This window comes from Papio anubis, chromosome 10 (assembly GCF_008728515.1).
Source record: "Papio anubis isolate 15944 chromosome 10, Panubis1.0, whole genome shotgun sequence".
NCBI lineage: Eukaryota > Metazoa > Chordata > Mammalia > Primates > Cercopithecidae > Papio > Papio anubis.
In genome coordinates, this window is record NC_044985.1 from 36096613 (window position 1) to 36673328 (window position 576716).

The window sequence follows — 576716 nt, forward strand, 5'->3', positions numbered from 1 at the left end:
CTCAAATGATACAAAATGTTTAAAGAATATATATATATACACACACACACACATACACAGAGAGAGAGAGAGAGAGAGAACAGATGGCTTAACTGATACCAAATATTTACAGGAGCATTAATGGCAATACTTCTTAAATTCTTACACAAAATTGAATAAGAGGAAACACTTTAAAACTTGTTTCATGAGGCCATGAAACAAAGCCCAATACTAAAGCCAGACAAGACAGTACAGGAAAAATACAGGCCAATATCCTTGATAAATAGAAATGCAAAAATTTTCAACAAAATAGCAAACCAACTCCAACAGTACATTCAAGGTATCATATGCCATGACCAAGTGGGATTTATCCCTGGGATGAAAGGATGGTTTAATGTAGAAAAATCAACTAATGTGATTGATATGGTTGGCTATGTCCCCACCCAAATCTCATCTTGAATTGTAGCTCCCATAATTCCCTCATGTTATGAGAACAACCCGGTGAGAGATAACTGAATCATGAAGGTGGTTTCCCCCATACTGTTCTCACGGTAGTGAATAAGTCTCGTGAGATCTGATGGTTTTATAAGGGGAAACCCCTTTTGCTTGGGTCTCATTCTCTTCTCTTGTCTGCCGCATTTGAGATGTGTCTTTTGCCTTCCACCATAATGTGAGGCCTCCCCAGACACGTAGAACTGTGAGTCCATTAAACTTCTTTCTTTTGTAAATTGCCCAGTCTCGGGTATGTCTTTATTAGAAGTATGAGTGAAAATGGACTAATATAGTGATATACCACATGAACAGAGTAAAGGGTAAAAATTCCATGAGTATCTCAATAGATGCACAAAGATCATTTGACAAAATTAAGCACTCTTTCATGATCAAAACTCTTAACAAACTAGGAATAGAAGGAAAGTATCTGAACATAATAAAGGCCATGTATTAAAAGCCCACAGCTAAGATTATCTTAATGGTGAAAGCTAAAACCTTTTCCTCCAAGATCAAGAACAAAACAAGGATGCCTGTTCTTATCACTTCTTTTCTTTCTTTTTCTTTTTCTTTTTTTTGAGACAGGGTATCGATCTGTCACTCAGGCTGGAGTACAGTGTCACAATCATGGCTTACTGTAACCTCTGCCTCACAGGCTCAAGCAGTTTTCCCACCACAGCCTCCTGAGTAGATGGGACTACAGGTGCATGCCACCACATCTGACTAATTTTTGTAATTTTTGTGGAGGCAAGGTTTCACCATGTTGCCCACGCTGGTCTCGAACTTCTGGGCTCAAGCCATCTGTCCTCCTCAGCCTCCCAAAGTGCTGGGATTATAGGCATGAGCCACCGTGGTTGGCCTAGTTCTTTTCTTTTTTCTTTCTTTCTTTCTTTCTTTCTTTTTTTTTTTTCTTTTTAATTGAGATGGAGTCTCACTCTTTTGCCCAGGCGGGAGTACAATGGCATGATCTTGGCTCACTACAACCTCCGCCTCCCAGCTTCAAGCAATTCTTCTGCCTCAGACCCCCAAGTAGCTGAGATTACAGGTGTGCACTGCCATGCCTGGCTAATTTTTGTGTTTTCAGTAGAGATGTGGTTTCACCTTGTTGGTCAGGTTGGTCTTGAACTCCTGACCTCAAGTGATCAGACCACCTCAGCCTCCCAAAGTGCTGGGATTACAGGCACAAGCCACTGCTCTTGGCCTAGTTCTTTTCAACATAGTCCTTGAAGTCCTAGCCAGAGCAATCAGACAAGAAAAAGAAATAAAAGACATCAGACAAGAAAAAGAAATAAAAAACTGAACTGTAGCCCAAAAACTGCTGGGAATGCTGAACTAAATTCTTCCTAAACTGTGACAGGCATACTTCTGCAAATTGATTTGAGGTGTTAGACATGTGCAAACATTTTATTTAATTTATTGTTTTTATTTTTCAAGACAGGGCCTCGCTTTGTCACCTAGGCTGGAGTGCAGTGGTGTGGTGTAATCACGGCTCACTGCAGCCTCAACCTCCTAGGCTCAAGTGATCCTCCCACCACATCCCCCCAGCAGCTGGAACCACAGGCACATGCCAGCACTCCTGGCTAATTTGTTTTTTACTTTTTGTAGAGAAGGGGGTTTGCCATGTTGGCCAGGCTGGTCTCGAACTCCTGAGCTCCAGTGATCCTTCTGCCTCAGCCTCCCAAAGTGCTTGGATTATAGGCATGAGCCACCGCACCTGGCCTCAGACATTTTAAATTGCAATACTTCCACATTATTTTTACAATTGCCTTCTTAGTTATGGAATAGACAAAGTTTCTTTTTTAAATAAATGTATTTAAGTAAAAAAGGTGGATTCGTTTGGGAAAAAAATACTAAAATTATGGAGTAGGTAATGACAAAAGTATATCACTGAATCTGTCAGGTAGAACCCAACTGACTGAACCTTAGGGAATATCAACTTGATCTTTAAGATTCCTTTGCTCAAAGTAGTAAAATTTTGTGCCATGGTTTCTCTAAAAGCATTATAAGGATTAAGAGGCTCATCTATTTTCTAAGGATGCTGTGAAAAATAATTAATAAAAAAGAATAATGGAGGTGGGCAGGGAGTATTTTCTGTACTTTATAATCAATTTTGCTATGAACTTAAAACTGCTCTAAAAATAAAGTCTATTTAAAAAACAACAAAAAACAAAAATAAGGTAAAAAATGGTAAAGTAATTCATGATACAGGCTCAGAAAACTTACAGTACTCTCTACTGCAAAGTTATATGAATGGTGACAAGTTGTGTGTTTTGACCTCTAAATATGTGATCTTAATGTCTCGCCTTTTATTATACAACTGAAAACTTACTCATCCATCTGAGGTCATATAAGGTAAGTAATGTTCACCAGAGGAATTTTAATATAAGGTAAGTAATGTTAATGAGGAATTTTATTCAGTATTATGCTATTGTCTTGTGTACTTTATACATTTATCCCTATCAGTGTGGCCTATATTAGATTGTAAACCCTTGAAGGGGAGAATACCTAGCTGATGAAGTTGCTCTTTTCTTTTGTTTTTTGAGACAGAGACTCTCTCTATTGCCCAGGCTGGAGTGCATTGGCACAATCTCGACTCACTGCAACCTCTGCATCCTGGGTTCAAGCAATTCGCCTGCCTCAGCTTCCCAACTGGCTGGGATTACAGGTGTGCACCACCATGTCTGTCAAATTTTTGTATTTTTAGTAGAGATGGGGTTTCACCATGTTGCCCAGGCTGATCTCAAACTCCTGACCTCAAGAGATCTGCCCGCCTCAACCTCCCAATTACAGATGTGAGCCACTGTGCCCAGCCTAAATTGCTCTTTTCTGTAGCTGAACAAAACATTCCGGTGTAAAAATGATGGTAGTAACATGGTAGTATTTTTGAGGAACGTGAACCGAGTTCATAAACATATAAATCTGTTACATATGGGAATTTTATCTAGAAGCAACAGTGGTATATTATAAAGTCATAAAAGGCAATAATTCAACATTTTTTTTTGAGCCTCAATACAGGTTTAGCCTTTACTTGTATACAGAACTGACTTCATGGGCCCTGTGCTTAGTTGAATGTCTATCATGAAAGTTTTAATTACTTTGTCTTTGAACTTGTGTTGTGTAAAGTGAAGTCTGATCTGACAGTGGGGCATACACATGAGCAGAGGAGAAATGCACAACACATGTGTTCACTCTTTCTTTCTTCTTCTTCTTCTTCTTTTTTTTTTTTTTTTTTTTGAGATAGAATCTCGCTCTGTCACCCAGGTTGGAGTACAATGGTGTGGCTCACTGCAACCTCTGCCTCCTGGGTTCAAGTGATTCTCCTGTCTCAGCCTCCTGAGTAGCTGGGATTACAGGCTCCTGCCACCACACCTGGCTAATTTTTAGTAGAGTCGGAGTCTCACCATGTTGGCCAGGCTGGTCTTGAACTCCTGACCTCAGGTGATCCACCTGCCTCGGCCTCCCAAAGTGCTGAGATTATAGGCGTGAGCCACTGCATCTGGACTTCACTGTTTCTTGATGCCCCGTTTGCATATGGTGTTCCCAATACCAGATGAACACAGAATGCTGGTGAACCTGCAGTGAGACTCACAACAAGGGGATGCTAAGTGTTATATCGTAGCCTAAGTGGAGGTGCTGACAGGCCCCAAGAGGCTGGGCTTTCTACTTGAACCAGAACTTGTTTAGAATGCAGAAAGAAGGCAGTGGCATTCTAAGAAACATGAAGACCAAAGAACCTTTTATATCCCTTCAAACTCATACTACTTCCCTGGATTAGCCAGCCGTTTACACTGAAAAGGACAGAAGGAAAGGCAAGATAGGGCAACCCACAATTCCTTTTACTTTTTGATCTTCCTTTCTCATCAGTAAGCCAAAGATAGAGTGTTGGTAGAAGGTACTCATATCAAGAAGTGAAATAAAAAGATTGAGTTTGTTTGTGCAGCATTTCCATTGTTCTGGTAAGAACAAAATACATATGTGTATACAAGCTACAAAATAAAAGTTGTGTCATTTCAGATTCCACATACAAGTTAATGCTTTTATGTTTGCACTTAAAACTGGCATTGAAAAATGTAAAAATGAACAGTAAGATTCACGCTAATAATTAAAAAAGAATTTTACTTAGAACAACATTAAATTGCAAATAAAAACTGTCACAAGTCAGAAGAGAGATCACAGAAGAAAGGGAAAATCCTTTATATTTTAGTGCTTTTTACACCATTCTATTCCCTGCTTTTTGAACAAAGCATTCCACAAATTATATAACCTGCCCTGTTTGCAGAAATGGTCTATAAATGTGGGTGGGGTTGTTTGTGTGTTTGTTTTGAAGCGGAGTCTTACTCTGCTGCCTAGGCTGGAGTGTAGTAGCCTGATCTCAGCTCACTGCAACCTCCGCCTCCAGGATTCAAGCACTTTTCTTGCCTCAGCCTCCTGAATAGCTGGGACTACAGGTGTGTACCCCCACGAGCAGCTGATTTTTGTGTTTTTTGTAGGGATGGGGTTTTCACCATGTTGGCCAAGCTGGTCCCGAACTCCTGGCCTCCTGTGATTCACCCATCTCAGTCTTCCAAAAGTGCTGGGATTACAGGTGTGAGCCACTGTGCCCGGCCTATAAATGTGGTCTTAACTAAATGTAGAAAGATAGACTATTGTGGTTTCTAAAGATGCGTTTTGGTCCAAATATTCTCCAATTCCATGTACCTTACATAGGTCTCATGGATCCTTAAAAGATCGGCTAGGCCTGCTTTACTGAGTAAAATGTTAGAGGCCTTCTCTGAGTATCTCTGCCCCAAGTAAAGTTTATCACTATCCCTCTGTGCTGCTGCTATGCCCTCTACTCAGTTTTACTGTTGTGCTTCGCACAGCATGTTATGGTCAATGTGTTTATAAATGTAGCTCCCCTTTTAGCCTGTGGGCATCACAAAGCCTGGCTCAGAGTAGATATTTAATAAATATTTGTTAATAAATCATTCAAATTGGCCAGGCATGGTGGCTCACACCTGTAATCCTAGCACTTTGGGAGACCAAGGCAGGAGGATCCCTTGAGCCCAGGAGTTCAAGATCAGACTGGGCAACACGGTGAGACCTGCCTCTACAAAAAAAAAAAAAAAAAAAAAAAAATTACCCATGCGTGGTGATGCACACCTGTGGTCCCAGATATTTGAGAGGCCGAGGTGGGAGGATCACTTGAGCCCAGGAGGTTGAGGCTGCAGTGAACTGTGTTTGTGCCACTGCACTCCAGCCTGGGTGACAGAGCAAACCCCTGTCTCAAAAAATAAATAAATAAATCACTGAAAAAAAATCAATAAATAAGCTATTCAAATTACTTTTAAATTCCTTGTGAATAGAAAAGCTTCAGAAATGTCCAAGAATAGATTAATTTTCCCCTAAATTATCTGTCCATTTCCTTTGGAAGACCTCTGGATAGGCACAATACCAAAGGAAGTGTTGGAGTTGGGATTTGGGTTCCTAATGTCTCTGAACCCTGGGCTTTTCTCACTCTGTGGCACTGCTTGCAATCAGAGAAGAGCCAAGTAGAAAAGCAAGAGCTTGTGCATCATGATTATTCCCATGTGTGAGTTTTAGTTATGACTCAGGGGCCTAAAGGTAGAGTGATTCCAGTGACCGGCCTTCCAGATTGCACTGTATATAAAACAGAGGGTCATTCGTTATTTAGTGACCCTTAAGCCCCATGCAACATTGAGTTGAGAGCCAAACCTACTTCAACTAAATGCCCTACATTTGGAGATGCTCATTGATTAAAGGTTCGTTAGCTGCAACGAACTTAGATGAATTATGCACATTGTATGACCTACATGGGAAAATGCAAATAGCAATGGAGACAAAACCAATGCAGAGCAATCCTAGGACTGCTGAGAGCAGTCACCATGCCCTCACCTCTTGAAGAGATTTTAGGACTTTTTTTTTTGGTTGTTTGTTGTTGTTGTTGTTGTTGTTGTTTTGAGACAGAGTCTCGCTTTGTCACCCAGACTGGAGTGCAGTAGCACGATCTTGGCTCACTGCAATCCCTGCCTCCTGGGTTCAAACAATTCTTCTGTCTCCACCTCCCGAGTAGCTGGGACTACAGGTGTGTACCACCATGCTTGGCTAATTTTTGTATTTTAGTAGAGACAGGGTTTCACCATGTTGGCCAAGCTGGTCTCGAACTCTTGACCTTAGGTGATCCACCTGCATTGGCCTCCCAAAGTGCTGGGATTACAGGCGTGAGCCGCCTCGCCTGGCCAATTTTAGGACTTTTGGACTTAATAATAATTGAGTAGAAATTTCTTGAATGTATTTTCACCAAATAGATCAGGGGTTCCCAACCCCAGGGCCTTGGACTGGCATCAGTCCGTGGCCTGTTAGGAACCAGGTGGCACAAAGGGAGGTGAGGAGTAAGCAAGTATTACCACCTGAGCTCTGCCTCTTGTCAGATCAGTGGCAGTGTTAGATTCTCACAGGTGCACAAACCCCATTGTGAACTGCCACGCGAGGAATCTAGGTTGCGCATCCGTTATGAGAATCTAATGCCTGATGATCTGAGGTGGAACGGTTTTATTCTAAAACCATCTCCTCACCCCCACCCCACCACCATCCATGGAAAAATTGTCTTCTATGAAACCAGTCCCTGGTGCCAAAAAGTTGGGGACCGCTGACATAGATGATATGCTTTCCAGATAGCCTAAACCCATGGTGGCAAGGATTAGAGCTGAATGAGCTCTCAATGAGAATGAGAGGAAAGAAATGGGATTAGGAAAACCATCAAGTCCACATCTAAGAGAAAATAAAGTTATGATCCAAGTCAGTCAGTCAAAAAACCAAGTCATTCAGCCTAAATCATTTTTGACTTGACACAGAAATAATTGGGCTAGGCAGGGTGGTTCATGCCTGTAATCCCAGAACTTTGGGAGGCTGAGGCAGGCGGATCACTTGAGTCCAATAATTCAAAACCAGTATGATCAACATGGCAAAACCTCATCTCTACAAAAAATACAAAAATTAGCCAGATGTGGTGATGCACACCTGTAGTCCCAGCTACTTGGGAGTGAGCTGAGATCATGCCACTGCCACTGCGCTCCAGCCTGGGTGACGAAGCAAAATTCTGTCTAAAACAACAACAACAACAACAACAACAAAACAAATGAATTCCCCCATCTATAAGTGGTAGAAATGGGTTAATCCTGACACTTTGCAGGAAACTCTGATTCCTATGTGTGCCTATTTTAATGAGATACAAATCAACCCCTTCTTGGAATTCTGTAACCCCTGGAGTACAGACAGTGACTCATCCATCTCTCCCTCTCACTTTTTCTTGTTCCCTTATGCCTCATTGTTGAATTTGCCCCCTTAGCCTAAATATATTTAGATAGAAGCAATGACTGGGCTTATTGTTGTGAAGTAATTGTATATATTCCTTTAATAATAAAATATCTAGTTTTGACTATGATAAAAAGGAACATCATGGTCTTGATAAATAATAAAATACCCATCTAATCAACAGTAAATTTGATTCTCAATGCTTCTTTTAAGGTAAGAGTTTTGGGCATACTAATAGGCTCAAGTCAAGTAAAGCCAAGGAAGTTCCAACAATGAGGCAGATAATTATCCCCCTGGCAAAATCCCAGGTCTCATACCAGTGTTGACTTGGCAAATCAGCCTGTATGTTTCAAGTGCTCATTAATTGTATGCCTTTTTAAAAATTGCTTGCTTAGTGCCTTTTAGCTGATAACTTGCAGGCACAGGCTTAAAGGCACAGCAAGAGAAATGGTGGCCATTAATAATGGTAACACCTGGATCGTCTTAACACATAAGGGGACTGTGTGTGTGTGTGTGTGTGTGTGTGTGTGTGTGTGTGTGTGTCTGAGACAGAGAGAGAGAGAGAGAGAGAGAGAGAGAAACGTGCCACCACACCAACATTCCGTTGTTCATGAATGGACCAGCTGCCTTCACAGCAGCTGTGAGCAAGGTGAAAGAAACCAGACTTGCTCTAAGAAGACCTGGGTTCTTGTTCTACCACTGCCACAAGATGTTGGTGACCCTGTCAAGCCTTGGGACTTCTCTGAGACTCTGTTTGATGTAATGAGGAGCTTGAATAAAATGGTGTTTGAGTTTCTGCCAGCATACAATATTCTAGTATATAATCCCAGGATTATTAAAGAGGCTCATAGTTTCTTTCTATCTTTCTCTAGCTCATCCCACTCCAGTAGAAGGTTTGCATTTCCCTAAGAGGGCTCTCTTCATCATTATGCTCTTGCTATCCTTGCTCCTGCACACCAAACTGGCTCTTCTAATTTCTTATATATACAGATTATATCATAATCTGGTTTATTTCTGAGCCAAGAAGCAAGTTGCAAAAACCCCTCATCTCCAATTCAGTCAGACTTGAGGAAGTATGACACACTCCTTAGGAGCCAGGATGTAGTGCCCTGTGCCAAGCACTGGATGCTTTGCTATGCTCCAAGTTGCAGGTCCCTCCATATTCTCATGCTCTGATAACTGGCTCTTAAATTTCTTCTCCTGGCTCCTCTTCTCTACCCTAGGCCAAACCACTGGGCTTCAGACTTCTCCCTATATATTGTTCAATTTTCTTATTATTAAAGTTCTACATGATCATGAAAGGAGATTTGAAAATTAAGAAATAGAGAAGAAACAATATATAATAATTCCACTACCCAGACAACCACCTTAAACTTTTTGGGTGCATCTGTGATAGATTGTTGCAGCACCTCCCTGCAGCCATATCCTCGAATATCCTTCTCTCTCTGCCTCTGGGTTTGGCCAATGGGACAATAGCAAAGATATCACAGCAGACTTTTAAAATGGTTATGACGGGGCTTGCCCTTTCTTGCTGCTCTTGGAATATACTGCCACCATGTAAACAAGCCTCTGAGAGCCTGTTGAATGATGAGAGATACGCGGCCCCATCACATCAGCCAACCCCTCAGGTGATGGCAGCTCAGGTGATCACCCGAGGTGATCACGCAAAGCCTCAGGCGATGGTAGCTGAACACAGACATGTGAGTGAACCTAATCGAGACCAGCAGAACCACAGCTAAGCCCAATGCAGAGTGCCAACCCACTGAATCCTGAGCTAAGTAAATGGTATTGTTTAAACCACTAAGCTAAATACATGGTCTTGCTTATACCACTAAGCTTTCTCTTTTTTTTTTTTTTTTTTTTTGAGAAAGAGTCTTGCTCTGTCACCCAGGCTGGAGTGCAGTGGTGCAATCTCGGCTCACTTCAACCTCCGCCTCCCAGGTTCAAGCGATTCTCCTGCCTCAGCCTCCCAAGTAGCTGGGACTACAGGCACGTGCCACCATATCCAGCTAATTTTTGTTTTGTTTTGTTTTTTGAGATGGAGTCTTGCACTGTCACCCAGACTGGAATGCAATGGAGTGATCTCAGCTCACTGCAATCTCTGCCTCCCAGGTTCAAGCGATTTTCCTGCCTCAGCCTCCTGAGTAGCTGGGATTACAGGTGCCCACCACCACACCCGGCTAATTTTTTACATTTTTAGTAGAGACTGGGTTTCACTATGTTGGCCAGGCTGGTCTCGAATTCTTGACCTCAGGTGATTCACCCACCTCGGCTTCCCAAATTGCTGGGATTACAGGCGTGAGCCACCATGCCTAATTTTTGTATTTTTAGTAGAGACGGGGTTTCACCGTGTTGGCCAGGCTGGTCTCGAACTCCCGACCTCAGGTGATCCGCCCGCCTCAGCCTCCCAAAGTGCTGGGGTTATGGGCTTAAGCCACCGCATGCCTGACCCCCACTAAGCTTTTATGTAGCAAAAGCTAATTGATGCAATAATCCTTTAGTCTTTGTATACATAGCAAAATCAACATTATACTGTATCTACTAATCTTTTTTTATTCCACAGCCAGTGACTGATGAATCTATATACTATCGTAGAGCCAGCTCTTTGTCACATGACATTTTCTCAATTATTTAATACTATTTTCCTCCTTATTTGAAGTTCCACTAGGGTGAGGATTTATATCTGTTTCGTTCAATGCTGTATTCCTGGCACATAGAACACTGCTGCAAACGGTGTTCAATAAACAACACTGTTAACTATAAATAATAGTGATTTATAGTTTTAAAAATATAGTTTATAAACTATGAAATATAGTTTATGAACTATAGAGTTTATAAATATATAGTTTATAAAAATATAAAACAATAAATAACAATAAATATTTCTTAAATGAATGATTAGAGGACATATTTTTTGATGGCTAAATAGTGTTATATAGAGATACTATCTATGCCCCGTTCTAAGTTCTTGTTTCTCTAAGTTTGGCATCTCAGCTTCACCCTAGGACTGGAACTCAAGTGAGCTCTTCTACTACCCAAGAACTGAAACTCTGCTCCTAAATCCGAGCTAGGAGATAGGGCTTTGCGTGTAATTTACAATCTGTGTCTTCTGTTGTCTTGTGAACTTCTAAGGATAAGAGTTGAGCTCCCAGAGTGCCTGGAACTTAGTGAACATTCAACCCAATGCCTGTGGATAACTGAAAAAATTAACCATGCACTGCAAAGGACTCCTCTGCCAGCAGCCCATATGTAAGTTTTTTGTTGTTCTTGTTTTAAGAACTATATCTTTATTGGAAACAATACTTATAATAGAGATTACTGGCTGGGTGTGGCAACTCAGGCCTATAATCCCAGCACTTTGGGAGGCCAAGGAGGGCGGATCACGTGAGGTCAGGAATTCGAGACTAGCCTGGTCAACATGGTGAAACCCTGTCTCTACTGAAAACACAAAAATTAGCCAGACGGGGTGGCATGCACCTGTAGTCTTAGCTACTCTGGAGGCTGAGGCACGAGAATCGCTTGAACCCCAGGAGGCAGAGGTTGCAGTGAGCCAAGATCATGCCACTGCACTCCAGCCTGGTCTGCAGAGTGAGACTCCATCTAAAAAAAAAAAAAATAGAGATTACAATAATATCGTGATGGAGCATATTTATATCCAGAAGAAAGAGTCATAATTAGGAAAAGTCACCAAGGAAAAAGTTTATTACATGGCTTTAATTCTATTTGGATCATTTTAGAGGCATGAGGAAATGAAGAAAGTAGGAAAATGGGAAACAGAAATGGGACATAGAGAGAATATAATACTCTAGTTTACAGTTTGTGATGGTCCATTATCTACCACAGAGATGAGCAATATCAAGTGTACAAGTTGGTTTAAATGTAATTAAAACATATAGATTAAAGCATGAACTTATGGAGTCTCTGAATCTGCTGTGATTCAGGGGGCTTCCTGATAAAAAAATTGACAAAAAGCATGAACTTAGACTAATGTCAAATAAAGAAGGAATATTAGGTCTGCCAAAGATTCTAGCTCAATTTATGTTTCTCTGTTGAAAGAAATGCTATGCCTTTGTGAAAACTGCCATTCTGTAAAAGTACTACTCAAGAATAGGACTCTGCTAAGGAATGTTAAAACTTGTGTTATTCACACACTCACATGTGAAATTCCAACACATTACTCTGATCGTAATAAACCTATGAGACTGGTTTAGACAAGCAGTCAGGCCTTGTTATATAATAAGAGTGTATGCATAAATTCTCATTAATTAATGTAATGCTGTTCTTTCCTTTTAAAGGATATTGGCTTAAGTTCTGACTTCAACCAAACATAACCCACGTACATGAAAATTTTAATTTAATCACTATATATATTTCTATTTCCAGCAACATTGCTTGTCATTCCATAACTACCAGCAAGTAGGAATAACATATATTTTAACTCTCTCTCTCTCTCTCTTTTTTTTTTGAGATGAAGTTTCACTCTTGTTGCCCAGGCTGGCGTGCAATGGCATGATCTGCAACCTCTGTCTCCCAGGTTCAAGCGATTCTCCTGACTCAGCCTCCCGAATAGCTGGGACTACAGGTGCTTGCCACCATGCCTGGCTAATTTTTGTATTTTTAGTAAAGATGAAGTTTCACCATGTTGGCCATGCTGGTCCCGAACTCCTGACCTCAAGTGATCCACCCACCTTGGCCTCCCAAAGTGCTGGAATTACAGGCGTGAGCCACCGCACCCAGTCCATTTTAACTTTCTCAGACTTATGAAAAGTCAGCTCTAGCAAGCCTTTGTTTCCAGCCAGGTGTTTTAACTGTTCTAGAACAGTTTAGGGGAGCTGCGCCACTCATCCCTCATCCTAGATTCCGGCAAGCAACTCCGATGGTATCTGATTTGTTTAAACTTCCTTGCAAGATTTCATTCAACAAAGATAAAAACAGGTTTTTATGTGCCAGTGCTATTAAAATCAAGGCCTTTCAATCCCTACCCCTCCTACTCTCTCCTATGACCGAGGTCCCACAACTGCAGACTGTACTTGATACCCTGACTGTCCACAAAAATGAAGTAGAGAGAGGCTGGGTCAGAACAGGTGGCAGGGAGGCCAGGATAGCACCCCTTGGCTGTCCATTCAGTACTAAGAATTGGAAGTCATCAGGAAGCATTTGTACAGCAGATACAGGCTGTTAGTTGCCTCTAAAATATTCAGTGAAATAACAGGGATTACAATAGCATTGTCAGGAAGCATATTTATATCCCAAAAAAGTCTTAGTTAGAAAATAACGACAAGGAGGAAATGCCTCTTCTTCCTTGCTAACAAAATTCCAATTTAGTTCAGGGCTTCAGTGATCCCAAACCTAGACCAAATAATGATGATTGGTCAATGTCAATCATGATCATCCTTTCTCAGCCTTTTAAAAAATAGATTTTACTTTTCAGAGCAGTTTTAGGTCCACAGCACAACTGAGCAAAGGTAGAGAGCATTCTTATACACTCCTTCTCCCCAACCATACCACATCCCACACCACAGTGGTGCATTTGTTCCAACTGATGAACCAACACTGACACATCCTTATTACCCACAGTCCATAGCTTACATTAGTGTTCACTCTTGCAGTTATAAATTCTATAGGTTTTGACAAATGTACAACGTCATGTATATACCATCGCAGCATCATATAGAGTATTTCACTGTCCTGAAAATTCTGTGTCCTGCTTATTTAACCCTCCACCCTCATAACCCCTGACAATCACTAATCTTTTTACTATTTCCATGATTTTGCCTTTTCCAGAATGTTATATAGTTCGTAATATATTCTCCCATGTCTTTTCATGGCTTAATAGTTCACTGAATAATATTTCGTTGTCTGGATGTACCACAGTTTATTTATTTATCCATTTACCTACTAAAGGACATCTTAATTGCTTCCAAGTTTTGGCAATTATGAATAAAGCTGCTATACGCATTTGCATGCAGGTGTTTGTGTAGACAAAAGATTTCAGTTTATTTGAATAAATGCCAAGGAGTGTGACCGCTGAATTGGATGACTCAGCTTTTAAGAAATTGCCAAACTGTCTTCCAAAGTGACTGTACCATTTTGCATTCCCATCAGCTGTGAATGAGAGTTCCTGTTGTTCCATATCCTTGCTGGCATTTGGTATTGTTAGTGTTTTGGGTTTTGATTATTTAAATAGAAGGGTAGGGACATCTTATTGTTCTAACTGGCATATCCCTAATGATATATGACCTTTATCTTTTCATATGCTTACTTGCCATCTGTATACCTTCTTTAGTGAGGTGTCTATTCAAGTCTTTTCCCAGTTTAAAAATCAAGTTGTTCATTTTCTTATTGTTGAGTTTTATAGGTTTTTTGTATATCTTGGATAACATATACAAATTATGTTCCTCCTTTATCAGATACATCTTTTGCAAATATTTTCTCCCAGCCTATGGTTTCTCTTCTCATTCTCTTTGCTTTGACAAAGCAGTTTTTAATTTGAATGAAGTTCAGCTTATCAATTATTTCTTTCATGGATCACGTCATTAGTGTTGCTTCTAAAAAATCACCACCATACCTAAGGTCATCTATATTTTTTCTTGTGTTATCTTCTAGGAGCTTTATACTTTTTTGTTTCACATCTAGGTATGTGGCCAATTTTGAGTTAACTATTGTAAAGGGTATAAGGTCTGTGTCTATATTTATTTATCTGTTGCATATAGATGTCCAGTTGTTCCAGCACCATTTGTTGAAAAGACTATCTGTTCTTTATTGTATTGCCTTTCCTTCTTTGTCAAAAATCAGTTGACTATATTTACATGGGGCTATTTACGGGCTCTCGATTCTGTTCCATGATCTGTTTGTCTATTCTTTCACTAATATCACGCTGCCTTGATTGTTATAGCTGTATAGTAAGTATTGAAATTGGTTAATGTCCGTCCACTGACTGTTCTTTTCCTTTAATATTGTGTTGGCTATTCTGGGTCTTTTGCCTCTCTGTATGAACTTTACAATCAGTTTATCAATAGTCATAAAATAATTTGTTGGGATTTTGATTAGGAATGCACGGAACCTATAAATCAAGTTGGAAAGAACTGACATCTCTTGAGTCTTTTTATCCATGAAAATGGAATATCTCTCTATTTAGATCTTCTTTGATCTCTTTCATCAGAGTTTTGTAATTTTCCTCATAATACTGTGTGCATTTTGTTAGATTTATATCTAAGTACTTCGTTTTTTGTGGTGCTAATGTAAATGATATTGTGTTTTTAACTTCACATTCTACTTGTTCATTACTATTGAGTTACTTGTTCATCTCCTATATTCATTTCATGTATAGGAAAACAATTGACTTTTGCATATAAACTTTGTATCCTGTAACCTTGATATAATTGCTTATTAGTTCCAGGAGTATATTTGTCAATTCTCTCAGATTTTCCACATAGATGATTATATCATTTGCAAACAAAGACAGCGTTTTTTTTTTCCCAATATGTATATCTTTTATTGCCCCTTCTTGTCTTACTGCATTAAGTAGGACTTCCATGTTGAAAAGCAGTGGCGAAACATATATTTTTGTCTTTTTCCTGATCTTATCAGGAAACCTTCTAATATCTCACTGTTAAGAACGATGTTAGCTGTAGGGTTTTTGTAGATAATGTTATTTGTCCAGTTGGGAAGCTTTCCTTGATTCTTAGTTTGCTGAGAGTTTTTATCATGAGTGGGTGTTAGATTTTGTCAAATGCTTTACATCATTGTGATTTTTCTTCTTTAGCCTGTTGATACGATGGATTACATTAATTGACTTTCACATGCTTTCTCTGCATTTTTAATGACTGAGTGTGGGCCTTGTGACCCAATCTATTCAACAAGGCCTTAAATAAAGTTCACTGGCTATGTGTAGGTGGATATGTTCTGGGTAATATTTCACTTTCTTGATAAACAGGAAGGAATATAACCAGCACTTGGCCTCCCTCTTTAATTTGGTCTTGAATGTGGATACAATCGCTGGAGATACAGCAGCTGTCTTGCCATTATGAGGGAGGAAAAGACTAGGAGAATTGCAGAGACATTAGCTGTACAATCACTGCAGTGTTGTTAGCAAATATCTACCTCTAGACATCTTGCTGTATGAGAAAAATAAACCCCATTTTGTTTAAGCCACTGTAGTTGGGTTTTATGTTAAACGCAGCCACATTGTTTTCAACAAATACCCCTGTCATTGCCACAATAAGACAGGTGGAAGTCATCAAAGAAGATCATATTGTTGCTTTGGTTCTGCAAGTGGTGTTCTGGTACCTAAGCTTGGGTAAGACTGACTAGGAAAAGGTAGTTGGCAGGGCCTGGAAGGGAGGGTTGCTGAGTGACACGAACAGGGACTCTGATTGCTAGGAAACCTCCCAGTGAGACCAGTTCCGAATAGGGAGATCAACACATGGCCAAGGGCAGGACCCACATCCCAGGGAAAGGGTGGAAAAGTATTCAATAGATGGCAAAATATAGTGATGAAGCAACATAGTGCAGTACAAAGCAGATGAGTCTAGGGGCCAAAGAAATGGGAAATTGAGTCCTTATTCTGCCACTTCTTCTTGGATGTATGACTTGGTGAAATTATTCCACTATTATTGGCCTCAAATATCTCTTCTATAATATGGGGAGAAAAATGGTCTGCCTCATAAAGTCAGTGTAGAAATTAAAAGTAATAATGTACTATATTTAAAGCTCGCAGTCATATCACCTTTGTTCCATTGCCCTTTTCACATGCTCAAAGTCAAAGTAAGGTTAGCAAAGAGATCAAGGTACATCTGTCAGAAAGACATAAATTGGAGTGAAGCTTAAGTGTTAGTGAGTTACACTGATAGAAGCTCTGTGAATTAGAGGTCTTCTAAAGTCAGCAATCAGGCTGGGCACAGTGGCTCATGCCTGTAATTCCAGCACATTGGGAGGCCGAGGTGGGTGGATCACTTGAGGTCAGGAGTTTGAGACCAGCCTGGCCAACATGGTGAAATCCCGTCTTTATTAAAAATACAAAAACTAGCTGGGCAAGGTGGCGGGTGCCTGTAATCCCAGCTACTTGGGAGGCTGAGGCAGAAGAATTGTTTGAACCCAGAGGGGGAGGTTGCAGTGAGCCAAGATCATGCCATTGCACTCCAGCCTGGGTGACAGAGTGAGACTCGGTCTCAAAGGAAAAAAAAAAAAGAAAGTCAGCAATCAAAAGTGTCTACCTGGATTTGACCACCCTTAAATGGGTCAAGGCTAGGGAGCAAAAAGCCCCTCCAAACCTAAGTGAATAAAGAAGTCAAGATATTAATATTCCCAGGGAGAAACAGAATTACTGGCATGTTCTTTGTACTGCTGGCAATAATAACCTGAATGTTTACAGTAAATATTTGTTGAATTAACAATATGTTAGAACACTAAATCTCTTTAGGTGTCCCTATAACAATATTTACTTGGCTTATAAAATCATTTCAGTATTTCTTTCCAGGTATAACTTGAGAAAATTTTTCTAGCTTCCACCCAAGAAGAGGTCTAAAATACATTAAAGAACAAACACCTTGAGAGTTTTGAACCAATGTGATATGATAGTTCATCACAACCAAAGTAAATTAAAATTATATTATTTTAGGAAGAAGCAAAATACAAAGGAGAGTTATGCAGTTTAACTCATGAAGGTATGTGGATTATAGTAATTGAAGTTGGTATTAGGGGCATGTTTAGTGAAAATTGCAAATATTTCTACAGAGTAGGAAAGATTTCCCATGACTGGATTTCCTCCAAAGTTAGATCTATTCATTCCTTAATCCAACAAGCAATTAGTGAGAATCTTCCATGTGCCAAGCATAGAACTGAAAGTATCTGGAGTATTAAAAAAACCCACTACACTACCATTCTAGTACCTATTCTTCCAGGACAACGGGTCCCAAACTCAGCACGCACAAGAACTACCTAGGTAGCTTTTTAAAAATGCATACTTCTGGCCGGGTGTGTGGCTAATGCCTGTAATTCCAGCACTTTGGGAGGCCAAGATGAGGCCAAGATGACCTCAGAGATCACCTGAGGTCAGGAATTTGAGACCAGCTTGGCCAAAACGGTGAAACCCTGTCTCTACTGACAATACAAAAATCAGCCAGGTGTGGTGACTCACATCTGTAATCCCAGCTACTCGAGAGGCTGAGGCAGGAGGATCGCTTGAACCTGGGAGGTAGAGGTTACAGTGAGCCAACATTGTGCCATGGCACTCCAGCCTGGGCAACAGAGCAAGACTCCATCTCAAAAAAAAAAAAAAAAAGCATACTTCTTGGGCTTACCATATAAATGCTGAGGGCGAGTCTAATAATCTGCATTCTCATAAAGTACTTTAGATGATTCAAATGCAGATGGATGTGAACCACACTGTAAAGCACATTATTCTACAGCTAGAACTTATAAACTAGTCTGAAAGATTTAAAATATGTGTATGTATGTTTGTGTGTGCGCGCGTGCGTGTGTGTTTATGACATCTAGATAACATAAACATGTTCAAGGTAATGCAAAATAATGGGTTTCTTTGCTTGGAAATTAGGGGATGTATGAAGTGGTAGGAAGAGAGGAGTTTTATCAAGAAAGACTTTGTTGAACAGTTAAGTTTGAGCTCCAAGATGAACAGGAGCCTGGAGACTTGCCAAGAGATCACCAGGAGACAGCTACACCTGGGAAGAAGAGTTAGCTAAGGTTGAGGAAAAGGGAAACCAGTTAACATATTGCCTTGAATCCTGAAGAGTTTAGCTCTGATTCAACAGGAGCTTAAGAAAGCGACTGGCATAATGACAGTGTGAACTGAGATTTCTTATCCTAGAGCCTCCAATTGGGGTGTTCTGGAGTGAGAAGAGATTCAAAGTGTCGGGGACATTAGAACCAGAGCAACTCCATCTTGAATAGGGGCTGGGTAAAATAAGGCTGGGACCCACTTGGCTGCATTCCCAGGAGGGTAGGCATTCTTAGTCCCAGGATGAGATTAAGATACAGGTCACAAAGACCTTGCTGATAAAACAGCATGCAGTAAAGAAGTCGACCAAATCCCACCAAAACCAAGATGGTGATGCAAGTGACCTCTGGTGGTTCTCACTGCTCATTATATGCTAATTATAATGTATTAGTATGCTAAAAGACACACCCACCAGTGCCATGACAGTTTACAAATGCCATAGCAATATCAGGAAGTTATCCTATATGGTCTAAAAAGGGGAAGAACCCTCAGTTCTGGGAATTGCCCGCCCCTTTTCCAGAAAATTCATGAACAATTCACCTCTTGTTTAGTATATAATGAAGAAGCAACAATAAGTATAAGCGGCTGAGCAGCCCATGCCACTGCTCAGCCTATGGAGTAGACATTCTTTTGTTTCTTTACTTTCTTAATAAACTTGCTTTCACTTTATGGATTTGCCTTGAATTCTCTCTTGCATGAGACCTAAGAACCCTCTCCTGGGGGCTGCTTTGGGAACCCTTTCTGGTAACGAAAGCAGGAAGCTGTATCTATAATCCAGACCAAGGCAAGATGGTCTAGAACATGTGAAAACAAGGAAGAAAAGCTGAGAGGCTTACAAAAGAGAGTCAAGCAGAATTCCAAGGTGTGGGCTTTGGTAAATGGGAGGAGAATGATACCATTTGCCGTATTGGGGAAAGTCATGAGGGGGCTGTTGATGCCAGGACCATAAGTGGTAATAGGTCAAGTACACAGGGTGACAGACCAGGATGAAGGGTGCCAAGGCAGAGGTAGGAAATAAAAATATCCTGGTTTGAGGAGCAGATGGATCTGGGATTTCCTAGGAAGTCGTGATCATAGGAAACTAGAGCTAGACAAGTAAACAGTCCCAATGAGAAAACAGAAGAATTCCACAAGCTGGGGCAAAGCAGTGATTGAGACTGAGCAGAAGGCCACAGGAATCAAGGACAGTCAAGAATTACAGATAAAAAATATGACTAGAAAGAAAGAGATCCTGATTCTGGTGGTAATTCTGTCTTATCCAAAAGTTCCCTGCATATTTCCTATTGAGATAGAAGAAGTCCCAGGGTCTGGCATGCAAGCAGAAGCAGGGAGTGGTGTAGGGAGAAAGTGGAGGACTGAAATGGAACCAGGGAGCGTGCCTACACTTGGAGAGGAAGAGGCCTGGGAATGTAAAATATGCTTCTCTGGCCTGAGTGTGGTAATGTCCTAACTCCTTTGGTGTGGTAATGTCCATTTCACTGACTTAGCAACTGATGGTCAGCCAAAGACAGGGGTAATGATGAAAGGTAAGACACAACCACTTCTTTCCAATATACCAGCCAGTCATTCCAGAGGCACCAGAAACACTGGGCTCTCAGTGGACATTCTTCGTGAAGGCAGATTTCAACATTATGCTTCAGTTTCCTCATCTGCAAGATAGCAGTAAGAATAATACCTAACTGATACGGCGGTAGTAAGTATTAAATATATCATATATAAACCACTTCATTTCCTGCCTTGCCCACAGTTAGCACTCAAGGTAAATTATTTGTTATTATTATCATTATTAACCTTGGTCTGGTGTTTTCTTTAGGACCTAAGCAATCATAGGCCACTACTTGGGGTCTTTCTGATACTTGTGAAAATTCTAGGGCTGGACATGTGGCTCTCGCCTGTAATCCTAGCACTTTGAAAGGCTGAGGTGGGAGGATTGCTTGAGCCTAGGAGTTTCAGACCAGCCTGAGCAACATAATGAGACCTCATCTCTACAAAAGAAGTTTTTTAAAAGTTAGCCAGGCATGGTGGCTTGTGCCTATTGTCCTAGATACTGGGAAAGACAAGATGGGAAGATTGCTTGAGCCTGTCATGTTGAGGCTGCAGTGAGCCAAGATTGTGCACTGCACTCCAGCCTGCGAAACAGAGCGGCACCCTATCTCAAAAAGCAAAACAAAACAAAACAAAACAAAACTCTGTTAGCTGTCAATGTAATTTGGGATGTCTTTCCAATAAACAGTGCTGAGTAGCTGAGACCACAGTTGTGTGCCACCACACCCAGCTAATTTTATTTTTTAATTTTATTTTTATAGAGACTGGGTCTTGCCCTCTTGCCCAGTCTGGTCTTGAACTTATGGGCTCAAGGCATCCTCCTGCCTCACCCTCTCAAAGTGCTGGGAACTACAAGCATGAGCCACTGTGCCCAGCCCTGGCTAATTAAAAAATTCCATCCTTGATGGGGCGCGGTGGCTCACGCCTGTAATCCCAACACCTTGGGAGGCTGAGGTGGGCGGATCATGAGGTCAGGAGATCAAGACCATCCTGGCTAACATGGTGAAACCTCATCTCCACTGAAGATACAAAAAATTAGCCGGGCATGGTGGCGGGTGCCTGTAGTCCCAGCTACTCGGGAGGCTGAGGCAAGAGAATGGCTTGAACCCGAGGGGGGAGCTTGCAGTGAGCTGAGATCATGCCACTGCACTCCAGCCTGGGCAACAGAGTGAGACTCTGTGTCAAAAAAAAAAGAAAAATTTGATCCTTCTGCCTCAGCCTCCCAAAGTGCTGGGATTACAGGTGTAAGCCACCACATCTAGCCTGAACTCCTACTTTTAATCATTATCAGTGCAATAGAGATTTAAGAAAAAATTTATATATATACACATATAATTATATATATTTTTTCTTTTTGCTTTGGGGGCTTGCTTCTTTCTCATGGATTTCAATTCAATATTTTCAATGGTTTCTTTTAGAGTCTTAACAGGCCAGGCACGGTAGCTCACACCTGTAATCCCAGCATTTTGGGAGGCCGAGATGGGTGGACCACCTGAGGTCAGGAGTTCGAGACCAGCCTGACCAACATGGTGAAACCCCATCTCTACTAAAAATACAAAAATTAGCCAGGCGTGGTGGTGCACATCTATAATCCCAGATCCTAAGGAGGCTGAGGCAGGATGATCGCTTGATCCCGGGAGGCAGAGGTTGCAGTGAGCCGAAATTATGCCACTGTACTCCAGCCTGGGCAACAGAGTGAGACTCTGTCTCAAAAAAAAAAAGAGTCTTAACAAAGACCTCCTAAGCTAAACTCAACAGAACAAAGCAGAGAGGCAAAGAGAATTGTAGCTAAGACAGGCCTGTCTGGCCCCTGTTGTCAGCACTTTTCTAGTACTGTATAGATAGATGCATGAGGTTAGTGGAGTTCACTCTCTTGAGAGAGGATGAGCTCTGCAGATGTTTGTGACTAGTGATTTTAGTGCAGGCAAAGGACTTGATCCTTTGAGAGAGATCTTTTAGTTCTACTACTTAGTTGCCCAGCCCTCTCCCACTTCCTTCCATCAGTGAACTTTTCTTTGATCTTAATTGTGTGCAGAAAATGATTGCAACTAGAATGACAGAATGCAGTAAACATTTGTTAGTAAAATTAATCTGATAAAATCAAAATTGTCTAAGTAACACTCAGTAGCTCTGGACAATTTAATTTCTTCTATGCAGAAATGTAATCTTTGCCATCTATTGTCTATTTTTGGATATAGATATGAATTGAGGGGTCAGGAAAAAACCTGCATAACCAAAATTCCACCTCAATATTTGGACACCTGACAAAGCTGCCCCCCTAACCAGTAATTATGTAACTGTGCAACTTACATAATTGAATCAATTATGCCTTATTCTCCTCCAAAACCTAAAAGCATAGCAAATGCAAATGTGAGAACTGATGACATTTTTAAGAGCTTTTAAAAAATTGCATAAACATATTTTAACATGAACAATTTCTTTGGCTGAAATAACAGCAGATACAATCTTTAGAGCAGTGTATATGCTATAATTATTCAATAGCTTTAAAATAACTTGGATTGCTCTATAAGTAGAGGCATTATTTTTTAATTGCAGACGAGTCACTTCCCAATGCCAAGCAATTAATCAGTGTTTCCTAAACCTGTCTGAAATGGGAACCACCTGGAATTTTTGTTAAACAAATTCCAGGGCTCACCCTAGACCTACTGAATTGGAATTTCTAGGGAAGGCATGTGGGAATCTGTATGTTCAACAAGTATCTAGGTGGATCTTATCAGGCAGATTGGGAAACACCGTTTGGATTTCTTTGACAGTGGCATTAGCTTCGTGGTTACTATTACACTGAGTGACCAGAATGAAGTTTCGTCATTGGAAGAACCAGGACATTAGGAAGCACTCTTGACTATGAACCAGTGCATGTTCTATTTTATGTAAGTATATCTTCCTGTTATTTGAAACAATTACTTCGTGTTTACATATACTCCCTTTATCCATTCAGGTACTGCAGAAAATTTTACTCTTTCAGGCTGGGCGTGGTGGCTCACACTGGTAATCCCAGCACCTTGGGAGGCCGAGGTGGGCGGATCACCTGAGGTTGGGAGTATGAGACCAGCCTGGCCAACACAGTGAAACTCTCCGTCTCTACTAAAAATACAAAAATTAGCTGGGTGTAGTGGCACATACCTGTAATCCCAGCTACTTGGGAGGTTGAGGCATGAGGATTGCTTGAACCCAGGAGGTGAAGGTTGCAGTGAGCTGAGATCACACAACTACATTCCAGCCTGGGCGACAGAGTGACTCTATCTCAAAAAAAAAAAAAAAAAAAAAAATTCCTTCAATAATAGGTTCAAGATTAAATCCATTACCACCTTGAAAAGAGAACATAAGGAGAAAAAAATCTCTTATTGAACACCTAGCATGCACGAGGCATGATCCTGATGGTTGGTTTACATAAATTATTTTCCTTAATCTTAACAATTAACTCAGGCCGGGCGAGGTGGCTCATGCCTGTAATCCCAGCACTTTGGGAGGCTGAGGTGAGTGGATCACCTGAGGTCAGGAGTTCAAGCCCAGCCTGGCCAACATGGTGAAACATGGTCTATGCTAAAAATACAAAAATTAACCAGGTATGGTGGTGGGCGCCTGTAATTGCAGCTAGTCAGGAGGCTAGCAGGAGAATAGCTTAAACCTGGGAAGCAAAGATTGCAGTGAGCACAGATCATGCCACTGTACTCCTGCCTGGGCGACAGAGCAAGACTCTGTCTCAAAAAAAAAAAAAAAAAACACACACACACACACACACACAAAAAACTCATGGCATAAGTATTTATTTCCATTTTATACATGTAGAAACTGAGACTTGAAGAAGTTAATAAATTTTCCCTAGATCACTCAGTAAGCAAGAGAGACAGGGCTTTAATCCACTAAGCACATGATCTTACGAGGATACTAGCCTTAAGAGTATAAATTGTAAGTTGAGGAATTCAAATTCACTGAACAGAATAATTATGGGATCATGTGTTTGAGAAATTTTCTTCTCCGGAAGCCAAAAAAAAATGGGAAGAAGAAGAAGGTGGCCAGCTGCAGTGGCTCATGCCTGTAGACCGAGGCTGCAGTGAGCTATGATGCTGCCACTGCACTCCAGCCTGGGTGACAGAACAAGACCCTGTGTCGGGGGCGGGGAAGAGGCAATTTCTCATATATTTAGAGTTAAACGAGACGGAAGAAATGATGGGAGATTTCAGAAAGTTTGATTAACTCACATAGGACGGGAAGCCTCTTTTCTTCTTGTGAAAAGAAAGAAATTTATAGTTGTCCCCTAAAAATCAACTATCCCAAAGAACAAATAAGAAAAGTAGATAAAATTGAGTGAGATATGTAATACGTGTAATATGTATCTGTGGAATTGCATTTTACTACAACTTATTCTCTTTCTTGTTCCCCTCGAGTAGTTTTTCTCGTTGAAGTGGATGCAGCCAGAAACAAAAAGGCCCCAGTTGGGCTTTCTTGTTTTGAAAAATCTTTCTTCCAAAATGTTTGTTTTCTTAGACTTGGAAGGTGTTGAAAGGTGCCAGATGGATAGCTCTGGAGATTGTGAGTACTGTGTTTATCTGCAGAGGATGTTATGTGTGGATGGGATATCCTGGGCTTCCCGTGCAGCCCATCTTAGGAACTCTTGCCCTCCTGGACAAAAGTTAATATTCAGTTGGGAATTTGGGAAGACATCCTCAAATCAAAGCAGACACTGGCCGGGCTCAGTGGCTCACGGCCATAATCCCAACACTTTGGGAGGCCGAGGCTGGTGGATCACTTGAGCCCAGGAGTTCGAGACCAGCCTCGGCAACATGGAGAAACCTCATCTCTACAGAAATACAAAAATTAGCTGCACAGTGGTGGTTTGAACCTGTATTTCTAGCTACTCTGGAGGCTGAGGCAGGAGGATTGCTTAAGTCTAGGAGCCAGAGGTTGCAGTGAGTCAAGATCATGCCACTGCACTTCAGCCTGGGTGATAGAGCAAAACCCTTTCTTAAAACAAAACAAAACAAAGCAAAACAAACAAACAAACAAACAAAAAAAGCAGCCAGGTGCGGTGGCTCATGCCTGTAATCCCAGCACTTTGGAAAGCCCAGGCAGTCAGATCAAACAAGGTCAGGAGTTCGAGACCAGCCTGGCCAATATGGTGAAACCCTGTCTCTACTAAAAATACAAAAATTACCTGGGTGTGGTGGCATGTGCCTATAGTCCCAGCTGCTTGGGAGGCTCAGGCAGGAGGATCGCTTGAACCCGGGAGGCGGAGGTTGCAGTGAGCCGAGATCATGCCATTGCACTACATTCCAGCCTGGGTGACAGAGTGAGACTTCATCTTAAAAAAAAAAAAAAGAAAAAAAGAAAAAACACCATAAAAAAGCAGACACCACAAGTCAGCAGTATATTCCTTTGTTGCTGTCATTGTTGTCGATATCACAGGCTATAAGACCTTCCCATTCAATTATTTATAGGGTAGGATGTTAAGGAGGATTTTTTAGGGGGCAAAACAGTACACGATTGCAGGATGAAGGAGAAGATGAGAATCGGTGATAATGTTGTTTTCATTTTGTGATACATCTTTGTTTTATGTTGTCTTGGTTTTGCACGAGTTGCATCCAGAGCATCTCATATGACTTCTAGATGATAACTCATACAGTTTTTACAAATTCACAAATTCAGCTGCTTTTAAACTGGCCAATTGTTGGAGCAAGGCAGGGGATGGGTACCAATATTTAAGAGCCCATTCAGAAGGCCTCAATTTTTCACCTATTTTTTCCTCCTTTACCATTGGTTTATAATAATTGATGTGTCTGGATTCCAACAGAGAATCTTATTTAGTATATATTTAGTATATAAGCCATTTTAAAAGAAGCTTTAATACATTCTTTATATGTGTGTATTTACAAATATATTAAACTTACATAAATAAAATGGTTTCTATGTTACTATTTTCATATCATTAAAAAATGACTCAGATGGAATTTTGCCAAATTTGGAGCATATGTTTATGTGGTGTGATATACAATGTGGGCCTAAAGAAGGTGGTATCTCAGAGATACAGGTTAGATAAGAGCTGGAATTTTAAATTTTACAAATAGTAATTTTCTGCAATGGTATTGGAGAGGTTGGAATCTACCAATATTTTTTAAATTATAAAGGTAGCATTATTTAGTTAAGATGTAATTAAAATTCACAATGATGGCCAGCTAGGATTCATACCTGTAATCCCGGGACTTTGGGAGGCCAAGGCAGGTGGATCACTTGTGGTCAGGAGTTCCAGACCAGCCTGTCCAACATGGTGAAACCCCATCTCTAACAAAAATATTAATGCCAAAAATTAGCCATGCATGGTGGTGTGTGCCTGTAGTCCCAGCTACTCAGGAGACTGAGGCAGGAGAATCGCTTGAACCTGGGAGGTAGAGGTTGCAGTGAGCTGAGAGCCACTGCACTCCAGCCTGGCAACAGAGCAACACTCCGTCTCAAAAAAAAAAAAAAAAAAAAAAAAAAGAATGGGAACTTTTACTAGAACTCTCTCATCTAGAACTTCTACCAAAATAGCATCAATGAAATTTAAATCTCAACGAAAAGGAAAAATACTGGCCGGGCGCGGTGGCTCAAGCCTGTAGTCCCAGCACTTTGGGAGGGGTGTCGACGGGAAGGATCACGCAGGTCCGGAGATCGAGACCTCCTGGCTAACACGGTGAAACCCCGCCTCTACTAAAATACAAAACTGAAGCCGGGCAAGGTGGCGGGCACCTGTAGTCCCAGCTACTTGAGAGGCTGAGGCAGGAGAATGGCGTAAACCTGGGAGGCGGAGCTTGCAGTGAGCTGAGATCCGGCCACTGCACTCCAGCCTGGGCGACAGAGCGAGACTCCGTCGCAAAAAAAAAAAAAAAAGAAAAAAAAAAAAAGAAAAAAAACAAAAGGAAAAATACTAGATTGCACATGTCTAAAGAGTTTCTGTATTGGGAGGTCTAAGGAAATCAGATAGAATGCAGCAAAGGGATAAAGATATGAAAAATATGAAAGAATAATTAAGATAACATAAATAGAATTAGAAAAAAATGTGTAAGCTTCAGAAGGAGAAAAAAGAAAATGAGGAAAAGATAATATTTTTTAATTTTGAATTTTAATTTTTGTGGGTACATAGGAGGTACATATATTTATGGGGTACATGAGATGTTTTGATACAGGCATGAAATGCTTAATAATCACATCATGTAAAATGGGGTATCCATTCCCTCAAGCATTTATCATTTGAGTTACAAATAATCCAATTATACTCTGTATTTTACTTTATTTTATTATTATTATTTTTGAGACGAAGTCTTGCTCTGTTGCCCAAGCTGGAGTGCAATGGCACGATCTCTGCTCACTGCATCCTCTGCCTCCCGGGTTCAAGCAATTCTCCTCCCTCAGCCTCCCGAGTAGCTGGGATTACAGGCATGCGTACCACGCCCAGCTAATTTTTGTATTTTTAGTAGAGACAAGGTTTTACCATGTTGGTCAGGCTCGTCTTGAACTCCTGACCTCAGGTGAGTCCCCTGCCTCGGCCTTCCAAAATGCTGGGATTACAGGCATAAGCCACCGTGCTCGGCCTATACTCTTTATTTTAAAATGTACAATTAAATTATTATTGACTATAGACACCCTATTGTGCTACCAAATACTTTTTCATTCATTCTTTCTTTTTTTTCTCTCTTTTTTTTTGTACTCATTAACCAACGCTCTCGTGCTTCCACTACCCTTCCCAGCCTCTGGTAAACCTCCTTCTGCTCTCTATCTCCATGAGTTCAATTGTTTTGATTTTTAGATCCCACAAATAAGTGAGAACATGCAATGTTTGTATTTTTGTGCCTGGCTTATTTCACTGAGCATGGTGACCTCCAGTTCCATCCATGTTGTTGCAAATGATAGGATCTCATTCTTTTTTTTTCATCTCTGAATAGCACTCCATTGTGTATATGTACCATATTTTCTTTATCCATTCATCTGTTGATAGTCACTTAAGGTGCTTCCAAATTATGGCTATTGTTAATAGTGCTGCAGCAAAACATGGGAGTGTACCTATCTCTTTGATATACTGATTTCCTTTTTTTGGAGTGTATATCCAGCAGTGGGATTACTGGATCATATGGTAACTGTTTTAGTTTTTTGAGGAACCTCCAAACTGTTCTACAGTGGTTGTATTAATTATTCCCAGCAACAATGTATGGGAGTTCCCTTTTCTCTATAGCCTCACACCATTTGTTATTGCCTGTTTTTTGGATATAAGCCATTTTAAATGGGGTGAGATGATATCTCATTGTAGCTTTGATTTGCATTTCTCTGATGATCAGTGATGTTGAATACTTTTTCATATGCCCATTTCCCATTTGTATGTCTTCTTTTGAGAAATGTCTATTGAAATCTTTTGTCCATTCTGAATCAGATTATCAGACTTTTTCCTGTAGAGTTGTTTGCGCCTCTTATATATTCTGTTTATTAATCCCTTGTCACATGAGTAGTTTGCAAATATTTTCTCCCATTCTACGGATTGTCTCTTCACTTAGTTAATCATTTCCTTTGCTGTGCAGAAGGTTTTTAACTGGATGTGATCCCATTTATCCATTTTTGCTTTAGTTGCCTGTGCTTATAGGGTATTATTCAAGAAATTTTGGCCCAGACCAATGTCCTGGAGAGTTTCCCCAATGTGTTTTGATAGTAGTTTCATAGTTTGAGGTCTTAGATTGGAGTCTGTAATCAGTTTTAAGTTGATTTTTGTATATGGTGAGATAAAAAGGTCCCGTTTCATTCTTCTGCATATGGATATTGAGTTTTCCCAGCATCATGTGTTGAACAGATTGTCTTTTTTCCCAGTGTATGTTCTTGAAACCTTGTCAAAAATAAATTCACTATAGTTGTGTGAATTTATATCTGGATTCTCCATTCTGTTCTGCTGGTCCATGTGTTTGTTTTTATGCCAGTACCATGCTGTTTTTGTTACTATAGCTCTGTAAAATAATTTGAAGTCAGGTAATGTGATTCCTTCAGTTTTGTCCTTTTTGCTTAGAATAGCTTTGGATATTTTGGTTTTGTTGTGGTTCCATATAAATATTTGAATTGTTTTTTCTATTTCTGTGAAGAATGTCATTGATATTTTGATAGGGATTTAATTGAATCTGTAGATTGCTTTGGGTAGTATGGACATTTTAACAATATTTATTCTTCCAATCCATGAATATGGAATATCTTTTCACCTTTTGGTGTCCTCTCAATTTCTTTCATCAGTGTTTTCTAATTTTCATTGTAGAGAGCTGTCACTTTTTTGGTTAATTCCTAGGTATTTAATTTTATTTGTGGCTATTGTAAATGGGATCACTTTTTTGTTGGTTTTATGACATTCACTGTTGGCATATAGGAATGCTACTGATTTTTGTATGCTGATTTTGCATCCTGCAACTTTACTGAATTTATCAGTTCTAATAGTTTTTTTTTTTTTCTTTTTTTCTAGATGGACTCTTGCTCTATCCATCTGCTGCACTCTTGCTTCAGTGCAGTGGTGTGATCTTGGCTCACTGCAGTCTGCGCATCCTGGGTTCAAGTGATTCTTCTGCCTCAGCCTCCTGAGTAGCTGGGACTACAGGCATGTGCCACCACATCCAGCTAATGTTGTATTTTTAGTATAAATGGGCTTTACCATGTTGGCCAGGCTGGTCTTGAACTCCTGACCTCAAGTGATCCACCTGCCTTGGTCTCTCAAAATATTGGGATTATAGGCATGAGCCACCAGGCCTGGCCTTTTTCTTTCTTTCTTTTTTTTTTTTTTGAGAGAGACTTACTCTGTTGCCCAGGCTGGAGTGCAATGGTGCAATCTCGGCTCACTGTAACTTCCGCCACCCAGGTTCAAGTGACTCTCATGCCTCAGCCTGGTATTACAGGTGCACACCACTACACCTGGTTAATTTTTGTATTCTTAGTAGAGATGGAGTTTTGTCATGTTGGCCAGCCTGATTTTAAACTCCTGACCTCAGGTGATCCACTCACCTTGGCCTCCCAAATTGCTGGAATTACAGGCACAAGACACTGCACCCCGCCAATCAGTTCTAATAGTTTTTTTTATGGAATCTTTAGGTTTTTCTAAATATAAGATTATATTGTCTGCAAACAAGGATAATTTGACTTCTTCCTTTCCAATTTGGGTGCCCTTTCTTTCTTTTTTCTGACTGCTCTGGCTAGGACTTCCGGTACTATGTTGAATAATAGTGGTGAAGGTGGGCATCCTTCTCATGTTCCAGAGGAAAGGCTTTCAGTTTTTCCCCATTCAGAATGATATACTAGCTGCAGGTCTGTAATATATGGCTTTTATTAAATTGAGGTATGTTCCTTCCATATGCAGTTTTTTTGAGGGTTTTTATCATGAAGGGATGTTGAATTTTATCAAATGCTTTTCCAGCATCTTTTTGTCCTTCATTCTGTTGATATGATGTAGCACATTGATTTGCATATGTTGAACCATCTTTGCATCCCAGGGGTAAATCCCACTTGGACATGGTGAGTTATCTTTTTAATGTATTGTTGAATTCAGTTTGCTAGTATTTTGTTGGGGATTTTTGCATCAATATTCGTCAGAAAATTTGGCCCGTAGTTTTCTTTTTTTATGTGTCTTTTTCTGGTTTTTGTGTTAGGGTAATACTGACTTCATAGAATGAGTTTGGAAGTATTCCCTCCTCCTCCATTTTTTAGAATAGTTTGAATAGGATTGCTATGAGTTCTTTAAATGTTTGGTAGAATTCAGCAGTGAAGCCATGGGCTCACGGGCTTTTCTTTACTCGGAAACTTTTAAATTATGGCTTAAATCTCATTACTTGTTATTGGTGTGTCCAGGTTTTGGATTTCTTCATAATTCAACCTTGATAGGTTATATGTACCTAGGAATTTGTCCAATTCTTCTAATTTTCCAATGTATTGGCATATAGTTGCTCATAGTAGCCACTAATGATATTTGAATTTCTGTTGTATCAGTTGAAATGTCTCCTTTTTCATCTCTGATTTTATTTACTTAGATCTTCTCCTTTTTGTTCTTAGTCTGCTAAAGGCTTGTTAATTTTGTTTAACTTTTTGAAGAAGCAACTTATAGTTTCATTGATCTTTTGTATTGTTTTCTCCATTTTGATTTTATTTATTTCTGCTCTAATCTTTATTATTTCATTTTTTTCTACTAATGATTTTGGGTTTGGTTTGTTCTTGCTCTTCTAATTTTTTAAGATGCATTGTTAAGTTGTTTATTTGAAGTTTTTCTTTCTTTTTTTAATGTAGGCACTTATAACTACAAATTTCCCTCTTAATACTGCTTTTGCTGTATCCCATAGGTTTTGGTATATTGTGTTTCCATTATAATTTGTTTTAAGAAAAATTTCAATTTCCTTTTTAATTTCCTTATGACCCACTGGTCATTCAGGAGCATACCGTTTAATTTCCATGTGTATGTATTATTTCCAAAGTTTCTCTTCTTATTGATTTCTACTTTTATTTAATTGTGGTCAGAGAAGATGCTTGATATTATTTCAGTTTTTTTGGAATGTCTTAAGACTTGTTTTGTGACCTAATATATGGTCTATCTGTGAGAATGATACATGTACTGAGGAAAATAATTTGTATTCTGCAGCTGTTAGATGAAATGTTCTGTAAATATCTTTTAGGTTCTTTTGGTCTATAGGGCAGATTAAGTCCAATGTTTCTTTGTTGATTATCTGAAAGACCTGTCCAATGCTAAAAGTCGGGTGTTGAGGTCTCCAGCTAGTGTTACATTGAAGCCTCTCTCCTTCTTTAGCTCTAACAATATTTGCTCTATATATCTGGGTGGTCCAGTGTTGGGTGCACATATTTTTAAAATTGTTATATCCTGTTGCTGAATTGACCCCTTTATCATTATATAATGACCTTCTTTGTCTGTTCTTACAGTTTTTATCTTGAAATTTATTTTGTCTTATATAAGATAAAATATTCCTGCTCTTTTTTGGGCTTTCATCACCATGGAATATTGTTTTTCATTCACTTATTTCCAGTCTCTGTGTATCTTTATAGGTGAAGTGTGTTTCTTGCAGGCAACAGATCATAGGGTCTTCTTTTTTATCCATTCAGCCACTCTATGTCTTTTTTTCCTTTTTTTTTTTTTTTGAGATGGAGTCTCACTCTGTCACCCAAACTCCACCTCCCAGGTTCAAGCAGTTCTCCTACTCAGCCTCCTGAGTAGCTGGGACTACAGACATGTGTCACCACATCTGACTAATTTTTGTATTTTTGGTAGAGACGGGGTGTCGCTATGTTGGCCAGTCTGGTCTCAAACTCCTGACTGACCTCAGGTGATCCACCCGCCTTGGCCTCCCAAAGTGCTGGGATTACAGGCATGAGCTACTACACCCGGCCCACTCTATCTATTTTGATTGGAGAGTTTAGTTCATTTCATTAAATGTTATTATTGATAAGTAAAGACATGCTTCTGCCATTTTGTTATTTGTCTTCTGGTTGTTTTGTGGTCTTTTCTTCCTTCTTTCTTTCCTTCTTGTCTTCCTCTTAGTGAAGGTGATTTTCTCTGGTGATATGAATTGGTTTTTTTACTTTTTGTTTTTGGTGTATCCTTTATGTGTTTACTGGTTTATGGTTACCATGAGGCTTGCAAAAAATATAACCCATTATTTTAAACTGATAACAAAACTGTTTACATAAATAAGCACAGAAGCAAAAATAAAATTAATAAAGACTATGCCTTAACTTCATCCCCAGCCTTTTAACTTTTTGCTGTTTCTATTTATAATTTATTGCATTGACTATGTCTTGAAAAGTTGTGGTAGTTATTATTTTTTGTTGGTTAATCATTTTGTTTTTCCACTGAAGATAAGAGTAATTTACATACCACAGTTACAGTGTTATAATATTCCAGTTTTTTCTGTGTACTTACTATTATCAGTGAGTTTTGTACATTCAGATAATTTCTTGTGGCTGATTAACATCCTCTTCTTTTTGATTGAAGCACTCCTTTTAGCATTTCTTGTAGGATAGGTCTGGTGTTGATGAAATCCCTCAGTTTTTGTTTGTCTGGGAAAGTCTTTATTTCTCCATCATGTTTGAAGGATATTTTCACCAGATATACTATTCTGGGACAAAAGTTTTTTCTTTCAGCACTTTAAATATGTCTTGCCACTCTCAACTGGCCTATAAGGTTTCCACTGCAAAATCTGCTGCTAGATGTATTGGGCTCCATTGTGCGTTGTTTCTTTTCTCTTACTGCTTTTAGGATCCTTTCTTTGTCCTTAACTTTTGGGAGTTTGGTTATTAAATTTCTTGAGGTAGTCTTTTTTGGGTTAAATCTGCTTTGTGTTCTATAACCTTCTTATACTTGGATATTGATATCATTATCTAAGTTTGAGAAGTTCTCTGTTATTATGCCTTTGAAGAAACTTTCTACTCCAACTCTTTCTCTACCTTCTCTTTAAGGCCAATAAATATTAGATTTGCCCTTTTGAGGTTATTTTTTACATCCTGTAGGTGTGCTCATTGTTTTTAATTCTTTTTCTTTTGTCTCCTTTGATCACATTTTTTTTTTTTTTTTGAGATGGAGTCTCGCTCTGTTGCCCAGGCTGGAGTGCAGTGGCCGGATCTCAGCTCACTGCAAGCTCGGCCTCCTGAGTTTACACCATTCTCCTGCCTCAGCCTCCCGAGTAGCTGGGATTACAGGTGCCCGCCACCTCGCCCGGCTAGTTTTTTGTATTTTTTTTTAGTAGAGACGGGGTTTCACCATGTTAACCAGGATGGTCTCGATCTCCTGACCTCGTGATCTGCCCGTCTCAGCCTCCCAAAGTGCTGGAATTACAGGCTTGAGCCACCGTGCCCAGCCAGATCACATATTTTTAAATAGCCTGCCTTTAAGCCCACTAATTCTTTCTTCTACTTGATCAATTCTCCTATTAAAAAACTTATGTTGGGGCTGGGCATGGTGGCTCACGCCTGTAATCTCAACACTTTGGGAGGCCGAGGTGGGTAGATCACCTGAGGTCAAGAGTTCAAGACCAACCTGGCTGACATGGTGAAACCCCATCTCTACTAAAAATACAAAAATTAGCTGGGCATGGTGCAGGCACCTATAATCCCAGCTAGTCGGGAGGCTGAGGCGGGAGAATTGCTGCAGAGATTGCACTACTGCACTCCAGCCTGGGTCACAGAGTGAGACTCCATTTCAGAAAAAAAAAAGACTGATGTGTTGTGCACGGTGGCCCACACCTGTAATCCCAGCACGTTGGGAGGCTGAGACTGGCAAATCGCCTAAGGTCAGGAGTTCAAGTTCAGCCTGGATAACATGGTCAAACCCTGTCTCTACTAAAAATACAAAATACAAGCCTGGGTATGGTGGCACACACCCGTAGTCCCATCTACTTGGGAGGGTGAGGCAAAATAATTGCTTGAACCCGGGAGGCAGAGGTTGCAGTGAGCCAAGATCACACCACTGCCTGGGTGACAGAGCAAGAGTCTGTCTCAAAAAAATAAAAAAACAACAAAACTGATGCATTCTTCAGTATGCCAATTGCATTTTTCAGCTCCAGAATTCCTGCTTGATTCTTTTAAATTATCTCCATCTCTTTATTAAGTGTATCTGATGAAATTCTGAATTTATTCTGTGTTATCTTGAATTTCTTTGCGTTTCCTCAACACAGCTATTTTGCATTACCTGTCTAAAGGGTCATATAGCTCTGTTTCTCCAGGATTGCTCCCTGGTGCCTTATTTAGTTCATGTGAGGCCATGTTTTCCTGAATGGTGTTGATGTTCTTCAGTGTCTGGGCTTTGAAGAGTTAGATATTTATTGTAGTTTTCTCAGTCTGGGCTTGTCTGTACCCACCCTTCTTGGGAAGGCTTTCTAGATATTTGAAAGGACTTGGGTGTTGTGATTTAAGTTGTATCTGCTTTAGGGGGCATCCCAAGCCCAGTAATGCTGTGGTTCTTGCAGTTTCATAAAGGTACCACCTTGATGGTCTTAGACAAGATCCAGGAGAATTTTCTGGATTACTCAGTAGAGGCTTTTGTTCTCTTCTCTTACTTTCTACTAAACAAATGGAGCCTCTCTGTTCCGAACATCCTGGAGCTGGGGTGGTGTGACACATGCACCCCTGTGGCCACCACCACTAGGACTACACTGGGTCAGACCTGAAGCCAGCACAGCACTGGGTCTTGCCCAAGGCCTGCTCTAACCACTCCCTAGGGATGGCCCATATTTACTGAAGGCCCTGAGGCTCTACAATCAGCAGGTGGCAAAGCCAGCTAGGCCTCTGTCCTTCCTTGCAAGGTGGCAAGTTTCCACAGGCCCCAAGCAAGGCCAGAGGAGCCATCTGGGAGCAAGGGTAGAGTTTAAAACCTTAGAAGTCTACCTGGTGTTCTATGGTACTGTGACTGAGCTCGCACTCAAACCATAAGATATAGTCCTTCCCACTCTTCCTTTCCCTTTCCAAAGGTAGAGGAGCCTCATCCTGTGGCCACCATCACCACCACAGGCCCGTGGGAGTTACTGCCAGACTACTGCTGATGTTCCCTTAAAGCTCAAGATCTCTTTTTTTTTTTTTTGAGATGGAGTCTTGCTCTCGCCCAGGCTGGAGTGTGGTGGCATGGTCTTGGCTCACTGCAAGCTCTGCCTCCCGGGTTCACGCCATTCTCCTGCCTCAGCCTCCCGAGTAGCTGGGACTACGGGCGCCTGCCACCACGCCTGGCTAATTTTTTTGTATTTTTAGTAGAGACGGGGTTTCAACGTGTTAGCCAGGATGGTCTCGATCTTCTGACCTCGTGATCCGCCGGCCTCGGCCTCCCAAAATCCTGGGATTACAGGTGTGAGCCACTGTGCCCGGCCAAAGCCCAAGGTCTCTTATGTCAGACTGTGGTGAATGATCTCTGACCTGTGACTCGCTTTCAGGGCAGTGGACTTCCCTCTGACACAATGCAGGTCCAGAAATGCCACCCAAAAGCCCTTTTGGTGCTTGGGGAGGGAAAGAACATTTCAGCTTAGAATTGTACAATCAAATAAGCTATATTCAAGACTGAGGGCAAAAAGACATTGTCATATAAGTTTGCTGTTCAAAAACTCTCAGCGAAAGAAATGCTAAAGAATGTATTTCAGTAAGAAAAAAAAGTGAATCCAGAAGAAAAAAGTAGCATGAGAAAATCAAATGAATTTGTAACCATTTGGTAACTCTAAATAAGGATTTGCTATGCTACTGCTGCTACTACTACTATTACTACTACTACTACTACTACTACTACTACTACTACTACTACTGGCTAGTGTTAATAGGGGTTAGAAACAAAGAGGAATGAAGAGAATAGACAACATTAACATGGAAGAAAGAAGGGGAGAAATTTGAGTTAGTGTGTAAGTTCCTTGAAGAAAGAGAATAGAAAAAATGTTTAATTTTTTACTTATTTTTTGTAACAGCCTTATTGAGGTATAAACCGAACATATTTCAATTGTACAATCTGATTAAGAATGACATATGTATACCCTCGTGAAACCATCACCATAATCAGATTAATTATCATATCTAGCATCCCTAAAAGTGTGCTCACAACCTTTGGAATTCTTGCCTCCCAACTTGTCCCCACTCCCCAAACAATCACTGATCTGCTTTCTGTTTCTATAGGTTAGTTTGTATTCTCTAGAATTTTATATAAATGGATTCGTACAGTACCTACACTTTTTTTGTCTGACTTTTCTCATTCCACATAGTTTTTTGTTTTAGTTTTTGAAACAAGGTCTCACTCTGTTGCCCAGGCTGTAGTGAGCGCAGTGGCATATTCACAGCTCACTACAGCCTCGACTCCCTGGGCTCAATTGATCCCTCCAACTCGGTCTCCTGAGTAGCTGGGACTACAGGTGCATGCCATCATACCCAGCTAATTTTTGTACTTTTTGTGGAAATGGGGTTTTGCCATGCTGCCCAGGCTGGTCTCAAATTCGGGGGCACAAGCGATCTACTCTCCTCAGCCTTCCAAAGTGTTGCAAATATAATTGTGAGCCACTGTGCCCAGCCCTGCATAGTTAAGATTCCACTATGTTGAGTATATCAGTGGTCCATACCTTTTTATTACTAAGTAATATTTCACTGTTTATATGTACACCACAATTCACATATCTCTTCATTTATTGATTAACACTTGAGTTGTTTCAGTTTTTGGTCAAGTTAAGCTTCTGTGAATATCATGTAAATGTCTTTGTATGGTCACGTGCAACAGTGCTGGGAGCTGAGGTCTAATGTGAGGTAATTAGACCATGAGGGTGGAGTGAATGGATTAATGTTGTTATATGAAAATGAGTTCTTTTTAGAAGTTCAGCCACCTCTTGCTCTCTGTTGCCCTCTCTGTCCTTTCACCATGGGATGATGCAAAAAAAGTTCTCATCAAATGCTGGTGCCTTAATATTGAACTTCTGAGACACCAGAACTGTAAGGAAATATATCTCATTGTAGGTTTTTAATTTTTTAAGACAGGATCTTGCTCTGTCACTCAGACTGGACTGCAGTGCAAACTTGAAATCCTGGGTTTGGGCCATCCTCCTGCCTTGGCCTCCCAAAGTGCTGGGATTACAGGCATGAGCCAGGGTGCCTGGCCTCATTGTAGTTTTAATTTGCATTGTCTTAATGAGGAATAATGTGGAGCATTTTTTCATGTGTTTATTAGCCATGGATATATTTCCTTGGGCGGAGCATCTGTTCAAGTCTTTTGTCCGTTGTATTCTTATTTAGTTTTGAGAGTTCTTTATGCATTCTGGGTACAAGTCCTTTATCAAACATATAATTTGTAAATACTTTTTCTTAGTCAGCAGCGGATCTTTTCATTCTGCTAACTGTGTCTTTAGAATAGTAGATGTTTTTAATTGGATGAAGTCCAATTTATCATTTTTTTTCCTGCTGGCATACCTAAGAAATCTTTGCCTAACCCAAGGTAACAAAGATCTTTTCCTTTATTTTTTTTCTGAAGTTGTATAGTTTTGGATTTTGCACTTATTTCTACAATTGTGTTTTTTTGTTTGTTTGTTTGTTTGTTTGTTTCTGAGACGGAGTCTTGCTCTGTCACCCAGGCTGGAGTGCAGTGGCCGGACCTCAGCTCACTGCAAGCTCCGCCTCCCGGGTTTACGCCATTCTCCTGCCTCAGCCTCCCGAGTAGCTGGGACTACAGGCGCCCGCCACCTCGCCCGGCTAGTTTTTTGTATTTTTTAGTAGAGACGGGGTTTCACCGTGTTAGCCAGGATGGTCTCGATCTGCTGACCTCGTGATCCGCCCGTCTCGGCCTCCCAAAGTGCTGGGATTACAGGCTTGAGCCACCGCGCCCAGCTCTACAATTGTTTTGAGTTGTGTTGTAAATGGTGTGGGTATATATAAACGTTCATTTGTTGAATGTGGATATCCAATTTCTATACAACTATTGTTACAATCATTTGCTGAAAAGACTATCCTTTCTCCACTGAAATGCCATTGCACCTTTGTCAAAACCCATTGTCCATGTATCTGTGGTCCCACCTCTGGGCTCACCATTCTATTCTATTGATCACTCTATCTTAATATCAATATCATACTCTCTTAATTAGTGTAGCTTTATAATAAGTCTTGAAATCAGGTAGAATTTGTCCTCCCATTTTGTCCTTTTTTTGTTTTGTTTTGAGGTGGAGGCTCGCTCTATCACCCAGGCTGGAGTGCAGTGGCGCGATCTCGGCTCACTGCAACCTCCACTTCCAGAGTTCAAGCGATTCTCCTGCCTCGGCCTCCTGAGTAGCTGGGACTACAGGCATGTGCCACCACACCCGGCTAATTTTTTGTATTTTTAGTAGAGACTGGGTTTCACTGTGTTAGGCTGGATCATCTCCATCTTCTGACCTTGTGATCTGCCTGCCTCGGCCTCCCAAAGTGCTGGAATTACAGGTGTGAGCCACCGTGCCTGGCCTTGTACTTTTTTTTACAAGTTGTTTTTCCTGTTCTAGGTCCTTGCAATTCCACATGAATTTTAGAATTATCTTATCAATTTCTACAAAAACAAGTGTCTTATGGAATTTTATTTTGGAATACAATAAATCTATAGACCTATTTGGAGGGAATTGATGTCTTAAAAATAATAAGTTTTCTGAGTTTGGAAGTTTGGACACAATATACTGTAATTTTCAGTGTGCAGGTTTTGCACATCTTTTGCCCGATTTATACCTAAGTATTTAATATTTTTGATGCTACCATAAATGGCATTTTTAATTTCATTTTTTTAAAGTTTATTTCTACTATAGAGTAACACATTTGAATTTTGTATATCAATCTTCTATCCTGAAACCTTGTTAAACTCACATATTAGTTCTAGTAACTATTTTATAGATTCCATTAGGTTTTCTACATAAAAGATCATGCAATCTATTAATGAAGACAGTTGACTTCTTCATTCCAGACCAGATACTTTTTTTTCCCCTTTCATTCTTTTTATTTTATTATTATTATTATTATTATTATTATATTATTTTGAGACAGAGTCTTGCTCTTGTTTTCCAGTCTGCAGTGCAGTGGTGTGATCTTGGCTCATTGCAACCTACACCTCCTGGGTTCAAGCGATTCTTCTGCCTCAGCCTCCCGAGTAGCTGGGATTACAGGTGCCTGCCACCACGCCCAGCTAATTTTTTTGTATTTTGGGTAGAGACAGGGTTTCACTATGTTGGCCAGGCTGGCCAGGCTGGCCTCAAACTCCTGAACTCAGGTGATCCACCCGCCTCCCAGCCTCCTCAAAGTTAACAGGATTACAGGTGTGAGCCATTACCTGGCGCCTTTTCCTTTTTTTTTTTTTTTGACAGAGTCTTGCTCTGTCGCCCAGGCTGGAGTACAGTGATGTGACCTCGGCTCACTGCAACCTCCACCTCTCCCGAGGAGTTCTAAGCAATTCCTTGGCCAGCCTCTGGGCAGCTGGGACTGTAGGCATGTGTGCCGGCTTGCATTTTAGTAGAGGCGGGGTTTCACCATATTATTAACAGGCTCAGTCTCGAACTCCTGACCTCAGGCAATCTGCCCACCTTGGCCTCACAAAGTGCTGGGATTACAGGCGTGAGCCACCATGCCTGGTCTTTTTCTTTTTTCAATAGAGACAGGGTTTCTCCATGTTTCCTAGGCTGGTCTTGAACTCCTGAGCTCAGGCAATCCGGCTAATTTTTGTATTTTTAGTAGAGACAGTGTTTCACCATGTTAGCCAGATTGGTCTCCAACTCCTGACCTCAGGCAATTCACCCATCTCAGCCTCCCAAAGTGCTGGGATTACAGGCGTGAGTCACTACACCTGGACTTTTTCTTTTTTCAATAGAGACAGGGTTTCACCATGTTTCCTAGGCTGGTCTTGAACTCCTGAGCTCAGGCAATCCACCTGCCTCAGCCTCCCAAAGTGCTGGGATCACAAGCATAAGCCGCCATACCTGGGCCAAAGCTGATGCATTTTATTTTGTTTTCTCAACTTACTGTAAATGGCCAGAACCTTTAGGACAATGTTGAATAAAAATGGTGAGATTGGATACTCTTGCCTTATGCCTGATTTTAGGAAGAAAGCATTTAGTCTTTGTATTCCTTGGAGTTCTCCGGAGAAACAGAAACACACACACACACACACACACACACACACAAACACACACAGACACATACACATAGTTGTTGGGTTTTTTTTTTTCCTTTTGAGACAGTCTCGCTTTGTCGCCCAGGCTGGAGTTCAGTGGCACCATCTCAGCTTGCTACAACCTCTACCTCCCTGGTTCAAGTGATTCTCGTTCAGCCTCCCAAGTAGCTGGGACTATAGGCATGCACCACCATGCCGAGCTAATTTTTGCATTTTTAGTAGAGATAGGATTTCACCATGTTGGTTATCCTGGTCTCCAACACCTGACCTCAAGTGATCCGCCTTCCTCAGCCTCCCAAAGTGCTAGGATTACAGGCGTGAGCTACCATGCCTGGCTGGAGTTCATGTATTTTGAAATGCTGTTATTGAGTTTTATGTTCTTCTGATGACTTCACCTCTTTATTATTAAATAACCAGCTTTGGGTTTTTTCCTCACATGCATGTACTGATCTGTACTCCATTGAATACCGGAATGGCCACCTCTGAAGATCTCTGGAGATCTCTCTTCTTGCAGCTCCACTGGAAAAAAAAAAAAAAAGAAAGCCCGAGATAGGTATGCATACAACTTCCTAAACACACTGTGTGTGCTCAATCCCCCAGGGTAAGAAGAGCACTGTGCATGCGGAAGGCCTACCCTAAGGGAAGAATCATGGGAAAGAGAGATGGGATCTCACTGTTGCCCAGGCTGGTCTCAAATTCCTGGCCTCCAGCTATCCTCCTGCCTTGGCCTCCCAAAGTGTTGGGTTTACAGGTGTGAGCCACTGTGCCAGTTTGATATTCTTTATAACAAAGCCTGCAATATTTCTTCCCATACAGAATTTTCTGAAGATAACAAAGAGGCTAATTATTAATAACTGGATGCATACTATGAGATGAGAATTATATACATTCTTCTAGACTGTCAACTTCAAACAGAATTCAGAAAACTATGCCTGTAAACCAAATCCATTCATCTGCCTACTTTTATAAATAGTTTTATCGGAACACAGTAAAACCATTTGCAGTTTATTTACCTACTGTCTATAGCTGCTTTTGCACTGCAAGGACGGAGTTGAGTTGATATGACATAGACCATATGGCCCTCAAAGCCTGAAGTTTTTACTATCAGTCCCTTTATAGAAAATGTGTGCTGATCCCTGACTCAGAAGATACCATATTTTGCAAATTGTAAGTACAATAAAGTGATATTTTAACCTATTATCTATGTCACGTAACAAAACTACCTTTAAAACCTAATGGCTTAAAATGTTTTTAAAATGCAAAATTAGCTGGACATGGTGGCACACACCTGTCATCCTAGCTGCTGCTAGGGAGGCTGAGGTGGAAGGATCACTTGAGCCTGGGAGGTTGAGGCTGCAGTGAGCTGTAAGTGTGCCACTCCACTCCAGCCTGGGCAGCAGAGCAAGATTAAGGTCCTATCTTAAAAAGAAAGAAGAAAAGGAAAATGTCTATTAAAACTGTACTTAGCTTCCATGGACACTGAAATGTTAGAACATTTATCTTCTATGTGCATTTCGAAGCTATGCCAGGGATGGCTTGATCAGGGATTCCTCTACAGTGGTGTGATTGCTTTCAAAGAAGCTTTTCCATTATTCAGGACAGATACTTCTACAAGATCAGCTGTTTGAGGGATTGGAGCTAAGTTTTACTGGTATCTCCTCAGGTTCTAAATGTAAGGAACAGCTGTGCAGGTAAGTTCACTTAGTATCTTAGAAAGGCTAAGTGAACTTGGCCACAGAGTAGTAACCCTAAGATTTCTCCATGTTGCCCAGGCTGGTCTTAAATTCCTGGGCTCAAGCAATCCACCTACGTAGGCCTCCCAAACTGCTGAGCTTACAGGTGTGAGCCACTATGCCCGGCCCAGACATTTTCTTTTTTGCCAATATTTTGCACATGAGTTATAACAAATCATATATAATAATAATAATAATAAATGGAATATGCATTTTTAAATGATTGCTTGATTTTAATTTTGTGGGGAAGAGTGCTACAATTAAGGTAATATAAATGTCTTTTCTTTTCTTTCCCTCCATGCCTTCTCCCCCCAAAAAATTTCCTAAGATTTTGATGGAAGTTCTTATAGAAATTGTACAGTCCTATGGAGTATTTATTTCTCCTCTTAATAATCACAAATAACAGCCAAATATTAGAGATTCCAAACATTGAAATGGCAGGAAAGTTCTTTTGGTTCATAGATTTGCACACTTTGTCCTTGGCTTCCCTCAAAGTGTGAGCTTATGAGAGAGACTAGATGTGATAAGACTTAAAGGGAGAAAAAGGTCTTGGTTTCTGGCAGAAATATAGCCGCAGGGAGCCATAAATGTAATCGAAAAGGCTTTCTCAACTGCAGAAAAGAATTCCAGCCTTTTTATTCAGATGGGCAACCCTCTGGGTGGGCTGATTTTGTGAGTCAATCAGATCCAAAGTATATGTCTAGAGATTACAAAGGAAATAAATACATTTGTGGGTCAGAAATGTCTCACCTGGTGCAGACTGCTTTCTTTCTCACTCATTTTCATTAGTTTGGGGTGTGTGTATATCTAAAACTCCCTGCTTTTCTCTCAGATCAGTAACACATTTGCCACTAACTTTGATACAGCATTACTTTAGAAATACAGGTTACAGTTATTCAGAATTTTAAGTTGAATTTATTTATACTCTTTCCATTCTTTAAAGACTCCAAGTGGTTTAATAGAACACACATGATGTATTTGTGTGTATTTGTGTCATATGCTTTTGGAAAAAGTCACTTGTCAATTATGCAAATAGTTCTTGGGGTGTCTGCCATGTTTAAAGAATCTTGAAGTTTATAAAGATGAATGAAATGTCCTTGATGATTGAATCTTGGTGTACTAACTTGTCCAGAAACACTTGCTATTTAGTAAAAGCATAACAACATTACCTGCATATCAAAATCACCTGGGGAGCTTGTTAAACATACACCGGCCCAGGCTCCGGCTCTCGGCTTAAGGAGATTCTGATAATATGCAGAGCTCAAGGTGTGTGTAGTTTTAACAAAAAGCTTCCCAAGTGAATCTGATACACATCTAGGATTAAGAAACACTGCTTTAAACTAAGAAAGGACTAACTGCAGAAGTTCAGCCACAAGTCAACCAGATGTATGCCCTTAACATTCACATGAGCAGTTGACTAAAGTCTCTTATAAGGCTATTTCTATTTCCGAGGTTTCAGAATGGGTTGTTACAGTCTGAAACACACCCCAGAGGACAGAGTCAGGTCTAATCTTTTCTGTAAGACACCTTGCTCGAGACTGCTGTGAAGGAATAAGAGAGCTGCAGTCAAAGATCATCTCAAAGCCTCCCAGAACACTCTATAATTATATCCATCTCACATGAAACATGGGTGTGTAAATTTTCTCCTTCGCTAGATTGGCAAGTATTCCAGTACAGGGCAAGTCTCTTTTTTTTTTTCCTTCCACCAAGGAACACAATAACCCATACATAATAGGTGTTTGACAGGTGTTTTTTTTTTTTTTTTTTCTTTTAACTGAATTGAATCCTTACCCAGTTCCCAGGGGCTGACTATATATACCCATAAATTATACATTTGTTTATAGAACATTTCAATCACACCAAAGAACATATATATGGAAGAAAGAACAATGAACAAGCACCCATGGACCCCCCCCGCCACCCCCCGTTTATGAAACAGGACTTTGCCAATGCTTTTGAAGTTCCTTATTGAACTAGATCTTTTAAAAACAGCAACGATTTTCTGAATTTTAATCAGAAGGCATGCATTCCTTCATTCATTGATTGGATTCCGTCATGGTCAGACCTGCCTACCAAGTGTCAACATGATATACACAATGTAGGTATTCTACTGTTGGGGTGAGGAGGGTCAAAAGTGACATAAGCTATCTCCAGAGACGTACGGATCGCCCTTGCTGCAAATGGCCCCAACTCGGCCTGGCGCTCTGGAGCGGGCGTGGTTTCTGCGCGCGGACACTTTGGGCAGAAACTACGCGTCCCGGCAGTCCTCGGGGCGAGTGGGCGGAGCCGGGCCGGGGGCGGGGGCCGGGCGAGAGGGGGCATTGTGTAGGGGAGCGCGGAGCTGCATTTGTCTGCTGGAGGTGTTAGCCGATCGGGCGCAGCCGTGGCCGGCGAGGGCTGGAAGTGTCAGAGGCGGCCGCGGGCCCGGCAGAAGGCCGAGTAGGAGGAACCACGCGTCGGGGGCCGCGATCTCTAGCAGGGGGCGGTGTGCCAGCGGAGCACCATGCACATAGGCGCCCAGCGCCCCGACTACCCCTCCCGAGGAAAAGAGGCCGGGGCCGCGCTGGGGCGGCGGAGAGCATGAGGGAGGCCGGGGGGCGGCTTGGCTTGGAGCGCTGCTAGGGAGCGGTGCGCGCCGCACTCCCGCCTGGGCGCAGCGGAGGGTGGGGAGCCGGGCAGGTCGCGCCTGCGGGCGGGAGCCGACCGCCGGGAGCTGTTCTGATTTCCGACGCGCACGCTAGGGGCCCGGAGCAGCCCCCGGCCCCGGCGCGCCGCCGACATGGGCAACGCGGGGAGCATGGATTCGCAGCAGACCGATTTCAGGGCGCACAACGTGCCTTTGAAGCTGCCGATGCCCGAGCCAGGTGAACTGGAGGAGCGATTTGCCATCGTGCTGGTGAGTGCGCGGCGGCGGCCGGGCGCGGGGACCCGGGGCCCCCGGCCGGGCGGCGCAGCTGACCCCCTCCCCTCCCCTTCGCCCGGTGCCGGGAGCGAGCCTCCATTCCCGTGGGGTAGGCTCCCACTTTCCCCTTTGTGGCCCCCCAGCACTCCTCTTCACCCCCCTGGCAGTCCCCCGGGCTCAGCCTCTCGGGGTCCCGTGATGGGGATGGGGGCTCCAGGCGGGCTGCCCAGCCAGCCCCGAACCCATTGTCTGGCTGGAGAGGCACCTCACGGCGCGTGTGCCCGGGAGGTGCGGCGTGGGCGTGAAGGGAAGGTGGCGCGGGCTTGGGAGGAGGAGGCGGCGAGCCGCTTAGGCTTTTTTTTTTTTTTTTTTTTTTTAAACGAAACAAAACAAAACAAAAAACCCTGAGCCCCTGCGGACCATCCCTCGGGCGGCCAGCCCTGGACCTGCGAAGTCCCCGGCAGATGGGGCGCGTGTGGCCGGCCGTAGGCGCCGCGCCGGGCGGTGAGCGGAGGCGAACTTGGAGGGCGGACGTTGTCGTGGCTTGGCCAAGGGGAGCTTCCCCGAAAGGGAAAGGGGAGACCCACAGCAGTGCGGCGCCTCGGCCCTTGGAGAGGAGCAGGGGCGTCTGAAACCCAGGCTGGGGAGAACCTCAGCGCGTTCTCTCTAGACTTAAATCTTAAACCACAAAAATGTGCAGTTTTGCGGGGACGTGTTGCGAGCTGTCCTGACTGCACGGGCGACCCCTCCTCTCCTCTTGCACTCCCAGCCAGGTCCCCCGCTCCCTGCTGCATTCCGCTTCTCCCAGCTTTCCAGCTCCTCGAATCCAGGACTCTGAAAACTCCTCTCTTTCTCCCTTTCCTGCTGGGACTGTGTCTGGGCCCCTCCCAGCCGAGGCTTGTGCTGTGAGCTGCAGAGGGTGTGGCGGCTTGCCCCAGCCAGGATCTGGACTGCAGTTGGTCCCCAGACTTCCAGTTTTATCGTCCCAGCCTCTTCTAAGGGATGTTGGGAGGGACACAGGAGAGATTGGACGCATTCCTATTCCTCACACTTGTACACTTCTCTTTTCCTAGTTGGTTACCTCTAAACTCTACAAGACTAGGCAGCAAGGGAAACTCGTGATCCGGGCAGCCAACGATTGTCCCTGCCTGCGGGTTTTCTTCTTTTGTTTTCATGAAAACTTACAACTTTGGCAGAGGACTCGAGTTCTAGATCAAAAATCGGTTTTCTGAGGTCTGCTCAGCGACAGGACGTTCAAATTGCCTGCCTTCAGGCCTTGAAAAAGGGATGGTTTGGTATGGGAAATGATGTTCTGGATGGCAGGTTAGCTGTGTGCTTTTTAGGAGAACTGAGCTCTCTCTCCCGCCACCTGAAAACTCTGGTGTGGCCGTCGGGGAGATAGATGAGGTTGCTTGGGTTGCTTTGCATCTCCTGTGATCTCCCACAGCTGCTCCCACCGTTGTGCAAGATGGGACACTCAAATGAAACGGCCTAGGCATAATTCTTAAGGCGGCCTGGGTGCATACCTGACCTGCTTTACCAGAGACAAACGTTTTTCTTCAAAACCCTCTTCCTACTAGACATGTGGTTCTTACCTGCTGGCTCTGGCTTTTTTTCCGCCTGACGCTGGCTTTTTTGTTTTTCCATCCATGCTGTGGTGCTCTGTGTGTGTGTGTGTGTGTGTGTCTGTCTGAATACTTGTGGTGGAGGAGCCAGTGACACAGGGAAACCAGTGCAGCAGCCATAATAATAACAATAATGCAATTAAGTTCTGCTTGACTAAGATAGCTTTTTTTTTTTTTGCTTGAGCTTTCAGTTACCCTGCTGATTAATAACACATGGTGTGAATTAATCTTTAGAAAAATGATGTCCCATCATTAACATGGTGGATTTGTGTTCCTGTTAAGGCTAGCAGTTGCAAATATAGTATGTAGACAATTATGATTGTACATCCCAAGCTTCTTGGGGCAGTATTGTTGTGGCTACTTTACTTTGTGTCACTGTTACTGGGTGCAATTCCTTTTAAAATTGTTTACGATATTCTAAGCCTCTCAAACAAGAAACAAAAACAATACCAGTCTGACCTTTTTTTGAGTAGAGACAAAGTTTTTGGGGGACCATGTCAGCTTGGGAACACTCTTCCTAGGGATACATTTGGACCGTTGATGCGTTCCTTCTCCCAAGTCAGCGCCGCTTGCTCTTTGACAATCTGAGAGAGGAGCTGAAACCTTCCAAATCATCTCCATAAGCCAATAGAACTGCGCAGTGTTGGTGATTTCTCTTGTTGGTTTTTTTCTGGAGTTGTATGTGTGATAATCTCAACTTTGCTTTTCTTTACGAGTTGCTTAAGAAATCAGTTCAAACCATTTAGTTCTCGACATCAAGCTTGAAGGACAAGTTTTAGGTGGCAGATTTTTAAGTATGTATGTGGAGGACAATGGAAATTGTGTTGGCGTTATTGATACCAGTTCAACTTTCTTGTATAATAAAGATCATACGGGTGTTTTGGGAGGAAAACCAGATAGTAATACTGTACAGAAAAGTGTCCAAGCACCTCATTGTAAGTATGGCTTACATCAATAATTAACAGACTTTTTCAAGCTAGGAAAACAATTCCTCCCAACCTCCAGCTCTAGAATATTTAAGGCCTCAGGCAGAAGTAAATAAAAATTAAAATGACAGAAGTCTATTTTATTTCTTGTTAGGAAAGCCTTAAGAGAGAACAAACCTACTCAGTAACTATCCCCTCCCTCCCCATCAGTTTATATGGGTTAAATTGTGTGAATATAAAAAATTGGTGGGCATGAATGGAAATGAGAGAATAAAAGACTAATGAATTTACAGTAGAGGGGTGAACTTTGAAAAGTAATCTTTTTAATGAAAAAAATGAGTTCGTGACTAGCAAAAATTGGATCCCAGTCTTAGGAGTTTAATCCTCCCAAGGATAGGCATCTTCAGTATCATTATAGTAATAGTTATAAAACTTCTGTTTAAGGGAAAAGATTACTGTCTTAGTGTATACATTTAACCATTTGCTTCCCTCTACTGACCTTTCAGGTAGAGCTGGAAGGTGAGATACATGTACCTTTGTGTGTGTGTATGTGCAGTGTTTCTGTTATACTCTAACCTATGTATAATTTATATGGAAGTGTTTCATAAATTATAAAGTCAGCCACGTACTTCTATCTTTGTTCTTTGATGTAAGGATGTATATGTTTCATAGGTAATATTAGCCTGTGTTTTTGGGGGGATTCTTCACATCTATAATAGCCATGTGGCCCTCCATTGTATTTGTTAACCATTGTCTAATTTTGGGGGTTACATCAAGCTTGTCAACCCACTGCCTGTGGGCTGCATGGGCCCAACACAAATTCGTAAACTTTCTTAAAACATGAGATTTATTTCGTGATTTTTTTTTAAAGCTCATCAGCTGTTGTTAGTGTTAATGTATTTTATGTGTGGCCCAAGACAGTTCTTCTTCCGATGTGGTCCAGGGAAGCCAAAACATTGGACATCCCTGGGTTACATACACACACCCACAAATACTCCCATGTCCTTTATTTTTAAAGATGATGATAAGAAGGTGGTTCTTGGTGGATGTGGTGAACAACTGATGGTTTTTGTCTGAGAATACCTCTTTCTACATTAGACACTCCATAATATTCACTCATTTTTGGCTTGCAGTCACTGTTTACAACTTAAAAGGCACACCCTTGGATGCCTTTGTTGAAGAGCTATCCTAAAAATTCTTTTGTTGAGTTTCAGAGGAAAGGACAATTTTTAAGTCTCTGTCTTATCTGCTGTATCTTATGCAATATCAGGTATCAGGCAGCACTGCAAACAGATTTAAAATTATTAGGAAGTAATGGTTTAGGGCAGTATTATCTTATATTTGGTATCAGGAACTGCTTTGGTATCTGATTAATTTGAGTCCATTTCCTTCTCATTCTTTTCCCCCTTGCCCTGAGATTGAATGTGGTCATTTTGTTTTAAGAAGGAGTGGGAACATTTTCTGAGTATCTACTATGAGTAGGCCTTTTACCTGTTCTCATTTAATGCTCATAGTAACTAATGCTATCAGCAACATTATAGATGCATAAATAATGATTATCTAAGCTGGGCACGGTGGCTCACACCTATAATCCCAGCACTTTGGGAGGCTGAGGTGAGAGGATCGCTTGAGCCCAGGAATTTGAGACCAGCCTGGGCAACATAGTGAGATCCTGTCTCTATGAAAAAAGAAAACAAAGATTAGCCAGGTGTGGTGGCTTGCACCTGTAGTCCCAGCTACACAAGAGACTGAGGTGGGAGGATCATTTAAGTCCTGGGGGTCGAGGCTGAAGTGAGCCATGTTCGTACCATTGTATTCCAGCCTGGGTGACAAAGTGAGACCACGTCTCAAAAAAGAAAAAGATTACCTAAGTTGCCTAAAATTGTACAGTTATTAAATAACTGATCTGGTCTTTCAGCAGAGATTTGGATCTGTTCCCTGCTCCCTCTGGCCTTTCCTTCATATTATGCTTCCTTAGGCTTAGAACTGGGAAGAAAAAAAGGGCCTGGGACTAGCAGTAAAAACTTCCTGTCTGGTTAGTGCAAATTTCTGACTGGATAAAGTTGGCAGAAATTCTTCAGAAGTCACTGAAGTGAGGTGCATTTGAAGTTTCTTCTCTTTAGATGTCAAGCCTTTTGGCATCTTCACTGTGCTCTTCTATTTTCAAGCATGGAGTTAAAAATTGATCTGGCCCAAAAAGGTACTCTTCAGTTTTTCTTTTCAAGGCAGATTTGAAATACCTTGGTTGAAAAGTTTGTTCTCCAAATCAGAAGGAATAGACAACCTGTCAATGCAACGCATATACTCCATATATAATTACCTGTGAAAAGGAAAGGAAGGTCAAGTTGTGTTTGTTTTTTTTTTTTCTTGAGATGGAGTCTTGCTCTGTCACCCAGGCTGGAATGCAGTGGTGCAATATTGGCTCACTGCAACCTCTGCCGCCCGGGTTCAAGCAATTCTCCTGCCTCAGCCTCCTGAGTAGCTGGGATTACAGGTGTGTGCTACCATGCCCGGCTAATTTTTGTATTTTTAGTAGAGATGGGGTTTCAGCATCTTGGCCACGCTGGTCTTGAACTCCTGACCTTGTGATCCACCTGCCTCAGCCTACCAAAGTGCTAGGATTACAGACATGAACCACTGTGCCCCACTGGAAGGTCAAGTTTTAGCGTTTAAGTTTATTTCCCGCTGCAAGGCGTTGCTCCCTTTCAGCCACTTCAAGGAGAACACTTGCCATGAAGTCTGTTGAGCAGATGGGTGGGTGGGAGTGTAGTGAGGCCATCGGATGCTGCTGATTTGTTTTCTCACATTCTTTCTCCTGTTGTGAGGGAAAGAGAGTATGGGAGAGGGGCGGTGGAGTGTTGTCACGTTGAGCCATTACAGTTTCACCCTAGGCAGTAACTCCCTGAGCTGTTTTATTCTCCTAAGTGGGAATATATGGTTAGGGCTGTATCATTATCAGGATACATTTTTTCCTCCTAATAATACCAGTAAAAACTGTGACAATATATTGGGGTGTCTAGGATAGAAGTTGATCAAATGCAAATATTTGGCTCCAGGAAGAGACTGGCAACAGTGTAAAGTGATGAAATTTGGGGAGCGATGGTATGCGTGGCCTTAAATCCCTAAGTGATAAGAAGTACTTTTGCTTGTGGCCTCTCATTTAGCATTGGCCTGGGAGGCAGGAGACCTAGTTTCTAGAATCATATTTGCTGCACCAACTTGGACAAGTTAAACTCTTTCCTCTGGCCCTTGGTTTTCCTCCTTTGTGAGTAGGAATAGAATTTGGCACAATTGTTAGTATAGTCGTGAGATGATGGAAATCATAACACTCGAAAGCATAAAATTTCCAGAACATAATACATTGTGATTCATTAGTTGACGCTGGCTTTTGAAGAGCTTTCAGGTGGAAATGTGTGTAGGGGTGTTCTGTGTGGTCTAAAGAGTAGAATTCCCCAGGATCAGTGACTGAAAGTCATATGAGCATAGGGAAAAATATTCTAACACATAGAGTTGTTGAAAATGGATGGTGCGTTCTCCATTAAAGTTATTCAGATAATCTGTGTGAAAAACACTGGTGACTGGAAGGCCCTTTCCAGCCCAAGACGATAGAAAGTACATTATTGGCTTGAAAGTTACCCTCTTTGAGGTGAGTCTGCCACTTGCAGGTTCTAGACATAGAATTATAGCCCCTGAGAGTGGGGGAAGATCTCCTGGTAGGTCCTTCTTGGGCTCAAAGAAGAAAAGGATAAGTATGTGCTGATGTTTGTTCTGGAAATTCATTTGACTCTATGAGAACTGTTGCCTAAAGGGTTTGGTCTTAATGAACAGTGCTCTTCTTTTCATATTTAGAGCTTGGGGAATAGGGACAAGGTAAAGTGGGCTCTCTAGCCCTCAGGTTTAAGCAAGTAATAGATGTCAAAAAAGCAGATAATACAAGAAGCACTGATTATGGATGATTGCCCCTCCTTTGCAAGAGGGCGCTGTAACTGGAATCCTTTTAGGAGCACAGCATTGAATCCTTAGAAGGAACAGCCTAGAGGAGCTTAGGAGGGAATGTGAGTTACAAGCTATACGGTTGCTTGGCAGATCTCGTCTTGTAGAGCAACTCTTTATGGAGTGCCACCCCATCCTGCAGATAACAAGAAGTGTGTCCCCAGGCTTTGGAGTCATGGTTCCTTAGAGAGCCTTCATGTACCTTCTTAGTTCTCACCTACTTGAACACTGGGGACAGAGATAGCTCATTTCTTGTCTTCCCTTTAGAATTCCAGCTGTTCATACTGCAGGGTGATCTTCCTCGCTCTTTCCCAGTGACCCACTCCTCCTTTCCAGAAACCTGTCTTTCAACATAACGGCAAGGACTATGCAGTTTCCAACTGATAGGATATAATTTGGAAGCATTGTCTAAGGGAAGAGCTGTTAGGTTGGAGAGCTGCCTCTTGAACTGGGATTTCAACCAAGGCCCGCAGATGTGGACCAGACGGGCTTGGAATTCTGAAATTGGGCAACACTTAGCCCTGTTTACCAGGTATGATGATGTTCAATGTTGACACATAAAAATGTACTTTCTTTTCACTCTCTTAAAAAACAAACAGAAAAACATGACCATCAGTGTTCACTGGTAGGCACTTAACACAAACTCTGTATGATTTCTAGTCTTGTATAGTTTCTAGGACAAACTTCCTATAGTTTCTGTGATTCCATGATCTTCAGTGTTCTTGTGTAGCCTGTAACTGACTTTGGTGACTCTTGTTTCACATGTAACCTTAGTCCACTTTTTTCTTTGCAGAAGTTCTGAGGCATTTGTAAGCCCCTATAACTACATTGCCACAGAAGCTGAAAGCCTTGAGGTGTTTAGACCCTGTTATGTCCAGAAGTAATCTCACTAGACTGACTTCTGTAATCTCACCTGACTTATTTCTTCATCATTTTGGGAATGATGTCAAATATCAAATAGTTCATTTTTTTTTTTTTTTTTTGAGACGGATTCTCTTTCTGTCACCCAGGCTGGTGTACAGTGACATGATCTCAGCTCACCGCAACCTCTGCCTCCTGGGTTCAAGCAATCCTCCTGCTTCAGCCTCCTGAGTAGCTGGGATTACAGGCATGCACCACCACGCCCGGCTAGTTTTTGTACTTTTAGTAGAGGTGGGGTTTCACCATGTTGGCCAGGCTGGTCTTGAACTCCTGACCTCAAATGATCCACCCGCTTTGGCCTCTCAAAGTGCTAGGATTACAGGCATGAGCCACCACAGCCAGTTTAAATAGTTCACATTTTTGACCTTGTGCCTGGTGCTGGGACACTAAAGTGTGACTGATGGTGCTTTTAAATAACACATCTCACTAGTCTCAAGTCCTGCCTTGATTGAGGGTTTGCTCAGGGACCTGACTTCCTTTCCTTGTTTTTTTTTCTCTCTGTGGAAGTTTGGCAGAACACCTTATTTAAGGTAGGATAAGGGTATTGGTAACTTAAAGTAGTGGTTCTCAAACTTGGTTGTGCATTGACATCACTTGGGGAGCTTCAAAAAGTACAAGTGGGCCAGGTACAGTGGCTCATGCCTGTAATCCCAGTACTTTGGGAGGCCAAGACAGGAGGATCGCTAGAGGCCAGGAGTCCTAGACCAGCCTGGAGCAACATAGCAAGACCTATCTCTACTACTAATGAAAATTAGCCAGATGTGGTGATGCACGCCTTAGTCCCAGCTTACCTGGGAGGCTGAAGCAGGAGGATTGCTTGAGCCCAGAAATTTGAGGTTGCAGTGAGCTGTGATTCACGCCACTGCATTCCAGTCTGGGCAACAGTGCAAAACTGTCTCTTTAAAAAAAAAAAAAAAAAAAACCAAAACAACAACAAAAAACAAACCCACATTTGCCTGGGTGCCACTCCCAGAAATTCTGATAAATTTGTCTGGAATGTGACCTGGGTATCATTTTTTAAAAGAAGCTCCCTAGGAGGTTTGAATGTGCAGCCAAGGTTGATAGCCACTGTGCTAGATGTTTTTCCCCTTTTTCTTCCTAACACAAGGACCAAGCATATGAGTTAAAACCAGCAGAAAACAAGATAGTGAGTGTAACAGAAGAGGGCTTGTTTAAGAAGTTAAAAAAAAGTTGGAGAGATTAGGCAAAACTGAGAAGGTTGAGAAGAGTTAAACTAGACATTCGATTCGACTAAAAGCTGTGAGATGAAAAAATACAGAAGAAAAGGATCAAATCCTGTTGAATGGTAGACTTTATTTAACTGTTTAAGAAATGTCCACCAAATTATCATAATGAACATTTGTGAGAAAATTCTATACATAATATATAAGATTGAGCAGTGACGTAGAGGTATACTTCTGGAGTAGAACAATCAATAAATCAATTGCATTTTTGCTTAGGCCTCTATTCTGCAGCCTAATTGTTTGTTGGTTCAATGCAGGCCTTTTGCTTTGATCTCTGGTTTTACCACTTACAAAGACTTGATGAGCTTGGCTTCCTGTAGTGAAATTCAAATACACTTGTGAAATGTAAACAACATTCATTTATTAAGAATCCTATAATCAAGGCAAATTGGCATGCTTATATAAGCAATTAGCCTTGAGAATAGAAAGATAAATAGGATGCTAGGTCAAGAATGAGCTGATTGTTCTCAATGCAAGACTCTAGTTATTTCTTTATTCATTATAACATAAGCAAATAGACATTCCTCTTATTCATAATTTTTAGCATTTGTGGTTTGGGGTTTGAGGACAGGATATGTGGTTTTCTGGAACTGAGAGGATAGTAGCAATTATTGTTTTGTTTTCATTTAGAAATATAAATCAATCTTATAAGGAACTGTAGGTGGTTGATTTATGATTAGATAAAACTTTCTAGTAATAGGGAACAGGGCAAGAGAAGGTATGGATTTAGATGGGAATAGTAAAGGGTAATAGTTTTATTTTGGTGGGGAAGGTAAAGAAGATGACAATTTTACAGTGGCAGAAAGATTAAAAATAGTCTCATCTGCCCTCATTGAATAAGTTGAATAAAAAAGGAATAACTTTTTTTTTTTATTGACATAGAAGGAAGCAGTATGATAACTAATAGCAGGAGAAGTTGGATATGTCATGATCAGATTTGCACCATGGCAACACTCAGTTTTGGCCAGTGAGTTCAGTACTGCTGACTGTCTTAGTTGTGAAAGCTAGAGACCTGAAATGCAAAGGCAGTGAATTGGGTGAATAGCTTTGTTAGGTTCAGTTCTGGCCCTTTCATTCCCTGATATGGTCAGCTTTGTTGTTCTTCCGAAGAAATTTTCTCTTTGGTGACAATGGAGTATCTTGACTAATCAGGGTTCTTTATTCCCAAGGACTTCTGACTGGTGAACCTAGGAAGCCAAATGTCTTGGGACCAGGATGCCATAAACTTGGATTCCTTGGGCCTTACCATAAAGTCACTCTACTGCCAAATAATTCGGCCATCCAGATGTGAACCTGGAGAGGCCATTTAGAACTGTGTGGCCTCCTGGGCTTGTGCAGCCCTTCCCCTTGCCAGTGTTTAGACCCTCCAATGGCCTTTTATAGCAGAATGTTTGGTTTGGTTCTCAGGGTCCGCTTTTTGGAAAGCATTATTTGGCTTAGAAATCTCCAGATTGGGCTGGGCGTGGTGGCTCAAGCCTGTAATCCCAGCACTTTGGGAGGCCGAGACGGGTGGATCACGAGGTCAGGAGATCGAGACCATCCTGGCTAACACAGTGAAACCCCGTCTCTATTAAAAAAATACAAAAAACTAGCCGGGTGAGGTGGCGGGCGCCTGTAGTCCCAGCTACTCGGGAGGCTGAGGCAGAAGAATGGCGTAAACCCGGGAGGCGGAGCTTGCAGTGAGCCGAGATCCGGCCACTGCACTTCAGCCTGGGTGACAGAGCCAGACTCTGTCTCAAAAAAAAAAAAAAAAAAAAAAGAAATCTCCAGATCATTTGTGAATTTACCAGGTCTCATTTCTCATTAAACAATTCTTTAACATTAAACACCTATACTTTTTTCTTCTTTTTTTTTTTTTTTCTTTTTAGATGGAGTCTTGCTCTGTTGCCCACACTGGAGTGCAGTGACACAATCTTGGCTCACTGCAACCTCCACCTCCTGGGTTCAAGCAATTCTCCTGCCTCAGCCTCCAGAGTAGCTGGGATTACAGGTGCGTGCCTCCATGTCTGGCTAATTTTTGTATTTGTAGTACAGACGGGGTGTCACCATGTTGCCCAGGCTGCTCTAGAACTCCCAACCTCAGGTGATCCTCCCACCTCAGCCTCCCAAAGTGCTGGGACTACAGGCGTGAGCCACCACACCCGACCTATACTTTTGTTATTTCACCAGTAATTATCAGAAGTTCTGGCAGGGTATGGTGGCTCACATCTGTAATCCCAGTGCTTTGGGAGGCTGAGGTGGGAGGATCGCTTGAGGCCTGGAGTTCGAGATCAGCCTGGGCAACAGCAAGATCCTGTGTCTATGAAAATTAAAAAAAAAAAAAAAAATAGCTGACTTAGTGGCACACTCCCTGTAGTCCTAGCTGCTTGGGAGGCTGAGGTGGGAGAATTGCTTGAGCCCAGCAGTTTGAGGCTGAAGTGAGCTGGGATCATGCCACTGTACTCCAGGCTGGGTGACAAAGTAAGATACCCTATCTCTAACTACAAAAAACGTTCTACGATTGATTTCCGCTGATATTTCTAATGATAATGGAGAAATTTAAAAATTCTTTCTTCGTCATTTTTTAGAATGACATTGCCTGATCCTCCTTTAAAAAAATCTTTTCATGGCCAGGCACGGTGGCCTAGACCAGGCGCCATGGCTCACGCCTGTAATCCCAGCACTTTGGGAGGCTGAGGTGGGCAGATCACAAGGTCAGGAGTTTGAGACCAGCCTGGCCAACATGGTGAAACCCCGTATCTACTAAAGATACACAAAATTAGCCGGGCACAGTGGCACGTACCTGTAGTCCCAGCTACTTGGGAGGCTGAGGTAGGAGAATAGCTTGAACCTGGGAGGCGGAGGTTGCAGTGAGCCGAGATCGCACTATAGCACTCCAGCCTGGGCGACAGGACGATAGTCCACCTCAAAAAAAAAAAAAAATCTTTTCACAAAACAAACACAGTTGCAACCAACTCCCAGATCAGGAATCAGAATCCCTCCCCTCTTGTTCTTCAGTGGTGGTGAGACTTGGCTTCTGGTCTCCCAGCCACAGTTACTGCTCACCTGACCTTACTTTCTCAGCGGTCACACTTCATGTGGAAGAGAGTCGGCCACAGGATTGTACCTTGTGGTCTGACTCCAAGTGACTCTAACCATGAGGTTTCCACCACTTCCTTTGAGAGTGTTCCTAGTCCAAGGAGGCCTGAATATTAGGAAATACTGACACTGCAGCATTTTCCTGTTGCTTTTAATTATATCATTGATCACCTTAATGGTATTTTTGTTTGTGTGTGTAGTATCCCTGCTTTTCATAATACTGGGAAGAGGATATTTTGATTTGTGTTCCCAAAGTAAAGCATGAATGGGGAGGGATGGCCACAATGAAAATGAGCATTTGAAATTTTGGGCATTAATACTTGGAATTACGGACATATAGGTACAAAATTTATGTACTCCTTCTCAAGCTTAAGTTCTGGCCTTTAGCTTTTGTTATCTTTCTTGATGACTTTTGAAATATGAAAAGGTATAAGATTGTGAATTTCATGTTCTGGTTCAGTTTCCCATCACAACCATATTGTGTTATTCCAGACGTTATTAATAGATAAAATTTGAGGGGTTCATGGCCATGTTTGTTGGTCTCCCTTCCTTTCCCCGCTCTGTAACTCCTGTATCCCTCACAGCCTTCTTCCTGAAGCCAGCTGCAATGTGACCTGACCCATCTCTCTCCTCTTCTGTTTCTTTACAAGTGCCTAACTTGGAGTTTTCTTGTTTTGTTTTTTTCCTTTCTTTCTTTCTTTTTTAAATTCCTGTCCCCAGATTAGACCTATGCTTTCTCTCCTTTGTATTTTTTTCCCGGTGATTCCCCTGCATAGCATGGGCTCCCTTTGCTTCTCTGCTTACTGAAACTATACCAGCCTTCAAAGTTTTCTACAATCCCACTTTTTCCAAGGGTCCTTACAGGCCCACATTAGCTTGGGGGCGATGAGAAAAACAACTCTCCTTACTTTGATTGCTTTGTGGTATGAATTATCCCTTACTCATGAGGCACTTGATTAAATATCACTTTGAGTAAGTTCTGATTGTAAAATAGGGAGATGCTTTCATGTGTAGCTTTGTAGTTACTTATTACATTCTTAGCGTCTTAGTTTCACCTGCCAGTTCACACTGTGGGCTCCTGAAAGGCAAGGATCATGTCTTACAGGGTCTGACAGCTTTTACTTATCTTAGCCTTGGGAAGGGTCCCAGCAAATGATTGCTGACTTGAGAACAGTGCCCACTGAAAGAGGACTGGGAATTGGAGTGGCTGCTCTGGAAACCTATGTAACTGACCACACCAGGCTATTAATTGCACATAACTTGCCTTTGTGTTGAAATGACACTTGGTCATAGATTCTTATTCATCTTGGTATTCCCCTTATCACTTGACTGTGGTAGGTGTCGGAGAATACAAAACATTCAGAGACAACAAGTTGGCATCATGCTTCCCTGATTCCTTGTGAATTAGCAGAAGAGGAGGAGGGCGGTTTATATTGTTTTTGTTGGAGTGAGGAAGTTTAAATGGGCAGCGTTCTTTATTTTGGCATGTTAGTGCTTTGCTCTTTGCAGAGTGCTCTCCAATTTCTTCTGTGCTTCTAAGGGTTTTAAATAAATGAGACAAATAGCACATGAGACTGGATGGCTTGAAGTTATGTAAGAAGGTGGTGAAGTTTGTGGTCCAGTCCTAGGTCTTCATACTAAAACTCCAGGGTGCAGTCCACTGTAAACTAATGATGTTTATGAATTCTCTCGAGTTTTGTTAGGTGCTTTATATGCATTGTCCTTGATGCTCATGACGGCTTTTCCAGGGAGCTATTGTCTTTTACTAATGAGACAATGGGCTCAGGGTGTTAAGGTGGCCACTACGCTATCATAGGGGCAGGGTTTGAATCCAGGCCTGCCTCAGAGAGCCTGCTTCTTTCTACTGCACTACACTATTATGTTTTCTGAGTTAGCTATAAGGTGTCATTAAATGTATGCTTCTTGTTCGTTCTTCACATACCCTCTGTACTAAACTCATTAATTCATACAATAACCGCCTGAATGAGTCCAACTTGCGTTATATGCTGCAGAATCTGACCTTAATCTCAAGGGACTCAGGATGTAGCTGGGGAAACAAGCAACAATAAGCAACCCAAAGAGCTTCATAGTCAATATAGATGTAGATATGCTAAGGGTTTGGAGGGAAGATGCCTTTTCTGAGTTTTGAGTGTTCAGAAAATATTTCCTTGGAATAGGAAGTAGGTGAGATTCTAGCTCAGTCCCAACCGCTGCTGGGCTGCACTTTTCATTCTACCTTGTGGGTTTTTGCTCCTTTGGTGCTTATATACTTTATTTAGACAGTGCAAAAAATATTTATTGAGCACTTACTGTGTGCCAGGCAGTGTTGTAGGCACTGGAGGATGCTGTACTGAGTGGTACCGATTAAACGTCTGCTCCCAAGGAATTTACATTTTAATGGGAGGGTGCAGAGGGGGAAGCCAGACATGAAGGGGATGCACAGGTACAGAAATGGAGCATTTAGATGGTGGAGAGTGCCATGAGGAGAATAAAATGGGATATGTGAAGTGGTGTCATCCCGATAAGGTCTGAGTGAGGAGGAGCAGGCAGCCATCGTGATCAGGTAGGAGCCCTCAGGAGGGAGGAGTAGCCAGAGTGCGATTTGTTTCTCCCTTTGCTGGTCCAGGAGCAGTTTCCAGAGACCCTGGAGCAAATGAAGGGTCATTCCACAGCATATGGGATGTACTTAGCCCAGACATGGGATGTACTCAGTCCCAACAGTGCCCGTGGGACAGACTCAAGGTAGAGGCTCAGGAGTCTGTCCCCCCACTCTGTTGTTGACAACAGAGCCATTTCTTGTAGGTGGCTTTGGGTAGCCAGAGTTCTGCTTCTTGTTAAATTCAGGTGATTTTCTAAGAAATGAGTATTTTAGAATTGCCATTGTTCTAGACCCAGGGGACACACTGTTTGAGAATGGACTGTTTGATCAGTGTGAGCTGTGCCCTAAATGCAAGCCCTCTGAAGGCCAATACTTAGAATGACTTTCTTTGTCTGCTTGAAGCTATAGGTTGACCTAGGGCAGACTTTATTGCTGTTAACTTGCTACTAGCTTATAGCTCAGATTCTTTCCCTCTTTTTCTTTATTTATATTTCCTTTACAAAATTATTGTATTTTAAGGGGCACAAAGAAGCCTGGGCACGGTGGCTCACACCTGTAATCCCATCACTTTGAGAGGCTGAGGTGGGCCAATCACTTGAGGTCAGGACTTTGAGACTAGCCTGGCCAACACGGTGAAGCCCTGTCTCTATTATAAATACAAAAATCAGCTGGGTATGGTGGCGCGTACTTGTAGTCCCAGCTACTTGGGAGGCTGAGGCAGGAGAATCATTTGAACCTGGGAGGTAGAGGCTGCAGTGAGCCGAGATTGCGCCATTGCACCCCAGCCTGGGTAACAGAGTGAGACTCTGTCTCAAAAATAATTGAGTTCTAAATTTAACAATTCTAAAGTTAAAAATAAGGTGAAAGCTGTGTATGGTTAAAATTATCCCGAACAAACCTGAAGTTGCCCATGAAAGTACAACATGTTCAATTCTGTAGTGAAACAACCCTAGAAAGCAGTTATTATTTCTTTTAAATTTTACTGTAAGTTCTAGGATACATGTGCAGAACGTGCAGGTTTGTTACATAGGTATACATGCCATGGTTTGCTGCACCCATCAACCTGTCTTCTAGGTTTTAAGCCCTGCATGCATTAGGTATTTGTCCTAATGCTCTCCCTCCCCTTCCCCCTCAACCTGCGACAGGTTCTGGTGTGTAATGTTCCCCTCCCTGTGTCCATGTGTTCTCATTGTTCAACCCCAACTTATGAGTGAGGACATGTGGTGTTTGGTTTTCTGTTCCTGTGTTTGCTGAGGATGATGGTTTCCAGCTGCATCCATGTCCCTGCAAAGGACATGAACTCATCCTTTTTTATGGCTGCATAGTATTCCATGGTGTGTATGTGCCACATTTTCTTTATCCAGCCTATCTCTGATGGGCATTTGAGTAGGTTCCAAGTCTTTGCTATTGTAAATAGCCAAGTAAACATACGTGTGCATGTGTCTTTATAATAGAATGATTTATAATCTTTTGGGTATATACCCAGTAATGGGATTGCTGGGTCAAATGGTATTTCTGGTTCTAGATCCTTGAGGAATCGCCACACTGTCTTCCACAATGATTGAACTAATTTACATTCCCATCGACAGTGTAAAAGTGTTCTTATTCACAGCCTCACCAGCATCTGCTGTTTCCTGACCTTAATAATCGCCATTCTAACTGGCATGAGGTAGTGTCTCATTGTGGTTTTGATTTGCATTTCTCTAATGACCAGTGATGATGAACTCCTAGAAAGCAATTCTTGTGAGTGTTAAAGTTTGAGAACCTTTAAGCATGATTAAAGGAGAAGCCACAAAAGAAAAGTGGGCAATTCTGACTTAGAACTCTCAGACCTCTAGCAGTGACTGGAGGATGGGTAGGAATTTTGATATCTTCCTGCTTGCCAGTAGGTTTACACAATTCAAGATCAGAATAAGTCTTTAAATACATGTTAGTGGCTTTGTTTATTGTGAGGATTTTAAGGCAGCCCTAACGTGGGTTTAAATGTGGATTTCATGCATGTTAGTAATAATACAATATAGGTCACTTGTGTATTTCTTTAATCATTTCAGTAAACACGAGTGGTAGCTCAGGAAACCCGAAAGGTAGGTATGTCCCTGTCTCATATATGAGAAACTCAGGATTAGGAAGTTGAAAATCCTACTTGAGAATACATATTTCTAGTAGGTAATAAAGCTGAAAATCAAATTTCTCAACTCAAAAGCTGTGCTCCTGACATTCTGTTTTGACTTCCAGTGCAAAAATATTATGTAAATATAAGCTATGTGTATAATAAATATAAATGTTTCAAAGCAAATTGAAAGCTCTGTGATGGCAAACTCATCATCTTTTCAGTCTGTGTTCATTTTGTTATATACCCAGAACCAACAGTAACTACATATCCTTCAGAAAAATTAAAGATAAAATGAGAACTGGATGAATAAAGCCACTGTTCACTATTGAAATAGTAAAGGCCAAGTAAGCTTGTGATCAAATCTTTTTTTTTTTTTTTTTTTTCTAGTAACAGTTGTCCTCTGAAGGCTTTCTGAAGGCTCTCTTTCAGACAACTGTCTCTGAACCTTTGTTTTTTTAAATGTCCCTAGTAAAATGGCTGTGTTGTTACAGCTTGAAGGCTGTGTGGTAAGCCTTTTGCTCAGCCCTCAGTGATAACCCATAGACTTGGGCTTCCATGTGAGAAGAACAACCATTATGATATTGTGTTAGTAGGCCCTTGTGTTGGAGAGTGTTTATTTTTTAAAAAAACAAATGCCATATGATCTTATTTCTGTTTAACCAATGTTTTGCTTGAGTGTACCAAGCAAGGCTTCTTGAGATGCTGGGACACAAAGGTGAATTTTATTTTCCCTTTTGCCTTTGAGTAGTTAACTGCCTAGCAGATGAGGTACTGGAGGCTAGAGAATGAAGATTATAGGATATTTAAAGCATTTATCATATGTATGTGTGTTATGTTTATAATATGCTGTAGAAGGACATATTAAGGTTAAAGTTTCTAATATTTTAGATTAAGCTGATAAATCTAGACAACTTACTTTGGCTGAAGATTGTAATACATAATTGCATGAATTCTGCTCTGTGCCTGAATGCTTAGAGATTTGAGTGTGTGTCTAGGTATATCTGTGCAAACAACTTGGAAGAATCTGGTAAAAAGAATCTGGTAGGAGAATCTACCCCAAAGGCAGTCGACTATAAGCCTTACTTCTCTAGGTTGCAAGCATCAGAAACTAAGTATATGTCCCTATACTCACTTTGTTAGAAAGCCCGCAATCTTTTCTGCAAAGTCCATTCAACAAAGCTTGTTTATGATCTTGGACTTTGGAATAAATCTGAGTTTGAATCAGGATTTTCTGCTTACTAGTTGGTTGACCTCTCTCAGCCTTGGTAGCCACATCCGTCATGAGCTCAAGAGCTACCTTTTTGACTTGTTGTGGATATTAAATGATATTGCTTAGTACAGTCAAGTTGTGGCACTCAGGTAAGCACTTCACAAGAAGTGGTAGTTCTGATTATTTTGTACTCTTTTAAAATTTGGCTTTGTTAAAGCACTGGCTTTACAGTCCAAGCTATGGACTTTAACTGGATTCTAGTATATTTCACAGGTGACTTTAGTTAAATCATCATCAACTTCAGATGTGAAGAACAAGTGAAGCAGGGCCCCAGAACGCTCAGAACTGAACTGATGGTGGCTTGTATTTGCTACTCTTGCCATAAGATTGTACCTACTGACCTGTAATACATCAATGTTTTCAAAGTTCTGGTCCATGTGTGCAGCCCCACTTGGATATTTTATGTTGACTCTTGTATATTTTGTTCTTTCTAGAAAAAGAGACCTAGGTGTTTCAGGACATTAGGCTATTCCATTTCCGAGCCTAATGGAAGTGCTAGTGTTTTCATAATTGGAACAGACAGCTGCCGTGCTACATGTGATGCTGTGACCACTGAGCAGCTTGTTCACAATGAGAAAATACATTGAAGTTGTGACCATCTGAGCCTTGAAGAAACTGCTGTTGAAGTTTTGTTTGGCTCCAGCTCCATCCTGGGATGGATGGAGTCATTGGACTTTATTCTGAATTCCAGTAGTGGCAAAAAAAAAAAAAAAAAAAAAAAAAAAAAAAAGAAATTGTGTAACTTGTATATAGATGGTTTTCTGTTTGATTAAGAGCATTGTTCAATAAAAGCTGCATTGTTTTAAATCAAGAATACAGTGCCATCTGACTTGATCTAGGAAGCAGAGAAAGAAGACATTACACATTACATTCCCCAGTAAATCCCTGCTTTATTTTTTCCAGAAGGTTCTATATTAATCTGTTTGGGTTGCATCCTGCGTGATCTTGCTGAATCAGACAGAGCTAAGCTTATGAAACAAAGGCCAGTCCCAAGTCAAATAAAAACATCACCACCATCCAGAAATGAGAGCCTAGAATTTTCTAAAGATGCACACGTCTTTCTTACTATCTGGTGAGGAAAATTGCTCATTTTTCTCTCAGCTGATAAATGTCACTTTTGCCCTAAATTTTTAGAGTGGCAATCTACTTTTTAAAGTTAGATAAAAGAATATTTGATAGCACTGTCTGACTAGTCTGAGATAAAATTCTCTGTGTTCTCAGACCCTTAAGGGTTCTTAAATTGCGTGGGCTGAAGCTGTGTGCATGTTTTTCTTGGTGCCCTATTTCCATATCAAATAGCCTTAATTTTTGTATTTTAGTAATGAAGGTATGAACCCATTCTGTCAGGCTTCTTATGCCATTTATTGTAGCCTTTAGTCAGCTTAGAATAGCATGAAAGGAAGTAATAAGCCAACTCTAAGAAGGTCCAGATGAAAAGGATTATAATATGGTACAAAAGTAATAGCATGCCTGGCCCAGCCACGTGACTCATTTCTTTTGGAGTATTCCTTTTGACAGCTTTTTTGAATCACACATCAATCACAATGCTGGTATTTTTGGCGGGGTGCTAGACTTTCCTCTAATGCTCATGATGGTAACTGCCAAAAGTGAACAAAGAGGAGAATTATAAATGAAACCTAACAGCATCACAAACATTTATTTTTTTCTTGAGCAGAAACAAAATTGGGAGTTAGATGGTATCTTTTTCATTGCCCCAAGAAAACCACTGCTTTATTCCAATGAAAATGAGACCTTGATGGGTCATCCCCCAGTCTTTGGCAATAGAAACTATTCGTCTTGTCTTAGTTTCCATTCAGGAGTTTTCCTTCCCAAACCTTGTCCCCTGCTTTAGGAGTAATTTTTTTAGGGCTTTAGGTTTTTCTCATGTCCCAGTGACTAAGCTTGCTTTTGGGTGGTTCTCTGTGCTGCATGTAGTCCTTCTGGGAAGAAACTCCCATAAACTCGAAAGGAACAACAGATATGCAGGGTGCATCTAGAAATGAAAATTTGACCCTTTGTCCCTTTCCTTTCCGTCTCTCTTTCGTACAGGCCTTCTTTCCTTCTGTGCAAACAGACCCTTGTCATAGTCGTAGTCCATCATGCTGTTAAATGATTGCCAGCACTGCTCTATGATGTGCTGTAATTTCAGGGAGCAGTTTGCTTTTCTACAATGTGTTGCTCTGTAGCATGTGTATTTCACTACTGAGTGGTAGTTCTAATGGACATATTCTTAACAAAATAGTTCCAGCATCATAGAACACTAGGTTAAAATACATACCCAAAGAAATAAAATGTTATAGACACAGTCCAAGCTCGCTCTCTCCTGACTTCCTTTCTCCCTCTTCAGAGGAAAATTACCCCGAATTGGCACATCTCATTCCTATGTGCTCTTGTTAAAAATAACTTATGGTTTGCTTCTGAATTTATAGAAATGGTACTATAATCCATATGTACTTTTGAATCTTTATACATTTGATTTGAGAAGTATTTATGTTGATGCATGTGGCTTTAGGTCATTTATTTTATTTTATTTTTTTGAGATGAAGTCTCGCTTTGTCACCCAGGCTGGAGTGCAATGGCACACGGCAACCTCTGCCACCTGGGTTCAAGCAATTCTCTTGTCTCAGCTTTCCAAATAGCTGGGATTACAGGCGTGCGCCACCACGTCTGGCTAATTTTTTTGTATTTTTGTATAGATGGGGTTTTACCATGTTGGTGAGGCTGGTCTTGAACTCTTGACCTCAAGTGATCCACCCACCTCAGCCTCCCAAAGTTCTGGGATTACAGGCATGAGCCACTGCGCCCAGCCTGGCTAGAGGTCATTTAATTTTTAAATTATGTTCATTGAATAAATGTGCCATAAATTACAATTGATCCTCATTATTTGTGAATTCTGGATTTACAAATTTGCCTATTTGATAAAAATTTATCTGTAACCCCAACATTAATACAGTGCTTTTATGGTCACTCACAGACCACAAAGTGGTGAAAAATTTGTCACCAAATGTGCAGATTCTCAGCTGAGGTTGAACGAGATGACTCTGCTTTTTTGTTTCAGCATGCATACTGTACCTGTGTGTCCTTTTTGCTTTGTATTTAGTGCCACGCTTTTTGCACTTTTGTGCTTTTTTTTTTTTTTTTTTTTTTTTTTTTTGTGATTTTGCTGTTTAAAATAGACTTGGAGCATAATGTTGAAGTGCTGTCCAGTGTTAACTAAGTGCAGGAAGGCTGAGATGGTGCCTTACGGAGAAGATATGTATGTTGGTAAGCTTCTTTCATGCTTGAGTTTAAAGAGCTGTTGGCTGTGAGTTCAATGTTAATGAATCAACAATATATATTAAATAAGTTTAATATAGATAACAATAAATATTAAATACCTTTAATATATAACTATTAAATAAGTTTAATATATATAACAAAATGTATTAAATAAGAAACACATAACACAGTTTTATGTATTGATCAGTTGACAAAAACATTGCAACCAGAGGCTCTGGGGAGCCTAACCCTATATTTCCGCTAGAACTAATGGTTCACTGGTCAATAATTCAGTGTCCATGGTGACTTTATAGACCATAACTGTGATGGTTAATATTGAGTGTCAACTTGATTGGATTGAAGGATGCAAAGTGTTGTTCCTAGGTGAGTCTGTGAGGGTGCTGCCAAAGGAGATTAACATTTGAGTCAGTGAACTGGGAGAGGCAGATCCACCCTCAGTCTGGGTGGGCATCATCTAATCAGCTGCCAATGTGGCCAGAATACAGCAGGCAGAAGAAGATGGAAGAGCTGCCTCACTGAGTCTGCTAAGTCTGCCGGCCTTCATCTTTCTCTTGTGCCCAGTGCTTCCTGCCCTCGAACATCAGACTCCAAGTTCTTCAGCTTTTGGACTCTTAGGCTTACACCAGTGGTTTGTCAGGAGATCTCAGGCCTTTGGCCACAGATGGAGGGCTGCACTATCAGCTTCCCTACTTCAGAGGTTTTGGGACTGGGACTGGCTTCCTTGCTCCTCAGCTTGCAGATGGCCTATTGTTGGACTTCACCTTGTGATCCTGTAAGTCAATTCTGCTAATAAGGCCGGGTGCGGTGGCTCACACCTGTAATCCCAGCACTTTGGGAGGCCGAGGTGGGTGGATCACCTGAGGTCAGAAGTTTGAGACCACCCCTGGCCAACATGGTGAAACCCCGTCTCTACTAAAAATACAAAAATTAGCTGGGCATGGTGGTGCGTACCTGTAGTCCCAGCTACTTGGGAGGCTGAGACAGGAGAATTGCTTGAACCTGGGAGGTGGAGGTTGCAGTAAGCCGAGATTGTGCCTGCAGAGCAAGACTCTGTCTCAAAAAAAGAAAAAAAAAATTCTGTGAATAAACTCCGCTTCATGTATACATATATCCTGTTAGTTCTGTTCCTTTAGAGAACCTGATGAATACAATAACTACTGCAAATAATGGGAGTCAACTATTTCTTGCCCTATTGATGAACATATGAGGTTATTACAGGTAATGTTACAATCGAAATCCTTGTTTATGTCACCCGATGCACAGGTATAAATTTCTTAAGGTTATATATTAACACTTAGAAGTGCAATTGTTGGGTCTTGGGCATATTCAACTTAAGTGATTACTGTTGAAGTGCTTTCTAAAGTGGCTATATTCCCTTGATGTAGTTGATGTTAGCAGAATTCATCCCCACAGTGTACACACATTGTACCTACATATGAAATTAGCAAAATTTTTAAATCACCTACATGGCACTAGATGTGACTATTAACAGTGAGCTGCCATCTAGGAGCCTACAATATATTTCCAGTGATAAGTTTTACAAACATAAATAAACTTATTAATACTTGCCATCCATTTTAAACTTTATCTTTGAGAGAAATACAGATTGAGATTGTTTGTGGAAAGCTTAATAGCAGTTAATATTTATGGAGTCTTTTTTTTGTGTGCTTTTTATGCAACTAATCTTAATAACAACCCAATGAGATACTGCAATTAATTCCATGTAACTGAAGAGGAAATTTAGGTGCAGAGTTTGAGCAACTTGCCTAAAGTCACACAGTAAATGACAGAGTCAGGATTTGCATTTGAGTCCCTTGGCTCCTAAGTGCCCAATCCTAATTGTTGTGCTATATATTCCTCATTTAATTTCACGGTTGTAGCCGTGACCTAAGAGGTAGCTTTTTTTTTTTTTTTTTTTTTACATAACAGGTAAAAACAACTAAAGGAAGTAGGAGAGTCAGGCATTAGGAAGTTGAGTGTGGAGTTGATTTTTTTTAAGCTGGGGCGGTGGTGAGACAGAACATACAGAGGATCATCTTGGCTTCAATATTGATTATTCAATTTGTCTTTGATCTTTTGGTGGGAGAGATTCTTAATATCCCTGTGTTTTTCACCACCCTTTACAAAGCCATTGAGCTATTTTGGAAGAAGGGGAAAATTTGTATATTCTGTCTGTCCTGGTTTATTTGCTCAAATGAGGGCTTCTCTACTTCTACAAGAGTGTTTTAATCTTCACTACTTTTTGAGGGCTTTTACTGTGCGATGTTTTATGTGTATTTCTCAGAACAATCCTACGGTATCTTAGTATTTACTTAGCAAGTAGTTGAGGGATTTTGGCTGGCCACTCTGACGTCATTTGAACTAGGCACACATTCAACTACTCTGCCCTCTTCTCTTGTTGAAGATAGTGAGAGTGGAAAGCCTGGAGTAGATACAACTTGGGAAAGTGACATCCTTCAATAACAAGCTTGTAGGCTGTAAACCACAAAGGACGGCTTATGGAAATGGAATATCACTATTAATTTCTCATTATCCTGTCAGAAAAGAGAAATCGCAACTAAAGCATAATAAAGGGGGTTTTTGAAGCCACAAACCGTATCATTGCTCCTCAGACGTATCTTACTTGTTGAATAGTAAGGTGAATGAGATTTATGAGATGTTCATAGTAAGATGAATGAGAACAATTGTTTCTCCATTTTTTAGAATCAATTGTTTCTTTTACTTTTTTCGTCTCTTTTTCTTTCTTCCTCTCCTTCTCTTCTCTTCCCTTTTTTTCTTTTTCTTTTTTGACAGAGCCTCACTCTATTGCCCAGGCTGGAGTGCAGTGGTGGAATTACAGCTCACTGCAGCCTCTACCTCCTGGCTCAAGTGATCCTCCCACCTCAGCCTCCTGAGTAGCTGGGACTACAGGTGCCCACCACCATGCCCAGCTATGCTTTGTTTGTTTGTTTGTTTCCTTATTAACAGATGGTCTGTATGCTATCTTCTGAAAATAAATACTCATGGCCTACTCTGAAGGAATTAAGATTATTCTTTGAATAATTGACTGTGACCGGTGCTAAAATATATTTTACATTTATGGCCCAGTATATTAAGTTCTATAAATTCAAAGGAAATCAAAACAAGCTTCATAAAACAATTCTTATCTTTGTACGTGAATGGTATTGCATTTTCTATACTGTTCTATTCTTTTAAAACATGTTGGTCTGACTTATTTTAGATGGAAAAGATGTCCTACATGATAATTAAATTCCATAATTTATTTGTAATACAATATTGAAGCAAGCTGGTCAGATATAATTTAAACTCTTTGCTCATAAAGCTCACACTGAAGAAAGTATTTACTGTTTGGATTTGTTTATAAGACTTCCTTAAATCTTGCTGAGTTGCCAATATCTATTTCTTGTAGTAATTGATAAGATCGAAAACATTTGCTTTTTCAAATTTTTGACTGCATACTAAACAGTGGGGAATAATTGAGACCCAAAAGGATGCTGAGATAAGGGCTAAATTTTAGCAGACATGTTAATATATTTGGGTCTATAGTCTCATTTTTTTTCCAGATAAAAGCATTTATATGGAAAATACTACATTTGTAAAGGGATTTAAAAAAAATTCTTTGATAACTTCTGATGTATATCTCGAGTTTTGCATATGTTGTGAGAATCTGGATAATGATAGTAATCAATTTTTACAAACTTCTGTTTGCAATTTAGTTTGATATCGTTAACTTAATTTTTACTCACTTGAAAACTTCCAGTAAAATATACCTGAAAACCAGAAACACAGGGCAGCCTTTTGGGGTGTGTGTTCTAAATTGCGGCTGATTTCTGGGGCTTTTTGTATTGTTTCCATATACTCTTTTACCTTGCCGATAACTTTATAGATAATTGTCCTTGTTTATTGTCTGTTTCTACCTACATCTGTGCCTCTTGACTTCAGTGGCAAAATAGTATCACAACAGAAGGTGGTTTGATATTTTGTTTCTAGGTGCCTACATTTTACATGGTAAACCTCACAAGATAGTATCATTCTCATAAAATCATCCCTTTTCTTGGTTTTAGCTTTCTGATTAACAGTTTAACTATGAAAGCTGGAATGACTTAAACTCAGGGGTTTTAATCCCAGCTTTGCCAGCCATGCCCTTAAGATCCCCTGCATTTTAACCCCACCATCTGCAAACTAGATTAACTATCACTGTTACCATCTTAGAGCATTGATATGGGATAAATCCTCCAAAGGGCTTTTGAGGGAAATGTTTTATATGTAATGTGGGATGAGGAATATGAGGAATTACACTCTATTTTAGTCTTGTTACTATAAAGTTATCAAATAGAATATAACAAGTTACACTCAATGCTAATGCCAAACATACCTGTAAATACTTTTTTTTTCCATTAGTACACATAATATATTCTCATTGTAGAATATTAGAAAACAACTAGGAATGGAAGATAAGAACATTTCTGATTACAATGCCCAGCTATAAGCACTGTTAATATTTTGGTGTTTATTCTTCCAGTATGCTTTTGTTTAGCTACATGCATCCACATCATGAACATACATTTATATCTTTAATTAGAACTTTTGAGTGTTTGCAAAGTGTTATACTAATGAGCATTTCACAGTTTAACTAGTTCATTATTGTTTGACTCTTGGGATGGTCACACACTTGTGTTCTGAACATACTTGTAACTGAGTCTTGGCACACATTCTAGATCATTTCTTAGGATGATATCAAGTACAGTGTAAGGAGTGGTGAAAAATAACAAAATGGGCACTAAGAGAATTAGATGTAAGTTTTAACTTTGCCTTTAATTGTTGCTGAAACTTTTAAAACACTTTCTTCCCTGGGCTTCGTTTTCCTTCCTGGTTAACAGAGGTAAAACGGGGTAACCCCTGCAGGGGATTTAATTCTGACTGCAACCATTTGGGATATTTTACAGATAAGGAAACTAGGACTGAAAAGGACTCTAGTGTCCACTTCTCTATTTTTTTTTTTTTGGTAGTGCAGAAGGTCCTTAGTGCCCTGTGGTGCTTTAGAGTCATAGTCATAATCATCCATAGTCATTGATTATTGATTAATGGTGTCTGAAGCTGATTGTATTTTGACTTAAGGAGACCCTTTTATTGACAAAATCTCACTAACTTATTAACTTTAACTGTTTCCTTCAAAATCAGGAATCCCAGCAACTGATGACTGGATAAACCAAATATGTGGTGTATATTCATACAATGAGATATTATTTGGTCAGAGAAAGGAATGAAGTGCTGATGCATGCTACAACACGGTGAATCTAGAAAACATTACGCTATGTCAAGCCAGTCACAAAAGATTACATATTACATGATTCCATTTATGCAAAATGTCCATAATAGGCAAAACTATATAGAGGGAAAGTAGATTAGTGGTTGCCTAGGGCTGGAGACCCTGGGAGGATTGGAGTGGTTGATAGCTGAAGGGTTCAAGGTTTCTCATTGAAGCGATGAAAATGTTCTAAAATTGGTGGTGATAGTTGCATAAGTCTGTGAATATACTAAAAACTGTCGAATTGTGTGCATTACATGGGTGAATCATATGCTATAGGAATAACTCAATAAAGCTGTTGCCCCCCAAAAACAAAAAAACAAAAATCCCAAAATAATCACACTGCAAATGATTCTGAAAACCTTTTGTTTCAAGTTTCTAGATGTTTGGATTATAACTAAATGGAAACTGGTCATATTAAACTCCTTATGTGTTGTTAGTTTGTTTCCTGAAAATCTTAGTTTAAATCCCAATGTAAGAGGATGACTGAATTCTGTTTTCGTTTGGAGTTTCCTTTGGGGACTTTTACTAAGATACTTGCTAATTGCAACAATTTATGTTCTCTCTCTCTCTCGTTTCTCTGTTTCTGAAGTGCTTTGTAGAATGATCAGATTTTGGTAGCTTCAATGGTAGGCTCAGTGAGTTTTCTTTTCTTTCTTTCTTTTTTTTTTTTTTTCCTTCCCTGAGACAGAGTCTTACTGTCTTGCCCAGCCTGGGTTACAGTGGTGCGATCTTGGCTCACTGCAACCTCCGCTTCCTGGGTTCAAGTGATTCTCCTGCTCCAGCCTCCCAGGTAGCTGGGATTACAGGCACTTGCCACCACGCCTGGCTAATTTTTGTGTTTTTAGTAGAGATGGGCTTTCACTATGTTGGCCAGCCTGGTCTCGAACTCCTGACTTCAGGTGGTCTGCCCACCTTGGCCTCCCAAAGTGCTGGGATTACAGATGTGAGCCACTACGCCCAACTGCAGTAGGCTGAGTTTTCTCCTTGGTATCTGGCACCTGCTAGACAATACTGTACAGGACCATTTTTTGCTTATAGCAGACCCCAAATAACTTAGAGTTAATTCGATTCTTTTGTTATCGTTGTTGTTGGTGTTTACATTGGAATTCATGGCATTGAGTTTTGTTTTATTTGCCCAAGTATATTCTTGAGTTGCTCGTGAAGTAGTTGCTTGAGAGGCTCAGATACTTCTCTATTGGGACACTTCTTCTCCTAGATGTATTAATTACAGACAAGTGGGTTGAGCCAGAGAAAGCAGAAGGAGGGGTAAGAATTGGGTCTCTTGGAAATCCAGACTACGTTTGGTCATTTTCAATGAAATTTTCACATCCTTTAGAAGTTTCACATCCATTAGGAGGTTTTCTTTGTTTTTGTTTTGTTTTTTTCCAGATCCATAGATATTAAGGTTAAAATGAAATCAACAAATTTTGTTTTTTATTTACAGAGACCTGTAGGATACACATGGAGTTACTAAACCTAAGGGGTGAATGGAAAGAAAAATGTTGGCAGTTCTGTCTTAAGTCTTTCTTGCCTGCCTTTGCATGTTGTCATGATAGTGGCCCGAGAACCAGGCTTTTAAACCCAAACATTAGTAAACCGTAAAACATATCTTGAGACAGTCAAGTGCAACAAGAGCAAATTGGGCAGAATTTCCGAAGCAAGTCCATGACCCGTACTTCCAGTACATTAATCTACTTAGATACGCTTTGGGTACTTTTCCTGGCAACATGATAAGTTGTGCAACTAGTGATTAACTCAGATCTTGGAATTAGCCTGTGACTTTGATCTTAAATAAATAAGTTTCCTCAGTAAAGTTTTTGTTTAGTATCTGAAATCCAGCTTTTTTCAAGAAAGCTTTTAGCTGGACTATCTTCTATATTGAGAGTGAGCATTCAGAATTCTCTCTCATGAGTGAAATTTGTTAATAAGTTCTTGAGAGATTGAGAAGTCTTATCCTTCTATCTAGAACACCCCTCCTGCAAACCCTAAATAATGCCTTAGGTAAGCTGAAGATTCAGAAAATTGAGATATAACATGAAGTAAAAGTATTTTTGAAGTCTTTTCAATCCATCTGTGTATTGCACACCTATGTGCCCAGCACATAATATGTGATTATCCATTTAGTGACTATGTATTGGGTGACCATGGTGTACTGGGTACTGTATTAGAGTATAAAGAGATGAAAAGACAATGTCTTTATATAGTTAATGCTGTAATAGAAATATGTACTAAATGGAAGCCTAGAGGTGATATATGCTCTTTGGAGGCAGAGACTGACAAGGAATTATAAAAGGAACTGAAGGAGAGTTGACTTGAATTGGAGAGTAGAAGATGAATGTAATGGCTTGGAATTGAGAAGTGGGGAGCAGTTTGGGGAGGAAGTCATTCTAGGGAAAGGCACGGTGGTATGGTGTGTTTTGAAAGACTGCATATAGTTGCTATGGCTAAAAGAATATAGAGTCCCTGTGGATATGGCAAGAGAAGTTGTGGTCAAACTTATGTTTTAGAAATGTTATTTAGGAGTAATGCTGGGATGACTTAGAGTGGACAAAGACAGCCCAATCAAAAGTCTCCTGCCATGGCCGGGCATGGTGGCTCGTGTCTGTAATCCTAGCACTTTCGGAGGCTGAGGCAGGAGGATCAGCTGAGGTCAGGAGTTCGACAGCCTGGCCAACATGGTGAAACCCCATCTCTACTACAAATACAAAAAATTAGCTGGGTGTGGTGGTCGATGCCTATAATCCCAGCCGTTAGGGAGGCTGAGGCAGGAGAATCGCTTGAACCTGGGAGGCGGAGGTTGCAGTGAGTTGAGATCGTACCATTGCACTCCAGCCTGGGCGACAGAGCAAAACTGTCTCAAAACAACAACAACAACAACAAAGTCTCCTGCCATAATTAGACGGTCAGCAGCTATGAGGATAGATAGGATAGGTGTCTGGAAGAATGAAGAAAGGGAGACTGAGAGTTGGTGCCTCAAAAGAAAGGACAGGACTTGGATTCAAATTGATCCTTGTTTCCATCAGGGACTCCTGAGATTCTTATGAAAACCATGGCCAAGTGCATATGCGTATACATGTAAAAATTAACATGTAGTAGCAGAAACCCATTCACAGGCTTTCAGAGGTCATGGATTCCAGGTTTAGAGCCCTTGATCTGTAGAATGATGGAGAGAAAAGAGTCAATAACTCCATGTTTACTAGAGCCCAGAAATTTGGAAGATTACTGATGCAGCCAACAGATTGGGCCAGTTGGGTCATAGCAGGCAAGATGAGTTCAATTTTGGATGTATTGAGATTTCCCCATAAGAATGAGAACAGTGTATTTGTCTCTGTTGAAGTGCTTATTGAACACCTGTGCTGAAGATCTCCTGATGCAGGATTAATTATAATAACATACACTTGACCAGATGCAGGGTCTAGATACACAAAAATAAATATTAATCCTACTAGAGCTGTAGCTTGAAATGTAGTATACCCTGGTTTAAAATGCTCTGAATGGCCAGGCACAGTGGCTCACGTCTGTAATCCCAGTACTTTGGGAGGCTGAGGTGGGTGGATAGCTTGAGCCCAGGAGTACAAGACCAGGCTGGGCAACATGGTGAGACCCCGTCTCTAGAACATATACAAAAATTAGCTAGGCTTGGTGGTATGTACCTGTAGTCTCAGCTATTCGGAGTAGGGGGCTAAAGTGGAGGATTGCTTGAGCCTCAGAGGTTGAGGCCTTCATCTGAAGGATGAAGGTGAGCCGTGATTGCACCACTGCATTCTAGCCTGGGCAGCAGAGTGAGACCCTGTCTCAATAAATAAATAAATTAAATTAAATACTCTGAGCAATGGTTTTATTTTGCTTGTTTAGTTTAGGAGGCTACCCTCTTATTATGTGTGTGGTTGGTTTTTTGTTGTTGTTGTTGTTTTGTTTTTTCAGATGGGATCTTGCTCTGTCGCCCAGGCTGGAGTGCAGTGGCATGATCCCAACTCACTGCAACCTCCGCCTCCCGAGTTCAAGCAATTCTCCTACCTTAGCCTCTCGAGTAGCTGGGATTACAGGCGCTTGCCGCAACGCCTAGCTAATTTTTGTGTTTGTAGTAAAGATGGAGTTTCACCACGTTGACCAGACTGGTCTTGAACTCCTGACCTCAAGTGATCTGCCTGCCTTGGCCTCCCAAAGTGCACATTTAGTAAGCATTGACATTGTTAATCTTTGAGTGGAAACAGCTGGAGAATACTCCAAATAAGGCTGAAAAAATGTGGGATTATCACTTTTAAGAGGGTCCTGTTTCTATGTACTTAATGCTTTTGCACTGAAATGTTTGATATTTTAATTGACAGAGTTCTTAAGCAATATTTTTGGCATCAGAGGAGTCACTTAGATAATTTCTAGGATCCCCATGAGCACCATTGTAATTTGTAGAACAGGTTGAAAGAGGATTGTGACAACAGTCAGTCTTCAGGTGTGTGAGGTCATCTTGTCTCGCTTCCTCTCTACCAGGTTAAAACCACACCTCAGGGCTCCAGGAAGCTGACTGAGCACCTAGTCCAAAGAAATTTTGCATTCTGGTTTTTTCCAGTGTTTTCTTGTGATTTTCATCTTTAAGCTAATTGTTGAGTAGGGCTTATAGGATTTGCTCTCTTTGGGCAAGCTTCCTCATCAATACCAATGGCAGTAGTCATGCAGTCCTGTCGTGACCATGTTCAACTGAATTGACAGCTAGTATGTATCACGCCACACCAGTCTGCGGTTTTGCCCCTTGTAAATGTTGGCTTCATCTGGGAAATTGTTAGAAATGAAGATTTTAGTTCTTGTTCTTGACCTCTTGAGCCAATCTACATATTAACAAGATCTCACACGTGACTCACATGTGCATTAAAGTCGGAGACTTACTGGAGTAGTTCAGGAACATGGCCTCTCAGAGCCCTTTTGCTGAAGTTCAAGGCTTTTTCCATTTATTTTCTCCTCAGAAGTGATGAGAAACATCTGTTCACTATCTTTCATGCAGTATACATTTTCATGTCATTAAAGATAATGATTTAGGTGCCTCTAAGCTGTCTCTTCTTCAAGCTAAATAACTGAAGTTTGTGTGATCACTTTCTTCATAGAGAAGATGATCTTTTAGCCTTTCATCCTGTATTGCTTTTGGTCTCTGTTTCCTAGATAATTTTTAAAAAAATGTCATTTCTGAAATGGGCAGAATACTCTTATCAGACTATGGTTGCTACTAAATAAGCAAAATAACCCAACCCATGTATTTTTTAAGATCTAGGGGCATTTGACTAAATTTTTTGTTTTATTTGAAAAGTTTTTTTTTTTTTTTTTTTTTAATAGCAGTAAAAATAGCAACTAATTCTTCCTTGAGGGGACTTCAAATCCAAAAAGTACCTACTCTCTTTTCTGAAGGATGGAATAAGTTGACCAATGGTCTTTGGCCTTCTTTTGGGTTGGTACTTCAGGCTAATTTTACAATAGAGGAAGGAATGATGGAAAGAGGGAAAGATGTAAAGAGAGAAAGGAAAGAAGGAGGGAGAGAAAGGGGGAGCTAAGGGAACCAGATTAGTAAGTCAAAGCAGAAGAGACTATTGAAAGTCACTCATATGGGAAATGAGAGGTTTATTTTTGGTTATTGCTTTACAAATGTTTTGGTTTGGGGATGTGAAGGAGAATTCTTTGAACTATTAACATTTTTTTCCTCCTGACTTTTGAATGTCAGACTTTTATCCACCTTTTGCTTATAGGAAGAGTTCAATTTTGCATGGAATTACATCTGTGGTTTTTGTGTGTGTATGTTTTTTTAAGGCATCAGGGTTATATCTGAATCATCATTTTTTGCATGTTTTTAGTCTGGACATCTTTTAATTCAGTGCAAGTTGTAGCTCTAAATGAGATGCTCCTTATTTTTCTGCAGTAAAGCATCCACCTGAGACAGGGACAGTAGTCTGGGTGAAGTATCTTCTAAAGTGATTCTTAAAATCATACTTCCCACTTTGTTTTAAAGGAAGAATGTTTGCGTAGTGTCAAAACATTAAAAGAGCTGGAGAAACCTTGGCATATTTAGCATTTATTGTATCATCGTGTCACAACAGGAGGAGACAATAGTGGCTAATTCACTGATTGCTTCCTATCACATTTACACAAGGTTGTAGGGTCAGCATTACCTTGCTGGGTTGTAATTTAATGAACCCGAAAGGTTTCTTTATCTTAAATCCAGATTAGTCACGTGGCTGATTGGCAAATAAAACTTGGGCAAGTGCTTGCTATGCAGTTAAATTACAGTCTGTTGACCTTAAATATGGCTTTCATTAAACAGTAATGTACTTGCCTGATACCCTGCCTTTGATATTTCATTTTATTGAGTTTGCCTGTATCCCTGCTAATCCTCAAAATTTGCGGGTCTGGTAAGACTGTTGGCTGAATGAAGACGGTAGAGGTTTATTGGTGCACTCACTGCGTGCTAATTGTCTAGGCCACTGACACATGCAACTTAGCCTCCGTGGCTGGACATGTACATAGTTAACAGTAAAGCATTTCTCTCTTTCCCTAGACCAGGACCGTAGGGTCTGAGTTAGCGTGAAAGAATGTAAGGATGTGGAAATTTGAACCTCAGGGTTATTCTTACTGCTGCTGTGTTTCCCAGAAAATAGCCATTGACTTTTCTTCTTTCTTTCTAACATGGGGAAGGCATTTATAGCATAATGGAGTATTGTTGGATTATTTATATGCGTTTCCTTGGGTCTTTTTGCTTTTAGAGTTGTGTTGATTTGTACTTTGCTGTGTATTATGTGTGGGGAATAGGGTATGAAGCCTATAGGGAAGAAGGGTGGATGGAGAGGCACTAAAAGTACAGGGATTTGACTTATTTTAACAAGAAGAAATTCTGATGACTAAAGATAATTTGTGAACACCTAGTTATGGCTTCACACCTTTTGTCTTAGTTCAGGCTGGTATAACAAATGAGCGTAGATGAAGTGGCTTAAACAACAGACTTGGATTTCTCACGGTTCTGGAGGTTGTAAGTTCATGATCAGGGTGCCACCCAGTGTGGTTGGGCTCTGGTGAGTGACTTCTTCCGGGTTGTATGCTGCTGACTTCTTGTATCCTCACATGGCAGAAAAAAAACTAGGAAGCTCCCCGGGGTCTCTTTTTATAAGGGCACTAATCCCATTCATGAAGACTCTGCTCTCATGACCTGTTTCCTCCCAAAGGCCCCACCTTTTAATACCATCAAGTTGGGGGCTAGGATTTCAACAACTGAATTTAGCAGTGGGACACAAAAATTCAGTCCATGCCTCTCTTCTAATAATATGAGCTTTTATTAGCATTAGGTGGACTACATTGATTGAGTTGATTGGAAGTAGATTTTCAGAAATGACTTCCAGTATCTATTGATACTATAAACAAGGTGGTATTTCATTAGTGATAGGACCTGTGTTGGTCCCTTAGGAATGATGCATTATTTGCAGAGAAGAGTTGATCAAGGTGAGTCCTGTTACTTGAACCTTTGTGAGGGACAAAGTAAAGAAACATCCCAAAACAGGAAATGCCACACTTTTATTTCCTGAGGATTGAGTTCATCAGGAAAGGTTTATTATAATAGTTATCTATTGTGTAAACAATAACAAACTACTGCAAAGCTTAGAGGCTTAAAGCTGTGGCAAATATTTGTTATCTCCCAGTGTCTATGGGTCAGGAATTTGGGTGGTTCTGCTTTAGGGCCTCTCATGGGGTCACAATCATATGATGGGTTGACCCGGGGCACAGGGATTTACTTCAGAGATGTCTCGCTGATATAGTTGGTAAGTTGCTGTTGCCTAATGATGTGAAGCCTAAGTGCCACTCCATAAAGGTATTTCTTTTTTTTTTTTTGAGACGGAATCTCACTCTGTTGCCCAGGCTGGAGTGCAGTGGCCAGATCTCAGCTCACTGCAAGCTCCGTCTCCCGGGTTTACACCATTCCCCTGCCTCAGCCTCTGGAGTAGCTGGGACTACAGGCGCCCGCCACCTCGCCCGGCTAGTTTTTTGTATTTTTTTAGTAGAGACGGGGTTTCACCATGTTAGCCAGGATGGTCTCGATCTCCTGACCTCGTGATCCACCCGTCTCGGCCTCCCATAGTGCTAGGATTACAGGCTTGAGCCACCGCGCCCGGCCCCATAAAGGTATTTCTATAGACTGTTTGCATGTTAACACAACATGGTACCTGGGAGCAATCTGAGACAGCAAGATGGAAACTGCAGTGGTTTTTATTCCCTAGCTTAGGAAGTTCTATACCATCACTTTCCAATATTCTGCTGGTAACACAAGTCAGCCCTATTTATCATGGGGGGACTAGTCAAGGGCATGAATATCAATTGGCTAGGATCACTGGAGGCTGGTTGTACCACAAAGGACACTTGATTGTCTTTTTATTTCAGTTGCTTTCTCTAATATTGTCAGTGCTATGGTTTGAATATTTGTCCCTTCTAAAACTCATGTCGAAATGTAATCCCTGCTGGGCACGGTGGCTCACGCCTGTAATCCCAGTACTTTGGGAGGCTGAGGTGGGCAGATCACGAGGTCAGGAGATTGAGACCATCCTGGCCAACGTGGTGAATCCCTGTCTCTACTAAAAATACAAAAATTAGCTGGATATGGTGCCATACGCCTGTAGTCCCAGCTACCTGGGAAGCTGAGGCAGGAGAATCGCTTGAACCTGGGAGGCGGAGGTTGCAGTGAACCGAGATTGTGCTACTGTACTCCAGCCTGGGCAATAGAGTGAGACTCTGTCTCAAAAAAAAAAAAAAAAAAGAAATGTAATGCCTTAGTCCCTAATGTGATGGTATTGATAAGTGGGGGCCTGAGGGCTTTGCCTTCATGAATGAATTGATCCATTCATGGATTAATGGGTTATCATGGGTGTGGGACTGGTGGTTTTCTAAGAAGAGGAAGAGAGACATGAGCTAGCAGACTTAACCCCCTCACCATGCGATGGCCTGCACCACCTCAGGACTCTGTAGAAAGTCCCCACCAGCAAGAAAGCCCTCACCAGATGTGGGCCCTCTACCTTGAACTTCCCAGCCTCCATAACTACAAGAAATAAATTCCCTTTCTTTATAAATTACCCAGTTTCAGGTATCTTATTATGAGCAACAGAAAATAAATGGCGCCAGGTGACACTACAGCTTCTTTAAGCTCACATGTCGGGTGTAGTATATGGAAGATAAGAGTCCTCAATTTGGCCGGGCGCGGTGGCTCAAGCCTGTCGTCCCAGCACTTTGGGAGGCCGAGACGGGCGGATCACGAGGTCAGGAGATCGAGACCATCCTGGCTAACACGGTGAAACCCTGTCTCTACTAAAAAAAAATACACAAAACCAGCCGGGCATGCAGGTGGCGGCCTGTAGTCCCAGCCACTGGTGCTGAAGTGCAGGCAACGTGTAACCCGGAGGCGAGCTTGCAGTGAGAGCTGAGACCCTGTCGCACTCCGCGCCTAAGGCAGAGCGACTCCAGCTCTCTAAAAAAAAAAAAAAAAAAAAAAAGGGTCCTCAATTTGGTGGGGGAGAACTACACTTACGGTAAGGATTTCTTTTCTGTTTAATGAAGTATTTAATCAATACAAAATACGCGCTGGTTTGAAATGCATTATTAGCCTGTTACCTTTGTTGAGCACTAAGAGTACTCTGTAGGTAGGTAAACTATAGTTAGAGGTCCATCTAAGGGGAGTCTAATTTAGCATTTGTGTCAGATTTGTGTTTCATAATGTGGTGATTATATGGAAGGTTCTTTTGGAAATTTGATTAGTTGCCTGCCTTCGGATATCTACATAAATTGCATAGCATGCACTGTGGGTGCATTCTTTATATGGTTCATGGGAGGAGTTGATTTATTTTTAGAGTTTGACATAGGGTTCTTTGGGATAAAGTTTGTTAAAAAGATCCTGTGGTGATGCGTCTTCATCTCACCTATTTATTCTTGGGATGCTCTCTGTGTATTGGTGGAGGGTTTTCACCGCATCGTGCTCACGAAGGGCCTCGAACTCCCCCTTTGTGCTTTAACCTTGGCAGGGTCTGTGTGGCTGACCTTGCACTTCTGAGAACTTCTCTGCAGTTTCCTTTGGGCGGCCTGAACATTGGCTGTTTAATACCAATTAAAAGCAAGGGCTGTTCCTCTCAATGGATTGCTATTAATTACAGCCTGTGTTCCAGTAATCTGAGACAGAGCAGCTTCCTCTGGTTTCATTGAAGACTATTTTAGCTCTCTGCTTTGGTTGGCTGATAAAATCTGAGAGGCACATACTGATTTGGAATAGGAAGAGTATTCTGACCCTAAGGAGAGGTATCTGGGAGTTGGAAGATGTGTGCTCTGTTTTTATTGTGAGTGTCTTTGGGTTAGGTGGGGCATATAAGGGAACATGGTGAAATCAAACAGCCCTGGACCCATGTCAGAGATCAGGGTTCTAGTTCCAGCCTTAACACTAATAGGTTGTGTAACTTGAAACTAATCATTTCATCTCTCCCTGTACCAGTTTACTGATCCATAACATTGAGGGTTTAAACAAAGTTATCTTGATTGTCCCTTCTGTGTCTAAACTTTTGCTAAAAATTGGTTACTGTTCGTATAAATGATATGAAATATTATGAGACTATTCAAGGTTAATTCTTTAACTTGAGATTTTAAGAATCAGTTTTGTAAAATAAGGTTTTTGGGCATTTAATGGTATGGGTGAAGTCTGGTGGTCCCTGATGATTGGTTTAGTTTCTGGGAGATTTTCTCCAGGAATAGCTGGGGAGAGTTTTAGTTTGTGCCAGAATGTAGATAAAAGGGTAGATTTGGATTTGGTGTTTCTGAAGCATTTTAGTTCAATGAGATTTTGAAGGAAATCCCTGGATAGAGATTATAGTCATCCCTTGAGTTCTGGGGGATGGGTCTCAGGACCTCCTGTGGATTCCAAAATCCATGGGTGTTCAAGTCTCTGATATAAAATGGCATAGTGTTTGCATCTAACCCACGCACATCCACCCTTACACTTTAAATCACCTATAGATTACCTGTAATTCCTAATGCAATGTCTACACGTCACTTCATTCTTGTGGATTCAACGTAGTACTTGGCATGTGGCAAATTCAAGTTTTGGTTTCTGGAACCGTGTGGAATTTTTTTTTTTTCCTGAATATTTTCTATCCCTGCTTTGTTGAGTCCACAGATGTGGAACCATGGATACAGAAGGCTGACTGTATTTTTTTTTTTTAAACTCTCAGAAATCTGGGATATATGAGTTCAACTCGATTCATGAAGCATAATTTGTTACTTTTTTTTTTTTTTTTTTTGCACTAGAAATCAGAACACATTAATGGTTGAAGGTTTTTTGGCTTTTTTTTTTTTTTTTTTTTGAGACGGAGTCTTGCTCTGTCGCCCAGGCTGGAATGCAGTGGCCGGATCTCAGCTCACTGCAAGCTCTGCCTCCCGGGTTTATGCCATTCTCCTGCCTCAGCCTCCCGAGTAGCTGGGATTACAGGCGCCCGCCACCTCGCCCGGCTAGTTTTTTGTATTTTTTAGTAGAGACGGGGTTTCACCGGGTTAGCCAGGATGGTCTCGATCTCCTGACCTCGTGATCCGCCCGTCTCGGCCTCCCAAAGTGCTGGGATTACAGGCTTGAGCCACCGCGCCCGGCCCGGTTTTTTGGCTTTGAGAAGAGGCCAGGAGGTGTTGTTTGCATACAAAATAGTAGATTTTCCTATGTGTTGTGATTGGTTATGTGGGCAGAGGAAAAGAATATTTGAAACTATGATTGATCTGTGTAATTCTAGGCATATAGAGGCTTTGCTTCTAGGTACTTTTCGCCTTCAGACTGCTATTAAGGGTAGCAAACATCTCAGTTATGTATGTAATAGCATTAAATGAATGTTCTCAAATGAATAAAGAGGCTTAATAACAGGTGTAGCATTAAAAGAGAGGCTGCAAAGTGGAATCCTTCACCCTAAGTTCCAAAGACTAGCGTGGAGGAATAACCGCTCTGGGGTGGGAGTGTTCTTTTCTCAAGTGCTGAAAGGGAGATGAACTATCCTGCTTGGCCTGTGGGGGAGGATCATGGTTATTAGGGTTGGGTAATATTTTTGTTACACATGTGTAGAAGAATGTCATTAATTGTGGCCTTTAGCACGTAGATTTTCTTGATCAGATAATACCTTGACAACTTCAGCCAAGTGACTACTAGTCTTGTGTCAGTTGTAAACATGTGTTTGGAAGGCAATATTGTACCAGTGGGTTTTTTCAGTCAGGATGTTTGCGGTATATATCAAATGAAAATGAGGCAGATAATGGAAAACTCTTAATTTTAATGGCTTAAAAAAATTCTGCATTGAACCTGAAAAACTAGAGACATAGACTAGCTGGGAGGTACTGTGAGAACCTGCTTTACAAATGATTTTCTGTGGAACCCTGTCACCACCATTTGCTGAAACCTACTTTCCATTTGAATATACATTTAGATAAGGCCAATTGGCTGCTAGATCATCGTCTAATGGGCCTGTGATCCCACATGTACCACTAGTACCACTCTCCATCCTGCTCAGACCATATGAGAGGGTCCCTAAGTCTCACTTTCAGGTGGGCTCAGCCAGTGGAAATCAGAGAGGTGTGAGTTGCTGGTATATATTTTGTCCCTGCTCCCTGCTAGGCTGTCCTGATGCATTTAGACTGAGGTGGTCACTGCTTTTCACTGGTGCTGTTGAACTGGAACTGTAGTTTCCCACTGGTGAGATGTTGTTACTACAGTTTTTCACATACATGTATATTTCACATACATATATTTTAATTTTTTACATTTATTGTTTATCCAGTGAGTTAAAGCCTTAGAGGACTGAGTTTAATTTTAGTGCCTAAGAATACTACTACCTTTTCTTGGAGGAAGAGCATTGAAACCGTAAGTTTGCAGTTACAGAAGCAGTATCCTTTCTTTGGAGCACTGAACAGGTGTTGGGGGCCAGACCGTTCAAGCCCTGTCCACCATTCCCTGCTGAGCAGCTTCTCTACCAGCGGTAGCTCTTCAGCCTCTGAAAGCATGGCGGAGGCCTGGAGTAGGGCCCTGCTAACCTTGAATGCTCATGCCTGGCAGGTTATGAGGATTAAGTTATGTAAGATTGTAGGTGCTTAAAATAGGAGTTGGCATAGAACAAGTACTCCTTGATTTTGATCTGGTCTAATTCATTCATATTTAGGATGAAAAAATGGTAGCAATGTTAAGTTTAATTCAGATGACAAGACTTACTAAAAGGTCTTTCTGATACCTCATCTATACATATAGTATTCTACTCTGTGTAGATCATCTAAAATTTCTACAAGTTGGAGATCTTGGCTTTTGTGTTTTAAGGTTACGATAAAAGACAGTGAAATCTGCAGCTGAATTTAGGGAAGACTCCTTGAAAACATCATCAGTTGGCTTTCTCATTTGGAATACAAATGGACGGTTGTATCCTCCTGCCATTGCTTTGTTATGATTATCTAGGAGTTTTCTTATTTTTTAAAAATGTGACTTTATTGACATTTCAAGTACTATAACATTTAGCCATTTAAGCTCTCTCTCTCTATATGTGTGTGTGTGTGTGTGTATATATATATATATATTTTTTAAATTTTTAAAATTTTTTTGAGACAGTCTTGCTTAGTCTTGCTTAGTCCTCCAGACTGTAGTGCAGTGACGTGATCTCTGCTCATCCCAAACTCCACTTCCCAGGGTCAAGCAATTCTCATGCCTCAGCCTCCCAAGTAGCTGGGATTACAGGCATGTACCACCACATCCGGCTAAGTTTTGTATTGTTAGTAGAGACGGGGATTTCACCATGTTGGCCAGGCTGGTCTTGAACTCCTGGTCTCAAGTGATCCACCCCCTCTTGACCTCCCAAAGTGCTGGGATTACAGGCATGAGCCACGGTGTCCAGCCACTATAATTGATTTTTAGTAAATTTTTTGGAATATACAGCATTTTATCTTTCTATTCATCAGTTGGTGGACATTTAAATTGTTCTTACTTTCTGGCTGTTATGAATAATGCTGCTGTGAGCATTCTTGTACATGTTTTTGTGTGGACATATGTTTTCTTAGGAGCTACTCTTACTTTGTTGCTAGCTGAGGCTTCTAGGACTGGGATCCTTCGAACACTGCATGTACCTCTTGGAGGAGAGGAGGATTCCTCTGAAGTCGGAAATATCCTCCCTGGAGATTTCTGCAAGCAGTTGGATGGACTCTTTCGGGCTGAGGAAGGAGCCTTGAGCCAGGGATGTCTCAGGAATGTGAGAGTTGAAGCACAGCTGTGCAGTGTGGCCTTAAGCAATCAACTTGCCAGCTGGCTTATCTGTAGGAAAAGGGTGATGTTACTGCTGAAAATTGTGACCTCCTCCAGACACCAGTGGTGAGGATTAATTAGTAAATGTTGGCTGTGCTAAGCTTTTCCTTTGGCTCTTCTTTATTCTCAGAGGCAACCCTGCTTTTTAGGGTTGAAGGTAGTAAGATCTATAAGAAAAAGCTGGAGAAACCCACCTTGTCATTGCTTTCTTGGGAATTAAGGGTTATCTTGTGCTTGGTTAGGATACCAGTTAGTTTCCAGCATTCTCAGTGGAGGTAATCAGATCTTGGAACCTTTGAGGGCATGTGATGAAGCAAACAACAAAACTCTGAGGATTAGAGGACTGATAGAGACCCTGTGAAGGGTTCACCTGGAAGGAGGCAGTATGGTTGTGTGGAAACAACTTGCTCTGTGGAGTCGCATAGATCTGGGATGGAATCCTGGTTGTGCCAGCCTCTCTCGAGTTACTGAATAGGAATAGTGATGGCCACTTGGCAGAATTGTGGCAGGGATGAAATATGACAGCAATTGTAAAGAACCTGTCACAGTGGCTGACATACTGGAGATTGTTTGTGATTATTCATTTCCTTTTTCATCTGGTTGATTGCTGAACTTCTAGGTGAACTGCCATCTTGGAGAGAGACTGGGATGGAGGGCAAGCCTCCCTTGTAACTGTTGGTATTTATTTGATTTTGGACAAGACTTCCGTTTCCTTCACTAGATCTTGAAGGTTTTTTAGTATCAAAATTCTCAGATAAGCATCTCATCTTATTTTTAGACAGGTAGGAGTTAGTCTATCCTCTTTTAAAGAGTTCTTGTTGAAAGTTAATGCGTTTATTTTTAATCTTCTGTAGTTTCCTGTTCAATATGGTAGCAAACAGTCACATGTAGCTATTTAAATGTAAATAAAAAATTCAGTTTCTCAGTTGCTCTAGCCACATTACAGGTACACAAGAGCTACATGTGGCTAGCAGCTACTGCATTGGACGGTATATAGGATAGAACATGTATGTCATCACAGAAAGTTCCATTGTACAGTACTGCTCTATGGAATAAGACTCTAATAAGTGGGAGTTTCAATAGAAGCTATTCTTGCATTTGTATGAATCTGTCTGTGGCTAGAACTCTGGCATCCTATTACTTGGGATTGCTAAAATAATTCATACTTGCAGTAATGACCCACTGAGACCTTTGTTTCTCAAGTTCTGAACTTAAAAGATGGGCTGGGTGCGGTGGCTTACGCCTGTAATCCCAGCACTTTGGGAGGCTGAGGCAGGCAAATCGCTTGAACCTAGAAGTTCGAGACCAGCCTGGCCAACATGGTGAAACTCTGCCTCTACTAAAAACAAAAAAATTAGCCAGGCATGGTGGCTCATGCCTGTAGTCCCAGCTACTAGGGAGGCTGAGGTGGGAGGATCGCTTGAACCCGGGAGGTGGAGGTTGCAGTGAGCCGAGGTTGTACCACTGCATTCCAGCCTAGGTGACAGAGTGAGACCCTGTCTCAAAAAAAAAAAAAAAAAAAAGTTAAAAGATAAATTCAGCCTGTGTTTACCCTGCAAACAATCTCACCAGTGCTCCAGACCTCTACCAAGTCATAGCGATTGCCTTGCTTTGAGGTGGAAGTTTATATGCAAGTATCTTTTTAAGTAGGACCATTTAGAAAGAATATGTTTGAATTGAGTTTGCTCTAAGTAATGTTTAACACTTTAATATCGTTTTCTCTTTATGGGAATATCAGTTAACAGCATTTATACTTTATTTTCAGAATACCAGTGGTTTTCTTAGCTCTGGAAGTACTGTATCTTTAGATCCTAGTGTAGACTTAAATTAAAAAAATCTGTTTGGCTGGCTTCATCTGGATACAAATGACTACGTATTTGTAATAGGCACTTGATTTCACGTTTAACTTACTTTTCTGTTTTTCCTCTGTATTTTGTTTTCAGAGCATTGAGTTAGCAATCGGAAGAACTCATGTTTATTCTCTTCCAAATCCACTTCTTGCTTTCTTACTTATTAAGCATTGTCTGCGTGATTTACTTAGGATACAAAAAATGATCACAATGTGGTTTTGGCTCCGGAGGGCTCATGTGAAGTGGTCCATGACCTGTCTGCCTTATTGCTTTGTTGATGGGTTTGATAGAAGGTTAAGTGTGAAATGCTGTGTAGACAGTTCATTGTTACACAAACATCTAAATTATTAGCCTCCTTTTTAATGAGATAGATGGAAGTGTGGGCTATGAATGAGGTTCTTCATGGCGTGAGTTTTCTGGTGGGATTTTTCAAGAGTGAGAAGAGGTGTGCCTTGAAGCAGTTAAGTAGGAGAACCTACTCCAGATACTGAGAGGGATGGCTGGAGAAGGACTGAATAGACCAGCTACAAAAAAAAAAGACGAAGAAGAAGAAGCCGGGGCAGAGGAAGGGGGTGAGTGCCGGGTATCTTTCTGATGACTGTACTGTGTATTTTCTAATATTCTTTGAAAACTTTGAGATCAGCAGAGAGGCTGAGCCCTGCTGATGAGGAAGGGAGATTTGTTTAGAGACCGATAATGATACTTTAGGGTGCATGCAGTGTGTCTGTGTACTAGGCAGGTGCCATGTAAGTCAGAAGCCACTTTCCTGCTTTAGAACAGGTGCTGGGATGTGGAAGCTGAGGATGCAAAGTTATCGCTCTGTGTTGGTTTATTGACCACCTCATCATGAGTACTTCTACTTCATTAGTGATCTCTGATATGACTGCTGGATAGTCTTCTGGAAGTAACTTCCTTTAAAACTACGGCGGTTTGTGGTGAAGAAAATTTATTTTCAAATTGTATTATTGCTTTTACCTGGTCTCAGAGATCTGGGCTGTCTTGATATAGGCCAGTGCTTAACTAAGCAAAGTGTTATGTCAGAATGTGATTACTATTCCATTATTTCTTCATCCTTCAATTTTGCTTTAATTTGCAAGTACCTAATGTTTTTAAGAGTGTTATATATATAATTTTCCCCTAATTTTAAAACCCAAATACTTTAACAAGCTGCTCAACATGAAGAAGGGAATGGTTTGCATCAGTTTATGAAAGAATACCCTGTTCCCAGGTTGGGTGGGTGCCATGTCAATAGCTTTATTATGTATGGCAAACACAATGCTAAGAAAACTTATTAGAAACTGAAGTCTTAAATGCTTGGGAGATTATAATGTGTTCTGACTTCAAAATTTTAAGTTAAATTCCACTACTATTTTCTATGACTATTTTCTGCAGTCTACTTTCTGTAGTCATAGAAAATAGCCGTGAAAGCTATAGAAAGCTGTAGAAATAGAGAGGTGGGTGAGAATTTATTAAGGTGCCTTCAAACATATAAACTAGAAATAGATTCAGTTATATCAAAGATAGGCCTAGATGTGGACGGAATAGTGAATGTAGTTTCTACTGCTACTCTTTCAACATGGATCTGTCTGGTTAATTGATACTAGTCATTCTCTGCTGCTATTTTTATAGCATTCATCACATTTTAATTTTTGTGGCCATCTCCTCCTGGGCTTTGAGCAGCCAAGAATAAGGTTAGTTCATCTTTGTATCTCTTGCATCTAGCATGGTGCCTGGCACATAGAAAGCATTCAATAAATACTGTAATGAGTGAATGAAACATTTTTTACAAATGTGTTTGAACCAAAGGCAGCCTATTGTTAACCTTGGTGAGCCTTGGAAGGCGTTTTGCTTGTGGTGATGTAGCGACTGAAACATTTTGTAAAAAGTGAAAACACCTTCAAATGATTTCTCTCTTTCTGATCTTTATTAAGACAGCAGCGCTGTATCCACACCTTCCTAATTGTGTGTAGTCACTTCTTACAAGTGCTTGCCATGCTTGTGTCCTTAAACTGTTTCACAATTCTGGCATTGAGAAGCCAGAGTGAGGTGAAGGAGTTGCTCGTTGTTCCCCATACACCGTGGATTCTCCCAGCTCTGCACCTTGGCTCAGGTTTTCCCCTTTAGCTAGAATGCCCTTCCTCCTTGGCTTTGGCTGTCTCTTAAAGGATTACTCACTGTACCCACCCTTCTAGGCTGAGCTCACAGCTAACATATGTAATCTAACATTTGAGTCAGTCGAGAAAACTCTTATTTTCCTGCTCTATACACCCAGTATAGTTGGTTTGCAGGTGTCTGTGGAGTTTGTTTTATACGGTGCCTGTTGGGCTAGGGCTGCATTATAGCTAGCATCTGTAAGACCGTTCCAGTTTAAGAGCATGCAGGGTGGCGACAGTGAGATGAGACCGTCTGTATCAGCTTATGGCTTTTCAGTTTATGGCAGGTTACTTAAACTGAGCCTTAATTTTCCCATAAGCAAAATGGGAACTGAGTATGACTAAGTAGGGAAATGTATATAATGCCTAGGAATGGCTTTTGCTAGGTGCATAATAAGTAGTTTCCTTTTCTTCTGTTTGTTTCAAATGATATAAAAGAAGCCTTGTTTTGAAACCAAGAGTTGCTAATCTGACCAAATTTCATGAAAGGATGTTGATCACAACATATTTGTCATCAGAGTTTAGTAACACCTGACTAATTTTCTGTATTGCTTTGGGATTTATTTAAGCATGTGAGACTGATATTATCTAAGGTTTTAGTTGACAAAAGATGAATAGCCTGTGAGGTTGAAATTATGAGAGCAAAAGACTTTGGAAAATTTCTGCCATGGCGTATTTCATACATTTCAGCTTGGTGTCCAGGGTTTCCCTGAGCAGAGGAGTTTGTGATATATGAGCTCATAAATATCCTTGCCTGTGCCCTCTTCCAGAAGGGAAAGCCAGATCTCCAGGGATGCTCACTGTTGGGGAGACAATGAGAGGAGCTTCTTGTTTGAATATCTTTGTTCACAGCAGAGATCATATTTGAAGTTCTTCCCTTCAGCAAAAAGAGCAGAATGGAAAGTGGTTTAATATTCCTGTCGTTAGGGTTTCCACTCTGTGTGGGGTCATGAGAGTCATAGTCTTTATTCTGGATTCTGAAATGACGGTTTGTTTTACTTTTAAAAATGCATCTCACAGGGAAATAGAGAATTGTTCCTGTGAACTTCCTGGCTGCTATACTCAACACAGTTGCTGTGGCAGTTTTTAAAAGGAAATTAAAATGCAGTAATGCTTTAAATGTACTGCTTTAAAAAACTCGATAACTCTTGATTAGTCAGCATAGCAAACAGCAAAGCAGAACTTCTTTTTTTTTCTCTTTTTGAGATAGGATCTCCTCCAGCCCAGGCTGGAGTGCAGTGGCACAGTCATGGCTCACTGCAGCCAGGCTTGATAGATCTGCCCACCTCAGCCTCCTGAGGAGGCTGGAACTACAAGCAGGCACCATCACACCCAGCTAATTTTTGTATTTTTTTGTAGAGATAGGGTTTCACCATGTTGGCCAGGCTGGTCTTGAACTTCTGGGTTCAAGTGATTTGCCCGCCTCAGCCTCCCAAAGTGCTGGGATTACAGGAGTCAGCCACTGTGCCTGGCCTAGAATCTTTATATACCAGTTTTAACCATTTTGTTTCACTTTTTGAAGCACTTAATAGGAGGTAAATGTACTTATAAAAGTAACATACTTAATAGAAACACACAATAATGGTACGCAAAGAACCAGCTCACTCGTAGATTGTGCTCCATTTTTGTGCGGAAGTTTTTGTGCCAGCCAATTACATTTGCTTCTGTGGTAGATTTCTCTTCACTGGGTCAAAGGAGAGGTGTCATTAAGGAAAGCACATGTGTCTTTTGTTTCCTCTGGGTGTTCTGATGTGAGAGAGCCTGGATTCTTCAGTGCTTCCTGGTGAGAAAAGCAGAACTTAAGAAGGGCTGAGAGAGGGTCCACTTGCCTCCACAGACCTCCTGATGCTCATAGAGGCTAAAGAGTCACTTTCGGCTTCAACTTTTAACTGCATTATTAGGGCTGTTAATGTATTATAGACTTGAACTTTGCCACGAGAGTAGGTCTCAAGTGGTCTCACCATATACACCAACATCAAGAAAGGAAACGATGTGAGGTGATAATGTTAATTAGCTTGATTGTGGTAATCATTTCACAATATAAACTTGTATCAAAAAATCACATATACCTTTAATATATATAATTTTTGTCAGTCATACCTCAATAAAACTGGGGAAAAGATAGAAGTGTGTCCATAACATTCAATAAATAATACAGTCATGAGCCACATAACGTTTCCGTCAAAAATGGACAACAGTGGTCCCACAAGATGATAATAGAGCTGAGAATTCCTATCATCCAGTGACATTATAGCTGCCTTAATATCATAGTGCAATGCATTACCCACGTGTTTGTAGTGATATCAGTGTAAACAAACCTGTGCTACAAATGCAGAGCTCATACAATTATGCTCAGTACATAAAATACTTGATAATAAACAACTAAGTTACTGCCTTAACAAAATAGGAGTGTGGTGAGGGAGAGACCAGTAAATAGGGCAGAGAGAGAGATAATAATTGTTTTAATTTCTGGGTGAGATGCTGATGTTAAATTTACCTCCCTTGGAAACCCTGGAAGGTGGATAAAGCAAGAGGGCTCTGGGAGTCTAGTGGAAACTTTGTAGGTGTAGACACTTAAGTTAATCCTTTTTTTTTGTAGTTTAGGGGGCAATAGTGTATTAGGCTCTAACTTTGGGTTTTGTGATTTCCTTTTATAAGATAAATTTAGTTTTCTTTTTTGGAGTTTCATTGTTTATTGTATTGACAATTGTCTTCATGCAGCATGTTGCAAGCTTAAAATGTTCCGTAAGAGTAACCCGGCATGGTGGTGCACGCCTATAGTCCTAGCTTCTAGGGAGGCTGAGGTGGGATGATTGCTTGAGCACAGGAGTTCAAGACCAGCCTGGGCAACATAATAAGACCCTGTCTCAAAAAAAAAAAAAAACAAAAAATATTTCATAAAAGATAGCTGCTATTAATAATGGTATAATTATAATAATGTCTTACTGTTATATATCCAGAATGGTTATAGCAAACTTGGTGCTCTTTGAAAATTACCACAACAGTTAACCTTGGAAACCAAAGAAATCCATTGAGGAAATCCTAGCCATCCCCAAACTTAGAGAAAGTAAGTTAAGGCATTTATTTAATCTTTAAGGGTGTTATTTATGGTGGAGAAATGAGCAGAAGTCATCGTCAGTTTGATCATTAGCATCTGTTTTATTTAGAGAATTTTGACATCATAAACTAGGAATTTGTAAAACTCTGTGTGCATATTTTTCTACGTCTGGGTAGCTACCGTATGTTCTACAGATCTCATCCCTTACATTTCTAGAGTTGTACTGTAGGAACTATGTCTAGTAAAAATCTCACTCTTGGCTCACATGCATTTGGAATTACCCTTTCATATAATAACAAAATAGGGTATTGATTTCTGTTTTTCTGAATGCTTACTTTGCGTGTATTAATCTTTTTAAATTTTCATAGCAGCTCTGCAAAGTAGGCATTTTATCTTTGTTTTCCAGGTGAGGAAACTGATTCTGAGGAGTAAAATAATTTGCTCAAAGTTTTGTGATAGTGGCAGTACTCTGGTTGGAACCAAGGATTGGCTGACTCCAAAGTCCATTTTCTCTTTATTACTTAAGGTTGTACTTACACATTTTCCTGAATTTATTTTTATCATGACTTGTCCTCACTCTAGAGTCTGCATTACCAGCCCCTGTGGTCCAGCAGAAGTTTGGGATGTTGAGGTCGGGCTTGGGCATTGGGGTGTAGACATCGGTATTGCTGGCCAGGATAGGGGCCAGGCCATGGAATGACTGTGGGTAGAACTCAGCTGGTGGGGAGGTATGGTCCATTTGATGGCTGACGTTAGTGAGAGGGCAGGAGAGTCCTCTTGATCAGTGACTAGTTTCCCAGGACAGAAGCAAAGCCTTCCCTCAGGCTTCCTGAGTGAAAGAGCATCCTTCAAACATCCCGCTGAAAGGTGGACTAACTTCTCCTCGGTTCAGTGGAGGCAGCCTGCCTGGGTCCCTTGAGTGCTCTTTCATCCTGGGGCATCTTGGGATTTAGGAAGCTTGTATCTGAATTTTGGAATGCAAGGGCTTCTGGTGGGGGCCATTATATTTTCAACTAAGATTGGCCTTCCCTGGTCTAGAGCCTGCACACCTTTCTAAAATCTCTTTTTCAAACTCTCTGCTGCTTCATTAAAGTAAGAAAAAATAGCTACACTCTAGATTTGGTTTCTTGTTTCTTCAGTGACATTTTGTCTCCTCATCCTAACACAGTTATCAACTAACCTAGTAAAGTAACCCATGTTAGTGTAGCTAATATCCATAAATGTATTAGAGGAAGAATTCTTTTTTAGCAGGAAACTCCGAGGCCATGCTGCCTATCTTTGTCTAACTCCTTGGTGACTTTAGCAATGAGAATTTTAATCCAGAGGCTCCAGGGAGACACCTGCCCCACAGAGTGTGGGATTGCTCCTGTATTCTGTTAATGCCTATTTGTTAAAAGAGTTAACAGTGAGCCTTGAACCACGAAGCAACTCTTTTTGGTGCTAAAAGCACACAAGTGCCCAAGAATGCAGCAGCATCGAAACTGGAGATGAAGTGATTTGCTCTTGACGTCAGTTGGCAGGTACATTCTCTTACAGAGAGTAAAGATGAAATAGAATCCCATTCATAGAAGACAGTTTGTAGGGAGGGAGGCTGGGGATGGGAAAATGAGCTCAGGCTCAGAGGCCTTTTATGTCTTAGTATTCTCACAAATATGCTTCCAATAAAAACAATTTGAAAGGCAAAATATAAAATTCTTCCATTTAGGAGCACCTTGCTGAGATCTATGGTGGTGGTTTAAACTGTGATGTGATTAGAACCATGCCCTATGAGTGTGTAATATGTTGTCGACCAGATAGTCATATAATGCTCACTGGTCCTGGTGAGTTTGAATTAGGGAGCTGGGGAAATCTTGGCTGAGAAAAGGTAGGATAAGGCAAAAGTATATCTGCTTGAGGGGCAAAGTTGCATTCAACTAATTTGGTCTCAGCAAAAGTTCGCCACAGAAATCTGTCAGTGTGTATTGCTTTTTACTATTAATTGGGGTTTTAGTCACATGCTTTGTGGTTTGTTCATGAAGCTTTTATTTAAATGACTTATGAGAACTATCAAAATGTTTGCTCTGAAGGCCTAAATTATGTTCTTATGCCATGGATTTTTTTCAGATGATCAACTTACCCACGTGAAAATGCTTGAGCAGGTTGGCTGCCAAATTGTAACGAAAGGCTGTCAGCAGTGCCTCGATTTGTCTTTCTCTCACCTCTCCTGGATATGCTGTCTACTTCCTAAGTCTAAGTGGGATATACTCAGTCCTGCAGACAACATCTGTGCTTTGGCATCAGCTTCCCTGCCTTTCTTGGGAGCTTTAAAAATAAGAGTATCAGGAAAGGTTCCATGGTTGGTGACAATAGAACATAGGTTAGTTTTGGGCAAATGAGAAAATGAGCTTGTCTTTCTCCTAGCATACCCTGCTGAGATTTATTCCCAGCACCATCAAGGGGGCTATTGTAGAATGCAATCCCCAGTCCTCTCAGTGAAAGGGGAGAATTACAAAGTACAGAGTCTTATCCTTTCACTGTAATCCTGGGTGCACACTTGGATTCCTTATCTGTAAGTGGGAGTGTGGTCCAGACCTCATTCAATGTAAAGCTCTTACAAAGACCCTGATTTTTTTAAGGGAATCTCTGCTGTTGCCACTTGTGTTGTCATCTTCTCCCTGAGAATGTTTTACCATATCGGTTAATAAGTTATGTGATTTTAATTACCTCTTCACTTGGAGGAGTCAGTGCCTGTGGTAAGTTGTTTGACCATTCATTCATTAACTCATTCAACAAACTCCAGGCTTTAGCTGACCACTTTTTCATGAGCGGCTTTCTTTGCTTGTTCTTTTACTTTGATTTTCATGCTTTTCACCTTGTATGTGTCTATCCGTTTTCCCTCTAGGACTTTCATGACCCTACTTTTTCAGCAGTTCATTGTCTGTCTGATTTGATGTTATTGCTTTGAAGCCTGGAGATTTCTTACACAGAGGTGTTTTTCATTGACCTGGATAAACTCAGAAACAAGTTATTGCTGTCTTTTGGCATCCCCCCTCCCCATTTATGTGTTATTCACCATAGTCTTATTAAATATGTTAAGTAGTGATGCCGGAAGAAGTAGATTCTGCTTTCAAAATGTTTTTAATTTCTCTCAACAAAGGTAGAGAAAACCTTTGTTGCTTTAGGAGTCTAGGAGACTCCCCTGGGCAAAGTTTGCTGTTGTTTCTTCCCAGATTTCCCTCCCCCCTCACCATTCCTCCAAGAATCTTGAGGAACGATGATTTAAAAGAAAAAGGGTCATGAGGGAGGACTGGCTCATAGATATTTCATGAAAAAGTGTGGCTTGTCTTGGGGTTAAACCGTTCCTGGGAAGTAGGAATGAGCTCTTCATTGCTTTGTAGGCAGTCACAGCATATAAATACTGTAGAAGATCTGGGTTAAAAACCAAAGCCCATGCTGTTATCTATAGTGTGCTGTTGCCAACCTCCCAGTAAAGTTTTAGTTTAACAGGCCACACTGTGGCTGATAATGATAATTTTGTGTTATCCCTATTGGACGAGTGGCTAGCCTGTTTCCACAGTAGACAGATGCTTTGCTTAATGACAGACACCAGCCCAGAGCCTTGCTTTGTAGTAGGCCTTTGATAAATGTTAGTTAGATTTAATTGCTTGCTGACTTGTTGAGTACTGAGTGTGATTAGATTAAGCCTAATATGTTGTAATTAAGAACTATCAGTCACAAAACAAATTTAATTTTTTTTCTAAAAATCTATGAAATGCAAAAGTTATAATTATGACTTATCAAGGGGAAAATTGTGACTTATTATACTTCATTCAGTAACTGAGGTTTGGTTCATTTCTACATTTGAATTTGAACTCCATGTCTGGTTGTTTTTTAAATGTGTGTGTATGTGTGTGTGTGTGTGTTTTTGGTGGGAATTGGAGTTGGGGTCTCTCTCTGTCATACGGGCCAGAGTGCAGTAGTACAATGATAGCTCACTGCAGCCTTAAACTTTTGGACTCAAGCCATCCTCCTGCCTCAGCCTCCTGAGTAGCTAGGACTACAGGCATGCTTCATCATACCTGGCTAATTTTTTTAAAAAAAAATTTTTTTGTAGAAGTGGGGTCTCACTATGTTGCCCAGGCTGGTCTTGATCTCCTGGGCTCACACAATCCTCCTGACTCGACCTACCGAAGCACTGGGATTACAGGTGTGGTCCACTGTGCTTGGCTGCACATTTTCTTTCAACAGTTTTTTCTGTCCTTTGTTGAAAGGCTTCATTGTCCTGCTGATAATTAGGCTATTATAATAAGAATTAGGAAGATTCTTCTTTATCACCTGTTCTTAGATGACAAAGATTCTTAGAAATTCTTGCTGTGTTTATTTTGTACTTCCTGGTAATGTAGTTTAGATCTGAAAAGACATAATTGAAGTTAGCTCTCACAGAGGAGGAAAATACTTGTGTACTAAGGATCAGTTTAAATGACTCAAGATAAGCAATCAAAGAAGTGTTATCTTTACCATTGTATTAGTCTGTTCTCACACTGCTAATAAAGACATACGTTAGACTGGGTATTTATAAAGTAAAGAGGTTTGACTCACAGTTCGCATGGCTGGGGAGGCCTCAGGAAATTTGCAATCATGGTGGAAGGGAAAGCAAACACGTCCTTCTTCATATGGCGGCAGCAAGGAGAAGTATGAGCGGAGTGGGAGAAAAGCCCCTTACAAAACCATCAGATCTCGTGAGAACTCACTGTCTTGAGAACAGCATGAGCCTAACTGCCCCCATGATTCAGTTACCTTTTATCAAGTCCCTCCCATGACATGTGAGGATTATGGGAACTACAATTCAAGATGAGATTTGGGTGGGGACACAGCCAAACCATATCAACCATATTCTGCCTAAATTAGACGTCTGTCTCTAATCACAGCTTAATTATTCAAGTACCCACAGATTCTTCTTTTAATTGGTGATTTTCTAATACCATTGCAGGACCTTCTGATTGATAGTTTGTGCACAAGTTTTCAAAAAGAAGTTAGTGTCTCTTTTTAAGAGAAATTCGTCAACTACAGTGACATTAGAACCAGTGATTAAAAATTACTGAAGTCACATCTGTGGATGTCTATGCCTGTCTACTTTTTGTTTATAGAACTCATGACTATTTAAATGAAAACAGTCACCTCAGTCCTCACTAAAAACAATGATTATTAAAAATATAAAATTTAAGGTGGCTACAGAATGGGGCAATAAATACCAGAGAAATGGAGTCATGAGTAAAAGTATTAATGTTCTTAAGGCTTCTTTTTGATTAAAGTCTAAACATTGTTTTTCAATTCAGACTTAACAGGGAGGATGCTGCAAATGAAGGGAGCATTTTTTTCTATAAAGGCCCACACAGTGTCTTATGGTGTCTTAGTACATTTGGGCTGCTGTACAGTAACAGAATACTATAAATTAGGTAGCTTCTAAAAAACAGAAACTTTTTTCTCATGGTTCTGGAGACTGGGAAGTCCAAGATCAAGGCATCAGCAGATTCAGTGTTTGAGGGGAGGACCTGCCTCCAGTTCAGAGACAGCCATCCTTTCGCTGTATCTTCACATGGCAGAAAGGATAAGTAAGCTCTCTGGGACCTCTGTTTTAGGGGCACTAATCCCATTTACGAGGGCCCCACCTTCATTATCTAATCACCTCCCAAGAGCCCCATCTCCTAAAACCATTACATTTGGGGGTTAGGTTTTGACCTATGAATTTTGAGGAGACACATTCAGTTGATGGCAGAGGGAGATACTTGGTCTTCAGATACTTAGATTTTTAACTCTGAATTCTTGGGTACCTTTTAGAGATAAGGACTGATTTAGACTAGAGTCGTTGGGCCCAGCGCAACTCGAAGTAGCAGAGAGAGCGCGGGACTAGAGCGCAGAGCTCGGGACGTGCATCCCAGCTGGCGCGATGGGCGGAGAGCAGGAGGAGGAGCAGTTCGAGGGCATGTTGCTGGCCATGGCTCAGCAGCACGAGGGCGGCGTGCAGGAGCTTGTGAACACCTTCTTCACCTTCCTTCGACGCAAAACAGACTTTTTCATTGGAGGAGAAGAGGGGATGGCAGAGAAGCTTATCATACAGTCAGCAACAACCATCAGCTGGCACAGAAGGCCCAGTGGGAGAAGAGAGCCCGGCAGGAGGCTGAGCGGCGGGAGAAGGTGGAGCGGGTGGCCAGGGTGGCCAAGGAAGCCAAGTCAGAGGCCTCAGGGTCCCAGATCAAGGAGCTAACTGATGAAGAGGCAGAGAAGCTGCAGCTAGAGACTGACCAGAAAAAGGATACAGAGAATCATGAGGCCCAGCTCAAGAACGGCAACCTTAACTCCCCAGGGAAGCAGGAGACTGAGAAAGAGGAAGAGGAGGAAGATGAGAAGGACAAAGGAAAACTGAAGCCCAACCTAGGCAACGGGGCAGACCTGCCCAATTACCGCTGGACCCAGACCCTGTCGGAGCTGGACCTGGCGGTCCCTTTCCACGTGAACTTCTGGGTGAAAGGGAAGGACGTGGTGGTGGACATCCAGTGGTGGCACCTCCGGGTGGGGCTCAAGGGGCAGCCAGTGAACATCGATGGGGAGCTCTACAACGAAGTGAAGGTGGAGGAGAGCTCATGGCTCATTGAGGACGGCAAGGTGGTGACTCTGAATCTTGAGAATATCAATAAGATGGAGTGGTGGAGCCGCTTGGTGCCCAGTGACCTTGAGATCAATACCAAGAATATTAACCCTGAGAATTCCAAGCTCTCAGACCTGGACAGTGAGACTCGTAGCATGGTGGAAAGGATGATGATGTATGACCAGAGACAGAAGTCCATGGCGTTGTCAACCTCAGACGAACAGAAGAAACAGGAGATTCTGAAGAAGTTCATGGATCAGCATCTGGAGATGGATTTTTCCAAGGCCAAATTCAACTGGCCCCTGTTTTTACCTCCTTGAACTCTTGGGGCTGAGCTGCAACCATCCAACTTTTTTTCCCACTCTTCTCTGGCCCTTGTGGGCCTCAGGGATTGGGGCAGGCATGGGACTGGCCCATCACACAGGTCCCAGGGCATCAGGAGAAAGGCTGGGGTTTGGGGTCTTGTCTTCCCCAGTTGGCCTACTGTTACACATTAAAGCGATTTGCTTAGCAAAAAAAGAAATAAGGACTGATTTATTTCCTCATTTGTGATGCCAAATTGTAAAGATTAAGGTAATTGTTCTGTTAAGGTATGAAAATACGCCACTTTTAAGAGACAGAGGCAGATAGGATATTGGCAACCTTCACACCCTAGTTTGAAAGGTACTGGCCTTTCTTGCCTGTGCTGAGGCATGAATAAATACCTCACTATTGTGGTTACAATAGTAACCATACCTTTGTTGTGTTTTATTTCTTCAACTACCATCTGTTGTTGCAGCTTTTAGCTAAAGCACGGCTTTGCAAACTTCCACCTTAAGTCATAGCACTGTGTCTTGGTGAATTGATTATAGAGGTGGAAGTTAGTATCTTAAATTTGATTCAGTCACATATGCCTTTTGGGTGACTTCACTTTGAATCCTCAAAGGATGACTTAGAAAATGCCAAATAAACACCCTGGCAACTGGTAATGACCTTCTGGGAGATTCTGACAGATTGAGGTTTCACAACAAACACAGATAAAAGACAGTTTTTCAGAAAACAATGGCAAAGGAACTGAATAAATAAAGCATAACTGAAGGCAGTAGAGGTAGTTGAGTGGAAATGCATAGAGAGCTGGGAGGAGTGGAGTTCACCAGCAAATGTATCTTGTGTATCTGGCTGGGAGGTGTAATTGGGATGGAGAAAGGAAAGGCAGCATGCAGGAGGGCATGTGATAGGAGTAGAGCTGTGTGCCAGGGGTGGCAAGTTGACTCTCTTGGATGGTACCAAGAATTTGTCTTATTGTAGTTAGACAGAGTTAGTTTTTGTTCTGAATGAGACACTGACTTTCCCTTATTTCCCGATAGGGGTTTTGAATATACTGACTTGAAGCAAGAACAGTTATTGGAACTATGGTATCAGATTTCCTGAAGGTAACATTATTCATTAAATAATAATGTTGCTCTTTGAGCCCTTAAAATTGGCCTTTTTCTAGACTCCTAAACTCTTTATGTTCTTAATGAAATAACGCTGGCTAGAGCCCTTACCAAACTCTGACCAGAAACAGTGAATTAGAAGATACAGAAGACTGGGAGCTAGAAATTGATTTTTTTTTTTTCAAACCCATATTGTCTCGAAAACATCTACCTTAGGATCTATTCGCATCCTTAACCCTGCCAACCCCTTGATTCATTTGCAAGATTGCCACCCTCCTTGCTCTTTACAATAATTCATTCTTTAATTTCAAATTTTGGTGCTATTTTCATATTGTTTAAATGAGGTTCACCTACCCAACATGGTAGCTATTTGCCTAATATCTTTGTTGTACCTAAACATTGTGGAAAGTGGTTTCTTTTATAAATTTAAAATGTTTAGCTTTTCAAACCCCTGTTTTCTCATCTTCCTTTGTCAGAGTTCTGTTTGAGGTGAGCAAAACCACTTGGATCCTGATTTAGTGGATGATTTTGGTGAAATTAAGACTTTGAGATTGACTTTTCTCTCTCCCCACTCACCACAGTGGGAATGCATTTTTCATCTTTTCTGTGGGGTGATTTGGAGAATGACTGAGATGGTTATTCCTTTTTTCCTCCTGTTTCAGTCTGTTTTGTGCTGCAGTGACAGAATACTTGAGACTGGGTAATTTATAAGGAACAGAATTTTATTTCTCACTGTTCTGGAGGTGAGTGGGACGTCAACGATCGAGATGCCAGCATTTGGTCTGGTGAGGGCCCTCTTGCCGCATCCTTATCTGGCAGAAGGCATAAGGGCAAGTCGTCCAAATGTGGAGTGAAGCCTCTTTTATAAGAGCCCTAATCCCATTGAGAGGGAGAAGCCATCGTGGCTTAATCACCTTTAAAGGCTCCACTTGTAAATACCATCACTTTGGCAACACCTACATTTTGGAAGGGACACGTTCAAACCATAATACCTCCTCTCACCTATTGTCTGCCCTCCTTTTGGGAGTGGGCAGTGGTGCTGACTGAAAGATGCATCCTCCAGGCTTCCTTGCCCTCTGGCTTCTAACTGGATTGGCCAAGGGGGAACTTGAGGAGAACTAAGAGTGGGAGGGGAGAGAGCTGCCACTTGCCACATCTCTGCTCTCTGCTGCAGTTTTGTCAGTGGTGTGTCCCACCAAGAAACCACTCTTGCCTGGTGGGTCCTCTTTCAGGTCTCCAGCAGGTTACTTTCCTCTCCTTGATGCTTCAAGTCACTTTCTACCCGAATGCCCCTGTGGTACTCTTCACCCTTCCCTCATCTTTGTAAATAGTCCTTCGATCAGATGTCTTCATTGGAACTATGTGAGTTGCCTCTATGTAGTACATGTAAGACACTGTTGATTAAAAGTACAGGTAAGACACTGTGGTGTCAACACTTTCACATGAGGAAACACATAACGCATTAAATGTATGTGATTATAAGATACGTCTTAATTTCAGATACATTAATACTTAGAAACAACACCCGTGACTCTCAAAACAGAGGGAAACCTATGAAATTGCTACTGGTTTTTCATTGTATTAAAGATACCATAATAAAGATCTTTGTTTATAAACTTGCCTATATTTGAGATTATGTCCATAGGATAGGTGAGAAGAGAGTTATAGACATTTTCTAAGACTCGTTTCTTTTTGCCGCATTGCATTCTAAAAGGGTCAGACGTATTTAGAGTGCCACCTGCAGCTTCTTAGCTCTTGTTTGACTGTCCAATGTGTGTTGACTTTTCCACAGATCTTTCCTAATCTGATAGGCCAAAGAGAGTCTTTCCATTTGGCGGTGAAAGTGAACATTTTCTATTTTTTCTTGTATTTTTCTTTTTCTTTAAAAAAATCTCCTTCGCCTATTTATTTATTGGGTCTTACTGTTTTTCATATGCATGAGCTCTTTGTGTGATAGGTCAGGGGTTAGCTAACTTTTTCTATAAAGGACCAGCTAATAGACATTTCAGGCTTTGTGAGCCACACAGCTTCTGTAGGGTGAAAGCAGCCTTAGACAATAAGCAACTAATGAGGATGGTTGTGCTCCCATGTGGACACTGAGATGTAAATATTATATAGTTTTTATATGCCCTGGAGTATCATTCCTCTTTATTTTCTTCAACCATTTAAAAATGTAAAAACCATTCTTAGCTCACGGGCTGTAGAAGAACAGGCAGTGGGCTGGATTTGATTAGTGGGCCATAGTTTGCTGACCCTTGTAATAGATGATAACTCATTTAATCTGTTTTGACTATTTTCCTCACTTCCTTTTTTAGATAAATTTTTTAGGCCTACAGAAGTTTAAATTTCTTACAACATCAAATTTTAAATTTCTGGCCATTTTTGTCATGATTCTGAAAGTTAGAATGTTCTTACTAACGATCATATCCAAAAATACACGACTTAATTTTAGCTTTAGAGACATGTTTTTTAAAGAATTCGCCTTTATTCATGTGGAATTTATTTGTGTATAGTGTGATTTGGAGGTCTAAATTTAATTTTTTTGCAAGCAGCAAACCAATTGTGGATTGTTTTTGAGTCCTCCTGGTTAGTACCGGGTTCACTAACTGTGCTTTGGGTACCTTTGATCCTAGATTTACAGCATGATAATTTTTCCAGTTTTCATTTATGTTCAAGAAGTATGGTACCAACCTGTGACATGAGTTCCTCTTAGTTCTTCTTGGCTCATCTGTTTCCATGTGAGCTGGCATTCACAGGAAATTCAGAACTCTTATAGGCATAATATTAATAGATACATGTGGAAAGAGTTGTCCTCTGAAAAAAAAGTTTGAGTTTTTTTTTGAGACAGAGTCTTGCTATGTCACCCAGGCTGGAGTGCAATGGCCTGATCTCGGCTCACTGCAAGGTCCACCTCCCGGGTTCACACCATTCTCCTGCCTCAGCCTCCCGAGTAGCTGGGACTACAGGCGCCCGCCACCATGCCCGGATAATTTTTTTGTATTTTTAGTAGAGATGGGGTTTCACCGGGTTAGCCAGGATGGTCTCTATTTCCTGACCTCGTGATCCACCTGCCTCGGCTTCCCAAAGTGCTGGGATTACAGGCGAGAGCCACCGCGCCCAACCTTTTTTTTTTTTTTATTAAATGAAGAATGACAACTTGATCTCCCACACTAGGAAAGAAATGTGCAATTAATAGTTTATATTACACAACATTAACTGTTGGGTTTTTTTTTTTTTTTTTTTTTTTTTGGCCTTTGGAAGATATACTCAAATTTGTGATAAGTAAAATGACTTGCTTATCACAGGTTACCATATAAGATTGGACAAGAATAATCTTTTATTTCTAGTCTTTTAGGTTGTTGAAATGACCTAAAATGTAATTTGAGGATAAGCAAAACCCTGATCTGCTGAAAATTACAAAACCAAATTTGCAGGAATGGCTTTCTTGCTCCTGAGACTGAAAAATTTGTCTGCTCCCAATTCAGTTGACTCTAAAGAATAGATAGCATGCTTTTATTTTCTGACAGCACTAACAGTTATTCCTGCTGAACCAGGAATGCTGTTAGTGTCAAGGATGGATTTGCCTTAACTCATTTTTCCACAAAGCTGTAAATTTAAAAAAATCTCTTAACGTTTCTTTGTCATTCTTTGGTTCACAGTAGATAGTCCTGCTGCAGAAGTCCCGCTCCGGTCAGCCTGTATTTCCAGTGAGAGTGTTCTTTCAGAATTGGAAATGGCTGTATGTTCAACTGGGTTGCCATGGTGCTGTGGGACATGCGGTGGCAAACCCCACACAAGAGTTAAAGGGATGAGTAGTGCTTAGGGTACAGATTACAGAAAGTACAGCTTGCCATCAAGTTCTAGGCAAGAGATAGAACTAAATGTCTTAATCCGAAGAGGAAAATCTTCATTCCAAGGGACATTGAGTTTAGATGAGATTCGTTGCTAGATTATGCCCCAGATGGCCTGTTAGCTTTTTTAGGAAACTTGTTCCCATTTTGTGTCTCCACAATGGTTCTCAGCTACTATCTGGACCAGTCCCTTAAAATTAAAAGTTAAATTAGTTGTGATGTGATTTGAAATTTGAAACCTGTGTTTTTGTTTAGCTAGACTACAATGGTGCACTTAGAATCTTTGTTCAACTTCCCCACCCAATATGAATTTGGAGAAAAATAGGAATGACTAAAAAAATCAACAGGCTCACATGAAATTGAGAGGATGGTTTGGAAATCTCCTTGAATTTCTTTTTGTAAGCCAAATTTATTTTTATAAGCCTTTAACGGAAGACAGTTTGTTCTTTGGATAATTGGCTCAGGCTTTATCCTCCTCTTTCAAATATGCTTCAACCAAAGGCCCAACTGTGAGATGAATAGGATAAATGAAGTTGGGAAGTGTGTGTGTGGGGGGAGGGGGAAGGCAAAGCAGTCATGTGGAATCTTTTGTTTTGTTTTTAAAATAATTCTTAAGAGCTGCTGTCTTTCGACAGAGTCAGAAAGTCGTTGCTTAAGCGTATTTGTCACTTATAGAGAGTGAATGGGATTCTGAAGTCTTTAATGTGGTTCTGTAAATATAAGCCTTGTTGTTTAATCATGGCATTTCTGCAAAAATGAACTCCTGCACCCACATCCCTCCCCTCTCCTTTCTTTTAGTGTCTTAGAACTGAGCTAAGCATTTGAACAGTCATTGCTAAGTGTTTCCACATTGGGGGAACTAGAAGGTCTTGGCTGGATAGAATTCTGATTTTCATGGGAGGGAATTGGTTTTCCGTTTTCTGCCTTAGAAGTCATATAGTATACTTGCTATTTGGGCTGAACTGACTTGAAAAGTCAAACAGGAATGAGTCTAGCTACTAAATTTAGAGAACTGACTCGTAATTTCTTGATCTAATACAGTGGGCAGTCTTGTCATTGCCAGTTCTTTATTTTCAGTGTTTGCCAAACCTAGAATGAAATCCAAGGCTGCTGCTTAACCATCTATAGCTCTGGTAGTTCATTTCTACTTCTGCTCGTTTCCGAAGATAACATGTATTCAGAGAGCCTGTGAGGTCCTGGCTTAGAAGAGTCCTGCATATCAGGGCAAACTTCCATGTCTCTGGACATCTTTCACATTTCAGACATTGTCTTATTTCTTTTTCTTTTCCAGTTAACAAGTATGTTTTTATTTAAGTCAGGCTTTAATTCTCCCCTCTTCCCCGTCTCCCCTTTTCAAGGGAGATTTAAAATAAGTGGGAAATTACTTTTTGTATAGATATTCTTTTGTCTTAAATTCATGCTCATGTGACTTTCTACTCGCCATTTGGAGTAACAGTTATTCAAAGAGCATTACCTAAATTCCATCATTTAAAAAAAACTTATGTCCCCCCCCCCAACCCTTCATCATTATTTTTAAAGCTCTCAAAATGCCTGTCTTGCTTAAAGAATCATAAGACTATGGAAGTGGAATGCACTTGGCATGTTGTTCACTATTCCATGAATTTGTAGACTAAATATATTATTTCTGTGGCTCACCCAGAGGATGTTGTCATCCTTTAAAATTGCAATTAGCATTATTGTAAAATTGGCCGATGGAAAAAGATCTATTAAGGTTATGTGTATTTTGGATTTAATGTTGCTTTACCTAAGGATGTTAGGGTTCACCAAATCCTGCTTTGCCTGTGATGTACATGGAGGAAAAGTGAGAAGAATTTTTTTTTTTCCGTTAATAAATGAAAGAACTTCAGTGTGAAGAATTTTAAAAAGTCACAAGCACAGATGGTTCACCTGGGTAATTTGCAAGGAAACTGGATGAGCATAATGTAGGCGGGGGAGACTTAGGGAAATTATTAGGATAATTCAGTTCCTTTCCTTTTATCTGTCTGAGCCAGTTAGGAAGAAAAAAATGAGGTTTTTGGATGTCAGAATTACCCCGCTGGAATTGTTCATGTACTTTTCAGAATAAAAAACATCAAAAGGGAGAAATTAAATTTTCTGGTATGATTTAAGAAAATAAACAAAATGAGACATGCTGGGGAAAGTGATAGGACACTTTCAGGTTGTGACCCTCAGGGAGTTTCCTGGCCAAGACAGGTGGCTTGGAGTTTTCCCCTTTTCTCCTTCTCTCCTCCCTCCTACTTTACTTTTCTCCCTCTCTTCCTCCTTTCTTTTTTTCTTTTATTTGCACACCCAGCAGCATGGACCTTTCCTTCTTTTGGTCCTTCTATCCATCAGGGTCAGGTCTTTCAAGATACGTGGACACAATACCACTAAATCCATAAACTTCTGATTTCTATGTCATTCTTCTCTGTGAGCCAGTGTTGTCATTGGTTTTAAAAAAATAAAAGCTTCAGCTGGACGCCGTGGCTCACACCTGTAATCCCAGCACTTTGGGAGACCGAGGCAGGCGGATCACCTGAGGTCTGGAGTTCAAGACCAACCTGGTCAACATGGCAAAACCCCATCTCTACTAAAAAATACAAAAACTAGCTGGGCGTGGTGGCAGGTGCCTGTAATCCCAGCCTTGGGAGGCTGAGGCAGGAGAATTGCTTGAACCTGGGAGGTGGAGGTTTTGCAGTGAGCCAAGACTGAGCCGCTGTACTCCAGCCTGGGCAACAGAATGAGACTCCATCTCAAAAAAATAAATAAAAATAAAAGCCTCAGCATGTTGTCCTCTGGCCTGCGAACTTGCTGAAGTATTATTCCCTATTGTGTCCCCCAGGCTATGTTGCTGTCTAGCCTGTGAATAAGGCAAATTCCGTATTATGGAGGTAGTGGGCTGTGTGAAAAGATCACAGATTTTTTATATGATGAGTTATACAACTTGAGGCTAAGTACCTAATCTGTAAGTTCTCAACTGTAAAATAGGAATGATACCAAGTGCAAGGAGATGTGAGAATTACAAATTCTCCTGTGTAAGATGCTTTATATATTGCTTGATATACTCGGTAGATCCTCAAGAAATGCTTGTTTCTTTTCTGCCAGGTCTCTAGTAATTGGAATTTTGGATGACTAAATTAACATTCAGCTCATTTTTTTGAGCGATTAACATATAAGGCTTTTCTAAGTCCTGAGGGAGGTAAAACATGAATGATAGGTAGCATTTGCTTGCACAGGCACTGTTTTAGCCACGTGTACATTTTATCTGGCTTTATCTTCGATACACAGCTATGAGATACGCACCATTATCTCTAGTTTATTGATAAAGAAATAGTATAGAGGATTGATTTATCTGAGACCGCACAGCTAGTAAGTGATACAGTTGGCTGAGGCATAAAGAGAGAAACTGATACCATGTAATACAAAGCATAACATGATACTTATTTTTAAAAAGGGTGAACATGACCAGATGATTGAGAAGAGAAGGCAATTGTATTTGGTTTGGGTAGGAAAATTAGGACAGGCTTCAGGGAGAAGATGCCATTTGAGCTGGGCATGGCAGGAATTGAGTATGTTGTGGAGAGGTAGACATGGGAGCCGAAGAGAGAATGTGGTGGCCATGGAGACAGGAACACTTGGGTGCTGCCCCAGAGCAGCAGACAGCTTCACTGGCTTTCTGAAGAATACTGGATGTGTGACAACCAATCCTAGAAGCTGCCCCTGGACCCTGAGCCGTTGCTGGGATCCCAGACCTGAGGTCGGGTTTGGGCCGAGGCTTCCTCTGCCCAGGGTTGCCACGTGGCAGTGTTGGAGGCTGTACATTGACAGAGAAGTGAAACCAGAAGGCAGGTGACTAATCCAAATAAAAGTTATGGAGGAGTAGAAGGTGTCAGCACAGGATGAGGGAGGATGTTTGAAATGATGGTTGAAAGGGGGATGCCTAGAGAAGTTTCTGAGCCCCGGATGGTCTCTGCTGTGCCTTTTTAATAGATGCTGGTCCCTCTGGACATGGGTGAAGAGCAGCTTATTAAGTGTTTTCTTCATAGTATTGAAAGGAAGTAAGAGACAAAAGCCTGGATGGGGAACCTGAGGTGGAGTGTTGTACACATGGAACCTACCTGCCAGTGTCAAGGTGGAGGTGGAAGGATTTGACAAGTTTTTTTTCTGGGGTTGGGGGTGAAATAGTGACATAATGAAGATTATGCTTGAGGAAGATTGATCTGCCATTTGTATGGGGATGGATTAGGTCATTTAGACTTTAGGGAGGGCACTTGTGTTGATGCCTTTACACCTTGGTGCAGAATTCGTAAGGCTTTGCAATCGATTCGATTGGGAGGCTGGGAAATGAGGAAGCAGTTAAAGATGACCTTAATGTCTTTAATAGTGTTTCTGTATGTATTAGATATTTGGGTGAGTTCTATGTGGCAGGCAAAGTGCTAGCTATTGGATGAAGAGTGCTGAGCAAAACTGTGTGAGTAGATAGGTGGCGAGGAAGTAGAATGAGAGTGGCTCTTGGGTTTTGAACCTGGGTCATGGGGAAAGTGGTGTGACATGTACTGAAACAGGACAGGCAGCAGAGGAGTCGACTTAGAAGCCCTGATGATGCATTTTGTTTTGATGAGTTGAGTTTGAGGTTGATCACGGCAAGTGATCAATCGTAAAATTAGACATCTTCGACAGAGATTGGAGACGGCAATAGATAGAAAGTGGGTTGTAAAACAAAGAATGTGCCAGGCACAGTGTCTCATGCCTGTAGTCCCAGCACTTTGGGAGACCGAGGTGGGCAGATCACTTGAGGTCAGGAATTTAAGACTAGCCTGGCCAACATGGCTAAACTCTGTCTAATAAAAAATACTGAATGTGGTGGCACACGCCTGCAGTCCCAGCTACTCTGTGGGCTGAGGCAGGAGAATTCCTTGAATCCAGGAGGTGGAGGAGGTTGCAATGAGCTGAGATTGCTCCCCTGCACTCCAGCCTCGGTGACAGAGCCAGACTTGGTCTCAAAAAAATTAAAAATTAAAAATTAAAAAAATAAAGAATGCTCTTGTAGAGATTCAAGGGAAGCAGGCAGAGGATACGGCCTTATGAGCAAAACTTAAATTTTAGGGGGCAGAAGGAAGATGCTGCAGAGTGTGGAGGAGGAATCAGTATTACTAACTTATATTTTCCTACCTACCTGTTTTCTTGTGCAGTTTGTCTCCTTTATGGCTTTAGAACAAGGTTTCTTAACCTTAGCCCTGTTTATGCATTTGGGACCAGATAACTGTTATCTCATAGGTCTGTCTTGTGCTTTGTAGGATGCTGAGCGGCACCCGGGTCCCTGCCCACTGTATGCCACTGGGTAACAATGAGTAGCACTGCCTCATGATAGCACTGCCTCTTCCCAATTATGTTAACCAAAAATGTCTGTAGACTACTGAATATACCCTGGGGGACAGTCACCCATAGTTGAGCCCCCCTGCTTTGGGGTAATGATTTTGTAGTTTTCTTTCTTTCTTTTTCCTTCCCACATATATCCTGTCCAAACCACAGCCAGGGAGGAATTGGAGGCAGGCAATGCCAACAAAAGGGTTGAACCTTCATTTGGCTGCAAGCAGTTTGTGACTCAGTTCTCAATAAAGTTAAGTGTAGGAAGATGTTGGGAATTATCCTGTGAAACAGTTTCCTGTACTGGGAGAAGTGTGAACTGGTAAGACTATTTCACTGTAGCTCTCAACAGGCCTGGGCCTGTGACGTGACTGCATTTATGGACATTGGGGTGGGGTGGAGTGGAGGGAATTTTAGCTCTGGAAGTTTGGGGAATTTATCAGTTTCAAAAAGTGTTATTTTACAGAAGTGTCTATGTAGTTCTTCAATACTTTTAGGAGAAGCTATTAATTTAAATGTGTCCTGTCAAAGAAAATAAATGTGTGTCCTAATAAAGGTCCCTAGAAGTTCACGCCGGACATCTCACCCCTCCAAATGAAGTGACACAGGAGGTGTACACCGTCCTAGTGGTTTCTGCATACCCAGCATACTGCCTTTTCACCTGGTAGATGCCCATGAGTTATGAATTGAAATCCCACCTGTCATTTATGCTTGAAGAATTCTTCCTTTTTGATCTCGAAAGGGGAAGGAGAAGTGCTTGGAGGCAAAAAGCTTTAATCTGTGCAAGATATCAAAGAATAAGTTCATGACTGTGTCAGCGGCATTCACAGTTTCATTTGAAATCTTTATTTAGAGATTGGCCATGGATTTGGGTGTGCTTGTTAGGTCAGTGGAGGGGAGGCTGTTGATTCAGGTTGGGGCTTTTTTCCATTTCTTAGAGTTCTCCAGGTGCTCCTCTCCTGCTTTTGAGCCTAAAGTTCATTTCTGACAGGTGTTTGATGAAGTGGTTATTATAATCAGTTTGGCCTAATACACTATTCATAAAACTTGAAAATTGACCAAAAAGAGAGAGGCGGAGGAAAAACCGAACTATTTTTAGGTAGTTTCAGATGTTGTGTTTAATATTTTAAAAGCCCATAAATGCTAAGGGTTGTTCTCATCTGTAAATAGTGGTGAAACATGAAAATATGAACAGGTGTGCTCTAAGTCAGAGGGCAGAGTGGAGGGGAACCTGCATGAACTATCTTTCCTTAGCAGGCCAGGCACATTCCCTGCTGTTTTTGGGGAGCGGGCTCTAGGATCCTTTCCCTCTTGGAAAAGAGCAGAAAGTGCCTATTGGATCTCTGGTCACTGAATAAAACTGGCCTACCCTCAGTGTGGCCCGGCTCTTAACAGGAGCAAATTGAGACCTCAACTGAATTCTGCCTCAAGATCTTTCTTGATGTTTACTGGTCCATGAAGACAGGAAAGCGAGGGTAGGAAGGTGCGAGGACAGTTGCTGCCAAAATGAATTTGCCAGGTTCATTCATCTGCTCTCCCTTGCACACAGCTGTCTCATTCCTTCCTGTTCGACTTTTAAAAAAATGAACTTTTTGTTGTAGTATGGTTTCAGATGTATGGGAAAAAAATGAGACTACAGTGCAGAGAATTCCCACACACCTTGTATCTAGTTTCCCCCGTTATTATCTTAAGTTAGAATGGTATGTTCATCACACTCAGTGATCCAATACGGATACCTTAGAATTAGCTGAAGTCTGTGCTTTCTTCACCTTTCCTCAGCTGATACTTAATGTTCTTTTTCGGTCCCGGGATCCCATCCAGGATGCCGCGTCACATTTAGTTGTCGTGGAGCCTCAGGCTATTTTTGGTTGTGACAGTGTCCCAGACTTTCCTTGTTTTTGATGACCTTGACAGTTTCTAGGAGTGCTGGTCAGGAGTTTTGTAGGATGCCCCTCAATTGAGATTTGTCTGTTGGTTTTCTGTGGCGATTAAACTGGGGTTGTGGACTTCGGGGGGGAAGATGACAGAGGTAAAGTGCCATTTGCATCACATGTCACTGTGACCTATCACATGCTGATCCTGAGCATTTGGCGGAGGTAGCGTTTGCCAAGTTTCTCTACTGTAAACTGTTAAAAAAAAAAAAAAAAAAAAAGCCCCACAAAACTGTAAAAACAACAACCAAAAACCCAAACAGCTCTGTCCTCTTCGGAAGGACGTCACTGTGTACAGTGTACACTTGAGGAGTGGGACGTTTAGAGAGGAGGATCTATTTAAGTTATTTGGAATTCTTCTGCCTGGGAGATTTGTCTCTTCTTCCCCATTTACTTATTCAGTCATTTGTATTAGTGTGGACTCATGGATGTTGATTTTATCCTTTGGATTAGAATCTAATACTGCTTTATTTTGTTTGAATCATTTCAGCTTTGACCATTGGGAGCTCCTTACTTGGCTTCTGTGTCCCTTTATTGGTATACACTCTTTTTTTTTTTTTTTAATTTTTTTAGTACTTCCTTTCTGGCACTACAGAATACCTCTTTGACTTTTTATGTGCCTTTGTGATGCTTTCTGCCTGGTGTTGGAGTAGTGACAGATCACATACTTGGTGGCCTGAAAGCAAAGGTTTTGGTCTCAGCTCTGCTGGCCAATTCATGTCACCTTTGTGACCCTGTTGTCTCTAAAATGATCTTTAGCTAACCAGAATTGTAAGAAATAAATGTAGGGCTAGGCACGATGGGTCACACCTGTAATCCCAGCACTTTGGGATGCTGAGGCGGGTGGATCATGAGGCCAAGAGATTCAGAACATCCTGGCCAACATGGTGAAACCCCCTCTCTACTAAAAATACAAAAATTAAAATTGGGTATGGTGGTGAGCCCCTGTAGTCCCAACTTCTTGGGAGGCTGAGGCAGGAGAATCACTTGAACCCAGGAGGCGGAGGTTACAGTGAGCTGAGATCCCGCCACTGCACTCCAGCCTGGTGACAGTGCGAGCCTCCGTCTCAATAAATAAATAAATAAATAAATAAATAAATAAATAAATGTAAAAGGACTTCACACATTTGTTATCAATCCATGCCCCCCCTCCTTTTTTTTTTTTTTTTTTGATGTTGAAGCACATCTTCAGACTTCCATCTGAAGTTCCTTATTGGAACTTCCATTAAGGCAGCTGAGTGAACTGTTCAAAATCCTACTGCAAACCATAAAAATCAAAGACCCAGAACCAGGAATCAGGAGACCCATGTACTAATTAGTCCTGATTATCACTGACCAGTTTCTAGATCTCAAGTCACTTTACTTCACATGCTTATTGAATGAATTAATGCATCTTCAATGAATGCAACTGTTACTGTGTGTCATCAGTTTGTTCAATTAAATACATGTCAATGGACAAGGCTTTCCTACATAAACATTTTGTTTTTTGGTTATCTTGTATCTCCTCACATTCCATAGCATTGCGGTGGCTCACAGGCACTTAACAGAGAAAGGGGACACCAAGCTGAATTTAAATAGAAAAAATAATGAATATACATCATCTTTGGGGATAGTGTCATTTTCTCTTTCTTCCTACAACTTGAGCCCTTAGAATTACTCATAATGGGGTGCTTATGTCATCTGATTGCCAATGATGATTGAGTGAGTGAATGCATGTTTGGAATGACATGGAATTCTGATGTAGGTAAGGGATTCAGAAGGATTATGTTTAGATTATTTTTTTTGCAGAGTTTTCCAACAGGGTCCTAATAAAAAATTGGTGGTGGTGGCGGTGGCAGTGGCAGCAGCATTAAACACAACAAAGGCAGAACGGATCCTTATTTGCATCATTCAATCCAGTGGATGCCGTTAGCTGCCGTCCTAGAGTGGGTGTGGAATAAATTATATATATAACATTTTTTTGAGAAGAGGAGGATGAGCTGGTCACATGTGGCACTTTCTTACATGTTAAAATAACATGAGATGGAGAACATTGTGTGTTGATGTCTATCTACAAGTTGATTTTTGGCTTAAGATAGGCAGAGCCTCCCTGCCACAGGCCCTGAGTACTGCCGGCTGTTGCTCATCATCTTCCTCCAGTTTGAAAAACTGACAGGGGTTCTTACCAGTCTTTGTTAATTCCTGTCTCTGGAAAGAATGGTTGGTAAAGGCACATCTGTATTCTGACGTGTTGAGAAAGAAAGGATACATGCTTGGGAACAGACATTGAGGCTGTAAATTGTTGGTGGTCTTAACTGGTATTGGGAGGCTGTTTTGTCCATGGCATCTAGCTGCTTGTATGGACTCTGGGGTTCTAGAAATAAGTTTTTACTCCTTTGGCTGTAATGAGCTGGGCATTATCATTAACTGGAAGGCTAGATTGGAAAGGTTTGGGAAGCAAAGGTCCTTCTGACATTCAACGCATCTTCCTTTCTGGTCTTTTTTGGAGCAGATTTTTCTTCTGTGCTCTCTAGGAAGCTGATGTGGTTCCTGTCCTCCAACTGACCAGTACCTAGAATGTCAACAGAATGACTCATGTCCCCAACATCCTGTCCTTGTTCTGGAGAAAGGGAACTGTTTGCCTTTGGAAAACACAGTGCTTACCTCTGGAAAAACCCCAAAGCAAGCATTGCTTCAACACAGTTTTCCTTAAAGCTCTTGTGTTGTCTTGTGATTTTTTTCCTTGTGACTTTTTATAATGAAAGTATTGGTTTTCATGTGTCTGCCTTGCATGCCAGGTGATTGAGAATTAGGGAGCTTTAGGTGTTGGAAAGGACCCTAGAGACCAACTGGTCCAACTCCTTTTCATGGCTTTGGAAACAAAGGCCAAGTTGAAGTAAAGTGACTTGAGATCTAGCAACTGGTCAGTGATAATCAGGACCTGGGTCTCCTAATTCCTGCTTCTGGGTCTTTGATTTTTATGGTTTGCAGTAGGATTTTGAACAGTTCACTCGGCTGCCTTACTGCAAGTTCCATCTGTGCAGAATGATATTGATATGGGTGGATATTTAAAACTACATATATTATAACATAGTAAAGTCTTTAAGAACACATGATATACATTGAGTTGTTATTCAGAAGCTAGGGGGATGTAGAAGAGTAAGAATTCTTCTGATTTGCAGTACATTCTATCATAATTTAGCCTTAAGACAGATTTTGGGCAAGTTATATATCTCTTGTGACTACTCAAAAGGAGGCTGGATTAGATTAGTATTTCTTTTGTTGTTTCAGGCTCTGAAATGTTATGATTCCCTATGTCTATAAATGTATGCTGCACATTTTTTTCCTTCAGTAGTATAGAAGGTCTGCAATGTGGGCAAATCCTTATCCTTTATTTCCAGTATTATAGAAAGAACATGGGTTTCATGTAATTTACATTGATGTTTTTCTTGTCAAAGAGGGAACTGAGATAGTTATCTCCTGTGTTCAGTAGCATCCTGAGTGAGGAGAGAGAGGTATAGTGTAAGCCTGAACTTGAGCAAGCATTAACACTCTGTTAGGTTACAACTGGTGTTAACAGTAGAGAAAAGAATCAGAGGGAGAGGAGGAAAGAGATTGGTGTGTGGGAGCTATGGCCCATCATTTTATTATGGGCTTCTTCCCCTTTTGAGTGTCTTACATGATGTGATTGAAGATATCTGATAGCTCCATCAAGATAGTACCCTCAATTCCTTCTACAGCCCACACTTTCTCCTCCTAGACTTGAATTGTTGTGATGGTAGCATAATTTTTGACAAATGGTGTTTGTGTGGAAGTATAACTTTTATCTGAGTTGAGTCATTGTTTTTGCCACCATCACCTCCATTTTACAGATGAGCAAATTTAGTCTGAGAGAATTTAGGTTACTTGCCCCTAATCCTATAGCTGGCATAGGAAATCTCAAACCCATCTTTCTGGCCTCAGAGTTCCTACTCTTAACCATATGACCTTCCAGGCACCACATACTGTTCCACTTTAATTCTGAGATGTTTCATTTACATTTTGTTGTTACTGATTTAGAAAAGTTTATTGTTTTCATTTTCTCACATTACTTCCTGGTGCCTGGCATAGGACTATAACAGAAACATTTTTATAAGTGATTTAAAGGTAGTGAATGTGATGAACTGGAAAAGAAGAAAAAAGCTTCCTGAGTCACCCAGTCTTCTTCATCCTGGCTCTGTCACTTTGTCATCTTAAGGGGAAAGATTAACTTCTCTAAGCATCAGTTTTCTCACCTGAAAAAGTCAGGAAAATACTATTTTCCATACTGGGTTGCTGGGACAATTAGGAATACAACATCTGAAAACTTTGCATAGTGCTTAGTACATAAAAGGTAATTAATGAGTGTTTGCCATTGTACTTACGTTGAAGTTAAATTAACATCTTAAAGAACTGTAAAATATTTTTCACTGTTTTTTTTTTTTCTTTTTTCTTTTTCTTTCCCTGTGAGGCTTGCGAATGTCATTTACTCTAAATGCCTGCTACCCTCAGGGAGTTCTAGTAAGAGGGTGAACATAACATCAATGGAATATGAGGAATTACTATTAGCAGATACCATTTTTGTTTCCCTTTTCATTTCTTTTTTTAGTCATTTGGGAGAAACTTCCAGCCCTGGGCGATGCGGTGTGTCAGCGTCTGCCTTTCTGCCGGCTCCTGACAGCGCCTCCCTTCGGGGCCGGGGTGGAGCTCTTCATGCCTGCCTCCTCCTGCTCACATTTCTTGGTTCACTGGAAAAGTCCCCAAATCTTTTTGTCTGCTCAGTTGTGGCCTAGTAGCCAGAGTGGCTCATGGATTAAATGGAGAGGAACCTATGTTTCTTCTCTTGCTTTTCAGCATTTTGGCTGAATTTTGAATTTTTATCTGCCCCATTGAGTCTGTTGGCTCTGGCTGCTGCTGTACCAAGCCCTCTTTCTGGTGTTCATAAACCAATGAAAGTACTATTTCATGGCCTGGGTCAGGCTTGTTTGTTGGTTTCATCTTAATTAGAAACAAACCTCTTTATCCTCCCTTTTCTTCATCTTCCAGGGAGAAACGGATTTTCTAGGCAGAGCAAATTAATCATAGTGGTGTCTTAATAACAAACAATCACCATTGCAGTACCTGGCACACAGTAGGTACTCAGTAGCTGAAAGAAACAGTTCCTGTAGCTCTTTCAAGGTATCCAGCATTTTGTGCAGGTAGGCTGGGGGCTGCTGAAGGATCTGTTTGTAAAGGATGAGAATTAGCTTAAGTAACTTGGGTTGGAAAAATCACTGTGCCTTCTGAGTGACATATGGGGGCGGGAAGGTGGCAGAGAACAGGGTTGGAGAGTTTCTCTGGTAGGTGGATTAGTGTTGTTCCCAGCTCAGAATAAGGTGCATATTTGAAAGTTACTTAACACAGAGCCTTGGATTCTGCCTGTATGATAATAGACATTGAGTAGTTGTGATAAGTAATCATATGTAGCACTTAGGTCTTTTTATCTTCGAAGAACTTTTTTTAAAAAATGCTTTTAAACACAGTGAATTCTACGTTGTATTCTTTATCATAGCCCTAATGTTCTCTTCCATGTCCTTGTCGTATTATGTTTCTTAGGACAAGTGAGTAAGCTTTGTCAATTGGTTTATAAAACATTTATGCATTTAAAGCCTCTGGGGAGTGAGAATTGAAATTACAATATCTGGGGCGTCATATTTGGTGGCAAACTGCTGTCTTAGCATTTTCCTCCCCGCTGTCTGTTTTTCCCAAGCTATAGCAAAGATTCAAATGAAATTTAGGAATTGTGTGTGAGATTTAGTTTTTCCTTGAAATACAGATGCTTCTAGACTTATGATGGCGATTTTTTTTCTTTGCCCTGATAAACCCATTGTAAGTTGAAAATATTGAAAACATTGTAAGTCAAAAATGCATTTGATATAGCTACCCTATGAAACATCCTAGCCTAGACTATCTTAAACATGCTCAGAGCCCTGACATTAGCCTACAGTTGGCAAAACCATCTAACACGAAGCCTATTATAATAAAGTGTTGAATAGCTCATGTAATTTATTGAATACTGTACTGAAATTGAAAAAACAGAATGGTCGTATAGGTACTGGAAGTACGGTTTCTACTGAATGTGTTTCGCTTTTGCACTATTGTAAAATTGAAAAATTGTAAGTGAGGGACCGTCTGTAGTTCTGTCAGTATGGGTGAAATGCTTGCTGTGTGGTGCATTGAGTTCTAAAGTCAATCCTTAGCAGATACTTTAAAACAACAAACAACTAGAATCCTGGTTAATAGGGAAGAGGGTTTGCAATTGGCTTCATAAATTTCTTCTCAGGCTTTTAAAGTCGTGAGTCAAGAACCTCCGATGCAGTGCTCGTAGGTGCATCCTTTCCTTCCTCACCCCATATTTCATTTATGTGACAAGACCCTCCAAAGATGTCCAGAGAAATAAAGACATTATAATTCCAAATGATTAGCTCAAATCTGACTGCCACATTCAAGGCTTAAAAAAAATTCTCGGCCGGGCGTGGTGGCTCAAGCCTGTAATCCCAGCACTTTGGGAGGCGAGGCCAGTGGATCACGAGATCAGGAGGTCGAGACCATCACAGCTAACTACAGTGAAACCCGTCTCTACTAAAAATACAAAAACTAGCCCGAGTGAGGTGGCGGTAGCCTGTAGTCCCAGCTACTCGGGAGGCTGAGGCAGGAAGAATGGTGCAAACCGGAGGCCGGAGCTTGCAGTAGAGCTGAGATCCAGCCTGCACCTCCAGCCTGGGCGACAGAGCCAGACTCTGTCTCAAAAAAAAAAAAAAAAAAAAAAAAATCTCAATTGCTGTGAGGGATTAGAAAAATGGCAGCTGGCAAATATGTCTTCAGTATAAAGGTAGTAAGATACCACTTATTCTTTATATAAGTGTTTTTTTTTGAGGCGGGTCTGCGGCTCTGTAGCCGGAGGCTGAGAGATGCAGTGGCGGGATCTCAGCTCACTACAACTCGCCTCGAGTTCCACGCTCTCGGCCTCAGCCTCCCGAGTAGCTGAGACTACAGCGCTCGCCACCTGCGGCAATTTCTTAGTAGAGACGGGGTTTCACCGTGTTACTTCAGGATTAGTCTCTCCCGATCTCTGACCTAAATGATCCACCCGTCTCGGCCTCCCAAAGTGCTGGGATTACAGGCTTGAGCCACCGCGCCCGGCAGCAATTTTTTTTTATGAGGATATGGAGAAAGGTAATAAAATCATGGTCTCTGCTGTGGGTAAAACTAGTTTGAGAGCCCCTCCCCCACTGCTTTTTTCAGAAATGTAAAAAGGAAGTCCGAAGCAGAGAGTTAGTTTCCCTGACTGGGGGAGGTTAAGGAGAGGAGTGTGATTGAGGTCATGGGGAAGGCATGGTAAAGTTTCACAGTCTTGGGGATAAGTTTCTCATTTGATATGGGATATAATTGAGAGTTACATCAAATGGAGTTGCCATCAACATGACTGCTAATGGTGACTCTGGGTACCAGAGGACATGGCATCGGAGTACAGTTATGCAGTAATCGGACCCTGATTAACGATGATGCTGATGATGGCATTGATACTTTATGGAGAACTTTGTATGTGTTTTCCTCCATTTAATCCTTACAGTCACCATTTTCAGATGGTAGCTCAGAGTAGTAGATACTTTTCCCAGGGTCATATTACTTAGGGGCAAAGCTGGGATTTGTAACCATGATGCAATACTGCACCTGGTGGATGTAGTCAGGGTTATCAAAATAGAGAAAAATTGACCCAAAGATGTATTTCAGAGGCAGAAACAATAATAGCTTAGTAATAGTCTAGGTGTGTGAACTTGAGACAAAATGAGTAGGAAAAAAATGGTTTTTAAGTGACAGTTTTGGAAAAGAAGCAACGGGAGTGGCAGGAATGAACAATACAGCTCTGTCTTGGCCATGTTTATGGACTCTTTTTCCTAGAGAACAGCCAATAGCCTTTCATCAGTGTTGATTTCATCTTTCAGCCTTCAGAAGACAGCTGTCACTCCAAGTGCTTGCTGTGGATGTGGAGCACAGGTTGTAAACACAGTGCCTTTGTGCCAGGCTCCGGTCACATGTACAGGTGTTGACTCTAGCAGCAGACCAGTACCTACTCCCAGTGCAGCTCAAATTCACACATCACACCATCACATTGTCTTCTCATTTAGCCAGTGAAATGATTGGTGTCTCATCGCAGCAGTACAGTGATAGTCACTGATTGACAAGAACTTCTCTGGGAGGGACTACATTTATTCTAGTTTCTCCAGATCAGATCTTTAGAACCAGGAGAGGAAGTCTGTTCATGGTCAGAGTTCTTGCTGAGTCGATGTAGTATTCTGAAAGCTATTGTGCCAAGGCCCCAGGATTCTCAGACCTGACTGAGCAACATGTAACTGATCTGATTTCTCTCTGACTCAGAAGGAATGCTAGCTAAATCTTGAATTTGGTACTGTGACTTCAGTAGTGGACCAGTCAAGGGGCTCATATCCGATGGATCACCATCCCTTCACCCTCACCCCACCGATGTCTGTCTGTGCTTGGCTTTTCGGACTCATGGTGAATGCTTGAACCTTCTTACTCCCTTAACGTAAACTTCTTATTTTTCTGGGTGATAAGGTGCATCCTATCCCCATGAAGGATTTCCTTGATTGAAATAAGACTCCCCTTGGGAGAGAAATATAAATGTCATGAGCAGAGTGGCCTGACGGCAGCTTGCTGACTTCCTAGAGGGGTCGTTGTGGGAGGAGAGCCCTGCTAGTTCCCTTTGCCCCAGATTGTATCCCCTCTGTGCTTGCTGCAGAATCACTAAGTGTACTGGCAGCTCTTAATTACTTCTAGTTAAAGAAGAGCAAGCCACCTGGTCTCTGAATTACTTAGAGCAATAGTCTTTAAAAGAAACATCCTCCTTTCCCTCCCTCTTTGCTCCCCAGCAAAAAATTTCCTATTAGAAAAAAGATATGAAGGCATTGGTTAGTTTTCACTTCCTTTCCTAAGGGATATTCAGCTAAATATGCTGTCCTGAGAGAATTTGATAGAAGCAGATAAGATTTTTGATAAGAGTTGAAGAGAAATTCTGAGAAGGGAAGGTTAATTATACTCCCTAATAAAAACCTGAACAAACAACAGGCATAATTGGTTGTGTATTTGGGGTTGTGTCAGTGAAGTGGAGTGTATTCTACATACCACAAGTGGGAGGAAGAATGCTGAAAAAAAGAGAAGTAGGTGCTTGTTCAAGACAGGAAATACACCACTTCCCTTAGGAATCTGCCCATAGGCCATCTTTGCTTATATTATCCATGCATTTCATTAGCAGTACACTTCTGGAATGAGAAGTGGTATATGAAGTTGGTTCTAAAATCCACTCCTCCCATCTCTTTCCTAAGAGACAGTTAACCCACTTTGGGCTAAGTCAAGAGCCAGCCAGCTATTTTTGCCCATCACTGTAAGTAGCATTACAGCTCACCTTAAATATTGGGGAAAAGTCCTCATCATTTGTTCATTCTATTAGCTAGGGCCAGGTGTTGTCACTGTCTCTAGCTCTACTTCCATTTCACTCCCATTAAATCTTAGCAAATTCCTAGCACTCTGAACAGTGTATTTTACTTGAATGACTCCTATGTGACCAGACTTCTGGGAGCTGAGCACATGGTACCCTTTTATTGGGTGTCATAAAATAACCTTGATACCCTTTGGACATTCAGCTTTCCTTTGAGGTTGTAGCTAATTGTCTGATGAACATTTAAGTGGGCAGGGCTGTGTGCTAGCTCTACTGTGTAGCTTTTGTGATCCAGGGAGGTGTGACCTCATTATGGTATTCCCATAGCTGAGATCATAAAAGTATCCCAAGTGTCATTTGGAAGCCAGACAGTAGGTTACAAACTCATTTTGGGTTAATCTCCCTCTCCCTAAGCTACTTCATCTCCTTGAATGCTGCTAACTATAAGCTTTTATTTTTCCTTTCCTGTGTTATCACTCATTAAAGCCTTCGCTGACCTGTATAAATGAGACTGATTTTTTTCCTCTTAGTATTGTCTTTGAGCACTTGGCAGGTGGCATGTGGAGCCAGAACCTGCTGAAGGTTGCCCTTGTGTATGTTTTTATAAGCTAAATGAGAGGCACAGAAAGAATAGCAAAAGATCTTTTTCCCTAGGGTAGGAGGAAAAAGGAGGATCAAAAATTTGCAGTTTATATATGAATCTTGTTGGAATGCCGTTTAGAGGGAATATTTTCTGATTCTGTCTCTTCTCCCTTCAGTCTTATATTTCCTCTTCCTTTCTTCTGTATATGATATATATATATATGTCAATTAGAAAAAAATTGAAACAGGGCCAGGCACGGTGACTCATGCTTATAATCCCAGCACTTTGGAAGGCAGGGGCGGGCAGATCACTGTAGCCCAGGCATTGAAGACCAGCATGGGCAACATAGCAAGACCCCATCGCTTAAAAAAAAAATACAAAAATTAGCCAGGTATGGTTGGTATGGTTGTGTGCACCTGTACTCCCAGCTGCTTGGGAGGCTGAGGTGGGAGGGTCGCTTGAACTCAGGAGGTGAGGCTTCAGTGAGCCATGATTGTGCTGCTGCACTCCAACCTGGGTGACACAACGAGACCCTGTCTCCAAAAAAAAAAAAAAAGAAGCTAAACTGAAATGGAAATTATTTCCATATCTTTTCTTAACCAAGTAGTCAAGTATTTCTGTTTCTGTTGCCATTAGTTTGGACCATATGAACTTGCTGCTGTTATAGGTCAGAAATGGTTGAATAGCAACAATCTCATGGCTCAACCCGTTGAACCATTAACCCCAGGAGGGTTAATCAGCTAACCCCTTTCTAACCCAGCAGATAGAAAACTATGACAAAACTATTTGACTCTACCTTCCTTCCTTCTTATCTTCCTCATCTTGAGGAGTTAACAGATATACAACACAAAAGATATTGTTGTAGGAGATTGGCAAGTCAAGGTGACAGTTTTCGGGGGTGGGCAGGCAGCAACAGACACTAGGACACTAGGACAATGAAACCCAGATTTTAAAACAAGGATACAATAGAGCCAGCCTCTGTAGAAATTAGTGTATTTATTCACCAGTCATTGTGTTTAGTTGTCTGAGCTACATTGTATTGTCCTTGAGGAGCAAGAATTGTGCTATTTTTCATTGCATTCCTGACTTGCTTAAAAAAACTGCTACAATCTACTGTATGTAGTTGATTGATGCCGGGAAAGTTTGCTGCACCTAACAATGGTCCTTCTCCATGAAACACTCCATTGATACTTTTAGAACTCATTACTGCTAACCAAACAGTAGTGGTTTTATTACTATACTAATGGAGCCTGGTACTTGGAGGCTGGGGTATGGGGGAGGAGGAGAAGGTGGGGCACGGAATGTGGGTAGGACTAGTGGATCCCTTTCCACAGTTAATGGTGTCCCCCAGAAAAGTAGTTAGGCAGTTTCCAATAAAACAATGTGATAATCTAGATACAATGCAGGATCTAATGTGCATATGCAAGGATGCACTAAATGAATTAGCCCTAACAGGGAGGAACAAGGGCTTTCTAAATAAAGAATCAGCAAGACAGCGGAGTTTTCTATGGCCTTCTCCAATAAAGTGATTTGCTTTCCTGACACTGCATGGAGGCAAACAAATGAGTTGTGAAAGATACGGATACCGAGGGACACAGCACCATGATAGGCTTGGCAGACTCCTCCTTGTGGGCAACAAGACAGACCCATGTGGTGACTTTTATCCTCTTGCATGCTTTTTGTAATGTACTTGAGTTGTTCCTCCTCCTCACTGTCTTTGTCCATTTAAAAAATATTTTTGTTTTTGGGTTATTTTAATTGGAGTAATACATCTGTTTACCATAAATGTGATTTTTGATGTACATGAGCTTATGTTTGCCATCTTACAGTTTGTTTTCTATTTGATCTACCTGATTTATGTTTTTTTCCTCCTTTTTGACTTTGGATTAGGCACAAATTTGCAGTCCATTTTTCCTGTCTTTGAGCCTGCTAACTACACAGTATTTTACTCTTCTCGTGGTTATCCTACAGATTATAGGATACATCCTTGATTTACTGCAGTCTAATACAGACTCTTTCACCTCTTTGTTTTTGTATATTCCTTTCCTTTGGAAAAGCTCATGATTCTTAATGAATCTCACTGGGGGTGGAATGGTGTTACCCTTATTTCCTACTTGATCTCTCTCACAGTAGCTCTTACTTGTGAACCTGTTTGTAACTTTCATCAGAGTTATTGTCCAGTATCACTTGCCCTTGGACATGTGTTAGTCAGAAGGGGATATCCTCACTGCTGAGCTGTGAGCTCCCTAGAATAAAGATGGAAGCTTTCTGGACTCCCCTTGAGGCTGCAAGCTCTTCCATAGCAAGGACTATCCTGTCTCTTTCTAGTATGACATCTGGCCCACAGTAGCTCCTCAGTGGAGATTTGAATGACCAGGTCCACCTAAACCAGATGCCAGGGCCAACCTCAGAGTCAGGGTGTGAGCTGGAGAGTTTGAGCCCATTTTAGGTAAGCTCAAGTCTTTACAACCCTGCAGCTTCTGCCAGTCCTTCCTAGCTGTTTCTTTTGGATGAAGATGATTCTTCTTTTCCTGACTCTGAGGTTGCCCTGTTTCATGAGCATTCACATTAACTGTCAGCCATACCGGTGGACCTCAACACTCACTGGCTGCTACCTGTAATACTCTTACAAAAGACTTAATGAAGTGATGGAGCCCTTGGGTGTCTAGCAGCTGCCGTTGTTTGTCAGGGGAATGTGAGATATATGTGTGGAAAGATCCCTGAGTTTCTCTTGGACTTATCAAAATATCACAAAATTCCAGTACAAAGTATCTTTCCACAGATTCAGCTATGCTGTGGGTCACTAATACTTGGGTCATTTTAAGCTGTGATGCAGAAGCCTATAGCAGAGGTATAAATCTTCTTCATGGCAACTTTATGTCAGTTCTCATACATTTAAAAAAAAAAAAAAAACCCAGGGATTGATCATGTTAATGTGAACACCCACTTCTCAGTGATGGAGGAGTTTTTGAATCATGCAGGTTCTTGGCTTGGAGACAGCATGGTCCATACAGAAGCAGCTTGGATTTGTCAAGACCTCAGTTCACCACCCAGCTCTGCTGCATTTTGAGTACCTGTGGGTAAATGACCTCACCTCCTCAGCCTTATCTGTACAATAGGGATGATAACACTCAGCTTACTTCACAGGCTTCTTGTAGGGAGAAGGTTATATATTGTTTCCTAAACCTGTTTTTGAAAATGGTGAATCACTCTACACACATGATTTGTGTCTTCTGTTTTCTCCTGCCTAATATTTTCCATTTTGGCAACTTAGAATCTAGGCGTACCTCAGGTAGAGCCTGCTGACACTGGTTTATTTTTGAGGTGGGTCATACTAATATTGAGTTCAAGAGAATTTTTCCCCCCTCTGAACTATGCTATAGTTGGTATCTACTCCTAGGACATTAAGTTTGTTCCAAATAAGCCAGTTTTGGGCTCCATGCTATGCCATAGAAGTCGGAGGAGAGATAGTGCCACCTTAAGCATTGTAAACTTTCAGAGAAAAGTTTTCCCAAGATAAATTAGCAAGTTGTTTCTTCGACAAAGGCACACGGTTGATGTGAATTGATTCTCTGAAGAAATATTTACCATAGCTGCTTCTGCCAAAGCGAATGTGGTCACCAGGGCAACAATGGCAGCCGTCTTTATCCAGACAAGTGCAGGAGCTGAATTCAGATGCCCCTTCCTAGGGCTGCCAGCTCATGTGGAGTTTGGCATGGAGGAAATGGATGTTCAGTGCTGGCCTCACTGAGTTTTGGAAAAACCCCACTTATTGGAGCATCTGCCAAGCATGGATGGAGGACGGCTTTTCAGGATTGCAAAACTACTTCTAGAGAGACCGGTGAGTAGAGGGATAGTATTATGGACACACTGCTCATTTCCCAGAGGTGCTGTTGAAACTTTCTTCGGTTTTAATAAGGGAAGAGGCAGAAGTCTTCTCATCTTACCAGAATGCCTATGAGAGCTGGAGGTTGCTGGTGAAAGAGGATACAAAGATACCTCCTGGGACAGAGCAGGGAGGGTGGTGTACTTACCACATTTCTGGAATTGACTTAGGAAGTGGTGTTCACTTCTTCCATCAAAGCAAAACTAGTAGCTAATAGTAACTACCGAGACTTTTTTTTTTTTTTTGTCTTCAGCTTTTAAGAAGAATGAACTGACTTTCTAATTTCTATAAGAAACTGCACCAGAGTTTATCCCCCACTGGAGAGGGTTGCTTAGATGGTTGGCAGAGCTTCCATAACATCTCAGTTTCTCTAACGTTTGAAGTAAAAGACCAAAGCTAGAATCAAATATGTTACTTCTTTCCATTGCCCAGCTGCAGCTTTTACAAATGCATCATGGTTGAAAGTGCCTGAATCTAGAGTTATCCATGCTGACTTCTAGCCAGGCCGGCCCAGTGGCACTTCCACAATTTGAAGGAGACTTTCAATGAAATTAGATTGTAGCTGCTATATTTAACTTTTAATTATACCCTATTGGGATGTTTTACTTTCTCAAGTGTCACAGCCAAGGCATGAAAATATGGGTCAAGTAGGCAAATGGAGTTAAAAATACAACAACATAACAAACTCTAACATCTACCAGTTGCGTCTCAGGTAATTAGAGCAGCCTGTAGTGAATAACCTGTGTGGATGTTTCACTGCTTGGGAAGAATAGTCCCAGTGTCTTCCAGATTAGTGGACTGTTCCAAGGAGGGCTGAAATAAGTTTCAACTTGAATTTGTAGATGTGGATAGTCAAACCTTAACAATACAGGCATAGGTTGTCCTCTGTGGATATCTGTGGTGAATTACAATTCTGTGTTGACATCTACACTATTACTTATTCTAGTCTCATTAGGGAACACAAAGTCACCTAAACAAACCATAAGGTAGCATAGACATTCAAGTCTGACATGTGCAAAGTTTCTTAAGCTAATTAGAAAATACATACATTTATCTATGAATGGATGAGCCTTTCTGTTCCTTTAGGGCCAGTGATTGAGAGGTGTCTGTTGGAGGTTCGTGTTGAACTTGTGCTTGAAGTCTTCAGATACAAAACTTCAAGGTTCTGGTTTAACTAGAAGACTTTGTTGAATGATACCGATGTGGACAGAAAATTCCTTGGCTTTCTGTCAGCTGAATCTGCTGACTTGTAAGACTGTTGGGGCAGGTTAACAGCCTTGTTGGTCATTGTGCTGTGCTGATGGTGGGACCTAGACTACTAGAGCATTGTGAGGTTGGATTTGCTTACACTGAGGTGTTCCTGTGATCTTTGCACATCACCCAAGGTAATCAGGGCCTTGAGGCTTAGTCTGAAAGGCTGGCTTTCGAGGCAAAAGATCAGAAGGAAGAAAACGTGTTAGCACCTGATGTATCTTCTCTTTTGCTCTGCTTACATCTATGGTTGCTGCCTGCTCCTCTGACATGTAACTCACCTCCTCTGTGCCTCATATTGTTAGTGCTAAATTTCCCACTGAACCCAGACTGTTATTTTGACCTGTGCTTTTTTTGTGCACCAGTAAGTGTGTGAGTAAATGCATTTTTACTTTATTTTTTTCTTTTGAGACAGAGTCTCACTCACTCTGTTGCCCAGGCTGGAGTGCAGTGTCACGGTCTCAGCTCACTGATCTCACTGATTGAACCTCTGCCTCCTGGGTTCAAGCAATTCTCATGCCTCAGCCTCCTGAGTAGCTGGGACTACAGGTGCTCACCACCATGCCTGGCTAATTTTTTGTGTTTTGGTAGAGATGGGGTTTCACCATGTTGCCCAGGGTGGTCTGGAACTCCTGAGCTCAGACAATCTGCCTGCTTTAGACTCCCAAACTGCTAGGATTACAGGCATGAGCCACTGCACCCAGCCAATGCATTAATTTTTAAAAATTATAGCAACTCTTTTGGAAGAATTGGAACATAGAAAAATTACCCCTTAGTCCATTGTATTTTATATAGTGATTTTCCTTTTCACTTCATTTTTTGGCCACATTTTTAATTTCTATTTTTTGCTGTGGTAAAACATAAGATAACATTTCCATCCTTGCCATTTTTAAGCATACAGTTCAGTGGCATTAAGTACATTCATATTGTTGGTGTTGCAATGATCTTCACCATCTGTGTCCAGAACTTTTCATCTGCCCAAACTGAAACTCTCTACCCATTAAACAGTAACTCTTCATTCCCCCCCTCTTCCCCTGGTAACCACTGTTCTCCTTCTCAGTCCCCATTAATATGCCTATTCAATGTAACTCATACTTGGAATCAGGGAAGTTGTGTCCTTTTGTGTCTGGTTGATTTCACTTAGCATAATGTTGGTAAAGTTCATTCTTGTTGTGGCATTTGTCAGAATTTCTTTTTTAAGGCTGAACAGTAATACTCCATTGTATGGATAGAAACCTCGTTTTGTTTATTCATCTATTGATGGACATTTGAGTTGTTTCTACCTTTCAGTTATTCTACATAATGCTACTATGAACATTGATTATAAGTATCTGTTTAAGTTTCTGCTTTCGGTACTTTTGAGTATGTAACTGGAAGTGGAGTTTCTGAATCATATGGTAATTCTATGTTTAGCTTTTGGAGGAAGCATCATACTGTTTCCACAGTGGCTGCTGCACCCTAGCAATGCATGAGGGTTCCGGGTCCTCCATATCCTTATATCCCTGCAAAAGATATGTGTCTTTTCTTTTTTTTTTTTTTTTTTTTTTTGATAATAGTCATTCTAATGGGTGTGAAATAGCATCTTTTTGTGGTTTTGATTTGTACTTATGCATAGGTTTTTTTAAAACTGTGTTTAAACAGAGTGTATGTATTTTTCATCCTTGATCAGTTAATATTCTGTCATGTTCTCTTTTTGCCTTTCAAAGCACTGTTTTTTTTTTTTTATTATATATGGACAAATTATAGTTGTAAATACTTAAGGGGGTACAAAGTGATGTAATGATTTTTGAACTCAATGTGGAATGATTAAATCAAGCTACTTAACCTATTCACCTCAAATATTTGACTTTTTTTTGTGATAACATTTGAGATTTTCTCCTAGTGATATTGAAATGTACAATATGCTATTATTGTATTTACCATGCTGTGGAAGAGTTCTCAAAAAAGGAAGAAATTCTGTCATTTGCGACAACATGAATGGAATTAGAAAACATGCTAAGTGAAATAAGCGAAACACAGAAAGGCACCACATGTTCTCACATATGTGGGATCAAAAACAATCGAATTCATAGAGGCAGAAAGTAGAATAGTGGTTACCAAGGGCTGGGGGAAATGGTGAGATGATGGTCAAAGGGTACCAAGCCTCAGGAGGAGTAAATTAATTTATTTTTGAGACATGAAATGACTAATTTTAATTGCTTTTTTCTGGGATCCATCCTGAAGTTACCAGTTTTCTGAAGAAAAGCATTTGAACCAATAATCCAAATGTGAGCTTCACTATAGAAAGGAGAAGCACAGGGCAAAACTGTGTATAGGCACCCCTGAGACCACCCCAGGAGGACTGCTGGGCTCCCTGTGTCCTGTTTTGGAACTCTGGGGAGCTTTATCAGGGAATACACTTGCTGGAAGTTGCAGAATATGGGAGAGACTCTGATTGTAGCAGGCAAGTTTCTGGTGAGACAAAAATGGATTAGACCAACACTAATGCCAGGCATCAGAGACAGCAAAATCATCCAATTTATCATCCTCCCCCCAAGGCTGAGAGGTTTTTAAGTAGTTTGGAAAAACTTGGATAAGGAAAGCTTGAGAATAATTTAAAAACTTGTCCCCTGCAGGCCAGTTTGCTAAAAGCCCAGTTTTACCAAAAGGCTAAAGCAGTAATTAAAGCAAAAAGCCTTTGAAAAGGAATCTTGAACTACCCCATTAACAGAGATTACAGGGTATGGTTAGTAAACACCAGAGTATTTAAAAGAGAGTAGTGACACAGAAATGAATGCCTTGTGAAAAGATGAATTTGGTCACCACAAATTATAGAAACTTTGAGAGTATACAGAGAATGCCTGTAAGCAAAATGGAACTGTTCGTAGAACCGAGTTAAAAAATGTTTTATATAGAGTTTCATTTGTAAACATGATTTTTAAGAGTACAAGCTGAATATTACTTAAAATGCCAGGAGGGAAAAAACTCACACTCCTTTCCTGGTAACTGCTTTTGAACCTGCAGTTTTTGGAAAGAAGCATCTGTTTCTGAGTATGATCTGAAAGCACTGACTTTAATAAGGTCTTTCTCTGAGAATTGATGCTTGTCTTACAAGGCAGAAGTGACAAGGATGGTACTCAGCACTGGGGCATGTGGTATCAATGGTGAGCTCATCTGTGTTACAGGAAGGAGCTGACCAGCCACATCTCAGTCCAAAAATTGCCAGATAGATGCAGCACTAACCTGCCTCCCAGGTCATCCCAACTGATTAATGTGGAGACCTGCAGACTAGAGCGAAGCGAAAAGTGATTTGAATGAACCTGAGGGACTTCATCCTCCAGTATGAGGTTGCAGGGGGTGACTTCTGTGATGGTACCTTTGTAAAGTTATTACAAACCTACTGGTGGAAAAACCTTGACTGAGTTCCACTCTGAATCCTGGTTGTAGAAGCAACATGAAATTGAGCACAGGAAAGACTAGGAATAGGAAGAACTGAGTTTCAGACTCAGATTTGCCTGTTATTAGCCTGAGATGTCTGGCGTTGGTTGCTTAACCTTTCTGCAAGATTGTATTGAACCATCCAATGCATCTTGTATGTGGGGACATTTTGGAAACACATAATACTGTGTAAGCATTGTTATTAGTAGGTAAAATGGTAAAACTGAAATGAAAGAAGAACACCCTGCCCAGCCCTGCCACCCTAACAACTCATTTCCTCTTTTGGCATTTCTTAGGGTTTTCTTGTCAGTGGGCACAGCACTTCTGTCAGTATCTTTGGCTCCGAGGAAGTCAGTGGAATGAATGACTTCAAGGCTTTGAAAAATAAATTAATGGCTTATTGTGGGCAGTGACTTGTTTTATCCCAAAGCCAGTAATGTGAGGTACTTGAACCAACCACAAATTAATTCTTCTACTATATTTGCGACAGTGTTAGGGTTACAGGTATACCGTAAGCACCATTGCCATATAATTCTGTTTCTGGATAATTGATAACGTGCGACCGTGTTGGGACAACAAATCAGTGCTAACCTCTCTGGGGAAACTCAAGTGCAATTGTGAGATGTAAATCTCCATCCACAGGCTCTGCAAAGCGGGGAATAGAGGAGTGGCTGCTTACTGTGGGAAATGCACAGACATGACTAAGAGTAGAGAGTTGTACATTCTGCCTCCCAAAACTCTTCCTCATATGACTTTCTCCAAAGCCTTCTCAGAGGACACTGAATTCACCTAGGAACTTTGAGAAATGTGAGATGATTCAGTTCTGCTGGCAGCAGTGCCTTTCCTGTTACTGATTATTGGCTACCCTGGAGCTCATCTCCTTTGTACTGAGTCATGTGCACACAGAGAGAGATTACCAGGGAGTGATGTTATAGAAATGACATAAGTGTGGCGAAAAGGTTTGGTTCCCTTATTTTGCATGATGATCTCTCAGTGTGCGTTTTATTATGTTTATATTTAAATGTAAAGTAATTGCTATTACTGCACTACTGTGTTTGATGCCTACCCTGTGCCAAACATTAGGTACTTTATGTTTATTATCTCCAATCCTAAGTAACACCTTCAAGCTAGGTGGTTTTATTGCTGAGGAAACTGGTGTGGATAGGTCAGAATAAACTGTTCTAGGCCATTCAGGCTGAATTTGAAATCATCTCATCACCTTTGTAAATCTCACAGGGCCTGAGCTCTTTAGGTCAAACCTGCTGCCTCCCATGTTCAGGGAATAGGCTTAAGAAGTTCAAGGAAAGTACTTGCCTGTTGAGGCATGTTTTCTTAGTTACAAAGGGCTTAAATTGTTTTGTGGGTATGTGGAACATTCTTCCCAGAAGCTGCAAGCCTCCTAGGGATTCCCTCGTTCTGTGTTTTGCCCATTCTTTAAGTCACGGATGCCCAATGTGAAGAGGTCACATATGTTCATGATGCCCCGTGAGCATCACTGTCATGCTATTGCCGGAAGGGGGACCAGGAATAGGGATTGGCATCCTGGATTTTGTGACTAAATAGTTGATTTATTTGATAAATGGTTGTCTCATTCTTTTTTTGTTAATTGTTTTATTGAGGTATACTTTATATGCCATAAAATTCACTCATTTTAAAGTATAGACCGAAATGATTTTTTTGTGGGGGAGTTTTCCTTGGGAGACAGGGTCTTGCTCTGTCACCCAAGCTGAAGTGTAATGACACCATCTTGGCTCACTGCATCCTCTGCCTCCGGGCTCATCTCAAGCCATCCTCCCATCTCAGCCTCCTGAGGAGCTGGGACTACAGGCATGCACCATCACGCCTGGCTAATTTTTGTATTTTTTGTAGAGACTTGATTTTGCCATGTTTTCCCAGGCTGGTGCACAAGCAATTCACCCGCCTGGGCTCCTAAAGTACTGGGATTACAGGTGTGAGCCACCACACCTGGCCTTGAATGATTTTTAGTAGATTTACAGAGTGGTGCCGCCATTGCCACAATCTGATTTGGAAATACTTCCATTGCCCCAAAAGAAACTTTGCAACAGTTGTCTCAGTTTTAAACTGCTCTTTTAAGGTACCCTTCTCTGATACGCTGTCAGGTTCTCCAGCTGGCTATGAAGAGGAAGAAATCATCTTTAAAAACTATTTAAGTAAAATTTTTTAATTTTAATTTTTGTGGGTACATAGTAGGTGTATATATTTATGAGGTACATGAGATGTTTTGGTTCAGGCATGGAATGTGTAATAATCACATAATGTAAAATGGGATATCTATTCCCTGAAGCATTTTTTTTTGTGTTAAAAACAATCCAGTTATATTATTTAATTTTAAACAATATAGCATTCACCATATGTCAGGCACCGTTCTAAGTGCTTTATGAAGATTAACTCATTGAATCCATTGATTCCTCATGACACACTTTGAGAAAGGTACTCTGAATATTTGTAAATTACAGATAGAGAAACAGAAGCATAGAAAAGTTAAATAGATTGACCAGTGTCACAGAGCTGGTAATGATGGAGTTGGGAATCAAAATGTGTTATTCTAAGCACTCTAAAGCACCTGATGAGACCAGAAAGAATGGGGGAACCAGTAGCTAACTAGATGGATGGAAGGCATCAGGAAGAGTAAGTCAGTACCCTCTAGGAAACAGCCAGGCCTTCAGATAGCCCTAGGTCTCAGATACCTTAGTATGGAATTAAATAAGATCCGATAAATCCATCCCGGTGGACTGCATGGCATTTGTCAGTAATCTAGGATTCCTCTGTCCATTTACCCTCCTCTCTTTTGCCTTGGTATCATAGGGAGCAAAACATGCTTCGATGGACTTTTGCTTTCTATATTGGACCTCAAAGAGCTACAGTGATGTGCTTTTGAGGTCCCTTACCTGAGGGGGTTGGGGATTGGGGGCATCTGTTCTAGTCAAAAGGTCTTTGGTGAGGGTCTGAAAAGCCTGGTCTGGAATGATCTGTGGGAGGAACTGGGTCCATTGCCCCATGTCCTTAGCCCACCTCCTTCCTCTTCTTTTGCAAATGGTCGTCTTATGGTTGGTGGGTCTGCCCATTAACCTTGCCTGTTTTGAAGCCTGGGACCATTTCTTTGTTTAGGGGGATGGCCTTTTGATCTCCTAGTGTGCTAGGATTCTGGGGAGGGAAGCTTATGAGACTGGTATCGTGATTAAGTTCAGCTGTTCACTAAAAATTACCTTTCTCTGAATTTGGAAGATAGCAACCATGATAGTAATTCCTTCTTGGCCTCAAAGGGAAAATGACCACTCTAGTTTTTGTTTAGCATTCCCCTGTCCTTAGGGCACAAAAACCTTGTGGAAGTATTGGGTGGTACACATGAAGGAACCCCGTGCTGGATGTCTGTCCACCTTTGTGTTTAGTAAATATAATGGATTAGCGCATTGGGTGGGAGGAAAATTTGACTCTTCACACTTAATGTGTAATGTACTTGGAATTTATTAATTGATTGATTTGCTGCTTGTGTTTTTTGGGTCTACCATCTTTTTTTTTTTGAGATGGAGTGTCACTCTGTCACCCAGGCTGGAGCGCAGTGGCATGATCTTGGCTTACTGCAACCTCCGCCTCCCATGTTCGAGTGATTCTCCTGCCTCAGCCTCCTGAGTAGTTGGGATTACAGGCGTGCGCCACCATGCCCGGCTAATGTTTGTATTTTTAATAGAGACAGGGTTTCACCATGTTGGCCAGGCTGGTCTCGAACGCCTGACCTCGTGATTCGCCCATCTTGGCCTCCCAAAGTGCTGGGATTACAGGCATGAGCCACCACTCCTGGCCCGGGCCTACCATCTTTTTATTCTGCCAAGTTATGCCCCTCCATTTGCTTCTGGCAGACTTTCATCCAGTTCAAGGCCCTTTTAACTTGTCAAAGGTCACAAGAAGATGCTCAAGAGGGAATCAGAGTGAGTATGTGGAATGCAGGGTATTCTGTCAAAACCGTTAGAATATATTAAAAATTGGAAAATGCCAAAGCTTGAAACACCATGTCTGGTATAACACATTGGGTGCCCATAGGAACATTTTGATCAAACTATGGCGTTGATACAAGGGTGCTGAGTTTGTGTTGTTAATTCACTTTTAACTCTTCATGTATCATTTTTGTTCTAGTTGGAAACTGGAAGAAATTTTTGGAGCTGAAAAGAACTTTAGCAAACGTTCAAAATCAACCTCATTTTACATAAGTAGGCATTGAAACCTAAGAATGATCAAGTCAGTTTTCCAAAGCCCTATAAAGAGTTAGATGAAAGGAGCAGTCCAGTTTTCTGGGTTAATTTTCTGGTGCTTTTTCATTCTGAAAATTCAATATGGCTAAGGACGGGTCTATGAGATCTTACTTTCTAGGTAAGAGTGCTATGTGCTACTTCAGTAAAGGAATTGGAGACAGAGTTATTTGAGATGGAGTAACTGCCAAGTAGTCTTATAATTTCCCTCCATTTTGTCCTGGTGGTTAATCCTAAATTGGACTTCAGGATTCTCAGTGCAGTGTAATAAAAATGTTAGTAAAATCTCTGTATGTGGCAGTTACAGAAACTTTTTTTAATTACATAGTATTTTTCTGACAATTCTGTTCTTAAATTTCTTTGGCTTTATTTTCAAACAGAAACCAAAAATAAAAGGAAATGATTGGTAGTCCTTCTTATACGTGTACTAATTATACTGCTTTTTAATAAAAAAGTATTATAAAAAACGTCCATATATATTAATATACCAGAACCACTTAAAGTTTTACAGTCATGTTTATACCAGGTATTTTTATTGTGAAACATGCCCCAAACACATCTTGAGTGGAGGTTTAAGTATGTCTTGTCTATAACATTGGAAAGAGATAAGAGCCTTCCTTTGGTTAATAGAAGTCAAGGTGTAATGCCTTTGCGGTTTCCTATCTGTTTCTAATCAATAGTTCTTGGCATTTTCCAAATGTCTTCCTCCATCCCGTCTCTCTGGTATGAGCACTTCAGGAAACAAACTGTATTAACTTTGGCCAGAATACATAGAGAGGGTTGCAGGACCTTTTTTTGTGGAGGATTCTCTGACTTTGTAGGTTGAGTATCTCCTCTATTAGCCTTTGGGTATACGTTGTGATAGATTTATGGTAGGTATAAATCATTTCCAGGATGATGAAGATGTTTTAACGTCTGCCTCATTGTGTTATGTAAAAATATTTAAGTGTTACGGCATCTGAGTAAATGGAGATGGGTGATAGGGAGAAAGGGAGCGAGGAAGAGAAGTTCAGGGTTCTTTAGGCCACAATGGACCTTGAGCTGTGTGTCATTTCGCTGTTTATTTTTGTGTGGGTGTCTGTGGCTGAAATGCTCTCCAAAATATCTGTAGGAATAACAGCTGTTATTAGGAGTAAGTCAGACAGGGTACTTGTGTATTTAGAAGACCTTTTAAGCACTGGTAGCAGCCTAGACAAGTAGCCAGTAGAAAGAGACATAAGATAGTGGCCCCTTGGTTGTGGTTGCCATAGCCCTTAGTATGTTTGACCGCTTGCTTAGAGTTGTGTTCCAAACGCAGGAGCCATGTGGCCGTGTGCTTTCAGGCATTGTTTGTATATAGAGTTCTTGAAAATTCATCTCACTTCTCAGGTCACAAGATGAATACATACTCAGCCTTGATGTGAAATGCCATCTTTTGATCATCAGTGCAGACACAGTGGTTCGGACTTCATTGGTCACAGGTGGGGCCCAGATACTGATTTTTTTCAAAGCTCCTCAGATGATTCTGATGGGCAGCTGATAATGAGATTTTTTTTTTTTTTTTTAAGGAACGCAGAAGCATATAAAGCAACAATCTGTTTTGCATATATGCAGTGCGGGGTATTTAGAAAATCTGTTTATAGCCTATTCCTATTGTCAACTTGAATTACCATAAGGAAATATATTTAAAGTTTAGCCTTATCACCTGTTTGCATTAGGCAGTGGTCTCTAAGAAGCCTAACAGATATTTGTAAGAAAAGCAAATTTTAAGCACAACTGATCCATCTAAAGAAATACATAAAAAATCAAGCATTTGTGGCCCATACTCTTCCTGCTTTGCCCCTTGGTCTCTACCTCATGGCTCAGATGGCATGTAATAGCGAGTCAGTGTTTTTGTATTACAAAATCCCCTTCTGACTCCTGGTAGGAGAGAATTGTATCAACCTGGTTTGTTTCTTCTTCTCTATGTTGGAATGGTTAGGAGCTGGGAAGTCATTCTGAGTAGGTCCCAAACCAGCATAAAATGAAAATCAGTGCTGGTATCCACTGTGTCCTAAAAGATACTTACGGGAAAGAGGGAAACCAGATGGGAAGTTTAAAAGCAGAGAGAAGTTAATGCTTTAAAATCATTGTTTGGCTGGGTTCGGTGGCTCACACCTGCAATCCCAGCACTTTGGGAGGCTGAGGTGGGCAGATCACTTGAAGTCAGGAATTTGAGACCAACCTGGCCAACATGGTGAAACCCAGTCTCTACTAAAAATAAAAAATTAGCCAGGCATAGTGGTGTGCTCCTGTAGTCCCAGCTACTCGAGAGGCTGAGGCAGGAGAATCCCTTGAACCCTGGAGACAGGTTGCAGTGAGCCGAGATCATGCCACTGCACTCCAACCTGGGCAATAGAGTGAGACTCCTCCTTAAAAAATAAATAAATAAAATGAAATCATTTTATGATTTTTTAATTTCCATTTTTTTTTTTTGCAACATAATATCTCTCTTAAAAGTGAGACTAAAAGTTTCAAGGTAATATGTGAAGTGAAAACATTTCAAAAGGGTAGAACATGGGAAGATAAGACTTCCTCCTCACCATGTCAGTTCTCTTCCCCAACATTAGTGTTTGAGATAACCCCTATGAAGCTTCTTATAAATCCTTCCAGAATTGTGTATGCAGTCAAGCAGGGCCCATGGGATTGGATATATGTATTGTATTTAGATTATAGTAGGAATGACTCCCCCTGGGGTTGTGCAGTGCACATACCCTTGGCCACATGTGGTCACCCTATATGCAGAGTATACTCTACCTTTAAAACAATACAAAATAGGATTACACTCAGTGTACTGTGCTGTACCTTGTCTTTTTCAATTAACAGTATATAATGGAAACTTTGCCATTGTCTTTAAAGGATATTGCCACACTGTCAAATTGCCACATTCCCCCTTTATAAAAGGCAACACCTGTTTAAATTACCAGTGGTGTATGAGAGTACCTGTCTCAACCCATTCTTGCCAACTTTGCATTTTATCAGATTTGAAAAATGTTTGCTGATTGGTAACGTATTCATTCCAAAAATGTTTTAAGTGACTTCTGTGTGCAAGGCTTCATGCTCCATCCTGCAAAACAAAAGCAAATCAGAACCATGCTTTCTTCTTTTCTAGATGTCTGTGGTTTAGTGGCAGTGAGGGACAAAAAAAGCAAACCACAATTTACAATTATTTTATGTACAAATTTATCATGGAAAAAAAGGGGCAGCTGTAGTAAGCCATTATGGTTTAATGTAAAGTTGAAAATGCCATAGAAATATGGCTTATTGCTCTTTGTGTTGCCTGTAGTATTTTTCTTCTCATTTTCCATTTAGTTTCTTGATGTCTTCTAGGTTAGCTTATTGCATAATTGAAGAGCCTTTTTCGTTTTGATGCATCAAATATATGGTAGATAGCCAACTTTTTAAGGGCTCTCTTTTAAAAACCTTCCTGAAATGATACCATTTTACTCTTTTTGAAAGGACTTCTATAAAATATCTAGGGAGGTTGAGAAGAGTCTAGTATTTTGAAATAAGAATTTATTTCTAACCGTGTGTTTTGACTAATTGTGTTCTATAATTCTGTGATGTGGCTATTGGTCTTAAGTCATTAGTGACTTTGGATAGAGATAGTTCGAGTGGTGGGGTAGAAAGTGTTTCTAGTTATAATGTGTCACATTCCTCAAGGTCTAGTCTAATGTCTGATGCTGTTTTTCTGGTCTGTCTAGAGATTGATCTAACACTGCTGCATGAAAATAGTTAAAGCTTGCATGTTCTCACTTACAAGTGGTAGCTAAATGATGAGAACACATGGGCGCATGGTGGGGAACAACATACACTGGGGCCTGTTGTGTGTGAGGAGGGAGGAGGTGAGGAGGGAGGTGGGAGGAGGGAGAGCCTCAGGAAGACTAGCTAATAGATGCTGGGCTTAATACTTTGGGTGATGGGATGATCTGTGCAGCAAATCACCATGTTTACCTATGTAACAAACCTGCGCATCCTGCACATGTACCCCCAAACTTAAAATAGAAGTTGGAAATTTTAAAAAGCCTTAGAGGAACAGAAAAAAAAAAAAAAAAGAAAATGGTTAAAGCTGAAGACAGCATGCAGTGTCCAACCAAATGTGTCCATGCAGAGCTGCCCCTTCCTAGGCCGGTGCCCCTGCCTTACGTTGTGTGTAAACTCTTGATCCTTTTCTAGGCCTAGTGAAGGGTCTAGCTGTGGGGAGTGGAGCGTGAACTGGGAATAACTTCCTGCCTCTAGCGATTCATTTTTCTTTTCAGCACCATTTCAGAGATAGAGGCTTTACTGAACTTTGAAGAGAGAAAGACTAAGAGCTTAGTATTTCAGTGTGCCAGCTATTGCTGACTTGCAGTAAAGAACTGTTGCCAAATTAATGTGGTTGGTATTTACTGACAGATCCCTTAGATGGCCTTCTTCTTTTGTCTTTTTTTTTTTTTTTTTTTCTTTTCCCTTCTAAGACTTCTGTGGCATCTATCTTCAATTGGTCTTCAGTTTCGGGGAAACGCTCTTTCATTTTTAATTTCTAAGTTTTTAGAAATTGATGCTGTCAGATGTGTCTGAATTGACACAGTATGATGGGGATCTAAGACCTCCTTTTGTCCCTGGGGCCTATGAACGTTACACTAAGCAGGTTTGAATTTCTGTGCTGTAGTTTTCTTCTCTGTAATATGAAAGTGCTGGCTAAGTAATCTGACATCTTGTTTATTCACCTCAAAAATTCTGTGCATATATTGCATTTACATATCTATGTTGGATTTTTAAAAGATGTGGCGTAGGTGATGGGTTGATAGGTGCAGCAAACCACCATGGCATATGTCGTTTACTTATGTAACAAACCTGCACATCCTGCACATGTACCCCTGAACTTAAAAAACAAAACAAAACAAAAAAAACCAGTGGCAGCAGATGTGTGCTCTGAGCAGTTGGTTATGTTGAAATCTTTATAATACTGGTTTTATCAAATTATGACTCACTATGCTTTCACTTGCAAAATAAAGTGGTTTTCATTTTCTATGTGGAAGTTAAGAGACTGTACTCTGCTTGAGTTTTGGAAATGAGTTCTCATGTTAGTCCATTTTAGAACTTGCGACCAGGCTATCCTTTGTCTCTTCCTTGACAGAGAGCACTGGGTTGCCAACGTGCATTTGTGTGCACACTCACCTTTTTTCTTCTCTTTATTAATGTTCTGTTATAGGCAAAATGAACATTGTGCTGAAGGTATGTTAATTCATTTAGTTGGGAATGAGTGAAATATCATTTTCTGATGGCCGTCTGAGCCAGACCTATGGGGTATGTTGAAGACATGAACATTGCAATGCAATTTAATGTTTATATAGCTGCTTTTACTTCCATTAATCTCTTTCTTTAAAGGTTGATTAAAGATTTATTTCAGGCCAGGCATGGTGGCTCACACCTATAATCCTAGTATTTTAGGAGGCTGAGGCGGGCAGATCGCCTGAGCTCAGGAGTTCAAGACCACTCTGGGCAACATGGTGAAACCCCGTCTCTACTAAAATACAAAAAATTAGCGGGGCATGGTGGCGCGTGCCTGTGGTCCCAGATACTGGGGAGGCTGAGGCACCAGAATTGCTTGAACTCAGGAGGTGGAGGTTGCAGTGGGCCAAGATCATGCCACTGCACTCCAGCCTGAGTGACAGAGTGATACTTGTCTCCAAAAAATATATATTTACATATTTATTTCAGCAAATTCTGGAATTATGCCCTCCCCACCCCCCTTTTATTTTTGCTGATTGATGTTTAAAAGTGGACCTTTAAAAAATGTAATTCCAAGATTGCCTTGCATCTGGTTTGAATGATTGTGTTTTGCTTTACAAGGGGCAGAATGACTTTTGGGGCCACATGCTCAGCCGACTTTTTGTTTGCTGCTTTCTGCAGGGATCTGGAGAATAATGGTCCTTTTTAAGGCCAATTGTTACTGTCTTTCTCACACAAAGGAAAAAAGAGACGACCTTTAGGAAACACTGCTTTAAATCATCTTGCTTGAATATTAATTATCTGTTGCTTCCTCCAAAAATGGAGAAAATAGCCCCCACCCTCATAGGCTTATTAAAAGGCTCAATTATGATAATGGTGTGAAAACTTTGAAAATTAGACTTCAGAGATATTGAGTTAATCTAGGATTATTTATCAATATCTTAGTAACCAAAAGTTTAAAAATGTGTTTTGTCTACCAACTGGGCTGCATGTGCACGGTTAATCCAAAAGGCTCAGCTTTTCAGCAAATGGAGAAAGATTCACTTCTTTGTGGATCACGTGATGAGATGAAACACATTTCATTGTAGCTGCTGAAAAAATAGCAACATGTTTTTGAAACCATTGTGATTTTGTATTGCAGTCACTAAACATCAAATATATCATTTTTATGTTAAGGTGCCCTAATTTGTGTTGTTATATAAAACTTGGAGTACTTTGACTAAATAGGAGAAATTAATGTGCCATGTATCTGTTTTAAAGATGAAATCTGAGCTCAGCATGAGGCTCATGCCTGTAATCCCAGCACTTTAGGAGGCTGAGGCAGGAAGATCGCTTGAGTCCAGAAATTGGAGACCAGCCTGGGCAACATAGGGAGACTTCATCTCTACAAAAAATAAAAAAAAAATAGCCAGACATGGTGGCACATGTGTATAGTCCCAACTTCCTGGGAGGCTGAGCTGGGAGAATTGCTTGAGCCTGGGAGGTCAAGGCTGCAGTGAGCTGTGATCACACCACTGCACTCTTGGCCTGGGCAACAGAGTGAAACCCTATCTTAAAAAAAAAAAAAAAAAAAAATCTGAAAATTTAAATCTGAGAAGGATTCTGAATATTTTTGAGAAAATATTTTATTCCTGTCTCTGTTATCTGTGTGTATATGTAGATACACATACAATTTTATGAAATGTGGTTTATGTGATTATCATCAGTATTTGGCTAATGTCTATGTAAAAGAAAAATGGGGCCCACATGCTGAATATGTGTTTTTTCCTCATAAATAGGGGACTGGTGGTTGGTTGCTTTTCTTTCTTTTTTTTTTTAACGGGCTCAGATGATTCTGTCTTCATCTCCACTTTGCTCCCATTCTGGCACTGCCTGTGTGGACTGAGCATGTGAAAGCTTGACATCATGATTCAATCATTCTCTGATTTTGCAATAATTCAAAGCAGAGCGGAAGCATTGTGAGAGAATCATGCCAGTTTTCTTAAGGTCTGATACACCCATCCTAATTTACAGTATTGTTCTACAGATGCACAAGGAAACACACACGCACGCATACACACACCCCAGTGAGACATCTGAAGGGATTTGGCTGCCTCCTGTTCCTTTCCTGTCTCCTCCCTTTGTTTCCAGATGCATCAGCAGATGGCCGTCCAAAGCTCTAAATTTGTACCTTGTGTGACCTTTAGCCTGGAGAAAGGCAAATTTATTCCAAGGGTAGACTTCCCTGCCATTGCAAGTAGACCTTTTGTCAGTCGTTATAAATAAACTCAAGTCTTTGGATGTTCCTTCTGAGGTTGAATTGGCATAGGAGGCTGTTAATTAAACTGTAGCCTTTCTTGGGACTCTAACACATTTTAAAGATGAGTAAGACAACATTGGAGGTGCTCCCTGATAGTCCTGCGGTGTAGAATAATACAGGAGAAGCTCCAGGATTCATGTCCTGAGAGCTGGCTTCAAAAGAAGTTTTCAGGTTGCATAGCAGGCATGGGCGTGAACTTTGGAGTCAGGCAGAGCTGGGTTTGAGTTCTGCCTCTGCTCTATACTAGCAGTGCTTACCTCATGGAGCTGTTAGCATTAAATGAGGAGGTATTTATCTGTCTTTTCCCAGAACTGATCCAGGACCTAATAGTTGCTGAATAAATGGTAGGCCACTTAATTTTATACCACAAGAGCACATTCTTAAATCTTTGTTCAAGGACAGGAGGCCCTGGAACTAACTAATGAAGGAAGGGGAAATTGCTATGTGCCACCAAGCAGAGGATCAGAAAAAGAATACGAGAATAATTTTATTAGCACTTATAATTCACTGCCTTATGTGCGTTTCAACTATTGCAAAATGACAGTATGCAAGAGTGTAGGTTGTCTTACAGACAAGCTACAAGCTACAAGCAAGACACTTTTGTTTGTGGCAGCTCATTTTAGGGAAGAAGTCATCCAGGTTACCATGCGTTTGTAGAGCAGAAGACTTAAAAGTGGACAAAGGAAGTTGACATTATTCTGGATGATAGAAAATCAACCCAACTTCTCTTCTCTTTCCATCACCGGACTCTGGGTGAGCTTGAAAATGGGAAGTCTTTTTTGCTGTGTAGTGAGTCAACTCTTAATATAGTCTACTGTGGATATCAGGGTTGGTCTGACTGTAAGGTTGCATGCCCCTTGACACAGTGCTTGGGTGAGAGATGACAGAGGAACAGCTGGACAAAGTAAATGGGGTGAGGATAATGGCCTGGGGGTCCTTGGGGAAAACTTGTCACCACCTTAGGTTGGCTGTGACTGTTTACTAAACTGAGCTGTGATCAGAGGCTGAGAGATAAAGCAGGCCAACATTTCCTTTTCTTATTACTGCGTTCTTCTAGTTCTTCCCCCATAATTGGCCCCAACCTTCTAAAGAAAAGGCTCTGTAGACAGCAGTGGGAGAAAATCAGTCTGATATAGTCTGGAGAAAATCTTTGTCCTGCCCTGTTTTCCTGTAGCTTTGAAAATCTCAAATGCAAGGCCAAACAATGAATTATTATTAATATGATAGAGGAAACTGGTACTATTAATGTCATGGAAGGAGAAAGCCCATTTTGAGTAGGAACAGAAGGACATTTATGAGGGGAAAGTGTGCTGGGTAGGGCAAAACTGAGTAGTAGAAAATTTAACTGTAATTATTCCATTGAATTTTTTTAGAGGAACTCTTCAAATTGTTGGAAGTTGCTTAGTAATTAGCATAGTAACCATTTACAAAATACACTCTGACCTAGAGCAGCAGGGAAGGGAGTCAGAGAGACAAATTTTGTGCAGACTGTCAGCTATAGCAGGAAAGTACTCACAATGAATTTCCACGTTAGGTCAGGCCCATGTAAAATTTACAAATGGCAGGGGGTATGGAGGAATAAAGGCATGGGCATTGCATATGACCTGGTGGCCCTTTGAAAACTGTGTTTGGGGTTTATGTTTCTAGTTGCAGCTAAATCTGAATTTGAGATTTTAATCCTTTGGAACGAAACTAGGTCTAAGAATTAGACATTTGATCTCATGCATCTTATCCAGCACACAGAAACTCGAGTGCTTCCTTGACTTTGACATAATCTGGATCCCAGCTGGTGCTGATTTTAGTTTCTGTGAAGTGATTAGTGATTAGGTGGCACCATGGTAAGGCAGGGTGCTGTGGTGGCGGGGTCTTCCCTCCATGCGGAAGGGCCCTTGCAGAACACAGCAGTGAGTGTTTTAACCAGCCTACTCCTGCTTGCCCCAGAGGGCTGAGAGTTGGTTTTTAGGTAGCTGATTTGTTTGTTATTGGCTATAATTAGGCAGGTAGGCTTAGCTCCTTTAATTACTCATGCTACTTTGCGGAAGGAAGCGTAAGCTGCTTATTCAGAGTTCCAGGGCCAGGACTTGGGTGGGAATTCTTTGGCAGGGCCAGCTGCAGAATTAGCATTAATGTGATACTAATCCCTGGGATGGCCCCTCAGAGCAGTGTACCCAGATGTTTGTTTTTCACATCCAGGGTCCACAAACGTGCTCAGTAGTGTCCAGTAGGCTCTAGCACTCAACATCTAGATGGCATGGTTTATGGCCAAGGAGCTTTTAGCATTGGTCAAAGTCTCAAGCAGAGGGACCAGAGATACAGTCTAGAAGGTGTTCTTATATTTAATGTCTCTCTGGAGGCATTGGACTCAAATGGCCTAAATTTTTTGACTCAGATACCTGTACATACATGTACACCCCTCACCTTGCTGTCTTCACACACTTGTTGAAGGGAAAATGAGGCCAGGCATGATGGCTCACTGCTGTAATCCCAGCACTTTGGGAGGTTGAAGTGGATGGGTCACTTGAGACCAGGAGTTTGAGACCAGACTGGGCAACATAGCAAAACTCTGTCTTTCAAAAAAATCTAAAGGGCAAATGGGATGGATTACGTAAAAATCATTCAGAAAATAATTTGTTTTGTATACAGCAAAATTATCTATATTTAGATATCCCATGTTGGTTATTATACTTGGGCATCTCTTTTTCTTCTGTCACTTGTGCTTAAGATTTGTCTTCACATATGGTAAATACCTGCATACTATTATTGATGAGATGGCTTTCCATGTAGTTAGTGGGATGTACACTGATATTAGGATATTAGGAAGAACCTCAGACCAAGTATAAATGGCTAAAAAAAAAAAAAAAAAAAAGAAAAAGCCCTCACAAGTGATGGTGTATTGGTAAAAATGGTAAAAAGAGAAGAGAGGGTCTCTAGAGCATCTCTCTTGAATATAGAGATTCTAGCATTTTAATTTTGTTCAAGGTGGGATTGACAGATACAGCTAGTTGAATTTTCAGGAAGAGAAAAATAGTTTAACAAACCAAATTGCTAATCATGTTCTCAGCCAGTTGCTGTAATATTTTGGTGTTTTATTGTGTGATATTTTATAGGAGTTAGAGGGATCCTAATTGTCCCTTTCTAGAAATATGTCAGGGTGCAGAGATTTACCAGGTGGCCCCCACCACAATACTACCTTGACCCAGCCTGGACTGCTGGTTAGAGCCCCAAAGATTGTTCCCTTCATTTTAGGTTTTCTCTACGGTGCTATAGCATGTATATATAAAATGTTGTTTCTGCCACCAAAAGACCTGCTTAGTTGTTTTTTTTTTTTTTCCTCTCATTTCATTCACTGAAGATACCTCAAATACAAAACACCATGCAGTATTGCAATCCCATGCTTGATAAGTTTGGGACTTTTCCAACTTCCTCCCCCCATTGCTTTTTTTTTTTTTTTTTGAGAGGGTCTGGCTCTGTCACTGAGGCTGGAGTGCAGCGGCACTATCTTGGCTCACTGCAACCTCCACCTCCCGGGCTCAAGCCTGCCAAGTAGCTGGTGCACACTACTCTGCTTGGCTAATTTTTCTAATTTTGTAGAGATGAGGGTCTCACTCTGCTGCCCAGGCTGGTCTTGAACTCCTGCAATCTGCTGACCTCAGCCTCCCACAGTGCTGGAATTAGAGATGTGAGCCATCTCTCCTGGCCTACACATATTAATGTAAAAGTTGGGAACTACGTGGTATCTAGTATAAAACATCTCAGAATTTCAGTGGCCTATTGTGAATCTGACCTAAAAGCTCAGTATAGATGTTCTTGGTAGGTGGGCTGCATATTTCTCTCTTTTTGTACCTTACTATCCCCTGGGGCTTTGGAGTCCTCGGAATCCAGCTGACCTATGGAAAAGAGAGGATGAAAACTCTCCATTTTGCCGCCTTTGCCTGGAAGTGATGTATATCACTTTCTCCGGTGTTTCTGGTAGTGAGAAATAGTCTCAATAACCAATCTAGTAATTGATAGAAATGGTCTGGTAAATGTAGTCCTTGGTGGAAAGCTGCTTCCCAGTGACAAGTTCATAGTAAGAAGGGGGAAGTGGGAATTTTGGTGGACAAGTAGCCCCCTCTGTCCATGATATTTATATGTTCCAAGAATCTAGATTGGGCAGTATCTTCGTTTGGGTGGAAATAACAAAAATACCATAGACTGGGTGGCTTCAACAACACATTTCTCACAGTCCTGGAGGGTGAAAATCCAAGATCAAGGCATTGGCATGGTTTGCAGATAGCTGCCTTATTGTCTCCTCATATGGTGGAAAGAGAGACCGCTGGTTTCTTCATCCTTTTATTAGGGCACTAATCCCATTTAAAAGGGCTTCACCCATATGACTTAATTGTTTCCCAGAGGCCCCTTGTCAAAATACTATCACATTGAAGATTTAGAGATCACCATATGAATTTGTGGGGTGGGGAAAGGGGACAAAAACACTCACTTCATAGCAGATGGTATGGATATTGTGGAGCTAGACATTGGATTTGCTGCTATGTACCTGACATGGAGCAAATATACCTCTTGGGGTATATTTCACCACTGGCCATGCCTGTTTGCATAGCTTGTTGTCAAGATTAATTGAGAAAGAATGTCTGATAGTATATTGAGCGAGAAACTTACTGTAACTGCAAAGCAATGGTAGAATAATAATAATGCACCCCCTCTGCAGTGAAAAAGATGCTGTAGCCCAGCAATAATGGTATTGACTCATGAAACCACTTCTGACCTGCAGCAGGTTGCTGGATTGATTTAGTGCTGCTTTTTTTTTGGAAACAGTCTTGATTATGCTTTTTTACAGTCTATCAGTTCGTGTGAAACTGAGTATATTTTACAGTCTATCAGTTTGTGTGAAACTGAGAGCAACGATGGTGACTCTCATAGCTAGGATACCGTGGTACCTTGATAAGAATTCCAGATTCAAACAACAGAAACAAAAGTGACACAGTAGTCCCCGTCTTGGGCAGTCTTCAAGCACATCTCGAAGAGTTATATAGTTGGTCTTTGAATATGACTGCCTTTTGGCTGTTTCTTCAATTTATGTAAAAGAGGCCAGTTTGAGGCCATTCACTCAGTACTCTATCACTCACATCTGTTGTAAAAGGCATTAGAATCTGTGGAGTAAGGAAAAAACAGAGCCTTTATGAAATGTGCACTTGAAATGAGAGATGTTTGTCTTAAGTTTGGACATGATAAATAAGACTTACATGGAAACTTTGGAAGCTGTTTTAGTGAAATTTGCCCTTAAGGTCTTGTCTTCTCTTATTGCAAAATGATGAGGCAGAATGCCCAAATGTTAGCATTTGACATGTGAAGAAAAGGAAAAATTGGATAAAAAGTGGAGAATATGTTCAAATTTCTCTAATACAAGCATTAGAGAAAACAAGAAGGCCTATTCAGCATTGGGTTTAAATAGGGAATAAATAGGAAATGGTGTCATGCATTATTTACTCACTGTTTTTCTAGGGACAGTCATTCTGGAATCAAAATCAATTGGTCAGCTTCACCTGGTAGCTAGAAGTAAAAGCATGGCAAATTCAGATGCCCTCAAGGGCCACACAGGTAACCTTAAGTGGGTGATGCAGGTTCTAAATTAGAGTGGCGAGTGGAAAGGTCAAGTCCCTGGAGGAAGAGGGAGAAAGTAGATATTGAAGCTTAATACAGAAATACAGGATCAGTGTTGTTACATCTATAGACTTTTAAAGGAGACTGAAATATATATATATTTTTTGAGACATATGACACTTAATGTCAGCTCAGGTGTTTCGAGATACTGTGTAGGTCAGTGAAAAATTGTCTGCTAGTCTTAATTTTCCTGAGAGCTGCCTGTCTGTGGCGTCTATTTTAGTGGCCAGGGAAAGCAGGTTTGCTTCTTGGCATGGGATAGACAGGTAGGGCTCTTTGGTTTAGCAACATATTCTCTGAGTAAACAATCAGGCTACATTTTTGCAGTCATAGCGTCAGGGGGCTGATGCCATTTTTAATCACTTATAAAGCTCTAGGGGCAAATGGAGAAGCTACTGTTAATTGGTATTCTTTCATAAACTAAAATTTTATTTACTTTATAAAAATGCCATAATCAGTTGCCGGCACTTATGTTTCTAGTACCCGAGATTAGGAAATCCACAAAGATGGTTTTAACCAATTTAAGATCTCTTCAGTTACTTGAAAAGAAAGTGGAAAAAAAAGACATTCAGATTCTTCGCTGGCCTGTGAAGTGGAAGGAATTCAGTTTAATTGTGTGTGTGTGTGTGTGTCCATAGCTAATTTTAATGCAGGTTTAATGTCCCTTGGAGAAAAAGGTTCCTTGGTGTAGAAAATAATTATGTAATATATGAAAATGGTCAAAAAATGAAATATAATCAAGGGGAGCTGTTAATAGTCTTGCATGTCTTTTAAAAAACTGCTAGTTTTATTGAAAATTTATCAAACGTAACCTTTGAAAATAAGACAGGCTGTTATTTTCAAGGCTCAAGGTTTATTTTTCCCAAGAGAAGACAAGTTTTGTTGGATATGTGTATGTTTTGTTTTTTTTTTTTTTTTTTTTTTTGAGACGGAGTCTCGCTCTGTTGCCCAGGCTGGAGTGCAGTGGCCGGATCTCAGCTCACTACAAGCTCCGCCTCCCGGGTTTACGCCATTCTCCTGCCTCAGCCTCCCGAGTAGCTGGGACTACAGGCGCCCGCCACCTCGCCCAGCTAGTTTTTTTTTTTTGTATTTTATAGTAGAGACGGGGTTTCACCGGGTTAGCCAGGATGGTCTCGATCTTCTGACCTTGTGATCCGCCCGTCTCGGCCTCCCAAAGTGCTGGGATTACAGGCTTGAGCCACCGCGCCCGGCCATGTTTTGGTTTTTTAATCAAGCCCGGCTTCATTTTCTTACTTTTATGTAATGGATATATGGTAATTAAATAAGAAAACAGATTACATAAAACAGTTTTTACCTAAAAGATTTGTTGAAACCTGAAAGCGACCTTTGTAAGTCACCATCTTTTTCTGAACCTTCATCCATAAATTGGGAACAGTTTCCTCTATCTTGCAGATTGTTCTTTAGCATTAAATGAGTATCTATATAATGTGCCTGTTGCAATACTTCTACGTAATAGGAACTCATTCCTTTCTTTGGTATCTTAACCCTGAAGACATCAGGGAGGGTGCTGACTCCCCATACTGATCCTAGCTGGGGAAAGAATATAGCTTGGGCTACTTTTGTTTTGGTGTTATATTTAAGTTAGTTTGGTCTAGTATGCTGTGTCTATGGTTCTTAGGCATCAGCATTTACCACTTTTATGAAACTCTCTGTAATATATAGCCATATAGCTTAGAGTGGTCTCACATTAATACATTTAAAAATCACATTTGTAGATTGCGGACAGAAAAGTCAGGACCTTAACCACTAGTAGAAAGCAGGTAATCAGCCTGCGTGTACTGCCAAGTGGACCTCTCTACTGAGAACATCTAATGATAAGCCACAAAATGAGAAGTGGACTTGAAACCCCTTTGGATCAGCCTGCCTTAAGTAAATGGAAGAGTTGGGACTTTACTGCATGTTTATTATTATTTTATTTTTGGTAGGCACCAGGTCTTGCTGTGTTGCTCAGGCTGGTCTGAAATCCCTGTTCTCAAGTGATCCTCTTGACTCAGCCTCCCACAGTGTTGGATTACAGGTGTGAGCCACAAGGTCTGGCCTTTACTGCATGTTAATTTGGCATTTCAGCAGCCAACTCAGCTGGGAAGTTGCTTGCTTGTTGGGAAGACATGGACAAGAGAAAAGTTTGATAAATGTGCATGCTGTGACTTTATGCTTGCGAAAAACCAAAATCTCACAATTGTCAGTACAGCCATAAATGCCAACATCTACTTCTGCTTCTTGACAAATGCATTGCTGATAAGGACAAGGGAAATGGCCCTCTTGACCATGTTTAGGGTCAGGAATTCTTCCCTTTGCCTTAGAATAAAAAATGGTGTTTTCTTGGAACATAAGATTGAAAGTGTCTTTACCGGATTCAATTTCTGTGACATCAGTTTTAGAAGCCCTCCTTGATGTATATGGGTAGTTCACAACAGTGAGTAACTTTGTGGTTAAAAAACAAAGAAGAGTAAGTTGTTACAGGTAGAGGCATGCAGACAACACATGCTTATTAGTGCCGGAAGTCCTTATCCAAGAGTCTGCATGCGGAACACAGAGGTGAATTTCATTCTGTTTCTTTGAAGCATTTTCTTATTCTTTTCACAGGAAAATGAGGGAGGACTTTTGTGGGAGTGATGAGAACCCTACTTATGAAAGATTGTTAAGTTCTTATTTAAGTCTGAACTATGACTAAATCTTGCCAGCCTATCAGATGCAGTTGAAATGTGAACCTCTGCAAAACTGTGGGGATCAAAGAAAAACTGCCTTCACCTTGTCTTTTTCAAAGAAGGGGATATAGGGAAGGCAAGATCCTCTTCATGACTTTTTGGAAGTTTTTCTTTGATTTCTATAGTCTTAACATTGGTCGACTACATAATATGTGCAGAGCACTAAGTGAGTTTATAGGTAATGAAATTTTAGACTTGGAGTTGACCTTAATGGTAATTTTATTCTACCTGCTTATTTTGAAAATGAGACAATTAAGAGTAAGTTTACTGCCTCTTTAGGAAGTTAATCTATTTAACAGCTACGCATCTTTATAAATATTCTTGCGTTTTATGATGTAACAAGTGATTGATACTCACAAGCACACCCAGCACATTCAAATACAGATGATCTACCTCTGCTAGATAATAGTGCTAGAGAATAGTGGTACATTTTCTAGGAAGAGGTGGGATTTAAACCCATTTTAGTAAAAAGGGGAGGAAAGACAGATGTGGTGGTGCATGCGTGCAGTGCTAGCTACTTGGGAGGCTGAGGCAGGAGGATTTCTTGAGCCCATGAGTTTGAGGCTGCAGTAGGCTATAATCATGCCACTGCACTCCTAGGTGACACAGAGCAAGACCCTGTCTTAAAAATGGAAGAGAGGAGGCCAGGCGTGGTGGCTCAAGCCTGTAATCCCAGCACTTTGGGAGGCTGAGGCAGGTGGATCACCTGAGGTCGTGAGTTCAAGAGCAACTTGACCAACATGGAGAAACCCCATCTCTACTAAAAATACAAAATTAGACGGTCGTGGTGGCGCGTGTCTGTAATTCCAGCTACTCGGGAGGCTGAGGCAGAGAATTGCTTGAACCAGGGAGGCGGAGTTTGCAGTGAACTGAGATCATGCCACTGCACTCCAGCCTGGGTGACAGAGCGAGATTCCATCTCAAAAAAACAAAACAAGACAAAACATTGAGAGAGGGACTTGGAGCAGTAGAGTTAAAGTAGATGAGAACTGCGATAGGAAATGAGAATTGGTGGTGTGTGATAATTTGTGGAATCAGATATTGAGAGTGGGAGTTCCTACCACAGTGTGTCTGTGTGTGTTTGTTTTTTAAAATAGGAAATGGTGGCTAGGGGAGTTTTTTGTGTTAAATCTGTGTTGTTGGGGAGTTTTTGGTTGGTGAGGGGGGGACAGGGTGACCAGATGAGGAACCGATAAAATTTAGACACCTGAGAAAGAAAGGGAGGAAATGGACTAACATATTCTCAGGTAGTTAACCTCTCCTCAGCCTCATCTACTGGTCTACTGAACGTTATCAGTTCCCTTAATGAGCCATACTTCTCACTTCTGTCCCCTCCCTCCCTCCCTCCCTCCCTCCCTCCCTTCCTTCCTTCCTTCCTTCCTTCCTTCCTTCCTTCCTCTTTCTTTCTTTTTTTTTTTTTTTTGACAGAGTTTCGCTCTTGTTGCCCAGGCTGGAGTGCAGTGGCACAGTCTTGGCTCACTGCAACCTCCTTCTCCCAGGTTTAAGTGATTCTCCTGCCTCAACTTCCCTAGTAGCTGGGATTACAGGCATGCACCACCATTCCTGGCTAATTTTTGTATTTTTAGTAGAGATGGGGTTTCACCATATTGGCCAGGCTAGTCTGAAACTCCTGACCTCAGGTGATCCACCCACCTCGGCCTCCCTAAGCGCTGGGATTACAGGCGTGAGCCACCACACCTGGTCCACTTCTGTCCTTTTTCATATGCTATTTCATTTACTAATAATACCTTTCTCCATACCCCCACCCACAGGTTGAGTTATTGTCTGTTCATTTGTGTGTTTAGACTTTATTCACCCTTCATTTTAGGGTGGTTGTTTCTATAATACATAAATGATATCTACAAATTTGACCTTTAATTTAGGAACAATGACAAACCACTGAAGGCTTTCCAATCAGGAGAGTGATGTGAGCAGATTTATATTTAAAAGCAGTGGTTCTCAAGCTTTAAGTTGCATCAGAATTGTCTGAAGGGCTTGTTAAAACACTAATTACTGGGCTCCACGCTCAGTTTATGATTCAGTAGGTCTGGGCTAGAGCCTGAGAATTTGCATTTCTAATAAGTTCCCAGGTGCAGTCTGAAGATCATACTCATTTAGAGGGATCGCTCGGGCTGCAGCAGGAATGAATGGGCATTTGTGGGTGGTTGGGCAGGACAGGAGCAGGGCAAATGACCTGAAAAATGTATCACTATTTCAAGTAAGAAATAATGATGGAGAAAAGTGAGTCTGTCCAGAGATACTTATAGATGGTACTTGATTAAAGACAAGAAACGAAGGAGGTGAAGCCCGGGGTTTCTGGCGTGGGGAACCAGGTGGGTGGTGGTGCCTTTCAGTGAAATAGGGAGCACTCAATGACCAGATTTTCTGAGAGAGGTCAGGAAGTGGGACAGTGATGTGATGGTGTGTGTGGAGACCTGCAGTTCTGTCGGTACGCTAGCCTTCACCTCAGTGGGGAGAGGCTCCTACCACTTTGGGAATCATCAGGTTGGGACTGATAGTTAGCCCGTCAGAGTAGATGGGATTAGCTAGGAAGATAGGTAAGAAGAGCACGTGGGACAGAATGCCAAGGGTCACAACTCATTAAGGGAAACTAGAGGAAGAGGAGAAGCAATTGTTAGAGAGGGTCACAACACCAGGAGTGTACAGTGCTATTGTGGAGACTAAGGGGAAGATGTGTTTAGAAGGGAGGGGAATAGAGCTGGGTGTGGTGGCTCACACCTGTAATCCTAGCACTCTGGGAGGCTGAGGTGGGTGGATCACTTGAGGTCGGGAGTTCAAGAGCAGCCTAACCAACACGGTGAAACCCCATCTCTATGAGAAATACAAAAGTTAGCTGGGTGTGGTGGCCGGTATCTGTAATCCTAGGTACTCGGGAAGCTGAGGCAGGAGAATTGCTTGAACCTGGGAGGCAGAGGGTGGAGTGACACAAGATCACATCATTGCACTCCAGCCTCGGCAACAGAGTGAGACTCCCTCTAAAAAAAAAAAAAAAGAAAGAAAAAAAGGAGAGGTGAGAACCAGCATCAGTTGCTGCTGGGGAATGCCAGGAAATTAAGTACTAAAGAGGGTTCAGTTGAGTTCACAACATGGAAGTCCATCATGCATTCACACAGCGTGACTCAGCCTGGTTTGGGCCAGGCTCTGCGCTAGACACTGAGGGTTCATCCATGACTGAGATTTTTTCCAACAGCTTGGAAGAAGCAGGAGGCAGCCAGCAGTGGGTTAGGAGGGTCAGGACAGAAACTGACTAAGCAGTAAGTTCCAGAAGCCTGGAAGGAGAGAGGGCAGCGGAGTAGAGGGTAGGGTAGCTGGGGGATTTACATGGTGATGATGATGATGATGATGATGATGGAAGAGACTTGAGTGTTTAAATGGAATAGGAAGATTTGGAAGGGAGAGAAAAGCTGGAGTAGAGGCATGTCCATGGGAGTATGGGATGGGAAGGAGACCACAGCCCAGACCCTGCATGGGTGGTCTGCATGCCTGTCCCACAAGAACCAGCTTGATGTTAGTCCGATTTGAGGGTGCTTAAAGGCCCCATTCGGGTTTGCCTCACTTAGGTGCCACATAGCCTTAATTTCCAGCATTAAAAATTTATTCCTTTGGACTACTTTCCTTTAGAGATGTGCAAGATATTCCTGGGGCAAGCAGGATAACACATTACAGAAATAGACTCTAACAAGCAAGTAAATACTTAGCTCCCCTTTATCCTGATGGAAGGTAGTGAGCTTGCGGTGCTCAGGAGGAAGAGACAGAACCCTGGAGTCTGTCCTAGCCTGCCTCGTTTCAGTTCTGATTTAGTGGCGACAAAAGGCCCTGTATGATTTTAACACAGTTTTGGCAGCCGTTTCCTTGAGATCAGTTCAATAATGGTATTAAAATATGATAGAGTCGATTGAATGTTCAGCAAACCTGTGGGTAACGCAGTGTCCTCTGCTCCACCATGTGTGAGGTTACAAATGAGGTCATATGACCATCAATATTAAAATGTCACTGGTGATTGTGCCCACTTAGGTGGTAGGCAGGATCTCTGTCCTCTTCATGACTCCTCTTGATTCTCTCTGAGGGCATCATATGTGGTTCACAAACAGTTCTGTCGTTCTCCTCCTCTGGCAAAGCCACTTGGAGGAGGTATCTTGCTGCTGGCACTGTGGTTTTCCATGAAGATGGAAAGCATCTGCCCAGGAGTCTCTTTGAATCCCAAGTTACACAACTTTCAAAGAGCCAGTTTGTTCTGATACTGTTGATCCTGACTACATCAGAGTCTCAATTCTTTAAAGAAATGGAGCCTTTTACTCTCCAGTCTGTGTTTCACCTGTGTGGCTAACGTGGGCAACAGTGTCTTCTTCTTCCACTGTCTTCCCCAATTCTGTGATGCTTTTCCCTGTGGAAACTGAGCCATGCAGTAGACACATGAGAAAGGCCCTAGAGATTCTGCCAAAGTCAGAATCTCACTTTTGGTGAGTACTCCCCTCCTCCCAGAATAAGAGAAGCCTTGTATTCTGTAAATTAAACTTCAGTTTAAATGTCCTAGATCACTACTGTCCAGCGGACCATTTTATAATCCGTGCCGAGTAACCACTAGCTGTTGAGTTAGTGAGTGTTGAAATGTGGCTAGTGTCACTGGGGAACTGAATTTTACATTTTACTTAATTTTAATTACTTTAGAGTTTAATAGTCACAGGTGGTCAGACAGTGTAGCTCTAGACCAGTGGTTTTGAAGTTTTATGTATCGGAATCAACTGCAGGACTTGTTAAAGCATAGATTGCTGGGCCCTGCCCACCCCAAAGTTTCTGATTCATTTGGTCTGGGTCGGGGGTTGAAAATCTACATTTCTAACAAGTTCCCAGGTGATGCTGCTAGCCTGGAGGGAGCCACATTTGGGAATCGCCACTGTAGTCTTTGTTCTAGTATTTAATTAATATGCTAACTCACACGGATAGAATTGCCATCAGCCAGTCGCCAGGGTTCTGGGTCAGCTGGTTGACAAGCAGCCTAGTACCTCCCTGCCTTTCCCATCCCTAAACCACAGTGAGTTCTTTTTTCCAAAAACATTACAGCTCATCTTTAAGGCTGATTCATGATACTTTCTAAACAGCCACAGTAGCTGAAACATTGGACTACTGGGGAAATTCCAGCCTTGAACAGACTTTGGTTTTTCATTCCAGCTTTATTAATGTGTTCTCTAATCTTATAAGAAATTAGACCATGTGTGTGGTGCATGTAGGCTGTGAGTAATTTTATTTCTGCCAAGCTCATACTTGGCATTATATTCAGTGATTTCTGTGTCCATGCTGGCTAGCCTGGGCTCAGAGGGACTGTCCCTAAAATCATTTTTTAATGAGTAGTTTTTTAACCAAATGGCAAAGTCATTTTTAATACTTAGAAATACGGTCTAATAAATTTTTTTTTAGAATAACAGAGCACTGTCTTATGGGTGATTATTTATACAAAGGTCTTTCTCAGAAACGTATTGGAGTATTTACAGATGAAATGACATGCTGTCTGAGATTCCCTTTAAAGGCCTGGTTGGGGGAGGGTAGCTGAAACCAGATTGCAAAACGCTGATGATTGTTGAAGTATAACATGGCGGTGCAGTATATACTGTTCTTTCAACTTTTGTGATTGTTTGAAATTTTACATAGTAGGTTAAAAAAAAAAAGCATGCTCTTAGAGAAACTAAATATAGCATCTTTGTGATGCTGTATTTACCAGGTAAATAGTTGGCATTAAAAATGAAAAGTAGTTTGTTGGTTTTGTTTTAGGAAATTCAACTGGATAATGAATGTAATGGATGATCTAAAGGAAATAGAACAGCAATTGTTTAAATGTAATAGATTATAGACCATTGTTAAGGAAGAATCTGAAGATAGGCAAAGGACTTCATATGTGTGTATGGTGTTTAAGTAGAGGAAATACACCCCTACTGATTTTTCTGTATGCCATTATAGATATCTCTTCTTAACAGTTTGCAGCACAACTGGTGATCACTGTGATGTGTCAAAGTTTTATTTGATTTGGACAAAGGCAAAAATTTTATAAATTTAATAAAGAGGCAGCAAGGAGGGAAGGAAGTGGTAAGTCGTACCACTGGAGTTCATAGGCAGCTGAACTTTTCTGGGTGGCTCAGTTTAGCTTTTTGAGTAAAGAGATGATATTTACCCTGAAAGAGAAGAGTTAAAAAAAAAAAAAAGGACTTTGTCAGTCATCTAAAGGTTGTGTGAATAAACTCACCTTTTTTTTTTTTGAGACAAGGTTCTTATTTTGTCGTCCAGGCTATAGGGTGCAGTGGTGAGATAATAGCTCCCTGCAGCCTTGATCTCCCAGGCTTTAGCAATCCTCCTGCCTCAGCTTCTCAAGTAGTGGGGATTATAGGCGTGCAGCAGCACACCTGGCTAATTTTTAAGAAGTTTTTACAGAGATGAAATCTTACTGCGTTGCCCAGGCTGATATTGAACTCCTGAGCTCAAGCCATCCTCCCACCTCGGCTTCCCAAAGTTTTGGGATTGTTGGTGTGAGCCACTGTGGCCAGCCATCAACTTATTTTTGATTTAGAAAAAAATCTCAGATTTTCTTCAGCAAGATGGTAATCGAAGTTGAGTATTTTAACTTTCTTTGACAATTACAGGAAGCAAAGAAGTGGTTTTATTAAATAGCAGTGAGCTTCATGCCATTTTACAGTATGTAACCGAGGCCCACGTTTTCCTTTTGATGTAGTCAATTTGTTACCATCTTTTTCCACTTTGAAATGTCTCTTTAAATGCATTTTCACCCCATATCTATCTCACATCACCTTCACCCCCTAATGCAATCCCTACCACCCTCTGCCTAGATTACTGCTGCTCATAGATTACTTCACTGGATAGTCTTCCCTCAAGTAGTGCCCTTTCCCTTCCCTTTCCTCCAGGCATTTTCCTTTTCTTTGACTGTCTTCTGTCCTTGGACCAAACGATTTAGCATCCATTTGTTCTTCCTTGTGTGTTGCTTTTTGTTTGCCAGTTACATAAAAAGTATGCTTTTGTATTACCATATGATATGACAGTAGGTATCTAACAGTGCTGGTGTTTGGTTGAAAATATTTGTAAAATGTAACAAGACCTCTAGTCTCTTTAGTTTTTAATACTTACCTATAATTTCATAGAGAATAAATTTTTCAACGGTGGCATCTTCATTGATGTATTACTCACAAGCCTGCATGCAGGTTGTACTCGTGGTTGTAGATGAGTTTCCACATGTTTTCTCCTATACCCACTGAATTCATGGAAACATATCGGACTGTATATGTAAGGGAGTTGCTTAAAGATTTTGGCAGTATAGGTTTTTGCACCTGCATTTGCTGATTTCTTAAAAAAAAAACAAACAAACCAAAAAACCCATAATAACAGAAGGCTGTTCTGTATCTGTTTGTTTCGGCACTGCTGAGTGTTTAAGTATTTATTGCTTTATTTTAAATGTTTGGATAATAGTATTGGTTTATAGTCCCCTTTTAGGGAGTTGTTTCTAAGAGTGTTCAAAGGACATGGTGCCTTTGACTCTTGATGGAGTTTGAGTAATGTTCATACAAGAGTAACATAAAAGAATCCTCCAGTGACCTGAAATTGTTGTCGGGATAAGCATAGACTGTCCCCTCAGTTCAAACCAACAGACTGAGGAACTTGTTCATAAAACTCTCTTCTTTGACTTGGAAAGACAGGCTAAACGTGGAGTAAAACTCCTGGAGGTTTTCTCTTTTTTGAACTGTCAGTATGGCATAAAAGGAAACCTTCAGTAACTTGAGAATACTATCTGAACCCAGATGCACTCATCAAAGCATTTGTTGAACACCTATGCATTAGGCTCTGTAATTCTAGTGAAGCCTTGCACCATTTTCAGCATTGAATTTAAAAGTAGGTCAGTGACCACAGTGAGGTAAGAAAAATATTTTTTGCAAAAAGAAAATCCTTGGAGAGTGCTGCTTTGATAAGACGTTTAAGCTTTCCCCCAGATAGCTGATTACATGCGTGTGTCTGGATTTCCTACATCTCTCATGCTCTTGTCCCTTGAAGAGTCTCTGAAATACACAACTGTTTAGTGCTTTTAAGCCATGCACTCTGGGTTTGTCGAGAAGAAACCAAAAGACCTGTGCCTGGCAAAGCCATGTTGAAGCCTCTAATGTCTAATGTCTTTTGGGTAAGATGGCACTCAGTAGTAAAGACCCAAAACACTGAACTCACCAAGCAAGCCCACCGGAAGGGGTGTTCAATATTTCTCTTTTTGTAAATGCTTTTGTACCTCTTATTTGCTAGAAAGGACTAGACGATGTCTGTTTTAGACACACTTCTTCCCTTTTTCTCCCTCTGGTTTCTCTCTCTTTAGTTTCTCTTTCCTGAACTATGGGATTTTTGTTGCATGATAGCCTCTTCGATGTGTGATCTTCGTGCTTAATATGCAGTGATATGCAGGGAACAGATTCTGGGACTACTTTGTTCCTTTTTTTTCTCTGCTCATAGGCCTTGGTGTATGAGATTCCTTTTCAGGATTTTTCTACCATCTGATGGATTTCTGCAAAATTAATTAACAGTGTAAAGTTTCTCAAATGTTTTTCCTGACCTCTCCCCTTAAAATAGTCTGTAGTTTTATGGCAGGACTGGGGGGGTCTCCCATCCTTACAGGGAAGCACCAGTCAAGGTTCTCATGGTAAGTGCCTCTTTGAGAGGTTTAAAATTACATGCTTTTAGCTTCCAGAGAGGAGGGAAAACCTTCCCTTTAGGTCCATATCATTTGAGAGGAACTTTGGGGTTGAATAGGCTAAATGTTCCTGCTTGTGGTCTTGTTTTCACTGCTTGGTTACCTAGTGCAAACAGATTTATGTAAGAGTTGTGGCTTTTTAGAATACAGACAGTCGTCAAAAAAATCCAAAGACTTTAGGAAATGGAATTTGCCTGTAGAAGAAGCTTCTCGGATACCAGTGTCAAACAACTTTGCGAAAGCATTAATGTGGCCACATGTTTGACAGACTACATAAACTTCCTACATTTTCCCGGAGTGGCCTAATGAGTTATCACCACCTTTATACATTCCATCCTACGTAGAAATCTTTCCTCATTCAAACAGATTTCAAGGAAAAAGGTCATGCCCTATTCCAAATCTACCTGTTGCCTCTTCTATATTCTCTTCCACTTTTAAGTCCTCTGTAACAATGGCTCTTGCTGTCACCCACATAGAAATATTCCAGTTTTTGAAATAGGCCTGCAAGGAGTTTCAATCACTGAGAGCTTAGGGAATAAAAACTAATTTTAATGTTTGCATTAGCAAAACAATTAGACAAATATATTGCAGAAATCATACACATTTCTAAACCAAATGCATAAAGCCTGTATTAATCAGAACTTGTAGTTAAGCCTTATTTTTTTCTTTGCTTTACATTAATAAGAAAGAGGCAAGACACAAGAAAAACTGAAGGATTTAACAAATCAACACCAGTTTCCCTTCTGAGTAACATAATGAGGTGAGGACAGAGCCAGCTCAGTTCTCTCCTTCTGCAGTGTTCCACAGTGAGCGTGGAGACAATAGTACCTTCAGGTACTACAGGCTTTTCATGTTTTGTAATTACAATAGTTAGAAATGTAGTAATACATTTCAGTGTTATATTTAAAGATGAAAACAAAAAAGCTTTTCTGATTTTAATTAGATTGTTTATTCGAAAAACCATTCATTCTCCTAAAATTTTTGTTTAAAAAAAGATTGGCTCATCTTCATTATCCAGACTGCCGCATATACCACGCACAGCCAGAAGCTGCCATAGTTAGAGGGGCCAGGAGCAGAGCCATCCCCAGCTCCTCCCCACTCCTCCCTTCTCACTAAGTCAGCCCCATGTGGCATTCCCTCTTGCTGTCTGACCTCCCATCGCAGACTCATCTGCCTGACTTCACTGTCTCCTGCCCAAGCTCTCACAAAAGCTCATAGCCTCTTACCTGTCCACTCGATCCTTAAAATCATTGGCGGTTGTCATCTTTACAAACAGGACAAGATCATGAGGTGATGTCCCTGCTCCATGTGTCCATTACCCATGGCGGTAGATTTCGAAGGTTCTTCTGGGATGTGGCAGGTCGCTGGGTCTCCACGTTGTGCCCTTCTCCCATCCTCAGTTGGCACAGCTCTACTTTTGTTCTGCCTTCTACGCTTGGAGTAAGATTTTGTTGAATAAAACATTCCAGGTTGTAGGAAAGTTTGAAAACCATGGGAGGAGATAACTGCTAAAATGCTGTGTCTTTCCTTGTATTCTGTTGGAGGTGCTACTTTTGAACTCTTGGCCTTCGGTTTTTTTTGTTGTTGTTGAGACGGAGTCTCGTTCTGTTTCCCAGGCTGGAGTGCAGTGGCACGATCTCGGCTCACTGCAACCTCCTCCTCCCAGGTTCAAGCGATTCTCCTGCCTCAGCCTCCCAAGTAGCTGGGATTACAGGCTTGCGCCACCACACTTGGCTAATTTTTGTATTTTTAGTAGAGACGGTGTGTTGCCATGTTGGCCAGGCTGGTCTTGAACTCCTGACCTCAGATGATCTGCCTGCCTCAGGCTCCCAAAGTGCTGGGATTATAGGCATGAGCTACTGCACCCTGCCTGTGTTCACATTTCTGACACTTCTTCAGCTTGAGGGGTCCATGCTAATTGAATCCTTATTGTGACCAGTGTTTTTGTGCATACTAATGTGTTTAATCTATACCTGATTGACATTGGTACTAATATCAGCACCGTTTTATGGATGAGGAGACTGAGGCACAGAGGTTAACCACCTTGCCCAGGGTTCTATAGTCAGTCAGGAGCCAAGTTAGGATTCAGAGGTTGAAAGTCAGCCGGCTTGCTCTGGAGTCCACTCTGAAACGCTAGACTCTCGCAACAAACTGGATGCATTAACATAATTAGGTAGCTTTTCCAGACTTTTGAGTGGAAGAAGTACAGCCACTGGATTCCTCTTTCTACAGACTTCAGTTTCGATTGTGGGCTGAATGTGCGCTCACATTTTGATAAGCCCAGGCCTGTGTGGGGCAAGTTTGGAGGGAAAAGAATTAGAGCAGGAGAGAATACACTATAGAGAAAAGAGAGGAAACAGGTCATTTTCCCCAAACCCAAAAGAACCCCAGCCCATGGGCTCCCTGGCCTTGATCTGAAGTCTGGGAGCCATTCATTTGTATGCCCATTTGATTTCTCATGCCAGGACAATGCCACAGTCACTTTGACCTAATTGTATGGCTCCCCTGTTCCCTTCACTCTTTTCACTCCAAAGTGAATACATTTGTTGCTTTGGCAACTCGAGGTATTAGAACTTTTTTCTTTCTCCATCCCTGAAAGACAATTGAGGGACTTGCGTGATAGACTGTGAAGAAAAATCTGATTTTCAGGAATATGACTTATCTAACTCTGAGAAGCTGGGCAGAAGGTGGCCTTCTTCCCTGATGACTCCTTCCTGCCTCTGCTAGCATTTCAGAACAACAGAAGCTTGCCTGGGTCTTTTCTCACACGAGTTTTGGTCCTGGAGTCACCATTGGAAGTCTAGTCAGGGTTGCTACCTTACTGTTGTGGGCAGAAACCACTACACAGTGGGTTGAAGGAGCAGAAACTTCTTTGCAAAGGCGAATCAATGTGGGTTGGTAGGAATTTGCACCCCCCCCCCCCCAATTTTCTTAAAAACACTCTTGTAATGGGACAAATGTGACCGCTCAGAGGTTCTCACAGGGGCCTTTTGGAATATTTTCATATTCTACCATCTGTGGGAAGTGAGAGGCTTTTAAGTATGTGTGTGTGTTGGTAGGGAGCAGTAACCGAGCAACTCCTTTGCTGGTGGGAGGGGATGCCATGGGCCAAGGGATTCCTTTGCATACCTTTGTCAAGGGCCAGATGGGGAGGGCTGTCGTGCCAGGTGAGATGCAGTTAGCCATGGAAGCAGCAGTGTTTGGATCTCCAGCTCTCAGTCCAAGTATAAACCAGAGTTAAGCCTCGGTGTGGTGCTGGATTAGAAAGAAAATATGGCTGAATGGCCAGGCGTGATGACTCACGCCTGTAATCCCAGCACTGTGGGAGGCCAAGGTGGGCGGATCACGAGGTCAGGAGTTCCAGACCAGCCTGGCCAACATGGTGAAACCCCATGTCTAATACAAAAATTAACTGGGCATGGTGGTGAGCACCTGTAATCCCAGCTACTCGGGAGGCTGAGGCAGCAGAATCACTTGAATCCTGGAGGCCGAGGTTGCCAGGAGCCAAGATCGCACCACTACACTCCAGCCTGGGTGACAGAGCAAGACTCTGTCTTGGCTCGAGGGGGTGGGGGTGGGGGTGCGGGTTACAAAAAGAAAGAAAGTATGGCTGAATGAAAGGTCAGGAGTGGATTCTGGGCCCTGACTGACCCAGTGTGATTAACAGGCTCCTTCATTAGGAGCAGTCTGCTCAGAAATACCCTTCGCGTATATATTTAAAAGAGCTTTCTGTGTCATGTTTGAACTGTGACTTATTGGGGATTATTAACACTTGGTGGGGAGGGGAAGGAACAAAGAATCCTCAGCCCGTGGTCTTAGCGGAGGGGACGATCCAGTGTGTGGATTGCCAGGATGCTTGTTTTGTTCCCTTCCTCCCCTGCTGCCCAGCCTTCTGGCTGTATGACTGCTTATTCGCCTCTTTGTTAGAGGAAGAAACAAAAGGAGTTCAGATTCAATGCTTGCTTTTGCTTTTGGGTTAGCAGCCTTCGTTGAAGGTTAGCTGAGTGAGAGAGGAGAGGGGAAGGTAAAGACTGAGCTATCTGTTTAGGTTATTGACTAGTTTAGATTGTATGCCATTCTGCCCCTTTCATGCTGTATGGAGGGCAGAGCCATTATGACAGAAAGTGAAAAGGGAGATTGTGTATAACAGAAAGCCAAGGCGTTAGAGCCTAATTGGAAACAATACGCGCCCCAAATGTGCTGTCATGTCCTAGCCAAGAACATGGTTTCAAAAACATGAGAAATAAGGATAATGAAATGAAAAACACTTTAGAAGGCTTAAATAGCTCAGGTACTGTGTTGTGGGGGAAATGAAAATTAAGCATTAGAATTGTGTGTTTTTCTGGCTGGGCACGGTGGCTCCCTATAACCCCAGCACTTGGGGAGGCTGAGGTGGGCGGATCACTTTCAGGAGTTCGAGAACAGCCTGGCCAACATGGTGAAACCCTATCTCTACTAAATATACAAAAAAATTTAGCTGGGTGTGGTGGCAGGTACCTGTAATCTCAGCTACTTGGGAGGCTGACACAGGAGAATCACTTGAACCCAGGAGGCAGTGGTTGCAGTGAACTGATACTGCACTACTGCATTCCAGCCGGGGCCACAGAGCAAGACTCCATCTCAAATAAAGAAAAAAAAAAAATGGATTTTTTCTTCGCAGTTGGGAAAAGAATATGAAATAAAGTGACAAATACGGCTCGTTTGATTATTTTCTTAATCTTTATTTTTTCTCTTGTATTAAATTTAAGACTGTAGACTTCCCACTAGATCTTAGAGACACTAAGGTGAAAATCTTCACACATTAAGTTGAAAATATCTCTTTGGGTGGGTGTAATGTTTCACTTGTGAAAGAACTGTTAAAATCCTGCTGGATCACGGGTAGCATAGGGTGCAAAGGCACAGAAAAAGCTCGTTTTTACTGAAGGAGTTTTAGAGCCTATGTCAGGTGACAAACTTTGTCTATTTCTGCCATCTTCCTGGAGTATTTGCTCCACTGTTGGCTTGCTGTGAAGGAATGTGGGCAGAAAGGGATGCTGGGAGCTCTTCATTAAGATCAAGGCCTAGTTCTTCAAGGACTGCTGAATGATTGGACCTTTCATCAGCATGCAGGAGGAAGGGATTGAGAGTGGCTGTTCATGCCATTGATTTAATTGGTCAGAGAAAGGGCCAAAGAAGGGACAGTAACCTCAGAGAAAAGCATTGGCTGCTTGTAACTGTTCTTAGTCTGGTCCTCAGGGCACTCCTGGAGGAGCTCCAGAAGCTGAAGGGAAGCTTGCATCAGTGCTGCATCAGGGTGGGAAAAGCCCATCCTGGTACCTTACTTTGAAGTAGAGATATGATTGAGAGGGTCCCCAGGCCTTTGTGAGGAGTCCTGGATGGAGGAATAAACTGTGCCACACAGAAGTCCTGGGGATGTTCAAAGCCTGCCTCAGAGGTTTTCTCTTCAAATGAGCATCCCTAGAGCTGGGAGACAGCTCTTCTTTCCTATAGAAGCTGAGAAGGGGAGGTCAGGCAGGGAGGGTGAGGGGAACACCAGCACCAGAGGGCAGACAGAAAAGAAGAAAATGAAGCAGATGGGAAGTACACTTAGAAAGGGTGGGGATAGGGTAGGGGCTGGCTACTTAAAAGGCAAGAGGACCAAGGCCTTGAGAAAAAGCACATAAAGAAGGAAATAGAATCAAATCAGATGAAGTCCTTTTAGGGGAAGGATGATGTTAATGAAACAAACAAATCAACAGAATGAGGAAAAGCACTGGCAAAACCACCAGAGGAAAGTTCCAGCCAGCGCACAGGAGGGAGGAAAGCTCTTGTTTGAAATGGAAGGTGATGCTCTAAAGGAGCATTCAGCGGGTTGGAGCAACATTTAGATATGGGGGCCAGCAAAGCTTCCCTTTTTTTACTGAGCACCTACCATAGGCTGAGTGCTGTGCTAAGACTTAACAAAATAAAGATGAATGCAACACAGTTCTTCATGGGACTCATAGTGGATGACAAACATAAGCAGGTAGCTTTTAAATGTTACCATAATTGTGGTGATATGGATATATATTTCATGGGATATCATATTTTTCTTTTGTTTTTTGAGAATGAGCCTTGTTCTGTCACTCCACGTAGAGTGCAGTGGTGTGATCATAGCTCGCTGCAGCCTTGACCTCCTGGGCTCAAGTGATCCTCCCACCTCAGCCCCCTGAGTAGCTGAGACCAGAGGCAGGTGCCGCCACACTTGGCTTATTTTTAAAATTTTTGTAGTGATGGGCTCTCACTATGTTGCCCAGGGTGTGGTCTTTTAACTCCTAGCCTCAAGTGATCCTCCCACCTCGGCCTCCCAAAGTGTTGGGATTACAGGTGTGAGCTGCTGTGCCTGGCCTCATATTTTTCTTCATTGGATGATGCCCACAAAGTTTCAGTGCAGTGTATGTCTTGACTAATGCATTCGAATGTAAAGGCAGAACATTCAGTAAATGCAAGAAGGGAAGGTTTGAGTCAGAAATTTTGCCCTCTCTAAGCTCCCTGAAGGTGTAAATTTCTTTGACAAACTCTTACTTTGATCAAATTTTCTTTCCAGCTATCCTCTGACTAGAAAGAGGAAGAAGACTTTGTGTTAACTTAATTTTTTAGAATTGTAGATTTGGTAGATGAGGTTGAAAAGGTAAATAAATGAGCACCTTGATCTCTTACCTGTTTTAGTGAGTCAGAAGCAAGAAGAGTACTAGAAAGTTGATTATTGATTGATTGATTGATTGATTGATTGTTTTGTGGAGACAGTGTTTCACCATGTTGCCTAGGCTGGTCTTGAATTCCTGGCCTCAAGCAGTCTTCCTGCCTTGGCCTCCCAAAGTGCTGGGAATGTAGGCATGAGACACTGTGCCCAAGAATGTTGAATTTAACACATTGTCTGAAAACTAGATGAGTGGCTTCTTGCTTCTGAAGAACGTGATGTGCTGCTTGATTCAAGACTGGTTTATAATATGCCCTTCAGTTTACTCTTCTTTGTTGCAATATGGAGAGAAGTGGTGTATTTTGAAAACATTTGGGGCCGAGTGCAGTAGCTCACAGCTGTAATCCCAGCACTTTGGAAGACTGAGGCGGGCGAATCACGAGGTCAGGAGTTCGAGACCAGCCTGACCAACATAGTGAAACCCTATCTCTAATAAAAAAAAATACAAAAATTAGCCGGGCGTGGTGGTGCCTGTAATCCCAGCTACTCAGGAGGCTGAGGCAGGAGAATCACTTGAACCTGGGAGGTAGAGGTTGCAGTGAGCCAAGATTGTGCCACTGCACTCCAGCCTGGTGACAGAGCAAGACTCCCTCTTAAAAAAAAAAAAAAAAAAAAAAAAAAAAAAAAAATTTGCTATGAGGGAATCCCCTTTGGGGGAGTTTCATGATTAAAATATTTTTTAGTGACCCTATACTTGCTACCAATTCTGGTTATGATAATGTGTAGCTTTTAGTGCCCGAAGAATGGAGTTGACTGTTAAACAGTCTGGTAACTATTGGAAATAAATTAGAGTTGTGGGCAAGAAGTAAAGAAAGTCATCAGAGCTGGATAAGGAATTTGGAGAGCTCAGAGGGAGATGATAAAAAAAAAAGTTGAGAAATTAAGATTTGTTTGTTAGTTTATTGAGTGTCTACTATGGTAGGATCTAGCAAAATAAAGATGAATACAACACTTCTCCATGGAACTCATAATGATAATGGGTGACAAACATGAACAGATGGCTTTTAAACATTCCCATCATTGTGGTGATATGGATTTGCTCTAAGACTTACCTTGTTTTGAGTCTGTGAAGCTGATGTTAGATGAAGATGTGCTAACTAGACTGGTCTGTAACTGTCCCTTCTTCACACCTGTGACTTTAAATCTCCAAAGTAGTGACACTTGCCACACAGACTTCAGAGTCCACATTCAACTTAAGAAATCTCTCTCAACTTTGTAGTGGGTGGATGTGGATCTGAGATTACGGTGTATAGCAGAGAAGTCCTTGGTAAGAAAAAAATGACCAAAGGATGTATGTTTTCTATTGCTACGGGAACAAATTACCACACATTTAGTGGCATGAAATAACACAGATTTATCATTTTATAGTTCTGCCAGTCAGAAGTCCAACATGGGTCTCACTGGGCTAAAACCAAGGTGTTGGCAGTGCTGTGTTCCTTCTGGGGGCCTCTAGGGGACAGTCTGTTTCCTGGCTATTTCCAGCTTCTAGAAGCCACCACCTTCCTTGGCTTGTGGCCCCCTTCCTCCATATTCAATGCAAATAATGTCAGGGCAAGTCCTTCTCATGTTTGCATGTCCCCAGTTTTTTGGCCACAGCCTCAGAAGGTTCTGCGTCTATGAGGACTCATGTGATTAGATTGGGCCCACCCAGATAATCCAGGATAATCTCACTTTCACGAGGTCTTCAACTTTAATCATATCTGCAAAGTCTCCTTTGCCATATACGGTAACATATTCATAGGTTCTGGGGATTGGGATGGGGATATCTTTAGGGACTATTATTCTGCCTACCAAAGAGTAGGGGCTTGGCTCTTTCTGTAGTGCCTGTGGTACTGTAACTCAGTTGAATGGGCCTCTAAATTAAGTTTCCTTCAGATTTCTATACCTGTGCCATAATTGCTAGACAGCCCCATTTGATATATTATTCCCTGACTCAGAAATACTTCTTGGCTCGGCACTCAGGGAACTCCACAGCAGGGTCCTTACCCCTTCTTATCTTAGTCCAGAACAAGAACTCTATTTTGGTTGGATGTATGTACTCGCCGTTGCCCTTCATTCCCTGTTCTGTTGACTGCACATTTCTGACTCCCTGCCTGAGTCATTCCTTCCAAACCAGAATGTGCCTTTCCCTGATTTCTGCCCATGATTTCTATGAAATCCTGCGATATTGGCCATCCTCACTCCATATTTGGAGTTTATCATAATTACTTAGTACTACTATTTAACTTTCACAAGAATGCATTTGCTCTTTCCATCTATACCACCATCCTAAAATACTTGGTAAAAAGTCAGTCTTGGGATTTACTCTCAGAGACACTGATTACATGTTCTAGTATGGGGTCAAGAAGTTTGGCATGAAACAGCCTCTGTGGGTGATGCTGGTATAGGCAGCCCCACATGATGCTGTGTAGGAAACTCCTTGAGGGAGGATGATTGACCTGTCACCCAGAGTGACAGGCATCATGTTTTGCATGTAGGTGGAGGTTATTATGTTTCTGGGCAATGATACTAGTTTTCTGAACGCAAGTTTTAATGGAGAGAGTGTGTTTTGTGGGACGTGTGTAATAGAGTTAAGGGCACCAAACTGTGCACCATCTTTTTGGAGCCAACTGCTGAGTGTGAAAATTCAAAGGTGGACAGAGCCAGTCTATGTCCCAGAGTGGACATGGTAAGACAGTACAATTGAGAATTGGTAATAACCATTATAACGGCAAAATCACCAAACCTCTAGATTTTTTTTTTACGTTTACTTTTTCTGTGTTTCGAGGACCTTGTGCAGATTATCAAAGGCAGAAATTGTGTCATGGAAGAGATTTGAAAAAGTGGAAGATGGCCAATTTTTGAGAACATGTGGAGAGAACTCTCTGCTTTCAGTGCTCATTGTGATAACTAGTTCTTCTTGATGACTGGAATGCAAAGAACACCCAAAGATCTGAATTCCCACTGAACCAAGCATTTTTGGAATGAGTCTTTCATGAATATGCCATGATCTTGATTTCTGCTTTTGTTAAGATTCCAATGGAGCCTTTGTTATTTTCTTGAGTCCCTGAAGAGTTCTAGATTCCCTGAAGAGTTAAGTCTAAGTGATTGATTGATTTTCAAAATTGATTTTTGCCTTTTTACATTATTTTGTGATCTTATAGCATAAAATAAAACTTACTAATAGGCATATTAAGCAAAATGTTTTTTGTTTCTTTCAATTTTGTGCCTTTTATTACTTTTCCTATCAACTTTTTAGAAGTTGAAAGGGAAGACATCTGTTTTCATTGAGAAGAGATCTTTAAAAAAACGAGCTATTTCAGAGTTCCTGTTATAATAGGGTTCTACCTATTGTAAATAAAGGAAGTTAATCTGGGCCAGATGAGGTATTAAAAATAACAGATAGCTGTGTGAATACACTAAAATCTATTGAGTTGCATACTTTAAATTGGTGCTTTATGTGGTATGTGGAATGTATCTCAACAAAGCTGCAAAAAAATACGTAAATAAATAAAGTGGAAAAGAAAAAAAAACCCAGATGTTTCTCTGAGCTCCTGGAAGCTGTCACAGTGGTGAGACACTTGTTTTAGAAATCACCAAAATTTTCATTTGAGTCCCTAGTCACCAAATAAACGTAGCAAATGTTTTTGTATTGTTATCTTTTGTTGAAAGAAGAGCTATTCTAAGATAAATCATGCTAGGCACTTTAATAACAGTGTTTGGTTCAATTTAAGTCAGTTCTCCATGTAACTATTAAATATAAATATTCTGTGAATCAAGTAGACTGTGAAAATTCATGTCCTTTTCTCAGTGGGCTCATTTATATACCTTGTGGGCATGTTATCTTCATTTGGTGGTCTGCTGATATCTGATTGAAAGAACCCAAATGGGACCAATAGGGACAAAGAATAGCATGTTCTATCCATGTAGAACTAAACTGAAATATTGGTAATTAATGTGTTTTTTTGGTTTCACATGTTTGAATTTGTTTTTAGCAGCCATTATGTGCTACTGTGTCCTGCCAGATAAAAGACTGAAGAAAGTTATCTTCCAAGTTCTTACTGTATGCCTCATTTCTGGATGAAAAACTGATTTGGCACAAAGCTCAGTTAAAATTCACTACAGTGTAATTTTAACAAACTTCAGAGTGATCAAAGTATTATGGCCTTGTAATGAATTGAGCCAGTATTTGTTGAATATCTTTCTTGCCCACCACCGCCCTCTTCATAGAGCAGGGCTCCCCAACCCCTGGGCCACGGACCTGTTAGGAACCAGGTTGCACAAGCAGCAAGTGAGCAAAGCTTTGTTTGTGTTTACAGTGCTCCCCATCACTATCACTTGCGTTACTGCTTGAGCCCTGCCTCCTGTCCGATCAGCAGCAGCATTAGATTCTCCTAGGAGTGTGAATCCTGTTGTGAAATGCACGTGTCAGGGATCTAGGTGATACGCTCCTTGTGAGAATCCAAGGCCTGATGATCTGTTACCATCTCCCATCACCCCTGGATGGGACTGTCTAGTTGCAGGAAAACAAGCTCAGGGCTTCCATTGATTCTACATTATAGTGAGTTGTATAAGTATTTCGTTATATATTACAATGTAATAATAGTAGAGATAAAGCGCACAATAGATGTAATGCACTTGAATCATCCCAAAACCATCTCCTTGCCTACCTGCTACCCTGGTCCTTGGAAAAATGATCTTCCATAAAACCGGTCCCTGGTAAGAAAAGAGTAATATAACCTTTGCCTTCAAAGAATTGATAATTTGGAACAGAGCTGAAAAACAGAAATATGTGAACCATATGATGAATTTTAAATTTTCCAGTAGCCACATTAAGAGATAAGAAAGAAAAAGTTCACTTGGTTAGATAGATGGTAGAAAAAATATGAGAAAAGAACACGGATTTTGGAATTATTTTTAATATATTTTATTTAACTCAGTGTATTAAAATATCATTTCAACATGTAATCAATATAAAGATTACTAATGAGATATTTTACTTTTTTTTTTAACATATGAAGTCTTCGAGATCTGGTGTATGATTTACTCCTAATGCACATCTCAATTTGATGTTGAATTTTTGTTGGAAATATTTGATCTGTATTTAGATTATAAAATGTAGAGTCAAAAAAGTAGATTCACATACCAAATTTGTTCCGGTTATACTTAAAACTTTTTCAATAACTGATTAAAATCTGAATTAAAAATTAATTTAAATTAATAATGTTAAAAATACAATTCTTTCTTCACCCTAACCATATTTCAAATGCCAGTAGCCTTGTGTGGCTGGCAGCTACTGTATTTAACAGCACAGATATGGATGCTGAGAGAAGACTTTTCTACCTTTAATGCTTAAATAATCAAGGTGGTATATAATTACAAAAAGAATTTTATTCTGCTTTTGTATAGGATAGTTTTGTGCTACGGGCTAGCCCGAGCTTCACTGTCTAATAGAACTTTCTGTGATGAAAATGTGCAATGTTGGCACAGTCCAGTAAAGGTAGTCACTAGTCCTACGTAGTTTTTTTTTTTAATTTTTTGAGACAAGATCTTTCTTTGTTGTCCAGCATGGAGTGTGGTGTGCAATCACTGCTCACTGCAGCCTCAGCTTCCAAGGCTCAAGCGATCCTCCAACCTTAGCCTCCCAGGTAACTGGGACTAGAGGTGTGTACCAAATACCATTGTATAAGTATTTCGTTATATGTTACAATGTAATAATAGTAGAGATAAAGCGCACAATAGATGTAATGCACTTGAATCATCCCAAAACCATCTCCTTGCCTCCCCGCTACCCTGGTCCTTGGAAAAATGATCTTAAATGGCTAATTCTTACATTTTTTGTAGAGATAGGATTTTGCTTAAGTGATCATCCTGCCTCAGCCTCCCAAAGTGTTGGGATTACAGGTGGGAGCCCTTGGGCCTGGCCACCCACATAGCTTTTGAAGACTTGAAGTATGGCAAGTACAACTAGGAACTGAGTTTTAATCTTGTTTAATTCAAGTGTAAGTAGCTATGTAGGGCTAGTGGCTATCGTCCTGAACTAGACACTCATAAAGGAGCCACAATTTGAATTAGTTTAGGCAGTGAGAAAATAATAAGACATTAGGGGAATAGCTTAGACCAGTGCTTTTCAAACATTACTGCACACTGGAATTATAGGGGGATTTTTAAAAAAGACCTCTGATTGTCTGCCACTCCCACACATTCTGGTTTAATTGATGGAGATGACCTAGTCACTAGGATTTTACAAAGCTCCCCAGCTGATTGTGATGTATAACAAATTTGGGAACAGATCTACGCTTGTATTATAAATTCTCCACAAATATATTTCCTTGCTATTCATATTATATGTAAGTTTGCTAGGAACAAGAACAAATAAAGAAGGAACCAAATCAATACCTTGTGTTTCCTAGGTTCCTAAGACTACTACATGTACTCTTAGTTGATCATACCCTGTGCATTAGATGGGGTAGAAATAATCCCACTTGGCTAATAAAAAGAGATTCAAAGGTTAGTTGACTTGCTGAAGGTCACATAGCTGGGGGGTGATGGAGTCCTGTCTTAAACCTGGATCTCATGTTTCTGCTACCACATAAGCAGTGAAATATAGAATATCCAGCTTCCTCCAATTCATGGCTTGTTTTCTCTCTCTTCATAATAGAGCCCTTGTGCTTGGATTTATAAAGAATGTTTCTTTTGATATTTAGGGGGAAAAAAATCTCATTAACAATTGGATGTTTGTAGTCCAACAGATTCGTGATCCTCTAAGGGGCACTGTGTTGGGTGTTAGGAGTTCTCTGCTCTCTTCCTGGTACAACATATGATCTTGGTGACCTTGAGTGAGCCAGTAAGCACATCGGATTTCTCATTGTTAGAACAGGAGTTATCAAACCTGCCTGTTCTATCTCTTAAAGGATTGTTGTCAAAAAATATCACTGCCCTGTAATGGAGACCAACATTTATACTTCTGCAGTTATACTTGTCCCTGAAATAAATTTTTTTCTTACCTTTTTTAAATAATAGTTTTTAAAATTGAACCATTTTCATATGCTAGATATGAATTAATTCAACCCTCACAACAGCCCTGGGAGACAGGGCCTATTACCCCTCTCTTGGTGTTGAAGAAATCAAGGTTCAGTGACTTGCTGAAGGTCACATATCTTATTAGAGACAGAGCTGGGATTAGAACCAAGGTGGTTTTGCTTCAAAGCCTATGGTATTATCTGCTCCAGAGAACGAAATCATACCTTTGTGGCCTGAGTGCAATTTGCCTTTAATAGCATGTTTACTGCCTTCTGCATTACTGGTACCAAGAGGTGGCAAGATTTCACTAGTGACTTTGAAGTTTCCCTCTTAGACTTATAATAGATGGTGGATATTTCCTCAGTCTTAGATAAAATAAAAGCATTTTCAGAAAATATTGCTATTCTTGTGTCTCAAATTTAGGAGGAGTGAGCTTGCCATGCAAAGGTAGCTTTCAGACCATCCCCCTTCCCCCTCCCCTAGTTTTTCTAGTAGGTGTCCTAGAGCTCCCAGTACTACTCAGCCAGGATTTAATTTGAAATGAGTTAGTTTGTAATAAATTGAATGTTGTTTTTTATTCTCCCTGGCTTTTCCCATTTGGAGAAAAATACTTCAAACCTAGAATAGTTATCTGCTTTGTTTGATGGTTAATTTTCTTTCTTCCTTTTGTTTGTGTGTGTGTGTGTTTTGAGATGGAGTCTTGCTCTGTCGCCCAAGCTGGAGTGCAGTGGCGCAATCTTGGCTCACTGCAACCTCTGACTTGCATGTTCAAGCAATTCTCCTGCCTCAGTCTCCTAAGTAGCTGGGATTACAGGCATGTGCAACCAGGCCTGATTAATTTTTTTTTTTTGGTATTGTTAGTAGAGACAGTGATTCACCACGTTGACCAATCTGGTCTTGAACTCCTGACCTCAGGTGATCCGCCCACCTTGGCCTCCCAAAGTGCTGAGATTACAGGTGTGAGCCCCCGCACCCAGCCACTGATGGTTGATTTTCAAATGTGTCTTCCTCCTTTCCTTTTCTGTGGGTGCCAACAAATAGAATAGTGGGTTCGTTTGTTATTCTTAACTCCTTTGGCTGGCTCTAAACGTGTTCTCTTTTTAGCCTTATTTTTCTAAAAGTTCAGTGCAGAAGTTTCTTGTTTGGCTCCCATTCTTCAGGGTGTGATAATTCCCAAGGTCTCTGTCTAGCTCCTCAGGAACGCATCCCCCGATGAACTGAAATTTGTCCACTCCAGTGAAATTGTTTGGGGGAGAAGGGAGCAGAGTACACTTTCAAGATGTTTCTCCCAGCATTTGTCTGTTGATGAGCTTTTGTAATTTCCATTTCACTGTCCTTGCCCCAGAGGATAACCCTGGATCTCAGTGTAGACCAGATTGAGTGTAAAATGAGTTAGCACAAATGAAGTGGAAACAGATCAGCGCGTGAGGAGGAGGCTCAGACGCTAAATCCTGAGTTGGGTAAAGTTGAAAGCATTTCCCTCAGAGCCTCTCTGGGAATGCTTGTCCTGTTTCTCAGAGAAATAAGCTACTGTGTGCATGCTGTTGCTGTTTATGCCTTTGACATTTGTGCTTAGCAAAGTGGAGGGTTCTATGGGGGATACCAAAAAATTGCCCTAATCTCTGTCTTCAGGGATCTTATTGAGAAGGGGAGATGACGTTATTACTAGACATCCATCTAGCTTCCCTCTGCTAGGCACGAGATGTACAGAGGTTTAAAAAGAGCCATGAATGCTAACTTCTTGGCTTATAGCTTAGCAGGGAACTCAGCCACGACTTGTAATACAGTGGAATCAGTACTACCATGGCAGCATCAACAAGAAACAAGTGCGATCTCATAGCTCTGAGCAAGTGGTGAACTACCAGCAAAGTCGTGGAGGCTTCATAGAGAAGGGGAGTTGAGCAGAGTTCTGAAAAGACTCCCCTCGGACTAGTGGGACAGGGCATTTGTGCAGGCAAGAACACCCTGCGCAAAGGCACTGAAGTGTGAAGCAGCCTGGTGTGTTGGTGAGTGCTCCACAAGAGCCGTGTCAAACCTCACTTCAGTGTTATTTTGTGTGTTACAGGCAGGAGGTTCAAAGGAGCCCGAGAGCAGGAAGGCTGACCAAGTCAGATTTGGAAATACTCGGCTGGGATGTTCCTGGTCAGTGGGCTATTTGGGCAAAGTGGTTACGTGGGACAAAGGCACAGGGAAGGAATCCATGGAGGGAAGGGGAGAAATGGCCCCTTTAGTATCCTTAGTGGGGCTTTTGGATGTGAGTCCAGGTACCGTGCTATAGTTTAATTGCTTTGGCTTCTGTTTCTTTAAGGATATATTGCACTTAAACCCCAGTAATTATTCCAGATTTTGTTAGTGCATATATCCCCATCCCCCACCTGGCTCAAGCTAAGCAGTTGGCATAAGTAGGAAGAGAAGGCTCAGAATTGTCCACTGGAAGTACTTGGCTTTTTCTTTGGAGACATCAGATTTCTTCCATGGGGAGAATGATGTCAACACACTTATCTTAGCATCTTGCTTCCAGGGCACCTGCAGGCTTGCGCCTAGAGCAAAGGAAAGGGGTTCCCTAAAACTTCCTTTCTGTTTTGGGAACATAGAGATGTGATAGAATATCCCTGATAAAAGCATCAGTCTATGGTGGAGATGAGAATTTATGACCAGCACCAGAAAGTTGCTAGAAAGGTTGCTAAGTGGAGAATTATGGTTGGTTATTTTCAGGAAGCAACTTAGTGTTGTGGAAAGAAGCACTGGACTAGGATTTGGGAAATTGGAGGTCTAACCTTGATTTTACCTTAACTAATAAGATGATCTTGATTTTTCTGAGTCATAGTTTCCTAATAGGCAAATAAGGAGACTGGTTAGGAGACTCAAGAGCATATAGCAGGCGTGGTAAACCATGCAGCACTTCATAGCGTGAGGACTGTCTGAACCCTGTCACTTGGCGCCTCCATCCGGACACCACGTGTGCCCTCCTGCCCGCCGCGGGGGAGGACATGCTGCTGATGGGTCTGGGCTGTGCTGGCCTCTGGGTGACTCATTGGCATTTTATAAACCACCTTATCTTTGAAGAAAATGTTTTCCACTACTAGTAAAATTTCTTTTTTGTTTGTTTCTCTTCAAAGTTTTCTTAAACTGAGCTGACTTCAGAGAATTAATTGGAATTCTCTTCTTTCTCCTTAACCACCTATAGCCCCCTTATCCCCAGTCATCATTGTAGTATCTCTAATTGATCGTGGATATAATGTGGGCTACTTTGGATTTGAGTAGTCAAAATCAGAGTCTGGCTAGTAATTGGGTTTGAAGAAGAGTTGAGCTGAAGTCGTCTCATGAAACAAAAATGGCAAAAGACCATCCTGTTAACACTGGCCTTCCTCTGTCTTCCTTCATAAGGTCCCTCAGGCTTTCCTTAGTATTAAGGAGCAGGGGGAGAAGACAGTGGCGTATACTGCCCTTTAAATGTAGCGTTTCTGAACTTAGCTCTCCTTGTACTTTATGGAGTGAGTTGTCTGCCTCTCTTAACTAGATCCAAAGAAACATGGCAGCCTCTGCAGTCCCCATGAAGTGCTGTGAGTGGGATGCCAGCAATAAAGTCATGTCTTTCTATGGATTTTTTTGGTTGGTGTTCTAAGGCTTGCCGCTTCTCTTCCTAATAAGCCTGCACCGATTGTGTCCCTAAAGATTTGAGGCTGCGAAATATTCTTCCTTCTTCCTGCCTCCTCCAGCCTGGGAAGCTTCACTTATAGCCAGAGGGCTGAGTGAGGTACAGCTACTCCTACAATGAGGCAAGCCTTAGCGTTCTTGGCTTGCTTCACTGTGTTTCTGACACTGCCTTACCTTAACCCTTGAGTAAGCGCAGTTTTCCGGGCAGAATCTCACTTCTCCTTTCTTGCTGGTCATTTGGCTCTTTTTTTTTTTTTTTTTCCTGATGAGAGCTGGATCTTGCTTGTTTACCATCTACCCCAGCACCTCATTCTTTTTTCTTGGAAGTGCTGACATATTCCTCTACGTGCTGAACCTGTTCAGTAATTCTTGTTGGATTGTCATTCCTTTGGCAAACTGAAATGAAACACACAAATCTCAAAATAGATGTAACCAGACTCCTCAAACTTAATAAATACCATATGTACTCACACTAGGAATCTCGCTTGTCCCATTTCTTAACGGGTACTTCACCCTACTCTCCTGCCTCCTGCTTCTTCCTTTGGCCCCTGTTTCCTACAGATGGAAGGCTGACAGAGCTTTTCCCCTGTGAATGCTGCTGACTTTACCAGCAGCTCATCCTGTGTAGTTAATGCTGCATCTTTTGATGCTGTGCCCTCTGTTCGGATAGTATATGCTGTTTAAGGAACTGTCTGTGCTTGTATTATTTTGTTTGTGGAGGATGTAAATGGTATAGGGTTAATTCTGATTGCCATCTTCGTAGTGAGCTAGCTGTGGACTTTATCAGTATGTACACAGCATACGCATGTGTGCACATGATAGGTTGTGCCATGGAGTGCTGCTTTCTTCCGAGAGCAGGCCTGGTCAACTGTTGATACAAGCAACAACATTTGTTTATTGAGTTCTTAATCTGCCAGGCACTGTGCTAAGCTATGTGTGTTTTAGCTCATTTAATTGTCAAAATAACTTGGTTAGGTAGGTACTGTTGTCATCATCACCCCATTTTAGGAGGACCTGAAGCATGGAGTGGTTAAGCTACTTGCAAGTGATCAGAGGATCTGGATTTTTCAAGCTGGGCAGTTGGCCTCCAGAGCTCAGGCTCTTACCCATTTTTAAATCACGGCTCCTAAATTGCTAAGGCAAGTGATTGAACCAGGAATTGGCTTAGCCCCTGAATGACAAAGCATAGAGTAGTCATGGCTTCAGTGTAGCAGTGATACCTTTATTTGAGGGATTCTGAAGAATTCTGACTTTATTACGGCCCTTGAAGCCTTTGATTAAGAAACTTAATTCCCCTGATACATAATGAGATTTCTGTCTTGTTTCCTCAAAAGTGAGTGTGTATAGATCTAGAGCTGTGCTGTCCAGTGCGGGAACCACCACCTTTGAGGCTGTGGAGCACTTGAAATGTGGCTAGTGTAACCTAGGAGCAGACAGTTTAAGTTTATTTCAGTTTAATTAATTCACATTTAAAAACAGTTCAGTTATTGGAAAACTTTTTCTGTGTTTGGAACAACTTGGGTATGTGGACCTTTTTTTTTTTTAAATTATGTATTTTATGAAATCTAAACATCAAGTATATCTGCCGAAAATGTAGCATATCAATTAGAATGTGCTTTTAGTAAAAATACACAAGATTTCAAAAGCTTATTTTGCATTTTTTCCCCTACTTCATTAATAATTTTGTGTTGGTTACATATTGAAATGATATACCTTATTTAAGTCAATATATCCAAAACATTATTGAAATCAGTTTCTTCTTTTTACTTTTTAATGTAGCTACTAGAAAATGTAATTCCATATGTGATTCTCATTTTAATTCTTTTAGACAATGCTGTTTTGGAGCTTAGGTGTGAATACTCCCCTATACAACAATACGTTACTGAAGCAAATACTCAAACGATAATTATTGAATAGGTGATTTGAGGGTGAGAGCTGGCTAGAGAACTCATTCAGTGGGGAGAGCTAATGTAACCTGATTACTTTGTTGAAATTGGTACTTATTTTAGGATATAAATGGAGTAATAATGATGCATAATAGACTCCACATAACATACACAATGCTTTATAGCCCTTTCTGTAAATTACCTCTTTGACTCACAATGTGATAAAATGAAAGTGGAGAAAATTAACATGAGCCAATTACTGTTGTTCAGGATGAGTTTCCTGTTTCTGCCATGAGCTGGAATACACTGACGCTGTTGATTGGTTTTTCTTCCTTTTGGTTTGGATTTTGCAGTTAAGCATATGAAGCCCTCCGGGACCGGCCTCCTCCTGGCTTCTTTTGCCTTCTTGCCTGCTGCTTACCACTTCCCTCGTGATCTGAGAACCCTTTGCATACATGTTGTTTCAGCTCTCCCTAATACCATGTGTAACACCGAGGAGGAAGTCAGTGCCTCTGGAATCAGAATTAAGTCTCTGTGTTGCCTTGGGACACCCCATTCCTTGAGAAGTGACACAGCTGTTGTCACCACCTCTCATTATCCACCTACTTTTGACTGCTTTTCTCTAGCCTCCTTGGCTAGTATCCCTTTTCCCACGTGCTCCCTAAAAGTTTGTTTGTACCCACAGCTGCACCGGTCTTCTGACTCATGTCATTTCTTTGTCATTCTGCATGTTGCCTGAGCCTTCCCATTCACTCTTAGGACTTCAGCTCCCCTTTGCATGGGCTGTCCAGTGGTTGTCAAACTGGGGTAGAAATGCTGACCCTCCTGTGTCCTTATGCTCCCGTTGGAGGGGTCGTCAATTGAAAATTATTTGCTTAATTGAGCATGCAGTTAAGAATCAGGAAATACATGTTCTGATCTTTTTCTTCTACATTTTTTTCTGGCTATAATTTTTTTTTTAAAGAAAATTATGTCTCTGTCCTTCAGTTTTCCCACCTTGTAAAATGGGAGCAGTATGTGCATCCTAAGGCTGTTCTGAAGAAGCATTATGCTGTCATGGAGAAACACAGTAAATCTATGGTGTGCTATATTTGGCTGTATTCTGCATTTTAGAGTAGTTAACTACCATTGGATTTGAAATAGTACATTAAACTGAAACACTGCATTTATTAATGAGGGTAATTTATTCCTAGGAAAGCTTTTTAAAAATGAATGTCTCATGTATTTGTTGGTTTCCCCTTTCCTGAGCATACCCTCCCTGCTTTGTGTCTGTGTTATTTCTTTTAAAATTTCAAATAGATTTGAATAACTTAGCTTAAAAGATAGCCTTTCCCCTCCCTAACAGAGGACAAAGGTGGCTATTTTAGAGGTGGGTGATATTTGAGGCAGAATAATGCAATGTTTAGGGCATACACATAGGAAGTGGGAAGACCTGAGTTCTGGTTCTGTTTCTGCCTTTTCAATCATTTTGTGAGCTGAGCAAGTCCCGTAATCTCAGATGATGTGTATGTCCCTTAGCACAGGGCCTGTTCTCTAGTAATTGCTCAATAAATATTGACCATTATTTTTGGTTGTCTTCTGAGAATATCACTTAAAGATTTAGATGAAAGTATTTGGAAGGTTGCTGTCTATGATTTGTCAACAGTGGCTGACAACTAGGACACAGGAAAGTAGAGAAGAAGCTGATAAAGATGAAAGGCTCATCTATAGAAAGATATTGAACATTTCTTGTAGATTACACAGTGACAGTAGATATTATACCCTATAAGAAAAAATATGCTTAACCCATTTTCCTTTTACGGTCATAATTAGTAAATAGTTGCATCAGTAAAGGTTGACAGTATGGCCTTCTCATGTTGCCACTTCTAGATCCACTTGTAGGCTTAATTTTGGATCATATGCAGGATTTGAATTGTATTATGGAATCACAGAGATTGTCATGGTGATATGCAGTTCCAGGACGGAGTGAATCATATGTTCTGGTTATTACATGAATGAGAGACCCAGAGCTCAGTTAGCCAATTTAACATCTAGACAAAGGTACTGTGGCTAAGGGATTAAATACAGTTCTCATTTGAAAGGGGATCAGAGCAGGAACTTTGTAGTTGTGTGTTCTTTTAATAAAGGCTATTAATTTAGGTTTTTAAAAAAGAATTGGCCTCCTACCACCAGCTAACTGCCATTGCTCTTTATTTCTGTTAGTATGACCAAGACCTGTTCTGTGGAAGTGTTACAGGATGTTTGGCTTCACATAAGAGACCTCCCTTTCATGTCTAAAGAGGCAAGGAATGTAATTTTAGGTTCTTTGGAAGATCTAATTTTCAAAACTGTGCCATTTAAAAAAAAAAAAAAAAAAAAAAAAAGCAGAAAAGTCCCGTAAGCTGTCGTTTTCTTAGTCTTATCTGAGCTGCTCTTAACGTTTTGCTCTTTGTACCGTTTGAACAGCCAAGGAATATTAGTTTAACTCCTAGGTAATTTGGGACCACATTTTGTCTTTTGGAAAATGCAGTAACAAGTCAGTTTTTTCCAAAACAAAGTGAGGCTGTTCAGCCCTTCATTTTGATCCTCTGAGGAGCGAGGCTGTTTAGATTGAGCAAGTGAGATGTATTTATTCTTCTGGACAAAGAAAGCCATATTATTTACCAGAAAGCTCTTTAGTTTCCTGTACCTTGCACTTGACTGCAGGGTGCCTTAAAAAAAGCAAGGGACCAAAAATAAGCAAAAGAATGAGCTCTCAGTAGAGTCCACGTCCGGGTGGGCGTCCGACGCCTGGTGCTGTAGCAGCCCCCCTCCACAAGTGGAGCCAACATTTGTTTCCTTGTGGTTAGATTTAGAAACTTTTAACCTTGGCTTCTCACACTCCCTGAGCTTTATAAATAGGAACCTCTTCATATACTAGATCACTTGGAGGCCTGTTACGAGTTTGTTTGGGGTTCTGGATGATGGTGATGTTTGGGAAATAGTGTTGTTTGCTAATAACATTGCCAAGACTTTTCTTTGGAAATGGAAGTCCACCTTAGTGTGTTTTTTTAACCCAGTGTTTCTCAGGTGTAGAAGCATAATAAAAGCTTTCTGGGGAGCTTTTGAACATTTCAAATACCAGGCTATACCGTGTACTGACTATTCACAGTTTCAGTAGTGCGACTCCGGTAGCAGTATTTCTTAAAGCTCCTCATTCCAGCAGTAACCCAACACTAACAGCTGATCACATCTGCTCTAATCTGAGGCTGGACTGTGCACTGGCCATGAGAAGCTTCCTTTCAAATGCAAAATGATGGCATAACAGAAGTGTTCTTATTGTGATACTATAATCAAACAGAGTGATTTCATTGCTTCGATTAATCTAGTCTTTCTACATTATAATAGCACAGGCTTGATGAACCAGGCATATCATAATATTCCTTTATTGAAATAGAAACCTCCCAGCAGTGCCCTGAAGGGTCTTTAAGTACCTTGAGGTAGTACCTTCTAATTACCATTAATAAAAGCAACAGGTTTTAAATGTCTAATTAGTGTGTGTGAAATTATTGTGGTTACTTATGTCTCAGTTTGTGCTTTTTTGTGCAGGTCCACAATCCTATGTTAGTATTTTTGATTGAAAAGCTTCAGAAAAGATTTTTTTCTTTTAAAATAACTCATTTCATTTACAAAGCCTGGCCAGACCTGAGCTCACCTGGCAGCCAACCTGACCTCAGCTAAAGGGAAGCTACTTACAGTCTTTATCCCACTTAGCGGGAACACTTGTGTTTGACTGCAAACATCCTAATGTTTTGACTATGGGATGCTGCCCCAGATATGGCTGCCTTAAGGAGTACAAGGTATATGCACTATCTTTATTACCTTCCCAAATTCCAAAAGAATTGTGAGTTGTGAAAGACATCAGGCTCCAGGCAATTCAGATAAGGGACTGTGGACCTGTGTTGTCATCAGGCCAATTCCAGGGTCTCATTTGCAGTCACATAGTTTGCCTGCTCATTCCAGCCTTCTGCCACTGTGTGACCTTGGGCAAGTAACTTGACCTTTTTGAGCCTAAGTTTCCTGTCTGTAAAGTGGTGCAAATGATGATAATCTGCCTTAAGGGTATTGTGAAGATTAAGAGAAATAATGTGCACAGAGTGTTTTTTTTTTTTTTTTTTTTTGAGACGGAGTCTCGCTCTGTTGCCCGGGCTGGAGTGCAGTGGCCGGATCTCAGCTCACTGCAAGCTCCGCCTCCCGGGTTTACACCATTCTCCTGCCTCAGCCTCCTGAGTAGCTGGGACTACAGGCACCCACCACCTCGCCCGGCTAGTTTTTTTGTATTTTTTAGTAGAGACGGGGTTTCACCATGTTAGCCAGGATGGTCTCGATCTCCTGACCTTGTGATCTGCCCGTCTTGGCCTCCCAAAGTGCTGGGATTACAGGGCACAGAGTGTTTTAAAAATAGAAGTTTAAGGAACTTGTCAATACAAGTTCTTCCTTTGGGCACTTTGATGGCACATTGTAAACCCCGAAATACAGGTTCCTTTGAGTAGGTGAGAGGTCCACCATGAATTACAGGGATATACAGTAAAGTGTTGTTTTCAAGCTGTGGGCCAAAATCGGGTTCTGGAATCTGTTTATTAGGTTGTGACCTTGAGATCATTCTATATGGAAAAGAAATACAGTAATAGAATAAAAAGTATTTGTGCATTTCATCAAGGAAAGGCGATCTTTTTTTCAATACTTGCACATTTGTATATGTATGATATATATCTTTTTAAGAGTTGGGGTCTCACTCTGTCTTCCAGGCCGGAGTGCAGTGGTGCCACTGTTGTTCACTGCAGCCTCCAACTCCTGGGCTCAAGCCATCCTCCCGCCCAGCCTCCCAAGTTGCCAGGATTACACGTATGAGCTACTGTACCTGGCTTTTATTTGTTCTGAGTCATGATCCTTGTGTTGTGGGAGTGACAGACAAAAAGAGGTCGGAGTAGATTTTTATTAATAATAGTAACAGAATTTTTCTGTTCACTCTTTCCAGGGAACATAGATCTCTGTTTTTTGTGGTCCGCTTATTTTTAACGTACCGAGATGGTCTGATACACAAGTAATACTCACATGGTGATTCAGATAATTGAGAAAATCATAGGGCTGATAGAAGTCAAAAGTTCCTTTTGCATCTACCATCCAAAAAATCAAGGCCCAAGATTTCATACTGATTCAAACGGTCGGAATAGTTGCCTCCACTCTTTATTTCATATTGCATGTGCAGACCCAGTATTGAAAAGTCTTCATAGAAAATATTGACAATACCCTTCTGTTAAGACACTCTTAGCATAAGAAATATGTGTAATGATTATCTTGGACCATGGAGTATATGTGTAGTTTATCACATTTGGAATTTTCTGCCCCTTGGAGTTTGTTTAATCGTAAGTCAAATTTATTTATTTACTTACTTAGAGTCTCACTCTGTCGCCCAGGCTGGAGTGCAGTGACGCAATCTTGGCTCACTGCAACCTCCAGCTCCCAGGTTCAAACAGTTCTCCTGCCTCAGCCACCCGAGCAACTAGGACTACAGGTGTGCACCACCACACCTAGCTAATTTGGTATTTTTAGTAGAGATAGCGTTTTGCTATATTGGCCAGGCTGGTCTCAAACTCCTGGCCTCAAGTGATCTGCCCGCCTCAGCCTCCCAAAATGCTGAGATTAAGGGCATGAGCCACTGCACCTGGCCCAAATTTACTTAAAACCAAACTTTTTCTTGTCCCATCTCACTTGCTTCCCCAGTGTTACCTGGTCATCCCTGTTCCTGTGGCACTCTGACATCAGGAAAGCCACTAGCTCTGCGATTCACAGTTGCCTTTTGAGTATTGGCTGAAGAGAAATTTTACCTCTAAATGTAAAGCTTTTTAATTAAATGGAAAATGAGCTTCACTTACCTTATATAATTAAGATGCAGTCAGAGCCAGGTGCAGTGGCTCACTCCTGAAACGTCAGCATTTTGGGAGGCTGAGGCAGGTGGATCACCTGAAGTCAGGAGTTCAAGACTAGCCTGGCCAACACAGTGAAACCTCATCTCTACTAAAAATACAAAAAATTAGCTGGGTGTGGTGGTGCACACCTGTAGTACCAGCTACTTGGGAGGCTGAGGCATGAGAGTTGCTTGAACCCAGGAGGTGTAGTTTGCAGTGAGCCGAGATTGCACCAGTGCACTCCAGCCTGGGTGATGGAGCAAGACTCTGCCAAAAAAAGAAAAAAAAAAGATGCAGTCAGCACTTATTTCACGTACCTGTTTAGACTGTGCTTAGTTGCCAATGATTGATAGCCATTAGTTGGGTCTGAATGGACCTATGGAGCCATGGAGCCTTTATTTAACAATTCTTTATCTGATGTCTGGGAAGCAGAGGAGAACAGAGTCACAGAACGCTTTAAAGGCGTAATGTGGTCTTATTTATATCACTAATTTGATTGCAAGGTTTTTGTCTTTTTGGAGGCTGTGTAACGTAGTGAGTGGAATAAAACTTCAGAGTTTCACCCCTATAGCTTGCTCTCCAAGTGTTAAGTGACTGTGGGCAAGTCATTTAATCTTCCAAAACCTGTTTGCTTACCTATAAAGGAGGAAAGCGTGTGTTCAGAACTCACCTTGAAGAATTATGCAAAACTAAGTGAAGTGTGTGTAAAACCATTATTGAAAACTGGTAACTGCTCTTCAAATATAAAAATGAATGGTGATGGAATACTGGAAAATTTCTGAGGATAGGATCTGTATCTAATTTATTTTTGGACCCATATAACTAACATGCTTTGTAGCAGTTCATTAGATTCTGGAAGTTAATTTGCCTGTGGATGACTGAAAGCTGTTAGTTTTATTTCCCTTTTTGATATTTAGATGTGAATATGGAGAGGATGGAGATAGATGTTCAACCTCTTAGACCAAGTTCTTGACACAGAAAATGGGACTCATCACGGTTAATAGTAATGTATTGTATATTTCAAAATTGCTAAAAGATTAGTTTTTTGGTTTTGTTTGAGACAGAGTCTTGCTCTGTTGCCCAGGCTGGGGTGCAGTAGCATGATCTCATTGCTCACTGCAACCTCCGCCTCCCAGGTTTCCACCATTCTTCTGTCTCAGCTTCCTGAGTAGCTAGGATTACAGGTGCACACCACCACACTGGCTATTTTTTTAATTTTTATTTTTAGTAGAGATGGGGTTTTGCCATGTTGGCCAGGCTGGTCTTGAACACCTGACCTTAAGTGATCCGCCCGCCTCAGCCTCCCAAAGTGCTGGGATTACAGGCATGAGCCACTGCGCCTGGCCAAGAATAGATTTTTAACATTCTTACTACCAAAAAAAAAGGCAAGTTGGTGAGGCAATGAATTTGTTAATTTGCCTTATGTAATCTTTCTACAATGTATGCATAGATCTAAAATGACATTGTACCCCATAAATATACACAATTATTGTCAGTTTAAAAATAGGAGAATTCTACTCCATCATAGATTTAGCACTTTGAGCAATTATGTTTCTAGTGAGTCCAGGTATCCCTGAGTAGGGTGGTATGGTTTTGGGGTGAGGGTACCCCTTGATGTACTTCAGCTTCTCCTCTTTTATGAGTACAATGACAATTCATTTCATAATTCCTGTCTCAAATGGTATCCTGAGGAGCCTTGGATAATGTCAGCAGCGTGGCTTCCTTTCAGAGTCTGGTTGGCATCAAAACACACCAAGATTGCACTATTCTAGGAATGGCTTTAAAATACCAGCTATGTTTACCATTTGATGATATATTTTTATTACTTAAAGCACCAGCTATGTTTACTATTTGATTATCTGCTTTAACCATTTATGTTTGGTTTCTATTTATTGTTCAGTAAAGGAAAAACTAGTAGTACCAACATTTTGTAGAAGGCTGAGGATAGTGGCTCACTCCTGTAACCCCAGCATTTTGGGAGGCCAAGGTAGGAGGATCTCTTGAGCTAAGAGTTTGAGACCGGACTAAGCAATATAGTGAGACACTGTCTCTATTTAAAAACTGAAAAAATTAGTCGGGAATGGTAACGCTTGCCTGTGGTCTCAGCTACTCAGGAGGCTGAAGGGGGAAGATCAGTTGAGCCTGGGAGGATCATTTGAACCCTGGAGGTTAAGGCTGCAGTGAGCAGTGATTGTACCACTACACTCCAGACTGGATGACAGAAGGAGACCCTGTGTCAAGAAAAAACTGCAGATGAGAGATAGTTTGGCAGTCCTGATGAGAACCCTCCATAGCTGGCTGAACACCTGTGTAAACTTTGTATTGTTTCTAGGGTTTAAAAAATATTAATAATTATGCAGGCAGTGCACTTCTCACATCTGAGAAATAGGAGCTCATAGGAAGAGTTCTAGGCTGTGAAGTTGAGTCTATTTTCTGATTCATTTGGGGGCAGAAATTCCTATCTGGGAAGTTAGAATGATCATTTGTGTAACATCTTGTTTATCGTCTCAAGCTTCAAAGCAGGATTATAAGCACTTGGTTTTCAATGCATGAAAATGCCCTTGGTTAGAAATAAACAAAAAATATGGGAATGTTTAACTTTTCTGAAAAGATAGGGCAAGTAGCTTGAAACCTCCCTGTTTGGAAAGTTTACCATAGAGATCTAGCACAATCAAGAAAAAAGTTAGTTTCCATGAGGATGACCAGGAATTATAGTGCAGTAAGTCACAGCAGATAGCTAGCCGCTGAAATCTATAAACACTTATTAGAGACAAGCTTACTCATCATTAGCCTTCACTTTTGGAGCTAGAGTTTTTATTAATTTCATTAGTAAAGGAATACTCCTACAAGCTGGGGAAGTCTCAGGTGCTCAGATTCTTCGTCTATAAAATGAGGGTGTTGGAAATAAATGACTTTTGAAAAAGCTTCCAAAAAACCCCACAGTGTCTAGGTTTTGGTGCTGTTTTACCCCCATCCCAAACTTGTTTCTTCCTTCTTTGATTTTCTCTCCCCTCTGATTGCTGTAGATCCTAGATGATGACAAATTGATGTCTCAGAGTAAGCAGCAAACAAGACAGGAGCCTCAAGCAGGCTGTCTGTTGATTTGTTGTCTGGGTTTTTGGTCTATTTGCAGCTTCTCAGGTCCTAGCCAATACAAATAGGTGAGGTTCTTATATAATTTTACGCTGACAAATTAGAACAAAACAAAACAGTGGAGGGAAGCGGGAGACGGACACTGAGTATAGGTTGGACAATAACGATAGAAAAGTGGTTTGGATTCTTTATAATTATGGTCTGACATGGTTCCGGTAAAGGTGTCTTTGGTTAAATTAGGTAATACGTGGTATATATATACACACAAACTATAGACATATGAACATAGCAACTGCTAAATTTAATGCCCCAGTGTTGCTTCATATTACATGTAGCTTTTAATGAGTAAGCATAGCCTGCTAAACCAAGCTTCTGGCACCAAGAGCCTTTTTAAAACTCACCTAAATACTATTATTGATCATTCACAAGTGGTGGTTAAATTTTTTTTTAAATAGCAGAACCTTTGTTACCCAAATTAAAAGTTACACAGAACCACAGTATATAAAACAGTTAAAAGCCAAACACTGCCTTGTTCCTGGGCTCCCTGGGGCCTCCGGGGGACTTTGAGAACTTCAGTTACATTGTTTGAAAAGTTCTGACTACCAAAAATATATATATTATATATATATAAATAATATAAAAATATATATTACATATTTTTTATATATATATATTTTTGAGACAGAGTCTTGCTCTGTCGCCCAGGGTGGAATGCAGTGGCGTGATCTCGGCTCACTGCAACCTCTGCCTCCTGGGTTCAAGCGATTCTTCTGCCTCAGCCTCCTGAGTATGAGGGATTACAGGCACACACCAACATGCCCAGCTAATTTTTGTATTTTTAGTAGAGATAGGGTTTTACCATGTTGGTCAGGCTGGTCTCAAACTCCTGACTTCGTGATCCGCTGGCCTTGGGCTCCTAAAATGGGGGGATTAAGGTGTGAGCCACTGCACCCGGCCTGAAAATTTTTTTAGTTATTGTTACAAAAAAGTAAAGTATACTAAATAACAAAATTACAAAACACCATTCAAGTATTATGGTGGTGATCTTATTTTGTTTTTATTTTAGTAGGAACCAGTTCTGTACATTGAAAATCATTTGTGTTTAATGTTGAGTGGTATAGAAAAATGTTTATAATATAAAGTCTAATGTAGGATGACAGCTGAATTTCAGGAAGGTTTATTGCCTTATATTCACTGAAAAAAGTATTATAAAGACAAAGATGAGTTTTACTAAAAAGCTTATATGGACCAAATTAAGTAAAATAAAGATGAAACTTTGTGGCCTGGTGAATTTCAAATAAATATATTAAAACTACAGTATATGCTTGATTGTAAGACAACTCTCATATGAGGTGATATCCTGCGTTCTCAAGAAGAATAACAAATAAGTTCTGAATGTATAAACTTCTTGTGATATAGGTGAAATAGTTGAAAGTATGTTAATATTTCATGACACATATAAAATAGGAGATAAATTTTAGAAAATCTGAATTTTCCCACTCCAGGTTTTCATGAAACAGTCTTTTGTCAGTGATGGTGTTTTGTTTTGTTTTGAGACAGTGTCTCACTCTGTTGCCCAGGCTGGAGTTCACTGATGTGATCTTGGCTCACTGCAGCCTTGAACTCCTAGGCTCAACCAATCCTCCTGCCTCAGCCTTCTGAGTAGCTGGAACTACAGGCATGCACCACCACACCTGGCTAATTAAAAACAAGTTTTTAGGAGGGACAAGGTGTCCTGGGCTCAAGTGATCCTCCTGCCTTGGCCTCCTAAAGTTCTGGGATTATGGGAGTGAACTACTGCTTCCGGCCTAGTGAAGCAGTTTTATTTAAATGTTACATGTGCTTCAACATTACTGCATCACCAGAACCACTTTTTGGCTCCTCCTATAGTTTGAGTATGTCATCTTTATTCCTAAGTCTGTATTATATCAATTTTGTATTAGCACCTTGACTTTGATGTTTTTACATTCTAAATTATCTACGTGATGTCAAAAATAATTACTTGGAAAGAAAAAGCTTAAGTACATTGGCTTTAAAATGTATGTAACTGGGAGATTGATGGATTCATAGATGTTGTGGGTTGTATTTTTTTTTTTTTTTTTTTTTTTGAGACGGAGTCTCGCTCTGTTGCCCAGGCTGGAGTGCAGTGGCCGGATCTCAGCTCTTCTAAGGTGAACTCCTTTTTGCACTCCCAGGTTCCTTCCATTCTCCTCTCAAGCCTCCCAGTAGCTGCGTTCTAGGTACTACACCTACTTGGCTTTTTATGTATATTTACAGTGAAGTGAGGCCAGGGGTTTCACCCGGGTTAAGCCAGGATAGTCTGCCCGATCTCGCGTGACCTTGGCCAGTCCAAAGCCCGTCCTGGCCTCCCAAAGTGCTGGGATTACAGGCTTGGACCCACGGCGCTTGACCTTTTTAAGATTAGGTCAGCTCCTGTCGCCCAGGCCAGGTTCAGTGAGCATTCAGCTCCTGCCATCCGCCCTCCCGGAGTTTCAAATGCGATTTTTCCTGCATCAGCCTCCTGGCACAGGCAGCTGGGACTACAGGCCTGCAGTGATACCCACCACCTGGTTATTTTTGTATTTTAGTAGAGAGGAGGACAAGTTTTTGGCCATGGCAACAGATTTTGAGGGAGTGCTTAATATCCTCTCCACAGGTGTTGGCCTTGGCCTACTCTTCAAGTTCGTGAGGAAAAGAGTAACAAACTATGAATATATGATGCAAAGGCAGTGCCTGCCCTTAAATGGGATGTTACTGCCTTAAATATGAGTTAGGATTTGTGCTAATGTAGTATTATCATGAGAAACTATGCCCCAGGTACCTGCTACGTCTTCATCCTGGACCCCAGAATGACATAGGTGGTGTAGCAGACCTGATTCTTAGCCTTAGCAGGCAGGCTGCAGATCTTTAGGATACATCACACAGCAACTAGCTGTTGGCCTATCAGATCTAATTTGACCACTACAACTCACAAGTCTAAAATAATCTTGCATCTTTTTTTTTTGTCTGAATTAGCAGAACCAGAAGTTACACTTAAGATAGGTTAGATAATTTCTAAATGAAAAATATCTTTGGGCCAGGCACAGTGGCTCATGCCTGTAATCCCAGCACTTTGGGAGGCCAAGGCGGATGGATCACCTGCGGTCAGGAGTTCAAAACCAGCCTGGCCAACTTGATGAAACCCCGTCTCTACTAAAAATACAAAAACTAGCAGGGCGGAGTGGCAGGTGCCTGTAATCCTAGCTACTCGGGAGGCTGAGACAGGAGAATTGCTTGAACCTGGGAGGCGGAGTTTGCAGTGAGCGGAGATCATGCCATTGCACTCCAGCATGGGCGAAAGAGCAAGACTCTGTCTCAAAAAAAAAAAAGTGAAAATCAGTCTCAAACAAAACAAACAAACAAACAAAAAAAACTTTGGGGATAATGCCCATTTACCAAGGGCTCTGCAGTAACTTAGGATTCTTGGCAGTAGGCATTTTCAAGAATACAGTCTACATGAAAACCAGATGCATGCAGTAAAAAATGTATCACCAGCCTTGAGTGCACTGTTCATTTTTCCAGGGAGACCTTCAAAGGGCCTGTGAAATGAAGCCTGGTGTTTTCCTCTTCAAGAACTCATTTTTGAGTACACTAAGAACAAAATTTTGGCCTTTCTGTTAGGCATAATTTCAGAGTGTCTCCCTGCACATTCATTGGATTTTGTAAGATATGTCTGTATATATACACAAGCGGCTCCCATCTTAGTCTGCAGATTTGAAGCATATGTGTGTGCTTGTGCATAGTCATTCTGCCTCTGTGCATGTTTCACTAAATTTATTGCATGGACTCTTTTATGGCTCTCTAAAGGAAAGTAAACACTAACTGTACAAAAAGTTCAGCTTTACTTTTTAAAAAATGTCTTCTAAGCAGAAGAGTTTGAGATAAAACATGTCTAGTTATACCTCCATTTATCTACTGCTTACCTAGTTTACTGGCCAAAATAGATCATTTAATTGAAACTATCCAGTTTGTGTGATGTCTTCCTGAAATACACTTAACTGATTGAAGTTTGACCCACCCATTCATTATTATCCATTTTCATTCAAATGATTATTATGACTTAAATATAGCCCTTTCAACAGCTAAAAAACAATGTTCTGGCCTTTTTAGTACTTTTCTACCCTGGTATTTCACGTGAGACTCACAGGGGGGGCTTTAAACAATAGTGCTGGCCAGGACTTTCCCCCAGGATTCTGATTTAATTTGTTGGGGGTGGAGCCCAGGCACTGGTAGTTTTTTAAAGCCTCCCAGGTGACTGTAACTTGTAGTCAGAATTGACAGCCACAGATACAGCTACAGCGTTTTTGTAAATTTTATTATTGAAACTAAGCAATTCAGGTTGAAATTTGTTTTACATGTAGGATTGTCCTGATAGGTCCTCTCCAGTGTTCAGATCAACCTGATAATGTCAGATCTTCTAGGAAATTGGTGTCATAATTGCAGCTTTACTTATCTCCTATTTTCAGCATGCGTTGGGGCCATTCTTGGAAGGCTGATCGGGAAAATTAGTTGCATAAATAAAACCTTAATGCTAGCCTGGGGATAACTACCTTCCTTTATGACTCCAGCTATTTAGGTAGTACTCAAAGTTGCCTCTTAAATCACACTGCCTCAGTCAACTTTATGGAAATGGATTTAAATAGTGGTGAACTTTACTCCGTCATGGAGAAGAGCCCAGTGGATTTGCTCTGGTGACCTCAGTCACACTCAGCACAGTAGAGCCTTGTTAGGGACCCAGGAGGCAGCATTCTTACCTTGCTCTGCCAGATGACTATGTAAATAGTCAGTGACAGGTGGCTATAAAAGTTTCAGATACCTAAATGAAAACTAACTTTTCCAAGGAAGAAATACAAAGCCTTAGCATGTGTACTTAAATTAAAAAATACTTAAGTCTACTGGAACTGTGTATTTTTTTCTACCACATGAATCTTTTTTAGAAGAGGGGATTTTCTTTCTCCCCCTAGCCAGTAAATATTTATCTTTTGGATATATAGCCCAGCTGCATATACTGCATGGATTCCTTTCCATCCGTATGTGAAATAGCATATTTTTTTCCACTAGCCAGCAAGACTCATGCTAGTGTGTTACTCATAATAGGATGCACTGAGTCTTTTTGATTCATTCTTGCTCTTCTAGGATTCTCATCAGCTTCCATAGAAGTTTATGATCAGTTTCTTAAGACTGGCTGCGATGGGTTTTGTGTGTGAGGCAGTGTGCCTAAGAGTATAGGTTCTAGACTCAGACTGTTTGGATCTGAATTCTGACTTTTCCACTGAATAACTGAAGGACTTAGTTTTTAAAAGACTTCTCTAAACCATATTTTTTCCATCTACAAATTGGGAATAATCATTGCTACCTATCTCATAAGGCAGTAGTGAGGATCAAATGAGGTCTTTCAAGCCTTTGAGAGTTTGTGGCATTCTGTAAATGTTAGCTGCTGCTGCTGCTACCTACCCTTCTAATTACTGGTGTAACTGCCTGATACTGTCCCTGGTATTACTCTTTGACATAATTATAAAACATCAAGTGAACACAGGTCACTGGTGAATTATTAAGAAAAAGGATCAACTTTTTTTTTTTCTAGGCCTCTTTTAGGCAGTCTCTCCTGGGGTCTTCTGTTTCATGAGTCAGAGGCTTCTCTCTCTGTGATTACAGGCTCATTGGGACAGGCATCTATTTTATTTTACCTAGATAAATAAATCCGGCCCCTTCCCATGCAAAATTTTTGTGTGTCAGCTGTATTGAATACTTGTGGCAATTAATATGAATCTTATGAATAGTCTTACTGCTGTAAGAATTCCATAAAGACTGGACATTGTTTGTCATGGTATTTTGACTCTCTCAAAACACACACACATGCAAACAAAAACGTGGTGGAGTGGCTGAAAACTGGAAGTTTAAATTTCCAAGTTCATGTCTGTGTCACTGCAGACCCTGACTGGAAACTCATGGTTTCCTTGAACCGAGAGGAATGTGCTGAAACAGTAGTAGGTGTTGGTTAAAATTAGAACCAACTATTTCCATAACCAGAATTACAGACACATAAAAAATAATAATAATAAAGTGACAGAACTCTACTAGTTTTTCCTTGTGTGTTCAAGAGGTTTTTGACCCAGTTCACTAACTACAATTGGATTCTGTCTCTGGACTTGGCGCATAACAATGCATGGTAGACTTTCTAGACCTGGCGACGGAAACTCGGAACTCTTCCCAGGCATGAGCCCTTAAAAAATGTCATGAGGATCTGAACAGCAAATGGCAGTGTCTTCTCCTGTTGTCTCCTTTGTGCCCTCCCTCCCTGATGCTAAGCCCCAGGAAAAGATTCCGTGTTGACATTATTTGTGTTTAATAGCTCATTACTGTGTCCGTGCTCTCCAGCTTTCCTTTACTAGCAGTGAGTCTGCCAAGGCGCCAGCACTGTAACTATACATGTTTCTAGACTACTGTATGAACTGCTTATCTCTTGAAGCTATTTATTTGTAGCTAATGGCTAGCATTTGGTACCTCTTGAGAAATGCACACACAGTTTCCATGGAGAGGGGGACGGAAAAAAGCCCAAACAACCTACAATCGACGATCCTGTTTTTGTCTAAGGAATGCAGTTTGCTTGAGCAAGACTCTTAAGATGTATTTGTATAGGGTGCAGATGTTAGTAACTAGTGCTTAATGTATGCTGAGATGGGACCAGATAATGACCCTCTACACTGGTCAGTGGTATTGAATCAAGCTATTGCTGGAAGGTCTTGAGAAAGTAGTTTCCAACGGTAATGGCCCTGATCCCTTTGCATGTGGTTTCTTTTGGCCTTTCCTCCCTCCCATGCTGAATTATAACAGAGTCACTGGTGTGCAATTCCAGAATGTCTCAGTTTTTCCATTAGATACCTAACATTTACAAAATTACTTTAAATATTTGCCTCAGTCCAAGGTCTTGGGACTCAGCACCTTTTTACTTGCTTACATAATTTAAAAAGTCTATGTTGCTATTTTTTCAATGAACAAGACTAGTTTAAAAGAGAGATATTGGGCCAAGTGTGATAGCTTGCGCCTGTAATTCCAGCACTTTGGGAGGCTGAGTTAGGAGGTTCACTTGAGGCCATGAGTTTGAGAGCAGCCTGGCCAATATAGCAAGACCCTGTCCTTAAAAAAAAAAAAAATAGCTGGAAGTGGTGGTGCCTACCCAAAGTTCTAGCTACACAGGAGGCTGAGGCAGAAGTATCAGTTGAGCTTAGGAGTTTGAGACCACCCTGGGCAGCATAATGAGACCTCATCTCTATAAAAACTTAAAAAATTAGCTGAGCATGGTAGGTAGTCCCAGCTACTCAGGAGGCTGACAGGGGAGGATCACTTGAACCCAGGAGTTAGAGGTTATAGTGAGCCATGATGGTGCCCCTGCACTCCAGCCTGGGCGACAGAGTGAGGCCCTGTCTCTAAAACATAAAATGAAATGAGAGCTATCAATGGCTTTAGGATTTGGCCTGTCAACAGTGACACGGAAGAGATGTACTTTGCGAAAGAATAAAAGATGCTCTTAGGGATTGGGGAGCGTCTGGTGCATTAATGGTTCCTGTCTTGGGAAAAAGCTGCATGTAGCAATGTTCTTGGGTGTTCACAATAGCTCTTATATGTGAGACGTAGTCATTTTCAAAGTTGTTCACTAGTGGTAGAAGAATAGATGGCATTTGATGCTTGTTATTTTATATTTTTACCTTTTAAAATTATTCTGTAATTTAAAAATATTCTGGGGCTGGGCATGGTGGCTGCCAGCACTTTGGGAGTCCAAGGTGGGAGGATTGCATGAGCTCAGAAGTTTGAGATCATCCTGGGCAACACAGTGAGACCTCATCTCTACAAAATAATGTTAAAAATTAGCCATGCATGGCCAGGCACGGTGGCTCACGCCTGTAATCCCAGCACTTTGGGAGGCCGAGGCGGGTGGATCACGAGGTCAAGAGATTGAGACCATCCTGGCCAACATGGTGAAACCCCATCTCTACTAAAAATGCAAAAATTAGCCAGGCGCGGTGGCACGTACCTGTAATCCCAGCTACTTGGGAGACCGAGGCAGGAGAATCGCTTGAACCTGGGAATGTGGAGGTTGCAGTGAGCCGAGATTGCACCCCTGCACTCCAGCCTGGCGACAGAGCGAGACTCTGTCTCAAAAAAAAAAAAAAAAAAAGCCATGCATAGTGGTGTACACCTGTGGTCCCAGCTACTCGGGAGGCTGAAGTGGAAGGATTGCTTGAGCCCAGGAGGTCGAGGCTGCAGCGAGCCATGATTGTGCCACTGCACTCCAGCCTGGAGGACAGAGTAAGACTGTCTGTCATAGATAGATAGATAGATAGATAGATAGATAGATGAATATAGTTTTCAACCTCTAACTGGTTGTGTGTGTGTGATTTGACAGTTTATCTGGTGGTTCTTTGAAAACTGAAAATGTGTCCTTCATTCCAATGTTATAAATTTAAAAAATCAAATGTTTTAACATAAGTATGGGAGGAGTACTCCATAACGGTGAAAGCCAGTGATTCTCCTTGAATAAGGGTATTGTTCTGTGCTAGGGGCATCTCCATTTCACTTAGCAATTGTAGCAGAATAGAGACTGCATCCCCTCTCATTCTACAGGCAAAGAATAGTTTGAAGAGAAAGCTTAGTGATTTCACTGCCAAAAGAAAGCTTTTAACAAAATTGTTTATTAAACCACACCTCAGGCTGTGCAGGGACATGGGAGGAGCATGCAATTTCTGAAAAAGAATATTTAGAGGAGGATTTTATTGTATAATTGGCAAACTTCTCATCTCCGAGAATAATTGCTTGATTTCATGGAAAGGACAAGAACTTGGGTATCTTGAGGCCTAAGATAAATAGATAGCAACGGATCATGCTGGTCCCCATGGTTACCGGGAACCGAGCTCAAGTGGATTGTTATCCTGAACAAGCCTGTGTCAGGATATTCTTGTCACCTTTCAGCTGTTTGGTATTTGCTCTCTTTCTTGAATCAGCAAAAGAAATCGCTGTAAAGTTAATGTAATTTACAGGAGGTTCCCCTGCCACACTGCATGCTTTTGTGTGTCACAAGACTTAATCTTCCTGCTACCCTCTGTTAAAGGAGAACTTTTTATGTTCCGAACAATATTCGATTCTTTCAGGAGCTATTTACATAGCTGGGGTTGGTTAATAGACAACTGGGGACTGGGCTATAAGCATTTTGACCTGGAAATATTTTTTTGGGGTTATGTGAACTACTGTACAACAAAACCTCAATTAACTAGGATTACTTGGAGAAAAGACAGTTTCTGGTTGAATTTTCTTTTAAATGGAAGGTTAAACACTTTCCTTTTCTCAACTCTTCTTACTTTCTTCCTTTGGCTTTTGGAATTCAGATGTTAAGATCTCAAAAATCCGTTAATGTTTCATTGAGTTAGTCCGTAACAGTGCTTTGGAACATCCTTGAGTTATGAAGCTTGTTATTCAGGCTTTACTTTCTTCAGAGGATTAAGAGGCTTGAACGTGACTGCTAAATTCTCTTAAGTTGTTTTCTGGGGGGAAGAACACATTTTTCTGTGTAATTTTGTTTTCTTGCATCTTTATCAGATTCAGAATAAAAAAGCTATCGTGACATGCCCTGCATCAGTAGGCCTTGTTATTTATGCAATCCTACTGTTTGAGGGTTTAGGAATATTCTAGCAAAATATAACAGAAATGAGCCATTAGTAAATGGCTTTACTTAAAATATTTAGTTTTCTTCTGTGTGTGTTAAAGTCAAGTTATATTAATTTAATCGGCAGTTGGGTCGGCTCTTTTGCATAATCCAGACAATATATGAATCCCACAAATATTTATTGAGTATATACTCTGTGTGCTTCATATACCATGTTAGGTAGTTTTGTAATATCAGTAATGATGTCAGCATAAATGTATTAACCTCTGATAACCTTCACATAAATCTTATTTTCTGCAGCAATGGAAACTTGTCCCTAAGGGACTTTGTGGTTATAGCTGTTCTGATTTCCTGGTTTGAAATTTTTATAAACTTTCCAACTTTTTTCTTTTGCACTCAGTACTTAAAAATAAATTTAATGCCAAAAGTAAAAGTACTATTATTTTCATCAATCATAAGTTATAGATACCAAAAACTCAGAAATTTTTCTTGAACTAAATAGGGAACTTAGGCAAAAGGACTGCTTTAATTCCATCTAAAAGATAAAATCTAATACTGACTTTCAAATATGTCATTAAGAGTTTAGTGTCTCCGAGTAAAGGTAGAAGTTTTACATTATCATCTATCAATGATATCAGCGAGAACTAAAATTATTAGGAAGTAAGCTAAGGATAATTTATAGTCTAGATTTAACTTAAAATTGGAACCAATTTCCAGTGGTTTCTTCCCTTAGTTCTTGATTTAGCCATACTATGACCATTAAAAAAAAATCTTTAAAATGTATGTGAAAAAAACTGAAGAAAATGTGGTAAAGGGTATGATTTGATAAGAAAGGGGCTAGGTTTATAGGGAATGCATTATAATCTTTATAGTTACATGTGTTTGTAATATAATAAAACACTTTTAGATGAATTATTTCTTCTTTTCTTTTTGAGACACAAGTCTCATTCTGTTGCCCAGGCTGGAGTGCAGTGGTGTGATCTTGGCTCACTGCAAGCTCCACCTCCTGGGTTCAAGTGATACATGTGCCTCAGCCTCTGGAGTAGCTGGGATTATAGGCACACACCACCACACCCTGCTAATTTTTGTATTTTTAGTAGAGAAGGGGTTTTGCCATGTTGACCAGGCTGGTCTTGAACTCCTGACCTCAAGTGATCCACCCACCTCGGCCTCTCAAAGTGCTGGGATTACAGGTGTGAGCTGCAATGCCTGGCTAGATGAATTATTTCCTTTAGAAATTTATTTTCTATGTATCTGCAAAAGTGTTTCATTTTAGTACTGTGAAATGAGTGGGCCCTATTCTGGGTCCTGTTGGGGTTTGTGATTTATAGATGGTAAAATACATTTCACACTTACAAGATGAAGCAATCTACCTCTATATAAAGAGTTTGCCTGTGAGTGGTTGTAGCAAGTGTCTTCTTCTTATATGACAATTGAGGGCAAGACAGAGGTCAGACCATTGGTGAAACCCTTAGTGCAAGCAAGTCTGCAAATAAGCTTTTTAGCTACTTAAGCCTCGGTGTTTTATTGGCATTAAAGCCCAAGACACACCAGCAATACTTGCACAATCAAAAGTTCTATTTTTCCAAGACATGCTGGTCATACAAGAAAAACTGAGATAACGTATAATTTATTTTTCCAAGACATGCTGATCACAAAAGAAAAACTGAGATAACATATAATTAGTCACTGTATCCACTTTGGATCCAGTTTGCGTATCTATATCTGTCTGTAAACAAACATATGCACACATATATATACCTGTGTGTATATATATGCACAGACACACATATATATATATTTAAAATCACAGTACTTAATTTGCCTCCAAAACTAATAGCCACGTTAATGTCTTTGAGTTAAGTTAGGTTGGCTTGAATCAATTGGCAATATCCTGGTAAATGGTTTTGGTGTCAACTAGCCACCAAAAGCCAGGTGTGGTGGCTCATGACTATAATCCCTGCACTTTGGGAGGCTGAGGTGGGAGGATCACCCGAGGCTAGGAGTTTGAGACCAGTCTGTACAACATAGACTCCATCTACAAAAAATAAAAAATTTGCTGGGTGTGGTAGCATGTACTTACAGTCCTAGCTATTTGGGAGGCTGAGGCAGAAGGATACCTTGAGCCCAGGAGGTTGAGGCTGCAGTGAGCCACGATGGTAGCACCACACTACAGCCTGGGCAATAGCGAGACCCTGTCCAGGAGGGTAGAGTGCAAAGGATGCCTGTGGAATGGGAGAATCTGTTGAGCATCTACCCTCCTGCTCCCAGGCTAAACCCATGAGAAGAGCACTGTCAACAAAAGAAGCTTTCCCTACAGTGGGGAAGAGTTGAGGTTAGCAGAAAGGGTAAAACAAGAACAAAGTAATTCCTAGCCATCCGAAGAGGTGGAATGGGAAAGGCAACACCTATAACAGGAAGGAAATACTCCATCTGGGGCCGAGGCTGCCTTATTCTGAGGCCCCAGCTTGGCTGCCTTTCTCTTCATTCCCTCTATGTGCCACTTAACAGTATGCATTTCAACTTTCCCCTTTCAGGGAGGGGCCAGATGTAGAAACGCCTCACCACCTGTACCAGTAAGATGGGATTAGCTCAGGAAATGTTGTCATTTGTTTGAGGGACAAGAATAACATGAAAGAAGGAGCAAGATTAACAGAACAGCTGACCTAGAGCTGCTAGGCTACTGGATGGTCCTCTGTGCTTATATACACAGTGTAATACTCGTAAGGAAAAAGCAAAAGGCTTGGAGGAGGCTGTGGACTGCCTATAGTTGACAGTATTTTCTTTTGTGTGGGCGTGGTGGATGTGGGAGATAGAACGTAAACTTCCTACCTTATGCATTGATGTTATTTCATTGATTATAGTGAACGCTTTATAGACTGAAACAAGTCTAAGAAAAATTCATCTTGAGCTGAGGAGATAGAGATGACCTGCGAAAGATTTCACATCCATGAAATTTGTGTGACTGATAGTTTTAATAAAAAAAAATTGTCAGCCAAATATATTGAGAGTTCCTTAGTCATATTAACTGATCTGAAACTGTTGCCACTAGGGTATATAAAAGATACTACCTGTATTTTAGTGATAAACCACGAAGAATAAAATGAGTTTTTAATTAGCATCATGCAGCCACTTAAGTATTAGCAAAGAAAATGTGTAGCTGACCTTTCAGTTCTCTGTAATATAGAAAAACAGATGCTGCATCTCTAGTTTTGCCTGTGCCTGGGGGATATTTAAAACTTGTACTAAAATGTTAATTTTGTCATGGTAGAGGTGATGGGGAAACTTGCAAAAAAAAGGGGAAAGGGGAGGGAATTGGGTGCAGTAGAAATGAGCATGAGGCCAGCAGTAGGGAATGAGTTTACAATAAGGTATAAGAGTGGTTGGGGGTTGTGAGAGAGGTTTGGGGGAGGTTTGGGGGCTGGGAAGACAAGGGAAAAGAAAATGCAGGGATATGCTATTTGTGTTCATTTTGTCTTTGAAAACCAAAAGTGTGTAGCATCATTCTCCGGCAGAGTCTGGGAGGACTTGAGTTGGCTGCCACAGTTTATGATCTACCCAAACATAAACGTTCCTGGAAATCTTTGGCCTCTGAGCTGACTTCTTGTCTGTTGTTTGTGAGCCAGGAATTTAACAGCTCTGTTGTATGTACAGGCTGCAGATGCTTCTCTTCAGCTTTTGCTATCCACTGTGTGTGTGTGTGTGTGTGTGTGTGTGTGTGTTGGATAAAAAAAAAAACCTGTTGCTTCCATGCAACGGCCCACACAACTTGGGACTCATGGTCAGCCTCACCTTCGACATTGGCTAAAACTCTACAGGAAACAGTTTATGGAGTTTAAGGGGGAAAAAAAAAGGAAAATTATCAGGCTCCAAGCAGGTTATTTATGGACGAGTGTGTGAACAGAACATCTAATTGAAAAAAGAAAAAAATTACAGATGGGTGGGGATGGAAAGGCAAATGTGTTGTGTAGCTGGCCAAGTAATATCTGGCTATGTCAAAAAATGGGAAAAAACATCATCTTCAATGAGTTACGTTATTTGTATTCCTTCCATCTTGCCTGTCATGTGCCTTGGATAATGCTGCTGTCTATTAAGCCCTCTGTGTCCTCCTCCCTCACCAGCTTTGCTCCATTGTGCTGTTGGTGGGGACACAGCCCAGGTGGTTGGGTGACGCCTGTGCTTCCCTCCTGCCCTCTTTTGGTGTTGCTATTTGAAAATCACTTGTATAATGAATGTATCCTCTCTCCACTCCCATTGTTATGTGAAAAAAGCCAGTAAAAATGAACATCTGGCAAAGAAACTGTCCCAATTTAAGGAGGAAGTTTGCTAGATTTATGATCTTCCTTTGTAACTCAAGTATAAACTGGCCACTATTTGAGGAGTGAGGTCTTGCTACACAGTTATCAGGGTCAGGGGGCCAGGCAGGGGTCGAGTAGGGTGAGTGGAGGCTCTGGGGTTGCTGCCTAGGCTGGAAAAACACTGCATCAGCTGAATGACTGCCGGCCTGCCAGGATGCTGTTATTTTCTATCCTGATTCAGTTTTGTGAAAGGACAGTGGGTGTGAATTTTTGGCTGGGTGCTCTGGATCACTAACCAGAAATAAGCTTAGCTAAATTGACCACAAGAAATTTCACTGTTTTAAAGCCCACCAGCTAACTCCCCAAATTTTGCCTTATTTGTCTCTTTCCTTGAAATCACTTTAACATTGCATAGTATATTTTATCTTCATAATGACTACTTAAAGATGGTTTTAAAACTGAACTATATATTAGCCAGGGCGTGGTGGCTCATGTCTGTAATCCCAGCATTTTGGGAGGCTGAGGCGAGAGGATCACTTAAGGTCAGGAGTTTGAGACCAGCCTGGCCAACATGGTGAAACCTTCTCTCTACTAAAAATATAAAAATTAGCCAGGTGTGGTGGCGCACACCTGGAATCCCAGCTACTCGAGAGGCTGAGGCAAGAGAATCGCCTGAACCCGGGAGGCAGAGGTTGCAGTAGGCTGAGATAGAGCCACTTCACTCCAGCCTGGGAGACAGAGTGAGACTCCATAACAACAACAACAACAACAACAACAACAACAACATATATATTGTAATAAAATAGAGTTATACTGAGCTAACGTATGCATTTTAAGTTAATCATTTATGTACTATAAAAAATAGTAAATCGCATTTGTAAAAATATAAAGTACTGGCATGAACACAGCATTGTTCCTGTGGAAGGAGTTTGTGGGTTTCAGAAGTTTGTTACCCCCTGATTTAGGTATGGTCCTGTCTGTTGAACTCATGGTCATGGTATAATGACATCTCTTCATTTCATCCCCCACCCTCTGCCCCCAGAACCATTTCCTTGCTTTATGTAATTTTTTGTTAGATGAATCTCTATCTCCAAAAGCGACTGGGATAGATTAAATCAAGGCTCATACACAGCCTGTAAAAACAGGAACTTCATTTCAGGGAAGATTTTTGTAAGATCGTTTTCTAAAATAGCATAGTATCAGAAATATTTCTGTAATGCTTTTCGGCAAGGAAATTGGTTCAATATTTTTGGCTTTGTCAACTCAGTTCTCAATAATAGCTATGCTCTGTTGTCATTACAGTTTTGGCTTTTATCAACTGGAGAATGATTTTATATTAAGTGCTTCGAAATTATTTTTTTCTTGCATTTTTATCTAAGGCTTTGTAAGTGGGGTGCCCAAGTACTGCGTGGAACCAGAATCCTCTTTTCCTTATCTTTCATAATTTTCCATGTTTGTTTTGAATTAATTAGCTTTGATTCAAACAAAAACTATCATTTTAAAAGATCTGGTGTTTCAGTATTTTGTTTTGTTCAATCACCCCTTGTTTCTTTTGACACTGAAGTTTTCTCAGGAACTAAGCAGATCGGATATTGTTCCTCTACTTTGCTTCCTTGAACTCCCTGAGTGAAATTTGTTTTTACCAAGAGGCAGTGTTTATGCATTGGTGATAAAAAGAAAATAGCCGATATATTACTAGTTTTTTTTTTCTTCCATGTCACCTTGTTACGTAAGGTTATTTCGTTGCCTTTCTAATGATTTTCATGGAAACAGTCAACAAGGATGTCCTAACACTGCCCAACATGAAGCCAACCATAACTGTGGATAGAAATAGCAGACTCCTACCTCCTGACCTTAAAAAATGTGTAATCTAGTTAAGAAGTTAAATCCCAAGGGGTACATCATAAAGCAATGAATGATTCAAATCGGCACTGTAAGAATAAGTTCTAGATGGTATGGGGCAGCCTATAAGAGCTATTGGAATTTAAAGAAGCAATAGATTGTTATGCAATTATGGAAAATTTTCTTGAGGAGGAGGAATTTGAGAGTTCAAATTATTTTCTCAACAAACTTGTCCTCATTTTAGATTCCGCATTTGATAGGTAGGCTTCCAATATAATTTCTCTTTTCCTGTTAACAAAATAAATCTCAGAATTCTGAAAAGGAAAGATACTGATTCTTTCAAATCTCAAATGTCCTAACTTTATAGAGGAATGTGGTACTATGAAAGGAAACAAATCAAGGTGCTGTTAATATGAGCAGTGTTGTAGTTTGGATATGTGACCCTCCAAACCTCATGTTGAAATTCGATCCCCAATGTTGGGAGGTGGAGCCTAGTGGGAGGTGATTTGGGTGATGGGGATGGATCCTTCATGAATGGCTTGGTGTCCTAATGAGTCAACTTGATGTCATCACTGGTGGTAATGAGTGAATTCTAGCCCTATAAGTTCATGCAAAATATGGTTATTAAAAGAGCCTGGCACCTCTGTTGCCATGTGATCTCTGCACACAGCAGCTCCTCTTCCCCTTCTGCCCTAAGTGGAAGCAGCCTGAGGCCCTCATCAGGAGCAGATGCTGGCGCAATGCTTTTTGTACAGCCAAGAGAACCATGAGCCAAATAAACATTTTCTTTGTAAAGTACGCAGCCTTGGGTATCCCTTTATAGCAACACAAATGGGCTAAGACCAATAATCACCTTTAATTTGGGTTTGTAGGATAGCCAGTGTTTAGGACCCTGTAATTTTGCTTATAAAACCATGAAAGCTCATTTCAGATATTAACAAAGCATTTGGCTTACATATCTTATTTACTTGGTGTGTACACAGGCTGGAATAAAAACAAAAGCAAATACAGTTTGGAAGAAAATAAAGCCAGCAGTATCCCCTGGTGAATCCCTTTAACCATCCACCCCAGGAACGTGTGCAGTGCTGGTTATGGCAGAGTGGGGCAGTTCCTCTGGAAGACGGTATGATAAACGAGGGTCACCCAAGTGTGAGGCCAGAGGAAGGGAAACTATCTTCAGGAAGCTGTGAGCTTTTCCTTTTGTATGGGGGGTGTTTTGTTGGACTAAAGTTGTAGAAGGCATTTGACCTCTGCTATTGTACTTCATGTTTCAACCTCAGCTTCTGACCCAAAATAACACATATCTTTTCAGTAACTTGGGACAGAGCTGACAAAAGGCAGTCAAATTCAGAAGGAGACTCATTATAAAACAAGGATTATAAACTACACAAAGAGCAAAATTAGTAGGGAAACTACCACCACAATAATAATGCTGCAGTGTTTTCAGAGCTGATATGTGATTGTGTTTTTCCTGTCTTGATTGTTTTTAAGTTTGGTCTAAAAAATATGGGTATCAACTAAAAATTTCTTAAACTGCTACTAGTTTATCTCCTTCCAGAGAGTAAGGATATTCATTTGATTTGAGAATTGTCATTTTGGTTTAATTAACAATTGTTTGAAGGATGTTAAAAATCATCGTGGTGACTTGGTTTTTATCCTAACAAACAATTGCATGATAATTTTAGATTACTCTTGAAATATGCCTCAAAATAAAAAGTTAGACATAGTGGTCCTTTCTTATGTGCCTTGACTATTGTCAGAGAAAGCCCTGGGTTATCAGCCTGTTTAGAAGAAGTGACCTGGTATGCTTTTTGACTCTTGGCTCTGAAATCACATCATCAGGAGGACCATGTGGATTTTATTCATTTGACAGATACTTATTGTGCACCTGTTATGTGCCAGGTCCTGTTATGCAGAGGACAAGTAGAGTAGAAAATGGAACTAACACTTGCAACACACACAATCAACTCTTTTGTTATAGCTCAGTTTAATTAACAGAAGGAAAAAAATTTGCTTTCGGGAATACACATAACACCTGGGAACGCAGCTTTGGAACACCCGATTTGTCTAAGATGCCTGCTTACTACTCCTATTATTCTATACATTACAAAGCCTGAATATGTAAATGGGAGTTCAACGGTCTTTTAGGAAAAAAATTTACTGAAAATATACTAAGAGGAATAACACTAAGGAATTCAGGAGCTACAAGAATTCTTGGAGTACTGTTATTTCAGGTACTTTCTTTGAAGTATTAAGTACACATTATCAGTAAGTCTTGTTGTGTTCCTATTCTATGTAGATCATGTTATCAGATAGAGAGAATGTAAAGATAGATTAAGATGTTCATGCTGGGCCTAGTGTGGTGACTCATGCCTGTAATCCCAGCATTTTGGGAGGCCGAGGTGGGTGGATCACTTGAGGTCAGGAGTTCAAGACCAGCCTGGCCAAGATGGTGAAACCCCATCTCTACTAAAAATACAAAAATTAGCCGGGTGTGGTGGTGGGTGCTTATAATCCCAGCTACTTGGGAGGCTGTGACAGATAATTGCTTGAACCTGTGAGGTGGAGGTTGCAGTGAGCCGAGATTTCCCCACTGCACTACACTTCAGCCTGGGCGACAGAGCAAGACTCCATCTCAAAAACAAAACAAAACAAAACAAAACAAAACAAAACAAAACAAAAAAAACTGCCTTTAGCCAGGCGCTGTGGCTCACGCCTGTAATCCCACCACTTTGGGAAGCCGAGGCAGGTGGATCACGAGGTCAGGAGATCGGGACCATCCTGGCTAACATGGTGAAACCCCGTCTCTACTAAAAATACAAAAAATTAGCCAGGCGTGGTGGCGGGCGCCTGTAGTCCCAGCTACTCGGGAGGCTGAGGCAGTAGAATGGCATGAACCTGGAAGGCAGAGCTTGCAGTGAGCCCAGATGGTGCCACTGCACTCCAGCCTGGGCGAAAGAGCGAGACTCCATCCCCCCAAAAAAATAAAAAAGAAAAATACAAAAATTAGCTGGGCATGGTGGCACATTACTGTAATCGCAGCTACTCAGGAGGCTGAGGCATGAAAATCCACTGAACCTGGGAGGCAGAGGTTGCAGTGAGCGAAGATCGTGCCATTGCACACCAGCCTGGGTGACAGAGCGAGACTCCATCTCACACACACACACACACGCGATTTTTTTCATGCCCTAAAAGCTTTTACACGTCCTAGTTGAGAGGACAGGATACACATACACACACACTTCCCTACCTGCTTGCCTGCCTCCAGGAAGCATGTACGAAATGCCAGTCAACTAGGATGCCTTGTTTAGTGTTAAGAACTAGAGAATGACATGGATAGCTGTTCTGATTCTGTTAGTATTTCTTAGCTTCTTTCCTACCCTAGCCATTTCACTATTAAGTTGATAGTAATTCCCCATGTTTACTCCAGCATTAAGCTTGTGTATCCTCTATCAGCCCATACCTTATAGGTGGCAAGATTAATTTTAAAAGAATTTCAGACTTAAAAAAAGTTGCAAACTAGTACAAGGAATTGCTGTGTAACTTTCTTACTTTCCCCAAATAATGTCTTATATAATCATAGTGTGCTTATCAAAAGTAGGAAATTAACAGGGACACAATACTATTAATCATTGTCCTGCTGATGCCCTTTTCTGGGTCCAGGATCTAGGTCTGGTTCCTACATTGCATTTAGTTGTTATGTCTCCCCAGTTTCTTCTAATTTGGAACTGTTTGTCTTTGTTTTTCATGATTTTGATAATTTTGGGGATTACTGACCAGTTATTTCATAGAATATTCCTCAATTTGGGTATGTGGATCAGGCTGGGCATTTTTGGCAAGAATATCGTGGAAGTTATCTCGTGTATGTATTAGTGCGTTATCACCACATGCACGTGGTATCTGCATGTGTCATTACTTTGCTAACTTGATCACGTGGTTAAGGTGGGGCCTGCCAGAAGTCTCCACGGTAACGCTATGACTTTTCTCTTTGTAATTAGCGTCTTGTGGGGAGATACTTTGCAACTCTGCAAATATCTTGTTTCACATCCTACGTTTGCTCATTAATTTTAGCATTTGTTGATTTCCTGGCTGCATCAATTATCACTGTGGTGTTTGCCAAATAGTGATTTTTAAATTTCTGTCATCCCTTCATATGAGTTAGAATTCTGTGAGGATGAGCCGTTCCTTCTCCCCTTATTATTTATTCAGTTATTTATATCTGTATGGATTCATGGATATTTATTCTATGGGTTACAATCTCTTCCTATGATTATTTATTGTGATGCTTACATTGTTCCAGATTTGGCTATTGGGAGGTCCTTAAATTTGGCTTGTAATATTCTTTTGACTGTTCCAATTTGCACCAGTTTTTTACTTTTTGGTACCATAAGATGTTCCAAGCTTATCTTGGATTTTTTTTTTCTTTTCCTGCTCCAGCCCTAGAATCAGTCATTTTTCTAAGAAACTCTATTTTCCCTTATTGGACAAAGGTATATAGAAACCAAAATTTGGTGCTAGATGTGCTTATTGTTCCTAAGATGTCAGTACTTCTAGCCCTTCTCAACAGATAAGAGATAGGAAGTCTATGTGTATACATATACATATGCACACATTTCTATCTATATATTAAAACCCTTAGGGTTCATTCTCACTTTCCCCCTTATATGTAACTCTTTTATCTGAATGTGAGAAACCTGGCTGTCATTATCCACAATGTGTTTACTTATTTGTGCAATTCTAAACTACACACTTAGTAGTTTCAGAATGCTAACACATACCCCTATGAGAAATAAATTTACTAACTAGAATGTAGCATTCATGTGCATTTTTTTTTGTTTTTAGCATTACAATATCTAGAGTACTGTGTTCTAAAGTTATTTAGGTTCTTTTCTACCTACTTTTTGCTTTTGTTCATTTGTAATACATTAGGTTCTCTTATTTCATTTTGATCAAAATCATGTTGGTTTTGTTTACTTTTAGGTGATGTCAAATATTGCCACAGTTCTAAAACATATAAATACATGAAAAGTATGCTCAGAAGGTATACTTCTTCCTCATTCTTTCTGACCCATTCCCATCCTCTTTCTGTAGATAAGTAATCTCATTACTTCTTGGTTTATCCTTCCTGTATGTATTTTTTTACACAAATCAGCAGACGCATACTGTATTTTCTTATTTCCTTTTTTTTATGAAAGGTGGCATTTTTTGTTGTTGCACAAAAATTGCCACAAACTTAGTGGCTTAAAACAACACAAATGTATTAGCTCATAGTTTCTGTGGGTCAGGAGTTTGGACACGGGTTAGTTGGGTTTTCTGCTTTTCTGCTCAGTCTCATCAGGCCGAAATTCAGGTGTTGACCAGGGTTTCGATATCATCTGAGGCTTGGGAGTCGTTTTCCAAACTAACTAGTTGTTGGCAGAATTCCACTGCTTGCCGTGGTTGCACTGAAGCCCTTATCTCCAAGAAGCTGCCCACGTGACCTCTCCGTGGTTTGTCTCTTAGTAGTGTCTCTGCTGCTTTGAATTTTTCTGACTAATATTTTCTCTAGCCCTAGACTATCTTTAAAGGGTGTACTTTTTGAGGTCAGACCCACCCAGGATAATCCCCTCTCACCTTTGCCATATAATGTAACCTAATCATGGGAGTGAAGTCATATCATATTCATAACCTGTCTACAGTTAGGAGATTATAATAGGACATGTGCCCCAGAAAGCAGGAATCTCGGAGGCTATGTTAAAATTCTGCTTTTACCATGAAGCATACTATAGGTAGAATTCCAAGATAGCCTCCAAGTGCAAAAATTTTGCACTTTAAGCAAGTATTATGAAAAAGCATTGTTATATTGTCTATGCATTTTCTCCATGAGATATAGAGTTTTGTTCAATTTATTAAAAATACTAATTTTGGCAGTTAAGGTTTGAATTTCTGTTCTAGTGTTATGTTTGTACTTTACCTTTTTTGAAAAAAAAAAAAAAAAATGCCCACAGCCACTAGTTTCTTACCTAACTTTATGTTATCTGGTTTGTCAGTTTTTAAGGATATTCTTGAATCCTTACCTATTTCCTGTATGCCAATCCATGAACTTAGTCAAATTTCCAGTTTTTGTCTTCTTTCTTCCATTTTTTTAAGTTGTATTACTTCTGTGTTGTCACAACATATAATATTATCACATTGTTCTTTCAACTCTGCATTACATTCTTCTGGCAGATTTTACTGACGATAATGTTTTTGTGTAACATATATTGTTGCTGTCTTATATCAGGAATAGCTCTACCACCACCCTTTTTCTTTAAAACCTTGAGAATACTGAGATTTGGGAGATCATCAAAGAAAATGAAGACAAACAAATATACTTACCTGAATGTTCAGAGACCTTACCATTCATATGCATTATTGAAAACACGACAAATGTTCCCAACTTCAGAAAGAGGCAGAATTAGTCCTACTTCAACTTAATTAGTGAAGGAATTTGGCATCTTTGTAAACATAAAGGGCCTATGTGGTTCATGTATCTTTCTGTAAGGCAATAACCATGAAGGGCAAAGGGGCCCTTAGTTAATTGTAAGTTGAGTAGGATGGGAGGGGTCAATGGCATTTTAACATAGAAGAACCAAGTGTTAATAAAGAGCTTTTCTTTCTTCTCCAGGAGCTTGGTCAGCTATGTTTTCTGTTAAGTCTGATTGAGGAGTCAAAGTCCCAGTGGAAAGGTGTTGATGCGAAGGCAGATTCTAGAGGATCAATATTTCGAACCTCCTTTTAAGCTCATCTGACTTCACAGCTAAAAAGCTGTTGAGGCTTCAGAAAAAGGAAAGGCACAAAAGAATGAATGAATCAGAATTTGCCTGGACGCGATGTTCCTGATGATGGTCAAAAGTCCTGAGAGTTCCAGCCTTGAGGCCTGGCTTCCCTCTCTCTGCAGGCCTCTGGCTGGTTGCTTTTGGAGGAAGCTGAGTGTTTGGGTTGTTGTGATTCCTGATGTTGGGGATTTCATATAACACAGCTCTGGAAGGTCTTGTACTCATGACTATTAGTTATTCGAGGCCACCTAAAATCTAAATCAAAGAAATGACTAGAATGGAGAGAAGTGAAAAAGGTCCTGATTTGTGAAACAATTTCTCGACTTTGTTGTAGGTCACTCAAGGCTTAGTGTAGGCTTTTTTCAAGGTATGTGTCTTTTAGGACTGAATCGATTCCAAGCTGTATGTGAAAGCTTGTGTGTAAATAGGTTTCTGCTGGCAGATGGTTGGCAGGCTCAACCATCAGCCTTCCAGACTTGGGATTCTAACAAAATTCTATTCTGTGGCACAAGCCTAGAATAAGTATGATCCATATAAATACATTCATTTATGCACATATTAGCAGAACACTGAGTTCTTGTTTTTTGTGATTTTGATGATCTGGTGCTTTTGGTTTTCCTAATACTGGTTCATGGAGAAATAAGTTGTACTGTGTTGGCTAAAACCCGACTCTGGATGCACTAAAGAATTCTCCTGAGTTTCTTTCTCATGTTCCTCTATCCTGGAGGAAGTCTGTCTGCTTTCTCTTTTGCAGTCGGGAGATAGAGCATTGACCCCTGAAGCAATGTTGCGTTTACTTTATGAGAGCTCACCCTTGGATGTTAATGAAAGCAGAAGAGTGAATTAGTGCTGACTTCAGAGCAGGACAACTTGGGTGGGGGAATCTCTGAAGAGAACATGTTGTAATAGGCAACACCCAGGGGAAAATTGACAAATCACGATAAGAATCATTGGATAATTCTGACCCACCCAAGAGAGCAGGAGGGTGAGAACTAAATCATCCTCTGAAATACACTTAGATTAAGAAATCAGTCTGATGTTCATTTCCTAACATTCATCAGAAAGAAAAACAGGACTGATCCCAGGCAAAATTTATTGGTGGGGAAAATGTCGTGTTCTATCTCCTCCTTCTCTCTGCTTAGCTCCCCAGCACCTGGTTAATTAATACTCTGCCATCTACCCCCTCAGAACCTTTTTCTTAGAACCACCTGAGATTCATTCATCTACAGAATCAACAGCTGTCAACCACGGCAAATAGATCCCCTACCCTCTACCATACCCCAGTATCCTAACAATACCTTAAAATGAGCATCAAGCGGGGCGCGGTGGCTCACGCCTGTAATCCTAGCACTTTGGGAGGTCGAGGCCGGTGGATCACCTGAGGTCAGGAGTTCTAGACCAGCCTGGCCAACATGGCGAAACCCCGTCTCTACTAAAAATACAAAAATTAGCCGGATGTGGTGACAGGTGCCTGTAATTCCAGCTACTCGGGATGCTGAGGCAGGGGAATCACTTGAACCCCAGTGGGGCAGAGGTTGCAGTGAACGGAGATCGCGCCACTTCACTCTAGCCTGGGTGAAACTCCATCTCAAAACAAACAAACAACCAAAAAAAAAAAAAAAAAACGGGCATCAAAAGTCAGATGTCTACAGTAGTCAGTTAGGTCTCTTAAATTTGTAAAATCTGCCTGGGTTTGAGACAAAAGGGAGTGGTGGAACCTTGGCAAGCCTGAGAATAAAGTCTCTGACCGAGGCAGGCGCCACTCGGCTTCAGCCCATGCTGGCAAGGCAGGCCGGTGCTGTGAGGCCTTCCAAATTTTCATGAGAAGATGAAAATTTTGATTCTTCTATGAAATCTTTCAAATTTTTCATGACAGTGTTAAATGTTTTACAGGCAGTAAAAACAACTCTTTGTGCCCTTAGGCCCTGAAATCAAACCATGTGGGCCAGTAATTCCCAGATAGAGTCCTTGACCTAATATGCTTTTCTTAAAGTTAAATGTATTTAAGGATTATCTTTCTATTTTGATATTTTTGTCCTTGCTGTATTGTTAACATAAGAATGTAATTGCTTTTCTAAAGTGACTCGGGGATAGGGTGAGCTTTTACTTGCATTCGGTGAAACTTGAAGGACGACCTTCCCAAAAGGGAACTCAGAAAATGTATCTGACTCTTCTAAAAGACATGTAACTTAAAAGCATAATTCTTTATGAGCTGATACTGAGAGCTCCCGATGGATGGGTTGATGGAAATGCTAATGAAGGCTCTATTCAATTTTTAAATTTATCTTCAACGAGCAGCCGGTTCAGAGGCTCCAAACCAAACTGGCCAGCTTGCCCTGATGCTGAAAAGCAAAATCCCCAGGCTGTCCAGGGTTTTGAGTGAGAGGGTCTCAGGAATATTTACACAGAAGGGAGCAAAGAGCCTGACTGTGTTCCTGGCTTTAACAAGTAAAGATATTCTGTTTCCCTCTGTGTAAATTTGCCCGACTTTTTAATTTTTTAAAATTTTGAGAAATCAATTGCCAAGACTCCATTTAGAAGGAAGACGATGAGAATGAATCTTGTGAATGTCCAGACTGTACTGTTTCTCTAATGGGGTCCTGTGTACCCCCTGTGATTTAGATATTGGCAGAAGGTCCAGTGTACACTTTGAATGTGATCCAAACGTTCTAGTTCTTTTAAATTTCATAAGTTATAGTTTCCTGAAAGAGAAACTGTAACTGCATAGTAGCAAGTATGGAAAGGAACCTAGTTTTCACTGTTGTGCCCCGTCATTTAACAGTCACTTTGAGTAGTTTTTAAATCAAAAGCAAGAAAATGTTGATGCCTTAACTTTTTAACCCCTTGTTCTTCATACTAGTCTATAGGATAAGTTCTTCTTGTGGAGTAAACACTTGGGTTATTTCGAGTGAGGCGACAACAGTGAGAATTTTGTTTGAGGAGATGCTTATCTGATTCTCTCTCCCTATTCAAATATAGGATTGATTGTTTTCATCCTTGGAGCACCCACTAGGTACAACTCTGTTGGAAACCTTAATGGTGAAAGCAGCGTCTATTCATTGAATTCCTTTTAATGTGTCAGAAACTGCTTTGTGAAACACAGGTTATAACATTTATTTTTCACAATGATCTATGAGAGAAGAATACAAGAGGGATGGTCTCCAAGATAGGAAAAAATACTGCCTTTGGGCCGGGTGTGGTGGCTCATGCCTTTAATTCCAGCACTTTGAGAGGCCAAGGCCGGTGGATCACCTGAGGTCAGGAATCCGAGACCAGCCTGGCCAAAATGGTGAAACCCCATCTCTACTAAAAATACAAAAATTAGCCGGTTGTGATGGCGGGCATCTGTAGTGTCAGCTACTCAGGAGGCCGAGGCACGAGAATTGCTTAAACCTGGGAGGCAGAGGTTGCAGTGAGCCAGGGTGGCGCCACTGCACTCCAGCCTGGGCAACAGAGGAAGACTCTGACTCAAAAAAACCCAAAAAACCCAAAAGCAACAAAAGAAATGCCACCTTTATTTCGTTGTGAGGAGAGTGGGAGAGGAAGGTAGAGAAGTGTGGTGGGTTTGTGAGTTTAGTAGCAGGAAAGGGAGAGAGTTCTGGTATAAGGGGGTTTATTTTCTCCATGAGATACGAGGGGTGAGGCTATATTGAGAGAAGGGGGTGAGGAGAGGGTATGGAGGTTGGAGGTTGGAGGTTGGAGGAGATTGTAAATCGTTGACCAGAAGAAGGTAGATGTTCCCTGGGCAGTGTTGAGGGTAGATATTTTCTGGACAAGTGATAGTTGTTGCTCTGTGGTTGACTCATCTGCCTGTTGCATGGCACTCTCTGCAGTCTCAGGTGCTTCTGTAGCAGGAGGGACAAGATGGTATTAAAGAGGAATTACTCATGACCCTTGTTCAATATGGCGAGGCAGACTTTATTTAGGACCATCTTGGTAGGTGTAGGGACCTCTGCAATGGGATTTTTGCAGTGAGGGAGAGAGATTGAGCTCAATTCTGAACAGAGCATGGACAAATAGGAATTTATAGCCAAGGAGTGGCGTGGAGGTCAGTGGATGGAAAACTACTAGGAGGAAACATCAGGACTGTGGGAGTGAAGTAGGGGAAGAAAGGGAGAGAATTCTGGCTAAAGTGATCCTGACCTATTACAGGATTCTTGCTGAAGGCAGACCAGGGTGATCAGATACCATCTGGGGAATGGGAGTGGATGAGGAACCCAATTAGCTAGTAGGGGTGATTAGACATAGAAGGTGGGGAATTCTGGCTAAACTGACTTAGCAGAGTTCTTGCCAAAACCAGATTTTGTAAGAAAGTGTATACATGGATGTAGGAGAATGTACAGGAGCCTAAAGTTTGGTCAAGGAAAAAAATCTTTATCACTGGTGAGTTTGTCTAGGTTTGGGGGTGTGTTGGGGGCTGTGCTGAAAAGACAGCTAGAGGAGCAAGAAACACTGGTGCAAGATCAAGAACATTATTTACCTGGGCCATGGATTCTAAGCTGGGTAAGGAGGGAACTGCAGAAAAGAGTGAGCTGATGGGAGTTCTTTACTAAGAGTCAGACAAATTTGGGGAAGGTATTGCAGTGGGAAAAAAATTGTTAGGACAAGAGCCAGGATGTTCTCTCGCAACTGCATTTCCACCCTTGCTTCAGATGGGGGAACTGTTTACACATTCCACAGTGGAGAACAATCAAGCCAGGCATGGTGGCACACGCTTGTAATCTCTGCACTTTGGGAGGCCGAGGTGGGGGGGTCACTTGAGGTCAGGAGTTTGAGACCAGCCTGGTCAACATTACGAATTCCGTTCTGTACTAACAATACAAAAATTAACCGGTGTGGTGGCACGCGCCTGTAGTCACAGCTACTCAGGAGGCTGAGGCATGAGAATTGCTTGAACATGGGAGGCGGAGGTTGCAGTGAGCCAAGATCGTGCCACTGCACTCCAGCCTGGGCAACAGAGCGAGGCTCCATCTCAACAATAACAAAAAAAGAACAATCAGTATGTCCTTTGCTAAGATGCCTCCTACCCACATGCAGGGAGGCTTTTTTTTTTTTTTCTTTGAGATGGAGTCTTGCTCTGTCACCCAGGCGGATCTCAGCTCACTGCAACCTCTCCCTCCCGGGTTCAAGAGATTCTCCTGTCTCAGCCTCCTGAGTAGCTGGGATTACAGGCATGCACCACCATGCCTGGCTAATTTTTTTATTTTTCGTAGAGACAGGGTTTCACCACGTTGGTCAGGCTAGTCTCGAATTCCTGACCTTGTGATCCGCCTGCTTCGGCCTCCCAAAGTGCTGGGATTACAGACATGAGCCACCGCACTCAGCCATAGGGAGGCTTCTTAAAAACCTGTCTAGTGTCTCTCCGTAGCTGTATCTCATTGTGTGTGTGTGTTTTAATACATTCATGCTCAAAATTTGGAGAAATGAGTAAATGGGTTGTTTACTGAATGTAAGCCGCTATCTCTCAGGCGCTGAGGCACTTAGCAGACCTAAGAAATTATGTACATACGGATCTCTTCTCAAGGCTTGTAAGAGATGTAGGTTCCTGGGCTCAGATCTCAGAATTCCTGAATCATTACTGCCAGGCGGGGGCTTAGGAATGTGCATGTCTGTGTATTAATACTCTGAAGACATGCAGAGTTCTAGAAGGTGAATGCTATCATTCACTTTCATCTTAGGCCTTAAATGTAGAAAATACTGACGTGTAAGGAAAAAGCAAAGGTGAAACCGGCAAGTTAATTTTGTCTTGAAATGCCATCACATTTAAAGCACAGTTCTTCAGAAATCAAGTTAGAGGGGTATTGCATGGTATTTCCCTCTATTTATCTAAAGTTATTTGTAGTATTTCTGTCCTGTATATGTTATGAAAAGTCACACACGAGTATGCTCATTCTTTGAGAGTCTACATTTACTAAGTCAGAAGATCTTTTTTTTTTTTTTTAAATCGTGAAGCATGAGAGATTTTGTGAGAAAGAAAATCTTTGCACCTTCCATTTTTAGAGAGAGGAACAGTAGAGAGTCAAGTGTGAAAACTAGCCAGCCACTCGGTTTCTTGGGAAGAAAAAATATAGTGTTAATGAGTAAGAAGCGTTGTTTTGTATGAAGAAAGAGATTAAAATTTATCTAAGGACAGTTTGGGATTTGCAGGGAAAAAATGGATAGAATTAGAAAACATTCCAACTGTGACTATTTTAAAATGAAATATTAAATTTGTTACAATTGAACAAAGGAGAATTTAGAGTTAATGAATTGCTTTGCTTGTAGTATTTTCTTTACTCATTTCTTCTTATTTCTTTAAATAAGGAAAGCCAAGTCATTACTTGGCTTACTATTACAAGTTATCAACAACTTAGTAAAATGTGCATGAAATTTGTAAGGTACAGAGCCTAATTCATCAGTAGCTTTGGCAGTCAGACATGCTGATTCACTGTCTGCCCACTGTGACTTCAGAGTCACAGGACTGTGGGTTAGAAGAAGGATACTAAGGGTCATCTGGTTCCAGCCGTGCCTTCGAGTGTCTGATAATGAGTTATTTAAAAAACTGAAACCCAGAATCAACTTCTCATTCTTGCTTAGCTAGTAAGTAATACAAGCAGACATTAATACCTTGATTTCTTCAACATGTAATTGGCTTGTAAATCAGGGCGGCCATATAATTAATCATCCAGATTGGAGTACTGTTAGAGTGAAAGGGGGCATTGTTAATAATTATGCCAGGACAACAGGCATTTTAGAGTTATACTGTATCACAAAGCTAAATTCTAGCAAATGGTTTTGAAACTGTGTTTAGTCTGAAAGATTTCTTCAGAAGTTACATGTAAAAAAAACTTACCTAGATTGAAGTTTATTTACCAAGGTAACTAGGGTACTGCGTACTATGTGATACCCTGTTTACATGGAATCCCTGGGGAAATATCTCGTTTTTCTGTTAAACATTTCTTTAGTTGAAAAATTGGTACATTTATTTCTCAAATCAATGTTGGCCAACTGTTTTAATAATTTCTCATATGCAGCTTAAGATTAAAATTCTTTATAGAGGGCCTTTTATTTTAGAATATGGTCTTTCCCTGGTATCTATGGAGGATTGATTCTGGGACCCTCCTCCCCCATGAATACCAAAATCAATGAATGCTCAAGTCCCTGATAGAATGTATTTGCCTAAAACCTATGCACATCCTCCCGTCTGGATGACCTATAATACCTAATATAGTATAAATGTTATGTAAATGGTTGTTAACTATATTGTTTAGGGAATAGTGGCCAGAAAGTCTGTACGTGTTCAGTACAGATGCTTTTTTTCTTTCTTTCAAATATTTTTGATCCATGGTTGGTTGAATCCACGGATGTGGAACCCATGGACACAGAAAATGTACTGTGCTGCCAGAAAGTAGTTATATCAGGTGTAATGGGAGTGGAGGTAGATAGTATCTAGACTAGAAGTTTCCAAACCTTTTCAGTCATAGCATCTTTAGTATCTCAATAATTTTCATGGTGCCTCCTAGACCAAAAGAAAAACCTAACCATTCCATTTATTAAGTACTTATGTCTAAACAACTATTTATGTCCTACTAGTTTAGTGGCTGTTTGAGAAAATATTACATATAAACTGTGAGGAAAAAACTTTCATTTTATTCTTTTAAAAGCATAATTACTTACAAATATGCGTGCAGCTGTAGGGCACTGCACAGCTTTCACACGTTGAATTCAGATTGTACACACATTTCATTTCCTGTTCAGTTTTCATTTTCTCCTATTACTTTCTTTTATCACAGCAACTGCTAAAAAAACAGTTTTGCAAAGGTAAGATGTTATGGAAAGGAAATGTTGCATGACTCAGGGTAGAAACTGTGACCTACCTCAGGCTAGTGGCTTGTGCAGTATCTGATTTTTAGTCTCGTTGCTTCCTTTGGAAATAATCCCATAGCTTCCTTCCAGTTCACTGTAGTGCTTGGGGGTGCCTTGGCACTCAATTTGAGAACCACAGGTCTAGACATTTCTGTTCAGTTCATTATTTGGCTGTTAGCTAAACATCCATTGTATTTATGGCTCCAGAAATTTTTATGTATGTGTGTGAGAAGCTCTCAAATCCATTATGTTAGAGAAACTAAGATGCTCCAACACTTTACTCCTCCCTGTTTTGAATTAGGTTGTATCATATTCTGGTACTGAATAGCTAAAGTTTATTGAACCCTTATGTCAGGCACTGAGCTTGAGGAAACACTTTGCATGTGTTCTCTCATTTTCTTTTTGATTTTCATAACAATCCTACTGTATAAAGCTTCTTCTATCAGGCTCTATCAGTATTTCTGGAGTAGATACTGTCCTTATTTTACAGATGAGGAAACTAAAGTTCAAGTAAATTAAGTGACTTGCCTATGAACATCGAGCAAGTAGTTTCAGTTCTGTGATATAAACTTAATTTTTAAAATTTTACTTGAAGACTAGAATCTTTGTCTACAGCCACAGCCTTTTCTGTAGATACTGTGCTACCATCCATGTGTCTGCTACTGTTCTGAGAGGTACTTTTTGTGTTTCATGGTGGTCTTAAGAGATCTTTTTGTTCTCATTTTCAAATAGAAACACCGAGACTCAGAGAAATTTAGTTACTTGCTGGAATGAACAGCTAGTAATTGGAATTTGAACCCAGGTCTGAGTAACTCCAAAGGTTGTAATTGGAATTTATCCTAATGACCAGAAGACATTTTCTAAAATTCTGGAGTTATTTCAGAGTCATTAAAGAAAGATTAAGTTGCGATAATGTGGCTTTTGTGTTAATATATTTGATAAATCATATTCATTTAGAAATCATGCATGGTATGTGTGGCACCTCTCTATTAAACAGCATGCCTGTTGCCTAGCCATGTGCAATAACAGAGAATATATTGTGCTTATCATTTATAAATATATGTATAGAAGAGAGAGAGAATGAATGGACCTGTTTGTCAGTGGGCAGCTGACTGGGATGGAACACTACAGCAATGCTGAAATGACAGACCCCTGAGATAGGACGGTGTGTGGAGGATCAGGATTTAAAGGCTTGTTTAGGAAGGTGAGTAAGTGCTAAGTAGTTTCTCAAGTTGAAAATTAGGAATCTCTTGATCCTGTCACTTCTCTTTAAAACCTAATAATCAAACAGGGATTTGCCTGCACTTGGAGTTGCATTTCCCTCTGGAAGAAGACAGATCTAAATCAGAGGTATGCTTCAAGTTGGCAAACACTTTGGGTGGGAAGCAACATGAGGTACTGGATGAAGTGTGTTGCATTAGCCCTGGGCACGTTATGACTTCAGGTGTAATTTGCAGAAGGATAGATTTGTTCATGTGAGTTAGCTATGGTTGATCTCTTGAATGAGGGGGGTGGAGTTGTTATAGAATGTAAGAATGCAAAGATTGAATGGTCAATGTGGTATTTTGGCATTCTTCCAAATCCTTGTAGCTCTCTTGGAGAAGCATAACACTGCTTTGTAGGAAAGAGAAAAGTGTTTACATCCAGAATATACTGAGTGGGTGTACTGAGTTCAGCAGCCAGGGTCGTGTCCCCCAAGCCTACTGTTGTGGTTTACCCAGCTGAGATGCACAGAGGGTCAATACAGTCAGATTTCTACACCCTGCCACCCCTTTTTCTTGCCCACAACCAAGTCCAGCACTTAAAATGGAATAGTGCACACCTAGGGCCTGCTTCCCAGAAATTCTTTGTAAATGTAGGTATGTGCCCACCCTGGAAAATGCTTTCTTCTTGTTGCCTTGCTTGGTACATGCAGTGCAAATGTCACCATGTGTCCTTGTTTTAGGCTGAAACCAGACCATACACTTGGGTAGCACTTTACACCTAGAATGTACCACTGTGGTGTGAGAATATAAAACCAGTCATAACTCAAATTACATGGATTTTATTTCACCTGAATCTTTTTATCTCCAAATAGACAAACATTGAAAACCTTATCCCCCAACAAGAAAGAGATACTTCTTACTGAGGTATCTAAGGGTACCTGTTTATAATATGATTTAGCTCAGCCATATTTAATAAATAATCTATTATTTAATGTCATAGTTGTTGTGCATTGCATATATAAATTCTAAATTTCCATGTACCACACATCAGAATTAATTTTATTATGGGATTTTTTTGTTGTTGTTGTTCAACTCATAGCTGTTAGTGTATTGTGTATCTGTGTATGTTCTGAGTATTATAGAAGGCATCAAAATATGCCAGAGAACTTGCCTTCTCATTGGATAAAAAGTGTACACATGTGAAATGGCAACCAATAGGGTTACATTTGGTCCCTTGAACAAATGCTTTTAGAGATAATACAAAGAAAAAGTGACCCCAAACATGGTATATAGAAGACTCAGGTCTTGGGTTGAGATGTAGGTTTGGCGGAGAGAAGATGGGTGGGGATGGTAGGAGAGACAGGTCGGGTCTAAGCCTGGAGTACAAGAGAAGGCATATCTGGACTCTGGACCTCTTTTCTTTTCTCTTTTTTCTTTTCTCTCTCCTCTCCTCTTCTCCCCTCCTCTCCCCTCCCTTCTCCTCCCCTCTCCTTCTTTTTTTTGACAGGGTCTGTCTCTATTGCCCAGACTGGAGTGCAGTGGTACAATCATGAGTCAGTACAGCCTCGAGCCCCTAGCTCAAGTGATCCTCCTGCCCCAGCCTCCTGAGTAGCTGGGACTATAAGCACATGCAGCCACACCTGGCTAATTTAAAAAGTTTCTTTTTGTAGAGACAGGATCTCAGTATGTTGCCCAGGCTGGTCTCCAACTCCTGGGCTCGAATGATCCTCCCACGTTAGCCTCCCAAAGTACTGGGATTACAGGCATAAGCCATGAGGCTCGGCCTTTCTGGAGCTTTTAAATATATATTTTTAACTTTACAGAGTTGAAGTAAACTCTGTTAGTATTTGTATAATATTTAACAACCATGTACAAATAGATAATGACTAAATTTGACACTTGCTTTTCTGGTCCTAATTACTTATTTGTTTAAAAGGAGATTAAAGATCTTGGAGGGGAATGCCTTTTGTTCATTGAAATGCAGCTTGTGTGGCTGAGCAGAATTCTGTTAGACAATAATTATGCACCATCTGAATGCAAGATACTTTATTGGGGTACTATGGCTGTAAAGAGGACTAACAAATTCTTTTCCCTTCCAGGGACTTGGAGTTTTGTAAGGATAGAAAGAGAAATCGGTAAAATAGAATGTGATTGGTGGTCCCCTCAGAAAGATCTTGATGTTGTTGAGTTGCTCTTAATGTCAGTTGTTTTGGGAATTCTTCTATTTTTATGACATCTTAAGGAATTTAACAGTTTAAAAAATTAAATATGAAAGTGTTCCCTTAGACATTATACTTGTTGGTTATTGGTATTGACCATAAAAATACCAGCAACATTAAAGTATTACTTTAATACCAGGATATTGTACACACAGATGCAAACATTTACTTCATGGTCTTTTCCACTACCATGAGGGGTAAGAGCCAAAAGCTAAGTGGCAGGCTAAAGGAGTGCAAAGGAGGAGAAAACTAAGAGCAGAAAATTTAATCCACTTGTCATACACCAGAAGGTCTGCCACGCAAGACTTTCCAGCTTTCCTGCCTGTCTTGACCGGGCTTGTGTGGAGAGAGACTGTGGGTTTCTGGAAACGAGACCATCAAGACTGATAAACACGTGTTGTAGTGAAACCTTGAGTTGTCTCAGTGTTACTGTGTGTTTGGATAGTACAGCGCTTTGCTTCAGAACATGGCTCCATCATGAGCTGATAGTTTTATTTTTAAAATTTTTTGGTAATTTAATCTTAGGACATCATAATTTCAGGTATCTGAGTCTCTGTTTTTAATTCCTTTATGTATATACCTCGTTGCAGAAATGTGGGGTCCTCTGTTTAAGTGTATGATCAACATTTTGAGGAACCACCACACTGTTTTCCATAGTAGGTGTACCATTTTATATTCCCAATAACAATAAACAAGGGTACTAGTTTTTCCAAATCCCTGCCAACACTCATTCCGCCCCACCTTTTACAATTATTCTTTCACTTTTAAGGACCCTGTGATTATACTGGTTCCCACCAAGGTAATCACGGATAATCTTCCCATTGCAAGGTTCTTAATCATTTCTGCAAATCACATTTTTAATATATAAGGAATATTCACAGGTTCCTGGGAGAGAGATGAGGAAATCTTTGGGGGCCATTATTCTGCGTATGACAGCAAGTCTACCTTTGAAGTTGCAGCTGTTTGCAGATGAGGAGCCATGAATTTGAGGCTATAACTTTTGATCATGGTTATGGCAAAAATACTCATTTTTAAGACAAAAGCATGATCTTTCTCTTGTTATTTCAGAAGATGTGACCTTAGTTGAACAGAAACTTAAACTCTTTTCCTCCTTTGGTGATCCTCATCATAAGATTGAATAGTATGAGGCTGTAACCTGGGCCAAGCTTGAGTATGGAATCCAGGTTCAGTAGTCATTTCCAGAGTGACTGCTGTGAAAGAGGAGAGGGAGACTAGCGATCATCTTAATGTCCTGAGAAGGGAATTACAGATATGGGAAAAGGGCTGGGGGAGAGTGAAGCCAGGATTTCAGGGCAGTGGGACAGGTGAAATGATATACTGCTTCAGATCAGCAGGTGATACAGATTGCAGTCTCATGGCTTTCTTGTGGTGGAATCTTGATATCTAATATGTTACAATTTGAGTTTAACATCTTCAGTTATCAAAATGATTTTACTCTTCAGATCTTATCACATAGAAAGTTGACATTAAACAGTAGAATAAGAACACTTTCTCTGGATTTTGATGCATTTTGGTCTGTGCCAGCAATCCTAGTACCTTAATATATTTGGCCTTATGTTGTCTAATGATTGCCCACGAAGGAGTTTTCTAGCATCTCAAGTGTGGCCTCTTGTGTAACTCCCTCATTCAGCACACAAATGTGTGACTGCAGACACAACTCCTGGCATAGCAGTTAGCAGACAGTAGACGAAGAGTTGTTTGAACTCCAGAACATGTCAGGGAATCAGACAGCAGACCTCTAATGAAAATCAGATATGAAGTTTGAAAAAAATTGCATGAGTGATTCTTTCCAGTATTCTGTTTGTGTTTAAATGCAATAAGAACCTGTATTTCAGGGGCTGGCACTTTGGCCAGAGGAGGGATGTGTGGTTTTGGCATCTATTAGATGTTGAATCACTCAGCCAATGATACGGGGAGTAGTAGGAAGATGGGAGGCAGGAGAGCTTGTCCTCGACTGCTATAGCTGCACCCTTTTGTTCTGTGGACAAGATTGGCTCTCCCACCTAGCTTGGTCTCTACTGATGATAATCTGGCCTTGCAATTGAATAAATACTATAAACATAAATATGCACATAATGAACTTCCTTTTTAATGAACTCCTGTTTATTTCCATTTAAAAAGGATGGCAACAGTGTGACAACTTTAAAACAGTAGATAATTCACATGAGATTTGGGGAATTCATTTTTGTCTGTTAGGTTGTGTTTACTGGTTTAAAAAATGGATAATTTTCTAGAGGTTCATAAATTAACAAAATGGGTTGTTTTATGTGGATGGAGCCCAAAATCAAGGAGCAATGAAGACAGTGGAAGTGCTGACACTTCTGGTATAAGAAAACTATAGTCAGGAAAAGATGGAGGTGCATTAAAGTAGCAAATTTCAAGTGTGCCAACTACTTTACATGCATTATCTGATTTATCTTCTCAAATTTATGTATGTGTATCCACACATGTGCACAAACACCCCCCAACAGATGGAAGTGATCCTTCCTTCATGATAAAAGAGAAGTAATAGCAGACATGTTGGCCTGAGTTCTGTTTAACAGCTTTATTGAGATATAATGGATACATAAAAATGGTATATATTAAACTGCATAACCTGATGTATTGATGTGCAGTTTTGTGTTGCTTAACAATGGAGACAGGTTCTGAGAAATGCGTCATTAGGCAATTTCATCCTTGTGTGAACACCATAGAGAAATGATCACCACATAGAGACATGATCGTGACAATCAAGCTAATTAATATATCCATCATCTCTCAAGGTTTCCATTTCCTCCTTTTTTAGTGTGTGTGGTGAGGACTTAAGATTTACCCTCTTAGCAAATGTTAAGTATACAATACAGTGTTGTTAACTAGAGTCACCATGCTATACATTAGATCTTCAGAATTTATTCATCCTGCCTGACTGAAACTTGACCAGCATCTCTTCATGTCCCCCTGGGCCTGAAGTCTTTGCTCTGCCATTGGTAATAAACAGTTCTATAAACTTGGACAAATGCTTTCACCTTTTTAGTCTGTTGGGTCACCTATGAAAGACACAACAGAACGAATGTATCACAAGCTTCTCTTCTAGCTCTGTACTTTTTGATTATAAAAAACTTATGGAGGGATCATAAGAAAGCAAGCCTTCTAAGAAAATAGACTACCTAAGATTGTGATTGAGAGATTAGAGGTATGTCTCATTACCACAGGTTCTCCAGAAAGGACAGCTTTCTAGTCAGCTTTTATTTCCGAGATGTTACTAGATTAGGGAGAGCCTAATTTGTGAGCTTCACTGGCTACGGTGGTGATATTAATACCCTCAGTGATTCAATAAAAATAACAGTGACAATGAAAAATGACTGACTGGTGATTCACTTTGGGGAACTACTTGGCTGGCTGCCTGAGACCTGTGCCAGGAAAGAAGCTGAATAGATTTTAGCAGCATCCTCTAGGCTAGGAAGATAATAAAATTTAGGATGCCAGGTAGTTGTTTGGACCATGAATATAGGTCATGGAAGGAAATGGCTTTTAGGTGAGGGGAATGGATGGGCAGGTCATGTGCTGAATTTGCAGCAGGGTGGCTACCCTGCTGAGGCCCTCAGCTGCTGCAGTTTTCAAGTGAACTCAGGAGAATTGGTACATTACTTAGTTCCAAATGACTTAACTTGATGTCCCAATAATGGTATAAGGAAAAATGTCAATGTAGGAAGAGTTAACAGAGCAGGAGGAATCATATACCTCATTTGATTTAAGGACCCCTTAAAGACTTAACGTTTCCTAGATATTTCTTTGGCCAATGACTTCTCACTGCCGTAGAGTAAGTTTGAAATTCTCTGGTTTGGTGTCCACACAAATTTGGTCTCACACTACCCACTCCTTACCTCCTGGTTTATTCTGTGTGACGCACAGCCCTTTGCCTTCTCTTGTGTTCATGCCTTTGTTCATATCTTTCCTTTTACCTAAAATAATGAGAAGAATATGAATAATATCATTTAACATACTGAGTACTTTCCGTGTACTTACTTTTGTACTATTTTATAGTAATCCTCCCATATCTGTGGGGGATACTTGTCAAGACCCTCCGTGGATATTTGAGACCTTATATAGTACTGAACCTAATATATACTATTGTTTTTCCTATATATACATACCTATGATAAAGTTTAATTTATAAATTGGGCACATTGAGAAATTAGCAATAAGTAATCATAAAATAGGACTGGTATAACAATATACTATAATAAAAGTTTATGTGAATGTGTTCTCTCTCTCTCTCACAAAATATCTTACTGTTCTCCACTAACCTATTTTGGGACCATGGTTGAACTCAGGGGACTGAAATAGCGAAATAACAGAAGGCAAAATCATAGATGCGGGTGAGGCTACTGTATATGCATTATCAAATTTAATTTTGCCCAAACTCTATGATGCAGGTAGTAACATTACCACCATCCTCATCACCATCATGATGCTCATCACTACCACGGTGATCATTTCCATCTCACAAGTGAGGAAGCTGAGATTTAGTATAAATAACTTAACTGAGAGGACACTCTAAATGAGTGGTAGAGTCATGATTGCAGCCCAGGTGGCCCATCTCCAAGGCCCAAACATTAGAAACCATATTGTGCCATTTAATGCCATTCTTTACCATCCTCCCCACACATCCAGGCTCAATGCTTAGTATTTTCTACTTTCCATAACAAAAAGTAATGGCTCCTTCTCTGAGGTTCTGTCGTATTATTTGACATGCTCTGTTTTATATTTGTGTATTCATCTTCTTTCCTTCTGCTTCATTGATGCCTCATCAAAGCCTGAGTTTAACATGTATTTGTATTCTCACCTTGATTTGTTATTTGACAGTTTATTAAGTATATATTGATTTGACACCATACTTTGCTATCTATATTCAGCCCAGTCAGTTTTTTGGCTCTAGTTTATATTTTTCAACATCTTAGAATACTTCTATTAAAATGCCAGTATCTTATATGAAAATATTAATATCATGCATTTCCACCTTCACTTTTCATGCTAATGACTTTGGTTATTTAAGTGGAATTGTGGGATTGCTTAGTTCAGACAAGTCATATTTTAGAAACACTGTAGTTTAAATGTCATGGAAGGGGGATGATCATACAAACCTCTATTCTGAGTGCTGGCTTTGCTGCCTACCTCATGCGTGGAGGAATTACTTAACCTCCTTGTCCTCCGATTTCCTTCTCTGTTAAATGGAAAAGATAATACCTACTTGTCAGGATTATAAGACAGACTAAATTGGATAATGCATGCAAATAACCTAAGTGCCTGAGACATATCAGTACATCAAATATGGTACGTCTTGTTGTTTTTGACCCTTGATTTCGATTCTGATCTTCAATTTTGAATTACATTTACTGGCTTCTTCGACTGTGGGGTGTTTAACAATTTCATTTGCTTTAGGATTCAAATAGTGTGGTTTAAGATCACCAGTGAATAGTAGAGTCAGGATTAGAATCTAGCTAGTCTAATTCTAGAGCCCGACTAGTAAAAACTAATAAATTAGTAAATCCTTGCTTGTACTGCCTCATTAGAATTCATTGTGCTGCCCAACCATCCAGTTACAATCCATCCCATTTCCTTCTCTGTAGCAACAAGTAATGGCTCTGGGGAAGGGGACATGGGGAGTTGTTGTTTGATGGGTACAAAGTTTGTTTTGCAAAATGGAAAAGTTCTAGAGATCTGTTGCACAACAATATTAATATAGTTATAAACACTGAAGTATAAACTTAAAAATGGTTATGAGGGTAAATTTTATATTACATGTTTTCTATAATAACTGAAAATTTCTTTTTTAAAGTAATGACTCCTTCTTTTGAGTTCCTGTAAACTTTTGTATCTCTATGATTTAAGAGCTCTAAAAGATTAATGTCTAAGACATTTATTTTGTGACATGATTTTCCCTGCTTCCATAAGAAGCACTACTTGCAAAGTCCATGTTTTTTCTCTAAGCAAGTGGTTATATAGAAGAGTTCCTGTTATAAAATCTGGTGACTGAATGCTTGTGGGTTTTAATTTAGCGACTCTAAGGACAGAGATATATTACATAAGGTGTATTTCATACTGTTGACTTTCCCTCCTGTGTGTCTCCATATCACTGTGGGTTTCTAAGTATGAGCCTTGAGGATATTTGGGTAAAAGAAGGATTTTACAAGTTTGCATTATTACCATGAAATCAGGTCAGGAGCTGATATCAGAAAATTCTGTATTGCTACCACATAGATCTATTTGGTTGTGAATGATTTGGGCACCATCATTCTGTTCTGTGTTGCGTATGATAATCTGTGGGTGTAACTTGAGATGTATAGGCTACCATAGATTCTTCTTCACCATAATTGCTTTCTTTATAAGGTACTCAGGAATTTTGGAATATTCTATTTTTCTTTATTTTGTAGTTATAATTTCTGTCTTCAAAAGGTTCTGAGGTGGAAAACACACTTAAAGACAAATTAAGATTGTACAGTTACAGATAAAACCAGAGTAGAGACCATACATGTAACTACCACTTGGAATAGATACCAGTCTGAATCAACTGGCAACAAAACAAAGTTCAGATTCATGGTTTATTATATGTAGCAGAAGACGCTCATTTTTCTTTTCAGGAAAATGTTGCTAGAATTGAAGAGTTTCTTTTCCCCCATGCATTTTTTTTTGGAAAATAATAAGCAACAGATATTATCATGGAATGATGTTTTACAAGAAACCGAGATGCTGTTCAGTGTGTAGACATTGTTAATAGCCAAAGTATAAATCCGAATTCATTAAGGATATTTGTAGGCTGGGCGGTATGGCTGAGTTTGTTTGCTCTTCAGTATTTAACAACACGTTTAATGCCTACTGTTTGCCGTACTGTGCCATACACTGGTGATTAAGAAGAACAACAAAAATGGTTCTTGAAGTACTCAGTCCAGTGGGAAATTTAGGTAAGCAAACAGATTGTTAGGGTGCAGTGTATTAGCTGTTATATTAGAGACATGTAAACATGCTGTTAGAGCCCAATGAGAGGGTATGTCTTCCTGGAGTAGTTGGGGGAAGGTTCGAATGATAAATGACATTTGAATTGATTCTTAAACTTTGCCAGGTTGAGAGTGGAAAGAAAGGAACATTTTTTACAGAAATAATGCTCTTGGATGATCTAATTTATTTTAGCTAGGAACTTGTACAATCTAGAAAAATGATAATTAACATGCATTGAACTTTTCAATTCAAATATCATATGTCTTCCATCGACCTTTGGCAATACTTGCAGGCAGTTACTTCGTGATTAAATTGTCTCAGATGCCTACAGTGCGGATATTCTGGTATACGGTCAAAGCCCAGGAAATATGTTGGATGGAACAATGGATGAAAGGAAGTAAAGGAGAGCCCTGTGTCACAGATATCACTAAGTGTGGGTGAGGCAGAGTTGTCACCATTTTAGGAAAACTTGGAAATTGATTGATATTTTCAGCCTAATAGATGAGCAGTCCATTTTTATAAAGGTAGCAAAGGGACCTGGAGATAGAGCCAATATTTTCCTCACAAAGTAACTTGGACTCATGAATTACTTGCTCAAACATTTAGTTTGGATTCCAGAGTCTTGCCCTGTACAGCACAAGAGGAATGAGCTCCCTTGAAAGAAGTTTCAAAGCAGTTATTACCAGCTAATCACAACATCCCTGAACTTTAACCAGACCTCTGTAGAGTGTCTGATTTTAAATAGAACTGCTTCCTCGTGGTCCTTATGGAATTACTAAGCTGTACAATGTATGTCTGAGTAGCTCGGAGGCTTGACTCATGGAAGGGGTTATTTTAGATGCTTGGTGAATGATCACCAGTGGAGTTTTAGTTTGGATGTATTGATGTTGCACTGCTACTTCTGACAATAACTAATCATGCTCAAAAAGACTACTTAAGTCTCTTCTTGTTCAGAGATTCAGACCTTTGTTTTGACCTCCAGAATCATGTATCTACCTGCCCGCTTGAGAGTTCTCTTGGTTATCTCATAGCTATGTCAGACCTAAAACAGTCAACATTTATAAATCTTATTCTTCACCAACTCCTCCAGATTTATTTTGCCTTTTGTTATGTGCCCCTCTTATTAACTGTACCCGCATTCACTTAGTGACCCAAGCTTAGAAACAAGGTACAAATCCTCCCCAGCCCTTAAGTCTAACCAATCAGTTTCATTTCATATTTCTGACATTTGTCCACCTTTCTTCATTCAAACGTGCCATCGACCCCATCTAAGCTGCCATCATTCTCTTGAACTGCTTAGTCCTGGCCTCGTACTGGCTCCCTGCTTTTGCTGTTTCTAATCCGTTCTCTGCATAGCACCTATTGTTATCTTTGAAAAACAACTTCATTATGTTATTTATCTGCTTGAAAGCCTTCCGTGGCTTCCCGTGGCACTTTAGATACAATAAAATATATTGACCCTGGCCTGCATGTCTAGGTATGATATGACTTTGACTCACGTTTCCAACTTCATCTTTTTCTCATTCCTTCTCTTTTACTTTCTCTCTGGCTCTTCTGACTTTTTTCAGTTCCTTAAATGTGGAGAGCTAATTCCTGCCTTTGAGGCTTCCCTTGTTCACTGTGCCCAGTGTGCTTTCGTCCGCCTTCTGCCTGGCCAGTCCTTCTCATTTATTGGGACTCATTTGTTACTTTTTCCTGAGAGGTTTTTCCAGACTGTCTAATCTAAGACTACCCTCTGATAACCTTTCTCAAGCCTTACCAGAGTTTACAAAGCTTTGTTTCATATGTGTCTCCCGACCATAACACAGTGCTCTCTGGGGACCGTGTCTATTTGGATTCCTACCGTGCCACCCATCATGTTGCACAGGGCTTGTACAGGGGCACTGCTCCATAAACATTTGTTGAACAAAATACTATTTAATCAAAATAAGAGTTATCTGGAAGGGGCATCTTGCCTTTCTCTTTGCAGAAAACGACAGAGCCTGCGTGTAATTCCTGTGGCGATGTTTGCCAAGTGCTTCCACAGGAATGTCCAGTAGAGTACTAATAGAAGGTCATAAGCTATTGCCATTTTGCTCTCCTGCAAAAAAAGCTTGGTGGCATCTTCAGAGTTTGTCCTTGGGAGCCTAACAGACTAGGTTTAGGTCCTGTCTTTGTTCCTGTAAAGCTGTGCAACCTCGAGCAAGTTAACCAAATTCTCCCAGGTCTATTTCCCTATATATTAAATGGAGAAGACTGTATCTATCCCACATGCTTATTATGAGTATTAACTGAGATTACATATGCAAAGTGCTGAATGTAGTGCTTGGCACCTTGTAGGAGTTCAGGCATTCTTTTTCTTATTCCCTTTATATCTCGAGATTAATGAGGACTCAAGAGGAAAAGAACTCATTTAACTTACAATCTTATTGTTCTTACTTAATGCGTAATCACAGTTGGGGCACTAACGTGAAGGTCAACACAAGTTTAAGAGGAAAACCTCCTCTCTGGAGTGCAAATAAGCAATGATGGACTGACCATTTACCAGTAAATAACATTAGACTTCCTCAGAAAGATACATGTGAAATTCGCCTTTGCCTTATCCCAGGAGTTATTTTTTAACATTGTCAAATTGTAATAACTAATAATTACAAATAGATTTTTCCATTGTAGTTCAAGTAGATATTCCATGAAGATAGGCCATATGAAAACATTTTCCCATATTAGATGTTTCTATAGCTAGGAAGCGTTGGCAGTACCATTGAAAACTCTTTATAAAGTCCAAAGCTCTTCAAAGTAATTGTCAACTTTGTGGGGGGAGGCGATTAACATATTAAATATTTTAGGCTGGGCACAGTGGCTCTTGCCTGTAATCCCAGCACTTTGGGAGGCTGAGGCAGGCAGATCACCTGCAGTCAGGAGTTCAAGACCAGCTTGGCCAACATGGTGAAACCCCGTCTCTATTAAGAATACAAAAATTAGCCAGACATGGTGGTGAGCTCCTGTAATCCCAGCTACTTGGGAGACTGAGGCAGGAGAATTACTTGAACCTGGGAAGCAGGGTGAGCCGAGATCGTGCCATTGCACTCCAGCCTGGGCAACAGGAGCGAAACCCCATCTCAAAAATAAATAAATAAATAAATAAATAAATAAATAAATAAATATTTTAAAGACAGGTTATTGTAAAATATGATGGATTAGACTCAAATAGGTGGCAGATATACTTAAGGCATACCAATCTAGATGTTAGATTGAGTTTAAGGGAAAATGCTTGGGTTAATTTATCATAATCAATGGTTGATTCTGTATCTTTAAGTCAGGACAGCACACTCACCTTTGCCTCTATTAAACTTGTTTCACCCTATAACATGAGACAATAGCCATAACCAGGGGGAATTGTTTCTCCCTAAGCCAAGTCCTTCAGAGAGCTTGGAGCTTGAGCGTTGAAAATTCAAGACCTTTGCATTTGTCTGCTTGAATATTGACCCAGATAAGGTACCACATTGTCTATTTAGGGATAGGTATGACAATGTTGATGCCAGGGGATAGACAGGGTGATAAATAGATGTAATACTTTAATCGACTACTTAGCTCAGTTGTTTAGTGCATGAGAACTTTGGGGAGGCCAAAAGATTAGATCTGAATTCTTTCTGAGGCTCTCTTACTCTGCCATGGTCTTTTGCCAAAGACCTTACCTTGCATCCAAACCTAGTATCTTAAAAATGTGTATGATTGGTCATTTGGGACATTAGATTCATGACATGTGAAAGTACCCGGAAAAAATCCGTGACCAGCACTACAGAAGGTGTGCTGTGTTAAGAAGGGGGTTTATATGAGTGCTGATGTCTGGACATCTCATTTGGCTCATGATTAATTTCCTACTGCAAACTTACCTTCATAAACCAATATAAGCTAAACTGAGAATTGTGGTTATTAATGTTGACATAAACGTTAACATATGTCCTCAAGAGTACTGTCATCTCACAGAAGGGACAAAGAATAGTTGCGTCATTGTCTTTTTTTTTTGTTCTTTTCCTTGTAGTTTTTTTTATCAAAGTTGAGTATAGTTTGAATCTGTCAGTGGTTCTGGTCATTGAGTTCTCTTTTGGTGTTTTCTGTTTTGTGTCTGGTGGGGCTACAGTGCTTTACAAAGAAATTGGATACCTTCTGAACTTTTTGTTAAGTAGAAAGGGAGTCTGCCAAAGAGACATCACCTCTGCTAAAATGCAAGTCTGATTGTTTAAAGCAGATCATCTCACATGTCCCAACATAGAACTTCAGAGTTTCCCGTCTCTCATCCAACCAATTTGATGTTTAAGTGATTTCTGTGGGTGTTTTGTTTTAATCAGATACTAGGAATTGAGAGAAAGTAATGAAAAAACCATAGTGGTATTAATTGTTCTGCCTGCAAGTTACCAATTTGGAAACCTGCTATGGAATGTGACATCTTTTCTCCTCTCTCTTTTTTTTTTTTAATAGAATGCTATGAACCTACCTCCTGACAAAGCCAGGTTACTGCGGCAGTATGACAATGAGAAAAAATGGGAACTGATTTGTGATCAGGTAAGAAACAGTGACACTTTCTTTTATGAAAAAAGTAATGAAAGAAGAGATCCAGTGTGAATTTTATGGTATGACAATTATATCATGATTGAAAAACAAGATATTTGCTTCTGCAACAGAGATAGGAAAAAAAAGAGGAGAAGAGAACTTCAGAGAAATAATGATATGTTTGTGTGGATCTTCTTTGGATCCCAGTTTGAATAAGCTAATTATTAAAAAGACTTCTTGAGAAAATTGGGAATATTTGATTAGTGACTGAGATGATTCCAAGAAATTATTGTTGATTTTGTTTGATCGTAAAGTACATAGAATAATACTGGGCACATAGCAGGTGCCTCTAAACTTGTGTGGCTGCCTCTGTTGCTGCTTGAAGGGCCCAGATATTAAATATTGTGACCGTTGTTGTTTTTATTTTCAACTTGTGCTCAAAAGATTCAGGGAAAGTTATATCAAATTGATATGGTTTGGCTGTGTCCCCACCCAAATCTCATCTTGAATTCCCGCATGTTATGAGAGGAACCCAGTAGGAGGTAATTGAATTATGGGGGCAATAATTGAATTATTTCCCATGCTGCTGTTCTCATGATAGTGAGTAAGTCTCATGAGATCTGATGGTTATCTAAGGGGGAGTTTTCCTGCACGAGCTCTTTTCTCTTGTCTGCCTCCATGAGACATGCCTTTCACCTTCCGCCATAATTGTGGGGCTTCCCCAGCCACATGGAATTGTGAGTTCTCCATTAAATATCTTCCCTTTGTAAGTTGCCCAGTCTCAGGTATGTCTTTATCAGCAGTGCAAAAACAGATTAATACACAAATATATCATTATCTGTTATCCAAACATACTTTATGGTTTGAATAGCAGTTATATGATGCTGTCAGAAAAAGCTTCAGCTATACATTTCCAGTGTAAAAATATTAATGCAAATCTTATTTGTGAAGGTTTAAAATGATGACTGTGGGGTGGTGTTGATATCTAACATATAGGAAACCCCTGGGCCCCAGTGCTGTGTGCACACAAATATTAATTTTACTTCTTGGATACAAATACTAATTTTACTGCTTCTTAAGCATGTAACATGGATATAGTATATGTTAGGATATATGTTACAGGAAAGGTATACAAAGTAATAGATAATGTTAAAGAAATTGATTTCCAAAAGAAACTATATGAATATGTGTGTGAGGACCTATGGAGAAATTATTTCAAGTTTCAGTTCCATGAAAAATTACCATATGGACATGGTGAATCATGGAACTGGTCATTGTTTTCCTTGGTTGCTAAGATTCTCAGAGCCAGATTTGTGGCCTGAGCCACAAATTTGGTATAAATGGTTATGAGACCATTTATACCGACTACACAGTACTTCAATGACATGTGTTTTACCAACCTCATCCATGGCTTCATCTAAGTATTCCTGCCTGCGTTTTTCCCTCCACACTGATTTCCTCACTGAAAAAAAAAAACTTATATGAAGTTGTAAACATTTGTAAATTATCATTTTGAACAAGATAAATATAAATATATCAACATTACTGGTGAACAAAGATTATTCCTGCATTGATAACTAAACTGAAATGTTCTCTGTGCTATAGGCATTGTACAAATTGGTGCACTGAACCTTTTCTGCTTCTTTCTAAGGAAGCAAATATGGAGTGTCACAATAAATGCTTTCTCATGACCTGACTTTATCATGAAGTGGCAGTTCATTATTTAATTTGGGGCATCAGCTTTTTCATACTTCTATATGATTGCATTAATCTATCACTTGGTTTTGTAAGTATTTAAGTGTATCTCCCTCAAGAGTAAGTTCCCTTAGGATATGGGCCTCTAACAACTTGCTTAGTGCTTGAAAATGTGCTTATTGAAAACATGTTGAATGAAGGAAATAATAGCTAATATGGAAGACAGTGGAGAGGAAGCTTGCATTGTTGGCAGAGAAGACAGAAGGGAGAAAGCAGTTAAAAGAGGTGGCCTGGAAGACTAAGCAGAAGTTTACTGTTTCCATATCCTTCTCACCTTCCTCTACCTGTCAGTGTGGTTTGTTTTTGGTAAAGGAAAAGCAATTCACTGCTCATTTCTCGGAATTATTTTAAAGAGAGAAGGATGCCATTTTTAAATGTAATAATTCAGTGGTACTAAATACATTCACGTTGAAGATAAATATTTCTTAATATGACAGATGCTGTTAGGAATAGAGAATAAATTCCAGAAATTCTGTCCCAAATTTAACCAAATTAAGATTAAATCGCAAAGAGCTTTCTATAGTAACAATATTGCAGAAATGCCTCTTCGTCCTTTCCTGGCTCATTGCATAAATATAAAGATGACCTGAGCTTCTAGTGGGTCTCAAAGGTTAAGGTAAAATGGGAGACAAGTCTAACTAATTCTGGAGGGAGTGGAGCTACGGGAGCCACAGAAGAGAGACATCTCTGCTGGATTTTGGGTGCAGTGAGGTGTATCCCAGCGTACCCATTTCTGTTTTACAGTAGGTGAACAGAGTTCCCATGAAGACACTATGAATTTAAGGACTCTGTGGGGACACAGAGGCAAATTTTGTAGTGCGAGCGTAGAAAACTGGAAATGTCAGGTTCCTTTGATAACTGCAAATAAAACCCTGAAGCTACTTAGCTGTAAGAGCTCTTTCAGTGGTATTTCCACTTACGGAAAGAGAGAAAGTCCCTTAATCTCACTTGCGCCTCAATTTTTGGTACAGACCCTGTGCTGCATGTTTTGGTTTTGGAGCTTTCGCCATTTCCCGCAAGTTTAGAGCTCTTAGCACAGTGGGTACTATGGATAAATGCTGGTTTGGGGGTTTAGAGATCCTGGATGAGTTTAGACCTTTAGATCATTTATATCTGGAAGGGTCGTTAGAGACCATTTATCCCAAGCCACTCTGACTCGACTTTTTCTATTGAAAAAGTTCACACATGCTTGTCCAAGAAAGCATGTGGAGGAGCATGTGGAATGAAGTGCAAGTCCCTTCGCCTTTCCTATCTGTTCCCCAAGCCCCTTATTTTATAGATGATGAAACTGAGGTTCATAGAGCCTAAACGACTAGGCCAATGCTGGGGTCACCCAGATAGTGAAACGAGAACATCCATTTCCAAACTCTACTCACAAGCTTTTTCAGTTGTTGCCTGTTATCCCAGGGATCTGGAAACAAGCCCTTGAAGCAAAAATTATAGTAGGTAAGGGTTTCTCACCAAGGTTTTGTGTGTGGCTGCTGAAGTGATTTAGGGAGTGCCTATAGAGCTTACAGGTTGTGGGTTCATAACTGTGCCTCTGCTGGATGATCAAGTGGAAGTGGTTAGTCAAAGATTTCAGGACATTGGAGATGACTAATGCAGATGGGTGTAGATCCCACCAACATATAATCCAGTCCGGAAGCTGTTAGAGGTGACATCCCTAAGCTGGGTTTTAAAACCTTCCTTCAGTGTTTGCTGGTGCTGAGGGTGTGATTGGTTATTTTCTGTGGTTATTTGGCATGGGTGGACCTTGCCTCCTGATGGCTGGCTGTTGCTTGGCATAGTATCCTTGGGGAAGGGACCAAGGGAAGGGTGAGACATGGAAAATCTCCCCTTTCTTTACTTGTATAAAGTGATGGGGAGAAGCAGATTAAAAAACAAAACAAAAGATGAGCGTGAAGAGGTAGTAGGAAATTGTAGCCACTTAGGCTCAGCTTCCTATGATAAGCGTTTCAGGGAGATCAGACTGCATCTCTCCAGGCTTGGCATGGGTCCTGATCTAGAGAAGGGGAAGCCAGAGCTGAGTCAGGCCAGTGGCGCTAAGAAACCTCATTACTCCCATTGTGAGAGGTGATCTCTTGTCTTTTTCAACACAGCTGACCCATACCATATACATGTATTTAATCATTAAGAATATAATTATTTTTTAAACCTTTTACTTGTGGTGTAATACTATTTCTTTAAAAAGGAAAAGCAGGTTTCTTACTGGAGAACTTGCCTCAATATTTAAGCCAGTTTGCCATTGGAATTAAATTTCCTAAAAAATTAAAGAGCAAATATATCTCCATGGTTTTTAGTGTTGGTTATTATTATTATTTTTTAATGTTCATGTTTTTGTGAGCCAGTTAAAGCTCTTCCCTGCCTAGTAAGCAAATACTACAGAATCCTGATAAATTATTTCCCATGGGCCATTCCAGGTAAGGAGGGCTTGTCCTTGGAGCACCAGGGGTAATAAATGCCTAGTGACAGTGGTGGCATTTTTATAGCCTACTTTGGTGTTGATGGCTGCTATGTTAGAGTCATTTGAGCAAGCGTAGGAAGAGCAGAGACAGTGGTGAAGAAACTGAAGGAAAAGATGGTGATGCCAGCAATAACCTTTCCCTGCCCCTTTTCCTCCTTTTTGCTCCTAGACTTCAGACTTAGTCTGCCTTTTAGCTCCTATTTCCCAAGTTGCAGGCTTTGATTATACATTTAGGGAGTGCCTATAGAGCTTACAGGTTGTGGGTTCATAACTTTGCCTCTGCTGGATGATCAAGTAGAAGTGGTTAGTAAAAGATTTCAGGACATTGGAGATGACTAATGCGGATGGGTGTAGATCCCACCAACATATAATCCAGTCCGGAAGCTGTTAGAGGTGCCATCCCTAAGCTGGGTTATAAAACCTTCCTTCAGTGTTTGCTGGTGCTGAGGGTATGATTGGTTATTTTCTGTGGTCACTCCTACGCTCACTCCTTTCTGGCTTCTCACTTCCAGCTGTTGGGATAGCAGACAGCCACTTCTCCTTCTCCTTCTCCTCCCTTCCTTCTATCCTCTGGCTAACTGACATGTTTACTATACTTAATATGTTAAATTGGTTACATTTTTACCATGTTTCCATAATTCTGTGGTATGTTTAAATGCTGTTTTAAAATTATTAGTTTTTTATGATCTGTTTAATTCTTTTCAAATTTTGTCTTTTGACCCTTAGTTTTCTCTTACCATTTTGATATCTGATCTTCCCCCTCTATACATTCATTCTTTTGGTTGTGCATAGTCAGATTTTTTGTTTGGTATTTGTTTTTTAAAAAAAATCAGTATGCACCTTATAAAAATTTTCTCTTGTATTCAAATAAGGTCATCACAATTAAAATGAATAGTAATTTCTTAATATCTCCTGTTGCCCAGTTTATTGTTCTCAATTTTCCTTAAGATGTTCTTCCTATCTAGTTTGCTCAAATGAGAATCTGTTTCAGGATCAGTCACATGTTGTATCTGGCCATTATGTTCCTTAAATTACTTTAAACCGGAGTAGACTTTTGTTTATGATGCACACGTAGTAAATATACTAGCGAGCCCTCTTGTAGAAAGTTTCGTTTTTTGCATTTACTTGTTTCCTAGGGGTGTCTTAGCTCCTGAATTTCCTGTTATCTAGAAGTTCGATTTAAAGGCATTACAAATTGATGTTGAACATCTTTGTCAAGAATATCATAGAAAAATAATGTCTGCTTGTCCCATCATTAAATAAGTTTGGCCAATGACAACTTGATGGCCCCATTGTGTAACTGTGTTTTCCCCTTATGTTGGAGAGAATTCTGTTTGGTGTTACTTTGACACCATATATACGTCCAGTTACCTATCAATCTTGTACCTAATGGGTTTGAAACCAATTGATAATCTTTTGCTGAATCAGTTTCATTACGAATTGGAAAAAGATGATTTTCTGATCTCTCTTTCCTTCTGTTAATACATTAAGCTAGTAACTAGAGCTTTTTCAACTGGGTCTTGGTTTATCCTGGAATATAATTATTCCTGGAATTTTTCCCCTCAATTGCCATTTTTTTTAAGTAGAATTTGGATTAATAGATACCACAAAAGATGACCAGTGGGTTTTCTCTGGCCTCCTTTTTTGAGTATCACTATGAACTCATGAATTTTCATGGATTCAATCATGTTTTAATCAATGTGATATTATTTTTGAGGCTCATATGATCACTTCTTTGATCTGTGGGAATCCCTTAGTGCTGGTTCTTGTGTCCTTTTCACATGACCCTATTAATCCTTCAGAGCTTGTTTTATGGTGTGAAACGTATCTTCTTTGCATCTTTTTCTTTTTTTTTTTTTTTTTGAGACAGAGTCTCGCTGTGTCGCCCAGGCTGGAGTGCAGTGGCCGGATCTCAGCTCACTGCAAGCTCCGCCTCCCGGGTTTTTACGCCATTCTCCTGCCTCAGCCTCCCGAGTAGCCGGGACTACAGGCGCCCGCCACCTCGCCCGGCTAGTTTTTCGTATTTTTTAGTAGAGACGGGGTTTCACCGTGTTAGCCAGGATGGTCTCGAACTCCTGACCTCGTGATCCGCCCGTATCTTCTTTGCCCAGGCCTAGGATAAGTCATTTCTCCAATGATCCCTTTTCTTTTTAGTGGGAGATAGTATTACAGATGAGGAAGTGCGTGCAAAAGGTTTTCATAGCTGCTGAGTGACTTTGCTTCTTAATGTAAGTTTCTAGACCTTAAAAATACACCTTCAAAAATTATGAATTCAATATTTTCAAATCAATTTTCATTAATTTGCTTAATCTCTTTGATTTTATAGTTACCTTTCTTTTGCAATGAAATGTTTGATTCCTAACAGTAATATAATTATTTACCTTTTTCTGTCATATAAAAACTTTCAAAACAATACGAGTATCATTACTACCTAAAACATTACTAACTAAATTACTGACTGTAGTAAAAGGTTTTTTGTAGCTTTCTGTGCATCAAATGATAGGGTAATAGATACTATCTTAGTGTTCTATGGCAGCCATAACAAATTACTGCACATTTGGTGGCTTACAATAACAGAAGTGTGTTCTCTCACGGACCTGGAGACCAGAAGTCTGAAATCAGGCTGTTGACGGGGCCTTGTTCCCTCCCAAGGCCCTAAAGGAGATTCCTTCCTTTCCGCTCCTTCCCTCTGGTGACTCTGGGCATTCTTTGGCTTGTGACTGTGTAAATCCAGTCTCTGCCTCCATCCTTACCTGGCTTTCTCTTCTCTCTGTCTTCTCCTGTCTTTTATAAGAACAGTTACTGGATTTAGGGCCTACATGGATAATCTGGGATGATCACATCTTGAGATCCTTAACCTCATGACATCTGCAAACACCCTTTTTCCACAAGTGGTTATTATACTCGTGGTTGGGAGAGGAGGTTAGGACATGGCCATATCTTTTGGGGGTCACCATTCAACCCACTACAGACACTAAGATGTATAATGATTCACACAGTAGATTTTAATTTACATAATCAGGTTAGATATTGTTGGTCATTGGGGTCAAATTCTACACAGGTGAGGCTATTTTCAACACACAGCTTCCGCTTCACCCTGGGAGTCATCTCTTTCCAGACAAAGGGAGAAAGAACATGCAGGTGCACACCTGGGAAGTCTCTGGGACAGGCCTGGAATTGGCACACATCACCTACACTCTTATTTTGTTGACAAGGACCTGCAAAAAAGGATGAGAAATGGAGACTAGCTGAGCACCCAGAGGGAAAAGAAAATGTTTACTAAACAGCGACTGCTAGTCTCTGCCACGATTACCGATTTTGATAGTCTTATGGTTCCTTTGTTTTAGGCTGTATTCAGTGTTAAAACTTGCCCTTATGTATTCATTAATTTATCCATTGACTAGGCATTTAGTTGTCTAGGCGAGGGAAAGGAAAGAGTGAGATGAGACATGGAGTGTGGGTCTGAGTTTTCCTTATAAGTCAGGGAAAAGACCCCAAATGGTTGGTAGTACCAATTTGTTTGTCCCGAGTTCCAGCAATGTACCAGACAAGAATTGGCTGTGGGATGTGGTTATTTTTGCCACACCTCAGAAAAAAAAAAAAAAAGGCATTTTGTGTCTTTGCTATTTTCTGCTTGAGTTTTTGAAGGGACTCTTCGTTTTCTTGAGCTCTCCAAACCTGAGGAAAGGCACTGAGTGAATTGATGTTGAAAAGAAGTCAGGTTTCTTTTCATTTCCTTCCTAAAAGCAGTTTCCTTTCCGTTAAGACTCATTCCAGGTCTCTGATTCTTTGATTCTAAAACACTGGGAAAGCAATCAAATAGCAGATGCCAGCTCTTTATGTGTTGAGCTTTTGGAGTTTTGGAAAGTTGGGTCTGAACCTAGAAGTGAATTTACATTACATCTTTCCTCCTCTTGGCCTATAGCTTTCATAGTGGAGAGAAAAATGCTGGCCTACCCTACAGAGACTGGAGTAGGGGGAGAGACAAAGGGAGAAAGGTAGTAAAAAGAGGAGAGGAAACAATTATTGTTTTAAAACCATCCTTTTTGGTTGCTTGATAGAAATACTCTGTCAGAAATGCTGTTTGGTATTCGTTGTCAGAGCTGGACATCGAGGGCTTAGTCTCATTTGAAATGTGTAGGCTTTAGAAGGAGCAAGATAAGTGGGGGAAAAAAAAGAAAACTTGTAGGCTGTATTTTGCCAAACTGTGTATCACAGTGCCTGCCTTCCTGCCTGGTAATACAAATGGAATTATAGATCCTCCACTCCCATCCCACCTTTTAAAAACGACTGAATTGCCTGAGCTGGTTTAGACTAAGTGGTCGTCTTGTTTGAAGCAAAGTTTATCATATGAATGACTTTTATAAATTTGGGGACACTGAGGTTGATCTTTGACACTATCTTTTAGAAAATCATTGCTAAGCAAATTAAAATGATTTATTAAGGCAGGTTAGCTAAGAATTTCTACCAAGTGATATAGATACTATTTTATTTCATTTTTAACAGTTGGCCATTTGACTCATAATCTTTGCTTGTGGAAGGCTGCTGTTGCTCACCTTTCACACACACACACACACACAAAGTCAAATGACTTTCTAGAAGTTGTACAGCAAGTGCTTGAGCTGAAACTAAAACTGAAGTCTACTGATGCCTGATTCTGAAAAATTTTATGTTTAAAAAAGTTTTTTGAGAAAACTACCATTTAATTGTAGCCTCTTCACCATCAAGCAATTAAATAATTACCTTCACCTTGTGAAGAGTGACGTGCTAGATGCTATGACCATCATGCTTCAGAAAATATTATGCCGAATGTTTCAAAACAAGGTTGAAAAAAGATTAAGACATACACTTAAAAGCAAACTGTAAAAGACTAAATATATAATGGAACACCCTCAGCCCGGATACATACTCTTTCCGGGTTGCCTGCAGTGTTCTTGATGAACTTTCAAGGAAAGAAAGAGTTTAAAAGAAGTCATTTTCTAAAGTCATTGGGGAAATTGAGGTGTCTACAGTCTTTATCCCTGCTGCAGTAGTAAAACAACATTTATTTAGGTAGCAGAAATACAAGGTAAATTGGTTTAAATTTCTAATGATACTGTAGGTATTTGGTAGTACAGGAAGATAGCAGGAAAACTAATTAGAAATATGGTTTGGGTTTTGTAAGAAACAGCTATACATAGGGCAAAGACTGTGTATAACCTCCATCAACATGGCGGATACTAGCTGTGGATGAGTCCAAGGCTTGTAGCAGCATCTTCAGGTACTAGAAATACCATTATACAGATGTTTCTTACCCGTAAAACCTCTGTTGGTTCTCTTCACAATCAGTTTGACCACAGCCACTCAGTTATTGGTACATGTACCCATATTTTCTGTTAGAGTATAACTTCAGGTCAATCTAAAACCCTATAAGATGAACACATCTAGCAGGTTAGGTGTGTGCTTATGTATCTTTGTCCTCATCAATGACCCATTTAGAGGGACTTCCTTTCTACTTTCCTTCTATGCCTATCCTTAGATCCTATTTGAAAGCTTGGCTTAGTGACTGATTTTGACCATGTGGGTCACAGATTGAAACTATTGTTTGCTTAATCATGGGATCTGAAGACGAAAAGAAAGAATGCGGGGTTTATTAGAAGGGGTGTTTGTGTTTATTATGCTAAATGTAAAATTAAGATGTAAGATCTTTCTTTTCCTGTTGAAACAGAGTCTTGCTCTGTCACCGAGGCTGGAGTGCAGTGGCGCGATGTCTGCTTATTGCAACCTCCCCCTCCCGGGTTCAAGCGATCCTCCTGCCTCAGCCTCCCGAGTAGCTGGGACTACAGGCGCCCAACACCACGCCCAGCTAATTTTTGTATTTTTAGTAGAGACGGGGTTTCACCATGTTGGCCAGGCTGGTCTTGAACTCCTGGCCTCAGGTGATCCCAAAGTGCTGGGATTACAGGTGTGAGCCACTGTATCAGGCCTAAGATATAAGATCTAAGGGGAAAGCATACAGTGGGATCACTGGAGCCTCGGTTTAAGATGTGAGTCTTCAAGTTTATTAGCATATGTTGCTTTAGTTTTTATGTTTTAGAAGGAGAATATTTATATATCTAGGAGAATGGGATGTGGTTTAGGGGTGGGGTGAGGTACAGAAGTTGGAACAAGGTAGTGAATTAAGCAAATATGAAATGACACTGAAGTCATATTAATGGTTTGAGGTATGGAGGTACATTTGGAGCCTGATTAAAAAATTGTGATGCAATTACTGTAATTTTTAATTCTTTAAATAGAATTATGAATGATATGTTTTTGAAATAGTAAAACTAAGGTTTATAGGATCCCTTGGAGTACTTTATTTCCTGCAAAAGTATTAATTGACAAAGATGAATATTTGGCTTGTGTCTGGTGCATTTCTTTCATTAGGGCGAGGTAAACTTTTTCAAGAGAGTTGTGCTCAGTAACAAAGTAAATAAATATATCTAAAATTACTTTGATAAACTGTTTTTAATTATTTTTATTGAGGTCTAATTTATATACAATAATGTTCACCAGTTGTGTTTTCCAAAGTGGCTAGACCATTTTGCATTCTTACCAGTGATGTAATAGAGTCCCTGTTGTTCCAAATCCTATCAACACTTGGTATTGTCAGTCTTTTAAAATTCTAGCCATTTTTATGGGCATATGGCAGTATCTCACTGTGGTTTTAATTTGCATTTCCCTAATGACTGATGATGTTGAGCATCTTTTTATGTGCGTGTTTGACATTTTTATATCTTTGTTGAAGGATCCACTCTGTTCAAATCTTTTGCCTATTTTAATTTTTTTTTTTTTTCTTTTTTTGAGATGGAGGCTCACTCTCTTGCCCAGACTGGAGTGGAGTGGCATGATCTTGGCTCATTGAAACCTCTGTTTCCTGGGTTCAAGCGATTCTCCTGCCTCAGTCTCCCAAGTAGCCAGGATTACAGGCATGCACCACCATGCCCAGCTAATTTTTGTATTTTTAGTAGAGACAGGGTTTCACCGTGTTGGCCAGACTGGTCTCGAACTCCTGACCTCAAGTGATCCACCTGCCTTGGCCTCCCGAAGAGCTGGGATTACAGGTGTGAGCCACTGTACCTGGCCTCTTTTGCCTATTTTTAAAAAGTGAGTTATTTGTCTTAGCTGTAGAAGTTTTAAACAATATTCTGGATACAAGTCTTTATCAAACAAATACTTTGCAAATATTTCATTAGTTTTTGTCTCACTTTTTAGTATTTATAACAGTATCTTCTGAAGAAAAAAAGGTTTTTTGATGAAATTGAATTTATTTTTTAAGTGGCTCATGCATTTTGTTTCCTAAGAAATTTTTTGCCTACCCTCAGGTCACAGAGATTATCTCATATGTTTTCTTCTGGAAATTTCACAGTTTTGGTCCTTATATTTTAGTCTATAATCTATTTTGATATATGGGATGAGTTAAGGGTGGAGTTACACTTTTTCCTCATCTATCTATCTGTCTATCAATCATCTGTCTATCCATCCATCCATCCATCTATGCTTCTATATTTATCTATCTGTACCTCCAACTGTTTCAGCACAATTTATTTAATAGACTGTTCTTTTTTCATGAATTACTTTGGTATCTTTGAAAACCAATTGGCCATATACATGTGGGTCTATTTTTGTGTTCTCTATTCTTTTCTACTCATCTGTAGTTTTATCCTTATGCCAATATGTCTCTGGTTTGATTACTGTCTTGAAATCAGGTAGTGTCAATTCTCCAACTTTTTCTTTTGCTAAATTATTTTGGCTATTCTAGTTCCTTTGCATTTTAATATAAATTTTAGAATCAGTTTGTCAGTTTCTAAGAAAAAACTTCCAGGATTTGGGCAGAACATGCATTGACTCTGTAGATCAATTTCAGTAGAATTGACCTTTATACGATATTGACTCTTCTGATCTATGAACATGGTATCTCTATTGATTTAGGCGTTTTAATATCTTGCAGGAATTTTTTCACATTTCTAGTAGTATACAGGTCTTACACATATTTTAAATTTATCTCTAAATATCATGATTTTGGGTGCTATTTTAAGGAATATATTTTAAAAATGTTTCCAATTTTTTGTTCCTAGAGAAATACTGTTTCTGAACAACCTCCCACCACTTCATTTATGCCTTTGTAGAGAGAGATGGTTTATGTTATATCATCGTACTTACCAAAACCAAGTTTTATAATTAAACACTATTTTATGGCTTCTGTAATAGAAACAACTGCCTTGGATAAAAGTTGAAGTTGAGTATTCTCAGCTTGGTTCCTATGTTTAAATCTGTCCCTACATTAAGTAAAAGCAAGTGGTGAGGGTAGGATGATTAAGATCTGATGAATTTCTCTTACTTTCAATTATTCTGTTCACAAGCATGCTTTCTTTCCATGTATCAGACACTTCCCCACCACTTGCTGATTTTAGTGGAAAGTAGCTTCTAGCTCCTCCCATGCTACTTGCTTTAAAGTTTCACTGACAAAACTTACCACCTTAGTAAATATTCCAGTTCAGTTTGATTCAGCTAGCACCTATTGAAGTTATGATAATTATACCCACAGTTTGTACATTGTTTGAATTGAGGCCAATGGAGTTTTAGAGAAGCAGTTAATTTAACTGTAGTCAGAAAAGCAATTCTTAAAATCGGAGCTTGTAATTTTAAAAAAATTCTTGCATAATTGAAAAATATTAGTGCTCTTGAATTGCCTAATGGTTTCTACAAGAACTCTTAAGGCTTACTTTGTCTGTTTTTTTTTGTTTGTTTTGTTTTGTTTTTCTGATCAGATTTTGAACTCTGATCTCTCCCAACCCCCTATGTTTTATTTGTATGATACGTGACCATCTCTGGGGACTCTGAAAGATCATCTGTACTTTCTTTTTGTTTGAAAGGCATTCCTAAGTAAGAGGAGTAGGATTAAAGAAACCTACTCAATATTACATACTAGAAAATGAGTTATAGGATGTTTTGGTCAGGAGAGACTCATTGAACTAGAAGAAATTCTTGCTAGTCTAAATAAAAGAAAGCATTTGGAAAAGTCTCATCAGAGGTTATTTTCAGTCTGAGAGCTGTAATGGAACACTTGGAAAGTTGTCCTCTCCTCTTCAACTAGCAAAATGATTTCATATTCAGAGCTGAAGAATGTTTTGAGGCTCTCCAAGAAACTATGGCTGTGGAATGAATCTGACGTGCTGATTTTTCAAGTCTAGTGCAGAAATAGCCAACTTTAAAAGTTGGGAACGGAGGAAAGAGGTACACAGTATTAATCGTGTGTGCTTTCACTATTCAAGACTCCTTGTTGTCCATCCTGTGTTCCTAACTTATTATTTGACATCTGCTGCCGTTTGTTCCAATTTACCATATAGATCCTTTGTGCAATTTTCATAAACTGGATTACTAGAACTCAGCTAAACCTCTTGAAGTTATTACCACATATCCTGCCTTTCTGTGCTATTGTTCCCATGTTCCTCATCTGGAAAACTCCTCTGTCTCCTGCCTCGTATACTGTCCCGGGATATCTATGCACTGCCTGCCTTCCAAAATTCAATTCAAAAGCTACTTTCTCCGGGGAGGTTCCTTTGATCATCTCAGTTGGGAAGAGCCTCACCTTTCTTTGAACTTTGAGAGGATCACATATGGCTCTTATCATATTCTATTTTGTATTACAACTATGTCTGCTACATCTCAGAGATGAGATTTAATGCTTTGCAATTGAATTTATTTCTTTTTGTGCTTTTTACAGTATCTTCTGTGTGTGTTCTGGATAGGTGAAAGAGTAAAAACTCTTTTTTAAAGTTTTCATGTTAGTGCCTGGAAACAGGAGATCCAAACATGTTAGTAAGATTTAAAATGTTCAGAGGCAGGGGCTTGTTTAGCAAAATGTTTTCATCCAATAATAACCACTGGGATCCTTCTAAATAGTAGCCCAGCTGGCACTAGCTTCCTCTGGTAGTCATTATACAAATTAGAATCTCATCTGAACTTGCCTTCTTGGCCATCTATTATAGTCAGTAGGCAGAGACTTAATACTTTTTCATTTTCTGTCAGTTGTCCTCTCCTGTCTCACCATCCACGACATGCTCATACGCATACTTTCTGTTGATGGGGACAGTCTGCCAGCTACTCAGAAATTTCAAAATTTTTATTTTGGGGGGAACAAGGAGCATGCATTCTTTTGGGGGCTTTGGTTCTCTCAGTTCTTTGGGAATCTAGGTCTATTTGTGGAAATCATTTTCTATTTGTATAAATGGTTAGCCCTGGGAGGGCAAGGTGTTAGGGCTTACCTCAGGCCCTCCTGTTTAGGGATGCTGATTGGTCTTGGCAACCCTCTCCCCCTAGCCCACCCCGCACCATGTAGGTGCACCATTCTTGGCCTCTTCCATATTGGATAAATCATTTCTGTCCATATACAATATTATTGCAACATTTCATTCTCATTTTTTCCCTCCCTGTTACTTGTGTCAGCATTCTCTGTTTTAGAGGGTAAAAATCTTGAGGATATGGATTATGTCTGTCAGCTTAACTTTGAAGAGTACTTAGCACTAAGCTAAATCTTACAAATTAGTACTTACTAATGGCAATAGTGCTGGTTGTAATATTGGCTCATTTAGAGACTGCAGTTTGCCTACTCAGCCTTTGGAAAGGATGCCCAACTACTTCCAGCTTCCAGGAAGTAAAACGTTCAAATGTAGTGACATTATGGGAACAAAAACAATGCCCTTTAAATTGTTACTATCTAAAATGAATTATTTTAGGATCAAGATAATAAAACATTAATACTCATGTAATGATGGTGACATCTAATTCATCCCCGAGGAAGTTCAAGCAGTTTATGTAGCTCTGGTAATACACCACTGAAATAGAGCCAAGGACTTTGTGGCTATACCAAACAGGGAAAGAAACTCAACAGTGTGTGCCGTGAGAGCCAGTCATTCCCTGAGATTTCTGTTTTCAGATGTCATGTTATAATTTCTTTCCTTAAGCCTCAGAATATGAAGGTATAAGATAAACTGGAATGGAATTCTTGTTTGATTGTGGAGCTGTGTATCTAAATGTGATTTATGGAGCGGAAATACTTATAACATGCTTGTTCTGAGTCTAGCTCACACCAAATTAACCCCAATTAATTTCTCGTGTAATTGGATAGAGAGGATATAAAAGATCAGAAATGCTTAGCTAGATGAGTGGAATGTCCAATTCCAAACCTTTACACAGAAAGGCTTTCAATGACAAACTCTATTAGATTTAAGTGGAGAAACAGGAGGAGGACATGTAGGGAGAGGAGGAACCAAAGAAACAGTTCAGCTTGTTAGAAAGAACTTAAGTCTGCCTATCTGTATCTAGTAGAAAAGGCCATCTTGTAGCATCGCCAATGAATTCTGTTAGCTGTGACTTACCTAATTAAATTACTACACCCCTGTCACAGCCCGTCACTTAGTTCTTTTCAGAATGGTCTAGTTTCCCACCTTGGGTTGCAGTAGACTTGGTCATTAAGTGGAGTCCAGTAAATGTTTTGTCTTTTCCTTGTCTGCAAGGCAGCTATGTGTATAGGCAGCGTAACCTTCCAGGTAACCCGTAGGGAAAGAGGAAGCTAACCTAAGCCTTAGGGGATTGGGTTAATGAGGAAATGTATGGTTATAAAAGGCATTAGACGGCTTTAGATCTACGAGAGACAGCTGTGGCTCATCAGCAAATGTTCTTTGGCTCTGACATGAGCTTGACTAACTTATGTCTACTGAACCTGCTGGGATACATCCTGTAGAGTGTGCTTATATTCTCTTTGTGTACTTTTACACTTTAAAACTTACCCTTAATTTGTGAAAGAAGTGACTTGTATGTGACATTTTAAAAAAATTTAATTCTTTGAACATTATTGAAGATCAACTATGTGCCAAGTATTCTTTTACATACTGGGACTCAATGAAGAATAGAACATATTTCTACCCTTTAAAAAATGTTTATACGATTAAATTTAAGATGAGCATGCTTATTATAGTATAGTAAAAAGAACAAGGATCAGAAAGAGTCAGAAAACCTGTGTTTGAACAACAGAAACATTGGAAAAATACATCAGAGATCTTACACATACACACACACACACACACACACAGAGTATATGATTTCAGGTAAGTCATTTAATCTTTGAGCCTCAGTTCCCTCATCTGCAAAATGGAGGTAATATCTACTTGCCAGATATAGAAGCTTGAGTGAGCTAAGGGATCTAAAGAATATGATAAACTGTAAAGCGTCATTGAAAGATAAGTTAAAAATTGGAGAAACAAAAAGTACTGCCCCACATGAAAAGGTAGTTGTAGTTGAAATATCTCACTAAAAAATATTTGAAGAATATATTTGGCGGCCGGGCGCGGTGGCTCAAGCCTGTAATCCCAGCACTTTGGGAGGCCGAGACGGGCGGATCACGAGGTCAGGAGATCGAGACCATCCTCGCTGACACGGTGAAACCCCGTCTCTACTAAAAAATACGAAAACTTAGCCGGGCGTGGTGGCGGGCGCCTGTAGTCCCAGCTACTCGGGAGGCTGAGGCAGGAGAATGGCGTAAACCCGGGAGGTGGAGCTTGCAGTGAGCTGAGATCCGGCCACTGCACTCCAGCCTGGGTGACAGAGCGAGACTCCGTCTAAAAAAAAAAAAAAAAAGAATATATTTGAAGAATCATCTATTGCATGTAGTTGCCAAAGGCAAGGAGTTGTGAATTGTGTTACTTCCAAATTAACCAGAGAAGAGGAAGATGAGGATTAAAATTCATTATCTGGAATATTTTGTGTGAGTTTTTTTGTTTGTTTTTTTGAGATGGAGACTCACTCTGTCGCCCAGGCTAGAGCGCAGTGGCACGATCTCAGCTCACTGCAACCTCTGCCTACCAGGTTCAAGCAATTCTCCTGTCTCAGCCTCTAAAGTAGCTGGGATTATAGGCACACACCACCACGCCCGACTAATTTTTGTATTTTTTGTAGAGGTGGAGTTTCACCACGTTGGCCAGGCTGGTCTCAAACTCCTGACCTCAGGTGATCCACCTGCTTCAGCCTCCCAAAGTGTTGGGATTACTGGCGTGAGCCACCGCACCTGACTGTATTTTTATAAGTTCTTAAATAAAACTCATATAAAACTTTCGTGAGAACCACGAAAGAAGGAGAGAGGGAGAAGAGAAAAGAAAACTCAGCCTACATCCAGGGATTCAAATAAAACTGTTACAGAGGAAGAATACAAAGCCCCAATTGTTTCTGCAAAACTTGGGGTTGCCTGTCTAATATCTAAAGGAACCACTGTTTGAGTTATAAATTCAGCACCTGATTTGCCAAACCTTTTCTCTCTGTCTTCAACGTGGCCAATTTGAACAACGGAAACATTGGGAAAATACGTAAGAGAATTTCAGCACCTTGCCAAACACATTTATTTTGAAGCACTTCAGATGGATTATAGGCATCCTATTTATGTGAATTAATATATTTTGCCCTCTAAATATTAGAATTTTAGATATTGTATTAAAAGTTGAAACGGCTTTGGTTGGCAGTTTTCCGTTACCCACACTTTAAAAACTGCTTCATATCCCGTGTTATTTTCAGGACATAGTTACCTGCTTGCTCAACATCAATGATGTAAGTACCTTTATTAAGTCACCAACTTGAGTTGCACTGTGTAGAAATGTTATTCTTAGGAACAAAAATATTCTTTAGTCATGATGAACTATCAACATGAATTGAAAAGGCACCTGGGAAGTCTTGGTGATCTTGCTCCTTTCGATCTTGCTCCATTCACTTTGATCCTCTTGCAAAAACCATTCAAAATTGGCAGCTTCCATGATTCCATCTTGTAGAGGGTGAGTGGAATCAAGAGTGAACTTCAGAACCTTCTTTTTCTGTCCCCCTTCTCCCCATTTGGCACAAGCTTTTTCATGGGTTCCATGGCAGCAGTGGAGGTAGAAAGAAGAGATGGGCAGACGTGCCAAGGCAAATGGCGGCACCCGAGTTTTCTTAGAAGTGGATGCAGTGTGGACCAACTGTGTTTTAAAGCATGAGGCTTCCTTATTTTCTCTTTCTTGGAAATATGTCAGTAAGCTGCTCAAGCAAATGAAAAATATGTGGAATACAGCAACAAATACTAAATAAGCATATGTTAAAAAGTGTGAGTTTATTACATGTAGACCTTGTTCATAATTCAAAGTCCTAAAGAAATATAGTCCAGTCAACAGGACCAGCAAATGTGTGTATTTGAGTAAGCCTCTGAGTCGCCACAGTCCCAAGTAGGAAATGAAGAAAAGCTGCCTTTACTGACCGTCAAAGATAGGGCTCACTAAATGAGTGAATGCTGATGTGTTACATGTGCTACTCCACCAAATTTTATTATTGTAAAAATAAAGTTGAGCCCAGGAGTTCGATACCAGCCTGGGCAACATGGTGAGACCTTGTCTTTAGAAAATTAGCCGGGCGTGGTGGCCTGCGCCTATAGATCCAACTTCTTAGGAGGCGGAAGTGGGAGGATTGCTTGAACCTGGGAAGTCAAGGCTGCAGTGAACTGTGATTGTGCCACTGCATTCCAGCCTGGGTGACAGAGTGAGGCTCTGTCTCAAATAATTTTTTTTTAATAATTGGAATTATATTATTTAAAAGGGTGATATTTATTTATATTCTGATATCTGTCTGGCATCAGCTGTTGTCATACATGAGTTTGGAAATAACGACTGGCTTCTAGATAGCTCATCAGTTCATTTTTCTGAGCTTTTGTGATTATTTTAGCCCTCAGCTGGACTACTGCTAAATCCCCATGGCAATAGGATCCCCTCTGATTGCTTGGTGAAGTGATGGTGATTTAAAAAAAGGAATTTATACACAGACACAGTGATGGCTCTCGAGATGTCGAATAGTTGTGAATTACTTAGGAATTGCTCTCAAGATAGAACATTTGGAGGAATAATTAGAAAAAGTATGCTGCTCTTTTTTTTTAAAAGCAACTTTATTGAGATACAGTTCATATACCACAAAATTCTTCCTGATTATTTTTAAATAAAGGGAAAATATTAATATGTGTTCCACTACAAACCATTTCCCCCTATTTTCAAGGATAAACAACAAATATAGATTTTAAACAATAAGATTATCTTTTCAGTATTATTACAGTGACCTTTAGCATTTTAAAATCTACAAGCAAGCAAGGCTTCAGTGGACCATGCAGAATGTTCTGGTTCCCTGTGTTGGAGAAATACAAGTTTCTATGGGATAAACAAATGCACATGCTGGCCAATCGTCAGAGTGAAATACCAAAAAATTCCATTGTGGAGTAAGCGATAATCAGATTATAAAGAATTAAAGTAAGAAAACACTCTTTGGGTTGTAGGTAGAAAAGAACATGATAAAGATTATCCTCATATCTTTTTTCTTTTCTTTTCTTTTTTTTAAGACAGGGTCTTGCTCTGTTACCCAGGCTGGAGTGCAGTGGCATACCAGGGCTCACTGCAGCCTTGACCTCCTGGGCTCAGGTGATTCTCCCACCTCAGCCTCCTGGATAGCTGGGACTACAGGCATGGGCCATCATACCCAGCTAATTTTTTGTGTTTTTTGTAGAGAGGGGGTTTCACGATGTTACCCAGGCTTGTCCTCATTTCTTGGTGAATCTGTTTTTTCCTTTAGAGCTGATTTAAACTTTTTTTGTGAGAAATACAGCATCTATATAGAAAAGGTAGTTAAGCCCGAGAACCAGCATCATAATTAGTATAAAGCCAGCACCTTTGTAACTGCTACTCAGATCAAGAAATAGAACTGCTGGCCTCTTAGGAATATGCCATATTTCCCCTTTTGATTACGACTTTCCCTACTTCAGTCTTCCAACCATGACTTTCAGGCAGATTATCTCCAAGTATACATATATACACACAATATAAAACCATATATCTATATGTATAATGTTACCAGTTGAGTATGTATCTGTAACCATTAAAGTTTAATGTTGCCTATTTTATAAGTGTGAAGAAATGAAATCAGGTGTTCTTCTTGGCTCAGCATCAGGTTTGTGAGATCCATTCATAGGAGCATGCAGTACATGGCTTGTTTTCATTGTAATCTGGTATACCATTGTATGAATGTAAATGTAAGTACTTGTTCATTTGATGGTTTGTGGACATGTGGCTTCTACCCAGGTTTTTACTGTTGCCTGTTCTGCTTTGGACATTAGGGTCTATAAAACCTGATACACATGGTGTGAATTTTTCAAAGTATGGTTCCTCTTTTGGCAGTATTAGCATAAAACATGTTAGAAATGTTGATTCTTGGGCCCCACCGCTGACCTACATTCAGATATCATCTTGGATGGTATATTATGTATGTGTATGCTTATTCTAGTGACTGCCTTTGCTCAGGATACTTTTGGATCTTCCGGGTTGGAATCCATTCATGATGGCACACACGTGTATCCACGCAAACACACACTCCCCCATTCCAGTTATTTAGCAATTGACTCATTGCTCATATTTGAAAAAAAAATAGCTTTATCAGTTTGGATCAAATGTTTTGTTATTTTCAAAGATAAAATAAACATCCAAAAGAGAAAGATTGTTGCCAGCATTGAAGATATTCAAGAAAATATGCAAAAGATTGAAGACCTGCTGAAGGAGGACCTGAAACAGGTTGGGCAAAGCACTGTTCCTAGAACGGAAGCTGCAGGGCCCTGTGGAGAAAGCAGTACTGACTCTGGAGTTGAGCAGATGTGGGTTCAAACCCACATGTACCTGTGACCAGCAGTGTCATCAAACAGAGTTCTGCCTTTCTCTGAGCTTCAGTTTTCCTCCTATGCAAAGAGGGGATCACATCTACTACCAAGATGCAAAACAATTAGTATATAGTGACGGCTCACAGGGCCACATTTATACTATGGATGCATTTTGGTCATATTTTGGTAACATAATCTGATGTGGCTGACTGTGTCATGGCTTCATACCTTTCATACTTTTGACTTTTGTGCTTTCTGCAGGAACGATTCCAGGTGAAGAATCCTCCCCATACATACATTCAGAAGCTCAAAGGCTATCTGGATCCAGCTGTAACCAGGAAGGTAAGACAGATTTGTTTACACTCCTCGTTGTTGCTTCTTTATTAGCGAGCAGAATCCTCCTGCATTGGAAGAGACCTTCCTTCCTCTGCATTAGAGCCTCTGCCAGAGCCTCCACAAAAAACCACCTTGGGAGACCAACAACGTAAGAAGACAAAGGAAAACAAACACCCTTCTCACTTGAAGATGTGTATAAAAGTTCTTTCCTGACATGAGAGTCACATACCTCTGATGGTTATTGAGTCACTGTTATTTCCAATTACACAGGGCAGTGAGTGCAGTCCAGAGGTGTTTAGGCCCCTACAAGAGCGGGCTTGGCAAAGGGAATACTTGCCTTTCAGTTTTTTATGCCTTGGTGCATTTCCAGAGACCTTGAAAAAAATCACTGGGCCTTTGTCATCCCAGCTGTGCACTCACATCCTGTGTTGATGCTTTTAGCAGCTCCCCTCCTACCCACCCCAACCCCTGCCCCTGGCCTGAGAAGGTAAGGAGAGAATAGTTGATTCCATTCTCAACAGACTCTCTCCTTTTACAAACAAGCCCTGCTTTGTGCAGCCACACAATTGGTTTAAACTGATGCCTTGTGGTAAAGCATGTAGCCTGGCACGGCCCTGTGGGCCTGAATCAGTCCTGGGATGTCTCAGGGCAGAGCTGTCCTTGCTCAAGATGGGTGGAGGGGTGCTTTACCAGATAGCGCTTGTTTTTCTATTGACCTTCTACAACTCCTGCTTTCAATGCTCCAGCGAAAATATCTCAGGCTGATTCTCTCTGTTGTTTCAATGTGAGACTTATGAGAAAAGAACGCTATACTTTACCTAGTCAGCCACTATTTCTGGGGCTCTTGATGCTTGTATTAAAAAATTTTTGGCTCGGGCTGGCTCAAGCCTGTAATCCCAGTGCACTTTGGGGAGGCCGAGACGGGCGGATCATGAGGCCGAGATCGAGACCATCCTGGCTAACCCGGTGGAAACCTCGCCTCTACTAAAAATACAACTAGCCGGGCGCCGCGGACGGCCTGTAGTCCCAGCTACTCGGGAGGCTAAGGGCAGGAGAATGGCCTAAACTCGGGAGTATGGAGCTTGCAGTGAGCTGAGATCCGGCCACTGCACTCCAGCCTGGGCGACAGAGCCAGACTCTGTCTCAAAAAAAAAAAAAAAAAAAAAAAAATTTTTTTTTCTTTATCTTCTACTCTAACTCTTCCTCCCCTCAACCCCCACCCCCACCCCAATAAAAAAAAGTCCAGCAAAGGAGAACAGCTATTATTTCCTTTTGGAAGTTTCCTGGGTCTTTCTCTTATGGTTAATATGTAGACAAGGGGAAATAAAATCTAGTAGTGATGATGACAGTGGAGTGCAGAACTTCATTGCTGGCTGTATGTCATATGTGATTTGAATGTGACACAATCTTGAATCCAGGAACGTACCTGTCAAAGTATCATTGATACTTCTTCCCTCTTAAATGTGGCACACACGTTTCTTTCCAAAAGATCTGTTGTCAGGTCCTACAAATGAAACCGTTGCTCAGTTCTTGTTAATTTTTCTCATTCCTCCCTTTCCCTAAGAACGTGGCAGTCTTAATGTCATCAGTTTAAAGAGGTCTGTAAAGGAAGATACACCCAGGCCGGGCATGGTAGCTCACGCCTATAATCCCAGCACTTTGGGAGGCCGAGGCGGATGGATCACCTGAGGTCAGGAGTTCAAGACCAGCCTGACCAACATAGTGAAACCCCATCTCTACTAAAACTACAAAAATGAGCCGGGCATGGTGGTAGGTACCTGTAATCCCAGCTACTCAGGAGGCTGAGGCAGGAGAATCCCTTGAACCCGGGAGGCGGAGTTTGCAGTGAGTCGAGATTGTGCATTGCACTCCAGCCTGGGCAAAAAGAACAAAAAACTGCGTCTCAAAAAGAAAAATAAATAAATAAAGAGACAGCCATATACACAAAACACATTCCCAGATGGGTGTTTTTCTGCACTATTTCTTTGCAAAGGGACAGCAAGATCCTATTTTAGAATTGATTTCTAAACGTTTTCTGAAATCCCCAAACTTGTAACCTTCAGGCTAGATGGCTCAGACCTCAGCATTGAGCCCTAATGCTTACCCTGAGCTGAGTGTGGCAGAGATGCTGATGTTTATACAGAAGACTGAGACCTGAGACCTTTCCTCATGTAGAATTCATCCTATCTCCAAAAGATTCCTTCCACATTTTTCCAGTTCTGAATAGAAGGGAAAACATACGCACACTCCTAGAGAGTGCTGCTTAGGCCCCCATTTCCATACCCCACATGGAGGAAGATGCTTAGAAGGAAGAGAGGTGGGCTTCCTCCTGGCACAGTCCCAGTTTTCCTTTCGATCAGCTGTTTCTGGGTTTAGGCAAAGAGAACAAAGTGAAGCAAAGCAACAAATAAGCTTCCCAGAAAATGTTTTGCTTCCTCATAAATAATAAACTGGAGCAGGACAAAACATGTCTGTTTGGACCTTCATTCCCGACATTTCTGCCCTAGCCCATGTGCGTTCACCTGAATGGCCATGTTTGGTCTGTGCCTCATTTTTCAAAATCAGTCATTCAGCTCAGAAAAAATAAAATGGATGGTGGATTAACCACCCCTGCTTTAATTCTGTCAGGAGCTGGCAGGAGGAAATGATCTGTTCCATACAACATAATTGTAATGCTTAAAGCCTGGGGAAAAAAAAAGGAGATTTGTTGAAATAAGACATGGCTTGCAGTTAAAATGAGCTTAAAATTCTCAGCTGTATTATGGTGGGGGAGAAAAAGATTTCAAATCGAGGCTTTAAATTTCAGCCAGACAGTCTAGGCTGGGCAGTTTTCCTTTAACTGTGTCTGGAGTCCTCGAATACTTGATTCGTTAATCTTTTGTGCAAATTGAGTAGAAGATACTTAATTTGGTTTTTAAAAAATTTTTTTAAAAACATTTTCTATTTAGATTATCTTCTAAATAATTTTAAATGAAACCTCTAGGGCAGGAAAGGAAGAGCCTAAATTAGATATCTCTATGAACAGAACTCTCCAAACCAGCCTCCTTATTTAATACCAGGAAGTGATTAGTCTGTGTTTAAAGGAGTCTGGTCCCTTGCTGGCGTTGCAGTTGTGAGATGAAACCTATTGTAGGGCTCAACCTGGGCTCAGCTGCCTCTGTGGGCTCATCCCAGGCCTCCTTTGATAGGGAGGGAAGGGAGAATAGCACAGACCGCTCACAGATCCTCTCTGGCTCCCCAAGGGCACATAATTTCTCTTCAGTTTAAAGCATTCTGGATACATTTTAGAAGTGCAAAGTGTTAGCACTCATTGTGTATATATTAGAGAAGTGGACTCCAAGACTTCTTGTGGCCCAGAATCTAACCGAAAATTGAGCCGTTCCTAAGGAGTAAAGTCAGTTTAGTTTACCTCTGTTATCAGGCGGTTGCAGAAGGGTAGTGCCTAGGTAGCATAGTCAGTGCCCAAAAATGCTAGCGCTGCTGCTGTTATTATTACCTCATCATGTTTTGATATAGTTACCTGGTTTCGATACATAGCTCTTAGCCCTTCAGCAGACCATCTTTTATACTCCGCTATACCCTCAGTGCTACACTGGGTGCCCTTGTGCCTGATGGCATATGTAAGGGCTGACCTTGCCCCGAGGAAGCAGAAGGCGGCATTGGGGCTGGGTGTTAGTTCCTTTGTATTGCTATAAAGAAATACTTAAGGCTGGGTAATTTATGAAGAAAACAGGTTTATTTTGGCCTACAGTTCTTTAGGCTGTACAGGAAGTGTGGTGCTGGCATTTGCTTCTAGTGAGGGCCTCAGGGGGTTTACAATTATGGCAGAAGGCTAAGGGGGAGCAGGCGTGTCACATGGTGAGCAACAGGGAGGAGGTACCAGCCTCTCTTAAACAACCAGATCTCGCAGGACCTCTTTAGAGTAAGAAGCCACTTCTTATCGCGAGGACAGCACCAAGCAGTTCAAGCGCTATCTGCCCCCGTGACCTGAATACCTCCCACTAGGCCCACCTCCAACATTGGAGGTCCTATTTCAACGTGGGATTTGAAAGGGACAAATATCCAAAGCATATCAGGGGCCCAGCAGAAGCAAAGGCTGCAGGGAATGAGTCAGAAGTGCGCACAACACAGAGCTTGGAAGGCTGAGTTATTTTCTGACAACCACCTGTGCAGGCAGCTCGAGACTTAGGACTCTGACGTGGGAGTGGCCACATTGGAGCAGCCAGCACATCTGGAAATGGTTGCCTTAGCTGTGTGACCAGAGACCCTAGAATTTTTTGTCTCCTTTCTCTTGCCTTCTCTATGGACATAGCAGACTGCCTGCTCCATCCTACTGACTCTCCTCTACTCCATTCCTAATTTTTAGCTCCAAGGAAGAGTTTAAAGAGCGAGAACACCTTTAGCCGCCCATCCTGCACTACTTGCCCGCATTCTTTTTTTTTTGACATGGAGTCTTGCTCTGTCACCCAGGCTGGAGTGCAGTGGCACGATTTCAGCTCACTGCAACCTCTGCCTCCCAGGTGCAAGCAATTCTTGTGCCTCAGCTTCCCGAGTGGCTGGGATTACAGGCATGTGCTACCATGCCTGGCTAATTTTTGTACTTTTTTTTTTTTTTTTTGAGACGGAGTCTTGCTCTGTCGCCCAGGCTGGACTACAGGCACCTGCCACCTCGCCCAGCTAGTTTTTTGTATTTTTTAGTAGAGACGGGGTTTCACCGTGTTAGCCAGGATGGTCTCGATCTCCTGACCTCGTGATCCGCCCATCTCGGCCTCCCAAAGTGCTGGGATTACAGGCTTGAGCCACCGCGCCCGGCCAATTTTTGTACTTTTAATAGTGACGGGATTTCTTCATGTTGGCCAAGCTGGTCTCGAACTCCTGACCGCAGGTGATCTACCCACCATGGCCTTCCAAAGTGCTGGGATTACAGGCGTGAGCCACTGAGCTTGGCCTTTACTCCCTTTTCAAGCCAAGGACTGTGCAGAGCCTCCTCATTGCTGGGAAGTGGTCTAGGAAGCTCTGGGATTAGGTGCCCTCCAAACTCTCAAGTATGCCACCATTTCTTAGGCCTGTTTCAACAGAAGAGGGGAGTGCCTCTCTTTTTTCCATCACATTGGGGATATTTTTGTTTCCTATTTCTTACTATACTTGGATTCTGGAAACCTGACATGGTCTCTTTAGATTGTCTTGGGAATGGCATTTACGGAGGAACTGTGAGACTATCGTCTTCCTTGGGCGCCCTGCTTAGAAGCAGCTGGTGGGGAAGCCAGGGGCTTTCAGAAGAAGACGACAGGGTAACAGAAGCCTGCTGTGCTGAGCCGTGCTTCAAGCCTTCATGGGGCACCAATCCAAGGTGTGGTCGTAGCTCTTGCCACCCCACATTCTGGAATCCTCACTTCCATCCTCCTTCCTTTTCTTCTTGTCCTTGGAGCTGAAGGACTCTGTGTCCACTGCAGTTGTGGCAGCAGAGGAGAGAGGTCCTTTATATCCTCAGCCAGAATTCTCAAAGCTCTTTCCTGTAAACAGTGTAACATAAAGGTGGTTCAGGTTCGTAGCACAGATAGCCTGGAACTCTGCTTAGGAGGCGCTGACATCAAATTTTCTTCCTTCAAAGTGGCCTGAGACTGTCACTTTAAATAAATATTTCTGTAGGAAAATGTGTTCCAAAGGACTGATGTGCAATGTAGCCCATTGGTATCTTGGAAATGATTTAGGATCAGGAGGCTAGAGAGGTGTATATTAACACATTTACTATCAGAGGTGGATTCAGTGATGAAAGAAGCCCCGAGGGAGTGCTGGCAGGGCAGGTGGGGAAGGTTCCTACCATTTCCTGATAAGAATGTTTCCCTATGCCTAAACTGTGAAAACAACACAGCTTATGCTGAATGCCTCTTTTCCTTCTGGGAGTCTGAATTTTTGTTCTGTACTAGACAGAGAGTTGCCTGTTAAACCAGCTCCCAATAAGAACCTGGCCACTGAGTCTCTAATGAGCTTTATGCGTGTTGTCATTTGTGTCTCCTCGGGGAGAGGACTCCTGGAAGATTGCACCTGGTTTCCTGCACGTTTTATCCCATGAACCTTTTCTCTTTGCTGATTTTGCTTTGTATTCTTTTGCTGTAATATGTCATAGCCACGGGTATGACTGTATGCCGCTGAGTCCTTTGAGTCCTACTAATGAATCATTGAAACTGGAGGTAGTCCTGGGGTCCCTGACCCATAGGAATACTGGTGAATATTGTTGTGTGTGGGGGGTAGGAAAATAAAATCTACTTGCTGAAAGGCACATTTTTGTGTGTCTTTTTCTAAAACAAGGACTTTTTCTAGTCCTTTCTCAGTAGCTAATTTTCATAGTGAGGAAAATGTGTGTGCTCTGCGACAAAAAAAGGGAGGGAAGCCCATTTTAGAAGTGAAGATATTTTTCATATTGTGTTAAATTTATTATAACTGAGCGTCAGTTATAGCAGTTGCTAAAATACTTTGTGTGAATATGTGTTGTTAAATTATAGAAATTCAGACGGCGTGTTCAAGAATCTACACAAGTGCTAAGAGAACTGGAAATTTCTTTAAGAACCAACCACATTGGGTAAGTATACCCCTTTAACATCTTAGCTCTAAAGCTTTTGGACACTTTACAAAGTAACTGAATCATATCCAAAGAATTGAGCTTCCTTATGGTTCATTATAAATTAAAAGACTGAGGTTTTAGTAGATGAAACCTTTGTTAGTACTCAAATTACTTACTGCCCAAGAATCAGCAGAAGCAAGACAGATAGTCCTTGATTTGGAATTCATAACAATTCTATATTTCTTTTGCGCGGGTGCAGTAAATATGGACACTTGGTTTCATGTTTGCATAACAATTCTCTGGCAAATCAGGAACTCCCAACAGTAGATGTAGACTGAGATCTTGGAAAATCTCTAAGCTTTTACTGTAGTTCTCCAAGTTGCTGAGTTGAAGCTACTTTATTTCCCTTTCGTTAATTCTCTAGAGTTTCTGGCCAGAAGGGGACGGAAGCTGGAATAATGTCACTTGACTCACGTCATTGCACTCAGACACATTCTCAGTCTCTTTTTCATACATCTCAAAACCTCAGGACCATGAAGTGTAAATCCACTCTGGGAAAATACAGTTCAGGGAATCTCTGCACTAAGCATTCTGAGTTTCTTTCAGGCAACAACATGGTTGCTTTGCCTCAGGCAAGTACAGCGGTATTATATTCTCCCTTACCCCTGGGTGGCCTAATTGTACCATGTCTTCAAATAAGATGGCTTCTCTCTGAGGCAGAATGATATCAGGTATCCTATTTTGTAACCCTCCTTCTGCCCAAAGCACCTGCGTAACATTTTGGGCAAGCTATTTAACCCCTTTGGTTTTGATTCTTTGAGCTTTACAATGAGAGGACTATCAACTTTTAGATCTTTTAGAATTTTCCCATGACATTCTTTGCAAGTCTATTGGAAATGAATTTTGATGTATATATATTGAGCTTTAGTTTTACAGAGTATCCTGTAACATACAGTAAGTCCTCTCTCATTGATAGGTTCTTCTTGGAAACCATGAGTTTAAGTGAAATGATGTTATAAAACCTTTTCCTCCCTCATCAATGTCATAATGAAATAATGTTATTTGAGGTTAAGTAAGGACTTGATATGGATTTATTATGTAGATAAAACTTTATTTCAGACTGCTGTAAGCCATTCAAATGGTTAATTAGCATAGTTATTTCAAAATAAACTTTTAGAAATTGTAGAAATGCTATTTTGATTGATAGGTGATGGAACTTGGGTAAGAATGTGCATTTCTTAAATGATAACCAGCAGGTTTGTCACCTTGAGAATGAAATATTCAGAAAATGAATTAATTCTAGACTTTGTCCCTGAAAATGAGCTATAGAACAAAGAATCATAGAATCATGATTTTTGAACTGGAAGATAAATTAAGAATTGCCTAATGCCTCATTTTACAGATTAAAAGAATTAAAGACCAGAGAAGGTGAGTGAATTGCACAGTCTACAGCTGTAGAGCCAGGTGCTTTGGCTCAAGTTGCTCTGTTGCTTTTCCTGTATGACTTATGCTGGCAGCCGTTTCCCTGAAAGTAAATAAGATTATCAGGGATCTGGGATCAAAGCAATGAGGCTTGTCTGCTGGAGATGAAGATGGTGGTAGTTTAATACTTTTGGGCATTTAAACTAAGGACATTTAAATACTTTCCAGTATTTATGGATAAGGAACTAGATTAGATTTTGTTTGGTCCAACCCTAGGCCTTTGGCCCTTTTAACTGAAAATGGTGGAATGAACTGCAACCAGGATTTCTACAAATTGTCAAAAAGCATTTCTTAGGTTGGGTGCAGTGGTTCACATCTGTAATCCTAGCACTTTGGGAGGCTGAGGTGGGTGGATCACCTGAGGTCAGGAGATTGACACCATCCTGGCCAACATGGTGAAACCCATCTCTACTGAAAATACAAAAAATTAGCCAGGCGTGGTGGCGCATGCCTATACTCCCAGCTACTTGGGAGGCTGAGGCAGGAGAATCACTTGAACCTGGGAGGTGAAGGTTGCAGTGAGCTGAGATCACTCCAGCCTTGGTGACAGAACAAGACTCCATCTCACCAAAAAAAAAAAAAAAAAAAAAAAAAGCATTTCTTTAAGCATTGCTGAAGTAACGTGAAATTGACCATCAAATACAAAAGGAAGATGATCATTTCCAACACAAACTTGGCTGAATAGAAGAACCTTGGTTGGGTTGAAGCCAGTGCAGTCTGCAAGCAATTGGAGTGGTTTGTTGTTGAGGATACTCTAGGCATGTTGAAAGATTCTTACATTTCTTTCATCTTTACCGGGTGAAGTTTTCCCGCGCCCACCGCCTATGTGAGGTACTCTGAAAGCCTTGGCTTTAGCAGCAGAAAAATTGATGGAGATGCATTGTCTGATTGTATGCAAGCAATCACTAGCATAAACTTACATGAAGTAAAACCACACAACCAGAGTTTGACCATCTTGCCTGTCCTGAAAACCTAAACCTGAACTCACTCTTTCTTATGTAAACTAACTGGCTTGATCTCACTTGATAGGGATATCTTCTGAAAAATTACTCAATAATGACTAAAACAATCAGTTGCTAAAATGAAGAATTCTTGAAATGCAAGATGCTATATGAGGAAGCCATATATTTTATTGTACTGTTTAACATACTGTAATAGATAGATAATTCAGGGCTGAGTGTGGTGGCTCACGCCTGGATTCTCAGCACTTCAGGAGGCCGAGGCAGAGGATTACTTGAGCCCGAGAGTTTGAGACCAGGGTAACATAGTGAGACCTCGTGTCTACAAAAAAATAAAATATTAGCCAGTCACAGTGGCACGTACCTGCAGTGCCTGAGACGCTGAGGCAGAAGGATCAATTGAGCCCGTGTGTTCGAGGCGGTAGTGAGCAGCCACTGCACTCTCTGAGTAACAAAGTGAGACCCTGTCTCAAAAAATAAAAATAAAAAATAAGTGCCCATTTGCTCAAATTTGTGCTATGCCCCTTTCTAGTTATTTGACCTTAGATAAGTTACATAAGTTTTCTGTACTTACTATGTGACCCAAGTTAAATTCTCATTGATGAAATGATATGATAAGACTTACATCATAGGAATGTTGTAAGGATTAGATGATATAACTTATAAAGACCTAATAAAGGGTCTGAAACTTAATAGTTACTCAATATATGATAGTTGTTTGTTATGCTTGTTGCAAATAATATCTGTAGTATTCAACAGTATTATATATCTCCAAGGGATTCCCTAAGGCAGAGAGTGTTATCATCTTTATCTAAAATCATCCTGACACCCAGGAGATTATGATTCCCAGAAATTAAAAAGGAAGGATTACATTTACAATCTACTTGTCCTAAAAAAAATTGTTCTGGGCACATGCTTGCTTTTCAAGGTTAAAGACTTGAGCTTTACCGAGATAACATTCTGAGCTGCAGCTTTGTCAAGCAAAGGGCTTGTTCTGAGTTTTGATATAAGCCTAAAACTCTATAAATGGAACAATCTTCTGAGAAAGAAAATTAATTTTCTCTGAGTCAAATTGAAATAAGAATTAGACTAGAAATAATCCCATTCACTTACTCTTAGGAACTATAATAATAGAGAAGAATTGGATTATGACTTATCTAAGCTTTTGAAATTACTTGAAATACCCTTGAAATGATCCACGTAGTGTTAGAACACACTGGCCATGCAGTGTGAGTAGGCAGATGCCATGGTGCTTAAGATGTCAGAGTGATAGGATTTAAGTTGTGGTGAGGGTGAAGTGGACAGATTTACCAGCTTTATTCTGTGGAACTGATGTGTACGCTGTCTCTCCTTGCAGGGAATTTATTGTAGTAAAGCTGCCTATAATGATAGAAAATTACTTTCCATCCTCAGTGGAAGGTCACAGAAGTTCTGAAAGATGCTCATTTCACTTTCTCATTGCGGTATACAGAGAACAGGCATGAGATTGCAGAAGGAATGTGGCAAGTTCGCAAGGAGGGGAAGGAGGTTTGTAGAAAAGGGAAGACGCTGAGGAACTGCTTAGTTAATGTCGTCTTCTCTCCTCCCGCCAGACTTCTTTATGAATCAGTGCTGGTTGAGCCAGGCCAAAAGAAGAAAGACAGGAGAGTGACAAAGGCTGCTTTTAACATGCATACAACATGTATGGTTGTGTGTGTATCAAGCTGCCTTATGATTAACTTATTTCTAGATGGTACTTTTTTAGAAACCATCAAGGTTATAATCATTTTGTTATTTATTAAGCACTGTGTTAGGTGCTTTATATTTGTTATTCTGTGTATTTCCTACAAAAATCTTACTGACCATTACGCCTGAATCCCTGTTTTACAGATGAGAATACTGAGGGTCATCTATTAAGTACCTTGCTCAATTCCACACAAGTTAGAAGCACCGAGATTTGAGCCTAGATATAGTCACTTCTAAAATTTGTTACCTAAACCAGCAGTTCTCACATTTTATTTTGATTTTAGAATGCCTTTATACTTTTAAATTATTTTTGAACCCCTATAATCTTTTGTTTAGATGGGTCAAATCTATTAATGTTTACAATATTAGAAATTAAAACCGATATATTTTAAATGTCTTTAATAAAACATTTATTTAATAAAATTTAATTTAAATACATAAATATAAAATAAATGTTATATATTAATATAAATATTAACACATTATAAATGAATTTAAATGACATGTTTTATGAAAAATATTCTTCAAATAAAAAATTGGTGACAAAGGCTACATTGGTTTAATTTTTGCAAATCTCTTTAAAAACTGGATAATAGTTGGCAGCTAGATTCTCTTATCTTTTAAGAGTCAACATTCAGTTTGTTGTGATCTGTTTTGATTGATGTATATGAAGAAAGTTGGGCCTTAAACATATGCACACTTAGAGATGAGTTTTTTTAATGGTCTTTTCAGATAATTGTGGATATTCTTTTTTTGGTAATACCCCCAAAATTGAACGACTGGTAACTGATTCTTACAGATAGCTATAATGTAGAGTCTGAAATCATATCAATGAACTTTTTGTGCTCTGTTATATTAAAATCCACCGGCCAGGCGCAGTGGCCTGCAGTCTCAGCAACTTTGGAAGGCCGAGGTGGGCAGGATGGCTTGAGCCTGGGAGTTTGAGTCTAGCCTTGGTAACATGGTGAACCCTTGTCTCTATAAAAAATACAAAAATTAACCAGGTGTGGTGACATGAGCCTGTAGTCCCAGCTACTCAGGAGGCTGAGGTAGGAGGATCACTTGAGCCCAGGAGGTTGAGGCTGCAGTAAGCCATGATTGTGCCACTGCACTTCAGCCTGGGCAACAGAGTAAGACCCTGTCTTAAAAAATCCTTTGTGCTGTCTTGCACTTTGATTGGGTCTTTTTATCCATACGTGAACTTGTGACATGATTTCTTAACATCATGCATTAGTCATTTGGAAGATCAGAATAACTCAGTGAAATCATGTTTCTCAAATGTTGAAGTATATCACTTTGCAATATTTTTAAAAAATCACATTTGTTAATAACCACTAGTCTGATTAGAATATATTTTAAGTATTGAGAAGCTGTCAAACGGATGGTGGTGAATACAGGTTTTCCAGAATTCTAATTTTTGTTTGAAAGCTCAAAGTTGGTCATCAACAACAAATACTGTGTTGTCCCTGAAAGGACGGGCTCACTTCATATTTGAGTAAATGTCTGCCACATACCCCAAACTGAATCACCATAGTTTGTCAATCATTTTTACAAGTAAATTGACATTCCATGAAAAAATGGCTAGTTCAGCTCACAACTCGAACAGTTGCACAGGTGCTTTTCCTTGAGACAACCGTGCTACTTGGGCAGGTAGCAGAAGTACTTTATGTGAGCTTCCTGTTTTGTCACGCTGAAAATGAAAAAGATGTGTACTAAATGAGTAAGCTTTAATAAAATCAGTATTTTTTATTGCTTATCTAAGGGCATTATTAAGTGAAGCTGGCTTTTTCCCCCTCCTGAGTGCACGGAGTGACAAATACAATAGGTGTCTTCTTTGGTTGCAGCAGTTTTATACAGTATTTCTTTGGCATTATACATGTCAGTGTCAACAGAGTGAAAACAACCAATGTCCTAATATTTTTATGAAAACAGTTTTACCTTCATAGACACCCTGAGAGGGTTTCAGGGACCCCTAGTGGTGTATGGGCTATACTTTGAGAATCAGTTTGCAACACTGCCTAACAGAGTAGATCTGACCAGTGTTGAATCCACACAGTGCTTCTTTCTCTTGCTTTTCATGATTTTTCATCAACTTCAGTTCCCACTGTATGTCTGTAGGACGTCTCTCTAAAGGAGGCTGGCAAAGGGAATTAACTGCTTGTTCCTTTCTGTTGTGCAACTTTGGGCTACTTGGCTTGATCTTAGAAATTGAAAGCCAGGAACATCTCTTAAGACCTATATGAGGAGAAATAAGGTTCTAAGATTTGGGGAGACAGAACAAAGATTTGAAGTCAAGCTGTGACCAGCCTACAATAAAATAGTGACTGTTGGCATTGGCACTTAATCTCTTCCTTGCACCCAGTTTCTTCCAGAGCTATTTGTCATTGTCCCTGTCTTTTCCAGCTCCTAAGCATCTGATTTAGAATTTGTCTAAATTCAGATTTACAGCATATGGTAATTATATTGAATCCGTGAGGCACTCAGGAAGTTATGCATTCTGTCAGAGTCAGAAATAATTCAACTTTCTAAAACCTATAATTAACCAATTTGAAACTGTTTGCCTATTGGCAACATATTAAAAAGTGTGTGTAGCATGCACAGAGGTGAAATGGAAATAATTTGCTATGGGAACCCTAAATATATGATATAGTCCTTGCATGATCATTTACATAAATCTGCAAAATGAGGCATCCATATTCTTTGAATGCCTTTAGATTCCAGATACTGCTTTGAAAGTTGCCCGTTTTTATCTTTACCTGTTTTCTTTCCTTACTGTTTCATTTCTGTAGAAGTTCACTTTCAACTCTGATTGAAAGTGGCCGGTTCTCTCCAATACAGAAAGTTCCAAGTCAAGAAGGGGTAGGGACTGAGATAATAGAAAAATGGGGGCTCTTTTTTTCTTATCCATATCCTTATTGCTGAAATGACTTTGCTAAGCTAGCCTGATATCATTTGATAAAGGGGGGAAAGTAGCCAGCCCTGAAAGACTGATCTCATTCTTTCCTAAGGCAGCCAGGGGTGTCAGGACTAGATCAAATCCCAGGAGGAGGATCTTGTAGCTTTGAAAAAAATGTAACTGTATGACATTAAATCAGGGGTAGAATATGTCACACTTTCGCTGCCCTTTTAGGAGGTAGGCAGCAGGCTGTTACCTTTTACTCAGAAAATTGTCTTCGAGGCCCTTTCGCTCAAAGTCAGGAAGTGGAGATGGGGGCCTGGATAAGGACACTGCAGTGAAGTAAGAGAAGCCATTAGTGTTCTTTATCCCTGCATTAAAACATATGCATATTAGCATGTTAAGTGAATTGTAGCTCTGGCTGTACTTGGCTATTTCCTACCTTAAAAAAATTTAGTTTTTCATCTGTAGGTCACTTGCCTCTTGTCCAGTTGGTGGCTGAACTTTCCAAGTGAGATGGAAGTGCCAGCCGGTGGTTGACACAAGGGCAGGCAATGAGTGCATTCTGGATGGTCTGCACTCTACAGAGGCTGCGTCTGGAAAATCAACTGGAAGAAATGACAGTGGTTGTTTCTCTTAGCTCCTAAATTCATGTGTTCTTATGAGCCACTAAGAATATGTGAAACTGAGACTGCCCTGAAAAATCTGCCCCTACCCCCACCATGATTATTGTTCATATTAAAAAGACACCCACCACCAACGGCCAGTTTAAATTGTACAATCAGAGCCCATAGACCAGACCAATGGAAAAGCCTAAGCAGGCTAAGGGGCTTGAATTTAAAGATTTTCTAATCATCAGATTTTGATAGTGAGTTCCAGACTTTACGTCTCCAGCCAGTCACAAAAAAGAAAAAATTCTTTTTACTATTTCTAAGCTTCTAATTACTAGTATTTAAACGTGATCAATGTCTCCTGAGACCTAGCACCATAGAAAGTAATTAAAATAAATAAAAAATAAGTATCTAGTAGATGCTGTGAGATTGTGTATGTGGCTCTTTTGAAATGAAACTCCAGCCTCCACCAGTAGCCAGCCCCGTTAGTTTTGTCTAGATCTCATAACAAAGCCACTTTGTGAGGCCCACCAGGTGGTATTTTCTTTGCCACTGTTGCCACCCCAGGTCTCTCTTAAATTAAATGCTGTACGTTTACAGGCAGCTATGCCAAGTGCACAGGTTTTGCAGTTGCCTCTCTGAGGCACTTGGGGGGAAAACACAAGGCAAGCTTTCTACTTTCCCACTTTGCTGCCTCCTGGAACTACCTGCAGACCTGGGCTGGGTTTGCATCATGGAGATGACAGGACTAGAAGAAAGAATGAGCTTGAGGATGAAACAAAGAACCCCTTCCCCCTGCCAAAAATTAAAACAAACAAACAAACAAAAAACCAAATATCCTGATTCCATGGGATTGTTTTCTTCCTTTTAAGACAAAGACCTCAAGGGGTTGCTCATGCTTAAGGGATACTTAGTAGAATTGTCCTACTGTTATTTTAATAACTAACAAAACTGGCTTCCATAGTCACTATCATGTCCATAGCTGGTCAACCTTTTCAGCTTGGTGTTTCTGGAGGAAAGTAACCATTGTGGAATGCAGGTGGCAGATGTACCTTAAGTGCTATTTCAGCGATAGTAGTAGATCTTTTGACTTATTATTTGTTGGAGTTTGAAACTTAGTGAAGGCTTAATCAGGTACCATATGTTGTTTGAAGATGAATGCACTGGAGGAAATCTGTAAAAGGGGGTGGTGACATTTTACATCCACCTCCCTAAAGATTATGTTTGAACCCCCTATCAGGATTATTATGAAGAACAAATAAGAATGTGTAAACATTTTCCATGAACTGTGGAGCACCATTCAAATGCAAGATGTTATTATTTAAAAAAGAATTTTTTTAAAAACCTGATATTTGTCATCTACCGGCCTTGATGATGGTATGTGGTGCCTGCAGCTTTTTAAAAGGTTTTAACATTCATGGAAAAAGTTAAGCAAATCATTATCCCTATTGAATTTCTAGAAGCCCATAAACACTGGTCTCTCATTGGCTAGTTTAGTGGTTTCTGTAGCTTAGTGTGCCAAGGAGTCGAACTTGGATTTGGAATCCTGCCTGGATTTTTGTGGTTATGTTGTCATGTCCCCCGTCTGCCTCATTGTCCATAGTCTTGCTTCCTTCCACAAGCAGGCTGTAGATCAATTGTGGTGGAAGAAGTACATTAAGCAAGTGCCTTCTTTAAAGAAAGTTTCTTACAGATTATCTTAAATCCTCTAAGCAGTAAAATGCAAAGATGGCCCACGTGTACTTTTTGGCCCTTATTTTTGCACATTAAAAAGTTGTGGTTTTCTTAGTTACCATATCTGAAAAGCTCCTGCCTCATGTGAAGTAATCTAGGCCTTCCTCCCTATGTCCTTTCAGGCAATGAAAGTTTCTGGTGAAAAAAACCAAAACTTTGCACTGTGTCCTTTCCTTGGCAGGTCATGTGATCAATTTCTCCAATGATTTTTTTTTTTCCCCCCAACAGATGGGTCAGAGAATTTCTGAATGAAGAAAACAAAGGTCTTGATGTTCTAGTGGAATATCTCTCATTTGCACAGTACGCAGTAACGTAAGTAAAACTTGGCTTGCTTGCATTTGAATTTTTTGTGGTCACAGCAGATGCAACTCAGTGGTAAAGTTATACACCACACAGAGGGCAGAAACTCAGAAGCAGATGTGCTAGGGCTTAGGGAGGTTTGTTTCTATTTGGGTAACTAAAAACAAATCACATAATTAGTATTAGAAATGCCTTTAAGGCAGAAGTGAAACAGGTGAGTAAAAAAAAATCACCCTTAAAGGAGCCCTTATTTTCAAAAGTAATGCTTTCTTTAGGGCTTAAGTTATATATATGGAAGAATAGTCTAACAGTTAGTGAAAGAAGTATGTGATAAATCACTAGGTGATGCAAAAGAGTGACTCCCTTTTTATTTTAAAAATGATGTCTTCATGTATATTTATGTATGTTAGTAAATGCATGGAAAATGATTGCAGAAACAGATACCAAATACAGTGGGTAGGGAGAGGTAACAAGGTAACAAGGTAACAAGAGGTAACTGGAGGGAGAGGTAACAAGAGGCTGTTCCCTTTTCCTTGATAAGTATTTGTATTGTTTTGATTTTCTGCCTATAAACTGAAGGGGAGTAAAAACAGGTCAGAGCAGGAAAGAAAAATCAACCTATTTAACCTTGTTTTTGTTATTTCCTAAAATTCTCCTGTTTTCTCGACTTCCGGAATGATTTACAAGACTCAAAAGTGTACATCTGAATAAACCTTGTCTTCTCCACATTTTCTCCTTTAATCAAAAAACATCCTAGTATCCACAGACACACTCATACACACAGATTGAAGCAATAATGTTCATTAATTTGACTGAAAGACATTTCAGCCTTGGTGGTGTTTTTCTTTTCCATTCTTGTTTTAAAAGTAGTAACCTGTTTTTTAAATTTCTTCACTCCAAAAGAGTCCTAAGACTTAATCAGCTGTTATCTTATAATCCCCATCATTTCCTGGAGAATTTGTGAAGAGAAAGGTATAATTATTCCTACCGTATAGATGCAGAAACGAAACTATTGACTGAAACTGTCTTGATAGGTTTCAGTTCTGATACCTCTCATGTATTAGATGGAATGGACTAAGAAAAACCAATAGACAAGTTCTTACCTTCCTGAGAAATGCTCTTCAAAGGATGTTTCGTATCTATCTCCATTTCATCAAACACTGCAAGTCTCCCTTATGCTTTATATTATATGCCAAGAGAAAATACCATTACCTACCCTGTTGGGTGTTTTAAAATCTGGAGTGATATTTATGCAATTCAGAGAAGACTAAGAAATGTCAGGAGGAATGGGTAAGAATAGCATGCTATGTTTTCTGTTGGCTCTAATGAATCCTTTACCTACATGACAATAGAGCTTGGCAACCAGCTTTCCCAAATGTGCCTTCACATAAGACCAACCAGGAAAGGAGGTGCTCCTATGAGGGAGTTCCTGTAGTCTCTAGCGTAAGACAACAGCGCACAAAAGATGAGAATTCAGAGCTTTTGTTTCTCAATCTTGTACCTTTGTGGGGTTTTTTTTTTTTCAAGCAATTGCTTTACACTGTTTGCTTATTGGTTTTAGTTGGCTTTCATTAGATAACACATTTTATATAGATATATAATTTGTCATCTTTCTTGAAACTAATGGGTTGAAAAAATTTCTTGCTTTTCCTTGGCATATGACAATTTCCTAGCCCGTGAAATATGAGACAACAGGCTCATAGTGCGTCCCTAAAGAAGCAGCACTCTTTTCTTTTTCTTTTTCTTTTTCTCTTCTCTTCTCTTCTCTTCTCTTCTCTTCTCTTCTCTTCTCTTTTCTTTTCTGTGTGAGATAGAGTCTCACTCTGTCACCCAGGCTGGAGTGCAGTGGCATGATCTGGGCTCACTGCAACCTCCGTCTCCCAGGATCGAGTGATTCTCCTGCCTCAGCCTCCGGAGAAGCTGGGGTTACAAGCACCCGCCACCTTGCCGGGCTAATTTTTGTATTTTTAGCAGAGATGGGGTTTCACCATGTTGGGCAAGCTGCTCTCAAACTCCTGACCTCAGATGATCCACCCGCCTCAGCCTCCCCAAAGTGTTGGGATTTCAGGGATGAGCCACTGCGCCCAGCCTAGAAGCACTCATTTCTATGTGTGTTTCCTTTTTCTGCTGTGTGAGAGTGAGGATGAGCTGAGAGGAACACACGGTGAATGGCATGGGAGCTGCAGAGTAGCCTAGCGAGGGCGTCAGTGCCACGAGTGATTTCAGGATGCCCTCCTCGTCTTACCTTCTGTCATCTCAGTGATAGCTTTCTCTTTTTAGCTGTTAAAATTTTATTAGATTACCTCATTCTGACTCTTTTATGTTCAGCATTCCCTCCTGCAGCCAAAGGCATGACAGAATTGTGATCAGATGCCTCCATGGACTTTGTGCATCAGTCTCTGCTCTCTGATTAGTCTTTTGTAGGTGAAAGTCATCACCAATTTTCAGATGAAGATTCTAACCAAATATTTTATTTTGGCAGTTATACTTTTATAAAGTTATACTTTGATTTATTGTATGTATTATTGTTTTTTCTTCTGCAGTATCCTCTAAAATTTTCCTGAGGATATTAAGTGTAGCTGCCTTCTGATTGTTCTACTGTCTGATCAGGTGTTGATACGGATAGAAACAATTAATACAATTCCTTTTTTTTTTCTTTTGAAAAAGCAGAGTTACTGACTTTGTGAGGGGGGAAATGTATGGAGCACAAAAGCCTGTCTGTTTAAAAACTTTGTTCCTAAAACTATATAAGAATGAGCAACTTAAGTTGCCATTTATTCTAACATGGTTAACATGAGTAATAACCTCAAAAAATGTCAGAGAAACAACAGTCTGACTTTAAAGAGCACCACACTGGGAGGAGATTCCAAAATCAAAGCAAATCCATAACTTTGCTAGTAATGTATCACACATGCTTAGAAAAGTACACTTGCCAACACACTGGGAGAAAATGCTCAGTGAAAATTGATGGGTAGGAATAAATTAGTATAAGCCTAACATATTGACTTATTAAAGCAAAATGAAGACAGCTGTAAGATCTTTTCCCCCTTCCATCATACCAATGTTAGCGACTGGTAAGTTAGCAAGCCTTATAAAATAAAATACAAATAATATATCACTATTTAATTTTTGCTGTTCATTGTTCCATTATTCTTTTGCCAGACCCATTATTTGTCATTCTGTATTTTTAAAGCTAACACTGAGCCCATAGAAATTCCGTTGTATTTCCTTTCCAGTTTTCTTTGTTTACAAAGACTTTCCATACTAAGGTGCAGATGTGTTGTAGGAACAGCAAGTTATACCTGTTCATTTAAACACGTGAATGTGAATTTTTCAGTCTTCAATGGCATTTCTCTTTTGTTTTAGTTTTGACTTTGAAAGTGTGGAGAGTACTGTGGAGAGCTCGGTGGACAAATCAAAGCCCTGGAGTAGGTCCATCGAGGACCTGCACAGAGGGAGCAACCTGCCCTCACCTGTGGGCAACAGTGTCTCCCGCTCTGGAAGACATTCTGCACTGCGGTGAGTTCGTTTAATCAGGAGGCAACTTTGGCAGGGTGTACTGGGACAACAGGGTCCTACTTCTTTTGATGATTCTGGGCACTGTATCTCATAAATTGCCACAGAGCGCTTTCATTTACAATGACTCTAAATGAAAGTTTCTTTAGGAGTTCATAGGTTCCTTCCTTGGGTGATGTTTGATAACTTTAAATAGCTTCTGGAAACACCATACCTTGATTCAGCACAAAAGGTGAGAAAATTCTGCTGCCAAGTGATACAACGGGGTAGTCTCATAGGCAGATAAGGTTTTGAAACCAGGAAAATGTTGACATCCTGGTGGAGGTACTGTTTCCAGGGTAGAGGCAGCACTTAGCGATCTGGGGATCTAAAGAGCCCCTTGTTACCCTTTGTCCTTCTGCTCTCTTTCATTTCTCCAGTGGTAGCTCAGGGTGTGTGCTCTGGGGTGTTTTCTTAGCCATAGGTACAGAATGCCATAGTGATCATTTGTATTGGTGAGATGCCATGAAGCAGTGTTCCTTTGATTAGGTATGCTTCAGTTGTCAACCTTTTTTTTTTTTTTTTAAGATGGAATCTCACTCTTGTTATCCAGGCTGTAGTGCAGTGGCACAGTCTTGGCTCACGGCAACCTCCACCTCCCGGGCTCAAGCAATTCTTCTGCCTCAGCCTCCCAAGTAGCTGGGGTTACAGGCACCTGCCACCACACCCAGCTAATTTTTTTTTTTTTTTTTTTGGTGTAGTTTTAGTAGAGACAGGATTTCACCATGTTGGCCAGGCTGGTCTCGAACTCCTGACCTCAGATGATCTGCCTGCCTTGGCCTCCCAAAGTGCTGGGATTACAGGCGTGAGCCACTGCGCCCGGCCAGTTGTCAACCTTATATTTCTTCCTAAGTATTCCCTTTCTCATCTCTCCTGGCTAAAATAGTACCATGCTAAGGGAAGATTGGTGCTGACCACCTATACCAGTAATGGGTTTAATGTTGCTGAGGTTGTTCGTTCACTCATACCTACAATCATTCATTCATGGAAAAATATTTTTGTGCTTCTTATTTGTCAGGCATAACACTTAGAACAAATTGTATATTGGTGGATAAATCAAACTCCTGCCTGTCAGGACAGAGATATCATCTAGAACAAGTTTGTAAAGGTTTTCTATAGTTCATGATTTTCACACAAAATTTTATTAATAAAACCCTCATTCAAAAATGTTGCTTACTCTTTCTTTTCATTTTTTTCTATCCTACCCCCTTACTTACTCTTTCTTGCTTAAAGTGTTTCTGTCTTATTTCAGGCATGCTCTGGCAAGAGGACATTATTTCTCTGAGTGTTTACGATCACTCCGGGTTTTCAGTCATTGTAGTAGAATCCATATGTCAAATTGCAGTCAGTGAAAATGTGGCGTTCAAACCTTTGCATTTGGTTGCCTAATTACCTCTTGTCCCTTTGACTTGGGTTTTGGTCATGGAAAGTTAAACATTTCTCTGTAATAAAGTTCAGTTCTGCTGAAGGATTTGATGTTTGAGTATGATACCGCCAATAAATCATTCAGATTTTCCTTGTTTAGAACTGGAAGAAAATGTTAATGGGTTTAGAATGAATTGATTCACTATTAAGAGCAGTGTTTCAATTCACCTCATTATATTTGCAATAGGCCAAGGGTTATGCAACCTGCTAATCTGCATCAGCTTCACATGTGGGCAGGAATATATGGGCTGCTTTGGCAGATATATAAAGAAAGGCTAATTGTCTGAAGAATTTCCTGTTCACCTTGGTACTAGAATGGAAATTTTCACCACTAGTTTAATTATTTGTAAGGAATTTAATTTACAAAGTACATTTTAATTTAGTTTTCTATCATTGGACACTTAGAAAATATCATATATTGCCAAGCTACCACCTTAATAAGGATTCGTTTTTCTGGTTAATAATTCAGTATGCTTACTTTTTAAAGTATTTTTTCCAGTAGAGCAGAAGAATCGGGAAAATTTGGGAAACTTCCCAGGTTCAAAGAGGGATGTAACCCTGGATGCTGGAGGTCAAGGGACATCCAAGGCCAGCCTGTTCTGCTTCACAGTTTTGGTTCAAGTTGGATCTTGCTGGAATTAATTTCACATTGGAAAGTCAGACCAAAAGCATAGAGATAGGGAATTGTATCTGGAAAAAAGCAGGAATTATACATGTGCTGTTTCTGGTTGGCAGGTGTGCTTGAAGATGACCAGCTAAGAAACCAATGCCACATTCTTCTCTTTTGTGTTTTAATGTTTCAAGCTCAAGAACAGAACATTGAAATTTCCTTTGATTCTGCTGTATGGTTTCTAGTAGCTCAAGAAAGCCGACAAGGCAGTAACTTTCATGCCACTTAAGGACTTGACGCTTAGATTTTTGTTTTGTTTTTTGAACAATGTATATCAATAGTTTTCTAGCTCTTGTGGTTTGTGGATTTATGTCTGGATTCTAATTCTGTATTTGGTCATTGGATATAGCATCTGTGACATAAAAACAACAATCAGAAGTACAGGCATGTGGTACATTTTGCTTTTCATGTACCCAAAGATTGTTTACATTTTTTTCTCTTCCTCCTTCTCTCCCCTTTCTCTCTCTTCTGCACACACTGCCTTCACTTTTGGCTTTCTTTTTATCATCCTCCCTTTTCTTTCTACCACCTCATTTCTGATTTTCTTCTCCTCTTCCACTTTGTCCTTTCTCGTCCTGCTGTCTCCTCCTCCTCTGGTTTCACTAATCTCTTATGCCACCACCAGATTGGTTTCTCTGCCTGAGTATTTTCAGTTCCATTGCCATTACAGCTGCTTCTCCCCTCTTGCCTCTGGAGCAGCTTCAATATACACACTGATGATGAGGCTTCAAACCGGAAAATCTCGTAAGTCACAGGTGAAAACGACATCCAAGCGAGCTCACAGGGCATGGTGGCATGGCGTTCCGACTGCTCTCCATGATATAATATGATAACCGTGGCTTTGTGCCGACATGCCGTACTAGAATAAAGCCTGCTGCCTTTTAAACTTTGATACACTCTGTTATCCTATTATGATTCCTCATTTTTAGAATTTGAACCTTTACAGTATCTTGCATTTTAATAGCACAGGTTGGTTTTTTGTTTTTTTTCTTTGAAAAAGAAAAAATATATAAATTCATGCTCTATGAAGATGATTTATTCTGGTAGCTTTGTTTAATTAGTATATGTCTTCTGTACCCAAATGCAGATTTTAGTTCCTTCTTTTTAATCTCCTGATAATAAGACAGATATAGTAATCTTATCTGATACCACTTGGCAAAAGGATTGGTTAATCTTGGAAGAAAAAAATGAGATTTCAGGAAATTTAAAACACGTTGTAAATGGGCATGATTAAAGAAAAAATGAAAAACACTGTGTTCAGCTGGGCACAGTGGTTCACGCCTGTAATCCCAGCACTTTGGGAGGCCAAGGTGGGAGGATCACTTGAGGTCAGAAGTTCGAGACCAGCCTGGCCAACATGGTGAAACTCTGTCTGTACTAAAAATACAAACAACAACAACAAAAACTAGCTGGGTGGGGTGGTGCACACCAGTAATCCCAGCTACTTGAGAGGCTGAGGCATGAGAATCGCTTGAACCTGGGAGGCAGAGGTTGAGTGAGCTGAGATCATGCCACTGCACTCCAGCCTGGGCGACAGAGCAAGACTCAATCTCAAGAAAAAAAAGAAAAACACTGCGTTCTAAAATACAAGTTTTTTTTTTTGTTTTTTTTTGTTTTTACCAAATTCTAATGTTGACATACCTTTTCCTCCTTGTAGTCCTACTTTACTTTTTAATTATTCAAAATTGATTGTTAAACATTTTATGTCATAACATACCCCCTGAGTCATATCAGCTATTGGATTCTGTATTACCATGTATTTGTCAGGCTAGAGGGAAACTATTGTTATTGATACAGTGGAGACCTGGTTTATATTGTCTCCTAAAATTAGAATGTGGTGTGCCTTCAGTTAAGACAGGTTTCTGTCAGCGTGGCTACAGAGCTTACTAAATTTAACAGTGCTGTATAGGGACATATGTGCACATCAGATCTGTGAGGACAAAGGCTGTGTTATTTCAGATGCAAGAGAAAATACTTTCTGATTTTTAAGAAGGTCCAAATTAATGCTATTAACTCAAGTAAGAAATGACATAGTAAGTAAATGAGTTTTTAAAGAAAGAGGTGGAGTGCTAACTCAGGGTTTGGAGGAAGGGACAAATTTAAACTGGACTTTAGGCAATGTCCAGAGTTGGTCCTCAGGGTAAGGAAAGGTTGCTGCAGGTGGAGGGGAAGTGAAAGAACATGAGTTGGGCACAGCCCTATATAAAGATAAGGAGTGCTAGGGAAAGAGGGAAGAACCTGTCCTTTCAGGAACAGGTGCTTTATGATGGAGGTGGAGAGCTGTCCAGTGGAGAGACAGAGTCATGAGACAGGAACCAAGATTCACCGTTGCTATTGATCCTTGTAACCGAGGATGATAATTTCAAAACAATTATATAATCCTGCTCATTTCTTCCTTAAAAATTTTTTGTCTTCTTTTACTTTTCTGAATATGCCCATAGTTTACGTATTCCCATTGCAATGGTTTATTTTCAAATATCTTTTCTTTAAAAACAACACCAAGATCCACATTGCCTTTAATACACTTAACTACCATTAGTATTTCTTCTGCACTCCTCCAGAGCAAGAGTTTGTTCTTCTTAAGAGCAACAATTGTTTTTCTTATGATGATGACGATGACGATGATTTTTTGAGACAGGATCTTGTTCTGTTGCCCAGACTGAAGTGTAGTGGCACAATCATAGCTCACTACAGCCTCAACCTCCTGGGCTCAAGAAATCTTCCCCCTTCAGCAACCCAAGTAGCTGGGCCTACAGGTGTGTGCCACCATGCCTGGCTAATTTTTAATTTTTTCTGTGGAGATATGGTCTCACTATGTTGCCCAGGCCTCTCTCAAACTCCTGGTCTCAAACAGTCCTCCTGCTCAGCTTCTCAAAGTGCTGGGATTACAGGCGTGAGCCACCATGCCTAGGCAAGATAATTACTTTAATGGAATGGCATTTCGTGAATAGTCCTTATCTGAATATTTGCCACTAGTGTACTTAGTGGATTTACGTGAAGAGATGAAGAATTCAAATGTAGGTCCTTGTTTATGTATTTTTAACACTGCAATCCCATTCCTGGTGATGGTTTTCATAGAAGTAATTCTTACAAGTATTTTTCAGTAGTACAAAGATATAGATAGCATTGATGTAATTTTTATTGGTGAGAAAGGCTTTCCTTAAATGTCTGCTGTGTGGCAGCCACTGTACTAAGGGCCTCAGGGGATTTGCTGATCACAATTTACTGCCTCTGTGAGATTGCTGCTGTTACTACCACTGTGAGGAAACTGGGGCCTGAAGTAGTAGTTAAACAACTTGCCTTGGGTGGAACAGTAAGTGAAGGAGGCAAGATTTGAATTGAAGTGGCTTATCAAGGGTTGGAAGAAACACTGAAGAGGCCTCAGCAAATTCTTGTAGCTGTGGTCCAGTGCCTTCACGGGCAAGATTGATTATGGACTTAGTATGTAAAGGGTGCCTTGCCAAGGGTTAAGGAGACAGAAAGATATATTAAATAATATATTTGTATATGATTTGTGGCTGACAAGGGACTTAAGTATACATATGTTTGTGTGTACACATGCGTGTGTACATGAGCATATATGTGAAATGTCGTGTGAGTGTAACACACTCTAACAATACAGAAATGTGGAGGTGAGAGTAAACAGCAGAACCTGGGGAGTGATTTATGAGACTTGGTGTGGATGTGAAATAACACTGAGTAAGACCTGGAGGAGTGGCTGGGAAAAGGGAGAAGTCAGGAGAGTGGTCTGAGCAAGGTTCAGTGGTAAGACTGCGTGCTTCCTTTAGGAGACAATGAAGAGATGAGCCTGGCTGCAAGTCGTTAGAGCCAGTTTATGTACTATTCTGAAGGTTAGTCTGTGAAATCATCACTGCAGCTCATTGGCAGGGATTTTGTAGGTTTTGGAAAAGGGGATAATATGGGAAGAACATAGAAATATGTCCATTTAAAGGTCACAGGAGTGAGATGGTTTCCTTGGACACATTTTACATGGGGCTATGTCCTGATTAATTAGCCCCCCAGTAGCAAATGCCTTTGACAAATATAATATAATGAAAAATCAGAAAAATCAGGCTAATAATGACTCTCCATTCACATGATGGGTCGCCAGCCTCCCCTTTCATTTGCTCCGTTCAAAAAGTATGCACTGAAACCTTTGATTAGAAGCTCTGATCTAGCTCTTATCTGGTCCTCTAATGAGACATATAGACAGCATTTCAATGCCTGATTTAAAAGTTCATGAGGGGCCGGGCACGTTGGCTTACGGCTGTAATCCCAGCACTTTGGGAGACCGAGGCGGACGGATCACAAGGTCAGGAGATTGAGACCATCCTGGCTAACACAGTGAAATCCTGTCCTTACTAAAAATACAAAAAATTAACCGGGCGTGGTGGCGGGCGCCTGTAGTCCTAGCAACTCGGGAGGCTGAGGCAGGAGAATGGCGTGAACCCAGGGGGCAGAGCTTGCAGTGAGCTGAGATTGCTCCACTGCACTCCAGCCTGGGCAACAGAGTGAGACTCCGTCTCAAAAAAAAAAAAAAAAAGTTCACGAGGATTTTTGTTTACTTTTTTCTTTCTTTCCCTCTGTCTCTTCTTGATCGCTCTTCGTCTCCTTTGAATTATCTGAATTCGACTGTTTCAGCTCTATTTCTTTTGGCTGTAGAGACAGTCAGAAAAATGCCTGGCTCCTTTTTTTAGCATCGTATATTTTATGAGTTTAATTGATAGAAAAAATATGCCCAAGTGATGTCATGTCTGAAGGGTAAGAAAGAGGAAACCTAAAACCCCAACTCTTGGTTAAAGTTCTATTAGCCCAGACCTTGGAACCATAAAAGACTGGTACAATTCTGCCAAATTCTGTAACATACCTCATTGGTGTTGCATTTCAGTGGGTTGAACCCTTACATCAGCTTCCAAGGGAGTTCTATACTATTCTTTATTTATAGGTAGATATTAGTTTGAGATCTGAATAGTGTGACAGACTGCATTTTGCTTACAAAAATGCTTTTTGTAACAGAGAAAATACACCTTTTCTTTTACTTGTTCCCATTAGGGCTTAGATATTATGAATCTTACAAATGTTGGCATGGAAGCTTCATAGAAGGCTTGTGGAAAACCTTCTTGCTAGACTCCCGGAAAGCCTGATTAGTTCAATTCAGGAAACATTCTTTCAGGGTTCTGCGGTATTATGCAGTCTGGGTATTGAAGCTCAGGGAGAAAGACAGACATGTACACAACTCACATACTAGAATAAGTCTAAATGTCTAGAAATATGTGTATATTGTTGAGACAATAGATGGGTGATCACAGTTACTTCAGGACATTACTGGGTGAGCAACGGCTTCCATTTTGGTGAGTTTTTTTTTTTTTTTTTTTTTTTTTTTTTTGAGACAGAGTCTCACTGTGTCACCCAGGCTGGGATGTAGTGGCGTGATCTTGGCTCACTGCAACCTCCGCCTCCCAGATTCAAGCAATTCTCTTGCCTCACCCTCCCAAGTAGCTAGGATTACAAGCGCTCACTACCACACCCAGCTAATTTTTGTATTTTTAGTAGAGTGGGGTTTCACCATGTTGGCCAGGGTGGTCTTGAACTCTTGGCCTCCCAAAATGCTGGGATTACAGGCGAGAACCACCGCACCTGGCCCATTTTGGTGTTTTCTAAGTGCTTGATACTTTACTTGTATTAGACTGTTCTCACGCTGCTATAAGGACATACCCGAGACCGGGTAATTTATAAAGGAAAGAGGCTTAATTGACTCACATCTCAGCATGGCTCTGGAGGCCTCAGGAAACTTACAATCCTAGTGGAAGGGGAAGCAAACATGTCCTTCACATGGTGACAACAAGAAGTACTGAGCAAAGGGAGAAATGCCTCTTATGAAACCATCAGATCTCATGAGAACTCAGTATCATGAGAACAGCATGGAGGTAACCACCCCCAGGATTCAATTACCTCCTACTGGGTCCTTCCCATGACACATGGGGGTTATGGGAACTACGATTCAGAGTGTGATTTGGGTACAGACACAGCCAAACCATATCGTTACAGATATAAATCTCTGAGTAAATCCAGTGTTTGATTTCTTCTAGCTTTTTAGCTTATGAGTGGAGGTCTTTCTCCTCCACTCCAAAATTTTCATAGACACACCCCACTTAGTACTTATGTTTACCACCCATTGTTATTATTTTTAAGAATGTACTACTTTGCCGGGCGCGGTGGCTCAAGCCTGTAATCCCAGCACTTTGGGAGGCCGAGACGGGCGGATCACGAGGTCAGGAGATCGAGACCATCCTGGCTAACACAGTGAAACCCCGTCTCTACTAAAAAATACAAAAAAAACTAGCCGGGCGAGGTGGCGGGCGCCTGTAGTCCCAGCTACTCGGGAGGCTGAGGCAGGAGAATGGCGTAAACCCGGGAGGCGGAGCTTGCAGTGAGCCGAGATCCGGCCACTGCACTCCACCTGGGCGACAGAGCGAGACTCCGTCTCAAAAAAAAAAAAAAAAAAAAAAAGAATGTACTACTTTATATTTTTAAACATGAAGGACTAGCTCAAAATTTTGTAGCTCTCCCCCACTCCTTTTTTTTTTTTTTTTTTTTGACTGTTTTGTGATGAGTAATGGTTTAAGGTCAGCAAAACATGACTTTAACGAGAACACTAACTAGCTTTATATATAATTCAGCCTATGAACAGGTATCTGGCAAGAGAAATTCCTGATCTGTGGTTCGGCAGATCCATGAGAGCTGCTTCTCCGGGTTTTCTTTGCTGGCCTTGCTTTCTTTTTGCCCTCCTGTCAAAAATTCAGGTTTCGCTTGGTGGTTGGAGCTCACTAACAAAAATAGCTTCTTTCCCTGTAGCGCCTGCTGCTGGTGCTGTGCAAGTTGAGGTGTTTCATTTGTCCTCCTTGATAGATTCATTGTTGAGCATTAAGTAGGTGGCTGGGTGCAGTTGTCACCTTAGTACTAAATAGGAAATGTTCTGTGTAGGTTTCTTAAAAAACATTTGCTTAGCCGGGTGTGGTGGCGCCGCCTGTGGTCTTAGCTTCTTGGGGGGCTGAGGCAGGAGGATCACTTGAACATGGGAGGTCCAGGCTGCAATGTGCCAAGATCATGCCACTGCACTTCAGCCTAGGTGACAAAGTGAGACCCTGTCTCAAAAAAACAAACAAACAAACAAAAAAGGAAATTAAAAAAAAAAAAAGATACTTGCGCCTGGGTGTGGTGGCTCACATCTGTAATCCCAGCACTTTGGGAGGCCAAGGCAGGCAGCTCACTTGGGACCAGGAGTTCGCGACCAGCCTGGCCAACATGGTGAAACCCCATCTCTACTAAAACTACAAAAAAATTAGCTGGGCGTGGTGCACATGCCTGTAATCTCAGCTACTTGGAAGGCTGAGGCAGGAGAATTGGTTGAACCCAGGAGACAGAGGTTGCAGTGAGCCAAGATCACGTCATTGCGCTCTAGCTTGGGCAACAAAGTGAGACTCTGTCTCCAAAAAAAAAAAAAAAAAATTTGTAAAATTGCTTAGTTTTTTAATGTCTACCACTCATACTAGCATTGACTTACAACTTTTTCTTTTATTAATATTTTATGTACATATAACTATTGGTACCTGCTGAGATATGCATAACACTAATACAAGGGTTTGGAGTAATTTGTTTGGTTATGATCTTAAGTCAGTTTTGTAATCTATAATCTGCTTCTTTCTGCATTCACAGAGCTTTGTGAATTCTAACTGGCAACTCTTCCAAGACAGAATCTCATCTTTGAATGCTAGGGTAACATTTAGAGTTTTAGTTCTGTGGAAAATTAGCAGGCAGCTCTGTAAGTTGATGTAGGAGAGGGCCTGGGAAATTTGGTGCTGTTAGTTTCCCTACAAAATCAGCCCTAGATATCCCTTCCCCATTGTATTTTTCTACAAATGGCAGGAGCTCCAAAAATTAGACTCAGCTATTTTCTGCCTCTGGGAAGACCTTCTTTTGTGTACAGGCATCCAGGGCCCCAGAGGCTCTGCTTGCCAGCCTGGGAGAAGAAAGGCTATCAGGATGGCATTTAGATAATCAGCCTCAGTGGTCCAGGAAGTGGGTCACAACTTCTCCATATTTCATTTCCTGTTTTTCTCTTTGGAATCTGAGGGAGTCCTCTCCAATCCTCACATCTCAGGGAACCTCCCCCAAGTCACCAGAGGGACCTGATTGTTCCGGCACCTTCTTAGACCAGTTCCCATCAACTTGAAAGTTACGCTTCAGAATGAATAGGTTGGACAGGATATGGTCTCCAAATGTCTGTTATGGAAGGGGCTGGTGAAATGGTTGAATTAAGGCCCTCTGAAAATGTTCTCATCCATAAAAGTGATAAGAAAACTGGCAAAATTACTGGAATAAACTTTTTCAGAACTCTAGAAATTAAAGTCTTGCAGTAACCCGGGGAGCATCTATTCAAGAAACGGGACTGATTCTCAGAGCAGGAAGGTTTGTGGCATTTTAACTTGTTCTTATTCCCATCCCTCCCTCTCCAGTTCCACAGTAGCCTTGAAAACCAGTCGCTGCAATCACAGTGAAAACCAGCAGCCTGGCAGCCTCTGGCAGGGGCAGGATGGAGTTGGAGTATCTTCAAAGCACCTCTCCCTCCTCCTCCTCTTCCTTCTCCTCTCCTGCCTCTCCCTCCTCTGAGATTTGAGAACTACTGGTGGAGAGGAGGGCCCAGGGGAGTACATTGCTGCTGAAACTGATGTCAAATTTTGGTTTAGGGAACATGCACCATTAGCTGTTGACAGAGTCTGGGATCATGCAAGATGTATTACATAGGACAGGACTAAATAAAGCTCATGTGCCCCAATTATCCATGGGAGTCCATGGAGAAACTGATGCTGCCTCTCACTGGAGCTTTTGAAGAGTACACAGTGAATTGGAGGGACACTCTCCAATTTGGCTCCGCTCAAATTATGTGAAGTTTCATAATAGCTTCAGGAAGAAAATATTATAGTAACCGGTTTCACTTTATGTACTTCTATGACAGAACACATGCCAAGGGTGTTAGTTTACCACGGAGGTACTTATGCCTCCTACTGAGTCACTGGCTTAATCCCTGCAAAGCTCAGGCCTTTGTAGAAAGTTTATTCAAATAGGTAAACTAGGGTGATCAGTGTTTGGAAAACGAAGAAAGTTTAGCCTAGAGGGCTGTGGCAAAGAACGGGATGCAGGCTGCCTTATCCTCTCTTTCAAAGATAGTATATTGAATTGATTTATTTGTGTTAAGATGATTACACAACAGCATCATGTACATACATTATTATATAGTTATAACTAGTTTCATTTGAGCAGTTTGAATGTTAATTGGTAACGGAATACTTCTGTGATTTTTTTTTTTAACCTTACTTAAGTGAATCAGTGTGACTCATATATTTGTAGAATTTTGGGGCACTAATCAGTTAGCCTCATCTTTTTTCCTGTGGAAACTGTTCATCACTGAATTCAGCCTTATTGACATCTGGGTAGACATTTGCAACACCAGATAGTAAGATTTTCAAAACTGAGTTTTTCTAATGATACTTAGTTCTTCAGTCCTGTGTATTGTGGGGGGGATTTGGCTTTATCACAGAAATCTGCAAATTTGCTTTATCGGGTAGATCAGGACCAGCTCTCCATCTAAAAAGGCCTTCTAGGAGACATCCTACAGGGTGATTGAGGAAGAACGTGATGATCCCCTTATCTAGTTAGCCCTCTCTCTTAAGGCAGACCTAAACCTAGACCATCTCAGTAATGTTTAGCATAAACAATAGGTACTTACTAAAGACAACTTTGGGGCTTAAAAGAGAGATTTGGTTTGATTTCCTGTGGCTGGTGGCGAGAACCAGAGGCCATTTCCTCTAGATTGCTTACCTTGTCTAGGTGTTCTTGTTGTGGTAAAGTGGCCAATAACTTGTAAGTCCTAATTCTGTTGCTGTTTTAGGGTCAGTAAAGCCATCTCAGGGAAGTGGTTATTAGATAGTGTGAGCTTCTGCCGGACGCAGTGGCTCATGCTTGTAATCTCAGCACTTTGGGAAGCCAGGAATTCGATACCCACCTGGGCAACAGAGCAAGACCCTGTCTCTAAAAAAAAAAAAAAAAAATTTTTTTTTTTTTTAAATTAGCTGGGCATTGTCTCTTGAGCCCAGAAATTTGAGGCTGCAGGGAGCTGTGATCATGCTACTGCACTTCAGTCTGAGTGACAGAGTGAGACCCTTGTCTCCAAAAAATACATGGTATCAACATCATGCATTGGAGCTGAATTCAAAACCTGTTTTTTATTTTTGTGTTTTTTGTTTTGTTTTGTTTTTTTAAAATAGTCATTTGCTCACATGGTGATTAAAGCAAAGAAACCAAATATCCAGTTACAAAAATTGTCAGATTCCATAAAATGTGTGTGATGAAGAATTGATTAATGTACATGCTAACCCATGGCATAGTCCCTAAAATCTAGTCTTGTATGTTTAAGATCATCCTAAGTTGAGTCCTTTGAAAGAATATTTTCAGAGGAAAAGAATTATGACATTTCTCAGGGTGCGTTTATTTAATGAGAGGAAATCCTTTTTAAAATGTTTCGAAAATATAGAGCAAAATTTCCTATTAAGTCAAAAAACGTCCTCACTTTCCTAATAAGTGTGATATATAGAATAAAGATTTAAAAAGAGAAACTTGCTTACCAAAGTATTGGCCACCGTATTCTATAAGAGATGCCTATATGCTGCTGTTTTTGACAAACTAAGACTTAATTCTCCGTGGTGAAATAGTTATTCGGGGTGAGAAATGACACCTGTCTAGGACTGAAGCAGGAAACACTGCCAGGATGATAGGATGTGAACATTTGATCAGGAACTAGCCAGCACAGACAGCTGTAGGCGGTAGCTTTGCACATGGTCACCCAGCAGATTGTTGATGAGTCAGGTTGATGATGAGCAACTGGTAGAAAGTGACTGTCCTAAATCGCAGTGAGGAGACTTGTGGTTTTGCCTGGTCTCATCTCATCTCTTATTTGCCATGTAGATGTAATGTCTCTGGGCTTCCGTTTTCTTAACTGTATCAAAAAAAGATTGGAGTAAATGATACCATAGCTCTTCAGCTGTCAGTGCTATGATTTTGTTGTTGCTGTTGTTGGCCATGATGGTGGTTTTTAAATTTATAATGTTGTTATTTTAGACATACAAGTTCAGATACTACCTTTTATTACTACTCTGTTTTTATATAAACAAACAATTGGAGAAAATAATTTTTAAACCAAATACCATATATTTTAGAAAAAAGTTTAGCTCTATTGTTTTTGAGCATAGAATATAACTAATAAACAAGTTTCTCATTGTTTTTATTGACATTTATATATTGTGTATTTTCTAAAGTCCTTAAATGTTAATAAGTATGTATGTGATACGTCATATTAAATATATTTTAAATGTTGATCCAGAAAAATATATTTGAGATTAGCTGTCTACTGCAACAAATAGAAGCCCTTTGTGTTAATGTTCAGGAAGTAGAATATTATTCTAATTAATTTTGTTGCTTTCTACACTCCAGAAAATAATGACAGGGACATTCTGGCTTCTTAGAAAGAGACTGTTGCAATATAGATCAAGAACTGGATCAATAAATAAAAAGAAAGAATGTGCTACATTACACCTCTTAAGAAACACAAATAAGGCTGGGCGCGGTGGCTCACACCTGTAACCCCAGCACTTAGGGAGGCCAAGGTGGGTGGATCACGAGATCGAGAGATCGAGAGCATCCTGGCCAACATGGTGAAACCCCATCTCTACTAAAAATACAAAAATTAGCGGGGCATGGTGGCACGCATCTGTAGTCCCAGCTACAGGGACTACAGAGGCTGAGGCAGGAGAATCGCTTGAACCCAGGAGGTGGAGGTTGCAGTGAGCTGAGATCGTGCCACTGCACGCCAGCCTGGTGACAGAGTGAGACTCTGTCTCCAAAAAAAAAAAAAAAAAAAAAAGAAACAAATAAATGTGTAAGGTTGGTCTACTTGCTGGAATAATGAAAATGTATTAATATTTCGAAGCGATACAGAAATATGGCACAGTAGAGAATAACCTCTCCCATTTTCTGTAGAGACTGGTTTTCGTTAGTCAGTGTATCTTCTCGATCATTGCTGCATATGAATATTAAATTATATTGTTTGTAACCATTTAAATTATATTAATTGTTAAGTTACAAAAGGCAGTTGATTCCATTGAAATTAGTCTTTCTTTTTAAAACTTAATCTTAGATTACTTTGTTTTACACTGGAAGCTATTGCTATCAACTAAAAATGAAACCTCTTTCTAATAAACAGTCATGTACTTAACAAGTGATTCCATTAAAGAAATATAAGACTGAGGTTAAAATAAAAACGATAGAGGAAGGGGAAGAACTTCAGATGTAGATTAAGAAGATGATAAATGCTTGGGTCACAGTGGCTGTGTGGTTATTTTTTAAAGTTGTGCTAGTCTCTGAGACCTCCAAAAAGTGTGTTAACAAGCATTCCAAAGATGGGCTTATGGCAAAGTGACACATTATAAAGCTGTATTTTAGAGGTTGAAATCAATCTTACCGTTGTCATTTGGTGGTGGTTTTAACTTACAATCCTTGTTTTGGTACTGGTAAAGAGTAGTGTCTGTTAAGTGCATGTGCCTATGCTAAGAAAGTAACCTATTGTTTTATAGAAGTTTCTCTTTTTGTTTGTAGATATAATACCTTGCCAAGCAGAAGAACTCTGAAAAATTCAAGATTAGTGAGTAAGAAAGATGATGTACATGTCTGTATCATGTGTTTACGTGCCATCATGAATTATCAGGTATGTTGGAGCTTCTGGTTCTTTTAAAAAAAAAAAAAAAACCTGAATTAATCAGACTCAGAAATCACTGCTGGGTGCAATGTACACTACTTGGGTAATGGGTAAAATAAAAGCCCAGACTTCATCATTATGCAGTTTATCTCTGTTACCAGAAGCTACTTGTACCCCTAAAGCTGTTGAAATTTTTTTAAAAAAGAAGAAAAACCAAACAACAAAAACAGACTCAGATTTTGTTCTTGTTGGTTTCTTTGTATTATTTCTATTTGAAGTAAATGCCAGGATTTAACGAGATTCTATTAAAAAAGAAAGACCTGGTTCATCCTAATGCTCAAGATTTAATTTATTGCCCTCATATTTTAATAAATATATATAATTTGCAATGTATTTAAAGGAAAGGTGTTTTCCTCCTGTAGTGATAAACTTACTAGATTGCTTGGTGAATGTTTGTGACCATTAAAGATTGAATAAGCTGCTGTTGCGGGTAATAATGAAACAACTCTAGAACACCAGGAGTGGATAGACACAGTGGTTCTCAAAGGTTTATACTGCGAACAGGCGAGAAGTTACAGTTATTGGCAGTTGGACTCAGTGGTTCCTAATCTTTATAAGAAGCACCTGGAAGATTGTTGCAACTACAGATTCTTCCTTTGGGTAATTGTGATGCAGGTTGACCCCACTAAGGTGCTGCGTTGAATTTAAGAAGGGAAACATGCATTTATTCTTTCAGTACTTTTATGAGCTTTGCCAGACAGCCCCTGTTCCACATACGCACTGAGAATATAGAACTGAATACATTTGTAGCCCAGGGAACTTACTTTCCAGGGAGGGGAGACAGATGACCAACAAATAAATTGGTAAAATGTGTATGTTCCAGATAATAATGATGAAATGAAAGCTAATGCTTACATGGTACACTTTTCAGGTCTAGTGCTTTTAAACCTCTTAAGTCATGTAAATAGCCCTGTGAGATCAATAATATTTTTCTCCACATTTTACTGATAAAGCTGGGACACAGAGAAGTTTAGTAATTTGTCTAAAGTCACATAGATAGTAAGTAGTGGGGTCAGGGTTTCGACCCAGGAGGGCTTTGAACCCGGAGAACCATTACTAAGTACTGTAGAAAAAATAGGAAATAGGAACTGTTGAAAATGTATGTGAGTTTTAAATAGGCCAGCCAGGGAAGGGTCACTGAGAGGGTAACATCTAGTAAAACTTGAATGAGGGAGCAAAGGGAGGGATATTAGGGAAAGAAGATTCTAAGCAGAGAGAAGGGCAAGTGCAGAGACACAGAGGCAGGAATGTCTGATTTGCCCAAGTCACAGAAAGGAGGCTTGGCAGGATCAGAATGAGTAACAGGGAGAACAATAGAAGATGTAGTCAGGTGTCATCTGTTTGATTATGTAGAACTTTAGAGGCCGCTGAGAGGACATTGACTTCACTATGAGAGGAAAGCTGTTGAATGGTTATAAGGGCATAATCTGACACTTGCATTTAACATGAGACCACTCTGGCTTCTGTGTTTAGATTTGACTCTGGCCAGGCAAAGGCAAGAGGGAGTAGACCATTTAGGAGGCCCTTAGCAGTCATTTAGGTGAGCTTTGATGGTCATATGGACTAGGATCATAGGAGTGGAGATGATGAGAGGTGATCTGATTCTGGTTTTATTTTGATGCTAAAGGCAATAGCATTAGGTATGAGGGAGAAGGCGAGTAGAGGCTGGTACCAGGGCTTTTGTCTTGGGCACCTGTGAGATAGAGTTGCCATCTAAAAGATGGGAAGACTGCAGGATAGACGGATTTGAGGGAGATCATTAGGAATTCTGTTTCGGGGATTTTAACTTTGAGATGCCTGTTAGACATTCAAATAGTGATCTTAGGTGGGTGGTTGGATATGCCAGTCTGGATTTCAAGGCAGTGGTCTGGGCTGGAGACAGTAATTAGCATATAAATGGCATAGGAAGCCAGGAGGGTGAATGAGATCAGTAGGGGTAGACTGAGAAGTAAAGAAGTCCAAAATATGAACTCTAGGACTCTCTGTTTGAATGTCAGAGAGATGAAGAAAAGCTGGCTAAAGAGCCTGAAAAATAGCCAAGGAGTTAGGAGCCAAGTGAAGGACGTGTTTCAAGGAGAAGGGAGTATTCAACTCTGTTAGATGCTGCTAAGTCAAGTAAAATGGGGAGTGAGGATTGGCCATTGGCTTCAGCAAAGTGCAGGTCTTTGGTGATCTTGGCAGACAGTTCATTGGGATGGTGGGGGTGAAATGCTTGATTGGAGTGGTTTCAAGAATGAGCAGGAAGTGAGGATTTATACTGAGTGTCTGGAGGAGTTTTGCTGTAAAGGATAGCAGAGAAATGAGAGGCAGTGGCTGAACACAGGTTGTGGTATCAAGAGAGGTTTTTATTGTTGCTTAAGAGAATTTGCATCATGTTTTTATGCTAATGGCAATGAGTCCATCAAGAGGGAAAACTAAGGGGGAATGGAGGAATTTCTGGAACATACTATGTTCATGAGCAGATGAGAGGGAATGGGATGGAGGAAGGACTCATGGGAAGGGTTGGCCTTAGTTTGGAGCACAGAAGAGTTCCTGTTTAATAGGAGGTGAGGAGGTAAGCCACAGATCTGTGTGGGTAGATTGATGTGGTATAGGAGCTTCTAGATGTTTTTTCTGATTGCTTGTATTGTCTTAGTATAAGAGGAAATAAGATCATGAGCTGAGAGTAAGTTTTGAGGAGAAAGAATATAGTTGACCCTTGAACTTTGTGGGGTCTGAAGGGCACTGATCCCTGGTGTAGTCAAAAATCTGTATATAACTAGAGGCCTCACTGATAGCATAAATAGTCTGTTAACATACGTTTTGTATGTTATATCTATTGTATACTGTGGAGTCACCCTGGAAGCTTAAAAAACTCAGGTGCCAGCTCCCTGTAATTGAAATTCGGAGTGTTTTGTTTAGTCTTCCAGGTGAGTTTAAGGAGCAGCCAAGGTTAAGAATCACTGGGCTAGAGCCTTTTCATCATTTTAATAAAGAGAAACATGTAGATCATTCATAAAGAATGGGAAGATGATCTTTTGATAATAGCATCATTGCCGAAATTTTTTTTTTTTTTTTTTTTTTTTTTTTTTTTGGAGAGATATGGGTCTGGTTGTCTTGGCTCAAGCTGGGACTGGAGGCACAAATCATTGCAGCTGGCATTCTTGAAATTTTTAATAGAGAAATATGCTTTGACCGTGATGTACTAGAGACATAAGTGCATTTATGATTGTGTAAGTTTCATTAAGTAGATACTTTGGGTTTTTGGTTTTAAATCAGTACTGCCAGTTCCCTAACTTGTCTCCCAATGCTTTGTGTTTCTTTTTTTTTCCATGTTAATTTTAGTATGGTTTCAACATGGTCATGTCTCATCCACACGCTGTCAATGAGATTGCACTAAGCTTGAACAACAAGAATCCCAGGTAAGCTTCTTTTGTAGTATGCAAGTCTAAATCTATCTAGGGAAAACAGAGAGCTGGTCAACACTTAACCAAGTTTGACTTTGGAAACTTTCAAATGTTAATCTCTGAAATAAGATTGGCTATAAACTCTTTGGCTGTGTAGAATTTTTCCTTTGAGCCAAGTTACATTCTTACATGGGCCAGAGTTGAGCAACTGGTGACAATTCTAGCCCTCCACTGTTCTCCTCAAGCTTTTGTTCTTTTGAGGCCTGATTCCCAGCATCCTTGCTGCTAAATTTGGAGAGGATCAGGTTGCCAGGACTTGGGGACCAGGAGAGTCTTGATAAAGATTTACCTACATCAGTTACTGCTGAAAGCTAGCTAAAACCGTCATCCTTTGTCTACACTTCGCTTGGTAACTTTACATATGTAGCTTTAATTACTGAACAAAAATAGAAAAATAATTGTAGTGGCCAGCCACAGTGGCTCATGCCTGTAGTCTCAGCACTTTGGGAGGTTGAGGCAGGTGGATCACCTGAGGTCAGGAGTTTGAGACCAGCCTGGCTAACGTGGTGAAACCCCATCTCTACTAAAAATATAAAAAATTAGCCAGGCATGGTGGCACATGCCTGTAATCTCAGCTACTCAGGAGGCTGAGGCAGGAGAATGGCTTGAACCCAGGAGGTGGAGGTTGCAGTTAGCCGAGATCACGCCACTGCACTCCGGCCTGGGCAACAGGGCAAGACTGTCTCAAAATAAATAAATAAATAAATAAATAAAATTGTACATGCAGATTTCCGTTCATATTCACCCCCTGTAAAGGCTAGCAGCAGATAAAATTCACATCACACATTAGCCCTAAAACCCAGTCTTCATCAGTTTTAGTTATTTTAATGTGCCTTCCATTCTGGTGAAGTATTCTGTACTTCAAATGTGCAATTCCCTTTCATCCGATACCTCTCTGTAGACAGAATATCTGAAAACTGTTAATCCAAATATCTGATGATAAATTAGCCATTTCTCATTTGGAAAATGCAATGCAAACTATAAAGTCCTCTTTACTGAATATTATTCTTTCAGACTTCCCCTGATTAAACCTTTTACGACTTTACGATTCTTTCCTTCATTTACTAGAATCCTAAGTAGCCATGCTTCTGTGTCTCTGCCTTCTACTACAGGGAAGACATTATTTTTTAAAAGACAATTGACATTGTGGAATATCAGAACAGTCTTTGTTTAGAGATTGGTGATAGTTGTTATTCCAGAAAAAAAAGTGAAATACTTAAGTAGTCTTATGATTGAAGAAACAATGCTGTTTCTTTCTTGACATTGAATTTGAAAACTTAGAGTGTATCTCTATGTTCTCCTTCCAAAAATATTTCAGATGGAGTTTTGTTTTCTTGAGTCAAACAAAATATTCTTGTGTTAGTAAAGCTGTAATCCAGCTCCTTCCAGATCTCCTGCATAGGAAGAAGAAAGGACAGAAACTTTTAGTTTCGTGGGAGATTTATGGATCCATTCCTGAATGAGCAGATTTGAAATGTAGAACATGAATTTCAGTTGATTTTGAACTTTTTTTTTTTTGCAACTGTTCTACCACTGTCTCTAAAATCAGAGAAAATACTTAATCAATAGTTTTTCAGCATATTCCCATTCCCTTTGTTTTTAGTGTACCAGTAAACATTTTTCACCTATATTGTACTGAGTCACCTGATGATAGGTCTAAGAGATTATTCTTCTCAGAACTAGTTTTCATTAGTGAGCAATTTGTAGTTGTGGTAAACGTGCCTTCCAAATTTGCTATCTTAGACAAATCACATATTTAGAAGTCAGTAAAGGTTTAAAAATGTACTTTGATTAAACTGTACCTTAGTAAAGTTTTTTAAAAATGTAAGGGCAAATGTTTTATTCTCACGTATCTTGGAAGGGAGGAACAGCTGACTCATCATGCCATTTTCACTGATTTGTGTTTTTCTTCTTTCTTCTTGTTTTGGCAGAACAAAAGCCCTTGTCTTAGAACTGTTGGCAGCCGTTTGTCTTGTCAGAGGCGGGCATGAAATCATTTTATCAGCATTTGATAACTTTAAAGAGGTAGGCTACACTGCAGTTTTCACAAGAATACTCACACATCTTACATTTGGACATCTTTGAACAGAATTATTTACCTCTTCATTTATTGTAGGACCTAAGGAATGTAATAGTTAATTTCTAAGATGTCACTGAGAGGAGTGTAATGAACTTGGTCTAAATTTGTATTTTATTTCCAGGATAAGTTAAAAATAATTGCAGTACTCTTTTTTTAATTTTTTTTTTATTGGTTTTAGAGAACATGGAATAATCCAGTTTGAAAACCAGTTTTGTTACGTGTATGTGGTTTTCATTAGGGTTGATATTGACACTTGATCATCTACCATATGCAAATTTTATGAATTCTTTCATCATAGTTACTTTCCTAAAGTCATATTTTTGCTGGATGCTATGAAAAACCTGGCAAATACTGGCACTGATTTTGGGGATGTGTAAACTTAAGTGGTCTTGTCACAGATAAACAATAATGCAACAGATGAGCATGGTTGAAAACGGAGACTGACCACAAAAAAGGAGGGATTACACATAGATAATATGACACCGAGGATCCTGCCCCAATGTATCAAAACATCACCACCTAGATAGTAGCTGCTTTCCCATAGGGGTAGTGGGCAGCGTTGTAGGACGAAGGATAGTGCCTGTTTGTTCCCCTGGTATATGCCTGACAGCAGAGGCTACTTTGAGGTGAGAAATTACAAAGTCGTCTTTAGAGAACGCTTGGAACCCCAGGTTACAATAGGACCCTTCGCCAAGTTGTGCATTATACTAGCAGTCCCGTTTGATTCCAAATGTTTTTGGATTAAGACCCAAGCTGGATTGAAATCCAGGTCACAGAGGGACTGTTTTCTCTCCTCTTTCCTGAAAGGTTCTGGACTAGAAACCCTGATAGTATTTATTGAGAACCTACTATATGCTGGGGCTGTACCAGCTACATGCATGGCATCATTTGGTTCTATAAGAACATCTTTGAGACAAGTATTAATATCTTGATTTTAGAGAAATTCAAATACATGGTTTACCTATGGTCACATAGCTAGATAAGTGATAGAGCCAGGAACAGGACTTGGTACTCCTGAACCTGAACTTCCTTGAAATGTGATGAAGTTGTGGCCTTATTGTGTGTGAATATCTTGAAAGAAATACTGAATGAGACAGGACTTCGGAGCTATTTCCCCTGCCTCCTACCTCTTTAATTGGACTCACTACCCAGCTGCCAAATGTTCTAGACACTGGCCTGTGATCCTCTGCATAGGCTGGGAAGGTTCAAAGATGTGAACAGGGCAGACGCTTCTCTTGCTCCTTTATTTGTATTATTATTATTTTTTTGCCTCCTTTGCCTTTGCCTCCCTAACCCTAGTCCATTCTTTAAGATTTTGATATTATCCATTTTGTAAATGCCAACTGTGGAGAGAACCAAATATTATCTTTTTTTTTCTTTCTTTCTATTGAGCCCCAGAGATAGTGAAGAAATATCCAGGTTCTAAGAGAATGAAGAAGAATAATAGTGAATCTTTAAATTCATAATCTGGCTTCCAAGACAAATAGACTTTAGAGACAAGAATGTATGAATGCTTGTCTGTGAATGTTTTTATATATCATGTATAAATATATAAATTTTACATTTATAAATAAGGAAGTATGTTTGGGTGGATGGATTTAATATGAAAGAGAAACAGTATGTGCTGCTCACATAACGCCCAAATCTTTATCATTAGGTCATATTTGAAAATATTGCATGCTGAGTACTTTTCACACTGGAAACATTTACTATATACTTATCAGTGGCCCTTGTTATAATGACTCATATTATAACAAGAATCTGATTATACTGCAGGTCAAATTATATCCTAAAGATGTATTTGTATAGAACAAGAATAAAAGCCAGGAATTCATGAGATGAATGATAATATTTTTTTCTCCTAGGTAAGATAGAGTGCCTTTCTTATGCGTAGTAGGCCCACGGATACTTGCAGAATTGAGTTTTAACTCTTTGGTGTCAGACTTACATATGGTTTAGCTCTTTAGGGTGTAGTATGTTCTTAATTGAAGAAAAATGTAATCCTAAGTCTAATAGCTGAATAATAGTAATGAGAACCAAATTCCTTTTGACGTTGAATTTTTTAGAGCTTTAACCAAAACTGGCCTCATTTCTGTAATTAATTAGGCATGATGGTAGGTCTTCAGGTACTGTTTCTCCTTGGCATAGGCATTTGCCTCTGAGAGAAGGTGACAGCAGTGGGCTAGGGGAGGTCCTCAAATGCTGGTGGGACCCCCACCCCTGCTGGTGTCTAGGCGCTTGACATCCTCACAAGAATGAATTCAAGTTATGAGTTAAAAAATAGTGAAAGTGCAGAGATTTCTTGCAAAGCAAAAAGTACACACTTAAGAAAGGGGAGTGTGGGCATCCTTGGGAGAGTCACACAAGGTGGTTGGGACTGCTGCCTTTATGGATTTCTTTAACCAAGGGATGGCATGTTCATGGAGATTCCTGGAAGAAGGGGGAGATTTCTTGGAACTATGGTGCTACCCATTTTGACCACAAATAAGGGTGTTCCTGGAACTGTCATGGCGCTGGTGGGTGTATGATTGAACATGTGAATGAGCATAGAATAAGGTCCTAGGAAAAACCTAGATCAAATCCAGCACCATGTTGGACCCAGTTTGTCTTCGCCAGCTTCGCCCACACCCTATTTTTCAGGGCCTTATCAGCCCCTAGCTTCTGCAGCTATTTCAGCAGTTTCCTTTTGCTTAGTCATGTGAAACTGCTGCCTAGAATTTTTTATTCTGCTGCAGCCATCCTGCATTATTCTTGTCTCCAAACCATATAGACAGAGCAAGCAAATGGATTATTATCCTAATAGCCATGGGAATGAAGACAAGGTGGCAATATGCCCCCGACAAACTTAGTTGTTATAGATAGGTCAGAAGAGCCTCAACCTATTTATCCAATCCCGAGGTGCAAAACGTGTTAATTCTGTGTTGATCTTGTTTTCTAAAACCTGCAATGCCACTCACAGCTCAAAGTCTCTTGAATTCCTTCCTCTTTTTCTCCCATCTTTGTGTGAGTGATTTTTTTTTTTTAAACACATCATAGTAAAGTGAATTCTTTAACCTCTTTAGCCAAAATGTCATTGGAGTCTTCTGGTTTTATAATAATATTCATTATTATATTCTGCCATGCCTGTGGACATAGGGTTTTGATCAGTGAATAATTCCTTTTGAGCCACCCATGGCAGAGAGAGTACCATACCAGGATACCAGGGAGGGGAGAACCAAAGAAGAGTCTTTGCCTTCAAGAAGATTGTTTTTAAAGCTTTTTATCTTTTTTAGTAAGTTGGGATCCCATTCATCTCCCTAAGAAGGATGAAAGGATTATCTTTGTTTTTATTGGCAGGAATGAGGGGTAGAATAGGGGAGTTCAACATCTATTTATTGCAAATAAAGTAATATGCTTTAGAGTAGCCAGACCCTTTGGGCTTTGATCACTGTTAGAGCATAGCCAAGCGTACTAACACAATATGGCACCAGATGCTAGAAAGAAATTTAAAAGGCCATGTATCTTAAGTAGTTTATGTAGCAGGATTTTTCCCCCTCTACCTCTTGAGCCAACAAATCCGTTCTGTCTAATTTGACCACCACTAATTAATTAGTTCAGATGTAAATTAAAGAAAGTTATTATTTAGCTGTTGAAAGATTTTTATGTATGATTACATCATTTTCTCATGTTTTGATGAACATTTAGAATCCCAATCTAATATTTTTTTCCCTAAAAAATCTTGCTGCAAATCTTGTAATAGCTGAAGTGCGTGTTTTAGGAAGACAGGGAGCACCTTTAGTTTAATGGTATGTGATGGTGGCAAGAATGTTAACCCAAAGCTTTGCTTATGGTGGCGGTGGGATTGGGGTCTAAGCCTGATGACACTGAGCAAACACATACATTGCCTCAATGTATATGATGATAAATGAGTCTTAATTATATGAATACAGATAGTAAGCTTATACTGTGCATGGTTTGTGACATGCCTGAAAATATGAGTATATTGAGTAGATAAAGACTAAATCATTCATAGTCAACAGTTGTGCTCCTTGAATTCTTTTTTCTTTAAAAAACAAATTTTTCAGGGGATTAACACATCTGGTTTTGTGTTGAAACATCTCTTAACGAAAATTTATGGTCTTGAAATAAGGACTAGGGTGAGAACAAGGAGTCATCTGTTTTTTTCTTACTGGCTAATTTATTAATAGCCACATGGAAGGACATATGACCATCTTCCCTAAATTGATTCTTTCTTAGTTGTATGGCAGTGTATATTTTTGAGCCCCAAGACTACCAAACAGAAAAAAATACATTTGGAAGTAAAGGGCACCCTTTGGATATTTATATTAGTTCAGGGTCTTCTTTGCAAGAAGCAGAAACTGACGCTAACACATAGAGGAAAGGGTTGATCGAAAAGATGTTGAGAAAAGCACAGACTTGACAAGGAGCCTGGAGAACCAGGCTTGGAAAATGGGCAGGCATTCCTAAAACGTGGCTACACTCTGCTCTGCCTTTGAAGCTGCGCCACGAGAAATACCATTTGGGGTTCTGGTCATGCTTTTTTCTTCTCTTCCAAATGCCATGGACCATAGCTAGCAATCTGCTGGTTCACAAAACTATGTCTACTGGTTAAGGACCTCAACCAGTCCCCACTTCAGATTTCTAAACACCGCACTTCATCTCATTTCCAAGGGGAACCTTGAAGTCTTCAACCTAGCTCTTGCTCTCAACTTTTTCTTAGTCTTTCTACTTTTTCTATTCTTTGATTTATTTGAGAAAATGGCTTGCTTTTAAAAAGTGTCTCCAAAGGTTTGGCAAAAAAATGCTTCCTTTTGAAGTCAAAGAGGAAAAGTACTGAGGTCCTGTAGACTCTACAGTGGAACAGCCACTATGACATGAGTAATAAAATCCTCTGAGGGCTTTGAGGCACCAGCTCTCCCAGGCTGCTGGGAGGTGCACCTGGAATTCATCAGGATTTCAGATCGATTATAATTATGTTCTCATCTGCTTCTGTAATGACAGCATCTGGCTTTAGCAAGAAAGCCTGAGTTTGGTTATTAAAGGTTCAGCTCCCTCCTACTTTTGACCTTCCAGTACAGAAAGATGGAGCCTTGTTGAATGAGTCACTCAAGGCCACCAGCACTCTTGTGCACAGCACTCTTGGCAGTAGTTGTTCTTTTTTCCGCCTGTTGCTAAAAGGCTTCCTAAGAAAGCTGATGTGTGGTTTAGCTACTGGGCATCTGAAGGCACTTGTGCTACACATTATTAAGTTGATTTAAGAAAGCCTGTCAAGTTTTATTTATAGTGGACCAAACTGGGCAGGAAGGAGAGTGAAGATTTTGGTGTGCTTCCAGCATCCCTCTGAGTTTAATCCCATCTAATCTAACCTCTCAAGCATTTGAGGGTATAGGATTGTAAATCTAGCATGAGACCATGCTATCCATCCAGATAACTTCCTAAGTGGTAAAGTAAGGGTACTTACATTTTTCAGTCTCTCATTGAACTATAAGCAATGTATTCTTTCAACTATGGGAGCCACAGCCCTAGAACGTGTATGTATTTCGCAGTATCAGGCCCGAATTAGATTGATCTAATTCACCAAGATACTTCTTGTCTGGTCCTCCTTCTTAGCATTAGGAAGTAAAGTCTTAGTCTTATGTGGTGTTAATGCTGCTGAGTAATTTTTTTTGTCTGTTCATCAACTGTTGCAATTATTTGCTATGGATACGAAAGTACCCCACACTTCATTTCATTAGGCTCCTGGCTTCTATGGGTCAGGAAGGCAAGCTGGCATGGCAGGGATTGTCTCTTTTTTGTTGTGTCTGAGGCCTCATCAGGGAAGATCTGATTGACTGGGGATGCCAGTCCATCTGGAGACTCTTTCACCCACACATCTAGTTTTTGAGCTATGATACCTCTCAAGGGCTGGGTCCAGCTGGGACTATCAGCCAGAGAGCCTCCATGTAGAACTCCACGTGGCTTGGGTTTCTCACAGCATAGCATCTGGCTTCTGAGAGAGAGTGCCCCAGGAAGGAGCATCTGAAGAACCACCATTCAAAGAGCCAGAGGCTGCTGTGTGTCTTCTGAGCTGGTCTTAGAAACCGTACAGTGTCACTTCTGCCATGTTATCTTGGTTCCGAGTGAGGCCCTGAGCCCAGCTCGGATGCAAGGGGAAGGCAGTAGCTTCTCTTCTTGATGATTGGAGCATCGGCTTACTGTGCAGAACATGTGGGCTGGGAGAGAGGGCGGTGGGCTCATACCATCATAGTCTGTATACCTCAGTAAGTCTCATCCCTCAGTAATTGAGATTTACCAAAATGTTTATTGTTATTCCTCTTTCCTTTTCTCCCTCTTCTTTACTCAATCTAATACTTGGTTTTTCCTTTTGACTGAAAACTTGATAAACTTTTTGATTGGAAATAAAAAAGATAGTTATTAATTCTTTCATGTGAATCCACTGTGGGCAAATGATATTGTGAGAGCCTTCCCTAGAGAAAGGAGCCATTTTCATAGGATGTCCAAGTTTATTTTCTGGTAATGAACTAGTTATTTCTTTACCATTAGTGTCTTTAACATCTGGTTAAGGGAGTGAAGGCTGGTATCTTCCTGATCGTTAAGGGATGAGTCATAATAACTTACTGAAAAAAATGTGAGTGCCCTCTATGTGTCAGAAACATTGATGAATAGTGGAATATGAAAATGAATCAGACATGTGCCCTACCTTTAAAAGAGAGCCTCCCGGCTAGTTGAGGAAGCAGATAAATACTTCGACAGTTGTAATACTGGGCTTTATAGAGGTAATTGCAGGATGCTCTGCAAAGCAGAGGAATAGCTGGCCAAGACAAAGTAGGGCTGGAGGCAGATGGGGAAGGAGCTCTCAGGGAGGCTCCTTCTAGGAGGGTGCCTGAGCAGAGTTTAGGGTGAACAAGGTTAACCAGGTATATTCCTTTCCCGTTGCCGCTGTAACAAACGACTACAAACTTAGTGGCTTGAAACAACACCAGTTTATTATTCTACAGTTCTGTAGACCAGAAGAATAAAATGAGTCTATAGGGTGGTAACCTCTGACAGCTCCTGGAGAGATTTCATTTCCTTGGCCTTGTCAGCTTCTAGAGGCCACTTAGATTCTTTGGCTTCCAGCCCCTTCCTCCAGCTTTAAAGCCAACAGCATAGCATCTTGTCTCTGTGTCTCTGCTTCTATTGACACATTGCCTTTTCTCTCTGACTTCTCTGGCCTTCTTCCTTTAAGGACCCTTGTGATGACACTGGGCCCATCCATAATAATCTAAGACAATCTCCCTTCCTGAAGTCCCTTAATTTGATCATACCTTTGCAGATATCATCATACCTTTGCAGGTATGATCAAATTAAGGAACTTCAGATGGAGAGATTATCTTTTTACTGTGTAAGGCAACATAGTCAACGGGATCAGGAATTAGCATGTGGTGGGTAGGAGGAACACATCATTCAGCCTGTCACACCAGATAAAAAAGTGAGAATGTCATTTTATACCAAGAAGGTAGTGTTTTAGTTTGCCCTGAATCTCCAGTTTTAAAGGCATTAGGGCATGGGAAGGTAAAAATTGGGACAGGAAATTAAAGGCAGATCAGAAAAGGCCTCCTTGCTTATCCCAGGCTCTTCATAGTGCCACACAGCCTAAAGGGAGCAAATATACTCCCCAGTCACACTGGCTGTTTAGATTGACTCTGTTAATCAAGAATGTGCTCTTATGTTTTGCTCTGAAAGTCAATTATCAGTGGGCTCAGCATGTGGTTGCTTTGATAGAGCAGGGTGTGTTTGGGGTCTGAAATTTGTTTCAGAAATCTTACCATTCATATTTCTCATTCCTTGGGCCCCTTTCTCCACCGAGAGTCATCTGCTTCATCAGCTGCCGTATTCATTCACTTACCACGTCTTCAGGACTGCCCTTTTTTGGTGGTCCTGGAGGAGCTTAAAAAAAAAAAAGGAAGTACAGCAGGATAACAGTGCCCAGAGCCAGACCAGATTGTCACATTATCTGTTGTGCAAATGTAGAGATGCTTTGCTTCACAACTTGACTTTAATTAGACCTCTTCTGCTCCACACATGCCTGAGTACAATTTTATACAATAGGGAGCCTCATCCTCTATTTGAAATGTAGCAGCCACTTAAAAAAAAAAACCAGGGTGTTAAGGTGTTGCTGCCATGTTATTTTTATTCATATAAAAATGCGGCTTCTAAAATGCATGCCCTTTGCCAACTGTAAAAGTTGGCATATGTGTCCTTATTTCATATTCTTGGAAGATAACAAGGAGAACCCCAAGAGAAAGCAGTGAGAGCTGCGTGTTATTTTAAAGCCTGCAGAACCAGAGACAGAGACTGGCACTGTTCCCTAAACCTGAGCTTTCACTTGGGAAGTACTTTTTCGACATTTTGATATCGTCTGGTTTAAGGTACATAAGGACGATATGAAGCACTCTGCTATGAGCTGATCAGGAAATCGGAGTCAAAACTATGACAGCTTTGGCAATATCGACGACTCTAAAAAGCATTCGAATGGAAGTTTTCAGTCTCCAGGCAGGATTTGGTTGCCATTCTGGCATTTATTTCGTGAAAAGCCTATTTTTGGATCTTCTTGGTTTGCTCTTCCTGTGTTAAATGAGCTACTTCCCTGCTCTTTCACTCCCTCACTCCACCCTGACTTTTGCATACTGAGGATACTTAAAAAAAAGAAAAAGTATTCCATATGTCTAGCTGCCTTTTTTTTTTTTTTTTTTTTTTTGAGACAGGGTCTTGCTCTTTCATCCAGATTGGAGTTTGATGGTGCTATCACAGCTCACTGTAGCCTGGACCTCCTGGGCTCAAGTGATCCTCCCACCTCAGCCTCCTGAGTAGCTGGGACCATAGGCGTGTACCACGACATCTGGCTTTTTATACATTGCTATGTTGCCCGGCTTATTTCAAACTCCTGGCCTTAGGTAATCCTCCTACCTTGACCTCTCAAAGTTCTAGGATTACAAGTACAAGCCACTGTGTCTGGCCTTCTAGCTGCTTTTTAAAGTAGTTTTATATTAAGTAAAAATAAAAATTATTGTTTTTATCTGTCAAGGAATTCTGAATTATAGCTTATTTTTGCAGTCATTTAGTCCAGTGCTAAGCCCTAGACACAGGGTTATATTAACCATCTTATTAAATAAGCATGTATGGCTCATGCCTGTAATCCCAGCACTTTGGGAGGCCGAGGTGGGCGGATCACCTGAAGTCAGGAGTTTGCGACCAGCCTGGCCAAGATGGTGAAACCCTGTCTCTACTAAAAATACAAAAAATTAGCCAGGTGGCACGTGCCTGTAGTCCCAGCTCCTCGGGAGGCTGAGGCAGGAGAATCGCTTCAACCTGGGAGGTGGAGGTTGCAGTGAGTTAAGAGTGCACCACTGCACTCCAGCCTGGGTGACAGAGTAAGACTCTGTCTTAAAAAAACAAAACAAAACAAACAAAACATGTAGGTTCAACTATGGCTATTCAAATAGTTATGAAGTGCTGGATATATTAACTAGGAAGAAGTATAAGATAAATCATATATAAATAATATATATGTGTATGTGTATCTGTGTATGCATGCATGTCTGTATATTTGTGTATGTATATTAAATATATGTGTGTGTATAATAGGAGTAAGTGTAAAGATTTATGTGTGCATAGTAATAAGCCCTAAAAGGAAGCAAATGAGAGGATTTGGAGTGGCACTGGGACAACTCGTGTGTGTGTATTTATTTCTGTTGCTTGGACTATTTGGTAAGTAATAATCCCTCACATGGCTCGACTATCCCTCTTGTGCAGGGTTAGATTTTTCCCTCTGGTAACCTTTTTTTTTTTTTTGAGACAGAGTCTCACTCTGTCGCCCGGGCTGGAGTGCAGTGGTGCGGTCTCAGCTCACTGCAACCTCCGCCTCCCAGGTTCAAGTGATTCTCCTGCCTCAGCCTCCCAAGTAGCTGGGACTATAGGCGAGTGCCACCACGCCTGGCTAATTTGTTTGTATTTTTAGTGGAGACGGGGAATCACGAGGCCAGGCTGGTCTCGAACTCCTGACCTCGTGATTCGCCCACCTCGGCCTCCCAAAGTGCTAGGATTACAGATGTGAGCCACTGCACCCGGCCTCCATCTGGTAACATTTTATATGGCTAGATTTGTCGTTTCTAAAGATGCTCAGTTATCTTTTGTGTAACATCTCTCCAAACTACCACCTTTTCTTCAAAACTGTGAAACAGAATCAGAACTCTTTGGAATTTCCAACAGACTGCTGAACAAATAAATTTTTTACGATGATCCCGTTACAGGGTAAAGGGGAATTCATTAGAAAATAAAAGGCATCAGGCCAGGCATGATGGCTCATGCTGGTAATCCCAGCACCCTGGGACACCAAGGTGGAAGGATTGCTGTAGGCTGGGAGTTCACAGCTAGCATGGGCAACAAGGTAAGACCCTGCCTTTAAAGAAAATACAAAAATTAGTCAGGCATGATGGTGCACGCTTATGGTCCCAGGTACTCGGGAGGCTGAAGTCAGAGGATTGCTTGGATCCAGGGGTCAAGACTGCGGTGAGCTGTGATCACACCGCTGCACTCCAGCCTGGGCAACAGAGCGAGAACCTGTCTCTAAAGAAAAGATAAGGCGGCCGGGGGTGGTGGCTCACGCCTGTAATCCCAGCACTTTGGGAGGCTGAGGCAGGCGGATCACGAGGTCTGGAGTGCGAGACCATCCTGGCCAACATGGTGAAACCCCGTCTCTACTAAAAATACAAAAAATGAGCTGGGCGTGGTGGCGGGCGCCTGTAGTCTCAGCTACTCGGGAGGCTGAGGCAGGAGAATAGCTTGAACCTGGGAGGTGGAGGTTGCAGTGAGCCCAGATCAGGCCACTGCACTCCAGCCTGGCGACAGAGCGAGACACTGTCTCAAAAAAAAAAAAAAGATAAGTCATGATTTCTGTGCCACAGAAGTTTTTATTGCCTTGAGAAAGGCAGGACTGACTTTAATAGGTATTTAGTTGAGGACCAAATATACACTAAGGTCAACAGTAAGAGGACAGTAATTTAAAACTTTAAGAATTGTGCATACATTTATATTTATATACCTAATTATAATTTAAACCAAAATGTTAGGTGTTATTGACAATGAATGTGTGTGTTGAGCTTGACACTTTATGTGAGTCAAGTTCAAATTTCATTTGAAATTTAAACTCTTGTAAAACATAAGCACGTTTTTTATTTATGTGGGATTTCTCGTCAATAAGGGTTTTGTTTGTTGGTTTCTTTCAAACTAGCAATTCTCTTCAGAAAGAAAGCATGAGCAGATTTCATGAATCAATTCCATTCTCTTATTTATTGTAAACATTAGTGTATTTATGTCATGTACATAAAAAGACACATATATATGCAGAAATAGTAAGGCTACTATTAGTTAATTTTCTATTTAATAAAAAAATTTATTGTTTGTTTATTGTTTCCTTAGTGCTGGCAGACTACTATATATTATTTTGTTAATTCTCTTATATATCATCTGAGGTAGGAACACAGAGGGAGAGCTCAGAGCAAATGGGCCTACTGACGTCTCTAGTAAATGGCAACTCTGGGATTTTTACACAGATCCATTTAACTCAGAGTTCATATACAGCCTTACATAACATGTCTCACATTCCAGGCACTTCCCACACATGTTTGTATATTGTCCTCAATTTTCCACCAAAAAGCAAACCTAATGGAAATGGTTAGAGATTGGGTAGATTATTGGGGTGTTTAAAATTACTGGTAAAATTCAGAACAGACCATGCTGTTTGTACAGGGCTCAGTGGGAGAAGCGGGTAGGTCCTGAGCAGGGTGATCAGGAAGGGAAGAGACCTGATTTGATGGAGAGAATTCTGGGAGCAGAGAGATTGCCATGAAATCTGTCTCAAAGGCAGCATAAGTCAGAATATATTTGTTCTTTAACCAGGAAAAATATCTGACCGGGGCCCATGTGACAGAACAAAACTTGACTTGAGGCAGGCATGAATGAGGTTCTGAGGAAACAGTGGTGGAGAGACTAGAAACCTGTGATTTAAACAAACAAACAAACAAACAAACAACAACAAAAAAAACACATCCTCTAGAAGATAGATACAAATAGGAGGGAAAAAAGAGAAAGGGAAGAAATTCACAGTTACGTAATACCTTGCAGTTTAGAAAATGCTTTATGTATATTGCAGTTGATTCTGTGGAAATCTGCCTTTTATATAATTTGGATAAAACTTTAGGAGTATTGTGTAGCTCTGCATAAAATACAGTACAAGGGAGAGATGCTGGAGTCTGGAAGACAGGTGGTTCAGTTGTCAAATGACTGAGCCCTGGACCCAGTTTGTGGCCATAGCAATGAATATGAAGCCAAAAAATGAAAGAAAAGGCGAGAGATAGGGTGATCCACTGAATATGACAATGGAAACAAGAGGAGAATAAGAATCTGTTCAAATAATATGCACTTAATGAAGAGGAAAGTAGCCCAACCATAGTGAACAAATACAATCTGGGGATTTATTTTAGCAGGCAAAGAAAATACAACTTAAAAAAAAATTTTTTTTTTTTTTAAGTGAGGGTGTAATGCCCGAGGTCAGATTCTTAGCTGTACAATGAAGATAATGAATGAGAAAGCAAATTTAAACAGAAGTGATTAGGGAGAGAGGGACAGAGAGAGAGAGAGTGTTTGAGAGAGAGAGAGAGATATCCAAATAGGGATTGTAACTAAGTAACTAAGGAGGAAAACTCCCCCACAGGAACCCCAGTTCAGAAAGAAAAGAGTGAAGAGACAAGGTTAGAATGGGCTAGAAGGATGCTCAGAAGAGACCAGCACAGTACAAAGGGGAAGATTTGGTCAAGAGGATAAGAGGATTCCTTGTGGGTCTGGTATATTGTGATGTAAGTTTTTGCTTTAGGTGAGAAGTTAGGCAAGTGGTTTTTATATCCCTTCCAAGTCTACAATTTTATGATTCTATATAAAACTTTGTCTACACATACCTATGTATGTAGCATGTATTGTGTGTACATATTCAAATACTTCCCTCTAAGATAGATTAAGTGCTTCTTTGACTGCAGATATGAAAACAAGGTACCTAGATAATAAAATGATAGGTGCTTTCATTTTCAAACAAGAACAAAAACTGACATATCTGAGGCCAGTTGGCAGGATAGCAACAGTCCTAAAAGAGATGACTATGACTGTAGACAGTGTTGTGACTTTGGTCCTAAGTTCCCTTTTATGATTACCTGGAAGGTGGCTGCATCAATCCCTTGGCTCAAGTTTCGTTTAAAAAATCTGCCATGTGTCTAAGGACCTCGGTGTTTCCCTAGCCTGAGAGTGAGCGGGCTGTGCTGGCCATGCTGTTAGTACCACGAGGTACGGTTGAGGACTTGTCTGCGGAAGAGGCATCCCTGGCTTGTGTAACTTTTGAAAGATGGAGCTTTTGAGTCTTGATTTAAGCTTTTTGTTTCCCAGCTCCCCTGTCCTACCCCAAACTGTTCTGCCCACTGCAGCTCAACAGCCATTCTTTATTCCTTTCAACACAGTGGTGTGTGTGGCTCCTGCCCAGCTCTTTAATTCTGTATATCAGTCTGCCAAGAATATATAGTCAGACTCGGTTTTCATTCACAATTGACTGAAACACACTCACTAGAAGAAAATGGCCCAGTGGTTCCTACTTATGGTCCAACAGTCACTGTCAGTCACCCCTCATCTTGCAGTTGAGCTCTCTGACAAGATGTTCCCCCCAAGCTCTGCGTCACAGGGGAGTGGAAATGGCCAGTCATGGTAACATGAGCTGTAGGCTCTGTGTTGTTTTGGCAGTTTGGTTTTGGCAGTGGAAAATGAGGGCTCCTTCCCTGCCAATAAATGTACTAGCAACACATGTGATATCCCAGATTTACTGGTTCACCACCAAGAACAACACTGAATTTTTCATTTTCAACTATTTTCCAGGAATAGGTGTAAAATTAGTAAATGGTGCTTTCTATGTGGAATGTGTCAAGAACATGTTTAGCACATTGGTCAAAGATAATGATCTTTTTGTTCCTTGTGTATTTTTTCATGATTGATTGATTGATTGTTGTTGTTTTTGAGACAGAGTCTTGCTCTTATCACCCAGGCTGGAGTGCAGTGGCACAATCTCGGCTCACTGCAACCTCTGCCTTCCGAGTTCAGGCAGTTCTTGTGCCTCAGGCTCCTGAGTAGTTGAGACTACAGACACACCACCACACCTAGCTAATTTTTGTATTTTTTAGTAGAGACAGGGTTTTGCCGTGTTGGCCAGGCTGGTCTTGAATTCCTGACCTCAAGTGATCTGCCTGCCATGGCCTCCCAAAGTGCTGAGATTACAGGCATGAACCACCATGTCCGGCCCATGATTGTTTCATATTATGGTGTCAGGCGTGCCAGACAAATTTGTTTACTTGGGTGGATTCATTCAGTATGAATTTCTGAACTTTGGGGAATGTGTGTTCTGTATTTTTTTCCCCATGCGGAGGATATCTCTTTCTGTCCCTTTCCCATATTCTTGCTTGAAATCTAACATTCACCTGGCTTTGGGAAAAGAATATCTTCTAGCCTTGTAATGAGTCTACATGTGACAGAGTGGGTACATCCCAGAGATAATCAGAGAACAGTTAGGAGCTGCTTCCATCCAACCTGATAAGTACCAGGGATTGTACCTGGCCTTATTAAACAGAAGAACTGCAAGGAAGTCTTTCTTTTGTTATTTTTTTTTTGAGACGAAGTGTCTCTCTGCTGCCCCATCTGGAGTGCGGTGGCACCATCTCGGCTCACTACAACCTCCGCCTCCCAGGTTTAAGCGATTCTCCTGCCTCTGCCTCCAGAATGGCTGGGATTACAGGCACGCACCACCACACCTGGCTAATTTTTGTATTTTTAGTGGAGATGGGGTTTTGCCATATTGGCCAGGCTGGTCTTGAACTCCTGACCTCAAGTGATCTGCCCACCTCGGCCTCCCAAAGTGCTGAAATTACAGGCGTGAGCCACTGCGCCCGGCTGTCTTTTTTTTCTACCTTGGAAAATGGTGGGGGGCTCCTTTCTATATGAAGACACTCTATTGGTCTCTGTGTGATGTGGCTTCATATTTATGCAGAGATGATACATTTAGTTGTTCTTTATATGGTAGGGTTGATTCCCAAACAATCTTGCAATAAATTTTACTATTAGTTACCCATTTATTTGCTTCTTTAGATTTTAGGTTTAAGAATTCATCATCTTTGTAGAAGTAGAGGCTATTCTTTAATCCAGTAGTTTCCAACTTTTGGCCCCTAGAGCCCTTTTTATACTCTTAAAAATCACTGAGGTCCCTAAAGAGCTTTTGCTTATGTAGGTTATGTGTTGATATTTTCTGTATTAGAAATTACAACAAAATTTCAGTCCAGGCATGGTGGCTCACATTTGTAATCTCAGCACTTAGGGAGATTGACTCGTAGAAGATAGCTGCATTCTTAGATCTGCTTCTGCATTTAGTCACTTCTGCTGTTGTTTTTGTTGAAGTAGATGAAGAAAAGTTAGCTTCACACAGATAGGTAGATGCAAAAGAATTATGTCAACAGCATTTTCAGATAATAGTGGACATTCTTCTTTGATACTATACAAACACTAGACAAGTAGTAATTTCTTAAAGGTTAGTTACAAAGTAGAATCTGAAATCATATCAGTGAACTTTTTCCATAATGTTGGCGTTAAAATCTATTTGCCTATAAATTGCACCTTGAATGAATTTATAAATTTGTAACAGCATTCAGTGATCATTTGGAAAATAATGGTACACTGAGTTATCTAGATCTTCTAGTAATTGGTACATTTTCTAATGTAATATTTTAACAAATCACGTGCATTGTTTTTACCTCCAGTCTCATTAGAAAATTCTTTAAATACTGGGAAGCAGTCAGCTGGTGGTGGGTACAGTTTTCATGTGTTTGAAAGCTTAATTTTTATCATTGACAATAAATATTGTCAGCTGTTATCTTTAAATTATAAGGTGTACTTTGTTCATTTTCAAGAAAATATCTGCCAAGTGCATAAGTCTGAATCTGTCAGTCATGCTTTCAAGTAAGAATAAAGAGTGGCTAGTTCATCTTGCAACTGAAATAATCACAGAAATGCTTTTTCCTCAAGACAGCCATACTTCAATATGTGGCAGAAATGCTTTATGCAGACTCCCCATTTCATCATCTAGAGTATCATGAAGATGTGTATCTAGGGCTTGAGATGTATAAAATTAATACCTTTTACTGCTTCATCAGTGATATTCTTAAGTGAAGCTGGCTTTTTTAAAAAAACTGAGAATGCATGGCTTTGATGAATACAGGGATTACTGGTATAAGTTGGTGCACTGCCTTGATGCATGCTATGGCACTGGCAGTATTCACTCATTGTTCCTTTTGTGCCACCAGTGGCAACTGCCAACTCTGTGAAAGTATTAAGTAACATCTTATTATACAAATAATGCTGCCCTCACAAACCTCATAAAAGGGCCTCAAGTACCCTTGGTGTTCAAGGACCACATTTTAAGAACTGGTACCCAAATCCATTGTCTGCTGTCATCGTGGGCTGGGTGGAAGTGGTTCCAACTAGCTAAGTGCAAAGTCCTTCTGGTTAAGACCCAGAGGTGGCCGTGGGTGTTAGGGTGAGCTTGGGGAAAAGCAAAGATGAAAGTAGAAGGGATGGGAAATGAGAGAAGTGAGCTATAGACAAACTGCAGGCGTTTGCCTGTTGTTGGCCTGAGATATTTGATCTAAACAAGAGTCCTTGTCTTCAAGGGTTCTGCATTCATGGCACACCGTGCACTGATTAGATTTGTAATGATTCAGATGTGAGGAGAGCATGGGCTGACAGCTGCCTCTTGGGCAGGCCCCCAGATCTGAAATTGCTACAGGCTTTAGACAGCTCTAGCGACATGCCCTTGCTGTGGTTTAGAGAACATGTGATGACCCCTAGAGAGTCATTGTGTCCCTTCCCTTGCTTAAGTTGACCTAATTGGATATGCTCAAAGGATGAAGCTGTGACGAGAACTGATTGAAAATAAAGAACAGTGTTAGGCTCCTTCTACTTTGAGGAGTCTGACTGATAAGTCATCCCAGAGAGGACTGGAGGCCTTTGTCATGTAATCCTCAGGTAGCTATTTAAATACCATTCTCAGGCTGGGTGTGGTGGCTCCTGTCTGTAATCCCAGCACTTTGGGAGGCCAAGGTGGGCGGATCACTTGAGGCCAGGAGTTCGAGACCAGCCCGGCCAACATGGCGAAACCCCATTCTACTAAAAATACAAAAATTAGCCAGGCCTGGTGGCATGTACCTTTAATTCCAGCTACTCAGGAGGCTGAGACAGGAGAATTGCTTGAACCTGGGAGGTGGAGGTTGCAGTGAGCCAAGATTGCGCCACTGCACTCCAGCCTGGGCGACAGAGCGAGATTCTGTCTCAATCAGTCAATCAGTAAATATCATTCTTTATTGAAGAAATGGAAGGCATTCTGGCTTTCCAGTAGAAATGGAAGTGTATTAGTCAGGGCTCTCCAGAGAAACAGAACCAACAGGACATCTGTAGATATATCTGTAGATACAAGAGGAAACACTATGGGAATTGCTCATGCGGTTATGGAGGTAGAGAAGTTCCATGATATGCATCTGCAAGCTGGAAATCCAGGAAAGCTAGGGTGTCATTCAGCTCGAGTCTGAAGGCCTGAGAAGTAAGATCCAGTGGTGTAAGTTATGGAGTCTGAAGGCCTGAGGAGTAAGATCCAGTGGTGTAAGTTACTGAGTCTGAAGGCCTGAGAAGTAAGATCCAGTGGTGTAAGTTATGGAGTCTGAAAGCCTGAGAACCAAGAGCTCCAATGTCCAAGGGCAGGGGACGAAGATGGATGTCCCAGCTCAAGATGAGAGAGAATTCACCCTTCCTCCAAATTCTTTTTGTTCTATTCGGGCTCTCAGTGGATTGGAGATGCCCAGCCACATTGGAGAGGGAGACCTTCCTTACTCACCCTCACAGACACACCCAGAAATATTTCACCAGCTCTCTGGGGATCACTTCACCGTCTCAAGTTGACACATAAAGCTAACCATTAGGAGTAGTCTTGAAAGACTCTGTGTGTTCTTCATAATGACCAGGAGATATGAGTCTTGCATTGAAGCTAGAGAGGTTCAGGCTGGACTTGAAGCATATTTTGGAAATAGATTATTTATGACCTATTGTAAGGAGGAGTTTTACTCTCTAGAATTTATTGAAGGTCATCTTTTTGTTTTTAGAGGAGTAGTTTAAGGGGTGATGTGTCAATGAGTCGTCCTTCGGGGATTTTACTATCCTTTTGCTTGTATCTTTGGATTCTTTGTTCAGTACACAAAATATGGGTGTGAAAAGTAAGACAGTCATCTGGCTGCTCTGTGTGCCTCCTGCCAAACATCTGGATATTTGGAAATATCTGGAAAAGTTACTGAAGTTTTCACAAGGGTGTTTAGCATTATGCGGATGAAACCTCAGGCTCATAGTCATCTCCTGGTCCAGGGTTGATATAAATGTTGTATTTATGAAGGAGAAGGGTTGACTAGGTTATAGAATACATTTAGTTGCTTAGCTTTCATTAGTTTTTGTTTTAGCGGAGTGAGATAAGGTTGTTCAGTTTCAGAGCATTTCAGCCGGATGAACACATCCACAGTTAAATCCCAAGGAGACATGAGAGCCAGCAGCCGGTCGGAGTGATCTGCTTCTGTCACGGCTGCCGCTTGGTGTATGTGTATGAAATGTCCAATCACTTCAAGAGACAGCAATAACAGACCATTGACAGCCACAGAACACCCCAGAAAAGTGGTTTCATTGGGCCATGATGGCGTCAGTAACCCTCAGACTGCTGGTGCACTCAGTAGATGGTAAAAGATGGTTTTCACCTAGGACTAACTGTGAAATGACTGTTTACTTCATGAGGCCCTGAAAAGAAAACGGAACTTTTGTTCTCAGGCAGGCCCGGAGAAGGGTTGTCTAATCAGTCATAATAGAGTGTGTGCCTCTAAAACGGTGCCTTCCTGCAGGGAGCCTTGCAGATCACAGGGGCCTATTGTAAGAAGAGAAAAAGAAAGTATTGAGGCAGGCGCCAGGCAACAAGGCAAGAAGGAAACACTTAAGCAAAGGGCCTTTAATTTTTATATAACTAACCCAGAAGCATATTTTATAGCCATCTCATAAGAGTCAGGCCTCAGTTTGGCTACAGACTTTGCTTGCTTTCCTGGGAGCTGTTGCTGGGGAAAGCCAGAGACTGTTACTGACCTTGAAGAGGGACAGAGAGGCGGCTGAAGGACGGCAAGTGTTCACTTCAACATCTGGCTGGCAAGATAATACCCAAGGTTTTTGTAAAACCATCTCGTCTCCACTATTAACCTTTAGGGAAAGCATCCCCTAACGGCTGCCCACCCTTTGAGATGCTTTAAACTATAGGCACCTTTGCATCCAGGGCCCCAGATTAATCCAAATGGTTTGGGGCACTGTTCACAAATGTCCTTCACAGATGTTGGAGAACATAGTTGGAGTTTTTTTGGCAGAAGTTGTGCTTTTGCTTCAGTTCTCCTTTACGTGAAAATGAATCTTGCTTGTCCTGGTTGTGGCCCACGTTATCTCTGCAGGGTGTGGGATTTCCCAGCTTCACAATCAGGAGTGAACCACATGGGGCGAGAGAGTGGTTTGACCTTTATGTTTGGTACTCAGGGCCGGCACAGCCAAGTGCATCCCTCTGAATTTGTTTCTTTGGAGCTTCCATGCCAGTCAGCTTGGCAATATCATGTTCTTTTGCCATGCTAAATGAGAATTTTAAACGTTCAAGAAATACTGAGGGAGAGATTTTTTTTCAAATTTTTTATTTGCAATGAAACCTGTTTTTTCCCCCTCAAAAGCAATCTTACCAGACCACTAGGTAAGTATAAGAAAGAAGATCTGGATAGTGAGGGTAGAATTCTCAAGAACCTTGCTTAGGCTTTCCCTTTCTCTGCCAAGCCCCTGACTTGGAATTCCCCCTTACTCCCAAAGCTCTGTAACCCATATAGTTTCTTCTCCTTTATTTTTGTTTATTTATTTGTTTTTGAGATGGAGTCTTGCTCTGTCGCCTAGGCTGGAGTGCAGTGGCGTGATGTCAGCTAACTGCAACCTCCACCTCCATCTCCTGGGTTCAAGCCAGGTGCCCGCCACCACGCCCAGCTACTTTTTGCATTTTTAGTAGAGACGGGTTTTCACTACATTGGCCGGGCTGGTCTCGAACTTCTGATCTCAGGTGATCTGCCCACCTCGGCCTCCCAAAGTGCTGGGATTACAGGCATGAGCCACCACGCCGGCCGATGGCTTTCTTAAAGTATGGCTTGCAAACCAGCAGTATCATCTAAGGCTCTCTTTTTTTTTTTTTTTTGGAGATGGAGTTTCACTCTGTTACCCAGGCTAGAGTGCAGTGGTGTGACCTTGGCTCACTAGAACCTCCACCTCCCAGGTTCAAGTGATTCTCCCGTCTCAGCCTTCCTAATAGCTGGGATTACAGGTGCCCACTACCATGCCTGATTAATTTTTGTATTTCTAGTAGAAACGGGGTTTTGCTATGTTGGCCAGGCTGGTCTCAAACTCCTGACCTCAGGTGATCCACCTGCTTTGGCCTCCCAAAGTGCTGGGAGTACAGGTGTGAGCCACCGTGGCCAGCCTAAGGCTCTCAACTTGATGGGTGTGAAAACTGAAGTCCAGGGATATTTGCTGAGTGGTCCAAGCTAACAACAGGGTAGTGGCTGAAATGTGACTTATAACCCAGGTTTTACAATCTCGTCTAATATGCCACATAGTCCCATTTCTACCCTTATAGCCCTTTACCCCCATCAGCGTTAGAGCTTGAAGTTACAAAGAGAGGCAGTTGTATCAGGCAGGACCCCACAGGGATGGGCAGATAGGTGGCTGTGTTAGCAGAAGGAAGTCTGTGGTCCAGAATTGGAGCCTGATCATTTTTACTTTACACAGCATTAACTGGAATCATGAATTTATTCACATGCAACCAGTTTATAGATGATTTATAATGAAGATGCCTCTTGATTTTCAGTAGGATACGTACTTTTCCAGGGCATATACTTTTATTTGTCTGCTGGTTTACTTAATTTCTGGTAGCCCCAGCTGCTAGCAGTAGTGGTCTGATTCCTGATAGGGCAGTCCAGTGCACAAAAGGGCTCCTTGCCATTCTACGTGGCTCAGTTTTTCTGTGGGTCTTAAACTTTCTCCCCACCCCACGTAATAGAGTACATGCTATTGATTTGGAAATTGGTATCAAAGCTGGTGGGAGAATGAGATATACCAGTGAATATAAAAGTCAAGAATGACACGTTTCAGTTGCAAGAATATAGCTTTTTTATTAAAAAGTTTTTGTACCGTGTATTATCTGGCCCTTGTGGGCAGATGGAAGTGGTATGCACCCATATAGAATGTGTAATGATGTACATGTGCAAATATGCTCCTGGCTCTTGTAAACGTTTTGATGAAGCACTCGAGTTCATTCCCATGCAGGCCAATGCATGGATTCTGAAAATAACTGAAAATTAGTGTCTCGTTCCTTTCATCCTCACCGATTTTCTAAAGAGGCCACCACAAAGGAAAGAGCATGGTCCACCGTGATGGTCCTGTTTCACCCAGTGTGTGGGGGTGCTCCAGGTGTGAGCGGTATGAACGAAGACGACTTTCCTTTGATGTGGGACACAACTTTTACCAACCTTCCCCAAACATATCTTCCTGTTTCCTGTGGGATTGTAGTGTACACTTGTTTAATGACTGCTAAAGTAATGGAGAAACAAATGTGAATCTGGCCTGCATGCTTCCTTTCCTTCCTTAGAAACAAAGGGGGACTCTGGAATCCATGCTGTGCCATTGGAACATGTCAGGAAACACAACCCTGAGTTCATTAGTTGAGATTGGCAGCAAAGCAGTCCTGGGCCTGGTGGAGCTGTGGTAGTAGGCGTCCTTCTAGTCCTTACCGTGGAGAGTGGTCACTCTGTTGCTTTCAAGGTTTCCCAAAGCCGGAATTTGTTTTGGTAATGTCATTTTGTGCATTTGGATTATTTTCACCAAGCTCATAGCAGCTATAAATAGGAAGATATTTAAGTCTGTTTTTTTTTTTTTTTTTTTTTTTTTAAAGATTAAAGGTATTTATCTGTTTTGTAACGCACATGTTCTCAGCAGGGATTTGTCTGTTGTGACAGAATGAGGGATCTCTAAAGAAACACATATATTCAAGGCTCTTCTTAACATCTACTTCAGGTCTATCTGCCAGGCTAGTGCTGTGGTTTTTGAGATCCTTATTCACTGTGAAATCTAGTGTTACTTGTTCTATATTTGATGCCATCTTTTAAAGTAACAGGCTATGAGTATTTTGTTGCTGTCCACATGTGCTTTTCCAGCCATTTAAAAACCTATTTTTTCTAAGACCCAACATGCACCCCCTGATTATTTTTGGGTTACCTCATTATTCATTGCATTTATGCAGGGGCAGTGCGTCAATTCTTGTGGCATTCCTATGATACCCAGTTACAGTAACTGTTTGTGTTGCTCAGTTAGAAGCTGAATGAGCTGGAGATGTAATGATCTAGTAAATCAGTTTATAATTGGTAGTCAGAAAGGCTGAGGGTTTAATCAGCTAGTCTGATATTATATGAACCATTGGTTCCCAGATGCTGGTCCAGCAACCACGAGTATTCACAGATTTCTAGGCCCATCTGGAGAGATTCTTATTCAGTACGTCTCAATATAGATTCTAGGAATCTATCATTTTTAGAGGTTCCATGGAAGCTTCTGGTGCAGGGATGTCAAAGTGTGCATGGTATAATGATTGTGTCTTTCAGTGATAACATTTTTCATCTCTGTGTGTCTCAGATAGTGCTGGAATGCCTTAACTGCCTTCTTTAGTGGAATCTGTTTATATGGGCATTCTGGGCTACGTGGGAAAAGGAACCTCAGGCTGGCCATCGGGGACCTGGTTCTAGCCGTGGTTCTGGCACTCTCTCAACCTTTCATGAGGTTAGAGAGGTTTAATCTCTGGGTAGGTCTGATTCATAAATTGAGAGCATCAGATTATGCAAGGTATTTTTCTGCTTTCTAACATTCTTTGAAGAGCTTTGCCTCCCTAGGAATTGTTTTTGTTGTCACTGTTCATGAACAGCTATTGCCTCTTTTAGTTTAGCGTGTGCCTAGTCCCTCAACCAAACATTAGTTACGGTCTGCTTCTCAGGAGAGCTGGTAGCTCTCCCCAAATTCAGGATCGCCTCTTTTCCTCTTCTCTTACTGGCACTACCAATTACCCACAAGACTGAAGTAAACTGGTTTTTGTGAGACAGAGTCTCGCTTTGTCACCCAGACTGGAGTGCAGTGCAGTGCACTGGCTCACTGCAACCTTTGCTTCCGGGTCCAAGCAATTCTCCTGCCTCAGCCTCCCAAGTAGTTGGGATTACAGGTGCGTGCCACCACTCCTGGCTAATTTTTGTATTTTCAGTAGAGACAGGGTTTCACCATATTGGCCAGTCTGGTCTCGAACTCTTGACCTCAGGTTATCTGCCCGCCGCATCCTCCCAAAGTGCTGGGATTACAGGTGAGAGCCACTGTGCCCAGCCTATATTGGGGTTTCTGCTAAAGAAAATTCACATTGTAGTTCTGACCTTTTGTATGTAAAACCTCAGGGTTTTTTACCCACAGGTCCCTTTTTGCAGGCAAGGGATGCTTGTCTCTTTGGGCATAATGTGGCTGATGTCATAGTCTAGGGAGCTGGGCTTGTACTGCCTCACCCCCTTCAACAAACCTTTCATTTCTAGGAAATAGCTGTATATTGTCTAGAGGGGCCAGCTGAGGATGGGGGCAGAACATGGTAACCCCTTAAATCTCTGGTTCTCAGCCATTGTGGAGCATCAAAATGATCCGTGGTGCTTTTAAAATTATGCATACCCATGTCCCCCCAGCACCGCCTGGTCCTGTTGAATCAGACACTCCAGTGTGGGATTGGACATGTGTGTGCGCGTGTGTGTGTATGTACTTTTGAGACAGGGTCTGGCTCTGTTGCCCAGGCTGGTGTGTGGCATGATCACGGCTCACTGCAGCCTTGACCTCATGGGCTCAAAGTATCCTCCCACCTCAGCCTCCTGAGTAGCTGGGACTACAGGTGCTTGCCACCACACCTGGCTAATTTTTTAATTTTTATTTTTAGTAGAGACGTGGTTTCATGATTTTGCCCAGGCCGGTCTTGAATTCTGGGACTCAAGAGATCCTCCTGCTTTGGCCTCTCAAAGTCCTGGGATTATAGGCATGAGCCACCGTGCCAGGCCAATTTTAAAGACTTTGCTTTAGACTCTGCCTTCCATGCAGTGTCCCTCTGCATTCTGAAATTATTTTTTGTTAAGGCAGGTATAAATAAATTTTCACGGAGAGTTGTCATGAAAATGCAGTAAATGGTGGTCTGAATCTGTTGGAAATACTGCTTTGAGACTAGGAGGCCCTCAGAGGCTGAAGGCTGTTCATTTTAACGTCCCCAGCCTATGGTTTAGAGACGGCCCCCACTGAGGATTTACCCCCGGTGGTGCCTGTCTACCATGGTTGAATGCTTCATCATGGAGAACAGGAAGTCATTCATCCTTTTGTGAAGTGAATTTTAACATAATTACTCATTTATCTTCTGTTGGGTGCAATTTAACAAACATGATTAGGAACTTACAATGTGCCGAGCATTGATATAGGTGCTATGTAGTGAACAAAACAGAATTCCTGCCTTCGTGGGACTTTCTCTTCACCAAAAAATATATATATTCACATGGAGTTTCACATGACTGAATTAAATGGCTGCATTATGAAATAACATTTTACAAGAATTTTTGAGGATTGACCTGAGTTATCCCTGAGATCACAAATAGAAAATTTGGAGTTTAGCAATGAAACCTGGATTAAATTAGCAAAATGTTAACCGAGGGACTGTGTCTTACTAATGCAGCAAACAGTCAGGAGTGGTTCGGAGAAGTATTTTCTGAAGGTAAAATGAATAAACCAGTGGGTGTAGGACTTTGCCCCAAAAAAGTCAACCAAGGACATTGACAGAATGAAAGTTTGTCCTCTGACTTTAAAAATAAGTCTCCAGAGCTGGGTGTGGTGGTGCATGCTTGTACCCAGCTACTTGAGAGGCTGAGGCAGGAGGATTGCCTGAGCCCAGGAGGTTGAGGCTGTAATGATGTAATCATCATGCCACCGCATTCCAGCTTGGGTGACAGGGTGAGACCCTGTCTCCAAAATTAAAAAAAAGAGTCACTTGATAGAAATCTTTTTTGACTTTTTTTTTTTTTTAGCTCCATGTATTTTATTTCATGTATATGCAGATAATTTTGGGTCCTGGAGTTACCAGTATTTTATGTTTGTTTTATCTGATCGATGGAAACATTAACTGAGCTGAATGCATGTGTTTCAGGATTCTGGGATGCTACTTCACCAATTACTGCAGATCTCTATACTCACCTTACATGGGTTAATAGCTTCCACAGTATCTCTTTCTGTGTTATAGTTTATGCACTGAGATTTTCTCATTCAGTTAGATCTAATATGAACATTTTAAATGTGCCTTTTAAAGAATTTAAATACTCATATATTTTTGCATGTCTTTTTTCCTTTTTACAAAAGGAAACTAGGATTTTTTTTTTTTTTTTTTTTTTTTACCGTGAACTACATTCTTGGATTCTGAATGCATGCTAAAAAATTGGTGAGACTACAAAGACAACCAATGAAAGAAAAACACATTTGATGTGGATTTCAAAATATCAAGAGAATATGGAAAAGAAACCAAGATCAGCTTTTGGTTCCAGCTCATATGGCTGTTTGTGAGTTACTAGCTTAGAAGGGAAGTAAATAGTTTATGAGAGAGAAGAAGATAGATATTCTGGAAATCATTATTAAGCTGAAATTTCTGCATCTAATTTTGGAATGTTTATGTTTAGAAAGTCACATGCACAATGAAAATGTGTGTTTCAGGTTTGCGGAGAAAAACAGCGCTTTGAGAAGTTGATGGAACATTTCAGGAATGAAGACAATAACATAGATTTTATGGTGAGTTATTTCAGTATTCAATAAAGCAAACTCAATTTCAGCACTTTTTTCCTAAACACACACACACATACACACACATATTTATATTACAAAGGACAGGGAATTGCATTTAATATGCTGTAGATCCAATCTAGAATGTCCCTCTTAATCTGTATTTTCTCTTTGATTTCCAATTTTATTCCTTACATACACAGTATAGTAAAGACCAAAGTACTAATTACAGCAAATAAAGGGGAAGCCATGCAGTTGGAAACAGCCATGCCCGGTGCAAATGCTGCCATTGTTTAATTGTTGATGATGCTGCATAAGAATCCTTAGGGTAGAAGCAATCTTGACCTTTTTTATTTTTGCAGGCCCCTGCCAGTGCCCTTCTCCAGACTATATTCTTAAAAATTAAAGCGCTTTGGTTTGTAGAGTTGACTGTATGTATCTCCAAAATGAATATGCAGCAGTGATTTTTATCCTCTCTGATCTCTTCCTGCTGTGGTGGCTCTGTGAGGGTTTAATCATACTGGGGCTCTCCTTGGCAGGTTAGGTGACATAACAAAACATGTAGTTCCACAGCAGTCCTGCCATTCTCGCGTAAGAAGAACATCAAAGTGAGTTGCAGCACTTCTGCATTCATAGACGTAAATCTCAATCTGGAAGGAAGATAGAATCCGCCACAGTGAATTTCTCCAGAAGTTTTACCCTTGAGTGTACCCAGATCTGTAGGTGCTACCCACTTCAGTTGCCCTAGGGAAATTCTAGACCCAGGAGATCCTAACCGGGGTGTGGTTTCCCAGATCACTTCTAACCTGAAGCAGACGTACCAATCACTTCTTACCTTGCAGAGCCTATGCTTAGGATGCCAAGTGAAGTTTTCACTTGAATTGCTTCAGTGATTATAAAACATGAAACATAACTTTGCCGATTTCTAACCCTTTTTGTGAAAAAAATGTTTGGAGTCCTCAAGTTTTATACACTCTTAGCCCTCATCCCCTTCCAAAATCAGTGAGAAAGATGAAATCCTTTATAGAGAAGATTTTCTGTTGCATAAAGCATGTTATTTGCTTTTCAAAGTGTGTGTGTGTGTGTGTGTGTATATATACACATACACTTTATAGATATGCGTATATATACACACACGTATATGAAACAAGGGACACTTTTACATTGACTTTTAAAATCTTGTTATTAGGATTTTTTAGAGAAGTTAAGGCTAATGCTGGTCCTGGTGATAAATATGTAGAGAGATTGGTGCCTTGTCTCATGATGTCAGTTTCTTTCTTGTGCCGTTTTAGGGGAACTTATTCATTCTGTTAGAGTTGAGGTTGCAAACTGGAGGCTCTCACGCTGAAGCCAACCTACAGGCTTGTCAGTTCTAGTCTGACAGTGATGACCCTACTTCAACAATTTGGGAATGATGCATAAAGATACACATCTGATTTTCTTGGAAACTGAAAATGTCTGAGAACACTGGGCCCCTGTTCCTGCAGAGTGTCAGCTGCTGGAGCCAAGCAGCCCCTATTGCTTTAGTCTAAAGATGTCCTCTCTAGTTTGTCACAGTCCACACCGTTCCCTGTTGTGTGACACAGCCCAGTCTGCTCATTTATGATACCTGCCAGACCTCCTTGCCATTTGAGTTTCTGCTGAAACTACAATTATATAAAGCCCTTTAAAACACCTGCACTAGCCATACACAAACTAGGTTCTATTTTCTGCCCGTTCATTTATTCACATATACGTGCATCGAGGTACCTTATTTAGAGGCTGCTATTACACAAGTCCTATGTGCTAGATTCATGCGTCACCTTCAGATAGTCGCCTCTTAGGCAGATCATAAAACCCAGTAGATCGTTTAGACCTGTTTTCCAAAGAGAAATGGAAAGATGTTAGAATCCAGCCATATTTTCTCTTCAGAAAATGAGGCTTTTGATAAACTGCCTTGAGAACACAATTAGGTTGGACAGCCTCTGAAACAAGATATTCCTCATAACATATAATAAAAAATTTTTCTAATGTATGTAAGACATTTTTATCCTTTTTCTGTATTTTTTTGTGGACAAAAGAAAACAAAAACTATTTTGTTTCTTTAAAAAATATTTTTCTAGTTTGTATTTTGTACATGCCTTTGTAAAGATATATTTTTTAAAGCTCATTTAGTGATAGAACCCGAGGTGATTTTTTTTTTTTTTTTTTTTTTTTTTAGTAAATTGCAGTAGAGTCCTTCTGTAAGCTAGAGAGGTTACACATCTTCCAAAGATATCCAATGTATGCCATATCTTCAAAGAATAATCTAACTCGATAAAAAAAAAAATTGTAAACATAAAGGAAATTAGGTTTGGAGAGCGATGAGGAGTAAGGTGGTTCTCAGAATAAGTGTGACTCTGCATCCCTCAATCATGTTCCCTCCTTGCCGGAGACTCTGCTGAGTGACAGCCATGGAGGGAAAGCATTAGTAAGATGTTTCCACCATAAATAGACTGTCACTGTGAAAAGCAAAATAGATCTGTTGAATGCTGTCCTTTTATTTACCCAACCGGGGACTGGTTTTCTCTTTGGCAGGTCTCAGAGCCACTGGTGCAGTTGTGGGGAGAAAGCAGTAAATTCCAGGCTTGTAGGGAATGCAGACTGGTTGATTATATGTAAAGATGGGTCAAGGATCTGTTCCTATCCTGTTGATATGGAAGAGCTCACAGGGAATTTTAGATTGGTTACCTTGTGGTGAGATTGTAGGTGATTTAAATGTTCTTCTTAAAAAATGTTCTTTGTAATAATATTCACATTTTGTACAACAAACCTATAGTAATTTACACAGTTTATTTTATATACCTATATGACTTTTACTGAGATATAATTAACATATCATCAGATTCACCCAATTTATTTATAATCCAGTGCCTATTTAGGCTATTCACAGGGCTGTACAACCCTTACCACAATCTAATTTAGGACATAGTGTCACCCCCTCAAAAAAAAAGTCCTGTACCCATTGGCAGTCACTCCCATTTATCCCACCCTCAGCCCTAGGCAACCACTAACCTGCTTTCTATCTCAATAGTTTAGTCTGTTTTGGATTTTTTATATAAATGGAATCCTACAACATGTGGTCTTCTGTAACTGGTTTTTATCATTTAACATGTTTTCAAGTTTACGTTGTAACATGTGTTAGTACTTGATTGCTTTTTATTGTTTCATAATATTCCATTGTATGGATATACCACATTTTGTTTATTGGTTAATGGACATTGGGTTCTTCCTACTTTTTGGTTGTTATTAATGATGTTATTATGAACATCTGTGTACAGATTTTTATGTGGACATATGTTTTCATTTCTCTTAACTGTATATCTAGAAGCGGAATTGCTGGGTCATATGATAATGCTGTGTTTATCATTTTGAGTAAAAGTCATACTTTTTAAAGTGGCCACCCTTTTTTCCATTACCACCAGCGATGGACGAGGGTTTTAATTTCTCCACATCCTTTCCAATTCTTGTTACTGTATTTTTTTTATGATAGCCATCTTAGTGGTTGTGAAGTGGTATCTTATTGTGGTACCTCTGTGACTTTTGAATTTAAAAATAATTATAAAATATTTTTAAAGAACCAATGAAATGAAGGAAAAGGAAATCGGTAAGTGAGCCTCTTTTGTGAAATTGAAAGCACATGTCTGCAGTTAAACTGAGAAAAAAGTTTGGAGCCCATCTAACCCCTTGACAATTTCATTTCAGGTGGCTTCTATGCAGTTTATTAATATTGTAGTCCATTCAGTAGAAGATATGAATTTCAGAGTTCACCTGCAGTATGAATTTACCAAATTAGGCCTGGATGAATACTTGGATGTGAGTATAGCTGTAACCTTTGGCTCTAATATAAGAATTGACTTCTTATATTGCCTACCCTCAAAGCTACGCTTCCATAGCAGCTAAAGAATGCCTAGAGCCCTATGCAGTCGACTACTGTAGTGCCAGTTAAAGGGAACTGAGCTGAATGATGTATTCTGCCAGAGATGCTGGATTCTTGCAGGGCTCCTGGGACCTCAGGCCATCTTCTGCTAGCAGCCTTTTAGTACGGGAGTCGGATAACCTCTTGCAGCCTTGCTGCAGCTTTCCTCTGCTTTTGAGCTTCGTCTGGGTCAAGTCTCATTGCATCCTTCCTCTGGACTATTGGGCAATTTGCATTCTTGGTTGCTCTGGGGACCCCATGTGGGCAGAGAAAGTCAAGCCAAGACTGTATAGTGATGAGTCAGTGCTCAGAGCATAAAAAAAAAACAATGAGGAAATGGACACCAGAGACTTCCTCCTGAAGCTGCTAAATTCTGCTTCAAGTGTTTGTGGCTTTAGAAGTTCCACTTTTAGTTCTTAGGAGAAGGAGGTTTAAAGTTTCCCTTTTTCTTACTCCCTTGCAGAAGTGGTTAGCCAGTTCCCTGAAGTTCTTCAGTTAAGAAACAGAAACTTGATGTGAAAATCAGAAATAGTCTTGAAAAGGCTGGTGGCTCACACCTGTAATTCCAGCACTTTGGGAGGCTGAGGTAGAGGATCACTTGAGCCTAGGAGTTCAAGACCAGCCTAGGCAACATAGTGAGACCCCATGTATACAAAAAACTAAAAAAATTAGCCAGGTGTGGTGGTACGTGCCTGTGGTCCCAGCTGCTTGGGAAGCTGAGTAGGGGGATTATTTGAGTCTAGGATTTCCAGGCTGCAACAAGCTGTGACTGCACCACTGCACTCCAGCTTGGGTGGCAGGGTGAGACCCTGTGTCTAAAAAAGGAAAAGAAATGGACCCGAGGAACCAGGCAGTTTGGTTTTCCCTTTTGTATAGGAATGGTCTAGTGATACAGCAAGAATTGTTGACCTCAATTTCCTTCCTTTTTTTTTGAGACAGGGTTTCACTTTGTCACCCAGGCTGGAGTGCAGTGGTGCAGTCTTGGCTCACTGCAATCCCTGCTTCCTGGGTTCAAGCGATTCTCATGCCTCAGCCTCCTGAATAGCCTGGCTAATTTTTGTATTTTTAGTAGAGACGGGGTTTCACCATGTTGGCCAGGCTAGTCTCAAACTCCTGCCTCAAGTAATGCACCCAGCCAGTGATCTGAATGTCAAGGCTGTTTCCAGCTATGAAGAATATAGAAGTACTTCCTTTGGGCATCTCCAGCATTTAGTTGCCCATCTTTGTTAGAGATAAACCCAAGGGATTGTATAGACTGTACCCTCAGTTTATTGGGAGACGAATCACAGAGGTGGTTACTCTCAACCTGAAGGCCTTGCTTCCTAGACTGGCTGGGCTGCCCTTGAATAGACGGGCCTACTCTTATCTAAAGACTACTCAGGGAGAGGTGTAATAGATTTCCATTAAAGTGTTGTTTCAATTGCTTTCCTTAAAAAGACTCATTTATATCACTGGCAGAGTATTGTACAGAAAGACTCTTACTTTAGATCAAAGTTTGTCTATCCCTTTTTCTCCTGTGCTCTAAAAGTGTCAGTATTTGAAAAATTAGATGTACAAATTCCTAGCGGTGTTCTGGGTTTGGTTTTGTGGTGTCTGAGCAGAGCTTGTTTATGCTCTAGAATACAATGGCAGGGACCAGCTTATCACTGAACACCTGTTACTCATTGTGAAGATCATGAAAAATCCCATTAAGCTGCTTCTCCTTTTGTTCTAGCCTTTGCCCTTATTTAGAAGCCATTCTCACTTGGGACTCATAAAGGAAAGTAGAACATTCTCTCTTCAGAGGAAGCTGCATTGTAGAATTCCAGATTAGACCTAGGGGAAATCCATCTTTCTGAAAATGTATATAGAGTGGAATTTCTCTTAAAACTGTAAGATTTTTTTTCAAAACTCTGTATTTCTTTAACTTCATGGTGTGTTGACTCTGGAACCTAATAGAGGTGGTTAGAAGAGTCATGTAAATGTAAGATACATAAATGCTTCATTAGTTTACAAAAACCCAGCCTTGTAAGTAGCCATTGATTTGTTCAGTAATGTTGATTGGCATCATCCATGTGCCAGGTATTATTCTAATCACTCATCTGTTCCCTAGGGAACGTCATGACTTATGTTACTTGTAGGGAAGATTCACTGATTTATTTGACCTCTAGTTTCCAGAGCTAGCTGAGTCACTGCAGGATGCCTAGTTTGGGAGGCCATGAATTGGGGAAAGCTTTCTGATCTGTTCATGCTGTATACTGACTGAGGGAGGGATGTGTGGAGGTTGGGCTCTAGCAATTTGTGCTAAAATAATCCCCAAGGTTAAGTATAAACTCTATCACTGTCTGCCCCATCTCTCGCCTAACCTTGTTCCTCTACTGGAACCACTGTCACTAACCAGGTAAGATAACAAACACTCCAGTCTTTTCCACTACACAGATACCCCTCAGGTTTTATGTGGCTGTGACTATAATCTGTCAAAGCTGCTTTTAATTTTTCTGTCATCCCAATTTCACGTATATCAAAATGTTTTAGGTTGGAATATAACTACATGGGACAGTAAGGATTCGGGGAAAAATGTGTGTGCACTTGGTAGAGGGTATTCACCAGAAAGTCATCTGCCTTAGGCAGTCACTCCATAATTCTCTTAAGGAAGATGACATGTTAAGCTCTCTCGGAAACGGCTGGACTATTTGTCACAAAGAAAACACATAGACTGGCTGGGTGCGGTGGCTCACGCCTGTAACCCCAGTACTTTGGGAGGCTGGCAGGCAGATCATGAGGTCAGGAGATTGAGACCATCCTGGCCAACATGGCGAAACCCTGTCTCTACTAAAAATACAAAAATTAGCTGGGTGTAGTGGCACGTGCCTGTAATCCCAGCTGCTCAGAAGGCTGAGATATGAGAATCGCTTGAACCCAGGAGGCAAAGGGTGCAGTGAGCTGAGATCGCACCATTGCACTCCAGCCTGGGTGAGAGTGAAACTCCATCTCAAAACGAAACAAAACAACACAAAAAAGACAGACTGTTAGGAAATGATACTCCATTTCCACAGATGAGCTAACACCACGTTCTCTCCTATCCTGGTTTTTAGAAGCTGAAACACACTGAGAGTGACAAGCTTCAGGTCCAGATCCAGGCTTACCTGGACAACGTTTTTGATGTAGGAGCTCTGCTGGAAGATGCTGAAACTAAGAATGCTGCCTTGGAGAGGGTGGAAGAACTGGAAGAAAACATCTCTCATGTAACTACATCTCAGAAAAGGAAAAACTGCTTCCATTTCAGCTGGGTGCAAAACAGAATTAATGTCAGCTTTTATGGTGGTAAATTAAAGAATTTGGAGTATAGGGACGGGCCATACCCTGCAATAGAGAGCTGTCAGAAGCTGTTCTGTGTTTTTGCCAAAAGGCAGCTGCGTAATGTAAAGTGAAATAGAAGCCGTTGCTTTGCTTTAGCTCACTTACCTGCTCAGTTTCTGCTGAGGTGCATTTCCTGGCAGTCTTGGTGATAGGCTCAAGCGGAGTGCGGGAGTTTGATGATTGGCATTACGTAAAAGATTAGAGGGAAATGAAATATGGGAATTTGGCCTGAGGTGAAGAGGTATCTTCTTATCAACTATGTCCACACAAGCCCATGGACAGGATTAGCTGGTGTCTCTGTGATGCATGTCTGAACATTCCCGTCTTACGGTACTCAAATTCTAAATAGAGTCATTTCAACAATAGGCATTTTCAAGGACATCGGTGTGCTTTGTCATATATCCTCTTCTTTGAAGAGTGTCCTCAGTATCATTGTCAGCTCTGTCACACGACAGCGTCTCATTTTTCTTTGAGGGATTTTTCTTGACATAGACTGATTCTAATATGACTCTAAGGGCCTTTAGAGGTTATTTGTTCATTCATTAACCACATATTTCAATAGTAAAAGAATTAACAGAAAAATGGTGCTTCTCAAACACCCAAGCATTATGAAGACCAAATTCTTTTGGTGAGTCTGATGGGCACTTTCCTTGATTATGAAATGAAGTGTCTCCTTTTGGAGGATTATTATTTTCTCCTTTGAACAGTTCATTTATTTTTCTCCACATTTTTTAAAGAGTACTGCATATACTCAGTTTCTTTCACCTTTCCCCACCACTCTGAAAATGGGTCTCCTCATGGCTGTGGGTAAGCCGAGTCAGTGAGCCAGAAACCCTTTAAATGTGCTGCTGTGGCCCAGCTGGCATCTGCTTCAAAAGAGAATTTTACAGGCCCAGTATATCTTCCCTTAGAAGATTTGTATTATATGCTGAACCCGATCAGTGTAAATCTCCACTCTTCCTCCTTACCTTGCCTCCCTGGTTTTCTTTACTTGTAATGAATTTAAAGGAGATGTTAGAAATCGGAAGTTGCTCAATGTTAGAGCCCTATGTGAAAGGCAGCTATTTAACACATGGCTCACCCTGTCTTTCTCCTGAAGCCTCAGCCAACATTGCATGACCATACTTATGTGTCCACTTTTGTAGCAGGCCATCTGTTTATTTGAATGACTTCCCCAAATAACTTTTTATTATTATTATTATTATTATTATTATTATTGTGGGTTTTTTTCTTTGAGATAGAGTCTTACTCTGTCGCCCAGACTGGAGTGCAGTGGTGCGATCTTGGCTCACTGCAACCTCTGCCTTCTGGGTTCAAGTGATTCTCCTGCCTCGGCCTCCCTGGTGGCTGGGATTACAGGTGTACTCCACCACGCCCGGCTAATTTTTGTATTTTTTTAGTAGAGATGGGGTTTCACCATATTGGCCAGGCTGGTCTCGAACTCCTGACCTCAGGTGATTCACCCGCCTCAGCCTCCCAAAGTGCTGGGATTACAAGCGTGAGCCACTGCGCCCAACAAACTTTTATTATTTGTATAGTTTGGGTCGAACCAAGCAGTAGTTGTTTTTCAACTGGTTACCTAGATTGAAAGAACCAAGTTTATTATGTTAGCAGCTTTCAAAAGCTTTAGTCTGATGGCCCTTTCTTGGCATGGAGGTGGGGGATGGAGGTGGACTCTCCCTCCTCTTTCTCCTTACTGTCCTCTACCCTTGCTAGCCCCTGCAGAAATGGAGGGAGGCACACTGTGTATGTTGAACAGTAAGGAGCGGACATGTGGGTCTTATTAAGAATCATGTCTAAGTTATTAATTCCTGGTAGAAACAAATATGTATTCAGAGCCATATTATAAATATTACCATTTACAGAAAACAATGGGCGGAACACATGTAGGTCCCTGGCCCCTAATGATCTTGGAGTTGCACTTTCTGAAAACTGAGGGCCTGATCAGGATGATCCTGTATTGTGACACAGCTTTCTTTTCAAAATTTTACAGTTATCTGAAAAACTGCAGGACACAGAGAATGAAGCCATGTCCAAGATTGTGGAACTGGAAAAGCAACTCATGCAGAGGAACAAGGAGCTGGATGTCGTTCGGGTAAGCATGATGATGACAGCTGCCCAGATGGGCACGGTAGGGAATGTACTCCAGCTTTTGTCCAGTGGAACGCAGAGTACATTCAGAGGATGCATTGATGCAGCATATTTATTGGAACCCTTTCAGAGGTGATGCTCTGATGAAAACTACACATAGTCGGCATATGTATACACATGTGTGTGCAATCAGATACTGGGGGGTTCAGTATTTCCTTATCACAGATTTTGGGAGCAACAATGTTTTCCCATCTGGAGGAGGCTGAGTTAATTCCGTGGAACACCCATTTGGTTGGAAATAAAAACACAGCATGGATTTAATTCATGCCACTTATTTATTTTTATTAGGACTTGAGCTTCTTTGTATTTCTTTGCTTTGCTTCCACTCAAAACCAGATTTGGTGGTTGCTGTGGAAACAGTGAAATACAACACAGGCTAGGCTTAATGGTATTCACCAAAAAAAGGGGGGTGGTGCAAAGCAAACCAATCCATTTTATTATCAGCTAATCCCAGCTATTTTATTTGGCCTTAGTATTGTTTACCTTATGTGCCAGGTATTTATGGAGTGCCATCCCTATGCTTGGAATTGTGCTGTAAGAACACCAAAACGCCTGGAGAGCTTTAAGGCAAATGACTTGCCTTTACACTGCTAATGAAATGGCACCTTTTATGTGATGGTTATCGTGTCTGTGTGTGTCTGATATCCTGACATGTCCTACAGTTCAGTCCAGGAAATTTATTTTCTGGCACGCCTTCGAGACACAGTTGTAGCATATGGACTCAATTCAACTTCAGACTCTTAGATTATTAATAATAGACAGGGTGTGAAGAATGTCTCCCTGCTTGCTGGAGGTTTGTGTTGAGAGATCACTTGTACAAGGCCCAGCAAGGAAGTTCAGTTCCATAAAACCCTTTCACTAGAACCTCTGTGGGCCCCCCTTATAAAAGGAACCAGGACAGCCTTTGAATTGAAAATTGTAACTTCTTTGTTTTCTGCTAAAAACCTAGACAGAAATAAGTAATTAGTGAAGGGAAGCTTTGGCCTGTTTTGTTAACCGCATTACCGATGGGAAAATGTTACAACAATCGCTATCCTGAGCTTGGTCAAGGGGGCGTTGTGAGGGCCAGAGAAAGCCATTCAGGAGCAGTCAGCCCCTGGCTACTCATGAGTGGATTAGTCCATGCTTTGCAGATTTTTAATCCCAGTCTGATTTGTATCCAAGTCTGATTTAGGGCCCTTTTGTCTATTGTTAGCTGATACGTGTATCTAAGAGTTACAAATGAAGGTTAAAATATAGGGAAGGAAAACATGCACCACCAGAACACCCTCAGGAGATTCCCGAGTCAGCATTCAGGCTCATTTCTGCTCTGTTTCTTTCTACCTGCAGGGAAAACTGAGTTAGCTGCATTTATTAAATGGAAAGAACTTCATTACCAACAACAATACCTAGAATATATTACCTGCATTACTGGCATACAATTAATAATTAATGGAACTTTATAGGTTCTGGCTGAGTTCCAAAGAATTCCCATCTATATGAGTGTCTTTTTTTCTCTTTATCCTCAGTCTGCCAGTCTGATGGATTCAGACTTGGTATAAGTATGAATGTGATGTGAAGATAAACTCTTGACCTTGGACTTCATTGCAGGAAATCTACAAAGATGCAAATACTCAAGTTCACACATTAAGAAAAATGGTCAAAGAAAAAGAAGAAGCAATTCAAAGACAGTCTACCCTGGAAAAAAAGATTCATGAACTGGAGAAACAAGGGACCATTAAAATTCAGAAGAAAGGGGATGGGGATATCGCCATACTGCCAGTTGTGGCTTCTGGCACGTTGTCCATGGGGTCAGAAGTGGTAGCAGGTAACTCTGTGGGACCCACAACGGGGGCCGCTTCCTCGGGACCCTTGCCCCCTCCTCCACCACCACTGCCTCTCTCATCAGACACACCTGAAACAGGTAAGAAGCCTTGGCAGGAGGACTGAGGAAGTTTCGGAATATTTGTATTTCTTCTTTGCCAACTGTCCACTTCTGTCCTTTGTCCGTTTTTGTTGGCATATTCTTTAAGAATTGGTTTTCTTGAGTAGTTCTTAACAGTTTACATTTTGAGATTAAAATTATAAATCCTCATTTCACATATGTTGAAATATTTTTCCCATTTGTCAGTGAGGACATTTTATGGTTTTTGAAAACAGTCCTTTGTCCTTTTAAGTGTGTTGTTTTCAGACGGCTTTATATGCACATGGCTTATTGCAGGAAAGCCATTCCCCTGTTTTCAAAGTCCACCTGTTTCTTTTCTCTTTGCTAGTGCAAAATGGTCCAGTAACACCACCTATGCCACCGCCGCCGCCGCCACCTCCTCCTCCCCCTCCTCCTCCCCCGCCGCCCCCTCCTCCTCCTCCTCTCCCAGGCCCTGTAGCTGAGACTGTACCAGCTCCTCCCTTAGCACCTCCCCTTCCCTCTGCACCCCCGCTGCCTGGAACATCTTCACCCACAGTGGTTTTCAACTCAGGATTAGCAGGTAAGAGCACAGAATTCAAATCCAGGTACTCATATCAGAAAGGCTGTCTTATCTCGGAGAGTTGAAGCTGTTTTTTCAAAGTCCAGGTCTCTTGCAATGACATGTATCTCTTTCTAGTGTAAGAAATTCCTGCTGATGTAGCCAGTAGAGGGGACATCATCATGCATGGGAGACACTTTGCTCTGAGTAGTCTTTTTCACAACCATACCCCACAATGGGAGGTTCTGATCTCCTGCACCATCGTCCTGCCTTCCACTGGCCCCACCTAGAGAATGGAAGAGAGACAAGCTACCTGCTTGAGGATCAGTGCATTTTTGTGGGTTCAGCAGATACTTTCTGGACACCTGGAGTAGTCAATACAGATACTACCTGTAGTAGTCAAAGCTCAATATTAGGCACAGACATTGAGTGCTTCTGGATCTTTTTTTTTTTTTTAATGGTATTTATGATGTCATCTATAAAAGGGAAACATGCTTTTATGTGTAATTGCCCGATGTAGGCTTCCAGGCATGTCTTCTGAGCATTTGAGAATATCAGAGTTTGCTAGAGTGGATTTAAACTTCAAGGAGGAGGTGTTGCCGACAGCCATATTATCACGCCTTAAAATGCTTCCAAATAATTCATGTCCTCTTGCCAACCAGAAGATAGAAAACAGCATCCTCACCTCACCAGAAATAAAATGGGAGGTAGGGGTTAGAGCAGGAGGAAGAGAGTCACTCTAATGCCTTGAAATCTAAGTTCTTTGTTTTGACACACGGAAACAATGATTGATGCTACAAGCCATTTTCCCAGTACTGAAGTGTTTCCCTGGCATTTGGAATTGCTCTAAGCTTTGCCATCCCTGTGACATGGGGTAATTCTGCCTCCTCATTTACTTCAGCCTGTTCATGAGGTCTCTTATTTGCAATGAAGAACTACCACTCTAATAGCCTCCATTTCCAAGGCTATGATAGTTTTCAGAGCCTTTTGCCCAAAGTCTAAAAGCCAGTCTTAGCGGTAAAGATTTCCCCATCTCCATCCCTTCCAGGCTCCCATCTGCAGCTCTGCCAGCCGGTCATCAGGGCTCATTCATCCCAGTGACTGGAGCCCTTTTGGATGCCCCAAAGTCACCTGGAATAAATTCACTCCACATCAGATCCATGGTTTTACTTCCACCCCGACTTCTAGATAAAACTGTCAGGGAAACAAACAAGATTCCAGTTCACAGTAAGGTTCACAGTAAATTGGTGACTTATTTCTACCCTTCAAGATTTTCCCCGTCTACTACTTTCTTCTAGAACTTTTATTACTTCTGAAGGAGAAAAGTTGGAGGAGAGTCATCCTGGAACTGATGGACTATGGAATATAAACAGACAAACAGGAAACCTCATATCAAGCCCTGGGAATGTGTTCCACCACCAGGCTGTTGTCAGTAACTGGGTGTGGAAACCCATAATTGTCCCGTGCACCTGGCCACCCTGATTAGGCACTCTTGGTAGCCCCCAAGGAGCACTTGCTGTGAGACGTGTCTGCTGTGGTGTCTCATTTAGGGCTGCTTCCTTTGTCTCTGACAAACACTAATGTGTGATTTAGCACCCATTTCCACACACCTGAGCACTAACATAGAACTCAGAACCGCCTTAGCTGAGTGAGAGCCCAGAGGCTGAGATGTGTCCAGAGCTTCCCTCCAAGGGGCCATGTCCTGTGTGATTGATCTATTTATTAATTTGCTTGGGCTCTTCCCACTGCTTGATTTTAAAAATGTGTTGGCTCTGTCAATTGCCTCAATATTTTAATGTGTAGAGCTCTGTGCTCGGCTGATAACCAACTGCTTTTAGGGTTTGCTATACTTGGAAGCGGTCCCTGTTGTGGCTTATGCAATTTAGAGGACTGTACGTGGAAATAGAGGAACTCTTTATTTCCATAAGTGTCCACTAAATGATTGTGAGGGATGTCTTGGAAGCATTACAAGACCCTTATGAGTCTTTGATAGCTTGAGATCAGGCAATTTCTACAAGGCTTTTAATCCCTCTTTATTATTCATCCTTATTTAGACTGCTAATACCTAGTGATTGAAGCCCATTTGGTGAGATGTTTTTGCTAGTGTGTTCCGTAACTCTCTGTCACTCTGGAACCAAGAGGCCAGACAGAATTAGGATGCCCCCAGTAGAACCAAGAGACAGAGCCTCGCTGATATTCTTAGGCCTCCTGGGAAGTCAGAAACCTATGACATCACTTGGCCTCTGGATCCACAGGCAACAGGAGGGTCTTATCTTTTCAATGGGCAGGTGGCCAAGACAGAAGACCAAGAGGAGGGCCCCATAGTTTATCTAGTTGAGAGTTTTCTTTGTATTTTATAGAGAAAATATTAGTAGTGTGAAATACGCATTTGAAGAATAAGGCTTGCTTTCTCAAGTCTGTGATAGAACAATCTGGCTCCCTTTCCCTGGGTAGGTCACCTGAGACAGACTGCTGAGCAGATGGAACCTTTGCTGTCTCTTTGGGAGGATGTGCTTGGATCGTCACAATGCGAATTTGGACTTTGGTTGATTGTTTTTCATGTAAAAATTATTCCTATCCTATGAAATGCCTAGTACAGTTCAGTATTGCTGTTGGGTACCACTATGATGAAATAATTTTTTTTCTTCCCTCTGTAAAGAGGATAATTTTTTAAACAAAATAGTTGAGTCTTGGAGGCAGGCCTGAATGAAATGAATTTTTGGCTCTGCGCTGCCTTGTGAAATGTGTCCAAGAAGCATGAAATTCTATGCTGAGTGCGTGAACTGCTGAGCCACTTGACTCTAACCATTTCTAATTTTTTTGTATTTTCTCTGTTCTTTCTGCTTCCACAAAAGATGGGCCAATCAAGCTTTTCTGTAGGTTGCTCCTCACTGAGCGTGTTGGGTATCTGCCATGTGTTTCTGTTGGTCACACTGTGCCTTGACATCTTTCCACTCCATTTTGCTTTGATCCATTGCATTTTGACTTTGTGTCTGCGGGAAGTCTTGGTGGCGGCTGATGATGATTCCAGGTTTGCCCACACATTCTAGTTGAACCTACACAAGAGATTATTGTCCTTGAAGAAGACATCCTGGATTCACATGCCCTCTTCCATTCCCTCTGAGGAAAGTTTTTTTTTTTTCCTTCTTCTTTTAATTTTTATATTTGTATCTGAGGCTTCAACTCTAAAAGGATTTTAGATCTACTCTAGGGAAAAAAGAACAAAAGAAAAGGTGCCAGGTGCCCCTTTTCCATTCCCTCCCTCATGCTAGTCTCTGGCCCACTCCAGGGAGCACTCACCCGCCTTTGGCCCGAACCGTGGGGACACAGTGTGTCCAGTGGTCACCTGTGTGCCTTCCTCCTCTTCACTCCCACCCTGGTTAAAGCCAGGAAAACCTTTCCAAGGAGGAGAACTTTCTTGCCTGTGTTCTGATCTCAGGCTTACTCCCGACCTTGCTAAACAGTTAGAAGAGTGGTTGCAGATGGCAAACTTCTAGCGAGCGTCATGAGCCTACTATGTCCGTGGGAGGAAGGTAGGAAGCCATTGGCACCAGCCTGTCACCTCAGGTTATGAAAAGACTCCTCTGCAGCCCTTCCGCTGCTCCCCGATCCCCGACATTGCCGAAGTGCCAGAGGCAATGCAAGAGCAAGTGCTAGAGGAAAGTCTGTTCCTTTGTCCCGTTGAGAACATCTGTTTTCCTGGGTAGTGTAGACAAAATGCTGTATGGTGAGGAATCTGACACTGTGGGGTAGTGGGGACAAAGGTGTCACGTTTGGTGGTGGAGAGGCCTGGTTTGGCTAAAGCTGTGTCTGTTTTTCTGCATGCTTTTGTGTGGATTTATCAGATGACATTCCTGCTGTTTAAATGGCCTTTGTAACTCTGGAGGAATGAGAGGCACCGTCTGTGTCAGTTAACGCCAACTGAGGCAGGCAAGCAGGCAGGCAGCCAGCTACAAGCTTAGTCGTGTGTTGCTTTTATTTTGTTCTGCACTGAAGCACTGCAGTTCTCCTGCCTGTCTTGCTAATAATGACAAATAGTGAAGCTCCCAAGTAGTGTGATGGGCTACCCAGGACAGACTGATGAAGCTGAATGTATATGGCTAAATGGTTTGGGAAGACTTCTTTATGATATATAACAGATAAATATAATTTTAAATGGATTACCTTTTTTGGCATATTCCCTCACAGTGAGAGGAGTTGGCACTCCCATAGTCCCTTAAAGATACATCCCATTTTCTATTATTTTAACGATTACCTCCGACAAACATAGCGACTCCCGGACGCCAGACTGGCGATGACCTGAACTAATTTTGATTGATTCTTTCGATTTTTGTCTTTTTCTCCTTCTTTTTCTCTCTATGTTTCACTTTGAGTTGGCATTGAGATGATCTCAAAGACTTAACCCCTTCGGTTCTGTCTGATTCTTCCCCTGTCTCTCAGTCTATTTGGGATTACAGGTGCACACCACCAAATTTGGCTAAATTTTGTATTTTTAGTAGTAGACGCTGGTTTTAACGGTATGTTGGCTAGGCTGGTCCTGAACTCCTGACCCTAGGTGATCCACCTGCTCAGCCTCCTGCTAAGACTGAGCCACCATGCCCTGCAATTTATTTCTTCCTTTTTCCCTTTATTTATTTATTTATTTATTTATTTATTTTATTTTATTTATTTTTTTGAGACGGAGTCTCATTCTGTCATTTCTAGGCTGAGTGCAGTGGGCGCTGACCTCGCTCACTCGTAAGCCTGGCCCCGGGCTTCATTCTCCTGCCTCAGCCTCCCGGTAGCTGACCACAGGCTCACCACCTCAGCCTCGCTAGTTTTTGTATTTTTAGTAGAGACGGGTTTCACCCCTCGCATCAGCTGGTGATGTCCGGGATTCCTGACCTTGATCCGCCCGTCTCGGCCTCCCAAAGTGCTGGGATTACAGGCTTGAGCCACCGCGCCCGGCCATTTATTTATTTTTAAGACAGAGTCTTGCTCTGTATTTACCCCTTTTTTGGTTCTGTCGTCTTAAACGTTTTCTTAGGCTGGGCAAGATGGCTTAATCCTGTAATTCCAGCACTCTAGGAGGCCGAGTGGGGAAGCTTGCTTGAGTCCAGGCGTTTGAGACCAGCCTAGGCAACATGTGAAACTCTGTCTCTATAAAAAATATAAAAATTAGCCAGGCATGGTGGCACACACCTGTGGTTCCAGCTACTTGGAGGCTGAGGTGAATGGATTGCCTGAGCCTGGGAGGTCAAGGCTGCAGTGAGCCATGATTGCGCCACTGCACTGCAGCCTGGGTGACAGAGCAAGACCTCAAAACCTCAAAAACCTATTTTCTCATTAGGCCTTTCATAGCCCTTAGTCTGCTTAAAATAACTCGGTAGCCAATATATCGGAATCACCCACAGGAAGGTCTTGCCCTGGTGGAAAGTCAGCCTTCATGACGTTATACTCCTGGTAGTCTAGTCAGCCACTATCTGCACTCCCTGATCATCTTCTAAGGTTTGTTTGTAAATATGTGGTCCACAACCAAGAATTTAGGATGTCCAAATATGGCAAGTTTTTGCCCTCTTTGCTATCTAATAACATGAGTAATAATCTTTGCTCTCCAACACTTTTTATTTGTCCCAACCATCGTCCTAATATTGTAACTGTAATGCAGCAAATTAGTTGCCTGAGTTAAAAGAAAAAAAAAAAAATCAACCCTTGGCCCTTAGACGGCTTTTAATACAATCAAATGATGACCTCAACTGGCTCTGGCCGAAGCCATGTGTGTTGTTTACCAGCTTTAAACACCTACTTGCGCACCTCTTGCCAACCTTCCTCCAGTGTTAAAGTGTCATCTGCAAGGACTGTTGTCTGATTGTTTCTGAGGGTCGTAGGCTTTTGGTGGGATCTTAATTCCATTCTCTTTGATGTCTTTAGCTGTGAAAATTAAGAAGCCAATCAAGACAAAGTTCCGAATGCCAGTGTTTAACTGGGTTGCTCTGAAGCCCAATCAGATCAATGGCACAGTCTTCAATGAAATTGATGATGAGCGAATTCTGGAGGTATTTTTCTCATTGGTTAGAAACTAGAGGTGCACTCTGTGCAGCAAAGCCAACATGGGTGTTCTGTTAACCTGGAAGTGTCAGAGAGAAAGTACTAGTGTTATAAGTCCCTTGATGTAAAGAAGAAACAGATATGTAATATCGGAGAAAAACATTTGACACTATTTTGTAAGGTGGCTCTAAAACTGTGTTTAAAGAGTTATGTTAAATTGGAATAAATGCTTTTGAGCATTTTCCGTGTATGCCACAGAATATAGATCTGACATAATAATTCCTTCCCTTAATTGAGAGAAAGACATAAAAACTTTCAGACTGTAAGTGAATAAGAACTCAATTACCACACTCACTGCCTTATTTGATAGATAATTTTAATCTGTGGCAGCTGTCTATGCAAGCTAATTATTGAAAAGCAATTGAATTGGTGGGTTAGAATCGGTAGTCTAATGTTCACTTTTTAAATTTTAATTTAATTTTATTTTTTAATTATCATTATTATTATTATTATTTGAGAAGGAGTCTCGCTTTGTCGCCCAGGCTGTAGTGCAGTGGTGCAATCTCAGCTCACTGCAACCTCTGCCTCCCAGGTTCAAGCAGTTCTCTGATTAGCCTCACAAGTAGCTGAGATTACAGGCATACACTACCACGCCTGGCTATTCTTCGTATTTTTAGTAGAGAGCGGCTTTTACCATGTTGGCCAGGCTGGTCTCAAACTCCTGACCTTAAGTGATCCACCCTTGGCCTCCCAAAGTGCTAGGATTACAGGCATGAGCCGCCACACCCAGCCTATGTTCACTTTTGTGTATGTGCCAGAATTTGTACTCTAACAAAAACAAGAAAAATAGAGCAAGCCATGGCCAAAGACAAGTACTTAATAGAAAAAGTAATGTCTTTGCTTAAGAAACTAACTGGTGGCTTCCAGACTTCATTTTTAAATATAATCCAATTTTCCATGGTCATTCCTCTCTACCTTAGGATTTAAATGTGGATGAATTTGAGGAAATATTCAAGACAAAAGCCCAAGGTCCTGCCATTGATCTTTCTTCAAGCAAACAGAAGATACCACAGAAGGGATCAAACAAAGTGACATTACTAGAAGCAAACAGGGCCAAAAATCTTGCCATAACTTTAAGGAAAGCTGGAAAGACTGCTGATGAAATATGTAAAGCTATTCATGTGTAAGTTCAGGAAAATTATATTCTAGTTAGTTTATAATAAAATGAAAATGAGAAAGTTATGAATTAGTAGATGACAAATATTTCAATAGTGAGGCAAGAGCTAAGATAAAAGCTGGAGCAATTTTTGATATCCATACTTCAGAGATCTCCTGAACTCTGTGTGTGCTACTTCAAAGTTGCATATGATGCCAACACGAAAGAGGTGGACCAGAAATCACCCTGGGGAGTGTTGTGTTAGAACGAGTAACTAATTGTTTTAGAAGAATAACATCTGGATTGTGACATCATTTATTATCTCTTATGCGAGCCTCCAGCAATGCTTACATAAAAGGAAAGTTGAGCTGAGTGTGGCAGATGTTAAGAAAAGGTAGAAGATGTCAGTTTTCTCTGGAGTATCTGAATTTTATCCAGATTTGTTGAATACAAATTTGATGGCATTTGTGGAATGATACAGTTCAATGCCAGACGCAAATATGATACAGATGCATATTTTAATTCATAACAACAGGAATGAATTGTTTTGCTTTTAGTACTTTCAGGACATTTTAAACAAAGTTCATTTTTTACTCTTGAACTGCATAGAAGGCATTGGTTTTACTTCTCTATTAGAAGAATCCTTCTATTCTCGTGGCCATGGTGACTTTCAAATGTCACGAAGACATTATTAAATGTTTTAGGAACTAATTATTTATAAATGGATTATCTTGTAAATTTTGGTTAGAGACTTAGAGGTGTAAATGACCCTGAGAAATCCTTTGTTCCAATTTTGTGTCCTCAGCCAGGGTGATAATCTTGTAGTCCAGTGCCTCCTACAGTCTGTTCTCATTTCTGACATTGAATGCTGAAGTGCAGCCTGGCTTTAAATCTTTATATATCTTGTTTGTCATGATGATTAAATGTAATTCTATTATTTAGCTGAACAAAGATTGTCCAGAGAATAATAGAGAATGGAGATTGTAACAAATACTTAATTTGTTCAAATTAAGCATATATCCAAAAAGAACTTCAAGGAATGTACACACTTAACCTAAAACATTCAGATAATACAGGCATTTGGATGCATTTTTTCCCCAAAGAAGAAAAAATGCTACCAGACTATTGGTTTAATTGAAATATTTTACATAATTCAGCAGATATTCTGTGATAATGTGTACAGTGTTAATCTCCTGAATTAGCAGTAGTACTTCACAATGCCTGTCAGCTATGTCCTTGAACCATTAAACCATCAGATGCTTTGGCCTTGGTTCTACCTCTTCCTATTTTCATTTACTCCTGATTCCAGAGGCTTAGAGCTATGCCAGTCCCCTAAAAACTGAGGATGGCAGCTGTGACAAGGTCCAGGTTTTCAGGAAGAACCAATTAAGTTACCTGAGGCATAGTCAAGCCTCAGCACCAGGACCAGGGTGGGACTTCACAGGACAAGTGGAGAAATCTTAGACTCATTGATTTGGTATTTGCTGAGCTGTACCAGATGGATGGATGGATGGATGGATGGATGGATGGATGGATGGATGGATGGATGGACGGACCTAAAAAGAAGGATGAACTTGAAAAGGGGGTAGGAGGTTTTTTCTCTGTAAGGCTAATCTCTCCACATCCGTCTTTAGATTTGACTTGAAGACACTGCCTGTAGACTTTGTGGAATGCTTAATGCGGTTCCTGCCAACTGAGAATGAAGTGAAAGTGCTTCGGCTCTACGAGCGGGAAAGGAAGCCTCTGGAAAACTTGTCAGATGAAGACAGGTTCATGATGCAGTTTAGTAAAATCGAGAGGCTCATGCAGAAGATGACCATCATGGCTTTCATTGGGAACTTTGCTGAAAGCATTCAGATGCTGACTCCTGTGAGTGGACCAACTCTGGCAGGGGAGGGGGTCCAAAGAAATGTGGAATCATTATTTTTTAAAGTCTCTCCCAGAGGTGCACTCAGTGTGTTGGGTTCTAAAGACTCCTTCCCAGAACTTTCTAAATTGTCCATCTTTTCCACATTATATATGCAAAGTAAATTTGAAAAAATGGGGAATGTTCATATTCCATATTGCTGTTCTTCCGAAAGAATGCCATTTTTTGTGTCTACAGATGTTCTCTAAATTTCAAAAGGCAGAGGACAAAGAAACTTGGTTCTTTTCTCAAACTTGGTTCCCCCCTGAAGATAATAGTCCTCTGACGGGGTTGGCAGGAGTGAAAATGTGACTTTCATTTCTAAAAATGCTGCCCTCTCCTTAGTGAGCAGACTTACAAGCTTTTGCTGAAAGCTTTAAATTTACCATAAGAGTTTTCTTTCTTGTAAGTGTGTTACAGTAAACTGTGGTGATATAGACATAATAGCCAACCATCTCTCATTCCCTTGTGTTAATCTTGTGGAGATTTATGAATATCATAAACTTCAGTTCTCTCCCAATTCTGTTTCTAAATAAACTTTGTTACTGATTATAGTAGTCAGTTCTTTCCCAATTCTGTTTCTACATAAATTTGTTGGTTTCTGCTTATAGTAGTATGTCTGTTGAAAACATGTTCTGTGAACTTCTGGAGGGTATTATATTCCCCCCTGCCTTTTTTTTTTTTTTTTTTTCATTTTTGATGCCTCCTCCATTGATTTAAAAATATTAATTGTATGACATGATTAGAGGTGGTGGGCAGGAAATTAAGTTCTACCAGAAGAAGCTATGGACTCTTAACTCTGAGTCTTAATGGTTATAGATTGGTTACAGATTTTGTGACAAGCAAGTTCCTACGTTACTTGCTATTGTGAACAGTTTCAGTAAAGACCTTGCATGTAACAATATTACCTGAAACCTAGCAAGACAATTAAATTTGTTATACTTTGGAAAAGTAGACTCTCATCATGAAGATTGTATGCTCTAAATGCAGGCCTGTTTTCTTCTGTGTTAATATTTAATTGCCAATTAGTTTCCCATTTTTAACATGTCTTTTTCCCCCCCTTTTTCTTTCTTTGATTGGAATCTAGCAACTACATGCGATTATAGCAGCATCTGTCTCTATAAAGTCGTCCCAGAAACTCAAGAAAATTCTGGAGGCAAGTGCAGTTTTTCTTGTAGGTATGAAGGGCTACTTCAGCTGTGTTCAGTGCCTGATGTGCTGAACTGATGGGCTTCTGTTTTCACCTTCTCTTTTGCAGATCATCTTAGCCCTCGGAAACTACATGAATAGCAGTAAAAGAGGAGCAGTTTATGGATTTAAACTTCAGAGTTTAGATCTGGTGAGTGGACTAAAAGAAATCTGAGAGCTGTCTGAAGGACAGATGGCTGGCACAGATGAAGTTAGGGTGGTGGGGGATGTTTTGATGAATATTTTCAATTGGTACTAATTTTCTGGAACACCATTGACAGAGAGCACATAGAACTTGTAATTACTCATACCCTTTGACTCAGTATTTCCATTTCTCGGAATCTTTTCTCAAGTGTCTGAATTTTGAATGCTGTATTTTATTTATAATTGCAAATTAACAATCTAAAGGTCTGTGGGAATGATTAAATGTGCTGTAACGCTAGTTAATATAGTGAACTATTATTCTTCCACCATTAACATACTGATAAAGAGTGTTCCAAGAAAGGTTTGTGTTTAGAAAAGAAAGCAGGGTATGCTTTGCATGTACAGTTGAATTTCAGCTAAGTAAACTATGTGGGGAGAAAGACAATGGAAGTAGGTTAAAATATTAGCAGAGGTTGGATGGAATCAGGGAATTTTTTCAAACTGTTTTTGTAAGTACTTTTCTATATTTTCTTAAATTTTTTTGTTGTTGTTGCATGCAAGGTGCTCTAATTTTCAGAGTCACCTAACTAATGTGAACAGGTCTAGAGAAAATCTCCCGTGGACTCCCTCCAGGCTGTGCAGGCCTAACATGATTGCCACATGAGAAGGCTGGGCAGTGGGTTGAGTCCCTAGACCAGGGAGCTAGTTATTTAATAAGGAGTGTCCCGTCAGTCACAGTGCTGGCCTCCAGCAGATCGTGATCAGTTAAGCATGTCTGTTTCAGGTCTTCACAGGCTAGGAAATAAGGGAGGGGCTAAGCTAAATGTAAAAACTGGAGCATAGGAGCCCTGCTGTGTAGGAGGCACCTGCACGCACCTGCTGGCTCTACATCCCCATTTCTCCTCCGGCTCTTCACTTCGAAGAGCACTAAAATTAGAGCCATCCTTCTTTTAAGGCAAGGAAGGTGGGATAGTAGATGCAGGGCTGGGAGAGTTCATGTAAGTCCAGTAATCAGTGTCCCCCTTATCCATGGGGGCTGTGATCCAAGACCCCAGTGGATGCCTGAAACCTCAGATAGTACTGAATCCTATATACACACAGTTTTTTTTCCTAGAGATGCATATCTGTTATAAAGTTGAATTTATAAATTAGGCACAGTGAGAGATTCATAGTAACTGAAAAATAAAATAGGCCAGGCATGGTGGCTCACACCTGTAATCCCAGCACTTTGGGAGGCTGAGGCAGGTGGACCACCTGAAGTCAGGAGTTTGAGAGCATCCTGGCCAACATGGCGAAACCCTGTCTCTACTGAAAGTACAAAAATTAGCTGGGCTAATTTTTGGTAGCGGGCACCTGTAATCCCAGCTACTCAGGGGGCAGAATCGCTTGAACTCAGGCGAGACTTCATCTCAAAAAAAAAAAAAAAAAAGAGCAGTGAAATAAAACACGTTACTTGAACACAAGCACTGCAATAGGCGGCAGTTGACCTGATAACCCAGATGGCTACTAAGTGACTAATGGCAGGTAATGTTTACAGCATGGATCCACTTGGCAAAAGGGTGATTCTAGGTCTAGGAGGGATGGGAATGGCATGTGTGAGGTTTTATCATGCTGCTCAGAGTGGTGCACAATTCAAATCTGATGAATTGTTTACTTCTGGAACTTTCTACTTAATATTTTTGGATACCTGAAACCTGCAGGTTTCCTGAAACTATGGGAAGTAAACCTGTGGGTAAAGAGGAACTACTATAGAGGAAAGCTGTGAACCATTCTCAGGTGCTTAGAGTCATCCCTATAGTTAAGCATGTGCCCTGGTTGGAAAGTTCTCGAGCCAGTTAAGCATCAGTGGACTGGTTCACTAAGGAACAAATGGAATCCTGACCCTCCTCTGGGAATGCTCCAGCCTGTTGGGCGACTATTACTCAGTTAATGACTCTGGGTGGGAAATCGTCATCTGAGGGGTTGTACCTAACCTATGTTCCCTTTTGTTTTCAGCTCTTAGATACAAAGTCAACAGACAGAAAGCAAACACTGTTGCACTATATATCCAATGTGGTGAAAGAAAAATATCACCAAGTGTCCCTGTTTTATAATGAGCTTCATTATGTGGAAAAAGCTGCTGCAGGTACTTGATTTCAGCTATTACCGTTTGTCTTGGGTATTAATGCCTTTAATTGTGGTGGAGCCATTCCCTGCTTAAACACTTTTCAGAACCCATTTAAAAAGCCAAGGCTAAGAAGTCAGCCACTCTGAGCTGGAACACATCGGCTGTGGTGTTGTCCACCCCTGAGAGCAGAAGAGAACGTGGGCGTAAAGGTGATCTCTGTGTCCTTTCTGTAAGATACAGACCGCTGAGCGTCATGTCCCTTCCCTCCTTTATTCACTGCCCTTTTTAATCTGCTGCTGTTGTATGAAATGTGAGAATGAGAATCTGAAAATCATCACCCAACAAACACTTTTAATTTGGTTTTGTGCCATTCTACTTGCTCAAGTGTGGTAGTTGTAAACATTTTGCCTTTGCCTGGACACTAGTTAAATTATCAGCACTTCTTGGTTGCTACTTTGCTAAGACAGGTATACATTTTCTCATTTAAATCATCTGTGACTCTAAGATAGCTGGGATGTACAAGGTAATAGTATCTCCATTGTTAGAGGTAAGGAAATTGAGATTTTTCGAGGTTAAATGTCTTGCCCAAAGTCACATGAGTAGAAAGTGATAGAAACAGGACTAGAAACCTGGTCTTACTTTTCATGAAGTGTATCACCCAGTGTACCATGTTCTCTGAAAAGCATATTAGAAAAAGGAATGATACGCAGATTGACCTTACAGTCAGTTACAGGCTGTGATTCTCAAATTATGATATTGAACCATAAGCAGCCAGTGTTTATTATAAATTCAGATTCCTATGGGGTACCTCAGGCATATGAAATTTTTGAGGGTGAGGCCTTCTCTAACTCAGCTAGGGTAAATGGCTGCTGCTTCTGTGTTCTCACTAAAGAGCACTCTGTTCCACCCTCTCATACAAAATTTCTCATACTGTATTACAACAATTTGCATGTCCATTGCAATCTGTGCACTTTTTTTTTTTTTTAGACAGGGTCTTGCTCTGTTACCCAGGCCACAGTGCAGTAAAGCTCACTGCAGTCTTGACCTCCCAGGCTGAAACGATCCTCCTATCTCAGCCTCCTGAGGAGCTTGGACCACAGGCACACACCACTATGCCCAGCTAATTTTTAAAATTTTTGTAGAGATGGGGTCTCCCTATGTTGCCTAGGCTGGTCTTGAATTCCTAGGCTCAAGTGATCCTCTCACCTCAGCCTCCCAAAGTGCTGGGAGTACAGGTGTGAGTTACCATGCCTGGCCAATCTGTGCACTTCTTAAGGGTATATCAGGTTTTATTTATCTATTTCTCTCAGCCCCTGAAAATTGGATGTTGGAAATAAATGAATGAACAAGTGAACAAATGAATGAATGAATGAGATGATGCACTTGTTACGGGAATAAATGCTGCAGACGCTGTGGTGGAGACTGAGAGGCAGATGGAGATGACTCTCTGACTGTGAAGAACTATATGATGCAGGCTGGATAGACCTAGAACGAGCTTGGGGCTCATTTAGACAGCAGGCAGAATTTCTGTTCTTACCAAGTGATTTTCCTCCTTTCAAGTTTCCCTTTGCCTAAATTAGTTCTTACACCTCACAATTCTAATTAACAAAAATGTTAAAAAGCTATTATAATTTGTATCTGACCAGTGGGTACTAGTTCATTTTGTTTGGTCCAAATGGTGTCATTTGAAAAACATCAATGAGGAAAATGGGAGACTGGGTTGCTCCTTGGCAGAACTGTTCTTTCTGTTTGCTCTCTGGTGCCCAGGTTGCCCCACACAGATTCTCTATGCCTTCACTCATGTATTCACTCACTCCTTCATTTATCCAGGGAACACCTTTGAATGCCCCCCATGTACTTGGCACTATCATAAGTGTTAGAGAATCAAGGATAAGACAGTGTGAGTCTACTGAGGGAAAAACCTATTGCACTGTTTTAGTAGGTTGGTGCAAAAGCAATTGTGATTTTGGACTGTGAGTTTTCAATCATTATAACTAGGCTCAAACACATCTTATGGCCGGATGCGGTGGCTCATGTAATCCTAGCACTTTGGGAGGCTGAGGCAGGTGGATCACTTGAGGTCAGGAGTTTGAGACCAGCCTGGCCAACAAGGTGAAACCCTGTCTCTACTAAAAATACAAAAATTAGCTGGGCATGGTGGCACACGCCTGTAATCCCAGCTACTTGGGAGGCTGAGGCAGGAGAACTGCTTGAACCCGGGAGGCAGAGGTTGCAGTGAGCCGAGACTACACCACTTCACTCCAGCCTGGGTGAAAAGAGCGAGACTCCGTCTCAAAAACAAACAAAACACATCTTTATTAATCAAAATAGGAACCATTAATATCAACACATTTTTGCCAATGAGAAATGTTTGTTTATTCATGTAGTGAAAAAAATCCATGCTTCTAGATTCAACAACTCTTGGAAAGCATTTTCTGCATCCTGCTGGTTGTGGAAGCATTTTCCCTGCAAAAAGTTGTCGAGATGCTTGAAAAAGTGGTAGTCGGTTGGCAAGAGGTCAGGTGAATATGGCGGATGAGGCAAAGCTTTGTAGCCCAATTTTTTCAACTTTTCAAGCGTTGGTTGTGCAGTGTGTGGTTGGGTGTTGTCATGGAGAAGTGGGCCCTTTCTGTTGACCAATGCTGGCTACAGGCGTTGCTGTTTGGGGTACATCTCATTGATTTGCTGGCCATACTTCTCAGATATAATGGGTTTCGCTGAGATTCAGAAAGCTGTAGTGGATCAGACCAGCAGCAGACCACCAAACGGTGACCATGACCTTTTTTTGGTGCAAGTTTGGCTTTGGGAAGTGCTTTGGAGCTGCTTCTTGGTCCAACCACTGAGCTCGTCATTGCTGATTCTCATATAAAATCGATTTTTGGCTGCATGTCATAATCCGATTGAGAAATGGTTTGTTGCGTAGAAGTGGAGAAGATGACACTTCAACGATTTTTAAAAAAATTTTCTCTTAGCTCATAAGGCACCCACTTACTGAGCTTTTTCACCTTTTAAATTTGCTTTAAAAGACTGTAGAATGGTTGATGTTGAGTTCTTCAGCAACTTCCTGTATGGTTCCAAGAGGATCAGCTTCGATGATTGCTCTCAGTTGGTCGTTGTCAACTTCTGATGGCCAGCCACCAAGCTCTTCATCTCGAAGGCTCGCGTGTCCTTCAGAAAACTTCTTGAACCATCAAATGCATTGCCAAATGCATTTGTTGATGTTGCGAGTTGTCTCCAGTGCTTTACAACCCATTCTGAACTCAAATAAGAAAATCGCTTGAATTTGCTTTTTGTCTAACGTCATTTCTGTAGTCTAAAATAAATATAAAAAGCAAGTAATACATCATTAGCAAAAAAAGTGAGAAATGTGCATTAAAATGATGTATAACATAACCACATTTAAGAATGTATTCCAGTATCAAACAGCGTATTTCAGCAAATACTGCAGTTACTTTTGCACCAATAATTTGTCCATGTGCAGAGCTGAGTCAGGCAAGGAGGCCCAGAGCTGGGACCCGGCATCCCACAGAAGCTGCTCAGGAGGTTCTGGGGGCAGTGCCTGCCCTGGGAGGGGCCACACTGCAGACAGAAAGGTTCACACTTATCCTTTCTGAATAGGGAGAGGTTGTTAAAGAAGCTGTGCAAGGCTGCTTTGGGTCCTAGTAATCAATACAACCTATGGTCAACAAACAAAAGGCTGCCCCCTGCTTGAGAGTCAGAGAAATGCAAAAAGAGTTTTTGGCTAGACAGTGGCTCATGTCTATAATCCCAACACTCATGTCAGGGTAGGAGTTTGAAGGTGCAGTGAGCTTTGATGGAACCACTTAGGTGCAGTCAGCTTTGATGGAACTACTGCACTCCAGCCTGGATGACATTGTGAGAACTTGTCTCTGAAACACACAAAACCTTAGGCTTGCTGCAGATAAGGACCGCTGAGCCTACGGGCCCACCGACAGGCTATTTCTTGTAAGAGAAATGGAAGAGTTTTGTGCAAGTGTGGGATTTAGAGTCCTCAGTTGTTACCTGAACTCCTCTGCCACCTACTAGCAGTGTGACCAAGGGCAGGCCACGGAACCCCTTTATGCTGCTTTTGCTCATTGGCAAAATGACCTAATGATGCAAAAGAACTAGTGAATGCAAAGAATGTAATGTAGTGCTTATAATGCTTCTTTGTATTAAAAGATGTCTGTGCCAAAAGCTGGAAACTAGGTTTAGGGCCCTTGGGTAAGCCTAAGAATCTCCTGAGAACTTGGCCCAGCAGCCAGACTCGCTGTGGTTGTGACTTTCCCCGTTGAGTTTCACTGGGATGTTCTTTCTCTGCTTCAGTCTCCCTTGAGAATGTTTTGCTGGATGTCAAGGAGCTCCAGAGGGGAATGGACTTGACCAAGAGAGAGTACACCATGCATGACCACAACACACTGCTGAAGGAGTTCATCCTCAACAATGAGGGGAAGCTGAAGAAGCTGCAGGATGATGCCAAGATTGCACAGGCAAGTATCGGTGCCCCCGAAACCTGTGAAGAGGCTGCATCCATTAAAGCTGCCTGTGGTGCAGGCCCTGGATTTAGGGAGAAATGTTCCATTTCCCTCGGTTTGTGGAGGGTAGATTTCTTGTGTAGCTATTGATTATTACAGGGGGACCATTCCCAGGGTTATTCTTGGAAGGGCCCCATCCTCATTGTCCTTTTCTAATTTGGGGCTCTCTACCCTGTCCCCCCATCTCCCCTTTCACTTCAACACCCACTCCATTGTGGGTCCTGTATTCAGTTCAGCCCACATGCATCAGGCCTGTGCTCGGCAAAGCAGTGTTCCCTGTGTATTGGGTTTCTGTAGATCTTGTCCTCAGAAATCTTACACTATACTGGGGGTTGCTGATAGGCAGGCCTGCAAAACAGAATGAACAGTACATCATCAGAGGAGGTAGAGGCAAAGTTGGGGGATGGGGACTCAGAAAGCAGATTCAGTGGAAGGGCCTCCGGTTTGTGGCAGTCTTATATCATAGAAGAGTTCAGGCAGAGACTGAGTGTCCCCTGTGTGAGGCTGTCATAGGGAGTGTTGAAGCAAGGGAGTGGGATTTAGGATCAGAGTGACTAAGATCCCTTTTGACCTTGTTGGTTTTAAGGGGTTCTGCCACGGCCTTTGGAAACCCTTGAAAGAAAGGTTTCCGTGTTTTGTATGTGGGGTGTGTGCGTGCATGTGTGTGCATGCATGTGTGTAGAAGTGGCAGGAGGTCCTGCAGATGAATTCCTGTGCCCCACTATTGCATTCCTCGGATTGCCTCTGCTGAGACATTTGGAGGAAACACAAAGGTGTTAGGCAATCTTGGGAGGTAAGGGAGGTGCAGCAACGCGAGGCCATGGGAGCCTGTCTCGTGGCGGCTGCTTTGCGTCAGTGTTCCGCCCAGAGCATCCAGTTCAAATGCCGAACGAAATTCAAGAAAAATTTGCTTCTTCACAGGATGCCTTTGATGATGTTGTGAAGTATTTTGGAGAAAACCCCAAGACAACACCACCCTCTGTCTTCTTTCCCGTCTTCGTCCGGTTTGTGAAAGCATACAAGGTATATGTTAAGGCCCTCCTTAAGATGTGTCTGAGTCCCAGCTCTCTGCAGAGACCTCCCAGTTCCTGTGGACAGCAGATCTGGGTGGCCTTCACGAGATAGCAGTCCCTGGCTCTGTGGAAGCTGAGGAACATTCTGGTCCCTTTCTCCACCTAGCCAGTCCTCTGCCTCAGCCAGAAAACAAAGCTCTTGGCAGCCCTCTTGGGGCAAGAGAGATGCTCCAAGACCACTGCTGCCCCATTGACTGTTCACCTAGGCAGGCAAGGTGAAGGACTTGAAAATCCAGGCGTCTTGTGGAATTGTTTAATGGGTAGAAGTGAGCTGTGGCCTGTGGCGAAGGTGCATGATATAGCAGAGGTTAAAGAGAGCCTGCTTGTGTTAGTCCTAGCACGGGGCTTAGGACCTCTTAGACCAGCATTTCTCTAGTGTGGACTGAAGGATGGTGTTTTTAAGGATGGGCACTCTGTTTCTTGGTGTGGATCAGTAAGTGGCCCTTCCTTTAAATGGGAGGCCCTCTTGGACATAATCCAGGGCTGTGGTCTTGAAAAAGCCTATGACTCAAAGAGGCATGTATCAGAAGAATTTGTCCACTTGAGAAATTACAAGAAGGTTGTTAGAAGATTTTAGCTGACCTTGGAAACACCTCAATCTATATCCTTCAGGCTTGTCTGCATGTAGCACTGATAACATTGGTGGAGGTAGGAGGAATGTTTATTGCAGAGGGGAGAAGGGATGTGGCAGGGTTCTCTACACTTTTGAGAAAAGTCCCATTGGAAATAGGGGGACACTTCTCTAACACCACTAGGGGCTGCTGGCTCTGGAAAATCATTATCGGGCCTTTTACTAAAGTCAAAATATTTTTAGTCCATCTTCCCTCAGCATGACTTAATGTAGCAGTAGAGATACAAGCTGCTGGTAGAGGGAACATGTCTGTGGCAGTCAGGGTGAACAGAAACACGGCACAAACTCCATGTGCCAGACTCTGAGAACTTGCACGTGACGAGAAAGCTGCAGGCCACCAACTGCTGCTGTCTGCAGTGCTTGGTAGCCCAAGCCCACTGGCTGGCTGTGCTTATGTGCTGCAGAGATAGCCTGTGCTGTGCCATTTTTTCTCACAAAAACATGTAAGTCTAAGGTCAAAAGAGAAAATATATTTTAAAATCGGCTAAGACAGGTTGGGAAGTGGCTGGGGTTTTTCTCAAAGCCTGAGGCATCAGCAGGGATATAGGTGGAGCAGATGAAACTTTGTAGGGACTTTGTAGGCAGAGGTTGGGGTTTTAGGACATCATCTCTCATGTAGACCAAAATGAAAATAAAAGCAATGGAGACCCAAATGTAAACTTTATTACTGATAACAGCTGGGCTGGAAAATGTGGTGTCTGTGACCTACTTCAGCTGCAAATTAGGTAGGTGACCTATCCATCAGTTCACAGCTTGACAACTAGAGGTCTCTTCAGGGAGGCCAGCTTCAGAAGAAAGACTGCCCAAGAGGGCTGAGCTGAGTTGAGCCTATTCACTTTCTTCTAGATTCATCGGACTAGTCACACTGCCTCCCTTGGGAAGGAGTGAGGCATGGGAGAGTCCAAGAGTGTCACTCTGGTGAGGCCATGAAAAGAAATGAGGGTTTTCCCCTAAAAAATAGGCAGAAAGCAGAAGAATCTTAGATCCTGCTATCAGAGGAGCTCTAGGTAGGCAGACTGTCTCTGAAAGGAAAACAAAATCACTGAGCACAGCTGCCAGGATGGTAGGTGTCCACCAGTGTGTGGGACAGAGACTAAGAGGAAGTTCAAACAGGGAGAGGATCATCAGGAAAGGGCTTCTGGATGAATCTCAGCTCCCAGCTTTTAAAGAGATGTGACAGATAGCGTAGCCCAGAAGCAGAGCTAAATACAGGCATGAAGTGTAGATCTTCTCAACCTTCCATTTATTCTAATTCTCAACTCACTAAGGATGCCTGAAGAATGACTTTTAAAAATCTTGGCTGCTATCATTCCCATTAACATGATCTTTCTGGTTCTTCTGATTTATCCAGCAAGCAGAAGAGGAAAACGAGCTTAGGAAAAAGCAGGAACAAGCTCTCATGGAAAAACTCCTGGAGCAAGAAGCTCTGATGGAGCAGCAGGATCCAAAGGTAAGAAATGCCACGCTCATGAGACAGGTCCGCGAGGAGAGGCTAAGAGGGCTCTTTAGAGCAAGCCATAGGAAGGACCAGCAAGCTAGGTGTGCCCAGGATCCTCATCACTTCCTTCTGGTGCCTGGACACTTGGCAAATGGAAATATGGTCATTACTTTGTTCCATAACCACTGGAATGAGGCTAAGAGCATGTTTGTGTAGCATATCCAGGCTTATAGACATCTGGAACTTAGTTGGATATACAGAGAAGCCACATCAGATGACCCAGTGATGGAAGGGCTTAGAGCATAAAGGCTGGCAGTGCATACAGTTTTCTTCATTGTGATCCCTGGTAACACAATTGACGTCTGTAGTCATTACCAGTTGTCTCTTGTTGCCGCCAGGTGAAGTTTTGTGTGTTCATTAGTGAAAGTTCCTGTTTCCTTCCCAGAAACTTGAGTTTTCTGCATTTGAGCAGAATGTGGGAAGTGTGTGTTTTTGGCCGAAGCTGCTTATTAGTAACATAATGCTCAGGCACATTTTGGATTTTCACAAACTCCTAATGGGTGCTGGCCTCACTAATCTCTGCCCTTCTTTCTTCTCAGTCTCCTTCTCATAAATCAAAGAGGCAGCAGCAAGAGTTAATTGCAGAATTAAGACGACGACAAGTTAAAGATAACAGACATGTATATGAGGGAAAAGATGGTGCCATTGAAGATATTATCACAGGTAAAAGATACTTCTTCACTGTGGCTCGTGGAGATCCCACTGGCCTTACCTAGACTGGGATGCATGCAGATTTTGCAGCTTCTTTTGTCCAGGGTTGTCAAGTTCATTAGTTGACTTTATTCACACCCAGAGTGATGCAGAGAGGGTTTGAAGTCTATTAACAGCAGCATGTATACTGCCCCAATACTCTGCATTGGAACCCTGCAGGTTTCAGCAGAGCTCCTTGATTTAAAGGATTTCCATTGTTATTGATATGTCATAATGCTCCATTTTTTTTCCCTCGTGGCCACACCTAGCCACCTGCCTGATTAATAAACACTGTGAACAAGACCCATTCAGCAATTTACTAATCATAGTCCATGGATGCTCTTTAAAAGCCTCTACTCATTCAAAGTAACTGAAGTCAGTAGGTACTTTAATTTGGATGAGCCAACAGGCTTCCAGCCCAGGGTTGGGAACTAGTTTTATCAGCCAAGAATTGTGTGTTAACCCAGCCTGGTTCTTGTCTGATTAAATTAGCTTAATGCTATCTCCTCAAACCAATTCTCCCAGATTTCTGTACTTCCTTTTACAGATCAGAATAATAACGTGGCCACTAGTAGCAGAGGCCACAAGTGACTTTTCTTTCATGTCTGTTGCACATGAATGTTGCTTGTAAGCTTCCAGATGCTTATAGCTTTTTATAATGGGACAGTCCAATAATATGTAGAGGTACTGAAAATAGTATGATGAGGTCCCATATATCCCTCATCCACTTCAAAAATTATGAACTCATGGCCAGTCTTGTTACACGTACACTCTACCTACCCCCATATCCAACCCTTGACAACCAAGACGTAGAATTTCCTTTGGAAATATTTCAATATGTATCTTCAAAAGGACTCTTATAAAAACAAAAACATACTTTACACCATTATCACATCTAACCAAGAATCCCTTAATATCAGATATCTGATACTAAGTTCACATTTCCCCAACTGTCCTGATTTTTAAAAATAGAATTCCTAGACTCTTGATGTCTCATTTCTTTTTATTTATTTTTTTTGAGATGGAGTCTCGCCCTGTCGCCCAGGCTGGGAGTGCAGTGGCGCTATCTCGGCTCACTGCAAGCTCCACCTCCTGGGTTCACGCCATTCTCCTGCCTCAGCCTCCCAAGTAGCTGGTACTACAGGCGCCCGCCACCACGCCCGGCTAATTTTTTTTGTACTCTTAGTAGAGACAGGGTTTCACCATGTTAGCCAGGAAGGTCTCAATCTCCTGACCTCGTGATCTGCCCACCTTGGGGCCACCCAAAGTGCTAGGATTACAGGTGTGAGCCACCGCGCCCGGCCTGTCTCATTTCTTGTTATAGCTTAGTGAACATTGTACATTGGGATCCTAAATGGTGAAAACCACGAATTTTTTTCTCAACAGCTCAAACCCAGGGAAATTAAATACATAGGTTCGGTGATTAGGTAGATTAGACAGATTAAAAAGGAAGTCAATAATGAATTCCCTGCCAGATTAAAGCAGTGTAGGTCTTAAGTGGATAGTAAGTGGCTAATGAAAATGCCATTCTCTATACATGGCACACACACTCTGCACGTGTGCCTGTTGGTATTTCAGTGTACATAATGCAGGGGCTTGTAGATGCCCCCCAGATAAAACCTTCATTGTAGCACCTCTCCTTGCCTCCTCCATGCTGGGCGAGAAACTCCACTCTAAGCAAGACCAGGAATAGACTTCCTTCCTAGGTAAGCACTTTTTGGTCTCAGTGCTATAAAATGAACTTGTAGTCAAGGAAGCATCCAGCCTTGCTCATTAAGAACTTGGAGTTCCTGGCTGGGTGCGGTGGCCCATGCCTGTAATCCTAAGTACTTTGGGAGGGTGAGGCAGGTGGATCACTTGAGGTCAGGACTTCAAAACCAGCCTGGCCACATGATGAAACCCCATCACTACTAAAAATTCAAAAATCTTAGCCAGGCATGGTGGCTAGTGCCTGTAATCCCAGCTACTTACTTGGGAGGCCGAGACAGGAGAACTGCTTGAACCCGGGAGGTGGAGGTTGCAGTAAGCCAAGGTCGCGCCACTTCACTCCAGCCTGGGCCACAGAGCGAGACTCTTGTCTTAAAAAAACAAAGCAAAACAAAAAAAACAAAGAACTTGGAGTTCCTTTTTCATTAGAATGTCCTCCATCCCAATTACATCTGGCTTTATAAAATGAATGTAATGTACGTTTTCTATTTGCTTGATCTAAGTCATTAATCTACTAGAAGAGGGGAATGAATATCTGTTTATAGGGCGGTTTTTATCCTCCTTGGAGCATTTTTCATTTTCTGACTCACCCCAAAGCCCCAGATAAACTCCTTTGTACCTTTATGAACTAACTTGAGTATACATTGCCTTCCCCATTTCCTGCCCATCTCCCCCAAACCCCATCCCCCATCCCCAGGTATGATTAACAGTGCACTAACCATGTACTAATGCAATAGATCTTGGCTTTTTATTCTCTTCTGTTTGTGTTGTTTGGCTGTCATTTTCAATGCAGTGCTGAAGACTGTGCCCTTTACTGCTCGCACCGCCAAGCGTGGCTCTCGGTTTTTCTGCGAACCTGTTCTCACTGAGGAATACCATTACTAAACTATCACTCTTTCTCACCTGATGCTCTTAAAAGGTTGCTACAGGTTTTTTGATCTCTTATGTCCCCCTCTGTGTGTCTGTCAGGGCCCACCAACATGCTAGCATGGAATTGCCATCTCCATCATGTTATATTGTGTGTTCTCATGCTGCATGATTTTGCATTTCAATCATTATTGCTCACTCACTGCCACTTTCAATACATGTATGTATTCACATTGCTGTAACAGTCTGGGTGTGTTTGACAGTTGAATTCATAGAATTGTTCACAGAAATTTTCAGAAAAATAGAGCAGAAATACTAAGAGCACTTCTTTGAGAATCAGGATTGGTACCAAGTAGATTGCTTCTAAGATTTTTGAGCTAATGTCTTTCAACACAATATAGTAGCCATTAATAACAATAACTGCTATTCCTAACATGTATTAAGAACTTACTGTGTTCAGGTTGGATGCAGTGGCACACACCTGTAATCCCAGTACTTTGAGAGGCTGAGGCAAAAGGATCACTTGAGCCCAGGAGTTTGAGACCAGCCTGGATAACATAGTAAAACCCCATCTTTACAAAAAACACAAAAATTAGCTGGGCGTGGTGGTGCACACTTGTAATCCCAGCTACTCGGGAGGCTGAGGAGGGAGCATTGCTTGAGCCCAGGAGGTGGAGGTTGTAGTGAGTGGAGATCCCGCCACTGCACTCCAGCCTCGGCAACAGAGAGAGACCCTGTCTCAAACAAAACAAAACAAAACAAAACAGAAACCCACAAAACGTACTGTTCTAGTAGGTTTACAGATATTAACCTAGCCCTTTTATCCCGTACCCCGTTAATATGATTTGATAGCATAATCACCTGCCATATGAAAGTGCTCAGGAATGCAAAGTGCTCTGAAGTACAAAATGACTTGCTGAAGGAACTGTAAACTATGCACGGCTGCAGATTGGGCCTTTCTTTTTTAACTCTCTTATACGTCCACAGTGTGATGGAACTCGTAATACGAGCTTAACACAGGGAGCCCTTTTGACCTAGCTTGTATATGTAGATATAGGCAATTCATAGCTTTATGACACCCTACCTTAGTAGGCCACTTCTATTCCTTCTGAATGTCATGCCCATGTTCAACTATCAGTAATTCCATGTTGGAGCAAAGCTGTGAGGCAGGACATGAATACAAAGGCTTAGGCGCTCCCATTGTCTTATCTCATTCACACATCTTCACTGTTCCATGTCAAACCCAGGCTATACCTTCTGTGATCAGATCATATCTTGACCTGCTGCTTTAGTCAGGATGGTGGCACCAGAAATATTAACAGCAAATATCATTGGAAAATGCCACTGTTTTTAAGTTGGGTGGGGGGGGAAAACGATCAAACTTTTCAAAGTAACTTCCTGGGCTTAGTTCTTGATGCCTAATAAGAAACGAACTTCTCTTCACTGTCTAGTTGATTAGAAAAAGAGACAAGGGAAGCACATACTCTTAATTGGACATAGCCATTGACTCCTGTGCCGAGATTGACATGGAATTGGGTGTTTATTTTGTGGCATAACTATTCTATGAATTGCACTTATGTATGTTCTTCTATCTCTGATAGCAAAGGACATAGAGTGTCATTGCCTGCTCTGCAGTGTACTTACCCACCAGTGCTTATTAACAGGCTAGAAAACTTGTCATCTGCTTGGCTGATGTTTGTATCAGTTTTGCTGCTGGACTATATCTTTCTGGAGCCAATCTTCAAAGCAGCTTGGAACCGGGTGGTCAGAGAGCTGGGTGGGAAGATGCACTCGTCCTTCCCTTATTTGATCTAACACTTCTTGTAGTAATGGCTTTCCATTCTCTTCCTCTGTTGGCTAACATGCCTGGGAATGTTGAGCACTAAGTTGAGTTGCTTTCCATTTTCATCCCATTTTTTCTTAACCATCATTTTGTGTTTTTGTTTTTTTTCTGTTTAGCCTTAAAGAAGAATAATATCACTAAATTTCCAAATGTTCACTCGAGGGTAAGGATTTCTTCTAGCACACCGGTGGTGGAGGATACACAGAGCTGGCAAGCATCACTTTTTACTTAGCTTCCTCCTCTCTCTGTATGCAGATCAATGGTTTCAATCTATTGCTGAGGGTAATACTGGTGAGAATCTGACCAGGGAGTTTTTGTACCTCACATTCCAATGATGCAGGGATTGAGTCTCTCTATTGGACTCTTTCTCAGCCTGCTTTTAACTTCTCAAGTGTGATGGCTTGGGCAAGGGTATTTGCTGATGATTGTATTTGCTTTGAGTGCTGGGCTGTCCTTCCTTTACCCCTGTCTTGGTCTTTGAGTTACTCAGTTAAACCCATTTTGATCTGAAGCGACTGAAAGCAGGTCCTGGCCAGGGAATATGAACTAAAGCCTTTGAAGGATTAAGATCTTTAGAACAATTGCTCGGTTGAAAAACCACAGAGCTGCACATGAGGCAAAAGTGTAATTCTGGCCTTCCATTGCCAGTGTGGGATAGGAAGCAGAGGCTTGAGAGGACTGGGGTATGTAAAACTATTTTTTCCTTAAATTTAAGAGTAGACTAGGCTGGGCACGGTGGCTCACACCTGTAATCTGTAATCCCAGCACTTTGGGAGGCCAAGGCAGGCAAATCGCTTGAGTTCAAGATCACCCTAGGCAATGAAGCGAAACCCCCGTCTCTACAAAAAAAAATACAAAAGTTAGCCAGGCATGCTGGCAAATGCCTGTAGCCCAGCTACGTGGGAGGCTGAGGTGGGCAGATCGCTTGAGCTCAGGAAGTGGATGCTGCAGTGAGTAGATATCCACCACTATACTCCAGCCTGGGTGACAAAGACTGTCCTCCCCCCACAACCCCCCAGGAAAGAATAGGGCAGGGTCACACAAATTCCCATGAGTCAAGGAGCCAGGAAGGTAACAGGCCTGGTAGGAACTGTGCTGAACCAAGAGCACAGATCTTAGCTCCAGCTTCTTTTTGCTGTGTAGGAATTGGGGCCCGGTTTTGCCCGATCTTCCAATTTTTCAAAATACAGAAACCCAGGTCTTTATGTTAATTACCAATTTAAACATCAGGAAACTGTATTTTAAAATGTGAGGGGGGGCACAGTGGAGCAAACATTCTGTGGGTCAAATGTGGTCCATCAGCTCCACTTTCAACTTGTTGAGTAGATAAAGGGATACAAAAGATTCAATTTGGTTTAATTCTGTTATTTGTATTTCCCTTTCTAAAGATACCATGTATTCTAGCAGAAGTCAACAATACTAAGTTAATGAAAGGGAAGTAAATACTAATTAAACAGAACAAGAGGAAAAGTATAAAGCCTGCTTTACTTTTTGCACTATGCCCTGACTTCATCAAAGGGAGGCTGCATACCCTAGCCTGCCGGCTAGGTTACCTGACTTACTCAAGAAAGCTTGCCTTCATACTGAGTCCTTGCATAAAATTCCTCTGCTCATCCCTTCATGCCGACAGAGCAATGCCTATTTGGACTGGTAGGCGGTGATTGATTCATTCATTTAACAAGGATTTTCTTATGCAGGAGGGCCCAGACAACTTCTCCTTGCTGACATAACATAAAAAATATTGGGTGGTAGAGCTCTGTAGTCCCCGCTTCTCAGGAGGCTGAGGTGGGAGAATCACTTGAGACTAGGTTCAAGTCTGGCCTAGACCACATAACAAGACCCCATTTCTTTCAAAAAAAAAAAAAAAAATAGGTGGCCGAAAAGGATGTCAGGGAATGGATTATTATGTTGGTTTAGATTTAATGGTTAATTGAACATTATTTTGTTTAAAATTTACAAAATAATAAACTTAGCTAGCTTAATGGAATGAAAATTGAGTCCCTTATTTGCAAAGTGAAAGCCTTTAGGTTCTTGTTACAACTGCAAGGATAAGATGGGACAGGACAGTCTGGTTTATTAATTTTGCAGTGTAAAATTTACTGCAATTACTGTTTATTCATTCAGGCTTCCAGAAACAAAAAAATTAAGCTACAGCTGCTTCTAAGAAACATTTCAAAATAAGACTTCAGCTAGACTCTGGCCAGTGACAGAAATAATCTGTATTTTTCTCTCAAAGTCCTAGAATCCTACCAGTATTACACCCTATTTTGTTTGATTATAAATATTGAAGGCAAATGTTTATGTCTTTGATTCAATGCTCGGTGAGTTTGAAGGGCCCATTAGCTGACTTTTCTACACAAGCTGCTTTGATTGGCTGCCAGCTGGCCTTTGTCTTGCTTAGACACATGCTATTAAAGGTTGCTATTCTCTCACTGGCACTCTCCTCTTTACAGATCTTAGAAACCAACCATACAGACGAGCCGATGCGGTGAGGAGAAGCGTCAGGCGGCGCTTTGATGATCAGAACTTGCGTTCTGTTAATGGTGCCGAAATCACAATGTGAACCGGAGACCGGCCTGCATGAATACAGGGTGTGCGTGAATGAAACTGCCCACATGAACTTTAAGAAAGTGCTACCATTTAACTGCAGCCTTGAACACACAAAAAATATTCTTAAGGGCTCAGATTTAGCAAACACAAAATAATTTTAAAATGAGCTCTCCTTTCAACCCTTGTTAACAAGTGCCTAAAAATGGAAGTACCTGTTCAGATTAATCAAAGCAATAGGATTTGATTTGATTAGGTATCTTTTTACACCAGTATGTTTGTTTTTTTAACCAAAATGTAAATTTCTTATTAAACTCATTACCTGCCATTGTGATTGTCCCATGATGGCCCACCTGGTTTCCTGATGTTGTAAATAACATGAATGCATCTGCTGTGGGTCCTTTGCTGAGATGTCTTTGAAGGAATTTTGTTTTAGCCATATCCATCAACTTTGTATTTTACTTGCAACTTGGAAGAAGGAAAAAGTCACATGATGAGACTCCTTGTGTCTATAACCAGGCCCTGGCAAAGTGCAAACAGGATGCAATTGCAGTGGCACAAAGGTCACTCAACCCTTTGTTTCCAGTTTCACATTCCACTATTTCTGTGCTAGAGAACCATGCTCTGTGAGAAGCATTCACCGGTATGAATGTGGGGATATAATGTATAAGACTTATTTGTAGTACTGTGTTCTTCAGCTAGAGGCAGCTTTTAAATAATGCAAGTGTATTTATTAGCACTAAAATTAACATCTCAGTAATCAGTATTAGCATTTCTGAGGACCATTATTAATTCTGAGAACAGAAATTGGTGCCTTGCAAGGAAGAAGTTTACTAGCTCTATTAATAAGCATTCAAGGTTACATCTGCTAGCAGAGTAGTATTAGGAACCTGGCCTTATTCTCCTCTGACAATCGCAATTTTTTCTTATTTTCTGTAAATTGGAGAAGATACACTTGGCATCGTCTATCAAGGCTAACTTGTTCATGCATTTCCCAGACTACTTATGGGGAATTGCAGTTTAAGTTGCTAAAAAGTACTAACATGGTATTAAGCTTAAATAATATGTAATGGGACTAAATGGCTCACTAAGCCACTTATTTTTCCTTCCTCTCTGGCAGGGCACTTGATCCATTCCAAAGTCAAAAACTGGACTGAAGCTAAATTTGTACTTTTCATAATATACATTCTGCTTCTGGCTTATCTTCTTGGTACATCAATATATTAATTGTAAAGTTTATTGTATAGTATTTAACCGCTGAAGTTCCTATTTTATGTTGTGCTTATGTGAACCCCTTGGTGAAGGTCCCTTTTCCTTGGATGTGTAGTTATATGATCTTTTTAAATGTACAGATATTTTGCTATAAAATTGGTGCAGTTTTTTATGGTTTTTACACTTCTCTTTAATTCCCACTTAAGCCTCTGGGTAATATTGTAAATATTGTTTTAAAATGCATCAGCCTATGCTATACAATCTGAATGTTATTTTAACTTATAGTTTTTTTTAATATATATATTTAACTACAAGGACAGTTTAGGGAACAAGTTACCACATTTCACTTTAGTGTACCTATTTACAGAAAGATTAAACTGCCACCTGCAGGCACATTCCCATAAATGTGTACTTTAAAAAGAACATGCCAAGATTTTGTCTTTCTGTGGACTGAACATTCACTTTGATTAAAAATAGCAATTTGACCAAGTTGGACTTCCACTACAAAGCAGCTGTTTTCCAAAGTTCAATGCTGACATATATGTTAAAATAATTGCCTATTTATTCATCTACAAATAGACAACGTTGGCATGTTCTTTTCTGTTTGTCTATTAATGGGCCTGCTTCTTAGCAATATTAGAATGTTTTATAAAAGCAATTCATGTTACTTTTCTGGTCTTTTCATGGCATATGAGCAAATAAACTATTTACACTACTATTCTGTAATATGTCATAATCTTTCAATGGTACAATTTAGGGGGTTTTAGCAATATTATGTAGACTTACCTTCTAGAAACACATATATCTATCTTGCTATTTGAACTCAGAATCCAAATACACTTGGTAAACTTCAGGAAGGATTCCTCCCTATGTGAAATCTTGACCACTTGCTATATAAAACATAGAAAATGGATCTTGGAAATGAAACTACATCTCCAAAATTGTATTATTTATAAACATACAGCTTCTGGGGAAACAGCACCTTTGTTTGGTGAAATGCCACAACCCCCCAGCAGTCCCACCAAATGTTTCAATTAGGATGTTGTACAAATAAAGATAATAGGCTATATATGAACTGCATAGTTAACACTGCACCCAACAACCATACCAGTTGGCAAGGTGCACAAGCAGTTTGGCCCCCATTGCACAAATGGACTGACGGTTGTAAGAAAACTCCCAGTCATCAAAACTTTATGCATAACATTTCATGTTCTTTTTACGGAAACAAGGAAAATTTTAAATTTTAGAATACCTTTCAAGTGGCTTAAATTTATAGACATATAAATTATAGTCATTTAAGGGAGTATTATAATTTATATAATTAGTGTCACAACCACCACAGCGTACTTTGCATTTGTCACACATAGCTGCTTACAGATTAAAGGCAATAATCTTTATTCCTCACAAGAAGCCTGTGAGATATTTAACTCTGTTGTGCACATTGGGAAACTGACTTGCCCAGGGTGCAATCTAATAATTGCCTATAATAAAGCCTTAGGTCTTTTGTTCCCAATTCAGTGCACCTTCCACTAAACCAGTTATGAAATGTGTTAAAAGCTTTATTTTATGAAAGACAAAAAATTAAGTTCTGCAATCAGTAAGGATCTTGTTTGTTTTACTATCAGACTGGTGCCTAATGGTAAAAGAAAAATCTTTTAATATTCCACAAATTCAGAATGTTTTCAAACTCAACTATAGCAGTAAGTTCAAATGAGGCAGAGAAAGTAACATTCATCTTTTAAAAGGTATTTACCAATGACTTTGAATTAAATACTCACGTTCCCCACTCCCTATCATGTAACACTAAAATTCACTGCAATGCCCAGTGACCATCCTGACTCAAATCTGCTCTCAATAGAATGGGGCTTGATATCCATCACTGACTCTGCTTTGGTTCAACATACTGGAATCATCTCTGTAGAATGAGGTGATCTTACATTGGAAAACAGATACACTTATACTAGCTCCATAATCCACATTTTGTTGTTTGTTAGACAAGGTCTGGCTCTATCACCCAGGATGGAATGCAGTGGTGCAATCCTGGCTCAGGGTAACCTCTGCCTCTCGGGCTCAAGCCATCCTCGCACTTCAGCCTCCCGAGTAGCTGGGACTATAGACACGCACAACCACACCTGGCTAATTTTTGTAGAAACAGGGTTTTGCCATGTTGCCCAGCCTGGTTTCAAACTTCTGAGCTCAAGTGATCTGCCTGCCTCGTCCTCCCCAAGTGTTGGGATTACAGGCACAAGCTGTTGCACCCAGCCACACATACCTATTTTAATGTTTGATAAAACTCCTCTTAGTCCTAATGTATTTCCTAATTTTTATCAGAAATGTCTCCAAAGATGAATTTATCAGATTTCGTCAAAAGGATGTTTTCCATTTCTTTTTAAACTAATAGCCCATCTATGCCCAAGAAACAAACATGTACGTGCAAGAAGTGATGGGTTTTTTTTTTTTTTAAGTCTTTTTATCAAGAAAAAGAGGAATTACACTGAGAAAATATAACGTGGGCCTCTAGCAACTCTCACAGCATAGAGCTTGCTGCCTGAGTGGTGCTTAAAGGAAAAAACTGACACAAATCCAATTTAGTAAAAGATGCCACTTTTTCTAATAAATTATATTTATTTACAAAAGGTCTAATTTTATATAACTATGAGGTTCTTTTACATCAGAATAATATATAAACAGAGGTGAAAATCTGGTAATTACAAACACAGAAAATAGAAACCTTGTTCCCTTATTACTCACCTTTCAGAACAAGTCCTTGGCTCAGTTGTAGAGGTGGGGAAGACCAACACCTACCGAAGTTTGCAGGCAGGAGCCCCCAAAAATATTTATAAATAACACATTTAGATACCCTAAGGAACAGTAGTGAAGAATAGCATCAAGGAATGGCTTAGTTTGAATCTGATCTAATTCGCCAGCCACTCAATGTTTTCATTGGCCATGACTAGGGGCAGGGAGGATTAGCCAGTATGAATGTCAACTTTACAAGTAGGGTAATTACCATCAAATTAACAATTACCAATCACTAGCACTGAGATGGCCTTGAACTAGATCCTACTGAGAATCACAGAACAGTTTTGATAGTCTTTATATGGCAAGTTTAAAAAGCAGAGAAGCTATTATACCTAAGTTTCTTAAAATGGAGGGTTAGGGAGAATGTGTGGGTAATTAGAGCAAAATCATCTCTCACTTTCCACCTCACCTGAAAGACAGCGCCAAAAAACTGAGCGCCTGACATGTCACCATATTTCAGCCCTATTCAAAAATAGCCCAAAATGATTATTTTCAACTTTAAATTGTATGTTCTCACAAGTTTTGGACATGTCTGAAGTAAAAGCTAAGGTACAGTCACAGGACCTTATTTTAGGTGCACTTCAATTATGACCGTGACTTTAGTGGTGGGTTAGTATGGTTTATTGCAATGATGCTTTTATAAGCCCTTTAATACAGATGATGGGTACCATGGATGCCAGATGAATACATATTTCAACTAGTATTTTACATTCATTCCCAAAGTGCCTATTATGTGCCAGGCACTGTCCTATTCCACAAGGATATATAACAGTAAGTGAACCAGACAAATCCCTGCCACCGAGGAACTTACATGACCACCAGTTAAGTCGAAACAATTGGAAGAGTAATGTAAGAATAAAGATGGTAAGAATCATCAGACTGGTATACGCCATTACCAAAAGCACAGAATGAGATTATAAGCCTGTTAGAACACAGTTCCATGAAAGTAAAGACATTATTTTGCTTTCATGTAAAATGAGTGTAACTTTATGTAGAGAATGTAGAATGGTTGAATTAAAATCTACCTAACACTGAGAGAAATATATACCCAAGGGAAAATAAAAAGTCTGATTTAAGATAGAAGGAATTAATATACTTTGCTTCATTTTGTTTAGAAACCGTTTTAAAAGCTGAAGTTTTTTAGTTTTATAATGTATATTTAAGTTACATAATATACTTAAATATCCCTTTTTTAAGCAAGCATTCATCACTCCTCCCTGGGTACTATTGTGATTACAAATAGTTTTCCCTTACATAGCATCTAAGCTTAAAAAAAAAAAAAAAATCCAATCTTCATATAAAGGGGTTACTCCCTTCTGGATGCAAAAATGAGTGGCTGCATAGCCAGGACTCAGCTGACTGTAAGACCAGAAGAAAACCGGGAACATTTAGACAAATGTTTTTTAAAGCATATAATCAAATTACATAATTGAATGAAAACTGAATTACACAGTTTGAAACTGAAAACTTTCCAGAAAAACGCACACAGATTTTTTTTTTAGGAGTTTTTACAGTTTCTTCATCCTACCATTAACTGATTCCCTTACTTTAGGACAATCCTTTTTCATATTATAGTTGTACGAAATGAGGCCCAGTTAAGCAAAAGTCAAAAGATGACAAAGCTGTGACAAATCATTATCAAATTTACTGGGAGGCATAAAATGCACTTTTAAAGTTGGAAAACATCAATAATTTATATGCTGAAGCTACTCTGGCTAATGATAATAAAATGCCAGCTACTATGTTGAAAAAAATGTGGTGGGACCACTGCTTTTATTTAAAAGCATTACATTGTTTTAATTCAGTTAGGAAGAGTGTATACTTCACACTTGATTAGCTAAATTATCTAAGTTTTCATACAAATTCAATTTTCCCACAAAGAAATATGAACTGGGAGAAAAAAATATTTAAATTCTGGATATTGAGTAAGTATGATATTAAATGTATACGTGAATTTGATCTAATACTTCATTAGTATTAATGACACTGAGGGAAGATAAACCCTCAACATTTTCCTAAGAATCTGAGGCTTTAATGAAAAGTATAAATTCCCCTTATCTGAAAATAAACACACTTTCCTGTTTTAACATATTTAACTCTAATAGAACCAATATTCCAAGACGTTTCAGTTTTTACCAAACTGAAGATTTAAAAACTTAACCTATTAGTTTAAAAATATTCACAGAGAACAAAATCTTATCACCTGTACCTTCAGACTGTCAAGTATCTTTCTGGCAACTAAATCCCATTTGATGGGATCCTGAAAGGGAGACAAAGGATCACAGTCACTTAAATTACATCTTTTATGGCAAGGATGTTGCATTTTGAATTGCAATTTGTTTACTACTATGGTTGTTTTTAAGTCAAATAATTTTCATGGGTGAACTACAGGGAAACTTTATATTGTGTTGTAGGGATTTGCGGTTATAGTAAGATTATCTCTGTAAGAAATACAGGAATCTATTTTGAGGACATGCTAAAACACATCAATAGCTTTTTATTTAAATAGAAAAATCAAAACTTTAAAGCTGTACTTTAGAAATCATTCATGGATGTAATTAAAACAATGTTTTTTACATATTCTAAAATTCTTTTGTGAAACATCACTAGTATATATTTGCCGATATCAAATGCATACTTTAAAGATTTGCCACTGACTTCCATGTCAAGTGATTGACATGATTAGCAGTATTAACTCACTACAATGGGACCTCTGAAAATTGAGTCTAGACAATTCCCTGTTGCCAAAGTTGTTATGTGTTTTGGCTCTAATATACAAATAGGAGATTAATCTCAAGCAAGCAATTTGATTACTTCACATTTTCTCCAAGATGAGTCTTCCTACAAAGCCTGGTCATATCTCTTAGCAGAAAAATGACTTGGGAGACAAAATGAGAAACAATCCCCTCGCCCACCCCTTCAGCCTTTAAAAAGTAGACATTATATTTAATTCAAACGGGGGCAAAATGGGAAAGACACATTCTGGTCAAGTCCACTTTCAAAACTCACTAGGATAGTTAAGAAAAAAAACTTTTTGTTCTTCTAAATCCCAACTTGAAATAGAATCTCTTCAAGTGTACACATTAAAAGAATAACACAGATAATACCAAAGAATAGGTGCTAAAATTTACTTATTTACTTAAAAAATCTCCTGCACTGAAGGAAAATAGTATAAATTACATTACCAACCTTCAGAAGTTAGCATGTAGAGTATTCTGTCTTCAAACCACTGCCTCTCTAAAATAGTCTGTAAAAAATTCATAGGTAAAAACAAATCTAGGGACCTCAAATGCACTGATTTATAATATTCTTAAATATTAAAAAAGGAAAGTAAACTAGCTGTGTGGGTAAGATGAAGCAAAATTTCAGGGATTTAGTACCTTTAAAATGATCATACAATTTCTTTAGAGCTGAGCAGTTTAAGTAGAAATAAATACTAGTACACACTAGAAGAGAAGGTTTAATAATTGATAAAAATGTACAAAAATATTCAAATCAGAAATGCTTTAGAATGTGTACCACGAAGTCAATACTTCTCAGTGAGTAGGGAAGGCAAAATACTTCCTCAATAGCGGGGAAAAAAAGCAAGAGAAAGACTGAATTTAGAAAAAAAAGACAACTGTTAAAGAAAATGTTTAAGTCAACTGTTTTTTTTTTTTTTTAGACAAGGATATTGCAACTATCACTTAAAGTCTGGTGGCACATTCTTTAGTAGGTCCTTAAGGCAATATATTTAAATTAATTTACAATTTGATGTTAAAGTTTTTTTTAAACATCACCTCAAAATAGATGCTCAAAATAATGCCCTCACAATAGCCTTTGTAAAATGTATTCAGATGTTTGATAAAAAATAATGGTGGCTTTATATTACAGTAGTGCTCATTAGCACCACTATAATTAAGGGTCTACCAAGTTTCCAGCAAAACCACCTATTTCTTAGGAGTTTCACCATAAAAGATCACATTGGCTGTAACCAGTTGGGTAGTGCACAAAAAAGCAGTTTTATCAGTTGCTGGTGCTTTTTTTGTACTACTATATTATCAAAAAATTTTTCATTATATCTTCAAAATCCAGCTTCTATAAAGTAAATCAAATCACCTCATGACTTAGATTTTAGAACAAAGTAGAGACATCTGCAGTTATCAGTAAATTGCCACCTTTAATCCATCCTACAGTGCCCTGTGAAAGGGTCACAGAAAGACAGTTATGACTGTATGAAAATATGATTCTTGATACAGAATCAAAAGTTATTTTCAATTTCCTTTGCTTTTATAAAGTCCACGATAACAATACTTAAATGCACTTTTTTTTTTCCTGTGATATAATTAAAACCCAGTGTTACTTCAGTTGAACTTAAAATAGAGTCCCTGGTCTGAATCAGACTTTAAATCATACTGTAAACATATATTTGGTATAATTTATTGATCATCATCCAGTTGCTCCAAAAGGGTTCTTCTGCGCTTTTCCAATTCCCCTTCACTCAGTTCACTGCCAGAAGTATCCCAATTACCCTGAAAAGACATTGATTACAATTATAGTTGACATCAGTACTCAGAGGTTTAAGGGCTGAGCCTGTGAAAAAAGAATCCAGTATCTATATAAATTCTCTTCCAAAGAAACACATTTCACAGAGTATAAAGACTGTGTGAATATGAAACAATATTTCCATTTAATGGAAGCCAGGTATTCATTTCCTAGATAATATATTCCTTGCTAATTTTTTTTTTTGGAGACCAAGTCTTGTTCTTGTTACTCAGGCTCATCTCAGCTCACTGCAACCTCTGCCTCACAGTTCAAGCAATTCTCCTGCCTCAGCCTCCCGAGTAGCTGGGATTACAAGCATCCGCCACCACGCCCAGCTAATTTTTGTATTTTTAGTAGAGACAGGGTTTCACCATGTTGGCCAGGCTGGTCTCAACTCCTGACCTCGTGATCTGCCCACCTCGGCCTCCCAAAGTGCTAGGATTACAGGCATGAGCCACCGCGCCCGGCCTATTCCTTGCTAATTTTGTAGCTTCCCCCTGGTTCCAGAAGTATTATCACAGAAACAGAAGTAGTATGCTTTAAGCAGATGAATTCCTGTGCCAAATACACAAGACTTATGAACAGGACAAGATTTAGGCTGAACAAACAAAAATAATACTGCACTATATGGGAGACACAACCTTTGAAAAGTGGATAGTTCACATATCGTCCTCTTTCACTCCAGGGATTTCATTTAACCCACCATAAGCTGCTAAAAAGTACAAAGGAAGCATTCACTCTTCATTTACGATGTGACTCAGACTCACCTGTTTCAGCTCTAAAAAAAACCCACCCTATACCAACGAATCAGAATATCCAGAGATCCCTAATAGGGTTTTATCTACATAGTTTATGCTCTCCAGTGATGATTCATAGGCATTTGCCCTTGCTAAACCCACAGTATTTGCATTATTAGGCTCTGTCATTCATATATACATATTTTTGAAAACGACTAATTATGTAATCTGTTATTGAAATAATTAACTTTGGCTTATATTCTCCTCTCCTATTTTTTTGCCCTTTCTCCAACCCAAATCAGTATTTCTAAAAGTTACTGAATTGCTACTTTTTGAAACAAAGGATTTAATGACAGTGACAACTGCGGACATCTGTAGAATCCCAGATTTAGTCTCTCACTTAAAAAAAAATTTGAGAATTAGGTAAAACATGTCCAGTGGCACTTCTTAGTGACCATATCCTTTCTTAGTGAGTTAAGGCTACAGTTATGAAATGCTGTATTTTTAAAATGTCAAATTTAGGAGAATCAAATCTAGGATCATTCATGACCAAAACCTATCACATTGTGTGAAATGTAGTTAACTGAATTTTCACTGTTTTCTTCAATTGTAGCACACTTGGAAAAGTCTATTCTTTCAACACCACCATGGTTTAACCAAAGAATCCATTTTTGCATTTTGAAAATACAGGTAGGAAACAATTCTAAATACTTACAGAATCCTTTCCAGTCTTTTTCTTAGGCGATTTGTGTTTTGATTCTGATCTTTGTCTAGTTCTGTCTTTTTCACTTTCCCGATCTTTTTCTTTTTTATCCTTCTCTCGCTCAGCATCGGATTCTGGAGAGTCCTGAATGAATAGAAAATAACAGGTTAGCATTTTGATGAAGATACCATTCTTATATAGGTAATTCTTATATAAGTAATACTTAAGAACATCTACGTATAACAGATTATGTGTTCTTAGAGCGAATGTGAATTGTTAACCTCAAGGATTAAGTAAAATTTACCCAAGATCCATGGGGGACAGCCTTCCCTTGGGAAGGATAATATTCTAACAGGATAAAATACCACTCATGAGACTTACTACCACATCAGATGTGTAATATCTATTATGTAAATACAGAGACATATTACATTTTTCACCAACTCAGTAAAATACTGGTTTATACATGTACCTAGGATACTGCTGTTAGCTTTAACACATAAGGCAGACAGCTGTATTAATAAAATTTTCTTGAAATTGCTGAGTAGGAATTATTTAAAATTTAACGTCAGTGCTTAAATGAATGGCTCTTCATTAGATATACACAAATTCAAATAAAAAAAAATGTAACTCAACAGGTTTGTGGTGATACCCACGCCTTCACATTTTGAAAAAGCTCCTTAGGTGGATCCTAATGTACACCTAAGATTAAGACCTACAAGCGTAGAGGAGTGGTTGTTTTAACATTTAAACTTGTGGTTCTCAACAACAGCTTCAGTCTACATAAACACACAAATATACATACATACACAGAGACACATGCACGCACAAGAGTCTCTTTTCTAGAAGATTAATTTTAAAGACCGGGATGGGGATCCTAACACTGGTGTGTGTATTTTTTCAAAGCTCACCAAATGATTTTAATGGAAGATCAAGGTTAAGAGCAACAACAATGTGCCCACCTGAACTGTCCTGGGCTGCAGAGAATTAGATAGAAAAAGGTGGTATGATCTCTGAGGAAGTTAAGGGCAAACGCCTAGGTGAAATGTAAAAATTAGAAGCTTGCTTACAGATTTATGTCTCCTCTTCTTACTTTTCTTCTTATGCTTTTTTGACTTTTTGTAACTTCTCTCTGAGCAGCATAAAAGGAAAACAAGTGTCAGAATTTGAGTATATCAGTATAAATGATTTAATCAAATAAACAGAAATGCTCACCAGACTCTGCACTAGAAGAATGTTCTGAAGCAGAACGAGACTCTGATCGTTGTCTTTTTTTCTTTGAATGGCTATCATCATCATCTGAATCTGACCCCTAAAAAACACAAATAATTTCATTCATAATAATGCTAACATTTTAATACACTCATGGTGCCATAACTTTAATACACTCTTGGTACAATAAATTCCTTTACCGATCGAGAGCGGGAACGTTTCCTATGATGTTTTTTAGATTTCTTAGAATGTTTCTTGTTCTTTGAATGATGATGCTGACATTCATGCTACGGGGACAAAAAAAAATTTCAAGAATTTACACTTACTGTAGACAGACTTTAAAGATTTTTAAAGAATCTTTAAAAAGCCACGGAAGTAAGTTCTTAGAGTAAAACTCCACAATATATAGAAATGTAATTCCTTGAAACTGCAAAGAATTGTCACTTAAATTTTTTTTCTGTTCTTTCTTGCCCATCCTATACCCACTCATTTAGACATCTAAACAAAACAATGTTAAAAACCATTAGTAGAAAAAGTAGGTTTCTTTTGTTTTTGTTTTGAGACAAAGTCTCGCTCTATCACCCAGGCTGGAGTGCAGTGGTGCGATTTTGGCTCAATGCAACCTCTGCTTCCCAGGTTCAAGCAATTCTCCTGCCTCAGCCTCCCAAGTAGCTGGGACTACAGGCGCGCACCACCACGCCTGGCTAATTTTTCTATTTTTGGTAGAGACAGGGTTTCACCATGTTGGCAGGGCTGGTCTCGAACTCCTGACCTCAGGTGATCCATGTGCCTCGGCCTCTCAAAGTGCTGGGCTGGGATTACAGCAATGAGCCACTGCACCCAGCTGAAAAAGTTATTTATTTATTTATTTATTTTTAAGACAAGAGTCTCACTCTGTCGCCCAGGGTGGAGTGCAGTGGCACGCTCTCGGCTCACTGCAAGCTCTGCCTCCCGGATTCATGCCATTCTCCTGCCTCAGCCTCCCAAGTAGCTGGGACTACAGGTGCCTGCCACCATGCCCGGCTACTTTTTTGTATTTTTAGTAGAGACGGGGTTTCACCGTGTTAGCCAGGATGGTCTCGATCTCCTGACCTCGTGATCCGCCTGCCTCAGCCTCCCAAAATGCTGGGATTACAGGCGTGAGCCACCGCGCCTGGCCTGAAAAAGTAGTTTTTTTTAGAAGAATGAGAATGGTGTGGTTTAGAAGAAAAGTGTAATATGCAGTCTGCTTTTAATGACAGTGAAATACAATGACATTCAGGCATGGTTTTTGTGATCAATTTGGCTTTGATCAGCAACTTAGGCCAAGCACTAAGATAAAAAACAACCTGAGAGCCATCCTTGAACTGAGATATATAAAGTTGATGTCAGAATAAATCCAAAATCTACTACCCCTTTTTCATTTCCCCCAAGGAGCCATTTCCTTCCTCCTCAAACAAGACATCCTTAGACATCCATATGTTGTCTTTGTGGATTTCTACTCATTAAAACAATTATTAGGTTAGCAGTGATGGGGGGTGCTACAGTACAAGCTCCTTGCCCCTAAACATTTCCATGGCTTTGAGAATAAATTCTACCTCAGTTACAGATGTGGAAATGGAAAATCTGGATCTCAGAATGGACTATTCTCCTTTTGATCTCACTGAATGCTAACCTACCTTTAATACCTCAAGCCTCAGATTATTAAGGCCCCAAAATCTGAATGTGTTCAGCCCTTCCCTATGGTACCATTTTTACTCCATTTACCACCTAACTACTTTATCCCCAGTACAAATCACAAAAGAATCTGGAGATTCTTGAACTGGGGGAAAATAGGTAAGACACTATCTAGAGCAAAGCTTCTCAAAATTAATGCTTGGGAATCTGGTTAAAATGCAGAGTCAGATGCAGGATTTCTGCCCCATGGGGCCTAAGGTTCTGCATTCCTAAGAAGCTTCTAGGTAATGTAGATGCTTCTGGTCTGCACTACATTTGGCACAGAAAAGATCTAGAGGCCCAGCATGGTTGCTCATGCCTATAATCACAGCACTTAAGGAGGTCAAGGCAGGAGACTTGCTTGAGGCCAGCCTGCCCAACATAGCAAGATCCCATCTTTATAAAAACAGAAACCAAAAAAACCCCACAAAAAGCCAAGCGTGATGGCACGTGACTGCAGTTCCAGCTACTCAGGAGGATCATTTGAACCCAACAGTTCAAGGTTGCAGTGAGCCATAACTGCACTGCTGCACTCTGGCCTAGAAGTGGATGACAGAGAGAGACTCTGCTTTAAAAAAAAAAAAAAAAAAAGAAGGCCGGGCGCGGTGGCTCAAGCCTGTAATCCCAGCACTTTGGGAGGCCGAGACGGGCGGATCACGAGGTCAGGAGATCGAGACCATCCTGGCTAACACAGTGAAACCCCGTCTCTACTAAAAAAAATACAAAAAACTAGCTGGGCGAGGTGGTGGGCGCCTGTAGTCCCAGCTACTCAGGAGGCTGAGGCAGGAGAATGGCGTGAACCCGGGAGGCGGAGCTTGCAGTGAGCTGAGATTCGGCTACTGCACTCCAGCCTGGGCGACAGAGCGAGACTCCGTCTCAAAAAAAAAAAAAAGAATAAAAAAAAGAATTAAAAAAAAGGCCAACAGGACCACATCTAGAGGCAGCTGTGAAACAATATAGGGCCTATGTGAATACATGTTACACAAAAACGGTGGTTAACATTATATTAATCAAGAACAATAAATCAAGAAATAGGAAATCAAGGAATAGGAAACAGTCAATTTAGTGTCCTGCTATGCCCATTTACAATGCAACACTATAATATTAAACACATACTAGTTTTTAGCTTATGAAGTATTAGTTACTCTAAAACTGACAGCATGGCATACTTGTTAAAAGCACTGACCAAGGTCAACATGCCTGGCTTCCAACCCTGTAACTCACTTTACTTCTCTTTGCCTCTGTTTGTTCACCTATTAACTTCATAGGCTTATTGAAAGGATTAAGTTCCTAAATACAATATACATAAAGCAATCAGAACACTGGCCGACTACTATTCAATAATTATTGGTCAATTCAGCATACTTACAAGGGCCTAACTGAAACTGTCATCAAAATACTCTTAACTTTTTTTTTTTGAGAAGAAGTCCCACTCTGTTGCCCAGGCTGGAGTACAGTGGCATGATCTTGGCTCACTACAACCTCCACCTCCTGGGTTCAAGCAATTCTCTTGCCTCAGCCTCCTGAGTGGCTGGGCGCCATCACTCCCTGCTAATTTCTTTGTATTTTTAGTAGAGACAGGGTTTTGCCATGTTGCCCAGCTGGTCTCAAACTCCTGACCTCTGGTGATCAGCATGCACCTCAGCCTCCCAAAGCGCTGGGATTACACGCGTGAGCCACCGTGCCCAGTGAACCTTACCTATTAAAGTGACCTGAGATGTTAATGTTTCATTGCTTATTTCAACAAAATCTTACCATTTATTCCAGAAACTCTCTGGGTTTTCTACACAGCTAATGTGGTATAATATCTCAAATGTGCCTAAAAGCTGTTTTCTATCTGCTTTACAAGAAAAATTTTTCAGTTTTAAGTTTACTAGTCAATCCATGTGGCTGCCAAACTGCTCAATTTCTAAAACTTTCTAAAAATACAAAACAGTTTTCACATACAAATCTTTATATTCCTATGGAAACTTATAATTTCTCTCACTTAAAAGCAGTTTTTATAGGAAAAATACCATTCTCTGTCCCAGGTAAGTACACTTGTATGAAAGCAGTGAACATTAAATACTTTCATCATTCTAAGTTCTTCAATTTGTTTACATTTTTATATATTTTATGTATGAGAATTCTAAAATTACCTCAAGCACATGCATAAAATCTTTAAATATTCGTTTTCTTTCAGATTCTAGAGTTATGTCCTCAAATGCTGGCTCTTTTACAAATCTCTCACGGATCTGAAAAATTCAGATATAAAATAAATATATGAATACCAAGAAAGTACACCAATACATCTAAAATAAATCATAACAGCAAGTAAAAACTGTGATGAACCAGTCCCTTTAAAGTCCATTATTTCCTCCCTTCAAAAGTCCAAACCATTCTTTACAAATATTCCTAAAGACAGACTCACAGCTGATTTAATGCTTTTATTATATTCTAAATATATTTAATATATTCTACAAATAAATTTAGCTTTTGTGGCTATAAAATGAAAAATAAAAATATTTTAAATTTCTTTCTCAACTGTAAAGAAAATAATTCCATTAGAAAAAATTAACAAGTATACATACATCTTCCCAGACAGCATCCAATTCTATCGGGGGAGCAGCTTGTTTTAACATACTCTTAAATGCAGACTCTTTTCGTTTCATCTTCCGAGCCTCTTCTTTTTCTCTTTCGCGTTCACGGGCTTCTGCCTTTTCTAGTAACTATTAGAAAATCATACTTAATCAGTTATAATAGTATCATAACTATTAGCTGAAATAATTTATTGTTAATTTAGGAATCACACATTGTTTAAAATAAGCTTGTCCAACCTGTGGCCCATGGGCTACATGTGGCCCAGGACAGCTTTGAATGTGGCCCAGCACAAATTTGTAAACTTTCTTAAAACATTATAAGGTTTTTGCAAATGTTTTGTCTTTTGTTTTTAGCTCATCAGCTGTTGTTAGTGTCGGTGTATTTCATGTGTGGCCCAAGGCCTGGTTTATAACGGCCATATTATGTATAATAATAACAGTTAATTTGAGCAAAGGAAGTTTACTGTCAATCCATCATCTAAATAAAATTTTTTCTTTTACCTTACCTGAAAGACTGGCTACTACTCTGTAAAATTCTATTCATATTCCGTTTCCAATGCGCTGCAACTTAGCTGCTTTTATCTGAATAAATTAAAAACTATACTATTAAATTAGTTATTTACAAGAGAAAAAATAACTTACACTATTGAAAGCCAATTTGATATTTCCAGCGTCTAATGTAGTTGATCTTTTAGTTGAACTGATTATCGCCACAAAATCTTCAAAAGTGGTATTTACTTCAACTACAAACCCTTTATCCTAAAAAAAAAGAAATCTTAGTATCAATAATGCATAAATCAAAGGAATACAGTACTTTTAAGATATACTATAGGTTAAAAGGTAAGAATAAATAGTTATTTACCTTTAGAATGTCTTTTATTATCTTCTTCTCATCATGATAACGTGCTTTAAGATCCTCAACATAAAACTTGAAAAGATCAAGTGCAGTTGATCCTAATGAAAAAACTAAAGAAGTCAAAAGCTAGCTCTAACCAAAGAGCTGCAATTACTTTTTTGTTTAAAAAACAAAAATAAAGCACCCTTCCCCCAACATAATCACCTTTGCATTTGGCCCATTCCAACTACTACCATAACGGTAAATTAGGAAAGAAAATAATCTTACCAGGCTGACCAAGCATATTAGTGAATCTAATATCAGAACTAATAGTTGGATACAATTCCATCCAAGATGACATAGAATGTAGTTGTCCATGTTCATGTAATTCATCTAAAAATATCTAGGGAGAAAAATTATATTTGAAAAGTCATCTAAGTACATGAGAAATAAGAGTCTAACATGAAAACACACAAAAACTTTGACATAGTTAAAACTCTTCTACCAATGTTATCCCAAACCTGTTTGGGTATAAAGACTATTTCCTATTTGGGCAAAGTAACAACTGCCTTTAGGCAGAAAAATATTTTGTCCTTTAGAGAAAATAACTTTTACAACACCGCATTATCCTCCTAAGGTTCTATTTCCTACCCTTTCAGATAGAACCTAATTTTTAGCTTTAAAAAAAGGTAGAACTTAACTTACAATATTGGGTATCCACCTCAAATGGTGAGGCTAAAGAATGTATACGCATGTTTCCTTAAACGTATACTCTGTCTTTAAAAATAGTGCCTAATGTGTTCTAGGTATTTTTATTTATTTTTTTAAAAACAAGGGGCCTGAAGAGGAGGATGTATAATTTTCCCAAAGTAGTTTGGAGACCTAGGATTCAAACCCATATCTAGTTTCAATTTCCACACTTCCTGCTTCCAACCCAATCCTTAGGGAGTTTAATCCTGTACATCAGCGGATCCCAACCCCCGGCCACAGAACCAGAACCGAGCCACACAGCAGGGAGTGAGTGGTGGAACAAGCATTACCACCCGAGCTCCGCCTCCTGTCAGATCAGTGGGGGCATCAGATTCTCATAGGACTGCGAACCATATTGTGAGCTGAGCATGCCAGCAATCTACGTTGTGTGGTCCCCATGATAATCTAATGCCTGATGATACCAACCCCCCACCCCACCCCAAAAGGAAAAACTGTCTTCCACTGCTATACACAAATGTGACTAAAAGAAACTGTAACCCTATATTCTGTTGCCACGATTCCTATACCTGCACTGTTCAATAAGGTAGCCACTGACCTAACATAGCTTCTGGGTACATGAAATGTAGCTAGTCTGAGTTGTGATGTGCTGTTAAGTATAAAACATACAATCTTGAAGATTTAGTACCACAAATGTGGGCGGCAAGCCACCCGGGTGCCGAGGCAAGAGACTGAGGGCACGAGCTGTTCCAGTATAATAAAATATATAAAATGAGAATAGTTATATTAGATATAGATCAAAGATATGATTATATATGAATATCATTATTCATTAGTTTGTAGCAATTACTCTTTATTTCAATATAATAATAATCCTCGCTCTACAATCATAACCTAGGAAAAACCAGGCCATACACAGTGATAGGAGCTGAGGTGACACAGTGAGAAGTGACCAGAAGACAAGAGTGCGAACCTTCTGTTATGCCCAGGCAGGGCCACCAGAGGGCTCCTTGGTCTAGTGGTAACGCCAGCGTCTGCGAAGACGCCCGTTGCCAAGTGGACCGTGGTCTAGCGGTAGCGTCAGTGTCAAGGAAAAACACCTGCTACTTAGCAGACTGGGAAAGGGAGTCTCTCTTTCCCCGGGGGAGTTTAGAGAAGACTCTACTCCTCTACCTCTCGTGGAGGGCCTGACATCAGTCAGGTCCACCCGCAGTTATCCGGAGGCCTAACCGTCTCCCTGTGATGCTGTGCTTCAGTGGTCACACTCCTAGTCCACCTGCATGTTCCATCCTGTACACCCAGCTCTGCCTTCTTGATAGCAGTAGCAAATTAGTGAAAGTACTAAAAGTCTCTGATATGCAGAAATAATGGTGTAAGCTGTCTCTCCTTTCTTTCTCTTTGCCTCGGCTGCCAGGCAGGGAAGGGCCCCCTGTCCAGTGGACACGTGACCCACGTGACCTTACCTATCATTGGAGATGGATCACACTCCTTACTCTGCCCCTTTGTCTTGTATCCAATAAATATCAGTGCAGCCTGGCATTTGGGGCCACTACCGGTCTCCGTGTCTTGGTGGTAGTGGTCCCCTGGGCCCAGCTGCCTTTTATCTCTTTGTTTTGTGTCTTTATTTCTACAATCTCTTGTCTCCACACATGGGGAGAAAAACCCACCGACCCTGTGAGGCTGGACCCTACACACAAATATTAGCAATTTTAAAAAATACTGATTATGTGTTAAAATAATATTTGGTTATACTGGGTTAAATTACTAAAATAAATAATAAATTAAAATCGCATTTGTGGCATTCACATTTTTATTGGATAGAGCTGTCCTAAAGCAACATCAGGCACTTACAACTCCACTCATTCCTCTTCAGATGAGACTATAATATGTCCATATTCCCTTGCAACTCTGAAATTCTTTTGTCAAACCCTGCCTGTATCTACCCTTTTGTCAACTACCCTTACCCTTCAACATAAATGGAATTTTGTCTTAACCACCCTTGTTGGGCTCACCAGCTTCCTCACTTGCTCCCTCTTTTGAGTCTCTAAAATAGTTTGGAAACCATCTTCAGTGATGCTCTAGTATCTTAGAACTTACCTCACTCTATCATACCTGTTTTGCTAGTGTTTCTTACACTTCCAGACTGGTGAGCTCTGTCTGATAAAGTCAAAGAACTGTGACACTGAAATTATTTCTATAGTGGATCCCTAACCTGAAAGAATCACCTGAGGACTATTTTTTTAAAGCAATATTAATATTCAGATATTTAGAATATTCAATGACCGATGTGAATTCAGGTTTGAAAACCACTCTGAAAAAACTGTATGGTTCTTATTCTCTATTTACTTGCCCCATTTTAGGGGTGAAAAAGCCTTGTCTTTTACATTATGGAAAGCAAGTTGCTTCAAAGATGGCTGGGCTTGATGTTTCTTCTTCCCTTGGCACTAACGACATCTTGGATGACGTAATACTTTTTTTTCTTTCTTTCTCTTGGTTGAGGGCGGGGTATGTTTGACTCCTGTACACATTGCAGGATGTTTAGCAGCATCTCTTGCCTCTACACACTAGATGCCAGTAGCATGTTCCCCACAAATAGTGACAATCACAAAAGCTTTCCTGGTTGAGCACCACTGTCTAAGATCCTAATCGGTATTAATTTTTCTCCATCTTCATCCTTCTTTTTGTTCCTTTATAAACTGCTCTCAGTGTAACTGTATTCACATATATGCTTGAATTTCAAACCTTACGAGATTTTGTTTAATAAGAGTCACCCTTATTTTTCAATTCTTCCTTCATTCTTTCCCTCTTAACTGGTTTTCTCTTATCCAAGAAAAGGCTTTCTCTTAACCCCAAGCTTATTTCAATTTCACCTTACTGAATATCTGAAAGGTATAACTATACCTCTAGTTACCTTTCGACTATTTGGCAGACCTTTAACTTTCCCTACCATGCCAATGGTCACTAAACACCTTAAATGCCACTCTTAACAGTATTCTTTCAGTCCTCATTCCATAAAAATTTCTTAACATGTTACTTTAGATGGATTCCTTTACCTCAGGGGTTTCTCAAAGACTTATTTGAAGGACTGTTTAAAAAAATCAGATTGTTAGGTCCCATTTCCAGAATCTGATTCTTTAAGTCTGACGTGGGGTTTCAGAATATGTATTTTCATAATTTCCCAGGTTTTAGAATATACATTTTCATAATTTCCCAGGTGATACTGATTCTGTGCATCTGGGGATCATGCTTTATCTTAAAACTCCAAACTCTTGGCTTCTGAGACACTATACATTCCTCTGGTTCTCCTTGAAAGCCTCAGATCAATCCTTTCCAGACGACATTGACTTCAAATACCAGTTTTAAGACATAAGAAAAACAAAGTCATAGTTTCCTCGTCATAGACGTGATGAATTTTCTGATTAGCAAATGAACACTAAATAAAAATAGTCATCATCATAACCATAAGTACTGAGATGCTCTCCATTAATTATATTTTATTGTCTAATGCCAATCTTCTCTTTTAATTCATTTCACTAAAGTCTTAAATAAATCTTTTGAAGTAGCAGAACAGGAAAATTACCAGGCTGAATATCTGAAAGAATATTAATACAACATACTTAACACCAATTTTATTAGTAGTAATCAGAAACTATGCCAGACACATAGCAATCTGATTCAAAGCCACATTTAGGCTTATTTGCGGAACCGTGCAGAATTTACATCAAAATTTCGCCTCATAGTCTCCACCTTCAGTATTGTTTATATTATAGTCTCATATTTTCTATGACCCAGATTTCCATCTTATTTTCACTGTATTATTATTTTTTCACATATGTCTCCTTATTTTAAACCACCGCAAAACCTTCACCAGAGACGTTAAAGCTTAGGTTGTGGAAGAGGGTATAATAGCCCTCCTAAATATCTGTCCTCCCCTTCTTCCTGGGCACATGGCTGCTTAGCTAAAAGCTAAGTTTTCTAGCCTCCTTTGTGTAGCTAGTTGCGGCCATGTGACTAAATTCTCAGCAACTGAACCCAAATGAAGGAGGTGAGCAGAACTTCTAAATCATTAGCTTTAAAAAAGAACTGTTCTTTCGACTTTTTCCAAGTTAAAATGTGAAATGGGGGCAGCATACCCCTAACTCTGCAGAGAAGGTTAACACGCTAGAGCACTGCTTCTCAAAGTATGGTCCAACAGTATCGATACCACCTGGAAATTTAGAAATGTAAACTTTCAGACTCCAACCCAGACTTACTAATTCAAATTCTTCAGGTAAGGCCAAACAATTTGTGTTTTTAACCGTTGTAGAATATGATAGCCTAGGAAGTCACTAAGATAAAGGAACCCATCAAGAGTAGTAAATGTTAAGTTTTCATTGAGTAAGGACCGAAATCATTCTACTGGCTGTGGCGTTTAAGATGGTTAGTAACCTTTGGCATAGTGGAATTTTTTTTTTTTTTTTTTTGAGACAGGATCTCGCTCTTTCACACAGTCTAGAGTGCAATGGCGCCATCACAGCTCACTGCAGTCTTGACCTCCTGGGCTCAGGTTCTCCCATCTCAGCCTCCTGAGTAGCTGGGGCTACAGGCGTGCACCACCACACCCAGCTAATTATTATTATTATTTTTTGTAGTTTTAGTAGGGAGCGGGTTTCATCATGTTGCCCAGGCTGGTCTTGAACTTCTGGACTCAAGCAATTGCCAGCCTCAGCCTCCCAAAGTGCTGGGATTATGGGCATGAGCCACTGTGCCCAGCCAGAAGAAATTTTTAAAAAGTCCTCTACGTCATTCTGATACACACTGAATTTTGAGAACCTCTGCCTTAGGGGATGGCAATATGCCCTGCCCTAGACCAAAAAGACTGTTATTTCAAAAAAAACCTTAAAATTTAAGCCATTGTAACCTAGCATTCACCCTAATACAATGGTTAATGGAAGAGACCCTGTAATCAAAACTGCATGGATTCAAATTCTGGCTTCACTATTCAGCAACTGTTGAACTTGGGCAAGTCACTTCACCTCTTCATTTCCTTAGTTATATAAACTTATGTAACAAAAACAGTAAGTACCCTTATAAGATAAGACTGTCATAAAAATTGAGATTGTAAACATAAATTGTATTGACAGTAAGCAAAGAACATTAGCTATTACAATTATTATTGAAATGGGTGAGATATGAAATGCAAAAAATTCATTGCTCCATGATATTTTCTATCACTGAAAATAAAAATGACACTTGAAGATGAAAATAAACTACTAGCTGAAAAACATGCAATCCCAGGTCCTTTTTTTAGTGTTTAAGAAATTATGGCCCATCCCCAAACTATACCCTAGCAGTCCCTTTGTCCTCTAGAAACTAAGTATCATCTACTACTGACTCACCACACATATCTTGTTTCCAGTCATCTCTCCTGTTGTTTTCCCCAACCGAAACCTCATTTATCAATGTTCATCTGTAGAACTTAAAGAGTTAAATGTGTATGAGTCCTCACAAAGCCTAAGTCTATGATCTGGGAACAGTTGTCTCAAAATTCTTTATATTACTGTTCAAGTTCTGTAAGTATAATATAAAACTAAGTTAGAAAAGAGCTTTTTCTTTTACCTGGAAAGATTCCCTATTTTTTCGCTGTCGTCTCCTTTCTCTTAGCAAACTCTTCTGTTTTTCTTCTTCTTCCTCCTTTTCTAAAGCCCGAATGTGTTCTTCAAAGCAAATTAATGCATCTTCTTTGTCCATATCTAAAGTATTTGCCAGTTAAAATTTAAAGTGTCAAATGTCAACAAGTAGTTTATTTGCATTAGATCCCCCAAAATTTCAAAATCACCTGTCAAAAATACTTTTAGCTAGGCTAGGGTGAGGTGGCTCATGCCTGTAATCTCAACACTTTGGAAGGCTGAGGTGGGAGGATTGCTTGAGCCCAGGAGTTCAAGACTAGCCTGGGCAACACAGCAAGACCCCGTCTCTAAACAAACAAACAAACTTGTATTTAAACTCAATATGATTTGTAATCATCTGCATAGGAAAGTTTTAAGGAAAATTCACAAAGAACTCAATAAAAGGCACTCTGAAACATGTCATAGGATAAAACAAAGGACGTGCATATGGCAAAACTAATGAAAATAAAAGTGTTATGATAAAATCTGTTTGCAATATCATAATTATTCCAGGAGCTTAGTATAGAACTGTGCACCCTATAAAAAAAAAATCTACTGAAGCATGACTTTTAGAGGGGTAGCTGAGAAAGCTATAATTTAAAAAGCAATTGGTTAACTCAGAAAGAATACTTAGGGAAGCCTAATGTAAGACAATTCTAATACATTTTCTTCTTTTTACAAATCTGTAATGTTATTACCTCAAGAAAACATGAGTAAAATGCGGTAATTCATTTAGTTCTTACCAAGTTACATACAAATGGCTAAGCATGATTTCAAATTTGACCTATAATTTAAATATTTCAAGGATTACCTGATAAAGCTACTTTAAATTTGAAAACACATTTTGTCATGAATCACAAACTCAATCAGAAAGAAATATCCTATTTGGAAATAAATAAAACACTTTTTCAGAAATGAACCAACAACCGCATAAAATTCAGTTAGTTATCTCATATAAAAAGTGAAAATAATTCTTCGCTGCTGGAGGACACTACTTAAAACTATTTCTCTTAGCCATTATTCTTACTTTGTAACTCCTCATCTTCTGCAAAAGTTGGATTATCCATCAGATACTGCTGGGCTTCAGACCAAGTGGTAGAGTATGTTACATTAGCCATGTTGTCAAGTATGTTTTTTAAGGCTTCCCAATTTCTCTTTCGCAATTGCTTTGCTTGTTCCTATAGCAGAAGTATTAATATATATGTTTCAAAGTTCCAAGAAATTAAGATACTTAAATTGCAATTAGTGAAGGCTTTATATTCTAATGGATGACCAAATTTCAAAGGTTAAATCAAATTTCAAGTAAATTTCATTTACTTTAAATGGCCACACTGCTGACTCTGCTTGCTCTTGCCTAAGCACTTGGCTTTGGTACTTAGCTTCACATTTTCCACCTCCTTCTAAAAGCCAGAATCTGGAAACCATGTTTTCAGCTCTTCCCCCATACATTCCCCACTACATAAACCTTTCTACCACTAAGCATTACAGACAAAAACTAAGGTTACCATGGACAAGTCACATTGCAGGTAAATGCTAAAGTCTTCAATGACCTTCAGCTATGTTTAAATTTGATAATACTTGCATCTATGTGTTCCTTGAAAACTAGAAAGCATAAAATATAATAGGGCACAATGAAAAAGAGACAGGAGTGAAATAGGTATTTTAAAATGTTGTAAGTTTTGTAGAAACAACTGCACACTGCTGTCATTCCTGTACCAATCATATGTTTGTTATAAGCAAAAAAACCCAGCATTTTTAAACCTAATGAGCAAAAAAGGTACCTTCTTTTTCAAAGTGAGTGTTTAAGATAGCCAATTAATGACAATACAAATAGCTGAATTACCCACTGAGTCTACATCAGTACTTAATACGCTACATGAATGATAAAGAAGCTTATTATAGAAGTTATACATTCCATCTTTAAATGTTACTTCCAATAAATAAATCTGCTATACCACATAAACTAGATAAACTAAGCCACAAAAATGTACACATTTTAAAACCAATCTTCCTGAGAATGAGGAAACATCTTGTGTTATCTATAAATACCAGTAACTAAGAATACCTTTTCTTTTTTTGAAAGAAAGAACAAAACATCTTCGTAGATTTCAAGACGATCACGTTCTGATATTGCATTCCAAACTTCCATCTCTCCAAACATTTGCTCTGCTTTTCTATGTTAAAAAATTATATTATACAATAAAAATTAATCTTAACCAATTTTTAAACTAAATTTAAAACTACAAAATGAATACTTTCTATTCGAAGTTCATAAAAATATTAAAGGCAAACTCCTGGATAATTATGAAAAAAAAATAGCACATGCCTCCCTCTCTCGTTAGAGATAGAGGGGATAATTCACATTAGGCACTGCTTATAGTCTAGACTACCTCTATATCTAGTGGCAGCCACACAAGACTACCAAACTGCTGACAGAACTAAATTACAGACTTCTCTGGAATACTGAGGAAAACAAAGAAGTACATACAGAAAATAGGCTTAATAACATATCAAAAAACTTTTAACATTAAATTATCCACAATTTTACATAAGCAATCTAAAATGAAGAATGCTATATAAAACAATTATCCAAAATGCTATGCCTACGTAATGAAAACTGCCTCTTTTTACTCCACAAAGATCAATAATGTCAATGTTTTTAAGTAAAAGGCAATCAAATTTGATTTTTCTTTTCTGTTTTTTTTTTGTTTGTTTTTTGAGACAGGGTCTCGCTGTCACCCTGGAGTGCAGTGGTGCAATTATGGCTCACTGTAGCCTTGACATTCCCAGGCTCAAGTGATTTTTCCACCTCAGCCTCCCAAGGAGCTGGGACTACAGGCACGTGCCACCATGCTTGGCTAATTTTTGTATTTTTCTTTTTTTCCCCTATAAACAAGGTTTTACCATGTTGCCAAGGCTGGTCTTGAACTCCTGGGCTCAAGCCATCTGCTTGCCTTGGCCTCACAAATAGTAGGGATTATAGGTGTGAGCCACCACGTCTAGCCTCCAACTTGATTATTGAATTCAATCTTTCTCCCCTTCTTCCAGTCTCTAAAAAACGTAGTAAGTCTACAAGTTAAATTCTACATTTAACTACAGATTTGGTACCTCATGAAGCTTCCACATTCATAATTATCTAGTTTTATTTAATGAGCTCTGGATCAGCTACTGCACATGGCAAAAAAGTACGACACAAACAACAATGTAGTAAATATAGGCCATGCAACATTCAACATCTTACTTGTATCTGGTTGTAGAAGTCATTTTCTCATGATTTTCAAGAAAACGCTGAAAGGATTCCTTAGCCTCTTTGTACTTTGATCTTGCTTCTTCTTTTTCTTCTTTTTCTGTCTGGACTTTATAGGCATTAAAGGCTTGCTTTTTTTCACTTAACTTTGCCAAAGCACTAATATAAAAATACCATATAAGAGTAGACACAGGCAAAAGAATCAAATATTAGTGATTTGAAAAAAATAAAATTGTTTACATATATAAATTTTAAAAATTTCAAAAATTTATTAAAGACAAGAAATGATTGGAGAAAGTAATTTCTACTTTTAAAATAATTATTATTTTATATGTAGTAGGGTAAATTGTTTGACTGACTTTTTGATTATTAGACATAAAACAACTCTATACTTGGTATCCTAAACAGATGTCAACAGAGTTAAATGTTTTCTCTTTCTATACAACTTTAAATGTGTTAGGCTTGCTATGCTCAAACTGAAAAGTAAAAAAAAGTTGAAGTATTACCTGTATCGTGGATCATTAATAATCATTTTCATGGCTTGCTCCCATGAAGCATTTGATGGTACCCGCTGAAAATCATTTAAATGAAAAATTAAAATTTCACACAAGAAGAGTTTAAGTCACATAACAGGAACCAAGTATAATACTCACTGCAAATATCAAGCATTTCCATTTGCAGGAGTTTGAACAAGTTTTAAAAAATAGTTTTTTATTGAAGGCAAATCTGTGTAATACACCTATGAACTAAAATGAAAACTTTAACTGAAATTTAAATAGAGCATAAATGCTTTTTTCTTAGACTACTGATAAAAGATAATTATTATGAATTTTAAAACCCCTTACATTAAATATTGGGTAGAAATGTGCTTGTGTAATACCTTGTACACAATAGTTTTTGTGTTGAAAGTCAGTTTCACAAGTGTTCTTCAAAAAAAAAAAAAAACAAGACACATTTAGTTGCTTTTCAGTCCAACAGTTCATGAGACTGGTATTATCAATACCATCAAAGTTTAAAGAGTAACGTCATTTATTGGGTAAATATTATGCATCACATAAAAATCTGTAATATATACTTGATGTCAAAAAGTTAAACAATAAAAATCTGCAATATTAATACCTTTTCTTTCAATAATTCTTTAAAAGCTTGCTTTGCCTCCTCCTTTGTATTCCAAGTGTATGTTTTCTTTGCTGGTTGGCTCTCCTCCTCTTCCTTTTTGGGAGTAAAACTATAGAGAAATTCAAATGTGGTATTTATGAATTAAATAAATTTTTGTTTCATTTAGAAAAATAATGCCTAAACTGTTTAAATGTTTGATGTTGAATTAAAATTTGACATTTAGGATAAAAGCTATATGAACTCTAAAAAAAACACTTATCTGAAGACAAAGAAATAAAGATAATAGTTTCCTAAAACTTCAGTTATTAAATCAGTTTTTAAGACCCTGGACAAATGACAAAATAAACGTTTAACTGACTTAAGACACTAGCTCCTCTGGCCCACAGGTTAATAGTTTTAAATGGCTTATTAAACTCATTCACTGGTTCCACATCAGTGCTGCAATAACTCTAAGGATTTGGGCAAGGGTGAAGATTAATAAGATGTAAGGATCAATCTAAATCAGGATTGACAAACTACAACCCATTAGTCAAATTCAGCCTATTAATTTTTGTAATTCTAGTTTTACTTGAAAATGCCCATGTTCATTTGTTTACAGATTGTTTATCGCTGACTGTGCTACCACAGCTGAATTGAGTCACTATATAAAGACTATATGACACAAATAACCCAAAAATATTTCCAATCTGATATTTCATGAAAAAGTGTGCTGAATACTGATGTCAAACAAAAATTACTACTACCCAGAATTACTAACTTGTTTAATAATTGGGGGTCTTCCTGACAAGAAAAAATTGTATAAGCCTTACATTTCTTTCTACATAATAAGGGAATGTATGGGGTGGGGGTCGGGGGATGAAAAAAAAATACTTTAAGTAGAATGCTGACGCAAAGAGACACTGTAGTAGATACTGACAAAAAATGATCTCTATTATAGTAATTAAAATCAAAAGCATATTATAATGACTCAGGCACTATATCAAGGAAATGTCGGAATGAAAAAAAGCAGGAAACAACTATTTAATGTTAAACTTATGGAAAACATTATTGATGAAACGTTTCAGTACGACAAGATGCAAAATAAAATTATTCCAAAAAGCCTAAGTATCTACAGATAGGGGAGCACTTCCATTCATGCACAAATGATAGTAACCCATCACTAGACATGATGGGTACACATTTCTATCAATGTGGAAGATGTCTCTGATATATTAGATATATATTCATGTATCTTAAATGTAGAGAAAATGTTAATTTCATTTTCATGCCTTCAAATACGCCATACGGATTTCTTTTAAAACGTTTTAAGCATCAGAAAAGGTTATCAATCTATTTTGACTTTGGGAAACTAACATACGAACAACAAAAGAACACTTAAAATAAGGGATGGATGGAAGAAGGCAACATGCTTAAATATTAAGATGGATAATCATGTTTGGATGATGAGCTTACGGTTAACTATTTTTTTTAAAAAAAAACATGAGGGCACCCTTAAAGTCAAGAAATTTAGCTTGATCTCACTTTCTAAAGCTCTATAAAGCACAGCCATATAAACTGTACTAGACTACAGGTTATGCAAGTACACACAAACTGTGAACTCTTGACAGATACAGCTTTGTTTTATTAAAAAGTTGTATTACTTTAGTCTAAGAGTGAAATGAGAGTTTTCTTATATCTGGTGTTATCTTTTAAATGTTTCTCTACTTGATTTTCACTTAGAAAAATAATCACAATATTATTTTAACTTGTATTTCTTTATTATTATGGCTGAATGGCTTTTCATATACTTCCTAGACAACTTTCTTTCTCTGTAAATTGCCTTTTTTCCTTGGCCAGGTAGAAAAATCCCAGCATTTTGGGAGGCTGAGGCAGGCCAATGAGCTAGGCATGGTGCATGTGCCTGCAGTCCCAGCTACTCAGGAGGAGACTGAGGTGGCAGAATCGCTTGAGCCTAGGAGGTCGAGGATACAGTGAGCCCTGATCACGCCACTGCATTCCAGCCTGGATGACAGAGGGAGACCCTGTGTCAAAAAAAAAAAAAAAAAAGGGTGGCCTTGCTCTCTCACCCAGGCTGGAGTGCGGCGGTATAATCATAGCTCACTGCAGCCTTGCACTCCTAGGCTCAGTGACTCTCCTGCCTCAGCCTCCCCAGTAGTTGAGGTTAAAAGTGCTGGCTGATTTTTAAATTTTTTGTAGAGACAGGGTCTTGCTATGTTGCCCAAGTTGACATTAAACTCTTGGCCTCAAATGATCCTCCTGCCTGGTCCTCCCAAAGTGCTGGGATTACAGGTGTGAGCCACCATGCCTAGCCATAAACTGCTTTTTTCCCCCCCATAATTCCTTTTTCTACAAAGCTGTATTTTTAAAACTGATTTATAGGAGGCTGAAACCCAAAACACCAATAACCAAAGAAGAAACAGTACACCTATCTTAACTGAAAATATTGAGTCTGTTAATCATGAATTTTTGCACTGCTCTCATGTAAAATATTGCATCAAGATATGATGTATCTTGCTTACTAAGGTTTTTGGCAATCTTTCAGATTTGTGCCCCAACTCCCCAGCCTTGGCTCTACTTGTTAAAATTTCAGTGAACTAAAAATTTCAAGTTTGCTGGCATAACCCTCCAAAATTCAGCCTGAAAACTGATCAACTATCTTAACGGCTTGATATTACGATTCTCAAAAAAATTTATTTAAACAATTTATGGCCACTAAACTGGCAACTACTTTTATTAATGAAATCTGGTACTGATTTTCAGAAGACAAGTTACTAAACTTACTCAGCTACAGTTTCTTGCTTAGATGTTTCTTCTCCAGTATTACTGGATACTTCCACACTTTGATCCTGAATAGCAGGGGTACTAGTAAGTTGTGCTTGTTCCTCAGTTGAAATAGTTACTGTATTCTCATTATCTACAACAGTAGCAACAATGGAAGTAACTTCAGGCTCAGGAACAACTGGAACAGTTCCACTGACAGTATTAGAAGTAGAAGTGGAAGCATTAGCATTGGCTGCAGCTGCTGCAGCTGCTGCTGCTGCTGCAGCTGCAACAACAGCAGCTGCTGCTTCTGCAGCAGCCATGGTGCTCATTGTGGTCGGAATTTCTGTTGTAGGGACTGGGGCTGTTGATGTTGTGGTGCACTCTTCTTGCTTACTATACATTAAAAAAAGAGAACACTGGTCATTTCATTATTGTAATCAGAAAGCTAAATAAAGCCAGCTTTAAAATTGTCATAAAATCAAATAATAAGAAATAATTGAAGGAAAAAACAGCAAGAAATGCCAAACCCATTAAAAAAGATTTTAAAACCACAGAATATAACTGTACTACTTTAATTCCATTAACATTCATGGTAACGTATTACAGGCACTCAAAAGTTCAGTAAGCATTCACATTTATAAAATACCCAATCTATCAGATTGTATTACACCATGAAATATGACCCATATTAAAAAGTTCTCTAAGAACTTTGAATTTTCTCCAATTCACCCATTTAGAGGAAACCCTGTGTAAAGGAAGAGATACACAGATATATTTCGTCCATTCCCTCATCAACTCAAACTGAATTTTGGACTATTCTGTAACACAGTCTTCTTAATTTGTAAGGCATACAGTACAAATTCTAATAATCACTGTATAGCAAAGCATCAAATTGAGTAAATATCCCCCTCCCTAATTTTTCCTCAACAAAATGCTACAAGGACATCAAAATATCAAGCCTAACATGTTAAATCATTACTTGTATTACAAAGAAAATTGAGCAAACACAAGGATATTATAGGAGAGACCAAATTCGTCAATAAAAATTGATGTCCAAAATTGCTTACCTGCTTTCTTCAGCTTTGATCATTGCTATTAAAGAGAGAAAAAAAGTCATCTACTAGTTTTAAAATATAATCACTGAAAACAAACTTTAAAAGATTTAAACTTTAAAAGTATCATACAAAAGGATTTCATTTTCCATCCTAAAAAATAAAAAATCACTTTTACAGAACAAATTCTTGCTCTAAAAGTCTAGTATAGCAAATAAAGAATAAAACAAATTTAAATAAGAGTAATTACTAGGAAAGCTTATTCCATGCTGCTGCTTTCCCAGAGGCTGCTGTAACAACTCTATGAAAGTATCTGCATAATTCTGGAAGAAAACAGTATTTTCTCCAGGGATGAGACTCGTTGGATTTATTTTTAAGATACTAAATTCAAAATGGGATCAAATTTATTATAAAATTCCAGCACATATATACTAGCATTGACAAGTAGATAGATAGTTATGCACACCAACTATTTGTAGTAGGGTTATATCAGAAATGAGCTTGATACTTTGTAAATGATCAACTGGGAATCTACCTATCTACATATTATTATTAGCCAATGCTAGTATAGGTAACTTAAACTGAGCTTTAAAGATCTGCACAATTTCAGTTTTCATTCCAGTACATTTTCCATTGGATGTAACAAAAATATCTTCTATTTGACATTATGAAGGGAATGAGGTTCTCCACATTAAGTAATAACACAAGCCTAACTCTTTACAAAAATATTTTTTAAACTTATCACCCTTTAAAGAAAAATATTTCTGAAAATCGGTTTAGGATGGCTGAAAAAAGGTACTTAAAAAGTTATCATTACTAATGTAAATCAACATTTTTCTGATACAGTGATGATCTAACTAATGAGGTGGCACAAGGAAAAGGTAAAGGGGCTTAATATGACAGAGTCTTTTAGGAAATTTTTATTCTCTTTTCCTGCCAGATGTCATTCCACATCACTATCTACTTTATTAGCCCCATTCTCCTACAATCTGCTACTTCTTCTAATTTTATATAATTTATGACACTAGATTCTATTAGAAGTGAGTATAAAAACTAGATTTTCAATCCCTACTGATTATCTCTATTTTAAGTTTTAGGTTTTACATTTAGTATTAAGTATTTCTAGATTTTTAAGGGTTATTCTGATTAGTTCCAATGTTGAAAAATTTTCCCTTTGTAAGTGAGGCATGATACTTGGTTTACCTTAATTCTTCCATAATGAACATATCAAGGCTATTTTGCAACACTATGCTAAACAAAACCAGCATTAAATATATAGTCTGACAATATACTAACAAAATATAAATGGATATAGATTCAAGGTACTCTACTATCTATTACCATAAAATGAGTTAAAACACAGGTTATATGTATGCACCAACACTCAGTAGGATTTGGAAATTTTGTATGTGAACTCCTTGTTCAACTGAATGATAAACAATCTTTTTTCTAAAAACCAAAGTACAACTTTAAAAGCTACAAGCTCATTTATAATATAACCCTTTAATTAAAAGAATTCTTAGAGATTTTTCACTGCAGATTTATCCAATCATGGTTAGTGAATATTAGTGACACACTCTAATAAAAATGTTAAGTATGACAGAAAATGAATTATCAAAGCAGCTCACCATGCAGGTTTGATTTTGTAATAAGACTTCCAGCAACAATGGTATTCTGGTATCCTAGTTTCAGTGGAATCAAATCAAATAAAAATCTATTTAAAATCTATAGAACTGAGATCTAAAGCAACAAGAAAATAAGAGCCCAAAAAACTGTTACGCCATTTTAAATGTTCTAGTCATTTAATTTATTAAAAAAAAAAGGGGGGGGCATTTGTTTGAACAATCCTATTCTGGAGGAATTGTTTCAAAGTGAATGGCATATATATGTAAAACACATACATTAAAAACTACTTTTCCCCATTTTACCTTCAAGATCCTCAAGTTCTTTAGGTTTGGCCCAGCGAGATTCTTTTGTTTGAGAATTATAATAGTAAGGCTTTCCAGAATCTGATTTGTATTCCTTCCAGGGGCATTTAGATAAGAGTTGCTGAAGAGGAAAAACTTCATTGTTAATAATAATATATTTAACATCACTGATCAATTGCATGGCATGGCTGTTTTCACTAGAAATTACCAATTGATACAATTCTAAAACTTGTGAGATGATGGTAATAATATAAACTATCAATTATTGAATACTCACTGAGTGATGTAATTTGAATACATTAATCTTTGTAACACTGCAAGATATATAACATAATTCTATATCTAGGGACTGTTACTTGAAGTCAGAAAGTAACTTGTTTAAGGTAATATACTCATTAAAAAGCAAAGACAAGATTCAAAACCAGTTCTACATGAATTTCAAATCCTATTTACTCTTACCATTCACGCCCCATTGTAGGTCAAGATTATCATCCACATTTAACAGACTTCTCAAATACTAATACTAGTTGGAAAACCATAAAAGTTGGAAAAAACCAAAATCTAGTTTAGTCATGCTTAGATTTCAGTTTCGTAGTTTATGAATGAATTAACTTATGTAAGAAAACACGTAGGTATAATATACTTAAAATCGAATAAACAAAACCTGTTAGGGTAGTATGAGAAATCTATTCAAAAGCTTGAATCCAGACAAACAGTGTCTTGGACAAAGTATATAATTAATATCATTGACTATAAATCAGTATTGGAATACACATTTTTAAAAATCGACCAACCTCCTCTCCCAAGCACTGCTGTGCATATTAGTATGGCAACCTGGAAAATACTTTTACCTTCTCAAATTCCTTAATTAGGAAGAGAAGAAAACAAAAAGGTATACCACCAGCTAGGATGAAACTTAAGCATAGCCTGGAATGCCAGATCAACTCTTACTTACTTAGCACCCCAGAGTTTCTAATTAAACAACATGGACACTGCTTAATTCAGTTTATTCCTTCAATCTTAACTTTTTCTTCAATATCTGTATATTTTGAATGGTAAAACTTAGAGCACAAAATGAAATAAAAACACACTTTTTAAAAGGGCATTTCCTACAAAGAGAACACTTCCCACTCTAAGAGAAGGAAGTATTTGTAGGTAACTTAATTTCATCTCCACTACTCTTAACCCTAGTGGAAATTTAAGAACTCAGCAGAAGTCATTTAAAATCACCCAGTTTTGCTATAAATAGAAACAAAAAAAAGGGGGGGGGAGGCAGGGAAAGAAACAGTCTTCCCCACTTCCAATTTATTATTTAAATCACCTTTTTAACATTGATCCCACTCTACTAGGTTTCCTAAGGTGGGACAAAATCAGTAAATAAAATTATTCTGATGAGTTTTATTCTTCTTCCCGATTGGTGTAACTATACTAACCCTCTTTGTTTCTGAATGTCTTTACAGATCCTCTTCTGACATTTAAGCAGTACTGCTCTTTCATAATCAACTACTTACAAAATCCTAAAAAATATGCCCCAGTCTACTTGACAGTCCCTAAATTCCAGCCCTCAACCTTTTACCTCAGCAGGTGTTTTGAGATCATCCGGTTTCTCCCAGGTAGATTGTTTGGTTTCAGTGTTGTAGTAATAAGTCCTTCCATCAGGTGATTTATGTTCAGTCCACATTGATTTCTAAAGAACAAAGATTATAAAAAGATGTAAATTATGTAATAATGTCATTGACGATATCAGTATGATTAGTTTCAAGGCAATAAATATATTAATAAATCAATTAAAAGTATAAACTGGGCATATTTTGACAGTTTAAGTAATCTAGAATAATTCATCAATACAAGTAGGAAAGGAACTGACAATGTTTTTAGAGTACTTCAAAAGCAGCATGGGTAAATTCAAGTTTCAGGATCTCTCTGAATTACAAAGATAAGACTACTCTCCAAAGAACAGTAACTTTATAGCTTACATACACAAGACAATCTTTCAGAATACAAATCTGTGCCTAGTGGATAAAGAAAATATAGGAACTAGATGTTAATGTAGTTGAACTGACCATGTGATCATTTATTCATCTACTGTAGTCCAAGGAATCCTTGTATCAACTTAGACAAAGTTCTAATTGACATGCCATAAAGAAAGACACAGCTGTCAAAACTGGAAAACACAGCTTCTGGACAACAATCAGAATTTAACTATCAACAAGATGAAATTTGACAGGGATAAAACTTGTATGTGAATGCCTCAAAACAAGATAGATGAGATAAAATTTTACATGAATGAAACTATAGAATATAAATCCACTATTAAGGTCAACAGAACACACTAAGAACCTACTAGAAGTTGCTAATGATACTTCAGGAAACACTAGACATCCCTCAGATAAAAGTTGATTAAAAGTTTTAAAAGGCATCATGAATGAATGATTTACTAGATGATATCAAAGGTAGTAAATCTAGTTCCAAGCACCAGATTTTTCAGATGGTGACAAATTTAACTATACTTGAAGGAGGGTAACAAAAATGATTTATATAGTATTTCCTCAAATCTAAGACATTTTATTGTACAAACCTCTTAAGAAAAAATAAAATCGCTATCAAACGATCATATGCTTTTTTATCACTTGGATTCTACTTCAAACTAAAGTTACAGTCTTACTAGCACATTAATTTTACCATATACCACTTTTATGCAAACATAACAAGAAAAATAGGCAAATAAAGTACTTAAGAGATCCCTTAAATTTCCTCACACTGAGACTTTCTGTGTCAGAGTGGCTGATATCCATTATACTCCAAATATAAGCTCTTTAGCATCAAATATATTGGTAATATAGTATATCTTTTAAAAAATCATAAAACAAGTGAAAAGTCACTGGTACAGGTTCTTAATGCCTTTTGTACCTTATTTAAAAAGCTGATTTTTTATTTTTTCTTATCAACTTTAGAGTAAGAGCTCACTTAGTTTTGATTTCTGTTTTGGGAATGTGACTGAACATATGTGATTCATTTCTTTACCGATTTTCTCACCATAATCATTTTATTCCTAGCTACTAAGGGAGTGACGTCACTTTTATGATTTTCTTTGAAACCAATGACATCCATTCTTTTGATGTGGGCACTTTTGCTGTTTACTCATGCACAACTGCTACCCTGACAATGGAGGTCACAGATACTATGGATTACAGCAGGGGTCTCCAACCCCCAGGCCATGGACCATGGGGCAGTTCCAGTCCATGGCCTGTTGGGAACAGGGCTGCACAGCAGGAGGTGAGCAGTGGGCGAGCAAACAAAGCTTCATCTGTATTTGCAGTCGCTCTCCATCACTCACATCACCTCGTGAGCTCTGCCTCCTGTCCTATCAGTGGTGGCATTAGTTTCTCATAGGAGTGCAAACCTTATCGTGACCTGTGCATGTGAGGCTGCATGCTCCTTATGAGAATGTAATGCCTGATGATCTGTCACTGTCTCCCAACTAGACAGTCCCGTCTGCAATAAATTTCTGCATGCTGTAGCAGGATTATTAGATAATTCCAAAGCTGTGTTAAATTCTAGCACTTTATACTGGATAAAACCACCACAATATCTCTTAAGCAAATATAAAACAGGTGCTGGAAAAATAATCTGGCTTTCTGCTATTAGCCTGCTTTAACTTATTTTCATCAAAAGTTGGTGCGATTAGAAACACAAGTGTGGAAACTTCAACTATATGGTAATGCTTTATTTCACAAATTAAATGGTGTTAAGACAGATAAAGGGGTTTATTTTTCTTTTAGAAACAACTAATGATCTCAGTAGCATCTCAAAACTGCACTACCTAAACAGAGTTCTACCATAAGCTGCAAAATTGTGTAGACTACTTTCAACTTTCCAAGTCACATCTGCTAAGGAGCATCAAGGAAAGAGCAAAATCAGCAACACCACGAGGAAATAAAAGAATAAAAAAGAAAAGGACACTGTATAGCTGACCAAATGATGAGGAGGGAGAGGAGACACAAGCTAATAAAACAAATAGAAATCAACTTAATATTCTTTACCTATTTATTTAAGCCTTATAACTAACTACACTACAACGCAAATATAATTACTATCTTTCTATAGATAAGAAAACCAAGGTTTAGTAAGGCTAGTAACTTGCTCATAGGGACTTGGGAAATGACACTAGAACATCGAACTGCTTTTCAAGATCACAATTATTTTATTACCAACAGTTATTGTGCTAATAAAAAATTAGATATGAAACAACAGTTCTGGGAAATCAATTAAAACAAGATTTTTGGGCGAGTAGGTAGATAAATTGAGAGTATATCAGCAAAATAAGGGATAAAATTATCCTTACTATATCGACAATCAATATGAAAACACAGTCTACTGGAAAAATAAACATGGCCATAGACAGAATACAGTTAATATATTAGATGTTCAACTTCACTAGCCAATCAAAAAACCACACATTAATGAAAACTTTCTGCTCATCAGATAAATGACAAAGACCATTAATATACAATGTGAAAGAAGTGTGAGAAAAAGGGTATTTTCACGTGCTACCGCTGGGAATGAAATTAGCATAAAGGCAATTCAGCAGTTCTTACAGATATTAAAAATGCAAACATCACCACTTGAACCTGAAATTTCACTCTGAAAACTTCCATTCATATTGTTGCAAACACGTACAAGGATGTTGTTTACAAGATCATTACGTGTAATGGTCAAGAATTACAGTTAACTCAATGTCCACCCATAGGAAAACAGGTCAATTATGGTCCATTCATATTACTGATTATCTTATTTATAATAAAATAGAAAATGTCTAAAATGCAGTGCCAAATGATACAGTGGCAAAAATATATACAGAAAAATCATTTGAAATGCAAAGAAAACTGGGCATAAGGAAAAAAGCATGCACATATAACTATCACAAGTAATAAGCTCTTCAGGTTCAGAAAAAGCTAGTCAATAAGACACAAAGAAGGTTTTAAAGAAATTCAATAAATATATTCAAACTCAACCTTCTATGTGTCATGGAGACAAACACATATACACACACATTTGTACAATGTATAAGCTGAATTTATGAAAACTAGGAAAAAATGGCTAAATCCAAACACTGAATAAATAGAAAAATCCCCTTACTACTCTAAATAAGGAAAATATTAAAAAGCTGGCTAGGCTTGGTGGCTTCTGCCTGTAATCTCAGCATTTTGGGAGGCCGAGGCGGGAAAATCACCTGAGGTCAGGAGTTCGAGACCAGCCTGGCTAACATGGTGAAACTCCATTTCTACTGTACTGAAAATATAAAAAATTAGCTAGGCGTGGTGGCGCACGCCTGTAATCCCAGCTGCTCAGGAGGCTGAGGCAGGAGAATCACTTGAACCCGGGAGGCGGAGGTTGCAGTAAGCCAAGATTGTGCCATTGCACTCCAGCTTGGGCACCAAGGGCAAAACTCTGTCTCAAAAAAAAAAAAAGAAAAGAAAAAGAAAAAGCCAAATAATAATCAGAATTGAGGAAAAATAGAATCACAGATACAGATTTAAAAACAATCAAAACCTAGAGAAAATGATTTCCAAGCAAATCACTTTACCAAAATTCACCCCAGAAAAAGCACATCACACTTGAACATCCCAACAACACAGAAACAAGAGAAAGATACAAAACCAGATGGTTTCACAGCAGAATGTTATACAACCTGTAAAGAACACAGAATTGCAATGTTATATCGGGATTTCAGATTATAGGGGGAAAAAGATGAAAAGCTCTCCATTAATTAAAAAGAAACAGAAAAGATACCAGAAGAGCATCATGAATGTAAATTTAACAACATATACACTCTGACCAAGCAGAATTTACTGTAGTACAAGAGTAGTTCAATATTAGAAAATCTACAGAAGAAATTATTTCCATTATCTAATCAAATAAAAAAACAAGTATGTGATTCCACTATGGTATGATCAAATCACACCCAGAAAACTAAGTTCACAAGTATTCAAAAAATAAAAAAAACAAAATGCTCAAATGAAATAATTTAAGAAATAAAAAACCTAAATGATAAAAGGCAATCAGTTATCACCCTAAAGCCACTTCCATTAAAATCACAAAAGCACACCTGGAATCACTAAAATTCTGGCAAATATACCACAGCAATAAAATGAAATTACTGGTGCAAATTTTGGAGAAGTAAAGTTCTCTTGCCTTTACTGCTATTTTTATATATATAAAATTCCAGTGAAATCTAATTACAGTTTTTAAATGCTATTTGAACTGATAAGGAAATCTGGTAATGTCACTGGTCACAAGACAAATACACAAAATAATCTGCATAGATGATAACTAGGTTAAAATAAACATAGGAAAAATTCTGTACTCACAATGTAACATTTTTTTCTTTTTTTTGAGAAAGGGTCTCACTCTGTTGCCCAGGCAGGAGTGTAGTGGCATGATCACAGCTCACTGCAGCCTCAAGCTTCTGGGCTCAAAAGATCCTCCCTCCTGGGCCTCCTGAGTAGCTGGGACTACAGACACACACCACTATGCTCAGCTAATTTTTTATTTTTTTGTAGAGACAGGGTCTCACTTTGTTGCCCAGGCTTGTAACACATTTTTACAAAGCAAACAAACTTTTAAAATAGGGTACCTATTTACCTTATCTAAGCAGAAGTTAAAACAAAAATCATAATGGAAAAGTGGGAGACTATATACTGGTAAAAAGTAACAGATCAAAAACTACCTAAACACATAGGCATATGGCAATTTAACCTTGAAATTCATAGAGAAGCAACAGAAAAATACAGGGAGAAAGAGATGACTCATCTTTTCTAGCTAAAGATTTTAATTCGCTATCTTCTTATGTAGATCCAAGCAGATGAAAGACATGCCAAGATGCAGGAATAACAAAGTAACTTTATATAGCACACAGAATATTCTTAAAAACTAGCCCTGAACGACAACATATATGAAGCTTTAATAAACTGTAAAGAACTTTACATCTTAGAGACTGTACTTTCTGATCATAATGCAATAAGGATAGCTCATTAAAAAAAGTTCCCCAAAGGTACAATCCATGAAATAATTGATGGGCTGAAATAACAAATTTAGTTTTCATTAAAATTAGAAACTTCTGCTCTGTTAATCTGAAGAATGAGAAGATAAGCCACAAACTGGGAGAAAATAGTTGCAAAAGACTTATCTGATAAAAACCAGTTATCTTAAAACTCTACAATAAAAAAACAATCGGATTAAAAAATAGGCAAAAGATCCAAAGAAACACTTTCCCAAAAATGTAAAGATGGCAAATAAAGATGCTCCACATCACATACAATTAGCCACAAATTAAAGCCGGATACATTATACACCTATTAAAATGAAAAATCCAAAATGCTGATATCAAATGCTGGTGAAGGTGTGGTACAACAGGAATTCTCATTCATTGCTGTTAGGAAGTCAGAGTGGTACAGCCACTTTGGAAGACGATTTCAAGGTTTCTTAACGAAACTAAACACACTCTTACTACACAATCTAGCAACAGTGCTCCTCATTAATATCTACCCAAATTAGTTGAAAACTTATGTACACACAGAAAATCTGTACATGTATGTTTACAGCAGCTTTACTCATAATGACCAAATCTGGGGAACAACCAAAATGTTCTTAGTACATGAATGGATAAAGTGTGGTACACCCAGATAATGGAGTATAATTCAGTGAGAAAAACAAACGAAGTATCAAGCCATAAAAAGACAATGGAGGAACCTTAAATGCATATTACTAAGTAAAAGAAGCCAATCTGAAAAGGCTAAATACTGTATGATTCCAACTATATGAAATTCTTAGAAAAGCAAAACTATGAAGGCAGAAAAAAAATGGTTGCTGGAGTAGAGCAACAAGAAATGAATAGGCAGAGCACTGATTTTTAGGGTAATGAAACTATTCTGTGTGATACTGCAATGGCTGATACATACATATTCATTATACATTTGTCAAAATATATAGGATGTACAATATTAACAGTGAACCCTGATATAAACTGTACTTTGGATGGTAACAATTTGTCATTGTATATTCATCAATTGTAACATATGTACCAATCTGGTGTGACATGCTGACAGTGCCAGACAGCAAGTTCTCTGTGGGGGGTAATAATCTGGGAACTCTACTATCCACTCAATTTTGCTATAAACCAAAAACTGCTCTTAAAAAACAGTATCTATTTTTTAAACAAAGTCTCATGTCTGGAAACCAAGAAAAACATATCCCTTAATAAAGAAATTTGTGGGTTTTTTATTTTGAGATGGGGTCTCCCTGCTAATGTGTGGTGGTGGCATGATCTCGGCTCACTGCAGGCTCAATCTTCCTGGGCTCACGCAATTCTCCTACCTCAGTCTCCCAAGGAGCTGGGACTACAGGAGTGTGCCACCATGCCTGGCTAATTTTTGTATTTTTGTAGAGATGGGGTTTCACCATGTTACCCAGGCTGGTCTCAAGCTCCTGGGCTCAAGAAATCCTACCACTTCAGCCTCCTAAAGTGCTAAGATTACAGGCAGGAGCCACTGCATCTGGCCAGGAAAAGTATTAATATTGCTTTAGAAATACACAAATAGAAATAAACAGTGGAAAAGGAAACACAGAGATAAATCCCAGAATACGTGAGAATTTAAATATGACAATAAAGAGCTTTCAATTAAAGTCAGAAAAACTGGTTTGATAGCTGACACAACTGGCTATCCATCTTATAGACAGATATTCCAGATGAATCAAACACTTAATGATTAAAAAAAAAGCAATGAGAATCTTCCAAGAAAATACAATGAGGAAACTTTTGTAAAAATTTCAATAAACTCATCAGCTAAAAGAGATAACCTATCTAATTACTACATTAACATCCTAAAAGGTTATGTGGCAAGATCATTAAAAGCAAAATCAACAGACCAATGACTAAGAAAAATATCTGAAATTCATGATTATTAAAGGGTTAACATCAATAACATTTGAAAAACTCTTAAAATGAAATTTACAGGAAAAAATTAAAAATAACCCAAACTAAAAACAGGAAAGGACAGGGACAGGTTAACAGAAGAGAAATCCAAATACCAAATAAAATGTTCAATCTCATTAAGAATCAAAGAAAAACTATCACTTTAAACCCATGTCCACTCACTAAAATTCAAATGAGTGATACCGGCTATTGCTGCTAGAGATTCTTGAAGAAAAAGACATGGTACTACACCATTATTAGATATGTCTTTTTATACATATGAAAAACAACATGACTTGAAAAACAACATGACTAGTTACACACGATCCGTCCCGAATATGTTATTCCTGGAATCTTTCTTAGGTGTAAAAAAAAAAATTTGTTTATAATTGGGAGGGGATCCTAGATGTAAACGGAATTTCCATTAATAAGTGAATGGTTTAATGTGTCTCTATGCCAAAGAATACTTTATAAAGTCATTTAAAAAATTACATCTACATTAAGGAACTTACACAGATTTTCACAAAAAACTTTTAAACAAGAAAAAGTGTATTTAACAAATAACTTAAGCATATATAACGTGAACCAATTATGTAAAATGTGTATGTATTTGTCTATGCTTAAGTAACACGCAAAAAGATCTTCAGCTAAGGTATTAATGGTGGTGGTTCCCTCATGGTCCAAAAATTAAGGATGAATTTTACTTCCTTTTTAACTTATGTCTGCTTTGTTTTCCTCCCAATGAGCCTGCATTATTTAAATAAGAAAAAAAAAACCATTAAGTTATCCTTTATAAAAAATAAAAGCAGGTACTTATAGTAGAATAATACCAAATGGGCTGGGTGTAGTGGCTCATGCCTGAAATCCCAGCACTTTGGGAGGTCGAGGTGGCGGATCACTTGAGGACAGGAGTTCAAGACCATCCTGGGCAACATGGTGAAACCCCATCTCTACAAAATACAAAAATTAGCCGGACATGGTGGCACATGCCTGTTGTTCCAGCTACTCAAGAGGCTGAGGCAGGAGAATCGCTTGAACCCGGGAGGTGGAGGTTGCAGTTAGCCAAGATTGAGCCACTGCACTCCAGCCTGGGCAACAGAGTGAGACTCTGTCTCAGAAAAACAAACAAACAAAAAAAACCCAAAAGGATATTTTGCAACCATTCAACTTTTAAGGCAAAAGACACAAGAATGTTTTTAAAGCATTTAAATAAAATTCTTAATTTAAAATCTTCTCTCCAAATGCGAAAAACAACATTTGCAATCAATTCTGTTAACTGTAACAGTAGCATAACAGCTACCTCTCAGGAACATTATGATTAAATGAGATTATAAACAAAACTCTTCCTTTCATTGATCTTTAAGGAATAGCAAAATAGCAAAAATGTTTTTAAATTAAGGTACATAAATTTTCCTATCCATATATATATACATTTAAAAAAATAAAATTATCGCCTAACATCTCTCGGGCACTGTGGCTCACGCCTGTAATCCCAGCACTTTGGGAAGCTAAGGCAGTCAGATCACTTGAGGCCAGGAATTCAAGATCAGCCGGGCCAACATGGCAAAATCCCGCCTCTACTAAAAATACAAAAATTAGTCGGGGATGCTGGCAGGTGCCTGTAGGCCCAGCTACTCAGGAGGCTGAGACATGAAAATCACTTGAACCCGGGAAGCGGAGACTGCAGCGAGCTAAGATCGCACCACTGCACTCCAGTCTTAGTGACAGAGCGAGACTCTGTCTCAAAAAAAAAAAAAAAAAAAGATTATCTCCTAATGTAATGCTTAATTTGTAATTACTAGGTTAAGTACCATGCACCTACAAGTTCTGCTTCCCTTCTAAATGTGATGGGAAGAATTTAAATCCTTTTAAAAGTTGATACGTATGATTCTCATCTCTCATTAAGCCCCACCGAAACTAGATTTTAAAATAAATAAATTTTTCAATCCTTATCATAGAAAAAAAGGGAAAAGGGAAAACTATGGATTAATGCAAAGATTTAGCAGATAATCCTTAGAGCAGAAAAAAGAATAATTGTAAAGTAGGTTAAAGTATACTAAAATTAAAATATTACAAACGTTTAAAGAGTACTTACTGCACCAGATGCTGTACCTAAAAAATAAAAAACAGGCAAAATATTTACACCATGATAAATCATGCTCTCCTTCATAAGTTTTAATATTTATTCATATATTCATAGTACTTATTCCTCCTCATCCTCAAGATTTTGAGACTATCTCATATGAACTATGTGCTAGCTATCTTTCCCACAAAATAAACATCTATAGTGCAAAACATTTTCAGAGTTTGAACTTTCAATCTACAAACTCACTTGGAGGCAGTCTGAGAAGTATTCAACATTGCCTTTTATTTCTCCTTTCCTTACTATAATAGGTGACTATGTTTCTTATTCCTCTTTCTCTACTAAGTATATTACCAAAGCACAATAATGCCTCTACCACTGATTCTACAGCTTTAGATTCCTGATAACTTTATCTGAATTCCAGATTTGTGCTGTACAACACAACAGCGATCAGACACCAGACATCCCTTTAAATTAAAATTTAAGATTAAATAAAATTTAGAAAATTCAGTTCCTCAGTTGCACCAGCCACATTTCAAATACACAATTACATGTGTCTAGTGGCTACTGTATTAAGCAGTACAGATTACAGAACATTTCCATCACTGCAGAAAGTTCTATTAGATGTTACTGTCCTCTATACTACTACAGAAAACTCCTTAAGAGATTTTGAAATGCATGTTAGTCACAAAACTCCTAATAATAATCTTAAACTTTAGAAACTAGTAATTTAAACATGTCAATAAAATAAAGACGGAGATTGTATGTAAAACAAAACAAAACTAAGTTTGTATATACTGAGTACACTCAAAAGAAGCTACTATAGAAAATCACTGTAGAGCCAAAGCATTTTAAAAGTAACTAAAAACAAAAATTATGTAATTTTCCAGGATTACTGAGGGTAACAGTACCCAGCTCTAGATATCTAAATAAAAGAAAATAATTGTATTAGGTATTTCAGAACATTTTAGTTTAAATAATGAAATCTGTGAAACATCTTTAAAAAATCAATTAAGTCCCATTTGAACCCAGAGAAAAGCACACAGTACATTTTCAACACCTTTCAACCAATACTGTTTATAACAGAACACAATCTTGTCATAATCATGGGATGAAGTTCGGCATCTGGAATATTAATTTATGTGGACAGCTATGTATTCATGATACTGGAGGCATTATTAATATATATTAAAATCTTATGAGTCAAAATGGCCAGTTATTGGGAACTGATATTTACTCCAATGGCTATCAATACAAGGGCCAAGGAGACGACAGAAAACTAACTCTGAAGTAGTCTAGAATGCCAAGGAGAGCTCATACTAAAGAATGGAGTCACTACGTCATTCTAATGCTTGCTGAGTACAAATATGAACTCAACCAGAGTTCATTTAACATATACTCTCTGAGCACTTACTGTGTTGACAGGACTACTGTTAAGTATTGAATAGTCAGATCATCCAACTTTTCAAAATAAATTCAAACTCAAAATCTGCAGACTACAAATGTTAGCAATAATTACAAAATTGAAGAACATTGTGTGGGCCAAAGTATATCTGCAGACCTAATTGGGTCCAGAACTCCTGACCTAAAACTGTAAAAATTTCCTAAGAATTCAATTATCGCCGGGCGCGGTGGCTCACGCCTGTAATCCCAGCACTTTGGGAGACCGAAGTGGGCGGATCACAAGGTCAGGAGTTCGAGACCAGTCTTGCCAACATGATGAAACCCGGTCTCTACCAAAATACAAAAATTAGCCAGACATGCACCTGTAGTCCCAGTTACTTGAGAGGCTAAGGCAGGAGAATCGCTTGAACCCGGGAGGCGGAGGCTGCAGTGAGCCGAGATTGCCACTTACTCCAGCCTGGGTGACAGAGCGAGACTCCATCTCAAAACAACAACAACAAAAAAAAGACTTCAATTGTCAACGCTATCCCAGTTTCCTATTGCGGAAAAAAGAAAAAGGAGGTTATATAAAGTCCAAGAGATCCTGCTTTTTTTACTCCTCATTATAATAGGGCTGCTACTGTCCAAATGAGGTCTAACACATACCACCATACATAGTATACATACCTGCTGCTACATCCATACTATTTACTCCTGGCTGTAAGAAGAAAAATGAAATTAGTGTTATTCATCTCTTTTAAAGTGTATTTTATATAAGTTCCTCATAAAGCATAGTGAAATCAGTACCTGCTATGTATAATCCTCAAGCCTGTGACTCAAAGATTCTTAGCAAAACTTTTAGTGGTCTCAGTTCCCCGAGCTTGCTATAAATTGTAAAGGAGATCGGCAAACTGAGGCTACGGGAGTAGTTTAAATGTTATATGGTCACCAAGTGTACACAAGGTCCTCAACGCTTTACCCACAATTCTGGAAACCAAAACCCTCTGAAAACCAACTTTTTTCAAGTATGGTACCAAAACTCACTACAGTGGCAAAACCTGCCCTAAATGAACATGAAACTCCACAAACTTCATTTATCCCACTTCAGTTTAGTTTAGCTGCAAAAATACTAACATTATTAAGTTAGACGGCATTGCCCTGGACCTCGCAGGAAATGTTTACATATTATATGCAATGTGTTACTTTCCAGTATTATAAAGAATTTTTGAAATATATCTCGTCTTAGGATTTTGGGAAAGACATTGCAAACTTACCACCTCAAGGGAGTATGCCACATCTGTTCATTACAACCCCATAAAGAATAAAGAAGTTAAACTTGAATTTCGTAATAATTTATATTACTATACTACCCGACAGAGGTGGTAAGGCTGTTTAATAGATTTTCTAATTAATTTGCCACAGCTGAAGTCTCAGAATGTGGATTTCCAATTAAATCTTGATTTCTAAATCTAGTATTAAATCATATTATACCAACTTTTAATTAGCACTCAGTGAAGTAAATGTTTACCCTTTAAAACTTACATGTTATCAGACCAATAAAATGTTTCTGGCTCACATTGTATACTTTTCAGTATTCTGGTCTTAATACAGAATTAACCTAATAATTAAAAATGTACATATAATATCAATATAGGAAAAAATCTAAATGCCTATCATTGAAGTTACAGAAACTAAATCCAGGACAAGCACAGTGGCTCATGCCTGTCATCCCTGTGGGAGGCCGAGGCAGGAGGATAATTTGAGCTCAGGAGTTTGAGACCAGCTTAGGCAACAGAGGGAGACCTCATCTCTATAAAAAAAATTTAAAATTAGCTCGGCGTGGTGGCACGTGCCTGTGGTCTCAGCTACTCAGAAGGCTGAGGTTGGAGGATTGCTTGAGCCCGGAAGGTTGAGGCTGTAGTGAGTTGTTATCATGTCACTCACTGCACTCCATGCTGGTTGACAGAGCAAGACTCTGTCTCAAAAATACAAAGAAAAGAAAAGAAACTGAAAGTCCACAGTAATTCTCATATTTTATTACAGTACTACACAGGCACTTCAACGGCTAACATGATTGCCTATCAAGTATATAGGTATTATTATTCCATATATAAAAGCAATCAATCAAAACATTACTTCACAGAAAATAGTTATTTTCACATGATTACCGGTAAGGCAGGCTGCATGGAAGCCTGAGACATATGAGACATCATCATTCCAGGCATTACTGACGACATCATTCCAGGCATCTAAAATAAAAGTAAAAAAGGTTACTATAAGACCAAAGCACTTAATATGACTTTAAGAATCCCATAACTTAAGATTAAAAACCACTAAACACTATACCATGTGAATAGTATGCTTAGTAAGTGCTTGTTGAATGAATGAAGTACTTTATCAATAATCTATTTTAATACTTATGTCACAGTTTTTATATATATGGTCAAAATTATTTTAACAAGTAAATTTAGTAAGTTTGGACTATTACGTTATTTCTAGCCTGAACTTAAAAAAACATTAATTTCCTTTTAGTTGTAACACAGCAGTCATATTTTTCTCACTTCTTTGGAGCAAGAGAATTTAACATAAAATTTTTTCAGTATTTTTCACCTTTGATTTTTAATACATGTACTGAATAAATTTTACAATGTGGCACATTTCAAAATCCTAGATCAAAGGTGCTAATATCCAAACAATGACCTAAAAAAATACATTTAAAAAAACCCTTTTTAAATCACAAGTCATCTATCCCCTCTCATGTACAGAAAACTTAAGGCACATACATAAATATCTGAAGATATTAGTTTGGGAGCTCAATCTAGTTTATCAACAACTACCATTCAAATCTATGAATTAATTCTATTAAGTCTGAATATAAATCCTGAAGATTAACACAAGTTTCTCAAGAATTTGACCCAATGCTCCTCTATATTAGTATAATCCCACATTACAATTTTGATTTTAATGACCATTAAAAAGATCTAAGGAAATTCAGAAGGGGACAAAAATTACATACAATAATCACAGGTACTGGAACAAGGTAACCAGTTATTAAACAATTTCAAAGTAAATGAACATTTTGAGAAATAGGAACAACAGAAAATAAGCATATGGTCAGCAGGAACATACAGATTCAAGCCTTCTAAAGTTATGTAAGAACATTCACACACTGAATTGTATTCCTTGTGAAAGTGACCCATGAAGCTAAATGAGGCTACGGTACCTATTAAAATAAAGTAGCATGGAGTTAACGGGTTAAAAACAACCAATAAACTGTCTAAACATCATTAAACAAAACTTTTTGACAAAAATTGTGACTACAAGAATGTGGTGGCTGACTTGGAATATGATCCAAATGGTACGTATTTTTTTTAAGGTACAGAATTTGAAAACCGAAGCACTGGCAAGCCTCCATCATCCAGACTGAGAATCAGAGAAATAATTTACAAGGTAAGGAGAAAAAACACAACAATCAAATTAGAAAGAACTATAACCAGGCTTACTCCCAGCCCATACATCTCCAGCCAATAGATATATCCTCGTAATTTTGCTTTAGGCCAATGTAAAATACGCTGAATCAGGTAACTGGTTGCATTGGAAAACAACCAAGATACATGACAGGCAACATAGAAACAGCCTGCTACTTTAAGTAACCTATATATAAAATCAAAAGCTAGTAACATAACCAACACTAGAATTCTAAGCTAAATTGACAGATCAAGGCCTGAAAACTTAAGAGAAAAACCAATCAAAGTAATTTCTCCTAAGAATTAAAGATATTTTTTTTAAAGTAGAGTAAAATCTGCATAAAGCAACAGAACATTCTCTCGCTAGGCACAGTGGCTCACTCCTGTAATCCCGGCACTTTGGGAGGCCAATGCAGGCGGAACACGATGTCAGGAGACCAAGATCTTCCTGGCTACCGTGAAACCCCATCTCTACTAAAAATACAAAAAATTAGCCAGGCATGGTGGCACGTGCCTGTAGTCCCAGCTACTTGGGAGGCTGAGGCTGAGAGGTGGAGGCTGCAGTGAGCTGAGATGGCGCCACTGCACTCCAGCCTGGGCAACAGAGAGAGACTCCGTCTCAAAAAAAGAACATTCTCTCATGGCAGTAGCAGACTGTACAAATAAATGTAATTTCAAATTGAAATATCCTGACTTTATCACACATATAAAGATAAAATCTTACTTAAAAACAAAGCCACATAAAAACCAATATATAAGAGTTTAGTAGACCAGGCCAATGAGACTTACAGCAGGCAGTATTTGAAAATCACTAAAGAACATACAGAGTTTGACATAGTTCTCTCTTTAATTGACCTTCTTCCCATACCTAAAATGTTTAAACACCTCAGAAATGTTCTTTTAGAATGGAAATCATGGTATTTATTATAGAATGAGATTTAATGTCAAAAAGCTACATTCTCCCTTTGTATCTCCGTAAATTCTGGGGGTGAAGACAGTTAATCTTGTTTTACCTGACAATCTGCAAGTCCTAAATTACATACAACTGAATATCCTGAAAGTAAATCAATCATTAATGTAATTTAAACCAAAACTGTGATGTCAACATAAAACCAAAGAACAAAACAATAAACATGCAAAATACTGTATTCTGTAGGAAAAACTACTGTAAGAATTTAAGAAATTTAGAGTTCCTTTAGAGGACTGAGAATCCCTAAGTCTGTTTTTCCAAGTCTAAAAAATCTACTTTGTGGCGATGTTATGATTCTCATTCTCTACTAATTCTAGGATATACATAACATAGAGATACTTTTTATAATCTCTTTCTTTGAAGCTAAATCTTTTAAAGAAATTGTGTTGATTTATGCCAGTCACTTTGGCAGCACCATCAATCTGAGACCATTAAAAGTTTCTAAGCTATCTATTAACACTTACTGTTAAGGGGAATACAAGATGCAAACTTAGGAGAATTGGCTTTGGCTCAAATCCTCAAAAGTGATTTTTTCCTCCCTCATCCCAATAATAAAAGAGTTAAAACATTCAAATGTCTTTGCTCTCTCCTCTGTCACGGTAGGTATACTTCTTCTTTCCATGAAGAGGTGTCTCAACGTTATCTGTTGAGTGTTTCAGATTTTCCATTTAGATTTTTTTTTTCTTTTCACTCTTAAGGGCACATAAAACACAGTCATGTGTCATTTAATGACCGTATGTTCTGAGAATTGTGTCATCAGGAGGTATCATCATTGTGTATCATAGAATGCACTCACACAAACCTGGATGGTTATAGTCTACTACACATCTAGGCTATTATGGTATACACAGCCTATTGCTCCTAGGCTAGAAACCCTTATAACATGTTACTGTACTGAATACTGTAGGCAACTGTAACACAATGCTAAGTATTTGTATATCTAAACATAGAGGTAGTATATGATTTAACAGGACCACCATTGTGTATGTAGTCTGTCATTTACCAATATGTCACTATGTGGCACACAAATCTAATACTGTGTCTCAACATTTAAGTTCAATGAAAATGGGATGTTGCGTCAAAATAATAAAGGGGGAAAATTCTTAACTTAGTTGCTACAATAACGCCACAACGAATTCCATGAGCCACACCATTCTTAAGGCTACAAAGTGGTAGTTCATATTTCCTTAATCTGAAGCATACTATAAAATCAAAACCATGTACTGCTTTGCAAATTCCCATTTAAACTACTTTGGTAAATATGTAAAAGTGCTATAATTCAAAATTTTTAGTTGTATGAGACATAAATTTCCTAAAATGTTAAACATCTGAATATTATGAACAATTTGGCACCTTTAAAAAACGTAGCTGATATATTTTATACAATTCATGAGTGGCCAACCATATGTATATTTACACTATGTAAATCATTTCTATTTCCTATTCTTTTAATAAGTATAAAACTAACTATCAAGATGTTCTCAGAAGAATCATCAGTTTGAGGAAAATAAAAAATACATGAACAAAACACTAGGGAGCGCCACATATCCTGTTCAGTCATTCTTAGCATCCCAGAAAGTTTCTAATGTTAGATATAAACAAACATATTTCATTTATCACTCTACATATTTTAAAAAATGAAAATAAAAAGCGGTAGTAATGAAAGCAGTATCAATGCTACGGTGAGTGAATTTTACAAAGTGTAAATTCAATTGGTCCAATTTTACCATGACATGAAAAGAAAGCACTTTAAAAGTGAAGAACTTCACATGGGGACTTCACAAGTTCTTTCCTTCATAGTTATTAAGTTTTTCCTGCTGGAAAGAAATGACAAACAATTGGACCTATCTTTTGTCTAGTATTACAAAAAAAAAAAAATCACCTGAAAAAATATTAACTCCTAAATCTGGTGGTTTTTTAAAAACCATTCTTGCTGCAAACCTGTAGCAGCAAATTCATAACCTAAATAAGTTTCATGTCTGCCTTTTTACTTGGGGTTCTTAAGTGTGCTAAAGTAAAATTCCATAAGGTAAGTACAACCTATAAAGGCGGTTTTAATATTTTAGAACAACTATCTCATATACCACTAAATTATTTTATGAATATACAAATAAATGCCAAAAATCTTGAATAAATGCAAACTGAATCTTTAAATAGAACTAAACGTTCATTCAATTGGAGATAAATGGAAATATCTATGTTTAAAGCATACCCTTAGCAACCAAAAGTAAACTGGTGGCTTTTTTTGTGGAAATCATTTAACCTACTTCCTCTTCATCTAAAGCAAGCCTGTTCAATCTGTGGGCCATGGGCCACATGTGGCCCAGGACAGCTTTGAATGTGTCAACACAAATTTGTAAGCTTTCTTAAAACATTCAGATTTTTTTGGCTTTTTTTTTAAGCTCATCAGCTACTGTTAATGTTATTTTTTTTTATGAGTGGCCCAGGGGAGCCAAAAGACTGGATACCCCTGATCCAGAGCAACATAAATTCAAAACATCATTTTTTGATAAGAAATATTTGGATAAATAAAGGGTAGGCAATATTTGTACAAATTGTTATCATGCAGAATAGAACTTTACCATGTAACAAGACAAGTGCCAGTATTCAAAATTTGCGAAACTCTCTCAACCTACAGAATTTAGAACTGCTGAAGTATAGCAACCCCTTCAGGGTCTAAGCAAATTAACCCAATTATATAGTCTTATACTGATATATACAGATAATGCAGTCTGAAGTCAGACTGACAGAATTCCTATCCCATTTAACTTGGGCTAATTTATTTGACCTCTCTGGACCACAAACTCTTCATCAATGAGAAAAAACATTAACTGTCTGATAGGATTATTATAGAGAACAAATGTGATAATACAGATACGGCACTTAGAAACAGGCTTAATAAATAATAATAGGTATTATCAATGGTCTCCATTTAATCAAGGTATATCTTATGTCACCCCTTCCTTCATCTATTCTTTATCTAGCTTTCAAGTACTTCAGTTCTTTTAAGTTATCTAGGGAAAATATTGTAAAACCACAGTAATATTCAATAGGAACCAATACACATTAATAAGAAGTCAATCTCAGATTAAGATCATGCTTAGTGCTGGCTCTGCAATGTCACTGAGTAACTCACTAAATTCTCTGGGCCTTACTATTCCCATTTGTAAATTGGACATCCAATCCATCTAGCCAATCTACTTTTCAATCAGGAAGATCAAATTCAATAGGCTATAATCTCTCCAAGTTTATATAAGCATGGTGACAGAATTCTTGACACAAATTATGTGACACAATTTAGAAATAGCACTAAATGACAACGAACTGACACTTTTTTAAAAAAGCTCTAATCATAACTGGGGATACACAAAAATTGCATTGCCTCAACTAAGTCATATAGAATTAATGACTTTAAAACTTACTCTAAAAAGTCATCAAAGCCTTCTTTTAGACAAAAGTATACAAGGACACAAGACCATTATTACCCCCTGCCCCAAGTCTTTCAAGCTAGACTCAGCAGTATATCAAGCTAAATCTTTATACTTTATTTCAGTATAAGTAAGGGTCTAATTTTCTATACCTAACAAATACATGATCATAAATACACGATGACTTAGATTACTGAAAAATCATCTTTCAAAGAAGTAACAACTTTCTTGATTCCACATGGCCAAATGGGTGTTTGCAAACAAGAACTTAATGCTCATTCATTTATCAAAAGCTAGTTTTAAAAGTCTTAGCCTAAATCTAAGATCAAGACCTAATGATAAGGATCCCATTCACAACGTAATGTGATTTTGTTTAAAAAGATCAAAGCTGGCCAGGCGCAGTGGCTCACGCCTGTAATCCCAGCACTTTGGGAGGCCAAGGCAGGTGGGTCATGAGGTCAACAAATCAAGACCGTCCTGGCCAACATGGTGAAACCCCATCTCTACAAAAATACAAAAAATCAGCCGGGCGTGGTGACACGCACCTGTAGTCCCAGCTACTCCAGAGGCTGAGGCAAAGGAATTGCTTGAACTCGGGAGATGGAGGCTGCAGTGAGCTGAGATCGCACCACTGCACTCCAGCCTGGCGACAGAGCAAGACTCTGTCTCAAAAAAAAAAAAAAAAGCAATCAAAGTCTAAGATAAATACAAGAATTTCATTAAATAACAAAAAACAAAGCCTAAGACAAAGCAAACTGAATTTCAACTCAAGACAGTCTTCACTAGTCCTTCATGACTAACAGAACCATTCAGACTGGGAGAAGATACAGATTTCCACTTTGAGTTCACTAAGAAAGAAGCAGAAGTGGATTTCCTTTTAAATCCACCAGTGCAAAATATCATGACAGAGATGATAAATTCCTCTTCAAAAGGTTTTAATTCCCAGTTCCTCAAGTTCTTTGTTTCTCTAGTTTCTATAGTTATCCGTGCTATAACTAACCCTTCCTGCCCTTGCAGCACCCTGACATGCCCTGACAAGTCTAGACATGCCTTACTCCATAACAGATAGCCTTCCCCTTCCCGCCTAGATATCTGTGTTCAATTACAAATATTAGCCAATCAAGTCAGTTTAGATTGTGCGGTCCAACCCTAGCAAATAGGGGAAAGACACAACAGTAGGGACCAGCTGTGTAATGAATAAGAACCTCTTCCCCTCCCTTGTCCGGTGTGCTCTTGCCACTGCTCTATCCGCAAGACGCACCCTTCTACAGAAGTAAATTGCCTTGCTGAGAAAACCTTTGCCTGCGTATATTTTCACTTTGCAACACCAAGCATTTACTTCCAACAATTTGGGGGCCCATCCAGGATTCCCATTCTCCTTCGGTGAACAGGTCTCTGGTCACTTCTCATGGGGAGGCGCGACCCACTGCCTCGTTGAAGTGGCCTCAGTGTAGAGACTGGAACCCATCAACAAATACACCCAGACTCTCAGCAACAGGGAAAGATACAGGCCAGCAGCTTGGGGAAAGGATTCTCACATACCGCGACAACCAGGTAACTCTGTACACAGACCAAGGTAAGAAACGTTGCAGGGGTGACAAAGTATTTCCTTGGTGGTCGGGATATTCTGGAGGATGAAAGTGTGTGTGAATGATCACAAGCACTACTGCTTTCAGTGCTGCTTGTGTGAATGGTACTAAGCACTACTGCTGTGCAGAGTGAGGGGGTCCTATCTGTAGTTCTGTGGTCACTTCATACAGCTTAGGGCAGATCCTGCTGTGGGGCTCATACCGGCACGCCAATGCCAAGAGGGGCCTAAATTCGCATGAGGGAAGTGGCCAGAGTGGATGAAGCAAAAGAAGGGTGCAAGGAGCCTCCAGGAGGTGGGGCTAAAGGATAGGCAAGAAATCTCTAATACGAGGGACTGAGACTTAACAAGTCTCCAGAGAAGAATTTTCAGGCAAGAAGTCTCTAATACGAGGCATTGAGTCTAACTAGGACCTGACATGGGAAATACCCCAAGCAAGACAGAGTAAAAAGGATAAAGATGGCAGTAAAGATATTCCCGCCGATAGTCCCCTAGGTCTCATATTAAAATACTGGAAAGATAATGAGAAGACTAAACTTAAGAAACAGCAACAAATGATAAAATATTACTGTTTTATTTGGACTCGGGGACTCATCCTCAAACCCTCAATCTTCTGGCCAAAGTTTGGGTCGAATGAGGGTGCAATGTGTCAGTTTTTGATTCAATATGTCAATGACAAAAGCCCAGTTTCTCAAGAGGAACTGGACTATGCTCTTTATTGGAGGCAGGTACCTGTCCTCCTTTTTCCCTTAGAGACAACTAGGAAAGAACCTGATCTAGCATCACAAAAGGAAAAATTAGATAAGTTAGTTCCAATGCTCAAAGACTCCAGCACATGGGATCCCCTAGACCATCCTCCCCGGCTCAGTGTTCCCAACCCCTCTCCTCAGGCAGCTGCTGCCACCCCAGGTCCCGCTCTAGATCCTTCACCTACTCACGTTACTCCTCCTCCTTACAATCCTGACTCTTAGAAATTATCATCCCAGGAGCCTGTCCCTTATTAGCCTAAGGACCCCTCCTTAAAGGGACTCCAACATGAAATAGAGCAATGTAAAAAGGATATCCAGAACTTCCCTTTCCCCTCTACAACTCAAGAGTCGGCCCCTGCTCTCTTTCCCTTAAAACTGATCAATTTTTAGGACCTCGGTTATACATTTGGGTAGAGTTAATGTACATCTTGGACATCCTTCAGGAAAAGAAAGGAGTATGATTCGTAGGGCTGCTATGGTAATTTGGGAACGTGAGCGTCCTCCCAGTCAAAAAGTTCCTACCGTGGACCAGAAAACCCCGCCCAAGACCCCCAGTGGGACAATAAAAACCTGGCTCACTGGGAAAACATGCAGGACCTAAGGGAGATAATAATAAAAGGAATTCAGGTATCAGTACCCGAACCCAAAATCTCTCTAAAGCATTTGATATACAACAAAAAAAGGATGAAGGGCTTATGAGATTCCTAGATAGACTGAAAGAGCAAATGAGACAATACGCAGGCCTCAATTTAGAAGATCCCCTTGGGCAAAGAATATTAAAACTCCAATTTGTCACTAGAAGATGGCCAGACATCTCAAAAAAATTACAAAAGTACAAAACTGGGAAGACCATCCCCTAACTGAACTTCTCAGGAAAGCTCAAAAGGTGTATGTGAGGACAGATGAAGAAAGGCAAAAACGAAAGACAAAACTTATATTATCCACCTTCCAACAGATGACTCCAAACCCATATACTTCTAAACAGAGCTTCAAGGGGCCAGAACCCATAAAGGGTCCAAACTCTCCTTTAAAGAACCAAGGCCCTCATTTACCAGGCCCTCTAAAGAGTATGGGGGAGCAAAGTCAAAGAATCTCAGAACCGAGAGGGGGTAAGGGTAAGATAGGTGCTACAAATGTAGAACAGGCCACTTGAAGACAAATGTCCCAAATTTAAAAAGGAGAAAGAAGCCCTTCCACTCATGACTTTTGAGGAAGAATAGGGGGGTCAGGGGCTCTGTCTCTTTTATCTTGAGTCCCACCAGGAGCCCTTGATAAATTCAGAAGTGGGCCCTAAGCATGAGCTTATCACCTTTTTGGTCAATTCAGGGGTGGCTCGTGCCTGTTTGTTTCCCTCCATCTAATATTGCCTACTCTTTGGAGGAACTTTTCGTCTCAGGTAAAAGGAGAAAGATTTAAAGAAAAATTTTTAAAAACACAGAGGTCAGATACCAGGATCGATCAGCTCATATTCAGTTTTTGTTAATCCTTGAGGCAGGGACTAACTTATTAGGGAGGGAGTTAATGTTGAAGTTAGGCATAGGCCTACAAGTCAGCCCAAGAGGATTCCTCACCTCATTAAACCTACTCATCACTGCAGATGAAAAATACATTAATCCTAATGCCTGGTCCAAAGAGGAGAACCCAGGGAAACTCCAAGTCTCTCCAATCCACATCAAGCTTAATGCCCCCCCTAAGGAGAAAACAATACCCCATTCCCATAGACTACAGGATAGGGTTGAAACCTAAAATTAAAGGTCTTATTAAAGACAGGCTTTTTGAGCCCTGTACGTCCCCTTATAACACCCCAATATTGCCAGTCAAGAAATCAGACGGGTCATACCGGCTGGTACAGCACCTTAGAGCTATTAACCAAATAGTCCAAACTACCCACCCCGTTGTCCCCAATCCTTACACCATTCTCAGCAACATTCCATATAATCATCAATGGTTTACTGTAATAGATTTAAAAGATGCTTTCTGGGCATGTCCCCTGGCTGAAGATAGTCAAGATATATTTGCTTTTGAGTGGGAGGATCCCCATTCAGGGTGGAAACAACAGTATTGATGGACAGTCTTACCCTAAGGGTAGACAGACTCCTCTAACCTTTTTGGTCAAATTTTAGAACAATTATTATAAAAAGTTGTCATCCCAAAACAAATATGCCTACTCCAATATGTCAATGATATTCTTATATCTGGTGAGGATATAGAGAAAGTAACTGGCTTCTCTACGCATATTCTTAACCATCTGCAGTTTGAGGGGTTAGGAGTTTCAAAGGAAAAGTTTCAGTATGTGGAGCCTGAAGTTAAATATTTAGGCCACTTGATAACTGCAGACTAGGGCCTGAAGGAGTTGAGAGAATTGTGTCCCTACCCTTGCCTCAAACTAAACAAGAACTCAGGAAATTTTTAGGGTTAGCTGGATACTGCCACTTATAGATTGACTCATATGCACAGCAAACTTTCGTATCAAAAACTTGCCCAGGGGAAGCCTGACCATCTGTGGACTTCTAAGGAAGTTGATCAGGTCAAAGAGCTGAATGAAAGACTCATAACTACCCCTGTCTTAGCCTTACCTTCCCTGGAAAAGCTGTACCACATTTTGTGAACATGGATAATGGGGTAGCTTTGGGAGTGGTTACTCAAGAACACAGTGGCACTCAGCAGCCTGTGGCCTTCCTGTCAAAAGTCTTAGATCCAGTTACTTGTGGATGGCCTCAATACATCCAATCCATTATAGCTACCGCAGTATTGGTCCAAGAAACCAAAAACTTAACCTTTGGAGAAAATTTGACAGTAAGCATGCCTCACTAAAGTTAGAACTATCTTAAACCAGTAAGCAGGGAGGTAGCTTGCTGACTCAAGAATCTTAAAGTATAAGGTTATTCTGTTTAAAAAAAAAAAAAAAAAAAAAAAAGATGATTTAAAAGTAGCCACTGATAATTTGCTTAACCCAGCAGGTTTCCTAACAGGGGATCCAAATCTAAAAAAAAAGCACACATGTTTAGATTTAATCGATTACCACACAAAGGTCTGACCAGACCTAGGAGAAGCTCCCTTCAGGACAGGACAACACTTATAAATGGTTCCTCCCAGGTGATTGAGGGAAAAAGACACAATGGGTATTCAGTAATTGATGAAAACAAACTCAAAGAGAGTCAAAAAAAATTGCCCAGTAATTGGTCTGCCCAAACTTGCAAGCTGTTTGCACTCAGCTAAGCCTTAAAGTACTTGAAGAACCATCTATATCGATTCTAAGTAGGCCTTTTTGAGTGGCTCATACATTTGGAAAAATTTGGACTGAACGAGGCCTCATTAACAGTAAAGGTCAAGACCTTGCTCATCAGGATCTATACCACCCAAGTATTGAATAACCTTCAGTTGTCAAAAGAAATAGCTATTGTCCACGTCCCCAGACACCAGAAAAGCCTTTCTTTTGAAAAGTTGAGGAAATAACCTAACAGATCAGATAGCCAAACAGGCTGCCGTTTCCTCTAAAATGCCTGTTTTTCACTTAACTCCTTCCCTTCCTTGTTCTAACGTGATCCCCATTTTTTCTTCTACTGAAAAAAAAAAAACCCTAATAAAAATAGGTGCTGAAGAGAATTCAGAAGGAAAATGGATGTTGCCAAACCACAGAGAAATGTCATCCAAACCCCTTATGAGGGAAATCTTATCCCAACTACATCAAGAGATCCACTGGGGTCCATTGAGGACACAGTCCTCAAGAGTTTACGGATGCACAGAAATTTATACCCTGGCCAAACAGGTTACAGACAATTGCTTAGTTTGTAAGAAAACTAATAAACTATAAAAAGATTACCCCTTGTGGGAAGCGGTCCAGGCTTAAGGCCATTCCAAAGTATCCAGATTGATTACACTGAGACGCCTGCAATAGGGCGTCTAAAATACATACTTGTGATAGATCACCCCACTCACTGGGTCGAAGCTATCCCCTTTTCAAATGCAATGGCCAATAATGTAGTTAAAGCCTTTATTAAAAATATAGTGCCCAGGTTTGGGTTAATAGAAAATACTGACTCAGACAGTGGAACCCATTTTAGCACATACATCATTAAAAAGCTATTCCAAACAATAGACATTAGATGGGAATATCATACTCCTTGACACCCACCTTCATCACGGAAGGTAAAAAGAATGAATCAAACTCTGAAGAACCACTTAACCAAGCTGGTCCTGGAGAATCGGTTACCACGGACCAAACGTCTTCCTGTTGCCCTGTTATGAATCCAAACTGCCCCTCGGAAAGATATTGGTCTTTCCCCTTATGAGATGCTCTATGGAATGCCTTATTTACACTCCATTGCTGACATTCCTACCTCTGAAACTAAAGACCAATTCCTTAAAAATTATATACTTGGTCTATCTTCTACTTTCTCTTCTCTTAAAACCAAAGGTCTCCTAGCACAGGCACTGCCCCCGGAGTTCCTAGTACATCAACATCAGCCTGGGGATCACATCCTCAACAAAAACTAGAAAGAGGAAAAGCTCAAACTGGCCTGGAAAGGACCACACCTAGTGCACTTAACTACTGAAACCACAGTGCAGACAGCAAAAAAAGGATGGACCCATCACACCCGAGTCAAAAAAGTGCCGTCCCCCCTCCAGAGTCATGGGCCATAGTCCCAGGGGAAAACCCTACCAAACTAAAGCTAAGGAAAATTTAACTCTCTTGCATCTATTCTATTACTCCTTCTTTCCTCTCTCTATTGCTGACCACCTCGTTATTAATATAACCGAGTCAATTTCGCCTCAAACTACTACATTTGATGCTTGTCTTGTTATACCCTGTGGAGACTTGTCAAGTCAAAGACAGCTCTCCACCCCAAAAAAGTACCTCTGTCCTTCCTGACTCTGCTCAGACTGGACGTTAGTGAATCAGGATTATTTAGTCTGGAAAGGTTTCAATAAAGACTCCAATGTCAACTGGGAGTATTGTCCCCCACACCCTGCTAAGACAGCTTTTATTGCCACAGTTGTTCCAATGTTCTGTAGACCACTAAAGAGCACACACGGATGGACTGCCCCAACCAGTAGTTGTAATTTCCTAAAGCCATATATTCATTTTACTAAAGAAACAGCTTCCCCTAGCTGTGAGCTAAACCAGTACTATCCAATACGAGTTATTATCTCAAACCCTCAAAGTTCTTCCCCTTCCCTAAGCCAGTTCACTTCTTTAAGCCGGTTTTATGGTATGGGGGCTGAGGTGTCAGGAACAGAACCTATCAGATCCTTTGAAATATGCTTCATTGATCCCCTACCGCCTACACCCTTAAGCCTTCTTCCAAAACCTCACAACAAAACTATTGTTCCTCCTTCATCTAATGAAAAGACCAAGGTAGCTATTGTAGAAGTTAAAAACCTAAAACAAACTTTGGCCCCTGAGACAGGATATCAAGGTGCGAATGCCTGGTTGGAATGGATCAAATATTCTGTCCACACTTTAAACAAAAGCAATTGTTATACTTGTTCACAAGGCAGACCAGAGGTCCAGACTGTCCCCTTTTCACTAGGATGGTCCTTCAGTTGACCAGGGATACGCTGTATGGTAGCTCTTTTCCAGGATTCCACAGCTTGGGGTAACAAGTCGCGTCAAGCTCTCTCTCTGCTATATCCCGGAGTTCAACACCCTGTGGGTCAGCCCGAGGGCCATCCAGCTTCCATCTCCCGACACTAAGTTCACTTCCTGTCTCTCACGACAGGGAGGAAACTTAGCGTTCTGTTCCTTGGAGACCTAAAAGGATGCAGTGAACTTAAAATTTTCCAAGAGCTTACCAATCAGTCAGCCCTCATTCGCCCCTGAGTAGATGTATGGTGGTATTGCGGTGGACCTCTACTAGACACTCTGCCAAGTAACTGGAGCGGCACTTGTGCTCTAGTCCAATTGGCTACCCCTTTTACCCTGGCATTTCATCCACCAGAAAAAGAAAAAAAAACATCGTAAAGCAAGGGAAGCTCCTTATGGGTATTTCAACTCCCACATTTATTTAGATGCAACTGGAGTCCCACAAGGAGTACCAGAAAAATTTAAAATTCGAGATCAAACGCCGAGGTGGGCGGATCACGAGGTCAGGAGATCGACACCATCCTGGCTAACACGGTGAAACCCCGTCTCTACTAAAAATACAAAAATATTAGCCGGGTGTGGTGGCGGGCGCCTGTAGTCCCAGCTACTCGGGAGGCTGAGGCAGGAGAATGGCGTGAACCCAGGAGGCAGAGCTTGCAGTGAGCCGAGATCGCGCCATGGCACTCCAGCCTGAGGGAAAGAGCAAGACTCCGTCTCAAAAAAAAAACAAAAAAACAAAAAAACAAAAAAAACTGGAGATCAAATAGCTGCAGGATTTGAGTCAATATTTTCGTGACAACTAATAAATATGTAGATTGGATAAATCACATTTATTATAATCAGCAGCGGTTTATTAATTACACCAGGGATGCTGTCAGAGGGATAACAGAACAATTGGGGCCCACTAGCCAGATGGCCTGGGAAAACAGAATGGCCCTAGATATGGTATTAGTCAAAAAAGGGGGTGTTTGTGTTACGATTAAAACTCACTGTTGTACCTTTATTCCAAACAACACTCACCTCACTAGGAACATAACAAGGGCCTTACAAGGACTTACTGCTTTATCCAATGAACTAACTAAAAATTCTGGAGTCGATAACCCTTTCTCAAGATGGCTAGAGAGGTGGTTCAGTAAATGAAAAAGAATCACAGCCTCAATCCTTACTTCGCTTACAGCCGTTATAGGTGTACTCTTTCTTACAGGATGCTGTACTCGTAGTTTAGTGCAGACTTTTAAAAGCAGCTCTCACCAAAACCTTCCTGAGCTCTCCTCCACTTTATTCAGATAAACTCTTCCCTCTAGACACCCAAAAGAACAAGATATACTGAGACATTTTGAAGAGAAAAAAACTATAAAATCAAGAGGGTGAAACTGACAGAGATGATAAATTCCTCTTCAAAAGGTTTTAACTCCCAGTGTTTCTGGTTGTTTCTCTAGTTTCTATAGTTACCCCTACTCTAAACAACACTTTCTGCCCTTGCTGCACCCTGACAAGCCTAGACATGCTTTGTGCCATAATGGATAGCCTTCCCCTTCCCGCCTAGATAGCTGGGTTCAATTTCAAACATTAGCCAACTGGGTCAGTTTAGATTGTGCGGTCCAATCCTAGCCAGTAGGGGAAAGACACAACAGTGGGGACCAGCTGCTTCAGGAGTAAGTATCCCTTCCCCTCCCTTGTCCATCTCAGGAAGGCTCTGTCTACAAGACGCACCCTTCTACAGAAGTAAATTGCCTTACTGAGAAAACTTTTGCCTGAGTGCTATTTTCACTTCATGACACCGAACATTTACTTCCGACAATCACATTTTTAATAACTGCTAAGTACGACTAACTTGTTTAATAAGTGATATATAAAGTACGAGTACTTGACCAGACAACGAAAGAAAGCAAATACACGTTTAGTAGCCTTTATATGGAATGCTTGAGACCAGATTGTTTTGGATTTTTTCAGATTTGCAGATATTTGCCTTTTTACCTATTGGTTGAGCATCCCTAATTAAAAAATCCGTAATGTTCCAATGAGCATTTATTTTGAGTGTCATGTTGGCACTCAAAGTTTTAGATTTTGGAGCATTTCCGGTTTCCAGATTACAGATATTCAACCTGTATAAAATATTCATAGTCACTAGATTTCCAAACGTACAGAAATACCATAACAACCAAATCAGCAATTAGAAGACAAAAACGAGTTCAGAATGGCATCTCAGGAATGACCTCCTTGACAGCAGGGCATACATCACCTGTACACTAGGTACCACACCCAAGAGACTTAAATGTGTACTGACTAAAACAAAAACAAAGGTAAGGAAAAAAAATGAGAACGAAAGACTAATAATTTCTACAGGAATGTAATCTATTAATTCCTACTTATAAACCTTCACAACACAGACCTATTTCTCTAGGTTAAAAACAGGTTGGGCAAGGCAGTTCATGCCTGTAATCCCAGTACTTTAGGAGGCCAAGGCGGGAGGGTCACTTGAGACTTGGAGTTCAAGACCAGCCTGGCCAATAGGGCGAAACCCTGACTCTACTAAAAATACAAAACCTAGCTAGACATGGTGGCACGCACCTGTGATTCCTACTACTTGGAGAACCTGGGAGGATGAGGTTGCAATAAGTGGAGATTGCACCACTGCACTCCAGTCTGGGTGACAGACACACTGTCTCAAAACAAACAAAAAAACCCCCCAAAATCCCTAGTACACTGCTATGGTTTACACACATGTACCGAATCTTTTTTTTTTTTTTTTTTTTTGAGACAGAGTTTTGCTATTGTTGCCTAGGCTGGAGTGCAATAGCGCGATCTCGGGTCACTGCAACCTCCGCCTTCCAGGTTCAAGCAATTCTGCTGCCTCAGCCTCTCAAGTAGCAGAGATTACAGGTGTGCGCCGCCATGTCCTGCTAATTTTTGTATTTTTAGTAGAGACGGGGTTTCACCACGTCATTCAGGCTGGTCTCGAACTCCTGACCTAACGTGATCCATCCACCTCGGGCTCCCAAAGTGCTGAGATTACAGGTGTGAGCCACTGTGCCCAGCTTCAAATCTTCAATATCTATTAATACTACTATTAGTTTTGTCATCAATATTCAACAAGCCTAATTTAAAAATCAAAGGTTAATCATTGATTTGTTCCCTCTTTTGATCCACTAATGAATACATTCATTGCACTCTACAAGCTGCTTCATTTATGTATATGTGTGTTACTACTAACTTATTTTGATGTTGCCTTTTTCCCCTAAAAAGCAAACTAAAAGAATAAAGGGCCCTAATTCAGCATTTCTCACAAAATGCTAATTTCATACAATGTGCTACATAAAGCAAAACAAACAGGTACCAGGGAGTTAGAGAAACTAGGGAAGGGGGGGTTGGGGGAGTTGGTCAAATAAAACAGAAATACTGAGTAAAAATTGTAAAAGCCTTCTGCAAGACTTCTCAGTATCTTAGTAAATATTATGCCTTCTGAATTTCAAAAGGGGACGGGGGGATGCAGGTCATTCTTTTCAACTGATGTGGTCCTCCTTAGATCTTTCCACACTTAGTTTGTGAATGGATGAGCTCATATCTAAATGAACTGCTCTCTAAAGATAATGAAAATAAACGTATCTATAGTCTCACTAGTAACATTTGTCAAAAATCTAACCATATTCAGTCAAGAATTTACACATATTAGGTCTGATTTAAGATATTTTTTAAAAGCACTTGCCTGAGTCATCCACATGTACCCAGATTCAAGAATTATGAGCAGATGACCTAAAAAACAAAAATTCTCTCTCTTTTTTGTCACTGGCTAATGCCCAATTCAATGGCATGGATCCTGTAGCTAATCAAAAGTAAGGGTAATTCAGAAGGAACAGCAACAAATAAATTTGTCAAATCAGTCAGATAAGTCTAAGGTACCAATACACTGAATTTCTCTGCAAGGCCTATATTCTACTCTATCATTTTTCCTCTGCATTACTTACAATACCTTATACAATGTAAATGCTATATAGTTATTATACCATATTTTAAAAAATTTGTATTTTTTTGTTGTTGGTCTTTTAAAAGACTATTTTCCATTGCAGTTGCTTGAATCTCTGGATACAGAGGGTCGACTGTAAATGCAAGTATTTTAGTTTTATTCTCCAAACAAAAATTATTTATTTCATCTTATCTTCCATTTTTGTCAATGAAAAAGTTAAGAGTAAAGAGGCAGACACTAAAAACAAGAATAAGTAGTACCAACATAAAGTCACAAGTAACCACTGGAAACAGTCACATTTAACACTAACTGACTAATGGGCTTATACTGCAGGAAAGAATACCTGTGTATTTGTTTCATTCATTCAACAAGTATTTTACTGAGCACCCATGATGTGCCAAGAACTGTGCTCAGCACCTATAGGCTTCTTAAAAAGTACAGAACGTAGCCCCTGCCCTCTAAGAGCTTACAATCTATTACTTGTTGGAAAATTAAAGCAAATAAGACACCATGAAACAAGTCAATAACTAAGTGCCAAAATAAATGAAACAGTAAGAGTTATGGGTAGATTACATATATTTTCTTTAATAATCTGAAGGGGAGGTATATGTTGGCAAAAGTTATTTTTGAGAAACTTTTGGAGAAGGCAGGATTTGAAATAGTACAACATAGGTAAGCAAAGTAAAGTTCACAGTGATACTGAGCTGGGGGCAGGAGGGTAAGAACAGCCTAAGTTTGAAGTTCTGAACTAATATAATCACTCAAGACACTCTGCAAAGACCAGCCTAAGTTCAAATTAGGGAGTGTGAAGACATGCAGCCTTGAATCCTGCTTTGACATGTACTATGGGGAGGTTCTTTAAAGTTAAGCTGTGGAATTTAGATACTATGTTACAAGGCACTGAAAAGCACTGGAGATTCTAGGGCAAAGAGATCACACGCTAAAATCTAAAATTTGTGGGGGCAGGGGGGCATCCTTGAAGGAAGAAAACCAACTGAACTCAAAACCTGTTGAATAACCTAGGCACGGGAGAGTGACGACTTGGGCTCATGTGGTATCAGGAACAGAAATAAAATAAGATCTGTTAGAGCCAGCCTTACTCAATATAAGAACAAGAAAATCAAACTCATTTGTAAAAAGCAATTATTCATTTATCAGTTTACCGACCCAAGACCAAAAAAGGAATTTTCTGTTCTTTTATTTCCATATCTTCCCATAAAATCTGATATCATCTACTCTTATCAAATGATCTGAACTGAATCATAGGCTGTTAGAGCTGAAAGGGACCTTAACTCAATTACTGTACTCTTCTCATTGATAGAGGAAAATGAAGACTCAAAATAGGGAGGAAAAAAAAGGGCCAGCTAGCAGGACTCTCTGGGGCAAAGGCATAATCATCTGTGATAAAGATGGCAGGACTTGCAAGTCCTTTGTGTAGAAAAGACAAAAGAATAAGACATGAAAACATTATTTACTATGGACACTGAGGAAGAAGACAGCCTCAGACATAATTTTATTTTGATAGAAATCGCTACAGAAAATCTTTATTTTTTTGAGATAGGGTCTCACTTTGTCACCCAGGATGGAGTGTACGGTGCAATCTTGGCTCACTGCAGCCTCGACCTCCCAGGTTCAAGCAATCCTTCTGCCTCAGCCCCGCAAGTAGCTGGGACGACAGACGCACTCCACCACACCCAGCTAATTTTTAAATATTTTTTGTAGAGACGGGGTTTCACCATGTTGCCCAAGCTGGTCTCCAACTCCTGAGCTCAAGGGATGCACCTGCCTCCGTCTCCCAATGGGAAATTTTTGAGTACTGTCATTCAGCAGGGAAAATTCTTTATCTTTCTTTACTAACATGATGGTTTTTTTTTTAACCAGTGATCCCTCAAAGCATCTTAAATCACATATTATTTAAAGCTTTAAACAATCTGTAAGGTCTCTTTCAGCTATAAGATCCTATAACTCTAAAATTATGACTTTCCTATAAAGTTCTATAGAGTAAGAGGCAAATTTAATCTACAAGATAGAAAACTGAAATAAACCTGAAAGAATATTAAGCTCAATTTGATAATCATCAAATATTTATTACTACTAAGAGTCAGCCTAAATGCATGAGATGGCACTCTAGGTCATCTCATGAATAAGAAAAAAAAAATTTGAACACACTACTTCTTTAAGCTAAATAGCTTGATGCATTTGAGAAATTATGAACCCTGGCTTCCGTACATCATTAAGCTATCCAGTCTGCATATTATTTTACAAACAAGTTTTATAATTTCATGTCATATTGGTAACATTCCAAAGACCACAATTATTTGGCAAGTAAGACTGCCACCAATTTTAGTCTTCAGCTAGTCCCAGCATGAGATGTTCATGAAAACCACTCAATACATGAAGGATTTCATAACCTTCAGTCCCAAAGTCTAAAGAATTTATGAACTGACTTTTTAAAATTGTATGGCAGAACCCTCCCAACTGTCACAACTGTAAATGATACAGACAGACATCCTGCTTCATCTCAATTATCTTCTGACCACTTACTACTTCTGAGTACTTCTGAGAGTGGCAGAAGAAATAATGCAGGAAAAAGATCAATTGTGCTATTTATTATCACCTTTAATTTTTAAAGCAATGTTTACAGAGTTTCAAGTAAGATTTCCGATTTGAGAATTCAAATTATCCATGCTCTCCCAGTCCGTTTTAAAGCTAAAATAAGAATTTTTTTTCCCCAAGATTTGGGCCCCATATTTGTTAGAAAAAGGGAATTATATAAATCTTACAAAAACAGTGGAGATTCTTTTGGGACTTTCAGAGCATAACTCCTACTAAAACATTTATTTATTATACTAACAGGAGCCTTCAGAGGGAGAAGAATTCTAAACATCTAAATAATTAGGTCTACTTAAAGGCACATGGCGTATTATTAGCCTAGGAAAAAGTAGAAGGAAACAACACAAAAAAAATCAGTTATTTGAATGGATGTATACCAAGTAAACTTACTAGAAAGATGGTCACTGATATAGCTACAGAGAAAGGGCCATAAAGCAAACTGTGACCAGCTTATGTCAATGAGATACATGAAAGTACTTTTAAAAAATAAAATCTGCATTTTTTTTTTTTTTTTTTTTTTTACTAGAAATATGACTAGCTGGTATCTTGGTTTTGGTAGTGCAATAGCACCATTACAGCAAGGGTAAGCAGGTCAATCCCTTGCAAAACTTACCTTGATTGGCCCAATGGAAACAGAAGGCCCCAGAAAAGAGAGAAGCATCTGGCAGTAGCAAATTGTTTTATTTTATCTTTCTGTGGAAAGAAACTAATTTTAAATAAGAACCAGAGCATTTAAAGAATAAATATTTTTAAAGCTCATTATCTAGTTAGAGCAGCTCTACCAAGAAAACAAGAAGAGCTCCTTGCTGCTTAGAGATGGAAAGAAACAGAAGAGGAATCAAAGTTGTTTCTCCATCACCTAGAGAGTTTTAAAATTTGTGTTATTCTAAAGTCACAGAATAAAAGGCTCTTTTATTTAAAGAACTCCTGCAAGCAGAATCTTTTGGGGCTGGTGCCTTTGAATAAAGGTTTTTTGTTTTTTTTTTTTTTAAACAAAATTAAGGGCAACATTCCAAATTAAAAAAAAAAGAGGAAAATCACTTGACATTAAGCCCTTCTACTCTTAAGGTTAAGTAAGAGACAGACACATAGCAAGCTCCTTTTCCCACTGCAATTTCACCAATAACTTTAACCATGAAAGCTTAAACAATTATCAAACAGTACTAATTAGCAAAAGATCACATGAAATTGGCTTCCAAAATATTTTGTTAGCCTAAATTTTTGATGATTTATGGAAATACTCAAATGGAAATAACCCAGCCACCTAAAGATCTATATAGAACTTAACATGGAGCACAAAATTACTCATGGTAACTGAACCTGTTACCTTTCTTGGATGCTTCTCTAGAAACTCAGTTCTACCGAAATCACTGAATCAGCATTAAAACCTTTTGATCCAAATCACTTCTACAAAATGTCCATTTACAATTTATGCTAGAGATGGAAGGGACAGCTCATAAGCAGGAGTGTAGAAGCAATAAGCATTAAAAAAAAAATAGTGTAAGTGGAAAATGAAGTACCTACTGGCACTGTCCTATGAAGAATCAGAATTATAGAGCACAAACCCCCCACCCTCCCTCACTCTCCTCCAACACACACAGAGGAAGATATTTCAGGAATAAAATTCGCTCTAAACCAAAACAATTGCTATTTTCAGATTCTATTTATTTACATGGTCTACCAAAATCAGTTATGTTGCTGTATCAGATAATATTTACTTTTAGACCATTAACTTCAATTGGCATGCTTGAAAAAATAATCATTAAAAATAAAAGCCTGGACGCACACTTTACTTTTAAATAATAATAAAAAAAATTCTTAGTCTTGAGGTAATCAGTAAATTTCTCAGGAGACTTTTTCATTACATTCAAATTTCCGTTACAGTCATGATTCAACATTTGGCTTATTTAAAATTATTCGGGCATAAACTAATCCTTAAACAGCTATAACTATTGACCTAGATTTTGAAATCTTGACAGAATACCTGAGGCAAAAACAAATAAATAAATGCAAAATAAAATAAAAGCATTCTTACTTGTCCCATTGGTGGCCCTCCCATAGGGGGCATCATCTGTGGCATCATTCCATGAGGTACAGGAGGCATATTCGCTCTCTGACCCATAGGGTGCATTCCCATTGGGGCATAATGCATGCCAGGGTGCCCCATCTGAAAAACAACGAACGTTTTTAAATGAGCAAATAATACTAAACGCTTCTCAAAAATCTCATTTCAACAAATCAGTTATCTGAAGCAACCTAATATTAAGCTTATGCATAATAACGTCACTGGATTAATCTATACCTTGTTTTAAACAAAATGCATTCTGCTAGTATTTAAAACGAGCTTGCAAATTCCGCAAGAAAACGGGAAAAGTTAAGATGATTACTGGACAGCTGGATCATAGGTTTTCTCTTTTTTTTAAGCATTGACTTAATCAGCTACTAACTGGCTTGCTAAGCTTGGAGGATACATATTGAATACTAACTTAAAATATTGAATACTAACTTAAAACTGTTACAGTGAAAACAACAATTCTTCTATCTCATGCAAATATAAAAAATAGCCAGCTATTGTTATTTTATAACACTACTGATTTTAAACTTTAAAATGCTCTATCATATTAACTCAGGTGAAAGTCAGTCTTATAAAACACAAACGGTAGTGCCACCCAGGGACAATTCACTCCTAACAAACTTATTTCCTAACATAACCTTTAAGACAGGTAAAATTCCTTCTGCCAAAAATACATTTTTAAAGACTGAGGTTCTGTTACTCACGGACACTAAATGCAAACAACTAATTCATCCCTTTCAACGCAATTTAAAAAGACAACTACTTTCTTTACCGATGAGTCCATTGTTCCATGTTTTAAATTAAAACCAGCTAATTATCTCCTGTCAGTTGTCCTAACAGTTCCCCATGCAGACGACCCCACAAGTAATGAAAACAAATTTTGGCAGCCGCTGTTAAAGTCTTACAGAATCAAGCCCCTCCCTCCCCCTTCCAGCTAAATCGGGCCTAAAGCTCCAAGACGCTCATCCCGCCCAAGAGCCAGCACCTTCACCACGCATCTGTCTAGGCCAAGCCTACGGGGTACTTCCAGGGTCTCACATCCTTCTTTGTGCATCCCCACCCTCCACTTCTCTCCCTCAGAACATATCCCACCATCTCGAGTTCTTCCTTCGTCCACTCTTATCTTCTTCTCCTTTCGGAGAAAGCTTCCTGTTTCTCTCACTCCGTTTTTCATTGTGCCGCCTTCCCCCTGCCCCACTGATCCCTTACCGAGGGCCGTCTCCTCAGGAAGCCGTCAGCAGAGACCCAAGAGCCGGAGCAGAGGCTTGAGCCGGACAATCTCCGCTCCCCGTCCCCAGGACCCTGCGAGGGAGGATGGCTCTCCATTTCACTCACCATGAGGCCTCCACGTTCAGCTCCCGTCCCCGGCCTCATCGTCGGGCTCAGACTGCTCCGCCGGCGGCCACTGCCGCTACACATACCAACAAGAAGCGATCTGAGTGGCTGGCGCCCACTGGGGCTAAAGGTTAAAGGCTGCCCTGCGCTACGGGGCGGGATCAGCGAGGCCAACAGGCTGACGGGCTTCCCCGCTGTCCAATCAGAATGCGCGGCCGACACGCAACTCTGCGGCGATTCGCCCGCAGCCTCAGCCTCACTCGGCGTCGCCTGCATGGGGCGGGGGGAGGACGGAGGAAGTTTCTGCGCCGAGTCCTCCGTCGGGAAAACTCTACCAACTTCCCCAGGGGAAGGGAAGACAACCGTGTCCCAGCTTCCCGAGCTTAGACCGCCTCACCCCGTAGGGGGTGGGGCAGTGGGGTCTGCCACCTTCCCCCTCCCCGCCCGAGTTACGTACGCCCCACAAACCTGAGGCCGCCAGGGGTAGGGTGGAGGGGGCGGGGGTAAGCAGCCTCTAGTGTTAGCGGTGGCTGGGACCGAATGCGCGCGCGCAGTGCTCGAGGCGGAGGGGAGGGGGCGGGGAAGGCGAAAGGAGGGGTTCCGAGGAGAGGGTTCGAGCTCGGTACGCACCAGGTGGAGAGCGCGCGCCTGGGCGGAGGAGGAAGGAGGCGTGTCGAGTAGCGTGAGGGAAGTTGTGGTACGGGTGGGGAGAACCACACTAAAGGGAGATGGGGTGAGCAGTGAAGGCACTGCGAGAGTACCAGGCAGAGAGCTGCCCTTTCTTAATAGGGGAACCTGGAGAAGAGTGTGAGCGTAGAGGGGAAGAAGGGAGAAGGCAAATAGGTTCGGGAATGTGTCGGAAGGCGCGGGCGGGCGCTAGGACCCGGCGTCGAAAAGATACGGCTTTGGGGCTGTCGGGTCTCACGCTCCCGTTGGTGACGCGGCAGTGGCGGAGTTCTGCGGCAGGGATGAAGCGCCGCAGGGAGTGGCTACTCGGCCGCCTTCGGCCTCCGCCCACTTCTCGCTGCGCGCTTTCCTGCTCCCCCTTCCGGCTACAGCCCTGGGGTCGAGCTCTGGTCCAAGCGCATCCCACCTCTCCTCAGGCCCTACGACTTCCTTTGCAACCCGCCGCCCAACCTTACTCTCCGTGGTTTACCCCTGGGTTCTGAGGCATGGTGGTAGCGGCCACGGCCGCGGATTGGCTGTTGCGGACCCGGGGCGGGGCAGGTGGGAGAGGCTCGTACTCCGCGGGTTTCCCTGTGTTTCGCGCCATGTCGTTAGCGGAGAGCGGGTGGCGGTCGGCTCTGCGGCGCCGCCGTCCCGGGACCCCGGGCCCTGTGGCTGGGCCAACATATTCCTCCTTTACTCAGGGGGACAGTTGGGGTGAAGGCGAAGTCGACGAGGAGGAGGGATGCGACCAAGTGGCCCGCGACCTGCGGGCGGAGTTCTCGGCTGGGGCGTGGTCAGAGCCCAGAAAGGGCTCGCTGCTCCCGCCGGACGGGGACGGGTCGCCTGTCCTGCCAGATAAGCGCAATGGTATCTTTCCCGCGGCCGCGGGCAGCAGAACCCAGCCTCGGCGGTGGCCGGTCCAGGTCCTTTCTATTCTCTGCTCGCTGCTCTTCGCCATCCTTCTCGCCTTCCTCCTCGCCATCGCCTACTTGATCGTTAAAGGTATTGAAGCCGAGGCCTTGAAAGTCTGTCCAGAGTAAAGTTGAGTCAGGGTGTGGCTCTTGCCACCACCCTTCTCCCTTCGTGCTGCCTAAGCCCGCAGGGTGGCAGCTGCTTTCACCCAGAGTCCTCATTTGCATCTTACTTTGCTTTCCAGCCCTTTTGTAAGTGGAGCGTCCTGATCCGTGATCAGGAGACCCATTTTTAAAAAGGATCTTTTGATTAAATGGGTACTCTTGAAGAAATATCTTCAAGTCCTTAAACACGGGGGATGAAATACTGTCAAGATTAAACAAAAGGCGAAACACCCACCATTAAAAGGAGACTGTGAAAAGTGCATATAATTAAAATAGGCTATCTATGTTCAGTGGCCTTCATCCACAAATAAAGATGTGCTGTCCACCAATTCCTCTACACAGAATCCTGAGGGACAAAGATTTTTATCGCATGGTCCAAATTTCTACTTTTATACGTAAAATAATTAGCCTTTCAGTTTTTAAGTTTGTGTCCAGATGCAGTGCACAGAGTTCTGTTGCAGGAAGTATAGTCCACTCTTCCTCTGATAATTTTATTAGAGGAAAATAATAAAAGTTGAAATACTGGCCGGTTGAAAGTTTATTGCAAGGCGTACGGTTGTATAATTTAGTTGGCTAGTGTATGTTATAGTGGAAGGAAGCAGAGTTAAGTTTAAATTTCCATTCTTACTAGTTTGTGACGTTTGCCACGTTACTGAAAAAAAAAAACAAAAGAACTTTCTTGTATGAAAAGCACCCAAAACATTGTCAATGAAGTGTTATATTTGTACCTCATTAAATATAATTAAATCTATTTAACTCCATTTTTTATTTGTCTTCATTGCTTCCCAGAGTTTAGTGGGCTGCAGATGGCATGGCATCTGAAACCTTACAATGCTTGATTTTCATACAGGAGACACATTGGCCAGTTGATGTAGGTTTTACCTCTTCATAAAATAGTAAGCTGTGAATGTGCATAAAATGCAAACTGTCAGTCTTAAATGGTTGACTGCCAATGTTTCATTTCTTTATCATTCCCCTCCCCCGTTTTTTACCTTTTTTTGCAATCCTGATAGTTTTGTCTCCTAGGTGGTTTGTTTCTCTTTTGCTCGGAGACCTTGCCTTTGTATCATAAAGTCACAAAACCATGATAAGTGGAATTCCATTGCAGAGGACATTGTACCGTGCTTATTTTGAAGAATGGAGAAAGGAACTGAACTCTGCCTAGTATGCCCTTTAGTGTTTACAACTACCTTCGGGAATAAACAGTACTCTCATTCTATGTACAGTATATGGCTGTTGGCTCCCTTAGTGGTCAACACATTCACTTGCTTGCTGAAGGTCATATAGTTGGTAAATTGAATCAGAATTTGAACCCAGTTCTTTATGTGACTCCAGAGTACTTTCCACAGCTTCTCAGTGCCTTCACAGCCCTTGAGGTACTTTTCAAATTACAATATTACTTTCCTACCTAAGTCCCTCTTTGTATTTGCAGAGTTGCATGCTGACAATTTGAAAAATGAAGATGTTATAGACACTGGATTATTAGGTATGGAATTAATTGTCGCTTGCCTTGGTTTTGAGTTCACTTTTGTGTTTCCAGATCATGTTTGAACTAAATTTGGGATAAAATACTTAATATATGTCTATGTGCAGTGATTCAGTCTTATGTTTTTCATTTGCATATGTTGGTGATAAATGTTACTAGATTACCTTTATATATGTGAAGTATGTGTATACATATATGGTATATTTGGTATAATTTTTTAATGGACCAGGTGCAGTGGTTCACATCTGTAATCCCAACACTTTGGGAAACTGAGGCAGTAGAATCACTTGAGCCCAGGAGTTCGAGACCAGTCTGGGCAACATAGTGAGACCCTGTCTCTACAAAAAATAAAATTAGCAGGTGTGGTTTCACTCATGCTTATAGTCCCAGCTACTTGGGAGGCTGGAAAGTTTAAGGCTGCAGTGAACCGTGATTGTTACACTGCACTCCAGCCTGGGTGACAGAGTGAGACCCTGTCTAAAACAATAATAATTTTTTAATGGGTACTGGTGTGTGTATATACCACACACACTAGTAATACATTTTTAACGCAACTGCATGTGACTCAGGTCCAAAGAATATTTAACATTTTCTAATTACCTTCTGGAAGAGGCTTCCCACAACTCTTCTCAGGAATTTAAAAACAAAAGAACTTCTGCACTAACTTAGCGAAGGTAAATAATGTCTTACGTAGGCTTCAGGAGGAATTTAAGTTCAAATATTTTTATGTGCACCTTTCTTTTAATCCTTGCACAGGTTAATGAGTCAGACCTCAGTTTCTACAGTGTCTGTAGAATGCTATAGTTCACAGGTTTCCAGAGAAAAAGGTTATTCTATATTTCTCTCCACCAAAATGACTCTGAAGAGTTAAAAACTTTACCTGTCCAGCATATTTTACTCCAATTTGCTTTGATCACTCTAAATTGGGGAGGGGAGATCAAACTTAATCACTCTACATTCGATCAAATGAGTCAAGTAAGTCGTTTGATATGATCGCTTTAAATTAAATCATTTGATTTGGTCACTGTAGATAGGTGGTTGAGATACTATGACACATGTCCTCCCCTCTCCCAATCTTTCCTAAACCCTCTAATCTACCACTTTATGGCTAATCACCCTTATGGTGACACTAAGTATAGTGTACCTTATTTTGGCAGAAGGGGAAAGAAACATGAACCCTTTATCTTCAAATTGCAAAGAAGTTGGTTCCTTAGATATTGCATGGAAACTTTTGTCTGTTCGTGTCAACTTCTTGCATGAGAAAACATACTTTTTAGTTACTCATTTTATCAGTGTACGTTTTTACATTGTTTTATTTCTGAAAATAAGCCAAGATTATTAGGTTTCTCAGAGCTTTTATTGATCTGTCACCTCTTGATGCAGTGGAAACAGAATCTTATGAACTAGGCATGAATTCTAAATCTTTTGCTGTTTAAAAGTTGTCCTGATTTCTCATTTAGGAATAGAACGAGTGGCAGTTGTCTGAAGGAATGGCTTGCTCAATATCAAAAGGAATGTGATAGGTCTTTTGACATGGTCCTGCTTCCTTTTCCACTTAGGATTAAATAATCCCATATTGCTTTTAGGTATGCGTGATAGATACTTAATATTTTTTACAGCAAATAGGAAAATCATTAAGATTTTGCTAATGGCATGAATTTACTATCAAGGGTCAGGAATGAGCAGAAAGTGTTGTATCTTTATGGTGGAAAAAAACCCAATAGCTATGCCAAAACAAAGCTCATTATTTTGAGCCAGTGTTCCAGTGGTCAGATGGAGAATAAAAATAGTTAATATCATTTAATGGGCTAATTCAATCAGTTTCCTGGGAGTTAATTTTAAAGAATAGTTATAGCAGATGTATGTATTATAACATGTGGATAGAGAATAGTCGTCTCTACCAGAAGAGGATTCTTAAAAATCTGTTTCAGTGAAACAGGGCCAAGATGATTAAGCTCTTATAAGATTGAGGTGATTGGCTGGGTGCGGTGGCTGACACCTGTAATCCCAACATTTTAGGAGGCCGAGGCAGGTGGATCACTTGAGGTCAGGAGTTGGAGACCTGCCTGGACAACATGGTGAAACCCCGCCTCTACTAAAAATACCAAAAAAAAATTAGCTGGGCATGGTGGCACAGGCCTGTAATCCCAGCTACTCAGGAGGCTGAGGCAGGAGAACCACTTGAACTGGGGAGGTGGAGGTTGCAGTGAGCCAAGATCGTGCCACTGCATTCCATCCTCTGAGACAGAGCAAGACTCCAACTCAAAACAAAAGATGGAGGTGATTGTGGTAACACCTGCTTTTTTTCTAAGCTGCAATTCTCTACCGTTTTCAAGAAAAATACAAGTTAGCCTATTTACAGAGTGTTTTGAGTTGACTACTGTCCTCTGGTTAAAACCCCTCTTGAGATAATTGATAGCTGAAAAGGTAGGATGGTTCTCTCAAACTTGACTTCCATCTAAATCAACACTGAATTGATTAACTTAGATATCAAGAAAAATTGCCTCATTAGTTTACCCCTGAGGAGATGCCTATGAAGTTATATCGTTTTTACAGTTAATAAGAAAGTTTTCACTTGAAGAAACAATTTGAAATATTTAATAAGAAAATGTTGTTGAGCCGGGCGCGGTGGCTCAAGCCTGTAATCCCAGCACTTTGGGAGGCCGAGATGGGCGGATCACGAGGTCAGGAGATCGAGACCATCCTGGCGAACACGGTGAAACCCCGTCTCTACTAAAAAATACAAAAAAACTAGCCGGGCGAGGTGGCGGGTGCCTGTAGTCCCAGCTACTCGGGAGGCTGAGGCAGGAGAATGGTGTAAACCCGGGAGGCGGAGCTTGCAGTGAGCTGAGATCCGGCCACTGCACTCCAGCCTGGGCGACAGAGCCAGACTCCATCTCAAAAAAAAAAATGTTGTTGAAGTCATCCATTACGTTTGGGAAAAGTACCATGCAGCCTTTTATCAGATGATAATGATTTTATTATATTTCACTATTTATTTTGCCCTGTTTATTAGGAACCTCATAGCCAAATGTAATAATGTTTGATTGTTTTGTATATTGCTCTTTATTTTATGGCATGTTTATTATTGCCTATACATGCTGTTATCTTAATATTTCCATGACTCATATTTAAAACTTACTGCAAATTGCCTCAATTCTTTGTTTGAAAGTAGTTTGGTTTTTAGAAAAAGCAATGTGAGCACAGTACTGCTCTACCATGAAAGAGTTCTCTTTCTATTTCTAGACAGACTGATAAAAATTTTGTACACTGTAGAATTTAATTGCAATTTAATCCTAGTCCAGGGTTGGCATAGCACTCAGTAAGAACAGATTATAGCAGCACAATTCTCATTTTGGTATGGGTAACAATCACTTAGGGACTTGCTTTTTAAAAAGCACCTGTAGATTTTGTTTCAGCCATCATGATTTCATGATACAGAACGTTAGAAGTGTTAAAAAATGTTCAAGAGAGGATGTATTGGAGGTGGCCCATTCTCTTAAAAAGACACAGGTTAAGTAAAACTCAGTTTCATCCTTACGATGAAAATTGATTGAAACTCTGAACTTGAACTTTTTAGCCAGTGTGTGGACTTTATTATTTGAACCTATACTCTATTAAGGGAATGCTAGAGTGCTATCTGCGGCTGGGTGGGGTAGCTCTAATATTTCATCTAGAAAGTCACAAATATCCTGTAGCACAATTTTTGTAAAATTGTATTATGTATTTGTATTATTTAAGAAATAATGACTGAGACCAAAAAAAAAGAAAAAAAAAAAAAGCCAAAAAGGACTGGAAGGATATAATCAAAATGTTAGTTTATCTGGGTTTCCAAATTGATTGGTTGTTTTTATTATTTTTATTTTCTACAATGTGTAAGTGTAACTTGCAATGAGAAAAACTTTGATGAAGGGAAAGCACAAATTTAAGTTTAGAGAACAGTATGTTTCAATAATTAACAATAACACCTTTTATTGCACTTTTACAGTATGCCAAAAACCATTAATTTGTGTGTTATTTCTTCTAGTATTCTCAACTACAGTGTATCCATCAATGTTATTTTCTTCTAAACTAAAACTCAAGGAAGTATATGTTATAATTTTTATGCCATAGATAGTCTAAGTAGCATAGCAAGGCAGAAAAAGAATGGGTTATCAGCAAGAATTAGCCATGTGCAGCTAAATTATTAGTCATGAAATCATTACAGGACTCTTCTTAACACATAAAAGCGGTAATAAGAACCAGACATTAGGACCCCTAAATCTCAATAAATTTGATTGACATCGTGTGGTACTCCCTAGTCCAACTTTGGTGGTTGGGAGGGACGTGTCTTAGGCTAATGAAGTCAAAAGTTAGCTGGCATCAGAATCACCTGAAAGATAAATTTTGCTGCTCTTCACATGGTGCAGAATATCTGACTCAGTAGTGTGAGATGGAGCCCAAGAATTTTCATTTCTGACAAGTTTTGAGGTGATGCTGATGCTGCTACTTAGGGGGCTATATATCCTTTGAGAACCACTGGCCTCGTAGTTCCCAAACCTGACATTAAAAAAAACAAAAAGACCCTGGAGATTTTTTTTGCTTTTACAAAATCTCACACCCCATAATTATCTACTGAATCAAAGTCACTTAATTGGCAGTATGTGTCAGTGTATGTGTCCTGTACAATCAGGACTCACTGGACCATTTTTCATTTCTGAATTATGTCGAGCAGTTCTGTTTGTAAGGATTGAAATTTCATGACTTATTCTTTCTTAGGGAACTTCAAAAGAATAAAGAAAACTGAGCTATATTTCTCATGAAGTTTATTTGATCTTGAAATTACCACATTGGTCTATTGGACACTTTTGTAAACTTAAAATACATTTTGGGATTTTAGTGGTCACATATTGCTCTTTCTCAAAACATTCTCCTCTTTCATTATTTTAGGAATTATTTTAATATTACTCTTCAATTCTCAAGTATGCTCAAAAGAATAAAATAATTACGATGGAATTAGGATTCCAGCAAGACTTTCCTAAGACTTTAAGTCTTAATGTAGCACAAGCCTACATGTTTCTTAATTCTTATTGTAGTATTACCTTGCTTATTGCTGTATCTATTTTCTATGACTACTTTCACTCTACAGCAGCATAGTTGCGTAGTTGTGACAAAGACCTATGGCTTGCAAAGCCGAAAATATTTACTATCTGGCTCTTTTCAGAAGAATATAGTATTCTCATCCAGTTAGTCATTCAGTGGAAAGGACTTCAGGCAAGAACAACACACACCATCCCTTTTTGCTAAAAGGATATATGCCAGTATTTTTTTCATATTTTATGAGGTCTGAATCCTAATTTATTTGATACTGTTTCTAAGTGGACAGATGCTAAGGGCAGATGTGTATACAAAGGTGATTTGGAAGAAAATGCAAAAAAGAAATTATTGGGTTGACCATTTGAATTGTTTGTAATCTAAAAATGAAAATGTGTTACAAATTATGGAGCAAAGAAGATTGTTGTCCTCTTTTCATCAAAATAAGTCATGAAAGGCTTAAACATTCCTTCAAACATTGTGTTTTGGTGATGCAAATGCAAAAAGAAAAAAGCAGGAATAATGACAAGCTGTAACCAATTTGAGATATATCTGAAATCTGGAAATGGTATTTACAAGATGGATATGTTGTAGATTCATACATGAAGTTAATAAGCAATTATTTGTACTCAGGTCATGCCCATTTTTGGTGTACGTAACTTTAGGGAAACTGGGAATTGAAATTCAGGTTTACTGTGTTTCTTATGAAAATTTTTAACAAAGTTTTTTTTCCTGCTGTCTTTTTGCTCTCTAAATTATTCTTCAAGTGTCATGAAAATAAAGGAAATAAAAAAGCCTTGTTGGACTTATATGGTAAATAGAAATAGTGATGAGTGTTTTCCCTGTTATACTGAAGATTACAAGCTTCAGAGGAGAATATAAATTTAACAGGATTGCCCTTGAGTTAATTGTTTAAAGCTGGATGACGGGCATATGAGTTTTATCATATACTTCTCTCAACTTTTTTTCTGTGTTTGAAATAACCTGTAATAAAAGTGTTGGGGTTTTTTGTTGTTGTTGTTTGTTTTTTAACTTTCCCATGTGAATCTAATGATTTAACAGCATTGGGAACTACAGGTGTTATTTATTTTTCAAATTTCAGTCACTTGATCTCTCAGCGGGTCACCTTCCTCATCTGTTTCAACAGGAAGAGTAGAAATGCTACAGGCTGGGTTGCAGGTGGTCGGGTGATTGGGTGAAGGCCTTAACCAGTGTAACTACTATAGCTACTATGCACTCTGCACCCAATGTGCTCATGTTGCATTGGCAGGAGAGGGGAGACCACTTTGCTCTGCTCCTGCACTTGTGCCTTTACATGTAGAGAGACATTTTGCTCTAGGGATTTAAAGACTTGAGCTATCTATAGAATGTGATTTAGTGAGGATACCAAATTATTTAAAATAATGGTCATCCTCTCAAGTTAGAAAACTATAGAATCTAATAAAGTTGGAAACATTTGCTTACATAAACATTTAAAAGTTGTTGGTTAGTTTCATGCTTATCATACATCTAAGTTTTATTAGTAGCCAACTGGTAATAGTTTTTACAACTTTTAAAGTTACCTAAGTACAGCCATATAACACATACCATTTTGGTCAACAGTGGTCTGCATATATGCCTGTATGATGGTGGTCCCATAAGATTACAGTGGAGCTGAAAAATTCCTATTTAGTGGCATTGCAGCTGTCCTGACATGGTAATACAATATATTACTCACATGTTGGTTTTGATGCTGATATAAACCAGCCTATTACCAATCTGGTTTTATATAACCTTCCAGTCATAAAAAAAAAACACACACACAATTATGTACAGTACATAATACTTGATAAACAATTATGTTACTGGTTTATGTATTTACTATGCTTCTTACTGTTTTAGATTATATTCCTTCTGCTTAAAAAAAGTTAACTGTAAAACAGCCTCAGGCAGGTCCTTCAGGAGTTACCCAGAAGAAGGCATTGTTATCATAGGAGATGACAGTTTCATGCATGTTGTTGCCCTTGAAGAGCTTTCGGTGGAAAAAGATGTGACAGTGAAAAACAGTGATATTGATGATCTTGACCCTGTGTAGGCCTAGGCTAATGTGTATGTGTCTTAGATTTCAACAAAGAAGTTTAAAAATTAAAAAATTAAAAATAGAAGCTTATAGAGTAATGGTATAAAGAAAAAACATTTTTGCACAGCTGTACAGTGTGCTTTTGTTTTAAACTGTTAGTAGAAAAGGGTAAAAAAGTTAAATTTTAAAGTTTATAAAGTAAAGTTATAGTAAGCTAAGGTTAATTTATTAATGAAGAGAGAAAATTTTTAAGATAAACTTAGTGTAGTCTAAGTGTACAATGCTTATAGAGTCTGTAGTAGTGGATAGTACTGTCCTTGGCCTTCACCTTCACTCATCAGTCACTTGCTCACTGATGGACCCAGAGCAACTCCCTGTCCTGTAAGCTGCATTCATGTAAGTTCCTTATACAGGTGTACTATATTTTATACAGTATTTTTACTGTACCTTTTCTATACTTAAATATGTTTAGATACACAAATACTTATTGTTGTGTTACAGTTGCCTGCAGTATTTGGTATAGTAACATGCCACACAGGTTTGTAGCATTGGAATAATAGGCTATAACTTTTAGCTTATAGGTGTGTAGTAGGCTGTACACCTAGGTTTTTGTAAGTACACTCTTACGATGTATGACCAATGACAAAATCACCTAATGATGCATTTCTCAGAACATATCCCTGTCATCAAACAGTGCATAATTGTATTGTATTTTCATTTTTAGTATCATAAAATGTATTAGTTACATAAGTAATTTAATCTCACTAGGAAAAATTCCAACAGTTAAAGCAAAGGCTTTCACCGATCTACCTGTGTGTCTTTTTACGTATTTTTCTGTTTATTTACGTATGTATAGTCACTTAAAATACATGTTTTTTTCACTGTTAGAGAAAAAATATAATTGGAATCATGTATATTTTGCAGCCTTGTTAAAATGCCTTTTGGAGTATATTCTGTATCAGTATATGTAGATCTACCTCATTTTCTTCATGACTGCGTTGTATTTCATAATATAAGTATACCAGTTTATTGAAATATTTCAGATGTCAGAAGCTCTTTCACAGGATTTGGAAATTACTAGTATACAGTCACATTTAATCCCATCATTATGAAGTTTTATGAAGTATGTGCAATTGATTGCCTAACACTTCTTTAATAAGAAACCTTTCCCTAGTATAGGAACCATGAGAGTTTTGTTTTGTTTTTTTTTTCTGGTGTATTCTAGTTATATATAATATGTGCAAGTTGGTGCCTCTGCATCTAACTTCATAAAACTTCTTGAAAGTTGCCTCATCCCTGTAAGCTTAAACTGTTAAACAAAATGAAAATATTTAGAGCATATAACAGCCTTTTTTGCTGGAAGGTTTTATAGAAATAAAGTTGCCAGCATATTTTTAGAGGAGTAACTATTCCCTGAAACCAGAATAGCTTATTTTGAAAAATAATCCAAAACAAATATACCCTTAGATAAGTGTATATAAAATTACCACAAAGGGATTGGGATAGGAAATTCCTACCCATCCCTGTTTTTGCTTTGGGTGAGAATAGTCTAAGAGGTTTCAATTAATGGGAAAGATTAATATACATCATTTCATTGGCCAGACGCAGTGGCTCATGCCTGTAATCCCAAAACTTTGGGAGCACGAGGCAGGCGGATCATGAGGTCAAGAGATCGAGACCAGCCTGGCCAACATGGTGAAACCTCGTCTCTACTAAAAATACAAAAATTAACCAGGTGTGTTGGCAGGCACCTGTAGTCCCATCTACTTGGCAGGCTGAGCCAGATAATTGCACCTTAATTCCAGCTACTCTGGAGATTGAGGCAGAAGAACCGCTTAAACCTGGGAGGCGGAGGTTGCAGTGAGCCGAGATCGTGCCACTGCACTCAGCCTGGCAACAGAGCAAGATTCCTTCTCAAAAAAAAAAAAATTAATATACATCACTTCGGCCGAGTGCAGTGGCTCACGCCTGTAATCCCAGGACTTTGAGAGGCCAAGGCGGGTGGAACACGAAGTCAGGAGTTCAAGACCAGCCTGGTCAAGATGATGAAACCCCGTCTGTATTAAAAATACAAAAATTAGCCAGGTGTGTTGGCAGGCACCTGTAGTCCCATCTACTTGGCAGGCTGAGCCAGATAATTGCTTGAACCTGGGAGGCCGAGGTTGCAGTGAGCTAAGGTCGCGCCACTGCACTCCCGCCTGGGTGACAGAGCCAGACTCCGTCTATATGTGTATGTGTGTGTGTGTATATATACGTTTATGTGTATACATATACGTATTTGCTGTTACTTAGATGACTATGTCTAAAGAGGTATATATGTATCTGTATATACACGTATATCTAAACAGGTATATATATGCACACACATCATTTCATCAACTGATGAATATTGAGCTGTAGAGAAGAACAAAGGATGTGTGTATTTCTTTAAAAGCCTGCAACCTTTGGCAGCAGTTCTTCTGGAAATTTGTAACATCTATCTCCTTATACAACTGTACCCCTAAATACAAGAATGTTCCTCGTAGCATTGTTTGTAATAGAGAAAAACTAGAATAAAAATATACAACAGTACTGTGGCTATGGGTACTGATACAAAAGGTCTCCAGAATATGTGAAAAAAGCAAAATGCAGAACCATTTTTCTGGTGAGAATCCCACTTGTGGAAAATAAACTGAGAATATATATATATATGTTTTATATATAACTAGCTCCATATATGTATCTATATTACCTAGATATGTATATAATTTTTGGAAAGATGCATAACAGACTCTTAACCTGATCGCTTTTAGGAGTGAAATTGGCAAACTGAGGAAGGAAGAATTTCATTTAATACACTTTCATTTTTATATCCTTTTTAAAGTTGTGAATTATTTCTAAAATGAGCTTATAAAACGTCAACCTTTTAGCATGAGGATTTTGCAGGTACTGACTTGTAACAAATTTAGTTGTTGGGAGTTACCAATTTCTGTGGCTTTTCTGCTTATTTGCAGATGAATTGGATAATTGCCTGAATCATAAACACTTCTAGACCCAATGTTGCAATGTACTTTTTTTACCCCATCATTGTGACCTGATTTACCCATGATGTGGCTTTTGATTAGTTTAAAATGAACATAAAATAGTTAAAATGCTCAATGCGAAGTAAGTACTTAGATTGTGGAATAGTAATTTTGGAAAAACGAATATTCTTGTATTAAATTTGACAAGTACCCTATTAAAGCACTCAAGTGAAAAAGTTTAACAGGCTTTAGAAAGCCTCACATTTGATTATGCTACTTTGTGTCTTTCCTCACTTACCTAGAAGTTTCATCATTCTATAGCAGTCCCGAAACACTTTATTTTTCTTAACTACCATCTTTGTTCTGGAGAAGTATGTTAAACTTTGAGTAAACTTGTCAATTATTTTCTCCCCTCTTTAGACATAGTCATCTAAATAATAGCAAGTAAGAGCTATTTGGCAATATAGCAACCCATAAGTTGTAGTTGTAGACTAAATCTTACAATTTTTTTGACCCTCTATCCTGATGGGTTGGTAGGAAGGTTATTCTAAGGTTGTGTTCACCCAATTCCAGCTTGGGTTGAAGTGCTAGAGGTGGACACTGTGCCAGGATATTGGGGTGAAGATGCAGACTAATCCTCAAGACATTTGCTAAAGTGACTATTGAAATATCTTTTATTGTGGTCAGGACGGTCTTTCAGATGTAGCAACTTCCAGCCACATGACCATGTGGTGTTTCTATGCCAGGCTTAGGGCAGAGGCATCCGTAAGCGTGGCTCTGTACTTACCTACCAAGATACTGTACACAGCTATGCTCTATGTATGGTTTTGCTTGGGCTTTTCTAGATGCTTTGTCGGGAAGCCGCTGTAGCACTACTCCCTTTCCCCATTTACACACATAAGTGCAAACATGCATACAACATGCTTTATTTAAACTAAGGAAATCATTCTCACTTGTTGGTAAGCCCCTCACTCTTTTTCCCTGTTCCCCACGAACATTTTATCTGTACTCCAGTCAACTCATTGTCTTTGCTGTGCATTCAAGACATTTTCTGTTTATCCACACTCCTATCCCTGATTATATCTGTACACTAGTTTCCGTAAATATTGTGCAATGTAGAAGTAGAAAAACAGGCTGTTTCTTCTTTCTGCTTTGCCACATTCCTCTTCTGGGGAAATGAACACAGAGCCTGTTAGCTCTTTAACAGGTGGGAGGTGGGAGGAGGGAACTATCAGGAGAAATAATTTACCACACTTGCCATTAGTAATTCTTCTGAGTCTGTACTTCAACAGTTTTTTCAGTCTGTTAACTGAGCTTCACAAGATTTGCAAACAGGCCACTGCATGTACTTTTTACCTGCTTCTTGCTAAAATAAGACTGGTGGATAATTTTGTGTAGTCGGGAAATAAGATAATTCGTAAGTCATCCGCTAGCGTTCTCAACTACTGCTGTATTCTTGAGGCATGGAACACACTCTTCAGAAACCTGTTTTACAGACACAGTTTAAAAACGAGTCTACAAAGATTCTGGTACAACCGCCCTGCTGCTCCTCTGTTCAAAAAGGACTACCCGACTGAAAATTTTTTTACAAGTTTACTTAGTTCTATTTTGAATAGGTAGAATAGTCATATGGGTCAAAATTCAAAAAGTATAAAAGAATATAGACTGAAAAGGCTTACTCTTTTCTCCCAACCACTCTTTCCTCCCTCCACAGAGAACCAATGTTAAATTCTTACATCCTTCTAGAAAGTTTTTAAAATATCTAAGTACAACATACATTTCTTCATATATACAACATATGCATATATGTATGTGTATAATGCATATTTTCCTCTTATTTATACAAATGCATAGAGCTGTTCTGAACTTTCAGTATTGAGCTCACCAGTATATTTTCAAGATCTTTCCATATCAGTACCTAAAGAGCTTCCTCATTCATTTTTCTAGCTGCATATTATTCTATTGTATGGATGTACCTAATTAACCAATTCTTTACCTTCATTACTGATTATTTACGTTGTTTCCAATCTATGTTATTACAAACAAAGCAACAGAGAACAATCTTGTATATATGTCATTTTATAGAGGTTTGTATATTATAATATACAAAGATATATATGTATAATTGTATATTATACAGAGATATGTTGTCCTAAAGACATATAAAATTACTGGAGTAAAGAACATATACGTGCATCATTTTAGCAGATACTGCCAAACTGCTCTCCATAGAAATTATAACAATTTACTCTCCAAAACAGCCATGCATGAAGAGTTTCTGTTTATTCACAGCCTCAGCATCAGAGAATGTTATACAACTTTTTGATTTTTGTCAGTTGATGATGAAAAAATACCTAATTTCTCTGATTATTAATGGTATTGAATTGAGCATCTGTTCATGTTTTAACATTTATAGTTTTTATTCTGCAATTGCATTTAACTTTTTATATTTGGGTTTTGGATTGCTGGTCTTTTTTTTTTATTGGTTTCTAGGAATTACTTGTATTAACAGGAAATTTTTCCTTGTGCTGTAAGTTGCAAAGGTTATGTTTTATTTAAAAATTTTTTGTCATTCAATTTGACATTTTATGTTGCTATGCATATATAGTAGTATGTGTGTTTACCTATATACAGTTGTCCCTGAGCATCTGTGAGGAATTGGTTCCAGGACCCCCTGTGGATAACAAAATCTGGATCCTCAAGTCCTTTATATGAAATTGGATAATATTTGTATGTATATGACCTATGCACATCCTCCCATTTACTCTCTGTAATACCTAATATAATGTAAATGTTATGTAAATAGTTGTTATGCTGTATTGGTTTTGATTGACATTATTTTTATTGTTGTATTGTTACTTTTCTTTTTTTTTCCAAATACTTTTCATCCAAGGTTGGTTGAATTCCAGATATGGAACTTGTGGATAGGAAGGGCTGACTGTGTATAGTAGAAATTCTGTGTCTTATATGGGTCATGAATTTTTGTATCGTGATTAGAAAGGCCTTTATCCCTCCAAGGCTATAAATGACTTTTCCAGGGATTCCCTCTACAATTTTATATTTAGATTATTTGGTACATTTTAGAATTTAGTCTGGTATAGGGTACCTGGTATGGATCCAGTTTCTTTTCCTTTTTGTAAGTAGTCACCCCATTGAATTAGTAACATTCTTTATTAATCTATTTGGGCCTTCTTCCGCCTTCTTCCAAATCTTGTATTCTGCTTCGTTCTGTTGTTTGTTTGTTTGTTTGTTTTTGAGAAAGAGTTTCACTCTGTCGCCCAGGCTGGAGTGCAGTGGTGCTATCTCGGCTCACTGTAACCTCTGCCTCTGGGTTTAAGTGATTCACCTGCCTCAGTCTCCCGAGTAGCTGGGGTTACAGTCATGTACCACCATGCCCAGCTAATTTTTGTATTTTTGGTAGAGGTGGTTTCGCCATGTTGGCCAGATTGGTCTCAAACTCTTGGCCTCAAGTAATCCTCTTGCTTCGGCCTCCCAAAGTGCTGGGATTAGAGGCATGAGCCACCATGCCCGGCCCTGTCATCTATTTGTGTATCAGTACACACTGTTTTAGGTATTCAGTTCCTATAATATTTCAATATCTGGTTGGAATAGTCTCTATTTTTGCTTATTATTTCATGTGAATTTTAGAATTAACTGATTCTTCCAAGAAAAATATGCTCACATTTTCAATTTGAATTCTGATGTTACCTCCTTAAAGTGGTAACATCTTATTTATTCAAAATAGTTATCACAGTATATGGTTATCTCGTTAATTTAGTTACATGTTTTATTATCTTTCTGTCCCACTAGAATTACTTCATGAAGACAGCTATCTTTTTTATTTTGCTCACCGCTATATCCACATCACCTAGCACAATAACCAACACATAGTAGCCCCTCAATATAGATTGAGTGGATGAATAAGTGAGTTAATTTATAAAATTTTTGAAAACTTGACATCAAAATAAAACTGTACTTCTTACTAAAAGGAGTTGGCCAGTTAAATATCAGTATTTCCTGTCTTCCTATAACCACAAGAACATTCATTGTTCTTTTATTATTCTTAATGGGTTATGAATAGTATCTGAAAACCTTTAACTTACTCTTTTCTTTTTCCTTTATGTCTCCTATTCTTCTTCTCAACGCTTTTTCCTTAAGTCCATTATACTATTGTTCTTTTGACTTGACTTCTGTGAGAAAATACAGTTCCAAACTCAGTGCAAATAAAATCTAGGGTCCCACACATTTGTAAATCAGGAGGCAACTTTTGTTCATATACTGAGCAAGGTTAAAGAATCAGAATAGGTTTATAATGTTCATAAGAAAACTGTAAAGAGGAGATACCCCCAAATTGAGGCATGTTTCAAAAGTGCATGGTGTGGAATGAAAGGAATCACTTAGTACTAAATAATAAAGATAGCAAGGTATGATTTATGAAATTAAATGAAAAATCTGATGACCTTTTTTTCTTTTTTGAAACAGGGTTTCATTCTGTTTCCCAGGCTGGAGTGCCGTGGTGCAATCGAGGCACATTGCAACCTCAAACTCCTGGCCCCAAACCATCCTCCCACCTCAGTCTCCCAAAGCATTGTGATTGCAGGCATGAGCCACCTTTTCTGGCCTCAAGACATCTTAAGAGTCTAGTGAAATGTTATAACCATGTTTTCTGTAGTTGAATTTCATAAAACTGAAGATGTTATGTTCTTGTTGAATTTACCCTTTTTTCCCACATATTATCATTTAATTAAAATATTCAATGATATGACTTCTAGTTGTGCCTTAGTAATGTACACTTATTTCTACATAAGTTAGCTTGCAGTAAGTTCAAATCTTATAATATCAGGTCCATATAATTTAGGAGATGAGAAATATACATGATATGAACATGAGAATACTGGTTTAATTTAAATTGTTTTGGTGTTAATAATTTACTTTTTCCCCCTCTCTTTTCCTGTTAAGGATTCTGGACTCTACTTATAATATCCCTAACTGCTGGATTCTCCTGTTGCAGCTTTTCTTGGACAGTGACTTACTTTGATTCTTTTGAACCAGGAATGTTTCCTCCTACTCCTCTTTCACCTGCCAGGTTCAAGTAAGTATTCCTGTTTCCTGTTTATTTTTTAAATGCATTTCAACACTTGAAAATACTAAAATACGTAGAAGCAAGAGGCTGATTGCGAAATATGTTGAGGCTTAAAACATAGGACTTTTCAGCTTGTAGGCCCAGCCTTTAGATACATGAGAATAATATTTAAAATTCTATATCTAGGTAATGCTTTGTTTTCTAAAAACTGAAATTCAGGGGATTATCTTAGAACTAAGAATCTTTGATGGGTATTTGTCCTTTGGAATGGAATTTGATTTAAAACTGTTTATAAAGGCAAAATTAATGCTAACAATTTGAAAGTTTTACTAGGTTCATACATGGTCAGACTTACAAGAACATAATAATTGGTTGGACTTTTCCTTAGGATTTTAACTTTGTGTTATATTTAGCAAGTATTTATGGTACCCACTTTATATGTCTGGACCAGAATGGATGCTTTTCATAGTGGAACAGTATTAAATTTCTTTGGTCTATATTTTCCATGTTTCAGAGAATTTTAGAAAATTCAGTAGTGTTCTAATCTAGTTTATTCATGCCAGGAAAGTTACAATTTTAAATACAAATTCCAAAATAAGAACATCTAAGATCTCTAGTTTATTCTAGAAATTTGGGGGGGGACATGAAGACAGGAAACTAAATTATATTAAATTTATGTATGTTGTTCTAATACTATTGTTGTTACTACCACCTCTAGCCTACCTCAGGGACAGGTTGTAGAGATAAAAACATTTACTTGAGAGACTTTATAAATGTGAAGTTATACCAGTTACAGTTTTTAATAATCATTGGTACTACTGGCCTTCATTATTAGTAAACTCCCAATTTTTTTTGTCTTATAAATATATCTTTTAAAATTTTGGCTTGACTTCAAATGAAATGTGAATTTGTATATATGTATGTTATGTGTATATATATATATTTTTTTAATGTTTTAATCCCTATCTGTATATGAAACATAAAATCATGTGCTTTCCAACAAATTTTAGTTCTGTGTTTTTGAGGTGGATAAATAATAATCTAAATTGACTAAGAGTTAAGCCTAACATTACAATGCCATCCCGTAGTTTACATGGGTACCACTCAATTAGAAGTTTACTTTAATAACAGGTATAAGTCTAAGGTAATGAGACTCATTTCAAAAATCACCAAAAAGAAATCATATTTTTTCCTTATGTTTATATCTCACTTCCCTGAATTCTAGCCACACATTTCTTGCTGTTTAATAGACCTTGCTACCTGGATTTCAGAAAGCATTTTGCACTTAGAGTGATTAAAACTCTAGTCTTTGCTTTGAAGCCATCAGTATCCACCCATTTCACTCACCAGGGCTTGAAATTCTTATTCATTATATTTGTCCATTCATGAAGTCCATTCCTTCCTGACTTTTTAAATGTCGTTAGAAAGCTTCCTGTTAGCATTTTCACTGTTTTTGTACTATTTAAGGCTAGTATACTTGATTTCTTGGCCTTCTTTCCTCTTAAGTTTTCACTCTTCTAATTCACCCTATATACAGTCAGCCCTCTGTATCCATGGGCTCCACATCCTTTGATTCAACCAACCATGGATAAAAAATATTTGGGAAAAAAAATTAAAATACAACAATAAAAAGTAATACACATAAAAAACAGTATAACAACTATTTACACAGCATTTACTTTGTATTAGGCATTATAAGTAATCTAGAGATGATTTAAAGTAGAGGGGAGGATGTGCATATGCTATAGGCAACTGCCATGCCATTTTATATAAGGGACTTGAACATCCATGGATTTTGGTATTTGTGGGAATCCTGGAACCAATCTCCCAGTGGATACCAAGGTATAACTGAACTGCTGTATTTCCGTTAACAAAAAGAGATCTAGCCCTCTGTTGGTTAAAAGCCAGTAGCTTTCCTATTGCCTTTAGAATAAAGTCCAACTCTTAAGTATAGCAGAACAGTCCTTCCCCAAATGACTCTACCCTACTTTTCCAACCTCAGCTATTTCCTTACTGCACCCTATATTGTAGTCACATACCAGATTAGCTTGACATCCCGCACATAAACTATGCAATTTTGAGATGTCATGATTTTACTCTTGCTGTTCTCTCTTCCTGGAGTATCATTTTCCCTTTCACCTTCTCTTTTACCACCATCACGATTCATTAACCTTGTAAATGTAAGAAGCCTTTGGGGTTAGAGAAGGTTTTAGTATTCTCTTAAAGATCTGCTATTCTGAGGGCATTTAACAGTTAATTTTTTAAAAAATTATCTTTGCATTTTGTATTAAATTAGAATCAATTTAGTAAAAGGCCTCAATTTTCAATGTATTTATTAGTGTATTAGTCTGTTCTCATGCTGTCTAATAAAGACATACCCAAGACTGGGTAATTTATAAAAGAAAGAGTTTTAATTGACTCACAGTTCCACATGGCTGGGGAGGCCTCACAATTGTGGTGGAAGGCCAAGGAGGAACAAAGGCACACCTTAAATGATGGCAGGCAAGAGACGATGTGCAGGGGAACTGCTCTTTATAAAACTGTCAGATCTTGTGAGACTCACTCACTATTATGAGAACAGCATCATGGGGGTAACCACCCCCATAATTTAATTACCTCCCACAGGGTCCCTCCCACAACACATGGGAATTATGGGAACTGCAATTCAAGATGAGATTTGGGTGGGCCACAGCCAAACCATGTTATTATGCCCCTGACCCCTCCCAAATCTCATGTCCTCACCTTTCAAAACCAATCATGCCTTCCCAACAGTCCCCCAGATTTCAGCATTAACTCGTAAGTCCACAGTCCAAAGTCTCATCTGAGACAAGGAAAGTCCTTTCTGCCTATGAACCTGTAAAATCAAAAGCAAGTTAATTACTTCCAAGATGCAGTGGCGGTTCAAGCATTATAAATACACCCATTCCAAATGGGAGAAATTGGCCAAAACGAAGGGGCTACAGGCCCATGCAAGTCCTAAATTCAGTAGGGTAGTCAAATCTTAAAGCTCCAAAATGATCTCCTTTGACTGCATATCTCACATCCAGGTCATACTGAAGCAAGAGTTTGGTTTCCATGATGTTGGACAGCTCCGCCCCTGTGGCTTTGCAGGGTACAGTCTCCCTCCTGGCTGCTTTCACAGGCTGGCATTGAGAGTCTGCAGCTTTTCCAGGCACATGGTACAAGCTGTCAGTGCATCTACCATTCTGGTGGCCCTCTTCTCACATCTCCACTTGGTAGTGCCCCAGTGGAGACTTTGTGTGGGAGCTCCCACCCCACATTTCCCTTCTGCACTGCCTAGCAAAGAGGTTCTCCATGAGGGCTCCACCCCTGCAGCACACCTCTACGTGAACATCTAGGCATTTCCATACATCCTCTGAAACATAGGTGGAAGTTCCCAAACCTCAGTTCTTGACTTCTGTGCACCTGCAGTCCCAACAACACATGTAAGCCACCAAGGCGTGGGGTTTACACCCTTTGAAGCAACAGCCTGGGACGTACATTGACCCCTTTTAGCCACACCTGGGACACAGGGTACCAACTCCTGAGACTGCACAAAGCAGCAAGGCCTGTGAAACCATTTTTTTCTCCTAGGCCTCCCAGCTTGTGATGGGAAGGGCTGCCATGAAGACCTCTGACATGTCCTGGAGACATTTTCCCCATTGTCTTGGCAATTAACATTTGGCTCCTCATTATTTCTGCAAATTGCTGTAGCTGGCTTGAATTTCACCTCAGAAAATTGTTTTTTCTTTTCTGTCACATTGTCAGGCTGCAAATTTTCCGAGATTTTATGCTTTGCTCCCTTTTAAACGTAAGTTCCAATTCCAAACCATGTCTTTGTGAATGAATAAAACTGAATGCTTTTTTTGTTTTTGAGACAGAGTCTCGCTGTGTCATCCAGGCTGGAGTGCAGTGGCACGATCTTGGCTCACTGCAAGCTCCACCTCCCAGGTTCATGCCATTCTCCTGCCTCAGCCTCCTGAGTAGCTGGGACTGTGGGCACCCACCACCATGCCCAGCTAATTCTTCTTGTATTCTTGGTAGAGACAGGGTTTCACCATGTTAGCCAGGATGGTCTTGATCTCCTGACCTCGTGATCCACCCATCTCGGCCTCCCAAAGTGCTGGGATTATAGGCGTGAGCCACCGCGCCCAGCCAAAACTGAATGGTTTTAAGAGCACCCAAGTCAACTCTTAAGCACTTTGCTGCTTTGAAATTTCTTCCACCAGATACCCTGAATCATCTCTCAAGTTCAAAGTTCCATACATCTCTAGGGCAGGGGCAAAATGCTCCCAGTCTCTTTGCTAAAGCATAGCAGAAATCATCTTTTCTTTTTCTTTTTCTTTTTTTTTTTTTTTTTTTGAGACAGAGTCTCGCTCAGTCGCCCAGGCTGGAGTGCAGTGGCCGGATCTCAGCTCACTGCAAGCTCCGCCTCCCAGGTTCACGCCATTCTCCTGCCTCAGCCTCCTGAGTAGCTGGGACTACAGGCGCCTGCCACCTCGCCCGGCTAGTTTTTTGTATTTTTTTAGTAGAGATGGGGTTTCACCGTGTTAGCCAGGATGGTCTCGATCTCCTGACCTCGTGATCCGCCCATCTCGGCCTCCCAAAGTGCTGGGATTACAGGCTTGAGCCACCGCGCCCGGCCAGAAATCATCTTTTCTGTTCCAGTTCCCAATAAGTTCTTCATCTCTGTTGGAGAACACCTCAGTCTGGACTTCATTGTCCATATCAGTATCAGCATTTTGGTCAAAGCTATTCAACAGGTCTCTAGGAGGTTGCAAACTTTCCCACATTTTCTTGTCTTCTGCACCCTCCAAACTATTCCAGCCTCTCCCTGTTACCTAGTTCCAAAGTCGCTTTCACATTTTCAGGTATGTTTACAGCAGCACGCCACTCTACCAGTACCAATTTACTGTATTAATCTGTTCTCACACTGCTAATAAAGATATACCTGAGACTGGGTATTTATAAAGGAAAGAGGTTTAATTGACTCACAGTTCCATATGGAGGGGGAAGCCTCATAATCATGGCAAAAGATGAAGGAGGAGCAAAGGCACATCTTATGTGGCAGCAGGCAAGAGAGCATGTGCAGGGGAACTGCCCTTTATGAAACCATCAGGTCTCAAGAGACTCACATACTATTAGTGGAACAGCCACATGGGAGTAACCACCCCCATGATTCAGTTACCTTCCACCAGCTCCCTCCCATGGCATGTGGGGATTATGGGAACTGCAGTTCAGGATGAGATTTGGGTGGGGACACAGCCAAACCATATCAGTTAGTAATTATGTTTTTTTGTTTTTGGGTTTTTTGAGACAAGGTCTGGTCTGGTTCTGTTATCCAGGCTGGAGTACAGTGGCGCGATCTCAGCTCATTGCAACCTCCACCTCCCAGGCTCAAGTGATCCTCCTGCCTCCTCCCCTAATGAGCTGGGACTCTAGGCATGTCACCATGCCAAATAATTTTTGCGTTTTTATAGAGGCAGGATTTTGCCATGTGCCCCGGCTGGTCCCAAACCCCTGAGTTCAAGCAGCCTGCCCACCTTGACCTCTCAAAGTGCTGGGATTACAGGCATGAGCCACTGCACCCAGCCTAGTGGATCCAGTTTTAATATGAAATGGTGTCATATTAGAGCCTTAGATTATGTACTTATTAATCTCTGAAAATGGTTTTGAAACGTATACAAAATATATGTTGTATATGCACAAATGAATACAAAATATAAATAAATACAAAATATACACATTCATTTCTATAAATACAAAATATAAAAGATGTGTATTTATATTTGTGTTTGCATATGTGTATATATTTGCATATAAATACAGAATATATATACACATAAATATGTATAAATACAAAACAATGCGTGTATATATATATATATATATTCATTATGTAGTCCTGGCTACTGGGAAGCTGAGGCAAAAGGATTGCTTGAGCCCAAGAGTTTATTATGCAAAATAATGTGTATATACATTTTGTATTTGTACAAAATAATGTGTACGTATATACAAATATAAATTATATATATACCCAAATATAAGTGAAATATTTACACACACACAAATACAAACGAAGTTGAGTTTTATCGTCAAAACCCTGCCCTCTAGTGTTTATGGAAAATATGCAGTTACTTCAGAAATGTCAGATTAAGTATATTCTCTATGTCACCAGTAGAGTGAGTCCTTGTACAGGGAAACAACTCCGCATTTTGAAAAAGTTGAAATCTTCAGACTTAATATTTTCTTTGAAATCAAATTGATATATTTTATCAATGTGCAACATCATGCTTTTATAAAAATATCTTTGTGACAGGTTATGTGTTTTCTCACCTAAAATAAGCAATAATATTAATGAAAGCATTTTTTCTAATTATATAAAAGTAATTCACATTCTTTGTTGAAAATTCCAAAAAAAGAAAAAGAAAAATGGAAATAAGGAAAATTACTGCTGACATTTTAATGTATATTTTTCCATTCTTTATGCATATTTTAAAAATCGAAATTGGGATCACAATGTATATAGTTTTTTGTAAGAGAGTAAAATAAATCATATCTAACTGGTTTGTTAAAATAGTAGTCTTTTGCTATCTCTGCAGACTTAAGTACCTGGGTTTGGTTTTGTTTTGTTTTTTTAAACAGAATAGTTGAAGTGGGAAAACCATTTGAGAAGACCATATTTACTGTGACTATCAATTGTGTTTCCCTAGAAACAAACCCCTCAGAGGAAGAATAAAAGTAACATTCATTACTGTTTAGTAAATATTAGGTGACATATTTAATGAAATCATCAGTTTGGATCAATAATTCATAAGAAGAGGTTGAGATTAGAAATAAAAGCATTTTCTTATATTAAAATCTTTTTATGTTTACTGTTATATATTTATTAGATAAATCTCAGCAACTTTCACTTTTACATAAGCACAAGATGTTTAGGAAATACAAGATAGAGAACTTTGCAAGATATATTTCCGGATAGGTAGTTAATGGACTTCAACAGGTATGTTTTTTGGAAAGATGGTTCCATGTATTCCACTTTGCTAAGTTAAAAGATATACTGCAATATCACATATATAAACTTGTCAATTAGTAAGCTGTCCTTTTCTTTGTGTATTTAATCCAGTAGACTGGATAGAAAGTCTTGTCTTGGTTGTTATTAAAGGTTTGTTAACAGTGTTAAAGAACAAGAGGCAGAGGCAGTAAGTTTAGATTTTGGGGAATATCTAAATAGGCATTCCCATTTTTGACTATGTTATAATTCATTATCCTGCTTCTTCTACACTACCTACTCAACATCTCCAGTTCATTTCTCATCACTTTTCCTTGTTCATTGTCTGGGTTTTGTGAGTGATTTCCAAGAGACAAATATAACAGTGTATGTATAGTCAGTATTTAACATTTTGGTTATCAGCTTTAATTATAGTTTTCAGGAGTTAATGCATCTCACTATGTTACCTACCCATGGAAAAATACTGCATACAAGGAAAAGCTAGAACTTTAAAGAATCATGGGCTGGGCATGGTGGCTCATGCCTGTAATCCCAGCACTCTGGTAGGCCAAGGTGGGAGGATGGCTTGAGCCTAGAACTTTGAGACCATCCTGGGCAACATAGTGAGACACTGCCTCTACAAAAAATTTTTTAAATTATCCAGGTGTGGTGAAATGCGCCTGTATTCCTAGCCACTCAGAGATTGAGGCAGGATTGTTTGATCCCAGGAGTTCAAGGCTGCAGTGAGCTATGATCATGCCACTGCATTCTAGCCTCGGTGACAGAGCAAGATACGCTCTTTAAAAAAAAAAAAAGAAAAAGAAAAAGAACTTTGGGGATTGTTCTAGGCTTGGCCAGTGGCAGCAGAACTTTTAAGTCCTTTTGATTGGGAAAATATTAGTTGTGGATACTAGCTGTGCCTTACAGTGTGTTTTCCTGAACAACTATACCTTTTAAGCTAATATTCTAGGATTTCTAGGGATGTTTTAAGAGAGTCCTATTAAACATTATGGGGGAACTAATGCCCTCCTAAGCCACCCATCTCTTAGGTTTTACTATTAGTCTGGTGTTTCCATTTTTTAACAAAGAAATCAAGTCTCAGAAGTTTAAGCCACTTGCACAAAGTCAAGTAATTTGCAAGTAACATAGTTTGCAACTGACTCTGTGTTTATTTTTATTCACCGTACTAGCTAACTTATCTCCTCTGCATTATGAAATTAATCATCAGTAAGAGGAATTTCACTAATTGAAATAGCATCATTTTATTGACGATTAACAGGCATTCTGAGCTTTTGCTATGTGGCAGTTTTGCCCCCACAATATTGCTAAATCAAAATCTGTTCTTAACATCAAACTTTCTCTGTCTTCTCCATTGTCTTCTGGTAGTACCTGTATTCCACTTTAAGACTGCATTCCACATTTCACATCACCTATGCTCAAGCTTCATCTAGTGGTGAAAGTATGTAGCTGCAGGTTCATAGTTATTCAGTATGCTAGAAATAAAAACCACTCTGATAATAAATGTCACATCTAGGATAGAAATGTTACTCTATAGTAGTAAGTTTAGTGGAAAAATGATAACATGAGTGATGCGTCTTATTGCTGACATGAAAAAACGTTCACAATTTTGATCAAACGTCAAATTTAACAGCACATACTGAACCTTCACAGTAGGACATTAACATTGTAGGAATACAAAACAACCTGGGGATTCCAAAATAAGTCATTCTTGGCAAGTAAACTTGGTTTATTAATTTTAAATCTAGTTAATTTGCATAACCTAAGTATACAGAATACAGTGGCAAGCACCCCTAGCATGTAATGATTTCTGTAGCTGAAATCATTGTGATGGGAGTTACTATGCCAAGGAAGCTCCTTAATAGGTCTATTATTTTATGCTAAAGATATCCACAGATATTTCTTTCCAAGGAGGAAAAAAAAATCAATGCTTGTGTTTAAAGTTATGAGGATAGGCCAACTCTGTAAATGGAAATAAAGTACTGCTGAAAATTTCAAATTACAAGCTTATGCTGATCAAAGGTATATAAAGGTAAGATTTCTGGTGAATTGGATATCTGAATCCAAAGCTTGGATTGTTGAATCATCTAGTGAGAAACTGATTTTAAATGATTTTCTCTCTCTTTTGAGATATGCTATAGAAATAACATGTCTTGCAGTCACAGCATTGTAGTTTTTGGAGCATGTCTCAGTTCTTAAATCTTCAATTGACTTCTATGCTAAGAGATTTCTTATCCTGAATCTTATAACTGAATATGAGTCTTTTTGAGGCATAGACTGAATTGTTTTGAAAATAAATCTCGGCCGGGCGCGGTGGCTCAAGCCTGTAATCCCAGCACTTTGGGAGGCCGAGACGGGCGGATCACGAGGTCAGGAGATCGAGACCATCCTGGCTAACACGGTGAAACCCCGTCTCTACTTAAAAAAAAAATACAAAAAAACTAGCCAGGCGTGGTGGCGGGCGCCTGTAGTCCCAGCTACTCAGGAGGCTGAGGCAGGAGAATGGCGTAAACCCAGGAGGCGGAGCTTGCAGTGAGCTGAGATCCGGCCACTGCACTCCAGCCTGGGCAACAGAGCGAGACTCTGTCTCAAAAAAAAAAAAAAAAAAAAGAAAGAAAAAGAAAATAAATCTCTACCTTGAGTACAACTCTTTGTTCAGTTTAATGACCTTAAATATCTATGTTTATGCTAAAAATGTTTTTTTAAAGGCATCATTTAAAATTTTCCTACATAGCTTTTAAAAGAGACCAAAGCCTTCAAAGTCATCTCACAGATAGTCATTTTGAATTATTAGAAGTCAAGCAAAATTATTATATTTTTATTATAACTAGACTCAGTTTTAAGTTACAGTATTTGTTCTTCAGGTGTCCTTTGAATAATTACATTTGTGCATTTCCTAGGCAGATTGGAAGACACTGTTGAATGTCTATTTTATAGAAGTCAGCATAAATTTACTCTTATATTTTTAGAGAAGTTTGAAGTTTGGTATCTCCTCTTTCGATGTATTATTGGTTGTGTTTATCAAATAACCCTGTATGACTTATTTGATACAGAGTTCATGGTCAAAATGCAGGGAAACTTCACAGTTACTAGTGTTATATCATGATTTCTAGGCATATGCCAAGGTAAAGAGTGGTGTCTTTTTTTCACAAATGCCTGCTTAAAATATAATCCATGAGATTAGATTGGCAGTTTGCATTATTTCACAGTCAATATACAAATCAAAGGGTATCTGCTACCTTCCTCATGCTATCAGTCTTTATTGTCTGATCACTATGAATTACCGTCTATTTCTTCTTCTTCCAACCACAAATAACATTTGATAAATACCATACACTCAATTTTAGAAAATATGCTTTTAATTTAATTTTTATTTAATGTAACATTATGTGCATCCTTGTTTAAAAAAATTGTATTGCCTTACAATGCAATCTGGAATCTGCAAAATAAATTATAAGTGAGAAAGAAAAGGGAACAAGTTAATTTTAGTTTGAATTAATTTTTGGTAAATTGTTTTTATTAACTATTTTAGAGAGTAACGTGATCTGTTAATCTTTTACATGTGTTACTTTCTATGTAAAGTGTTCTGTATGTAATTAGATGCTAACATTTGTGTGTGAGAGCATGTTGTTAACTGTAGTAGGGAGCAACAGATAGTAAAATACTTTGACACGTGAATTTCCTGGAACATTCAGGATTCAGGATTGGCATCCCGTATTATAATATTACTTTTCTATTCAACATTAATTTGGGTCTTTAAAACATTATTATTAGAGTTTTCTCTGACTTCTTCACATTGAGGGGGTTACGAAGATAGAGAACAAATAAAACAGTTAAATCATAATATGCAATTCAAGAAAAGGGAACAAGTTGATTTTTGCTTGAATTGCTTGAAATTTGAAATTTCCAGCAGCACTCGATTTTCTTTAATACAGTTAGCCTATCCTCGTAACTAAATATAAGCATTGACTTTTCCTCCTTGGAAATAAGTATCTGTGGACATCTTTAGCATAAAATAATATACAAGTGTTACAGGTTCTTGACGGGCAGATATATAAGCCTTGGAGATCAAAAACAGTGGGTTAGTTAGTATTCAAATTAGAAATTTCTTTTCCACGCAGACTAGATTTAACATTGAGCACAATGAAGTGACTCTACTACTTTGATAACAGATTCTGGAGAGCTGCCTCTTTGTCAAATCAGATTCTTTATTGCCATGAACTAATGAAACAGATGTCAGATGGCTAATTGCAGTAGGAGAGAAAAGCTACTGACAAAAGAGATGGATCAGGAACTTGGCCTTGATACTTGAGTATCATGAAATCTCGTTATCTGGGGACTATTCAGAGCCATAAGTTACAGTGCTGTCACTATTAATGAATATATTGATGGCATTGCACTGCAACTTCTTGAAGTAAAGGGTTAAAGTACATGCATATCTTGTAAGATATATTTCATTACTGTTCTGAATGGAGATGTACATAGATGTAACAAAATCCTCTAAGAAATTGTATTAACTATTGGTTTTGTTTTCATAAAGTGATACAGCTAATAAGTGTTTGCTTTGTAGCTTTTTTTTTTTTTTTTTTTTTAAAGACAGGTTCTCACTTTGTTGCCCAGGCGAGATTGCAGTGGCATGATCTTGGCTGACTACAACCTTTGCTTCCTGAGCTGAAGCGATCCTCCCACCTCAGACTCCTGAGTAGCTGGGACCACAGACATGCGCCACCACATCTGGCTAATTTTTGTATTGTATTTTTTATAGAGACGGGGTTTCGCCATGTTGCCCAAGCTGGTCTCAAACTCCTGGGTTCAAGTGATCCACCTTCTTCGGCCTCCCAAAGTGCTGGGATTACAGGCATGAGCCACCTTGCCAGACTGCTCTTGCTTGTGCTATTTACAGTGTTATAAATGAGTAGCTGAAAAGGCACAAGTATCCCTATGCCCAGAGCAATACTGATAAGAAATACTTGAGAGACAGTGCTTGCCAGTTTTGTACTTGGAACCCTTTTTGTTTAATAACCTATAACTTACCAGAGGCAGCTTGATACAATTAAAAAGGGTATTGAAGTCAGGAGACGTAGCTTCCAAATCCAGCCCTACCCTAGCAGAAGGACATTTGAACAAGTCAGTTAGTGTATCCAAGCTATAACTTCCTCATCTCTAAAATGGAGTAAAAACAATGGTACCCCATAGGCAATAAGTGTAAGTTTACTAAAGCAACAGATATGTCTGATGATAAAGCAGATAGAGTGTCAGAGGTTTTCTTTTCTTAAGGTTTTTTGAGCTAGAAGTGTGACCATGGACTACCACAAGTTGCCAGTTATCTTTTCTTGGATAATTGTTATTTATCCTGAGATTTTTTTTTTTTTTTTTGAGACAGGGTCTTGCTTTGTTGCCCTAGGCTGAAGCGCAGAGTGGCACAATCATGGCTCACTGTAGCCTCAAGTGCCTGGGCTCAAGCAACCCTGCTGCCTCCACCTCCCAAGTAGCTGGGACTACAGGCGAGTGCTGCTATGCCTGGCTAAGTCTTTTATTTTTATTTTTATTTTTATTTTGTAGAGATAGGGTCTCACTAAGTTGCCCAGGCCAGTCTTGGAACTCCTGAGCTCAAGCAATCCTCCTGCCCTAGTGTCCCAAGGCACTGGGATTACAGGCATGAGCCACCACGCCCAACCAAGAAGTACTTGTTAATATTATCTCATTTAGTTTTTATAAGAACACTAATGAAAAGAATTATTGTCTTCATTTTAAAGATTGAGAATTAGATTTTCTGGTAGGTTAAAATAGTCCTGTGAATAGTATAGCCATGACTAAACTCCAGTGAGGAGAGAGCTGGCTTTCCAGGTCTTTCATTCTGATCATATTAAACTGTTGACATTCCTGTACTCTCCATTGTCTCTTGCTTCTGGGCATACTGTTAGGTGTTTAGAACACTAAATCCCTCATATTCAATTTTAGTTTAGGGATTAGCTCTTCCTTGAAATTTTTTCTCCCCTTCTGCAAGCTGAATGGCTCCTTTATGTTCCAGTAATACTGCCTGCAAAAGTTAGTCTACTATGTCACTAGATTCTGTTATCTTCGAAGGCAGTACTGACTCCTACTCCTTTCTCTCTTTTTTTTTTTAATTTTTATTTTTTGTTGTTGGTTTGAGATAGTCTCACTCTGTCACCTAGGCTGGAGTGCAGTGGCATGATCTTGGCTCACTGCAACTTCTGCCCCCTGGGGTTCAAGCGCTTCTCCTGACTCAGCCTCCAGAGGAGCTAGGATTACAGGCCACCACACCCAGCTAAGTTTTTGTATTTTTAGTAGAGTTGGAGTTTCACCGTGTTGACCAGGCTGGTCTCAAACTCCTGGCCTCAAGTGATCCACCCACCTTGGCCTCCCAAAGTGCTGGGATGGCAGGCGTGAGCCACCATGCCTGGCCAAAATTTTTTTTGTAGACACAAAATCTCCCTATATGCTCAGGATGGTCTGGAACCCCTGACCTCAAGCCATCCTCCTGCCTCAGCCTTCCAAGGTGTTGGGATTACTGGCATGAGCCACCGCATCCAGCCCTACTCATTTCTGTATCTCCCATATGTAATTTAATACCTGATACCGAGTATTCTGTAAATCTTGGTGAATGAAAAGGGAATTGAGGAAGTTATAAAGAACTTTAGAGTAAAAAGTAAGAGGCAAAGTCATGTGTGTTATTATTTCCTTAATGAGAGACATAGCAAAGAGGTGAAATTAGGGAAGCATTCTCTTTAAAATTCTAACCCCGATTTCTTAAGTAACAATGGTCAAGTTCATTGAAATACATACAACTTTGTCTGCTCTTCAGCAATTTCTAACAAGTAATTTTTAGGACAAAAGGATACAATAAAGTTAATGTAGTTTTATGTTTCTAAAAAGGAAATGCTTTTTAAGTTAATAAAATATAGTGTTGCTTGGTTTTGTTTGTTTGTTTGTTTTTCAAGCTTCAGGTTTAGTGTTAAGATCTTTTGATTCCAGATAAAGAACTAACTGGTAGTTACTCCAAACAAAGCTTATATACAGCTTAAAAACTTTCAGGAATTAGAGATTCCTGGGCTAGGGACAGAATGAGAAATCAAAGGCAGCTCAGATGTGTGAAAGGGGAATAGATTAGTACCATCTTGCTCATGCCTTCTCCCTCTGAGCCAGTCAGACACGGAAACGAATAGCCAGTTGGGTCTATATATGAGCCTTTAACATAACTTCTTATGCTGGCAAGCACAGAGAGCTTTCTGCTTAAAGCAATATCAGCTGGAAATGAAGTTGTTATTTTAAATTACAAGAGTTCTGTCATAAAAGCATCTCTGACATGTGGGAATACCTGCGAGGGAAAGAAAATACAGGAATAAATAGGGCATGGAACAATTATTCTAACAGAGTGGAGTCTGGTGTTTAGTACTGTGGTATAGAGATTCAGTTCAGATCAACCAAAACTAGCATAAAAACAATTAAACAAACTGAAACATGACAAGAGACCTGCTCAGTTCTGTTATTCTGTCTCTTTTTAAGGTAATTTATTTGGAATTTTTGGAAGTTGCTTATTCAGTACTTTAATTTATGCTTCAAGATGTAAGAATATAGCCACTTAAATTGCCAAAGTCATTGAATTCATTTGAATCTTATATTTTAAATGTATTCCATTCCTGAAAAATGAAAATAATTAAAATATAATTCTTTTATAATATATTCACTTTGCAAGTTACTATTTAATAGTAATGTAAATATATTGCTAGACATATTTCCACAGAATAAAATCTAGATATAAATAATAGAAGTCTGGGTTCTCCAGTGAATTATAAAAGGAGAAGTTGTTATGTAGGAAGAGGGTAATATCAAGCAGAAAACACACACACACACACACACACAGACACACACACACGAGAGAGAGAGAGAGAGAGAGAGAGAGAGAGAGAGAAACCTCTAATTCTCCCATTTCTTTCTTCCATCTACTTCCTGGGTTTGCCTTTATACTACGATTGTTTGTGTTTTTGTTTTGGTTTTAAAGCAAGTTTAGGTTTAGGTGTTTTACTTGGAGGGGAGAATCTAAGTCGATGTCAGGAGAATTTTTAAAAATCTCTTCTGCAGCTAAGTTTCTTTCCTATATAGCTAAGATGTATTGATCATTTACTATGTGCCAGACACCTGGTATTTACAACAGCTTTGTAAGGGTAGATTCTATTTTTGTTTCCATTGTGTGGAGAAGGAAATTGAAGGTCAAAGAGGTCAAACAATGTTGCTCTCTTCATACTCCTTGTAAGAGGCAAGGCTGGCACTCAGACCCCTGTTTATCTAATCATAGAGCTTGAACTCTTAACCACTATCAGGGACCACGTAAGTACTTCATTGTAGAATTTTTTATTATTGAAAGGAGTTCTCTAGAATCAGAAAAAGGTCATACCTTCTATATAGCTTATCTTTCAGGATTTGGAAGTAGATCTGTTGTAATGAGCCTTTCTTTGTAACTACATCTCCACTCGCGTTTTAGACTTATTGAATAATATTTTTTATTTATTTTCATTTTTATTTCAGAAATGTTTTGCAGTATAAAAGAACTTTATCTCAGCATAATAAAATCCACATTTAGGAATCCTAACTTTTACTTGAAGAAACATTCCGGTTTTGCCATTGAGTACTCTATTTATTTTGCTACTTATTCTTTCATATGGTCAAATGAACAGTCACGTCTTACAGTGTTGAAGTAGCAGGTTAAATTATATCCATTAATTTTCATCATAGATAGGTTTCCTTAATTGACTCTCTGGGACTAAAATATTTATGTAGTTATATCCTCTGCATCATTGTTCTAGTTTTAAGTACAGGTAATGTTGACCAATAACCTGTTTTAATAGGTAAAAAACTGTACATAATCTCTTTGAGGTGTTTTTTAGGATTATTTCTTGCTACCTGGAATACTTACAGAAATGTAGAACTAAGACCGGGCACAGTGGCTCACATCTGTATCCCAGCACTTTGGGAGTGCTGGGTGGATCACCTGAGGTTAGGAGTTCCAGACCAGGCTGGCCAACATGGTGAAACCCCATCTCTACTAAAAATACAAAAATTAGCTGGGCATGATGGCACCTGCGCTTGTGATCCCAGCTACTTGGGAGGCTGAGGCACGAGAATCGTTTGAACCTGAAAGGCGGAGGTTGTAGTGAGCCAAGATCACACCGCTGCACTCCAGACCAGGTGACAGAGCAAGACTATCAAAAAAAAAAAAAGAAAAGAAAAGAAAAGAAAGAAAAAAAGAGAAAGGGAGGGAGGAAGGAAGGAAATAGAAGTGACCTTAGGTTCATCTGATCCAGTTTTTCTCCTGATAAGCACGAAATCTTAAGTTGGAGTTCCACTTCTGGTTCTTTTATTTTCCCTTTACATGATGATACCTCTTTTGTCTGTCAGTCCATTGCTGTACCTGTTAAAACCTGGATCAAAACTTGTATCATTAAGGAAACTTAGCCTTGTTAATAATATTGTTTGCTCTGCTCGTTTACATTTTATATCCAGTTAACACAAAAGCATTTTAAGCAAAGGAATGTTTTAGGAAAATTCAGTGTATTTAAGTATATGGAGAGAATGTCAGCAACTTAGAATTTCTTTGTGAATTTGTTTTAATCTGTCACATTTATATATGCAAATAATAATTGTAGTAACATCTCCACAAATAGTCATGCCATTTTCAAAAAATATATAAGCCTTGTAAATTTTGAAGTAAAATGGAAGGTCTTCAAAGTGCAACATTTCTATTATGTTGCCATTGAAACCATGGGATTTTTTTTCTTGTTTTTATCTTTTACCTCATTCAGTAATGCAATCTTATCCACTACCCACTTTTGAAGTTTGGCAGTATTAATAATAAATAATGCTATAGTTTTACTTGAATGGAAATTTTTTAATTTTTATCTGATCAATTTTCCCATGCTTGACTTTTTTTTAATTTTTAGTTGACACATAATAATCATATTCATTAGTGGAATACAGAATGAATGATAGTTTGATACAATGTATAATGATCAAATCAGGCTAATTAACGCATCTGTCACTGAAAACATTTATCATTTCTTTGTATTGTGAGCATTCAAAATCTTAAAGCTTTTTGAAAATATGCAGTAAGTTATTGTTAACCATATTTACTCTAAAGTGCTATAGAACAGTAGAAATCATTCCTCCTGTCTGATCGTAATTTTGTATCCATTAACTAACCTCCTGCTATCCTCCCCCACCCCACCCACTGCTGTTTCTTCCCCTACTACCCCACCACCGTTCTCAACCTCTAATAACCACAATTCTACTTTGTACTTCTATGAGCTCGTTTTTTTTTAAGCTTCCACATGTGAGTGAGAACTTGTGATATTTATCTTCTTATGCCTGACTTATTTCACTTAATGTCCCCCAGACTCATCCATGTTGCCAGGAATTATAGTATTTCATTCTTTTTAATGGCTGAATAGTATTCTGTTGTGTATATGTACCACATTTTCTTTATCCATTCATCCGTTGATGGACGCTTAGATTGAGTCCATATCTTGACTATTGTGAATGGTGCTGCAGTAAATGTGGGGTACACGTATCTCTTCAATATACTGATTGTCATTCTTTTGGATAAATACCCAGTAGTGGAATTGCTGGATTATATGGTAGTTCCATTTTTAGATTTTTTAGAAACTTCATACTGTTTTCCGTAATGGCTATATTAATTTATATTCCCATCACCATGTTAGACTGTTACACAGGATTTCAGAAATTATAGTCATTTTGCTATATTGATCTAAATTACATAATAAAGGTAAGTTGCTTCTCCTGATCAGGCTTATTCTTCTGGGATTAGGTCCTTTCCTTTCCCTTATGTTTCTCTTCATGAAATTGTAGAAGAACCAATGAACAAAAATTACATATTCTCCACTCAGTCTTTTCAAACCCCTCTACCCTTCTGTTAACCATAACAGTGTTTTCCTGCTTCAGAGTATGGAAATAAAAGGTCATGACTTGCAATAATAAGAACCATTTTGGAATCCATAGTAGACTCCATGATGAAACTGAACAAAACTGAAACCAAGCCTGGGCAACATGGCAAAACCATATCTCTACAAAAAATTAGCCAGGTTTGGTGGCGCATGCCTGTAGTGCCAGGGTTACTTGAAGGAAGGCCTTGAGTGAGTTGTCCAGGTCCTTGGCGTTTTGAACAAAGAAATGAACAAAACCCTCAAAGTAACAAAGGAACAAAATGCATGAATGAAGCAGCAACAGCAGGGATTTGTTAAAGCGAGAAAGCGCTCCACAGGGTGGAATCGGGCCCGAGTAAGCGGCTCAAGGGTCTGGTTACAAAGTTCTCAGGGTTTTAAGTACTCCTTTTGAGGTCCCTATTGGCTGCCTCTCATCTGGATGAAGGATTTGGTCTTTTGCTAATTAAAGGCTGAGGTGAATTGGCATCCTGTGCAGGACGTTTGCCCTTTCCATCTGAGATGTAGTGGAAGCGGGAAGGTTGTAGGGAGAATAATAGTCTTTGATCCTTTGTTAATCTGGCGTGGGGAGATGGGGTTTTTCCTTTCGGTTTAGCTTTAAGAAGTGTGCATTAATTGGCTTTAGGTTCCCTGTCCTGGACCCAGGTGTTTTCCCTTTGACTGAACTTTAGGAAATTATCACAAATTGGCCTTAGATTCCCTGCCCCCAGACCTTGGTGTTTCTCTTTTAGGAAGTTAGCACAGACTGGCCTCGGATTCCCTGCCCCTAGACCCTTTTCTCCTGCCTCACCAGTCACTTGGGAGGCTGAAGTGGGAGGATCACCAGAGCCCCTAGAGGTGGAGGCTGCAATGAGCCATGATCATGCCTCTGCAGTCCCGCCTGGGTAACAGAGTGAGACCCTGTCTCAAAAACAAAAAAAATAAAAGCAGAAGACTGAAAGGAAGCCACCATTCTTTTTACTCCATGTAGATATGACACCTCTTTTGAAAATAAGCTGAATCTTGATTATTTCTATACTGCTAAATAAAAAACTGATTCTTAGGAATAAGGAGGAAAGAACCTATAAAGAAATAATTGTAGGTTTTGTTCCTCTGACTTAAAAATGCCTTATTGGTAAAACATCTCCTCACTACCACCCACATACATACACTCAGAAACATAGATCTGTTTTTAGATCCTGTAGTCTGTAGTCTATTCAAATGTCTTTTTTATTTCTGCATCAGTTTACTTCTTTTTAAAACTACTTTGATTGTAGGTTATGATTTGAATTTTTAGAATATTTATTCTTTTTGCACATTTATTGTATTGGTGAACTGAGTATCAAAATGTCAATTTCCTTTTTTTTTTTTTAATTTAAGTTCTAGGGTACATGTGCACAACATGCAGGTTTGTTACAAACGTATACGTGTGCCATGTTGGTGTGCTGCACCCATTAACTCGTTATTTACATCAGGAATATCTCCTAATGCTATCCCTCCCCCCTCCACCCACCCCACAACAGGCCCTGGTGTGTGATGTTCTCCTTCTTGTGTCCAAGTGTTCTCATTGTTCAATTCCCACCTGTGAGTGAGAACACAAAATGTCAATTTTCTACCAAGAAAAATCCTATTGAACTACTACTGAGATCTCATTGAATTTATAGGTGTTTATTTAAAAAAGAAAGAAAGAAATTGACACCTTTGCAGTGCTGAGTATTCCCACGTTATGATAGATACCTCCCTTCATTCAGGTCCTCTTTCTTTTTTTTTATTTTTTTTTCCTAGACAGAGTCTCGCTCTGTCTCCCAGGCTGGAGTGCAGTGACTCAATCTTGGCTCACTGTAAGCTCCACCTCCCGGGTTCACACCATTCTTCTGCCTCAGCCTCCTGAGTAGCTGGGACTACAGGCGCCAGCCACCATGCCTGGCTAATTGTTTGTATTTTTAGTAGATACGGGGTTTCACCGTGTTAGCCAGGATGGTCTAGATCTCCTGACCTCGTGATATGCCTGCCTCGGCCTCGTGAAGTGCTGGGATTACAGGTGTGAGCCGCCGGGCCTGGCCCAGGTTCTCTTTTAATGTCTGACAGTAAAGTGGTTTTTTTTTTCATTGAGATATAATTTACATAGGATAAAACTTTACTCTTTTAAAATGATTCAGTAGTTTTTAATATTTTCACTAAAAACTACTGAATAACAATATTCAGCAACCATCACTGCTTTCTAATTCTAGAACATTTCTGTCACTCCAAAATGAAAACCCCATACCCATTAGCAATCACTCCACCATTTCCCCCTCCCTCTATCCCCTGGAAACCCATTGTCTACTTTTTGTCTATGGATTTGCTTATTCTGGACATTTCATATAAATGGAATCATACAGATTTTTTTTTTTTAATGTATTCTTTTTTGTTTACTCCTTTCACTTAGCATACTGTTTTCAAGGTTCATCCACATTGTGGCATATGTCAGTACTTCATTCCTTTTTAAGGCTGAATTATTTTCCATATGGGTATACCATTTTTTTATCCATTCATCAGTTGATAGACATTTGGGTAGTTCTACTTTTTGACTATTAGGAATAATGTTGCTATGAACACTGAGGTACAAGTTTTTGTGTGAACTTGTTTTCAGTTTTCTTGGATATATACCTAGAGTGGAATTGTTGGGTCATATGTTGGGTTTAAGAAACCTCCAAACTGTTTCCTAAAGCAGCTGTATCATTTTACATTCCCACCAGCGATGTATAAGACTTCTGGGTACATGTGCATAACGTGCAGGTTTGTTACATATGTATACTTGTGCCATGTTGCTGTGCTGCACCCATCAACTCGTCAGCACCCAACAACTCGTCATTTACATCAGGTATAACTCCCAATGCAATCCCTCCCCCCTCCCCCCTCCCCATGATAGGCCCCGGTGTGTGATGTTCCCCTTCCCGAGTCCAAGTGATCTCATTGTTCAGTTCCCACCTATGAGTGAGAACATGCGGTATTTGGTTTTCTGTTCTTGTGATAGTTTGCTAAGAATGATGGTTTCCAGCCGCATCCATGTCCCTACAAAGGACACAAACTCATCCTTTTTTATGGCTGCATAGTATTCCATGGTGTATATGTGCCACATTTTCTTAATCCAGTCTGTCACTGATGGACAGTTGGGTTGATTCCAAGTCTTTGCTATTGTGAATAGTGCTGCAATGAACATACATGTGCATGTGTCTTTATAGCAGCAAGATTTATAATCCTTTGGGTATATCCCCAGTAATGGGATGGCTGGGTCATATGGTACATCTAGTTCTAGATCCTTGAGGAATCGCCATACTGTTTTCCATAATGGTTGAACTAGTTTACAATCCCAACAGTGTAAAAGTGTTCCTATTTCTCCACATCCTCTCCAGCACCTGTTGTTTCCTGACTTTTTAATGATTGCCATTCTAACTGGTGTGAGATGGTATCTTATTGTGGAACTTAAAGTATGATGATAATAATAATAATAATAATAAAATTTTTATATGGTGTGATGTTGGGGTCCAACTTAATTCTTTTGCATGTGAATATCCATTTGTCATGGCACCATCTGTTGAAATGACTATTCTTTACCCATTGAATTGTCTTAGCACTTGTTGAAAACCAGCTGACCATAAACATAAGGTTTTATTTCTGGAAAAAAAAAAAAAGACTTCTGATTTCCCCACATCCTCACCAACACTTGTTTTCTTTTTCTTTTTTTAAATTATAACCATCCAAGTAGTGAGTATGATGCGTAGTATCTCTTGTGGTTTTGATTTCCATTTCCATATAACTAATGACATTGAGCATCATCAGCTTTTCATGTCCTTGTTGGCTATTTGTATGTATATCTTCTTTGGATAATTGTCTATCCAAATCCTCTTAAAATCCTTTTAAAAATTTGAATTTAAAAATTCAAATCCTTTTAAAAATTTGACTCTTTGTCTTTTTATTTTTTACTTATAAGAGTTATTTTATATCTTAGATAGTAGACCCAATCAGATATATGATTTGCAAATATTTACCTCCATTTTGTGGGTTTTCATTTAGTGATGTCCTCGGAATCACAAAGGTTTTTAATTAGATGATGTCTAATTTATGTTTTTTCTTTAGTTTCTTGTGCTTTTGTTGTCATATCTAAGAATCTGTTGCTTAATTCAAGGTCATGAAGATTTATACCTATGTTTCCTTCTAAGACTTTTATAGTCTTAGTTCTTGTATTTAGGTCTTTGGTCCATTTTGAGTATATTTTGTATATTGTGTAAGGTAGAGGACCAAATTCATTCTTTGGTGTTCAGTTGTCCTGTAACACAAAAAATACACATTAATTTGAGATGAATTATAGAGCTAAATATCAAAAGAAGAAAAGTAAAACCTTATTAAGATACCAAGTATCTTCATAACCTTGGAGTAGTCAAAAATTTAATGAAAAAGCCACCAAAAGCACTAGCCATTTTTTAAAATACTAACTGGGACTTTATTCAAATTAAGAACTTCTGTTTATCAAAAGATCTTATTAAGAGAGTAAAAAAAGACACACCATAAACATTATTCACAACATATATCTTTAACAAAAGATTGGTATCTAGAATATGTAAAGAACTCTATAAACCAATAGAAAAAATGAGAAAAAGTTTTGAACACAAACATCAAAAAAGAGGCTTTCTGAATGGTCAGTAAGTACATTAGTTATCAGAAAAATAAATACTGAAACCACTACAACATACTCTGCAGACCCACTAAAATGATTAAAATTTAAAACACTGATAATATGAAGTGTTCATGATGATGTGGAACAACTTAAACCCATACATTGCTAGTGGAATGTAAATTGGTACAACTATTTGGGGAAAATGTTTCATGCTTTCTACTAAAGCCTAATTTATATCTACCTTATAACTCAGCAGTTTTACTCCTAGGATCTATCCAAGAGAAATAAGTGCAGATGCCCACCACCCACCGAAAACATGTTCACAGTGTCTCTATATGTAGGAGCCCCAAACTGGAAACACCTATCAGTAGTAAAATCAGTAAATACATGTTGCTATATACTGCAGTAAAAAAGAACAAACTAATACTACTACAACATGGACGAATCTCACAAAGACAGTACTGAGCAAAAGAAGCCAGACACAGAAAACTATATATTGTATGATGCCGTGTAGATGTAGTTTCAAGAGCAAGTGAAACTAATCCTGGTGACAGCCCTCAGTTTTGCAGTTACCTCAAGATCTGCAGGAGATTAAGTTGAATATTTAAAAGGGAGCTTTTTGCGGTGCCAGAAACGTTCTCTATCTTTATGTGGTCGGTGAGTACATGAGAGTCTACCACAGTAAAAATTCATTGAACTGTATACAAATGTTAGACATTTGTATTTTACTAGTATGCTTTGATTAAAAAAGTGAAATGCATGTATAGATATAGATTGAATGAGGTAGACATAGTATTCAATTATCATTTGTTGAAGATATTAAACTCATTAATTAAAGATAATATTTTCATTTTACTTGAGTCACTTTTAAACAAGTCCTCTATAGAGTTTTGACAAAGGAGAACCATAATTTCTTCAGTCTTTATTAACAGACTTTAGAGATCACAAATTAGAGTCACAAGAGAGAAAGCCTGCAGGGACTGTCTGTGTCTTCCTCCAAAGAGGAAAATCATGGTGAATATTTTGAAAAGAAGCTTTAAATTAAGTGATTTTTCAAAGATTTAAGTCCTTTGCCTAGCAGTAGTCTGTGACAATTGCTACAGTGTTCCCAGTGGGAATATGGTACATTTGAGATGACAGAAAGACTAGGAACCACTACTCCCAAGCATTTTTTCATTGCCATTAAAATGCATTGCTCTGCCTGCTTAGTAAGGAAGTCACTGAACATTTGAGCATATACATCTCAGTGAAATTCAATTATACCAACATTGTAGTTGTCGGCTTAGTAAACTGAACTTTAAAGTTTTTTCTATTTTTGTGGGATTGTGAGGATCACCAACTACTAAAATAGAACAATTAACTCTGGGAACCTTTTGATGATTAACTTTATCTGGTGAGTACAGTCATCCCCCTTTATCTGTAAAGGATTGGTTCCAGGATTCCACACAGGTGTCAACATCTGGGGATACTCAAAGTCTCATACAAAATGGCTTAGTATTTGCGTATAACCTAAGCCTATCCTCTCATATACTTTAAAACGTCTCTGGATTATTTATAATATACCTAATACAATGTAAATGTTTTATAAATAGTTGTTGTATTGTTCAGGGTTTGACAAGGGAAAAAAGTCTATACGTGTTCTGTACTGATGCATTTGTTTTTTCCAAATATATTCTACCTGCTTGGTTCATTTTGCGGATATGGAACCCGCTGATATGGAAGACTGAACTGTATTAATTTAAAAGTTTTTTGGATCATCACTAAATATTTTATGATGAATGATAATGCTGATTGTTCAATTTTATGATTAGGTTTCTGTTCACTAGTCATCAGTATATATTTGAGGACTTTCTTTTTTAAAGGGACAAAGCATTATAACTTTTACGACATAGATAGGTAATATAGCTAGGTAGGTTAACCCTTAATAGCACATGAGAAGCATCTTAGACTAGCCCTAGTTGGGTAAAGAAAGGTTGAGTCAAAAGAGTAAATAATAACTCCTTTGGAACAGAGCAGGGGACCGTCAGGAAGCATCAGGGTCTGTGTAGCTTCAGATGAATGCAAAGGGCTGTCCTTTGAAGAATGTACCTTCTTCAGTCTCTGTCACAGATACTGTGCAACTGGAATCACTATGAGGTGCTCTTCAAGTGTTAATTCAGAGCTAAGTGCTTCTCTGGCTTTGGCTACTCCTTAGGAAAGGAGGACAGGATATGGGTATTATGACCCTCTCAGTCCGGGGCCCTTACTGCTTTTGTCTTTTGGCTTTTACTTCTGCTAGTACATCTTCCTGTATGTCCTCAATTTGTTATGCTCCAGAAGGGGGAGTATTCTGTTCTGCCTTCTAGAGAGTCCCAATGGGATACTACCTTGTTTTCTTTTTAGTATGTCTCATTCTTATTAGGATAAGCAAATAGTATTATTGCAATACAGTTAGTGGGAAAAACTGTTGTAAGATTGTTACAAGATAAAGGAAACAAATGTCAGGGCATATCATGCACAATAAAAGTTATTAAACTCGTCGGCACTCCTAGCAATCATAAAAGAGATGTGTCTTTGCTGATTCTTAAGAACTCAATTGAAAACCACTTCAGTTAAGTAACCTGTTAGATTTATAGCTGAAATATCTATAAATGACATAGGGAGTTCCTTCATGTAACCTAAAAGTGGTGCAAACAGAACAAATACTTGAAATAATATGTATTTTAAGTTAAAGAACAGACAGCAGGGAAACACACTGCTAATTAATGAAAGAACTGTTTGTAAAATAACAAAACTTATATCTTAGAATTAGGTTATGGCTACACACAGTGACAATGAAACACAGTAAAGAAATATAGGGATGAAACTCAGCATTACTCATCAGTAATGAAATCGAAACAACTATATTTGTTAACCAGTACAGTTTTGACATAGAACTTAATAAGAGCTATCTACTATTTATCCTGCAGATGTCCAATATTCTTTTTTTAAGTTTTGTATTCATATGTGAACGTTTGGGAAATACACTCCAAGGTCATAAGTATTTTTGATGAAAACTTTTGGTGTCTTTTTTATACCACATTACATTTTTCCTTTTTTGATTTGTGTTTTTCTTTTTTTCTAGGAAACTGACTGGACATTCTTTCCACATGGGCTATAGCATGGCGATTTTGAATGGCATCGTAGCTGCTCTTACTGTAGCATGGTGCCTCATGTAAACCCACACTGGAGCAATATTGTTGGCAAAACTTAATCATGATTGTTTTCTAATAACAAGAAGGAGCATCATCGTCTACTCAGAAGACTGAGAAACCTGCTGTTCATTATGTAGTTCAGATATTTATCACAATCATCATCATTGTGGAAGACCTTTTAAAGCATTGTTTTAGAATGTCTGAGTATTAAGATACAGATTAATTGGCAATATCTGAGTATTAAGTACTTTCTTCAGAGTATAAGATGTTTACCTCATCTTTTTACTTTTGTGTGTGTAGTTCTTTCAAGTTGTAGAAAACATTTTAATGTAATTTAAACTCAAAAACTTGAATACAGGACAATGCTTGCCTTTTCATGTATGTACTACATTTTTTGCTAAGAAATACTGATATTTCTGTTTAGTTAAGGTAGAAATACTTCTTATTTATACATTTAGGAAAGCAGATAATGCCGACTACTCCGACTTTCATAGAAGCTACTTTTAAATCAGAATATTTAATTTTTGATATTCATATAATTAATAGAAGTTGCATTTATATTTTTATGGGGCATAGTTCCTTATGTGTTTTTTAATGTATTTTCATACTACACATTGAATTTGTATGTTTTTAAAATTATTACATCTAGACAACTGTAAATATTTTTTTAGCTAGTGCAAACCTAGTACCTGCCATTTTTACTAATTTTTTCTTTAAAAAAAAGCAAAAAAGCACATTGACCTAAATTTAAAATTAAATAAGTTTATTTTTAACAAAAAATGCCTGAAAACAGGTAAATTATTTAAGTCATTAAAATATTGAGAAATTTGAAATTTTTACTATTTCTATTTCCACAATTCCAAATATTTATCTTGGTGTATATATTGTTCTTTAACAGAACTTGCATTATTTTGTTTTTAATAAATATAAACATGAAATTTTTGTATGTGAGAATGATTGAACTAGTTTGTTCTTAATCTCAAAAATTTAGTTACCAAAGTAGAAGAGGTGTTTTGATACTAGATATTAAAAACTACATATAGTTCATATAATTTTATAATTTTCCTCTTTAAATGCGCTTCTGTAATTGTGATATTTTGTTTTCTAAGTAATGAAGCCTTAATTTTTCCCCTCTGTTATTAAACACCTTTGATATTTAGAAAGTTACCTCAATTTTAGAAAGATGGGCTATTTCCAAAGCTGTTTTCCCTGGCCATAGGAAAACTTACAATAAGAAAGCATTGTGTAGTCAGACTGCTTATTCAGGCTAAGTGGGAATGAATTTGTGCAGTGTGTTCCCTTATTATCTACTGAATGTTCTTACTGACTAAACAAGATTTCTAAAAGTCTAGCATTTCTTTTACTATTCAAAACTCTTTGGTTGCAAATGACTAATACTGCTCCAATTTAAATTATCTGAAGAGTGTGTGTTTGGGGGTATCTAAATATCAATCCCATGGCTTAAGTATTCCTACCAGAGTGGTGGTTGCAGTGAATCTGTTTTCACTCCCTGCCTTCCTTCCTGCACCCTTAAACTCCTCACCCTTTGACTCCAAAGGGCCCTTTCATTGCAAAGATGTATACAAGTAATTTATCTTCTCTCCACCCCTCTGTATTCCCACCCACCACCAATGTGAGTGGCTCCCTCCAGATTCTTTGTGTCTAATGACTAAGAAAGTTATTAACAGTAGACCCCAGAGATACGTAGACCCTAGACAGTCATGTGCCATATAACAGCATTTTGGTCACAACAAACTGTGCTTATGACAGTGAATTCCCCAGTAAGATTATAATACTGCATTTTATTACTATACCTTTTCTCTGTTTAGATACACAAATATTTACCATCGTGTTACAGTTGCCTGCAATTTTCAGTACAGTAACATGCAGTACAGGCTTATAGTCTAGGAACAATAAGCTATACCATATAGCCTAGGTGTCTAGTAGGCTATACCATCTAGGTTTGTGTAAGTACACTCTGATGTTCACACAATGATGAAATTGCCTAATGACACTTTTTTCAGAATATATCCCTGTCATTAAGCCAAACATGACTATATATACCTACAAAATATGTATTAATATAGATACATATAGAGAGATATGTATCTGTAAGATATTTTTGTGGAATCCTATTTCTTCTGGACTGTTACTCCCCTTTTTTGGGAAATGACCCTCCTCTCTCCCGTCTGACATAGAGTCCAAATATAAATCATCCAGAATGATGAGGGAAGGATAGTTACCTAACTCTGGCTGAGCTAATCCTAATCTCATTTTGCCTGGCTACAATGAATAGAATAGAGAAATGACTTAAATGAAGTAAGTCTCTTCCCAGGATTTTTCAACTTGAAATTAAGATGTGACGAAGCTGGGAAAATACAAGCCCCGGAAATGCTGGCAGCTGTAGTTCAGCCAGGTTCAGTGGGAAAGAATAAGGCTGATAGGGATATTGCTAATGGCATTACCCTGGTCCCTGATGCCCGGTGGCAATCCTGCCATTCTTGATACATGAATCAATAAATTTCTCTCTTTTGGCCTTTGCTGTTAACATTGGCTTTTGTCATTTGCAACAAAACAAGTCAAAATGAGCTTATCTAGCAGCTGGAATCCATCTCTATTATGAAACTGACTCAGGTGATCTCATCTCTTTATATGTAGCTTACAGCATTCCATTTAATTACTTGTGAAAGATCCACAGGATGTAAGTATTGTTGTGGCTAGTGATTAGTCTCAGGGACTTGAAAAGACATTTTAGAATAAATTAAACTAGTTATTATTAATCTTGCTGTTTCATCAAGAATTTATTATGTCCCCAAATTCAGTTCTACCTTGTTTAAGTGTTATCAGAAAGAATATTACTGTAGTTACCAAGATATGATTCTTTAGTTATATAACGTAATGAGTTTTAACTACAGCTGTTACTTAATATCTTAGCATTTCCCAGTTTCCTTACCTGTCAAATGGGAAGAATAATACTTAACAAAATACTTAAACTACAGTGAAAATACTAGATGTCAGAATTTGTGGGACCTAGAGAAAACTGTGTGTGAAAGTGATTTGTAACTTCAAGTACATTTATCAGGACATAAGGTTGAAAACTAAAGAGCTAAGAATGCAAATAAAAAGCAGAAGCAGCAGAGTAGCACCCCCGCCCCCACCACACACTTAAGAAAGACTGGAAATAGGAAAGATAAGGATACAATCGATGGAGACTCACACCAAAGAAGCAGGGACAGTATCCAAAATGAAAAGTAGTTTCCTTGAAAAGATGTGATTGAGAGACTTCTGGTAAGTCAGATTTAAAAAGATTTCTATTTTCCCATTTCTGCCCATTCTCTTGATTATGTCAAGTGCCAGAAACCATCTGTATTAGGGTTCTGTAGATGGACAGAATAGGATATACGTATACGTGAAAGGGAGTTTATTAAGAAGAATTGATTCACACGACCACAGGTGAAGTCCCACAATAGGCCGTATGCAAGTTGAGCAAGGAAGCCAGTACTGGTTCAGTCCGAGTCCCAAAACCTCACAGGAAGGGAAGCCAACAGTGCAGCCTGCAGTCTGTGGCCAATGGCCCGAGAACCACTGGTGTAAGTCCAAGAGTCCAAAAGCCGAAGAACTTGGAGTCATGTTCGAGGACAGGAAGCATCCAGCATGGGAGAAAGAAGGAGGCCAGAAGACTCACCAAGTCCACTTCTCCCATCTTCTGCCTGCTTTATTATTGCCTCTCTGGCAGTTGAGGGGATGGTGCTCACCCACATTGTGGGTGGGTCTGTGTCTCCCAGTGCACCAACTCAAATGTCAATCTCCTTTGGCAACACCCTCACAGACACACCTGGGAACAATACTTTTGCATCCTTCAATGAAGTCAACACTTAATATTAACTATCACACCATCTGACTAAGGAAAAGGGAATCAGGACCGGTGGGCAGGAACCTAGAAAGTGCCAGAGAGTCAAGGAGAATGAAGCAAAGGGACTGTCTGATAGTGGGGATATCCTGGTCCGGATAATGTATATAGATGGATCCTTGCAGAGAGTGCCCAGTTGGCCAAGACTAGACTGTGTGCCTACTCTTTTGGCTTCTCTAGTTGAAGGCAGCATCTGAAATTATTTTGGGATGGTCGAATGGATATTGAACAACCACAGATACAAATAATCACTGTACACTCTTTGCTGGTCAGCTTCTCTTTTCACCCTTAAATTTACAACAGTACTCATATGTAACAATGTAGCCATTATATACTATATCCAATACCAAAGCCAGGACCTTCAGATTGTGTCCCTTCTAGTTTTGCCACATTATCTTGCTGATATTCTACAAATTACTTAGTCATTTTAATACTTATTAAGACAAGACATTGTTTTTTTATGTGAACTAGAACAGTATTTTTAAAAAGGACAAAAAGATGGGAAATTGGTTAAAATACACTTTATATACGAGAGCAAGAAAATACAGATTGAAGTTACTATCTTATTAAAATTAAGCACTTGGTCATGACACCTTCCCTTCTATACACATGTATTCTATTTTATCTTTGCTTTGGCTACTACCTTGGCTAAATTTCTTCCCTGATATGGTGACCAAAGCTTTATTTCTGACACATTTCAGCTCTTAGTTCATCTTTTGCCACTGTATATGGCAGTATAAGAACAAATATATTTTCCTTCTATATTCTTCCTTGCTTATTCTGTGGCATCATTTGTATTATAATGTTAAAACACGCCAACTAATATAGTGACCCTCTTTTTTGTATGATTATTCATGGCATACAGAATCTAAAATTACCAGATGGCAGTTTGAACTTCCATTTCTTCTGAACCAGTTTTCCTTTTGAACTCCTTCCTTAAGTACTAAAACCTTTAAAACAGAGTTCAGAGTCAGAGGAACAGAAAGCAAAAACTTTATTATTGGGCCACTGGGTGTAATAGAAACATCTGGCAATGTCTTGGTTCTTGAACCCATGTAATATGGGCATGGGAGAAACGAGCAAAAATCAGCTCTTGGATAAAAACATACATTGCATCCAGAAAGATGCCATTTTAGTGTTAACTCTCAGCTAGCTTAATAACTAACTCTTGAATAGATTATTTCAGTGTTTAAGGTGCATTATAAGAGAGAAGTCAACAAAATAAGAACTGAGTGTGGCCAGGTGTGGTGGCTCACACCTGTAATCCCAGCATTTTGGGAGGCTGAGGTGGGCAGATTACTTGAGGCCAAGAGTTCAACAGCAGCCTGGGCAACGTGGTGAAACTCTGTCCCTACTGAAGATACAGAAACCAGTTGTGGTGGTACATGCCTGTAATCCCAGCTACTTGGAAGGCTGAGACAGAATCATCTGAACCTGGGAAGTGGAGGTTGCAGTGAGCTGAGATCACACTACTGCACTCCAGCCTGGGCAACAGAGTGAGACTCTCAAAAAAAAAGGAAGTGAGCAATTGAGCACATTGTCTTACCTCCTCAGGGTATTAAGTTCCTTGGCCTGAGCAATGCAGTGGGAATCCATGATAATGTATAAATTATGCAGTAAACAGTAGGGCTGCCAGAGGCAGGGAAAGCAAATCTAAGACCATAGTATATCTACCAGTGGGGACAAAACTGCTAAGTGCTACCTCATCTAATGCAATTAATTGGCTATCAGGTAGCTGGCTCATTCCCCAAGATATGATGACACAAAGAGGGAGAGGTAGAGAAGATGGTGGGGTGGGAATGGGGCAGCAGAGATAGAAAGGCAGCAGCAGCCAGGAAAGCCTTTGAAAATGTGGGTCCATCTGAAGACTACCCCGCCATCCTAGCTTTTATGCTCCCATTAAGCATTGGCTTGACTGAGACGACCATCTACAGTATAGGTTATGCTGTCCACCTGCTTATTTAGAGCCTCTTTCACAATGAAGGCTTTGTTGTTAGCATTCACATAGCTCAGAAATATTCTCAATTCTGGGTCCATTTAAAGAGATCCATCTATATATCTCTTCCCAACCTTTCTTAAGTTGGCACCAGTCCTTTGTCAAGTCCCTGGCAATCCAGCCAAACTACTAGTTTGCTCTCCTTGAATATACATAATCCTTATTTCATACCATATTTTTTCTAGCCAAGGAGACAACAATATGGACTGCTTGAAATTCATATTGAACTCCCTAGGAAAATTTTCTTTTTCACTGCACGTTGCTGCCACCTATAAGTGGGGGTTTATGCCCCCCGCCACTTCATTTTTAGCTGGTAGTAACATATTACACTGAATCATCTGTAAATTGGGCTTGAGTTTCAACATCAGTCAATTATCTATACCAAACCCTCATGAGGCCAGACGGGGGCTGAATGAAAAGAGGCTGCACGACAGTAGGAAGCAGGATGGGAATCTGATCATACAACTTGCTCAGGACTTCAGGAAAATGAAAGGATGCATCTATGTCAGTGGTTCTTAACTAAGGGCAATTTTGCCTTCCAGGGGCAAAACATAGAAATTTAGCTAATTACTTAGCAATGTTTTGAGATGTTTTTGATTGTTACAATCGGGGGATGCTACTGACAACTAGTCAACAGGCCAGATTGCTAAAGATTCTACAGTTCCCCAGCAGAGAGGACAGTTCCCCAGGAGAGAGACTAATTCAGTCCAAAATATCAATAGTGCTAAGGTTGAAAAACCCTCATCTATGTTAATGACAAAAGTGAATCAGATAACATCTGGTCCAGAATGGACAGCTGAGGTCACAGGGTTACCGGGAGTTCTAAGATGTGGTGTTTATTCTCGAAAATGCCCCAGTAGAAACAGCTGTTTCTCAAAAGGAAAGAGTTATTAGCTAAACAAGATTTCTCTCTGCCAGTACCCTGCGGACCTCTGCCTCGCAAGGTCTGCCAAAGACACTGCTTTTTAACTACTATGGCCTTGTATGTTATTAAAGTTCCCCATGTAATATAGCCTCTAGCCAAAGAATTCTCACAAAAACATACCCATAAAAAATTTTCTTCCCATCTCCATAGGCAGCCTATTTTTGTACTCAAAGGAAAAATACTTCTGTATGGTTATATATAGTGCTGTTATTGAACTGAAGCTGAAACTACATTTGGCCATTTAAAGTTCCTTATATTACTAGACAATAGGCAAAGTGAGTATTCTGGTACTGATTGCAGTGATTAATAATCCATCCACCAATGGGAAATCCAGTTACTGCAATACAGTGGAAGCCAGAAGGAATATGGACAAAGGTCCAAGCTGCGTCCATGTTAGACTCTCATGTTTACTTAGAGGAATATTACAACACCTGACATTGGCAGAGGCTCAAATCCTTCAGGAATGAAGTTTTGGTTAGCCTACTTGATTTAAAAAACCCTATATTTATTAGATTTCTGGCTGAAAGCCAAGGGAACATGGAATAAATATTGAACAAAATAAGTCAAATACTAGACTAGAGCTTTATCAATTTCAGAAATGAAGAACCATAACCTCTACTCATTTCCTTCCTATGGCATGTGTGTTCCTGCTTTTTTTCTTCATCTCTTCCATTATTGTATGTAGGATTTTAAACATTTGGCTAACTCTATAACTTTATGTAGGGCATAAGGTTACAGAATATTGTGATGAAATTACTATAGAACAGGGGGGCAGTGGACAATTCCTGAGATCCTGGATATGGCACTGAATACAATAGTAACCTATGAGGCTCTTGATTGTCTTCCTGTAAGGAAGGGGTCAAATGAACAAGAAATTGTTGTATGATATAAGGTGGAATAGTTTTTTGGAGAAGGAGTTCTCATGGGAAGTAGTTGTGTGTGTGTGTGTGTGTGTATGTGTGTGTGTGTGTGTATATATATATATATATATGATGGAGTCTCACTTTGTCACCCAGGCTGGAGTGCAGCAGCATGATCTCAGTTCACTGCAACCTCTGCCTCCCAGGTTCAAGCAATCCTCTCACCTCAGCCTCCCAAATAGCTGGGATTACAAGTGTGTGCCACCATGCCTGGCTAATTTTTGTATTTTTAGTAGGGACGAGGTTTCACCAGGTTGGCCAGGCTGGTCTTGAACTCCTGACCTCAAGTGATCTGCCCACCTCGGCTTCCCAAAGTGCTAGGATTACAGGTGGGAGTCACTGCACCCGGCCTGGTGTATATTTGTATTGTATTAGTCCGTTCTCACACTACTATGAAGAAATATCTGAGACTGGGTAATTTATAAAGGAAAGAAGTTTAATTGACTCATAGTTCCGCAGGGCTGTGAAGGCCTCAGGAAACTTACAATCATGGTGGAAGGGGAAGCAAACATATCTTTCTTCACATGGCAGCAGCAAGAAGAAGTGCAGAGCAAAAGTAGGGGAAAGCCCCTGATAAAACCATCAGATCTCATGAAAACTCTCTCACTATCACAAGAACAGCATGGGGGAACCACTCTCATGATTCGGTTACCTCTCACTTGGTCCTTCCCATGACACATGGGGATTATGGGAACTACAATTCAAGATGAGACTTAGGTGGGGATACAGCCAAACTATATCAATATTGGACAGGCAAACAAGTGGAGTCTATTGGATATTTTATCATTTTTTGACTACTCAACCCCAAAATCCAGTTCTATTTTGAGAGAATTCCTTGTTATATGAGTGTTTGTGGGAGACAAGTCTTGAAGATGCATTAGAGAAGGCTAAATAGTGGATATTTGCTTTCTCCCAACTTGATTGCTAGTGTATTTAACCTTGGTGCCACCAATTTTATTCTCCTGCCTAAGTCTTTGAATTGTGAATGAATGGTACAGTAACTGACAAAAAGTTGAGAATTCAGTCACAGTTGTACCATTCAGTGGTAGTGACAATGGCTTCTAGCTGTCTTTACCAGCGATTGGGCTACTAATTGAATCCTAATCAAACTATTTTGAAGCAAAACCTTAGCTGTTATCTCTGTTACCAGCCTTTCCTTGGTGTCTGTCATTTTATGATCCTGGTTCTCTGGCCTTTCCTTCAATTCTGTGAGCAATTCCCTAACCTTATAACAAAATTATTTTCTTCCAAAGCTAGCCAAAGTTAGATTTCCACGTTTAAAACCAAGAACCAAACATTCATTATATCTCAACTCTCCACCACTACCTATCCACAAAGCCTCATGAAAAAAAAACTTTGTTTCACCATGATTTGTACCATCTGGACTCATTTCTAACTAATTTTTAAAATTATAATATGCTATCTACTCTTATTATTTTATAATGACTCATCTTTTTAAAGTCTTTTAGACTCCTTTTTATGTGCATAATACCTAGGCTGGAGCTTATACACAACAAGTGCTCAGTAATTGTTTTTGTTTGTTTTCAGCTGGAGTCTTGTTCTGTCACTCAGGCTGGAGTGTAGTGGTACGATTAGTGCTCACTGCAGCCTCAACCTGTGAAGCTCAAGTGATCCTCCCGCCTCCGCCTGCTGAGTAGCTAGGACTGCAGGCATGCACCACAATGCCCAGCCAATTTTTAAATTTTGTTATAGAGACAGGGTTTTGTTATGTTGCCCAGGCTAGTCTTGAACTCCTGGGCTCAAGCGGTCCTCCTGCTTCCATCTTCCAAATTGTTGGAATGACAGGCATGAGTTACTGCCACTGTGCCTGGCCCTCAGTAACTGTTTATGACATTTACTGAACTAGTCTGTGCATACAATTACAAAGTCATATAAGGAAAAAGTGAAAAAAATTTTTGGAAGATATGACTTCACTTTTTGAGCATCTTATAAACGCACAAATAGAAAATAAGAAAACTTACTACAAGCACATAAGCAAGTATTTCCTATGGTAGTAGAAATATCATTATACAATACTAAATTTTTTTCAAAAACCCAAAAAAGGGACCAGGTGCAGTGGCTCACGCCTGTAATTCCAACACTTTGGGAGGCTGAGGCGGGTAGATCACCTGAGGTCAGCAGTTTGAGACCAGCCTGGCCAACATGGTGAAATCCCAGTCTCTACTAAAAGTACAAAAATTAGCCAGGCGTGGTGGCTCACACCTGTAATCTCAGCTACTTGGGAGGCTGAGGCATGAGAATCACTTGAACCTGGGAGGCGGAGGTTGCAGTGAGCCAACTGCACTCCAGCCTAGGTGAGAGAGTGAGACTCCATCTCCAAAAAAAAAAAAAAAAAAAAAAACCGAAAAGGTAAAAGTAGTAAGTATGGTTTTAAAAATAAAGTGTATTTCTGGATTTTCTTAAGATCTGACCATTTGCAATTTCATTGGACTGAGCAGATAAGTGATGTGATTGAGGAACAGATAATGTGATTTATCCATATTTTTATAAATTAATATATCAGAGCAAATCTCCACAGTAAAGTATTTTTAAATACTGAGTCCTTGGAATAAATGCCTAAATTATAAAAAATTACAGGTCACTTCTCTGTGTAAAGACATATCCAGCAATATGAGAAAGTCCATTAAAAACCAATGCTTAGAATGATAATTTTATTTATAACCTGAAAAGGTTGTACACAACCAAACATCCAAATTTACAGATGACACTAAACTCTCCTAGTTATTGGAATTTGGAAAAACTGTATAAGAATACCCCAGAAAGTCATACAAATGGGCAGGAAAATGACAGATGTTTGAGAGTGGACAAACCCTGGTAACATAATGAGGAAAAAAGCCCCTAAATTTGTACATCAGGAACCACCAGGGAAAGCATTAGAAACAATTGAAATACATAACTTTGAACTAAAGTTCTGGCTTCCAGTACTCAAGAAAAAGAAACATTTCAAATCCCTGCTGAAAAGATTTACCAAATTTAAGAATTCTCAATTCCAGGACTCCACTCCCCCAACCTCAACCCCAACCCCACAGATACCAAAATCTGTGGATGCTCAAGTTCCTCTTATAAAATGGTGTAGTATTTGTATATAACCTATGCATATCCTTCCATAGGCTTTAAATAATCTCTAGATTACCTATAATACCTAACACAGTGTAGATGCTATATAAATAGTTGTCATGCTATATAAATAGTTGTCATACTATATTTTATTTGTATTATTTTTATTGTTGTATTGCTATTTGAGTTTTTTTTTTTTTTAACTTTTTGACTATTTTCCATTGGTAGGTGGTTGAATCTTCGGGTTCTGGAGGGTCAACTGTATGTATCTGCCAGATGTGGAGGGTGGGCCACAGTAATTAGTGGTTTATTCAATCATAAAGGGCATAAGTAGAATTAAAATAGGCTTGTGCAAATATTATATATTCCCAATATAAAATATTACATATTCCCAAAATATAATAATAAGGGATCCTCAGAGCTCCTAAGTGATAGTTTTAGAAGAAAAAAAATTCTCAGTGCATTGCAAACTGACAAAATATAGTTTCTATCTAGAGGTAGAATGAGTTATTATAAAAGTCTAGATAGTTCTGATAAAGGTTTATATAATAAATGCTGCAGCTTTTGAAGGCAGAATGTTTCAGAGATAAAATTAATGTTACAGGAAAAAAGTTCTGGAAAGTAATGAAGAATTGTTTGGTGTTACCACTATGAAGAACACTGAAATGGATGAACGATTAGTTTCCGACATTTACCCTAGTAGCCTTTTCTTTCCAACAAAACTTAATAACACTGTTTTCTTGACACTTCTTTCAGCATGGTACTCCTTGCCCCTCCCTCTATTCCCAGAAATCAACTGTGTTTTACACTTACTTATTGAAATTAACTGTGGAGTTGGGCCCATTCTGGACTCACTGAACTCTTCTTTTCCTTCTCTTTAGAGAAGACTAAAGACCAGCCACTTGGTGGCTTTGGGTCAGCTCCAGAATGGACCTGGATATTCAGTTCAGTGTAATATGGAGGGGAAAACAGGAATCCCTAAGAGCGGTTTAATATTAAAAACAAAATCCCGATGCCCCCGAAATTTTTGTAGGTGTTCGCATTGCTGCTGAAATTTTAACCTTAAAAAAAAAAACTACCAGCCAGGCACAGTGGCTCACCATGCCTGTAGTCCCCAGCATTTTGGGAGGCCCAGGCGGGTGGATCATAATGTCAGGAGTTCAAGAACAGCCTGGCCAAGATGGTGAAACCCCGTCTCTACTAAAAATACAAAAAATTAGCTGGGTGCGGTGGCAGGTGCCTGTAATCCTGGCTACTCAGGAGGCTGAGGCAAGAGAATCGTTGAACTCGGAGGGCAGAGGTTGCAGTGAGCCAAGATCATGCCACTGCACTCCAGCCTGGGTGACAGAGTGAGACTCCATCTCAAACAAAAACAAAAAACAAAAAACTACTATCTTAAAATCTGTGAGCATAATTTATATTTTAAAAAATAAAACTTTTAAAATCTGTATTTGAGCTAGATACCAAAAAAATAATTACTACTTCTAGGTGAGTTATAATCAGTTATAATTCTTAGTGCTATGCAAAGCTGTCCAAAGCAAAAGTTAGTACGCTGACTCTAAAAGTGGAATGACAGCATAATTTTCCATTTTGCATTAAATACAGGTAGTGCTTACACTGTTGGATGTTATAAGTTCCTATTGATATAAAATATAAAGTGCATGACATTTATTCTACATAAGTTTTTATATAAAATTGTACTTTCAAATTGAGCAAATTTCAAATTGAGCAGTTTTTATATAAAATTGTACTTTCAAATTGAGCAAATACAAATTGAGCAAATTTCCATTTGTATTAGGTTCACAGAAACAAAGTAAGAGTCCTACTTAAGTATAGTGTAGGCATCCAATAAGAAACATTTTATATAATTGATAGAATAATTTTTTACCTGTTTCTCGCTATCAATAGAATAGAATAAATATTTTAAACTGAAAGACCTACTAGAGTGAATTTCCTGAAAACCTTTCTTGATAAACAAATTTTTATGCTTAGTCTCATGGCAGGTATAAATCAAAACTATTAGTAGATCCTATTTCTCTGTCTCCCAGTAAGAACTGAGTTTTTATTTTGTAGAAATGTCTCAGAAATAACGTCAGTGAAAAAAAAAGCTTATTTTAGTACCATAAACATATACATATAAAAGAAAATAAGCAGTTTTCCATAGAAAAAAAATCTTATTTTTTTTGAGACAGGGTCCTGCTCTGTCACCCAGAATAGAGTGCAGTGGCATGACCACAGTTCACTGCAGCCTCGACCTCCAGGATCCACTGATCCTCCCACCTCAGCCTCCTGAGTAGCTAGGACTACAGGTGTGTGTCACCACGCCTGGCTAATTTTTTTTTATTTTGTGGAGATGGGGTCTTGCTATGTTGACAGAGCTGGTCTCAAACCCCTGGGCTCAAGTGGTTCTCCCACTTTGACCTCCCAAAATGTTGGGATTATAGGCATGAGCCACTGTGCCCAGCTGAAAAAAAATCTTAGAAAAGAAATTTTATTTTGGTAACTTATTGCTACCAAAAACGGGCAGATACACCTCAAACCAACAATGAAGATTTTAAGCAATTGGAAATTTCTTAGTATTTAAAGAGAAAATCTTAATGATTTAGGTAATATAATAAGGAATATGCTCTCCCAGGCCCCCCAATGCAATATGAACTGAGAAATAAAAGGAAAATTTTTAAAAGTAACTATAGCAAGTCTCTTATAATATATTTATTCATGTACTCCTATATTAAGAATATTTTTTATAATACAGGAAAAAGGAAAAAATGTGTAGCAAATGGCTGATGTTGATACCATGAAGCTAGGGGAATATAAGAGTCGTAAACCATAGTTTAGGACATGCTCTTTCCTGGTTAAATATCTGAAGGCTTTGTAGGAACAATTCAATGAATGACTAATGAAAATTTCTTTTGGTTTGGCAATATGTGTTAAGAGCTTTGATCTTCTAATTTCACTTCTAGGGCTTTATCCTAAATAATATAAAGCACAAAAAAATTATATATACCAGATATATCCTTCATAGCATATAATTTATTGTGGTAGAAAATAATGAAAGTGAACTAAAAAACCAATAACATAGTATAGAAACACAATGGAATACTGCACAGCATTTTAAAAAATGGCTGTCAAGAGGAATAATATAGGAAATGTTATAACATTAAATAAAAGAAAGACACAGAATGAAGCTGTATTTCAACCATGTAAAATAACTGCATAGAAAGAAGATATAGGCCGGGCACGGTGGCTCAAGCCTGTAATCTCAGCACTTTGGGAGGCCGAGACGGGCGGATCACGAGGTCAGGAGATCGAGACCATCCTGGCTAACCCGGTGAAACCCCATCTCTACTAAAAAATACAAAAACACTAGCCGGACGAGGTGGCAGGCGCCTGTAGTCCCAGCTACTCGGGAGGCTGAGGCAGGAGAATGGCGTAAACCCGGGAGGCGGAGCTTGCAGTGAGCTGAGATCCGGCCACTGCACTCCAGCCTGGGCGACAGAGCGAGACTCCGTCTCAAAAAAAAAAAAAAGAAAGAAGATAAAAAGAAGATTCATTGAAATATAGGTTTTCTCTGAGCCATTAAATTATAGGTGATGTTAATTTTCTTCTTTACAGATTTCTACATCTTCTAAATTTGCTGTAAATGTATATTCTATAAATAGAAAAATTATTTTTAAAAATTAGGAATAATAATTAGTTACTTATAATTCTTGTGAGGATTAAATAAGATCCTGAACATAAAATTGTCTAGCACATGCTGTTACCTTAGGAACAATAAGAGAAGGGGTGGCTCCCCTATCTAGCAATCAGAGTTGCTTTTATTACTGTCAGAAGAAAGTAACAAAAATTAAACCCTGCATGCTGCGTATAATCAAATTCTATAGCTCTGTTTATACACATTTTCAGGGGTATTCATTGAAGAATTGTTTTAATAGCAAACAGCAGGAAACAACCTAAATGATCACAGCAGAGGACTGGTTAAACCGATTTTGTTCATCTACACGGTGGAATACTAGACAGCATTCAAAAGAATGAGGTATATCTGTAGGTATCGAAAAGAAACATCCATGATTTAGCTGTACGTGAAAGCTAAGTTGCTAAAAAAGAATGTACTGTATAATCCCGGCTTTGTCAAAGACAGAATAAAGACAAATTCTTGTGTGTTATATACATGGGTCTGATACAATACCGTTTTAATGGTCTAAACAGGTGACATATGACTACATCTCAGACTTAAAAATGCACAAAACCCCAAAGTGCCCAACTACTTTTAAGATGTTAATGTTTAAAAGCATAGCATACTTCAGATGTTTTTACCTCTATTATTGCAAGACACCAATAATTTTTTAAGAGTAATAAAGTATCTGAGCTGGACAGGGTGGCTCATACCTGTAATGTCGGCACTTTGGGAGGTCAAGGTTAGAGGATTGCTTGAGCCCAGGAGTTTGAGACCAGCCAGGGCAAAAAAGTGAGACCCTGTCTCTATAAAAAGAATTATTAAATAAAAAATTTAAAAAGAATAATAAAGTATCTGTCAAGACAATATGGATTCAGATGAAAGAAGATGTGCTTGGGATACTTTATTATATAGATGCTGTGTAATCTCTCAGAAACAAAGGCTGAAATGCAGTCTTTTTGTATGCCTGAAGTTTTGGATCATGCTGTACCAATTTGACAAGGTAAGTTCATACCAAGGATGTGATTTATGGTGGATATCTGCCTTTGTTCTGGGGTGAGAAGGGCTGGAGCCTATGTGACTGATTCCCAATAAAAACCCTGGATCTCAAGGCTCAGGTAAGTTTCCCTGTTTGGCAACATTTCACACGTTGTCACACATCGTTGCTGGAAGAATTAAGTGTGTCCTCATGGGACTCTGCTGGGAGGGGACACCTGGAAGCTTGCACCTGGTTTCTTCTGGACTTCACCTCTTGCCCTGATGTATTTAATATTATGAGCTAGGAGCAGCTCAGGAAGAGTAGCCTCAGCTACTGATTGATCTCCAAGTTAGCTAGTGGGAACCAGTTAACTTACTACAAATCTCACAACAGGTTCTATCTTGAAGAAAGAACTGAATGGCACACCTCTAGGACTACTACCATTCCAAGATCTAAAATTCCAGGATTATGATGATTCCTCCTTTTCATTCCATAGAGAGGAATATAAGACACAGAAAGAGAGAGAGAGAGAGAGAGAGAGAGTGAGAGAGATTCAGTGTCTCAATTTGAGCACCATAGGCCAGGTTTGCTAGGAAACTGTGTTGTGAGTGTCCCTGCTTGCTTCAACCTGCTCCCTGGGTGATGTAGATTTATTTTTCTTCTCTTTATGCTCCTTCTAGCCTGTCACTCTGAAACCTCCATTTACCACTTTCTTTTCTTCTACTAGTGATATGATAGGGAATCCTGTGAGGGCTGGCAGCATCATTTTATCTTCCCTTTGTAAAGGAGTGCTTCCTAACCTTGGCTGTATGTTAGAATCATCTGGGAGCTTAAAAAATGTCCAATATCAGGACATGCCCCAGACACAGTAAATCAGAATCTTTCAGGGTGGGACCAGATATAAATAATTTTAGGGCTCTGCAGATGATCCAATGGGCAGGCAAGGTTAGCACTGCTGCTGAGGATCACAGCTCAGGGGAAAAGAGATGCATAGGCTAAATTAATAAAAACAACAAAACAAAACAAAAACCAGCACCAGCAGCAGTATATTCTTTTCTTTCTTTCTTTTGTAATTTTGTGTTTTTTGAGACAGGGTCTTGCTCTGTTACCCAGGCTGGAGTGCAGTGGTGCAATCTTGGCTCACTGCAACCTCTGCCTCCCAGGCTCAGGTGATCCTTCTGCCTCAGCCTCCTGTGTAGCTGGAACCACAGGCGCTTGCCACCATGCCCGGCTAATTTTTGCATTTTAGTAGAGATAGGGTTTCACTATGTTGGCCAGGCTGGTCTTGAACTCCTGGGCTCAAGTGACCTTCCCCCTTCAGCCTCCCAAAGTGCTGGGATTGCAGGCATTAGCCGCCGCTCTCAGCCCTTTTCTTTTCTTTTCTTTTCTTTTCTTTTTTTTTAAATTTTTTTTCTTTTTTTAAAGAGACACGGCTATTTCTCTTGCTTGCTTTTTGAATTAGAAATAGAAGGCACGACTTTTATTAAATAAGGGCTGCAACATAAAAGTAAAGTTCTTACTATCTCCCATTGTTTGTCATTTCTGAGTCTACCATGCAACATATTCATAACTCAGTTCTTCTCTTCTTACCCATTACATTATTATTTCTTACTGTTTTGTGTTTAATGGGAAGTTATTTTTCAATAACAATGAGATTTTTGATGTTTTTGGGATAGAGTTGATTTCTATAATGCTTTTATGAGGTTGGAGCAGTAGTTCTGGCGGAACAGCTGAGTCAAAGTAGCTTTTAAAGCAACGTTGGACAGTTTCAGATGGGACTTGTTCAGTTTTATGCTATCTAGCACAAGATCACTGCTATCAGAAAAAAACACACTCATATTCATTGATCTTCCTTCAGGTGACAGGTATTTATTGTGGGCCCACTGTGTAGTGGGCACTGGACTTGGGAACATTACAAAGATAAATAAAACAGGTTGAGTCTACCAATATGGAGATGGTTGACTAATTTATGGAACATTCTTACAATAGATACGACTCTAACTTCCCAAGAGTACATCAGATACACACTTATGACCCTGGAAATTTTATCATTATAATGCTCTTAGGTATTTGTAGTTTGTTTGTTTTAAAAAATATTTTATTTAAAATAGTGTGTGTTTATAAACATACTTAAAATTTTTAAAGCATTCACACACAATAGTAGTTATAAATGGCGAGTGGGTTGAAGCAAGCATGAGGAGTCTTTCACATTTTTATATAACTTTTCTTTTTAAAGAACAGTGTGATAAGTGACTGTAGACGTGGAGTTTTCTGGTAGTTTTGAAATTAAAAAGATGTAAAAGAAAGAGGTTAATTTAAGGAACTGAGAAATAATCTCAAGATGTTTTAAAATGTCTTTGCCAATAAATTCAAAGATGTTTTCCTGCTTTCCCAGTAGTAAAAGATACGTATATACAGATAACATTTAATATCTCTTTCCTGGTATCCCTGCTTTGGTTCGAAATAGTGAATCTAAACTTTAAAAAAGTTAACTTCTTGGCCTGGCGCGGTGGCTCACGCCTGTAATCCCAGCACTTTGGGAGGCCGAGACGGACGGATCACGAGGTCAGAAGATCGAGACCATCCTGGCTAACACAGTGAAACCCCGTCTCTACTAAAAATACAAAAAAGTAGCCGGGTTTGGTGGCGGGCGCCTGTAGTCCCAGCTACTCAGGAGGCTGAGGCAGGAGAATGGCGTGAACCCAGGGGGCGGAGCTTGCGGTGAGCGGAGATCGCGCCACTGCACTCCAGCCTGTGACAGGAGTGAGATTCCGTCTCAAAAAAAAAAAAAACAAAAAAAAACAAAAGGTTAACTTATTTACAATAGAGGCATATAAAACTAATTTGTAGCAACCTAAGAACAAACATTTCTCTCAGAAAGTAATTGACTTTGCCATTCTGGGGCCGTTCAAATCTATAGGCAAGTTCAAATCTACAGGCAAGTTCAAATCTACAGGCGTGCTGTCAGGAGGGGCAAGCTGGAAACTCTTGGGCAGCAGCTGATGCAGTAGAATTTCTTCTTGCTCAGGGAAAGCTCACTTCTATCTTTCAATTGATTGGATCAGGCCCACCCAGATTATCAAAGGTAATCTCCTTTACTGGCAGTCAACTGATTTGTAGATGTTAATCACATCTGCAAAATGTCTTCACAGCAACACCTAGATTAGTGTTTGAATAATTGGGACTATAGCCTAGGCAAGTTGCTGTATAACACTGACGTCACAGTCCACCCTTCATCAACTTGGTACCCATGCACATCTCCTTAAACCACACTTAACTTCAAAATAATACAACACTTCTTTAAATTCTGTTAGGTGGAAGGTTATACTTCTGTTAGGTTAACCTATACTTCTGGAAGATTACTTCTACCTTACAGAATCTCATGTATCCTATCCTATGTGTAACTTTTTTCAGCTTTATTGAGATATAACTGACAAATAAAAATTACATATAGTCAAGGTATACAACATGATGGCTTGATTTACATATACATTGTTGTAATGATTACCACAATCAAATTAATCAAGACGTCTATCACCACACATAGTTATCCTATTTGTGTGTATCAGGGAGCAGGGTTGAGAATGCTTAAATTTTTCTCTTTCCACAAATTTCAATAAACAATACTGTATTATTAACTGTAGTCATCATGCTGTATCTTAGGTCCCCAGAACTCATTCTTCTTATAACAGAAAGCTTTATATACTTTGACCAGTATCTTCCCATTTCCTCCAGTCCCTGTTCCACATCCTGTTTCTATGAGATGGACTTTTTTAGATTCCACATATAAGTGAGATCATACATCACTTTTTGTGTGTGGCTTATTTCACTTAGCATAATGTCCTCCAGGTTCACCATGTTGCTGCAAATGGCAGGATTTTCTTCTTTTTTGTGGCTGAATAATATTCCATCACACACACACACACACACACACACATTTTCTTTATTAATTCATCCATTGATGGACACTGTATTAGTTTGTTCTCACACTGCTATAAGGAAATACCCGAGACTGGGTAATTTATTAATGAAGAAGGTTTAATTGACTCACAGTTCCACATGGCTGGGGAGGCCTCAGGAAAATTACAATCGTGGAGAAAGGGGAAGCAGGCATCTTCATCACAAGGCAGTAGGAGAGAATGTGAGTGTATGTAGGAGGAACTGTCAAACACTTATAAAACCAGCAGATCTCATGAGAACTCACTCACTATCACAAGAACAGCATGGAAGAAACTACCTCTATGGTCCAATCACCTTCCACCAGGTCCCTCCCTTCACATGTGGGGATTATGGGGATTACATTTGGGTGTGAGATTTGGGTGGGGACACAGAGCCAAACCATATCAGACACCAAGGTTGTTTTCATATCTTGGCTATTGTGAATAATTCTGCAGTGAACATAGGGGTACAGATATCTCTTTGAGATACTGATTTCATTTCCTTTGGATATATACTCAGAAGTGGGATTGCTGGATTGTATGGTAGTTCTATTTTTAATTTTTAATGGCATCTCCATACTGTTTTGGGTGATGTTCACTCTCCTCCTTGATATCCTGTAACTTAAATACAATGATGTAAAGTTCACTAGTATTAATGCATATTGTATTAGATGATGGGGTTATGAGAGGGAATGTTTGCTTTATGTATACACAATCAATTATATTCATAACAAAATAAGCAAGAAATACTTGTGACTATTACAGTTCTCATTTCAGCAAGTGGTCACATGGCTGTACCTGATATATAACTACCTTTTTCTCTACCCATTTTATATTCTCTTTGCCCTTAGCAAGCACCTCAGGTGCTTCAGGATGACGGGGAAACATGGTGAGATCGGTGAATTTCAGGAGAATGAGCCCATTGCCACATTTCATTTGCTGTGAAATGAGTTCCTTAGTTAGAAGCAATGCTATGTGGAATACCATGATGCTGCTAAGGCATTCTCTAAGTTCATGGATGGTAGTTTTGGCAAAAGCATTGTGTGCAGAGACGGCAAATTTGTATTCAAGGTAAGTATCTATTCCAGTAAGAACAAAACATTGCCTGTCCCTTTAGTGATGGAAGCGGTCCAATGTAATCAATCTGCCACCAGGCAGCTGGCGGGTCCCTCCAGGGAATGGTGCCATATTAGGGACTCAGTGTTGTTCTCTGCTGCAGGAGTTGGATACTCAGCAGTGGCTGCAGCCAGGTCAGCCTTGGTGGGTGGAAGTCCATGCTGCTGAGCCCTGAATAATCTCCGTCCCTGACAGGATGGCCATTTTCTTCATGAGCCCACTGGACAATGACAGTAGTGGCTAGGGAAAGAGGCTGGCTGGTAGCCATAAAATGGGTCATAATAGCCTCTGGATTATTAAAATTCTACTCTGAACCCTCCCAGTGTGAATGAGCAGGTCTTACTTGATAAATCCACTCTGACATCCCAATCCCCTTAAGCCTTTTGCTATCTTCCTGTACAATATACCAAGGCAGTTCTGGCATTTCAATTTATTTAGTGTAGGGCATCTTTTGGTCCATGTTTCAGTCAACCAAACTGTCAGAGCCCTTTCTAACCCCTCAAGCAAACTCACTGAGTCTAGAATCTCTTCTTATGAGCCCATATCAATAAATTCAGCCTGCCTTCCTCTTTCTTTCCTTCTTCCTTCCCTTTCTTTTTTATTATAAAGTATTTTGAACAACGAAAAATAAACAGAATAATATAAATTCTTGCCATCCAGATTTTTGAAAAAGGATTAACTCAGAGGACTTGTGGTGTTTAAACTCTGCACATTCCAAAGAAAGGCCAGGCCCTTAATTGATTCCTGGGAGATAACCTATAAACTTGTGGAATATTCTGCCTGATAAAAGTATCTGTATACCAGGGGCTTTGGGCCATGTCAAATCGTTTATGCTAACAATGTGATTTATGATAAATGCTAGCTTGTGTTCACCTGTGTTATGGCTGTATCAGTTTGACTTCTGGGGAGGCAGGCTAGAGACTGAATAGTTAAGGTTGATCATGTGGTTGTTCTATGCCTATGTGAGTGCCCCTAGGCACCAAGGCTTTGTTGACAAAGGGAACTCTGTTACACACTGTTTCTGGGAGAGTTAAGCATTTTCTGTATGACTCCACTGGAAGAGGCCAACTGGAAGGACGTGTCTGGTCTCTCCTAGACTTTGCCCTATATGTTTATTATGTTTGATGCTTTGATTAGGTGTCCTATTGCTGTAATAAATCATAACCATGAGTATAACAGCTTTTGTGAGCCCTTATGAATCATTGAACTTCAGAGTAGTTTTATGGATTCCCAACACAGATGTTAACATTTGTCATATATTATGCTTCTGATCTTTTTTTGTTTAAAGAAATATATTGGCCAGACACAGTGGCTCATGCCTGTAATCCCAGCACTTTGGGAGGCCGAGGTGGGTGGACCACCGAGGTCAGAAGTTCGAGAGCAGCCTGGCCAACATGGTGAAACCCCATCTGTACTAAAAATACAAAAATTAGCTGGGTGTGGTAGAACGCGCCTGTAATCCCAGCTACTCGGGAAGCTGAGGCAGGAGAATCGCTTCAACCTGGGAGGCGGAGGTTGCAGTGAGTTATTGCACCAGTAAGACTGAGACTCAGTTTCAAAAAAAAAAAAAAATATATATATATATATATATGTTACAGAAACAGTTGAAGATCCCAATATTTCTCCTCTTGATTTCATTCCCTTCCTCCTAGTCCAGAAGTAGCTACAATTCTGAGGTTTGTGAGTACTTTTGTTTCTGTTTCATATATGTGTGTGTATATATAGTTATAAATATGAATGTATTATTTTTTTAAGAGATGGGGTCTCACAATGTTTGCCCAAGCTGGACTGAAACTGCTGGAGTCAAGGGATCCTCCCAGCCTAGTCTCTTGAGTAGCTGGGACTTCAGGCACAAACCACCATGCCTGGCTGTTTTTTACATTTTTAATTCATATGTGTGCATTTATAAATAATACATAGTATAAATTTTATTTTTTTGAGACACAGTCTCACTGTGTTGCTCAGGCTGAAGTGCAATGGTGTGATCTCAGCTCACTACAGCCTCCACCTCCTGAGTAGCTGGGACTAGAGGCATGTGCCCCCATGCCCAGCTAATTTTTGTATTTTTAGTAGAGGCATGGTTTTGCCATGTTGTACAGGCTGGTCTCGAACTCCTGACCTGAGGTGATCCGCCTGCCTTGGCCTCCCAAAGTGCTGGCTGGGATTACAGGCATGAGCCTGGCAAATACATAGTATAATTTTGTATGTTTTTAAAATATAAATGGGATCATATTATAGCATGTAGCAGCCATAAAAGTATACCTCTGGGTCTCTGATTATGAAGAGTATAACTGACTGAGTACCCCAGCTACTATGCTCAGAAATCCATAACCATATTCATATCGAGGCCACATTTGCTGAGGGCTATGCTTAACCAGTGATGATCATGGCAGGAATACTGAAGTGGGCCTATTCTTGAAAGACAAGGGACTCCTGTGACAGGTGACATTGACCTGAGGATGCCCTGTCTTCTTTGCCAAACTGTCTTAGAATTGCACTGTAGCCTAAGAACCTTCCACCAGAGCTTTCCTCCTTCCCTCTCTGCTTCACAAGCGTCAGATCTACAGCACAGTTTGACAACTGCTGGCCTCCTCGAGCTTCAGCCCTATTTTCCCTCACAGGTATTACCTTTCATTCATTAAACCTTATACAATCTCTTGCATGTCTCATCCCATCTTGGCATCTGCTTCTCACAGGCTCTGAATCACCAATTTTATTTTCAGTTTGCTTTTCTTTTTTTAAAAAAAACTCTACATTGTATTTTTGAGATTTATCCATGTTGTTACATGTACTCCTAGGTCTTCCATTTTAACTGCTGCATACTGTTTCATTATATAAATGTACCACAACTCATTTATCCATTTCCTCATTGCTTCAAATTTTTATTTATTAAAAAAGCCGTTGCATGGAATGTCCTTGTGCACATCTGGTGCACATGTGCAAGGGTTTCTTTGGTGTACATTCCTAAGAGGAATTGATGAGTCAAAATTATATGCATGTTCTCTACTAGGTATGGCAACTTGCTCAGCATAGTGGTAGTGTCAATTTTCCCTCTCACTAGTCATGCATGAAAGTTTCCATCTCTTTTCCATTTTTGACAACGTTGTTATTTATTGTGAGACTTAAAAATTTTGGAGTGCTAGGCCAAAATGGAAACAACTTAAATGCCTAGTAAATGATAATTGGATAAAGAAAATACGTTATATTCATACAATTCAGTAATATTAAGTTGTAAAAAGTGAAAAAGTACTGATACATGCTACAAAATGGATGAAACTTGAAAATAGTATGTGTTCCCAGCTAAATTATAGGCAGGTTAAGTCTAAGGACCATATATTTATACAACTTTGTATCCTTCATAGTTTTAAGCACTGTGCTGAACAGTTAGACACAGCATGTAAGTACTTTTGACTGCTTTTAGCACATCTCCTCAACATCTGCCTCATTCCTAATAAATAAGTGGGTAAAAATTTGGTTTATTAAGGATTCTAATTAGTTAAATTATAGTAATTGATATCTTATCATACATTAAACTTCTTTTTAAATTGTTGCCCTATTTTACATTAGGTCTTCTAACTTTTTAACCATTTAATCTTAATGACAGGCTTGGGCTGCCATAAAAGTAATGGCCCATTCATTTATTTTATCCATCTCAATAACTGATGCAGTTCATTGAACCCAGTGGTTCAACTGGTGTGATTGATATGGAAAGTAAATATAGCAGAAAGAAGTATAACAATCATTCCAGAGCCTGGTTTGTATACTGCAGTGTTGTGATCCTCAGAATAAAGGTGCTTCTGGGAAGCCCTCTTAGGGGCCAGGGACACCCAAAAACCGAGGGTCTGGGACCTCTGTTCTCATTTCAACTAGAATCATTAATCTCTTTTACCTACTAAGATTCCTCATAAGGTACTGTTTGAGCAATAGCTTTTCAGACTAAAAACAAATTTTGAAAATTATCTGCCAATTGCATAAATATGACCAAAGTCGTCTTAGTTCTTAAGTGTATCATTATTCATTCATCCACTCTTTCATTTATTAATTTGTTCAACAAAAATTTTAGAGCAATATATGTGCTAAGTAATAATTTAGACTCTAAAGAGAAGTCTCTCTCCTCAAGAGCATCAACAGTTAGTTGTTGTGGATGTAATAATTTATGCCTAGTGATAGAAAACAAAGACAGTTTGCAAGGTTTCTTTCTTATTTTCTTATTCCAGCTTATACAGTTTCTTTTCCCTTGTTCTTGAGATAACAAAGTAAATGAAAATAATTAATTTTTGGCAAGTTTGCAGTCACAATAACAGTAAAATAAAATATGGTTAATGTCCAGAATTTGGCTAAGATATAAGAAAATGTCACCCTTCAAAATTAAAATTGACCTCTGCATTAGTTTGCTTTCACACTGCTATAAAGATACTTCCCTGAGACTGGGTAATTTATAAAGGAAAGAGGTTTAATTGACTCACAGTTCCACATAGCTGGGGAAGCCTCAGGAAACCTAGCAATCATTGTGGAAGGGGAAGTAGTCACCTTCTCCACAAGACAGTAGGAAAGAGTTGAGCAAAGGAGGAACTTCCAAACACTTATAAAACCATCAGATCTTGTGAGAACTCACTCACTATCACGAGAAGAGCATGGAGGAAACTGCCCCCTGATCCAATCACCTCCCTCCCTTGACACGTGAGGATTACAGGTCTCTCCCTTGAGATGAAGGGATTACATTTTGAGATGAGATTTAGGTAGGAATACAGAGCCAAACCATATCATTCCACTCCTGGTACCTCCAAAATCTCATGTCTTTTATACATTTCAAAACCAGTCATGCCTTCCCAACAGTCCCCCAAAGTCTTAACTCATTCTAGCATTAACTTAAAAGTCCAAGTCCAAAGTTTCAGCTGAGACAAGTCAAGTGTGTTCTGCCTATGACCTTGTAAAACCAAAAGCAAGTTAGTTACTTCCTAGATGCAATGGGGGTAAAGGCATTGGCTAAATGTTCCCATTTAAAATGGAAGAAATTGGCCAAAACAAAGGGGCTACAGGCCCCATGCAAGTCCAAATTCAAACAGGGCAGTCATTAAATCTTACAGCTCCACAATGATCTTCTTTGACTCCATGTCTCACATCCAGGTCACACTGATGCAACAGATGGGCTCCCACAGTCTTGGACATCTTCACTCCTCCTGGCTCCCTTCACAGGCTGGCACTGAGTGTCTGTGGCTTTTCCAGGTGCATGGTGCAAGCTGTCGGTGGATCTACCATTCTGGGGTTTGCAGGATGGTGACCCTCTTCTCACAGCTCCACTAGGCAGTGCCCTAGTGGGGACTCTGTGTGGGGGCTCCAACCCCACATTTCCCTGCCTTCTATACTGCTCTGGCAGAGGTTCTCCGTGAGGACTCCACCCCTGCAGCAGACTTCTGCCTGGGCATCCAGGCATTTCCATACCTCCTCTGAAATTTAGGCAGAGGTTCCCAAACCTCGATTCTTGACTTCTGTGCACCTGCAAAACCAACACCACGTGGAAACTGTCAAGGCTTGGGACTTGCACCCTCAGAAGCAAGGCTGGAGGTGTACCTTGGCTCCTTTTAGCCATGGTTGGAGCCAAAGTAGCCTGGACACAGGGTGCTATGTCCTAAGGCTGCACAGAACAGCGAGGGTCCTGGGCCTGGCCCAAGAAACCACTTTTTCCTCCTAGGCCTCCAGACCTGTGATGATGGGGGGTGCCGTGAAGATCTCTGACATGCTCTGGAGACACTTTCCCCATCATCTTGGCGATTAACATTCAGCTCTTCATTACTGTGAACTCCAGATATCTGAGACAAGTATCAGTTAATTTAGAAAGTTTATTTTGCCAAGGTTGAGGACATGTACCCATAACACAGCCTCAGGACATAACACAGCACATGACAACATGTGCTTAATGTGGTTGGGGCATAGCTTGGTTTTATACATTTTAGGGAGACATCAGACTTCAATTTATATATGTAAGATATACATTGGTTTTGTCCAGAAAGGCAGGACAACTGGAAGCAGGGAGGGGGCTTCCAGATTACAGGTATGTGAGAGACAAATGGTTGCATTCTTTTGCATTTCTGATTAGTCTTTCCAAAGGAGGCAATCAGATATGCATCTATTTCAGTGAGCAGAGGGATGACTTAAATAGAACCAGAGGCAGGTTTGCCCTAAGCAGTTCCCAGTTTGACTTTTCCCTTTAGCTTAGTGATTTTGGGGCCCAAATATTTATTTTCCTTTCACATTACTTGTGGAAATTTCTGCAGCCAGGTTGAATTCCTCCCCCGAAATTTGTTTTTATTTTCTATCTCATGGCCAGGCTGAATATTTTCCAAACTTTTATGCTCTGCTTCCTCTTGAATGCTTTGCCGCTTAAAATTTCTTCTGCCAGATACCCTACATTATCTTTCAAAAGTTCAAAGTTTCACGGATCTCTAGGGCAGGGGCACTATGTGGTCATTCTCTTTGCTAAAGCATAGCAAGAATGACCTTTACTCCCAATAAGTTCCTCACCTCCATCTTAGACCACTTCCACCTGGACTTCATTGTTCATATCACTATCAGCATTTTGGTCAAAACCATTCAACAAGTATCTAGGAAGTTTCAAACTTTCCCACATCTTCCTGTCTTCTTCTGAGTCCTCCAAACTGTTCCAACCTCTGCCTGTTATCCAGTTCCAGAGGCACATCCACATTTTTGGTATCTTTATAGCAGTACCCCACCCTCTGTAGTACCAATTTACTGTATTAGTCTGTTTTCACACTGCTATAAAGAACTTTCTGAGACTGGGTAATTTATAAAGGAAAAAGGTTTAATTTACTAACAGTTCTGCCTGGCTGAGGAGGCCTCAGGAAGCTTACAATTACCATGGAAGGGGAAGCAGGCACCTTCTTCACAAGTCAGCAGGGAAGAGAAGAGCGAAGGAGGAACTTCCAAACACTTATAAAACCATCAGAACTCACTCACTATCATGAGAACAGCATGAAGGAAACCGCCCCCATGATCCAATAACCTCTCTCCCTCAACATAGGTGGATTACGGGTCTTACCTTGACATGTGGGGATTACATTTTGAGATGAGATTTGGGTGGAAACACAGAGGCAAACTGTATCAACCTCTAACTCTGTCTTATCCAATTCCCTGAGCCTAGCTATTTCCAGGGCAGGGGTCGTGGGGTCCAGAGGGTGCCAGCTAGAAAACGTTATGATGCTCTTTAACTTCTGAGGCCAATGAGAGCCTTGAGACTAGCATTGCATACTGTATGTTGAGATCCTGGGGACAGTTGGCCTTAAAGGTCCTTGACCTTCAATGGAAAGGTCAACATTGGTTATGGAATTGTGCTCATTCTTCTTGGCCTCCAGGAAATGGAGGAGGAACTAAGTGGTGGGCTGATTCCTCTCTGCATTGTAGTGGAGGGTGGAGAATAGGGAGCAAATGGTTTCATGCTTATGCTTTGAAGAAGGACTGAAAACCTGCCTGTTGCTATACAGGACCTTCCACTTACTGTGACTGTCCTCATTTAAGGTATCAGCAGTTATACCAAAGTCCCAATGGACAGAGGAAAAAAAATCACAGCATATCTAAAGCAGGCCTAACAGTGGAAAGAGATAAAGGGGATAATCAATCAGAATAGGTCTCCAATGACATAGAGGTACTGGATGAGATAGACAAGAACTTGACCAAAGCAGTAATTAGAACACTTAAAGGCTTTGAATAAATCACAAATTAGACTTCCTAGAAATAAAAAAGCATACTCCAAATAAAAAATTCAATATGCGACTTGTAGGAAGGGATGGCTACTTATATAATCAGGAAAGAACGATACACCTATATTTTCATCTTGAAAAAATATACTGAGACTCTACTATGTGCTTGGCACTGTGCTAAGTACTGAGGATAAATGGCAACAAGAAAAATCATGATTTTGCCTTCCTGAAGCCAAAAGACTTGAGAAAGACAAAAGGGGCGGTCAGAGAAGACTGTTCTGAAAAAATGACGTAATAATTAAATTTTAAAAGAGAATGAAACTCAAAAGTAAAAAAAAAGTGTAATTGATGAGAGTGTTCACTTCTTTGAAGTTATCTCGGTGAGATAGATGAATTGTAAATAAGCTACTTATGTTGTCCAGTGATCATCAAGGAACTAAGGAGTCTTCCAAATTCCAGTAAGAAAAGTCAAGTGTAAATAATAGAATAATGACCACAATACAATTAATTTCATTACAACCAAGGATATGTCATAATATGAGTGCAGTGGATTGATAGCAACGAACATTTTTTTAACATGTGTACCATGCACTGTGCTAAGCACTACATTTATTGTCTCATTCAGTCCCTATAACGTAGCTTCTCTTCTGGAGGCTGAGGTAGGAGGATAACTTGGGCCCAGGTGTCCGAGGCTGCAGTGATCTGTGATCATGTTATTGCACTCCAGCCTGGGTGACCAAGCGGGACCCTATCTCAAAAATAAATAAAGCAAAATAAAAACGTAAAGTAGCTTCTCTGCCTCTCCCATTTTATGCATGAAAAATGGAGAGGCAGAATAGTTACATATTTGCCCATTCACAAAGCTAGTAAGTAGCTGAGTCAGGATTCAAATACAAGTATTTCTGACTGCAGTGAATTAGTATCCTCTACCCCATACTCCTCTAACCTGGAGTCTTGAGAGTCAAAGAAGTGTGGCCGGTACGGTGGTTCACCCCTGCAATCGCAGCACTTTGGGAGACTGAGATGGGCGGATCATGAGGTCGGGAAATCGAGACCATCCTGGCTAACACGGTGAAACCCTGTCTCTACTAAAAATACAAAAACAAAATTAGCTGGGCATGGTGGCCGGTGCCTGTAGTCCCAGCTACTCCGGAGGCTGAGGCAGGAGAATGGCGTGAACCCGGGGGGCGGAGCTTGCAGTGAGCCGAGATCGTGCCACTGCACTCCAGCCTGGGCAACAGAAGGAGACTCTGTCTCAAAAAAAAAAAAAAAAAGGGGAAGCGCACACATTCTTGTGTCTCTGGCATAGTTTTGGGAGAAGCATGATGTTCTGACAACCAGTGGAGAAAGAAATTATATTTTTTGAGCCTATAAAACAGTTCACTAGGCAGGCTGCTGTACTTTGCTGAAAATATCCCTTTTGGTAATTCAGTTTTCTTGTCTTTAATTCTGGACTCTCAATCAATATATTGGTTTTTGATCTTTAATGTGATTTTTGAGTGTACTTGGATCCTGTGAATATGACTGCTGGCTTTTCTAACAGATTTACTTCCCTTTGTAATTTTTTTTTTTTTTTTTTTTTTTTTAAGACAACATCTCCCTCTATCACCTAGGCTGGAGTACAGTGGCACAAGCACAGCTCACTGCAGCCCCAGCCTCTGAGGCTCAAGCGATCCTCCTACCTCAGCCTCCCAAGTAGCTGGGACTACAGGTGTGTGCCACCATGCCCGGCTAATTCTTTGTATTTTTTGTACAAGCAAAGGTCCTGCTGATACGGAAGGGGAAGTGCTGGGAAGGGAAGGGCATGATCCCTTTAATTGAAAGGGAGAGGGCGTGGTCCCTGGCTAGGTCTCCATCCGCTTCCACCCCACACCTGCGCCCATGGGCCTAGGTGAGGACAGACATTTTTTGTTTCTCTGGCCAAATGTTGTGTTTCCCAAGACCACCCTGGCCGGTTACGTCCCCATCCTGTGCCTATAAAAACCGGAAGACCCTAGCAGGCAGCTGGATGTAGAGAGGACGTTGGGAGGAGCACACCAGCACGCAGGCAGGCCATCTACTGGAGGAATGAGGTGGAGTTTGGCTGGGTAAGTTGGAGGGGAGCCCAGGGGAAAACCGTCTCTCTTCTGGCTCCCCCATCTGCTGAGAGCTACTTCCACTGAATAAAACCTTGCACTCATTCTCCAAGCGCACGTGTGATCCAATTCTTCCAGTACACCAAGGCAAGAACCCCGGGATGTGGAAAGCCCTCTGTCCTTGCGGTAAGGCAGGGGTGTAATTGAGCTAGTTAACACAAGCCACCTACAGACAGCTAAACTAAAAGAGCACCCTGTAACACAGGCTCACTGGGGCTTCAGCTGTAAACATTCACCCCTGAACACTGCCGTGGGGTCGGAGCCGTACAGCCTGCCTGTCTGTATGCTCCCTTAGAGGGTTGAGCAGCGGTGCCCTGGAGAAGCGAGCCACACGCCCTGCGAGGGGAACAAGGGAACTTTTCCCGTTTCACTGCCATGTTGCCCAGACTGGCCTTTGTAATTCTTAAATTGGCTTTTTATGAATGTAGTTAGTAGGAATCATTTCTCAGACCTATTCACGGCTTTTAAAATGTAATTTTTAAAATTTATTTATTTTTTTACTTTTAAAGCAAAAGACACCCTGTGAAACTTAGTCTTAGTTGTCATCTCTTGTACTTTATTATATATTTATCTTTAATGGAGAAATTTTCCATAAGTGGATGTGTTCAGATGAAGTAAATATGGCCTATACATTCAGAAGTGATACAATAACTTGTTTTTAAAAAGAAACATAAAATAAGCATGCACAAAAACATGAGTGAATTATGTAGACTCCACAGAGGATTGCACAGAGGAGACAGAAAGAAGGCTTATTTGGGTGTCCTCTCAGCTAATACATTTATAATTTGTCTTCAAAATTTTATTCTCTCAGGCCTCACTTAAGTTTGGCCTCAAAAGGGAGGTTTATGTACAGAGAGGTTTATATGGCACATATTAAGGTCTTTGTATTTTTTAACTAATTAAATTCCTTCTACTAGATAAATTCATTGTTACAGGTAGTTAGGCATGAGCTGGGCAGGAAAAGGCTCTCCTCACACCCACCAGGAATGTCAGGTGATGGTTCAGCGATTCTCTCTGAAAATAATAATTTGGCGGTGCCAGGGAGAGTCCATTTCCTGATGGTCCGCCCCTGTTAACATCAAAATGTTAATTGAATGCAGGCCTCAGGGAGAAGCAACTTCCTGGGCATGCGTGTTAAGAGACAAACATGGTGAAGTATGATCTTCTGGGTACACTCTACTGGAAAACGAAAGAGAGCCTCAGATGGGCGTGCATATAACTCACCAAGCACACTGTGCGTGCTCACTTCCCAAGGGTAAGGAGGGCTTTGCATGTGAAAAAGAGGTGAGCTCACAGTTAAAACGGGGCACTTGACATTCTCTCTTTAACCTTCACATGCCCGCTTAGGTCTTTTTCAAGCTCACCTTACTTTTTTTCCTGTTATAAGGCCTTTTTCTTTCTGCTCTGAAACTTGCTTTGGTCTCTCTCTTTTTTTTTTTTTTTTTTTTTTTTGTTTGTTTGAGACAAGAGTCTTGCTCTGTCGCTCAGGCTAGAGTGCAGTGGCGCGATCTCGGCTCACTGCAAGCTCCGCCTCCCGGGTTCCCGCCATTCTCCTACCTCAGCCTCCCGAGTAGCTGGGACTACAGGCGCCCGCCACCTCGCCCGGCTAGTTTTTTTTGTATTTTTTAGTAGAGAGGGGGTTTCACTGTGTCAGCCAGGATGGTCTCGATCTCCTGACCTCGTGATCCGCCCGTCTCGGCCTCCCAAAGTGCTGGGATTACAGGCTTGAGCCACCGCGCCCGGCCTCCTTGGTCTCTTTTTCTGTTTATGTCCTTCAGTCAAATTCTTTCTGCTGAGGAGGCAAGGACCGAAGTGGCTACGGACCGAAACGATATGCTGCCAGTAACTTGGGGTAACTTGGATCTCTTCCACTGCTAACACCATTACTATTCTCATTTTACAAATGAGGAAGCCAAGGCCCAGAGAAGGTAAGTGGCCCAAGATCACACAACTAGTAAGAAGCAGAGCTGGGCTTGCAACTCAGATTCTTAGGGGTTCACTTGTTTAACCATCACAGTCTTCTTCCTTTTTATCTTCCCTTTCCCTGAGAATATTCAGACCCTGAGCTTCTGTCCCCTTCCTGTGAATTTTATCTGGGGAACTTGCCCTTCTCTTTCTCCGGTTATGCAGAGGAAGCTCCTAATTCCCTAAGTGTGCACTTTAGAATCTCACTCCCACTTCAAGCATTAAAATATTTCCCTCTGTGAGAGGAAGTTCGGTGAGTTTCACTGTTCTACACCTTGTTGCCTAGCTGAAATGGGAAGCGATATACAGGAAAGTCGCTGCTGCAGGAGAGTGTAGGGAGCATCCCTTTGAGGGAGGCTCTTGGATTGCAGGATCTCCTCAGGTTGCGTTTGGGAACCAGAGATTGATCTGATGTGGTCATTTAAGATGAGACGACTTGTGTTAGGCCAGGTCTCACGAATGCAGGCCTCCATAACAACTGTTTCAGCACTGACCGAGTGGTTAAGTTAAATATTAAAAGCTGAGGAAGTCAATGTCCTTATACAAAGGCTGGAATGTAACAAAAGCCCACCAAGAGTTTTAGCCCAGGCCTTAAAGTATGACAAGATAATGAAGGAATTCTTAACGGGACCTATTTAGGATTAAACAAGTTTTATTGGGGGATCTGAAGAGACTCTCCAGGCCTCCACAAACAAGTTCATTAGGGGTCTGAAGGAACTCCCCAAACCTCCATGATTTCACAGGAGGCAAGGGCAATCCCCCCAGCACCTGAACCCATTTAGATTAAGTAAATTTACTGAGGCTCCAGAGGAAGGTCTTCAGGATTCAGATCTTAGTTATAGGTTAAAAGAAGTTAATGCACACTTACACATAGACATATAACTTAGAAGGTGTATAAGCTCTGGAAAACTTTGTAATTTTGGGTTGGTCTGGTGATATTTTTCAGGCCTTCTCCCTATAACCGGTTACAGAAAGAAAAACTCCCTCCTTTCCCGGTTCACCTGCATCTCATTATTGGGCCACCAGAATAAGCAGCCCGACCCTCGGTTTGGTCTGGGAACAGACTGACATCTAGGGAAGTGAGACAACATCCCCAGGATTTCATAACTAGACAAGTGCCTGAGGCAGGACTAGACCCCGTAACTCATTCATAATTCTACATGCCAAATGGAACCCAGGACCATGCCTTAAGGCTTGGACCTCTGCAGCTTTTCAGCTTTTGGAATCCTGACCCCCAGAGGTCAAAACTGTTTTTGTAATTAAACACTTCAGAAAGGGTCCAATCCGTTTCCTGGTATGATAATTAATGGGAAGCAGCTGTCTCTTCTCTTTTATTTACAAAGTGGAATTTATGGGAGTGATATGGGGATTAATATTTATAAAGTATTTTTAAGAGGCAGAAGCACTGTGATTATTCAGTAGAGTGTAGAGTTATTGGATAGTGACATGAATCAATCTCTTGTAAATCTTCTTAAGTAGGCAAAATGAATATGACAAAGGACCTGATCAAAAGCCCAAAATAGACGTCAGGTGCACATCAGTGCATCCTGTCAGGCTTGCCAGCATTTTAGAAAAGTCTGCAGGGTATCACTCTTCCTGCGAGTCCCCTCCGAGTTTAGCTTCTTACTGGTATAAAACCTTGAGACTCATGGGCAGCTGTTGCTCATGCTCACCTAATTGTTCTTAGCATGATGTTACGTTAGCAAAAACTGGCCAGCTCCCCAAAATACTGTCGATTTTTCCTGAAGATTTAATGGGGAATGGAGAAGGGAGTTTAAATTACATATACTGCAGCAATGCTTAGTAAAATATATTACATCTCTGATCTATTCCCAGAGTTGCTTTCTGGTTGACAGATCCTCATGCCCACACCCTTATCTTTCCCATAGCCTTCAAAACCTCATCTATCTTCTGGAGTCCTTCAGCTCTTTCCATACCTCATTTTGCAGAACAAAGCATGACAGCTAGCCAGCCTTATGCCCTTGAGAAATCAATTCAGGTTCAGGGACTATCTATTATTTCTCAAGCCTGTCCTTGAAGCTTTAGTCCAGTACTCCTAGGCTACACACCCATAAAGCATGGTACCAGAGTACTATAGGCAATTGTAACACAATGGTATTTGTGTATCTAAACAGTTCTAAACATAGAGAAAATACAGTAAAAATACGGTATTATAATCTTTTTTTATTTTTTATTATTGTTTTTTTTGAGACGGAGTCTCCCTCTGTCGCCAAGGCTGGAGTGCAGTGGCACCATTTCGGCTCACTGCAACCTCTGCCTCCCGGGTTCAAGCGTTTCTCCTGCCTCAGCCTCCTGAGTAGCTGGGATTACAGGTGTGTGCCACCATGCCAGGCTGATTTTTGTATTTTTAGTAGAGACGGGGTTTCACCATGTTGGCCAGGCTGGTCTCGAATTCCTGACCTCGTGATCGGCCCGCCTCAGCCTACCAAAGTGCTGGGATTACAGGTGTGAGCCACTGCGCCCGGCCTTGGTATTATAATCTTACGAGATCACCATCATATATGTAGTCTGTCATAATTGAAACATCTCGTTATGTGGCACATCACTATATTAAGATCCAAAAAGAGATATGGTGAAGATGGGGGAGGAAAAAGGAAGGAAATTCTGTTAAGAGAAATAGGATTTTCTTTTTTTTCTCCATGTGCTAACATCTGGATTTGTCCTCCCATATTGAGATTTATCTGGTACCCACAGTGAGTCAATTAAACCTAAGATTTGATTTGAGATAAATAACCTGAAGAAATATTAAAAAACCAGTGCCTAAATTTCTTCATCTTTTAAGGCATCCCAATAGATACTTTTAGTTTCAAATAATTTGAAGAGAATTAAACTAAGAAACTGCAATTGAATGATACCTGAAAATGTATTGATAGTAAAGTTTTATCAATATATCCAAAAAATGTGATTACATACTAACAAAATAACATAAAGAGTAGTCTGAGAGCAAATGAATAAAAATTGAGTGAAAAATAACACTTGAAGGTTGTTTAAAATAAGGAGTAAACTCATCTTTGAGGGGATTTTATTTAGAATTCGTAACATTGAGAGATGATGAAACGGAGAAGACAAGATTTATAATTTGGATCCAAGTGTTTTCTATAAACTTGGTTTGAAACAAATATAAACAAAATATAAATTGGAGAGAAAGTATAACATTAAACACTACAAAATAGGCCATAAGGTTAAAATTAAGAAAATGTTTATAAAGATGACTCATCAAGTGATATTCAATATTCAAGATAGGAACAATGAAACACCCTCTTGTAAGTATTCAAGAGTTTATTTTTAGGAGATAGTTATGAAATGGAATAGATCACTGAGCTCACTGGGAAACCATACTCATTAGGCTCATTATCTTAACAGGGCTTTACTCAAAGGTAAACATGCTTGATGTGGCCCATCTCCATGTGGCTTTTAGAAGGAGATGTAAAGGCCAAATTGCCACCCATGACAAGTTGTTAGTGCTTTGGGCAGGGTGATCCTTCTAACTGTTTCAAATTTAAAATGCTGGCAAATCTGATTCTATGGGAGCTATTTTACTATTCTGAAATGCGTGCATAACTGATAGCAATGTACAATAGTTGTCTATAGACCTGCAAACTCTATTCTGTAGAGGATTTAATTGACTTTCCTCCCCTCACTGAGGAATTTAGTTAGTTTTGCCTCCATTTGCACATTTTTTTCGAGATTTCTTATCTATAAATATCTGTTTTTTTGAATTCTTCTTTAACTGATTATAACATCTTATTAATTCTCTCATTGATGAGTTAAAGGAAGTTTTTAACATGTGTTCATTTTTATATCTGTGTGAAAGTCACAGTTTTACTATTTTAAAAAAATTGTTCTTTAACATTACTTAGGAAACAAAATTCCTTCTATACTCAATTAGTTGAAATGAGTGAAGAGAACATCTATTTCAATAGTATGCTGTATTTTCCCACACTGATTAAACATATTTTCTGCTTAGTGAATGTGTTAAAGAAGTTTCTGCTCTAATTAGTTTCTCACTAATCAATCATTTTCAGTCTGATTATCTTCTCTGCAGGGCATGCAGGGAAGTCGGGTTTACCCAAGTGTAATCTTGGTAACTGCATGCTAACGGTTCATTCTGCACTGCAACTGCTTTTCCTTTTTCATAGGTCAGATCCTATTCTGTGAAGTATAGAACTGAGTCTTCTGTTAATCTCATAGCTGCCAACTATGAGATTAACAGAATAAAATATGAAGGCCCCTTTCTTTCCTGAATGATGGGAAGGTGTGTCGTAGTCAAGTGAGTCATTATGCAATAAGCACTTCAGCACCTAGTATATGTTGAGGCCTCTGCAAGATGCTGTTGGAGGAAACCAAAATATTCCTCTCTAAAATATGAGGATTGTTGGGCTAAAGAAGGTTGAAATACAGGGGTGGACACTCTGCCCCTTCTTCTGCTTGCCTGATGGCAGGGCAGTGATTTCCAAAGACAAAAGGTCATCATGTCTCCTTTCTGCCTTTTCCCACCTCAAGACAGGCCCCTTTGCCACACTTGGTTATCAGCTTAGAGACAGTAATGCTAGGGAATCTAGGAGCAGACTTAGAGTCTGAATTTTGTTATCTACAGGTTGCTTGATGAGCAGTATAACCTACAGGCATAACTTGAATGTCTTCAGAGTTGTAAGAAGAGAGAATTTCTAGAGAATGTACTGTGAACCTAAATGTTCCCTTTTATTATGAGGTGATTACACGGTTTTCACCCAAACTTAGCTTCTTTGAGAGTAAAAGGGGACACTATAATTTTCTCTGGATAATAAGTGCAAGATGGGACTCTCCAAGGATAACGAGGTTGTCCGATTACTCTATCTCAAATTCAGTTTGATATACTTTATTACAGAGAGTGTGATGTATGCATGTTGGTTTTAATCTACAAACTCTATAAGTGGTTAGTTAATATTCAAAGTACCCTAATTGAAATGCATGCTCTCAAAGTAGTTAACATTTGAATGACTAATCAGAAGCCCACTCTTCTAAGGTGACATTGGCTTCAGTTATCTTTGTTAATTAGCATCACAAATATAAGAAATTTTTCATTAGTGAAGTCAGTGTTATTCAAATGCATGGATAGGTCAGAAATGTTGTACAGGCATTTCCCCTCTTACATTAACAGTGTATATAAGTATTTAGGGAACTCAAGTGCCTACAGTATTTGGAATAGACTTCTTGGCTTAGGATTGCAAGGAAATTGTGAGACTGTTTTCAGTTTCCCAATGGAAGATTTTGTTTCCTGATTCTGACCAGAAGACTAACTGAACATCATTGCGTCTGATTCAAGAGATCCTTTCAAGCACGACTGAGCATAGAGCTAGAATTTTATTAAGCCTGTAGGTTGTAAGATTGTTTGAAGCCTGTGAGTTGTAGGACTATTTGCCTACCTTCTACAGTACTTGCTAGTATGGGAGGCAAATTTATCGTAGTACACCACATGAACATGATAGCAAGGATGAGGGGAAGGAGCTATGTAGTCCTTATCTACCTCTAACTGCAGGGGGCTATAGATATCTTCCAAAAAGTTCTGAATTGGCTTGGACTAGTGTATGACACATCATTTTCAGCCCACTCCCCACCATGGAGAAGAAGGGATGCTTGATGTTCGTCCTTTGTGATTTGAGGGTATGTTTGAACTTAAAGACAGATGTCCAGCTAAGGCCTGGAGATTTCTGAAACAGGGATGCCAGTAGAGTAACAAATGCTTCCAAAGCCTGAAAAAAAAAACATGCTATAGTATCTGACAAGTGGGGACAAGGGAAGAATTGCTAAGACATCCATTTTCCAAGGTCTTTGGAGGGTGTGGAAGAGGATTCCACATGAAGGAATCCAAAAATTACAGGAAGGGAAGGAGTTCAAGGCTGTATGCTAGAGAAGGGGTGGACATTGTATCACTAGAAGGTCCAAGAGAGACCTTTTTTTGGACATAGCTGCCATTTCTTTTTTCTTTTTCTTTCTTTTTTTTTTTTTTTTTAAAGGTGGAGTCTCACTTTGTCGCCCAGGCTGGAGTGCAGTGGCACGATCTTGGCTCATTGCAACTTCCACCTCCTGGGTTCAAACTGTTCTCCTGCCTCAGCCTCCTGAGTAGCTGGGATTACAGACACCTACCACCATGCCAAGATAATTGTTTGTATTTTTAGTAGAGATGGGGTTTCACCAAGTTGGCCAGGCTGGTCTTGAACTCTTGACCTCAAGTGATCCACCAACCTCGGCCCCCCAAAATGTTGGAATTCCAGGCGTGAGCCATTGTGCCCGGCCCATTCAGCTGTCATTTCAAAAGGGGCCTCGATGGCAGAGGGGGCCAGAGTGAAGTTTTATGCCATTCCAAGAAAACCATGTACAATGTTTGTTCAGTAGCAGCTGTATCATCCAAGGCTATCAGGACTGCCTGGCAGAACCACAGCAGGGTAGGGAACCCCTCCTAATTGTCTTCATATGCTCTGGTTATTATAACAAAATACCGTAAACTGGATGACTTGAAAAGCAGACACTTATTTTCTCGGTTCTGGAGGCTGATAGTCTGAGATCAGGGTGCCAATGTGGTCAGATTTGGGTGTGTGACCTCTTCTGGCTTTGTAGAGCCTACTCTCTCTCTGTGTGCTCACATAGGCTTCCTTGGTGTGCATACACACACACACACACACACACACATCTGGTGCCTCTTCCTCTTCCTGTAGGGATACTAATCCCATCATGGGTCTCCACCCTCACGACCTCATTGGAACCTCATTACCTCCCAAAGGCCCCATCTCCAAATACCATCACAGTGGGAGTTAGGGCTTCAACATATGAATTTTGGAAGGGACAGAAACATTTGGTCCATAACACTAATACTTAAAGGAGTCTCCTCATGACCTCTGCCTTCCTATGTGTCCTCCTGTCCTCATACTCTGGGTTACAGGTCCTAGAAGAGGAAAGGGAATATATATGTCAGAGCCTATTTCTCCTTCCCCACTCCAAGTTCTCAGAAACAGAAACAAATGTTCCACCAAAGATTTTACAGGCCGACCAGTGGTTTCATGACATCAAAAGAAGAAAGTTTTCTTTTTCTTTGAACTCTTCCCTCATTTGTCCTAGAAAACTCTCCCTTTATGTGTGGTTTAAACTAAAATCTTCAATTAAACTACTACCACCCATTGGGGGAAATCTGTGGCCGCGCTCTTTTGATTGTTACCATAGAGGGAGGATACTACTGGTTTTCATGAGCTGGAGCCAGAGAAGCTAATGTCCTACAATGTGTAGCAAAGTCCCACATAGCAAGAATTGTGCCATGTTCTCCATGTTTCTTGAATATCCTGCTGGATATTCATGTAAGTGAGAAATTCTGTTTGTGGTTATTCTGGGCCTAGAACATATTTACTTATGTGTCTCTGTGTGGTTGGCATGGTTTTATTATACACTAGATTTTCTAGGAATTCAGCTGCTATGCAAATTAAGAAGGTGGTGGCTTATTTTGTCTGAAAATTTTCTGAGAATGGTTGTTATTTCAGAAAATTGTATCAGAAGTGGTCATACCACTTAATGGTATTTGAGTGGCCAATGAAACCTACCAACATCCATCTGCATTTGTAGCTATTACAATCATGGTGACTCCATTGTAGATATAAGCATCTGACTACCTCATTATGGCCACATGGTTGAGCAGTTATACATTCAAATGCCTATTATATTATTGTACATAGCTTTTCTTTTATTTCTCCTCTATATTTAGGGTTGACAAGGTTCACAAATAACAAGATAGGAAATCTAGTTAAATTTGCATTTCAGGGCCGGGTGTGGTGGCTCACACCTGTAATCCCAGCACTTTGGGAGGCTGAGATGGGATGATCACTTGAAGTCAGGAGTTCATGGTTTGTGACCAGCCTGGCCAACAAGGTGAAATCCCGTCTCTACTAAAAATACAAAAATTATCTGGGTGTGGTGGTGTGCACCTGTAATCCCAGCTACTCTGGAGGCTGAGGCAGGAGAATCCCTTGAACCCAAGAGGCTGACATTGCAGTGAGCCAAGATCATACCACTGCACTCCAGCCTGGGTGACAGAGCAAGACTCTGTCTCAAAAAAAAAAAAATTTGCATTTCAGATAATCAATAAATTTTTAGTATAAATATGTTCTGAATAATGTCCTTCTATTTTATCTGGCAATTCTATTTATAGTACATTTAGGGAATTTTATTGAATTGTTTGAAATATGTGGGGATAGAAAATATCCAATAATTTAATTTCTTGATGTTAAAGGAGTATTAGCTAATAATTATCCTAAGAAGAAGTTGATGGGGTTACATTGAATTTAAAACCACTGGTTTAGTGCAAAACAGATGTAGCAAAGGAGGAACTACCTACTGCCTACAAGCATACTCCTTGGACAGAGGGTCTCACATTTCCCACCCTCATTCCTACTCACACAAATGGTTTAACAGATATTCTCCCAATTAAAAAAATATCTTCCTTGGGAAGAATTACAATGATAAGAAAGAGAATTTCTTTATTTTGTTACAATTAAATCCAGATTTAGTACAGATTCCCTGGAGAGAAAAGGGTGTCCTAGTACATTTGGGTTGCTGCAACAAAGTACTATAAATCAAACTGGTTAAAAGCAACAGAAGTTTATTTCTCATAGTTCTTGACTTCACAATTCTGGACCCTAGAACACTAAGATCAGGTCTTTGGCAGATTTCATGCCCGGTAAGGGCCTGTTTTTTTCTGGTTCATAGATGGTGCCTTCTTACTGCGTCCTTACATGGTAGAAGGGATGAGAGACCTCTCTGAGGTCTCTTTTATAAAGGCACTAATGCTATTCATGAGGGCTCCGCCCATGACCTAATCACCACCCAGTGGCCTCACTTCCTAATACCACATTGAGGATTAGGAGCTCAACATATAAATTTTGGAGCAACACAAATATGCAGACCATAGCAAGGGGTGTACAGACAGCATTGATGACATAAAACACCTGAATGTTCTAATATTTTCTAGTGTTGACGTTAAGTAAGTTTTCTTTTCTCAAACCTAATAGGCATTTGTATTACTTCCCTGGTACTAAGATACCTTTTCTAGATCTTTTGATATATAAGTATAGTTTTAATTTCTGTAACTTTAACATTTGATTAAAAAATTGCTACCAAAAGAAGTAAATAATATTTTAAGGTAATACACCCTACTGAGAACAATCAGACATTGAATTATGGCTTTTTGATTAGATTCAAGGAAAATCTGATGAACACAAGGATCAGAATGCCTCCAGCTAAACATTACAAGGTTCAGGAAGAATCACTCAGTAATTTACAAAGGACAGAGATATTTTATGGTTCAGAAAACTGCAAAACAAATAACAAATAAGAACCATTTGGAGAAGGAAAGGCTTACGTGGTTTATTCCAAAGTAATTTAGTTACTAGAGCCAGGAAGCACTGCTGTCAAAACAGATAATTCCCCTTCTTAGGGACCTTCCATTGAACTCCAAGAAAAGTTCAAAATTTTCTACAGAGCCTTGCAAGACCTACTTCCTACTTCTTTCTCCAGCCTTATCTCATATGTCTGCTCCAGCCCCACTAGACTCTGTTCTCTGGTATTTTTCCTTAGGCTCCTGACTTAAGGTCTTTGAACGTGCTGTTCCCTCTGCCTGAGACCTCCAGACCTCTCACCCTTTGCCTGGCTAACTGGTTGCTTAGATCTGTCTTAATGTCCTTCTCAGGGAAGACTTCCTACCTCCCCAGACTAGGTTTTAGGGCCCTCGTCATATGCTTTCACAACACCCTGTTTAGCCTATTTGAAATTATTTGATTTAATGGATGTAATTATTTATATGAATTGGCTTAGATCAATGTGCAACACTTGTCATTTTCAACCTCCTTCATACTATGGAGAAGAGAGGGATTCTTGACATTGGTCTCCTTTGATTTGAGGGTATGTTTATACTCCAAACCTTTGAATATCTGTCTTGCCTAGGCCGGGCGTGGTGGCTCACGCCTGTAATCCCAGCACTTTGGGAGGCCGAGAAGGGTAGATCATGAGGTCGGGAGATCGAGACCATCCTGGCTAACACGGTGAAACCCCGTCTCCACTAACAATACAAAAAAAATTAGCTGGGCGTGGTGGCGGGCACCTGTAGTCCCAGCTACTCGGGAGCCTGAGGCAGGAGAATGGTGTGAACCCGGGAGGCGGAGCTTGCAGTGAGCGGAGATCGTGCCACTGCACTCCAGCCTGGGTGACAGAGCGAGACTCTGTCTCAATAAAATAAAATAAAATAAAATAAATTGAATATCTGTCTTGCCTGCTAGACTACAGTCTTTGTTAGGTCTCGGATCCTATCTATCTTCTCCATTGTCTGTTGACTGATAAAATAGGTGCTTAATGTATGATTTTTAACAAATGTAATAATGTTAAATTATTAATGTAATTTTTAATAAATGTAATAATGTTGATAATGTTAATTGAGTTCTTACGTGCAGGGCACAATGCTAGGCACTGGGGATAGTGAACAAGAACAATGAACAAGATAGGCGTGATCCCTGCTCTACAGGAAATTGGAGCAGAAAGGAAAAATAAATTTACACCTTTTGTTATTGAATTGTAATGCTGATGAGAACAATGACATAAGGATTAAGGTGCTAAGTGACTGTGACACTCTTACTTGTTTGTTTGCTTTCAGAAAACTGCAGTCTGACATATGCTACCTGTGCCAGTTAAATGAATTGAAAGACCATGGCTTCTGGTTTTAACTAAACCAATTGCCACAAAATTGGTATGAATAAAGGGTTAGCAAACTCTTTCTCCCTCTGCATAAAAACTTGACCTTTTGTTAGCTTTCAAGCTCTTTCTTCAGAATGCCTAGAAAGGTAATGTGTCAAATATGTTGCTAGGCAACATTGCTTATTGTGAAAATGACTGAGTAAAAGGCTACAACTGGACCCAAGGAACAATACGTTCTCAGCTTTTGGTTGAGTGTGGTGACTCTTGGAGCTGAGTATGTCTCCGTGGGAACCTGGAAGCTGTGCATACAGAGTTGTTAGATGAGATGTTGGCTACCAGGGCAGATTCTGAAATGAGCCACTGTGGAGGATGTTATATTCTTGAACCTGAGCTATCACACAGGGAGGACAGAGGCCATCCCCGCAACTGACGCAAGGACTGCTCGAGGACTCCAGGAGAGCAAAGCCTAGCTCTGTCCTCTGGCAGGCTGTGATTCCTAGCCTATGTCTATCTGAATGAATCTGAAGCCAAGTGTGGCCTAAGATGGTCCAAGAGTCTGAATATTTCATAGAACCTTAAGAAGACCCTCTGGTAGGCATCATAATGGCCTCCAAAAGATTCCTGCAAAAAACTTGCCAGTTAGAAATAATACTGATAATACAAACAGAAGGAGACAAGAAGAAAATGTCAGAGTCAACACCTCTTTGAATCCTAGTACAGGCTCTTCATCGGGTACATTGCAAGATACAAACAATGACAATCTAATGAGATCTAATAAGCAGTCAGCCAAAAAGCTTACAATGATCAAGAAAGGTCTTTGAAATACGACTTTATATCCACTATCATTAATAATGCGTGTTTTTGGCTAGGCGTGGTGGCTCACGCCTGTAATCCCAGCACTTTGGGAGACCGAGGTGGGTGGATCATGAGGTCAGGAGATCAAGACCATCCTGGCTAACACGGTGAAACCCCACCTCTACTAAAAATACAAAAAAATTAGCTGGATGTGGTGGCAGGCGCCTGTAGTCCTAGCTACTCAGGAGGTTGAGGCAGGAGAATGGCGTGAACCCGGAAGGCAGAGCTTGCAGTGAGCCAGATGGCAGCACTGCACTCCAGCCTGGGCAGCAGAGTAAGATTCCATCTCAAAAAAAAAAAAAGAAAAAGTGATAATAATGCATGTTTTCAAATACATGGCTACATATTAAATGTATGGTACCTTGAACTATTTTGAGATGTAAAGTGTGTATATTATGCCATGAGAGTGTAACTAGAGGCATGATGAAGTCATCTTATGAGGTTAGCAAACATTTAAGAACTAAGCTTCTGGAATTTTATTAAGAATAATATTTTCACTGACGAGAGATTTTGATTCCATTTAGAAACAAAAAAATTTTTAATAAGTATTTTTGTTTTATATTTTAAGACTTTCCATTTTTGTATGTTTTCTAAATCTATAGTACATAGTATAGTAAAGATGGCTTATATTAGGTTGGTGCAAAAGTGTTTTTTTTTTTTTGAGACGGACTCTCGCTGTGTCGCCCAGGCTGGAGTGCAGTGGCGTGATCTCGGCTCACTGCAAGCTCCGCCTCCCGGGTTCACGCCATTCTCCTGCCTCAGCCTCCCAAGTAGCTGGGACTACAGGCGCCCGCCACCACGCCCGGCTAGTTTTTTGTATTTTTAGTAGAGACGGGGTTTCACCATGTTAGCCAGGATAATCTCAATCTCCTGACCTCGTGATCCACCCGTCTCGGCCTCCCAAAGTGCTGGGATTACAGGCTTGAGCCACCGCGCCCGACCAGGTTGGTGCAAAAGTAACTGTGGTTTTGCCATTACTTTTAATGGGAACCTGGAAGCTATGCCTACATTACTTTCAGTGGCAAACTGCAATTACTTTTTCACCATCCTAATATTTTATAAATAATAGGCTGTTCTTGCATTGCTGTAAAGAAATACCTGAGACTGGGTGAATTATAAATAAAGGAGATTTAACTGGCTCATGGTTCTGTATGCTGTACAGGAAGCATCTGCTCACTTTCTAGGGAGGCCTCAGAAAGCTTCCAGTCATGGTGGAAGGTGAAGGGGAAGCAGGCATCTCACATGGTGGAAGCAGGAGGAGGAGAGAGGGTGGGGGTGGGGGTGGGGGTGGGGGGAAGTGCTACACACTTTTAAGTGACCAGATCTCATGAGAAATCACTCTCACAAAGACAGTACCAAGAGGATGGTGCTAAACCATTTATGAGAAATCTGCCCCTATGATCCAATCACCTTCCTCCAGGCCCCACCTCCTACACTGGGGATTACAGTTCAGCATGAGACTTAGCGGGGACACATGTCCAAACTATATCAAATAGATATTCATATCCTATAGATATATGCTGAATTTTTTTCTACTATGAAGATGGAAAAAAAATATTTGACGACTTTTAAGTAATGATTCCCAACTCTGGCTAACACCAGAGTTACTTGTGGAATTTTAAAAACTCTCATAATTCTTGAGCTCCTTGCCAGACATGCAGTGTTATAATGTCTGGGAGTAAAGCCTAGAAATTCATAGTCTTAAAAACTCCACAGGTAATTGATGTAGAGCCAGGACTCGGATGCAATCTCTAGAGTCAAGGGTAAGAATTTCTCAATAGATGCTTAATTCCCAGAGTTCCTAGACCACCTGCAACAGGATTACCAGGGCAAACAGCTCCCAGCTTTTAAAATACAGATTGCCAGGGCCAGCACCAGATTCACTAAATCAGAATCTTTTACTTCATAAAAGTTTTCAAGAGAAAAATAAAGAATCAGAATCTTGGGACTACGTAGGTACTCTAGGTTTGGTATTGTGCTAAGACTTTTGCACTGGACTACCTTTAGTGTAGATTGATTTCCCATTTTATACATGAGAATACTGAGGGTCAGAATAAGATAAGGATTCATTCAGGATAAGGGTGACACAGGTTCAAGTGAGTATGGGGGACCTGAATTTTTAACAAGTTCCAAAGGCAAGTCTTATACACACGAGAATTTGAGAAGCATTAGAATTTGAGAGCCTTGCCTCTTTATTGGTCACCTTCAAATTATGAAATTACAAAGTAGTCACTGGGAGCTATCACGCCAAAGAAAAATACCTTCCCACTCTTAAACATGCACAGCAATTATAGGAGTTTATCAGTATGAAATAAATTCATATTAGAGTCTCTAGGTTAGCTTTTATATTATTTTGATCATTCTGTTATTGCAATATAGTAGTGATTCACTGGAAAGTCTCAGAACAATAGCTGTCCTCTGTTATTTCACATTATTCATACAAGCAGAAGACACATAAGTAAAATATAATTTAAAAAATGTGTATAATCAAGGTTGACAGAAGCTAATTAAGTAGGACATAAGCAGAAAGGTTCTTAATTAGCCTTTAAAAATTGTCACTTACCTTGTGACTTCAAATATTAAGAAGAAAGGAGCCAAAAGAAATGGCAAAGCACGTGTGTGTTGACAAAGGCCATGACTCAGACCATCTGAGCACAAAGGCAGTTGTTACAAACACAGGAAAATGGCTAAGGCAGAATGACTCTGACCTTGTGTTGCAGAATTGTTGTCTAAGTAAATGGAAGAGAAACCTAATATGATAACGTCCCCTGCTGGAATTAAATTCATGTCATCATGTTGGGAAATAATCAGTTTGAAGAAAGAAAATGAAGTACGTGACTTCTGACAATATGTCCCAAGAACTGTATGCATGCAACAAAGTGTGTTTGTATAGCTATAGAGATGTATTTATCTACATGTACCTAAATTCAAGCTGTATTGCAGTTGTTAGCATATTTTGTCTTTCTCCACAAGTAAAGGCAGCAAAGCTGTGGTTTATTGGATGGCACAGGACAGGAGACAAATTTTGTTTGACCTTACAGCATTGGCATATACAGTGTTTCAATAATTTTGATTTCTCTGTCAACATTTAAACATGGAGAGATTCTACATAAAATTCCAGATTTCTGCTTCACCTCTCTCACTAGAAGATATAGTAGTATTGGGTCTATATTCTTAAATGGCATTCTGTACTATCTCTTATTCTCAAGTTATTTTAACTCATTTACTTGCATTTAGTTTGTGACACCTACCCTAGAAGGATAAAATGAAGGAGTGAGGTGTGGGAGGGCTGACTTTATCAGGTGCTTATTCTATGCTGAAACTTTTATACTCCTGATTTATTTAAAACTGTCAGGGCTGGGTGCAGTGGCTTATGCCTGTAATTCCAGCATTTGGGAGGCCGAGGTGGGTGGATCACAAGGTCAGGAGTTCGCGACCAGTCTGGCCAACGTGGTGAAACCTTGTCTCTACTAAAAATACAAAAACTAGCCAGGCGTGGTGGCAGGCACCTGTAATCCCAGCTACTTGGGAGGCTGAGGCAGGAGAATTGCTTGAACCCGGGAGGTGGAGGTTGCAGTGAGCCAAGATCATGCCATTGCACTCCAGCCTGGGTGACAAGAGTGAGACTTCATCTCAAAAACAAACAAAGAACCAAAAACGAACAACAACAAAAAAACCTCCCAAAACTGTCAAAGCACATTTACTAGATGGAAATGCTGAGGTTCAGAGAGGATGAGTAACCCCACCAAGGTCACACAGCTCATGGCAGAGGAGGGAGCAAGTCAAGGTCTACTTTGGCCTTTTCTGCCTTTCTATGATCATAGAGCAAAAATTGTGCCCTTGGACTCTTGTACTCACATATTTGCCTTTCTATACTGACTATTTTTGGCAGTGAGCTCTATTTTCAGGTGTCTGTCTGCTGTATCAGGTCTATGAATGTCAGAGGAAACAAAAATAAATGTTTATTAGCAGCTGTTGTATGAAAGGAAATGAATTAGATATGTGCTTTAGACATGGTCTCAGTTTATGCTGGAATAGAAGCATTAAGATAAATACACAAATAACTACAATCTAAATGCGGTATGTGGATGTACAATGAGCATGGTAGGAAGAAAGTACTATAGGAGATGAGAGAAAGAAGAAATCTGTTACAATGTGCGGCTTCTATGTGGTCATCAGCTTTTATCTTTATGCTTTTTCTTCCCATATTTTCGGGTTTTATATATATGTATAATATGTGGTAAATATATTAATATGTAGTAAATGCTATGTGTTAGCATTATAATAGTTCATTAGATTTTAAAAACTGAACATCAAATACCTAAATTAGTATTTTAAATGACTTTAATGATATAAACTTTCAAATAGCTTTATTGAGGTAAATTTAACGTAATAAAATGCATCACTTTAAAATGTACACCTATTTGCATTTAAGATTATATGTATTATATATGTACGTAAAGTCAGCCAAAGTATACGTATATATTTCCAAATGTGTTTGTGTGTGTATTGACATAGAGATATATTTGTTTATACATAGTTAAATACAGGGAATGGGCCAGAACAGTGATCTAAAACTCATCTCAAAATTATACAAGACAGTAGAACCAAGTAGAGTGGTGCGCACCTGTAGTCCCAGCTATACAGGAAGATTGCTTGAACCCAGGATTTCAAGGCCAGCCTAGGCAACACAATGAGACCTTGTCACTTTTTTTAAAGGGTTAAAATTATACAGGTCAGAATCCAGATCCTTGCTTTTAATAGATGTCAAGTGCTTGTATGACAATCACTGGATAGGCAATGTACAGTAGAGGTTAAGGGCTCAGATTTTGGACCACATTTTCTGGGTATAAATCTCAGCTATGCTATTTATTAGCTGTATAATCTTGGGAAAATTACTTAATCTTTGTGTGTCTCAGTTTGCTCGTCTCTAAAATAGGAATAAGAAGAGTGTATCTGCCTTCTATGGTTATTGTGAGAATTACTGAGTTAACATACATAAAGTACTTAGAATAATGCCTTCCTCATGAGTTTCATATTAGAATTAGCAATTGTTATTATTAAAACACTATAATCACTATGCTTGATACTTTCAATATTCAAATAAAAAAAGTTTAGTGACATTCCCTTTTTGGTCGCCTCTACATTTAATAACATAAATAATGCAAAGCCACTGTTCTTGAGTCAGTGCACAGCTTTCTCACATTGCTGGGCTTGACGTAAGGCTGGCTTATGTCAGTGGTCAGCACCACTAGGAAGATTCTAAGAAAGTGGAAGAAGGAAAGGAGTGGATTTTAAGTGGCATTAGAAGTTTGTGACACATGAACCTAATGGAAACCCGTGCTGCCTGCCAGTCCTTCAATTACTCAGAGATCTAAAGTACTGCACTGTCAGGGGAAGACACCAAATATGTCTCACTGCTTGGAACAGAAAGTTACTTACCTCCCCAACTCCTAATTTAGGTTGTGTGCCAATTTTTTTACATAAAGGAAGAATCAGGGACACAATTAAAGTCTTTAATTTCTTTGTAGATAATTATTTTCCATTTCATTTTATGGGAAAATACAGGCTTTGCAGTAAGAAAAAAATAGTTTGGACATTGTGAACCTTTATTAATATGTAGTAAATGCTATATTTTAACATAATAGTTCACTAGATTTTAAAATTCAACATCAGATATCTAAATTAATATTTTAAATGACTTTAATGATGTACATTTTCAAATAATTTTATTGAGGTAAATTTAATATAAAATGCATCACTTTAAAATGTACACATATTGAATTTAAGATATATAAAATTTTCATTCTCTGCAAAAGTTTACTTACACCATATTCTAGTTAATTGCCATTATGACTCTACTCATGGCCTCAGGCAATAACTCATCTGTTTTCTGAAGTTATAGGTGACTTTAGTTTTTTCTAGAACTTCATATACATGGAATAATACAATATCCTTTTGTAGGCATTGTTTCATGTGCTTATTGGTCATTTATATATCTTATTTTGTGTAGTGTTTGTTAAAATCTTTTGCACATTTTTTAGAGTTGATTGCCTCCCTATGGAGTTGTAAGAGTTCTGTAAATATTCTGGATACAAGGCCTTTGTCAAATATATGTATTGTGAATATTTTTTCTGAGTTTGTGGTTTATCTTTTTATTTGATTAATGGAATGCTTTGATGAGCAGAGCTTTTAAATTTTGATAGAGTCAGCTGGAAGCTGTTTTTACCTTTTATAATTTTGTTTCTGAAGTTACATAGTGTCACTCCTGTGGTCCTCTAGTAGTAGAAACAGTTGCAAAACCCTGTTGAGTTTCAAGGGTATGAGATACAGACTTCATCTCTTAATGGGGCAGAGGAAGGTTCTGAAACAGCATTTGATATGAGAATTATTGTTGAAACAATTTTAAAAAATACAGTCTGCTGATATCTTTCCCAAAATGTGTCCATTTCATCTAATAGATTTATTGGCATGAAGTTTTTTGTGACAGCCTCTTAGTACTTTAAAAATGTTAGTAGGATCTGTAATAATGTCCCTTCTTTCATTCTTAGTTAATGGTTATTTGTGTCTTCTCTTTTTTTCCTTTATTAGACTAGTTAGAGGTTTATAAATTTATTGATTTTTTTCCCTGAAAAACCAGGCTAAGATTTCACTGATTTTCTCCATTTTTTCGCTTTTTATTTTATTGAGTTCCATTCTTGTCTTTGTAATTTCCTTTATTCTCCTTACTCTGGATTTAATATGTTCTTTTTATTAATTATTATTCTTACCTTGCTTATTAAGAGAGAAGCTTAGATCATTGGTTTAGATTCTTATTTTTAAATATGAGCACTTAAAATCATAAATATTAATCTAAGCAATGTTATAGATGTATCTCATAAATTTTAATATGTCATACATGTTGATACTACTATCATTCTGTTAAAATATATTCTGATTTTCCTATTGAATTATTTGACCCAAGAGTTATTTAGAGATGTTTTGTTTAATTTCCAAATAACTGGGGATTTTTCCACTTTTTGCTATGGATTTATTTTATTATTGAGGTAAGACTCATGTAACATAAAACTAACCATTTTAAAATGTAAAATTCACTGGCATCTGAAGTACATGCAGAATGTTGTGCAACTATCACCTCTATTTAGTTCCAAAATATTTTCTTCACCCTGAAGGGAAAGCCTGTACTCTTTAAGCAATCACTCTACATTCTTTCTTCTGACAGCCACTAATATTTTTCTGTTTGTATGGATTTGTCTATTCTGGATATTTCATATGAAAATTGGGTACTAAAATATGTAGCATTTTATGTCTGGCTTCTGTGATTTAGCATAAGGTTTTTTGAGGCTTATGTATGTTGTAGAATGTATCAGTACTTCATTTCTTCTTATGAATGAATCATATTCTATTGTATGAATATACTATATTTTGTTTATGTATTCATCAGTTGATGGACATTTTTGTTATTTCCAACTTTTGGCTATTGTGAATAAGGCTGCTATGAACATATATGTACAAGTTTTTGTTCGAAGACCTGTTTTCAATTATTTTGGGCATGTACCTAGCAGTGGAATCGCTGGATCATATGATAATTCAATGATTACCTTTGTTAAGAACCACCAAACTGTTTTCCGTAATGGCTACACTGTTTTTTTATGTTTCCACCAGCAATGTATGAGGGTTCCAATTTTTTTCACATCCTTGCTAATATTTTTTTTCTATTTTTAAAAATTATAGCCATCCCAGTGGATTTGAGTGAGTGAGTGGCATCTCACTGTGTTTTGATTTGCATTTTCCCTACTAACTAATGATGTTGAGCATCTTTTCATGTGCTGATTGGCCATTTGTATATCTTCTTAGGAAAAATATCTATTTGTATTCTTTGCCTGTTGAAAAAATGTTTTTGGTCTCTTTGCATTGAGTTGTAAGAGTCCTTTATGTATTTTGGATACTAAAACCTTGTGAGATATACAATTTGTAAATGTTTTCTCCCTCTCTGTGGGTTGTCTTTTCACTATCTTGATAGTATCCCTGGATGCAGAAATGTTTTCTAATTTTGTCAAAGTTCAGTGATCTGTTTTCTTTTGTTGTCTTTTTGGTGCCTTATCTAAGAATCCATTGCCAAATCCACCATCACAAAGATTTACCATATATTTTATTCTTGTTGAGGAGGCTGTCCTTTCTCTGTTGTATGGTCTTGACACTGTTGAAAATCTATTGACATGGGTATGGGTTTATTTCTGGACTCTTAATTCAATTCCATTGGTCTATGTATCTATCTTTGTACCAGCATCATACTGTTTTGATTATTACTATAGTTCTGTAATAAGTTTTGAAATTCAGAAGTGTTACTTCTCCAACTTTATTATTCTTTTTCAAAATTGTTTTGGCTATTACGAGTCGCTTGAAATTCCATATGAATTTTAGAATCTGCTTTTCCATTTCTGCAAAAAGGCCATTAGGATTTCAATAGAGATTACACTGAACTCGTAGATTGCTTTGAGGAGTATTACCATCTTAACAATATTAGGTCTTCTAATCCATGAACATGAATGAATGTCTTTATTTATTTAGAGATGGAGTCTCGCTCTGTCACCCAGGCTTGAGTGTGGTGGCATGATCTTGGCTCACTGCAGCCTCTGCCTCCCAGGTTCAGGTGATTCTCATGTCTCAGCCACCCGAGTAGCTGGGACTACAGGCGTGAGCCACCACATCTGGCTAAACTTTGTATTTGTAGTAGAGATGAGTTTTCACCGTGTTGGCCAGGCTGGTCTTGAGTTCCTTGGCCTCCCAAAGTGCTGGAATTACAGGTGTGAGCCACCATGCCCAGCCATGTGTCTTTCTATTTATTTAGATCTTCTTTAATTACTACATTCTGCAACTTTGATAAATCTGTTCATTAACTCTGATAGGTTTTTTGTAGGGTCTTTAAGATTTTCTACATATAAGATGTCTTATTCTGTTTCGGTTGCTATAACAAAATACTGTAAGGTAAGTAGCTTATAAACAACAAAAACACAGTTCTGGAAACTTGGAAGTCTGAGATTAAGGCACCAGCAGATTTGATATCTGGTGAAGATCTTCCTTTTGGTTCACAAACAGTACCTTCTTGTCCATTCTTCTTGCATGATGGAAGGGATGAGAAGAACTCTGGGGTCTCTTTTATAAGGAGGCCCCTTTTATGGTTCACAAGGGCATCATCCTCATGAACAAATTACCTCCCAATGGCCCCACCTTCTAATACCATCACCTTGGGGTTAGAATTTCAACATGAATTTTGGGAGAACATAAACCTTCAGACCATAGCATGGAGATAATCTTATTTATTCATTTCCAATTTGGATGGCTTTTATTTATTTATTTATTTGGCTAATTTCTTTGGGTAGGACTTTTGTAGAATATTGAACAGAATTGACAAAAGTGGGAATCCTTCACTAGTTCGTAATCTTAGTCGGGGGATCTTTTAGTCTTCCATCGTTGAGTATAATGTCTGCTGTGGATTTTTCATACATGCCCTTCATTATGTTGAGAAAATTCCCTTCTATTCCTAGTTTGTTGGGTGTTTTATGTACCATTGTTTTTAGATTAATTAATTAATTTATTTTTGGGACAGAGTCTTGCTCTGTCATCCAGGCTGAAGTGCAGTGGTACAGTCTCAGCTTATCTGCAGCCTCAACCTCCTGGGCTCAAGCAATCCTCCAACCTCAGGCTCCTGAGTAGCTGGGACTACAGGCGCGCACCACCTTGCCTGGCTAATTTTTGTATTTTTTGTAGAAACAGGTTTTTGTCATGTTGCCCAGACTGGTCTCAAACTCCTGAGCTCAAGTGATTTGTTCTTCTTGGCTTCCCAAAGTGGTGGGATTACGGGTGTGACCCACCTCACCCAGTCTGTTTTTACATTTAATTCTGCTATGGTTAGGAAACATACTTTTATTATATCAATCTTTTTAAACTTATTGGGATTTGTATAATGGCCTATATATAGCCATTTGGATGAATGGTGAAGTCTGAAAAAAAAAAAGTCTTTTTTCCAGTTGTTGAATGTAGTGTTCCATGGCTGTCAATTAAGTTAGGCTGATTGACAGTCTTGCTCAAGCTTTCTGTATTGTTGCTGATTTTCTGCCTACTTGTTTTATCACTTATGAGAGAGGAGTGTTGAGATTTTTCAGCTATAATTATAGATTAGTTTGCTCCTCCTTTCAGTTATGTGAGTTTTGCTCCACGTGTTTTGAATTTCTGTAATTACATGCAAAGAAAGTGACGATTATTATGTCTTTTTGAAAAAGTAACTGTTTTATCATTATGAAACAGCCCTCTTTATTTCTGGTAGCATTTTGTGTCTGGAGCCTAATTTTCTAAAGTTAATATGGTCACTTTAATTATTTTATGATTAGGAGAAAATGGTATCTCTTTTATGGTCTTTTTATGTTGAACCTATGTTTTTATGTTTAAAGTAAATTTATTATAGATAATGTATAATTAGATACTGCTTTACAAAATCCTGCCTGACAATCTGTCTTTTAAGGCAGTGTGTAGCCATTTACATATATTATACTTATCAATGTAGCTGGGTTTAAATCTATAATCTTGATACTGTTTTATATTTGCCCTGTTTATAGCTAATAGCTATATTTCTTCTATTATTTTTAGTGGCAATTAAGATGTATAGTATCCACTTCACCTTGTCACATTTCACCTTCGAATAATATTATGCCACTTAATATATAATGTAAGAATCTTACAAAGGTATAATTCGATTTTCCCTCTCCCATCCTTTCCATTATTGTTTCTTTATATTTTTCTTCCACGTGTTATACATTCCCAAATACCTTGTTATTATTATTGCTACTAAAGTTAATAAATAACCTTTTTAAAACTGAAAAACTAGGCTGGGGATGGTGGCTCGCCTGTAATCCCAATACTTTGAGAGGCTGAGGTGGGAGGATCACTTGAGGTCAGCAGTTTGAGACCAGCCTGGCCAACATGGCAAAACCTGTTCTTTATTAAAAATACAAAAATTAGCTGGGTGTGGTGGTGCTGGCCTATAATTCCAGCTACTCAGGGGGCTGAGGCATGAGAATCGCTTGAACTTGGGAGGCGGATGTTGCAGTGAGCCAAGACTGCACCACTGTACTCCAGCCTGGGTGACAGAGGAAGACTCTTATCTCAAAATCAATAAATAAAAATGAAAAAAGTGAAAAACTGAGAAAACTAAATTTTATATTTATTTATTAGTCATTTCCAGCACTCTTTATTGTTCTTTGTACATCTGTGTTTCCATAGGATATTGTTTTCCTACTATCTGCATACTTCCTGTAGTACAGGAGCTAACTGAATTTTTTTTCAACATGAAAATAAAATGTCTTTATTTAATGTCATTTAAAAAAAAACTTTCAGAGACAGGGTCTCACTCTGTTGCCCAGGTGGGAGCACACATATTTTCTGATGAAAAACCTGTTGTCACTCTTATCTTTGTTTCTGTATGTTGTATGCCTATTTTCCTCCCCAGCTACTCTTAATAATCTCTTTTCATCCTTGATTTAGTAATGTGATGATCGTGTGCCTTGATGTGGTTTACTGTGTTTTTGCTGATAGTTCATTGAGTTTCTTGGATCTGGGGATTTATAGTTGTCATCAAGATTGGAAAATTTTTGCTTCTTATGTCATTAAATATTTCTTTTACTCTCTCTTTTGCTTCCCCCATTCTGGGATTTTAATTAAATCCCTGTTAGACCCTTTGATTTTGTCACATAGGTAATAGAGGTTGTATTCATTGGTTTTTTTTTTTTTTTTTTTTGAGATGGAGTTTTGCTCTTGTTGTCCAGGCTGGAGTGCCAGTAGTGCGATCTTGGCCTGCAACCTCTGCCTCCTGGTTCAAGCGATTCTGCTGCCTCAGCCTGCCGAGCAGCTGGGATTACAAGCAGGCGCCACCATGCCTGGCTAATTTTGTATATTTAGTAGAGACAGGGTTTCTCCATGTTGGTCAGGCTGCTCTGGAACTCCCCACCTCAGGTGATCGGCCTGCCTCGGCCTTCTAAAGTGCTGGGATTACAGGCGTGAGCCACCGTGCACAGCCGGTTTTGTTCATTAAAAAAAAAAAATATTTTTTACTCTATGCTTCATTTCAAATAGTTTCTATTTTTATGGACCCAAGTTTGCTGATTTTTTTCTTCCACAGTATCTAATCTGTTGTTAAGCTCATTTAGTGAATTTTTCTTTTCACATATTATATTTTTCATCTTTGAATACTCCATTTACTTTTTAATAATTTCTATTTTTTTTTCTTATTTTCATGTTTTTCTCTAACTCCTTTTGTATGTTTATATAACTGTTTTAATGTCTTGGTCTGGCATTCCATCATCTCCGCCATTATGAGGCTTGTTATTATTTGCTGATTTGTGTCTTTGTTATAACTGTTTTATTTTTTTAAATCTCCAGTCATTTTTTATTGGAGCCTGGACATTGTAGTGTCAGTGCTGAGTGTTTGAATTTTGTCTTCCTTTAAAGAATGTTGAACTTTAGCTGGCAGATTATGTTTTCTAGTCTTTTTTTTTTTTTTTTTTTTTTAAGGATAAGTCTGAGTAGCTTTTACATTAGGGCTGGATTTCCTTGGTACTCAGTCATGACTCTCCAGAAACTTCTAATTTGTATGTCAGGTGTTCAGCAAGGTTTTTCCACTCTGACTGATTGTGACTTGATCATCCCTCAGTCCTGTGTAAGTTCTGGGAATGGGTCAGTTTCCTGCAGTCCTTTCCCTGCAGCCCTTTCCCTGATGTGATGGAGTTTGTATTCAGCAACAGACTACGATTCCTATGGAGATTTCTGGGACACTTTGTTTGCATTCCTCCCCACTATACAGTGTACTCTGTCCCTAATATTTCAGCTGTGTTGGTCATCTTAAGTTCAAACTCTGTCTTAGCAATTTGCAATTTAGTATGACCACCATGATCTGCTTGGGTTTTCCCTTTCTGTGTAATGATTTGAAAAGTACTTTTAGAAGGCCAGGATGATCCTTACCTATTTGCTTCTTTTTAATCAATGATCTCAGTCCTGTGCTGCCTATTTTAAATATCTGAAACAGCTGCTTTTTCTATTTCTGCTCAGTTTTCTAATTCTTTATGGTGGAAGGACAAATCTAGTACCAGTTATTCTAACACGGATAGAATTAAATTTAATTTTAATAATTAAGTCTAATATGAATTGGAGTAGAATTAGGGTGAGAATTATTAGTAACTTTTTTTATTTTTAAATAAATGTTTTATTTTGAAATAATTTTATGTCTATAAAAATACGTCTATAGAAGAGTTGCAAAGATATTACAGAGTGTTTCTGTATACACTTCACCGAGCTTCCTCTACTGTTAACTTCTTGTGTAATCTTGATACACTTACCAAAACTAAGAAGTGAACATTCGTATACTATTAACCAAACTATAGTCTTCATTAAGATTTCACAGTTTTACTTTTACACTATTGGTGGGAGTGTGAATTAGTTCAACCATTGTGGAAGACAGTGTGATGGTTCCTCAAGGATCTAGAGCCAGAAATACCATTTGACCCAGCAATCCCATTACTAGGCATATACCCAAAGGATTACAAATCATTCTACTATAAAGAGACATGCACATGTATGTTTATTGCAATACTATTTAAAATAGCAAAGACTTGGAACCAACCCAAATGCCCATCAATGATAGATTGGATAAGGAAAATGTGGCACATATACACCATAGAATACTATGCAGCCATAAAAAGAATGAGTTCATGTCCTTTGCAGGGACATGGATGAGGCTGGAAGCTATCATTGTCAGCAAACTAACACAGGAACAAAAAACCAAAGACTGCATGTTCTCACTCATAAGTGGGAGTTGAACAATGAGAACACATGGACACAGGGAGCATCATACACTGGGGCGTGTCGGGGGCAGGGGGGAAGGGGAGGGAGAGCATTAGGACAAATACCTAATGCATGTGGGCTTAAAACCTAGGTGACAGGTTGATGGGTGCAGCAAACCACCATAGCACGTGTATACCTATGAAACAAACCTGCACGTTCTGCACATGTATCCCAGAACTTAAAAAAAAGAGAAGATTTCACAGTTTTTACACTGTTTTTTTTTTTTTCCTGTATATCTAGGATACCACATTGCATTTAGTCATCATGTCTCTTTAGCCTTGAGAAGAGTGTTTTGAAATTTTTTAAAAAAACACTGCCTGCAGCATTTGAGAAACAGTGGACAGGCTTTCCTTTACTTTTTATTATTTTAAAAAAGTATATGTATTTTTAATTTCCATAGCTTTTGGGGTACAAGCGGTTTTTGGTTATGTGGATGAATTATAGAGCGGTTAAGTCTGAGATTTTAGTGTACCCATCACCCCAGTAGTGTACATTATACCTAATATGTAGTTTTTTAAATCCCTCATTCCCCTCCCACCGTCCCCACTTCTGAGTCTCCAAAACCCTTTATACCACTCTGTATGCCTTTGCGTACTCACAGCTTAGCTCCTACTTATAAGTGAGAATATACAGTCTTTTTTTCCATTTCTGAGTTACTTCATTTAGAATATTGGCCTCCAGCTCCATCCAAGTTGCTGCAAGAGATATTATTTCATTCTTTTTTATAGTTGAGTAGTTCCATTTTGTATATGTACCACATTTTCCTTATCCACTCATTGGTTGATTGGTACTTAGGTTGGTTTCGTATCTTTGCAATTGTCAACTGTGCTGTGATAAACATATGTCTGCAGGTGTCTTTTTGATATAATGATTTCTTTTTCTTTGGGTAGATACCCAGCAGTAGGATTTCTGGATTGAATGGTAGATAAATTTTTTGTTCTTTAAGAAATCTTCATACTATTTTCCCTGGAGGCTGTACTAACTTGCATCCACCAGCAGTGTATAAGCATTCCCTTTTCCCCACATCCACACAAGCATCTATTGTTTTTTGGTTTTCTCGCTGGGCCATTCTCCCTGGGGTAAGGTAGTATCTCATTGGTGGTTTTAATTTACATTTCTCTGATGATTAGTGATGTTGAGCACTTTTCCATATGTTTTTGGCCATTTGTATATCTTCTTTTGAGAAATGTCTATTCATATCGTTTGCCCACTTTTTGGTGGGATTGTTTGCTTTTTTCTTGCTGATTTGAATTCCTTGTAGATTCTTGATATTAGTCTTTTGTTAGATGCACAGTTTGAAAAACAGTGCACATGCTTTCAGCTGGGCTCAGCTGCATGGGTCGGAGCAGTTTGAAAGGGAATCAGAACCAGAACCAGACTCAGGGACAAGTTGGCCATGGGCAGGGGAACAACCCTAGCTTTGGTACTGTGGGAAGTTTAATCTGCAGCCACAGGCATTACATGGCATCCAATAGCATCAGGAAGTTTCAATATGTGGTAATGATGAGATGGATAATTAGAATTAAGTCCTTAATATATCTGTGCACGGTGGTAAGGGCTTTACAAAGTGTAATGGAAATCTTTTTTTTTATTTGACCGTTTCTTTCCCTTCTTGGAAACTTTCCTTTGGGGAAATGTTCCTCCCATACACATGCTTTTTCCTCACCTCTCCAAGCCACAGATATGGGCACATTAAACAATATCCCATGTTGTTAGTGATTCTTGAAAGGTGGACGTGCAATCCCTGAAGGGCCAATTAAACATTTTCCCTGGGATTTATTTAGAAATTCTTGAGTAAATTAATCTCTATTTTAACTGGGGTTGCTGAGTAAAAATGATTTAAGTCTTCAGCTGCCTGTGGCTATGTTTTCTAGGTGGACGAGGGAGGCTCTTCTATATTAAGAGAAAATGAGGTTAGTGCCCAGAGAATCAGAGGCAAAAAAGTGTATAGAAGACATAATGATGTCATTTACACCTCTAGGTCCAGCAGTTTTTATTGGCGCCCCTTTTATTCCTTGGATGGTGTTTCTAAGATTTTTAGCTAACACGCGTATTATCTCCCCATAGTCTCCTGTTAACCTTGTGAAAGGGTTATTACTTATTACCCTTGCATTTCAGAAAAAAATCCTACACCCTTGCCAACACTTGCTATCTCTTGTCTAATTTTTTTTTTTAAATTTATAATAGTTATTCTAACAGGTATTAGGTGATATTTCATTGTGGTTTTGATTTGCATTTCCTTAATGATGGATGATGTTAAATGTCTTTTCATATACCTGTTGGCCATTTTTATGTTTTCTTTGGAGAAATGTCTATTCAGGTCATTAGAGCATTTTAAAATAGTGTTATATGTTTTTTTTTTTTTTTGCCATTGAGCTGTGTGTGTTCCTTAGATGTTTTGGATTTTGACCCCTTACCAGATATATAGTTAACAAATATTTTCTCCCAATCTTTAGGCTGCCTTTTCTTTTTGTTGATTGTTTTCTTTACCATGTAGAAATGTTTTAGTTTGATGTTGTCCCATTTGTTTGTTTTTGCTTTTGTTGCCTGTGCTTTTGGTGTCCCATCTAAAATTTTCCCCAATGTTTTCTTTCAGGAGTTTTATGGTGTCAGGTCTTATATTTATGTCTTTAATTCCCTTTGAGTTTATTTTTGTGTGTGATGTAAGATAAGGGTCCAATTTTGTTCTTTTGCATGTGGACATTCGGCTTCCCTAATACCATTTGTGAAAGAGACTATCCTTTCCTCATTGTGTCTTCTTGGTGCTCTTGTCAAAAATTTTTTGTCGGTATGTGTTTCGATTTATATTTGAGCTTTTCTGTTCCATTTTTCTATGTGTTTTTATGACAGTGCCATACTGTTTTGAATACTGTAGCTTTGTAGTGTAATTTGAAGTCAGTAAATGTGGTACCTACAACTTTGTTTTCCTTTCTCAGGATTGCTTTGGCTATTTGGGATCTTTTGTGTTTCCCCTGAATTTTTGAATTTTTTTTTCTACTTCCATGAAAAATACCAAAAATACCATTGGAATTTTGGTAAGGATTGTGTTGAATCTGTATATTGCTTTAGGTAGTGGGAACCTTTTAATAATATCAACTCTTCCAATTCATGAACATGGTATATCTTTCCATTTGTTTGTATCTTTGATTTCTTTCATTATGTTTTATAGCTTTTAGTGTAGAGGTCTTTCATCTCCTTGGTTAAATTTATTCCTACATATTTTATTGTTTTTGATGGCGTTGTAAATGGTATTTTAAAAAAATTCCTTTTTTTGGATAAGGTTATTGGTGTAAAGAAATGTAATTAATTTTTCTATGTTAATTTTGTATTCTGCAACTTTACTGAATTCACTTATTGGTTCCAACAGATTTTTTGAGAAGTCTTTTGGGTTTTCTATGTATAGAATCATGTTGTTCGTAAATGTGGATAGTTTTACTTCTTCCTTTCCAATGCGAATCCCGTTCATTTCTTTTTCTTGTCTGATTGCCCTTGCTAGTATTTCCAGCACTAAAATGTTGAATGTAAGTGGCAAAAGTGAGTAATCTTGCATTGTACCAGATCTTAAAGAAAGATCTTAAATATTCAGTTTTTCCCCTTTGATTAGCTGTGAGTTTTGGACAAATGGCCTTTATTTTGTTGAGGAAATTTCTTTCTATACCTTATTTGTTGAGAGTTTTCAATCATGAAATTATGCTGAACTTTGTCAATGCTTTTTTTGCATCTATTCAGATGATCATGTAGTTTGTCTCATTCATTTTGTTAATGTTCTGTATCACATTAGTTTATTTGCATGTGTTAAATCAACCTTGCACCCTAGGGATAAATCTTACTTGATCAGGATATATAATCTTTTTGATGTGTTGTTGGCTCCAGTTTGCTAGTATTTTATTGAGGATTTTTGCATCTATGATCATCCAAGGTATTGTTCTATAGTTTTCTTGTGGTGTCTTTGCCTGGCTTTGGTATTATTAGGGTGATGCTGGCCTCATAAAATGAGTTTGGAAGCATTCTTTCTAATTCTATTTTTTGTAAGTGTTTAAGTGGGATTGGTATTCATTCTTTTTTGAATGTTTGGTAAAATTCAGCTGTGAAGCCATCTGCTCCTGGGTTCTTCTTTTTTTGGAGGCTTTTAAATATGATTTCAATCACTTTATTTGTTATTGGCCTGTTCAGACTTTCTATTTTATCTTGATTTAATTTTGGCAAGTTGTACGTTTCTAGGAATTTACCCATTTCCTTTAGGTTATCCAATTTCTTGGCATATAGTTATTCATAATAGTCCCTTATGATACTGTTTATTTCTGAAGTATTCATTATAATGTCTCCACTTTTATTTTTTATTTTATTTACTTAAACCTTTTTTTCTTAGTTTGTCTAGCTAAGGATTTGTCCATTTTGTTTATTAAAAACCTCAATTGTTAGTTTTGCTGTATTTTTCTATAATTTTTACATTCTCTATTTCTGCTATGACCTTTATTACTTCCTTTCTTCTGTTAACTTTGGGTTTAGTGTGCTTTTCTTTTCCTAGTTCCTTGCAGTATAAGGTTAGATTGTTTATTTGAGATTTTTTTAAATGTAGGCATTTATGACTATAAACTTCCCTTTTGGAGTTCCTTTTGCTACTTCCCAAAGGCTTTAATATGTTGTATCTCCTTTTTTGTTTGTTTCAGTAAGTTTAATGTCACTGTGCTGATATACAAGAGGGTGTTGCTGTTGGTATTTAATATTCTAGTAGCCTCTTGAAATTTTTAATTCTTTATCTTTGAATTTGTGTTTTAGTAAGTGAAGTCTGCTGGGACAATAGAGCATACCCCAGGGGCTTACAGTCTTAGCTCACAGACCCCACCTCTGCTGCCTCCTTACCTCCTCTGGAAGTTTCTTGTCTGCTAGCTCTCTACCACCTCGGGGCTCAGAGGCTGCCCTGCAATGCCTGCCACCCTCTCTCTATAGTGGTAACCTGGTTGTATGGGCTGGGGTGGGATAAGAAGGGGGAGCATGTTCTGCTGTCTCTTTTTACCACACAGGGGCCTGGGTGAATGTGTTGGGTGTGCGGTGGTGGCACTTGGGCTTGAAAGTCTCTGCCTTGGGTTAGCAGCATCATTGGAACTTTTGGTGGGCAATTTAGTGAGAGTCTTTTACCCACCCTTGATCTAGGTTGAGTGCCTCTTGATGTAGAGGTTGCAATCCCTTGAGTGTAGCTCATCTATCACCGGTTGGGGCAGTGGGTATATGGGAAAGAGGCACTGACTTCCACTTTCCCAGGGCAGGCCTCACATTTTCATTTTGCACTGGGCCCTGCGAATTATTTAGCTGGCTCTAGTCAAGGAACTGGATATTTTTATTCCAATTCTGGAGACTCATTTTGGAGGGTTGCTTGGTGATGATGGTGATGTTGCTAATTCCCTGGTACTATGTACCTGTGGGGCTTGGTACTAATGGCCTTTCATAGGTCTGATATAAAGCTTTCAGGTCTAGGGATTCAGACACTGGCAGCTAGAAATCTACCAGGGCACATGGAATATTCTGAAGGATATAGGGGAAGGGAAGTACTGATAGTGTCTATAAGACACCTTATTTTATGTAATAAATCTAAATAATAGCTGTATCAAGTACTTAAATTTTTTTTAAAAATAAAAATCTTAGATGAAAATTAATGAAATCCAGATTAAGGAGGGCCTTTAAGCAAGACATGGAAGTCAAAAGCCATAAAAAATAGACATGTATGATTACATTACAAAATTATAGGATAAAAATTTCATAAACAAAATTAGGACAAATGAGACACTGGGAAAAATATGCATTCTATAAAACAGACAAAGAATAAATATCAATGATGGGCAAAGAACTGTTATAAATAGAAAACAAATAGCAAACTCTCTAATAGAAAAACTTTCAAAAGTTGTAGTAGGTAACTCACAGAAGAGCAAATCCAAAATGAGTAATGAACATATGAAACAGTTTTTAAACGTTAGTACTAATAAGAAAAATGCAAATTAAATACTGAGTTCTCCTTTCTCAACCATCTATTGAATTGGCAAAAACTTAAAAAGATGGATAATACTTACTGCTGGCAGGGATGTGGGAAAAGGCACTGTCATGCACTGTTTCTGGACATGTGTGTTGGGTGGTGTTACAGCCTTTTTGGAAAATAATCTGGCAATATCCACAATAAGCAAATTAAACACATGATTTGACCCAGAAATCCTACTCCAGGAACTGTAGTAGAAATCAAGCTTCAGTGTGTAAGGACATGTATGTATATACCACCCCCAAGAATGTTTATTGTGATATTTTTCTGGAAATAAGTTAATGCCTATTAATATAGTTTGCCAATTCATAGGATGGAACAGTATGTAACCAATAAAAAGAATGTATTAGTTCTATACAGATTTATACTAGTTTTGCTTTGAAAGAGTTCTATAATGCATTTTTTTCTATCTTAAACTTTAAAAAAAAATAGACACAGGGTCTCCGTCTGTTGCCCAGGCTGGTCTTGAACTCGTGGACTCAAGCACTCCTCCTGCCTTCACCTCCCAAAGTGCTGGGATTACAAGTGTGAGCCGCTGCACCCAGCATCTAATGTATTTTTAAGCATGAAATAAAAGGTGCCAGAAAGAGAGAGTGTGTGTGTGTGTGTGTGTGTGTGTATATATCCTATTAAAAAGCCAAAAATTGAGGGAAAACCCTTATGTGTGTATGAATGTTCTGTGAACCTGGAAAAACAATGAAAGATTACACTAGGTTGTTAACAATTGCACTAGTTTCCTGGCTGGAGGAGAGGGAAGAAGTGGAATTTAGAGGATGAAGTGATGAAAAACGAAGGACTAGGGGAGTTTTCCACACTAACAAAAACAATACATGTTGCAGAATTTCGTTTATGTGAAACTTAATACATGTGTATGTACATACCTGTATAGACATGTACAAAGAGATGCATTAAGTTTGGTTATAAAATATTAATAGTGGTTATCTGAAGGTGTTGAGACTTCAGGTGATTTTACTCTTGCTCCCTTAGTATCTTAGCAAATGTCACACGGCTGGTAAGTGGCAGAGCCAGGATTCAATGTATTTGATCTCAAAGTCGGTCTACTTTTACATACAGTGTACCTCTTCCCATAGGACTACAGCAATAGTCAGTTACCAAGACAGGGATTTAAGCAGAAACTCATTACCCAGAATAGAGGCACAGACTGGGACCTGGATGGAGGAAGAAGGCAGTAGTCTAGTTGTCAGAACTGGGACCCAAAAGTCTGTCTCTAAGAACTCAGTGTAGCTGAGTCCCTGCATGCAGGAGAGGGTCACTTACCTACAGTTGGCTGAAGGTCAAGCCTCTTTTAGGCAGTAGTTCTACTTCTACTCATGGCTACACCCCTAGGAATCTGCAGGAAGAGTGAGAAAATACTGATGGCTGGGCACAGTTGCTAGTGCCTGGAATCCCAGCCGATTCAGAGCCCGAGGCAGGAGGATTGCCTGAGGTCAGAAGTTTGAGACCAGCCTGGGCAACATAGCGAGAACCTGTCTCTACAAAAGACAAAAAATAGCCAGGTGTGGTGGTGCACACCTGTAGTTCCAGTTACTTGGGAGGCTGAGGTGGGAGGATCACTTGAACCTGGGAGTTCAAGGTTATATGAGCTATGATTGTTTCACTCCACTCCAGCCTCAGTGACAAAGTGAGACCCTGTCTCAAAAAAAAAAAAAAAAAAAAAAAAGGCTAAAAAAGTACTGATACTTGTTCCCTGTCCTCATTTGTATTTATTAGGCCTCATTCTCATCTTGGGAATAGGGATTTTTAAATTGCTCCATAGGTGTTTCTAATAGGTAGCCAGAGTGGAAGATAATAAACGGTAAATAGATCAAGAAACATGATAGTTAAATTGTGATAACTGTCACACATAAGAAGATGATGTGGCAGAGCAGCAGTTCTTAAACTTCCACGAGCATCAGAATCACTTAGAGGGCTTGTTAAAACAGATTACTGGGATCCAACCTCAGAGTTTGTGACTGTGGCTCTGTGGTGGGACCTGAGAATTTGCATTTCTAACAAATTCCTAGATGCAGCTGAGGCTGCTCACTGGGGCCCTGTTTGAAAACCACTGACCTGAAGAGAGAAGGGACCTGAGGTCAAGGGTCCAGTGGTGGCAGATTTGAGGAGAGTGGCTGCAGGGACCGGGAACCAGGCAGGGCCTGCTGATGTAATTAACCTTTTGAATTCTCCTCACTTGATCCATTCATCTACCCGCCACCTCCCTTCAAAACAAGACCTGCTCCAAAAGAGAGATTTAAGGATCATTAGCTGTAATGAGATTTTATACTAATAAGATTTTATTGCTAACCATAAAATATATACTCTGCCAGTTTGCCACAAAGCAGTCTGTCCTAAATGAGAGGAACCCAAGTTTGCCTGACAAAATAAACGGATGTGATACATTTTACAAAGGAGTATCTTTCATTTTTATGTTGTTTGTTGACATTCTCATTTTCTGAATTCAACATCAGATCATTAGTGTGATTTCTAGGTAATTTTCATAATGTAGCAAGAATATAGCACTTTCCAAAAGCACTGAATTAATTGATCCAGATCAGTCTTCTCAGCATCCCTGGTAAGTAAGTAGATCTATCTGTTCTGATAGAATCCCACTGCCTTGAAAGGAGAAAGCGAGCCTGCATGACTCAGCTTGTGCTAGTAGTTAAGACCTGTGGACTGCTGGAATATTCCATTTGGAGTTACTCTTCTTTCATTTGTCATCCTTCCTGAACCCTGGTGCATGCAATTAGTATGATTCAAGCATGCAAAAATTCCTGGCTGTGTGTATTCCCCACCAGCCTGTGACAGTTTCTTAATTCCTACGATGTTAAACATTTGCTTAGGTTATTTGAAGTAATGGAAGCTTAATGTAAGGATATGTAGTGAGAAAGTCTTATTAACCACAATTTAAAGCAATTTATTTATTTTTATTTCAATAGCTTTTGGGGTACCAGTGGTTTTGGTTACATGGATGACTTACACAGTGGTGAATTCTGAGATTTTAATGTACCCATCACCTGAGTAGTGTACATCATACCTAATGTGTATTTTTTTTAAATCCCTGCCACCCCCCACTCTTCCACTTCTGAGTCTCTACAGTCCACTATATCGCTCTGTATGCCTATGCATACTCGTAGCTTAGCTCACCCTTATAAGTGAGCACATACACTTTTTGGTTTTTTCACTCCTGTGTTACTTCACTTAGAATAATGGCATCCAGCTCCATCCAGGTTGCCACAAAGGCCATTATTTTGTTCCTTTTAATGGCCCAGTAGTATTTCATGATGGAATGGACACCCTATTTAATAAATTGTGCTGGGAAAATTGGCAAGCCACCATTTATTAAATAGGGTATCCATTCCCCAGTTTATGTTTTGTTTGCTTTGTTGAAGATCAGTTGGCTATACATAGTATTTGGCTTTATTTCTGGGTTCTCTGTTCTGTTCCATTGGTCTATGTCCCATTTTTATACCAGTATCATACTGTTTTGGTAACTATAGCCTTGTAGTATAATTTGAAGTCCGGTAATGTGATGTCTTCAGATTTGTTCTTTTTTGCTTGGGGCTGCTTTGGCTGTTTGGGCTCTTTTTGGGTTCCATATGAATTATAGAATTGTTTTTTCTAATTCTGTGAAAAATGATGTTGATATTTTGAGGGAAATTGCATTTAATCTGTAGATTTTTTTTTGCACAGTATGGCCTTTTTCACAATATTGACTTTTCCAACCCATGAGGATGGGATGTGTTTCCATTTGTTTGTGTCACCTTTGATTTCTTTCAGCAGTGTTTTGTAGTTCTCCTTGTAGAGACCTTTCACCTCCTTGGTTAAATATATTTCTAGGTATTTTATTTTATTTTTTGCAGCTGTTGTAAAAGGGAATGAATTCTTGATTGGATTCTCAGTTTGGTCATTGTTGGTGGATAGTAGTGCTACTAATTTGTGTATACTGATTTTGAAACCTGAGACTTTAATTCATTTATCAAATCTAAGATAAAAGACTTTTGGAGGAGTCTTTAGGATTTTCTAGGTATACAATCATATCGTCTACAAACACCAATAGTTTTACTTCCTCTTTTCTAATTTGGATGTCCTTTATTTCTTTTTTTTGCCTAATTGCTCTGGCTGGTAATTTCAGAACTCTGTTGAATAGGAGTGTTGATAGTGGACATCCTTGTCTTGCTCCTGTTCTCAGGGGAAACGCTTTCAACTTTTCCCCATTCTGTATAATGTTGGCTGTGAGTTTGTCATATATGGCTTTTATTATTTTTAGGTAGGTCCCTTCTATGCCTAGTTTGTTGAGAGTTTTTAATCATAATGGGGTGCTGAATTTTGTCAAATGCTTTTTCTGCATCTATTGAGATGATCATATGGTTTTTCTTTTTAATTCTGTTCATATGATGTATCACATTTATTGACTTGCGTATGTTAAACCATCCCTGCATCCCTGGGATGAAATCCACTTGATTGTGGTGAATTATCTTTTTGATGTGCTGTTGGATTGGGTTAGCTAATATTTTGTTGAACATTTTTTTTTTGCATCTGTATTCATCAGGGGAATTGGTCTGTAGTTTTCTTTTTTTGTGTCCTTTCCTGGTTTTGGTATTAGGGTGATACTAGCTTCATAGAATAATTTAGGTAGGAATCCTTCTTTCTCAATCTTTTGGAATAGTTTTAGTAGGATTCATACCAATTTTTCTTTGAATATCTGGTAGAATTCAACTGTGAATCTATCTGGTTCTGCGCTTTTTTTTTTGATTGGCAATTTTAAAATTACTGATTCAATCTTGCTGCTTGTTATTGGTTTTTTGAAGGTTTCTATTTCTTCCTGATTTAATCTAGGAGGGTGGTATGTTTTCAGGAATTTGTCCATTTTCTCTGGGTTTTTCTGGTTTCAAATGATCTTTGTATTTCTATGGCGTCAGTTGTATGTAATGTCTCCAGTTTCATTTTCTTTGTTGCTTGTTTTTTTTTGTTGTTGTTTTGTTTTTGTTTTTTTATACAGAGTCTCACTGTCACCCAGGCTGGAGTGCAGTGGTGTGATTTCGGGTCACTGAAACAGAACTAAATGAAATTGGTTGGGTTCAAGCAATTCTCATGTGTCAGCCTCCCAAATAGCTGGGATTAGCTGGGATTATAGGCACGCACCACCACACCTGGCTAATTTTTGTATTTTCTTTTTTTTTTTTAAGTAGAGACAGGGTTTGCTGTGTTTGCCAGGCTGATCTCTAACTCCTGACCTCAAATGATCCACCTGCCTTGGCTTCCCAAAGTGCTGGGATTGCAAGTGAGTCACCATGCCCAGCCTTTCTAGTTTCATTTCTAAATTAGCTTATTTGGGTCTTTTCTCTTCTGTTCTTGATTAATCTAGCTGGTGGTCTATCAATTCTATTTATTTTTTCAAATAGCCAGTTTTTTGTTTTATAGACCTTCTGTATTTATTTTTCTTTGAATTTCATTTAGCTCTGTTCGATCTTTGTTATGTCTTTCCTTCTTCTAGCGTTAGGTTTAGTTTGTTCTTGTTTCTCCAGGTCCTTGAGTTGTGACATTAGATTGTCAATTTGTGTTCTTTTAGACTTTTTGATGTAGGCATTTAATGCTATAAACTTTCCTCCTCACACTACTTTTGTTGTATTCCAGAAATTTTTGATAACTTGTCTCATTATTAACATGCAATTCAAAAAATTTTTAAATTTCCATCTTAATTTCATTGTGAACCCAGATATCATTCAAGAGCAGATTACTTAATTTCCATGTATTTGCATAGTTTTGAGGGTTCCTTTTGGAGTTGATTTCTAGTTTTATTCTGTAGTCTGAGAAGATACTTGATATGATTTCGATTTAAAAAAAAAAATTTTTCATGTTACAAAAAACTAACTTTAAGATTAATTTTTAGGCCGGGCGCGGTGGCTCAAGCCTGTAATCCCAGCACTTTGGGAGGCCGAGGCGGGTGGATCACGAGGTCAGGAGATCGAGACCATCCTGGCTAACACGGTGAAACCCCGTCTCTACTAAAAATACAAAAAACTAGCCGGGCGTGGTGGCAGGTGCCTGTGGTCCCAGCTACTCGGGAGGCTGAGGCAGGAGAATGGTGTGAACCCGGGAGGCGGAGCTTGCAGTGAGCCGAGATTGCGCCACTGCACTCCAGCCTGGGCGACAGAGCAAGACTCCGTCTCAAAAAAAAAAAAAAAAAAAAAAAAAAAAAAAGATTAATTTTTGTAACTTTTTTCAAAAGGGAAAACAACACACTCCTTGGGGAAAGGCGAGGGGTTGAGAACACAGGCTCTGAGTTAAAATTCTTATGACAGCACCTAGAGTTGATAGGCCTGCCTAGGAGAGAACACAGGCACTGCCACACCACCACAGGGGACAGCTGCCGTCTGGGTTGACAGACCAGTTCACATGCCACTCAAGGTTGCTATAGATTGAAGTCATGAAAATCTTCCAGCTCATCATGAAACAAGTCCCACTCATCTTCAGAGTGTATCAGTTCATCATCCCCACCTGTAGCCAAAAGCTATACAAAAATCAACTCCAGATGGATTAAAGACCTAAATGTAAACCCCTAAAAGTATACAAACTCTAGAAGAAAACCTAGGAAATACCATTTTGAACATAGAAACTGGCAAAGATTTCATGATAAAAATGCCAAAAGCAATTGTAACAATAGCAAAAATTGATCAATGGGATCTAATTAAACTAAAGAACTTCTACCTAGCAAAAGAAACTAGCAACAGAGTAAACAGGCAACCTAAATAATGGGATAAAATATTTGCAAACTATACATCTGACAAACATCTAATATCCAGAATCTACAATTAACTTAAACAAAGGCACAAAAGAAATAACCCCAATACAAAGTGGGCAACCCCAGAACTTAAAATAAAAATAAAAATTATTTTTTTTAATCTTAAAAAGTGGGCAAAGGACAAAGACACTTTCTGAAAGAAGACATACATGCAACCAACAAACATGAAAAATGCTCAGTATAGCTAATTATTTGATAAATGCAAATCAAAACCACAATGAGATACTATGTTACACCATTCAGAATGGCCATTATTACAAAGTCAAAAAAAACAGATGCTGGCAGGGTTGCAGAGAAAAGGGAAAGCTTATACGTTGCTGATGGGAGTGTAAATTAGTTCAACTATTGTGGAAAGCAGTGTGGTGATTCCTCAAAGAACTAAAAACAGAACTACCATTTGACCCAGCAATCCCATTACTGGATATATACCCAAAGGAATATAAATCATTCTATTATAAAGACACATGCACATGTATATTCATTGCAGCACTGTTCACAATAGCAAAGACATGGAATCAACCTAAATGTCCATCAATGGTAGACTGAATAAAGAAAATATAGTACATATACACCATGGAATACTATGCAGCCATAAAAAGAATGAGATCATGTCCTTTGCAGGAACATGGATGTAACTGGAGGCCACTATCCTTAGCAAACTAACGCAGAAACAGAAAAGCAAATATTGTATGTTCTCACTTATAAGTGGGAGCTAAATAATGAGAATACATGGACAGAATGAGGGAGACATCAGACACTGGAGCCTACTTGAGGGAGAAGGGTGGGAGGACGGAGAGGTTTAGGAAAAAAAAAACTGTTGGGTACTATGGTTAGGACCCAAGTGACAAAATAATCTGTGTACAAAACCCCCAAGTCATGAGTTTCCCTATATAACAAAGCTGCACATGTCACCCTGAACCTAAAATAAAAGTTAAAATATTTTTTAAAGAAAGAAAAATTGCGTACCTTTTTCATATGGCTGTGGGCATTTCTTGCAAACTATACTCATGCTGGAAATTCAGCTAAGTAAATTTTGCCTGGGAAAAGTCAGAACACAGAAGCTCTAATCATAGACACTTCCTTATAGGATGGTTTAGAGAATTAAATAATAATCTACATGAAGCATAGTCCCCATCATGTGGCCGAGGGAATCCCCAGTCTCTGAGTTTCTAGCAGCCTCTGGGTCTGTCCCATATAAACTGCAGTTCACTAGGTATTGGCTCACTTTACAGGTTGATCATAGCTACCCTGTTTGTGGCTGTTGCCCTGTAGAGGTAGCAATTTGGGAGCATGTTTGCCAACCAGGATGCAAGTCTTGTTCTCTAGGATGTTTGCCCCTTCTCCTAGTGCGTGAGTGCCAAGAACTGTCTCAAATAGCTAACGTGACTCTAAATGTTGGTTTCTTCCCCATGGTCTCCCCCATGGTTACAAATAGGGACAATTAGGGGTGTTCTTAAGAACTTCCAGACAGCCAAGTGTTTCCAGTGTAAATAGCACCAATAAGTTACACCAGTTCAGCCTCTATGACTGATTGTTCTGGATAATTACGTTCCTTTCTGCTTTGTTCTTTGCCTCGCCAACCACTTAACCATTTTGATGCCATGGACCCCTTTGGTTGCTGGAAAAACCTCTAGACTCCTCAGAATAATGCTATAAAATACATAAAATAAAATACCTAAAATTACAAAGGAAGCCAATTACACTGAAATGCAGTTATCAAAATTAAGAGATTACAATGCATGTCCTTTTAAATTAACACATTAATAAGATATAGCATAAATTCTAATATGTACTCTAATTTTAAAGTAGCAACAAATAGAGTATTTCCAGATAGCCACAATAAGTGTAATATACTGTGAAAATATATGATTTATGTTGTTGACAAAGTCACAGTACTCTTAATTTTACTGTGGTTTGTTGCCTACTTTCAGAGTGAAGCCACATGCTAAATAATCAGATATCCATGCAAATAAAGATTTTTTTTTCCCCATCCAAGTTTGTGGACCCTGAATTCTTTTTAAAACTTTGTATTTTAATTTATTATTTTATTTTATTTTTAAAGACAGAGTCTTTGTCACCCAGGCTGGAGTCTGGAGTGCAGTGGCACAATTGTACCTGACTGTAACCTCAAACTTCTGGGCTGAAGTGATCATCTTATCTCAGTCTCTCTAGTAGTTGGTAATACAGGTGTGTGCCACTATGCCCACCTAACTTTTAAATTTTTTGTAGAGACAGATTCCTGCTACATTGCCCAAACTAATCTCAAACTCCTGGGCTCAAACAGCCTTCCTGTCTCAGGCTCCCAAAGTGCTGGGATTATAGGCATGAGCCCCTGCACCCAGGCTCTGTTCTGGTCGAAGTACTTATACAGATATTTTTTTTCTTCATATGGATACATGGCTAAAAATCAGACAAACTTTACAAAGTCCTGATAATTGCCCCAGTTCCACGTGTGCTGTTATGTGTATTAAATAGGATTTAGAGGATTTATGTGTATTAAACAGGATAAATACGATTTGTACAAGAGCAGTGGGTGTCAAAACAGATATTAGATACACAGTGAGTAATTTAATGTATTTGAAGTATCAGGTGTGTCACGGGGAGTGTCTGGTGTCTTACAGAAATTTTATTTTCTTATTTTAATTGACATGCTTAAAATAAGCATGTCAATATGGGGAACCATGTCTTCCAATGATTTGGTCACAGGCCTTTCCTCCACTGTCCCTTGTGAGGTGTGCAAACCACAAGGGGCTCTCAATCCACTTATTGATGGGCTCTGTGTGCGAACGGTGACAACGCAATCCAGCCTCTGATATCTGTGTGGAGGGAAAGGAGTGAGGGTTATTGGCTTTTCCAAATTGATTTAGAGTAGTGGTTTTCAAAGTTAAAAAAATAAAATCAAGACCCAGAGAAATAAATACATTTTACATTGTTACCCAATACTGTATACACACACACATACTCACAGATTACACCCATACATGCATACTTATGACTGAAACAGTGTTCCAATACTATGCCCAACACCTTCTGATATTTTCTATTCTATCCTGTTCGATTCAATTCTGTTCTTTCATTAAAATATACTTAATTGATTTCATGACCCAATAATGGGTTAGAGTCCTCAGTTTGAAAAGCACAGACTCTGAGGCTTTGAAAGTAAATGGATTACATTGCAAATGCACTATATTCCTTTTTTTTTTTTTTTTTTTTTTGACAAAATGAAAATTATTAGTCCCATGTGATAAAAGGGAGCTGGATGGGAAATTCAGTATTCTTCCTTTCCCATTGACCTCAAGATCTCTTCTTTGTAGTTTATTTGTGCCTTTTTTTTTCTTTTTGACTGTCTCACTCTGTGGCCTAGGCTGGAGTGCAGTGGTGTGATCTCAGCAGCTCACTGCAACATCCGCCTCAGTTCAAGCAATTGTCCTCCCTCAGCTTCCTGAGTAGCTGGTACTACAGGCACACACCACCACATCTGGCTAATTTTTGTATTTTTAGTAGAGATGGGATTTTGTCATGTTGGCCAGGCTGGTTTCAAACTCCTGGCCTCAAGCAATCCACCCTCCTCAGCTTCCCAAAGTGTTGGGATTACAGGCGTGAGCCACCACACCAGGCCATCTGTGTCTTAATTAAGTATTTAGAATGTTACCATGACTTCTACACAAAGAGTCTTTGCTTTTTCTGAAACTGCATTTTGATTAAATAGGTCTTTTGTGCCTCCTGGTGGTGAGTGGCTCTTCAGATGCTTGTATGTGTTTTTGCATCACTATAGACTCCTTAAATCCTTTGTCCTCTTGCTGTTGTGTGCCAGGTTGTCATCTCACAGCTTCCAGAATGTAAGAGTCACTTGTCCTAGGATGCCACGACTTGTCTTTTGTGGATCAGGGTCCTATTCCTTTCAGTCACTGCCCTAGACAGTCAAGTCACATCCTGCTCATGGCTACATCGCCCTGCTGGTGCTGCATGGCTGTGCCACACTAGAGCTGTGTTGGGCAGGCAGCTGCTGGCAGTTGAATTGTGCCTGAAAAGGAGGTTCTCTGTCTTGGGGACAGAAATGAATAAAGGAACTCAAGGAGTGATGACAGTGCCATGGGAACACTATTCTGCCCATTAATGTCAGCAAATTAATTGCCACTGGGCTGTCCCCAGCTGGGACAGAGGCTGGCTGCCCCTGGGAATTGTGGAGAAGAGCTGATATCTGTGTGGAGGGAAAGGCGTAAGGGTGAGTAGTTTTTCCCAGTTGATTTAGAGTAGTGGCTTTCAGACTTAAACAAATCAAGACCCAGAGAAATAAATACATTTTACATTGTTACCCAATACTGTACTCTCTCTCTCTCTCTCACAGATTACATCCAAACGTGCATACTTATGACGGAAACAATGTTTCCCATTTCTTACTTATAGAATACTTAACACTGTGGTTAACCTAATGGGTTTTCTGAAAACTTACCAGTGTTAGCTCAGAGGTTCATGGACATACAAAGCTGCTATTAATACCTTCATACAAAGCACACAAAAAAAGAAAGAGTTCTGAGAAGACACAATGTTTGTTTACAGGTAATTTAGTCTCTTTTTCTTTTAAAAAATTTCTGCTATGAGATTTACTTGTTTAGACCTTGTGATTTATTCAGATCTTTTCTCTTTAGTGACAAGACAAGTCATAATATGTCAGGTAATCAATTTATCTGTAAAGTCATCACTTATATTATTTGACTTTAATTGAAAAAATGTACTTTCCTTTCTCTATTTAGCTTAGTACCCACTAACTAGATATTTTAAAATCGAATCGTCTCCTTGAATGGAGAAAATTATGTTTTCTATGCTATTTTTTATATCTAAGAGGTTTCATTAATAGGGATTTAAGTCTCTTACTCCTAGGTAATACTGAACCTGGACTTAAACCTAAACAGAACCTGGCAGAAATCTGTACTGAATGTGTAAGTGCACCCCTTGAGATTTCAGTACCCCAGCATTTTTAGTGGCTGAAATAATGAAAATTCTCATTAGGCCCTTGCCTGCTTGCACTTGTTAACTGCTCAGTTTTTGCCAAACATCCCTTGTTCCCACAATATAATTGTAAATTGCCAGTGTACTGTTTCTTTGTCAAGTAGGAGATAACTTCAGGGTCATAAACAATTTTGGGAGGAGGATTGTATGACTTTAAAAATGTAGCGACCAGCTGCTGACACCCTGAAGTCTGGCTGTACAAGGTGTTATCTGAGACGGAGGAAACACAGACTTTTACTCTTAGTTCCCTGAAACTTCTTCACCCTTTTCTCTAGCTGTATAAAAACTCTCTGTTTCATCTTTCTGTTAAGACAAATTTGAGGCCGGGCACGGTAACTCACGCCTGTAATCCCAGCACTTTGGGAGGCCAAGGCAGGTGGATCACCTGAGGTCGGGAGTTTGAGACCAGCCTGACCAACATGGAGAAACCCCGTCTCTACTAAAAAAAATACAAAAATTAGCTGGGCTTGGTGGCACATGCCTGTTATCCCAGCTACTCGGGAGGCTTGTGGCAGGAGAACTGCTGGAACCCAGGAGGCCAAGATTGCGGTGAGCCGAGATCGCGCCACTGCACTCCAGCCTGGGCAACAAGTATAAAACTCCATCTCAAAACAAAAACAAAAACAAAAACAAAAAACCAAAAACAAAATTGAGACATCTTGCTCTCCTGCCTTCTTGCTTTGGCCAACTTGAACACACCTCTGTATCTCTGAGCACCAGTATCTCAGTGTTCGGCTCCAGCTATGCACTGGGTACATAGTCGTGAACTGGGATTCTACAACATTTGCATACTGTACTCGTTCAGTGGTCATTAGAAATTGGCCTCCCAGCTCAGTGTAGCTAACTAGATACGGGAAAATGACTAACTGCAGTGTAATAGCATGATGTCTGTGGCATTACTAATGGTTGGAATACATTGGAAAGCCAGTGTTTGGTTGCTGTAATTATTGTTATCAATTTTCTATTGTTTATTTGAAGAGTCCTGATCCAGGCTCAGAGTTGTGTTAGCTATAAAGTCATTAGAGTGCCTCTGGGGGCTACGACATGGAGACGAACAATGAATTAAAACAAACGTGTTTCTATGAAGTGTGGGAATGGAGAAGGAGGATAAATAACAGCAGAACAAAGATCCCTTATTTCACTGTGGTGGAAAGAAAACTTTGCTAAGAGCCCCCCAAGGCAGGATCCTTGGGGCATGCCAGGCCTCATCTCAGAAATTTGTGCTACATTGAACCATTCTTCAGCCCTGCCCACATATAGATCTGCAGGAGAGTGTGGATGCCCTGAGAGGTTCAAGTTGCTCCTGAGTTGGCTGCTAATTACATGTCATAACCATTCAGAGGCACCTCTAAGATTTGGGGAAGAGGGAAGCTGAGGAAAGTTGAAGTTTTAGTTGATGTTGCATCTTGGATTCTGGGAACTTAGCTGGTGTTACAGGTTGGTTTTCCCACAACAATGCTGAGATGGGATTTGGTGTACAGGATACTTATCAAGGATTAACACCTGTGGAAGAAAAGAGGTAGGAAGCAGGATTGGGCAGAGGAAGAAGGTGAAATGTGACACAGGCGCCACTAGCTATAGCCAACACCAGGGGGAGCTCTCGAGTACATTCTGTTGATCAGAGTAAATTGCGATGCCCCTGTATCAATAACGTCTCAGTCAGCAACTGGCTGTTGGCTGCCTTTACAGGGTGTGTCCTCAGTAAGGTGACTCTGCAGCTGAGGCAAACCCTGAATGCTGACAGCTGGGGCAACGGGTCACCCCTAGAAGGGAGTCTGGGTGACACATCTCCACGTCTAGCGCAGCTAGTAAGTGACAGAGCTGAAATTGAGCTTGGGTTCTACTCATTCCAAAGCTGATGATATTCCTTCTTTTCTTCAGTTAGTAAATATCTTTGAAGACTTTCTTAGTGCCAGGCATTGTTTTAGGTGTTAAGGATTCGGTATTGAGTGGAAAAGAAAAACAAGGGAAAAAAATCCCTGTCCTTAGGGAATTACATTGTAGCAGTATTGGGGGAGATAACACATCAATAAAGAAGTAAAATACAACAGTATGTTTGTTGGTGGTAAGTTCTATAGGGAAAATAAAATACGAAAGGTGGAAAGGATTGTGTGAGTGTAGGAGGGAGGACAAGATAGAGGGTATCGTTATTGAAAACAGAATAGTCACAGCTTGGGCAACATAGTGAGACCCAGTCTCTACAAAAAGTGAAAAAATTAACTGAGCATGATGGCTCCTGCCTGTAGTCCCAGCTACTCGAGAGGCTGAGGTGGGAGGATCACTTGAGCCTGGAGGTCAAGGCTGCAGTGAGGAGTGATCATACCATTACACTCCAGCCTGGGCATCAGAGTGAGACCTTGTCTCAAACCAAACCAAACCAAACCAAACCACACCACACCACACCACACCACACCAAACCAACGAGACTAGTCAGAGAAATACTGAGAAAGGAGAGGGCATTTGAGCAAAGAGCCGAAGAGGAGAGTAAGCATATCTTATGCATGTCGAGGAATCATTCCAAGCTGAGAAAACAGCCAGTACAAAAGCCTGAGGTTGGAGAACACCTAGTGTATGCTTGTCATAGCATTCCTGTACGAGATTTTGTGCATAGCACATCTAGCACAGGCCTTGTGGAGAATACAGTATTTCCAAACTTCACTCATTTATGTACCATTGTGATAATTTTTGTAATATTCATGTACCATCCATACTATTATTTAATTAGATTTTAAGTTAAATACCCTTTTCATATTTAAGTACATTTATTTTAGGAGACTTTGTGAAAATAAACAAAGACCACCCAAATGAGAAAACACAAAGGCTATTTATTCAGAGCTTATTATAGTAAAGGAGTCAGCCACCATCACTTGTGTTTGGCTTCAAGGCAGGCAGAGAAGTGGGAAAGCTTTGTAGTAGAAAAAAAGGAGGACTTGGGTATGCCCTGATTGGAGGGTGTTGGAGTAGGGAAGTTGAAGGTGTGTTAACTAGAAGTGGAGCATCCTATATGACTGGTTAGGGGTGCATATTTGGCTTTCTCTGGTTAGTCCTAAGTTGGAAGTGGAGACAAAAAATCGAGAAGTTATTAACCAAGACTTGATTAATCTGTTACTAATCAAGTCTTGGCTATTTAGGGGACATTGTTTACAACAGTTATTTCTTTATTATTTTTTGTGTAGTGCTTTCCTTTTTTTTTTTTAAATTTGCACACAATTCTTACACATGCTCAATTATTATTATTTGATTAATTTTTTTTTTTTCTGTTAGCTGGGCATGGTGGTGGATGCCTGTAATCCCAGCTACTTGAGGCTAAGGCTGGAGAATCGCCTGATCCTGGGAGGTGGAGGTTGCAGTGACCTGAGATCATGCCACTGCACTCCAGCCTGGGCAACAGAGTAAGCCTCTGTCTCAAAAAAATTTTTTTTTCTAATGGAGATGGGGTCTCAGACCAGGGTGGTCTCAAACTCCTGGCCTCAAGCAATCTCGGCCTCCCAAAGTGCTAGGATTACAGGCCTCCCAAAGTGCTAAGATTATAGGTGTGAACCACTGCACGTGGCCATATGCTCAATTATTTTCTCTATACAGAGACCTTGGGAGAAAAGGAGATGAAATATCATAAATCAACTTTTTAACTTTAAGTTCCAGGGTACATGTGCAGGTTTATTAGATAGGTAAACTTGTGTCATGTGGGTTTGTCATACAGATTATTTCATCACCGAGGTATTAAGCCTAGTACCCATTAGAAATTTTTCCTGATCCTCTCCCTCCTCCCAACTTCCATGCTCTGATAGGCCCCAGTGTGTGTTGTTCCCTTCTATGTGTCCATGTGATCTCATCGTTTAACTCCCACTTATAAATGACAGCATGTCACATTTGGTTTTCTGTTTCTGCATTAGTTTGCTGAGGATAATGGCCTCCCACTCCATCCATGTCCCTGCAAAGGACATGATATTGTTCCTTTTAATGACTGCATAGTATTCCATTGTGTATATATATCACCTTTTCTTTATCCAGCCTATCACTGATGGGCATTTAGGTTGATTCCATGTCTCTGCTATTGTGAATAGTGTTTACAGCAGTTGTCGTTTGACTTCCTGGACTGGTTGATAGAGATAGTGGTCTGACTTCCTACAAGTCTGATTTATAGATAGTAGTTTAACCTCTTGGGCTGGTTCCTGTAGATAATGAGTTGGCTTCGGGGCTGGTTGCTGCAATTTGTGGGTCAGAGTTGTATTTTTATGTATGTCTATTTGTATATCCAGTTTTTCAATTTTGTTTCCCTTAAATGCAAATCTAGTATTATTTGGTATGCCACCTTTATTTTCAACATAATTACACTACAGAAGCATACACACACACACACACACACCCATATACAAAGAGACACACAACTATTAAAATGTTTATATGTGAAACCTGACATAAATTTATGCAACATCTAGTGTACATAAAGAGAGATGTGTATCACGCTTTTGAAAAAACTAAATTGTTGGTACTCAAGATTTATGTTAAACTCTCAAATTATGGGGTGACCAATATTTCCTAAATCAAATCTTGAGTGTATTTCCATTGATTTTAAAACATACTTCTGCCTTGGTGCTTCCTCATTTCCTGGGAGGATTAGCGTGCCACATCACTAACATTTTTCAATGAGAATTGGTGTAAGAAGATTTGTTTTAACTGGTTGATGTTAGTTTCCCTAAGATCTTAGAGGTTTTGACGCAATGGTGATATGGGTTGGATTAATGCATTGGGAAGCCAGAGAGATGGCCTCAGGGCATTGAGTGTTGGAGGAGAGGGACAAAAGGGGACCACAAAGATGAATGGGTGTCAAAGACACATTTTTTACAGGCTGTGGGCACTGAAAGTCGCATTCTTTGGGCCATATTCTCCAAACTAGGAAAGAAGTCACTTTTACCAGCCCTGTTTTGCCTGACATTCACAAACACCCCCTTTGTATATGTACATATAATGTGCTTGTTCATTTAGTTTAATGCCATTTTGTGCTTATCTTTCACGACCGACTGTGAAATCCTTGAGGGTAGCTATAATTAGTCTTATACATGCTTGAACTCCCACCTATAAGTTCTGAGTTTGCCAAATAGCAGATGCTCAAAAAATGTCAACTAAAAAAATTAGCAAACAAATCTTCAGGGCCTTTGCATATTTACCCAAAATATTGTGGTTGCAGTTCTTGAGCCTGGTGAAAATAATGGCTGCAGTGTCTGTGTCATTAACCCCAGGGAATTTCCCACTCAGGTAGCCCCCTATTAGGTGTTTGATGATCAGATGAAAAGAAAGTGAGGAGGGTCAGCTGTTTGACTACACAGTGTCGAAGCTCATGATTTAACATTATGCTTTGTAGACATTTGGCCAAAATGTAACACATTCTGTGCTCTCTGCCTGATGAATAACCCCACTCTGCAGTTGTGAAGTTTGCTTTTGTAAAGATAAGAAACGAGGCATTTGATGGAGGATTTAGGGGAAGATCGCCAGTACCCACAGTAGTATAGCTTGACCCTTTTTCATCCATCTCACTTTCACTCTTAAGAACAAAAAGGATGCTCCCATACTTCTTTCATTTTCTCTAGAAATTCTTGTTTCTGATGGTCAGGATTGTCACATTAACTATATGTTTTGAGTATCCTAAATATGTATATTTCTCTAAGAATGTGAGATGAATCTAATTTAATACATAATTTTAAGTGGTTTGTATATGCCCAAATGAAAATTATTATTTTAAGGGATTCTCTCAAAAAGCACAAATTTAAATGTTCACAAACTTAATAATGTAAGAAAAATTCCGCCAAAATGACCATCTGAATTGTTCAGGGAGAGATTTGGGTTATCCTTGCTTATCTTAGCCTATCAAGGTTCAGAAGCAGTAATTAAAAACATAAATTAGACATAGATATATGCTTAACCAGATGTGCCAACTTGATGGTTAGTAATGTGTTTTACAACCTGAAAAATACCAAAAGCAGCATTATAACTTACAGAAAACCTAGTTTTTTTTTTGCTTCGAAAGATATTTGGTTATAATACTTGTTTTGATGTCCGCAATTTACTCCAAAATACTTTAGCATAGTAATGTGATTTTGGGTTTAAGTTAGTTTGGGCTATGTTCTAAGGGCAGGGGAAGTGAGTTAACACTTAATAGAAATGACCACTCCATAAATGGCTACTGCAAGCACTGCAACTACCTTTGGTCAACATGAGACATTTTCCTAACAAGTGTTATGAATGCTGGAAATCAGTTTTCATAGGGTGAGTTAATATTTAGTTAATAGGCATAATGGATTGACTGATTAGTCCCTAATTAGAAAAATTAGTGGGGCTTAGGATTGTTTGACAATTTTAGAGACAATTGCCACTATTGCATGAAGAAGGTATAAGAAAACTGCCAAGCCTTGTAGCCCTGGGCATGGTACTTGAGGCTGATCTTTACACAGTTTGTGTCCAGCCATTGGGTTAGAGAGTTCTGTAGCCTGATACTGATGATAGGGATAACCAAATCCTGTGCCACTGGAATCACATCTGCCTTGAGTGAACTTGCATGCAAGATGATGATGAAGCACCTAAAAAGACAGAGAACTGAAATTCATTATGTTTACAGCACAGACTGTAAAAAGTTTAAAAAGTTTTGCCTGTATTTTGCTAATTGATGTTGTTTAGTCAAAGCTTATAATGTGGCAAAATTTGACCTGAGGTTTACTTTCATCAAAACTAGATTAGTGAGGGTGGTTGTGATATAACTGTATTTTTGCCTACCTAGACTTTTGTAGACTACTCTCACCTATCATGAAGAGCCTAAAAGTTGTTCATGATGAAATGAATGACCCCTTTGAAACAATTTTTTTTATACTCAGTTTTGCTGTGCTCTAATCCCTGAATCCCCTTGTATCATCAGGGTTCAATAGGAGAAAGAGACCTGCAGGAGATATATATTAAAATATTTATCGCAAGGAATTGGCTTGAGTGATTTTGGGGTCTGTAAGTCAGGAGGTCAGGAATTTGCAGGGTGAAACTTTCTAGCAAGGGGGTGAAGCTGCTGTTCACAGGTGCAATTTCTTCTTTCTCAGAGAAGCCTCAGTTCTGCTGTTAGGCCTTTCAAGTGATTGAATCAAGCCCACTCATGTATCAAGGATAATCTTTCTTGCTTAAAGTCAACTAGTTATGGACTTTAATCATATTCACAAAATACCTTCACAGCAACATCTAGATTGCTGTTGGACCAAAAAACTGGGGACTGTAGCAAAGCAAAGTGACATATCAGAAGACATCATATTCTTTCTTAGTTTTAAAGTTATCCAAGGCAAGCTTGGTGCCAATCATTCCTGTCCAAGCAAGATCTAATTACAAAGGGTCATTGATTGTGCCTAGTTTCAAGGGAACCTTTTTGGTCTCTTTCATCATTCTTTTGTTCATATTCATGAAAATAAAAAAAGTAGTGTTTATAAAGCAATTATGTCACATAGCTTGTCTTAACTTTAGTGCTTTTTTCCTCCTTGAAAAGCTGTTTGGACTTGCAAAATGGGCTTCTGCAACCCAGTTGCCTGAGGCAAAAGGGCTTTTGTCTCCAAACACATTTTCCTGAGCAGGTGCCACACTCTTCTATATTCAGAGCAGTGGCAGCATTGCAGAGTGAATAGCAATGGGACAGGCATGGGACTTAGAGTCAGAGACATTGAGCTCCAAGTCTTTCCTTACGAGTTTTGGCACCATGGGCAAATTACTTACTCTGCTTGAACCTTGATTTCCGCATCTATGGCATAGAGCTGTGATGGTACTTCCCTTTAGGAATTGTGATGATGATCAGAACAATTCCCTTTAAGAACTGTCATGGTGATAGTATTGGGAAAGTGACTGGTACACGGTAGACTCTTAACACACAAGTACAATAATCATCTAACCCAAAAACAGTACCCTCTATTCTACTAAATGCTGTAATCAATATTCCCTTCCCACCAAAAGAAAAAAAAAAAATCCAAAAGACCAGAGCACTAAGAGGAAAAAAAGCCTTGTGTTAATACCTTCAGTATAAATATTATCCATATAAATGTCCATGTTAAAATATTGATCAAGACCAAAGGATATTTATTATCCAATTAGTAGTAATAAATCCTTCATGATATCACATATTCTTTCTCCCTTCTTTGGAATTGAGGAATTTGCATTTATTACATTTTCTAGTTTTTATTATTGGTCTTAAAAATGTCAGTCATAAAAAATGTCTCAGAGCCTGGATGTTACCACAGCAAGCCCCTTTTACCACTGTTACAAGTTGTCTATACTCAGTATAACTAGATTTCTGCTAATGTTATATACATACTATAACTTATTTTAATATTAAACATTATAAATGGGAGATATATATATACTTGAAATATATACTTGAGTTCTTTGATTAGTGGCATGAGAAAGACCAATTGACAACACATTAGTGCACTCTGTGTAACAGGAATAATTTTATATCTCAAAACTTTTGAACTTGTACAAAACAAATAAATTTAATGATTTCAGAAGAGTTGCCATAGTATTGGGTTTGGGAATGATTCTTTCAGACAGGGATAGCTTGGGATAAAGTTGCATATATAAATTAGTTTCGCTGCTTCTACTCTTCCCTAATTTTCTACCTTCCTAATTGTTGTTATTGTCACATAGTCCTCAGGTTAGTTATGTCTGGAAATGTTCCAGGCCTCACGTACAAGGTTGGCTATGGAAGATTGATTAGAGGTGGTTAAGAGTAGAGGTGAAAAGGCCATTTTAGAGGTCTTGGCAGTAATTCCGGTGCAGGATAGAGGAGAGAGATGGGCATTAATTAACACACTCATTCATCCTTCAACAAATCCTTATTGAGTATTTACAATATGCAATGTATGGGGGATACTGAAGTGAATATGGATTGTCCCTTCACTTGTGTTTCTTATAGGTCAGTGGGAAATTAGAATGGGTTCTTTTCATATTGTGTTTTCAAGTTTCTCCCTTGGGGATGCAATGAAGTGTAGATGAAAGAATCTTTCTTTGGATCAGCCCTACCAGTGTTCAAATACTGCCTCTGCCATTTTCTGCTTGAGGGGCCTTAGGCAAGTTACTTGCCCTTATTAGTAATATGGCTACAATATTAGACCACTATTTATATCATAGGGATTTTGTAAAGATGAGGGGATATAGAATATGTGGAAGACAAAGAATAATGCTCGTTCACACTAGTGTAATCTCTCAGCTCCCAGTCTAGAACTAAAGGAAGAATGAGAAGTTACACAGGAGCCGAGCAGATGCCAGGATATGGGTCCACCACATGGTATATGTAGGATTTATAACCTGCTAGGGAGGTCAACCCCCAAAACAGTGTTGCATTAAGAAAGATGTTGCCCTTTCTGCCTTGTTTCTTTCTGAGTCCATAGTAGCAGTCTTGAAGGAGGGGTCAGGTATGTCCATTGTAGAAGCTGCTATAATTTCTCGGCCAGGAAATGAATTGTTCTTTCTTCTTGGTTTCTTCATTTCCAAAATTGGTGACCTTTGACTTTGGCTGTATTCAGTTCTCCCTGCTGTATACAACTGCTAGACACAGGAGCCAATGAATGACTATACTTCAATTCAGGTCAGAAAGTTGAGTTCATGGAGACAGGGGTCTAGTATTAAGAAAATATAAAGTGGAAAAAATAATGCAGAAAAAAATCAATACCAGAGAAGAGGAAATGATGAGAGAATAACATCCATTTGGGGAGAAGGGCCTTGGACTGGCCACTATTTCTCAGCATTTTACATATCAAAGGCTCAACAATTGATGATTGTCAATTCACAATTTTGAGGCAGTAGAATGATCTCAGCATTAGCAGAATGAGAAGCAACTGAGCACAAAATGGTCTGCAGGTGAATAGTGTCTGTCTGACAAATGCCTGTGGCCTGAGGACTAGCCATAATTGTTGTCCTTCAAATGTGGGTCTCACATTAAAAAAAATTCTATATAAAACAATATCAGGCCTTCCACCTGAGAATGGATAATATCTCAAAGACAGTTCTTTTTGGAGATTGCAGTCCAGGAAGTCACGAATGTCTATTCCATAGTTGCCACGGCAACATCTGCCTCTTATGACATGAAGGAAGATAGAGGTCATGTTGGTGGGCTGTTTAAATGTTCCTCTGATCATATCTTTTATTTCCGTGGGGGAAAAGAGAAGAGGGCAATAGGTAGGAAGAAAAAATAGGAAGAGAAAATACAGTAAAAGAGATAAAGGGATTTCCGTGAGTGATTTTCCAAACAGATTTTGTTATCGAAGAATTCATATTAATTTAATTGGATTTAAAGTCTAATAAGATAATCCAAAATGAAATCTCTGACACTTGGAGGTATAATGAGTGTTCAAGTACAAGATGACACAATGGCCTATTTTCTATGTGGAGAGGGACTTGAAACTACATTGTGAAGGGGAGAGAAGGAGGCCACAAAAGCAGTCACTTAAGATTTAGACCAAGTATAAGAACAGGTTTTCTTTAAATTAATACAGCTTCTTTTGATGATTTCCACCTGCTTTTTGAACCCACACTTTAGAATTATATAAGATCTCTGTTAAAATAGAGAATGGGATGGTATCAGTCAGGCCCAGTAAGGAAAATGGAACCAAAGAGGTAGTTTAAGAGTTACAGGGAATTTTTACAAAGGCACTGGAAAAGCTAAATAATAAAGGGAATATTATGTTACATATTTTAACACATATGTGCGCACACACACACATGCTCACACGTGCACACACACTCACATATCCTGTTTTTCCCCTTCTACTCTCTAATCCTTTGTTTTCCAGTTTTCTATCAGTGCCTCCTATTGACCAAACCTAAGAAGAAGCCAGTTGTCAATGGAGCCTGGGAAATAGTTGCATGGATCAGTTTCCTGTAATTCAGAATAGAAGAGGGTGTTGAATGGATCTCAGAGACAAATGAAAGAGCGTGGGAACATGAGAGAAGGCTAGCATTATGGACTAGTGAAAAGTCTGAAGAATTGTAGAATACTTGAAAAGAAATGTGGATTTATTATTTGAAAGTGAATACCATATTAGACATTTTGTTTAGGGTTCTGAGGTTGTCCTAAGAAGAAAGGTCAGGACTTTGGATCTGATGCCCAGAGACTCTAGGTGCTGCTTTCTGTAGTATATGATCTATGACATCAAAGATAGCATTCAAGTTAGGGCAACTCTTGTTTAGTATCGAAATGAGATTTGCCAGGATAATAAATTTGGAGAATAGAATGGATTTCTTCCCAGAATAACTAATTGTATGTCTAAATTATTCCCCCCTAAAATACAAGTTTCAACTCAATTTTAAGAACTGATCAGACCAGCCTGGCCAACATGGTGAAACTCCGTCTCTCCAAAAAATGCAAAAATTAACCAGGTATGGTGGCATATGCCTGTGATCCCAGGTACTTGGGAGGCTGAGGCAGGAGAATCGCTTGAACCCGGGAGGCAGAGGTTGCAGTGAGCCAAGATTGTGCCACTGCACTCCAGCCTGAGTGACAGAGTGAGACTCCTTCTCAAAAAAAACCCCCCAAAAACAAAAAATGACATCTGATCAGAAAAGTGATCAAAGTTGAACGATAAGAAAAGCTAGCAGAATGTTAATGCCAGCTCTTTGCTAGAATCTCAGAATGTCAGGGTCAGAATATCAACTTGGAGTCTAGAGCAGCATTTTTGGACAACCTATATGATCATCATCTTTATCTAGCCTTTCCTTGAACTGTTCTAGAGGTGATGTCATCCTGAGGCAACCCATACCATTTTCAAACTGCTCTGTAAGCAAATATTTCCCTTTGTTGAACCAAAATCTGCCTTCTGGAGTTTTCCTCCATTGGTCTGAGTTCTGCTATTTTGTGTCCTACAGCAAGATTAATTCCTTTGCCCTGTACATTCCTTCAAGTGTTAAAAGATGGAAGTCCCATCATTCTGACCTTTTTCAGGTTAAACATCCCTAGAGTCTTCACAGATTCATTTTATTAGCGTTCCGTTGATGATTCTGGTTGGTTTTCCTTCTATCTCTACTAGTGAGACACTAGTAGATACTAGCAGATACTTAATACAAACTTAAAGTTTACCTATTCTATGAGGGCTTTATCACGATCCCCAGTTAATTAGAAGCCCAGTCCCTGATCTCTTGGGGCCAATTTATAACACTATTATTTCAACCAGGCTGGTTGTATATCGTTAGCCTTCTCCACTGAATTGTATGTATGAGCAGGGATTGTGTCTTGATCATTTATTTTATTTTACCTTCTACAATGCTTAGGACAATGTGTATGAGTATTAATAGTATTGTAGCAGTGTGTCACATATAGAAGGAACATGAAAAGTAACCTATTGAAGATCCTGACCTGATGCTCTGCCACCAATTCTTGTACCCTTCCACAGGTCCACATCTTTCCTCATGCTGTTTCACCTCGCCTAGACTGTTCTGTTGTTCTTATCTTTATGGAGAACTCCTTTCTTCAAGATTCAACTCACAATCCCAGCACTTTGGGAGGCCAAGGCAGGTGGATACCTGAGGTCAGGAGTTCAAGACCAGCCTCGCCAACATGGTGAAACCCTGTCTCTAAAAATACAAAAATTAGCCGGGCGTGGTAGCAGGTACCTGTAATCCCAGGTACTCAGGAGGCTGAGGCAGGAGAATCGCTTGAACTCGGGAGGCGTAGGTTGCAAATGAGCCAAGATTGCACTACTGCACTCCAGCCTGGGTGACAGAGCGAGTCTTCAAAAAAAAAAAAAAAAAAAATCAACTCAAATATCACTTATCCTCTCTGTCTTTCTCTGGGCTTCCCTAGAAATTTGTTATGTAGAAGGAACCTTTGGTTTTGGAGTTAGGTAGATTTGTGGTTGAAGCTAGCTCAATTATCACTTGCCTTGGTCAATTTACTTAGTGTTTTTATGGCTCAGTTTTAAAAAAATACGAAGTTTAGGGTATTTACTTTGCTGACTTCTCGAAGGGTTTAATAAAATAGTAAATGTCAAGAACATTCCTGAAAGGCTGACATACAGTGGACACTTAATATTTTTATCTATCATTATGGCATTTATATCCTTGTATTTAAGTTTTGTGGGTGTCTACTTGTTAAATTTCAATTGAATCTTACTTTTGTATACCTGTAATAAAGCACTAAACAGATTTATTGAATTATTTGTTTTCTATTTATTATGCAGCTACCTCTGTGATGCTGAGAAATCTGATGCTATCTACATACTGATGGTGTCCTGTATTGTAGCCAATAGTCACATGTAGCTAGTTATGTTTAAATTAATTAAAATTAAATAAAGTTGGTCATGGTGGTGCCCACCTGTAGTCCCAGCTAATTGGGAAGCTGAAGCAGGAGGGTTGCTTGAGTCTGGAAGTTCAAGATCAGCCTGGGCAACATAGTGAGAAACTGTCTCTCAAAAAAAAAAAAATGCAGTTCCTCAGTCAAACAATATCAGCCACAGGCTAGTGGCTAGTTATTGTATTATATGGTGCAGACGGAACATATTCATCATTGCAGAAAGTTTTTTCAGACTGAGCTGCTCTAGATTGTAATAGTACTGCTCCAAACTCAGCACAATATTACCAGCTTGGTCAGCTACTTCATCTATCATTCTAGATCTTATATTTCTAGCAATTCAACTTGGTTAAATTTTACTTCTTGGCAGTCAAAATCATAACATTAATTCATATTGAACCTAAGATCAATTAAAATTCCCAAGAGTATTAATTTTTTTCTCTAGGTCCTTTCATAATACTTGAAAGTATAATGTCAAGGGTTGGCAACTTTTTCTGTCAAGGACCAGATACTAAATATTTTAGGCTTTTCATGTCCTCCAGTCTCTGTTACAACTACTCAGTGTTGCTAAAAAACAACCATATGCATGAAAGCAGCCACAGACACCATGTAAAGAAATTGGCATGGCTGTGTTGTTTACAAAACCAGGCTGTGGGCAGTATTTTCTGATCTCTGGTGTCTTAGACCCTTTAGACTGCTGTAACAGAATATCATAAACTGGGCCACTTATAAACAGCTCAGTCTTATTTCTCACGGATCTGGAGACTGAGAAGTCCAACAAATCAACATCAAGGTAGATTTGGTGTCTGTTGAGGGCCATTTTTTCCTTGAGTCCTTACATGATGGAAGGGGTAAGGCAGCTCTCTGGGACCTCTTTTATGAGGGCCCTAATTCCATTCATAAGAGTTCCACTCTCAGCGTATAAATTCTGGGGGCACACAAACATTCAGACCATAGCACTTGGTCTGTGTTCACAGTCTGTGGTAACACAGTCAGTCACTGCTGCCTCTTCCCTCCTTTTTTAGATCAAAGTAAATCTATCTCTAAGCACTCTTTTTGTCAGATTGGAGGGAATCTGATTACAGTTGGTACTGAGGGTCCCTATTCTCAAAGATTTCGTAAGAACTCTGAGGCTTACATAGTTCCCAGGAAATAAGAAAATATTAAGAAGTGCTATCACAAAATGCTTATCGTATGCTAGGCATTGTTTAAGACTGTTACACTGAATAACTCATTTAAACCTCATACTAACCTCGCTTTACTAATGAGGAAACTGAGTTAAGAAGTTTAGCAACCTGGCCAAGGTCACATCACTTGTAAGTGGCGAAGCAGTGAATCAAACCTAGACAATATTACTACACCATGAACTTGCTTCAAGGCAGTGCCTGTGTTCTGTCTCCCAACTTCTATTCTCTAAATTCTTTTTTAATCTGAAAACTCTTCCTCTCTTCTTCTATTGCTCCCAGAGACTCCACTTTTCTCCCTTCACTCCCACCCACCTCCTAAGCCCAGGATATTAGCATAAATCTTCAATGCTTTTCGAAAGACAGGGAGAGCAGTTGTCTTCTAGCAGCTTCTTCCATGCTGAACAAATCCATTCTTTTTGGCAAATCCACTGGACACAATCTCAGTAGTCTTCTACCTGTCCTCTTGGCAGCATTTGATATGATGGCCACTCATTTCTCCTTGAAACTTTTTTTTCTTCTGATCCCTGTGCCCACATTTGACTTTCCTGCTGCCTTCAGGCCAGTCTTTCTCAAACTCCTTTGAGCTTTCTCTTTTTGACCTTTAAAGACTGGCTCACTCACAGACTTATTTTTCTTCTTACCCTACATACTTTCTCTGGGTGATCGCATCAGGCCAAGGGCTTTCACTACTCTTTACATGAAGATTGATCCCACATCCTTATCCTGGAACTTTCTGAACTCCAGTCTTACCAACTGCTTAAGCAATTTGTCCACCTGTGTGTCTCATGAGCAAATACAGCTCAGCATTTCTTAAGCATAAATAATTATTTTCCCTCTGAAGCCTGCTGTTTCTCTTATATTCCCTTCCTCTTTGAATAGGTTTCCAAGCCAGAAATCTGCATGTCATCCATTTCCTCCTCTGACAGCCCTACCAATTACCAACTCCTGCAAATTTTGAAATACATTGGGAATCACTTTCAAATCCACCCACTGCTCATGCTCCTGACTGCCACTTGCCTTCTTGCTTATATTTCTGCAATCATCTCATAATTGGCCTTCTCCTTCAGTCAGCCTGGTTCTCCTTCCAGATACTAGGTCTTACAAAACAGCCCAAGTAGTGTTCCTAGTATACAAATTGAATCATGTTATTCTGCATAAAATTCTTCAGGGGTTCCTTGCTGCTCTTGGAATTAAGTATGAATTTCTTCAGCTAGTCAACAAGACCCTTCATGATCCTGACCACTCAGACCTCTCCAGGCACATCACTGAGTGTTCTTCTCTGCTCTGGGCCCTGGTCATGCTGAGTCACCCACTCTGCCTGGCCCTGGAGTCTTTCCACATGCTCTTCCCTTAGCTTGCAACACTTTTTTTCTCACCCTTTGTCCTCTTGGCTAACACTTGCCCATTCTACAGGTTTCTGCAGGGATACAGCTTTCTGCTCGATGTTGTTTCCTTTATAAAACCTTCTGTGACTTCTGGAAACCTCCCACAGTTCCCCAGTCCAGGGTTAGGTGCCTCCTGTCTCCTCTCATTGCATTCTAGTCATAGCAGCATTTATCACGCTATGTTGCAATTGCCAGTAGGCGGCTGGTCTGTCTCAGAGACTCAGCTCTATGAAGGCAGGGAGGATTGATCTTTTTCACCATTATTGCCCCAGTGTCTTGCACAATGCCTGGTATAAGCTATAAATATTTGTTGATTTAAAATGAAAGAACAGAAAGGAACATGGGTTTGAGGGGTGAAAAAATACTTTGGGTTTAAATCCTGGCTTTGCAAAGAGGAGGAACCAGGGTGAGCTGGCAGGCAGCACGGCAGCATGCCAGAGCTGAGCAGGGCTGAGATGAAGGCTCCCCATTTGGATCACTGCCAGGACTCCCAAGGACAAGAAGGAATTGTGCTTTTTGACCAAACCTTGGCTCAAAGAATGCAAAGACAAAAATCTCCTGGAGGTTTAAGGCTCAGCAGGATCAGCTGATCCTAATCTTTGCAAACAAGGTCCTCAAGGATGGGGACACACTGAACCAGCATGGGATCAAGGACAGGCTCACCAGCCATCTGTTCACCCAGACCCCTCAAAAGGCTCAAGATGTGGCTGCTGCTACTGCTTCCTCCCCCTCAACTCCAGACCCTGCCTCAGAATCCTCCACCATGACTACCCACCATCCTGCAAGCCCTGCACCTCTGGCTGTACCACTTCAGATGCTGGTGGTAGAAGCCAGAAGAGCCGTGTGGAGGGAGGTGCCTTTTTAGGGGTTGGGGAGGGGCCCTTTAGTGCTACCACATCCATATTCTCTGGCTTTTGGGGCATGCTGGGGCTCAGCGGCACGGACTTGGGCTTTCCCAACTTCATAGAGCTACAGCAGATGCAGAGGCAGCTGATGTCCAAACTTGAGATGCTGTTGCAGATCTTAGAAAGCCTTCTGCTCCAGGACATGATGTCTATCCCTGGCCTGATGTGCCACAGATCATGGCCAATACCCAGATGCAGCAACTGATGGGGAAGAACCCCAAGATAAGCTACTATATTCCCCAACTCAAGTTTACGAGGCAGGTGATGGAGCTTGTTTGGAATCCAGCATAATGCAGGAGATAATGCAGAACCAGACCAGGGCCTGAGCAACTTTGAGAGTGCCCCCAGAGGCTGCAATGCTCTCTACTGCATGTATACAGACATACAGGGGCCCACGTTTAGTGTTGAACAGGAACAATCCCTTCCTTTCCTTGTCTAGGGACTTAGCTCATCCTCCCAGCCTCTACAAACAGAATTGTTTGCAGCCTGTGGAATCCCTCAGGTTGCAACCTGTGGAATCCCTCACCCCATATCTCCCAGGTTCCTGGGTCTGGTGGGGAGGGCACTGGAGGATTGGGGGACAGCCAGACGCACTTGACAGTGTCAAACCCCTTTGCAATTAACGCAGTTAGTCTGTGGTCAGGGATGTTCAATGGCCCAGGAATACAGACCCTCTAGCAGATCGTTGAGAACTCCCAGATTATGTAGAATGTGATCTCAGCCCCCTACCTGCATAGCATGATGCAGATGCTTACCCAAAACGTTAACTTTGATGTTTAGATGCTACTTTTGAGGAACCCCTAGGTGCAGGAGCAGCTCTGCCTGCAGCTGTCAGTCTTGTAACAGATGCAGAATGTGGAGTCACTCTCACTTTTTCATCAATTCTTGCAGGTATTGTTGTAGATCTAGCAGGGACTGGAGACTTTGTGGACTGAGGCTTCTGGCTGGTACCCAGCCTTGACTCCTTTGGGATGTTTCAGACTCCAGCGCCCTTGGCAGGCGGCAGCATCAGGTCTGTGCCCAAGTCTCCCACCTCTTTCCCAGCCATGCCAGGCACAACTTCTCAAACAGGGTTTTCTGATGCCCAGCAGTAGTTCATGAAGTAGATGACCCAGCTTTTGGCTGGACATGGAAACTCACAGGAGTTAAATTAGTCAGAAGTGAGATTTTAGCAGCACTGCAACTGGAGCAGCTCAATAACATGAGCTCAATGGTGGGGCCAACCTGTAGGCTCTGATTGCCATAGGAGAAGACAGCAACTCAGCTATTGAGAGACTCCTGAGCTCCTAGCTCTCTTACTCCCTTGGTCTGTGCCTTCTGCCTCTCCCTCCCTTTATGCTAGCATTTGGTTCCTCTGTCAAACCGTATCCTCTGGAGCTTTCTGTCCCTTCTCTCTTTCCTCTTGTCCTCTCCAAACAGCTGAAGTGACTTTAGAGGCATGAGCCCCAACCCTGTAGGTCTGAGAATTTTGGTTTTACTGTGCGCCTCTAACAGAATCTTTTCTCCTCGTCCTCTCTGAGCAGAGCTATTTAAAAATTTTTCACACTTTTGATTGTTCCTGCATCCTTGTCCCACACCACCTTTTGCAGTCTTCAAACTTCTCAGTGGCAGTGCACAATCAAAGAAGGAACCAACTATCTAGCTTTCTGAAACAGAGTCTTCCATCTGTACAACTAGGTAGGGTTTTGTTTATCTCATGTTTAATTTTGGTAACTCTCTTCTTCCTCTGTCCGTACCTCGTCTCACCGCCCACCCGCCCCTCAGCCTAATCAGTGGTGGAATTCACACTCTGAAGGAAGGGCAAGTGAAACAGGCTCCTCAGCCCCTATTCTGGTCACTACATACAGCACTGTTTCATGGGCTCTGTTAGGACTCCAAGGACAAAGAGGAAGATGCCTGTTTCCCTTTCTGAAGGAGGAGATAAGACTCAGCTCTCTGGGCAGGAATTGAGATGCTCTGGAGCAGCCCAATGGAGATTGATGCAGAAGAGGAGAGAGAGATTTTTCTGGAGGCAGCAAATGGGGAAAGACAGCCTGAGTGTAAGGCTGGGAAGTTAGAAATGACAGTCAGGGAATGAAAGCATAATAGCTCTTTCAGGCAGCTGAATCCAGGCCTGGGTCTGGTAGAGGAGACTTGGAGATGCTAATGGAACAGGAAGAAAGGGGCTCAATGAAGCTAAGTGTATGGCCCACAAGTGGTCATATTGGCTCTACTTCCTCAAAGACACATGTTTATGCATGTGTGGGCACATGTGCATGCACGTGTGTACACGTACACACACACATGATTCCATGAACCCAGGACCTGCCTGTGTTTCAGTAGAATATACTTTAAGGTTGTAAGGGTTGAGTGAATGTATATGAAGTGCTTAGAGGGCCGTGGGAACAGTAAGCATTATTTTTGCCTTGCATAACATGGACATTGTCCCTCCCTAAAGGGGAGAATAATGCTTATCTTTCATTCTTATTTTCTTTTTGGAAGGGTAAAAAAGAGAACGAGAGTTGAAAGTGTTATTCCAGATAAAAAGTGAAACACTGCCACTCTTCTATAGCTAAGAATACTATATTGAATACTTGAAATTTGCCAAGAGAGTAGATCTTAAATGTTCTGACCATAAAAAAGGAAGACAATTATGTGAGTTGAGGTGATAAATATGTTAATTACCTTGATAGTGGTAATCACTTTCTAATTTGTGTATAATGTATAATGATGTCCGTATTTAGTACATCAAAACATCACATTGAATGCCATAAATATATACAATTTTTATTTGTGAATCCCACCACGATAAAGCTGGTAAAACAGAAAACAACAGCAGCAAACAGCCACTGTCATTCTTTCAGACATTGGGCCCCTTCAGTGCTTAAGAGCAGATGATCATAAAAATCCAGACTTCTTCTCAAGACAGATTAAATATGGATTTGTGACTAAACCTTCACTTCTTCAGGGATTTTCTGCATATTGTGCACACAGAAAAATACTGCTGTGCCTTGTGAAGTTATGGGCTCACATGAGAATAATTATTTACAAAGTTGCTGTGGAATCATTTTTAAGGTTGTGTATGATCAGAGGAGACGCTGACGGGTTGCTTTTAATATGTGATTTTTCAGATTTATAATAAAGGTTTCTTTTTCTGAATTTTCACTATTCCTCATTTTACACTGCATGAAGAAATATACATAACTCAGTTCTAATCCTTTAACTCTCAGAGAAACAATTTCCATGTCAGTTTTGGAAGTTTCCAGGAAATGGTGTTTCTTCTGAGAGGCTAAGAGCACAGCTTGGGGCAGTTTAATACACAAATGAACAGATAACGGAAGGGAGTCATGACAATGCCATAATTCTGTAAGTAGCAAGTAACTTTTCTACAATTAGAAGCTGCATGATTTATGATGACAGTCACCGAGAAAATAAACAGGGACACTGAAAAACCCTGGGTCCCACAGGGGAGGATGAGTGTGGGAGGGGAGCCACGGAGAGTAAAAATCCCCAAAGAGCTGGATAATCCCTGTGTTAGAACATTATGTGTTGCTGTTTAATACCTGAGGCTGGGCAATTTATAAAGAAAAGTTTATTCAGCTTACGGTTGTGTAGGTTGTACAAGCATGGCACCAGCATCTGCTTGGCTTCTGGTGAGGCCTCAGGAAGCTTTTAGTTATGTGGAAGGGAAGGGGAGCAGGCATGTCACAAGATAAGAGAGGGAGCACATGGGGGGAGGGTGCCACACTCTTTTAAACAACCAGATCTCATGTGAACACATTACCACCATTACTGGAGAGAGGGCACCTAGCTATTCATGAGGAGTTGGTCACTATGACCCAAAACCTCCCACTAGGCCCCACCTCCAACACTGGGGGTCGCATTTCAACATGAGATTTGGAGGGGACAAACATCCAAACAATATCAAGCTCCAAGCTCTAGCCTGCTAGCCTAGAGAAATAACAATCTCTAGAAGGGATTGTCATTTAAACAAAGTTAAACTTGTACAAATATGGTAACGCTATTTTAATCTCCTTGTGCTAATGGAAAGCTTTTTTCCTCTAATAATATTTCTTTTCCATCTTTGTCTAATGGGAGAAGATTGGAAAATAGAGACCCATGGAGAGTTATCTCCTGACATTATAAAAGATAATCTTGGAAGATTGTCTCTTTGTCAGGAGATAACTCTCCATGGGTCTCTTGCATTTCTGTGTATCTGGTGAGTAGAGGCACTGGCTGCCTTTGTTTCAGATTTTTTTTTTTTCAAGGATGTTTGTATAGCAGACAGCCTTGAAAAATAGCAATAAAGACAGTATCTCCCTGCAAGGAAAAGGGCAAATTTGCTTACAGTTTGGGAAGGTAGAGATGGATTTTTACTTCAGAGCAAAGGGCAGGCATTTTACTGCCCTGATGACTTATTGCACATTATAAAATATTTGACTTCCTGAAGCTCAGGGTCCCTCTCCTATAATTCAACTCACTGCATGCGCAGGTGTTCTCTAGCCCTTTTCACATCCCTCTGGGGAAGTTGGGTCACCCAAAGTGACACAAGAAAAGAAATGATAACACTCTGGCTACTGTTATCACTGTGAGTAATAAAGGCCATTGTCTCTGACCTAGGAGGTTATGTCTTCTGCCAGTATCCATGAAACTGTGCTAGGCCAATTTCCTATTTGCAAATAGGGTAAAATCTCAGACCCTTCAAGATTTGTCTTTTTCTCACAAAAGTTACATTATATTTTTTATTAACTGTCTGATACACCTCTAAAATATGTCTTTTCCTACACATGAGGGGAGTTGAAAAAGTCTGAGGAAAAATGGAATTAAGAGCTGCAAATAAAAGATGTGAACTTTATTTCTCAACATAAGCTCCATCAAGGTCAAGACACTTTTGTAAGTAATGATACCAGCCATTTAGTCCGTTTTTTTCCATTTAGTCCATCTATAAAGAACTGAGGATCCTGAGAATTTAACCATGTCAATGCAGTTTGTTTTACATTATTAACTGAAGAAAAATGGATACCCCTTTAAGATTAGGAAACAAAAACCAGTCAGAAGGAGCCAAATCAGGACTGTAAGATGAATGCCTAATGATTTGCTATCAAAACTTTTGCAATATTGGCTATGTTTGATAAGAGAAATGAGCAGAAGCATTGTCATGGTGGAAGACTCCCTGATAAAGTTTTCCTGGGTGTTTTTCTGCTAAAGTGATGACTATCTCAAACTACTCTCATAATGGCCAAATATTATCATCCTTTGGTCCTCTAGAGAGTCCAAAAGCAAAACGTCTTGAGATCTCAAGACATGGTTGCCGTGAACTTTCCTCTTGATCAATTTGCTTTTGCTTGGATTGGACCACTTCCACTTTTTGGTAGCCATTGCTTTGATTGTGCTTTGTCTTCAGGATTGTATTGGCAAAGCCATGCTTCATCTTCTGTCACAATACTTTGAAGAAATTCTTCAGGATCTTGATCCTACTTATTAAAAAATTCCATTGAAAGCTCCGCTCTTGTCTGTAGATCTGAGTGCAATGGTTTTGGCACCCATTGAGTGGAAAGTTTGCTCTACTTAATTTTGTCAGTCAGAATTACGTAAACGGAACCAACTGAGATGTCTATGGTGTTGGCTATTGTTTGTGCTGTTAACCATTGGTCCTCTTCAATTAGGGCATGAACAATATGAATTTTTTCCTTGAAATTGATGTGGATGGTTGCTGCTTCAGGCTTCATTTTCAATGTTGTCTTGTCCCTTCTTAAAATAAGTTATCCACCTGTAAACTTCTGGTTTCTTTCAGGCATGGTTCTCCTGAACTTTTCATAGATCAAAAACTTTTCACCATTGTTCCACCCAGGCTTGACTATAAATTAGATTTTTGTTCTTGCTTCAATTTTAGCAGCATTCATGTTGCTCTGATAGGGACTCCTTTCAAACTGATGGCTTATCCTTGGTGCCACAAACTAGATCCTGTGCAGAGAGGTGATAACAAGTTGGTATGTTTATTTTGATGCAAAAAATTTAAATCCATGCATGGTGTTTTCATAATATGCATTTTCTGCAAACAGTTTGAAGACCCCTCATATTTTTGATGAGAAATCTTTGATTATTTTTTCTTTTGATTAAGATTTTATAGTATTACTTTCTGTAGAAAGAATAGAAAATTTCACTTGGTTGTGAAAATTTCTAGCATGGTTGATGGAAATTAATTTTTTTCAGTGTTAATAATTGGGATGTATAACCTCTGACTCACAGATTACTCCTGGTTTGTAAGCCTACTGTAGGTTTGTGTTTTAAGAGCAGATGAATTCTGAAAATTCTATTTCACAAGATTCCCATCAAAAATATATATGAAATATAATAAATATCTAAATATATATGCATGAGAGTTATAATCGTATGTGCTGTTTATAGTTAGTATATTTCTAACAAGATAGGAATGAAAATTAAGTCCTCTACTTACAGTTTTACACATCCGGTGATTGGAAGAATTTTCCACAGACTATTTTCTGGTTCCATCCACTTCCAAGTTTATTTCTTCCCCACTACTGCATACATCTAGATGTGCAGGCATCTAGGGCACATTTGTAATGAGATTGATGTGTGATGCCAGGATTTTGTGTGGTATTGCCAAGACAGCCAGTACAGTGGGCAGGAGGAGAACCCCTGCATATCACTCCTATGCCATCATGGCCTGTGGAAATGACTCTGAGCCATGAACACATATCTGCTAAGCCCCAACCAAATGAGTCTCTGACTCAATTTCCCCTGAGCTGGATCCCCTGATCAACTTTGGCAACTGCATCCCAGTCCATGTGAGGATAAGTGTGCAGACAAGCAAACCAGAGTGGAAAGAGACAGTGATCTTAACTAACTGTGGTAAATACTTTCTTTTGCAAATTTTACAAAACTATGCCACCCCGTGACCATATTTGCTACACACCCCTCTGAGAGTCTGGAAAGGGACTGAATGTAGGGCTCTGTCTGTGGACCGTGAGAGTAGGGCAGGGTGGGATAGTCGAGCCAGTCTTCATCCAGCCCAGCACCAGGTACAAATAGGATCTGAATTCACACCACTCATTTATTCCTTCCTTCCTTCCTTCCTTCCTTCCTTCCTTCCTTCCTTCCTTCCTTCCTTCCTTCCTTCCTTCCTTCCTTCCTTCCTTCCTTCCTTCCTCCCTCCCTCCCTCCCTCCCTCCCTCCCTCCCTCCCTTTTTTTTTTGACACAGCAATGTGAAAGCAGACCGTCAGACTCTAAATAGAACACAATCCTTTCCACCCATAATCTCTCCAGCCTGTCTCTTCTATTTATGGCCTTTTCTAGGTCTTGTCTTTCTTAACTCTTTCTCTTTTACTTCTTTTTAAAGTATAAATAATGTGTGCACATGACTCACGATTCTTGACAATGCTTTTCCCACATTTTATTCTCAGAGAGTTGCATACATTTTCTTTGCTCTTTATTAACAATGTCTTATTTTGAAGTTCTTTTATACCTTATTCCTTGTATCAGTCATGTATAAACAATACACAGACATTCTCCTACCATTATTAATAATTTCATGCATTGCCTATGAAACTCTCTGTCTTCTTCACTATCCATCCTGAGACACCTTCGTTGGGAATATCTTTCTATTTCTTTCCCGGATTCCCAGATGCCTCAGTTCCAGTGGCCTCTAATTTTTAAAATTGCTTGATTACCTGGTTTGAACTTACACTTAATTGGTCAAAATTGTTTTGCCTGCAAGACCTCAATTTCTGAAGTTTCTTTTGCTTTAACCCTCCTTTTTTTATTTTTAAAATTGATACATAATAGACATATATTTCGGGAGTAAAGGTAAGCTTAATGTATTTATATTTATGTTTATATTTATAATTTGTAAAGATCAAATCAGTATAATTGGGCTATTCATCATCTTAAATATTTGTGTTTTTAAAAATGTTTGTTGTCTTAAATATTTGTGTTTTACTTATGCTAGAGACATTCAAATTATTCTCTTCAAGCTATATTGAAATATATAACAGATTATTGTAACCTATAGTTACCCTACTGATTTATCAAACACCCTCCTGATTTATGAAACACTACTAGGTCT

At 39.7% G+C, this 576716-nt stretch overlaps 3 protein-coding genes, 1 long non-coding RNA gene and 1 pseudogene across 28 annotated transcripts; 4 read left to right on the forward strand and 1 right to left on the reverse strand.

Moving 5' to 3' along the window:
- Nucleotides 1-40952: 40952 nt before the first annotated feature.
- On the forward strand, nt 40953-41892 carry LOC108581286. The gene is made up of 2 exons (XR_001893260.2): nt 40953-41247; nt 41511-41892. It is a non-coding gene; the product is annotated as an uncharacterized LOC108581286 (long non-coding RNA).
- Nucleotides 41893-44711: 2819 nt separating this feature from the next.
- On the forward strand, nt 44712-362916 carry FMNL2 (formin like 2). 11 transcript variants are annotated; one of them, XR_635420.4, is made up of 29 exons: nt 44712-45323; nt 233452-233535; nt 254727-254807; nt 261305-261381; nt 270999-271082; nt 274437-274589; nt 289429-289537; nt 292913-292989; nt 294966-295059; nt 321131-321205; nt 324920-325030; nt 328208-328357; nt 330466-330567; nt 332214-332526; nt 332876-333088; nt 335923-335943; nt 338978-339102; nt 340075-340277; nt 341885-342119; nt 343244-343312; nt 343415-343495; nt 345484-345613; nt 349922-350085; nt 351052-351153; nt 353186-353284; nt 353872-353995; nt 356523-356648; nt 358556-358602; nt 360893-360908. XR_635420.4 is itself a non-coding variant. In XM_009182240.2 (28 exons), exons 1-27 carry the CDS (start codon nt 45207-45209, stop codon nt 356612-356614), a joined length of 3285 nt encoding a protein of 1094 aa, XP_009180504.2. In that variant the 5' UTR covers nt 44712-45206; the 3' UTR covers nt 356615-356648; nt 360893-362916. The 11 variants fall into 11 exon arrangements, 10 of the variants coding, with proteins under 10 accessions (XP_009180504.2, XP_009180502.2, XP_009180506.2 ...); XM_009182240.2 differs by lacking the exon at nt 358556-358602 and having other exon boundaries at nt 360893-362916; XM_009182238.2 differs by lacking the exon at nt 356523-356648 and having other exon boundaries at nt 358556-358649; nt 360893-362916.
- Nucleotides 97851-103989, forward strand: LOC101024840 (annotated as a pseudogene). Its single transcript, XR_635419.3, has one exon. The product of XR_635419.3 is annotated as a nuclear migration protein nudC pseudogene (transcript).
- A 1887-nt stretch (nt 362917-364803) lies between the features above and the next one.
- Nucleotides 364804-432612, reverse strand: PRPF40A (pre-mRNA processing factor 40 homolog A). 13 transcript variants are annotated; one of them, XM_031651259.1, is made up of 27 exons: nt 431966-432071; nt 430592-430723; nt 429170-429249; nt 408359-408439; nt 406878-406908; nt 404820-404836; nt 395327-395437; nt 393751-393871; nt 393451-393504; nt 391838-391862; nt 390789-391163; nt 388008-388116; nt 387395-387459; nt 386883-387047; nt 385707-385815; nt 384669-384819; nt 383592-383725; nt 377574-377688; nt 377313-377404; nt 377093-377209; nt 376442-376579; nt 376010-376105; nt 372377-372463; nt 372180-372276; nt 372035-372096; nt 370977-371108; nt 364804-369511 (listed from the first exon to the last, which is right to left on the reverse strand). In XM_031651259.1, exons 3-27 carry the CDS (start codon nt 429215-429217, stop codon nt 369419-369421), a joined length of 2625 nt encoding a protein of 874 aa, XP_031507119.1. In that variant the 5' UTR covers nt 429218-429249; nt 430592-430723; nt 431966-432071; the 3' UTR covers nt 364804-369418. The 13 variants fall into 13 exon arrangements, with proteins under 13 accessions (XP_031507119.1, XP_031507118.1, XP_031507117.1 ...); XM_031651258.1 differs by having other exon boundaries at nt 377313-377416; nt 431840-432071; XM_031651257.1 differs by lacking the exons at nt 393451-393504; nt 429170-429249 and adding an exon at nt 432434-432612 and having other exon boundaries at nt 431966-432235.
- Nucleotides 432519-477553, forward strand: ARL6IP6 (ADP ribosylation factor like GTPase 6 interacting protein 6). Of its 2 annotated transcripts, none has more exons than XM_003907482.3 (4): nt 432519-433636; nt 435143-435196; nt 450290-450422; nt 476138-477553. In XM_003907482.3, the coding sequence occupies exons 1-4, from the start codon at nt 433138-433140 to the stop codon at nt 476229-476231; spliced, it is 780 nt and encodes a 259-aa protein (XP_003907531.1). In that variant the 5' UTR covers nt 432519-433137; the 3' UTR covers nt 476232-477553. The 2 variants fall into 2 exon arrangements, with proteins under 2 accessions (XP_003907531.1, XP_021779318.1); XM_021923626.2 differs by lacking the exon at nt 432519-433636 and adding an exon at nt 433643-434105.
- Nucleotides 477554-576716: the final 99163 nt, after the last annotated feature.

Coding starts and splice junctions, on each gene's coding strand:
- FMNL2 (XM_009182237.2), top strand. CDS start 45,207: ATGGGCAACGCGGGGAGCATGGATTCGCAGCAGACCGATTTCAGGGCG. Junction 295,060..321,130: donor CATTTGATAACTTTAAAGAG/GTAGGCTACACT, acceptor TGTGTGTTTCAG/GTTTGCGGAGAAAAACAGCG. Junction 333,089..335,922: donor TTTCAACTCAGGATTAGCAG/GTAAGAGCACAG, acceptor CTTCCACAAAAG/ATGGGCCAATCAAGCTTTTC.
- PRPF40A (XM_009182247.3), bottom strand. CDS start 432,241: ATGCAGGCGACGCCGAGTGAGGCTGAGGCTGCGGGCGAATCGCCGCAG. Junction 408,440..430,591: donor GAGGGCCACCAATGGGACAA/GTAAGAATGCTT, acceptor CTTTTATTTTAG/ATGCCTGGAATGATGTCGTC. Junction 376,106..376,441: donor TGGATGCTGTCTGGGAAGAT/GTATGTATACTT, acceptor TGAATTTTTCAG/ATCCGTGAGAGATTTGTAAA.
- ARL6IP6 (XM_003907482.3), top strand. CDS start 433,138: ATGGTGGTAGCGGCCACGGCCGCGGATTGGCTGTTGCGGACCCGGGGC. Junction 433,637..435,142: donor CGCCTACTTGATCGTTAAAG/GTATTGAAGCCG, acceptor TTGTATTTGCAG/AGTTGCATGCTGACAATTTG. Junction 450,423..476,137: donor CTTTCACCTGCCAGGTTCAA/GTAAGTATTCCT, acceptor CTTTTTTTCTAG/GAAACTGACTGGACATTCTT.